General features: G+C 48.7%; 10 protein-coding genes across 141 annotated transcripts; 6 read left to right on the top strand and 4 right to left on the bottom strand.

Annotated features, from left to right (window-relative positions):
• The first annotated feature begins 20,429 nt into the window (after positions 1-20,429).
• RILPL2 (Rab interacting lysosomal protein like 2) lies at positions 20,430-41,103 on the top strand. Of its 4 annotated transcripts, XM_005572557.4 has the most exons (4): positions 20,430-20,858; positions 26,180-26,331; positions 35,177-35,290; positions 40,572-41,103. In XM_005572557.4, the coding sequence occupies exons 1-4, from the start codon at positions 20,505-20,507 to the stop codon at positions 40,600-40,602; spliced, it is 651 nt and encodes a 216-aa protein (XP_005572614.3). In that variant the 5' UTR covers positions 20,430-20,504; the 3' UTR covers positions 40,603-41,103. The 4 variants fall into 4 exon arrangements, 3 of the variants coding, with proteins under 3 accessions (XP_005572614.3, XP_045222126.2, XP_073864411.1); XR_012420812.1 differs by lacking the exon at positions 26,180-26,331; XM_045366191.2 differs by lacking the exon at positions 35,177-35,290.
• Positions 41,104-46,026: 4,923 nt separating this feature from the next.
• Positions 46,027-72,504, bottom strand: KMT5A (lysine methyltransferase 5A). 5 transcript variants are annotated; one of them, XM_045366188.3, is made up of 8 exons: positions 72,386-72,504; positions 66,987-67,108; positions 65,747-65,903; positions 60,351-60,570; positions 58,842-58,929; positions 52,545-52,604; positions 51,099-51,289; positions 46,027-47,887 (listed from the first exon to the last, which is right to left on the bottom strand). In XM_045366188.3, exons 1-8 carry the CDS (start codon positions 72,393-72,395, stop codon positions 47,677-47,679), a joined length of 1,059 nt encoding a protein of 352 aa, XP_045222123.1. In that variant the 5' UTR covers positions 72,396-72,504; the 3' UTR covers positions 46,027-47,676. The 5 variants fall into 5 exon arrangements, with proteins under 5 accessions (XP_045222123.1, XP_045222121.1, XP_045222124.1 ...); XM_045366186.2 differs by lacking the exon at positions 72,386-72,504 and adding an exon at positions 67,359-67,675; XM_045366189.3 differs by lacking the exon at positions 66,987-67,108.
• Positions 72,505-92,339: 19,835 nt separating this feature from the next.
• On the top strand, positions 92,340-169,182 carry SBNO1 (strawberry notch homolog 1). 12 transcript variants are annotated; one of them, XM_074008308.1, is made up of 32 exons: positions 92,340-92,487; positions 108,823-108,954; positions 112,557-112,655; positions 115,114-115,423; positions 119,699-119,799; positions 125,344-125,437; positions 127,918-128,078; positions 130,966-131,099; positions 132,432-132,522; positions 134,031-134,192; positions 134,892-135,027; positions 135,107-135,212; positions 135,340-135,493; positions 136,576-136,758; positions 137,312-137,409; positions 139,026-139,177; positions 141,403-141,600; positions 142,255-142,422; positions 142,514-142,689; positions 143,090-143,221; positions 145,787-145,922; positions 147,774-147,886; positions 147,989-148,060; positions 149,730-149,829; positions 152,803-152,877; positions 153,774-153,920; positions 154,045-154,139; positions 154,233-154,325; positions 159,112-159,249; positions 160,928-161,004; positions 165,346-165,539; positions 167,619-169,182. In XM_074008308.1, exons 2-32 carry the CDS (start codon positions 108,823-108,825, stop codon positions 167,759-167,761), a joined length of 4,170 nt encoding a protein of 1,389 aa, XP_073864409.1. In that variant the 5' UTR covers positions 92,340-92,487; the 3' UTR covers positions 167,762-169,182. The 12 variants fall into 12 exon arrangements, with proteins under 12 accessions (XP_073864409.1, XP_065381068.1, XP_073864408.1 ...); XM_065524996.2 differs by having other exon boundaries at positions 125,341-125,437; XM_074008307.1 differs by having other exon boundaries at positions 115,111-115,423.
• Positions 169,183-191,251: 22,069 nt separating this feature from the next.
• On the top strand, positions 191,252-202,751 carry CDK2AP1 (cyclin dependent kinase 2 associated protein 1). 6 transcript variants are annotated; one of them, XM_045366745.2, is made up of 4 exons: positions 191,252-191,369; positions 196,474-196,568; positions 198,424-198,550; positions 201,952-202,751. In XM_045366745.2, exons 2-4 carry the CDS (start codon positions 196,503-196,505, stop codon positions 202,017-202,019), a joined length of 261 nt encoding a protein of 86 aa, XP_045222680.1. In that variant the 5' UTR covers positions 191,252-191,369; positions 196,474-196,502; the 3' UTR covers positions 202,020-202,751. The 6 variants fall into 6 exon arrangements, with proteins under 6 accessions (XP_045222680.1, XP_045222678.1, XP_045222677.1 ...); XM_045366743.2 differs by lacking the exon at positions 191,252-191,369 and adding an exon at positions 191,518-191,601; XM_045366742.2 differs by lacking the exon at positions 191,252-191,369 and adding an exon at positions 191,942-192,193.
• Positions 202,752-206,398: 3,647 nt separating this feature from the next.
• On the bottom strand, positions 206,399-234,159 carry MTRFR (mitochondrial translation release factor in rescue). Of its 6 annotated transcripts, XM_045366737.3 has the most exons (4): positions 233,543-233,632; positions 215,068-215,191; positions 211,273-211,582; positions 206,399-207,839 (listed from the first exon to the last, which is right to left on the bottom strand). In XM_045366737.3, the coding sequence occupies exons 3-4, from the start codon at positions 211,561-211,563 to the stop codon at positions 207,621-207,623; spliced, it is 510 nt and encodes a 169-aa protein (XP_045222672.1). In that variant the 5' UTR covers positions 211,564-211,582; positions 215,068-215,191; positions 233,543-233,632; the 3' UTR covers positions 206,399-207,620. The 6 variants fall into 6 exon arrangements, with proteins under 6 accessions (XP_045222672.1, XP_045222674.1, XP_065381358.1 ...); XM_045366739.3 differs by lacking the exons at positions 215,068-215,191; positions 233,543-233,632 and adding an exon at positions 233,692-234,159; XM_065525286.2 differs by lacking the exon at positions 215,068-215,191.
• On the top strand, positions 233,931-319,907 carry MPHOSPH9 (M-phase phosphoprotein 9). 32 transcript variants are annotated; one of them, XM_074008274.1, is made up of 27 exons: positions 233,931-233,997; positions 236,559-236,820; positions 240,431-240,584; positions 244,552-244,641; positions 245,744-246,258; positions 250,082-250,205; positions 254,993-255,083; positions 260,590-260,696; positions 266,520-266,645; positions 266,812-267,272; positions 267,578-267,733; positions 271,854-271,941; positions 275,271-275,486; positions 283,295-283,419; positions 289,750-289,797; positions 291,322-291,386; positions 294,870-294,971; positions 304,428-304,562; positions 305,735-305,910; positions 307,089-307,229; positions 308,060-308,180; positions 308,977-309,080; positions 309,799-310,046; positions 310,330-310,398; positions 314,882-316,106; positions 316,825-316,950; positions 319,618-319,761. In XM_074008274.1, the coding sequence occupies exons 2-15, from the start codon at positions 236,717-236,719 to the stop codon at positions 289,754-289,756; spliced, it is 2,364 nt and encodes a 787-aa protein (XP_073864375.1). In that variant the 5' UTR covers positions 233,931-233,997; positions 236,559-236,716; the 3' UTR covers positions 289,757-289,797; positions 291,322-291,386; positions 294,870-294,971; positions 304,428-304,562; positions 305,735-305,910; positions 307,089-307,229; positions 308,060-308,180; positions 308,977-309,080; positions 309,799-310,046; positions 310,330-310,398; positions 314,882-316,106; positions 316,825-316,950; positions 319,618-319,761. The 32 variants fall into 32 exon arrangements, with proteins under 32 accessions (XP_073864375.1, XP_073864355.1, XP_073864368.1 ...); XM_074008254.1 differs by lacking the exon at positions 283,295-283,419; XM_074008267.1 differs by lacking the exon at positions 283,295-283,419 and adding an exon at positions 234,758-234,926 and having other exon boundaries at positions 314,882-316,950; positions 319,462-319,761.
• A 1,033-nt stretch (positions 319,908-320,940) lies between these two features.
• On the top strand, positions 320,941-488,966 carry PITPNM2 (phosphatidylinositol transfer protein membrane associated 2). Of its 50 annotated transcripts, none has more exons than XM_045366710.3 (27): positions 321,209-321,334; positions 362,043-362,146; positions 437,358-437,530; positions 457,968-458,182; positions 459,277-459,398; positions 462,285-462,512; positions 466,783-467,091; positions 467,843-467,938; positions 471,161-471,265; positions 471,472-471,542; positions 474,779-475,026; positions 475,441-475,630; positions 475,774-475,893; positions 476,692-476,954; positions 477,462-477,640; positions 479,773-479,943; positions 480,542-480,685; positions 481,753-481,917; positions 482,517-482,678; positions 483,579-483,727; positions 484,105-484,221; positions 484,555-484,671; positions 484,797-484,945; positions 485,025-485,174; positions 485,629-485,812; positions 485,893-486,021; positions 486,105-488,966. In XM_045366710.3, the coding sequence occupies exons 3-27, from the start codon at positions 437,453-437,455 to the stop codon at positions 486,426-486,428; spliced, it is 4,185 nt and encodes a 1,394-aa protein (XP_045222645.2). In that variant the 5' UTR covers positions 321,209-321,334; positions 362,043-362,146; positions 437,358-437,452; the 3' UTR covers positions 486,429-488,966. The 50 variants fall into 50 exon arrangements, 40 of the variants coding, with proteins under 40 accessions (XP_045222644.1, XP_045222645.2, XP_045222613.2 ...); XM_045366678.3 differs by lacking the exon at positions 321,209-321,334 and adding an exon at positions 322,208-322,289 and having other exon boundaries at positions 457,950-458,182; positions 467,729-467,938; positions 479,734-479,943; positions 483,549-483,727; XM_074008222.1 differs by lacking the exons at positions 321,209-321,334; positions 362,043-362,146 and adding an exon at positions 394,709-394,981 and having other exon boundaries at positions 479,734-479,943; positions 483,549-483,727.
• Positions 488,967-489,541: 575 nt separating this feature from the next.
• On the bottom strand, positions 489,542-492,395 carry ARL6IP4 (ARF like GTPase 6 interacting protein 4). The gene is given in 8 exon segments (XM_045366732.3): positions 489,542-489,832; positions 489,914-489,983; positions 490,366-490,483; positions 490,561-490,842; positions 491,139-491,291; positions 491,665-491,858; positions 491,890-492,175; positions 492,178-492,395. Coding segments are annotated over 8 exon segments (1,323 nt in total). The 5' UTR covers positions 492,341-492,395; the 3' UTR covers positions 489,542-489,775.
• A 7-nt stretch (positions 492,396-492,402) lies between these two features.
• OGFOD2 (2-oxoglutarate and iron dependent oxygenase domain containing 2) lies at positions 492,403-497,847 on the bottom strand. 4 transcript variants are annotated; one of them, XM_005572523.5, is made up of 8 exons: positions 497,692-497,847; positions 497,213-497,269; positions 496,024-496,190; positions 495,822-495,921; positions 495,578-495,707; positions 493,871-493,998; positions 493,433-493,690; positions 492,403-493,360 (listed from the first exon to the last, which is right to left on the bottom strand). In XM_005572523.5, exons 1-8 carry the CDS (start codon positions 497,821-497,823, stop codon positions 493,097-493,099), a joined length of 1,236 nt encoding a protein of 411 aa, XP_005572580.3. In that variant the 5' UTR covers positions 497,824-497,847; the 3' UTR covers positions 492,403-493,096. The 4 variants fall into 4 exon arrangements, with proteins under 4 accessions (XP_005572580.3, XP_073864402.1, XP_073864403.1 ...); XM_074008301.1 differs by having other exon boundaries at positions 496,024-496,137; XM_074008302.1 differs by lacking the exon at positions 495,578-495,707.
• Positions 497,848-504,997: 7,150 nt separating this feature from the next.
• ABCB9 (ATP binding cassette subfamily B member 9) lies at positions 504,998-554,978 on the top strand. 21 transcript variants are annotated; one of them, XM_074008287.1, is made up of 12 exons: positions 504,998-505,087; positions 511,558-512,245; positions 521,243-521,357; positions 521,904-522,020; positions 522,971-523,176; positions 525,623-525,820; positions 527,686-527,814; positions 529,746-529,934; positions 530,460-530,633; positions 535,992-536,151; positions 539,353-539,489; positions 553,840-554,978. In XM_074008287.1, exons 5-12 carry the CDS (start codon positions 523,006-523,008, stop codon positions 553,924-553,926), a joined length of 1,245 nt encoding a protein of 414 aa, XP_073864388.1. In that variant the 5' UTR covers positions 504,998-505,087; positions 511,558-512,245; positions 521,243-521,357; positions 521,904-522,020; positions 522,971-523,005; the 3' UTR covers positions 553,927-554,978. The 21 variants fall into 21 exon arrangements, with proteins under 21 accessions (XP_073864388.1, XP_073864376.1, XP_045222658.1 ...); XM_074008275.1 differs by having other exon boundaries at positions 521,890-522,020; XM_045366723.3 differs by having other exon boundaries at positions 521,213-521,357; positions 521,890-522,020.
• The last annotated feature ends 10,081 nt before the right edge of the window (positions 554,979-565,059 follow it).

Here is a 565,059-nt window from a genome sequence, read left to right as displayed (position 1 = left end):
CCGGCGCCTGTAGTCCCAGTTACTTGGGCGGCTGAGGCAGGAGAATGGCGTGAATCCGGGAGGCGGAGCTTGCAGTGAGCCCAGATCATGCCACTGCACTGCAGCCTGGGTGGCAGAGCGAGACTCCATCTCAAAAAAAAAAAAAAAAGCAACATCTATAGTTTAAAATTTCATGTTTGAAAATGTATGCTAGCCATTGTCGGGAGGCCATCTGCAGTTTCAGCTACTAAGGAGGCTGAGCCATGAGGCTTGAGGCCAGGAGTTCAAGTTCAGCCTGTCAGCCTGGGCAGCAGAGCAAGACCCCTATGTTTGTTTGTTTGTGTTTTTTTTTTTTTTTTTTTTTTTTGGTTTGTGTTTTGTTTTGTTTTGTTTTAGTTTCACTCTTGTTGCCCAGACTGGAGTGCAATGGTGCAATCTTGGCTGACTGCAACCTCCACCTCCCAAGTTCAAGCGATTCTCCTGACTCAGCCTCACGAGTTGCTGGGATGACACGCATGCGCCACCACGCCCGGCTAATTTTGTATTTTTAGTAGAGACGGGGTTTCTCCATGTTGGTCAGGCTGGTCTTGAACTCCCAACCTCAGGTGATCCACCTGCCTCGGCCTCCCAAAGTGCTGGGATTACCGGCGTGAGCCACCATGCCCTGCCGACCCCTATGTTTTTAAACACACACACACGCACACACGAGTTGTATGTACAGTACATGCAATGGAATACTATTTCTCCTTAAAAAGGAATGAAATTCTTGGCCGGGCGCGGTGGCTCAAGCCTGTAATCCATCCCAGCACTTTGGGAGGCCGAGATGGACGGATCACGAGGTCAGGAGATCGAGACCATCCTGGCTAACACGGTGAAACCCCGTCTCTACTAAAAAATACAAAAAACTAGCCGGGCGCGGTGGCGGGCGCCTGTAGTCCCAGCTACTGCGGAGGCTGAGGCAGGAGAATGGCAGGAACCCGGGAGGCGGAGCTTGCAGTGAGCTGAGATCCGGCCACTGCACTCCAGCCTGGGCGGCAGAGCGAGACTCCGTCTCAAAAAAAAAAAAAAAAAGGAATGAAATTCTAATTGCTACAACATCATGGATGAACCTAGTTCATGGATGAAACATGCTAAGTGAAAGAAGCATAAGGACAAATACCATATGGTTCCATTTATATGAGGGACCTAGGGTAGTCAAATTCATGGTTGGAAAGTACAATAGTGGTTATCAGGGGCTGCTGTGGGTGTTAGGAGAATGGTGAGTTATTGTTTAACAGATACAGAGGTTCAATTTGAGATGAACAAGAAGTTCTGGAAATAGATAGTACAGATGGTTTCACAATAATGTGAATCTACTTAATGTTATTTAATAGTTAAAACAAACCGGCCGGGCGAGGTGGCTAAGGCCTATAATTGGGAGACCAAGTTGGGAGGATCACGAGGTCAGGAGATCAAGACCAGCCTGGCCAACATAGTGAAACCCCATCTCTACTAAAACTACAAAAATTAGCTGCGTGTGGTGGCAGGCGCCTGTAGTCCCAGCTACTTGGGAGGCTGAGGCAGGAGAATAGCTTGAACCTGGGAGTCAGAGGTTGCAGTGAGCCAAGATTGTGTCACTGCACTCCAGCCTAGGCAACACAGCAAAAACCTATCTCAAAAAAAAAAAAAAAAAAAAAAAAGTACCAGGCGCAGTGTCTTACACCCATAATCTCAGCACTTTGGGAGGCCAAGGAAGGCAGATTGCCTGAGGCCAGGAGTTCAAGACCAGCCATGCCAACATGGTGAAGCCCCGTCTCTACTAAAAATACAAAAATTAGCCAGGGGTTGTGGTGCACACCCTTAATCCTAGCTAATCGGGAGGCTGAGGCACAAGAATCCCTTGAACCTGGGAGGCAGAGGTTGCAGTCAGCCAAGATCAGGCCACTGCACTCCAGCCTGGGCAACAGAGTAAGACTATGACTCAAAAAAAAAAAAAAAGTGAAAACGAAGCCAAGTGCCATGGCTCATGCCTGTAATCCTAACACTCTGGGAGGCTCAGGTGGGTGGATCACTTGAGCCCGGGAGTTCGAGGCTGCAATGAGCTAAGAGCATACCACTTTACTCCAGCCCGACAGAGGGAGACCCGGTATTGGAAAAAAAAAAAAAAAAGGCTGGGTGTGGTGGTCCAAGCCTGTAATCCCAGCACTTTAGGAGGCCGAGGTGGTTGGATCACGAAGTCAGGAGTTCAAGACTAGCCTCACCAACTTGGTGAAACCCCGTCTCTACTAAAAATACAAAAATTAGCCAGGTGTGGTAGCACGTGCCTGTAATCCCAGCTACTCAGGAGGCTGAGGCAGGAGAATCACTTGAACCCAGGAGGCGTTGCAGTGAGCCAACATCGCGCCACTGCACTCCAGCCTGGGCGACAGAGCAAACTCCGTCTCAAAAAATAAATAAATAAATGAAAATGAAGTCAAAAAGGTAAATTTCATGTTACATACACATTAAAATGTCTGTGTACCCTGGTAGCAATGAGCACAACCTAGCTCCAAGATCTTGGTTTCTGGTATCATTCTCCAATGAAAGTAACCAGTGCTCCTTGGAGAAATAGCTGACTGTAGAACTGGGATAAAAAATACACAAGAAGGCCAGGTGCAGTGGCTCATGCCTATAATCCCAGCACTTCGGGAGGCTGAGGCGGGTGGATCACTGGAGCTCAGGAGTTCAAGACCAGCCTGGGCAACATGGTGAAACCCCGTCTCTACAAAAAGTACAAAATTAGCCAGGCCTGTTGGTGCACGCCTGTACTCCCAGCATCTCAGGAGGCTAAGGTGGGAGGATCGCTTGAGCCCAGGAGCTTGAGGCTGCAGTGAGCAAAGAGAGTGCCATTGCACTCCAGCTGGAGTGAGACCCTGTCTCAAAAAAATAAAAAATAAAAAATAAAAAATTCGTCCAATCATGGTAGCTCACACCTGTAATCCCAGCTACTCACGAGGCTGAGGCAGGAGAATCGCTTGAACCTGGGAGGCAGAGGTAGCAGTGAGCAGAGATTGCGTCACTGCACTCCAGCCTGGGCAACAGAGTGAGACTCTGTCTCAAAAAATAATAATAATAAAATAAATATCAGACCAGGCACAGTGGCTCACACCTGTAATCCCTGCACTTTGGGAAGCCAAGGCGTGTGGATCACGTGAGGTCAGGAGTTCGAGACCAGCCTGGCCAACATGATGAAACCCCGTCTCTACTAAAAATACAAAAAATTAGCCGGGCATGGTGGAGGGCGCCTGTAATCCCAGCTACTCGGGAGGCTGAGGCAGGAGAATCACTTGAACCCGGAAGGCGGAGGTTGCAGTGAGCTAAGATCACGCCATTGCACTCCAGCCTGGGTAACAAGTGCGAAACTCTGTCTCTAAATAAATAAATAAACGTCCACCAGTCCCTACTGATATAAATAAGTGATTGAATAAATAAAGTGAGGAGAAGAGGCAAATCTCCCACGCAGAATTGCAAATAACTTATGGAGATAACTCCGCTCCCCAGAAAGTAGAGCATGCCTAGGCAACATAGTAAGAACTCATTTCTACAAAAAAAAAAAAAAAAAAAATTAGACCAGGCACGGTGGCTCACGCCAAAGCAGGAGGATCACTTGAGTGCAGGCATTCGAGACCAGCCTGGGAAACTTAGCAAGATCCCGTGTCTACAAAAACCTTAAAGTTTTAAATAAATAAATACAAGCTTAGTTTCTCAGTTGTACCAGCCTCATTTCCAGCACTTAATAGCCTCATGTGGCTAGTGGCTACTATATATATATTTTGGAGACAGTCTCACTCTCTCACCCAGGCTAGAGTACAGTGACACGATCTTGGCTCACTACAACCTCTGCCTCCCATGTTCAAGCAATTCTCCTGCCTCAGCCTCTCACACTCAGCTAATTTTTGTATTTTTAGCAAAGACTGGGTTTCACCATGTTGGCCAGACTGGTCTCAAACTCCTGACCTCAGGTGATCCACCCACCTCAGCCTCCCAAAGTGCTGGGATTACAAGCATGAGCCACCACACCCAGACGAAAGTCAAGTTTGTTTTTTGTTTTTTTTTTTTTTGAGACGAAGTCTTATTCTGTCACTCAGGCTAGAGTGTAGTGGCACGATCTCAGCTCACTGCAACCTCTGCCTCCGGGTTCAAGCAATTCCCCTGCCTCAGCCTCCTGAGTAGCTGGGATTACAGGTGCCCGCCACCATGCCTGGCTAATTTTTGTATTTTCAGTAGAGACGGAGTTTCACCATCTTGGCCAGGCTGGTCTCGAACTCCTGACCTTATGATCCACCCGCCTCGGCCTCCAAAATGCTCGGATTGAAGGCATGAGCCACCACACCCAGATGAAATTCAAGATGTATTTTTATACTTACAGCTCATCTCACTTAGGACTCACTACATTTCAAGTGCTTGGCAGTGACATGCTGGTGGCTACTGTAATAGGTCTAGAAGGTTACATCAAACTGTTAACAGTAGTTGCTTGGGGATCATGGTGACATTGTGGAGGAAGACCTCTTGCAGCAGGAAGAGCCGCAGACAAAACTCCTCAGACACCAGATTAAAGAAGGAAGAGGTTTTTTATTCGGCCAGGAGCGTCGGCAGACTCGCGTCTTAAGCACCAAGCTCCCCGACAAAGAAATCCTCGGCCTTTTTAAAGTCTTACAATTTTAAGGGGTCCACGTGAAAGGGTCGTCATAAATCGAGCAAGCGTGGGAAATGTGACTGGGCCTACATGCATCAGCTAACAGAACAAAAAGTTTTACAATGCTTTTTTTCATACGGTGTCTGGAATTTACAGGTAACACAAGTAGTTTAGGTCAGGGGTTGATGTTATTATTATTACTTTTTTTTAACTCCTAGGGCCAGGTGGTGGTGCCAAGGTTGTCTGGCTATTTATCTTACTTTTGTTTCTTTCTCTCTTTGCTCCTGTCTTGTGAACTAGGCAAGGTGGGGAGAGGAGGGCAACAGTAGTAGAGGTCTCCTTCCTTACTCTCACTTCTAATTATATTACTTAGTAACATTTCACACTTTTTTTTTTTTTTTTTTTTTTGAGACGGAGTCTCGCTCTGTCGCCCAGGCTGGAGTGCAGTGGCCGGATCTCAGCTCACTGCAAGCTCCACCTCCCGGGTTTACGCCATTCTCCTGCCTCAGCCTTCCCGAGTAGCTGGGACTACAAGCGCCCGCCACCGCGCCTGGCTAGTTTTCTGTATTTTTTAGTAGAGATGGGGTTTCACCGTGTTCGCCAGGATGGTCTCAATCTCCTGACCTCGTGATCCGCCCATCTCAGCCTCCCAAAGTGTTGGGTTTACAGGCTTGAGCCACCGCGCCCGGCCATTTCACACTTTTTACAATAAGCATGTATTCATGTTTTTTCTTCTTTTCTTTCTTCTTTTTTTTTTTTTTCTCTTGAAACCGAGTCTCCCCTCTGTAGCCCAAGCTGGAATGCAGTGGTATAATCATGGCTCACTATAGCCTCAACCTCCTAGGCTCAAGTGACCCTCCCACTTCAGCCTCTCCAGCAGCTGGGACGGTAGGCACCTGCCACCTCATGTGACTAATATTTGCATTTTTTGTAGACACAGTGTCTCACTATATTGCCCAGGCTAGACTCAAACCCCTGGACTCAAGTGATCCTCCCGCCTCCTTTAGGCCTCCTAAAGTGCTGTGATTACAGGTGTGAGGCATAGACCCCAATTTGTCTCTTGTGTTAGTTGGGTCCTCCAGTAAGCAGAGAGTCAGGCCCAGTTAGTAATGCAAGGGTCAGGGCTACATAGGGCTAGGGTTAGTGGAGGCTTATGACCTGTGACTCACAAAGAGTGGTGAAGCAGGGTTGGGCAGGGAAAGCCCTGGACTCTGATGCCATCTGACATCTGAGAATAGAAACGGGAGAAATCAGTCAGGAAACAAAGGCCTCAGACTACAGCACAGGCTTGACTAACCCAAGGGGTTACTCCAAGGTAAAGATCGCCGATAGAGTTGTCCCTTGTTGGGCAGAAATGGCCCAGTCCTGGCATCCCTGCTGGGCTTAGTCATGGACAGAGGGCTGCCTGTGAAAATGGTGTTCCCAGCAGGATGGAAGGTGCTGCAGCTGGAGGAGGCAACTGTACTCCTTGCACTCACTCGCAAGCTCTTTCTAAATATTTTTTTAAAATATTTATGTATTTATTTATTTTTATTTTATTTTATTTTTCTATTTGGAGTCTCGTTCTGTCACCCAGACTGGAGTGCCGTGGCGCAATCTCAGCTTACTGCAATCTCTGCCTCCCAGGTTCAAGTGATTCTCCTGCTTCATCCTCCCGAGTAGCTGGGACTACAGGTGTCCGCCACCATGCCTGGCTAATTCTTTTTTTTTTTTTTTTTTTTTTTTGAGATGGAGTCTCGCACTGTCACCCAGGCTAGAGTGCAGTGGCGGGATCTCAGCTCACTGCAAGCTCCGCCTCCCGGGTTCACGCCATTCTCCTGCCTCAGCCTCCCGAGTAGCTGAGACTACAGGCACCCGCCACCTCGCCCGGCTAGCTTTTTGTATTTTTTAGTAGAGACGGGGTTTCACTCTGTTAGCCAGGATGGTCTTGATCTCCTGACCTCGTGATCCGCCCATCTCGGCCTCCCAAAGTGCTGGGATTACAGGCTTGAGCCACTGCGCCTGGCCAATTCTTTTGTATTTTTAGTAGAGAGGGGTTTTGCCATGTTTCCCAGGCTGGTCTCGAACTCCTGACCTCAGGTAATCCTCCTGCCTTGGCCTACCAAAGTGCTGGGATTACAGGCGTGAGCTACCACGCCCAGCCATATTTTTTTAACTATGGTAAGAAAAACACATAACATAAAATGTATAATCTTAATCATTTCTAAGTGTACAGTTCAGTAGTGTTAAGTATATTTACATTATTGTGCAACCCATCTCCAGAACTCTTTCATCTTGCAAAGCTGAAACTCTCTCCCCGTTAAACACCTCCCTTTTCCCCCACCCTAGCCCCGGCACCCAACAGTCTACCTTCTGTCTCTATGTCTCATATACGACATGATTCCACATATGACTTCCTATATGCGTATGACTTCCTGTACACAGAATCACGTAGTATTTGTCTTTTTGTGACTGGCTTCTTTCACTCAGAGTAACGTCTTCAAGGTTTATCTATGTTGTAGTGTGTGTCAGCATTTCCTTCCTTTTTTTTTTTTTTTTTTTTTTTTTTTGAGACGGAGTCTCGCTCTGTCGCCAGGGCTGGAGCACAGTGGCCGGATCTCAGCTCACTGCAAGCTCCGCCTCCCGGGTTCACGCCATTCTCCTGCCTCAGCCTCCTGTGTAGCTGGGACTACAGGCGCCCGCCACCTCGCCCGGCTAGTTTTTTGTATTTTTTTAGTAGAGACGGGGTTTCACCGTGTTCGCCAGGATGGTCTCGATCTCCTGACCTCGTGATCCGCCCGTCTCGGCCTCCCAAAGTGCTGGGATTACAGGCTTGAGCCACCGCGCCCGGCCATTTCCTTCCTTTTTAAGCTGAATCATATCCACTGTATAGACAGACCACATTCTCCATTGATCCACTGATAAATACTTGGGTTACTTCCACCTCTTGGCTATTGTGAGTAGCGCTGTTATGAACCTGAGTGCCCAAATATCTCTTTAAGATCCTGTTTTCAATTCTTCTGAGTACACCCCAGAAGGGGAATTTCTGGATCACATAGAATTCTACATTTATTTATTTATTTGTTTGTTTATTTAGAGATGGAGTCTTGCTCTGTCATCTAGGCTGGAGTGCAGTGTTGCCATCTCAGCTCACTGCAACCTCTGCCTGCTGGGTTCAAGCAATTCTCCTGCCTCAGTCTCCAACCACGCCTGGCTACTTTTAATTATTTGAGGACCCTCCATAGTGTTTTTCATAGCAGCTTCACCATTTTACATTCCCACCAGCAGCGCTCCAGCAGTTCATTTCTCCACATCCTCACCAAAGCTTTTTTTTTCTTTCTTTCTTTCTTTCTTTAAATAATAGGCATCCTAGGCCAGACGCAGTGGCTCACGCCTGTAATCTCAACACTTTGGGAGGCCGAGGTGGGTGGATCATTTGAGGTCAGGAGTTCGAGACCAGCTTGACTAACATGGAATAACCCTGTCTCTACTGAAAATACAAAAATTAGCCGAGCGTGGTGGTGTGTGCCTGTAATCCCAGCTACTCGGGAGACTGAAGCAGGAAAACTGCTTGAATCCAGGAGGCAGAGGTTTCGGTGAGCCGAGATCATGCCACTGCACTCCAACCTGGGCGATAACAGCAAAACTCTGTCTCAAAAAAAATAGTAATAGCTACCCTAAGGGTTGTGAGGTGATATCTTTTTTTTTTTTTTTTTTTTTTTTTTTTTGAGACGGAGTGTTGCTCTGTCACCCTGGCTGAAGTACAATGGCTCGATCTCGGCTTACTGCAACCTCCACCTCCTGGGTTCAAGTGATTCTCCTGCCTCAGCCTCCCAGGTAGCTGGGATTACAGGCGTGTGCGACCACACCTGGCTAATTTTTCATGTCTTTAGTAGAGACAAGGTTTCACCATGTTGGCCAGGCTGGTCTTGAACTCCTGGGCTGATCTTGAACTCCTGGGCTCAAGCGATCCTCCTGCCTTGGCCTCCCAAAGTGCTGGGATTCCAGGCGTGAGCCACCGCGCCCGGCCCCTGTTAGTCTCTTGAAAGGCAATCAGATAGGTGCATCTCCAGGACTGCTAACTCTATATAGCTAAACATTTATTATAAAACATTTTACAAACCAAGCAGGAGATCTGGAGGGCACTAGGGAAGGCAGATCTTTCTACAGAAGTTTCACACTAACAGAATCTCAAAGGAACATTTAGTGTTCACTGGCTGGCCCTGGGCCAAGCTCATTTCATTCCCTTAACAGCTCTGTAAGGAGGCGGTTGTTGCATTCCAGTGGTGCAGCAAGGGCTGACTTGGAGGGGAGGGTGGAGAACTTCAGTTATAATGCCCTCCCACCCACCACGCTGAATAAACAAATCACAGGTTTTTTTTTTACTGTTGCCTTATGCAAACACAGACTCAAAACAGTGCCCTGGGCACCACCCTTCCTGCAGCTAGATTCCTTCCCCTAAACTGCTCCAGATAAAATCATTGACTGAGCATCCCAGGCATTTAAACTAGGCTGGGAAATCTCCAAAATCCTTGTTGTTTCCACGTATGATTTAAGAATAACAAGACCTGGGCCGGGCGCGGTGGCTCAAGCCTGTAATCCCAGCACTTTGGGAGGCCGAGACGGGCGGATCACGAGGTCGGGAGATCGAGACCATCCTGTCTAACACGGTGAAACCCCGTCTCTACTAAAAATACAAAAAACTAGCGGGGCGTAGTGGCGGGCGCCTGTAGTCCCAGCTACTCGGGAGGCTGAGGCAGGAGAATGGCGAGAACCCGGGAGGCGGAGCTTGCAGTGAGCCGAGATTGCGCCACCGCACTCCAGCCTGGGTGACTGAGCAAGACTCCGTCTCAAAAAAAAAAAAAAAGAATAACAAGACCTGAAAATAACAGAGCAAACAGGAAGGAAGCCATCCTGAGTGTACCACTTGGGAAATAAATAAATGGCACCACTATATGCAAAAGACTTTAAGACTGATTCTGCTTGGTGCCGGGCGCGGTGGCTCACACCTGTAATCTCAGCACTTTGGGAGGCCGAGGCGGGCAGATCACCTGAGGTCGGGAGTTTGAGACCAGCCTGATCAACATGGAGAAACCCCATCTCTACTAAAAGTACAAAATTAGCCAGGCTTGGTGACGCATGCCTATAATCCCACCTACTCAGGAGGCTGAGGCAGGAGAATCGCTTGAACCTGGCAGGCTGAAGTTGGAGTGAGCAGCAATCGTGCCATTGCACTCCAGCCTGGGCGACACAGCAAGACTCCATCTCAAAAAATAAATAAATAAAAATAAAAAATAAAGAAAGGACAGTGTCTGGCACATAGTACGTTGTCAATAAATGTTAGCTATTATTATTGCAAACTACATCTATTGCCAAAATAAAGCTTTTTAAAAATTCCAAATGATACATCATTATACAAATTTTTTTTTTTTTTTTTGAGACGGAGTCTCGCTCTGTCACCCAGGCTGGAGTGCAGTGGCCGGATCTCAGCTCACTGCAAGCTCCGCCTCCCGGGTTCACGCCATTCTCCTGCCTCAGCCTCCCGAGTAGCTGGGACTACAGGCGCCCACCACCTCGCCCGGCTAGTTTTTTGTATTTTTTTTTTTTTAGTAGAGACGGGGTTTCACCGTGTTAGCCAGGATGGTCTCGATCTCCCGACCTCGTGATCCGCCCGTCTCGGCCTCCCAAAGTGCTGGGATTACAGGCTTGAGCCACAGCGCCCGGCCTATACAAAGTTTTAAAAAGAATTTCCAGAACACTCTTCCCCTGAGATTTTTTTTTTTTTTTTTTTTTTTTTTTTTTTGAGACGGAGTCTCGCTCACTGCAAGCTCCGCCTCCCGGGTTCACGCCATTCTCCTGCCTCAGCCTCCTGAGTAGCTGGGACTACAGGCGCCCGCCACCTCGCCCGGCTAGTTTTTTGTATTTTTTAGTAGAGACGGGGTTTCACCGTGTTAGCCAGGATGGTCTTGATCTCCTGACCTCGTGATCCGCCCGTCTCGGCCTCCCAAAGTGCTAAGATTACAGGCTTGAGCCACCGCGCCCGGCTTCCCCTGAGATTTAAAACAGGTATGCCGCAGTATGCGATGGAACTCCCCTCGTCCCTGCCCTGCCCCACCTTTGAGCGGAAAACTAAAGAGGGACTAAAAAGGCAACATGACAGAAGGTCATGCTGTATTTTTGGTTAAACAAAGGAAAAAGTAAAATGGAAAAAAAAAAAAGCAGATGGGTGGGTCATGCAATACAAATGGAACAGTAAATGTTTTCGGGGCGAATGTCCACAAATAGGACGTTTCCAATGGCAAATAGCTGGTGGTTGTGTTTGGTACACCAAGCAGAGTAAGTCTTTTCTTTTCTTTTTTTTTTCTTTTTTTTTTTTTTTGAGACAGAGTTTTGCTGTTGTTGCCAGGCTGGAGTGCAGTGGTGCGATCTCGGCTCACTGCAACCTCCACCTCCCGAGTTCAAGCGATTCTCCTGCCTCAGCCTCCTGAGTAGCTGGGACTTCAGGCGCCTGCCACCATGACCAGCTAATTTTTTGTATTTTTAGTAGAAACGGGGTTCACCGTGTTAGCCAAGATGGTCTTGATCTCCTGGCCTTGTGATCTGCCCACCTTAACCTCCCAAAGTACTGGGATTATGGACGTGAGCCACCGCACCCGGCCAAATTTTTGTATTTTTAATAGAGATAGGGTTTTGCCATGTTGACCAGGCTGGTCTGGAACTTTTGACCTCAAGTGATCCATCTGCCTCAGCCTCCCAAAGTGCTGGGATTACAGATGTGAGCCACAACGCCCGGCCCCTTCTTTTTTTATATATATAAAAATATATATATTTATTAAAATACAAACAGGGACTCACTATGTTGCCCAGGTTGGTCTTGAACTCCTGGGTTCAAGCAGTTCTCCTGCCTTGGCCTCTGAAAGTTCTGGGATTATAAGATGTGAGTCACTGCACCTGCACCTGGCCCAGACACTGTTCTAAATGCTTACCGGGGGCAGTGGCCCATGCCTGTAATCACAGCACTTTGAGAGGCCGAGGCAAGCGAATCTCCTGAAGTCAGGAGTTCGAGACCAGCCTGGCCAACACTGTGAAACCCTCGTCTCAACTAAAAATACCAAAATTTGCTGGGCGTGGTGGCATGCACCTGTAATCCCAGCTACTCAGGAGGCTGAGGCAGGAGAATCACTTGAATTTGGGAGGTGGAGGTTGCAGTGAGCCGAGATTGTGCCACTGCACTCCAGCCAGGGTGACAGAGGGAGACCCTGTCTCAAAAAAAACAAAACAAAACAAAAAAAACCCATGAAGAAGTACGTTCTATTCTTATCCCAATTTTATAGTTGGGAGACTTGAGCTCGGGAGCAGGGGATTAATTTGCTTACAAGAAGGAGAGTGAAGATTTGTGCTCTGGCTCTAGAAGCCAGACTCTTTTCTTTCTGTTTCTAAAATTTGAGACAGGGATTTTGGCTTGTGTTGTCATTGCTTTTGGTGTTTTAGACATGAAGTCCTTGCCCGTGCCTACGTCCTGAATGGTATCGCCTAGAAACAACAGGTGCTGGAGAGGATGTGGAGAAACAGGAACACTTTTACACTGTTGCTGGGACTACAAACCAGTTCAACCATTGTGGAAAACAGTGTAGCGACTCCTCAAGGACCGAGAACTAGAAATATCATTTGACCCAGTCATCCCATTACTGGGTATATATCCAAAGGATTATAAATCATGCTGCTATAAAGACATGCACACGTATGTTTATTGAGGCACTATTCACAATAGCAAAGACTTGGAATCAACCCAATGTCCATCAGTGACAGACTGGATTAAGAAAATGTGGCACATATACGCCATGGAATACTAGGCAGCCATAAAAAAGGATGAGTTCGTGTTCTTTGTAGGGACATGGATGCAGCTGGAAACCATCATTGTCAGCAAACTATCGCAAGAACAGAAAACCAAACACCGCATGCTCTCACTCATAGGTGGGAATTGAACAATGAGAACACTTGGACACAGGGTGGGGAACATCACACACCGGGGCCTGTTGTGGGGTGCGGGGAGGGGGAATGGATAACATTAGGAGATATAACTAATGTAAATGACGAGTTAATGGGTGCAGCACACCAACATGGTACATGTATACATATGTAACAAACCTGCACATTGTGCACATGTACCCTAGAACTTAAAGTATAATTTAAAACATTTAAAAATAATAATTAAAAAAACCATTTGAGACAGGGTCTCGCTCTGTCACCCAGGCTGGAGTGCAGTGGCTCGATCTTGGCTCACTGAAGCCTTGACCTCCTGGGCTCCAGTGATCCAAGTGATCCTCCCACCTCAGCCTCCCGAGTAGCTGGGACCACAGCCACATACCACTATGCCTGGCTAATTTTTTGTATTTTTTGTAGAGACGGTTTTTTGCCATGTTGCCAAGGCTGGTCTCGAACTACTATGCTCAGGCGATCTGCCTGCCTCGGTCTCCCAAAGTGCTTGGATTACAGGCATGAGCCATTGTACCCAGCCAAAGTCAGCCTCCTGAACACTCTGCTATCACTCACTGGTTTTCACACTTGAGCATGCACTAGAATCACCTACGGGGCTTTAAAACACAGATGCTGGAGCCCTCCCTCAATGTTTCTGAATCAGTGGGTCGAGAATTCGCATTTCTAAAAAGTTTCCAAGTGATGCTCATGGGGCTGACCCTGGGACCACACTTTAAAACTTCTGCTATCGGCCAGACACAGCGGCTCACATCTGTAACCCTAGCACATTGGGAGGCTGAGGCAGGAGGATTGCTTGGGGCCAGGAGTGGGAGACCAGCCCGGGCAACATAGGGAGATGTTGCCTCTACAAAAAAATTTTTTTTTTTTTTTTTTAGATGGAGTTTCAAAGGCTCTTGTTGCCCAGGATGGAGTGCAATGGCATGATCTTGGCTCACTGCAACCTCTGCCTCCCAGGTTCAAATGATTCTCCCGCCTCAGCCTCCCGAGTAGCTGGGAATACAGGCATGCACCACCACACCCAGCTGATTTTGTATTTTTAGTAGAGACAGGATTTCACCATGTTGACCAGGCTGGTTTCGAACTCCCGACCTCAGGTGATCCACCCTCCTCGGCCTCCCAAAGTGCTGGGATTAGAGGCGTGAGCCACGGTGCCCGGCTTACAAAAAATTTTTGAAAAATTAGCCAGGCGTGGTGACAGGCACTCGTAGTCCTAGCTCCTCGGCAGTCTGAGGCAGGAGAGCTTTTGAACCCTGGAGCTCAAGGCTGCAGTGAGCTATGTTCATGTCACTGCGCTCCAACCAGAGTGACCGAGCAAGATCCTGTCTCTGGGGGAAATAAGAAAAGAACCTCCGCTATAACTTGTAATTGTTTTCATAATTTCCCAGTGGAGAGAGAAGGGCCATCATTACCTATCAACAGATTGTCCAATTCTATGAGGGATCTAAGAGTTAGGTTTCTTAACACTTTGTAATAGTGGCCAACATCCATTGATGCTTATAGTATCCTACACACTTTTATGCATTGTATTATACAATCCTTACATCAGTCTTGCGAAACAGATATTTTTATTTTTCCCAGTGTACAGTGAGGAAACTGGGTTTGGAGAGATTAGGAAATTCGGTTGAGTTTGTGAATCAGCAAGTATGTAGCAATTAGGAGGTTCAAAGCAAAGACTGCTTAACTCTACAGCCTTATAGGACATTTCAGCCTTTGAACATAGTAGACGCTCAATACAATAATCATTAATGAATAAACAGATTCTTTGTTTTTTGTTTGTTTTGTTTTGTGACAGTCTTAATCTGTTGCCCAGGCTGGAGTGCAGTGGTGTAGTCAAGGCTCACTGCAGACTCGACCTCCTTGTCTCAAGAGATCCTCTGGCTTCAGACTCCCAAGTAGCCAGGACTACAGGTATGTGTCACCACGCCTGGCTAATTTTCGTGGTTTTGTTTTGTTTTGATTTGTTTTGTAGAGATGGGGTTTCCCCATGTTGCCTAAGCTGGTCTCGAACTCCTGTACTCAAGTGATCCTCCTGCCTTGGCTTCCTGCAGCACTGGGATTACAGACAGGAGCTACTTTGCCTGGCCCAGAAGGAACTTTTTTTTTTTAAGACAGAGTCCCGCTCTGTCACCCAGGCTGGAGTGCAACGGCGCGATATCGGCTCACTACAACCTCCACCTCCCAGGTTCAAGTGATTCTCCTGCCTCAGCCTCCTGAGTACCTGGGATTATAGGCGCATGCCACCACGCCCTGCTAATTTTTGTATTTTTAGTAGAGATGAGGGCTTCACCATGTTGGTCAGGCTGGTCTCAAACTCCTGAGCTCATGATCCGCCTGCCTCAGCCTCCCAAAATGCTGGGATTACAGGCATGAGCCACCTCACTGGGCCCAGAAGGAACTTTTGACGTGGACAATTCCAGCAGTGAAGAGTGGGAGCAGTGAAAGTTAAAGGAAACTTTTTTTTTTTGAGACGGAGTCTAGCCCTGTCGCCTAGGCTGGAGTGCAATGGTGCGACCTCAGCTCACTGTAACCTCTGCCTCCCAAGTTCAAACGATTCTCCTGGCCCAACCTCCAGAGTAGCTGGGATTATAAGCACGCACCACCACCCCAGCTATTTTTTTGTGTCTTTAGTAGAGACGGAGTTTCACCATGTTGGCCCAGCTGGTCTCAAACTCCTGACCTCGTGATCTGCCCAGCTTGGCCTCCCAAAGTGCTGCGATTACAGGCATGAGCCACCGTGCCCGACTATTTGTTTAGAGATAGTCTCGCTCTGTCACCCAGGCTGGAGTGCGGTGGTTCCATCACGGCTCACTGCACCCTCGGCCTCCCAGGCTCAAGGAATTCTCCCACCTTGGCCTCCCAAATGGATGGAACCACCGGTGCACACCACCACGCTTGCCTAATTGTTTAATTATTTATACAGACAAGATCTCACTATGTTGCCCAAGCTGGTCTTGAACTCCTGGGTTGAAACGATCCTCCCACCTCAACTTCCCAAAATGCTGGGATAACAGGCGTAAGCCATCCTGCCCAACCTCAACTTTTTACCTTCGTGTGTACTCATGTGACCTCCACCAAGAGTAAGATATAGTACATTTTTTGAGCTTCCGTACAGCTGAACACATGGAGGTTCCTGGAGCGCGGTGCCCGGGGGAGGGTGTGGGAGCTCTGCCCCCTCCCTGCATTCCTCACTTTCATCTGTATCCTCTGAAACCTCCTTTATCATAAACGGGCGAGCATATGATGCCTTGGAAGTCTCATATTTCAAATCTTCTTTGGATTGCAAATTGCTTGAGTGTTCGTAGACTAAATCCTGGGCGAATACGCCGAGTTCCTCGAGCGGGCTTACCAATGCAGACTGTAGCACTGGTTGGGTCTTTGATTTGTCTGAAAAGTTAGGGCAGTGAGAAGCCCAGCTGGGATGAGGGAGTTTCATGTTGAGTTTAGAAGCACATGACTGAAAGTCAGAAAACAAACCCACCAAAGCTGTGAGAGACAGCTATGAAACCATAGAAGCCATCTGTGGACTCATGTCTAGATTATTGAAGATAAACTGTTTAATCAAATTCATACGTCTTTATTTTACGGTTCTTTTTTTTTTTTTTCCCGAGACTGAGTCTTGCTCTGTCAGCCAGGCTAGAGTGCAGTGGCATGATCTCGGCTCACTGCAACCTCCCCTTCCAGGTTCAAGTGATTCTTGCACCTCAACTTCCCAAGTAACTGGGATTATAGGTGCTTAGCACAAGCCCTGCTAATTTTTGTATTTTTGATAAAGACAGAATTTCACCATGTTGGCCAGGCTGGTCTCAAACTCCTGGCCTCCAGCAATCCACCCACCTCAGCCTCCCAAAGTGCTGGGATTACAGGTATTAGCCACTACACCCAGCTTTATTTTACTTACTTATTTATTTATTTATTTAAATTTTTTTTTCTTGAGACTGAGTCTTGCTGTGTTGCTCAGGCTAGAGTGCAGTGGCATGATCATGGCTCACTGCAGCCTAGAACTGGGTCTCAAGTGATTCTCCCACCCCAGCTTCCCAAGTAGCTGGGACCACAAGTATGCACTATCACACCCAGCTAATTTTTTTTTTTTTTTTTTTTTTTTGGTAGAGATGGGATCTCATTTTGTTGACTAGGCTGGTCTGGAACTCCTGGTCTCAAATAATCCTCCCAAAGTGCTGTGGGATTACAGGCATGAGCCACCAGGCCGCTCAAAATTAACATCTCTTGGCCGGGCACAGTGGCTCACATGCAACCAATCTCCAGAACTTTCTGATCTTGCAAAACTGAAACTCTACTCCCATTAAACAACAACTCTCCATTCTCCGTCACCATGTTGGCCAGGCTGGTCTCGAACTCCTGACCTCAAGTGATCTGCCCACTTACATCTCCCAAAGTGTTGGGATTACAGGTGTGAGCCACAGCACCTGGCTCCTTTTTTATTTTTTGTAGAGAGAGTTCTCACTGTGTTGCCCAGACTGGTCTCCAACTCCTGGCCACTGTGATGGCCCTTTAGATGCACTCTGAGTTAATTTTTTGTGTATAGTGAACTACATTGGTTGAAAAGACTGTCCTTGCCCCATTGAATGACCTTAGCTCCCTTATTGAAAATCATCTGCCAATATATGCAAGCATTTATTTATCAGCTCTCTATTTTATTTTCCATTCTTTGTTATGGTTGAATACTATTCTATTGGATGGACATACCCTCTTTTTTTTTTTTTTTTTTTTTTTTTTTTTTTTTTTTTTTTTTGAGACGGAGTCTTGCTCTGTCGCCCAGGCTGGAGTGCAGTGCAGTGGTGCAATCTCGGCTCACTGCAAGCTCCGCCTCCCGGGTTCACGCCATTCTCCTGCCTCAGCCTCCCGAGTAGCTGGGACTACAGGCGCCCGCCACTGCGCCCGGCTAATTTTTTTTCTATTTTTAGTAGAGACGGGGTTTCACCATGGTCTCGATCTCCTGACCTTGTGATCCGCCCGCCTCGGCCTCCCAAAGTGCTGGGATTACAGGCGTGAGCCACCGCGCCCGGCCGACATACCCTCTCTTACATATGGCAGGCCTAATGTTTCATCTCAGTATTTAACCACTGGATGTTGTCACTCTGTGATTTGTGGGCTTCTAGGCCCTTGTCCAGGAGCTTTGTTTTGATTATTACAATATTGGTGGTGGGGCACAGTGGCTCATTCCTGTAATCCTAGCACTTTGGGAGGCCAAAGTGGGAGGATTGCTTGAGGCCAGGATTTTGAGACCAGCCGGGGCAACAGAACGAGGCCTTTGTCTCTTAAAAAAAAAAAAAAAAAAAAAAAAATTAGCCAGGTATGGTGGCAAGCACCTGTAGTCCCAGCTACTCGGGAGGCTGAGGTGGGAGGATCACCTAAGCCCAGGAGTTCGAGGCTGCAGTGAACTGTGATCATGCCACTGCACTCCAGCTGGGGTGACAGAGCAAGTCCTCATCTCTTACGAAAAAATAGGCTGGGCACGGTGGCTCACACCTGTAATCGCAGCACTTTGGGAGGGTGAGGTGGGCAGATCACCTGAGGTCAGGAGTTCAAGACCAGCCTGGCCAACATGGTGAAACCCTGTCTCTACTAAAAATACAAAACTTAGTTGGGTGTGGTGGCTCATGCCTGTAATCCCAGCTACTTGCAAGGCTGAGGCAGGAGAATTGCTTGAATCCAGGAGGCAGAGGTTGCAATGAGCCAAGATCGTGCCACTGCACTCCAGCCTGGGCTACAAGAGCGAAACTCTGTCTCAAAAAAAAAAAAAAGAAGAAGAAGAAGAAAGGCCAAGCACGGTGGCTCATGCCTGTAATCCCAGCACTTTGGGAGGCCGAGGCTGGTGGATCACCCTGAGGTCAGGAGTTCAAGACCAGCCTGGGCAACATGATAAAATTCCATCTCTACTAAAAATACAAAAAATTAGCCATGCATGGTGGCACACACCTGTAATCCCAGCACTTTGGGAGACCCAGGTGGGAGGATTGCCTGAGCTCAAGAGTTCACAACCAGCCTGGGCAACACGGTGAAACCCCATCTCTATTAAATACAAAAAATTAGCCAGGCGTGGTGGCATGTGCTGGGACTATAACTGGCGCAGTAGTCCCAGCTACTCGGGAGGCTGAGGTAGGAGAATTGCTTGAACCTGGGAGGTGGAGGTTGCAGTGAGCCGAGATTGTGCCACTGCACTCCAGCCTGGGCAACAGAGCAAGACTCCGTCTCAAAAAAAATAAATAAATAAAACTAAAAATAAATAAATAAGGAAAATAAAAACGGCCCTCTGAAAATAGTATGTTTTGTTAATTTGCTTTGCTTTAGTTGGTTGGTTTAATCCGTGTACATTCTCCATTGAGATTCTAGTACCTCAGTGTGGAGAAAATGGACACACCCATCACAAGGAAAGCTGCCAATACATTCCTAGGAAAGATAAGCCCTGTTGCTGAGCTTTCTGCCTGAGACTATCACAAACCTCCAATGGAACCTAAAATAACTTGAGATTTGTTGTGCTTTTGTTTTGAAACATGGTCTCACTCTGTCACCATGGTCTTACTCCGTCACAGGCACCACTCTGTGGTGCGATCTTGGCTCGCTGGAGCCTCAACATCCTGGGCTCAAGCGATCCTCCCACCTCAGCCTCCCGAGTACCTGCCACTACAGGCATGAACCACCGTGTCCACCTAATTTTGTTTACTTTTTGTGGAGATAGGGTCTCACTATGATGCCCAGGCTAGTCTCGAATTCCTGGGCTCCAGCAATCCTCCTGCCTCAGCCTCCTAAAGTGTAGAGATTAAGGCATGAGCCACAGCGAATAACTCAAGTTTCTAAGCCACACTGCTAATATTCTCAGTAATATGGATTCTGCATATGTGTCAAATGCTTTGTGATTTTCAGACAGGGGTTTCTCTCTTGTTAATTACGCCTGCTTCTCTCACCCAAGTAGCAAGGTGTCTCCAACACCAGCAATTCCTCCCCAGCTCTGTGGAAGAAAGAATGAAGGATCACAATCACATCTGTAAGTGCTTCCTAAGTGTGTGAGGTGTCACACACATTATCTCATAAGTTCATGTTCCTCGCAGCAACCCTGCCACCTGGGTCCCGCTATTGTCCCCATTTTACAGAAGAGGAGACTGAGGCTTGGAGACGTTAAGTAACTTGCCAAGGTGGCAGCGCCGGTTACGTGGAGGAGCCGAGGACCCAGCGAAGTGAGCAGGGTAGGAATTCCCCATTTTATTGAGAGTCACAGAAGTCAGATGCCCCAGGCCCTAATGATAATTTGCTGGGAGTTTTCCAGATCCTCAAGCCTTGGGGACTCTGTCGCGCTGCCCACAACAGCTGCTTTCTGTTTGGCCGCAGGTTCCAGAAAACTCCCTCAAAGAGAGACCCGAATCTTCCATCACGTACGATGCAAATTCTACGGCTGGAAAGCACGAGAGTAGAAAGGAAAAAGTTGCTTTCTTTTTGCTCTGCTCTCGATTGCGCGGTGGAAACTCGGTCTCCACGGGAACGCGCCTCCCGGCAGCGGTCGCCAGGGGCGGGGCTCAGGGCGGCTCCTCCCCCGGGCTGCAACTGTTCCCAGGCTGGGGGGATTGCCCTCACCCCTGAACTTTCCTCTTCTCGGACGCCCTCCTTTTCTGTTGTCCCTTCGCGCCCCAAACCACAACCTGGAGCGCACTCGCCCGCGCGGCCTGCAGCAGGGACGGTGCGCCAGGGGCGCAGGCCCTAGAGTCGCGTGCGCGGCCCCTTTTTCCCCTTCCCCCCCGCCCCCCCCGGGCCCACCCCCGGGCCGCGCTGATTGGGCAGGTAGGGACTCTGCCCAGCGGAAAGTTTTGGGTGCCGGGAGGAAGTTCAACCTTTGGGAGACTCCAAGAGAGCAGCTCCGGGGTCGGCGGGGGTCTGGGTGGCCATGGAGGAGCCCCCTGTGCGAGAAGAGGAAGAGGAAGAGGACGATGAGAGGGACGAGACTGAGGACGAGGAGAGGGACGAGGCTGGGCCCGAAGGGGCGCTGGGCAAGAGCCCCTTCCAGCTGACCACCGAGGACGTGTATGACATCTCCTACCTGTTGGGCCGCGAACTTATGGCCCTGGGCAGCGACCCCCGGGTGACGCAGCTGCAGTTCAAAGTCGTCCGCGTCCTGGAGATGCTGGAGGCGCTGGTGAATGAGGGCAGCCTGGCGCTGGAGGAGCTGAAGATGGAGAGGGACAACCTCAGGAAGGAGGTGGAGGGGCTGCGGAGACAGGACCCTCCGACCAGCGGGGAGGTGAGTGTTGGGCCCAGAGCGCCTGCGGGGCGTAGGAGGGCGCCTACTAGCAGGAAGACACCTTCTCTTTTCTTTTCTTTTCTTTTCTTTTCTTTTTTCTTTTCTTTGCCTTTCCTTTCTTTTCTTTTCCTTTTTTTTTTTAAAGAGATGGGATCTCGCTGTGTTGCCCAGGCTGGTCTCAAACTCCTGGCTTCAAGTGATCCTCCAGCCTCAGCCTCCTAGAGTACTGGGTTTACAGGTGGGAGCCACCCTGCGGGGCCAGAATCTGTATTTCTAACGAGTTCCCAGTTAATGCTGATGCTGGTGGCCCCGGGTCCAGTTTGAGAACCTTTGACCTAGAGCAACAAACACAATTTTTTTTTTTTTGACACAGGGTCTTGCTCTATTGCCCAGGCTAGAGTACAGTGGTGCAAACATGGCTCACTTACAGCCTTGGCCTCCTAGGCTCAAGCAATTCTCCTGCCTCAGCCTTGCGAGTAGCTGGGAGTACAGGCATGTGCCACCATGCCTGGCTAACTGTTTTGATGTTTTGTAGAGATGGGGGTCTCACCGTTACCCAGGCTGGTCTCAAACTCCTGAGCTCAGGGAATCCTCCCGCCTTGGCCTCCCAAAGTGCTGGGATTGTGGATGTGAGCCACCACACTTGGGCAAGAAACACATTTTACCTAAAGAGAAATTAGTGCATATGACCACAAAAAGACATAGACAAGAAGATTCCGAGCAGCTTTAGTCTCAACTGCTGAACTGGAAACAATCTAAATGCAACCCAGTTTCAGTTTTGAAATTGTGATATATGGAATACTGTGCAACAGAAAAAGAACAGGGTGCTGATACACATAGCAGTGTGAATGAATCTCACAGATGTTACATTGAGAGAAAGAAGCCAGGCACAAAAGAGAAACTACTGTAGATTTTTTTTTTTTTCGAGTCAGAGTCTTGCTCTGTTGCCCAGGTGTAGTAGTGCAGTCACGTGACCTCGACTCACTGCAACCTCCACCTCCTGGGTTCAAGCGATTCTCCTGCCTCAGCCTCCTGAGCAGCTGGGATTACAGGCACTTGCCACCATGCCTGGCTAATTTTTTTTTTTTTTTTTCTTTTTTAGTAGAGACGGGGTTTTGCCTTTTTGGCCAGGCTGACCTCAAACTCCTGGCCTCAAGTGACCCACCCACCTCAGCCTTCCAAAGTGCTGGGATTACAGGCGTGAGCCACCGTACCCGGCCTAGGTTTTTAAAATTCTTGTCGAAACTCATTCATGTTATGACCTACTAGCAGGTCTCCAGCCACAGGTAAAAAAAAAAAAAAAAAAGCTGCTGTAAGTGGACGATGTCTTTTTTAATCCTCACACTATTACTGTTTTACAAAAATGAGGCACAGAACAATTAAGTAATTTGCCTGAGGACTTAACGGCAAGTAAGAGGTGAAGCCAGGATCTTCATTCAGAGATGCTAGCCCTAAATACTCCATCCTAAAATGCAGACATTTGACCTTACTTGTTGTACTAACATTTGATGAGTGACTGCAGTGACTGATGCTAGGCTCTGGGGCTATGGAGATAAAGTAGACAAGGTGCCTGCCCTCAAGAAGCTCACATCTAGTGGGAGAGGCCAGACACACAGTCCTAGAACCAGGACACAAGTATACAAACCGGGCCAGGCGCAGTGGCTCACACCTGTAATCCCAGCACTTTGGGGGGCCGAGGCAGGCAGATCACTTGAGGCCAGGAGTTCGGGACCAGCCTGAGCAACATGGTGAAACCCTGCCTCTACTAAAAATACAAAATTAGCTGGACCTGGTGGCGCACGCCTGTAATCCCAGCTGCTCAGAGGCTGAGGCACGAGAATCACTTGAACCCAGGAGGTGGAGGTTGCAGTGAGCCGAGATCGTGCCACTGGACTCCATCCAGGGCGACAGAGCAAGACTGTCTCAAAAACAAACAAACAAACAAAAACCAAGTATACAAACCAAGGCTGGGCGCGGTGGCTCACGCCTGTAATCCCATCACTTTGGGAGGCCGAGGCAGGCAGATCAGGAGGTCAAGAGATCGAGACCATCCTGGCCAACATACTCCGCGTCTACTAAAAATACAAAAATTAGCTGGGCATGGTGGCACGCGCCCATATTCCCAGCTACTCGGGAGGCTGAGGCAAGAGAATTGCTTGAACCTGGGAGGGGGAGGTTGCACTGAGCTGAGATCATGCCACTGCATTCCAGCCTGGCAACAGAGCAAGACGATTTTGTCTTAAAAAAAAAAAAAAAGTATACAAACCAAGAAGTAAGCCTGGAAAGAGCAGGAACGAGTCACTGAAATTCACAGGGAAGTGTGAAGTTTCCCAGTAGCTTCCCTGGTAACTTTTTTTTCTTATTATTATTAATTGTTATTATTATTTGCCTCATACCTTCTCTGACCCCGGTAGTTTATTTCACCTATTCCTAAGTGATGGTGACAATTGTATTTCTAGATAATATTCTACTTTAGTATCTGTCAAGTGACATGGTTAAGTGTGATGACTTGTAGCCTGGCTTTTGAGAGTCAAGGAAAGTTGAGTGACTTGCACAGGATTGCTCAGCCACATTCTGTGTTATTTTTGCCTCCATCTCCGGGCACAAGAATATGGAGGAAGTCCCATTATGAGCTAAGAATAGTGTGGTGTGCACAGGGGCTGGGTACTTTCCCATATGGGGCAAAGTGGACAAGTTTCATCAGGCGGCAGATGAGATGGCATATTTTCTTCCCAAACTGCAGCCTTAAGAACTGGGGTAGGGAAAAATGCATGAATCAAGAAAATGAATGTTTAGTGCCACTAGATAGTGCACAAAAATATGCCTTGTTTTTTCCTTTGTATGTTTTGAGACAGGGTCTCACTTTGTCACCCAGGCTGGCATGCAGTGGTTTGAACACTGCTCACTGCAGCTTCAGCCTCCCTGGGCTCAGGTCTCCCACCTCAGCCTCCCTAGTAGCTGAGACCATAAGCGTACGCCACTATGGCCACCTAATTTTTGTATTTTTTCTAGAGATGAGGTTTTCCCATGTTGTCCAGGCTGGTCTCAAACTCCTGGGCTCAAACGATCCACCCACCCTAGCCTCCCAAAGTTCTGGGATTACAGGAGTGGGCCACTATTCCTGACCTCTTTTTGGTTTTTTAAATTGTAGTAAAGCTGGGTGCGGTGGCTCATGCCTGTAATCCCAGCACTTTGGGAGGCCGAAGTGGGCACAGGTCACCTGAGGTCAGAGTTCGAGACCAACCTGGCCAACATGGTGAAATCCCATTTCTACTAAAAATACAAAAAATTTGCTGGGCGTAGTGGCAGGCATCTGTAATCCCAGCTACTAGGGAGGCTGAGGCAGAAGAATTGCTTAAATCTGGGAGACAGAGGTTGCAGTGAGCTGAGATCATGCCACTGCACTCCAACCTGGGCAACAGAGCAAGACTGTCTCAAAAGAAAAAAATAAAATAAAATAAATTGTAGTAAATACAAGTAACATAAAATTTACCATCTTAACTTTTTTTTTTTTTGGAGATGGAGTTTTGCTGTGTCGCCCAGGCTGGAGTGCGGTGGTGCGATCTCAGCTCACTACACGCTCTGCCTCCCAGGTTCACACCATTCTCCTGCCTCAGCCTCCCGAGTAGCTGGGACTACAGGTGCTCGCCACCACGCCCAGCTAACTTTTTTGTATTTTTTTAGTAGAGACGGGGTTTCACCGTGTTAGCCAGGATGGTCTCGATCTCCTGACCTTGTGATCCGCCCGCCTCGGCCTCCCAAAGTGCTGGGATTACACAGATGTGAGCCACTGCGCCCGGCCCATCTTAACTATTTTTAAGTGTACAGTTCAGCTGCATGAAGTCCATTCACACTGTTGTGCAGCCATCACCACCATCCGTCTCCAGAACTCTCTTCAGTTTGCAAAAGTGAAACTCTAACGTGTTAAGTAACAACTTCTCCTTCCCCTCCCCCAGCCCCCAGTAACTACTTTTCTACTTTCTGTCCCTCTGAATCTACCTGTTGTAGGTTGTTCATATCAGTGAAATCATGTACTTGTCTTAAGTGCCTGGCTTATTTCACTCAGCATAATGTCCTCAAGATTGATTCATGTTGTGGCACATGTCAGAATTTCCTTGCCTTTGAAGGCCGAATAATACTCTGTTGGAGGCATATACCATACTTTGTTTATTCATTTGTTGATGGACACTTGTTTATCTATTCATTTGTTGATGGACACTTGGGTTGCTACTACTACCCCTTGGCTGCTGTAAATAGTGCTGCTGTGGTGAGAGGCCAAGGCGGGCGGATCACATGAAGCCAGGAGTTTGAGACCAGCCTGGACAACATGGTGAAACCCCATCTCTACTAAAAATACAAAATTAGCCAGGCATGGTGGCACACACTTGTAATCCCAGCTACTCAGGAGACTGAGGCAGGAGAATCGTTTGAACCCAGGAGGCAGAGGTTGCAGTGAGACAAGATCATGCCACTGCACTCCAGCCTGAGTGACAGAGCAAGACTCCGTCTCAAAAAATAAATAAATAAATAAATAGGGCCGGGCGCGGTGGCTCAAGCCTGTAATCCCAGCACTTTGGGAGGCCGAGGCGGGCGGATCACAAGGTCAGGAGATCGAGACCACAGTGAAACCCCATCTCTACTAAAAATACAAAAAATTAGCCGGGCGCGGTGGCGGGCGCCTGTAGTCCCAGCTACTCAGGAGGCTGAGGCAGGAGAATGGCGGGAACCCGGGAGGCGGAGCTTGCAGTGAGCGGAGATCGCGCCACTGCACTCCAGCCTGGGCAACAGCGTGAGACTCCGTCTCAAAAAAAAAAAAAAAAAAAAAAAAAAAAAAAAAATAAATAGTGCTGCTATGAACATGGGTGTGCAAATATCTCTTCAGGCCCTGCCTTCAGTGCTCCGGAAACATACACAGAATTGGAATTGCTGGATCAAATCGTAATTCTATTTTTAATTTTTAAAAGAATGGCCATGCTGCAGGCACGGTGGCTCACGCCTGTAATCCCAGCACTTTGGGAGGCCGAGGTGGGCGAATCACCTGAGGTCAGGAGTTTGAAACCAACCTCGCCAACAAGGCAAAACCCTGTCTCTAATAAAAATACAAAAATTAGCCAGGCATGATAGCGGGCACTTATAATCCCAACGACTCAGGCAGGAGAATCGCTTGAACCTGGGAGGCAGAAGTTGCAGGGAGCCAAGATTGTGCCATTGCACTCCAGCCTGGGCAACAGAGACTCCATCTAAAACATATATATATAAAAAATAATAATAATAATTTAATTATATAGAGTTGCTTGCAAAGGTTGCATCTTTTCTTCCAGGTGACCCTGAGCCCAAACAAAATGGTGGTTGACTTGACAGATCCCAACCGACCCCGCTTCACTCTGCAGGAGCTAAGGGACGTGCTGCAGGAACGCAACAAACTCAAGTCGCAGCTCCTGGTGGTGCAGGAAGAGCTGCAGTGCTACAAGAGGTGGGCTGTACTGCCTGGAGGGTCCTGCACCCAGACCTGGCCCAGAATTCCTTGCTAGGTTACATATTTGTTTTTTGGGTTTTGTTTTTTGTGTTTTTTTGAGATGGAGTCTCACTCTGTCGCCCAGGCTGGAGTGCAGTGGTGCGATCTCGGCTCACTGCAACTTCTGCCTCCCGGGTTCAAGTGATTCTCCTGCCTCAGCCTCCCGAGTAGCTAGACTACAGGTGCCCGCCACCATACCCGGCTAATTTTTTGTATTTTTAGTAGAGACGGGGTTTCACCATGGTCTCAATTTCCTGACCTCATGATCTGGCCGCCTCGGCCTCCCAAAGTGCTGGGATTACAGGAGGAGAGCCACCGTGCCCAGCCCGTATTTGTTGTAATATGTTCATTCAACCAATTCATTGAAGATCTAATATGTGTCAGACACTGTGCCAGGCCCAGGGGCACCGCAGTGAACAAAACGAAGAGAGTGGAAATCCTTGCTAGTCCAGTGCCAGAGACAAGCAATCAACAAGGAAACCCAAAATAAACACGTGGGGATGGTGGCAGGTACTCTGAAGGAGACACAAGACGATGTGGCCAGCAGTGACGTGGGAGGGGCAGGGCCTGTCTTAGAGGGGTGGTCAGGACAGACCTCTCTCGGCAAAGATGAAAAGGAGGCAGCCCTGTAAAGATTTGATGGCACAAAAATGGAGCGGGAAGTGCAAAGACCCTGCGGTGGGAACCAGCTTAGCTAATTTAAACGGGCCTAAGAAGGCAAAACCAGGAAAGCCAGGGGGAAGATGGTTGGAAAGAAACTAGGAGTGTATGCCTAGTTTCTGCCTAGTCTTCCTGTTGGCTGCAGGAAGGAGCTTTCACTTTATTAATTTATTTTCTTATTATTATTATGGTTTTTTTTTTTTTTTTGAGACAGAGTCTTGCTCTGTCGCCCAGGCTGGAGTGCAGTGGTGCAATCTCAGCTCACTGCAACCTCCGTCTCCGGGGTTCAAGCGATTCTCCTGCCTCAGCCTCCGGAGTAGCTGAGACTACAGATGCCCACCACCACGCACGGCTAATTTTTTGTATTTTTAGTAGAGATGGGGTTTCACCATGTTGGCCAGACTGGTTTTGAACTCCTGGCCTCAAGTGATTCACCTGTCTCAGTCTCCCAAAGTGCTGGGATTACAGGCATGAGCCATCCCGCCTGGCCGAGCTTTCACTTTATTGTGAGTGTAATGAGAAGTCATTGGAAGGTTTTGGTTTGTTTTGTTTTGTTGAGACAGAATCTTGCTCTATTGCCCAGGCTGGAATGCAGGGGTGCAGTAACAGCTCACTGCAACCTCGACCTGCTGAGTTCAACCAATCCTCTCACCTTGGCATCCCGAGTAGCTGGGAACACAGGCATGTGCCACAATGCCCAGCTAATTAACATTTTTTTTTCAGAGACGAGGTCTTGCTATGTTGCTCAGGCTGGTCTCGATCTCTTGAGCTTAAGTGATCCTCCCACCGTGGCCTCCCAAAGTGACAGGATTTCAGGTGTGATCCACTGCACCTGGCCACTGGAAAGTGTTTGTTTGTTTTGAGACAGAGTCTCACTCTGTCACTGAGGGTGGAGCACAGTAGCACAGTGACATGATCACGGCTCACCGTAGCCTTGACCTCCCCAAACTCAGGTGATCCTCCCACCTCAGCCACCCAAGTAGTTGGGACCACAGGTACATGCCACCATGCCCAGCTAATTTTTGTATTTTTTGTAGAGACAGGGTCTCACCATGTTGCCCAGGCTAGTGTCAAACTCTTGGGCTCAAGTGATCCACCTGCCTCAGCCTCCCCAAAGTGCTGGGATTACAGGTGTGAACCACCGCACCTCGCCATTAGAAAGTTTTGATCAAGAGAATGACAAGAGGCCAGTCTCCATTAAAAATACAAAAATCAGCTGGGCATGGTGGCACATGCCTGTAGTCCCAGCTGCTCGGTAGGCTGAGGCAGGAGAATCACTGGAACCTGGGAGGCAGAAGTTGTAATGAGCCAAGATTGTGCCTCTGCACTCCAACCTAGGTGACAGAGCGAGACTCTGTCTCAAAAAAAAAAAAAAAGCAAAAAAACAGTTGGGCGCGGTGGCTCACCCTTGTAATCCCAGCACTTTGGGTGGCCGAGGCAGGCAGATCACAAGGTCAGGAGTTCGAGACCAGCCTGGCCAACATGGTGAAACCCCGTCTCTACTAAAAAATACAAAACTTAGCCAGGCATGGTGGCAGGTACCTGTAATCCCAGCTACTCGGGAAGCTGAGGCAGGAGAATCACTTGAAACCAGAAGGTGGAGGTTGCAGTGAGCTGAGATTGTGCCACTGCACTGCAGCCTGGGTGAAAGAGCAAAAACTCTGTCTCAAAAACAAAATGAAACAAAAACAAAACCAAAAAAGCCTGGTGCAGTGTTACATCCCAGCACTTAGGGAGCCTGAAGCGGGAGGATCACTTGAGCCCAGGGGTTCGAGGCCAGCCTGGGCAACATAGCAAGACCCTGTCTCTAAAGAGAAATTAAAAAAACAATAATAAGGAAAGTTAAAAAAGACTGCAGTGGTACCACATACAGAATAGATTGTAGGACAAGCAAGAGAGGCTGTAAAAAAGCTGTTGCCATAATCACATTGGGACTCGTAGCTGTTTCCATTTGTGTTATTTCCCAAAATGTTTTCCTTTACATAGGTATTTTTTGAAAAGGGGGCTCTATAGTCAAATAATCCTGAGAAACACCGAGTTAAACAAAGCATGTTTTCTTATAGGTAGAGGAAGGAAAAGCCAGAGAAATACAAATGTCACGTTAGCTAGTATTTATTGATGCTCACCATGTGCCAGGCACTCTGCTAAATGTATCCCAAACATCATTTCAATTAGTTCTCACAGCAAGACTGTGAGTAGAGGTGATGTTATCACTATGGTGAGCTGAGGACCAGAGAGGTGGGCACCTGCTTAAACGGTGGTGGCAACAGCGGTGATGTGACCTCAGACAGTGTGACATCAGAGCCTGTGCTTTTAATTAGCACGCCGCATTTAGATCATGACAGCTTGGAATTAAGGACGTACCCTGATCAAAAATGAAACAAAGCCCAAGTGATACAATTCTTTACATTCCTTTAAGAGAGCAGAGATACAGCAGAAGCATTGTTAGAAGCCAAATTTATTGTCTCTCTTTTGCTAAGGCTGGAACCGTGTTCATGGAAAGATCTTTGTCTCATTTAATAAGTAGTTCAGGCACAGGTAGTTAAAAAGAGAAACTGCCAAGCTGCTGGTGTCATGAGCAGCTTGTTAGTGGGCAAAACCACACACTTTCTAGTTTTGAATTCTCAGAGAACAAGAGACGTACGCTTTCCATCTGGCACAGGCCAAGAGAGGCAGGATTCGGCTTTGTCTCTAGTGTTAGATATTCTAGGGAAGCCAGCATGCCAACTGAGATGTTCTCATGGCAACTGCATCCATTCGAAGGTACAAACTCATACAGATAATATACTGGTAATAAATTGTGATTACAGCTGGGCAAGGTGGCTCACACCTGTAATCCCAGCACTTTGGGAGGCCGAGGTGGGCAGATTGCCTGAGGTCAGGAGTTCGTAATCAGCCTGGGCAACATGGTGAAACTCCGTCTCTATTAAAAATACAAAAATTATTAGCCAGGCGTGGTGGCGCACGCCTGTAGTCCCAGCTGTTCGGGAGGCTGAGGCAGGAGAACTGCTTGTACCCAGGAGGCATAGGTTGCGTTGAGCCAAGATGTGTCACTGCACTCCAGCCTGGGCGACAGAGCGAGACTCTATCTCAAAAAAAAAAAAAAAAATTGTAATTCCAGGGAAATATGGTAAGTTGCTTCCAAAGAGAGCCACAGCAGTATTGCCCACCTTGCGTACCTTTTGCCCTTTTGCAGTGAGACTTTGCCACTCCTTTCATCAAGAGGTGGATTCTGTGTTCCCTCTCTTTGCATGTAGGCTGGCTCTGTGACTTGCTTTGACTGCGAGAAGTGGAAGTGACGCTTCTGGGGTTAAGGTGGTAAGAGGCCTTGCTTCTGTTTCTGTGCTCTTAGAATGCTGCCTTGAGACCACCATTCTGTGAGGAAGCTCAAGGTGGAGTCCCATGGAGAGGTCATGTGAAGGAGAACCAGGGCGCACCTGCTGACAGCCCCAGCTGTGCACAGCCCTCTGCCGATGCCCCACTGAACACAGCCAAGTGAGAAGCTCAGGCTAGCAGGAGGACCACAGAGCCAACCATAAGAAGCCAGGCACAGCAGTGTGCACCTATAGTCTCAGTGCCTATAGTCTCAGCTACTGGGGAGGCTGAGGCAGGAGAATCCCACGAGACCAGGAATTTGAGGCTTCAGTGCCTGTGAATAGCAGCTGCACTCCAGCCTGGGAAACACAGTAAGACCTGATCTAAAAAAAAAAAAAAAAAGCCAATTATAAGAAAGGGTCATCATTGGAGATTATGTTACGGTTGTTTTTAGTCACCAAGTTTAATTTATGTAATAATAGATCATGGAAAAATGGAAATTTTAGATGATGCTTCTTGTTAAACCACTATTATAATAAGTATCTATAATAAAATATCGGCTGGGCGGGCAGCTCACACTTGTAATCCCAACACTTTGGGAGGCCAAAGAGGGTGGATCACTTGAGGTCAGGAGTTCAGTCAACACCAGCCTGGCCAACATGGCAAAACTCTGTCAATACTAAAAATACAAAAATTAGCTGGGTGTGGTGGCGCACACCTGTAACCCCAGCTACTCAAAAGGCTGAGGCACAAGAATCACTTGAACCCAGGCGGTGGGGGTTGTAGTGAGCAGAGATTTTGCCACTGCACTCCAGCTTGGGCAGTAGAGTGAGACTCTGTCTCAAAAATAAAATAAAATTAGAATAGAAATAATATAATATTTTATAATTACAAAAATTTAGGCCGGGTGCGGTGGCTCATGCCTGTAATCCCAACACTTTGGGAGTCTGAGGCAGGAGGAACACTTGAGCCCAGGAGTTTAAGCCGAGCCTGGGTGATGGATCAAGACCCTGTCTCAAAAAATTTCTTTAAAATTATTGATATTAAGTAATGAGTGGGCGCAGTGGCTCATACCTGTAATCCCAGCACTTTGGGAGGCCAAGGCAGGCAGATTGCCTGAGGTCAGGAGTTCAAGACCTGTCTGGTCAACATGGTGAAACCTCGTCTCTACTAAATATACAAAAAAATTAGCCAGGCATGGTGGTGTGTGCCTGTAATCCCAGCTACTCAGGAGGCTGAGGCAGGGAAATTGCTTGAACCAGGGAGGTGGAGGTTGCAGTGAGCTAAGATGGCACCACTGCACTCCAGCCTGGATGACAGAGCAAGACGCCATCTCAAAAAAAAAAAAGTAGCCGGGCGCGGTGGCTCAAGCCTGTAATCCCAGCACTTTGGGAGGCCGAGACGGGCGGATCACGAGGTCGGGAGATCGAGACCATCCTGGCGAACACGGTGAAACCCCGTCTCTACTAAAAAATACAAAAAACTAGCCGGGCGAGGTGACGGGCGCCTGTAGTCCCAGCTACTCGGGAGGCTGAGGCAGGAGAATGGCGTGAACCCGGGAGGCGGAGCTTGCAGTGAGCTGAGATCCGGCCACTGCACTCCAGCCTGGGTGACAGCACGAGACTCCGTCTCAAAAAAAAAAAAAAAAAGTAAATCATAAGAGCCTACTCTTTGCAAAACTCTTTTATGAAGAAGGAGGGCAAAGTATGAATCCTGCCCTTTCACTCTCACGCTGAAAGAGGTATCTTTGTCAGCTCAAGTTGCCACGAAATACACAGTGAGCCACTGAGCCCCGCCAGGGATTTTTATTAAAGACACACAATTCAGCCAGGCACGATGGCTCACACCTGTAATCCCAGCACTTTGGGAGGCCCAGGCGGGCAGATCACTCGAGGTCAGGAGTTCAAGACCAGCCTGGTCAAACCCTGTCTCTACTAAAAATACAAAAAATTAGCTGGGCATGGTGGCAGATGACTGTAGTCCCAGCTACTCGGGAGGCTGAGGCAGGAGAATGGCATGAACCCGGGAGGCGGAGCTTGCAGTGAGCAGAGATCGCGCCACTGCACTCCAGCCTGGGCAACAGAGCAAGACTCCGTCTCAATAAATAAATGAAAATATAAAAATTAAATAAAAAAATAAAAATACACAATTCGGTCCACAGCAAGGGGACAACACCATGGGGATAAATTTACCAGTGGGCACTGCAACCAAACACCTAAGTGGATGTGACGAGTTGTACTGTGCCATAATTGAAATGTTTCATTTTGGTCAGGCTTCTTATGGTTGCCAGTGACAGAAGTCCAATTTAAACTAGCTTAAACACAAAAGGAAATTTTTTGGTAACATAATTGGGAAGGAGTTGGGTGCAGTGACTGGCTCATGCCTGTAATTCCAGCACTTTGGGAGGCTGAGACAGATGGATCACTTGAGGTCAAGAGTTTGAGACCAGCCTGGGCAACATGGTGAAGCCCATCTCTACTAAAAATACAAAAATTAGCCAGGCGTGGTGGGCGCCTGTAGTCCTAGCTACTCAGGAGGCTGAAGCCAAAAGTTCAAGACCAGCTTAGGCAACACAGCGAGTCTCCGTCTCTACAAAAAATTAAAAAATTAGCTGGGCATGGTGGCGCATGACTGTGATACTGGCTGCTTGGGAGACTGAGGTGGGAGGATTACCGGAACCCAGGAATTCAAGGTTACAGTGGGCTGTGATCATGCCACTGCACTATAGCCTGAGTTACAGAGAGACTCTTATCTCAAAAAAAAAAGAAAGAAAAAAAAAAGGAAGGCCGGGCACAGTGCCTCATGCCTGAATCCCAGCACTTCAGGAGGCTGAGTCGAGCAGATCGCTTGAGGTGAGGAGTTCGACACCAGCCCGACCAACATGGTGAAACCCCGTCTCTACTAAAAATATAAAAATTAGCCAGACATGGTGGTATATGCCTGTAATCTCAGCTGCTCAGGAAGCTGAGGCACGAGAATCGCTTGAGCCTGGGAGGCAGAGGTTGCAGTGAGCCAAGATTGTGCCACTGCACTCCAGCATGGGTGATGGAGCAAGACTCCATCTCAAAAAAACAAGAAAAGAAAAGAAAAAAAAAAAAGAAACATTGCAATGGTTGGAATCAGGGACTTGGTGCCTCTTTCTCTCCTCTTTGCCTTTCTTTGCTCGTGGCCTCATTATTTTGCATTACAGACAAGCCTCCTCTGAATCTTAGGAAACAGACTTCTGGCAGTCCCAGTGGAGTAAGAGAAAACGTCCTTCTTCTAAATTCTGTACATCAAGTCCAGGGAAATACTCTGGCCCTCCTCAGGCCAGATCTCAATATTCCCTGACTGCAGTATCAATCAGTGTAAATCTAGCTCTTGCCAGGCACGGTGGCTCACGCCTGTAATCCCAGCACTTTGGGAGGCCAAGGTGGGTGGATCACCTGAGGTTGGGAGTTTGAGACCAGCCTGACCAACATGAAGAAACCCCATCTCTACTAAAAATAAAAAATTAGCTGGGCATGGTGGTGCACACCTGTAATCCCAGCTACTTGGGAGGCTGAGGCAGGAGAATCGTTTGAATCCAGGAGGAGGAGGTTATGGTGAGTCGAGATCACGCCACTGCACTCCAGCCTGGGCAACAAGAGTGAAACTCTGTCTCAAAAAAAAAAAAAAAAAAAAAATCTAACTCTTATCACCATCTGACTTACAATTTGTACTTTTATTTTACTTGTTTCTTTATTGACTGTTTCCTTCTCCCACTGGAATATAAATTACTTGAGAGAAGATATTTTGTCTATTTTATTTAGAGACAAAATAGTTCAGAGACAAAATATGTATTAACCACAGTAGGTAGCTTAATAAATATTTGTTGAATGTTAATCACTATGTATTATCTTACATAATCTCTCAATCCTTTGAGGTAGGTACTATTATTAGACTCATTTTATAGATTAGGAAACCAAGGCTTAAGTTAGAGAATTTATACACAATCATGTTCCTAGAAAACCGAGAAGCTTGCAGCAGTAGCCAATGCAATTAGGTAAGAGAAAGAAATAAGAGGCATCACATTGGAAAGGTAGAGGAAAGATTCTAATTTTAAACAGAATTTCTCTGACTCTAGTTCTTTCAACCATAATATTACTATCATCATCATCATTAAGACCCTTTATTTTCTCAAGCCTGTAATCCCAGCACTTTGGGAGGCCGAGACAGGCGGATCACGAGGTCAGGAGATCGAGACCATCCTGGCTAACTCGGTGAAACCCCGTCTCTACTAAAAAATACAAAAAACTAGCCGGGCGAGGTGGCGGGCGCCTGTAGTCCCAGCTACTCGGGAGGCTGAGGCAGGAGAATGGCGTAAACCCGGGAGGCGGAGCTTGCAGTGAGCCGAGATCGCGCCACTGCACTCCAGCCTGGGTGACAGAGCCAGACTCCGTCTCAAAAAAAAAAAAAAAAAAAAGACCCTTTATTTTCAGAGCTGCACAGATAAGAGGTCTGTAATAAAAGCCAGGCTCAGTGGTTCATGCCTGTAATCCCAGCACTTTGGGAGGTTGAGACAGATGGATCACTTGAGGTCAAGAGTTTGAGACCAGCCTGGGCAACATGGTGAAGCCCATCTCTACTAAAAATACAAAAATTAGCCAGGCATGGTGGTGGGCCCCTGTAGTCCTAGCTACTCAGGAGGCTGAAGCAGAAGAATTGCTTGAACCCGGGAGGCGGAGGTTGCAGTGAGCTGAGATGGTGCCACTGCCCTCCAGCCTGTGCAACAGAGCAAGACTCCAACTCAAAAAAAAAAAAGGTCTGTAATAAAATAATCCATTTATTTTTTTGCCCCATTTCCCAGTGGCCTGATTCCACCAAGAGAAGGCCCAGGAGGAAGAAGAGAAAAAGATGCTGTGGTTACTAGGGCCAACAATGCTGGCAGGAACAAGGAGGAGAAGACAATCATAAAAAAGCTGTAAGTGTCACCTTGCCCCCCGGTCCTGCTGAATAATAACTCAAGGAAGTAGTTGGGGGCAAGAAGAGGCTGGCCAGCTGCCCAGGGCAGGTGGGGAGCTGCCTCCACTCGCCCGGTTGTGGTGCTGCAGCTCATGGGAAAACTCAGTGCCAGTGTATTATAATGATATCTGCCAGGCAGTAGCCTAGGCACTTGGCATATATTCATCGAATCATCACAGTGACCCTACAAGGTAGATACTATTTTACAGATGGAGAAATAGCTACTGAGAGGTAAGGTAATTTGCCCAAGTTCGCACAGATGGTAAATAGTGAAGTCAGGAACCCAAAGAAATCTGGCTTCTACATGCTACTGCCTCCCTGTGATGTTTGACCAGGCTGGGTGCATGGCTCACACCTGTAATCTCAACAGAGATTACAGGAGGCTGAGGCAAGAGGATCACTTGAAGCCAGGAGTTTGAGACTAGCCTGGACAACAAAGTGAGACCCCATGTCAACCAAAAAGAATTTTTTTTTTTTTTTTTGAGACGGAGTCTCGTCCTGTCGCCTAGGCTGGAGTGCAGTGGCACAATCTCAGCTCACTGCAACCTCCATCTCCCGGGTTCAAGCAATTCTCCTGCCTCAGCCTACTGAGTAGCTGGGATTACAGGCATGCACCACTATGCCTGGCTAATTTTTGTATTTTTAGTAGAGATGGGGTTTCACCATGTTAGTCTGGCTGGTCTCGAACTCCTCGTGACCAACCTGCTTCAGCCTCCCAAAGTGCTGGTATTACAGGCATGAGCCACTGAGCCTGGCCAAATTTATTTATTTATTTATTTATTTATTTATTTATTTATTTTAAATTAGCTGGTATCATTTGTCAGTCTTTTGGCTGAGATCAAGTGAAGTTAGCTGGGTGTGGTGTCCTGCACCTGTGGTCCCAGCTACTCAGGAGGATGAGACTGGAGGATTACTTAAGCCCAGGAATTCAAGGCTACAGTAAGGTATTATCACTATTATCACATCACTGCACTCCAGCCTGGGTAGCAGAGCGTGACTCTATCTCAAAAAAAAAAAAAAAGAAAGAAAAAAAGGAAGGAAGGAAGGAGAGAGAGAAAGAGAGAGAAAGAGAAGAGAGAGAAAAGAAAGAAAAGAAACAAAAAAGAAAAGAAAGAAAGAAAACAAAAATGATAATAACGAGGTGATTATTGTGAAGGTTGCAGTGAGCCAAGATCGTGCCATTGCACTCCAGCCTGGGGGACAGAGTGAGACTTGAAAAAAAAAAAGGAATAACCCAGGCCTTCTTTCTCAGGGACAGGACCTTGAGGATCTTGGGAGGGAGCAGGGGGCAGAGGGCAAAGGGCAGGGGCAGAGGGCAAAGGGCAGGGGCAGAGGGCAAAGGGCAGGGGGCAGAGGGCAAAGGGCAGGAGCACAGGGGAGAACACCTCTGGCCCAGCAGCAGCAGCAGCAGCTCTGGAAAGAACCAAAGGAAGAGGCAGCCAGGCATGTAGCTTCCGGAGAGCAAAGTCATGGTTCTTCCTCTGGGGGCAGTGGTTCATGTGAGCTCAGTATGGTGGGCAAGGAAATAGCAGTTTTCTTCCTAATATTACTCAGAGGCTGTTGGTTTGAGGAGATAAAGCAGGACTGGGGAAAGGAAAAGATAATTCCCTATACCTTAAGATTCACCATAGCTAAGCCAGGTGCAGTGGCTTACACCTGTAATCCCACCACTTCAGAAGGCCGAGATGGCTGGATCATTTAAGGTCAGGAGTTCGAGACCAGCCTGGCCACCATGGTGAACCCTGACACTACTAAAAAATACAAAAATTAGCTGGGTGGTAGTGGCATGCACCTGTAATCCCAGCTACTCAGGAGGCTGAAGCAGGAGAATCACTTGAGCTTGGGAGGGGGAGGTTGAGGTGAGCCAAGATGGTGCCACTGCACTCCAGTCTGAGCGACAGTGAGACCTTGTCTCAAAAAAAAAAAAAAAAAAAAAAAAAAAGATTCACCATAGCTCCCACTTAGTGAGCATTTCTATGTGCCAGACACTGAGCTGAGTAAACATCTACTCAGGAGGTCCGTTTTACAGATGGGCAAACTGAGAGAGAAGATCAGTGACTTGCAAAGGTTACACAGCGGGTTGGTGGTGGTGAAACTCAGACCTGAAGCCGCATCTATTTACCTCCTAAGTTCATTCGCCCTTAACCTTGGGCTACGTGGAATCTTCAGCAGGAAAAACCCCTTTCCAGAATGTTTCCTGCTGCACACAGTGATGCCCGGGAAATGGAATCAAGAGTCAAACTCGGCCGGGCGCGGTGGCTCACGCCTGTAAACCTAGCACTTCGGGAGGCTGAGGTGGGAGGATCCCCTGAGGTCAGGAGTTCGAGACCAGCCTGGCCAACATGGTGAAGCCCTGTCTCTACTAAAAATGCAAAAATTAGCCAGGCCTGGTGGCAGATGCCTGTAATCCCAGCTACTCGGGAGGCTGAGGCGGGAGAATCGCCTCAGCCCAGGAGGCAGAGGTTGCAATTGAACTGAGATTGCACCACTGCACTCCAGCCTAGGCAACAAAACAAGACTCTCAAAAAAATAAAAATAGGCTGGGCACGGTGGCTTACACCTGTAATCCCAACACTTTGGGAGGCCAAGGCAGGTGGATCACCAGGTCAAGAGATCGAGACCATCCTGGCCAACATGGGGAAACCCCATCTCTACTAAAAATACAAAAATTAGCTGGGTGTGGTGGCACATGCCTGTAGTCCCAGTTACTTGGTAGGCTGAGGCAGGAGAATCGCTTGAACCTGGGAGGCAGAGGTTGCAGTGGGCCGAGATTGCACCACTGCACTCCAGCCTGGGCAACAGAGCGAGACTCTGTCTCAAAAAAATAAATAAATAGATAAAAATAAATAAATAAAAATACAAAATTAGCCAGGTGTGGTGGTGGCCTCTGTAGTAATTCCAGCTACTCAGAAGGCTGAAGTAGAATAATCACTTGAACCTGGGAGGAGGAGGTTGCAGTGAGTTGAGATCTCACCCCCGCACTCCAGCCTGGGTGATAGAGCAAGACTCCATTTCAAAAAAAAAAAAGAAAAGAAAAAGGGGAGTCAATGTCGTCTTGCTAACCAGAATAGAACAGGAGCAACAGGCAGTTTCAGCCTGGCTGTGGGGAATGCCCGAGGACCTCTCCCTGTCCCACTTGGGACCACTCCTCTTGAATGAGCCCATGTCCCAGCATTGGAACATGCTATGCACTTTCCTCTGAATACTTCCCTCATGTCTGTGCACCGGGGTTGATCCCATAGTTCTTCAGATGCTGCCTCTTATACCAAGAGTGAGGTGCCTGTGTAAAATTCAGATTCTCAGAAATCAAGTAATCCCAGCACTTTGGGAGGCCAAGGTGGGTGGATCACCTGAGGTCAGGAGTTCGAGACCAGCCTGGTCAACATGGAGAAACCCTGTCTCAAATAAAAATACAAAATTAACCAGGCGTGGTGGCGGGCGTCTGTAATCCCAGCTCCTCAGGAGGCTGAGGCAGGAGAATTGCTTGAACCCCGGTAGGCGGAGGTTGCGGTGGGCCGAGATCTTGCCATTACACTTGAGCCTGGGCAACCAGAGTGAAACTCTGTCTTAAAAAAAAAAAAAAAAAAAAAAAGTTTTCAGAACAGAAGACCATGGTGACTGGAACAGGGAAGAGAATGAAGGCAAGATTGGAGAGGTGGGAGGGGCTGGGTCACCCAGGGCCACCTGGATTCTGGTGCTGACTGTGGGTTTTATTCTAGGTGCATTGGGAAGAGACATTGGATGGTTTTAAGCTGGAGAGTAACATGACAGTATTTACATATAAAAAGCTCACTCTGATTGCCTTGTGGAGAAGGGTTGGGAGACAGGGTCAAAGCAAGGCCAAGGTGGGTGTTTCTCTTTTTTTTTTTTTTTGAGATGGGGTCTCACTCTGTCACCCAGGCTGGAGTGTGGCGGCTCGATCTCAGCTCACTGCAACCTCCGCCTCCCAGGTTCAAGTGATCCTCCCACCTCAGCTTCCCGAGTAGCTGGGACCACAGGTGTTCACCACCACGCCCAGCTAATTTTTGTATTTTTGGTAAAGATGGGGTTTCTCCATGTTTCTCAGGCTGGTCTGGAACTCCTGAGCTCAAGCGATCCGCCCGCCTCAGCCTCCCAAAGCGCTAGGATTATGGGCATAAGTCACTGCACCCAGCTTAGTGGAAGTGTTTCTTCCACAAGGAAGGGTCTTCTGAGGTAAGATCATGAAAGAGCACCTCCACCCAGGTGTCAGACCTGAAGGTATTCATTTAGGACGTTCATTGGCTATCTCGTTGCAAATCAGGCTTCCAGAAGGCATAAACTGCTGGTTTCTTTCAGCGTCCTTCTACGGGAGCTTAGGACACCTAAGTGGAGTTTGAGCCTGATAGGGCAAAAGTGAAGTGTGTGTTCCGTGCATGAGCTAGCCTGAGGACATGTGGCTAGCGGCCAATGAACGTGAGGCCACCCTTTCAGGTTCAGATAAACCTAATGAGCTACTAGAATGAATGAGTGAATGAATGAATGAATGAGTGGTTTTTTTGTTTTGTTTTGTTTTTTTGAGACAGAGTCTCACTCTGTCGCCCAGGCTGGAGTGCAGTGGCGCGATCTCGGCTCACTGCAAGCTCCGCCTCCCGGGTTCACGCCATTCTCCCGCCTCAGCCTCCTGAGGCAGCTGGAACTACAGGTGCCCACCCCCACGCCTGGCTAATTTTTTGTATTTTTAGTAGAGACGGGGTTTCACCATGTGAGCCAGGATGGTCTCGATCTCCTGACCTTGTGATCTACCCGCCTCCCAAAGTGCTGGGATTATAGGTGTGAGCCACCGCACCCGGTTTTTTTTTTTTTTTTTTTTTTTTTTTGAGATAGGGTCTTGCTGTGTTGCCCAGGCTGGAGTGCTGTGGCGCAATCTCGGCTCACTGCAACCTCTGCCTCCCGGGTTCATGCGGTTCTCCTGCCTCAGCCTCCTGAGTAGCTGGGATTACAGGTGTGCGCCACTGTGCCCGGCTAGTTATTTTTTTTTTTTTTAGAGATGGGGGTCTCACTATGCTGCCCAGGCATGTCTCAGACTCCTGGGATCAAGTGATCCTCATCTCTTGCCTCAGGCTCCCAGAGTGATAGGATTACAGGCGTGAGCCACAACGCCTGGCCTAGACATATTTTTGAGTCAACAGTTGCAAGAGCTACTTAGAAACTTTACAGGGGGTTCTGCACCCCTTGCTTTGTACCTTCTGCTCGCCCTGACCCCTCTCTCTCCACACCAGGTTCTTTTTTCGATCGGGGAAACAGACCTAGATCTAAGGCCACAACTAAGGCTATGGCTCTGATTCTGGATGACAACCTTCCAAGATGCCTGGCAAAGCCACCTCTCTGTGCCACACAGACACACTGGGCCTGCGTATTCATTTCCCCTTCAAAGCAGACTGAGGAGGGAGGAGACAAGGTTCTCTTGGCATCACTTTCTCCCTGACTGCGGAACTAGACACCTTTGAAGATTTGGCCTGGGCCAGTGAAGCAGAAATCAAGAAAAACAGAAGGGATGTGTGGGGGTTGGGGCCCACTTCCTGCTCCTACGTCAACCCCCAGGGCCTCCTGCGTGCAGATGCATGTCCTATTCATCTGCTCCCAGGGATGACCCTGGCCTTCAATGTTTAGCAGAAAGGAGAAAAGAAAGCAGGAAAATGTGCTATGGATATTCCAGTGGTGACTTCACTGATATTTAGTGAATATTTGATTTAGCCAACATGCCTTTCTTTATGTGATTTTGTATTAAAGTAAAATGACTTTTATACTTTCTATAGCTTATCCAGAGTGGTCTCTTAGTTATGATGGTATACATGGTGGTGTATATGTGTATATGTCACATATATACATTTCATTGTATAATGAATCAATTGCATTCATTGAATCTAAGCAATAAACCATTATTTGGTGTCGCTATGAAGGGAAAGATTGCTGCAAACTAAAATGTTAAGAAGCTATTGATTTTAGGACTCATCGTGATTTCAGAGGTGTTAAGATGTGAACAAAATGCATTTAGGAATCAATGAAACAGAGAGTGGGTGTCTGCACTTTGCAAAGGAATTAATGAGGCTACCGCACCCATTCCGTGAGCCTGTCCTCTTAGTAAATAACAGTGGCTTACTCAGTGTGTTTCACCTGCTCTGTGGCTTATCTCGTTCGTTCCTTATAACCTGGGTAGATGGGAACCGGTACTGGTGCACCAGTTTATAAATTTTTTTTTTTTTTTTTTTTGAGATGGAGTCTCTCTCTGTTGCCCAAGCTGGAGTGCAGTGGCGTGATCTCAGCTCACTGCAAGCTCCACCTCCCGGGTTCACGCCATTCTCCTGCCTCAGCCTCCCAAATAGCTGGGACTACAGGCTCCTGCCACCACACCCGGCTAATTTTTTGTATTTTTTAGTAGAGACGGGGTTTCACCATGTTAGCCAGGATGGTCTCGATCTCCTGACCTCGTGATCCGCCCACCTCGGCCTCCCAAAGTGCTGGGATTACAGGCTTGAGCCACCGTTCCTGGCTTTTTTTTTGAGGCGGGGGACAGAGTCTTGCTCTATCGCCCAGGCTGGAGTGCAGTGGCACCATCTGGGTTCACTTCAACCTCTGCCTCCCAGATTCAAGCGATTCTCCTGCCTCAGCCTCCCAACTAGCTGGGACTACAGGCATGTGCCACCACACTGGGTTGATTTTTGTATTTTTAGTAGAGACGGGGTTTCACCATATTGATCAGTCTGGTCTCGAACTCCTGACCTCATGATCTGCCCACCTCGGCCTCCCAAAATGCTGGGATTACAGGCGTGAGCCACTACGTCCGGCCAGTTTATAGGTTTAGAAACAAACTCTGGCTGTTGAGCTAGGAAGCAGCTTGCACAGGAGGCAAATGCAGGCCTGTTTCCAAGGCCCGGGCTGGGAGCTGCCAAGCTCTATGGGTCCAGAGTCACTGGCAAGTCTTAATATTAATAATTTAATATTAATAATTTACTGTATACCTTGCTGCATCATTCTAAATACCTTTCTGATGCTGTCTCACATACCTTTGTGGGATGGGGATCACTATTGTCCTTGGGGTCCTCCCAAGGGGGTTAAGGCATAATGGGTGAAAAGACTTGTCCAAGGTCCTCAGCTAGAAAGTGGTAGAAGCGGGACTTCAGCCCAGATACAAAGTCCACACCCAGGCTTCAAGCACTCTGCCTTCCAGGAAGAGTTGGCAGTGTTTAAGAGTCTAGTCCAGAACACTGTTTCGACAGTATCGTTAGATCAGGGCTCCTGATCCCCAGAACCCCGTGTAACACTGCAACCCTGGCCAGGGATAGTGGTTCAAGCCTGTTATTCCAGCACTTTGGGAGGCCAAGGTGAGAGAATTGCTTGAGCCCAGGAGTTCGAGACCAGCCTGGGCAACATAGTAACACCCTGTCTTTACAAAAAAATAAAAAATTAGCCAGGCATGGTGGTGAGCACCTGTAGTCCCAGGTACTGGGGAGGCTGAGGTGGGAAGATGAATTGAGCCCGGGAGTTTAAGGCTGCAGTGAGTTATGATCACACCACTGCACTCCAGCCTGGGTGACAGAGTGAGACCCTGTCTCCAAATATATAAATGCTCCCCTGCCTCCCTGTGGGGATAGATAGGGTGGGAGAACCCACTCCGAAAGAAATGCTAGGTTAAGATGGCACGGGTGACTCTGGTACCCCAGGAGACTAAAAAAAGTTATGGTGAGAAATGCTTGGAGTGCAACTCTTGGTAAAATCTGATGCTGGCAGGTGGGCATTCTGGAAAATAAGTACTGGAGGGTGATTCTCCCAGAGACGGGCCTAGCTTGACCACAGATAACAGAGTTGTGACGTCAGTTGAGCTCTGGCGGTTCTCACACTGCAGGATTCCAACTACAAACCTAGCCTGGGGAGGAACAGGCTTAGAAGTAGGTTTTCGCTGGGTGCAGTGGCTCACGCGTGTAATCCTAGCACTTTGGGAGGCTGAGGTGGGTGGATCACAAGGTCAGGAATTCAAGACCAGCCTGGCCAAGATGGTGAAACCCCGTCTCTACTAAAAATACAAAAAGTAGCTATTCGGGAGGCTAAGGCAGGAGAATTGCTTGAACCTGGACGGCAGAGGTTGCAGTGAACTGAGATCACACCACTGCACTCCAGCCTGGGCAACAGAGTGAGACTCCATCTCAAAAAAAAAAAAAAAAAAAAGAAGTAGATTTTCAAGCCAAGCCTCAGAAAGCACAGGAAGTAGTTGCTGTAGCAATCATCTTTTATTTTATTTACTTATTTGAGACGGAGTCTCGCTCTGTCGCCCAGGCTGGAGTGCAGTGGCACGGTATCAGCTCCTGACCTCATGATCCGCCTGCCTCGCCCTCCCAAAGTGGTGGGATTACAGGCGTGAGCCACTGTGCCCTGCCAGCAGTCATCTATTACAATGAACAAATAAGACCGGGCGCAGTGGCTCACATCTGTAATCCTAGCACTTTGGGAGGTGGGCAGATCACGAGGTCAGGAGACCAGGCTGGCCAACATGGTGAAACCTCATCTCTACTAAAAGTACAAAAATTAGCTGAGTGTGGTGGTGCACACCTGTAATCCTAGCTACTCAGGAGGCTGAGGCAGGAGAATTGCTTGAACCCGGGAGGTGGAGGTTTCAGTGAGCTGAGATTGTGCCTCTGCACTCCAGCCTGGGCAACAGACAGACCAAGACTCCATCTCAAACAAAAAAAAGAAAAAAAAGAACAAATAGGTCAGGCACAGGGGCTCACGCATGCCTGTAATCACAGCCCTGTGGGAAGGTGAGACGTGAGAATCACTTGAGGCCAGGAGTTTGAGACTAGCTTGGGCAACATAATGAGACCCTATCTCTACAAAAAATAAAATGAACAAATAAATATAGCAACTACATATCAGAACTTGGAGGCACTTATTAGCTATTAGTCCTGAGCACTTGTAAACACTGAATAGAAGCTAGCCAAATTTTTAATTCTAATAATAGCTAATACTGATTACTGAAGATTGTCTATGTGCAAGGCACTGTTCCAAGTGCTTTTTTGTATTAACTCATTAAATCCTCACAATCACCCCGTACAAGTATTATTAATAGTATTTATTTATTTATTTATTGAGATGCAGTCTCGCTCTGTCACCCAGGCTGGAGTGCAGTGGCGCAATCTCGGCTCACTTCAAGCTCCACCTCCTCGGTTCATGCCATTCTCCTGCCTCAGCCTCCCGAGTAGCTGGGACTACAGGCACCCGCCACTACGCCTGGCTAATTTTTTTTTTTTGTATTTTTAGTAGAGATGGGGTTTCACTGTGTTAGCCTGGATGGTCTCGATCTCCTGACCTCATGATCCGCCCACCTCAGCCTCCCAAAGTCCTGGGATTACAGGCATGAGCCACCGCGCCTGGCCCCGTACAAGTATTATTACCATCTCCATGTTACAGGGAGGGAAACTGATGCACAAGGAGACTACGTACCTGCCCGAGTTACACAGCAGTGGATTGGAAGCGGAAGTTCTGTTCCAGCGGCCACATGCCCCCTCCAAGGTGAGGCTATAATACTGATGCCTGAATCTTTGGGGGAGAAGGCAAGTCAAGTGGGCAGAGATTATCCCTATTTGACAGACAAGTTTCAGAGAGGGGAACTGACTTGACCAATGTCACACAGCTGACAAACACTTAAAACTGATGCTGGAACTGTATCTCTTGTATCTAAACCAAGGGCTCTACTCACCGTTCCAATCTGCCACCAGTGCCCAAGCATGGAGGGGACAGGGATCTGGGCTGGTAATAGGGACTTCTAACACAAGACAGGTGCAGTGATGATTCAGAGCGTCCTGAGAATCATCAAGTCTAGTAAATTATAAGTCACAATGACTATTACATCAGCTAAAATTTATGATGCTTACTATGTGCCAGGCACTGTTCTAAGGCTCAAAATGCATTAACTTTTAAGCTGGGCGTAGTTGTTCATGCCTGTAATCCCAGCATTTTGGGAGGCCAAGGCAGGTGGATCACTTAAGGTCAGGAGTTTGAGACCAGCCTGGCCAACATGGTGAAACCGACTCTACTGTGGCCGGGTACAGTGGCTCACGCCTGTAATCCTAGCAGTTTGGGAGGCCAAGGCAGGCAGATCACTTGAGCTCAGAAGTTCGAAACCAGCCTGGTCAACATGGTGAAAGACCATCTCTACTAAAAATACAAAAAAATTAGCTGGGTATGGTGGCAGGCACCTATAATTCCAGCTACTTGGGAGGCTGAGGCAGAATCACTTGAACCTGGGAGGTGAAGGTTGCAGTGAGCCCAGATCGTGCCACTGCATTCCAGCCTGGGCGACAGTGAAATTCCATCTCAAAAAAAGAGAAAAGGCTGGGTGTGGTGGCGCATGCCTGTAATCCCAGATATTCAGGTGGCCGAGGCACAAGAATCGCTTGAACCCAGGAGGTTGCAGTGAGCTGAGATTGCCCCACTGAACTCCAGCCTAGGTAACAGAGTGAGGCTGTCTCCAAAAAAAAAAGCATTACCTTTTAATCTTCACATACCCTATGGTCCCCAGTATACAGATGAGGAAACCAAAGAACTCAAGAGTTCTAGAAAACATGCTCAAAATCACATCAGTACGCTTTTCTGGTTCCCCAGGAGGACGCTTACCAAAGCTTAGACTCATGTTGGTGTGACACAGTCAAATTGTAAAAACAGAAAGACACACAGGTGGCCTTGCCTGGCAATAAATATTTTAATTTTTGTTTCATTTTTATGATGACAAATAATTTTCAAGTTTATTTCCTTGTTTAAATACAAAGCTAAACCACAAATAGGTATAATCGACATTGTGTCTCACATTTACACTCCTGTCGGATCCTCTTCCAATTTGCTGACCACTGACCAGGCTGGCGGGGATGGGAGGGAAGACTTTCTTAGGTAGCACCGTCGTGAGGCCCGAGGTGGGGTTGGGGGGAATCAAAGACTAGGACGGGCTCTCATCCCTGTCTCCATTCACATTTACCTGGGACCAAGGTGGGCAGGAGACACCAGGTCATGGCTCCTGAGCCCTGGCCCCCTGGACTGAAGGGACAGAGAGTGAGAATCAGTTCTGTGAAGGACGGGAGGCAGCCACCTACTCCTCCTGCCTTCACAGTTAAGGTGAAAACCTTAGCCCTATCTGTGATTCCTGGGGGCCGCCGGGCCCTGCATGCTCCCCTGCACACCTGGGTGCCTTTCTGAGGCTGGCAGCAGTGGCTGGGGTCGGGGTCCTGGGCTCCTAGGCTCACACCTCAGCTCACAGTTGCGTCCTTGCAGGAGGATGCCGGGTGTCTGACAAACACAAGGCCTCGACAGCAGGTCTGGAACCTTCAACCCCAGCAGGATGAGGGGAAATGGGGGTGGATGTTAGGTAAGTAATTTCTGGTCCCACTACAAAACTTTATTTTTGATTAGAGTACCATTCTCAATCTCTTCTACAAAAAGCAAAAAAAAGCAAAAGAAAAAGAAAAAAAAAAGCAGCCACTTCACTCACTTCAAGACCTATATACATGTAAGTTGTTTTCTGTGGTTTTTTTTTTTAATTTTTATTTTTTTAATTTTTATTATTTTTTTTAAAATAAATTCAGTGTTCACATTTCTATAAAGAATTCACCCAGTTTCAGGAGACCCTGCCCCCGCAGGGCAGGTAAGCAACACTCTCCCTGCCCACATCTAGTTCGATTTCGCGCCCTGATGCTTCAAGGTGCCCAGAAAAGCGGCAGCTTGTGGAAGAGGAAATCTATGCCCGGCCCAGGCTCGGGGCCCAGGGCTCAGTAAGCTTTCGAGAAAGCAGAGGGGAAGACTAGTTTACTGCAAAACCTTTTTAAAAAATATTCATACACTTCAGTGAGTGCCTGTCGAGGCGTTAGGAGAACAAGAGCTTGGAAACATCCCGTCCAGGCCACTGGGAGGCAGCGTCTTCCTCACACCCCGTCCCTGGATGTCAGGGGTGCAGGGGGAAGGTCCCGGCTCTTCCACTGGAGAAAGGAGACTCACCTGGCTTCCTAGTTCATGTTTGACTCTTTCCTCTAAAACCTGTGCTGAGTCTTTGACTGCATGCACGGGAAGCACAAACGTTCGGCTTGTATGCAAAAAAAGTACAAAAACAACTAGAATATAAAAGTTTTGGTAATATAAGGCCATCTGTTCAAGTCCACCTTGGAAACCTGTAACAGATATTTAAATACTACAGTGAAAAGGCATCTTAATATACTTTTTAAAAACATCTGAAGTAATCCGCTAAGATTAAGTAAGTGTGTAAAAAAAAAAAATTCAATTCCCTTTGAGGGCACTTTGTCCTTTGCAGAAGGGAAGGTGGGGCGGGGAGGGTGTGGGGTCAGCCGGTTAATGCTTCAGCCACGGGTGAGCTTCAATGGAAGCCTTGCTGCGGTCCCCATAGTCATACAGGAGCTCCTCCCCAGCCGCAATGTCTCGGGAGGCGATGAGGATGAGGTGAGGTACGCCGTCAATGTCGTGCAGTTTGGTTTGGCAGTTCCCACATTTGCTATGATTGATCAGTCTTCCTAGGCGATTTGTCTCTCTAGTTGCATCCACGCTGGAGGGGAGGGAGGGCCAGAGAGGATTAAATTGATAAGGAGGCTTTTTAACCCGGAGAGAGTCACACTTGTGCTCAGCTCTGGCGGGATGCTGATTTAAAGCCACGTGTTTTGGAAAGATTCAATTCATAAAGCTATTTTCTTTTTCCTTTTTAGAGGGGGTCTCGCTGTGTCACCCAGGCTGGAGAGCAGCGGCGCGATCATGGCTCACTGCAGCCTCCTCCACCTCCCAGGTTCAAGTCATCTTCCTACCTCAGCCTCCCCAGTATCTTTGACCACAGGTACATGCCACAACATCAGGCTAATTTTTAGTTGTTTTTGTAGAGACAAGGTCTCCCTACATTGCCCAGCTGGTCTCCAACTCCTGGGCTCAAGTGATCCTCTGGCCTTGGCCTCCTGAGTTTTTGAGATTACAAGCATGAGCCACCAGGTCTGTTTTTTTGAGAGGGAGTCTCGTCACTCTGCCGCCCAGGCTGGAGGGCAGTGGCGTGATCTCGGCTCACTGCAACCTCTGCCTCCCAGGTTCAAGCGTTTCTCCTGCCTCAGCCTCCCAAGTAGCTGGGACTACAGGCATGCACCACCACACCCAGCTAATTTTTGTATTTTTAGTAGAGACGAGGTTTCTTTTTTTTTTGAGACAGAGTCTCTCTCTATCGCCCAGGCTGGAGTGCAGTGGCATGATCTTGGCTCACTGCAACCTCCACCTCCCAGCTTCAAGAGATTCTCCTGTCAAGAGATTCTCCTGTCTCATCCTCCCGAGTAGCTAGGACTATAGGTGCACACCAATATGCCCAGCTAATTTTTGTATTTTTAGCAGAAACAGTTTCACCATGTTGGTCAGGCTGGTCTTGAACTCCTGACCTCAGGTAATCTGCCCGCCTTGGCCTCCCAAAGTGGTGGGACAACAGGTGTGAGGCACCACACACGGCCAGAATTTTTTTTTAATGTATTTTTTGAGACAGAGTCTCGCTCTGTCACCCAGGCTAGAGTGCAGTGGGGCGATCACGGCTCATTGTAACCTCAACCTCCTAGGCTCAAGTGATCATCGTACCTCAGCCTCCTGAGTTGCTAGGACTACAGGTGTTCACCACCAAAGCTGGCTAATTTTTAAAAATTTCTAAAATTTTTGTAGAGGCAGGATATATCCCTATGTTGCCCAAGTCTCAAACTCCTGGGTTCTATCAATCTTTCCTGCCTCAGCCTCCAAAAGTATTGGGATTACAGGCATCAGCCACTGCACCTGGCCCAATTCACAAGGCTATTTTTTTTTTTTTTCCTGAGACAGAGTCTTGCTCTGTCACCTAAGGTGGAGTGCAGTGGCGTGATCTCAGCTCATCGCAACCTCTGCCTCCCGGGTTAAGGCAATTCTCCTGCCTCAGCCTCCTGAGTCACTGGTATTAGAAGCGTGCGCCACCACGCCAGGCTAATTTTTTTGTATTTTTAGTAGAGACGGAGTTTCGCCATGTGGGTCTCAAACTCCTGACCTCATGATGCATCCACCTCAGCCACCCAAAGGGCTGGGATTACAGGCATGAGCACCCACGCCTGGCCCACAAAGCTATTTTTGAGAGCCTGCACAGGACCTGGGTGGGGGGATGGGGTGGGACCCAAAGGGCTCTTTATGGAGGCACAGGAGGAAATGGTAGAGTTTCCCAAAACAAATACATGGATTAAAAAAATCAACCCCGCCAGGTGTGGTGGCTCGCGCCTGTAATCCCAGCACTTTGGGAGGCTGAGGCAGGTGGATTACCTGAGGTCTGGATTTCGAAACCAGCCTGGCCAGCATGGTGAAATCCTGTCTGTGCTAAAAATACAAAATTAGCTGGGCGTGGTGGTGCTTGCCTGTAATCCCAGTTACTCGAGAGGCTGAGGCAGGAGAATCGCTTGAACTTGGGAAGTGGAGGTTGCAGTGAGCGAAGATCGCGCCACTGCACTCCAGCCTGGATAACAAGAGTGAAACTCCATCTCAAAAAAAAAAAAAAAAAAAAAAAAAAAAAAATCAACTCCGCTGGTCATAGCCAGGAAAAAGCAATTAGTGATTTCCAGAGCTGCTCTGGCCAAATGCCCTGAAGGAGAGCCAGGTGAGCTGCTTAACAGGTTTTCATGTGACTAGTCCACTTCTCCCCTTTGTTGGATGAGATAACATCCAGGACAGCTCCAATTCCAAAGATTAAAAATGGGAAGCTGGGGGCCAGGCACGGTGGCTCATGCCTGTGATCCCAGCACTTTGGGAGACTAAGGCGGGTGGATCACAAGGTTGAGAGATCGAGACTATTCTGGCTAACACAGTGAAACTCTATCTCTACTAAAAATACAAAAAATTAGCCGGGCATGGTGGCATGTGTGTGTAGTCCCAGCTACTCAAGAGGCTGAGGCAGGAGAATCACTTGAACTGGGGAGGCAGAGGTTGCAGTGAGCCAAGATTGTGCCACTGCACTCCAGCCTGGGCGACAGAGTGAGACTCCGTCTCGAGGGAAGCAGGGTCCAGGCGCAGTGGCTCACACCTGTAATGCCAGCACTTTGGGAGGCTGAGGCGGGCGGACCATCTGAGGTCAGACCAGCCTGGCCAACATAATGAAACCCCGTCTCTACTAAAAAAAAAATACAAAAACTAGCTGGGCGTGGTGACACATACCTGTAATCCCAGCTCTGTGGGAGGCTGAGGCAGAAGAATCCCTTGAACCCGGGAGGAGGAGGTTGCAGTGAGCCAAGATTGTGCCACTGCACTCCAGCCTGGGCGACAGATTGAGACTCAAAAAAAAAAAAAAAAAAAGAGAGAAGCAGGGGATAGCTGCATCACAGCTTTGAAAAAAGGCAATAACAGGCCAGGCACAGTGGTTCACGCCTGTAATCCTAGCACTTTGGAAGACCAAGGCAGGTGGATCGTCTGAGGTCGTTCAAGACCAGCTTGGCCAATGTGGCAAAAGTCCATCTCTACTAAAAATGCAAAAAAAAAAAAAAAATTAGCCGGGCTACTCCAGAGGCTGAGGCAGGAGAATTCCTTGAGACCAAGAGGAGGTTGCAGTGAGCTGAGATCACGCCACTGCACTCCAGGCTAGGCAACAGAGCAAGACTCTGTCTCAAAAAAAAAAGTCAACAACAACAAAACCAGAAGACTGGCCACCAAACAGAATCAGGAGTTCCTGGCCCTTTGGCCTTTCCTCATTGCCCAGAGGATAGAAAAGCCACTCAAAACAACAGTGGACTCACCAATAGGTTTTGCTCAGATACTGAAAATAGTACATGTAACAGCCCGTGGAAGGGTCCTGTGCGTACAGAGCCTCCCGTTTCTTGGCATCGGTGATCTCGATGAGGTCCCCGTGGTATTCCACCACAAAGTCACCTCGGGAGAACTGCTTGGTGGCAATCACACCCCTGCCTTTGCCATCGATGAGGTCAATCTGTCAGGAAGTGATAAGAGTGTGTGTTGGTTCATAATAGCAATGGATGCCACTGTCCACAGCAGGTCTCTGGGGAGCTGGGGGCTTACCCCAATCTTTAACAGCTGTACTGAGCTATGCTATAAAATTCACTTGCTTTACATGTACAGGTTGATGGGTTTTATGAAGTGTATACACCTGTGCAACCGTCACTACAGGCCAGCTCTAGAACATTTCCCTCACTCCACAAACGTGATTCCTTGGTGCTCATCTGCAAAGCAGTTATATCAGAGCTTGTGAGATCTGCTAGGTGGAGACTGCCCCATTTTGTAGATGAGGAAACTGAGGCTTAAAGAGGCACAGCCACGTGTCTGAGGCCACACAGCTAGGCAGTGACACAGCTCAAATCCACACACTTGGTTTCTCTGTCTAGGGGCTGTGCGCTATGCCTTCTTAGGCGAACAGCAGGCCCAGTGGTCTGGGTCTCTGCCTCGTTCCACAATTTCTCTCCTGTGTCTCCTCACTCTATTCTACATGGAGTTGGATGGGGTTGCTCTTAGGGGCCCAGGACTTAAGCTGGAATCTCCCCTAGGTGGTGGGTGGAAGTGGAAGCTTTCTGAGCCCTGAGCCCTAGTCTAGGCCCATCTGAGCCTCCCTGTAGAGAGTTCTCCTCTTGCCCAAACTCAGTATGTTTGAAATACAGTAAGAGAAAAGCACATTTCTTGGGCATTTTCATTATCTAGGAAAACAGAGTTTAAAAAATGTATTAGTTTCTCCTTTTAAAAGTTTTCCTGGGCATCAGCTACATATTGTATAATCCCATTTATATGAAGTATACAGAAGATCAATTCCACTGAGACAGAAAGCAGCTGAGTGGCTGTCAGGGGCTGGGCAGGGGACAGGCGGGGATGGTGGGCAGTGCTAAGTAATGGGTAAGGGTTTCCGTTTGGGAGGATGAAAAAATTCTGAAATTAGACAGGGATGATGGTTGTATTGCATTGTGAATGTACAAAAAGTCACTGAATTTTTTAACCACAATTTCTAAGAAAAGTTTCCCCTGGATAACATTTATATACAAAGTCCATTTATGTTTCCTTCATAAGACATTTCCTTAACAAGTTTTAGTATTTGGCTCTTTGACAACCTAAGAGAGTCTGCCTGGTCACCATGGCCATTAGAGGGTTAAAGCCACACGGTGGCCACTCTCAGCCACGGGACCAGGGAAGGTGAGCTCTTCCAGCTCCAGCTACGATGCGGCAAGCAAGCAGCCCCTTACCTTCATCCCTTCTTCCTTCCCACTCTCAATCAATTCATCTATTCTTTTCCTTTCTTCAGACTGGGTGGAGAGAAAGAAAAGCAGCATCAGTATCCTCTCCCAGGCCCGTCGTGGGTAGCTTCATGGTCTTGAGCCCTGACTGCCCCAGGCCAGGCCCACAGGGCCACAGTCGGCCTCATTTGGCATCACTGGGGATGACGGGTCCCCACTGATGGCAAAGCTCCCAAGTATCCCTCCTTTTCTCATCACCCATCTGTTGTGGAAGATCTGTCACCGAGGTTCAACTGGATCAGAAGGGAAACAGTAAGGACCCAAGAACAGAATGGGGCTTGTAGATATGTTCTGTTGCCCATGCAGCATGTTAAAAAATGTCCAACTTGCCCACACCTGAAAATCAGGCCTCTGACTTCATAGAAAATCAGGTACAGTGAGCCAGGTGTGGTGGCTCACGCCTGTAATCTCAACACTTTGGGAGGCCAAGGCAGGTAGATCGTAAGGTCAGGAGTTCGAGACCAGCCTGGCAAATATGGTAAAACCCTGTCTCTATTAAAGATATAAAAATTAGCCAGGTGTGGTGGCAGGAGCCTGTAGTCCCAGTTACTAGGGAGGCTGAGGCAAGAGAATCACTTGAACCTGGGAGGCAGAGGTTGCAGTGAGCTGAGATTGTGCCACTGCACTCCAGGCCAGGTGACAGAGCAAGACTCCGTCTCAAAAAAAAAAAAAAAGAAAAAAGAAAATCGGGTACAGCAGATCAGAGGCTGTGCCCTTTGGATGGGACACACGTGGTCCACATCCCTCTGGTCTGATGGCGCGTACTGCTATCAAAATGTTTAGGATCTCTGAGGTTCACCTGTATGGAGGCCACCACCATGGATGGGAAGAGGGCCTCCAATCCCGAGGGTCAACACAGCCCTGAACAGAGAACAGGAAGGGGGCACCCCGGGATCCACCTCTCCTCTAAGGCCACCCCTCCTGCACCTACCTCCATCCCTATCCCTGGGTTCTACTGCTCTGCCATTGCACAGATACTATGGAGCAAAAGCGAACCAAATGAAGACAGACCAGAAGCTCCAAACCAGTGTGGCTCACCCCAAACCAGCATGTCTTGCTGGCACAGACTTTCACCAAACCAGATGGCACATGTCAGGAGCCTGACACCAACTGCTGAGCTCAACCCATTCCCCCTACACAGAGGCCCAAACCAGCTTGCAGCTTTTCCAGGCACTCAGTCCACACCTGCAACGTGCCAGGCCCTGCAGTCTGTGCTGGGAACAATTGTGAATGAGTAACCTCAAGGACAGTCCCAAATCCTGCCACCTCCTCTCCATCTCCATTCCCACTGCGGCCCTGCGGCCCAGCCACGGCCCCGCCCCCTCGCTAGTCACCAGGCTTCCACTCTGACCCCAGAGAACACTCAGTTCTCCACAGGGCAGCCAGAGGGGTCTTTTAAAATGTAAATGAGGCCAGGTGCATGGCTCTCTCCTATAATCCTAACACATCAGGAGGACCAGGAGGAAGGATCGCTTAAGGACAGGAGTTAGAGACCAGCCTAAGCAACAGATCCAGACCCTGTCCCTACAAAAAATAAATAAGCTGGGTGTGGAGGCACACACCTTTGGTCCCAGCGACTCTAGAGGCTGAAGAAGGAGGATTGCTGGAGCCCAGGAGGCTGAGGCTGCAGTGAGCCATGATTGCGCCACTGCACTCCAGCCTGGGCAACAGAGTGAGACCCTGTCTTAAAAAAACAGAAAACGTGACCAGGATGGTGGCTCACGTCTGCTATCCCAGCACTTTGGGAGGCTGAGGTGGGCGGATCACTTGAGGTTAGGAGTTTGAGACCAGCCTGGCCAATGTGGAGAAACCCCGTCTCTACCAAAAACACAAAAATTAGTTGGGCATGGTGGTGCGTGCCTGTAATCCCAGCTACTCCGGAGGCTGAGGCAGGAGAATCGTTTGAACCCAGGAGGTGGAGTCTGCAGTAGGCCAAGATCGCACTACTGCACTCCAGCCTGGGAGACAGAGCAAGACTCCATCTCAAAAAGAAAGAAACAAACAAAAACCAAAAAACCTTCCCATAAACTTACTTAATAGTAACATACCTAACAAAACCTCACATATCAATATTAACCTTTCACATAAATGGACTAAATTTTCCACTTAAAACATATGGAAGATAATGGTCAAGAAGGTTAAAAAAAAAAAAAAAGATACACGTCTGTAATCCCAGCACTTTGAGAGGCCGAGCAGGCGGATCACGAAGTCAGGAGATCGAGACCATCCTGACTAACACGGTGAAACCCTGTTTCTACTAAAAATACAAAAAATTGGCCAGGCATGGTGGGGGAAACCTGGAGTCCCAGCTCTCCTCCTGTGGCCACGCCATTCTCCTGCCTCAGCCTCCCGAGTAGCTGGGACCACAGGCGCCCACCACCATGCCCAGCTAATTTTTTGTATTTTTAGTAGAAATGGGGTTTCACCGTGTTAGCCAGGATGGTCTCCATCTCCTGACCTCATGATCCGCCCACCTCAGCCTCCCAAAGTGCTGGGATTACAGGTGTGAGCCCCCATGCCTGGCCTTTTTAATTATCTTTTAAGATGGGGTCTCACGGCTGGGCTCAGTGGCTCACGCCTATAATCCCAGCACTTTGGGAGGCTGAGGTGGGTGGATCACAAGGTCAGGCGTTTGAGACCAGCCTGGCCAACATAGTGAAACATCATCTCTACTGAAAATACAAAAAATTAGCTGGGCATGGTGGTGCGCGCCTGTAATCCCAGGTACTTGGGAGACTGAGGCAGGAGAATCATTTGAACCTGGGAGGTGGAGGTTGCAGTGAGCCGAGATCGCGCCATTGCACTCCAGGCCAGGTGACAACGTGAAACTCTGTCTCAAAAACAAACCAACCAACCAACCAAAAAAGATGGGGTCTCACGATGTTGCCCAGGTTGGTGCTGAACTCCTGCTTTCAAGTAATCCTCCCTCCTCAGCCTCCCAAGTAGCTGGTGTCTTTTTTGTTGTTAATTACTCCCCATTTGAAAATAAGCCCCATGAGTCCCAGGGGCTGGTCTAGTTTACTGTGGAATCTCCTGGTCTAGAACAGTGCACACAGCAGGCCCTCAAAGCAACACCACCGCCATCACACACCCCACCGCCTTGCTGCGTGACCCATTCATTACAACCGTGCAGCGAGGGCTGAGCAGTACCGGGGCCCATGGAAACGGGAGTGATCAGAGAAAGACCGCAGTAGTGGAATGGGGGTTTTTCTGCTGGGACCGAACACGGCAGGTAGGAGATGCGCAGAGGGAAGCTGGGACCAGGCCAGATGCCCCAGCACAAAGCCAGGGAGGCTGAGTCTCCCAAAGGCCTGGAGTTTGGGGCCTGCAAACAACCAGCCCTGGGCTTCCTAAAGGGAATTCTGGCAGGAGCCCACAGATGGGCCTAGAGGCAGATGGAGTGGGAGCAATACAAGGTCGGAACTAGGGCTGGTGAGGAGCACCTGTGACAAGGAAGGAGGGGACCTTTCCGAGTGGAATCAGCAGGCTGCTTGCTTGCACATCTGGCCCTGGGGTCAAGCTGGGCATGAGGAAGCCCAGGCACTGCCAAGAGGCATGGTCCCTGCCCTGCTGCTGGCTGCCACCCCACCCGCAGCCAGGCTGGCCAGCCAAGGGGCCCCAGCAGTGAAGCACTCGGCAGGTAGGGCATCTCTCCAAGGCCCACCTTGTGTCCAAACCCAGCAGCCCTGATCCCACCCGGTTGCCCAGGACCCACGCCCTGGCGCTAGGCCCGCCCTGGCTGCTGTCTTCAGCCTCAGTGGAAGTATACAAAAGGCTCTGAACTGCAGTTTCGCCCCAGACCATCTGGCCAACAACAGGCTCTATTATGCCCCACCCTCCTGGACTCACAGCCTGGGCCCAACATGGCAGTCAGGTCAGGACTGACCCCACCCTTCAGATGAGCCCCAGCTATCCCGTTCTTGAGCTTTATCTGTGCAGTCAGAAAATACTCCACCCTAACCAGCTCCAGCCACGTCATCCCGGCCAGCTACGGCCTCCCTGCCCTGGCCAGCAACAGCTTGCATGGCTGCACTCAGCAGAGCCAACACAAACAGTCGGGGGCACAGCACGGCTCCTGGTCTAGGAACAGGGCAAGCTTTCTTGTGTTTGCAGACCGTGCTTTAGGGAAGCAAGTGCGTCCTTTCCTTCTGCTCATCTGCTGCAAGATTTAGCAGACCTGCATCCTGTCCCATTGCAGCCTTCACTCTGCCCAGCACAAACTCTTGCTTCTTATTAAAAAGGCCAACTCAGCTCCCCCCACCCTAAAGTCCACAGCAGCCCTTGATGGGCGCTCAGTAGAGGCCCTCTGTGTGGGAACGCCACAGCTCCAACCCTGGCTGGGAGGTGTCTGGGATTCTGTGGCCTGGCACCACCTCACCCTTTGCAGTGTTGTCCTTTTTTTTTTTTTTTTTTAAAAGACGGAACCTCGCTCAGCCACCCAGGCTGGAGTGCAGTGGCGTGATCTCGGCTCACTGCAACCACCGTCTTCAGGGTTCAAGTGATTCTCCTGTCTCAGCCTCCCAAGTAGCTGGGATTACAGGCACCCACCATCACGCCAGGCTAATTTTTGTATTTTAGTAGAGACAGGGTTTCACCATGTTGGCCAGGCTGGTCTCGAACTCCTGACTTCAGGTGATCCGCCCACCTGGGCCTCCCAAAGTGCTAGGATTACAGGCATGAGCCACCACGCCTGGCCCAGTGCTGTCTTTAAGAGAGACTTAGCAGGCCAGGCGTCGTGGCTCACGTTTGTGATCCCAGCACTTTGGGAGGCTCAGGTGGGCAGATCACCCTACGTCGGGAGTTCGAGACCAGCCTGACCAACATGGACAAATCCGGTCTCTACTAAAAGAAAAAAAATACAAAATTAGCCAGGTGTGGCGGCAAACACCTATAGTCCCAGCTACTCAGGAGGCTGAGACAGGAGAATCGCTTGAACCCAACAGGTGGAGCTTGTGGTGAGTCGAGATCATGCCACTGCACTCCAGCCTGGGCAACAAGAGCAAAACACCATCTCAAAAAAAAAAAAGTGACCTAGCACAGTCTCCCACTGCCGCAAATGTTTTAAACAGCTCATTCTCGGCTGAAAGACATTGCCTTTTTCAGGCAATAAAACCAAAGCTGCTCTCTGTGGGGAAGAAAATTGACTTTTTTTTTTTTTTTTAATGAAGCTTCATCAATTAAAAGAAAAAGAGAAAGAATACTAGACCACTGTGTATCTGAACATTTAACATCAAGAACACTGAAGGAGTCTGCATGAGGGTTGAAATGCTGAAACTGCCAAAGCTGGGGTCCCCACCTCTGTGTAGGATGCAATCTTGAGTGCCTCTCCCAACCTGGTGGTCACTGTGGGGGTGAAGGAGAGCGGAGGGGCAGCCCCAGGTGTCCCTGAGGGGGAAGAGCAGAGGGACCTGCCACGCCCTGGGTTTCCTTCACAGAAAAGCAATAACCACACCTCACTGCAGCAAATATTGACTGCCTGCTGCATAGCTCAGCCCTCTGCAAAAAGGCAGCAGAGGCCCGCACAGGCCAGCCGGCCTGCCAGCCGGTGCTGCTCACTGGTCTGCAGGCTCCTAGCATGGCAGTAGCATGGGAAAGACCAGACAGGAGTGACAACGCTGAGGAAGCAGTGGTGGCGATAGTAACAGTTAGCTGGCACTTACTGAGTGTCAAGCATGGTTCTGAAGGTTCCTCTTGCACCCGCACATTTACTGAATGCTCACCACAGTCCTAGCAGGTACTACGTTATTGTACCATTTTACAGACTGGAGAGCCAAGGCATGGACAGGGTAAGTGACTGGCCCGAGGCTACGCAACCAGCAAGTGGCTCCAAGCCACTGCTCTTTACCATCCTGGGCCACAACATGGAAACTTCCAGCAAACAGATAAGAAAAGCCTCTGAAAGAACAGGCAGGCTTTCCCACAGTCCCAGGCTCCCAATGGCTCTGCCAACAAGTCCTGGAAAATCCACCTTCACAGTTGCGCCAGGCTTTCCCTGCCACATGCCACAAGTCACAAGGTTCCTTCACACAAGTATCTTAACCAAGCCCTGCAGTGACCCTATCAGAAAGGCAGGACAAGCTTTGTGAGGATCCCCGATAGATCCAGGAGAAAACCAAGTCCAGAGGGCCAAGAGACTTGCCTCAAGCTGATGAAAACAAAGCTCAGGACACACACACACACATGCCAAGCACTGCCCAGTGGGCCACCCTGCCCCTCCACGAACTGGAATTTAAAGCACGCAACTACCTGCAGCTCGGCTTTGCTCTTCCTGGAGCTCCTTCGGACAGGGTAGAAATCCGTAAGTTTGCGGTTCTGTTGCGTTTTTCCTTGAGCTCTGGGTAAGGGGAAGAGGAGAAAATAAATATCAGGACTGAAAACCTAGAGGCACACAGCTCCTTAGGAGAAGGCACACACCAAGGAGGCACACAGCTCCTTGGAGATGATGTCACTTAAACACCTTTGTCCACTGGAGCCTGTGGGTCACTCAGTTCACCTGCCCATGAGGGCCTCAGAGGAGTTTCAAAGACAGGCTGCTGGCTGGGCGCAGTGGCTCACGCCTGTAAGCCCAATGCTCTGGGAGGCTGAGGCGGGAGGATCACTTGAGCCCAGGAGTTCGAGACCAACCCAGGCAACACAGCAAAACCCCGTCTCTGAAAAAAGGAAAGAAATTAGCCAGGCATAGTGGTGCACACCTATGGTCCCAATTGCTCGGGAGGCTGAAGTAGGAGGATCACTTAGTCCCAAGAGATTGAGGCTGCAGTGAGTTACTGCACTCCAGCCTAGATGATAGAATGAGACCACATCTCAAAAAACACAAGTCAGGTATGGTGGCTCACACCTGTAATCCCAGCACTTTGGGAGGCTGAGGCAGGCAAATCACGAGGTCAGGAGTTTGAGACCAGCCTGACCAACATGGTGAAACCCCGTCTCCAATAAAAATACAAAAATAAGCAGGGCGTGGTGGCACGCACCTGTAATCCCAGCTACTCAGGAGGCTGAGGCAGGAGAATTGCTTGAACACAGGAGGTGGAGTCTGCAGTGAGCCGAGATTGCACTACTGCACTCCAACCTGGGCGACAGAGACTCTGTCTCAAAAAAAAAAAAACAAAACAACAACAAAAAAACACCAACCACCAAAAAAACAAACAAAAAAATAAATTTAAAAAAGAAGGGCTGGCCGGGCGCGGTGGCTCAAGCCTGTAATCCCAGGACTCTGGGAGGCCGAGGCGGGCGGATCACGAGGTCAGGAGATCGAGACCATCCTGGCTAACACGGTGAAACCCCGTCTCTACTAAAAAAAATACAAAAAACTAGCCGGGCGAGGTGGCAGGCGCCTGTAGTCCCAGCTATTCAGGAGGCTGAGGCAGGAGAATGGCGTAAACCCGGGAGGCGGAGCTTGCAGTGAGCTGAGATCCGGCCACTGCACTCCAGCCCGGACGACAGAGCGAGACTCCGTCTCAAAAAAAATAAATAAATAAAAAATAAAAAAATAAAAAAAAATAAAAAAGAAGGGCTGCTTATGCTGGGGTGGGTGAGGAGGGGAGGAAGGAGAGGCTCTTGAACTCTGAACCCATGCCAGATCCAGAAACTGACAAACAGTGGCATCCCTGCTGATAACTCGGGGCATCTGAGTCTTTGACGTAAGAGAGGCTGAGAGGTGGCCACTGTACCCCCACGGGCACCTGAGCAGGCTTCCCTGGGGTCAGAGGAACCAAACTGCTCCACGTTAGGAAGAGGACTGAAGGGGACACTTACTTTTTTCGGGGCGCCTGTTTGCCCTTGATGGGCTTTTTCAGGGCTTGCTTGGTGATGGCTGCATTGGTGGAATCACAAGATGAGGGTGGAGTTTTTGGAGGTTCTGCTGCTTCAGATTTTTGGTTTGGAAAAGGTGCCAGGGGACCTCTCCTGGCGTCTTTGATCTTCTGTTCCTCGGACTTCATGGCGCTCCGTACTGCATTCCCAGCATTTCTTTTCTCTGCAGGCGGAGGTGGAGGAAAGACAGGGGTTTACTCTGTACTCTGTCTCTCAATTTCTAGACCACCAGCTGCATTCTAAGACAGGCTTTGAGAAGAGAGGATCCTGGGTTTGTCAGGCAGGAGTGCCCTTGGCCTGCTAAGCCCCGTGTCCGCTATGGGCTATGATGGGAGGAGTGCCTAGCTCCAGCTCGATTTTTTGACCAAGACACTGGACAGAGGTTTTAGACTTCTGTGTCTTGACGTGGGAGATAGAGAGCCTGTGAGGCAGAGGCACCAGAGACAGAGATGCTGGCAAGGGCGCTCGATCAATAACTTTCAGGAATCAGGCTGCAGACTCAGATCAAAAGCTCCATTCCTGAAGGCTGGGACGGCATTAAGGGACAGGAGTAAGGTGATAAAGCAGAAACTTCCCCAAGAGCTGCCCGGCACCCTTCATTTCAGACTCTAAAGAAAAAGAAGGCCCCCTTCTAGTGGGGTTGAAGCCCCAGGTTCACAGCAGTTCTCAGCATGGTGCCCCAGCAGACTGGCCTGGGTATCAGGAGACACACGGCAATGATCTGTCACTTAAAACACTTGTGGAGTGCCAGTGTTGGAAAACTGCTTACATTTTTAAAACATGTTTTCCTTTTAAAAAACTAAGTAAATAGGCTCGACACGGTGGCTCATGCCTGTAATCCCAGCACTTTGGGAGGCCAAGGTGGGTGGATCACCTGAGGTCGGGAGTTCGAGACCAGCCTGGCCAACATGGTAAAACCCCATCTCCACTAAAAATATAAAAATTAGCCAGGCGTACTGGCAGGGACTTGTAATCCCAGCTACTCAGGAGGCTGAGGCAGGAGAACTGCTTGAACCTAGGAGGCGGATGTTGCAGTGAGCCAAGCGTATTGCACTCCAGCCTGGGCGACAGAGTGAGAGTCTGTCTCAAAAAAAAAAAAAAGAAAAAGAAAAAAAAATTAAGTAAATAGTGCACTGCTCACAGATGTAAAATGGTGCAGCCGCTTTAGAAACAGTTTGGCATCTTCCCAAAAAGTTAAACATAGAGTTACCATATGACCCAGCAATTTCACTCCTAGGCATCTATTCCAGAGAATTAAAAACATATGTCCCCAAAAAAATCTATGCAGGAATATAACAGCTTATTTGGAATAGCCAAAAAGTGAAAACAACCCAAATGTCCATCAACAGATGAATAAACAAAATGTGGCCTATCCATACAAAGGAATATTATCCAGCCATAAAAAGGAATGAAGGGCTGGGCAGGGTGGCTCCCCGGAGGTCAGGAGTTCGAGACCAGCCTGGCCAACATGGTAAGACCCCCATCTCTACTAAAAATATAAAAATATGAGCCAGGCGTGGTGGTGCGCACCTATAATCCCAGCTACTTGGGAGGCTGAGGCAGGAGAATCACTTGAATCTGGGAGGCGGAGGTTGCAGTGAGCCAAGACTGCACCACTACCCTCTAGCCTGGGCGACAGAGAGAGACTCCTTCTCAAACATAAAAAAAAGGATTGAAGCACTGATACTTATTACACCATGGATAGACCTTGAAAATATGATGCTCAGTGAAAGAAGCCAGACACAAAAGCCACGTATTTTGTGATTCCATCCATATGAAATGTCCAGAACAGGCAAATCCATAGAGACAGAAAGTACTTTAATGGTTGCCTTGGACTAGAAGGATAGGGGAATCGAAGGTGACGCCTAATGGGTACCTTTCTGGGGTGATGGAAACGTTCTGGAAGTAGACCGTGGTAATGGTTCCACAACTCTGTGAATATACTAAAAACCACTGACTCATATGCTTTAAAACGAACATTATGATATATTAACTATATCTAGATTAACAAAACAGAAAAATAAATAAATACACTAGGCCAGGTGCAGTGACTCCGGCCTGTAATCCCAGCACTTTGGGAGGCCAACACGGGTAGGCCACCTGAGGTCAGGAGTTCAAGACCAGCCTGGCCGACATGGTGAAACCCCATCTCTACTAAAAATAGAAAAAATTAGCCGAGCTGGGCGCGGTGGCTCAAGCCTGTAATCCCAGCACTTTGGGAGGCCGAGACGGGCGGATCACGAGGTCAGGAGATCAAGACCATCCTGGCTAACCCGGTGAAACCCCATCTCTACTAAAAAATACAAAAAACTGGCTGGGCGCGGTGGCTCAAGCCTGTAATCCCAGCACTTTGGGAGGCCGAGACGGGCGGATCACGAGGTCAGGAGATCGAGACCATCCTGGGTAACACAGTGAAACCCCGTCTCTACTAAAAATACAAAAACTTAGCCGGGCGAGGTGGCAGGCGCCTGTAGTCCCAGCTACTTGGGAGGCTGAGGCAGGAGAATGGCGTGAACCCGGGAGGCGGAGCTTGCAGTGAGCTGAGATCCGGCCACTGCACTCCAGCCTGGGTGACAGAGCGAGACTCCGTCTCAAAAAAAACAAAACAAAACAAAAAAAAAAACCATCCAGATCTTTCTTCCTCCTCTACATGCCTTCCTGGGTAAAATCAGAGAGAATTAAAGCCAGGACATCAGGCCCAGGAGTGTGTGGTGCCCGTGAACATCATATGTCACTCAGTCTGTATCACAGCAGAATCATGGACAAGAAGAGCCTGGACCTTGGGGTCTCCAGAGTCCAGCTTACCTAAATTCTTTATATTTTTAAATTAGAGATGGGGTTTCTCTCTGTTGCCCAGGCTGGAGTGCAGTGGCATGATCATAGCTCACTGCAGCTTTAAACTCCTGGGCTCTAGGAATTCTTGTGCCTTAGCCTCCCAAGCAGCTGGGACTACAGATGCATGCCACCATGCCAGGCAAATTTTTTTTTTTTTTTTTTTTTTGAGACGGAGTCTCGCTCTGTCGCCCAGGCTGGAGTGCAGTGGCGCGATCTCAGCTCACTGCAAGCTCCGCCTCCCGGGTTCACGCCATTCTCCTGCCTCAGCCTCCCGAGTAGCTGGGACTACAGGCGCCCACAACCGCGCCCGGCTAATTTTTTGTATTTTTAGTAGAGACGGGGTTTCACTGTGGTCTCGATCTCCTGACCTTGTGATCCGCCCGCCTCGGCCTCCCAAAGTGCTGGGATTACAGGCGTGAGCCACCGCGCCCGGCCGGCAAATTTTTTTAATTTTCATTTTTGTAGAGACGAGGCCTCACTATGTTGCCCAGGCTGGTCTCAAACTCCTGGGCTCAAGTGATCCTCCTGCCTTGGCCTACCAAAGTGCTGGAATTACAAGCCTGAGCCACCATGCCCAGACTCTGACCCAATATTCTAATCATGGCCATTTAGTAAAACTATGAGCCAAATACACTAGCTTGTATACCAGGCCACCATTTGGTACAAGGTATAGACTGCCATATATATATATATATATATATATATATATATTTTTTTTTTTTTTTTTTTGAGACGGAGTCTTGCTCCATTGCCCAGGCTGGAGTGCAGTGGCACGATCTCGGCTCACTGCAAGCTCTGCCTCCCGGGTTCACGCCATTCTCCTGTCTCAGCCTCCCGAGTAGCTGGGACTACAGGTGCCTGCCACCACGCCCGGCTAATTTTTTGTATTTTTAGTAGAGACGGGGTTTCACCGTGTTAGCCAAGATGGTCTCGATCTCCTGACCTCGTGATCTGCCCGCCTCGGCCTCCCAAAGTGCTGGGATTACAGGCGTGAGCCACCGCGCCCAGCCAAGACTGCCCTATTTTAAAGGACTAGAGTCTGGGCAAGTACCATTTATAGATAGTGCCTCTCCCCAATCCTATGGGCAAGAATTCTAAGTGCCGCAGGTCCAGGGATGAGCTGGCAGTCCGGGGGTGAAGAGCTGGCACACGGAGCCCATCACAAAGCCCTTTGGCATCCATGCTGCAACCACCCTTGAAAACAGTCCTGTGTGAGGTCAGACTCCTCTCTCCCCATTTACAGATGAGAGAACGGAGGCTCAGAAGAGAGCAGCAACCTATCTAAGCCTCCTTCTTTCGGGTGGCAAACTTAAGATTGGAACCCAAGTCATTTGAAGATCAAATAAAACAATATTGCCCTGTGTACCAGGGAAATCAAGCCCAGGGTGAGCTCCTGTCCCCAGTTCAGGGCTTGCCCAGCCCTGGTTCTCAGATCCGGCCCCAGAGGTCACGCCAAATCATCATTTATGACACTTTCTGTTAGCGAACACAAGGCTTCCTTGTATGCAGCTGCTGGCAGCCAGAGGCTTTGCTTCTTTCAGACAAGTTTTAATTAGAAGAGAGCATGGTGAATTGGGGAAAGCTGACACTCCCCACTGCAGCTTTGAAAGGGAATATTTGGATTAGAGCAAGATGTCTAAGAGGTTTCAGTTTGTTTTGCAAGGCCAGACAGTCTTCATTAACCCTGTATTTTCTTGTTCAACATTTTAACTCCAAATCTCATTGCATAAAATACTGCTTCAGAGACTAACACGGAACGCTTGAGTGGCAAGAAACTTTAGAAATGGGGTCAAGACAGCTAGGCGCGGTGGCTCATGCCTGTAATCCCAGCATTTTGGGAGGCCAAGGCGGGTGGATCAACTGAGGTCAGGAATTCAAGACCAGTCTGGCCAACATGGTGAAATCCCGTCTCTACCAAAAATACAAAAATTAGGTGGGCATGGTGGTGGCCGCTTGTAATCCCAGCTACTCAGGAGGCTGAGGCAGGAGAATCGCCTGAGTCCAGGAGGTGGAGGTTGCAGTGAGCTGAGATCGTGCCACTGCACTCCAGCCTGGGGGACAAGAGCAGAAATCCATCTCAAAAAAAGAAAAAGAAATGGGGTCAAGGCTAACTCATAAAAGGGAAGGAAGTCAGTTCCCTGCATGAACACATCAGTTAGGTCTGCAATCGCCTGGTCTATACAACCTGAATTCATGACTTCTGCACTTTCAGCGCTTGTGAGCCTCTCTAATTGTGGGTCAGGTATGTTATTTTTGCAACTAGGCAAGACAGTCAAGCTTGAAGGACATGCTAACTCTTGTGAAAGCAGGGAGAACCTGTCAGACCAACAGGGCACACACCCTGGGACAAGCCACTCTTTTAGCAGCAAGACAGAACATGGCTCAAACCTCCCAAACCTGAGACTGAAACGGCTGGATAAATATATATGTGCATTCTTGCAGAAGAGAGAGGCTTCCGCAACCCGACCAGCTGGGATCAGAACGAGGCCATTTCAAAAGCTTACCTTCTCGTTTCCTGTAGATTCCAGCTAATGGTTTCCCCTGGCATTTGACTTCGTGATGTGTAACTGAGTTCTCTTCCTGAAGGGGGAAACGCATTCCAGAGCATTTGTTCGGGCTCATGTAGGAATAGATCTTTGACTGCCCGGTAAACACATTCTCCTAAAAAGACAAAAGCATATTCTGAAAGAGGCTTGAAGAAGAAGATCCTAGAGCATTCACGAGGAGGAGGAATACAAAAGATGAAAATCAGACAACACCGTTTTTCAAAAACTGGGCTATCAGGGGATGCCAGCCCCTGTTGTCTCAGGAGAGCACTGGCAGGTTTAGAATCCCAGGTCCAGTGAAACGTTTCCTGAACGCGCTGGTCTCTAATTCGCTAAGGGGACAGCTGGCCAGCAGGAGAGCCGGCTGCAACCAAGGTCTATATAGGAAGAAGACAGCCTACCCGCAACAGGGAGGTCAAAAGGACCCGGGCATGTGAAGAGCTAGGCTATCTTTAGGAGTTCATTCCCCTGGCAGGAGCCGCAGGGACTCAGCACAGAAACAGGCCCCGGGGAACCTGATTAACCACTTGGTGCTGAGGGCGGCTGGAGGGCCTGTCAGTACAGCCAGAGCCCCATGCGTGCCCGAGCCTGACCCCTCTCAAATCACTGCAGCCCCGCAGCCTCCCAGGGCTGCGACGGAAGGACTTCTCTCAGCGTGACTGGGGAAGCTGGGAAGAGCAGGAGCCACAACCAGCGCATTCAGGGCGGCCACTCTGTCGCAAGCCGCACCTGGGCGTGAGAGAGAGGACGGGGCGGTGGGGCGGTTCAGGTCACTGCGGGCGTCTCTGGGCGTGGGGCCGGCCCCTCCTCTGAGTAAGCAGAGGGAGGAGGGCGTCCCCAGAAGCAAAGCGGGGCCCTGGCCGCCTCGGGGACCATTCAACACCAAGGCGGCGAGACCCGTGACCTCTCCGAGGGGCCCGGGCAGGCCGCGCACAGCCTGGAACGGCGGCCACCTCCGGGGAAGTAGGCTCTCGGGCTGCGGAGACGCCATGAAGGCGCAGTCAAACTTTTCCGAGGTCAAACACCGCCAGGCTCATGGCGGAGCCGTGTGGGCGCCACTCCCAGCCAGGCGGCAGCAAAGGAAGCGGCCCGGCCGGGCGCTCCGGGGCAGCGCGGGCAGGGACCCGGGATCGCCCATGTGCTCGCGGCCCCGGCCCGGCCGGCGCGCCGCAGGGGTGCGGGGAGGGTGCCTGCTTACCCCGTCGGTGCGGGGCCTCCCCGGGCCCCTCCGCTCCACCATCTCCGGGCCCGGGGCCGTCGCTGCCACCGCCGCCGCCGCCGCCGCCGCCTCCACCGCGCGGGGCTTGGACATCTTCCTGCCTGGAGAGGGGGACCCGGGGGAAGCGGGGGAGGGGGCGCTCAGGGCGCGGCGGGGCGGGGAGCGGGGCCGCCCGGGCCGGGCGCCGCGACGGCGCCTCCCGCCGCAGCCATATTTCGAGGCCCCGGCGCTGGTGAGCCGCCGGCGCCGCCGGGAGGGCCGGGCCGGAGCCCGCGTCGCCCTCCCGCCGCCCGGCCCGGCCGGGCCCCGCGCGCCGCCCGCCCCCCGCGCGGCCGGGCCCGACACACCCACCTGCAGCCCGGCCAGGCCCATGGCGGCGCGCCCCGCGCCCTCGCCGCCGCCGTCGCGGCCCGGCCACCACCGCTGCCGCTGCCGCTGCTGCTGCTGCTGCCGCCGCCACCAGCGCCGCCGCGGCGCCCCGGGGAAGGGCCGGCGGCGCCCCACGGCGCCCCCTTCCCCCATGGCCGGTGAGGCAGGGCCCGGCACCCGCGCACCGCGGCAGCCCCGAGCGGCCCGGGGCGAGGCACGCAGGGAAGGAGGCGCAGGCGGCGCGTCCTCCGCAGCCCGCCCGCCTGCTCGCAGCCGCCCACCGTCCGGCGCCCGGCCCTGGGAGGGGGCTGGCAGGGGCGGCGCCGCCAGGCCGCTCCGGAGGGCGGGCGGGCGGGCGGGCTCGGCGAATCCCGGCTCGGGCGCGCCCCCTCGCGCGCAGCCTCAGCCACTCGCGGAGGAAGGGGTGGGAAACACTGTCATCACAGCCCAGGCTCCCGCCCGCCCGCCCGCCAGCCCGCCCGGCTCCTTTTTCCGCTGGCTCCGCGGATATTTTGGGAGCCCCGTCTGTGCCAGGCGAAATCAGCAGCGGTGAACGCGCCAGGCCAGGCCCTCGGGTGTGCCCGGCGCTGTGCCCACCGAGAGTTTCACAGGCATTGAATCCTCCCCGCACGCCCACGGGGGCAGGTCCTGTCGGCATCCCAGCTTACAATGGTGACACCGTGACTCAAGGGAAGTGCTGGGGTTTGTCCCAGGCCACAAAACTAGGAAGTGATGGGGCCAGGTGTCAAACCCAGAAGGGCTGTACTTGACCGGTAGGAAGCCCTGGGGAGACATAGCCAGGGGTTATAATGATCGGTTTCCTGGGCGAGTCTTTTGCCGCTATCTCATTGAAACCTCACAGCAGCCCTGCAAAGGTAGACACCATTATTATCTCATTTCAACAGATGGAGAAAGTGAGGAGCTTGGCCAAGTTCTCAGAACTAGATGGGTTTCCAGCCCCGGCCAGCTGACCCCAAGGCCTGCCCTCCCAGCCACTACCCTTCCTGGTTACAGAGGAGGAAATGGAAGTTGGGAGGAGCAAATGGTCTTACAGAAGGGTTTAACAAGTCACCTTGTTCTCCTATCCCGCCGTGAGAAAATGCCCCATAGGCAGATGAGGTTCCTGTCACTCTGGTGGCTGTTTCAGCATAGCTCACTGCCCTGCACCATTATGCTGTGGCCATTAAGGATTGAGGGCCCATAGCCAGATTCACTGCATTTGTGCAAAGTCATAGATGCAAACAAGACACTTCAAGGCATCCAGCTTCTGCAGCCTGGGCCATGGCCTGGGAGTCAGGGGCTGGACTTATTTCCCTGCATCTGCCCAGAGGTGTTTTGTGACCATTGCCAAGTCACTTCCCCAGTCTGGGCCTCAGTGTCCTCATGGGTAAAAACCAAGAACCTTGAATTCCATAATCCACCGGAGCACCTTCCAACATCCACAGATATACAAATAGCTGTTTGTAGCCATCCCCCCACCTGGCCTCCCTCGCCTCCCATTAGAACAGACAAGACTGAGTAGGATTAGGTGGTGACAGGTCACTGCTCAGACAATTTGGAATTCCTCCCAAATCAGCTCATGCTTTAGCATCCTTCAAGGCAGGGTCCCCCAGCCCAACCACTAACTCCAGTGGGCTAGGTACTCTGCCCATGCCCTCTGCAGAGCCTACTACAGTTGAATATCCAAAAGATTACCCAGAGGGTGAAAGAGAATTCGAAAGTGACACTCTCATAACCAGGTTGAGCCATTTGAAAGTGTTTTCCACTTCTGCAAGGCAGAGAAGTTTTGCAGCTTAATTACCATGAGAATAATGGTTTTGGAGCAGGAAGCACCCACATAGATCATCTTGTCCATTTCATATACTAGTATACCGAGCCGCACCCCACACCCCACTCATGGTCGTAGCTTTCTCTGCATTTGAGCCCCCAATTGCAGGGGACAAATTACAAGCCTAGCACCTATTCCTCTCAATTCTGCAGCTCCAGTACCTAGAAGATGTAAACACAAATCATTCAATGTAAGTTTCAAAACAGTCCTTTCTCTGCAAGTTTATACATATATAACAAATATACTGGCTGGGCGTGGTGGCTCACACCTGTAATCCCAGCACTTTGGGAGGCCAAGGTGGGCAAATCACCTGAGGTCGGGAGTTTGAGACCAGCCTGGCCAACATGGCGAAACCCCATTTCTACTAAAAATACAAAAATTAGCTTGGCATGGTTTTGCATGCCTGTAATCCCAGCTACTTGGGAGGCTCAGGCAGGAGAATCACTTGAACCCGGGAGGCAGAGGTTGCAGTGAGCCAAGATCATGCCACTGCACTCTATCCTGGGTGACAGAGTGAGATTCTGTCTCCCAAAAAAAAAAAAGTCTATTTTTGGAGACCCCCCCCAACCAGGTGCTAAGGGATAATGAACTGGAGATGGCAAAATGAGGAGGTCTACCAACTAAGAGACCATTCAACAATGGCAGTAGAAATAGCAAAAGGTAGGTGGACTGACCCCTGAGACTAATATATTGGAATTGTAAATATTTGCATGATTATAAAACTTCAAAATGAGTGAGGCATTGCCTGGCATCTGAACAGTTTGTTTTTGTGGCCCAGCAGGGCTCTCAAAGTGAATTGCAAGTTCAAAGCCCAATTTTCTAGAAGAAAAAGACTGTTCATTTGAAGTGCTATAAATGATTTGGTATTTACAATCTAAATATTGGCCAGGCATGGTGGCTTATGCCTGTAATCCCAGCACTTTGGGAGGCCAAGGCTGGCGTATAACCTGAGGTCGGGAATTCAAGACCAGCCTGGCCAACATGGCGAAACCCCGTCTCTACTAAAAATACAAAAATTAGCTGGGTGTGGTGACAGGTGCCTATAATCCCAGCTACTTGGGATGCTGAGGCACAAGAATCACTTGAACACAGGAGAGGGAGGGTGCAGTGAGCTGAAATCACTCCACTGCACTCCAGCCTGGGCAACATAGAGTGAGCCTCTGTCTCAAGAAAAAAAATAATAATCTAGATCTAAATATCCAATTTAATAGCTTGCAAGGGCAATAAAGCCTAAGAAACAGGCAACTAATTTTGGGGTCAAGTGAGACAGTGAGAATCAATAACTAATAATTACATAGGTGATTTGTAAGCTGACCACGGGAGGAGCTGACAAACATTATCTTCGCTTTGGGTAAGTAAGGGAGGTTGTGTGGCACAAGCAAAGACCCAGCCAAGCTAGAGTCTGGACAGCAAGTTTGGACTTCAGGCTTCCTCCTCTAAAAAATGAGAATAACAATTTGTAAAGATGAATTGAGTTAATAAAGTGCCTGGCCCTCAGTGATAATTATTATTATTATTATTTGTTGTTGTTGTTTGTTTTTTTGAGATGGAGTCTCTCTCTGTTGCCCAGGCTGGAGTACAGTGACGTGATCTCGGCTCACTGCAAGCTCTGCCTCCCCGGTTCAAGCAATTCTCCCTGCCTCAGCCTCCCAAGTAGCTGGGATTACAGATATGCGCTGCCATGCCCGGCTAATTTTGTATTTTTAGTAGAGACGGGGTTTCTCCATGTTGGTCAGGCTGGTCTCGAACTCCCGACCTCAGGTGATCCGACTGCCTCCGCCTCCCAAAGTGTTTGGATTACAGGTGTGAGCCACCGTGCCCGGCCATAATTATTATTTAGCCATATTTTAAGTATTTCAATGATAGATGGTTAGTTTTCTTCATAGATTCATTAATGCATTACTTTTAAAACAAGTAGTTAAATGATTGTACTGTAATAAGAAAAATGAACCCAGGAAGCATAGTTTTATTAAAATTTGTCAGATAAATTAGTCAGATAATGTTAAATATACTTTTAGATGCTTAACACTTTTCTAAGGAAAAATATTAGTCTTAATTTTCTCCATGAGTTGGGTGATGAAGCTCTAAAACCTGAAGTTTACTATGCCTCATTTTTTCATCAGGCTCTGGGGAAGTCTTAATCCAAAAGACCCTCTAGGGATGCTGGGAGAATAAATGATGCAACTGATTTCAGGGCCTGAAAACAAAGGGACCCAATATATATTTGTTGAATGAATCATTATTTTATTCATTGTTATTGCTATAGGGAGCATACTGCACTAAAGCAAATTCCTACTAACACTTGATGCCTTGGAATTTTTAGAAAAATATAATACCCCAACTGATTTTTTTAAAAAACTAATTCTACTCAACTTTCACGCTCAAGTTTTTGGCCCTTTAGCGTGAAGGAGACGCAGTGGCTGGAAATGACCAAGCGGTTGGAGAGCTCTTTGCCGCATACCTGGGAGGCACTGGCCTGACAGCCAACTAAGTATGCAAAGGATTTCAGGCAGGACATCGCCTCCCAGGGCTGTACAAGCCCACCCAAGCCATCTACCGAGGGGCGAAGTCCTGACCAGATGCGGGGCGAACGACCGCGCCAGCGAGGTGCCATGAACCCGTTTCACCCCAAAGTGGGCCAGCAGGGCCCGGCCCTCGCTCCGGCGGCGCAGAGCTGACTCAGGACGTGGGGAAGGAGGAAAGGCGCCTGCCGCGGTGTCCACCCTGACGCACACCCCAACATGCAGGTTATCGATCTGCGCCTTCGCCTCGGGATCACCTCCTTTCCCAAAAAGAGAGAGCCCCAAAGTGGGCGAAGCCTCACTCCCACCCCCGCCCCACTTCTATCAATAACACCTATTCCCTGGAGGTGCCCTGCGCTTTAGTTTCCAAAGAGCTGTGACATATGGATCTGCTGCCCTGGAGAGGCAGGCCCGCAGGTGCTCACTTCATAGAGGGGAAACAGAAGCACGGCAGTGGGAGGGGTTTCTGGGGGCATCTGGAGCCTCAGGGGGACCGGCGGGTTCCGAAGCAGCACCCCTACACCCCCCACGCGGGTCCCCAAGCTCGCCCCGAACCACCCGAGGAGGACGCCTCCCCGCAGACGCTGCCGCCACCCCGGCCACCCCTCCAGCACGACCCCCGACCCAGCCGCCCCGGCGCTGGCCACTTGGGCAAATACCTCTAGCCATGACCCCACTCTGTCACCGCCTGGGATCTCCCGGGAAACCCAGCTTTCGAAAAAAAGTTGCAACAACTGCAGCCAACTGCTCCGCAGGGCTCCAGCTGTTCGCCCCGATTGGCGCCGCCGCCCGCCTCTCCGCAGGTTGCCTGTCGTGATAGGCGAACTCGGAGGGAGGCCACGCCCTTCTCCCGCCTCTTAGGCGGCGGGGCGGGTCCAGCCGTCGCACTAACTACAAACGCTTTCCCGACAGGTCCCGGGGGAGGAGGTGGGGGGGGGGGTTTAAATTTGACCGTCGCCCGACGTTGATTGGCTGCGATGGAAGACACCCGATCTGCCATTGGGACGCCCTAGACTCCTCCCCCTCCCGCTGCTGAAGCTCCGCCTCTGGAGCGTGAGTCGCCCGTCAGGAGCCCCGGGCTCAGAGCCGACCGGATCCAGGACTTCCGGTTCTCCGCGGGCTTGACCGGAACCCGACCTTTGACCCCTGATACCTCCTAATGAGCTGGGAAGCCTGAGTCTCCCAGCAGTTTAGCAACTCCAGCACACCGACCCCTCTGGCAGTTTGATCCTTTCATTCTCAGGTTTGAAAGGTTTAGGCCGGGCGAGGTGGTTCACGCCTGTAATCTCAGCACTTTTGGAGGCCGAGGTGGGAGGATCACCTGAGGTCCGTAGTTCGAGACCAGCCTGACCAACATGGAGAAACCCAGTCTCTACTAAAAATACAAAATTAGCCTGGCATGGTGGCGCATGCATGTAATCCCAGCTACTCAGGAGGCTGAGGCAAGAGAATAACTTGAACCCAGGAGGCAGAGGTTACGGTGAGCGGAGAGGTGAGCCGAGATCACAACATTGCACTCTAGCCTGGGCAACAAGAGCGAAACACTGTCTCAAAAAAAAAAAAAAAAAAAAAAAAAAAAAAGGTTTATTGAATATTCCAGTATTCAAAACCCACAGGCACAACTCCTACCAAGTAACTGGGTCAGTAGAGGTCCTTCCAGGACCGCAAAGATCCTAATGCTTCACACCCACCCATTTTACCGATGGGGCAATAGAGGAAGTGGGTCACCTATGCACTGCCCAAGGTCACCCATCAATGTAATTGCAGGGCCTGGATCAGTCTCTCCACTGTTCAAACACTAAATGGCTACCTTAACCCCAGGGAAGCAAGTATTCGCTGTTCCCCTCTGGGAGAGGGGGCTCAGTCAGTATGTTCCCAGAGGATCAGGTGTCCTGGAGTGTCTTTGCTTTGGACTCAGGGAAGGTGTCCAGTTACTACTGCTCTTCCCTGGGGCCCCTCCCAGGGGTGTGGGATGAAGTCACTAATCCGTTCTGTCTCTTTGGTAGCTGAAAAGATTTTGGAGACCCAATCATTGCCCAAGGACCCTGCCAAAGCACCAGGAAAATAGGAAAGGAAAATAAAATGATATATGTGAAAGCACTGGGAAAGGTAGAAAAGGACACTTTTGTCACAAAGTCACTGTGTCACTTGGCACATCAGTTCAGCTCTCTGGCCTTCCATTTCCCTAGCTGTCAAATGGAGGAGCTGGTGCTGTAATCTCCAACGTGCCTTACAGCTTCCATAAATATGTAGAGGTGTGGAGGCGGAGGCAGGCGGATCACCAGGTCAGGAGATTGAGACCATCCTGACTAACATGGTGAAACCCCATCTCTACTAAAAATGCCAAAAAAAAATTAGCTGGGCGTGGGTGGCAGGCATCTGTAGTCCCAGCTACTCGGGAGGCTGAGGCAGGAGAATGGCATGAACCTGGGACGCGGAGCTTGCAGTGAGCCGAGATTGCACCACTGCACTCCAGCCTGGGCAACAGAGTGAGACTCCATCTCAAAAAAAAAAAAAAAAAAAAAGATCATTTTATTTATTTATTTTTATTTTTCTTGAGACGAAGCCTCTCTCTGTCGTCCTAGGCTGGAGTGCAGTGGTTCGATCTCGGCTCACTACAACATCTACCTCCTGGGCTCAAGCAATTCTGCCTCAGCATCCCGATAGCTGGAATTATAGGCGCCCACCACCATGCCTGGCTAATTTTTGTTGGCCAGGCTGGATTTGAACTCCTGACCTCAATTGATCTGACGGCCTCAGTCTCCCAGAGTGCTGGGATTACAGGCGTGGCCCACTGTGCTCAGCTCAATTTTTTTATTATTATTATTATTTTACTTTAAGTTCTAGGGTACATGTGCACAATGTGCAGATTTGTTACATATGTATACATGTGCCATGTTGGTGTGCTGCACCCATTAACTCGTCATTTACATTAGGTATATCTCCTAATGCTATCCCTCCCCCTCCCCAATTTTTTTATTTTTAATAGAGATAGTGTTTCACCACGTTGGCCAGGCTAGTCTCAAACTCCTGGCATCATGTGATCTGCCCGCCTCAGCCTTCCAAAGTGCTAGGATTATAGGCGTGAGCCCACCACCCCCAGCCTAAAAGATTATTTTATTTTATTTTATTTATTTATTTATTGAGACAGAGTCTCATTCTGTCATCCAGGCTAGAGTGCACGGCACATTCTCGGCTCACTGCAACCTCCACCTCCTGGGCTCAAGCAATTCTCCTGCCTCTGCCTCCCAAGTAGTTGGGATTACAAGAGTGTGCCAATCATGCCTACTTTTTTTTTTTTTTTGAGACGGAGTCTCGCTCTGTCACCCATGTCACCCAGGCTGGAGTGCAATGGCATGATCTCGGCTCACTGCAACCTCTGCCTCCTAAGTTCAAGCAATTCTCCTGCCTCAGCCTCCCGAGTAGCTGGGATTATAGGCATGTGCCAAAACACCCGGCTATTTTTTTGTATTTTTAGTACAGACGAGGTTTCACCATGTTTCCCAGGCTAGTCTTGAACTCCTGACCTCAAGTGATCTGCCCGCCTCAGCCTTCCAAAGTGCTTGGCTTACAGGCGTGAGCCACTGCACCCGGCCATATTTTTATATTTTTAGTAGAAAAGGGGTTTCACCACGTTGGCCAGGCTGGTCTTGAATTCCTGACCTCAAATGATCTACCTGCCTTGGCTTCCCAAAGTGTTGGGATTACAGGTGTGAGCCACCACACCCATCCAAAAGATTATTTTATTTATTTATTTATTTATTTATTTATTTATTTATTGAGACAGAGTTTCGCTCTTGTTGCCCAGGCTGGAGTGCAATGGTATGATCTCGGCTTACCGCGACCTCCACCTCCCAGGTTCAAGCGATTCTCCTGCCTCAACCTCCGGAGTAGCTAGGATTACAGGCATGTGCACCACGATGCCCGGCTAATTTTATATTTTTAGTAGAGACAAGGTTTATCCATGTTGGTCAGGCTGGTCTCAAACTCCTGACCTCAGCTGATCAGTCTGCCTTGGCCTCCCAAAGTGCTGGGATTACAGGCATGAGCCACTGCACCTGGCCTATTTATTTATTTTTTGAGACAGAGTCTCGCTCTGTCGCCCAGGCTGGAGTAAAGTGGCAGGATCTTGGCTTACCACAACCTGTGCCTCCCGGATTCAAGAGATTCTCCTGCCTTAGCCTCCCAGATAGCTGGGATTACATGCACCCGCCACCACACCCAGCTAATCTTTGTATTTTTAGCAGAGATGGGGTTTTGCCATGTTGGCCAGGCTGGTCTCAAACTCCTGACCTCAAGTGATCTGCCTACCTTGGCCTTCCAAATTGCTAGGATTACAGGCGTGAGCCACCACATCCAGCCCAAAAGATCATTTTAAATAGTGATTAATGCTATAAGGAAAAAAGGCAGGCCAGGCCCAGTGGCTCATGCCTATAATCCCAGCACTTTGGGAGTCCATGGCAGGTGTATCCCTTGATCTCATGAGTTTGAGACCAGCCTGGGTAATATCCACTTTTCTACCCTGTTCGTAATACAGGGCAGCAAACCATAATTCCCCGTTCTCAGTTAATGTTAGATTCTTCCAATGAGAGCGGATACAAGAAGCCTGGGAGGCAGGAGGAAGAGAGGGGACTTATTCTTGCCTGTTTGCTTGCTACTCCTAGCATGTTCCCTCAGTAATAACACTGCATCTGGCAGTAGCATTTGGTTCAGTCTCCAGGTTATTTGCACACTCCCAGAAACAGTCTCCTTGTGCTCCCGTGGAGGCACCAACGGCAGACCCCTCCTCAGAGTTTTAAGTCCCAACTAGGCAGGGCTCTGGGAGGCCCAGCACCAATCTGGTCGTGCCTCTTTCTTTTTTTCTTTCCATCTTTATTTATTTTTTGTTTGTTTGTTTGTTTTGAGACAGAGTCTCACTCTGTCACCTGGGCTGGAGTGCAGTGGCACAATCTCAGCTCACTGCAGCCTCTGCCTTCTGGGTTCAAACGATTCTCCTGCCTCAGCCTCCCACATAGCTGGAATTACCAGCATGCACCACCACACCAAGCTAATTTTTTGTATTTTTAGTAGAGACAGGGTTTTGCATGTTGGTCAGGCTGGTCTCAAACTCCTGACCTCAAGTGATACGCCCACCTCGGCCTTTGAAAGTGCTGGGATTACAGGCATGAACCATGGCGCCTGGCTATGTGTGTCTTTCTTAGAGGGGTGAGAACGAGCTCTCTGGGGCTCTTCCTCCGATTTTGCTAGCGCTGCTAACCCCAACTTGTTTTTTTGGGTTTTTTTTTTTTTATCTCCAGCTTTGGAGGTGGTAGCTGTTTCCTCTAGTTGCTATTTACATTACCTCGGTGTTCCCTTTCTGTCTTCTCAGTCCTCTGTCGCCTGTTTAATGAATTTCCTATTTTAACTTCTCTCTGTTTTCCTAACTGGATGCCAACTTACAGAAAGGCCCTAGTAAGACTTAGATTTTTACTCCAGTCCAATGGGAAGCCACTAAATGGTTTTAAGCAAAGGGTAGATTCATAGATTGTAAATCTGAATAGTAATTTATTGCAAAGAGTACATAAATTATAATTATCGACACTGGGCATGGTGGCTCATGCCTCTAACCCCAGCACTTTGGGAGGCCCAGGCAGGAATATGACTTGAGGTTGGGAGTTTGAGACCAGCGTGGCCAACATGGTGAAACCCAGTCTCTACAAAAAACACAAAAAAATTAGCAGAGTATGGTGGTGCACACCTGTAATCCCAGCTACTTAGGATGCTGAGGCAGGAGAATCGCTTGAACCTGGGTGGCAGAGGTTGCAGCGAGCTGAGATTACACCACTGCGCCCCAGCCTGAACAACAAAGTGAGACTCAAAAAATATATATGGCCAGGCATGGTGGCTCACGCCTATAATCCCAGCACTTTGGGAGGCAGAGGCAGGTGGATCACCTCAGGTCAGGAGTTCAAGACCAGCCTGATCAACGTGGAGAAACCTTGTCTCTACTGAAAATACAAAATTAGCCAGGCATGGTGGCGGTGGCGCATGCATGTAATCTCAGCTACGCGGGAGGCTGAGGCAGGAGAATTGCTTGAACCCGGGAGGCGGAGGTTGCAGTGAGGTAAGATCGTGCCGTTGCACTCCAGCCTGGGCAACAAGAGCAAAACTCCATCTCAAAAAAAAAAAAAAAAAAATATATATATATATATATATATATGAGATACAGGATGTGCAAATATATATAAATATATGGAACTATCTTTCTTTTTTCCTTTTTTTTTTTTTTTTTTTTGAGATGGAGTCTCGCTCTGTCACCAGGCTGGAGGGCAATGGCACGATCTCAGCTCACATTGCAACCTCCGTCTCCTGGGTTCAAGTCATTCTCCTGCCTCACCCTCCCGAGTAGCTGAGATGATAACTGCACTCCACCATGCCCAGCTAATTTTTGTATTTTTAGTAGAGATGAGGATTCACCATGTTGGCCAGGATGGTCTCTATCTCTTGATCTCGTGATCCGCCCGCCTCAGCCTCCCAAAGTGTTGGGATTACAGGTGTCAGGCACTGCGCCTGCCTCTTTTTTTTTTTTTTTTTTGAGACAGAGTCTCACTCAGTTGCCCAGGCTGGAGTGCAGTGGCATGATCTCGGCTCACTGCAAGCTCCGCTTCCCGGGTTCATGCCATTCTCCTGCCTCAGCCTCCCGAGTAACTGGGACTACAGGCATCCGCCACTACGCTTGGCTAATTTTTTTGTGTTTTTACTAGAGATGAGGTTTCACTGTGTTAGCCAGGATGGTCTCGATCTCCTGACCTCGTGATCCACCCGTCTCGGCCTCCCAAAGTACTGGGATTACAGACGTGAGCCACCGCGCCCGGCTTTTTTTTTTGTCTTAATAGAGACCAGGTTTCACTACGTTGCCAAGGTTGGTCTTGAACTGGCTTCAAGCACTTCTCCAACCTCCTTTAGGCCCGAGCCACCATGCCTGGCCTAAAATTTCCTTTCTCTATATACACACATATATTAATATGTATGATGTATGTACAATATGCCAGGTACTATGCCTCACGCCTGTAATTGCAGCACTTTGGGAGGCCGAGGCGGGCAGATCACCTGAGGTCAGGAGTTCGAGACCAGCCTGGCCAACGTGGTGAAACCCCTGTCTCTACTAAAAATACACAAATTAGCCAGGCAATAGAGACAAATTAGCCAGGCCCGTAATCCCAACTACTCGGGAGGCTGAGGCAGGAGAATCACTTGAACCCAGGAGGCAGAGGTTGCAGTGAGCCAAGATCGCGCCATTGTACTCCAGCTTGGGCAACGGAGGGAGATTCTGTCTCAAAAAAAAAGACACAAAAGACAGGGTCTCAGCCGGGTGCGGTAGCTCACGCCTATTATCCTAGCCCTTTGGGAGGCCGAGGTGGGCAGATCACTTGAGGTCAGGAGTTCAAGACTAGCCTGTCCAACATGGTGAAACCCTGTCTCTACTAAAAATACAAAAATTAGGGCCAGGCATGGTGGCTCACATCTGTAATCTCAGCACTTTGGGAGGGTGAGGCGGGTAGATCACCTCAGATCAGGAGTTCAAGATCACCCTGGTAAACATGGCGAAACCCTTTCTGTACTAAAAACACAAAAAAATTGGCTGGGCATGGTGGCTCACGCCTGTAATCCCAGCACTGAGGTGGGCGGATCACGAGGTCAGGAGATTGAGACCATCCTGGCTAACATGGTGAAACCCTGTCTCTACTAAAAAATACAAAAAAAATAGCCAGGCGTGGTGGTGGGCACCTGTAGTCCCAGCTACTGGGGAGGCTGAGGCAGGAGAATGGCGTGAACCCAGGAGGCGGAGCTTGCAGGGAGCTGAGATTGTGCCACTGCACTCCAGCCCGGGCAACAGAGTGAAGACTCCGTCTCAAAAAAAAAAACAAACAATTAGCCAGACATGGTGGCACTCGCTTGTAATACCAGCTACATGGGAGGCTGAGGCAGGCTGATCACTTGAACCCCAGTGAGCTGCCATCATACCACTGCACTTCAGCCTGGGTGACAAAAGTTTGAGACTCCATCTCAAAAAAAAAAAAAAAAAAAAAAAGACAGGGTCATGTTATGTTGCTTGTCTTGAACTCTTGGATTCAAGCCGACTCCCACATTGGCCTCTCGAAGTGCTACAATTGCAAGTGTGAGCTACTGCATTCAACCCCAAATAACTTTTATGCACAATGAGGCTTTTTGCTTCTCTGTCAAATGGATATAGCTACTTTTCTCCCCACATTTTATCTTAAAGGAAAGGTATTATTAAACTAGTTGTACAACATATTGGGAATTCCTTACAGTTTTAACAATTATCAGGCCGGGGCCAGGCACAGCGGCTCATGCCTGTAATCCCAGCACTTTGGGAGGCCGAGGAGGGTGGATCACCTGAGGTCTGGAGTTCAAGACCAGCCTGACCAACATGGAGAAACCCCGTCTCTACTAAAAAATACAAAAAAAATTAGCTGGGCATGGTGGCAGGTGCCTGTAGTCCCAGCTACTCAGGAGGCTGAGGCAGGAGAATGGCGTGAACCTGGGAGGCGGAGCTTGCAGTGAGCCTAGATCTGCCACTGCACTCCAGCCTGGGCACAGAGGGAGATTCCATCTCAAAACAAACAAACAAAATAAAACAAAGAAAAAAAACAACTATCAGGCCGGGCGCCATAGCTCACACCTGTAATCTCAGCACTTTGGGAGGCCAAAGTGGGCAGATCACCTGAGTTAAGGAGTTCGAAACCAGCCTGACCAACATGAGGAAACCCTGTCTCTACTAAAAATACCAGCTACTCAGGAGGCTGAGGCAGGAGAATCACTTGAACCCGGGAAGAGGAGGTTGTGGTGAGCCAGGATCGCATCATTGCACTCCAGTCTGGGCAACAAGAGCGAAACTCCGTCTCTAAAAAAAAAAATTATTTTATGTCTGTCTGTGGTGGCTCACGCCTATAATCCCACCATTTTGAGAGGCCAAGGCAGGTGGATCATTTGAGGTCAGGAGTTTAAGACCAGCCTGGCTAACATGGTGAAACCCCGTCTCTACTAAAAATACAAAAATTAGCAGAGCATGGTGGTGCACACCTGTAGTCCCAGCTACTTGCGGGTCTGACACAGGAGAATCGCTTGAACCCAGAAGGCAGAGGTTGCAGTGAGCCGAGATCATGCCACTTCACTCTAGCCTGGGCAACAGAGCGAGATGCTGTCTCAAAATAAACACAAATAAATGAAATAAAAATTATCATTTTATTATAAAATCACATGGAAAATGTATTTATTGATGAGCAAGGGCAGGTTGTTTTTGTTTTTTTGTTTTTGAGACAGGGTCTCAAATGTTACCCAGGCTGTGGTGCGGGGGTGCCATCACAGGTCACTGCAGCCTCAACCTCCCAAGCTCAAGCGATCTTCCCACCTCAGCCTCCCGAGTGGCTGGGGTGACAGGCGTACACCACCTCACCTGGCTATTTTTTGCAGTTTTTGTGGAGACAGGGTCTTGCCATGTTGCCCAAGCTGGTCTCTAAGTCCTGGTCTCAAATGATCTGCCCGCCTCCACCTCCCAGCATTCTGGGATTACAGGTATGAGCCATGGCACCCGGCCCAGAATGTGGTTTTTCTTAATTTTTTCCTGTGTGGGTTTTTTTTTCTTTTTTTAGTCTTAAATAGGTGAGTTTGAAGGAATGAATGAATATCATCATTTTGGTTCTGGGAGATGTTCTTAATAGATGTATGATTTGCTGGTTACTGTAACCAAATACTGCAAACTAAGCGGCTTAAGCCACAGAAATGTATTGTCATACAGTTCTGGGGGCCAGAAGTTTGAAATCAAAGTGTTGGCGGGTTGGTTCCTCCTGAATGCTGTGAGCAGTGGTCTCTCTCATGCCTCTCCCGTAGCTTCTGGTGGTGAGCAGACAATCGGACGTTCCCTGGCTTGTAGAAGGTAGAAGTAGCACCCAGATCTGTGCCTGCATCTTCACAGTGTTCTCCCTCTACAAGGACACTGTTATGTTGGATTAAGGCCAATGACCTCATTTTAGCTTGATTAGATCTGTAAAAACATCTCCAAATAAGGTCTCATTCTGAGGTACTGGGGGTTAGAGCAGGACTTCAACATATGAAATTGTGGGGGACATAATGCAACCCACAGCAAGAGTGTTATTAAAAAAATAATTTAGGTGTTTTTTTTTTTTTTTTTTTTGGAGACAGAGCGTTGTTCTTGTTGCCCAGGCTGGAGTGCAGTGGCGCAATCTCTGCTCACCGCAACCTCCGCCTCCTGGGTTCAAGTGATTCTCCTGCCTCAGCCTCCTGAGTAGCTGGGATTACAGGCATGTGCCACCACACCCAGGTAATTTTGTATTTTTAGTAGAGACGGGGTTTCTCCACGTTGGTCAGGCTGGTCTTGAACTCCGGACCTCAGGTGATCCACCGGCCTCAGCCTCCCAAACTGCTGTGATTACAGGCGTGAGCTACAGCGCGCAGCCTAATTTAGGTATTTTAAGGCCAGGTGTGGTGGTTCATACCTGTAATACCAGTGCTTTGGGAGGCTAAAGTGGGAGGATCACTTGAGGCCAGGAATTCAAGATCAGCCTGGGTAACATAGGGAGGCCTTGTCTCCATAAAAAATTTACAAATTTGAACAGGCACAGTCTCATGCCTGTAATCCCAAAGTTTTGGGAGGCCGAGGTGGGTAGATCACTTGACGTCAGAAGCTCGAGACCAGACTGGCCAACATGGTGAAACCCCATCTCTATTAAAAATACAAAAATTAGCCGGATGTGGCTGCGCACGCCTGTAATTCCAGCTACTTGGGACACTGAGGCAGGAGAATTGCCTGAACCTGGGAGGCAGAGGTTGAAGTGAGCCGAGATCGCGCCACCGCACTCCAGCCTGGGTGACGAAGTGAGACACTGTCAAAAAAAAAAAAATTAGCCAGGCATGGTGGCAGGCACCTGTAATCCGATACTCAGGAGGCTGAGGCAGGAGAATCACTTAAGCCCAGGAGACGGAGGTTGCAGTGTGCTGAGATCATGCTACTGCACTCCAGAATGGTTGACAGAGTGAGACTCAGTCTCAGAAAGAAAAAAAACAAGTTTACAAATTAGCCCAATATGGTGGCACATGCCTGTAGTCCCAGTTACTCGGGAGGCTGGGGTTGAAAGGATTGCTTGAGCCCCTGAGTTCAAGGCTGCAGTGAGCCATGATCTCACCACTTATTCCAGCCTGGGTGATAGAGCAAGACCCTGTCACAAAAAACAAAACAAAATGTTTAGATATTTTAAATGTGACTTAAGGGAAAGTTTACAAACATTAACAGCAATGTTTCCATTATAAAAACATAAAAATCCCTGTAATCCCAGCACTTTGGGAGGCCGAGACGGGCGGATCACGAGGTCAGGAGATCGAGACCATCCTGGCTAACATGGTGAAACGCCGTCTCTACTAAAACATACAAAAAACTAGCCGGGCGAGGTGGCGGGCGCCTGTAGTCCCAGCTACGAGGGAGGCTGAGCCAGGAGAATGGCGTGAACCTGGGAGGCGGAGCTTGCAGTGAGCTGAGATCCGGCCACTGCACTCTAGCCTGGGTGACAAAGCAAGACTCCGTCTCAAAAAACAACAACAACAACAACAACAACAACAACAAAAAACCATAAAAATCGTCCTTGGGTTTTTTTTTTTTTTTTTTTGAGACAGTCTTGCTCTGTTGCCTGGTGGCATGATCTCGGCCTATTGCAACCTCCGCCTCCCAGGTTCAAGCGATTTTGTGATCCCAGCTACTCTTGCCTCAGCCACCGGAGTAGCTGAGATCACATGTGCATGCCACTACACCTGGCTAATATTTGTATTTTTAGTATGTACAGATGGGGTTTCACCATATTGGCCAGGCTGGTCTCCTTTTTTTTTTTTTTTTTGAGGCAGGGTGTCGAGTAGTTGGGACTACAGGTGCTATGATTGTGCCACTGCGCTCCAGCTCAGCCTGGGCAACAGACAACAGACAGTGGGAATGCCTACTTTCTTGGGACAACTTGAGTTCGTATCAGTCCATACTCAAAAAAGGTAGATAATCGGGGCCAGTAAAAACCTTTAAAGCTTAATTTAAATTGATAATTGAAGCTTTCAGCATTGTAATTCAGTTAGTATCTGTATTGTTCCGGATTGTATTGGATTGTAAACAAGGGAAACTCAACTAAATCTGATTCAAGAAAATAAGGGAAGGTATTGATTATTTATTTATTATTTTTTCAAGATTTCAGGATTTCACTCTGTCACCCAGGCTGGAGTTCACGCAGTGGCACAAAGATGGTTCACTGCAGCATCGACCTCCTGGACTCAAGGGATTCTGTGTCTCAGCCTCCCGAGTAGCTGGGACCATACATGTGTGCCACCATGCCCAGCCAATTTTCTTGATTTTATTTTTGTAGAGATGGGGTCTCACTATGTTGCCCAGGCTGGTCTCAAATTCCTGGCCTCAAGGAATCCTCCTGTCTTGGCCTCCCAAAGTGTTGGGATTACCAGCATGAGTCACTGCACTCAGCCCCTGGCCTGTTTTTTGTTTTTTGTTTTTTTTTGAGACTGAGTCTTCCTCTGTCACCTAGGCTGGAGTGCAGTGGTGCGATCTCAGCTCACTGCAATTTCTGCCTCCGGGTTCAAGCAATTCTCCTGCCTCAGCCTCCTGAGCAGCTGGGATTACAGGAGCCTGCCACCATGCCCAGCTAATTTTTTTGTGTGGGTTTTTTTTTTTTTTTTTTTTTTGAGACAGAGTCTCGCTCTGCAGCCCAGGCTGGAGTGCAGTGGCCGGATCTCAGCTCACTGCAAGCTCCGCCTCCCGGGTTCACGCCATTCTCCTGCCTCAGCCTCCCGAGTAGCTGGGACTACAGGCGCCCGCCACCTCGCCCGGCTAGTTTTTTGTATTTTTTTAGTAGAGATGGGGTTTCACCGTGTCAGCCAGGATGGTCTCGATCTCCTGACCTCGTGATCCGCCCGTCTCGGCCTCCCAAAGTGCTGGGATTACAGGCTTGAGCCACCGCGCCCGGCCTTGTGTGGGATTTTAGTAGAGACGGGGTTTCGCCATGTTGGCCAGGCTGGTCTTGAACTCCTAACGCCAGGTGATCCACCTGCCTTGGCCTCCCAAAGTGGTGGGATTACAGGAGTGAGCCACCGTGCCTGGGCTGTATTGACTCTCTTTTTTTTTTTTAAGACCAAGTCTCCCTCTGTAGCCCAGGCTGGAGTGCAGTGGCACGACCCTGGCTCATGGCAGCTTCCGCCTCCGGGGTTCAAGTGATTCTCCTGCCTCACCCTCCCAAGTAGCTGGGATTACAGGTGCCTGCCGCCACACCCGGCTCTTTTTTTTTTTTTTTTTAAGATGGAGTCTCACTCTGTCACCCAGGCTGGAGTGCAGTGGCATGATCTCAGCTCACTGCAACTTCTGCCTCCAGGGTTCAAGTGATTCTCCCGCCTCAGCCTCCCGAGTAGCTGGGATTACAGGAGCCTGCCACCACCATGTCCAGCTAATTTTTTTGTGTGGGTTTGTTAGTAGAAACGGGGTTTTGCCATGTTGGCCAGGCTGGTCTGGAACTCCTAACCTCAGGTGACCCACCTGCCTTGGCCTCCCAAAGTAGTGGGATTACAGGAGTGAGCCACTGTGCCTGGCCTGTATTGACTCTCTCTCTTTCTTCTTTTCTTTTTTCTTTTTTTTTTTGTTTGAGACTGAGTCTCCCTCTGTAGCCCAGGCTGGAGTGCGGTGGCACGATCTCGGCTCACAGCAGCTTCCGCCTCCTGGGTTCAAGTGATTCTCCTGCCTCACCCTCCCAAGTAGCTGGGATTACAAGTGCCCGCCACCACGCCCGGCTTTTTTTGTTTTGTTTTGTTTTGAAATGGAGTCTCACTATGTCACCCAGGCTGGAGTGCAGTGGCGCAATCTAGGTTCACTGCAACCTCTACCCCGCCAGGTTCAAGGGATTCTCCTGCCTTAGCCTCCCGGGTAGCTGGGATTACAGGTGCCTGCCATCGTGCCTGGCTAATTTTTGTATTTTTAGTAAGGACGTGGTTTCATCATCTTGGCCAAGTTAGTCTTGAACTTCTGACCTCGTGATCCACCCGCCTCAGCCTCCCAAAGCACTGGGATTACAGGCGTGAGCCACTGCGCCCAGCCAATTTTTTGTATTTTTAGTAGAGACGGGGTTTCACCATGTTGGCTAGGCTGGTCTTGAATTCCCGACCTCAGGTGATCCACCCACCTTGGCCTCCCAAAGTGCTGGGATTACAGGCATGAGCCACTGCGCCCAGCCCAGCCTGTATTGACTCGTTTTCTTTTTTTTTTTTTTTGTATTGACTCGTATATCAAAAAAGTTAAGGCTGAGCATGGTGTTCCTACCCATAATCCCAGCACTTTCGGAGGCCAAAGCGGGAGGATCACTTGAGTTCAGGAGTTCGAGACCAGCCTAGGCAACATGGTGGGACTTTGTCTCTATAAAAAGAAAACCAGGGCCAAGCGCGGTGGCTCCCACCTGTAATCCCAGCACTTTGGGAGGCTGAGGCGGGTGGATCACCTGAGGTTGGGAGTTCGAGACCAGCCTGATCAAAAAGGTGAAACCCCATCTCTACTAAAAACACAAAAATTAGCCAGGCATAATGGCAGGTGCCTGTAGTCCCAGCTACTTGGGAGGCTGAGACAGAGAATTGATTAAACCCAGGAGGCAAAGGTTGCAGTGAGCTGAGATCATGCCACTGCACTTCAATCTGAGCAATGGAGTAAGACTCCATCTCAAAAAAAAAAAAAAAAAAGAAAAAAGAAAAAAAGAAAACCGAAAAACCAAAAAAGCTCAGGGCTAGAAATCGCTTCAGGTTTGACAGGGTCCCAGGACTCAGCAGATGTCATCAGAATCCAGTGCCTCCCCATCCCACCTAAGTCTTTGCCCTGCTGTTCTTGGGGTTGACCTCATTATCAGCATGGCCTCCTGCCCCACAGGGCCTCTGCCCCAGCTTCCCAACACTGTCTTAGCAACATCAGAGGCAAGTGAGTATCTTTTTCCTGGTATTTTCAATGCAAAGTACTAGAATTGTGACTCACCGGCCTGGCACTAAATCGATCACTATGGCCTGGCTGTGGATCCAGTATTCTAATCAGCTAGACCTGGCTTGCACGCTCAATTCTGGAGTGATGTGTATGAGACATGGTTAGCGCTCTCCAAACCACATGGACTTTGAGAGAGGGAGATAAAACTAAGATGAGGCTCTCTGAAGAAAGAACCATAGACTCTGGGCAGTCAAAAACAGTAACTGTCTACCACGGTGTTTGCCATCTTGAATAATCCAATAGATGGCTTTAGCCACACACTGGTGCTCTCTGCTGCATTAGACATTGCTGGTGCTAGTGTCTCTGAATTAGAGAGTGACCTTATGGGGGCTGTGATTGCTCCTGGTGTCTCAGGGGAGGATTTGGCATGATAAGGCTAGTTCAGCGAGTGTGCAGAAAACTGCAAACTGGGTATAGCTGATGCTATTGGACAGAAGTGCAGCTGCCGGGGTGAAGAAGTGTTGCTGGGATGACTACTCCCTTGCATCCATGATATAATCTCTCCTTGATTCTGCTTTGACCTCTCTGATTGACCTTTCTCAGGCTCACTGGATGCTCACTTTTTTTTTGAGGAGTCTTGCTCTGTCACCAGGCTGGAGTGCAGTGGTGTGATCTTGGCTAACTGCAATCTCCACCTCCTGGGTTGAAGTGATTATCCTACCTCAGCCTCCTGAGTAGATGGGATTACAGGCACATGCCACCACACCCAGCCGATTTTTGTTATTTTTAGTAAAGATGGGATTTCAGCAGGTTGGACAGGATGTTTTTTTTTTTTTTTTTTTTTTGAGACGGAGTCTCGCTCTGTCGCCCGGGCTGGAGTGCAGTGGCGTGATCTCGGCTCACTGCAAGCTCCACCTCCCGGGTTCACGCCATTCTCCTGCCTCAGCCTCCCGAGTAGCTGGGACTACAGGCGCCCACAACCGCACCCGGCTAATTTTTTGTATTTTTAGTAGAGACGGGGTTTCACCGTGGTCTCGATCTCCTGACCTTGTGATCCGCCCGCCTCGACCTCCCAAAGTGCTGGGATCACAGGCGTGAGCCACCGCGCCCGGCCAGGACAGGATGTTTTCAATCTCTTGATCTCATGATCCTCCTGTCTTGGCCTCCCAAAGTGCTGGGACACAGGCGTGAGCCACCGCACCCGGCCTGGTGCTCACTTTTTTTTTTTTCTTGTTGTTGAGACAGAGTCTTGCTCTGTTGCCCAGGTTGGAGTGCAATGGCGCCATCTCCACTCACCGTAACTTCCGCCATCTGTGTTCAAGCGATTCTCTTGCCTCAGCCTCCCAAGTAGCTGGCATTACAGGCACGTGCCACCACGCCCGGCTAATTTTTTGTATTTTTTAGTAGAGACAGGGTTTCACCATGTTGGCCAGGCTGGTCTCGAACTCCTGACCTTGTGATCCACCCACCTTGGCCTCCAAAAGTGCTGGGATTACAGATATGAGCCACTGCACCTGGCCTGGTTCTCACTTCTTAGACACAGAACCTCAGCTCTGCTTCTGGCTCTCCTCTCTGCATTCTCTCCTAGTTTTTTTTTTTTTTTTTTTTTTTTTTGAGACGGAGTCTTGCTCTGTCGCCCAGGTTGGGGTGCAGTGGCCGGATCTCAGCTCACTGCAAGCTCCACCTCCCGGGTTTACGCCATTCTCCTGCCTCAGCCTCCTGAGTAGCTGGGACTACAGGCGCCCGCCACCTCGCCCGGCTAGTTTTTTGTATTTTTTAGTAGAGATGGGGTTTCACCGTGTTAGCCAGGATGGTCTCGATCTCCTGACCTCGTGATCCACCCGTCTCGGCCTCCCAAAGTGCTGGGATTACAGGCTTGAGCCACCGCGCCCGGCCTCCTAGTTTTTTTTTTTTTAGACAAAGTCTCACTCTGTTGCCCAGGCTGGAGTGCAGTGGCATGATCTCAGCTCATTGCAATCTCCACCTCCTGGGTTCAAGTGATTCTCCTACCGTAGCCTCCCAAGTAGTTGGCATTACAGGTGCCCACCACCACACCTGGCTAATTCTTGTATTTTCAGTAGAGACAGGGTTTCACCATGTTGGCAAGGCTGGTCTTGAACTCCTGACCTCAGGTGATCCACGCACCTTTGCCTCCCAAAGTGCCTGGATTACAGGTGTGAACCACCGTGCCTAGCCTCTCCTAGTATAGTTTTATCTCATCTCACATTAATCTCCATCTGGATCCCCAAGCGGTAGAGTTCAGTTGCTTCCTAAGTATCTCCACTTGGATGTCCCAAAAGTCCCTCACCCTCAAAATTCTTTATGATTTACTTTGGTGGCGTCCAGTGAACAACACTTCCCACTAGTCATACCCTTGTGTTGCCTTTCCCGAGTCGAATTTGGCTGCCTTGTTGACCAATGGAACGTGGTGTAACATCACTGTCAGTTGCAAGCCTAAGAATTTTTTTTTTTTTTTCCAGAGTTTTGCCAGGCACAGTGGCTCATGCCTGTACTACCAGCACTTTGGGAGGCTGAGGCAGGTGGATCACCTGAGGTCAGGAGTTTGAGACCAGCCTGGCCAATATGGTGAAACTCCATCTCTACTAAAAATACAAAACTAGCTGGGTGTGGTGGCACACTCCTGTAGTCCCAGCTACTCGGGAGGCTGAGACAGGAGAATTGCTTGAACCTGGGAAGCAGAGGCTGCAGTGAGCCAAGATCGCACCATTGCACTCCAGCCTGGGTGAGATAGAGTGAGACCCCGTCTCAATAAATAAATAAATAAATAAATAAATAAGGCCCGGTGCAGTGGCTCACGCCTGTAATCCCAGCACTTTGGGAGGCTGAGGCGGGCAGATCACCTGAGTTTGAGACCAGTCTGGCTAACGTAGTGAAACCCTGCTTCTACTAAATATACAAAAAATTAGCCGGGCGTCATGGTGGGCATCCGTAATCCCAGCTACTCGGTAGGCTGAGGCAGGAGAATCGCTTGAATCTGGGTGGCGGAGGTTGCAGTGAGCTGAGATCATGCCATTGCAAACCGGCTTGGGCAACAAGAGCAAAACTCTGTCTCAAAAAAAAAAAAAATTAAAAAAAATAGAGTTTCACTTTGTTACCCAGCCTGGAGTGCAGTGGCACGATTATTGCTCACTGTAGCCTCAAACTTCTTGGCAATCAGGTGATTCTCCTACCTCAGCCTCCTGAGTAGCTGGGATTAGGTATCACACTTGGCTAATTAAAAGTTTTTTGTCGAGGCTGGGCGTGGTGGCTCATGTCTGTAATCCCAGCACTTTGGGAGGCCAAGACGGGCGGATCACAAGGTAGACGGCAACCATCCTGGCTGACATGGTGAAACCCCGTCTTAACTAAAAATATAAAAAATTAGCCGGGCGTGGTGGTGGGCGTCTGTAGTCCCAGCTACTCGGGAGGCTGAGGCAGGAGAATGGCGTGAACCCAGGAGGCAGAGCTTGCAGTTAGCGGAGATCGTGCCACTCTGTACTCCAGCCTGGGCAACAGAGCGACACTCTGTCTCAAAACAAAAACAAAAAATAAGTTTTTTGTCGAGATGAGGTTGTATTTTGTTACCCAGTCTGGTCTCAAACTTCTGGCTGGCTGAGATCCCCGTTTCAGCCTCCTAAAGTGTTGGGATTAGAGGCGTGAGCCGCCACACCTGGCCTGTGCCTAAAATTTGTTTTTTGTTTGTTTGTTTTTTAGACGGATTCTCGCTCTGTCGCCCAGGCTGGAGTGCAATGGCACGATCTAGGCTCACTGCAACTTCCGCCTCCTGGGTTCGAGCGATTCTCCTGCCTCAGCCTCCCGAGTAGCTGGGATTACAGGTGCCCACCACCACGCCCGACTACATTTTGTATTTTTAGCAGAGATGGGGTTTCACCATGTTGGCCAGGCTGGTCTGGAACTCCTGACCTCAGGTGGTCCGCCCACCTCGGTCTCCCAAAGTGCTGGGATTACAGGCGTGAGCCACTGCGCCCGGTCTAAAATATTTTTGTCTTTTGGCCGGGCGCGGTGGCTCACGCCTGTAATCCCAGCACTTTGGGAGGCCGAGGCGGGCGGATCACAAGGTCAGGAGATCGAGATCACGGTGAAACCCCGTCTCTACTAAAAATACAAAAAATTAGCCGGGCGCGGTGGCGGGCGCCTGTAGTCCCAGCTACTCAGGAGGCTGAGGCAGGAGAATGGCGTAAACCCAGGAGGCGGAGCTTGCAGTGAGCCGAGATCGCGTCACTGCACTCCAGCCTGGGCGACAGAGCGAGACTCCGTCTCAAAAAAAAAAAAAAAAAATTTTTTGTCTTTTATAGGTTTTTTTCCTATGTGTGTGAGAGGATTAAATGAAATAATGTGATTAGTAAAGCGATTAGTCATCACTTTAAAAATATTTATAAACGTATACATAAATATATAATACATATTTATGTGTACAAACACTAAAGTTTCCTATTCTTTCTGTGCCTACTTTTTCCTTTCATTCCCCGAATACTGTGTCTAGAAGAGTTCACACTGTAACCTCCAACTGTTCCAGCTACTTGGTTTGCTTTCAGCACAAGGCTTGTAGGATGCGCAGCCAGTAGGGGGCAAGAATCACCCAGGCGTGCTTATTACCCAAGCAACGGAGTCAAACAGCACTTTCAGAATGACTTTACAAAAGGGTTACCAACAAGGTAATATGTTTATTGCGTTAGGTAGCTTAATAAAAACGAAAAGATGAAAATAAGGAAGTGAGAAGCGGTGGGGACAGCCCTACACTTCAGTATTCATTAACTGGGAGCCCCGGTGTGTTGGGCTTGCGGGTAAGCGAGAAGACAGGCGTGGGATGCCCGAGCTCACACGCCTTAGGCTCTGATTCTAGCCGTGGACACGCCGAAGGCTCCGGGTTACTTGAGGTTTCACTGCCAAAAAAGTGCTTTGAGCGAGCCTAACAAGCAAGGAATATGTAAACATTTTGTTTCTAGGACTAACTAGGTAACGAAGAGATTTTCCAAGTGACAGAAACGCTACTAGGTAACTTCCTGGGCCGTAGCTGCCCACCCTAACAGGTTCTGAAAATAGCTCCAGGCCCTTCTTAGCCTGAGTTTGAAAGCAGGCGCGGGGCGCATGCGCGCAGCCCTCCGGCCGACCTCCCGGTAGCCCTGGTACGGGGACCTTCTTCCCGACAGGCCGCTGGGAAAAAAGGGCGGAGAAACAGAATTACCGCGAGCTCTCCGTGAGCGCCGGCGGAAACAGTAGTCATGTGACTCTCCTAGGTGGCCTTCGCCTTCCCCCCTCCCCCTTCTCGGAAACCCCCCTCACCCCTCGCCCACCCCAGAGCCGCGGTAATGGACCGTTTGGGTTCCGGAATTCTCTTGGATCCAACAACTGGTACCGGGCCGAGGAGAGCCGGCGGAGTCCGTGTTTGGCGGCGAAAGCTGGGGGGTGGTCAAGATGGGGGGGAAATCATCTTCTTTCACCTAGGAGGGAGGCGGGGCGGAGAGAGGCGCAGAGAAGCGGGTGGGGGAGGAGGGAGGAAGTCACGTGAAGGCGCTGCGTGCGCGCGGCGCCTCATCCGTTGCCCCTCCCCCGCCCCTCCTGGCGGGGCGGGGGGGCTGGGGGAGGGGCGTCAAGATGGCGGCGGGGAGGTAGGCAGAGCCGGACGCCGCTGCTGCCGCCGCCACCGCCGCCTCCGCTCCAGTCGCCTCCGGTCCTTCAAACTCGCACCTCCCAGGAGGAGCTGTCCTGGCGCCGGGTCCCGCGGGGAAAGTAAGTCCTTCCCTTGGCCCTTTTCTCCTTCCACACTCCCCCTCCCGGACAGCCTCCCACTCCCACCCTCCTCGGGGGGCCGTGCGGGGCCAGTCTGGGGGGACAGACACCTCTCCCCGGCTTGGGGCCTCCCTCGCCGCTCGCCGCCCCCCGCGGCCGCGCGCTCCGGGGCCCTCGGGGCTTGGTCCCGGCGGCGGCGCCGTTGTACCCGCTTCCTCCGCTCGTCAGCGCAGGGCCCTGCTGTCGCCGCTCATGGGGCTTTCGGGCTCCGGGGAGCCCCGCTGTCCCGGGCCGGAGGCACCCCCTCTTGGACCGCGGGGCAGGGTCCGTGCACGCTGACTCCACTGCCTTCGCCCCTTTGGCTTCCGCCTCACAACCCGGGGGCTGCGGGTCCGGGACCCGCGGGGAAAGTAAGGTTCAGATCCTTCCCAAGTCCTCTTTCCTGCCCCAGCATTGCTCCCGGCTCTGGGCGAGGGAGGGAGGCAGGCGACAGGGTCGTCCTTCCTTAATCTGAACCCCACAGTGGCGGTCTCGTGCATGCCCCACTCTTGGGGCGGTAGGGAAGCCGCGGTGGACACGTGCAGGCTCCTTTCACGCCTCTCTCGGCGACTCGCGTAGTTCTGCCTCGGCGGGCGAGCTCACCTCCCAGACCGTCTCTAAGAATACACACGGAGGGGAACGGCAGTTGGGAATTTGCTTACTTTGAGAGCGTTTGGCATAACGAGTATCCAGAGTTCCCCAAAGCTGTGGATACCGGTGGTTTCTCAGAAGTGGCTTGGGTTCGGTTTAACCGCTGAGGAGATTTGGATGTTCCTAAACCCTTCTGATTGTTTCCTTACCCTGGCATCTAGCTCCTCCCCTTCCCACCCTTGCTTTGTGCTTCTGTTTGGTTAATGTTTGCGGACCACTAACTTGATCCTCGCACAGAGAAGCTTTTTTCATGTGAGTGCTCCGTTTACTGTGGGAGGCTTTTGTTTTGGGGAGTCGCTGGTTGAGAAACGTGGGAAAAGAACGGGCCAGAAAATGAGAGACAAATAAAGCAACGTTTTTATCCATTGAATTTCGCAGCCAATTGTAAGTGCACCCGGAAGTTTGTACTGAACACGTGTTGAGAGAAGGTTATAAACTGGTCCCCTTTGACCTTTGAAAGTTGGCTATTATCATTTTATGTTGAGTTAAATGTTTCATATATTTCAGACAGCCAGAATTAGGCATGGAATATGGCTTCTAAAGAGTCAGCCAGGAGGGTACAGAGAGCTGTCAAATCCAGAGTGCCCCAGCAGGAATTGACTTAACACTTGCAGACAATTCTGTGAGCTGACAGTACAGAGGGATTCTATTTTCCACCATATTTTCTAGCAATCAGAATTGGTTTTCATAAGCGTGGGGAAAGCTATCATCGTTGCACAGAAAATAGCAGAATTTCCTACTGGTGACTTGAGTGGGACATTAATTTTGCAAGAAAGGGAACATTTTCTCTCATCTTCTAGAGAAGTTGTTTCCAAAATTTTTCCTATGGGAGATGACTTTACTTTTTTCCTCTGGCTTCTACATTTTATATTCTATTCCAACTTTGTTCCATATAATTGGCTTTATAATATTTATGTTATTTTTAAATTTTTGAGACAGGGTCCCCCTCTGTTGCTCAAGCTGGAGTACAGTGACGTGGTCATAGCTCACTGCAGCTTGAACTCTTGGGCTCAAGCGATCGTCCCACTTCAGCCTCCGGAGTAGCTGGGACTACAGATGTGCACCACTACAGCAGCTGATTTGTAAAATTTTTTTGTAGAGAGGCAGGGGTCTCACCATGTTGGGAGGCAGCTACTGGCCTCAAGCGATCCTCAGGCCTCCGCTTCCCGAAGTGGTGGGATTGCAGTCATGAGCCATTGTGCCTGGCCCCTTCAGAATCTTTTTTTTTTTTTTGAGACAGAGTCTCACTTTGTTACCCAGACTGGAAGGCAGTGGTACGAACTCGGCTCACCGCAACCTCTGCCTCCCGGGTTCAAGCGATTTTCCTGCCTCAGTCTCCCTAGTAGCTGGGATTGCAGGCATGCACCACCACACCTGGCTAATTTTTTTTATATATTTGGCAGAAAGGAGTTTCACTCTGTTGGCCAGGCTGGTCTCACACTAGTGACCTCAAGTGATCCTCTCACCTCTGTCTCCCAGAGTGCTGGGATTACAGCCGTGAGCCACCGCCCTTGGCCCCCCATCAGAATCTTTTTTTTTTTTTGAGGTGGAGTCTCGCTGTGTCGCCCAGGCTGGAGTGCAGTGTCACAACCTTGGCTCACTGCAGCCTCCACCTCCGGGGTTTAAGCGATTCTCCTGCCTCAGCCTCCCGAGTAGCTGGGACTACAGGCGCGTGCCACCATGCCCGGCTAATTTTCGTATTTTTAGCAGAGACGGGGTTTCACCATATTGGCCAGGCTGGTCTCAAACTCCTGACCTGGTGATCCACCTGCCTTGGCCTCCCAAAGTGCTGGGATTACAAGTGTGAGCCACCGCACCCGGCCTCAGAATCTTAAATAAAACTTAACTTTAGTTGCTAAAGGGGAGAGACTGAGTAAGTGGCCTACTATTCATTCATTCATTGAATGTGGTTATATGTCAGGCAATTTTGTACTTTTTTTTCGGACTGCCTCGCTCTGTCACCAGGGTGGAGTGCAGCAGGGTGATCTCAGCTCCCTGCAACCTCCCACTCCCTGGTTCAAGCGATTCTCCTGCCTCAACCTCCCAAGTAGCTGGGATTACAGGTACATGCCACCACACCCAGTTACTTTTTATATTTTTATTTGTTTATTTATGTATTTTTTGAGATGGAATTTTGCTTTTGTTGCCCAGACTGGAGTGCAATGGCGTGATCTCGACTCACCGCAACCTCCGCCTCCCAGGTTCACGCCATTCTCCTGCCTCAGCCTCCCGAGTAGCTGGGACTACAGGCGCCCACCACCTCGCCCGGCTAATTTTTTTTTGTATTTTTTTAGTAGAGACAGGGTTTCACCGTGTTAGCCAGTATGGTCTCGATCTCCTGACCTCGTGATCCGCCCGTCTCGGCCTCCCAAAGTGCTGGGATTACAGGCTTGAGCCACCGTGCCCGGCCTACACCCAGCCTTCTTAAAAATTTTTTATTTTTTATTTTTTTGAGACAGAGTCTTGTTCTGTCGCCCAGGCTGGAGTGCAGTGGTGTGATCTCTGCTCACTGCAACCTCCGCCACCCAGGTTCAAGCTGTTCTCCTGCCTTAGCCCCCAGAGTAGCTGGGATTACAGGTGTGTGCCACCACTGACTAAGTTTTGTTTTGTTTTTTTTTGTTTTTTTTTGAGACAGTCTCACTCTGTTGTCCAGGCTGGAGTGCAGTGGCACTATCTCAGCTCACTGCAAGCTCCGCCTCCCGGGTTCACACCATTCTCCCACCTCAGCCTCCTGAGTAGCTGGGACTACAGACGCCTGCCACCACGCCTGGCTAATTTTTTGTATGTTTAGTAGAGACAGGGTTTCACAATGTTAGCCAGGATGGTCTCGATCTCCTGACCTCGTGATCCACCTGACTTGGCCTCCCAAAGTTCTGGGATTACAGGCGTGAGCCACCGCACTCGGCCTAATTTTTGTATTTTTAGTGGAGACGAGGTTTTCACATTTTGGCCAGGATGGTTTCAATCTCTTGACCTTGTGATCTGCCTGCTTCAGCCTCCCAAAGTGCTGGGATTATAGGCGTGAGTCTCTGCGCCCGGCCAATTTTTGTATTTTTAATAGGGGCGGGACTTCACCATGATGGCCAGGATGGTCTCGATCTGATCTGGTGGTCTGTCCACCTTGGCCTCCCAAAGTGCTGAGATTACAGGCGTGAGCCACTGTGCCCAGCCTGTGTGTTTTTAAGTGCCTTGCTGAAAGTACTATTTAAAAAGGGGCAGCGTGCAGATTCATTTTTTGCTTTAAAAAGTGGTTTGCCTCGACCGAGCTCAGTGGTGCATGCCTGTAATCCCAGTACTTTGGGGGGCTAAGACTGGTGGATCACGAGGGCAGGAGATCCAGACCATCCTGGCTAACAACCCCTGTCTATTAAAAATGCAAAAAGTTAGATGGGTGTGGTGACCCACGCCTGTAATCCCAGCTACTCCGGAGGCTGAGGCAGAAGAATTACTTGAACCCGAGAGGCAGAGGTTGCAGTGAGCCGAGATTGGGCCACTGCACTCCAGCTTTGGTGACACAGCGAGACTCTGTCTCAAAAGAAAAAAAAAAGTGGTTTGTCTCAAAGAGTTTAGCTACAGATATGTTTGGGCATTTCTTAGCATCTAAATTGAGCTTTGATTTGTAACTTACCACCTGTGAAGATGGAGAACACTCAGGACTAGACTTACTGAGTAACCGCACATTCCATGAGGCTCTGTAGGTTCCCATGCTTTGCCTTTTTTTTTTTTTTTTTGAGACGGTGTTTCTCTCTTGTCACCCAGGCTGGAGTGCAATGGCGCAACCTTGGCTCACCTGCAACCTCCGCATCCCAGGTTCAAGGAATTCTCCTGCCTCAGCCTCCCAAGTAGCTGGGATTAACAGGCGCCCACCACTATGCCTGGCTAATTTTTTTTTGTATTTTCAGTAGAGACGGGGTTTCACCATGTTGGCCAGGCTGGTCTCGAACTCCTGACCTCAGGTGACCAACTGGCTTGGCCTCCCAAACTGCTGGGATTACAGGCTTGAGCCACCATGCCTGGCCAAAGATAATTTTTAAGAGTAATTACTTTCGCATTAAACACCAATTAATAACTGTCTAAAATGATGTAGTCCTAAAGTTTTTGCAGTTATCTTTGTTTTTATATGCTGATTGACAGATCCAGTTTGTTGTGGCTTGAACTCACCAAGTAATAAGACAACCTTAGAGATTCCACTGAAATTTCCTTAAATGGAAAGGATGGGCTCTTGAAGATCAGGAATTCTCTTTTACAAATAAGATATGGTATGAAACATATCAAATTAACTTATTTATTGGGAGGCAATATATAGATTAGAGCAATATATAGATTAAATATTTTTATGGCATCCCGCAGTAAGAAATGTGGTTTATTTGTGACCTAGTATATATATATATACACACATATAAATATATATATATATTTTTTGAGACAGAGTCTCGCTCTGTTGCCCAGTCTGGAGTACAGGAGTGCAATCTTGGCTCACCGCAACCTCCGCCTCCTGGGTTCAAGTGATTCTCCCACCTCAGCATTTCAAGTAACTGGGATTACAGGTGTGCCACCACGCCCAGCTAATTTTTTTGTGTATTTAGTAAAGACGTGTATGTATATGTTAACCAGTATATGTGTTGGCCAGGCCGGTCTCGAACTCCTGGCTTCAAGTGATCTCGTCTTGGCCTCCTAAAGTGCTGGGATTACAGGAGTGAGCCACTGCACTCAGCCTATACTGAGATATTTTAAAATGCTGATACAGTAGACTGGGTGCAGTGGCTCATGCCTGTAATCCCGACACTTTGGGAGGCCGAGGTGGGCTGATCACGAGGTCGGGAGATCGAGACTATCCTGGCTAACCCAGTGAAACCCTGTCTCTACTAAAAATACAAAAAAATTAGCTGGGCATGGTGGCGGGCACCTATAGTCTTGGCTACTTAGCAGGCTAAGGTGGGAGACTCACTTGAACCTGGGAAGCAGAGCTTGCAGTGAGCCAAGATCTCGCTACTGCACTCCAGCCTGGGTGACAGAGCGAGACTCTGTCTCAAAAAAACAAAACAAAACACTAAATTGATTTGACAACCTAATGTGTTGTGATCAGTAGTTTGAGAAGTACTGGAACAGGGTTGGGAGTACAGGATCTTGGAGTGACTGTGGTGTCAGACCTTCTGAATTTGTAGTTCTATTCCAAGCTCACTTTGTTGTTACTTTGTTGTATTTCATTTTTCTAAGCCTTAGTTTCTTAACTGTGACAAAGGGATAATGGGTTAGCATTTGATACTCATGGTTATCTTGAGGGTTAAAAGAAAAAAGTCCAACCATACATGGGTTGAGCATCCCTAATCTGAATATTCAAAATCTGAGATGTTCAAAATCTGAAACTTTCAGCACTGACGTGATGCCACAAGTGGGAGATTCCACTCTTGACCTCACATGAGTGATCACAGTCCAAAATGCAGTCAACACTTTGTTTACGTTTTAAGGTATTGTATAAAATTATCTTCAGGCTATGTGTATCAGGTGTATATGAAACATTAGTGTATTTTGTGTTTAGACTTGGGTTCCATCTCTAAGGTACCTCATTATGTATGTGCAGGTATTCCAAAATACAAAAAACCCTGGGTCACTTCTGGTTCCAAGTTTCAGATACGGGAAACTCAGCCTGTAGTGAGAATCAAGACAATTGATCGTCTGAATTTCACTAGTGATAATCAAGAAAGTTGTTTAATTCCCCCCAACTCAATTATTTGTGTATTGCTTTTGTAAGGGACTTTTGTGGCTTTGTGGATAATTTGCACATTCCTTTGTAAGTATCTTTTTCCTGCAGGTTTTGCAGTGGGGTACTTGACCAAGCAAGGTCCTGTGAAGGGCAGGTGTTGAAAAGTACAGGTTGCATTCTTTGTTGTTTTTGTTTTGTTTGTTTGTTTTTGAGATGGAGTCTCGCTCTTTCACCAGGTTGGAGTGCAGTGGTGCGACCTCAGCTCACTGTAACCTCCACCTTCCGGGTTCAGGCGATTCTCCTGCCTCAGCCTCCTGAGTAGCTGGGACTACAGGCACCCGCGACCATGCCCAGCTAGTTTTTGTATTTTTAGTAGACATGGAGTTTCATCATGTTGGCCAGGATGTTCTCAATCTCTTGACCTCGTGATCTGCCTGCCTCAGCCTCCCAAAGTGCTAGGATTACAGGCGTGAGCCACCATGCCTGGCTGTTTGTTGTTTTGAGATGGAGTCCCGCTCTGTCGCCCGGGCTGGAGTGCAGTGGCGCAATCTCAGCTCACTGCAACCTTCGCCCCCTGGGTTCTGGTGATTCTCCTGCCTCAGCCTCTTATTACAGGCGTGCGCCACTATGCCTGGCTACTTTTTGTATTTTTAGTAGAGATGGGATTTCACCCCATGTTGACAGGCTGGTCAGGTCTTGAACTCCTGACCTCAGGTGATCTGCCCATCTCAGCCTCCCAAAGTGCTGGGATTACAGGCGTGAGCCACCGTGCCCAGACCAGATTACATTCTTTTTTTTTTTTTTGAGACAGAGTCTCGCTCTGTCCCCCTGGCTGGAGTGCAGTGGCGCGATCTCGGCTCACTGCAAGCTCTGTCTCCCAGGATCATGCCATTCTCCTGCCTCAGCCTCCTGAGTAGCTGGGACTACAGATGCCGCGCCTGGCTAATTTTTTGTATTTTTAGTAGAGATGGGGTTTCACCGTGGTCTTGATCTCCTGACCTTGTGATCCGCCCGCCTCGGCCTCCCAAAGTGCTGGGATTACAGGCGTGAGCCACCGCGCCCAGCCTAGATTACATTCTTTTAGGTAAAGGAAATTCTTGTAAACTAACTTATTGGTAACAGCTGTTTCTTTCTCCTGATGATCTTAAGTATCTACTGCACACAGTAGACACTTAATATATGTTGATGAACTGCATCTCTAACTGGATCATTATCCTAAAATTCTTTTTTTTTTTTTTGTTATTTGGAGACAGAGTATCACTTTTGCTGCCCAGGCTGGAGTGCAGTGTCACGATCTCAGCTCTCTGCAACCTCTGCCTCCCAGGTTTAAGTGATTCTTCTGCCTCAGCCTCCCAAGTAGCTGCTGTTACAGGCATCCGCCACCACACCCGGCTAATTTTGTATTTCTAGTAGAGATGGGGTTTCTCCATTTGGTCAGGCTGGTCTCGAACTCCTGACCTCAGGTGATCTGCCCACCTCGGCCTCCAAAGTGCTGGGATTACAGGCGTGAGCCACCGTGCCCGACCCCATTATCTTAAAATTCTTTTTTTTAATTTTTTAATTTTTTTTTATTTTTGAGACGGAGTCTCGCTCTGTAGCCCAGCCTGGAGTGCAGTGGCCGGATCTCAGCTCACTGCAAGCTCCGCCTCCCGGGTTCACGCCATTCTCCGGCCTCAGCCTCCCGAGTAGCTGGGACTACAGGCGCTGCCACCTCGCCCGGCTAGTTTTTGTATTTCTTAGTAGAGACGGGGTTTCACCGTGTTAGCCAGGATGGTCTCGATCTCCTGACCTCGTGATCCGCCCATCTTGGCCTCCCAGAGTGCTGGGATTACAGGCTTGAGCCACCGCGCCCGGCCCTTAAAATTCTTAAACTAAATGTCAGTCATATCACAGCTGCATAAAAACAGATAAAGCTGAATCTTGAATCAGACATGCTTAGCACTCTAAGGAGAAAAAAATCCTTTTTGTTATTAGCTAAGGTGAAGATATTTGCTAAGTGATACTATCTGTGCACATTTAAAAATGTCCACCAGTTTGTTTTAGATTTAATAACTGATTGGTCAAGTTGGATGTGTAGCAGTAACAGTTCTAGATAAAAAGGGACTAGTATTTTATATAATTAATATGGGCAGGGCACTGTGGCTCATGCTTGTAATCCCAGCACCGTGGGAGGCTGAGGCGGATGGATCACTTGAGGTCAAGAGTTTGAGACCAGCCTGGCCAACATGGTAAAACCTGTCTCTACTAAAAATACAAAAAAATTAGCTGGGCGTGGTGGCACATGCCTGAAATACCAGCTACTCTGGAGTCTGAGGCAGGAGAATCGCTTGAACCCAGCCGGGCATATTCAAGGTTGCAGTGAGCCGAGATGGTGCCATTGCACTCCAGCTTGGGTGATAGAACGAGACTCCATCTCAAAAAAACAAACAAAAAAACCCAAAGACTAGTATGAAAGTTAATTATTTAATGGATTGCTAACAAAGTTTGTATTCTGGGGAATAAAGTGCTGAATCAGTGATGTGGGAGCAAACATCTTTTTTGGATGAAATACTAATATATATAAAAATGATAGTAGCTAGCTAGTAGTTAACATTTACTTACTCCTGGTATTATCACATTTACTTGACACAGCAATCCTATGAAGGAAGTTCTATTTGTATTATTTTAAGATGAGGAAACTGAGTCAGAGAGGTTCTCACTTGACCATATCATACTACTAGTGGGCAGTACAGCCAGTATTTGAACCTAGGTATTTTGTCCAACTCCATAATCTCCTCAGCCACTGTGGTGTGCTACCGCTGTTGTGGACATATCCCTCATGTCTGCTCAGAGCTGTAGAGATTCGTTGCAGGTCTGAGCAAGAGGAACCTTGTCCCCCTGGTAACTTTCTGTGTTGGTTTTCTGAATGGGAAATGTATCCTTTCATTCTTCTGGTTGGCTATTGTTTCTCAGTATTCTCTTCCTGCCAAAACTAGCTCTTAGTTTTTCTCTACTGCTGTGGCTTTGTGTCTTATTTATCATAGAAGTTTTCAGAGGTGGACTATTTTGAAATAGGTCATGTTTTCAAATGCATTTGTTTATTTTTCATTTTTGGGGCACAGGGTCTCACTCTGTCACCCAGCCTGGAATGCAGTGCCATGAACATGCCTCACTGCAGCTTCAACCTACTAGGCTCAAGGGATCCTCTTGTCTCAGCCTTCCAAGTAGCTGGGGCCACAGCCACATGTCACTGCGCCCAGCTAATTTTTCGAGGTTTGTTTTTAGTTATTTTTTTGAGACGGAGTCTCGCTCTGTCACCCAGGCTGGAGTGCAGTGGTATGATCTTGGCTCACTGCAACCTCCGCCTCCCGGGTTCAAGCGATTCTCCTGCCTCAGCCTCCTGAAATGCTGGGATTACAGGCGCCCACCACCATGCCTGGCTATTTTTTGTACTTTTAGAGGAGACGGGGTTTTACCACGTTGGCCAGGATGGTCTCAAACTCATGACTTCAGGTGAGCCACCGCGCCCAGCATTTTTTAATTTTTATTATTTTTTATTTATTTTTAAGAAACAGGGTCTCATCTGGGCTTGGTGGCTTATGCCTGTAATCCCAGCACTTTGGGAGGCTGAGGTGGGTGGATCACGAGGTCAGTAGATCGAGACCATCCTGGCCAACATGGTGAAACCCTGTCTCTACTAGAAGTACAAAAATTAGCTGGGCGTGGTGGTGTGGGCCTGTAGTCCCAGCCACTTGGGAGGGTGAGGCAGGAGAATTGTTTGAACCTGGGAGGCAGAGGGTGCAGTGAGCTGAGATCGCGCCACTGCACTCCAGCCTGGGCGACAGAGCAAGACTCTGTCTCAAAAAAAAAGAAAAAGAAACAGGGTCTCCCTTTGTTGCCCAGACTGGTTTCAAACTTCTGGACTGAAGTGATCCTCCTTCCTTAGCCTCCCAAAGTGCTCAGATTATAGGTGTGAGTCACCATACCCAGCTTTCAGATGTATTTATGATAAAAATTGAACTCTTTTTTGGTCCATTGTTTGAGAGAGAGAGACCTTCTGTGGTTAGTAACTTGGGTTTGTTAGACTGCTCCATGGTAAATGTCATCTGAGGTCTGTGAACTCCTTTGTAGACACACTAGCACAGTTCTCTTGTACCTCACAGTATTTAACATTTATATTGTGCTTTGTGGCTTCAGAGTGAAAATGTTTTTCCTCTTGTGAACAGGTCTTATTGGTAGAATGAGGAGGAGATTGGCTAATATGTTTTTTTTTTTTTTGAGGCGGAGTCTTCACTCTGTCGCCCAGGCTGGAGTGCAGTGGCACCATCTCGCCTCACTGCAAGCTCCGCCTCCCAGGTTCGCGCCATTCTCCTGCCTCAGCCTCCCGAGTAGCTGGGACTACAGGCGCCTGCCACCGCGCCCGGCTAATTTTTTGTATTTTAGTAGAGACGGGGTTTCACCGTGTTAGCCAGGATGGTCTCGATCTCCTGACCTCGTGATCCGCCCGCCTTGGCCTCCCAAAGTGCAGGGATTACAGGCGTGAGCCACCGCGCCCGGCCGGCTAATATGTTTTTAAGGGCTCTCAGCTTGAGCACCAAAATTCTGTGAGTCTGTAATAGTTTCAGAGTGGAAATATGATTAAATACTAAGAGTTTTTGCCTAATGGAGTTAGAGAATGGGATAGATGTTCTCTCTCTCTCCCTTTTTCCTCCTTCACCCTGCAAAAAAAGAACAAATAGAGAATTTGTGCCTGTTTAGCTGAGAAATGATCCCTAGTATTCCATTTATGTATAAGATGTATATTAAGATTAAAATCTCTTTAATAGATTGTAAAAGACAGTGTCTTTTACAGACATTGTTATTCCCAGGTCATTCATCAGATTAGAGAGTCTTAAAGTGTTGTTTATTTTAATTGACCAGTAAAAATTGTCTATATGGTGTATAACATTTTCATATATATACATATACATTTTGGAATGGCTAAGTCAAATTGTGATTCCTACGAGTGAGTTATAAGCTGGTCACTGATAGTTATTTATAACCATTGCTATCTTTCTTACATGAACATCAAAAAGTTTCTCAGTACAATTTTTTTGTACTTAAATGGTCATTGTTAAGAAAACATATTTCAGAAAGCTCTCATGAACTAATACTTTGCAGTGAATATGCATTTCATTGATTAATGGCATCTCTACACTTTTGAATATTATTAGATAGGGCTTGTTGTGTAGTTCATGGACTGATGGATCCCGTGGCCTGCAGGGGCTCTGTGTCTGTAGTTTTGGAAGTCACTGGATTAAAACAATGTACTTCTGTTTCAAATATAAATAAATTGTTTCCAGTTTTTATTTTAAAGAGATGACATTTTGATAGTCTCCAGAGTTCTATTAATCTGGGTCAAGATTATCTGTAGCCGGTGGGCCAAGACCGTATTTTGGTCTTAATGAAGTATTTTATGATTGAAAATGTTAAAGCATTGATTTAGAGCTCTAGGTACTTGTTCGTATTATGCAGTAGGATAATTTGTAAAAGTATGGTCAAAATTCTTTTTGAATCATAAGTCATCAGGCAAACAACTTTATTTGAAATCTATATTGGGACATTTCTCCTGTTTCCTCTGTCATTTAGTTCATGTTATTTATATCTTGCTGTCTAATACTTTATCCCCCCTCCAATTTTAATTTCAATCTGGCGTTTATTCTGAAATAATGAAATATTGTAGTTTACCAACATCAGCTTCATCTACTCATTGGAAAGAAAACTTCATGGACTTTGGGAGTTTGATCTATCTAGTTTCTCATCTTCTACCACTCCCTGCGTGAGTGAACTTCAGTAGATAATTTAAGTTTTCTGATCCTCAGTTTCAGTTCTTAAATTATATTACCGATCTCACTCAGGGTTGTTTTGGGCTTGAGTATGATAATGTTTATGAAGAATTTAACACCGTGCTAGGCTTGTTTCCTTCCTTCCTCACTCCCTGCCCAAAATGGTTTTCTTCCTTAGGTTACTTTTCTTTTTTCTGGAAAATTCTGGAGAAATCTCCTTTGGGAGGCTGGGCGTGGTGGCGCACACCTGTTATCCTAGCACTTTGGTGGCCGAGGTGGGCGGACTGCCTGAGCCCAGGAGTTTGAGACCAGCCTGGGCAACACGATGAAACCCCATCTCTACTAAAATACAAAAAATTAGCCGGGCGTGGTGGCGGGCGGCTGTAGTCCAGTTACTCAGGAGGCTGAGGCAGGAGAATTGCTTGGACCTGGAAGGCGGAGTTTGCAGTGAGCACCGCTGCACTCCAGCCTGGGAAACAGAGTGAGACTCTGTCTCCAGAAAATCTCCTTTGGGGTATCTGTTCTTCCTCCCACCCTTTTACACAGTGGTCTGCCCTCAGTTTCATTCTGGATATCTGGTTTTCACCTTAAATTCACTCATGTTTCCATTAGAACATGTGTCTAGGCTGGGCGCGGTGGCTCAAGCCTGTAATCCCAGCACTTTGGGAGGCCGAGACGGGTGGATCACGAGGTCAGGAGATGGAGACCATCCTGGCTAACACGGTGAAACCCCGTCTCTACTAAAAAAAATACAAAAAAACTAGCCGGGCGAGGTAGTGGGCGCCTGTAGTCCCAGCTACTCGGGAGGCTGAGGCAAGAGAATGGCGTGAACCTGGGAGGCGGAGCTGGCAGTGAGCTGAGATCCTGCCACTGCACTCCAGCCTGGGCGACAGAGTGAGACTCTGTCTCAAAAAAAAAAAAAAAAAAAAAAAAGAACATGTGTCTAAATGATACACAAACGTAGGTGCCATAGACACAGTACAGGATTTCTTTGTTAAATGCTTTCACCTGAAACAGTTATTACATGCTAGAAGTCATGCTCAGGCCAGGCACAGTGGCTCACGGCATGTAATCCCAGCACTTAGGGAGGCCAAGGTGGGTGGTTCACCTGAGGTCAGGAGTTTGAGACCAGCCTGGCCAACGTCGTGAAACCCTGTCTTTACTAAAAAATACAGGCCGGGCGCGGTGGCTCACGCCTGTAATCCCAGCACTTTGGGAGGCCGAGGCAGGTGGATCACGAGGTCAGGAGATCGAGACCGTCCTGGCTAACACGGTGAAACCCCGTCTCTACTAAAAAATACAAAAAAAAAAAACTAGCGGGGGGAGGTGGCGGGCGCCTGTAGTCCCAGCTACTCGGGAGGCTGAGGCAGGAGAATGGCGTGAACCCAGGAGGCGGAGCTTGCAGGGAGCAGAGATCGCGCCACTGCACCCTAGCTTGGGCGACAGAGCAAGACTCCGTCTCAAAAAAAAAAAAAAAACAAAAATTGCCGGGCGTGGTGGCTCACGCCTGCAATCCCAGCACTTTGGGAGGCCGAGGTGGGCGGATCACGAGGTCAGGAGATCGAGACCATCCTGGCTAACACGGTAAAACCCCGTCTCTACTAAAAATACAAAAAATTAGCCGGGCGTGGTGGTGCGCGCCTGTAGTCCCAGCTACTCGGAGGCTGAGGCAGGAGAATGGTGTGAACCTGGGAGGCGGAGCTTGCAGTGAGCGGAGATGGCGCCACTGCACTCCAGCCTGGGCGACAAAGTGAGACTCCATCTCAAAAAAAAAAAAAAAAACAACCAGGCGTGTTGGTGGGCACTACTTGGGAGGGTGAGGCAGGAGCATCAGCCCAGGAGGCAGAGGTTGCAGTGAGCGGAGACCGTGCGGTTGTACTCCCCCTTGGGCAACAAGAGCGAAACTGCGTAGTCATGCTCATCGTGCTCTTGGCTAATGCCATTTTTGTAGGACATCACGAAACACTGACATTTAATTTTATCACAGTCAGAGCAAATGGGCTAGCTGAAAATCAGTATATTTATGTAACGTGAAATTAGTTTTCTGAGAAGAGTACAGATTCTTCATAAGTATGTTTGTATATATAAATTGGTTATTTCAGAGAAATTAATGAGAAAAGTTAAAATTCAGAAAGCTCTTTTTCCCCCCTATAAAATGGGGAAAAATCCGTGGCAGCAGAAGACTTTAGTTTGGTCCCTGAGATTATAGTTGGAAAAACCTCCAAACTAAAATCTGTCTACTTTAAATTGGCTTTAGTCCCCCCCAACCCCCTGCCCCCCTCAAACTCCATAGAATTCATCCTTCAAGTCTTCCAGGCTCAACGTTTATTTTTTCTTTTCTCTTGGCTTAGCTCTAACCATTCATCAGCTCATACTTTTTCTCTGGCGTGCTTCATATTCTCGCTTCCATTTTGAGTATTTAAGCTAAATCTGATGGATTTAGCTCCCTAAGTATCTTGGATTCCATTTCCCCTTCTCTCTGCCCCATACAGTTATAATACATCTCTCTCATGGTCAGCTGTGGCAGTTTCCCAAGATGTCTTTCTACTCCGGGTCTTGTTCTGCCCCCTCTTAGTTTGTTTCCACATTGCTGTTGACAAATCTTTCTCTTTTTTTCTTTCTTTACTGAGTTGGGCGGGGGGGTCTTACTCTGTAGCCCAGGCTGGAGTGCAGTGGTGCCATTACAGCTCCCTGCAGTCTCCAACTCCTGGGCTCAGGTTCCTTCCAAGTGGCTGGGACTACAGGCCTGCACCACCACACTTGGCTAATTAAAAAAAATTTTGTGTAGATATGGGGTCTCCAGGCAGGTCTTGAACTCCTGGCCTCAAGCTAACCTCCTGCACCTCCACTTTGGTGCTGGGATTACAGACTTGAGCCACAGTGCCCAGATGAGTAATCTTTCTAAGTCACAAATCTACTGTATCAAGTAGTCTTCAATCAGAAAACTTGTTAGTAATCCCTGTTTCCCACAGGAGCAAGTGGACTCTCCACCGTGGTGTACAAAGCTGTAGGTGATACTTCATCTCTTGCCATTTCCTGCCTGAGACCCATACTTCTGTTCTGAGCTTCCATATCATAGCCATGTTGAATTATCTCCAGAGGTTTTTTTTTTTTTTTTTTTTTTTTTTTTTTTTGAGATGCCGTCTCGCTCTGTCACCCAGGCTGGAGTGCAGTGGCACAATCTTGGCTCACTGCAACCTCCACCTCTTGGTTCAAGCGATTTTTCCTGCCTCAGCCTCCAGAGAAGCTGGGATTACAGGCACCCGCCAGTACGTGTGGCTAATTTTTGTATTTTTGGTAGAGGCAAGGTTTCACCATTTTGGCCAGGCTGGTCTCAAACTTCTGAACTCAAGTGATCCACCTGGCTTGGGCTCCCAATGTGCTGGGATTACAGGTGTGAGTTACTGCACTTGGCCTCCAGCCATACTTTTTGTTTTTGTTTTTGTTTTTGTTTTTTTGAGACGGAGTCTGGTTCTGTTGCCCAGGCCGGAGTGCAATGGCGCGATCTCGGCTCACTGCAAGCTCCACCTCCTGGGTTCACACCATTCTCCTGCCTCAGCCTCCCGAGTGCCTGGGACTACAGGCGCCTGCCATCACGCCTGGCTAATTTTTCTATTTTTAGTAGAGACAGGGTTTCACCATGTTAGCTAGGATGGTCTCGATCTCCTGACCTTGTGATCCGCCTGCCTCAGCCTCCTGAAGTGATGGGATTACAGGCGTGAGCCATGTGCCCTGCCGCCTCCAGCCATAGTTTTTAAAGCATGTCAAATTCTTTCATGCCTCCATGTTTTGAATGCATAGTCCAGAGGATCCTGGTCCACCTGATAATTCCCTGAGGCCCTGCTGCTTTGTCATCTTTATCTCTGCTTCCACAAAGTTCATTATTTCCTTCTCTGTTCCCGTAGCCTTTTGTAGACATATACTCGTGGTATGATTTATGTACTTCTCTATCCTTTCTATTTTTGCGTGAGCTTGGGATCCAAGACTATTTCTTTTTATCCTCTTTGCCTGACACATGGCAGGTTCTTCATTAATATTGAATGAATGGGTCCAGTAGAGATTGTTGGATTGTTTAGAGGGGAGTTAATATTTGTCACTTTTGTTTTTTATGTTAATATTTAATATTTCATTTTAAAGATGGTGGAACCAGGGCAAGATTTACTGCTTGCTGCTTTGAGTGAGAGTGGAATTAGTCCAAATGACCTCTTTGATATTGATGGTGGAGATGCAGGGCTTGCAACTCCAATGCCTACCCCGTCAGTTCAGCAGGTAAGAGTTTTCCAAAGCCTCTCTTTCTTGGTGATTTCCGCTTACAGTCCTTTTTTTTTTTTTTTTTTTGAGATAGTCTCACTCTGTGGCCCAGACTGGAGTGCAGTGGTATAGTCATGGCTCACTGAAGTCTCAACCTCCCAGGCTCAAGCAGTCCTTCTGCCTCAGCCCCTTAAGTGGCTGGGTCTATAGGCACGCGCCACCATGCCCAGCTAATTTTTTGTCTTTTTTGTAGAGACAGCATGTGCCATGTTGCCCCAGGCTGGTCTTGAACTCCTGAGCTCAAGCAAGTGCCCACCTCAGCCTCCCAAAGTGTTGGGATTACAGGTGCGAGCCAAGCTCGGCCCAATTTTAAATATACTTGTGAAGCCTTAATTTTAGATACATGTGTTAATTTTTTTTTTTTTTTTTTTTTTTGAGACAGAGTCTTGCTCTGTTGCCCTGGCTGGAGTGCAGTGGCGCCATCTCGGCTCACTGCAACCTCTGCCTCCTGGGTTCAAAATTCTCTTGCCTCAGCCTCCTGAGTAGTTGGGATTACAGGCGTGGGCCACCACGCCTGGCTAATTTTTGTATTTTCAGTAGAGATGGGGTTTCACCATGTTGTTCAGGCTGGTCTCGAACTCCTGACCTTGTGATCCGCCTGCCTCAGCCTCCCAAAGTGCTGGGATTACAGGTGTGAGCCACTGTGCCCGGCTGAATGTTATTTTTATGTTGAGTATTCACTTTGATTTATGAGGCAAAAAATAACACTATTTTCTGCTTTGATATTATTATAAATGTACAGACAGTGTAAGAGATGTTTAGTGTTCTTGTGGGAGTATCTTTAATTTCCTTAATAGTAGTTTAATTATTTAGGGATATTCTTCTGTGACTTCACCATATACATTCTCTGAAAGCAAAAATGTAAGATTCTGGCAGGGCACGGTATCTCATGCCAGTAATCCCAGCACTTAGGGAGGCTGAGGCTGAAGGATTGCTTGAGCCCAGGAGTTTGAGACCAGCCTGGGCAACGTAGCGAGACCTTGTCTCTATAAAAAGTTAAATAAGGCCGGGCACGGTGGCTCAAGCCTGAATCCCAGCACTTTGGGAGGCCGAGACGGGCGGATCACGAGGTCAGAAGATCGAGACCATCCTGGCTAACACGGTGAAACTCTGTCTCTACTAAAAAATACAAAAAACTAGCCGGGCGAGGTGGCGGGCTCCTGTAGTCCCAGCTACTCGGGAGGCTGAGGCAGGAGAATGGCGTAAACCCAGGAGGTAGAGCTTGCAGTGAGCTGAGATCGCGCCACTGCACTCCAGCCTGGGCGACAGAGCCAGACTCCATCTCAAAAAAAAAAAAAAAGTTAAATAAAATTAGCTGGCCGTAGGTGTGTGTGCTTGATGTCCCAGCTACCCAGGAGGCTGAGGTGGGAGGATCACTTGAGCTCAGGAGTTTGAGGCTATTGTGAGTTGTTATCGTGCCACTGTACTTTAGCCTGGGTGACAGAGCAAGACCTTGTTTCTGAAAAATAAAAAAATAGACTGGTCCGAGTGCAGTGTTGTTTATAGCTAATTGATCACAGCCAATTACAGATTTCTTTGTTTCTCCTCTACTCCCACCTGACTAACCTTAAAAAAAAAAAAAAAGACTAAAAAATTTTTTTTTGTTGTTTTTGAGACAGAGTCTCACTCTGTCACCCAGACTGGAGTGCAGTGGCACGATCTTGGCTTACTGCAACCTCCAACTCTCAGATTCAAGCAATTCTCCTGCCTCAGCTTCCCGAGTAGCTGGGATTACAGGCGCCTGCCGCCACGCCTGGCTAATGTTTTTATGTTTTTGTTTTATTTATATATTTATTTTTTGAAATTGAGTCTCCCTCTGTTGCCTAGGCTGGAATACAGTGGCGCGATCTCCACTCACTGCAAGCTCTGCCTCCCAGGTTCATGCCATTCTCCTGCCTCAGCCTCCTGAGTAGCTGGGACTACAGGTGCCCACCACTACACTTGGCTGATTTTTTGTATTTTTAGTAGATACGGGATTTCACTGTGTCAGCCAGGATGGTCTCGATCTCCTGACCTTGTGATCTACCTGCCTTGGCCTCCCAAAGTGCTGGGATTACAGGCGTGAGCCACCATGCCCGGCCAAGCCCAGCTGATTTTTGTATTTTAGTAGAAATGGGGTTTCTCTGTGTTGGCCAGGCTGGTCTCAAACTCCTGACCTCATGATCCGCTTGCCTCAGCCTCCCAAAGTGCTGGGATTACAGGCATGAGCCACCACACCCAGCCTACAAAAATGTTTTTTTTTTTTTTTTTTTTTTTTTTGAGACGGAGTCTCGCTCTGTCGCCCAGGCTGGAGTGCTGGTGCGATCTCGGCTCACTGCAAGCTCCGCCTCCTGGGTTTACGCCATTCTCCCGGCTCAGCCTCCCGAGTAGCTGGTACTATAGGCGCCCACCACCACGCCCAGCTAGTTTTTTGTATTTTGTTTTGTTTTGTTTTGTTTTGTTTTGTTTTGTTTTTGTTTTTTTTTTTTTGAGACGGAGTCTCTCTCTGTCGCCCAGGCTGGAGTGCAGTGGCCGGATCTCAGCTCACTGCAAGCTCCGCCTCCCGGGTTCACGCCATTCTCCTGCCTCAGCCTCCCGAGTAGCTGGGACTACAGGCGCCCGCCACCTCGCCCGGCTAGTTTTTTGTATTTTTTAGTAGAGACGGGGTTTCACCGTGTTAGCCAGGATAGTCTGGATCTCCTGACCTCGTGATCCACCCGTCTCGGCCTCCCAAAGTGCTGGGATTACAGGCTTGAGCCACCGCGCCCGGCCTGTTTTGTTTTTTTTGAGACGGAGTCTCACTGTGTTGCCCAGGCTGGAGTGCAGTGGCCGGATCTCGGCTCACTGCAAGCTCCGCCTCCCGGGTTCACGCCATTCTCCTGCCTCAGCCTCCCAAGTAGCTGGGACTACAGGCGCCCGCCACCTCGCCCGGCTAGTTTTTTGTATTTTTAGTAGAGACGGGGTTTCACTGTGTTAGCCAGGATGGTCTCGATCTCCTGACCTTGTGATCTACCCGTCTCGGCCTCCCAAAGTGCTGGGATTACAGGCTTGAGCCACCGCGCCCGGCCTGTATTTTTTTTTTTTTTTTTTTTTTGAGACGGAGTCCTGCTCTGTCGCCCAGGCTGGAGTGCAGTGGCCAGATCTCAGCTCACTGCAAGCTCCGCCTCCCGGGTTCACGCCCGTTCTCCTGCCTCAGCCTCCCGAGTAGCTGGGACTACAGGCGCCCGCCACCTCGCCCGGCTAGTTTTTTGTATTTTTTAGTAGAGACGGGGTTTCACCGTGTTAGCCAGGATGGTCTCGATCTCCTGACCTCGTGATCCGCCCGTCTCGGCCTCCCAAAGTGCTGGGATTACAGGCTTGAGCCACCGCGCCCGGCCACAAAAATGTTTTTAAAACGGGATTGTTAGTATAGTTTTGTGGAGATCTTGTGCTTGCAGAGATTGTTACATTGTATCTGCTGTTAGTGATTTCACCTCCGTTTGAATGTTAAGCTTGATATTTTTTAATAAATGCAAATCTTGTCCTTGAAACAGAATTTACTGCTGTCCTTTATATTTTGTCTGATGTTGTTTTCTCTCCAGTCAGTGCCACTTAGTGCATTAGAACTAGGTTTGGAGACCGAAGCAGCAGTTCCTGTTAAACAAGAACCAGAGACTGTACCTACTCCAGCACTATTAAATGTGAGGGTAAGAATTATTTAGATTTGTCCTTAGTTCTAAAATAGTTTAGAACTGTAGTGAGAAAACATGGCCAGGTGTGGTGGTTCGCACCTGTAATCTCAGCACTTTGAGAGGCTGAGGTAGGAGGATTGCTTGAGCCAAAGAATTCAAGACCAGCTTGAGCAAAATGGCAAGACCCCATCTCTATAAAAGAAGAAACGGGCTGCGCATGGTGGTTCATACCTATAATCCTGGCACTTTGGGAGGCCAAGGTGGATGGATCACTTGAGGTCAGGAGTTCAAGACCAGCCTGGCCAACATGGTGAAACCCCATCTCTATCTCTACTAAAAATACAAAAATTAGCTGGGTGTGGTGGTGCACACCTATAGTCATAGCTACTTGGGAGGCTGAGGCAGGAGAATCTCATGAACCCAGGAAGTGGAGGTTGCAGTGAGCCGAGACCAAACCACTGCACTCTAGCCTGGGTGACAGAGCAAGACTTCATAGCAAAAAATAAAAAAAAGAGGTTGGGTGCAGTGGCTCACGCCTGTAATCCCAACACTTTTGGAGGCTGGGGCGGGTGGATCACAAGGTCAGGAGATGGAGACCATCCTGGCTAACATGGTGAAACCCCGTCTCTACTAAAAATACAAAAAATTAGCTGGGCGTGGTGGCGGGCGCCTATAGTCCCAGCTACTCGGGAGGCTGAGGCAGGAGAATGGTGTGAACCTGGGAGGCAGAGCTTACAGTGAGCTGAAATGGAGCCACTGCACTCCAGGCTGGACGACAGAGCGAGACTGTCTCAAAAAAAAAAAAAAAAAAAAGCATAATTAATAAAAAAAATAACTTTTAGTGTGAAATAGTTTTCTCTCTCTCGTTCTACTTTTTGCCACTTTCCCAATATCCTACCCTTACCTCCTATTTTGTGACACATTTCTTTCATTCTTGTTTCAATTTTTTTTTTTTTTTTTTTTTTTTTTGAGATGGAGTCTCGCTTTGTTGCCCAGGCTGGAGTGCAGTAGCGCCATCTCGGCTCACTGCAACCTCTGCCTCCCGGGTTCAAGCAAATTCTTCTGCTTCAGCTTCCCGAGTCACTGGGACTGTAAGTGCCCACCACCATGCCGTGGCTAATTTTTGTATCTTTAATAGAGACAGGGTTTTACCATGTTGGCCAGGCTGGTCTTGAACTCCAGACCTCAGGTAATGTGCCCGCCTCAGTGTTCCAAAGTGCTGGGATTACAGGTGTGAGCCACTGCTCCCAGCCCCACAAAGATATATTTTTTTTTTTTTTGAGACGGAGTCTTGCTCTGTCGCCCAGGCTGGAGTGCAGTGGCTGGATCTCACCTCACTGTAAGCTCCGCCTCCCGGGTTTATGCCAGTCTCCTGCCTCAGCCTCCCGAGTAGCTGGGACTACAGGCGCCCGCCACCTCGCCCGACTAGTTTTTTGTATTTTTTTTTTTCAGTAGAGACGGGGTTTCACCGTGTTAGCCAGGATGGTCTCGATCTCCCCACCTCGTGATTCGCCCATCTCGGCCTCCCAAAGTGCTGGGATTACAGGCTTGAGCCACCGCGCCCGGCCAAGATATTTTTAAAAACAGATTTGTATGTAAAGATATATAGCATGTTCGTTGATGACAAGTCAAAATACTGAAAACAAAATTGTAAATAGTAGACTCTTTATTAAAGACTCATTATTAAAGGAGTCATGGAGAAATAGCAAGTAGTGTTGAGGAGGAAAAAGGTGAAAATGTCATCAATCAAGGCATTGGAAACTTTGTTACTAGTCTTTTGGGGAGGTTGGGGTGGGAGGGCATCTTGCTATTTTGCCAAGGCTGATCTTAAAATCAAGTGAGCCTCCTGTGTCACCCTCCCAAGGAGCTGGAAATGCAGGTGCACACCACTGTGCCTGGCTTAGTTGTATTATTTTCAGTTTGTGTGGGATAGTTCTATTTTATGCTTGCCATCCCTGACAGTTTTAGAAAGGGTTATATTACTACTATATCTTCTTTTCATCAAAGTTGTGCATTTTAACTTGGTAATTGTAGCTAATCAAATCAGAAATGAAGTACCAATATTTAGGCAAGACTGGGCACAGTGGCTCACGCCTGTAATCCCAGCACTTTAGGAGGTTGAGGTAGGATAATGGCTGGAGCCCAGGAGTTTGAGACCAACCTGAGCAACATAGTGAGACTCTTACCTCTAAAAAAAATTTGCCACGCATGGTGGCTTGCACCTGTAGTCCCAGCTACATGAGAGGTTGAGGTGCAAGAATCACTTGAACCTGCTTGGGCAAGGCTGCAGTGAGCTATGATCACACTTCAGCCTGGGTGACAGAATGAGACTATGTTTCAAAGAAAGAAGCAATGATAAAAGTACATTTTAGATTTTTAATTGTTCTTTCAGGTTTATGGATATAAGCTTCATTAGAGAGTAAAGCATTTTTCAGTGGTGTATTATTTTTTGTTTTCTGTCTAGCAGCAGCCTCCATCTACTACAACATTTGTGCTGAATCAAATAAATCATCTTCCACCCTTGGGATCTACCATTGTAATGACTAAAACACCACCTGTAACAACCAACAGGCAAACCATCACTTTAACTAAGTTTATCCAGACTACTGCAAGCACACGCCCGTCAGTCTCAGCACCAACAGTACGAAATGCCATGACTTGTGCACCTTCAAAAGACCAAGTTCAGCTGAAGGATCTACTGAAAAATAATAGTCTTAATGAACTCATGAAACTAAAGCCGCCTGCTAATATTGCTCAGCCAGTAGCAACAGCAGCTAGTAAGTCCGTTTTCGATAGTATCAACTTTCTCCCTTTGGTAAGCTATGTCAGCGTGTTTGTTAAACCATTTGCTTGAGTTTTTAAAGAACTGGGCATTAAAGGGTGTTTATCTGCATTGTTTTGCATACTTACAGTCTTTAACACAATTCAAGGGAAGCTAAAGTTTAGATGTCTTGGGTAGAATGTTTAGCTTTGAAATGAAATTTCTGGGATTATCAGGTAGCTACATTAGCAACATGAAATCTTACCAATTTTATATATTATAGGTAGTCAGTTAACATCTTTCTTAATCCTTTACAAATCAGTGCATCATACGCTTTATTTACCTATGACTCATCTGTGGATCTTGTTTGAAAGCAGAATCTGATTCTCAGTAGAGCCCACAATTCTACATTTCTTTTTTCTTTTTTTGAGGTGGACTTTCAGTCTGTCACTCAGACTGGAGTGCAGTGGTGCAGTCTCCGCTCACTGCAACCTCCATCTCATGGGTTCAGGCCATTCTCCTGCCTCCGCCTCCCGAGTAGCTGGGATTACAGGAGCATGCCACCACGCCCAGCTAATTTTTGTATTTTTGCTGGAGACGGGGTTTCACTGTGTTGGCCAGGTTGGTCTCAAACTCCTGAGCTCAGGCAGTCTGCCCACCTTAGCCTCCCAAAGTGGTGTTGGGATTACAAGTGTGAGCTACCACGCCCGGCCTGCTTGTGTTTTTCTGAAATAGAGGGCTAAGAGCATTCTAAAAGAATGGGTGATCCCAGCACTTTGGGAGGCTGAGATGGGTGGATCACGAGGTCAGGAGATCGAGACCATCCTGGCGAACACAGTGAAACCCCATCTCTACTAAAACTACAAAAAACTAGCCGGGCGAGATGGCGGGTGCCTGTAGTCCCAGCTACTCGGGAGGCTGAGGCAGGAGAATGGTGTAAACCCGGGAGACGGAGCTTGCAGTGAACTGAGATCCGGCCACTGCACTCCAGCCTGGGCGACATAGCGAGACTCCGTCTCAAAAAAAAAAAAAAAAAAAAAAGAATGGGTGATAAGTGTTGATAGGAAGATGTAGAACTTTGTCTTAAGTGACAGATGTAATAAAAATTTTTTTCAGATCATCTGGTTTTTATGTTTGGGTCCATACCATTGTGTCCTTGTGGTTGTAGTTTTTTGTTTTTTGGTTTTTGTTTTTTGGTTTTCCTTTCAAGGTCATTGTCCTGAACTGACTGCAACCTGGCAGTGAGATGCAAGTTGGGAAATCATTTTAGCTGTCTTAGGGCTGATTCCATTTTCTGCTGTGGAGTGCAGCGCTGTGACCTTGACCTGGCTGAGGTGCAGGGCAGCTTCTGGAATCACTTGCAAGAGATTTGGGGATGGTCGACAGTTGGAGGAAGATGCTTCTCGTTAGGGTCTTTGGATTTAATGAGGAAGCCTGCTTCTTGTATGAGTGGCTTCCTCACATCAGCATATGCCATCGTAATAACTTAAAGGAGTGGATGTATGCTATTGTGAGGGAAGAATTTAGAGACCAAAACAGAAAACAGGATGGATTTGGAGCTGGCTGAACAAGATACCTAGTACAGTAAATTCTCCCATATTTAAGGTAGTGATTTTTAAAAGACAAATGCAGGCATTTATAAGGCTGCACAGCAAGACTGTCCTTGTATGGAAGCCTGAGAAACTGTCAAGCTAGATCAGGACTAAGAAACAAAGATGGGCTGGGCACGGTGGCTCATGACTGTAATCCCAGCATGTTTGGAGCCCGAGGTGGGTGGATCATGAGGTCAGGGGTTCAAGACCAGCCTGGCCAAGATGGTGAAACCCCGTCTCTATTAAAAATACAAAAATTAGCTGGGCATGGTGACAGGCGTCTGTAATCTCAGCTACTTGGGAGGCTGAGGCAGGGAATTGCTTGAACCCAGGAGGCAGAGGTTGCAGTGAGCTGAGATGGCGCCACTGTACTCCCGCCTGGGCAACAGAGCAAGACTCTGTCTCAAAAAAAAAAAAAAAAAAAGATGGTAAATGAATGCTGAAGATAAAGTTTTTTGTTGTAGGAGGTGGTCCTCTTTTTACTGAAGGGGAAAAACATTGAAAATATGGAACTGCAGAAAGCAAGGGTGTTGCATGTTCTACCTCTTTTCTGGGTGGTTATTACCCCTTTGGATTTCTAACCTGTCACTTTCTCTGGTCTTTAAACTAGGAGCTGATCACTGGCCCTTTCACAATTATAATAAACAAATCATGCCCCCAAATATCATCTCTGTTCTAGTCTCCTTGTTTTGTTAATACTTTATTTTTATTTTTATTTTTTTTTGTGAGACGGAGTCTCATTCCATCGCCCAGGCTGGAGTGCAATGACATGATCGGCTCACTGTAACCTCTGCCTCTTTTTTTTTTTTTTTTTTTTTTTGAGACGGAGTCTCGCTATGTCGCCCAGGCTGGAGTGCAGTGGCCGGATCTCAGTTCACTGCAAGCTCTGCCTCCCGGGTTTACGCCATTCTCCTGCCTCAGCCTCCCGAGTAGCTGGGACTACAGGCGCCCGCCACCTCGCCCGGCTAGTTTTTTTTGTATTTTTTAGTAGAGACGGGGTTTCACCGTGTTAGCCAGGATGGTCTCCATCTCCTGACCTCGTGATCCACCCGTCTCGGCCTCCCAAAGTGCTGGGATTACAGGCTTGAGCCACCGCGCCCGGCCAACCTCTGCCTCTTGAGTTAAAGTGATTCTCCTGCTTCAGCCTCGCGAATAGCTGGGATTACAGGCATGAACCACCAAGCCTGGCTATTTTTAGTAGAGACGGGGTTTCACCACGTTGGCCATGCTGGTCTTGAACTCCTGACCTCAAGTGATCAGCCCACCTTGGCCTCCCAAAGTTCTGGGATTACAGGCATGAGCCACCGCACCTGTCCCGTGAATACTTGAATTAGTTGTACTCGTTTTAGAGTCCAAGTGATAGTCCTCCCAAATACTCTTCATCTTTTGCTAGAATAGATGAAATGCTGATCAGCCCTCCTGGTGTTAGCACTCTCTTCCCTAAAGGCAGTGATTTCCACACCTCTATCTCAAGAATTCCCGGTACTGTGAGGACTTCAGGGATCCTTGGAGGCTGAAGGGTGGTTCCAGGGGTTCTGGACTGGATATCCCCACCCCTATTCAGTCAAGCAGCTCTGATGATTGATAAGTGGATTTTGAGATTTTATTGCTATATTTAAAAGAGTTTGAAAACCAGTGGTATAGAAGAAGAAAGTTCATTGTTTAGATCTTTACTCTGGGAGCAGGAGGAAGTAAGGAGTTCCAAAATTGATTTTTCTTCTAGAAATAATTATTTTGCCTTGAAAATTAGCAAGAACCACCAGATCACATGAAATTGATTCCTTTTGGGTGATAATCCCAGGTTTTGGGTTTCTTTGGTTTTCTTTTCTTTCTTTTTTTGAGATGGAGTCTTGCTCTGTCATCCAGGCTGGAGTGCTGTGGCGTGATCTCGGCTCAGTGCAGGCCCTGCCTCATAGTTTCACGCCATTCTCCTGCCTCAGCCTCCCGAGTAGCTGGGACTACAGGCGCCTGCCACCACACCCGGCTAATTTTTTTTTGTATTTTGATTTTTTAATATTTATTTGTTTATTAATTTTTTGAGACAGAGTTTTGCTCTTGTTGCCCAGACTGGAGTACAGTGGCGCAATCTCCTGCTCACTGCAGCCTCCGCCTCCCGAGTTCAAGCAGTTCTGTGCCTCAGCCTCCCGAGTAGCTGGGATTATGAGCATGTGCCACCATGCCTGGCTAATTTTGTATTTTTAGTAGAGACGGGGTTTCTCCATGTTGGTCAGGCTGGTCTTGAACTCCCAACCTCAGGTGATCCACCACCTCGGCCTCCCAAAGTGCTGGGATTACAGGCGTGAGCCACTTCTCCTAGCCCCCTTTTTTTTTTTTTTTTTTGAGATGGAGTCTCGCTTTGTCGCCCAGGCTAGAGTCCAGTGGCGCTGTCTCAGCTCACTGCAAGCTCTGCCTCCTGGGTTCACGCCATTCTCCTGCCTCAGCCTCCTGAGTAGCTAGGACTACAGGCATGCGCCACCACGCCCAGCTTGTTTCTGTATTTTTAGTAGAGAGTGGGTTTCACTATTTTCGCCAGGCTGGTCTTGAACTCTTGACCTTGTTATCCACCCGCCTCAGTGTCCCAAAGTGCTGGGATTACAGGCGTGAGCCGCTGCACCGGCCTTAAACTTCTGGATTTTTAAATAATGGGAAAATAAGTTCAGAATTTTCTTCTAAATGTAAATTGACTTTTTCCTCCTTAGCTGATGTAAGCAATGGTACAGTAAAGAAAGAATCTTCTAATAAAGAAGGAGCTAGAATGTGGATAAACGACGTGAAAATGAGGAGTTTTTCCCCAACCATGGTGAGTTTCAAATACCTGTGTCTTTATTTTTGTGTAGTATGAGAGTGTACTCAACTAAAAGTGTTCTATATGGAACAACCCTCAGAAAGCTGTTTTTGGGTTGGGGAGAAGCTATACAGGCGTGGAAACTAATGGCTGCACTTAAACCTTGCTGGAATAATATAGATACTAACCAGGGTGGTTAAAACTTGCAGATTTGATGGAGTGTGGCACTGACACGCAGTACTGATATCTTATTGTTAAAAATCTCATCTGAGCAGACAAAAAGACAATGTGGGGTTAACCAAAAGTAATTGATAACTGTTCATTTTAGGATCAAACTTGAATAGATAGCTCATAATGCACTGACAGATCATATAATGATGTGGTATCTGTAATTCTTTTTTTTTTGAGACAATCTCATTCTTATCGCACAGGCTGGAGTGCAGTGGTGCTGTCTTGGCTCACTGCAACCTCCGCCTCCCAGGTTCAAGCGATTCTCCCACCTCAGCCTTTCGAGTAGCTGGGATTACAGGCATGTGCCACCACGCCTGGCTAATTTTTGTGGTTTTGGTAGAAATGGGGTCTCACTATGTTGGCCAGGTGGTCTCGAACTCCTGACCTCAGGTTATCCGCCCGCCTCAGCCTCCAAAAGTGCTGAGATTACAGGCGTGAGCCACTGCACTTGACCTGGTTATAATTTTTTTTTTTTTTTTTAATGAGACGGAGTCTGGCTCTGTTGCCCAGGTTGGAGTGCAGTGGCCGGATCTCAGCTCATTGCAAGCTCCGCCTCCCGGGTTTACGCCATTCTCCTGCCTCAGCCTCCCGAGTAGCTGGGACTACAGGTGCCCGCCACCTCGCCCGGCTATTTTTTTGTATTTTTTAGTAGAGACGGGGTTTCACCGTGTTAGCCAGGATGGTCTCGATCTCCAGACTTCATGATCTGCCTGTCACGGCCTCCGAAAGTGCTGGGACTACAGGCTTGAGCCACCACGCCCGGTCTATAATTCTTAACATTTTGAAAATGCTCGGCTGGGCACGGTGGCTCACGCCTGTAATCCCAGCACTTTGGGAGGCCGAGGCAGGCGCATCATGAGGTCACGAGATCAAGACCATCCTGGTTAACATGGTGAAACCCCATCTCTACTAAAAAAATACAAAAAAAATTAGCCAGGCGTGGTGGCGGGTGCCTGTAGTCCCAGCTACTCGGGAGGCTGAAGCAGGAGAATGGCGTGAACCTGGAAGGCAAAGCATGCAGTGAGCCAAGACCGAGCCACTGCACTCCAGCCCGAGCAACGGAGCAAGACTCCGTCTCAAAAAAAAAAAGAAAACGCTGTATGCTTTGGCTCAGTTGATTCCATACATTTATGTAATAAATTCTCCATGTATAACATTGTTAATATGTAGTAGGTTTCTACACGAAGTATATTTATTACATGATTCTACTTTCAATAAACAAAATTTGGGCTGGGCGTGGTGGCTCAAGCCTGTAATCCCAGCACTTTGGGAGGCCGAGGCAGGTGGATCACGAGGTCAGGAGATCGAGACTATCCTGGCTAACATGGTAAAACCCCGTCTCTACTAAAAATACAAAAAACTAGCCGGGCGTGGTGGCGGGCGCCTGTAGTCTCAGCTACTTGGGAGGCTGAGGCGGGAGAATGGCGTGAACCCGGGAGGCGGAGCTTGCAGTGAGCCGAGATCACGCCACTGCACTCCAGCCTGGGAGACACAGCGAGACTCCGTCTCAAAAAAAAAAAAAAAAATAAATAAATAAATAAATAAATAAACAAAATTTGACAACCATCTGGATTAAGTAGTAATAATGAAAAGTACATCAAAAGATACAGTGTACTCACAATAAAGGTTAAGAATTTGGAGGAACAGGTGACCTTCATGAACTCTAGTGGCTTGGTGGACTTTATGGAGGAGTAATGGAACTTGGGTTTTGAGTATGACGAGTCTTTGAGGTGGAATTTTAGGAAGGGAGCTAAAGGATTAATAGGCACAGAGGAGGTAGTGACCATGTGCTTTGGTGAAAATAAGCCAGGAAGCTTAGCTTGTAGAAAGAAATGGGAAAAGTCGGTCTGGGCTCCATGGAGGGTCCTGAATTGAGGTTTTTTGTTGTTGTTGTTGTTGTTGTTTGTTTTGATTTGTTTTGAGATAGAGTCTTGCTCTGTTGCCCAGGCTGGAGTGTAGTGGTGTGATCTTGGCTCACTGCAACCTCCGCCTCCCAGATTCAAGCGATTCTTCTGCCTCAGCCTCCTGAGTAGCTGGGATTACAGGTGCCCGCCACCAGGCCTGGCTAATTTTTGTATTTTTAGTAGAGACAGGGTTTTACCACATTAGCCAGACTGGTCTCGAATGCCTGACCTCAAGTGGTCCCTCCATCTCAGCCTCTCAAAGTGCTGGGAGGCCAAGGAGCCCTGTGCTGAATTGAGTTTGAAGGACTTTGGACTTAGTCTAGCACCACTGAGCCGTAGAGATGTTAGTGGTTTGAGAGAAGTTGGGGTGCAGACTCAGTGAGGGGATAGGGAAGACAGATTCGGGATGAGTAGGAGAAGGCAAAAGAGATATGTTGGAAAGTTGGTTAACGTAAAGGGGAAGTAAAAAGGGGTGTACTAGAGACCTCGCAGAGGGGATTGGAAAAGGGAGAGGGGAAAGGGAAAAAAGAGATGACTGTACAATAACGATACCAAAATAATTTTGGAACTTGGTTCTGGAATATGGAATTGGAGACAATACAGCACACTGTAGCTGAGGTTTTGAATGGGGACCAGGAGAACAATAGTGCCACTGGCAGTACCCAGTTTACTTAGTGATTGTCTACCAACAGCACTTGGAAGGTGATTTTTGGAAACTAAGAATGCATATTTCTTCAAGAAATGTTTTATGTGGTTCTCACCATTTCCATTTCAGTCCATTATATGCTATAAGTTTTTTATTGGCCTAGCAGTTAAGTAACATCTCAGAGAGACTGCAGACTGATAGCCCATGAACCAAACTAGTCGACAAATATGCGTGTGTTTGTGTGTGTGTGTGTGTGTGTGTGTGTGTGTGTGTTTTTTGAGACGGAGTCTCGCTCTGCCGCCCAGGCTGGAGTGCAGTGGCCAGATCTCAGCTGACTGCAAGCTCCGCCTCCCGGGTTCACGCCATTCTCCTGCCTCAGCCTCCCGAGTAGTTGGGACTACAGGCGCCCGCCACCGCGCCCGGCTAGTTTTCTGTATTTTTTAGTAGAGACGGGGTTTCACCGTGTTAGCCAGGATAGTCTCGATCTCCTGACCTCGTGATCCGCCCGTCTCGGCCTCCCAAAGTGCTGGGATTACAGGCTTGAGCCACCGCGCCTGGCCGTGTGTGTGTTTTAAGATGGTGTCTTGCTGTGTCACCCAGGCTGGAGGGCAGTGGCACGATCTCAGCTCACTGCAACCTCTGCCTCCCAGGTTCAAGTGATTGTCCTGCCTCAGCCTCCTGAGCAGCTGGGATTACAGGCAGCCCCCCTACTTCCTCCCTGCCGTACCCAGATAATTTTTGTATTTTTTATTTTATTTATGTATTTATTTTTAGATGGAGTCTCACTCTTATCACACAGGCTGGAGTGCATTGGTGCAGTCCTGGCTCGCTGCATCCTCCGCTTGCCGGGTTCAAGCAGTTCTCTGCCTCAGCCTCCCAAGTAGCTGGGATTACAGGCGCCTGCCACTACGCCCTGCTAATTTTTTTTTTTTTGGATTTTTTAGTAGAGACAGGGTTTCACCATGTTGGCCAGGCTGGTCTTAAATTCCTGACCTTGTGATTCACTCGCCTCGGCCTCCTAAAGTGCTGAGATTTCAGGCGTGAGGCACCACCTGGCCCTTAAGTTTTAGTAGAGATGGGGTTTTGCCATGTTGGCCCCAGGCTGGTCTTGAACTCCTGACCTCAGGTGATCCGCCCGCCTCTGCCGCCCAAGTGCTGGGATTACAGGCGTGAGCCACCATGCCCGGGCAAATATTTCCCAGGTACCATGGTCTCCCTCATCTGAGTTATCTGTTTGACCTGAATTTGATGTCAGTTGCCATCTCACATGCACCTGGCTTCAAGGTGTTTGTTTGTTCCCTGGATATAGTGGTCCTTCAGTATTACCAACTTATCCTTCAGTTATTCAGTTATCATCAATTTTATGATGATTTTAAAAAACTCTAGGTAGAAGAATAAAGGATGGAGGGAGAAAGGAGGCCGTTTATCTTAGCATAGAATACATTTCTATTTTATAAGCGAGGACAGGGTTAGATGGTTGGGGTGGAGAGGACCCAGAATTTAGGTAATTTGCCTCAATTAAAAACAGACTACACAGTTATAACAGCAGAATTGGGATTCAAATCTATTCCTTTGGCCGTCCTATTTTGCCTCAAATTTGTGAAATTGAGTTTTATTTTAGCATAATTTCTGAGAACATTCCAAGTTCTTAGATTTTATCTAAAGACTCCATAGGTTAATGTTGATTGGATGGTTATGTCTCACCTCTTTTCCATTTCACATTTATTATCTATTTGCAACCATATTCTGCTCTAGATTCTGAGGTAAATGAAAAAAGAGCCTGTCCTTAACTTTTAATGCTGTCTTGATCTTGCCTTAATTTGTCTTAACCTGTAGGTTTTTGTTCTCCTCTTCCCTTGGCATACTGAGTTTCCCAACAGTTTCTTTATATTCTTCCCTGGACAAGTGCATGCTGATAAACAATTGCCTAAGGATTGTACTGGTAATGAAAAGTGGCTTGTTCCGGATCTTCCTTTATTCCTTTATGATCCTGTAGAGGAAGAATCGAGAAGCATAACAGTGGTGACCATTCACTTGGTTTGCCGAGGACAGTCTGGGTTTCCTTGTGTTTTCTCAGTGTAATCCTCAGTAGCTCCCCAACTCAAATGTGCCAGGGTTTGGAGAATAAATTATATGGCCATCTTATATATGATCATGATTGCACCTGTGGCGACACAGAAGTCTGAAGTAAATTTTTCTGTTCTTCATAAGAGCCTTTAAAATAAACTCCAGTCTTCTGGGGTTTTGGTTTTAGGATATGCGAGAAAGCAGACAAATAGAAGTGAACTGAGAAGAAGGTGAGATGTGAGACTGAGAGGTCCTGCTTGTGGTGATGCAGGGTCCTTTGGAGCCCATCAACCTTTGCTAGGGTTCACTCCAGTTCTGCACTAGGAAGAGCCAGGCACACTACTTGCTCTTTCTCCTGGAACTAGACTGAAGGTGAAGTCTGAGTGCAGAGAGAGTTCTGGGCATCAAGGAGGGATGGTAGGCAGAATTGAAGGGGAAAGCAGCTTGACATGATGGTGGCCAGAAGGACGTGGAGTCTTGTGGTGACCCATTTGTGGATAAGAGATAGAGCAGGTCCTCGTTGTCTGTGCTTATTATTGGAGAAGCAGGAAAGCCACAAAGTGTGGCCCAGATTTTAGGGAGTATTAAGGTGGCGGGTCATGTTTCCATGATGGAAAATCGTAGGTGTTCCTACAAGAGAGTTTTTCTATGTGTTGGCTGGGCATCTGGTCCCTGGATTTGATTGATTGTACTCTTTCTGTGTTACAGAAGGTTCCTGTTGTAAAAGAAGATGATGAACCAGAGGAAGAAGACGAAGAAGAAATGGGTCATGCAGAAACATATGCAGAATACATGCCAATAAAATGTATGTCTTCGGGATTTGTCAGTTACTTATGTCAAAGTTTTACTGTGGTTTCTTTGCTGCTTTTTGTTTTGTTTGTTTGTTTGTTTTTTTTTTTTGAGACGGAGTCTCGCTCTGTCGCCCAGGCTGGAGTGCAGTGGCGCGATCTCGGCTCACTGCAAGCTCCGCCTCCTGGGTTTACGCCATTCTCCTGCCTCAGCCTCCTGAGTAGCTGGGACTACAGGCGCCCGCCACCGCGCCCGGCTAATTTTTTGTATTTTTAGTAGAGACGGGGTTTCACCGTGGTCTCGATCTCCTGACCTTGTGATCCGCCCGCCTCGGCCTCCCAAAGTGCTGGGATTACAGGCGTGAGCCACTGCGCCCGGCCTGTTTTGTTTTTTTCCATATAAATTTAGAACCTTTTTAGGTCAGAGTCTTAAAACCAAAACTAAAGAAGCTTGGATTTTAATTTAAGTTAATTTTGTTCGTAGGAGTAGTGATTATAAAAATCAAAGGTAATTGTAAAGATATATAAAGCTAAGATACATATTTAATACAACTTGTCTAAAATTGTTAAAACATTGAAATTATAAAAATAATTGTGCTATTTGAATTCCATAGTTTTTAATTAACTTTGTTTCTCCCTTTTGTATAACCATGATTCTTTTTTTTTTAGCAGCCACTATATGAAGTTGAAAATTAGGTTTTTAGTATTTGCATAAAATTTTCACTTTTTCATTATAGGAAACAAATCTGTGTCTAGAATTTGTCTTTCGTGTAGTCTTGGTTTCTATAAAAAGCCACTAATAATACCATTTGAATTGATCTACAATTCTCTTTTTATGAACTACTCATAGAATCCAAGATTCCATCCTTTTCTGGTCACCTATAATGAATTTTAGGGGTCCTATCTGAACTTCTTTTTATTCCAATAATCATTTTGCAAAAGGATTGAAAGAGTTTATGGCCCTTTAAGCCAGAGGGCAGCAAACTCAATCTGGACCAATCCCTCTTTTATAGTAAATAAAGTTTTATCGTAACAGGCATGATTATTGGTTTACATATTATCTATGACTGCGTTGACACTGCAACAGCAATGTTGAGTAGTTGTACAAGAGACAGGATGGCCTAAAATGGCAAAATCATTCTCAGACCCTTTACAGAAAAAGTTCCCTGATCATTATTTTAATGTATTCATGTTGTACATTTTGGGGACTTGGTTGTTTAATTTTATAGCCAAGTTTGTCTTTCAAATACGTTTCAAAGTAAAAGATATTATTGTTTTTAAGGTGGGGTCTGGCTTTTTACTCAGTCTGGAGTGCAGTGGCATGCTCTTGCCTCACTGCAACCTCTGCCTCCTAGGATCCCTCCTGGATTCAAGCAATTCTCATTCCTCAGTCTCCTGAGTAGCTAGGATTACAGGCATGCACCACCATACCTGGCTGATTTTTGTATTTTTAGTAGAGATGGGATTTCACCGTGTTGGCCAGGCTGGTCTCGAATGCCTGACCTCAGGAGATCCACCCACCTTGGCTTCCCAAAGTGCTGGGATTACAGACGTGAGCCACCACACCCAGCCAGGCAGTGGCGCAATCTTAGCTCACTGCAGCCTCAGCCTTCAAGGCTCAAGCAATCTTCCCGCCTCAGCCTCCTGAGTAGCTCAGACCACAAGTCCCACCACCATGCCCAGCTAATTTTTGGATTTTAATTGTAGAGATGAAGGTCTCACTATGTTGGGGAGGCTGGTCTTAAACTCTTGGCCTCAAATGATACTCCTGCTTTGGCCTCCCAAAGTGCTGAGATTATAAGCATGAGCCTTCGTGCCTAGCCTCAAAGTATAATTATATTGCAAACTTTTACTGAGTGAGGGACTGAAGTAACAGAACTCCTTAATCTGGCATTATGTTCTGTTACTACTAGAGAGCCTGCTGGTATGAACCAAGTTGGTGTTTTTTTAGATCTTTTTTAATCAGCAAATCTCTATTTTATTTTATTTATTATTTAAGTTTATTTATTTATTTTTTGAGACAGAGGCTCACTCCACTCAGGCTGGAGTGCAGTGGCGCAGTCTTGGCTCATTGCAACCTCCGTCTCCTGGGTTCAAGCAATTCTCGTTCCTCAGCCTCCTGAGTAGCTGGAATTACAGGCGTGTGCCAACATGCCCAGCTAATTTTTGTATTTTTAGTAGAGACAGGGTTTTGCTATGTTGGCCAGGCTGGTCTTGAACGCCTGACCTCAAGTGATCCCTCGGCCTCCTAAAGTGCTAGGATTACACGCGTGAGCCACCCCCCTGGCCCAAATCTCTATTTTAACCATATGTAGTTGATAAATTATTTTAGTCAAATATAGATACTACTTTATCGTCAGTGACTTTTTATAGAAGCCCAGAGTGAATACTTTTTATTTTCTTTGTCATAAGAAAAACAATAAAATATCTTATAATGAAACTAGAAATGTTATTACTTAGAATAATTAAAATATTTTGTTTTTACATTTTTGTTTAGTAAAAATTGGCTTGCGTCATCCGGATGCTGTAGTGGAAACTAGCTCTTTATCCAGTGTTACTCCTCCTGATGTTTGGTACAAAACATCCATTTCTGAGGAAACCATTGATAATGGCTGGTTATCAGCATTGCAGCTTGAGGCAATTACATATGCAGCCCAGGTAAGCAGTAATATTTCATAATTAATACAATAATTTTATCCTATTCCATATAACATAGTTGTTTCAATCTAAAGGTAACTTTTCCTTGTATGAAAACCCTGTAAATGTGATTTTTATGAAAGTTTAGTGTGTTGGAAAATTAAATTTAGAAGTGTAGAAGAGATACAGGTAGTGCATTTCCAGTGGAAACGGCAAATGTTATAACTTTCTTGGAATTTACTGAGAGTATCTATTAAAATTAAAAATATGGGCCGGGCACGGTGGCTTACGCCTGTAATCCCAGCACTTTGTGAGGCCGAGGCGGGCGGATCACGAGGTCAGGAGACGAGACCATCCTGGCTAACACAGTGAAACCCCGTCTCTACTAAAAATACAAAAAAATTAGCAGGACGTGGTGGCGGGCACCTGTAGTCCCAGCTACTCAGGAGGCTGAGGCAGGAGAATGGCTTGAACCTTGGAGGCGGAGCTTGCAGTGAGCTGAGATGGCGCCACAGCACTCCAGCCTAGGCAACAGAGCGAGACTCTGTCTCAAAAAAAAAAAAAAAGAAAGTATATCGACCAGGAGCAGTGGCTCATTTCTGCAATCCCAGCACTTTGGGAGGCTGAGCTGGGTGCTTGAGCCCAGGAGTTCAGGACCAGTCTGGGTAACATGGTGAAACATCATGTCTACTAAAAATACAAAAAATTAGCTGAGTGTAGTGGCATGCGCCTATAGTCCCAGTTTCTCGGGAGGCTGAGGTAGGGGAATCACCTCAGCCAGGGAAGTCGAGGCTGCAATAAGCTGTGATCTTGTCACTCTAGCCTGGGTGATGGGAACAAGACCCTGTCTCAAAAAAAAAAAAATTACATATATGTATATGTGTGTGTGTATATATACCCATTCCTAGGAGTGTGTTCCCTAGAACTGTAGATAAGAACATATGCAGAATGATATTTGTTGTACCTTTGGTCCCCCCAGCTGGAAAAGATTTGAGCATCCACATTGTTGGGGGGTGATTGCATAAACTGTGATATTATTGGACTGTGGGGTGTTGTGTGGGCTTTTAAAATGATGTGAGGTAGAGTTAAACAGTTGTCTTGAAGTGATTTCAGTCATATTCCATATCTGTAAAATAAGTAATGACCAAAATAGCCATTTATCCTCCATATTTTGTGTGATACAAAACTTTTAATTTGGCTGGGCGTGGTGGCTCACGCCTGTAATCCCAGCATTTTTTTTTTTTTTTTTTTTTTTTTTTGAGACGGAGTCTCGCTGTGTCACCCAGGCTGGAGTGCAGTGGTGCAATCTAGGCTCACTGAAGCCTCCGCCTCGCACACCTGGCTAATTTTTTCTACTTTTAGTGGAGATGGGGTTTCACCATGTTAGCCAGGATGGTCTCGATTTCCTGACCTCATGATCCACCCACCTCAGCCTCCCAAAGTGCTGGGATTACAGGCGTGAGCCACCACGCCCGGCCCAGTCCCAGCAGTTTGGGAGGCCGAGTCAGTTGGGTCATCCTGAGGTCAGGAGTTTGAGACCAGCCTGGCCAGCGTGGTGAAACCCTGTCTCTACCAAAAATACAAAAATTAGCCAGGCATGGTGGTGCACACCTGTGATCCCAGCTACTCGCGAACCTAAGGAGAGTCGCTTAAATCCAGGATGTGGAGGTTGCAGTGAGCTGAGACTGTCTCAAAAACAAACCAACCAACCACTGGCCGGGTGTGGTGGCTCACGCCTATAATCCCAGCACTTTGGAAGGCTGAGGCGGGTGGGTCAGGAGTTTGAGAACAGCCTGGCCAACATGGTGAAACCCCGTCTCTACTTAAAATACAAAACTAGCCATGCGTGGTGGCACATACCTGTAATCCCAGCTACTTGGGAGGCTGAGGCAGGAGAATCGCTTGAACTCAGGAGGCGGAGGTTGCGGTGAGCCGAAATTGTGCCATTGCACTCCAGCCTGGGCAACAAGAGCGAAACTCTGCCTCCAAAAAAAAAACTTTCTATTTGATTCTGCAAGTGTTGATGAGGGGAGTAGGCGGGCTCACCAGTTGGTTAACTTTAGTTACCTGATGCATGGGAGAGTAGCAGGAAATAATATACAGTAAATATGTAGAAAGTATCCACATTAAGCTGAGCGTGGTGGCTCACGCTTGTAATCCCAGCACTTTGGGAGGCCGAGGCGTGCGCATCATGAGGTCAGGAAATCGAGACCATCCTGGTCAACACAGTGAAACCCATCTACTAAAGATACAAAAAATTAACTGGACGTGGTGGCGCCTGCCTGTCATCCCAGATACTCGGGAGGCTGAGGCAGCAAAATAGCTTCAGTAGGGAGTCGGAGGTTGCAGTGAGCCAAGATTATGCCATTGCACTTCAGCCTGGTGACATAGCGAGACTTCATCTCAAAAAAAAAAAAAAAAAAAGCCAAAACTTTGAAATTTGGCCGGGCGTGGTGGCTCACGCCTGTAATCCCAGCACTTTGGGAGGCTGAGGCGGGCGGATCACGAGGTCAGGAGATCGAGACCATCCTAGCTAACGTGGTGAAACCCCGTCTCTACTAAAAATACAAAAAATTAGCCGGGCGTGGTGGCGGGTGCGTGTAGCCCCAGCTACTCAGGCGGCTGAGGCAGGAGAATGGCGTGAACCCGGGAGGCGGAGCTTGCAGTGAGCCGAGATTGCGCCACTGCACTCCAGCCTGGGCGACAGAGCACGACTCCATCTCAAAAAAAAAAAAAAAAAAAAATCCAAAACTGTATGAAATTTATGTAAAAACAAAGTCACAAAATATATATACGAAACAAAAAACAGGTAACATCAATATACTTCTATTCCTAAAAACAGTGTATAAAAGATTGATCACCAAAATATCTGAAGGATTATATTAATTACCAGCTTTTTGTTTTTCAGCAACATGAAACTTTCCTACCTAATGGAGATCGTGCTGGCTTCTTAATAGGTGATGGTGCTGGTGTAGGAAAAGGAAGGACGATAGCAGGAATCATCTATGAAAATTATTTGTTGAGTAGAAAACGAGCATTGTGGTAAGTGTTTAAAAACTTACCTCTGGGCTGGGCGTGGCCGATCACAAGGTCAGGAGATGGAGACCATCCTGGCTAACAACAATGAAACTCCATCTCTACTAAAAATACAAAAAATTAGCCAAGCGTCGTGGTTGGTGCCTGTAGTCCCAGCTCCTCAGGAGGCTGAGGCAGGAGAATGGCGTGAATCCGGGAGGCAGAGTTTGCAGTGAGCCGAGATCTCACCACTGCACTCCAGCCTGGGTGACAGTGAGACCCCATCTCAAAAAGAAAAAAGAAGGCCGGGCGCGGTGGCTCACGCCTGTAATCCCAGCACTTTGGGAGGCCGAGGCGGGCGGATCACAAGGTCAGGAGATCGAGACCACGGTGAAACCCCGTCTCTACTAAAAATACAAAAAATTAGCCGGGCGCGGTTGTGGGCGCCTGTAGTCCCAGCTACTCGGGAGGCTGAGGCAGGAGAATGGCGTGAACCCGGGAGGCGGAGCTTGCAGTGAGCCAAGATCGCGCCACTGCACTCCAGCCTGGGCGACAGAGCGAGACTCCGTCTCAAAAAAAAAAAAAAAAAAGGCCGGGCGCGGTGGCTCAAGCCTGTAATCCCAGCACTTTGGGAGGCCGAGACGGGCGGATCACGAGGTCAGGAGATCAAGACCATCCTGGCTAACACAATGAAACCCCGTCTCCACTAAAAATACAAAAAAATTAGCCGGGCGTGGTGGCGGCGCCTGTAGTCCCAGTTACTCGGGAGGCTGAGGCAGGAGAATGGCGGGAACCCAGGAGGCGGAGCCTGCAGTGAGCCGAGATCGCGCCACTGCACTCCAGCCTGGGCGACAGAGTGAGACTCCGCCTCAAAAAAAAAAAAAAACAAAAAAACTGGCTGTGGAAGCTTTTGTTAGTGAATAATTACTTTAGCATGTGGGGATGGGTTCCCCCTTCCCGTCAAGACAGAGTCTTTGTCACCCAGACTGGAGTGCTGTGGCACATTCCTGGCTCACTGCAGCCTCTACCACTGGGGCTCAAGCAATTCTCCTGCCTCAGCCTCCTGAGTAGCTGGGACTACAGGCGTACACTACCATGCTTGGCTAATTTTTTGTAGATATGGGCTCTTGTTGTGTTGCCCAGGCTGGTCTTGAACTCCTGGGCTCAGGCAGTCCTCCTGCCTCAGGCTCCCAAAGTGCTGGGATTATGGTTGTGAGCCACTGCACTCAGTGGGATTGGTTTCAATGAGTAAGTGTATTTTTCTTTTTTTTTTGAAGTGTCACGACCTGGCTTTATTAATTTCTGAATTCTAGAATGGTATAATTTGTATTTAATTTGTGCTTTTTAATATTTTGGCAGGTTTAGTGTTTCAAATGACTTAAAGTATGATGCTGAAAGAGATTTAAGGGATATTGGAGCAAAAAACATTTTGGTTCATTCATTAAATAAGGTATGAAATCTTTTTATTCAGTTGGTCATTCAATAAATATTGACTCATCTGTGAGATGAGAATAATAATAGCTATCTATATAAGGGGAAACTTTTTGGAAAACTTTGATGTTACTCCACAAAAAGCATAGTGAGTGCTAGCCACTATTGTTGGTTTGTGGATTCCTGTGTGCTAAACACTGACGCAGTAGCCACTCATCACATGTGGCTATTGAGCAGTGTAAATGACCAGTCCACATTGAGATGTGCTCTAAGTGTACAGTGCACACCAGTCGATTCTCTCAGTGTTCAGTGTTACTTGTGTCTGTCTTCTATAGTTTATATGTCATAAGGGTGCAGTGTAGACAGTTGGGATACCTTGCACTATAGGTCTCCAAATCCTATGTGATGTAGATAGTTATGGCTTGGGCAGACCGGTTTCAGTATTTTTACAGCTAATGGACTTGAGTTACCCATACCTCTGCTCATGTGAAAACAGTTCTGTAAGGTGAAAGACAACATGTACCAGTGTGTTTTAGAATGTTAAGGTTCAGTTAGCAAATCTTTATTGACTTACTCTGCATGCACCAATTGTTGGTGTTATAAGGTTAAAATAGACTTATAGGGTTCCTGGAAGGGCCTCCCTAGTAGCCCTTTGAAAATAAGTAACTGCACCTCTACTTCCCATGCGAGTCCTAAGTTGAATTCAGTGTTGCCCTAAACTGGCTTGTTAGGGTGGGTTTTTACTGGGTGGATTTGTGGCTGTAAAATACTGTGTCTTGAATGACTGTGTATAGTTCAGAACTAAAAGGATGTAACTGGCATCTAGAATTTTTTTTTTTTATTTCAGAGTAGTATTAGAAGGGCGCATTAACAACTACTCATAATTCTTATGTATGAGAAATTAATCACGGTGTTTTGCATATAGTAAGTGCACAATAAATGTAAGTTGTGACTTTTTTTTTCTTATAGGGGAGTTTGTCTGGTTTTTAATGTTTTTTCGTGGTAATAAAGTTTTTAAGACTTTGAAAACTGGATTTTTTTTTTTTTTTTTAAAGAGCTCTGTCTCCCAGACTGAAGTGCAGTGGCGCAATCTCGGCTCACTGCAACCTGTCTCCCAGGCTCAAGCAATTCTCCCACCTCAGCCTCTGGCGTAGCTGGGACTACAGACATGCGCCATGATGCCTGGCTAATTTTTGTATTTTTTGCAGAGATGGGGTTTCACTATATTCGCCAGGCTGTTCTTGAACTCCTGAGCTCAAGCGATCCACCCACCTTGACCTCCCAAAGTGTTGGGATTACAGGCGTGAGCCACTGTGCCCTACCAAAAACTGGATTTTTGTACTATAAAGTTGTGTGTTTGTGTTATATACATCTATACAAAGAAATTTGTGTCTCCTTGTACTTTTGTGTTTTCTGAATCCTGTCATGGGCCTAACAAGAGTTCCAGCTTGTGAATGTTTAGTTGGGATAAGTGTTTCAGAGAGAAAGGTATGCTAATTAACTAAATTATTTTCTTTTCTTTTTTAGTTTAAATATGGAAAAATTTCTTCCAAACATAATGGGAGTGTGAAAAAGGGTGTTATTTTTGCTACTTACTCTTCACTTATTGGTGAAAGCCAGTCTGGCGGCAAGTACAAAACTAGGTTAAAACAACTTCTGCATTGGTGTGGTGATGACTTCGATGGAGTGGTATCCTTTATGGCAAATATTTTTCTATTTTTTAATGATAACAAAATTGTAAAAGGGTAGACTTTTGGGAAACAGGAATCTTGAGATTAAACGAACTGCTGGAGTGTAAACTTCAATGATTACCTAGAGTACAAAGGGATTGGAAAGTTGATTCGGTTTTTTACCTGTCAGATAGGAAACTAACCTCCTGGTTTGGAAAAATGTTAATAGATATGAGGAATACTGAATATTGTATTCCACTTTTGAGGATTAACATTGCATATTTACATAGCAGAATACCCGAGAAGATTCAGAGAAAGAAAACTGTTAGAACTTAGTGGTCCCAAACTTGTTTACAGTATGTCTTTTAACTGTCCTGCATGAGGAACGTCACTTTTTGAAATGCTGATTAAGTTGGTTACCAATCATGCTTCTGCTGATATAAGTTACCAAATAACAACTTCTTGCTGCAGTGGGTTCTTTTCTCTGTTTTAATTTAGAAGCAAATTGCTGGTTTAGATAAATTCCAAATTCAGTGAATGTCTTTGAGGCTAGAGAGGGAGGAGGATGTAACTGGGGAAAGGCCCATAGGACTTCCTGTGTATTTGTAGTCATAAAGTAGACAATCAGAAGGCCTCAGGGAAATAAAAGTTAACTCTTCTTGAAAGACTGGAGATACTTAATACTGACGTGGTACATTCCTTAATTCATTCCATTTAGATAGTGTTTGATGAGTGTCATAAAGCCAAAAACTTATGTCCTGTTGGTTCTTCAAAGCCAACCAAGACAGGCTTAGCAGTTTTAGAGCTTCAGAACAAATTGCCAAAAGCCAGAGTTGTTTATGCTAGTGCAACTGGTGAGTAGTTATTTATTTAAAAATATATATTGTAGGTTATTGTTTCAACTATAATATATTTCATTTGTGGGATTTTCAGGTGCTTCTGAACCACGCAACATGGCCTATATGAACCGTCTTGGCATATGGGGTGAGGGTACTCCATTTAGAGAATTCAGTGATTTTATTCAAGCAGTAGAACGGAGGTAATGCAGTTTACGGTATATACTGTTTTCAGTAGCAATCTAAGAAATGTGTTATTCCTAAAGCCCGTTCTCTGTATGTTAAAATTCTACTTTATTGGTAGTTACTGTATGTTTTAATTTTATTCAGAGGAGTTGGTGCCATGGAAATAGTTGCTATGGATATGAAGCTTAGAGGAATGTACATTGCTCGACAGCTGAGCTTTACTGGAGTGACCTTCAAAATTGAGGAAGTTCTTCTTTCTCAGAGCTATGTTAAAATGTATAACAAAGCCGTCAAGCTGGTGAGGAATTTTTCTTCTTTCCTAGTGTTTATTTAATGTATCTGATAATGTTTCTGTAAGTTTTGGTGATTGTGATGCCTCCTGCCCGTGGGAATGTATTTCTGCTATAAAACAACAGATGAAGCCAGGCGCTGTGGCTCATGCCTGTAATCCCAGCACTTGGGAGGCTGAGGCAAGCGGATCACCTGAGGTCAAGAGTTCGAGACCAGCCTGGCCTACATATTGAAACCTCATCTCTACTAAAAGTACGGAAAAAAATTAGCCAGGCATGGTGGCACGCGCCTGTAGTGCCAACTACTTGGGGAGGCTGAGGCAGGAGAATTGCTTGAACCCAGGAGGCGGAGGTTGCAGTGAACCAAGATTGTGCCACTGCACTCCAGCTTGGGTAACAGAGGGAGACTCCATCGCAAAACAAAAACAAAAACAAACAAACCAGATGAGTTACCAGATGATAGGCTGTTTAACCAATGTGGTTTTTTGTTTTTTGTTTTTTGTTTTTGAGGCAGGGTCTTACTCTGTCACCCAGACTGGAGTACAGTGGTGTGATCTTGGCTTACTGCAACCTCTACCAACCAGGTTCAAGGAGTCCTCCCAACACTGCCTCCTGAGTAGCAGGGACTGCAGGCACGTGCCACCGTGCCTGGCTAATTTTTGTATTTTTTGGCAGAGATGAGGTTTTACAGTGTTGCCCAGCCGGATCTGGGCTCAAGTGATTCACCTGCCTTAGCCTCCCAAAGTGCTGGGATTACAGGCCTCAGCCACTGCGCCTGGTCTAACCAATGTTCTTATATTTCAGATTTTCCATGTTTTCATTTTGTTAAGGTAATTCATAAGTTAGAGCCATTTATTTCAGTTGCGTAGTTCTTAAAATCACATTATTTTGTAAAATAACTGCATTAGGTAATAAGAAACTTGAGACAACTGTGTGAGTATCCTGAGAAATAGATTCCCAAGTTACTAAAGATGATTTATTAAATTAATATTAAATGGTCTTGCACTTAACATTATTTTGATTTAATTGGTATTTTTAAATAACTAGACTCAAAGATGAAGTGTCTAAAATGTTGATTGTGTATCTTCAGTGGGTCATCGCCAGAGAGCGGTTTCAGCAAGCTGCAGATCTGATTGATGCCGAGCAACGAATGAAGAAGTCCATGTGGGGTCAGTTCTGGTCTGCTCACCAGAGGTTCTTCAAATACTTATGCATAGCATCCAAAGTTAAAAGGGTTGTGCAACTAGCTCGAGAGGAAATCAAGAATGGAAAAGTAAGTAGAAGAACACAGTAAGAGATTTATTGGTTTTGGGTTATGTTGTTTAGTCTTTGTGGGTGCTGAGGTTTTCTGCTTGTAAAATCGGGTTTTCCTAAAGGATAGTCGAACTTTTAAAAAACACATTTCCTAAAATTATAAAAGCAATGCCTGTTTAGAGAATTTAGAGAGTTCAGAAAAGTATAACAAAGTAAACATCACTATTATTGGTCATCCATAGCTGGTAGCACTGGTAGCATATGGATGTGTATTGCATTAAGGTTTTTTCTTTTTGGTGAATGTTTATCTACTTAAAGGATAAGATACTATAAACTCTACAAGGGCAGGTGCTTCACTCTTGCTTACTACTGTCTGTAATCCTGTCTCCTGCCTCAATTTTTGACATATAACCTGTCTCAAATATATAGAAGAAATAAGTAAAACAAATGTGTGTTTTATGATAATGGGGACATTCTTGTTTGAAATCTTTGTTTAGCTAAATATTTAAAATATGTCTTGGTAAGAAACCACAAACATTATTTGTAATTAACATGTTTTCTTTTTTCTCCAGTGTGTTGTAATTGGTCTACAGTCTACAGGAGAAGCTAGAACATTAGAAGCTTTGGAAGAGGGCGGGGGAGAATTGAATGATTTTGTTTCAACTGCCAAGTAATGTTTTTGTTTTTCTTTTTGAGTTCTTACTTAGATTAGTTCCAATGTGTGGGCATTGCCTGGAGACAAAACTTTTGATTCACCTGCATCATCTTTGAGTTTTCTTGATCTGAGTTTTCTGCTTTTCTGTGACGGTGTATCTGTTGGAAAACAATACCAGAAATCTTATAATCCTAAAATGTTAAGCGTTTTGCCAATATTACATAGAGTATGTGAACTAACAGAAGGGCTTGGTTTTGTCTGTCTTGTACATCTTGGAAATCTGTGACAGCTTGGTTTAGTTTCAGTTTTAGTGTTCTGTATTTGAAATTACCATTATCTACAGGAACAGTAACTGTAGTTCGTCCTAATGTAACGAAGTCTACTTTATAAGTTGACTGAGCGTGGTGTCTCACACCTGTAAGCTCAGCACTTTAGGAGGCCGAGGTGGGCGCATCATTTAAGGTTGGTAGTTCGAGACCAGCCTGGCCAAAATGATGAAACCCCATCTCTAGTAAAAGTACAAAAATTAGCTGGGCATGGTGGCACATGCCCTGTAGTCCCACCTACCTGGGAGGCTGAGACAGGAGAATCCCTTGAACCTGGGAGGTGGAGGTTGCAGTGAGCACCACTCCACTCCACTCTGGGCAGCAGAGTGAGACCCTGTTTCAAAAATAAAAAAGAAAGTCTACTATAAAGTTGAAAATAAGCATGAGATCTTCAGAAATAGATTTTAAAATGTTTTAGGCATTGTTTTTAGTTTGCCTAACCTCCAGATTCAAACTCTGGTAGTAAATTGAGCAAAATAAACTTCCTGCTCTATTATTTTGTGCCTCGGGATGCATTCAGATGCTCCTTTTATAATCAATACATGAGGCTCATCCCCTGTAATCCAAGTACTTTGGGAGGCTGAGTCAGGTGAATCACCAGACATCAGGAGTTTGAGACCAGCTTGGCCAATACGGTGAAACCCCGTCCTACTAAAAATACAGAAATTAGCCAGGCATGGTGGCGGGCACCTGAGAGGCTGAGGCAGGAGAATTGCTTGAACCCAGGATGTAGAGGTTTCAGTAAGCCGAGATTGGACCATTGCACTCCAGCCGGGGGTGACAAAGACGCTGTCTCAAAAAAAAAAAAAAGAAAAAAGCAAGACATATGCCTGCTAATCTATATTTTTCTGTACATGATTACCTAGAACTATCGTGTCCGGAACGGCAGCCTCTCATCACATGTGGCTATTGAGCAGTTGAAATGACCGGTCCATATTGAGATGTTTTTGTATGTGTGTACTGAGCCAGGTTTCAAAGACTCCTTAAGAAAAAATAATGTAAAATATATGTGTTGACATGGTACATTGAGTTAAATAACATGTATTATTAAAGTTAGTTCCACCAGTTTTATTTATTTTTACTTTTTTAATGTAAGCGATCAGAAAATGTAATAATTGTGTATGTGGTTTGGTTTGCGTTCTTATTTAGTTGGACAGCCTTGGGCTAGAAAATTAAAATTTATTTGAGCTTGTTTATCAATATTTTGTAAAACTGAGCAAGGTATATTTCAATATATTTAATAAGACTTTACATATAATTACTTTGTCAACTGAAGCAGTAATTGTTGCTGTTTCTCTTCTACAGAGGTGTGTTGCAGTCACTCATTGAAAAACATTTTCCTGCTCCAGACAGGAAAAAACTTTATAGTTTGCTAGGAATCGATTTGACAGCTCCAAGTAACAACAGTTCACCAAGAGATAGTCCTTGTAAAGAAAATAAAATAAAGAAGCGGAAAGGTGAGTACTTTAAAAAAGGAAAAATAGGTAATCCCAGCACTTTGGGAGGCTGAGGCGGGCAGATCACAAGGTCAGGAGATTGAGACCATTCTGGCTAACACGGTGAAACCCCGTCTCTACTAAAAATACAAAAAATTAGCCGGGCATCATGGTGGGCGCCTGTAGTCCCAGCTACTCGGGAGGCTGAGGCAGGAGAATGGCGTGAATCTGGGAGGCAGAATTTGCAGTGAACCGAGATTGCGCCACTGCACTCCAGCCTGGGTGACAGAGCAAGACTCCGTCTCAAAAAAAAAAAAAAAAAGGAAAAGAATAGTTGATGTCGAAAATACCACAAACATAAGCATTTGAAAGTGGCTATATTTTGGGAATGAACTGCCTTCCATGAATTCACAAATGATTCCAAATTTTCACTGTCACTTGTAGAATTTTTTTTTTTTTTTTTTTTTGAGACAGAGTCTCGCTCTGTCACCCAGGCTGGAGTGCAGTGGCCGGATCTCAGCTCACTGCAAGCTCCGCCTCCCGGGTTCACGCCATTCTCCGGCCTCAGCCTCCCGAGTAGCTGGGACTACAGGCGCCCGCCACCTCGCCTGGCTAGTTTTTTGTATTTCTTAATAGAGATGGGGTTTCACCGTGTTAGCCAGGATGGTTTCGATCTCCTGACCTCGTGATCCGCCCGTCTCGGCCTCCCAAAGTGCTGGGATTACAGGCTTGAGCCACCGCGCCCGGCCAACTTGTACAATTTTGAATGCACAAGTTATCCCCGTTTTAAATTAGGAATTGAGCAATTCACTGGTGGTTGGCTGTGTGTTAAGCACTTGGCTATATACATTCTACCATATAACCTGGCAGAGGTCCATATGAAATTAGATCTTATTTTTCCAGTTTTATAGATAGAGGTCACTAAAGCACAGAAAGATTTAAAGGTTAAAGAGTTTTCCTAGGTTGACAGAGATAGTTAATGATGCATGGGAACTAAAACCTGTGTCTTTGTATATTGTGAAACCTGTTTTTTAATATATAGAGAGCTGGGTGTTTCAGTAGTCTTCTTTAAAAGAGCCCTTTTTTTTTTTTTTTTTTTTTTTTTTTTTTTTTTTGGTGACAGGGTCCCCGTCACCTGAGCTGGAGTGCAGTGGCACCATCTTGGCTCACTGCAACTCTGCCTCCTGGGTTTAAGGAGCTGGGATTACAGGAATGCACCACCGTGCCCTGCTAATTTTTGTATTTTTAGTAGAGACGGGGTTTCCCCATGTTAGCCAGGCTGGTCTTGAACTCCTGAGCTTAAGCAGTGTGCCTGCCTGGGCCTCCCAAAGTGCTGGGATTACAGGTGTGAGCCATCCCACCTAGCCCTGTTTGGATTTTAGAAGTTGACTTCTTGCTGGGCACGGTGGCTCACGCCTGTAATTCCAGCTCTTTGGGAGGTTGAGGCAGGTGGCTCACCTGAGGTCAGGAGTTCAAGGCCAGCCTGGCCAATATGGCGAAACCCCATCACTACTTAAAATACAAAACTTAGCCGGGCCTGGTGGCAGGGTGCTTCATAATCCCAGCTACACGGGAGGCTGAGATATTAGAATCACTTGAACTCGGCGGGTGGAGGTTGCAGTGAGCCAAGATTATGCCACTGCACTTTAGCCTGGGAGACAGAGTGAGACACTGGGAAAAAAAATATCTGGTCATGGTGGCATGTGCCTGTAGTCCCGGGTATTTGAGAGGCTGAGGTGGGAGGATCACATGAGCCAGGGAAGTTGAGGCTGCAGTGAGCTATGATTGTGACACTGCACTCCAGGCTGGGCAACAGAGTGAGGCCCTATCTCCAAAAATAAAAAAGTTTTATAAATTGATTTTCTGTTGATTTTCTAAGTATTCTGTGTCTATAAACCTATAATTATTAGGCCTCTTCTCAAATCCGATACACAAATTGTGACTATGCCAGAGTTTCTGCTTTTACTCTGTTGTCCTGAATTTGTTTTGAAACTGGTACACTTGAAGGCAGTCTTGACTTAGTACTTCTGTATCCAGTCTCTTCTTCAGAATAAATGTTTATAACCTTATTTTTTATGGGAGTCCAAAAGGTTGCACTGACTTGTGAATTCTGTTTGTTCTTTGACTTACATAAATACTTGTCCTCTGCACTTTTCATTTGAATTAATTCATGAACTAAATATGATGTACTGGATCTTAAGAAACATTGAATTTGGGCTGACCCTCTTGTTTGTGACTGGGGGTAGGTGAAGAAATAACTCGAGAAGCCAAAAAAGCACGAAAAGTAGGTGGCCTTACTGGTAGCAGTTCTGATGACAGTGGAAGTGAATCTGATGCCTCTGATAATGAAGAAAGTGACTATGAGAGCTCTAAAAACATGAGTTCTGGAGATGATGACGATTTCAACCCATTTAGAGATGAGTCTAGTGAGGATGATGAAAATGGTAAGTTCAGTATATTAAATATGCACTAAGGCATAATTAATATTTCAGTGTATTTGAAAATGGGATATGAAACCTTTTCTTCTGTGCAGTACAAATGATCACACAGATTCTAATCTTTGCTTGGTGGAGAGCTCCAGGCTAATCTACCTTCTGGAGGTTTCAGCCTCATATATGTGATAAGATAACCTCAATTTTGTGCAGTTATTTTTAACTTGAAAACGTGGATTTGTACCCTATGGTGTATGGATGACTAATGTAGGTAGTGATCAATTATCAGTTAACACTATAAAAAATTTCATCATGCCTGTAATGCCAGCAATTTGGAAGGCTGAGGTGGGCGGATCACCTGAGGCTGGGAGTTCGAGACCAGCCTAACCAACATGGAGAAACCCTGTCTCTACTAAAAATACAAAATTAGCCGGGTGTGGTGGCACATGCCTGTAATCCCAGCTACTCGGAGGCTGAGGCAGGATAATCACTTGAACCTGGGATGTGGAGGTTGCAGTGAGCCGAGATTGCGCTATTGCACTCCAGCCTGGGCAACAAGAGTGAAACTCTGTCTCAAAAAAGAAAAAATTTCAAAGGCTGTTTCCTTTGAAGATTCTGTACTTGTTTTAACAAGTGATTTGACATGTATCTTTTCTTAACACTCAGATCCCTGGTTAATCAGAAAAGACCACAAGAAAAACAAAGAGAAAAAAAAGAAGAAAAGTATAGATCCAGATTCTATTCAAAGTGCCTTATTAGCATCAGGTCTTGGATCAAAACGACCTAGTTTTTCATCTACACCAGTTATCTCACCTGCTCCTAACAGTACACCAGGTATCCATATAGAAACTTCCTTTTTGAAATACTCTTTTAAACAAAAATATTTAAACTTTGCACTAAGTTTTAACAAATGTTCTTTACCTAGCTAACAGTACCACCAACAGTAACAATAGCCTTATAACAAGTCAAGATGCTGTGGAAAGGGCTCAGCAGATGAAGAAAGACCTGCTTGATAAGTTAGAAAAATTAGCTGAAGACCTCCCCCCTAATACCCTGGATGAACTTATCGATGAACTTGGTGGCCCTGAGAACGTTGCTGAGGTAAATAGGCCTGTATCTCTTGGTGACATTTTTGCCATTTGAACCCCTGTAAAGTGAGTTGCATTGATAGTATTATCACGTAATAATCTAAATTTCTTAGATCATAGAATTCTTGTTCTACTTTTGTTGCCATCCTGCACCCAATGAACTGCTGCCTCCAGTATCTGAGTGTCTGTCCCAAGCCACTGGTCCTAGTTACTGCACTTGTCACGCATCTTTTGTGATCGTGGCCATGTGTCAAGCTTTTTCCAGGGACTATGTTACAGTGTTCTGTATCCTTCAGTGCCTGGTGCAGCACAGCCCGTGCTCTTATCTCCCAAGTGTCTTTAAGGAGAGAGGCACTGAGTCCATCCATCGCAGTCAGATACCTTCATTGTAATGACATTGTTTGGCTTCTCAGATGACCGGCCGCAAGGGACGGGTTGTGAGCAACGATGATGGAAGCATATCTTATGAGTCAAGATCTGAACTTGATGTGCCTGTGGAAATACTAAACATCACAGAAAAACAACGATTTATGGATGGAGATAAGGTATGTTTTACCTAGGATGCTTCTCAGTGAAAAGAACAATTCCCGTATATTTAGATTAAGCTTCAGAAGAGTTTTTTTCCTTTTAATATAAGTTATGTCCATTGAGTATTGTCATTCTGTATTTTTTAGTAATTGTACATACTGAATATTGTATGTGTTTTTATTATTTTGTCATTAAATATAATAAATATTGGCCAGGTGCAGTGGCTCAGGCCTGTAATCCCAGCATTTTGGGAGGCCAGGGCGGGTAGATCATTTGAGCTCTGGAGTTTGAGACCAGTCTGGGTAGCACGGTGAAACCCTGTCTCTACTGAAAATACAAAAAATGAGCTGGGTGTGGTAGTGCATGCCTGTAGTCCCAGCTGCTCAGAAGGCAGAGGTGGGAGGATAGCTTAACCCTTGGTGGCGCAGGTTGCAGTGAGCCGAGATCGCACCATTACACTCCAGCCTGGGCAACAGAGCTATTACGCATAGTTTTTTAGTAATTTCCCTTACTCACTGAATATTTTACATGTTTTTATTATTTTATCATTGAATGTAATAAATATTGTGTATAATGCATAGAATTAGATATGGCTCTTGAGTGCTTTGGAGGCTTTTGAAATATTTAATCATGATGTAAAACACTTCGTTCACGCCGGGCATGGTGGCTTATGCCTGTAATCCCAGCACTTTGGGAGGCCAAGATGAGCGGATCATGAGGTCAGGAGTTCAAGTCCAGCCTGGCAAACATGGTGAAACCCCACCTCTACTAAAAATACAAAAATTGGTCGGGCATGGTGGCAGGTGCCCGTAGTCCCAGCTACTCAGGAGGCTGAGGCAGCAGAATAGCTTGAACCTGGGAAGCGGAGGTTGCAGTGAGCCAAGACTGCACCATTGCACTCCAACCTGGGCAACTGTCTCAAAAAAAAAAAAAAAGTTCTCTTAGTTCGTCTTGCTGTTGTGACATCTAATGTCATTGTAGTGTCATTCTGATTTTGAGTCTAAAATATTTATGTGTCCATATTACTAGTAACTTTGGTTTCACTGTGTATTTTATTGCTGTATCATTTTATATTAAGATGATTTACTGTAAATGGCTTATAGATTACATTCTCATATCCAACCATTGTAGAGATTTTGGGTGCCTCCAGAGACTCTTTTTTTTTTTTTTTTTTTTTGAGACAGAGTCTCACTCTGTTGCCCAAGCTAGAGTGCAGTGCAGTGGCGTGATCTCAACTCTGTTACCTCTGCCTCCTGGGTCAAAGTGATTCTCATGCCTCAGCCTCCCGAGTAGCTGGGACTATAGGCACGCGCCTCCACGCCTGGCTAATTTTTGTATTTTTTGACAGAGACAGGTTTCACCATATTGACAAGGCTTCTCTTGAACTCCTGACCTCAAGTGATGTGCCCACCTCTGCCTCCCAAAATGCCGAGATTATAGGCGTGAGCTACTGTGCTGACCCAGAGACTCTTTCTGTAGACTTTTTGTTTGTTTGAGAAGGACCATCACTTTGTCCCCCAGGCTGGAATGCAGTGGTGCGATCTCGGCTCATTGCCACCTCCACCTCCCGGGTTCAAGCAGTTCTCTGCCGCAGCCTCCTAAGTAGCTGGGAATACAGGCACACACCACCACACCTGGCTAATTTTTGTGTATTTAATAGAGACAGGGTTTTGCCATGTTGGCCAGGCTGGTCTTGAACTCCTGACCTCAAACGATCCATTCACTTCAACCTCTCAAAAGTGGTACGATTACAAGAGTTTGAGACCAGCCTGGGCAACATAGTGGGACCCCTGCTCCCCCCGTACAGGGAAAATAGTCACATGGTGGTACATGCCCACAGTCCCAGCTACTGGGAGGCTGAGGTGAAAGGATCGCTTGAGCTTGAGAGGTGAAAACTGTAGAGAGCTATGATTGCACCACTGCACTCCAGCTTGTGTGACAGAGTGAGACCCTGTCTCAAAAAATACATATATACAAAAAGCTAATGATACATATTTTCAAGATTGTGGGTACAGGTATTAGTTATTTTATGTAATTGCTTCATTAATCTACACCCTTATGCATTAGGAATTACATTAGTTGGAATTAGTTTTGGTTGCTAAATAACAGAAAATACAAAGTCTGTTAAGTATTGGTTTCAATAAGAGAGAAGATTATTTCTCTCATGGACACATTTGGGTAGGTGGAGCAGGGCTTGTATGCCCCCTTGAAGCCCAGGCACCTTCCGTGTTGTTCATTAAATTACGTGGGCCTCCATTTCCAAGTTACCTTTGTATTCCAAGATACCTGCTTCAGACTCTGTCACTACCTCTACATTTTACCTAAAAGAGAGGAGACAAGGGGATGAGAAGGGCATGTCGCCTGCTTTTAAGGACATTTCCTGTGCATCATACATTTTACCTACACCTTGCTGACTGGAGAATGTTCACACTTAGCTGTAAGGGAGACTGGGAAATAAAATTGGGAGTCTTATTGTTGAGAAAGAAGGAGAATGTAAGCAGTCTGCTGAAGGACTTCATTTAAGGCACTGGCCTGCTTGTTCTTACGCAAAGGTGACTTTATTTTTCTTATATTTGACACAGAATATTGCTATCATCTCAGAAGCTGCCAGCTCAGGTATTTCATTACAAGCAGATAGGAGAGCTAAAAATCAAAGACGAAGAGTTCATATGACTTTAGAATTACCCTGGAGCGCTGATAGAGCAATTCAACAATTTGGTAAGTTCCTACAACTGGATTTCACTTAATTATCCAGCTAGGAATCATTGGGTAAATTTGTGCATATCAAAACCTAGGTTTAGGCCAGGCACAGTGGCTAATGCCTGTAATACCAATATTTTGGGAGGCCACGGTGGGAGGATAACTTGAGTCCAGGAGTTTGAGACCAACCTGGGCAACATAGTGAGACCCTGTCTCTACCAAAAGAAAAGAAAAACAGCTGAGAGCAGTGACTTGTGCCTGTAACCCCAGCACTTTAGGAGGCCAAAGTGAGTGCATCACTTGAGGTAGTAGTTTGAGACCAGCCTGGTCAACATGATGAAACCGAGCCTCTACTAAAATTACAAACACAAAAATTAACTGGGTGTGTTGGCATGCACCTGTACTCCCAGCTACTCAGAAGGCTGAGGCAGAGAATCGCTTGAACCTGGGAGGCGCAGGCTGCAGTGAGCTGAGATCACGCCATTGCACTCCAGCCTGGGCAACATAGGGAGATTGCATCTCAAAAAAAAAAGAGAGAGAGAAGAAAAATTGGCTGGATGTGGTGGCATGTGCCTGTAGTCTCAGCTACTCAGGAGGCTGAGGTGGGAGGATTACTTGAGTTCAAGGTTGCGGTGAGATATGATTTCACCGCTGCACTCCATCCTGAGTGACAAAGTGTGACTTTGTCTCAAAAAACAAAAACAGGCTGGGCGCAGTGACTCATGCCTGTAATCCCAGCACTTTGGCAGGCTGAGGTGGGCGGATTACCTGAGGTCAGGAGTTCGCGACCAGCGTGACCAACATGGAGAAACCCTGTCTCTACTAAAAATACAAAATTAGCCAGGTGTGGTGGCTTATGCCTGTAACCCCAGCTACTCGGGAGGCTGAGGCAGGAGAATCGCTTGAACCCAGGAGGCAGAGGTCGCAGTGAGCCGAGATCGAGCCATTGCACTCCAGCCTCAGCAACAAGAGCGAAACTCTAACAACAACAACAACAACAAATCCTGTTTAATGTCTTTTTTTTTGTTTGAGATGGAGTCTCGCTTTGTCGCCTAGGCTGGAGTGCAGTGGCGCAATCTCGGCTCACTGCAAGCTCCGCCTCCTGGGTTCACGCCATTCTCCTGCCTCAGCCTCCTGAGTAGCTGGGAATACAGGCACCCACCACCACGCCTGGCTAATTGTTTGTATTTTTTAGTAGAGAGAGGGTTTCACCGTGCTGGCCAGGATGGTCTCGATCTCCTGACCTTGTGATCTGCTTACCTCTGCCTCCCAAAGTGCTGGGATTACAGGCTTGAGCCACCGTGCCCGGCCAATGTCTTATATCTTATAACTCGAAATCTCAGACCTTGCATTTAAGGAGTGTTATATGTACCTTATAGTATATGATGCATTATGAATTCATTTTTTGCCTGTTTACAAGTTGTAAAAAATATATATATGGTGGGAATTTGTGGGGTTCCAAGAACAGGGCTCCTCAAGGAGTGTCCTTATAAAATTTAAGGATGTATTAGGTCCCTATCAGAAGCTGCTACTTCCATATGCTTTTCCAACCTCAGTAGCTTCACCAAAGGCACACAGCTCCTCCCTCCATCTTCATGTTCTTGTGACCAATGATTTGAAAAACAGTTGTGGGAAAATCCAGAGTAACTGTGTATCAGTAACATGTGGTTAAGCAAAATTGGGATAGCAATGCTAATACTTCTATCATTAAGCAGTTTTATGTGTGTTTTGGTAATTTAACATTATCTGTAATTTTTCTTGTTTAGTGGTTTCCCAATACCAGTTTAGTATTAAATGCTAGGAATACATCTCAGAATATTCTATTCAGCGAACAAAATCAATGATCTTTAAAAAAAAATTTCGTTGCAGGACGAACTCATAGATCAAACCAAGTGACTGCTCCTGAATATGTCTTTCTGATTTCTGAACTGGCAGGAGAACAAAGATTTGCATCTATTGTTGCTAAAAGACTTGAGAGTTTGGTGAGTTTTGGAGTTGTGTGGCTGTGTGTAAAAGATGATCTGTTGTACCTGTTTTCTGGTAAAAGGTTACCTGTGCCTTGACTGAAATTTTTGTTTTAATAGGGGGCACTTACACATGGCGATAGAAGAGCAACAGAATCTAGGGATCTGAGCAGGTTCAACTTTGATAATAAGGTACATTTCAACTTTCAGTATCTCTGAAAACTTGTGATAGTGTATGGTAGCTGTAGGGAACGTGAAAGAAAGGTAGTTACTGTCTAAAACAAAACTGCCTCTCATATGCATTTGCTTTAAAATCATGACTTCCTGTAAGACAGAATTTCACATGTAAGTTAGATCACATGTTAAGTATCAGTACAGCAATGTGGTTGTCTTTATTCCTTTTGGAAAACAAGAACAAATGAGAATGAATTAACTGAGTTCTCAGAAGTAAAGGAAGTTAATTTTTCTCACGTTTGCTATGTGTAGAGACATGAATTAGGCAGTATAAAATATATATAAAGGCCAGGCGCAATGGCTCATGCCTGTAATCCCAGCGCTTTGGGAGGCCCAGGTGGGTGGATTACCTGAGGTCAGGCGTTCGAGACCAGCCTGGCCAATATGGTGCAACCACATCTGTACTAAAAAAATAAAATACAAAAAAAAAAATACAAAAATTAGGCCGGAATCGGTTGCTCACACCTGTAATCCGACCACTTTGGGAGGCCAAGGCAGGTGGATCACCTGAGGGTCAGGAGTTCGAGACCAGCCTGACCAACACAGTGAAACCCTATCTCTGTTAAAAATACAGCAAATTAGCTGGGTGTGGTGGCACTCAGCTGCAGTCCCAGCTACTTAGGAGGCAGAGGTTGCAGTGAGCCAAGATCATGCCACTGCACTCCAGCCTGGGCAGTAGAGCAAAACTGTGTCTCAAAAAATTATATAAAAATTAGTTGGGTGTGGCTGGGCACAGTGGCTCACGCCTGTAATCCCAGCACTTTGGGAGACCAAGGTGGGCGGATCACGAGGTCAAGAGATCGAGACCATCCTGGCCAACATGGTGAAACCCTGTCTCTACTAAAAATAGAAAAATTAGCTGGGCGTGGTGACTCAAGCCTGTAGTCCTAGCTACTCAGGAGGCTGAGGCAGGAAAATCACTTCAACCTGGGATACAGAGGTTGCAGTGAGCCGAGTTTATACCACTGCACTCTAGCCTGTCGACAGAGCAAGACTCCGTGTCAAAGGAAAAAAAAATTGGGCATGGTGGACACGGGCACCTGTAGTCCCAGCTTCTTGGGAGGCTGAGGCAGAGAACCGCTTGAACCCGGGAGGCAGAGGTTGCAGTGAGTGGAGATCGTGACATTACACTCCAGCCTGGGTGATGAGCAAAACTCTTGTCTCCAAAAGAAGAAAAAATAAATAAGTATAAAGATAATTGAGAATTGCTTTTTTGAATCTTTGGTACAATAATAGTTTGTGGTTTTTTGGGGGTTTTGTTGAGAGAGAGTTTTTTGCTCTTGTCGCGCAGGCTGGAGCACAATGACGCCATCTTGGCTCACTACAGCCTCCACCTCCCAGGTTCAAGCAATTCTCCTGCCTCAGCCTTCCGAGTAGCTGGGATTACAGGTGTCTGCCACCACACCCAGCTAATTTTTTGTAGTAGAGATGGAGTTTCACCATGTTAGTCAGGTTGATCTTGAACTCCCAACCTCAGGGGATCCACCCGCCTCAACCTCCCAAAGTGCTGGGATTACAGGCATGAGCCACCGTGCCCAGCCAATAGTTTTTATAGTATTTAGGTGGTAATGTGATCGAAGAGTATCCAAATGCTGAAAGTGGTTAAAGGTTTTGATTTTTTTTGCAGTATGGAAGAAATGCTTTAGAAATTGTCATGAAATCCATTGTAAACTTGGATTCTCCTATGGTATCACCACCTCCAGACTATCCTGGAGAATTTTTTAAAGGTAAGTTTTAAAAATATTCATAACGACAATGATTATTGACAAAGATGTACTCAAACCTGTTGTAACATTTGCTGTTATATTAGTTTTTTTCTTTGGATATAAATTGTATAAAACTTTGAAATTAATGGTTACTAGGACACGTAAGTATCTTGTATTAAACAGATTTATTAAAGCAAATTTTATTCAAATGAAGGTGCTCTTACTGTTGATATATTGAAAGCATGTTTGTCTAATAATAGATTTAAAAGAGGAAAGTCGTTTTAGTACATTAAGTAAAATCACTTTGCCAAATAGCCTTTTTTTTTTTTTTAAGACCGAGTCTCGGCCGGGCGCGGTGGCTCAAGCCTGTAATCCCAGCACTTTGGGAGGCCGAGACGGGCGGATCACGAGGTCAGGAGTTTGAGACCATCCTGGCTAACACGGTGAAACCCCGTCTCTACTAAAAAATACAAAAAACTAGCCGGGCGAGGTGGTGGGCGCCTGTAGTCCCGGCTACTCGGGAGGCTGAGGCAGGAGAATGGCGTAAAAACCCGGGAGGCGGAGCTTGCAGTGAGCTGAGATCCGGCCACTGCACTCCACCCTGGGCGACATAGCGAGACTCCGTCTCAAAAAAAAAAAAAAAAAAAAAGACCGAGTCTCGCTCTGTCGCCTGGCTGGAGTGCAGTGGTGTGATCTCGGCTCACTGCAACCTCCAACTCCCTGGTTCAAGCCATTCTCCTGCCTCAACCTCCCGGGTAGCTAAGATTACAGGCACAAGCCACCATGCCCAGCTAATTTTTGTATTTTTAGTAGAGACAGGGTTGCACTATGTTGGCCAGGATGGTCTTGATCTCCTGACCTCGTGATCTGTCCGCCTCAGCCTCCCAAAGTGCTGGGATTACAGGCTTGAGCCACCGTGCCCAGCCCCAAATAACTTTTAAAATTCAATTTAAAGTTGAAAAAGTACCTAGGTAAGTAATCTTTGAGGATTGATTGGTAGGGGTGGGAGGTTTGAATGAAACAAAATTGGCCATGAATTCACAGTTGTTTAAACTGGGTGATGGATACATGTGGCATAGCCTTTTTTCGTTCGTGTATTTGGAAATGTCTTTTTTTTTTTCTTCTTTTTTTGAGACAAGGTCTCGCACTGTCACCTGGGCTGGAGTGCAATGGCATGATCTTGGCTCATACAACCTCTGCCATCAGGTTCAAAGGATTCTCCTGCCTGAACCTCCCGAGTAGCTGGGATTACAGGTGCCCGCCACTATACCTGGCTAATTTTTCTATTTTCAATAGAGATGGGGTTTCACCATGTTGACCAGGTTGGTCTTGAAATCCTGGCCTCATGTGATCCTCCCACCTCAGCCTCTCACAGTGCTGGGATTATAGACGTGAGCCAACGCACTCAGATGGAGTTAGCATTTTTCACTAGAAAGTCCTTTTGGTATATTAACACATACTGATATGTGTTGTTAACAGTTCATATTGGCATACCAGTTAGGGGTGTTCATCAGTACTCTCGGCTTTCCACAAAAGCAGTTAAGTCTTAACCCTGTACCTTCACTCCTTTTGACATCAGCAGTGTCAGAAACAACTCCCTGGGCTGGGGGCGGTGATTCATGCCTGTAATCCCAGCACTTTGGGAGGCTGAAGTGTGAGGATTGCTTGAGCCTAGGAGGTGGAGGCTGTAGTGAACTGTGATGGCACCACTGCATTCCAGCCTGGGTGACAGAGACCCTGTCTCAGGGAGAAAAAAAAAAGACTCCTTGATTTATTTCTTTTTTTTTTTTTTTTTTTTTTTTGAGACGGAGTCTCGCTCTGTCGCCCAGGCTGGAGTGCAGTGGCCGGATCTCAGCTCACTGCAAGCTCCGCCTCCCGGGTTCACGCCATTCTCCTGCCTCAGCCTCCCGAGTAGCTGGGACTACAGGCGCCCGCCACCTCGCCCGGCTAGTTTTTTTGTATTTCTTAATAGAGACGGGGTTTCACCGTGTTAGCCAGGATGGTCTCGATCTCCTGACCTCGTGATCCACCCATCTCGGCCTCCCAAAGTGCTGGGATTACAGGCTTGAGCCACCGCGCCCGGCCGATTTATTTCTAACTTCTTAAAATTATAGGTTATGGCTAGGCGCAGTGGCTCACACCTGTAATCTCAGCACTTTGGGAGGCCAAGGCAGGTGGATCATTTAAGCTCAGGAGATCAAGACAAGCCTGGGCAACATGGAGAAACCCCTTCTCTAAAATAATTACAAAAAAATTAGCCGGGCACAGTGGTGCACGCCTGTAGTCCCAGCTCCTCAGGAAGCTGAGGTGAGAGGATCCCTTGAGCCTGGGAGGCAGAGGTTGCAGTAAGCCAAGATGATGCCATTGCACTCCAGCCTGGGCGACATAGTCAGACCCTGTCTCAAAAAATATATAGATAGATGGATAGATAGATAGATAGATAACTTGTTTATTATAAGTAATGACAATAATGTTGCAGCCTGGTACAGTGGCTCACACCTGTAATCTCAGCACTTTGGGAGGCTGAGCTGGGTGGATCTCCAGGTTAGGAGTTTGAGACCAGCCTGGCCAGCATGGCGAAACCCTGTCTCTACTAAAAATACAAAAAGTAGCCTGTAGTCCCAGCTACTCGGGAGGCTGAGGCAGGAGAATTGCTTGAACCCGTGAGGCAGAGGTTGCAGTGAGCTGAGATCGCATCCTGCGCTCCAGCCTGCGTGACAGAGTGAGACTCAAAAAAAAAGAAAAGAATCTTAACATGTATAATGAAGAGAGTTAATGTGGTCCCCTTAACCCTCCTTCCATTCTCACCTTCTTAGGTCACAGATGACAGTGTGAACAGGGGCAGTTCTCTCCACATTTTCTCCATGTTTATATAAATATCAAGGTTTTTTTTTTTAATGGCATGATGTTACTTGCAACATCCTTTTCGCACTTAGTGGTACATTGTAGACATCCCTTGTAATTTATGAGTCAGAGTTGATCCTGTTCTTACAGATGTTCGACAAGGACTGATAGGAGTTGGTCTGATAAATGTAGAAGATCGCTCGGGAATTCTTACTCTCGATAAAGGTACTACTATTAACTGTGTAGCACATAACTGTTGCTATAGTATTAAAGTCCATTATGACGTATGCTTTTGAGCCAAAGGGGAAGCTTCATGTTCTGAAAACATTCTGGGTGGTTTTGGCTGCTGTGGGGCTTGAACCCGCGAGGCAGAGGTTGCAGTGAGCCAAGATTGCACCACTGCAGTACAGCCTGGGCAACAGTAGAGCGAGACTCCGTCTAAAAAAAAAAATTGTTTGGGCATGATGGCTCATGCCTGTAATACCATTACTTTGGGAGGCCAAGGCAGGCAGATCACAAGGTCAGGAGTCCAAGACTATCCTGGCTAAGATGGTGGAAACCCATCTCTACTAAAAATATAAAAATTAGACAGGCGTGGTGGCAGACATCTGTAATCCCAGCTACTCGGGAGGCTGAGGCAGGACAACTTGAATCTGGGATGGGGAGGTTGCAGTGAGCCAAGATTGCACCACTGCACTCCAGCCTGGGCAACAGCAGAGCAAGACTCCGTCTCAAAAAACAAAACAAAACAAAAAATTACTGAAGTCAGGGGTGGAGCCTAGACATTTGTAGTTTCCCAAAGCTCCCAGACATTCTAATTGTGCCGCTACAGTTGAGAATTCAGTGTTGGAGAGCTTTCTTATGTACTGAATTGTGTTTATGCTTTCCATAAGTGAGACTGAAGATGCAAAAATTCAGTTTGACAAACCTCTTTTGAGCATATCCTGCAGTGGTGCTAATTCCTAGAGAGAGAAATGGGCAGATTACAGCCTTGTGAGGACAGTGTAAGAGTTAAGAAGGAAGACTTTTAGAAGAGAAAGTGGGACTCGAACTAAGCCTAGATGAATAAAAAAATTTTAATTATTTGAATGCATGAAAACATTCATCTTTTGTCTTTACAGATTATAACAACATAGGGAAATTCTTAAATAGAATTTTAGGCATGGAGGTACATCAGCAGAACGCATTATTTCAGTATTTTGCGGACACACTTACTGCAGTTGTTCAAAATGCCAAAAAAAATGGAAGATACGATATGGGAATCTTAGGTAAGTAGGGAAAATATCCTTCCCAACGCCCCCAGGGAAAATGTGGAGTGGAGAAATTCTTTAAATGTGTGTACCTGATAAAAATGTTCTTTTTACATTTATATGTTTCTTTCTGTTGTTCAAGATCTTGGTTCTGGAGATGAAAAGGTGAGGAAGAGTGATGTTAAAAAGTTTCTGACTCCAGGGTATTCAACCTCTGGCCACGTGGAATTATACACAGTAAGTTTAGAAAATGTTGTGCATGTGGAATTATCGTCTTCCCATGAGATGCGTTTACAGAAATGAGTTTAAATTTTGTTGTTTCTCTTACAGATTAGTGTAGAGAGGGGAATGTCATGGGAGGAAGCTACCAAGATTTGGGCTGAGCTGACAGGACCAGACGATGGCTTTTACTTGTCATTGCAAGTACGACTTTTCCTTTAAATGCTATTCAGATATATAATACTTTTTAATGGCCAATATTGTAATTGTCTCTTCACTTTGTACCTGTTTCCCAGTTGTGTTTAGCTTTCTCTGTTTTGGTAATTTATCGTTGTAATTGTGGGTTTGTCCATTTGTATTACGTTTTTACTTAATGCATTTTATTTTATTTATTTTTTTTTTTTTGAGGTGGAGTCTCGCTCTGTCGCCCAGGCTGGAGTGCAGTGGCCGGATCTCAGCTCACTGCAAGCTCCGCCTCCCGGGTTCCCGCCATTCTCCTGCCTCAGCCTCCCGAGTAGCTGGGACTACAGGCGCCCGCCACCTCGCCCGGCTAGTTTTTTGTATTTTTTAGTAGAGACGGGGTTTCACCGTGTTAGCCAGGATGGTCTCGATCTCCTGACCTCGTGATCCGCCCGTCTCGGCCTCCCAAAGTGCTGGGATTACAGGCTTGAGCCACCGCGCCTGGCCTACTTAATGCATTTTAAAGGATGTTATTAGATGCGAGTTTAGAATTTTATATTTTCTTTTTTTCTTTTTATTTTGAGACAGAGTTTTGCTCTTTGTTGCCCAGGCTGGAGTGCAATGGTGCGATCTTGGCTCACTGCATCCTCTGCCTCCCGAGTAGCTGAAATTAGAGGCATGTGCCACTAGGCCTGGCTGATTTTGTATTTTTAGTAGAGACAGGGTTTCTTCATGTTGATCAGGCTGATCTCGAACTCCCGACCTCAGGTGATCTGCCTGCCTCAGCCTTCCAAAGTGCTGGGATTACAGGTGTGAGCCACATCACCCTTCCTAATTTTTGTATTTTTAGTAGAGGCGAAGTTTCGCCATGTTGGCTGGGCTGGTCTCGATCTCCTGCCTCAGATGATCTGCCTGCCTTGGCCTCCCAAAGTGCTGGAATTATGGGTGTGAGCCACCACGCCTGGCTGAATTGTTAACATTTTCTTTAGTATTGTTTTTATTTTTTTTATTTTTATTTTTTTAAAAGACGGAGTCTTGCTCTGTCGCCCAGGCTGGAGTCCAGTGGCGCAATCTCAGCTCACTGCAAGCTCCGCCTCCCGGGTTCACGCCATTCTCCTGCCTCAGCCTCCCAAGTAGCTGGGACTATAGGCGCCCACCACCACACCCGGCTAATTATTTTTTACATTTTTAGTAGAGATGGGGTTTCACCATCTTAGCCAAGATGGTCTCAATCTCCTTACCTCGTGATTTGCCCACCTCAGCCTCCCAAAGTGCTGGGATTACAGGCGTGAACCAGCGCACCCGGCCAACATTTTCTTTTTTTTTTTTTTTTTTTTTTGAGACGGAGTCTCGCTCTGTCGCCCAGGCTGGAGTGCAGTGGCCGGATCTCAGCTCACTGCAAGCTCCGCCTCCCGGGTTCACGCCATTCTCCTGGCTCAGCCTCCCGAGTAGCTGGGACTACAGGCGCCCGCCACCGCGCCCGGCTAGTTTTTTTTTTTTTGTATTTTTAGTAGAGACGGGGTTTCACCGTGTTAGCCAGGATGGTCTCGATCTCCTGACCTCGTGATCCACCCGTCTCGGCCTCCCAAAGTGCTGGGATTACAGGCTTGAGCCACCGTGCCCGGCCCAACATTTTCTTAAATTAAGCATTTTTCATAAGACAGAGACTTGCTTTAGTCTTAATAATGCTTTATATCTTGAAGACTCATTTTTCAGTTAGTAAAACAGCTGCATTATTTCCGTTATGATTTGTCTCTGTGGACAGAACTAAGGAGTGTGTGTGTGCACACATAACTATACATATATGTATAGATACTTAGCAGTATCTTGAGTTTCATACTGACTTACTTTAGACAACATAGTTTTTATTTCACCAGTTCTCTAAGATATTTGGGGTTGTTTTGTTTTTGTTTTTTGAGACAGAGTTTCAGTCTGTCACCCAGGCTGGAGTGCAGTGGCGCGATCTTGGCTCACCGCAACCTCCGCCTCCCAAGTTCAAGCGATTCTTCTGCTACAGCCTCCTGAGTAGCTGAGACTACAGGCGTGTGCCACCACGCCCAGCTAAGTTTTTTAGTTTTAGTGGAGACGAGGTTTCACTGTGTTAGCCAGGATGGCCTTGATCTCCTGACCTCATGATCCCCCCGCCTCCACCTCCCAAAGTGCCGGGATTACAGGCGTGAGCCACCGCACCAGGCCCCTTCATTCCTTCTTAAACTTACTTCAGTTTAGAAGCGCCAGGCCTAAGCTGTTGATCCTTGATCTAGAGAAAAGCTCTCAAAGGATCTGGCTCCTAGTTGAGTTGGGGTTTTCTGGTTTGGTTTTGTTTTTTGTAATGGGATCTCCTCCCACTGTCACCCAGGCTGATATGCAGTGGCGTGCGTGATCACGGCTCACTGCAGCTTCAACCTCCTGGGCTCAGACAGTCCTCTCACTTCATCTTCCTGAGTAGCTGGGACCACAGGTACACTCCACCACACTTGGCTAGGTTTTTTGTTTGTTTTTTTTTTTTTTTTAAATGCAGTTGATATCTCACTGTGTTGTCCAGGCTGGTCTCAAACTCATAGGCTTAAATGATGCTCCCACCTCGGCCTCCCAAAGTGCTGGATTACAGTTGTCAGCTACTGTGCCTTGGTGGTTTTGGGGTTTTTGAAATACTGATTGAACTGTAGGTTGATTTGCATGTCATTATAAGAAACGATACAGATAAACATCTTGCATACTTCTACCAGTTCCCCCAGTGGTAATATTTTTCAAAACTGTATTGTGATATCACAACCAAGATATTGACATTGGTAGAATTCACGTATTTTACTTGGCTTTCCCCCATAGGTGCCATTTTGATTGGTCCACATAAGGTGTTGGTTATTGTTTTCAGGACAGTCTCGAACTCCTCCTGGGCTTGATCCATCCTCTCACCTTGACCACCTGAATGGCTGGGATTACAGGCATGCACCACTGCACCTGGCTCTTGGTTATTAGTTTTAATTTGAAATTATTGCCAGAATATCGCTGTTGGTAGATTGTGATGAAAGTCATGATCCCCAGCTTCCCTTAGGTTGAAGGATGTGGTAATACTTGTCCTTCATTCTCTGCGTGGCAACAGGTGGCTGGGCATGAGGAGTGGTGGCCCTAGAGACCTCATTCCTGGTCTTTGTTTGCCTTTGAACCTTCACTGCATTAGGCCACCATAGTTTTCAGTGTGTGTAACCTGTGCTGCCATTAGGAAGTCAGTGTCAGAATCGCTTTCCACTGTTCTGTGATGATGTATAATTAACCTGACACTGTCAAGACAGAGCCCATTCTTAAGTGTCTAAACACTATCCTGTAAGTATAGGTTTGGATGTTTCCTGTCAGCTGGTAAATAATTGTAAATATAATCTTCACCTTAACCATTGTTTTATGACTTTACAGTAATTATATAAACAATGTTTCAATTCGTTGGAAAAAGTAAGAGACAAAGGGTCTTTAATATTCATGAAGAAGAAAGTAAAAGATTATGTTTTTTATTATAAGAATTAATATAAAAAGTTAATAGCCCCACAAACAATGATTTATTGTGTTAGAGGGCTGGGAAAATGGTTTTACTTTGTAACTTTTCTTTTTCCTCCGTGTTGCTCCAGAAATGATTGTTTAGAAGCTGTTCAGTCTTCATTATGGAAGAAATGAATTTTCCAGTTTTTCCTTGAGTTAAATGGAGTTTTAAGAGTAACTCCTTCCTCTTAAAGTTTCTCTCATAAATCCAACTTTAAAAAGTTAAAAGTAGGCCAAGCATGGTGGCTCATGCCTATAATCCTAACACTTTGGGAGACCGAGGCGGGCAGATCACCTGAGGTCGGGAGTTCGAGACCAGCCTGGCCAACATGGAAAAACCCTGTCTCTACTGAAAATACAAAATTAGCTGGGCATGGTGGCGGGTACCTGTAGTCCCAGCTACTTGGGAGGCTGAGGCAGGAGAATCGCCTTGAACCCGGGAGGCGGAGCTTGCAGTGAGCCAAGATCGTGCCACTATACTCTAGACTGGTGACAGAGCGAGTCTCTGTCTCAAAAAAAAAAAAAAAGTTACATACCTGGATTCCAACATTTCTCTAATGCTTCCCTTTCTTCCATTTTTACCTCCATATATGTGGACAATTTGTTCAACATTTTTGCTTTCTGCTGCCATAGCTTTGCTGTTTACAGAACACTTTATCAGGTGATCTCTCACTTTGCCCTTCAAAACCCTGTGACATCAGGAAAGGCAGTACTGGCAGAGAGACAAGTGCAGAGCACTGGGGCTATCCAAGGCCTTAGCTTGGAGAGGCTTGAATTCTATTGTTAACCTGAAAGGAGAGTAATATTTATTTTTCCATTTTACTGAGAGATGTTTAAAAACATACAGCAGAGCTAAAAGAACTTTCTCTGAAGACCCCTAATGCCTACTACCTGGATTCTACTGTTAACATTTTATTACACTTGGTTTTTCTTATCTCTCTGAGGCTACTTGACTGGGATTCCAGGTACAGGAAATAAAAGAAGCAAAATGATCTGTATTGGACATTTGTGCATTAAAGCTAATTCCACATAGTTTTCTGAAGATAACTTTGGTCTTTAACTTTTGTTTTAGCCGGAATTAAGGTCCAATAACTGCCCTTTGGGTGTGGCCGTGTTAGTCTTTTAAACAAGCAATTTTGGTGTTTTTTGAAGTTACCTATCTATGTACTTACTTAGTGTTACAGTCTCAAGTGATTATATATGCTGACGTGATGATACAAAAACATGTCTTAAAGTATGTGTTGTAAAATCTTTATATTTTGTCATTTTCTTTAAACAGATAAGGAACAACAAGAAAACTGCCATCTTAGTTAAAGAAGTGAATCCTAAAAAGAAACTTTTCTTAGTTTATCGACCAAATACTGGGAAACAGCTCAAATTAGAAATTTATGCTGATCTAAAAAAGAAATATAAGAAGGTATTTTCTCATTTGTACTTTATATTATATAAGAACACTTATTTTGGGCCAGGCGTAGTGGCTCACACCTGTAATCCCAGCACTTGGGAGGCCGAGGCGGGCAGATCATCTTAAGGTTGGGAGTTTGAGACCAGCCTGACCAACATGGAGAAACTCCGTCTCTACTGAAAATGCAACATATTAGCCCGGGATGGTGATGCATACCTGTAATCGCAGCTACTCGGGAGGCCGAAGTAGGAGAATCGCTTGAACCCAGGAGGCGGAGGTTGCAGTGAGCCAAGGTGGAGCCATTGCACTCCAGCCTGAGCAACAAGAGTGAAACTTCATCTCAAAAAAAAAAAAGAATACTTATTTTGGCTGGGCACGGTAGCTCATGCCTGTGATCCTAGCACTTTGGGAGGCCGAGGCAGTTGGATCACCGGAGGTCAGGATTTCGAGACCAGCCTGGCCAACATGGTAAAACCTCGTCTCTACTAAAGATACAAAAGATAATGAGGTGTGGTGGCGCACGCCTGTAGTCCCAGCTACTCAGGAGGCTGAGGCAGGAGAATCGCTTAAACCTGGGACATGGAGGCCATAGTAAGCCGAGATTGTTCCACTGCACTCCAGCCAGGGTGACAGAGCAAGACTCCGTCTCAAAAAAAAAAAAAAAAAAACAAACTTATTTTATAATATATTGAAATTGTTTAAGATAGTTTTTCTAGGTATGAAATTATATTTTCCTTTTTTTTTTTTTTTTTTTAAATGAGGTCTCACTATGTTGCAAAGGCTGGACTGGTCTGGTCTCATGGGCTCAAGCAGTTCTTTCACCTCTGCCCCCCAAAGTTCTAGAATTAACAGGTGTCAGCCACCGCACCCAGCCTGGTTTAAGAAAAATGTCAACTTTTGTAATGCTGATATCACAGTCTTAATGTTAGCAGCCTTAAGAAACTTCTAGGGTGCCTCCTTCTGTTGCCCAGGCTGGAGTGTAGTAGCGCAATCTTGGCTCACTGTAACCTTCGCCTCACGGGTTCAAGTGATTCTTGTGCCTCAGCTTCCCAAGTAGCTGGGATTACAGGCATGTGCTACACACCTGGCTAATTTTTTTTTCTGTATGTTTAGTAGAGACGGAGTTTCGCCATGTTAGCCAGTCTGGTCTTGAACTCCTGGCCTTAAGTGATCACCCGCCTTGGTCTCCCAGAGTGCTGGGATTATAGGCATGAACCACCGTGCCCAGCCTAAAATGATTATTTGAAATAGCTTACCTCTTCAGTAAAGGAAGCTTCCCGTGCTAATCACAAAAGTTAGAATGTTTAAAGGCCTTCTCACTACCTCTTAGTTTTATTGTGAGGATGCCTCTATGTTTATATTTTGCAATGATTTATAGAAAACAGTAAGCGACCATTTTTCCTAACATTTACTATTAGGTTTTATTTTATTAATATTACCTTATATTATTATTTGTAGCCATTCTGATTTGAAAACAAAGTTAAGTAGTTATTTGAAAAATGTATTGTATAAGAGGAACCAGCATGACGGAACTTTTGAAATGGCATTCAGATTCAGTTAATGGCAACGGTAAGGCTTTTTGTGTAGAGATTATTTTAAATTGGTTGCCTCTTAGAATTATAGACGAGACTAGGTAACCAGTTTATTTAAAGCAATACTGTTTTCAGTGAAATTTTTCTCGTTTTTACAGGTCGTCTCAGATGATGCCCTGATGCACTGGTTAGATCAGTATAATTCATCTGCAGATACTTGTACTCATGCTTATTGGTTAGTATTTTCATGTTTCCTACCATGTTTTCCAAATTTTAATTGAGATTTAAATACACCTTCACTCTTTACCAGTATGTCCTCATGAATTAACTAACAGATTAAGTATTGTCAGGCGTGGTGTGTTCCATCAGGGATATTTACTGGATGGTTGTAGATTGTGTACTGTTTATGAAACTGTTTAGTTTATGTACCTCCTTACTCTTCACTGATGCTTTCTGATTTCCAGCCAAACTGCTCTCTGGCAGCGTGACTTTAACAGTCATCCTTCATGTTAGAACTTCCTTTTTCATGGCCGGGCGCGGTGGCTCACGCCTGTAATCCCAGCACTTTGGGAGGCTGAGGTGGGCGGATCACCTGAGGTCAGGAGTTCAAGACCATCCTGGCCAACATGGTGAAACCCCATCTTTACTAAAAATACAAAACAATTAGCCAGTGTGGTGGCGGGCGCCTGTAATCCAAGCTACTTGGGAGGCTGAGGCAGGAGAATTGCTTGAACCCAGAAGGTGGAAGTTGCAGTGAGTCAAAATTGCGCTATTGCCTCTAGCCTGGGTGACAGAGCGAGACTCCATTTTAAAAAAAAAAAAAATCCCAGCATTTTGGGAGGTTGAGGCGGGCGGATCACCTAAGGTTGGGTGTTCGGGACCAGCCTGACCAACATGGAGAAACCCCGTCTCTACTTAAAAAAAAAAAAAAAAATACAAAATTAGCCGGCTGTGGTGGCACATGCCTGTAATCCCAGCTACTCAGGAGGCCGAGGCAGGAGAATCGCTTGAACCCGGGAGACGGGGGTTGCGGTGAACTGAGATTGCGCCATTGTACTATAGCCTGGGCAACAAGGGCAAAACTCTGTCTCAAAAAAAAAAAAAAAAACACTTTTTCGCCCTCCTTCTGTCACTCTCCGTGTTTTTTTTGTTTGGTTGGTTATTTCAAAGGACAGTCTCATTATATCACCTAGGCTGGAGAACAATGCAGCCAGTCATAACTCACTGCAGCCTCAAACCCCTCCCATCTCGGCCTCCTGAGTAGCTGGGCTCTTTTCTTTCTTCCTTTCTTTTTTAAAAAAGCTTTACTGGTGTCCCAGATCTAGGGAATGTCTAAGAAACCAGGGAGATGCCCAAAGTTAACAGCACAGCACACGCAAACTTTTGTTGTTGAGTCTTGGAGTGCTTCTTGCTGTGCCCCCTCACCCCTTAGCTTGCAGTGTTCACTTTGTGACCTCGTATACTCTCATATCTGCAAATCATAGTTTTCTCCCTCATTAAGTAGTTAATGCTCTTGCGGTATCTGACCCACTTCATGAAAAGGAATATAAAGTGTAAATGAATTTTAGCTTGAGGGTTTTTTTTGTTTGTTTTTTTGATGGTTTGGGCTCCTTCTGTAGGTGCATAAGTTGGCTTTGATGTGAGTAGTGCTTCTGGTTTTCATTATGAGAGTAAATTAGTGCCACTGAAAATTAGAAAAAGTCTGTAAGATAAAATGTTTTAAAAGGTAGGCCAGCTAGGTGCCATTGGCTTGCCGGTAGTCCTGGCACCTGGAGAGGTCAAGATGGATCACATGAGGCCAGGAGTTTAAGACCAGCCCGGCCAACATGGTGAAACCACGTATCTACTAAAAATACAAAAATTAGCAGGGCATGGTGGCAGACGCCTGTAATCCCAGCTGCTTGGGAGGCTGAGGCACGAGAATTGCTTGATCCTGGGAGGCAGAAGTTGCGGTGAACTGAGATCGTGGCACTGCACCCCTGCCTGGGTGACAGCGAGACTCGATCTCAAAATAAAAAAAAAGTTTTAAAAGTTAACCTACAAACTTTTTTTTTTTTTTTTTTTTTTTGGAGGTGGGGTCCTTGCTCTGTCTCCCAGGCTGGAGTGCAGTGGCACGATCTTGGCTCACTGCAACCTCTGCCTCCCAGGTTCAAGCAGTTCTCCTGCCTCAGCCTCCTGAGTAGCTGGGACTACAGGCGCCCGCCACCATGCCCAACTAATTTTTGTATTTTTAGTAGAGACAGGGTTTCATTTCACCATGTTGGCCAAGCTGGTCTCGAACTCCTGACTTTGTGATCTGCCCACCACGGCCTCCCAAAGTGCTGGGATTACAGGCATAAGCCACTGCGCCTGCCCCTAACATTTTCTAAAACATTTCCTCTGGGGACAGTGCAGTGGCTCCTAGCACTTTGGGAGATCACGATGAGAGGATTGCTTGAGGCCAGGAGTTTGAGACCAACTTCCTCAACACAGCGAGACTCCATCTCTACAAAAAAATTAACTTAAAAAACAACAAACATTTGCTTTGAGTTACAGTAAGAAAAGTGTCCTATACATGTACGTTTAACACTGTGTGTATTAGATTCATCTTGAATTAGTACTAACCAGAAGGACATCTTTATTGATGAATTCTGAAAATAATTTTAACCATAAAACATTGGTGGTATTTCTCCCTTTTTCTCATTTCTTCTTAAACTTACATGTAGCCTCTCCCTCCCCTCCCACCCCTTTCCGTCCCCCCTCTAGATTGCTGAGTCCTTCCCACTAATGTGATTTAGAACCAGTGTATCAGTAGTTTCATAATATAGAAATAACTGGCAGGATCTTTCCCCCCGGTCCTTCTTTTATTTTCACAGGTGTTGCTTGTTTTTTCATGGCAGGATGTCTCAGGATCTTTTTTTCTTTTTTAAACAGAGGGCTTGAGTGCAATGGCACCATCTTGGCTCACTGCAACCTCCACCTCCCAGGTTCAAGCGATTCTCGTGCCTCCACCACCTGAGTAGCTGGGATTACAGGCATGTGCCACCACACCCGGCTTTTTTTTGTTGTTTTTTTTTGTTGTTGTTGTTGTTGAGACAGAGTCTCCTCTGTTGCCCAGCATGGAGAGCAGTGGCACTATCTCAGCTCACTGCAAGCTCCGCCTCCCGGGTTTACGCCATTCTCCTGCCTCAGCCTCCCGAGTAGCTGGGACTACAGGTGCCTGCCACCAAGCCTGGCTAATGTTTTGATATTCTTAGTAGAGACCAGGTTTCACCATGTTAGCCAGGATGGTTTTGATCTCCTGACCTCGTGATCCGCCCACCTTGTCCTCCCAAAGTGCTGGGATTATAGGCATGAGCCACAGTGCCCAGCCCACACCTGGCTAGTTTTTGTATTTTCAGTAGAAATGTGGTTTCTCCATGTTGGCCAGGCTGGTCTCAAACTCCTGGCCTCAAGCTATCTGCAGGCCTCAGCTTCCCAAAGTGCTGGGGTTACAGGCATGAGCCACCATGCCTAATTATGTTAAACTTTTTGTAGAGGTAGAGCCTGGCCATGTTGCACAGGCTGGTCTCAAACCCCTGAAGTCAAACAATACTCCTCCCTCAGCCTCCCAAAGAGCTGTGACTACAGGCATGAGCCATCATGCCCGGCTAGGCTAGCAAGATCATTTTATAAACTAGCAATACTACAGTAAAATAATGGATGTTAAAATAACTAAAATGCTTCAACAGATAGCAAACACAATAAATTCAACCCTTTTTATGGGGAGGCAGGCCCCTGAAAAAATTGTGGTTTTAAAAAACAGCCCTGAGGCTGGGCGCAGTGGCTCAAGCCTGTAATCCCAGCACTTTGGGAGGCCGAGACGGGTGGATCACGAGGTCAGGAGATCGAGACCATCCTGGCTAACCTGGTGAAACCCCGTCTCTACTACAAAAATACAAAAAACTAGCCAGGCGAGGTGGCGGGCGCCTGTAGTCCTAGCTACTCGGGAGGCTGAGGCAGGAGAATGGCGTAAACCCGGGAGGCGGAGCTTGCAGTGAGCTGAGATCCGGCCACTGCACTCCAGCCTGGGCGACAGAGTGAAACTCCACCTCAAAACAAACAAACAAACAAAAAAATCAGCACTGATACCTTAAATTGGAAATGATAACCCAGTAGGCCAACAGAATTATAATCTAAGAAATAGTAAAGGCAAATACTGCTAAAACATTGTTTATTTGAAACTTGCGGCCAGGAGCGGTGGCTCACGCCATCCCAACCCTTTGGGAAGCCAAGGGCGGATCACCAGAGGTCAGGAGTTTGAGACCAGCCGGCCCAACATGGCAAAACCCCGTCTCTACTAAAAATACAAGAAAAAAAGAAATTCCCAACTACTTGGGAGGCTGAGGCAGGAGAATCACTTGAACCTGGGAGGCGGAGGTTGCAATGAGCCAAGATCGTGCCACTGCACTCCAGTGTGGGCAACAAGAGTGAAACTCCGTCTCAAAAAAACAAAAAGAAAAGAAATTTGAGTTGACCTTGTAAACCTTTCAGAAACGTGTGTCTGTGTGCATATATAGACACTCACATATGTGTATTTCTTTCCCACTTTTCTTAGGCGCGGCAATTGCAAAAAAGCAAGCTTGGGGTTAGTTTGTGAAATAGGTCTTCGTTGCCGTACATACTATGTATTATGTGGTTCAGTGCTGAGTGTCTGGACAAAAGTTGAGGGTGTTCTAGCATCTGTCAGTGGCACAAACGTGAAGATGCAGATTGTGCGGCTAAGAACGGAAGATGGGCAACGGATTGTAGGTGAGTCTAATTTTTGTTTTGGTTTGAGTTGCAGGAAAAAATCAGATCTGACTTTTTTCTCATTGCTAATATCTTAGCTCTGTTCTGCACGCATTTAACATCTCCTCCAGTAGTGGGTATGGGACCCGTTTTATATTTCTTACAAGGTCGAACAGAAGTTAAGCCTTCAAACAGACATTGTTGGTTCTGGTTAAAGTTATGATATGGTCATCTCTTTGATGCTGCTCTCAGCCGCTCCTGCTCTCCTTCTCTACTCTTGGTGGCTGTGCAGGCTCCCTGGTGTGAAGACAGTTCAGTCTCCTCCCCAGGAGTTCTCCATTGAGCTAGCTTAAGACTCTGGAACTCAAAAGCCACTGTGCACAGAGGATGGCTTGGTGTCCTGCAGGGAGCAAGGGCAGACTAGGCCAGCTGTTCCCACTGTGTGCTCAACTACAGGTATCCAGGAAGCAGGCCAGCAATTGAACTCTGTTTGCTTATCTTGGTTTCACTTACAGCAGCCTTCTTCTACCACGAGTTGCATATCGGCAGTTCATGGGCCAAAATCAGTCCATGGATTTTTTTTTTTTTTTTTTTTTTGGACACTTGAGTGTTTTGGGATTTTTGTAGGTTTTCATTTGAATTAATTTTTTTTTTTTTGAGACTGAGTCTTACTGTGTTGCCCAGGCTGGAGTGCAGTGGCGTGCTCCTGGCTCACCGTATCCTCCACCTCCTGAGTAGCTGGGATTATAGGCATGCACCACCACACCCGGCTAATTTTTGTATTTTTTTAGTAGAGGTGGTTTTTCACCATGTTGGCCAAGCTAGTCTCGAACTCCTGACCTCAAGTGATCCGCCCACCTTGGCTTCCCAAAGTGCTGGGATTATAGGCGCGAGCCACTGCGCCTGGCCTCATTTGAATTAATTGCCAACATTTAAAAAAGAGGTTTGATTTAAAAGTCTAGATTTCCAGTTCCAAAAGCAGCCCATCAGCTGGACATGGTGGTTCACACTTGTAATCCCAGCACTTTGGGAGCCTGAAGCAGGAGGATTGCTTTAGCCCAGGAATTTGAGACCAGCCTAGGCAACACAGTGAGACCTTGTCTCTATTAAAAAAAAAAATTAGGGCTGGGCATGGTGGTTTATGCCTATAATCCCAGCACTTCAGGAGGCCGAGGCAGGTGGATCACGAAGTCAAAGAGATCAAGACCATCCTGGCCAACATGTTGAAACCTTGTCTCTACTAAAAATACAAAAATTAGCCAGGCATGGTGGCACGCACCTGTAGTCCCAGCTACTTGGGAGACTGAGGCAGGAGAATCACTTGATTGGGGAGGTGGAGGTTGCAATGAGCCAAGATTGTGCCACTGCACTCCAGCCTGGAGACAGAGCGAGACTGTCTCAAAAATACATATATATGCATGCAATTTATCGGGAACATTGAGCCTTCAATCCCACATGCAGGACTTTTAAGTTCCCTTAACCAGCACCCAGTGAGTATCCTTTCCAGTTTGCTAGTATCTACTCTTCAAAGTTTACCTATTTCAGTTAGCATTTGAATTTACAGCTTTTTTTCTGTAGTCTTTTTGGTGCATTAGTACATGACAGAAGTGACATTTGCATGTTTGTGGAGCTTAAAAAGATAATACATAGAATAATAGATATTCTTGACCTCCTATTAAAAAGAGAATAATAGATTTTGTAGATTTTGTGGGGTTTTTTTTTTTTGAGACGGAGTCTCGCTGTGTTGCCCAGGCCGGAGTGCAGTGGCACGATCTCGGCTCACTGCAACCTCCGCCTCCCGGGTTCACGCCATTCTCCTGCCTCAGCCTCCTGAGAATAATAGATATTCTTGACCTCCTATTCCTCCAACAAGATGGCATTACAGTAAACACATGCATATGCTTGGGTATTTGTGGGAAATGCGGTTGAAGAATCAGACTACATCTCAATGGTCATTTCATTTATTAGGTAGTCGTTTAATTTTTGTGTGAACTTCTTGTTCATTACGCTTAATATTATGCCTCATTTGGAATCTGCTGTGAAGCTATACAGCGTGGTTTCTTCTGGACACAACTTTTAAATTCTTGTTACAAATTACAGGTTTGATCATTCCGGCAAATTGTGTGTCTCCTCTTGTAAATCTCCTATCAACTTCAGACCAGTCTCAACAGCTTGCGGTCCAACAGAAACAGCTATGGCAACAGCATCACCCTCAGAGCATCACCAACTTGAGCAACGCATAAAGAACAGACAGGTTTCAACATGGATGGATCTGAAATGCTGTTGAAGCATATCATTTGCATAAAAATCAGGGACAGTTTCCAAAGAATTATATATTTTTTTCAGTTGTGCTCTCTCTAGTTAGTTTTTTTGGAAGTAAGGACAAACCTGGAATAGATAGCAAAACTGAAAATCAGCAGTGCTGATGGTGGTACATATGTCTTTCCTTTTGCTTCTCCCCTGGTACTTCCCATCTGCTTTTACTTTGGGTGAGCAGAGCGGGATGTGTGCGTGCGTGTGTGTCAGTCTGTTTGTGAGTGTGTTAAAGGCTACAGACCACAGTTGGTTTAAAATGCTTGGAACTTCCCAAACTGGCTTTACTTTATGTTTATACAGTGCTCAGGGTTAACGCAGTACATCCATGCCATTGCTGTGGGAGGTATCCCCGGATGCATGTGTTTTGAGTCTATAAATATAGAAAATATATATTGGTTTCTTTTTCCAGCTTAATAGGTTTATTAAAGCATGAAATGAAAGGTTGCATATCATGCATTCAGGTTATTTTCTAATTTTTGTTCTGACAGTGCATGTCTTTGAAAGCATGCGTAAACAAGATTAACACAGAAGTCGAGTAACAGAGAGAAACATTTGTTTGATGTACAGCATTGGTTATTGCATTTTTATAGTGTTTATACCTGGGTATTGCTTCAAATCCTGCAGACCCCTCCTGCCCCTTCTCCCTGCCCTAGGTTTCTGGTCAAGGTAATGAGTACATACATTTTTCTGTGATAAAACTCTTAAAATTAAAAGTTAATTTTAATGTATTAATAGTATTCCTAATGTGTGCTGCAGAAATGGCTGTAAGCCTCTTAAATTTACATTTTCAACTTAAAGGTAGTTTTAGAAAGAAGTACAAATTGGCTTTCATCTTGCAAACAATCGTTTTTTACTTTGTTATCTTAATTTGCTTTTTCACTCATAAAAAGGAAACCATACTTGAGTTGTAGACAATGAGGAAACACTTGAGGCTTCTGCTGTATGTTTTTTTGTTACTGTTATTGTTGTTACTCAGTAACTTGAATATTGTTTAATGTGTTGTAAGACATTGTAGAGTTTATCTCAAGCTGTTAAAAATGGTAATGTACAAATGTGAATAGACACTTATCTATATAATATGGGTAAGTTTTGTTTCACCTATAATAGATGTTTATAAGAACAAGTGAGGGGACAGTTGGTCTTTTTATTTCCTTTTCTTTCTTTCTTTTTCTTTCTTTCTTTTTCTTTTTTTTTCTTTTTTCTTTTTTTTCTTTTCTTTTTTTTTTTTTTTTTTTTTTTTGCTTACACAGGTTGCACTATTGAAAAATCGAGATTGTATAAACCTGGTAAAAAGCTGCAAGATGCCAAAATCTTGTAGATGTCAAATAAAAAGTTATTATACTAACAAGAAGTGGACTCTTGTTTAGGCCCTCACTGGTGACCTTCAGAAGTAGTCTGTGACGGGGACTCAGCAGAACTTGTGTGTTGCCTCAGCATTCCAGGTAGCCTTATAGTTTGGCTTAAAACTTATCCCTAAAATTTGAGATGGCGTTGAGGGAAGGGGTGTAATGATAGTACTTCTGAGTGTTTTTTAAGTTGAATTGTTTGCTGTGTTAACTTTTTAAACTTCTTGCAGAATTGGGTGAGATGTGTGTTAAAACTGACAAACCTGGCTGAAAGCTTAGGGTGTTCATCCTCTTGTGTCTCCTTTAGCCTGAGTTTGGTTATGTCAAGCTTACCGTAAGTTTTCTTAGGATTTATTTATTCTTGGTGCCTAAAAGAATAAATTGAAAGTACTTTCTGTTCTTTGGCACATTTTGCCCAGTGGATGCAACTTCTATCCTCAGTCCAGTTCATATATCTCAGGCAGTGATCCATTTTATATCAGCCAGTTTTCCTTGTTAGGGCCACTAGACCCGGCTGGCAGCCAAGAGCAGCACTGTCCCCACCTTCAGCAGAACTTCTCAGCTCATGTGTGTGTTTTTAAAGCAGTAGTCAGCTTCCATCAGCAATGGAAGTGTCGCCCACTCCAGCAGAGGTACAGTCGCTGGACCTGAGGAAGGGAAGCATTACAAACCCTCCAGTGAGACAGAATGGCAGAGTTGGGAAGGATCTTCTCTCATAGGCTGTTGACCCAGCTCCTCTTTCTGTGTGTGAGGGCATCTTCGTTTTTTATGGCATTTTCAAAGCAGCATATGAGGATTCTTAGCATGCAGCTAATTGACAACCCCCATGTCCCATGATGTAATGTTTGCTCTGAACTAGCCATCTTGATACATAGGAGTGTATGTATATTAGGTTCTTTGTAGAACAGCTTTTTTTTGTTGTTTTTTTCATTTAAAAGGCCTCTGAAAGCCCTCTCAAAACGGACCTCAAAAAGGCAACCAGTGTTGAATGGATGGGAGCTGGGGCGATGCATGCCCAGGCTGGTCATGGTGTGTGCAGCACCCAGAGAGTTGCACCCACTCCTTCTTCAGGTGGATATCCGACCTTTACACTGTGGTCTTACAAAAGTCAGCAAGTTCGGTTTGGCTGCCCTGTGAAACTTCGGCATTCAAGGTCCTCTTCTGTTAAAACCCAACTCTTGGCTGGGCGCGGTGGCTCATGCCTGTAATCCCAGCACTTGGGGAGGCCGAGACTGGCAGATCACTCGAGGCTAGGAGTTCGAGACCAGCCTGGCCAACATTGCGAAACTCCATCTCTATCAATAAATACAAAAAATTAGCCACTAACTTCTGTAAAATAGGTCCATTCATTGCAGGATCTCAGTGTCACACCTGACTTCAGAGGCCTTGTTTAACCCCTGTCCTCTTTGCCTCTGCAATGCCTTTTTCTTCTTTTTAGCAATATGGCTCTGAGCGCAAAGGTTTGATTGGAAATCACGTTCGGGTTTTCAGAGTTTACAGTGTCGGTTGTACTGAAAACCACTTTCAGAGTCTAAAGCAGCTCAGATGTTATCTCTGGGGGAATTAATGTTCCCCTAATTTAGCAACCTCCATACCACAAGGTCTCTATCTGTAGTTACTGGGATTATCCAGATACACTATCAATGATACAAATTCATAGATGTATTAATGCATTTCTTTAAACATGACTTGATTAAGAAGCAGATATGTTAAGCCGTTTTCTTTTTCTGCTGCTAAATTGCAGTTAGACACTTCAGTATCTTCTCTACATGTGTATATAAATTAGTAAGAACCTGCATTCAAAGCAATGTAGTAGTGTGTGTATGTATCTATATATATTTATTCTAACTCAGCACTTCAGAAGCCTTTTTGAGTTACAACAATATTTTAGTTTGCTTCATCTGTAGAGGTAAAAGTTCTGTATTACCAAGCTCCAGAGGAATATGATATTTTACAGGCACAATTTTCTGGCTGTAGCCCCTGCGGCATTCATTTGCTGGCCTCCATGGGATGCTGTTAGAACAATTGTTAGCCGGCAAGAGAAGAAAGGGTACCAGGACAGCATTTACAGTTGTAGAATGGGAGCTTTCTTCCCTCTCCCCTCCACTTTCATTTTAGCATGAGAGAAAAAAACAATAGATTGGAAATGATTGTTGCATCTCACTTCATGAAAGTAGGGGCGTAAGTTCCTTCTGGATCCTTTTCTTGACAAGCAGTCAAGAGGAAGGTCCCCATACACATGTCCCTGTGTGATACTTGGTAGTTTCTGAGAATGGTGCTACATAAGCGTTGCTGTTAGGCTGGGATCCTATTAACGAATGTTCGGTTAGTTCAGGCTTCCCAGTGGCAAAGGCAGACACCGTGGAGATGGACATTTACTGACTGCCCTTCTTTGTGGCTTCGGCCTCCCTGGCTGACACCACACCTGTGCGTACTGCGCTCGGCCCGCTTTGCTGCAGAAACACAACGAGCGTTTCATGTCAGCTACAGCTGAGAGCAAAAACTGCAAAAAAAAAAGTCTCATTGGATGCCAGTTGTCTGATACAAATGCAGTGTCTTTTAAGTGACAGAAACACACCTAAATACCTGCAACTCAAGCTCGCTAGCATTTTTTTTCTGAGTACTTGAGATAAAATCCAAAACCCACCCTCTAATTTTATGCTGTATTTATATATATGTACATAAATGTATATATATAGAAATGTCGAGTTCTTCTGGATTCTGAATGTAAATAATTCTTGTAAATTGGGACTCCGCCCACCTGTTTCTCCCTTTTCCCTCTTCCCTTCAGCTCTATTTATTCTTTTCTTGACTTTCCCATATGGGGCATCTTACGACTTTTTTTGTTTTTTGTTTTTTGTTTTTCATTTAGAAAAGTATGGAAAACTTTTCATTTAGAAAAGTATTTGTTCCTGTATTTTAGAATTCAGTTTTGCATCTTTGCTGTAGAATTGCTGTTTTGTGTTACTGTTTTTTACTATGTCTTATTGTGTTTTGCATTTTTATTGTGTGCAATGCATTGTACTGGGGGGATGCACTTGAGCGCCTTTTCTGACGCTGACATTGTGTGGCTGCTCGTGCTCCTTTATGTTGTTCTTTGGAAGCTGTAGTGACCTGATGTTTTCACATTGTAAAAAATGCTTCCTGAGACTTCTTTAAAGCTCCTCTAACTTCTTCAGTGCATTTGGGATCAAACTTAGCTCTTAGATCAGCAAACCTGACTTGCTCCTACTTTTGCAGTTTTTCAGGCCTTACCATATTTCTTATCTCTGGCTTCCCACCTGATAGGAAAATCTTGCAGATTTGAAACAGTGGTTTCTGGCCTGCTGCTGCAGCAAATTCCCTATGTTTATTTAAGAAGTTGGGCCTGGCCGGGCGTGGTGGCTCAAGCCTGTAATCCCAGCACTTTGGGAGGCCGAGACGGGCGGATCACGAGTTCAGGAGATCGAGACCATCCTGGCTAACACGGTGAAACCCCGTCTCTACTAAAATACAAAAAAAATCAGCTGGGCGAGGTGGCGGGCGCCTGTACTCCCAGCTACTCGGGAGGCTGAGGCAGGAGAATGGCGTGAACCCGGGAGGCGGGGCTTGCAGTGAGCTGAGATCCAGCCACTGCACTCCAGCCTGGGCAACAGAGCTAGACTCCATCTCAAAAAAAAAAAAAAAAAAAAAAAAAGAAGAAGTTGGGCCTATACTTTTAGCCTACGAATAATGAGTGATACTTGCAATGAACACAGGTAGCCTGCTGCTGTTTATAACCTGTTGAGGATATTTATAGCAGGCAGGAGGCAGACCTAGGGTGTTATTGACAGGTGACTTTAGAGAATGTACATCGGTGGGGCGCGGTGGCTCACGCCTGTAATCCCAGCACTTTGGGAGGCCGACGAGGGCGAAGCACGAGGTCAGGAGATCGAGACCATCCTGGCTAACATGGTGAAACCCTGTCTCTACTAAAAATACAAAAAAAAAATTAGCCAGGCATAGTGGCGGGCGCCTGTAGTCCCAGCTACTCGGGAGGCTGAGGCAGGAGAAAGGCGTGAACCCGGGAGGCGGAGTTTGCAGTGAGCTGAGATGGCATCACTGCACTCTAGCCTGGGCAACAGAGCTAGACTCTGTCTCAAAAAAAAAAAGTGTGCATTAAGGAACAATTGTCCTCCAAAAGAGAGCCAAGCAACTGCTGTGGAGTCTCCTAGGCTGACTCTGCTGGAGGGTGAGAGGCAGGTGCCCACTGCAGCGCTGGCCCCTGGGATCCCCGGAGCGGCTGTGCTCTCCACCCTTGTATCGGCGAGTGGATCTTGACTGCATCAGCCATAAGCCTAGAAGCAGAGCTGGATCGAGATGTTTTTAATAATTGGAGTTGGGAAGACCCGGATGACTCATGAAAATGGTGGTGTTTGGCACCCGGGAGGCAGACATTGGGTATTTGTTCACAATTTTGCACCTGTAAGAGCATGTTCCTTTATAGCTTTCAGGAAGGATTGCCATGAGCGTCTTTAGGGCCTTTCATTCATGTACAAGTTTCATTCATTACTATTCAACTTGGTAGACTTGGTGAAAATGTAAAAGCATTCCATATTTGGATCAGTCTTGGGAACTAAATTTGTCGTGAATTGGGGCCTGTCACAGATTGCCTCCAGTGTGCATCCACCACTCAGACCCTCCTTGCTCAGTCTCCCTCTGGAGCCCATGGAGAAGCCGTGCTGTGGTTGGCAGTGCGGCCATCTGCGCTGCAGCAACATGGCAGGGTGCAGTCCAGCAAGACTGCCCTTTAGTGCAAGGCTAAGCTAGGAAAAGAAGCCCAAAAAAGCAGGTTCTTTTTGGTACTTGTAATTCAGGCATCCTCCAGAGTGAAGGCCACTCTACAGGCCCCTGGTGAGAACCTGCCTGGCTTTTCCACTGTGGGCCCCTAACCAGTACCCTGCCCTTGCGGCCCATTTGTGCCTGGGCAGATGTTTCTGGCCAGCAGACACTGAAGACCTTTTTGCTCTGACAGTATTTATGGCACTGAAGAGGATAAAGAAGCTTGAGCCTCTTTCTGACTCCCACTTTATGGGGCAGAGAGAGCTTTTTTTCTACGTAGCACATTGCAGTCTCACCGCTATCAGAAAAATATCCTGTTCATGGTTTATACTGAATTTGCAAACTACTGATAGGAGTTTTCAATAACCACTTGTATCTTCCATCATCCATGAGAGGTGGGAAGAGGTACACTGTATCTCTGCAATAAAACTTTTGCCAGGTTCTACCTCCTCTGAGCAAAGGATACTTTTCTATGTAGGCGTAGATCATTCTCCTTTACTAATCTGACATGGTGCATCTGGAGACGTCTGATGGAATCCAAAGACAACTTGAAACAAAGGCGGATGTCAGCTCTTGGTTTGTTTTCATTTCGTTCTCTTTTAAATCTCCCTTTTGTTATCGCTCCTGTTGTAGCGTGTCCATCAGTGTGTGAAGGGTACGCCCTGTTCTAACGATACTGCGTTGCTGCATCCAGCCTTTCGTGGGAGCGCAGTACGAAGTGTCCGGCATTGATTATCCTGACCACTTTTGATATGTAACTGAGAAATTTGTCTCATGCAATAAAAATGTACTGGCTGCATTTTAGCAAGGTTTACTCTTGCAAGTAAAAACGATCAACCGTGAAGCATAACAAATTCTGTATTTAGTTTCTTTTGTTGTTGTGGTTTTTGTTTTGTTTTTTGTTTTTGTAAGATTCTCAATAAATTAAATACAAGTCACTGGTTGTGCTTCCTTTGGGCGCTGTCTTCACAGATCTCATGAACATCTTCATAGTGTCTTTTAAAAAGTGTAAGTGCTGTCACCGTGCCTTTGCAGATGGCACAGGCACTGAGTCAGGGAGCCAACCAGGGTGGGGCGGTGCCCAGCCCAGGTGCAGTGTGTGGGCCCGGAGTGGGCTGCTGTCTCGGAGTGGGCTGCTGTCTCGGAGTGGGCTGCTGTCTCGGACTGCTGCGGAAGGTGGTGGGAGGGAGAAAGGGCTGGGATGCCAGTGGGAATCTTGAGCAGCGTTTAGTGCATGGCTTGTCTGGGAGTTTTTCTGTGATGTTTGAAATACTTGGGAGAAGGATATTCAATTTTTAGCTTGAAATGCATAAGGGTATTCAATCAAATTTGTAAATAGCATTAATGGTTAGGGGGGATTTAACCTCCCGAATATATGAGATAATTGAGCATTACTTGAGGAACAAGGCAAAAGGAGGGAGTGTTTTAACTAAAATTTGACTCAGTATTTTTGAGTTTGAAAACTGAAACAGGCTTTTAAATGTATAACCTTAATAAATTGGTTATGGCCAGGCACAGTGACTCATACCTGTAATCCCAGCACTTTGGGAGGCCGAGGCGAGCGGATCACCTGAGGTCAGGAGTTCGAGACCAGCCTGGCCAATGTGGTAAAGCCTCGTCTCTTCTGAAAGTTAGCTGGCGAGGTGACAGACGCCTGTAATCCCAGCTACTTGGGAGGCTGAGGCAGGAGAAACTTGAACCTGGGAGGCAGAGGTGGCAGTGAGCCGAGATTGCGCCATTGCATTCCAGCCTGGGCAACGATAGCAGAACTCCATCTCAAAAAAAAAAAATAGGCCGGGCGCGGTGGCTCAAGCCTGTAATCCCAGCACTTTGGGAGGCCGAGACGGGTGGATCACAAGGTCAGGAGATCGAGACCATCCTGGCTAAACCGGTGAAACCCCGTCTCTACTAAAAAATACAAAAAACTAGCCGGGCGAGGTGGCGGACGCCTGTAGTCCCAGCTACTCGGGAGGCTGAGGCAGGAGAATGGCGTGAACCTGGGAGGCGGAGCTTGCAGTGAGCTGAGATCCGGCCACTGCACTCCAGCCCGGGCGACAGAGGAAGACTCCGTCTCAAAAAAAAAAAAAAAAAATTGGGTATTGAATTTGTTTTGAGGGGAGGGGTTTTTATTGTTTTTGTTTGTGTTTTGTTTTGAGAGATTTCAAGTGATTCTCTGCCTCAGCCTCCTGAGTAGCTGGGATTATAGGCACGTGCCACCATGCCTGGCTAATTTTTGTATTTTTAGTAGAGGTGGGGATTCATTCACCATGTTGGCCAGGCTGGTCTCAAACTCCTGACCTCAGGTGATCCACCTGCCTCGGCCTCCCAAAGTGCTGGGATTACAGGTGTGAGCCATCGCGCTTGGCTGTTTTTTGTTTTTGTTTTTGAGACAAGAGTCTCACTCTGTTGCCCAGGCTGGAGTGCTGTGGTGTGATCTCGGCTCACTGCAACCTCTGTCTCCTAAGTTCAAGGGATTCTCCTGCCTCAGCCTCTCAAGTATCTGGGATTACAGGCGCCCACCACCATGCCCAGCTAATATTTGTATTTTTAGTGGAGGTGGGGTTTCGCCATGTTGGCCAGGCTGATGTTGAACTGTTGGCCTCAAGTGATCCACCTGCCTTGGCCCCCCAAAGTGCTGGGATTACATGTGTGAGCCAATGCACCCTGCTGGGTATTAATTTGAATAAGAAATAATGGCCGCTTGTGGTGGCTCATGCCTGTAATCCCAGCACTTTGGGAGGCCAAGGTGGGTGGATCACTTGAGGCCAGGAGTTTGAGACCAGCCTGGCCAACACGGCGAAACCCTGCTTCTACAAAAAAATAATAAAAAATCACCTGGGCATGGTGCCATGTGCCTGTAGTCCCAGCTACTTGGGAAGCTGAGGGGCAGGATTGCCTGAGTCGGGGAGGTGGAGGCTACGGTGAGCCATGATTGCACCACTGCACTCCAGCCTGGGTGACAGAGTAAGACCCTGTCTTAGAGGGTAAAAGATGAAAGTGAACTTTGGATCATGCTTCCGCCAGCCCCCTTGTGTTTTTCTGTTAAAATTCCAGGCTGCTTTGACCTTCCTTCCCTCAGGGTTTTGTTCTCCCCCAGTCTCGTTTTTGCTTCACCTTGGGTTGGCCTGGCCCTGTTGACATTTGAGCCAAGTCATTCTTTGCAGTGGAGGGATCCTGGGCACTGCTGGATGTTGAGCAGCATCCCTGGCCTCCAGCCGCAGATGCCAGGAGCACACATCCCCACATTTGTAACAAGCCAAAATCTCTCCAGACTGGCAAATGTCCCCTGGGGGGCAAAATCAATCCTGGTTGAAAATCACTGCTCTAGGCAAATCAGTCATAGAGGAGAAAGCTGGTTGTGTGTGTGTACATGTGCATGTGTGCTTTTTACATAGAACAAGTCTTATGAACAAAGGGCACCACCCCCAAGATACAGAAAATACAAATGTTAACTGGCTGGGGGTTTGGAGTATGTACAATACAATTTCCATAAGTATGAATATTTATCAGCTAGTCATTTGAGAGCATGATGTAAAGAAGCCATCTGTGGAGGCCTTTATGAGAGAGAAGAGGCTAAAAGAAATGTGCAGAATGTTTATTTTTAGAGTCCAATTCTCAGTAAGTTGGCTCTGTCCTCTAAAGCTGCCCACTCTGGGTGGTAAGTGCCTTACTGGGTTGAGAGGGGCAAGGGACACTATTGGGTCCGAATCATCTTTTTTTTTTTTTTTTTGAGACGGAGTTTCCCTCTTGTCACCCAGGCTGGAGTGCGGTGGCGCCATCTCGGCTCACTGCAACCTCTGCCTCCCAGGTTCAAGCGATTCTCCTGCCTCAGCCTCCCGAGTACCTGGGATTACAGGTGCCTGCCACCACGCCTGGCTAATTTTTGTATTTTTAGTAGAGACAGGGTTTCTCCACGTTGGCCAGGCTGGTCTTGAACTCCTGACCTCACAATCCTCCCACCTCAACCTCCCAAAGTGCTGGGATTAGAGGTGTGAGCCACCGTGCCCAGCCACAGTGATATTTCCTAATTAAAAGATGATGATGGTGGGGCAAGGTGGCTCATGCCTGTAATCCCAGCACTTCGGGAGGTCGAAGCGGGCGGATCACCTGAGGTCAGGCGTTCAAGACCAGCCTGCCCAACATGGCAAAACCCCATCTCTACTAAAAATACAAAAAATTAGCTGAGCGTGGTGGCAGGCACCTATAATCCTGGGTACTCAGGAGGCTGAGGCAGGAGAATTGATTGAACCCGGGAGGCAGAGGTTGCAGTGAGCTGAGAACACGCCACTGCACTCCAGCCTGGGTGACAAAGCAAGACTCCATCTCCAAAAAAAAAAAAAAAAATCACAGTGTCATGCAAAGGTAAGATGGGCTAGATGCCTGTTAAATACTTCATGTTACTTTTTTTTTTTTTTTTTTTTGAGACAGTCTCACTCTATTTTTAGTAAAGACAGGATTTCACCATCTTGGCCAGGTTGGTCTCGAACTCCTGATGTCGTGATCCGCCCACCTCAGCTTCCCAAAGTGCTGGGATTATAGGCGTGAGCCAGTGCGCCCCGCCCAAACCATATTAATTGTAGGTAATTCAACAGCATGAACCTGTAAGTCATGTTTTGTGAAGATACCTACTGGTGGCAGGAACAAGAGGCCCCACAGTCTCTTCCACCTCTACTCCTGGATACAGGTAAATTATGCAAAGCTCTCAATTTCTGCACTGATGCCAGATTTCTGTTTAGCTTTCTGTTCCCACAGTTTGTACTTTCTGTGTGTGTCTTATTTGGAGGTACTGATATGAAGATAGGTTTATTATGTCCTCAAATGTCCCATTTTTTTTTCCCCCTGCCTATGGGGAAATAGACTTAAGAAACAAATTTGTGGACAGGCACAGTGGCTCACGCCTGTAATCCCAACACTGGGAGACCGAGGCGGGCCTCATGTGTGAGGTCAGGAGTTCGGGACCAGCCTGGCCAACATGGTGAAACTCTGTCTCTACTAAAAATACAAAAATCAGTCAGGTGTGGTGGTGGGCGCCTGTAAATTCCAGCTACTTGGGAGGCTGAGGCAGAAGAATCACTTGAACCCGGGAGGTGGAGTTGCGATGAGGGAAGATAGTGCCATTTTCAGCCTGGGCACCAAGAGCAAAACTCCAGCTCAAAAAAAAAAGCCTGGTGTGGTGGCTCACGCCTGTAATCCCAGCACTTTGGGAGGCCAAGGCGGGTGGATCACCTGAGGTCGGGAGTTTGAGACCAGCCTGACCAACATGGAGAAAACTGTCTCTACTAAAAATACAAAATTAGCTGGGCATTGTGGCACACATGCCTGTAATCCCAGCTACACGGGAGGCTGAGGCAGGAGAATCACTTGAGCCTGGGAGGCAGAGGTTGTGGTGAGCTGAGATCGCACCATTGCACTCCAGCCTGGCAATAAGAGCGAAACTCCATCTCAAAAAAAAAAAAAAAAAAAGAAACTTGTGTGGACTAAAACAGGAACTGGCCAACTATGGTCGGTCCGTGGGTCAAGTCCAGCCTGCCACCTGTTTTTCATTGGCCTTGTAAGCTGAGAATGGTTTTGAGAACATTTTTAAATGGTTGGAAAAAATAAAAAGAATTATTTTCTAACGTGAGAAATATGTGAAATTCAAATTTCAGTGTCCATAAATAAAGTTTTATTGGAACACAGCCATGCCCATTCTCTTCTGTATTGTCTCTGGCAGCGTTAGAGCTGCAACAGCACCGTTGCATAGTTACAGAGCCTATATGGCCTACAAAGCCTGAAGTATTAATATTTGCTATCCAACCCTTTATGTAAAAGGCTTGTCAGCTCCTGGTCTAAAAACAAGAATAACGGGCTGGGCACGGTGGCTCACGCCTGTAATCCTAGCATTTTGGGAGGGCAAGTCGGGTGGATTGCCTGAGCTCAGGAGTTCGATACTATCCTGGGCAACACGGTGAAACCCTGTCTCTACTAAAATACAAAAAATTGACTGGGCGTGGCGGCATGCGCCCGTAATCCCAGTTACTTGGGAGGCTGAAACAGGAGAATCAGTTGAACCTGATAGGTGGAGATGGCAGTGAGCCGAAATCGTGCCACTGTACTCCAGCCTGGGCGACAGAGCAAGACTCCATCTCAAAACAAACAAACAAAAAAACAATAAATGGCAGAAACAAAACTGAAAATTAGGGCCGGAAGTGCTGGCTCCTGCCTGTTATCCCAGCGCTGTGGGAGGGCAAGGTGGGTGAATTGCTTGAGACCAGGAGTTCGAGATCAGCCTGGGCAACATAGGAAGACCCCCCCCATCTCTACAAAAAATAAAAATTAACGGGGCATGGTGGCTTACACCTGTGGTCCCAGCTACTCGGGAGGCTGAGGTGGGAGGATCTTGGGAGCTCGGGAAGTCAAAAAATAATAAGTAAATTTGGGAGTAGACCCCTGGTCATAGCCCAGATTGATAGAAGGAATGGTTGTATGTCCTGAATGCACAGACCACGCTGGAATCAGCAACCGCGACGTCTTAGTCGTGACGCTTCACCCACCTGTTTGTTAGGTTGTCAAATGAGGGGTCTGGCCACCTACATGACTAGTTTCTTACATCAGTGGTCTTCAAGCCTTTTTGGTCACACACTCCAGATTAAAAAGATTTCTAGGCCAGGCACAGTGGCTCACACCTATAATCTCAGCACTTTGGGAGGCTGAGCTGGGAAGATCTCAAGCCCAGGAGTTCAAGACCAGCCTAGGCAACATGGCAAGACCCCATCTCTACAAAAAATGCAAAAATTAGTTGGGCGTGGTGGTGCACGCCTGTAGCCCCAGCTACCTGGGAGTCTGGGGTGGGAGGATTTCTTGAGCCTGGGAGGCTGGGGCTGCAGTGAGCCGAGATAGTGCCACTGTACTCCAGCCTGGGTGACAGAGTGAAGGACACTGGAAAAAAAGTTTCCAGTGCATACCTCCACCTCTAGTATTGCTTATTAATTTACTTGTAAGCTATAGTGGCTGCTGTCCTGATATGTACGCTGTATATCCCACATAAATAGGAGCTCTAATATTCCCTCCTGTGGGTCACCATTCTCACCACCTGGGGTAGGCACAGTTCTCAATGGAGCGGATTGCTTCAGAAAGTTTTTCAGTGTTGGAATCAGTTCCAGAATAAGGGCTTTCTCTATGGCCATATTTCCCTGAACGTCCTTGGTCTCAGCTGATCTTGGAAACTAAGCAAGGTGAGGCTTCTTTAGTACTTGGATGGCAGACCACCTCGGGATACTAGGTGCCGTAGGCTATACCTAAATCTTACAATACTGGGGGGGGGGGGGGAGATATTTTTTAAAAAATAAAGGTTGACCTGGCACAATAGCTCACAGCTGTAACCCCAGCACTTTGGGAGGCCGAGGCAGGCAGATCACTTGAGGTCAGGAGTTTGAGACCAGCTGGCCAACATGGTGAAACCCCGTCTCTACTAAAACTACAAAAAAAAAAAAAAAAAAGCCAGGTGTGGTGGGCGGCTTTAATCCCAGCTACTCAGGAGGCTGAAGCAGGAGAATTACTTGAACCCGGGAGGCAGAGGTTGCAGTGAGCTGAGATCGCACCATTGCACTCCAGCCTGGGTGACAAAGCCAAGACTCCATCTCAAAAAAATAAATAATAAAAATAAAAACCTCCTTTCTAGGCTAGTTGGTTGGTTGTTTGACATGGGGTCTCATGTGTTGCACAGGCTGGAGTGCAGTGGCGTGACCTTGGCTCACTGCAACCTCTACCTCCCGGGTTCAAGCGATCCTCCTGCCTCACTCTCAAGTAGCTATGATCACAGGCACGCGCCACCACACTCGGCTAATTTTTGTATTTTTGGTAGAGACGGGGTTTTGCTATGTTGCTCAGGCTGGTCTCAAACTCCTGACCTCAAGTGATTTGCGCGCCTTGGCCTCCCAAAGTGCTGAGATTACAGGCATGAGCCACTGTGCCTGGCCAAGTGCTGGTGTTTTGTGTTAGAGAAAATGGCGCACGTGTTACCTGTCTTCTTACTATGTGAAGTGTTGAGAGAATCCTTAGTGATCCATCCTATCAATCCTCCCTGATCTTACAGATGAAACTAAGGCCTAGGAATGTCAAGCAAGTTCTTTAAGGCCTAGAGAAGGTTTTATGGCAGATCTGAAGCTAAAGTTTGTGTCTCCTGATGTTCCTCATGCTACACTCATTCCCTGGGCTTCCCCTCCTCTCTGCATTTACCTGCTTGCTCCCTGGAAAGCCACTCTGTGAAATATCCATTGAACCAGTAAAGAACCATTCTAGGCAAGTCACAATGGCTCACGTCTGTTATCCCAGCACTTTGGGAGGCAGATGCCGAAGGATTGCTTGAGCCCAGAGGTTCAAGACCAGTCTGGGCAACATGGTGAAATTTCACCTCCACTAAAAATACAAAAAGGCAGGCGTGGTGGCTCACGCCAGCAATTCCAGCACTTTGGGAAGCTGAGGTGGGCGGATCACTTGAGGTCAGGAGTTCAAGACCAGCCTGACCAACATGGAGAAATCCTGTCTCTACTAAAAATACAAAAATTATCTGAGTGTGGTGGCGCGTGCCTGTAGTCCCAGCTACTCGGGAGGCTGAGGCAGGAGAATCACTTGAACCCAGGAGGCAGAGGTTGCAGTGAGCTGAGATCGCACCACTGCTCTCCAGCCTAGCGACAGAGCAAGACTCTCTCTCAAAAAATAAATAAAAATAAAGACATTACATTGAAAACTATAGAACATTGTTGACGTTAAAAAAATTAAATAAGACCTAAAATATAGAAGGAGATCCTGTGGGCCGGGCGCGGTGGCTCAAGCCTGTAATCCCAGCACTTTGGGAGGCCGAGGCGGGTGGATCACGAGGTCAGGAGATCGAGACTATCCTGGCTAACATGGTGAAACCCCGTCTCTACTAAAAATACAAAAAACTAGCCGGGTGTGGTGGCGGGCGCCTGTAGTCTCAGCTACTTGGGAGGCTGAGGCAGGAGAATGGCGTGAACCCGGGAGGCGGAGCTTGCAGTGAGCCGAGATCACGCCACTGCACTCCAGCCTGGGAGACACAGCGAGACTCCGTCTCAAAAAAAAAAAAAAAAAAAAAAAAAAAGAAGGAGATCCTGTGTTCATGGATTGGAAGACAATATTGCAATTAAAATAGCAATACTCCCGAATAGATACACAGATTTAATACAAGCTCATCAAAATTCCAATTGTGTGTGTGTGTGTGTGTGTGTTTTTTTTTTTTTCCCCCCAGGAAGGGACAAGCTGATCCTAAAACTCATACGGAAATAAATGCAAGTAACCCAAAATAGCCAAAAGCAGTCTTGAAAAAGAAGAACAAAGTTGGGAGAGTCATACTTCCCGATTTCAAAACTTACTATAAAACTACAGAAATCAAGGCAGTGTGGTACTAGAATAGGGATAAACAAGTTGAACAGTGGGATATAATCGAGAGGCTGGAAACAAACCTTCACACTCATCATCAATTGATTTCCAACAAGGGTATCAAGACAATTCTGTGAAGGAAAGGAATAGTTTTTTCAACAAAATTGCTGAGAGAAGTTCAAGACTAGCCTGGCCAAGATGGTGAAACCCCGTCTCTACTAAAAAAAATACAAAAAATTGGCCGGGCATGGTGGCAGGCACCATGTAATCCCAGCTGCTTGAGAGGCCGAGGCTGAGGCAAAGAATTGCTTGAACCCAGGAGGCAGAGGTTGCAGTGAGCCGAGATCGCGCCACTGCACTGCAGCCTGGGCGACAGAGTGAGACTCCATCTCAAAAAAAAAAAAAAAAAAAGATGTGCTTATATCCACATGTAAAGAATGAATTTGCATCCATCTCACACCATATACAAAAAATAACTAAAAATGCTTTGGGAGGCTGAGGCAGGCCAATCACCCGAGGTCAGGCATTCAAGACCAGCCTGGCCAACATGGTGAAACCCCATCTCTACAAAAATACAAAAATTAGCCAGGCACAATTGCAGTGCCTGTAATCGCAGCTACTTGGGAAGCTGAGGTGGGAGAATCGCTTGAACCCAGAAGGCAGAGGCTGTAGTGAGCCAAGATCATGCCATTGCGCTCCAGCCTGGGCAACAGGGCAAGACTGTCTTAAAAACAAAACTAGGCCGGGCGCGGTGGCTCAAGCCTGTAATCCTAGCACTTTGGGAGGCCGAGACGGGCGGATCACGAGGTCAGGAGATCGAGACCATCCTGGCTAACATGGTGAAACCCCGTCTCTACTAAAAAATACAAAAAACTAGCTGGGCGAGGTGGCGGGCGCCTGTAGTCCCAGCTACTCGGGAGGCTGAGGCAGGAGAATGGCATAAACCCAGGAGGCGGAGCTTGCAGTGAGCTGAGATCCGGCCACTGCACTCCAGCCTGGGCCACAAAGCGAGACTCCGTCTCAAAAAAAAAAAAAAAAAAAAAAAAAAACAACAAAACTAGAGGCTGGGCGTGTTGGCTCACGCTTGTAATCCCAGCACTTTGGGAGGCCAGTCAGGTGGATCACAAGGTCAAGAGATGGAGACCATCCTGGCCAACATGGTGAAACCCCATCTCTACTAAAAAAAATACAAGGGCCGGGCGCGGTGGCTCAAGCCTGTAATCCCAGCACTTTGGGAGGCCGAGACGGGCGGATCACGAGGTCAGGAGTTCGAGACCATCCTGGCTAACACGGTGAAACCCCGTCTCTACTAAAAAATACAAAAGAAAAACTAGCCGGGCGAGGTGGCGGGCGCCTGTAGTCCCGGCTACTCGGGAGGCTGAGGCAGGAGAATGGCGTAAAAACCCGGGAGGCAGAGCTTGCAGTGAGCTGAGATCCGGCCACTGCACTCCAGCCTGGGCGACACAGCGAGACTCCGTCTCAAAAAAAAAAAAAAAAAAAAAATTGGCCGGGTGTGGTGGCGGACGCCTGTAGTCCTAGCTACTTGGGAGGCTGAGGCAGGAGAATGGCGTGAACCCGGAAGGCGGAGCTTGCAGTGAGCCAAGATCACGCCACTGCACTCCAGCCTGGGCGATAGAGTGAGACTCTGTCTCAAAAAAAAAAAAAAAAGAAAACAAAACAAAACTAGGGGCCGAGCACGGTGGCTTATGCCTGTAATCCCAGCACTTTGGGAGGCCAGGGTGGGTGGATAACCTGAGGTCGGGAGTTCAAGACCAGCCTGACCAACATAGAGAAACCCCGTCTTTACTAAAAATACAAAATTAGCCGGGCATGGTGGTGTATGCCTGTAATCCCAGTTACTAGGGAAGCTGAGGCAGGAGAATCGCTTGAATGAACCTGGGAGGCAGAGGTTGCGGTGAGCTGAGACTGTGCCATTGCACTGCAGCCTAGTCAACAAGAGTGAAAATCTCTCAAAAAAAAAAAACTAGGCTGGGCATGGTGGCACACGTCTGTAATACAGCACTTTGGGAGGCTAAGGTGGGCGGATCACAAGGTCAGGTGATTGAGACCATCCTGGCTAACACGGTGAAACCCCGTCTCTACTAAAAATTCAAAAAATTCACCGAGTGTGGTGGCGGGCGCCTGTAGTCCTAGCTACTCAGGAGGCTGAGGCAGGAGAATGGCTTGAACACTGGAGGCGGAGGTTGCAGTGAGCTGAGATTGCACCACTGCACTCCAGCCTGGGCAACAGAGCAAGACTCTGTCTCAAAATAAAAGAACAAAAACTATATAAAACTCTTCAAATAAAATGGGTGAGGCTGGGTGGGTGGCTTGTAATCACAGCACTTTGGGAGCCTGAGGTGGGGGATCACCTGAGGTCAGGAGTTCGAGACCAGCCTGGCCAACATGGTGAAACCCCATCTCTACTAAAAATACAAAAATTAGCCAGGTGTGGTGGCGCATGCCTGTAATCCCAGCTACTCGGGACGCTGAAGCAAGAGAATCACTTGAACCTGGAGGTGGGGGTTGCTGTAAGCCGAGATTGTACCACTGCACTCCAGCCTGGGCGACAGAATGAGAGTTTGTCTCAAAAAAAAGAGTTCAAGACCAGCCTGGGCAACGGAAGGAGCCCCTGTTCCTACAAAAAAAAAAAAAAAAAATTCTAGAGTCATGCATTTGTTCATACCATGGAATATTCAGCCCTGAAGAGGAAGGAAATGCTGGAATGCTACCTACTACAACATGGATGAACCCTGAAACACTGTGTATGGCAAGTGGAAGAAGCCAGACACAAAAGGCCATATAACGTACCATGCTATTTACATGAAATGTCCTGAATAGGAAATCCAAGTAAATTAGTCATTGCCTAAAGCTGGAGAGAATGAGGAATGAGAAGTGACTACTACTGGGTATGAAGTTTCTTTTTATTTTATTTAATTAATTTATTTTTTTTGAGACGGGGTCTTGCTCCATCACCCAGGCTGGAGTGCAGTGGCACGATCTTGGCTCACTGCAACCTCAGGAGGTTGAGGCAGGAGAATGGCGTGAACCTGGGAAGCGGAGCCTGCAGTGAGCTGAGATCCTGCCACTGCACTCCAGCCTGGGTGACAGATCGAGACTTTGTCTTTAAAAAAATAAATAAATAAATATCAAATGAGTGGGCTGGGAGTGGTGGCTCACACCTGTAATCCCAGCATGGTGGGAGGCCAAGGCGGGCGGATCACCTGAGGTCAGCAGTTCGAGACCAACCTGGCTAACATGGTGAAACCCCATCTCTACCCAAAATACCAAAATTAGCCAGGCATGGTAGTGGGTGCTTGTAATCCCAGCTACTGGAGAGGCTGAGGCAGGAGAATCGCTTGAACCTGGGAGGTGGAGGTTGCAGTGAGCCAGGATTGTGCCATTGCACTTCAGTCTGGGCAACAAGAGCAAGACTCCATCTCAAAAAAATAAAAATAAAAATAAAAAAATAAAATAAAACAGGGTGATGATAATGTTCTGCCTTGGCCCCCCAAAGTGCTGGGATTACGTGTGTGAGCCAATGCACCCTGCTGGGTATTAATTTGAATAAGAAATAATGGCCGTTTGTGGTGGCTCACGCCTGTAATCCCAGCACTTTGGGAGGCCGAGGCGAGCGGATCACGAGGTCAGGAGATCAAGACCATCCTGGCTAACATGGTGAAATCCCGTCTCCACAAAAAATACAAAAACAAAAAAATTAGCTGAGTGTGGTGGCGGGCGGGAGGAGGCTGAGGTGGGAGAATGGCATGAACCCGGGAGGCAGAGCTTGCAGTGAGCCGAGATGGCACCCCTGCACTCCAGCCTGGGCAGCAGAGCAAGACTCCGTCTCAAAAAAAAAAAAAAAGTTCTAGAGTTAGATAGTGCATTAGAGTTGCACAACTCTGTGAATACGCTAAAAATCACTGAATTACATACTTTTTCAGGGGATTAGGGGACAGAGTCTCACTGTCACCCAGGCTGGAGTGCAGTGTCCTGATCTTGGCTCACTGCAGCCTCGACCTCCCCAAAGTTAGGTGATCCTCCTACCTCAGTAGCTGGGACTACAGGTTAGCCTCCACTTTTGGCTAATGTTTAGTAGAGATGTGGTCTTGTTATGTTTCCTAGGCTGGTCTCAGACTCCTGGGCTCAAGAGATCTGCCCACCTCAGCCTCACGAAGTGCTGGGATTACAGGCGTGCACCATCACGCCTGGCTTTTTTTTTTTTTTTTTTTTTTTTTTTTGGTATTTTAGTAGAGCCGGGGTTTCACCATGTTGGTCAGGATGGTCTTGATCTCCTGACCTTGTGATCCGCCCACCTTGGCCTCCCGAAGTGTTGGGATTACAGGTGTGAGCCACCATGTCTGGCCGAGTTGTATATAGATATATATTTTTTGAGACGGAGTCTCGCTCTGTCACCCAGGCTGGAGTGCAGTGGCGCTCTCTCAGCTCACTGCAAGCTCCGCCTCCCCGGTTCAAGTGATTCTCCTGCCTCAGCCTCCTGAGTAGCTGGGACTACAGGCACCTGCCACCACGCCCGGCTAACTTTTTTGTATTTTTAGTAGAGATGGGGTTTCATCGTGTTAGCCAGGATGGTCTCGATCTCCTGACCTCATGATCCGACCACCTCTGTCTCCCAAAGTGCTGGGATTACAGGCGTGAGCCACGGCACCTGGCCTCTAAGTTGTATACTTTTAAAGGGTGAATTTTATGCTAAGTGAATAATATCTCAATTAGAATAAAAAATGGAAACATGTGGCCAGGCGCGGTGGCTCAAGCCTGTAATCCCAGCACTTTGGGAGGCCGAGACGGGCGGATCACGAGGTCAGGAGATCGAGACCATCCTGGCTAACACGGTGAAACCCCGTCTCTACTAAAAATACAAAAAACTAGCCGGGCGAGGTGGCGGGCGCCTGTAGTCCCAGCTACTCGGGAGGCTGAGGCAGGAGAATGGCGGGAACCCGGGAGGCGGAGCTTGCAGTGAGCTGAGATCCGGCCACTGCACTCCAGCCCGGGCGGCAGAGCGAGACTCCGTCTCAAAAAAAAAAAAAAAAAAAAAAAAAAAAAAAAAAAACAAAAAACTAGCCGGGCGAAGAGGCGGGCGCCTGTAGTCCCAGCTACTCGGGAGGCTGAGGCAGGAGAATGGCGTAAACCCGGGAGGCGGAGCTTGCAGTGAGCTGAGATCCGGCCACTGCACTCCAGCCTGGGCGTCAGAGCGAGACTCCGTCTCAAAAAAAAAAAAAAAAAAAAAAAATGGAAACATGTTTTTCTTTTCTTTCGGTTTTTTTTGTTTTTTTTTTTTTTTTTTGAGACACAGTTTTGTTCTATCGCCCAGGCTGGAGCAGTGGTGCCATTACAGGTCAGTGAAACCTCCGCTTTCTGGGCTCCAGTGATCCTCCCACCGCAGCACCTCAGCCTCCAGAGTAGCTGGGACCATGGGTGCATGTCACTATGCCCTAGCTAATTTTTGTATTTTTAGTAGAGATGGGTGCTTTCTATGTTGCCCATGCTGGTCTTGAACCCCTGGGCTCAACTGATCTGCCTGCCTTGACCTTCTGTAGTACTGGGATTACAGAAGTGAGCCATCGTGCCCAGCTGAAACATTTTTTTTTTCTTTGAGATGGAGTCTCGCCCTGTCACCCAGGTTTGAGTGCAGTGGCTCGATCTCGGCTCACTGCAACCTCCACCTCCTGGGTTCAAGCAATTCTACCTCAGCCTCTTGAATAGCTGGGACTAAGTCACGCGCCACCACACCCACCTAATTTTTGTATTTTTAGTTAAGATGGGGTTTCACCATGTTGGCCTGGCTAGTCTCAATCTCCTGACCTCAGGTGATCCGCCTGCCTTGGTCTCCCAAAGTGCTGGAATTACAGGAGTGAGCTGAAACTTTTTTTTTTTTTTTTTTTTTCCGGAGGCAGAATCTTGCTCTGTCACCCAGGCTGGAGTGCAAGTGGCAGGATCTCAGCTCACTGCAACCTCCTCAACCCTGGGTCCAAGCGATTCTCTTGTCTCAACCTTCCAAGTAGCTGGGATTACAGGTGCCCACCACCACGCCCGGCTAATTTTTTCTATTTTTATTATTTTTATATTTTTGAGACGGAATCTCGCTCTCTCACCCAGACTGGAGTGCAGTGGTGCGATCTGGGCTCACTGCAAGCTCCGCCTCCCGGGTTCACTCCCTTCTCCTGCCTCAGCCTCCCGAGTAGCTGGGACTACAGGCACCTGCCACCACGCCCGGCTAGTTTTTTTGTATTTTTAGTAGAGATGGAGTTTCATCATGTTAGCCAGGATGGTCTTGATCTCCTGACCTCATGATCCACCCGCCTCAGCCTCTCAAAGTGCTGGGATTACAGGCGTGAGCCACCTCGCTCAGCCAACAGTTTTTTTTTTTTTTTTTTTTTCTTTTCTTTTGAGACGGAGTCTCGCTCTGTCGCCCAGGCTGGAGTGCAGTGGCGCGATCTCGGCTCACTGCAAGCTCCGCCTCCCGGGTTCACGCCATTCTCCTGCCTCAGCCTCCCGAGTAGCTGGGACTACAGGCGCCCACAACCGCGCCCGGCTAATTTTTTGTATTTTTAGTAGAGACGGGGTTTCACCGTGGTCTCGATCTCCTGACCTTGTGATCCGCCCGCCTCGGCCTCCCAAAGTGCTGGGATTACAGGCGTGAGCCACCGCGCCCGGCCCTAGCCAACAGTTTTTAAATGATGTCATGGACTTAGAGTCAGGAGTGGGGACAATGGAAAAAACACAACACTATTGGCTGACACCTGTAATCTCAGTGCTTTGAGGTAGAGGTGGAGGCAGGAGGATCACTTGAGCCCAATAGTTCGAAGCTACAGTAAGCTGTGATCAAGCCACTGCACTCCAGCCTGGGTGACAGAGGGAGACAATGTGGAAATAGATTGGTTCAGAGTACTCATAGAAGGGACTGGGCCTGCCAGTGAGATCTGGATTCTTGCCCCGAGGAAATGGAGGCCTAGTCAAACAGTCAGTGGGTGGGGGAGTCAGAGTCAGTACCCGGTGTGTATGCCTCAGGAGCCCTCTGCTAGTAGCTGCAGCCCTGCACTGTTCAATATGGTGACCCCTAGCTGTGGTGGCTACTGAGCGCTGAAACGTCGCTACTCTGAATTAAAATGTGCTGTAAGTATAAAACACACACTGGATTGCGAAGACTTAGTATAAGAGAATGTAAAGTGTCTTATTAATAATTCCCTTTAATTCATTATATAGTGAAATCATGCTGTTCTGGAGCTATTGTTAAATAAAACATGTTAAAATCAATTTCACCGGTGTTTTTTTACTTTCTCAAATGTGACTACTGAAAAATTGAAAATTACTTATGTGGCTGGCATGCTATTTCCATTGGACAGTGCTGCTCTAGAGGACTAGGCGCCTGGGACCAGCCACATGGGTGGCATTAATTTATTCATGGAATAAGGTTTCACTGAGCATCCTTCGCTAGTGCTGGTCTACAGCTGATCTCAAGGGTGGGGGTTAAGCTGGGGAGGGGGTGTCGTCGCCTGCACCTTTGGTCCTAAAGGAGAAGGCAGGCCTGGGTGGGCATCCCTAGGTGGGTGCTTTTGTTACCAGATCCGGAGATGATGCTTGCACGGCTGTGTCTAATTAAATCTGCAAACCATGGCGATTAAAAACAACAGAAAAGGGTGGGCATCTTATGTATTTTAACGAGCTTTACTACTTCGGCAGAACTCCAAAATTAAAAAAAAAAAAAAAAAAAAAAAGAAAAAGAAAAAAAAGAGAACAAACCCACAACCTTTAGGTTATTCATCTAATCCAAATCCAAAATACACTCGATGATTACATTTCAATCAGATCCGAAGATGGGCTGGGGGTGGGGTCGAAGGAAGATTTAAATTGCCCCGTAAAACTCCAGGGGGTAGAAACTTTGCCAAGTTCAGTTCTTGTATCCTCAGCGCTTGGAACAGTGAGTGGCGCATAGTAGGTGCTTCCCTTAAATACTGGAGTGAGTCTACGCACGAAATTGTGCGATTCAGGGGTGAGTTTTCCGGGAAGGGGGATGAGGGGTGGAGAAGGCCTCTAGCTTTTGTCAGTCTCACAGGAGTCTTGGATCCCCAAAGGGTTAAAAACCACTTCATAAAGACAGGGACATGAAATTTATTTGAAATCAATGTCAAGCATCAGTTATTCGAATCCTGGGGCTTGGCCAGACCCGGGCGTCTGGAATGATCTACGTGCTTAAATACACCACTCGCCACCATTTTCTCCAGGTAATTTTCCATCCCTGCCCCCACCGTCAAGGGGAAGAAAGTGCTCCTCGGATCCCGGCCGCCCTGGCCTCCTGCAGCTGCCGCGGGGGCGGCCCCCAGTGCACCCCTGGAGCGCCCGGCGCGGGGCGGCCGCCCGGACGCGCGCGGGCCTCAGGCGCCGCCGGGACCCCAGCCCCCCAAACTTTGGCAAGTTGCGGGCGCCGAGCGCACCCGGAGGCGCGGGGCGCGGCCGCAGGCGGAGCCGCCCCCTGACGCCGGGCCGCCCCCTCCCGGCCCCGGCCGCCCCGCCGGCTCCGCGGAAAGTTTGCGGCCGCCCCTGCGCCGCGCCCGGGGCCTGGGTGAGACTGCGGCGGCGGCAGGGCGCGGACGGCCATATTTGCCGGCGCGGCCCGAGCCGCCGACAACAAAAAGTGCGCGGGCGCTCGGCGGGCGCTCGGACGGGCGCGGGGCTGCCACGCTGCCGCCCGGCCTCGCCGCCGCCGCCGCCGCCCTCGCGGCCTGGCCCCGCCGCGCCCGGCGCGCCCGCCGCCCGGGGGGATGTCTTACAAACCGAACTTGGCCGCGCACATGCCCGCCGCCGCCCTCAACGCCGGTGAGTGAGCCGCGTGCGACGCGCCCCGAGCGCCGCCAAGTTGGGGGTCCGCGCGCCCAGCCCCGGCCGGGGGATGCCGTGGGCGCCCGCGGAGGCCGGGGGCGGGGGGCTCAGGGTCCCGGCCCGGGGCAGCGCTGCCGCCGCCATGATTTCCGAGCCCGCGCCGCCAAAGTTCGCTGGTGCGCCCCGCACGCCGAGGGCCTTGGCTGGGGGTGCGGGGCGGGCGGCCTGGGGTGACCCCCGCGCCGGCGGCTGCGGATCGCAGGGAGCGCGGCGGGCGAGGGCGAGGGCGGGGGAGGCTTGTTCTCGTCTCCTTTTTCCTCCCGCTTCTGGGCGGCTCGGCGAGGGCCCCTGCCGGCGGGAGTCGGGAGCGGCCCGGGCCGCGCCGGGAGCGGGGAGCGGGGCGCGGGGCGCGGGGCCCCGCCGCCCTGGGGAGCGGGGTCGTGGAGCGGCCCGGGCGGGAGACGCTGCGGGCAGGGCCAGGCCCCGCGCGGGCCGGCGCGGGCGGAGGGCTGCGGGGCTGCCGCGGGCCCTGAGGTCGTGGGGCCGCCGGGACTGGGACCGGGATGGGGTCGCCGGTGGGCAGCGGACTCGGAGGCCGGGGGGCCTCGGCCGGGCGCGTGGGAGCAGGGACTGCCCCATGCGGTCACGCGGGGATCCCCGTAAGGTGTGCGCGGAGTGAACGAAGTTGGCGCAGTCCTGGGGCTGCTAGGGCCCGCGCGCGGGCGTGGGGGCAGGGGGTCACGCGGACGCCCCATCTGGGAGCCCCCAGGGCTGATCCGGGAAGGCCCTCGATGCAGAAGCCGGGAGGGGCTCCCCTCGACCTTCCTGGGGCTGCGGCGGCAGCCGGGCGCTCCCAGGAAACTCCTCCAGAAGTTGTCAGGCAGCTTCGGGCTGAGCCCAGGGGACCGAGGGAGCCATGGGGAGTGGGCGCAACATTGAGGGATTGGTAGGTGCCGGGCTTTGTGACCTCACTGGGGCCCCTCTTCTCTGACACTTGGTCGGAAACAGACTTCCCAAAAGGCGGTTGTGTTGCGGGGCGTGGGGGGTAAGGACTCGGAGGGAAAGGAGTGGCCCCGTTGGTCACCGGTGCCACGCTGGCTCTCCTGCTCGAGTTTTGGGCCTTGTTTGCAAACGTTGACTTCATAAACCTCCCACATCCGAAGTAGGACCCATAAAAACGATATTTAAAAAAACCTTGGACACTGAGGTGTAGGGGCAGGAAAGGGTTAATCGTCAGGGTGCTGAGGGAGAGTTGAATTGCTCACTTGTGGGCTCGGAGTCCCAAAGAGCAAACAGCCACTGTTTTCTTCTCAAACATTCTCACCTCCTCTGGGGTCCGCAGACCTTACAAAGACGGGCTTTGTTGCCAGGTAGGACTGCCAGCAGCGTTCTTCCTCTGGCCTGTGGGGAGGGCAGGGGCTGGTGTTGCCAGCCTGGGCAAGGCTGACAGCTCAGGCTTGACCTGGTGTCATTGGGGCCGGGGCCTTAAACTGGGACCTTCAGGGTTTGGGGTCACAGGGATAGCGGCACTCACGGGGACCCCTGAAGTCCTGTTCTGAGCTGGCTGCACCTGTATTCAGCTTTTCTTCTCTTTCTCCTGTGGAGAATTTCAGGAGTGCCGAGATCCCCAGATCTGGGCTTTTTGGTGCCCCTCCCTCTCCCCCATGGACCCTTTTGCAGAACCCCAGCTCCCCTCCTGCCATTTGCATCCAAGATGGACTCTCCGCTGCTGCCGCTGCTCCTCCGGCTTCCTTGTCATCATCCCTCACGCCCTGCAGCCCTGCCTCCTGCTCACGGGTTGCCAAGCCGCGGCCTGGCCGGTGGTGGCAGTGGCGGAGTTAGACAAAGCCCCCGCCTCCCCCGCCCCAGAGCCCCCCAGGCGCCCCAAGTGGCGGGAAGGCCGCCAGCTCCCCAGGCCCCGGCGCTCTTTGTCTGGCGTGGGGGCGGGGAGCCGCGCCTGGCCCCAGGAGCTTCCTGGCCTCTGCCAACCCCTCGCTCCTGCACACTGCGCTCATTGTCTGAGATGCGCCGAGACGGCCTGCGCTGACGTGGTCCCTGTGTCCCGGTCCCTGTGTCTGCAGGAAGGAGTGACCATGAGTGGAACTCGGGGCATTTCCGCCATCTCTCTCCAGGACTAGACACCCCCCACCCAACCCTGAACAAGGGACTGGCCTGGACAGAGCATTGGAGTCACCGAGCTATTGCTCCTCGTCCCCCCAGCCAAAATGGGACAATTTCTCATTCCTCCTTCCTCTCAGCCCCGCAAAACCTAACCCCAGTATCATCAAATAGTAGGGTCTGGAGCCTGTAGACCTTCTCTTGGGAAGCACTGCCTCTAACAAATGGAGAAACTGAGGACTGGAGGGCGGGGGGCCTGTCTGAGGTCACACAGCCAGGAGTGGCACAGCTGGGGCTGGCGCCAAGTCCAGTGGGGAGGACAGAAAAGGAGAGGTGAGGAGCAGTGGGCAAAGCAGTTGGGGAAGAGGACGGGGGCACACCGAGTTGATTCGAGGGTGCGTGGGAAGTGGCTAGCGCCCCTCCTGCCAGGCTGCTGGGATCTTGCAAACGCCCAGGGTGCTGTGCTCTATGGTCCCTCCCAGAAACTGGCCCTCGAGGCCAGAGAGGTGTAGCTACCAGGATCGAAACCCAGGTCTCTGCCAGCAGAGCCTGTGTTCCCCATGCCACGCTTGCTGCCACATCAGAAGCTCAGGAAACTGGGGTTTGGCTGATGTGGTGAGGGGGCGCTGGGGGACATCGCCCTGCCCAATTCCTGCAGTGGCCGTGGACGTGCCGGATATCGCGGGCGTAGTGCTTCCCCATCCCAAGCCGCCCATCCCTGTAGCACACGTGTCTCGTCATCCCCATGTGGGAGGCATGGAAACTGAGGCTCGGAGTGGCATGGTGCTCTGCCCAGTTCAGGATCCAAGTCCACGTTTCCAGGTCCAGCCCAAGCTGGAGCATAACCCTGGGCTGCAGTGGTGGCATCCAGGGCTGGCCTGAGACTCAGGGAGACAACTCGGGACTGTCCCCGCTCCCGGATGCTCCTGGACAGAGGGGCAGGTGCTGAGGTAGCTGGCTCCCTGCATGGAGGGGCAGGTGCTATGCTGTGTGCCCTGGGGCAACTCCCTCAGGTCCATGTCTCTAAATAGAGGGGCCTGGAGCCAGGGTTCTCCAGGGCTCCTCCCGGCTCCCCCAGCCTGAGGCCCTGAACTTCCTTCCTCCTCTGCCCCTCCCCTCACCCACACCAAGTGAGCAGCTGGTGGGTTTGGCCAGCCTGGCACCAGCTGTCCATCCCCGAGGCCAAGTCTGCAGCGCCCGCTGTGTGTGTGAGAGAGAGACCGTGTGGCTCTGGGGGCGGCAGGCGGGCAGCTGCCGAGGAGGACTAGGTAAATTCTCCATGGTTACCGCTGTTTGTCATTCTGCAGGATATCCTTTACCCGCTAATGGCCACTGGGACGCCATTGCGGGGCCGCGTGCTCCCAGCCTCAGACTCCCCTCCCAGATCCAGGAGGCTGCGTTCTGGGCTGGGCCCTGCTTGGTCACTGACTGCAGCCCTGGACAGGCCCCAATGTTGCATCCCATATGTGGGGCCTCAACCCTCCTCTCTTGGAATGCAGAGCCGTTGGGACATAGACTGCCAAGAGTCTGGTCCCCTCTTTGGGGAGGGGGAGACAGGCACAGAGAGGTTGAGGGGCTTTATCTGGGGCACACAGAGGCCGTGGTGTTCTCTAGATTCCTAATTTGATGTCCAGCATGCCTGTCTCCAGCCAGGGTTGGGTCTCAAATACTCTAAGGCCTTCCCATCTTCCCCGTCATTGAGCACAGCAGAGATTTCGGTGCATAGGACAAAAAGGCTTGGAAGCTCCGCTGGTTTGGACCAGCCTCCATGGCAGTGGGCTCTTGTGGTATGATGTGGCCTCTAGGTTCTCAGCCTCTGGGGCCAGGACACAGGGAGAGGGGATGGGCAGGGATGAGGCCAGGAGTGGCAGTAATTTTATCTTTGGGAGCAGCCCTGCTGCTTGGAAGGTTCTGGTTGGACAGGACGGAGCTCTGTGAGGACCAGCAGCTGCTACAGAGCTGGGGATGGCCGAGTGCCTTGTAGCTACATTTCATTATCCGTCTTCTACACTGGTCAGACTAGAGGTGGAGAGCAGGGTTCTCTATCCTGCTACAGTTGGTGGTGTGGGTCCTGGGCAAGGGCCATTGCAGGACCTGGAGTCCTTGCCTTGGTACAACTGGCTGAGCTGACTCCTGGCCTCTCTCTCCCCACCCCACAGCTGGGAGTGTCCACTCTCCTTCCACCAGCATGGCGTCTTCACAGTACCGCCAGCTGCTCAGTGACTACGGGCCACCATCCCTAGGCTACACCCAGGTATGGCAATGGGGGTGATGGCATGGTGGGAGGGCTGGGGGGAGACATGCTCCCCACCATCAGAGGAGAGAAGCTGGTGGAAGAGACGAAGGAGCAGAAAGTATGGGACAGAGCTTTCTCAGCCCAAGGCCCTGACTGGGCTCCGGCTCAGAACACATCAGAATGGAGGGCACTGGGGACTGTGTTTCGCAGGGACGTGTGAGGTGGAGCGGACAGGAGAGCACCAGGAAGGGGCAGCAGCCCGAGCTGCGCTGCGGCCCCCACCCCACGCGCTCCTCTGGTGGGTCTCCTCACTTCTCTTTCCTGGGCAAGTGAGGCCTGGCCTTGACCCTGGCTCTCCAAGCTGGGACAGAAAACGGCCGGTTCCCACTTGCTCTCCACGGGCGTGGGCCCAGCAGAGAGGAGGTGGCCTTGTCTCGAGAGCCAAGGTGCCTCTTGTGGAGGGCCAGTGTTTGAGAGTGTGGCCCAGGCGAGGCCGCTGCCTGGTTCCACCACTTTCCAGACTGTGACCCCCACTTGGTAACTGCCCAAGACCTGGGCTCCTCATCAGCCCAAGGGTGATCCTAGTACCCCCAGCCCAGGCTGGGGAACAGCAGGAATGGGGTAGCCACCATGTCAGCTGCACCCCACATCTCCAAGGGATGAGCTGCCCTGTCGAAGGTCCCAGCGGGAAGATGCTCTCCCTGGCTGGGCCCCAGTGCCAGTGTTCTGAGGTCGCCACGGAGCCTGTTCCTTGCCGAGTGGGCGGCTTCCCAGCCATGCCCCGCCAAGCCGTCCTGCCCCAGAAGGAGAAGCAGGTGCGGGCCCGTGAGCGGGACCAGCTGAAGAAGCGGTGGCTGCGGGAGGCCAGGCAGAGGCGCAGCCGGGAGTGGCAGTGCCACATTCTGGCCATGCGACGGCGGCGCCGAGACAGGCAGGAGGCCCGTGAGGCCTGGAGGCAGTGCCGTGGGGAGGCAGAGCAGCTGGACCAAGATGAGGACAGGAGGACAGAGCGCAAGGCCAGGGGACAGAGGCGGCGGTGGAGGAGGGAGGAGGCGAGGACCTTGCCCAGGGAGCTGGTGCAGCTCTGGGAGGAGGCAGCCAAGGGGAGGTGGTCTGGGCTTGCGGGCTTGCCGGGAGCCCAGCCTCGCTGATCCGGGTGCTTGCTGTGGGGCTCCCAGTGGTGGTGGGAGGAAAGGGTTTCTGGGGGGTGGGCCCTGTGGGTGGGAGGATGAGAGAAGGGAATGCATTCCAGGCTCTGGCGGGGCCATGGCCGATGGCTGTGGTCCTGGTGGCCCAGGTGTGGCCTCTGTCTCCCCACTGGCTTGGAGGCTCGGCACCTGCGATGTGCCCTCCTACTCATCTGCATCCTGGGAAATGCTGTTTGGACTCTTTTGTGCCAAGATGAGCTGGTTCCCCTGTTTTGTTCATTGGAGATGATACACTTGCTTCCTGGAGGCGACTGGGTGGTCTTCCTGAGTGTGTGAGGATAGAAGGGTGAGGACCATCCCCCTAACCTGTAGTTGTCCCCTAGAATGGGACGTGCCTTGGCCCAGCTGAGGTGGCTACCCCAGGAGTCTAAGGCTGGACTGCGTTCCCTCCTCTGACCGGCCCAGGGGCCTCTCCACCCACCTGCCTGTGGCCTTGGGGTCAGGCTGCTGAACCCCTTTTTTTTTTTTTTTTGAGATGTTGAGATGGAGTCTTGCTCTGTCGCCCAGGCTGGAGTGCAGTGGAGCGATCTTGGCTCACTACAACCTCTGCCTCATGGGTCCGGTCCAAGCAGTTCTCCTGCCTCAGCCTCCTGAGTAACTGGGACTACAGGTGCCCACCAACATGCCCAGCTAATTTTGCTGAACCAATTTCTTTCTGATTCTAGGGAACTGGGAACAGCCAAGTGCCCCAAAGCAAATACGCGGAGCTGCTGGCCATCATTGAAGAGCTGGGGAAGGAGATCAGACCCACGTACGCGGGGAGCAAGAGTGCCATGGAGAGACTGAAGCGCGGTGAGCCTGGCCCCGCTGCCCTGCCGTGACCACAGGCTAGGCCTTTAACTCTGGAAAGACTTTTGGGGAAAACATGGGAGGGCGGGCTGGGGATGGGGCTCCTTCATCGGAGCTCCTGTCTTGTCACAGAGTTGCTGTCTGCTATGGAGGCCTCAGGCAGGCGGTGGGTCTGGTGGCGAGGGGCCTGGGGGGCCGGATGCCTTCAGAGGGGTCTTCCGGGAAGGGCAGCCCAGCCAGGGAGCTCTTCTTACCCTGTGTGCTGCCAGGGGGTCTGCTGGCTTTCAAGGGTGTGTTCAAACCACCCCCCCAACCCCCCTCCGCCCTGGCCGCCACCACTCTCCCTCCTGCCTCCTGCCTGGTCTGCTTCTGTTGGCGGACACTGGTCCTAGGGAAGCCAGGCTCAGGGTTCTTTGGTGTCTGCACTGCCCTCTGCTGTCACCTCTTTGGAGCGAGACCCAAGGAAGTGTGTGGGTCTGGGGCGGGAGGCTGAGAGCACTTTGTTCTTTAATGACTGGAGAAGGAGGGCAGGCAGGAGATGACAGAGCACAAGGGAACTCATGTTAAGGTGTGACTGCCCGGCTGATTTTGAAAGGAGGTTAAATAGATTGCTATCTCCTGAAATAAAAAGGGAATGGAGGGAGAGCAGGATTTCTATTTTAGAAGGCGATAGTGCAGCGGAGCCATAGCCCATGAACTCATTCAAGATGAGGGGAGACTGGTGCCTTTTTTTTTTTTTTTTTGGGAGACGGAGTTTTACTCTTGTTGCCCAGGCTGCAATGCAATGGTGCAATCTTGGCTCACCGCAACCTCCACCCGGGTTCAAGCGATTCTCTTGCCTCAGCCTACTAAGTAGCTGGGATTACAGGCATGTGCCACCAGGCCCAGCTAATTTTTTGTATTTTCAGTAGAGATGGGGTTTCTCCATGTTGTCAGGCTGGTCTTGAACTCCCAACCTCAGGTGATCTGCCTGCCTTGGCCACTCAAAGTGCTGGCATTACAGGCGTGAGCCACTGTGCCTGGCCCGGGACTTGGGGTTCTTAAAAAGGCTGGAGAAGCGACCTGGGAGGGGAACATTTTTTTTTTTTTTTGAGATGGAGTCTTGCTGTGTCGCCCAGGCTGGAGTGCAGTGGCGCAATCTCGGCTCACTGCAGCCTCCGCCTCCCGGGTTCAAGCGATTCTCCCGCCTCAGCCTCCCAAGTAGCTGGGAGTACAGACGTGCGCCACTATGCCCAGCTAGTTTTTGTATTTTTAGTAGAGACCAGGTTTTACCATGTTGGTTGGCCAGGATGGTCTCAATTTCTTGACCTTATGATCTATCCACCTCGGCCTCCCAAAGTGCTGGAATTACAGGCGTGAGCCACCATGCCTGGCCTGGGAGAGGAACATTCTTTGGTTGTAAATCTGTAGGAAATATGGGGGCTGTAGTTGAAGTCATGACCCCAGTGACACGAGGGCCAGTTGAGGACAGGCTGCTGCCAGGAGCGGGGTTGCTCTGGAGTTCATGCAGCCTTTGTGAAGAGGTTGACGGATCTCAAAGCTAGGTTGGGACCAGCAGGGTTAGAGGATGTGATTGAAGAGGGCCTGGGGAAGGGATGCAGAACCCAACCTTGGTCTCGCCCAGAGAGTTGGGTGGTCCCAGGGCCGCTCTCTGGTAGCAGGGGTGCTGGTTACCCGAATGGAAATTCCTGGGAAGATGCTGGGTCCCAAAGTCCAACAGGTGATTTGCAGTTGCCCATAAAAGGCACTGCTTCAAGTCAGCAAATGCGTACTAGCTGCCAGTCTTGCAGTAACAAGGAAGACCCAGTGCCTCCCCTTGGCCAACAGCCAAGCCCAAGCTGACCAAGCTCATGTCACAGCAGGGTGAAACCATGTCATAGAGGGGTCAGGGAGTTAGGAGCATAGGAGCGTTGTAGGTTGGTTGGCAACTGCAGCCCACGAGCCAAGAGCCAAGAATAGTGTGTTTTTCTTTTTTTTTTTTGAGACGGAGTCTTGCTCTGTCACCCAGGCTGGAATGCAGTCGTGCGATCTCGGCTCACTGCAACCCCTGCCTCCTGGGTTCAAGCAATTCTCCTGCCTCAGCCTCCTGAGTAGCTGGGATTATAGGTGCTCACCACCACGCCCAGCTAATTTTTGTATTTTTAGTAGAGATGGGGTTTTACCATGTTGGCCAGGCTGGTCTCAAACTCCTGACCTCAAGTGGCCAACCGCCCTTGCCTCTGAAAGTGCTGGGATTACAGGTGTGAGCCACCGTGACAGGCATCGTTCTTAATGGTTGAAAAAAACAATGATTTTGGGACGTGTGAAAGTTATGTGAAATTCAGACTTAAGTGTTCATAAATAAAGGTTTGTGGGGCTAGGTGTGGTGGTGCACGCCTGTAATCCAGCAGTTTGGGAGGCTGAAGCCAGGAGCTCGAGTTCAGCCTGAACAACATAGTGAGACTCTACAAATAATAATAAAACAGCCAGGCATGGTGGTGTGTGCCTATAGTCCCAGCTTCTCCAGAGGCTGAGGTGGGAGGTGATCAGGTGATCTGATCCTGGGAGGTTGAGGCTGCAGTGAACTGTGATTGTGGCCACTGCACTCCATCCTGGGTGACAGCAAGATGCTGTCTCAAAAAACATTTGAGTGTAGTAGTTGTGACACTGTGTAGCCTGCAAAGCCCAAAATATTTGCTGTCTGGTCCTCACACAAAATATTCTCCAAGGCTCTGAGTTAGATTCTAAGATTTGTGGGGCGATGATGTGGGATGTCATTCCCAGTGGCCTCTGGGAGTCATGGATTAGAAGGAACAGAATCCTCAGTGTCTATTAAAAGATCATATTTTATGAAGTTCAGTAGAGGCAGAAAGAAAAAAAGGTAACCACCAAACCATAGAGACAAAAGATTGGGGAAGATTCATTGGGCAGAAGGTAGCTGCAGAGTCTTGTGGGGATGTCCCCGTGGACCCAGGGTCCTGCATGGGCAGCAGTCAGTCCTCTGCGCCCTCATGTGTGTAGCTGGAGCCATTCTCTTGCTTACTTACGCTGGTCAAGCCCTTTCTAGAATTCAGACTGAAGAAGCCAGAGAAAAATCTCAACAGTGGGTCAAGCAAAAGAATTTGGGTGGAGACACGTCTTTTATTCAACAGTGTCATAGAAGGACAGCTTGCTGGTGCCACCTTGAATGCAGGAAAAAATGTTTAGAGAGACATGAAGAGTTGTGGTGAGGAGGGAAGGGCTTTAGGGGGATGGGATTGTTAGCATCCTTCAGGGTTGCTTGGATATAGGTTCCCCCAGTTCCCTTTCTGTCTGAGTTTTTTGTGGACAGGCTGTGGAAGGATGGATCCTCTTCCTGTTCCAGAATGGGCTCTACTGGCTGGTCCTGTGCACCGGCTGATCTCAGGTCTCTGCCTCTCTTTCAGGCATCATTCATGCTAGAGGACTGGTTCGGGAGTGCTTAGCAGAAACTGAACGGAATGCCAGATCCTAGCTGCCTTGTTGGTTTTGAAGGATTTCCATCTTTTTACAAGATGAGAAGTTACAGTTCATCTCCCCTGTTCAGATGAAACCCTTGTTTTCAAAATGGTTACAGTTTGTTTTTTCCTCCCATGGTTCACTTGGCTCTGAACCTACAGTCTCAAAGATTGAGAAAAGATTTTGCTGTTAATTAGGATTTGCATTTTAAGTAGTTAGGAACTGCCCAGGTTTTTTTGTTTTTTTAGCATTGATTTAAAAGATGCACGTAAAGTTATCTTACAGCAAACTGTAGTTTGCCTCCAAGACACCATTGTCTCCCTTTAATCTTCTCTTTTGAATGCATTTGTTACCCACGGTGTTCTTTGTTCCTTTTCATAAGCTAACACCGCTCTAGGGATTTTGTTTTTAATGCATATTGACAGCACCCTTTACTTAGTAGCTGGCTCCCATTTGCCATACAGTGTAGGTTCTGCTTAATGTAACTTCTTTTTTGCTTAAGCATTTGCATGACTATTAGTGCTTCAAAGTCAATTTTTAAAAATGCACAAGTTATAAATACAGAAGAAAGAGCAACCCACCAAACCTAACAAGGACCCCCGAACATTTTCATACTAAGACTGTAAGTAGATCTCAGTTCCGCGTTTATTGTAAGTTGATAAAAACATCTGGAAGAAAATGACTAAAACTGTTGGCATCTTTGTATGTATTTATTACTTGATGTAATAAAGCTTATTTTCATTAACAATTTGTATTAAAATGTGGGTTCCTTGAATTCTTTTTTTTTTTTTTTTTGAGACGGAGTCTCACTGTCACCCAGGCTAGAGTGCAGTGGCCGGATCTCAGCTCACTGCAAGCTCCGCCTCCCGGGTTTACGCCATTCTCCTGCCTCAGTCTCCCGAGTAGCTGGGACTACAGGCGCCCGCCACCTCGCCCGGCTAGTTTTTTGTATTTTTTAATAGAGATGGGGTTTCACCAGGTTAGCCAGGATGGTCTCAATCTCCTGACCTCGTGATCCGCCTGTCTTGGCCTCCCAAAGTGCTAGGATTACAGGCTTGAGCCACCGCGCCCGGCCGGGTTCCTTGAATTCTTACGTGGTTTTATTTTTTTGAGACAGGGTCTTGTTTTGCCACCCAGGCTGGAGTGCAGTAATGTAATCTTGGCTCATCACAGCCTCAACCGCCTTCAAGCAATCCTCCCACTTCAGCCTCCCTAGTGGCTGGAACTACAGGTGTGTGCCACTACGCCTGAATAATTTTTAAAATACTTTTTGTATTGAATGAGTGGGTGTGTGGGGAAAAAAAAATTTTTTTTTGTAGACATGAGGTCTCACTATGTTGCCTAGGTTGGATCCTGGGCTCAAGTGATCCTTCCACCTTAGCCTCTCAAAGTACTGGGATTATAGGTGTGAACCACCATGCCTCATCTAAAGAAGTGCTGTTTTAAATAATCTCTCATGAAAGTGTTTGAAATGCTTGTTCCCCGGTGCCCTAAAGAAATAGCACTTGAACATTCATTTACTTAGCAAGGCCAGTTTTACTTCTTGCTGAAAGGGTACGCTCGCCAGTTTTGCCATGAGAGTACACCGAACAAAGAGACCGGGTCATTTATAACCTGAGGCGTCCACCCTACGGCTGTGTCTGGTTTCCACTGGCTGGAACGGGACCTCACATTCTCTATTTGTCCTCATTGGCTAGCAACTTAGAACTTTTTAAAAGAGGCAAAGGCAGAGGAGAACAAAGGAAGGAGGAAGTAACTTGTGGAATGGTGAGAAAGGTAAAAACACTTTTAAATAAGGAAGAGGAACAGGCTATGACCTAATGCTTGCTTGGACCAGTATAAGCATGCCAGGCAAATATTTAGGCTACACTGTGGGAGCTAAGAACATAAAGTACATTGATTTGTTTACCACGGCTAGCAGATAATTAAGAATGTTAGCATAGGTCTTTGAATAAATTTTGCTTCTAAGAGAAGTTACTATTTATTCCAAATTAAATGGGGAGGAAAGTCTTTGGAGAGGAACCTCTACTTTACTTTTTACAAGAGGTAGGAGATACCTGTTCAAAGTATATTTTCCCACCTGACCCGGAAACATTTTGGTGATGACATCATTAGCACAGTTGGCTGGGGAAAGAATGTGTTTGCTAAGTCGGAAGTAGGGATAAAGTGAAGTTGCATTATCGGTATATTTTAAATGCAGCAGCAAATGTAAGTGTATGCTAGGAAAAAAAAATACCAGAAGCAGTTTTTTCTTAAAAATTATTATTTTTTTTAGATGGAGTCTCCCTCTGTTGCCTACGCTAGAGTGCAGTGGCTTGATGTTGGTTCACTGCAATCTCTGCCTCCCAGGTTCAAGCGATTCTCCCAGCTTAGCCTCTGGAGTAGCTGGGATTACAGGAGCGTGCCACCACTCCCAGCTAATTTTTTTTTTTTTTTTGAGACGGAGTCTCGCTCTGTCGCCCAGGCTGGAGTGCAGTGGCACTATCTCGGCTCACTGCAAGCTCCGCCTCCCGGGTTTACGCCATTCTCCTGCCTCAGCCTCCCGAGTAGCTGGGACTACAGGCGCCCGCCACCTCGCCCGGCTAATTTTTTTGTATTTTTAGTAGAGACGGGGTTTCACCGTGTTAGCCAGGATGGTCTCGATCTCCTGACCTCGTGATCCGCCCGTCTCGGCCTCCCAAAGTGCTGGGATTACAGGCTTGAGCCACCGCGCCCGGCCTTAATTTTTGTATTTTTAGTAGAGAGGGGAATCTTACCATGTTGGTCAGGCTGGTCTTGAACTCCTGACCTCAGGTGACCCACCCGCCTTGGCCTCCCAAAGTGCTGGGATTATAGGCATGAGCCACCCTGCCCAGCCAGGAGCAATATTATTGAGTTGGCCTATTGCCCCATGGTTAGGCCATTCTCAGTTCATAGGTGCTTATCCTGTGAGCTTTTGCTGGGTGCTAGAGGAATCTTTTTCATAAAGTGCGGCCCCTAAATTCAAGCTACTTCATAAGGTGCTCACTGGAAGAATCATCTGCTTTGGTGCCAGGGAAAAAATGGGCCACACTGGATGTGTTGAGAATCCACCTGGTGGTCTCTGACAATGCCTCTCAAAGGGATTTTAATTCTTACTCGTATCTTAGGCCCTAAATGCCTGTAATGAGAATTTGCTTTGCTGAGCAGTAGACGAAGACAAATGAGACTTGTCTTTGATGCAGGCATCAGGCAAATTCTCAGCTGTGACAAGGCAGAAGGCCGGCAGGAACAGGCTCTAGGGAAATGGGTGCTGTGTCCCCTTCCTGCATGTGGCAGAAAGTTGCAAAGGTATGAGAGAGGAGACAAATGGGAAACACTGTCCCTCATCTCCAGCTCCAAATTTCCCTTCCTACTATTACTGATTTCTTAGGTGTCATTCTAGAGACTTTATTTTCTAAAGGCAGTTTGGGCTGGGGAAGGGTCTTGTACACTCGCAACAGGAGGTGTGAAATGAGCCCTGCATTGAATGTGTAAGCGTCCAAAGCAGTCACTGAGGTGAGAAGAGCCTTCATTGGCAGCCTCAAAGTGAAAGGTGTGCTTGAATGTATGCACTGGACATGCGGCCTAGGCTGCTGGACAGACTGCAGAACTGAAGCAGGCCCTGCAACTGGCAATCTCACAATGGCCTTCTCACCTCCCAGTATTTTTCCCTATTTGTTTTCTAGGTAGACTCCAGAAGAGTTCTAACAAGCCAAGTTATTAAGCATGGCTTTGAAAAAAACAAAACCAACAAAACTCTAAGGTCAAATCCAGCTTGAGTAATGTAAATTTATAAGCAATCAGATTCTGGAACCTCACCTTTACAAATCTTGCAAATGAACACGCAGGGAATGTATTTCTACATCAGAGGCACAACTGGGCATCATGCAGCCTAGAAGCTAATGGAGCACATGGACAAGGAACGGAGCCTTTAACTCTTCCAACCATCTTGTTTTCTTTTTTTTTTTTTGAGACAAGAATCTTGCTCTGTCACTCACGCTGGAGTGCAGTGGCGCAATCTCAGCTCACTGCAACCTCCGCCTCCTGGATTCAAGCAATTCTCCTGACTCAGCCTCCCGAGTAGCTGGGATTACAGGCACGTGCCACCATGCCTGGCTAATTTTTGTATTTTTAGAGACAGGGTTTCACCATGTTGGTCAGGCTGGTCTCGAACTCCTGACCTCGTGATCCACCCCGCCTCGGCCTCCCAAAGTGCTGGGATTACAGGCATGAGCCACTGCGCCCGGCCCTTGTTTTCTCTTTTACTGTCTTGAGCTGACATCGGGATAACTGATGTTTAAGTGTCACTGGGCAGCAGCTTCCCAGCAGATGAGAAGTTGCCACCAAATGCTATTAATGTTTGACTCAATTCTCCAGTTCTCCATAAAAACTGACTTTACTAATTAAAAAAAAAATTTATTATTACAAAACAGATACAATCACACAAAGGTACAACTTGAAATAGGGGTACACCCTTCTAACTACCACCCAGGTGAAGAAATAGAACTTTGTCAGGCACCCCAGAGCCCCTCCAAGTGCCTCATCACAGTGACAACTCCTTTCTTCCCTCTAGAAGTAGCCATTATCCTTGTAGAGTACTGACTCTGTGTTTCTTTATGGTTTTATCTTATTTTTTTTTTGAGACGGAGTCTCGCTCTGTCGCCCAGGCTGGAGTGCAGTGGCCGGATCTCAGCTCACTGCAAGCTCCGCCTCCCGGGTTCACGCCATTCTCCTGCCTCAGCCTCCCGAGTAGCTGGGACTACAGGCGCCCGCCACCTCGCCCGGCTAGTTTTTTGTATTTTTAGTAGAGACGGGGTTTCACCATGTTAGCCAGGATGGTCTCGATCTCCTGACCTTGTGATCCGCCCGTCTCGGCCTCCCAAAGTGCTGGGATTACAGGCTTGAGCCACCGCGCCCGGCCGGTTTTATCTTATTTTTTAAGAGACAGGGTCTTGTTCTGTCACACAAGAACAAGTGGACAGGTGGAGTGCAGTGGTGTTCATAGCTCAGTGCAATCTTGAGCTCCTGGGCTCAGGTGATCTTCCTGCCTTAGCCTCCCAAAGTGCTGGGATTACAGGCGTGTGTCATTGTGCTCAACCTAGTTTTATTTATTTACTTTTTTTGAGACGGAGTCTTGCTCTGTCACCCAGGTGTTGCCCAGGCTGGAGTGCAGTGGCGCAATCTCAGCTCACTGCAACCTCCGCCTCCCAGGTTCAAGCAATTCTCCTGCCTCAGTCTCCCAAGTAGCTGGGATTACAGGCACCCACCACCATGCCTGGCTAAGTTTTTGTATTTTTAGTAGAGACGGGGTTTCACCATGTTGGCCAGGCTGTTCTCAAACTGCTGACCTCAGGTGATCTGCCCGCCTCGGCCTCCCAAAGTGCTGGGATTACAGGTGTGAGGCACTGTCCACCGTGCCCGCCGAGTTTTATTCTTGAGTCGTGCATGTCTCTGTTCACTATAGTTTAGTGCACCATTTAAATAACTTTGTTGTCTTTTAAGTTCATCAAAAATATTTCTTTTGAAGCACTGTAATAATGCTGGTGATGGAACTCACCGCCATTATTCCCTGGGAGCTTCTGGCAGATTCTGTCAGTTGTAATCTGTAATTCTTTTCTCAGTGGACCTTTTTACTTGACTCCCACAGTTCTTTCAGTAGCTTCTTTTTTTCCAGGGTCTCCTTTGCTCTTTTTTTCCTTTCTTGTTTTTTCTTCGCTGCTTCTTGTTTTTCTTTGTGAACAGGACTGTTTTCACCATTGTAGAAAACATCTACTTTCTCTTGTAGGATTTTCCGAGCTAGCTTTCTGTTCTGATCAACTGATCTTGTCTGATGGCACTGTAAGAGATAATATTTTATAATGTGAAAACCACAGGATGTTACAAAACAGACAGGACCTCAGAAGTCATTAAATTCAACCTGTTCGCTTATTTATTTATTTATTGAGACAGAGTTTCGTTCTTGTCACCCAGGCTAGAGTGCAATGGAGTGATCTTGGCTCACTGCAACCTCCGCCTCCTGGGTCCAAGCGATTCTCTTGCCTCAGTCTCTCAAGTAGCTGGGATTACAGGCGCATGCCACCATGCCCAGTTAATTTTTGTATTTTTAGTAGAGATGAGGTTTCACCATGTTGGTCAGGCTGGTCACGACAACCTGTTCGCTTTTTTTTTTTTGAGACGGAGTCTCGCTGTGTCTCCCAGGCTGGAGTGCAGTGGCATGATCTCGGCTCACTGCAAGCTCCGCCTCCCGGGTTCACGCCATTCTCCCGCCTCAGCCTCCCAAGTAGCTGAGACTACAGGCGCCCGCCACCACGCCCGGCTAGTTTTTTTTTTTTGTATTTTTAGTAGAGACGGGGTTTCACCATGTTAGCCAGGATAGTCTCGATCTCCTGACCTCGTGATCCACCCGCCTCGGCCTCCCAAAGTGCTGGGATTACAGGCTTGAGCCACCGCGCCCGGCCCTGTTCGCTTTATAGAGAGGGACAAACCTGGAAGGTAAAGCCCCTTATCAGGAGTCCCCATGAGTCAGTAGCAGTGAAGACCAGCCCCTTTCCTGCCTCTGCCCCGTGTCTCACACCCTTGCTGTATTATGTGGCTTTCACTGTGATTGTTTTAATCTTAGGAGTGCTATTTTGTTTAGAAGCAACAGTGGCCTTCAAATAACTTAAAGTCCCAAAATAATGATAAAAATATCAACTATGTATCTAGCTTGTGGCCAGTGAACAACCACTTTGTGTGCACCATTCATAAGCATAAAGTTCTGTCTGAAGGAAGAAAATAGCATCTTTATTATTAGTCAACCATAACTCATTCACTTTTTTTTTATTATTTTTTTTTTTTTTGAGACGGAGTCTCGCTCTGTCGCCCAGGCTGGAGTGCAGTGGCCGGATCTCAGCTCACTGCAAGCTCCGCCTCCCGGGTTCACGCCATTCTCCTGCCTCAGCCTCCTGAGTAGCTGGGACTACAGGCGCCTGCCACCTCGCCCGGCTAAGTTTTTTTTTTGTATTTTTAGTAGAGACGGGGTTTCACTGTGTTAGCCAGGATGGTCTCGATCTCCTGACCTCGTGATCCGCCCGTCTCGGCCTCCCAAAGTGCTGGGATTACAGGCTTGAGCCACCGCGCCCGGCCTAATGCCTTAGTTATTACAGGTGAGTGCCTTGCAAAGCTGTTTGATAAAAGATACATCCCAAGCCAGGCATAGTGGCTCACACCTATAATCCCAATGCTTTGGGGGCTGAAATGGGAGGATCACTTGAGGGCTGGAGTTTGAGACCAGCATGGGCAACATAGCAAGACCCCCCATCTCCACCAAAAATGTAAAAATTGGGTGACCGGACACGGTGGCTCATGCCTGTAATCCTAGCACTCTGGGAGGCCAAGATGGGCGGATCACTTGAGGTCAGGAGTTCGGAACCAGCCTGGCCAACATGGTGAAACCCCGTCTCTAGTAAAAATACAAAAAAATTAGCTGGGCGTGGTGATGGGCACCTGTAATCCCAGCTACTCGGGAGGCTGAGGCAGGAGAATTGCTTGAACCCAGGAGGCGGAGGTTGCAGTGAGCTGAGATTGCGCCACTGTACTCCAGACTGGGCAATAGAGCAAGACTGTCTCAAAAAAAAAAACAAAACAAAAAACACTGAGTGTGGTGGTGCATGCCTTCAGTCCCAGCTACTCAGGAGGCTGAGGCGGGAGGATTGCTCGAGCCCAGGTGTCTGAGGCTACACTGAGCCATGATTGTACCACTGTACTCCAGCCTGGCTGACAAAGCAAGACCCTGTCTCTTAAAAAAAAAAAAAAAATTATGAAATTACGGTGAAAGAATAATACTGAAAGCAAGTTTGGAATGAGTTATGTAAAATAGGTTAAACAAAAATTAACTCTCATGTTTCAGAATTTTGTTACTCATGAATGACACTTTTCAAGGAGGAAAAGTGATTGAGGTTTTACATGATATGCTCGTGGCTCAAAAACCTAGCTGTGAAGTGCAGCTGTTAGGTACATGGACTTGGGGTATGGTTTGAACTACTAAGTGGCAGGACCTTGGGCAGGTCACTTAGCCTCTCTGTGTCCCAGATTCCACACCTGTACTGTGATGGAAATAATGAACATGGAGTTATGGGGACTGCAGAGTTAATGCTGCTTAGAACAGTTCCTCCCACACGTTTCCATGGTCTGTAAGTATCTGCTGCCAGTATCAGTATACATGAAACACTTGCCTTGGCTATCTCTTTTCTGTGCTGCTTCCAGTCCATGAGGCAGATGGACTGGGAGCCCCTCTGATCAGGCTTGTCTTTTTTTTTTTTAAGAGGGAATCTTGTCTGTTGCCCAGGCTGGTGTGCAGTAGCGTGATCTCAGCTCACTGCAATGTCTGCCTCCAGGGTTCAAGCGACTCTCCTGCATCAGCCTCCTGGGTAGCTGGGATTACAGGCACGCGCCACCACGCCCGGCTAATTTTTGTATTTTTAGTAGAGATGGGGTTTTGCCATGTTGACCAGACTGGTCTTGAACTCCTGACCTCAGGTAATCCACCCACCTCGGCCTCTCAAAGTGCTGGGTTTATAGGTGTGAGCCACTGTGCCTGGCCCGAGACTTGTTTTTTTATGTAAAGAAGGAAGACTCCCATAGGCAGCTGTGCACAGCATTTTTTCTTCTGAGGTTGGAAAATGCCTGGCCTCCATGATCTCACCCTCAGTCCTCTCTGTCCAGAAGGGGAGGTATCACTGACATTTACCAAAGGGGACAGAGAGGCATGGAGGACGTGGCCACGCTAACGTTAACCAGCCAGGACAGCTAAGGGCTGGGACCCCTAGCCGACAACCCAGGCCTGCTTGCTGCCTCCTCAGGGACTTGGAGCCCACAGCAATGCTGGGGATCTCGGCAGCCTTCCTGAAGTGGGAATGGATTTGAAAGAACCATGCTGCCCGGGCGCCTGCCTTTATCAGCCACTGCTTAGCTTTGTCAAGATGTTGCTTCCGGGGCAGCAGCCAAGCACCAGTGCTGCCTGCCAAATTCAAGGATGGCAGCCATACCCTGGCTCCAAAAGATCCTGGAAGCAGGCTTCCCAGGCTGTTGTAGGTGGTTCTGCCTTAGGGAGGAATGGCTCAGGGATGGGACGAGATCTGCAGTGCCCTCTACTGCCTGGCTGGTAGAGGGTGGCCCGAGCCAGAAAGAGAATGCCCTTCAGCTGATCCCATTCAGACTTGGGAGAAATCTCTGGAGGCTGTGAGACCCTTGGGCGGGGCCTCTCCCCTCAGCGGCCTTCTGTTGTCTACCTTTACAACGATGCCCGAGGGGATGTGCTTCAGCACCACACAGTTGCTGGTTTTGTTAGTTGCCTGGCCCCCTGGACCGTGTCCTTTCACAAACTGCTCTTCGAGCTCATTCTCATCCAAGGAAAGCAGTGCAGGGTAGTCCTTCTTGCCTGCCATCTGGACCAGAGTGACAGCTATTCCTGGGGATAACAACGTCAGCTTCTCCCAAAGCCGGAGTCCCCATGGCGCCCGGCATATTCGGGTCAGTGATGTAGGAAAATGAAATAAACCCGTGGTGCTCTTGAGGAACATGGCTCTGCTGGCTGAGGACCTGGGTTAGATGAAAAAGGAGGAGAGCTTTCAGAAAGAGGCATCTGCCCTCAAGATTGTGCTTCAGATTTGAAGACAGCTTTTTATAAAGCAATTCAAATGATGACCCATCTGTTACCAAGGGAATTTAGGAAATGGGTGGAGACACATTATTCAGCAAGACACCCCTCTCCTCACCCTTGCACTGTCTGCCATGTTACCAGGACATGCCCTGCCAGCTAATACATATTTTCTTGCAATAGACCAAAAATATCTTCTAAGCACCCGGGGTGCTGTTTTCTCAGGAAGGAGAGGTTTTGAGTGTGAAATTCAGGCCGGGCGTGGTGGCTCACGCCTGTAATCCAAGCACTTTGGGAGGCTGAGGCAGGTGGATCACAAGGTCAGGAGTTTAAGACCAGCTTGGCCAAGATGGTGACACTCCATCTCTACTAAAAGTACAAAAATTAGCCAGGCTTGGTGGTGGGTACCTGTAATCCCAGCTGCTCGGGAGGCTGAGGCAGAGCCACTGCACTCCAGCCTGGGCAACAGAGCGAGACACTGTCTCAAAAAAAAAAAAGAAATTCAAAGGAACGGGACTATAACTTGATACAGATAAATAGTGCATCAAGCAAGAATTAGCATCTGGGTCAAGTGCCAGTATTTAAATGTTTGAGAATCTCTGAAATCAAAATGTAAAGATGACAGTATGAGAGTCTATTTTATTTTTTGAGATGGAATCTTGCTCTGTTGCCCAGGCTGGAGTGTGATGGCATGATCTTGGCTCAATGCAACCTCCACCTCCCAGGTTCAAGTGATTCTCCTGCCTCAGCCTCTCGAGTAGCTGGGATTACAGGTGCATGCCACCATGCCCGGCTAATTTTTGTATTTTTAGTAGAGGTGGGGATTCATTCACCATGTTGGCCAGGCTGGTCTTGAATTCCTGACCTCAGGTGATCTGCCCGCCTCGGCCTCCCAAAGTGCTGGGATTACAAGCATGAGCCACCCCCAACCCCGGCTGAGAGTCTATTTTATAGCTGAGCTTAAACAGTCTGACATAGTAAACATCACTATCAATCAATGTCATGATTGTTGTTTTTTGTTTCCAGTTTCATGGATTTGAATGTGAACATCTGTTCCCCTGGACACACTGCCAATAATGTGGTCCAACTGGTACTCATTGTTGGAACTACCAAGTCAATTAATTTTTTTTTTTTTTGAGACAGAGTCCCACTCTGTCGCCCAGGTTGTACTGCAGTGGCGTGATCACAACTTTCTGCAGCCTTGACCTCCCCAGGGTCAGGTGATTCTCTCATCTCAGGCTCCATAGTACGTGAGACTACAGGCACACCCCACCACAGCTGGGTAATTATTTTTTGTAGAGATGGGGTTTCGCCATGTTGCCCAGGCTGGTCTTGAACTCCCTAAGCTCAAGTAATCCACCTGCCTCAGCCTCCCAAAATGCTGGGATTACAGGCGTGAGCCACTGCATCCAGCCAGTCAACTCACTTTTAATAAGGTCCTTGTTAGGTATAGTGAGGGACATGAGATGAAAAAGAGCTAGACTGTCTTCATGGAGCTTACAGGTTAGTTAGAAAAGATATTAAAAGACAGATGAGATGGGCCTAGACTCCCCACCTACATCTTTCTCCCATGCTGGATGCTCCCTGCCCTCGAACATCGGACTCCACGTTCTTCAGTTTTGGGACTCGGACTGGCTCTCCTTGCTCCTCAGCTTGCAAACAGCCTATGTTGGGACCTTGCGATCATAATTTATTTGCAGGGGAGCTCCTGGGATCATGGCAAACAGGAGGCAGGACTAGATTGCAGCTTCAGACAGAGCAGCATGCAGAGGCTTACATTGTGAATTTTAGCTCCAGATCAACTGCAAGAACAAGCCAGCAATCCTGAGAGGGCTCACAGACCCTGTGAAGGAAGCAGATTGCTCCTGCAGGGCCTGGGAGACCCCCAAATACTGTGAGTGCCCCAACTGTGGAAGTGGGAAAGGGAGACCCTCCTCTCCAAAACACACCCCCGCACTGGAGAGGCTGAAGGTCTGTTTGCAGAAGAAATTTCTGACTTTACCTGGAGCTAAGTCAGACTCAGGCGAGCGAAATACAGGGGAAGAGGAAGCAGCAGAAAGGCAGTGGGAGCTTGCTGGGTCCCCAGGCAGCCCATTCCTGCCTGACACCACAGGGATCCAGAGGGAGGCTGGCCAGAGGAGCAGGGGGTAAAACTCCACAGGGAGAAGGAATTCAAAATTTCTAGTCGAACTCTAATAATTTAAACAGGGCAAGAAGGCTCCTGGCCAGAACTCAGGGAAGGGCACGAATCCGGCATGCAGACTTCACAGGTGGGGCAAGAACTGCAGCCCTTTTCTTTTGCAGCTGGGAGGCGAACAGCCTCGGGCAAATTTTCAGGCCAGTCTCACCCTCTGCCTGGAAACAGACTCAGGGCAGTTGTTGGGGGACACGGTGGGAATAAGACCGGCCCTTCGGTTTGTGTGGGAGATGGGTAAGGCCTGTGACTGCTGGCTTTCCTCCACTTCCCCCTGACAACCTGCATGACTCAGCAGAGGCAGCCACAACTCTACTAGGTACAGAACTCCAGTGACCTGGGAATCTCACCCCCATTCCCTACAGCAGCCTCAGCAAGACCTGCCCTAGGAGAGTCTGAGCTCAGACACGCCTAGCTCCACCCCCACCTGATTGTCCTTCCCTATCCACCCTGGCAGGAAGACAAAGGGCAAATAATCTTGGGAGTTCTAGGGCTCCGCCCACTGCTGGTTCCTCCCCTAACACAGCTGATGCTTTCTTTTCTTTTTTTTTTTTTTTGAGACGGAGTCTTGCTCTGTCACCCAGGCTGGAGTGATGTGGCCAGATCTCAGCTCACTGCAAGCTCCGCCTCCCGGGTTCCCGCCATTCTCCTGCCTCAGCCTCCCGAGTAGCTGGGACCACAGGCGCCTGCCACCTCGCCCGGCTAGTTTTTTGTATTTTTTAGTAGAGACGGGGTTTCACCGTGTTAGCCAGGATGGTCTCGATCTCCTGACCTTGTGATCCGCCCGTCTCGGCCTCCCAAAGTGCTGGGATTACAGGCTTGAGCCACCGCGCCCGGCCGACAGCTGATGCTTTCTGAAAAGCACCACCTCCTGGCAGGAGGCCAACCAGAAAAAAAAATAGACCATTAAACCACCAAAGCTAAGGACCTTCATGGAGTCCATTGTACCCTCGGCCACCTCCACCGAACAGGCACTGGTATCCATGGATAAGAGACCCATAGACGGTTCACATCACCGGACTCTGCAGATAACCTCCAGTACCAGCCCAGAACTGGGAAGACTCGCTGGGTGGCTAGACCCAGAAGAGAGACAACAATCACTGCAAGTAAGTTGGCTCATAGGAAGCCACATCCATAGGAAAAGGGACAGAGTACTACACGAAGAGAACACCCCATGGGACAAAAGAATCGGAACAGCCTTCAGCCCTAGGCCTTCCCTCTGACAGAGCTTACCCAAATGAGAAGGATCCAGAAACAAACACCCGTAATATGACAAAACAAGACTCTTCAACACTCCCCAAAAAATGCACTAGTTCACCAGCAATGGATCCAAACCAAGAAGAAATCCCTGATTTACCTGAAAAAGAATTCAGGAGGTTAGTTATTAATCAGGGAAGGACCAGAGAAAGGTGAAGCCCAATGTAAGGAAATCCAAAAAATGATACAAGAAGTGAAGGGAGAAATCATTCAGGGAAATAGATAAAGAAAAAGCAATAAAAAATTCAGGAAACTTTGGACACACCTTTAGAAATGCGAAATGCTCTGGAAAGTCTCAGCAATAGAATTCAACAAGTAGAAGAAAGAAATTCAGAGCTCGAAGACAAGGTCTTCAAATTAACCCAATCCAACAAAGACAAAGAAAAAAGGGTAAGAAAATATGAACAAAGCCTCTAAGAAGTCTGGGATTATGTTAAACGACCAAACCTAAGAATAATTGGCGTTCCTGAGGAAGAAGAGAATTCTAAAAGCTTGGAAAACATATTTGGGGGAATAATCGAGGAAAACTTCCCTGGCCTCACTAGAGACTTAGACAGCCAAATACAAGAAGCACAAAGGACACCTGGGAAATTCATTGCAAAAAGATCTTCACCTAGGCACATTGTCATCAGGTTATCCAAAGTTAAAATGAAGGAAAGATTTTTAAGATCTGTGAGGCAGAAGCACCAGGTAACCTATAAAGGAAAACTTATCAGCAGATTTCTCAGGAGAAACCCTACAAGCTAGAAGGGATTGGGGCCCTATGTTCAGCCTCCTCAAACAAAACAACTATCAGCCAAGAATTTTGTATCCAGTGAAAAAGTAAGTATCACTTATGAAGAAAAGATAGTCATTTTCAGACAAACAAATGCTGAGAGAATTCGCCATTACCAAGCCACCACTACAAGAACTGCTAAAAGGAGCTCTAAATCTTGAAACAAATCCTGGAAACACATCAAAACAGAACCTCTTTAAAGCATAAATCACACAGGACCTATAAAACAAAAATACAAGTTAAAAAGCAAAACCAAAAAACCAAAAAACCCCTAAAGTACACAGGCAACAAAGAGCACGATGAATGCAATGGTACCTCACATTTCAATACTGACATTGAATGTGAATGGCCTAAACACTGCACTTAAAAGATACAGAACCGCAGAATGGATAAGAACTCACCAACCATCTGCTGCCCTCAGAAGACTCACCTAACACATAAGGACTCACATAAACTTAAAGGGGTGGAAAAAGGCATTTCATGCAAATAGACACCAAAAACAAGCAGGGGTAGCTATTCTTATATCAGACAAAACAAACTTTAAAGCAACAGCAGTTAAAAGAGACAAAGAGGGACATTAGATATATAATGGTAATAAGGCCTTGTCACAGGAAAATATCACAATCCTAAACATATATGAACCTAACACTGGAGCTCCCAAATTTATAAAACAATTACTAACAGACCTAAGAAATGAGATAGACGGCCGGGCGCGGTGGCTCAAGCCTGTAATCCCAGCACTTTGGGAGGCCGAGACGGGCGGGTCACAAGGTCAGGAGATCAAGACCATCCTGGCTAACACGGCGAAACCCCGTCTCTACTAAAAACACAAAAAATTAGCCGGGCGAGGTGGCGGCGCCTGTGGTCCCAGCTACTCGGGAGGCTGAGGCAGGAGAATGGCGGGAACCCGGGAGGCGGAGCTTGCAGTGAGCTGAGATCTGGCCACTGCACTCCAGCCTGGGCGACAGAGCGAGACTCCGTCTCAAAAAAAAAAAAAAAAAAAAAAAAAGAAATGAGATAGCAGCACAATAATAGTGTGGGACTTCAATACTCCACTGACAGCACTAGACAGGTCATCAAAACGAAAAGTCAACAAAGAATGGATTTAAACTATACCCTGGAACAAACGGACTTAATAGATATATATAGAACATTTCATCCAACAACCGCAGAATATGCATTTTATTCAACAGTACATGGAACTTTCTCCAAGACAGATCATATGACAGGCCGTAAAATGAGCCTCAATAAATTTAACAAAATTGAAATTATATCAAGCACTCTCTAAGAGCACAGTGGAATAAAACTGGAAATCAACTTCAAAAGGAACCTTCAAAACCATGCAAATAAATTAGCTGGGTGTAGTGGCAGGCACCTGTAATCCCAGCTACTTGGGAGACTGAGGGAGAATTGCTTGAACCTGGGAGGCGGAGGTTGCAGTGAGCCGAGATTGTGCCATTGCACTCCAGCAAGGGCGACAAGAGCAAAACTCCATTTCAAAACAAACAAAGCACCAAAAAAAACCCCACAAACAAAAAATGCAAATACATGTAAATCAAATAACCTGCTCCTGAATGAGCATTAGGTCAAAAACGAAATCAAGATGGAAATTAAAAAATGTTTCAAATTGGGGCTGGGTGCAGTGGCTCAGCACTTTGGGAGGCTGAAGTGAGTGGATCACCTGAGGTCGGGAGTTCGAGACCAGCCTGACCAACAAGGTGAAACCCCGTCTCTACTGAAAATACAAAATTAGCTGGGTGTGGTGACGCATGCCTGTAATCCCAGCTACTCGGGAGGCTGAGGCAGGAGAACCCCTTGAACCCGGGAGGCGGAGATTGCAGTGAGCTGAGATCACCCCACTGCACTCCAGCCTGGGTGACAGCGAGACTCCATCTCAAACAAAACAAAATAAAACAAAACAAGCAAAATAACCCATCTATGACAAACCCACAGCCAACATAATACTCAACGGGGAAAAGTTGAAACTGTTCCCCCTGAGAATTGGAACAAGACAAGGATTCCCACTCTCATCACTTCTCTTCAATACAGTATGGAAGTCCTAGCTAGAGCAATCATACAAGAGAAAGAAAGAAAGGGCATCCACATCCACAAAGAGGAAGTCAAACTGTCACTGTTTGCTAATGATATGATAGTTTACCTTGAAAACCCTAAGGACTCCTCCAGAAAGCCCCTAGAACTGATAAAAGAATTCAGCAAATTTCTGGATACAAGATTAATGTACACAAATCAGTAGCTTTTCTATACACCAACAGCGACCAAGTGGAGAATCAAATCAAGAACAAGAACTCAACCCCTTTTACAATAGCTGCAACAAACAAAAAAACAAAACAAAACAAAACAAAACAAAAACTTAGGAATATACCTAACAAAGGAGTCGAAAGACCTCTACAAGGAAAACTACAAAACTGAGGAAAGGAATCATAGACAACACAAACAAATGGAAACACATCCCATGCTCATGGATGGGTGTAATCAGTATTGTGAAAATGACCATACTGCCAAAAGCAATCTACAAATTCAACACAATCCCCATCAAAATACCACCACCATCATTCTTCACAGAATTAGAAAAAAAAAATTCTAAAATTTATATGGAACCAAAAAACAGCCCACATAGCCAAGGCAAGACTAAGCAGAAAGTACAAATCTGGAGGTATCACATTACCTGATTTCAAACTATACTATAAGGCCATAGTCACCAAAACAGCATGGTACTGGTATAAAAATAGGCACGTAGACCAATGGAACAGAATAGAGAATCCAGAAATAAACCCAAATACTTACAGCCAATTGATCTTCAACAAACCAAACAAAAACATAAGGTGCAGAAAGGACACCCTTTTCAACAAGTGCTGGGATAACTGGCGAGCCACCTGTAGAGGAATGAAACTGGATCCTGATCTCTCACCTTATATAAAAATCAACTTGGCCAGGCGCAGTGGCTCATGCCTGTAATCCCAGCACTTTGGGAGGCCAAGGTGGGTGGATCACGAAGTCAGGAGATCGAGACCATCCTGGTTAACATGGTGAAACCCCATCTCTACTAAAAATACAAAAAGTAAAAAGAAAAATAAAAAAATTAGCCGGGCGTGGTGGCAGGCACCTGTAGTCCCAGCTACTCGGGAGGCTGAGGCAGGAGAATGGTGTGACCCCAGGAGGCAGAGCTTGCAGTGAGCTGAGATCGCACCACTGCACTCCAGCCTGGGTGACAGAAAAAGACTCCATCTCAAAAAAACAAAAAACAAACAAACAAAAAAAAACACAAAACACCAACTCAAGATGAATTAAGGACTTAAACCTAAGACCTGAAATTATAAAAATTCTAGAACGTTGGAAAAACCCTTCTAGATAATGGCTCAGGAAAAGATTTCATGACCAAGAACCCAAAAGCAAATGCAATAAAAACATAAAAACAAAGATAAATAGCTGAGACCTAATTAAACTAAAGAGCTTTTTGCATGGCAAAATAAAAGGCAGAGTAAACAGATAACCCAAAGAGTGGGATAAAATCTTCACAATCTATACATCTGACAAAGGACTAATACCCAGAATCTATAATGAACTCAGTAAGAAAAAAACAATTCCGGCCGGGTATGGTGGCTCACGTCTGTAATCCCAGCACTTTGGGAGGTCGAGGTGGGCGGATCACGAGGTCAAGAGATCGAGACCATCCTGGCTAACACAGTGAAACCCCGTCTCTACTGAAAATACAAAAAAATTAGCGGGCGTAGTGGCGGGCACCTGTAGTCCCAGCTACTTGGGAGGCTGAGGCAGGAGAATGGTGTGAACCTGGGAGGCAGAGCTTGCAGTGAGCCGAGATCGCGCCACTGCACTCCAGCCTGGGCAACAAAGTGAGACTCTGTCTCAAAAAAAAAAAAAAAAAAGAAAAAAATCCCATCACAAATTCGGCTAAGGATACGAACAGACAATTCTCAAAAGAAGATATACAAATGGTCAACAAACATATGAAAAAATGCTTAACATCACTAATGATCAGGGAAATGCAAGTCAAAACCACAATGCAATACCACCTTACTCCTGCAAGAACTGCCATAATCAAAAAATCAAAAAACAGTAGATGTTGGCGTGGATGAGGTGAACAGGGAACACTTCTACACTGCTGGTGGGAATGTAAACTAGTACAGTCACTATGGAAAACAGTGTGGAGATTCCTTTTTTTTTTTTTTGAGACAGAGTCTTGCTCTGTCGCCCAGGCTGGGGTGCAGTGGCCGGATCTCAGCTCACTGCAAGCTCCGCCTCCCGGGTTTAGACCATTCTCCTGCCTCAGCCTCCCGAGTAGCTGGGACTACAGGCGCCTGCCACCTCGCCCGGCTAGTTTTTTGTATTTTTTAGTAGAGACGGGGTTTCACTGTGTTAGCCAGGATGGTCTCAATCTCCTGACCTCGTGATCCGCCCGTCTCGGCCTCCCAAAGTGCTGGGATTACAGGCTTGAGCCACCGCGCCCGGCCATTTTTTTTTTTTTTTTTTTTGAGACTGAGTCTGGCTCTGTCGCCCAGGCTGGAGTGCAGTGGCCGGATCTCAGCTCACTGCAAGCTCCGCCTCCCGGGTTTACGCCATTCTCCTGCCTCAGCCTCCGGAGTAGCTGGGACCACAGGCGCCCGCCACCTCGCCCGGCTAGTTTTTTGTATTTTTTTAGTAGAGACGGGGTTTCACCGTGTTAGCCAGGATGGTCTCGATCTCCTGACCTTGTGATCCGCCCGTCTCAGCCTCCCAAAGTGCTGGGATTACAGGCTTGAGCCACCGTGCCCGGCTGGAGATTCCTTAAAGAACCAAAAGGAGAACTACCATTTGATCCATCAATCCCGGGTATCTACACAGAGGAAAAGAAATCATTATTTGAAAAATTGCAGCACAATTCACAACTGCAAAATCGTGGAACCAACCCAAATGCCCATCAATCAAAAAGTAGATAAAGAAACTGGTATTATATACAATTGAATACTACACAGTCATAAAAAGGAATGAATTAACAGCATGTGCAGTGACCTGCATGAGACTGGAGACTATTATTCTAAGTAAAGTAATTCAGGAATGGAAAACCAAACACTGTATGTCCCCGCTGATATGTGGGAGCTAAGCTGTGAGGATGCAAAGGCATAAAAATGATACAATGAGGCCAGGCAAGGTGGCTCATACCTGTAATCCCAGCACTTTGGGAGGCCGACATGGGCAGATCACAAGGTCAGGAGTTCGAGACCAGCCTAACATGGTGAAACCCTATCTCTACTAAAAATACAAAAATTAGCTGGGTGTGGTGGCACGCACCTGTAATCCCAGCTACTTGGGAGGCTGAAGCAGGAGAATCGCTTGAATCTGTGAAGCGGAGGTTGCAGTGAGCTGAGATTGCACCATTGCACTCCAGCCTGGGTAACAGAGGGAGACTCCATCTCCAAAAAAAAAAAAAATCTAGAAAGGGCTTTGTTGATTCTTTTCAAGGCCTGAGACTGATCTGTAGTAAAATCTCTGTCACCCAGGCAGATTATGGGAACTGCAAAAGTACCACTTGGTTAGAGCATCTTTATTGAAGATTACATAGGCACTAAATACAGATGTGCTGCTTTTTTTTTTTTTTTTTTTGAGATGGAGTTTCGCTCTTGCTGCCCAGCCTGGAGTACGATGGCGCGATCTTGGCTCACCGCAACCTCCGCCTCCTGGGTTCAAGTGATTCTCCTGCCTCAGCCTCCCGAGTAGCTGAGACTACAGGCATGTGCCACCACACCTGGCTAATTTTGTATTTTTAGTAGAGACAGGGTTTCTCCATGTTGGTCAGACTGGTCTTGAACTCCCGACCTGAGGTGATCCACCCGCCTCGGCCTCCCGAAGTGCTGGGATTACAGGAGTGAGCCACACCCTACCTGGCCTGTGCCGCTCTTATTAAACAACTGCCTCATATAAGGCTCTAAATAGCTTCTTTTACTATTTGAAACTTCATGAACTGTAGTCATTGCAACTGGCGTCTAATCTAGGTGGGAGCCAGCTTCTAAGGTAACGGGACATCCAGCAGATTACTCCACAGGTTTGCTCCTAGCCCGTCCACCTCTTCCTCGGTCAACTTCCCTGAGCCTGCTGCTGTCTCCTGAGCCCACTGTGAGATCCAGATAGATACCCACTGAGGAGGAAGTGGGGTGGAGACACGGGATCAGGCATTGCTTTCTTGAAAATATGTGCATTTCCTGTTACTTTACATGTAAGATTCTGGGTTAGTAACCAGTACAGTGATACTGACATGACACTGGTCACACCTTTAGAATGACAGTATGATATCCTTCATCTCTACTTCTGCTATTTCTTTTTTATTTTTTATTTTGAGATGGAGTCTTGCTCTGTCGCCAGGCTGGAGTACAGTGGCGTGATCTTGGCTCACTGCAACCTCCACCTCCCAGGTTCAAGCGATTCTCCTGCCTCAGCCTCCCGAGTAGCTGGGACTACAGGCACAAGCCACCACACCCAGATCATTTTTGTATTTTTAGTAGAGATGGGGTTTCACCATGTTGGCCAGGGTGGTCTTGATCTCTTGACCTCATGATCTGCCCGCCTTGGCCTCCCAAAGTGCTGCGATTACAGATGGGAGCCACTGCGCCCGGCCTACTTCTGCTATTTCTATGGGAAATAAATATAATGCCAATGCTGGTTTTTAGTTCCATGACTAACATTATGATCTAAGTCAATGTGTTGTCAGTCCCAGCGAGTGATAATTAAGATGGTACTGCCTACATCTGTGTAGTGTAAAAAAAGAAAAGCACAGCCCGGGCAACATAGTGAGACCCCGCCTCTACAAAAATAAAAAAATTAGCTGGGTGTGGTGGTTTGAGCCTGTAGTCCCAAGTAGTGGGAGGGAGGCTGAGGCTGCAGTGAGCCATGATAATGCCATTGCATTCAGCCTGAATGACAGAGTGAGACCCTGTCTCAAAAACAAAACAAGCCGGGCATGGTGGCTCACGCCTGTAATCCCAGCACTTTGGGAAGCTGAGGCAGGCAGATTGCCTGAGCTCAGGAGTTTGTGATCAGCCTGGGCAACTCAGTGAAACCCTGTCTCTACTAAAATACAAAAAATTAGCCAGGTGTGGCAGCGCACGCCTTCCAGCTACTCAGGAGGCTGAGGCAGGAGAATTGCTTGAACCTGGGAAGCAGTGGTTGCAGTGAGTCGAGATCACGCCACCGCACTACAGCCTGGGTGACAGAGTGAGACTCCGTCTCAAAACCAACAACAACAAAAAAAACACAAAGAAAAGCAAAAAAAGCTTTTTGAGATGGAGTCTTGCTCTGTCACCAGGCTGGAGTGCAGTGGCACGATCTCAGCTCACTGCAACCTCCGCCTCCCGGGTTCACACCATTCTCCTGTCTCAGCCTCCTGAGTAGCTGGGCCTACAGGTGAACACCACCACGCCAGGCAAATTTTTTTTTTTTTTTTTTTTTTTTAAGTAGAGATGGGGTTTCACCGTGTTAGCTAGGATGGTGTTGATCTCCTGTCCTCGTGATCCGCCCGCCTCGGCCTCCCAAAGTGCTGGGATTACAGGCATGAGCCACCGTGCCTAGCCAAAAAAAAAAAATTTGTTTTAAAAGATGATATTGGCAAGGTGCTCCATGACTGTGAAGGGATATACTTTGAAATGGCGTGTGCCAAGAAAAGTGGTGCTTTAAAAACTGGTTTTGTTTAATGTGTATGAAATGTGTATAAAATCAAATACCTTAGAAAAAGATAAATGATAAACCCAGGCACTTTCTCTGAACTCTCTACGACAAAGAATTGCCTTACCTACGAACAACTGAGTAGACTAAGTCAATGTCCAAAACTTATCTTTCCTTATTCCTGGTTTCAATCCACAAAACAAAATTCATTTGTGTATCAGGCAGCCTGTAGTCCCGGATTCAATTCATTATGGAACATGAGCCCCGCATCTCTCTCATCCGCTAGCTGGTAAATCTGACCAGGCAGGACAGTACTGGCACATACCAGTGCAGTGAAAAAGAGAGGAAGTGATTCCAAGGCAAGGCGAGACTCCCAGACAAAGAATGGAAAGGAGAGTGCTTTTATCAGCTCCTTTGTCATCAGTCCACTGTTTGAATCTCTACCTTTCTGTCCTAGTTCAGAGCTGCCAGACACACTGGAAGGTCTCCCACCCAACTGGAGTTCAAGAAGGTCCCCGGTGTTCAGTTACTGGCTGCTTTGTCTAACAGTTGATTCCAATAGCCAATCAGACAATTCTAGACACTTTTAGTATCTCCTGGAGCTTTGGCCCTACTCCAATGACTGCTAAAAATGACAAACACACCCATGGTTCCACTTCCCCAAAGGTCAAAAAAATACGAATTGGATTTCAGTTTTTGTGATACAGAGTAATCCAAAGTCTTTAGGGAACAATAAAAGCAGCTCAAATTATAGTTCATTGTGACATGAAAAAAGAGAAAAAGGAAAATGGTACAGAGAAGTGCTAGTAAGAGGAAACCAGCAGTCATGACAGCTCTGCCCCAGTTCCTTTCTTCAAATGTGAGCTTCAGTGTAGGGCTGGCGCTCTACCCTGACTCCCTAGGCTCTACTTTTACTTTGATGATGGCTTCTGCACTAAATGGCTGATCACAGTTAAGGTGAAAGCTCCTTTTGTTGCCTGAGTCCCTTCCAACTTGGTTAAGTTCAGAGATAACAGGTCTAAGGAATTTACAAAAGGGAACATTAATTTGTGCAAGAATATTTTAAACATCTATTGAGTGTCAGGCATGGGCTTCAGGGAGCCTGAAGAGTCTGTAGCATAAAAGTGAAATGAAGACGTGCACAAACAGGATACGTGCCATATTTGAGGATGGATAACATACTACAGAGCAGTGGTTCTCAAACTTTCTATGTCCCTCATCCTCCTGGAGAGCTTGCTGTCAGGATTTGAAACCTATGCGCTACTGAGTGGCCTTCTTCATGACTGGATGTGGTCAGCACACCCCTCCTCCAGCTTCCACATTCAACTCAAACCAAGACAGACTATCTGCAGGGATGGCATGTTCAACTCTACAACAAGGCCTGTGGCTGGAGCAAACAATTACAGATGAAAACTAGAAGATAATAGCTTACAGTCCCAGCTACTTGGGAGGCTGAGGTGGGAGGATTGCTTGAGCCCAGAAGCTGTCTCCAGCCTGTGCAACACGGGGAGACCTCATCTCTAAAAAACAAAATAGGCCAGGCATGGTGGTTCGTGCCTTGTAATCCCAGCACTTTGGGAGGCTGAAGCAGGTGGATCACCTGAGGTCAGGAGTTCGAGACCACCCTGGCCAACATGGTGAAACCCCGTCTCTACTAAAAATACAAAAAATTAGCTGGGGGTGGTAGTGGGCACCTGTAGTCCCAGCTACTTGGGAGGACTGAGGCAGGACAACTGCTTGAACCCGGGAGGCAGACGTTGTAGTGAGCCGAGATTGCGCCATTGCACTCCAGCCTGGGCAAAGACTGAAGGAGCAAAACTCCGTCTCAAAAAAAAACAAACAAAAACAGTAAAATAAAAAATACACTAAAAATAATAATAATAATAAAAAAATAATGCTGGGTATGGTGGCTTATGCCTGATCCCAGCATATTGGGAGGCTGAGGTGGGATGATCCCATGAAGCTGGGAGTTCATGATCAGCTTGGGCAACATAGTGAGACTCCATATCTTTTATTTAAAAAAAAAAAAAAAAAAAACAAACCCACAAAAATAAAAGCCTAGATGTAGGAGGTGATGCTGTGTCATCAACAGCTCTCACTTTGGAGAGAAGTAAAGAGTATGGTAATGCCTTTCGTTTCGTGTCTCTGAAAAGGATAAAGGATATTTGAGGCTGGGCGTGGTGGCTCATGCCTGTAATCCTAGCACTTTGGGAGGCCAAGGTGGGCAGATTACCTGAGGTCAGGAGTTCAAGACCAGTCTGGCCAACATAGTAAAATCCCATCTCTACTAAAAATACAAAAAATAAACTGGGTGCTGTGGTGTGCTGAGCTGAGGCAGGAGAACTGCTTGAACTCGGGAGGCAGAGGTTGTGGTGAGCCAAGATCACGCCACTGCACTCCAGCCTGGGCTGCAGAGCAAGACTTTGTCTCAAAAAAAAAAAAAAAAAAAAAACTCAATAAAATAAAGGATATTTAATCTATTTTCAGGAAAGCATGAGATGTCAATCTCTGGACCTGCCTTCTGGACGCCATTTATCTAAAATTCACTGTTTGTTTTTTTTTTTTTTTTGGAAGGTAAAGCACTAGTTTACCTTAGCTACTACTTTCATGGTATATCAACCTTGCAGAAACTTCATTAAAACAGAAGGAACAGGTGCGGAGACTAACTGAAACAGGGTGCTTTAGGAAGATTGTTAAAGTGCTCACCAGCCAGTCTCACAATGCAAACTTTAATGTGCATACAAATCACCTGGGAGTCTTGTGACTTGTGATGCTCGTTCATTAGGTCTGGGATGAGACCTGAGGCTCTGGATTTCTTTTTTTTTTTTTTAGATGGAGTCTCACTCTGTCGCCCTGACTGGAGTGCACTGACGTGATCTCAGCTCACTGCAACCTCTGCCTCCTGGGTTCAAGCAATTCTCCTGCCTTGGCCTCTCGAGTAGCTGCGCTACCATGCCCGGCTAATTTTTGTATTTTTAGTAGAGACAGGGATTTGCCATGTTGGCCAGGCTGGTCTCAAACTCCTCACCTCAGGGGATCCACCTGCCTCGGCCTCCCAAAGTGCTAGGATTACAGGCGTGAGCCACTGTGCACAGCTGAAGCTCTGCATTTTTTTTTTTTTTTTTTGAGACAGAGTCTTGCTTTGTCTCCAAGGCTAGAGCGCAATGGCACAATCTCGGCTCACTGCAACCTCTGCCTCCTGGGTTCTAGCAATTCTTCTGCCTCAGCATCCCAAGTAGCTGCGCTTCAGTTGCCCACCACCACGTCCAGCTTTTTTTTTTTTTTTTTTTTTTTGTATTTTTAATAGAGATGGGGTTTCACCATGTTGGTCAGTGTGGTCTCAAACTCCTGACCTCAGGTGATTCACAAGCCTCAGCCTCCCAAAGTGCTAGGATTACAGACGTGAGCCACCGTGCCCAGCGAGGCTCTGCATTTCTAACCAGCTCACAGATGAGGCTGTCCAGGCCCCACACCCCGTGGCAAGGCTAAGTGCTTTACACAAGGGTACTGCCTGTATTCTGGCACATATGACTGTCCACTGCTTGATGAGAGCCCTGGGATCATGATGGCAATGGTGAAGGCTGAAAAGGTGTAAAGGAGTGTTATGGGAGGGCAAGGAAATCATCCCAAGAAAAGGATTAAACAAATACTGATTTGAGCTAGCAGAGATGGTGACGTGGAAACAAGGAGATTGGGAAACTGGGTCATATGGGGGAAAAAAAGCATCAAAAATGTCAACTCTATTGTGTTAATGTTCTAGAACAGTGTTGTCCAATAGAAACTAATGCTACTGGGCTGGGCGCGGTAGCGCATGCCTGTAATCCCAGCACTTTGGGAGGCAGAGGTGGGCGGATCATGAGGTCAGGAGATAGAGACCATCCTGGCTAACACGGTGAAACCCCATCTCTACCAAAAACACAAAAAATTAGCTGGGTGTGGTGGCACGTAGTTGTAGTCCCAGCTACTCGGGAGGCTGAGACAGGAGAATCTCTTGAACTTCGGAGGCGGAGGTTGTGGTGAGCTGAGATCACGCCTTTGCACTCTAGCCTAGTGACAGAGTAAGACTCTGTCTCCAAAAAACAAAAAACAAAAAACAAAACTAATGCTACCCACATGTGAAATTCTAAATTTTCTAGCAGTTACATTAGAAATAAGAAAGTGATGAAATTTATATTTTATTTAACCCAATATATCAAAAACATTATTTCAACAAGTGATCAATATTTTGAGACAAGGTCTGGCTCCATCATCCAGGCTGGAGTATAGTGGTGCCATCTCAGCTCACTGCAATCTATGCCTTCCAGGCTCTAGCCATCCTCTCACCTCAGCCTCCTGAGTAGCTGGAACTACAGGCATGTACCACCATGCCTGGCTAATTTTTCGATTTTTTGTAGAGACGAGGTTTCACCATGTTGCTGTGGCTGGTCTGGAACTCAAGCTCAAGCGATCTGCCTACCTCAGTCTTCCAAAGTGTTGGGATTACAGGCATGAGCCACTGCACCCAGCCAATATTTTTAAATTGAGATATTCTTTTTTCCCCCTAAATATGAAGGCTTCAAAATCTAGGGTATAGTCATACTTACAGACCATCTCAGTTTGGACCACATGTGCTCACTAGCCACATGTGCTGGTGGCTACTTTATGGGACAATGTAGCTCTAGAATCTTGCTACCCAAAGTGTCGTCCACAGAGTAGGGGCAAAAGCACCACGTGGAGGATGGTCAGGAATGAAGATTTCAGGCCCTACTCTGACCTACCAAATGAGAACCTGCAGCTTAACAAGATCCTCAGGTGATGCAGAGGCACATAAAATTTGACAAGCATTGTTCCAGAACACAGGAATCAGCAAGTTCTTCTGATTGCTAGGACAGACACTTTTAAAAGCTTTTCTTTTTCTTTTCTAAAAAAGTAGAGATGGGGTTTCATCATGTTGCCCAGGCTGGTCTCAAACTCCTGAGCTCAAGCAATCTGCTTGCCTCGGTCTCACAAAGTGCTGGGATTACAGTCGTGAGCCACCATGCCCAGCCTGTTTCTTATTTATATAACATTTAAGAAACTGAGACAAGAATTCAGGGGGGCTGATTACCTGCTTATTCCATCTTGTTTCTTCCTTAAGGAGATGAAACTGTAGGTCTCATAACAATGACCTAATTAACAGTTAAGGGCCAAACAACATTGAGCTTAAACAGACCAACGTGCAATGTTGCCGCTTTGAAAAGACAAAACAGCCAGCAGGTGGTGCCAGAAGCTAAGTGAGGGGAAAATGATTTTCTGAGAAACGCTTAATGATAATTCATGTTTCAAAAACGTGTTTTGGGGCTGGGTGTGGTGGCTCATGCCTGTAATCCTAACACTTTGGGAGGCTGAGGAGGGTAGACTGCCTGAGCTCAGGAGTTCCAGACTAGCCTGGGCAACACAGTGAAACCCCCTCTATTAAAATACAAAAAATTAGCCAGGCGTGGTGGTGCACACCTGTAGTCCCAGCTACTTGGGAGGCTGCGGCAGAATAATGGATTGAACCCTGGAGGCGGAGGTTGCAGTGGGCTGAGGTCACTGCACTCCACCCTGGGTGACAGAGTGAGACTCCATCTCAAAAAAAAGTGTTTTGGTGCTCTCTGTAAAATGGTAGTTAAAAAGAAAGTAGCCTTTCTCTGTCTTTCACATCCTCCTGTTAGCTCATCCTCCTGCTGTAGGTGCCTGAGATCCTTAAGGGCTGAAACCTCTCAAATAGAACTAGTGAGTACTGCTGGTCAGGTTTGAAACAGACCATGCCATTTCCTAGAGTTGGGGTTTTACACTGAAGGTAAAGCGCCCTTCACTCACAGTAAGTGCAGATAGTTACTTCTCAAACAAGGAAAACATAATAGAGTGAGCAGGAAATGCAGAGCTGTTGTCTTTGATTTTGGGGGACGGGAGGAAAAGGAGACTAGGTCTGGCCTAAATTTAACAGGCTTAATGCTTGAATGCTTAATGCTGCAGAATGCAAGAGCTAGCTAACGAAGAGGAAAACATTCCCTTCACATAATCCCAATATCTTGTTTATTTTTATTTTATTTTTGAGCTGGAGTTTTGCTCGTCACCCAGGCTAGAGTGCAATGGCGTGATCTTGGCTCACTGCAACCTCTGCCTCCCGGGTTCAAGTGATTCTCCTGTCTCAGCCTCCTGAGTATCTGGGATTACAGGCACCTGACATCACGCCCAGCTAATTTTGTATTTTTAGTACAGACGGGGTTTCACCAAGTTGGCCAGGCTGGTCTCAAACTCCTGATGTCAGGTGAGGTGCCTGCCTTGGCCTCCGGTAGTGCTGGGATTACAGGCGTGAGCCACAGTGCCTGGCCCTGTTTATTTTTTTTTAAGCAGAAAACTTTGAATCCACATAATTACACCTGTCCTATTTGTGTGTATCGTATTTCTTCTATTTTTTTTTTTAGCCAGAGTCTCACTCTGTTGCCCAGCCTGGAGTGCAGTGGCACAATCTCAGTTCACTGAAACCTCCACCTTCCAGATTCAAGCAATTCTCCTGCCTCAGCCTCCCAAGTAGTTGGGACTACAGGCACACGCTGCCATGCTTGGCTAATTTTTTGTATTTTTAGTAGAGATGGGGATTCACCGTGTTGCCTAGGCTGGTGTTGAACTCCTGAACTCACGTGATCTGCCTGCCTCAGCCTCCCAAAGTGCTGGAAGTGTGAGCAACTGCACCCAGCCTCATATCTGTTCTGTTTATGGCATCTGACAGGAACTTTATAATTTATCAACCATACTATTAAAACAGAAACACATTGAAAAAGCAGCAACACCACCACTGTATATTTTCTTCTAAAAGTCTCAAAGCCTGTATTTCTATTAATGATGCCTTGTGTTTGTTTAGGACTTAAAGATACCGAAACCAAAGCACTTTCTTCTTCTATTTTTTATTTTTTTTGAGACAGGGTCTCCCTCTGTCACCTAAGTGGAGTGCAGTGGAGTAAAAATGGCTCAGTGCAGCCTTGTCCTCCTGGGCTCAAGCAAGCTTCTTCGCCTCAGCCTCCCCAGTAGCTAAGGCCACAGGTGTGTACCACCATACCTGGCTAGTTTTTAATTTTCTGTAGAGATGGGGTCTTGCCATGTTGCCCAGGCAGGTCTTGAACTCATGGGCTCAAGCAATCCTCCTGCCTTAGCCTCCCAAAGTGATGGGATTACAGGTGTGAGCCACCACGTCCAGCTGCAAAGCACTTTCAGATACATTATTGTATTTAATACAAATAAAGAAAATAAGAGATGCACATTTCCTGATTATCTCAGGAAGACCTATCTTGGAAGACCATTAGGTTTTCAATTTTTGAAACTAAATTATCCTTTCTACACCTTGTTTCGTTACCTTTCATAGTATCTCCAGATCTTTTTCCAGTTCCTTAGGCAATGTTAGCTCCTTTTCCTTAACTTTTTCTGTTTTAAATTTTATTTATTTATTTTTTTGAGGCAGAGTCTCACTCTGTTGCCCAGGTTGGAGTACAGTGGCACGATCCTGGGTCACTACAACCTTTGCCTCCCGGGTTCCAGCGATTCTCCTGTCTCAGCCTCCCAAGTAGCTGGGATTATAGGCACCAGCCACCACGCCCAGCTAATTTTTGTATTTTTAGTAGAGACAGGATTTCACCATGTTGGCCAGGCTGGTCTCCAACTCCTGACCTCAAGTGATCCGCCTGCCTCGGCCTCCCAAAGTGCTGGGAGTATAAGCATGAGCCACGACGCACGGCCAACTTTCTCTTTTTAAAAAGACTAGTCAAGTACAGTAGAGAAGAGGGAAAGAGTAGAACAAGAAGCTTGATCTGTGACTGTGAACAATTAAGATAACTCACTACTAGGCTGGGCGCGGTGGCTCACGCCTGTAATCCCAGCACTTTGGGAGGCCAAGGCGAGCGGATCACGAGGTCAGGAGATCGAGACCATCCTAGCTAACATGGTGAAACCCTGTCTCTACTAAAAATACAAAATAAATAAATAAATAAATAACCGGGCGTGGTGGTGGGCGCCTGTAGTCTCAGCTACTAGGGAGGCTGAGGCAGGAGAATGACGTGAACCTGGGGGGTGGAGCTTGCAGTGAGCGGAGAGTGCGCCACTGGACTCCAGCCTGGGCGAGAGAACGAGACATCGTCTCACCAAAAAAAAAAAGGTAACTCATATTCTGTATTTGACCACTCCTCTCATTTTTTCTTTTGTCCCAAAAAGGTCTTACTGCCGAGGAGTGCGAGCTCTGTGGCCAATAGACCTGCATTCAATGTCTCAATGCCACAATTTACTTACTGGGCAACTTTGGCTCTATTTCCTCATCTGTAAAATGGAGATACTACTACCTAGAGTGAGAACAAAATCATACATGTTGCCATAAATGTAAAGTACTTAGTGCTCACTAAATGGGAGCATGTCAGATCTCTCAACTACAAGGCTGAGGAACTTCAGAATGACATACCACATACGCTGTGATCTTATGACACAAACCCAGTCTGGGATCTGATTATTTCATGGGCCTTTGTTTTAGAGCTTAGGGTGAAAAGGCATCTAGAACAGTGGCTTGTAAATTATTTTACTTGGTATGGTCCAATTTAAGAAGTACTTGATAAGCCATGACATTACTGAAAACATGTTATTTGGTGGGGTCATAATTCTCGTCTATGAAATCAGGTACTAAGGAGATCACTGTGATGCCAAAAATATAGCCTGACTTCCCAGCAGGCTCGCACTGAAAGATAAAACCATCTTCAATGAAGCAAGTCCTGGTTTAAACATAAAATATATTTTGGAATTATGTAATATAATTTAAAAAATCACGAAAAACAGGATAATATCAAATTTACCCTTTAAAAATTGCCAGGCGTGGTGCCTCATGCCTGTAATCCCAGCACTTTGGGTGGCCGAGGCAGGAGGATGACCTGAGGTCAGGTGTTCGAGACCAGCCTGGCCAATACGGCAAAACCCCGTCTGTACTAAAAATACAAAAAATTAGCTGGATGTGGTGGCGGGCACCGGTATTCCCAGCTACTCCGGAGGCTGAAGCAGAAGAATCGCTTGAACCCGGGAGGCAGAGGTTAAAGTGAGCCAAGATCACGCCATTGCCCTCCAGCCTGGGTGACAGACTGAGACCCTGTCCCTACCCCCCCTAAAAAAATAAAAAAAAGTAAAAAATAAAAATTGGTAGGTATACTTAGGAAGCTCAAATGAGATGGAAGGCCTCCTGGCAAATCTGTCATTCCAAGGGCAAATCCATCTCCTGGGTCGTGGAGGCCTAAGTGATAGTGCCAGGGAAGTTCCTTTACTGTGAGCCAGAACTCCTGGAGGGAAATCGAGGAGCTGGAAGGACCTTAAAGGTTAACTAGGCTGAAGAATGTGGCCTGCACAGTGCGCATGAAATGGGCTGGGGACCCACGGGAAGGAGAGCGGGTTCCCTTAGGTCCTTCAAAAGTAGGGCAGGGTGGCTGGCGCCTGTGATCCCAGCACTTTGGGAGGCCGAGGAAGGAGGATTGCTTGAGGCCAGGAGTTCAAGAACAGCCTGGGCAACATGGTGAGACCCCCCCCCCCCCCCACACGTCTATTTAAAAAAACAAATATCTCCGCAGAAGCCTAGCGAGGGAAGTGCTGACCCCTACTACGTGCCAGGCCTGAAACAGCACCTGATGCGTGCTCACAGCTCCACTCAGCTAAGTACATGAGGATCCTTCCGTTTTGCCTTGGGCCTCCGTGGAACCGTTTTTTCCAGGACGGTAGTCTCTCCTCTCCCCTGCCCTAAGTGCTTGAACTGCCCCAGGGCCGACCCACAGCACCTAGCGTAAACCAGGTCTCGAGAAAACTGAGCTAGGGTGTCAGCGCCGGCCCCACCCCACCGCCAGCGCGGCCTCAGGTAAACTGGCTGCGCCACTCGGGGTCGCAAGACGGGAAAACCCCAGGCGTCCCGGCTCCCAGTCCTCTCTCCGGAGCCCTTGACAGTCGTCGGCAGCCGTAGGGTTACCTGACTTCTCCGCAGACACTTACCTGGTCTCAGGACCCGACTAGTGCCCTCAACGTTCTACAGGAACCCGAATCGCCGCAGCAGAGGACTCGCAATCGCGATCCCTGATCTGCGCACGCGCCGTACTCTGATCGCGGTTTCCCTCATCTACCAGAGGCTCATGTTTACTCACTGCGCATGCGACAAACTGAAGCTTCTTTCCCTCGTGGCAGCGGCTGGCTTCCAGAGAGCCAATCAGAGAAGAGGGTTTCACAGCAACCCCACTCCCTTGTCACACCCCCGGGGTTGGACATCTCTGGTTGGAGCTGCGCGAGGGGGAAGGGCGAGGTGGACGCGCGCACCTCCTTTGGCTGTCTCCGCCTCCTTCCGGGCAGCCAATCACCGGCGAGACGCCGGGCGCGCGCGCGCGCTCTCTCGAGTAACGGTCGCGAGAGGCCCCTCTCCTGACCCTGACATCGGCAGCGGGAGCGGCGGCCAGGTAAGCGGCCGCCAGCCTGCAGGGAGCTGTAGGCCGCTGGGGACAGGGGACGAGACTTAGGAGACACCGTCTTAGCGGCCCCCTGAGTGTGGTGATGGGCTGGGGTGTGAGGAGACGGTGGCCGATGAACTTGACCCCACCGCAGCCCTTCGCGGTGTGGGCGCTCTGCCCGGCCGCGGTGCGCCTTTTCTAGACCCGGCGCCCTTGAGTGACACTCGCGCGGCCCAATAGCGGAGCGCCCTTCCCGAGGGGCGGGGGATTTGTGGTTTTATTTATTTATTTATTTATTTTTTTCCTCCCGTTTTTTGCCAAGGTGTCCCGGCTTCCTTTTGGGATCGCGGTTGTAGTTGAAGGAGCGGTGGCTTTTCTCCGTCCTCCCTGCTTTCCGTAGCTTAGGCGACTGCATGAATTCTCCCTCTCCTTCCCACAATGGCCACCAGCCATTGCGGGCTGGCTGTGAGCCCCAGAATGTCAGGATCTGGTCTCATCCCTATCTGAAATCTCTTTCTCTCCCCCAAGCCTCCAGGCAAGGCGGAGCGCCCAGTTAACTTTCATGTTTCATAACCGCCAATCGTTCCTTTTGCCCAGCTCCCTTTTTTTGCTAGGGGGTGGGGACACCAAAAGCGTCATATCTTGTTGCTGAGAAATGTAAAAGCTCTGCTCTTATATTCATTCTGTATCAAAATAAAAATTTTTTTTTTGCATTGTATATGTGGGTGTTTAAGGATTTTTCCCTCTTACTTCCCTGCCCTCCCCATAGCACCTCCACTCCAATAGAGAAGCATCCTTGAATTTGTAGTGGTTTTCCATCTGGATCTGCATCCGGATCCGGATTACCTCAGCAGGGGAAATAATAGATGGGGTTGCAGGTCCATCTCCCTGGAGAGCTTGTGTTTTCGTGGCATAACAGCACGGAGATTGGAATCCAGGTATTTCTGTTGCCAGTTGGAAGGGGCAGTCCTTGACTGTTTCAGTGCCCCATTTGTCGTGGGTGATGGGCTGAGCCACTGGGGAAAAGTCAATTTAGTTAGGTCCGGTTACCCTTTGCATTCACTCCTGTCCCTGAAGGAAATGGTCCCTGTTTTTGTGTAATGCTTTATAGAAGCAGGACCTAAAAGTGGGAATCTAGCGGAAGCGGAATACTAGACAGTATTCCTGTTGCACTCTCTAAGCTTTTCAGTTTGTGAGCAGCTGAGTTTTTTTTCCCTTTATTTCTCCTTTTTCTTCTTGCCCCCTTGCTCTTTTATAAATGCATGAATTCCCCAGGAAGGAGGCATCTTGTTTGACCTGTTACAGCCAATTTGCCATTGTATATACCCAGCTTCAGTGAAATTTTAGTTGGCCTGGCAAATAATTTTTTTATTTAGTATTTTTATTTTTATTTTTTAGGAGATGGAGTCTTGCTCTGTTGCCCAAGCTGGAATGCAGTGGCAGGATCATAGCTCACTGCAGCCTTGAACTCCTGGGCTCAAGTGATCCTCCCACCTCAGCCTCCAGAGTAGCTGGGACATGCTCCCAGTAGCAGCAGGCAGGCTCCAGTGTGTCCAGCTGGTTTATTTTCTAAGAATAGCTGCACAGAGACAAAAGACCATATATATAGTTCAAAATGTACCTCCACACAATGGGGAAGCTATGGTTGTTAACAGTTTAATTGGCTCTTTTTAAAACAAATATTAAGTAGTTCAGTTCTTCTAGTCTCTGTATAAGTCAACAAACATATATACTTGGTAGAATTTATTAAACAAATGAATAAGGCATGCAAGTATTCCAATTGTTACATAATAGAATTGTATCTAGAACCTTCATTGTAAAGCCTGGCAAAATGGTTTGCACTGTAATCCCCCCTGCTCGGAAGGCTGAGCGCTTGAGGCCAGGAGTTGTAGACCAGCCTGGGCAATGTAGCAAGATGCTGTCTCTAAAAAACAGAACGTTGATTATGAAACATATAAAAATCTGAAATATTACCTGAAAAAGGTGATGCTACTTTTGCAAATAATCCTTGATGTAGATTTTTAATTGAGATACATAATACATAATTCATATACCATAAAATTCAGCCTTTTAAAAGTGTACAATTCAGTGGTTTTTAGTTCACAAGGTTGTCCAGCCATCATCACTAATTCCAGAATTTTTTATCACCCCAAAGGAAACTCCATACCAACTGCACTCACTCACATTCTCTCCTTCCTCCAGCTCCTGGCAGCCATTTGTCTATAAATTTGCCAATTCAAGATATTTCATATCAATGAAATCATATAGTCTGTGGTCTTTTGTGACTGGCTTTTTTTACTTAGCATAGTAGCTTTAGTGTTCATCTGTGTTGTAGCATATGTCTTTTTATGGCTGAATCCTAGCCTGTTCTATGGATATGCTTCATTCGTTTATCCGTTTAGCCACTGATGGACATTTGGGTGGTTTCTACATTTTGATTATTATGAATACTGTTGCTATCCTTAATGGAGATCTGCATGAAAGAAGTTAAGGTTTCCAAAGTTATGTAAAAGCAGTTGCTAGGTTTAGTGGCTTTTTATAGTAGTTTCTTTTCCCCCATTCATTTTCAGACTCTCTTGGAAGTTTAGGATATTTCACAGTTCTGAATGTTAGCCACTGAAAATGCCAGTAGACGATGAAGCCTCTGAAGATGACACGGATTCACTTTCCTCAAACAGTCCAAGAACCTTTATTTTCAAATAAGAGAATATAACAATTTCTTTACACTATGGAAGAGTTTGACTTGGTGAAAACCTTACACAAAACTTCATCTTCTGTAGAATCTGATAAAAATTCTCTGCATTCTCTTGGACTGAACTTAAATACTGATAGGTAAGAATGGGATTTTAGAAAATGTAACAAATCAGAATAACCTTATTTGCATACATTTACCAGTTTATCCAAATAGTGTCAGAGTTACTGATTTGAATTATTATTATTATTTTTTAACCTATCAAGAATGTTCAGGGAGGCTGGGCGCGGTAACTCATGCCTGTAATCCCAGCACCTTGGGAGGCTGAGGCGGGTGGATCACCTGAGACCAGGAGTTGGAGACGAGCCTGGCTAACATGGTGAAACCTGGTCTCTACTAAAAATACAAAAATTAGCCAGGTGTGGTGGCGTGTGCCTGTAGTTCCAGCTACTCGGGAGGCTGAGGCAGGAGAATTGCTGGAACCTGGGAGGCAGAGGTTGCAATGAGCCAAGATTGCACCACTGCACTCCAACCTGGGCAACAGAGCAAGACTCCGTCTTAAAAACAAACAAACAAAAAAGAGGCTAGGCGCAGTGGCTCACGCCTGTAGTCCCAGCACTTTGGGAGGCCAAGGTGGGCGGGTCACAAGGTCAGGAGATCGAGACCATCCTGGCTAACATGGTGAAACCCCATCTCTACTAAAAATACAAAAAAAAAAAAAAAAATTAGCTGGGCGTGGTGGTGGGAGCCTGTAGTCCCAGCTACTCGGCAGGCTGAGGCAGGAGGATGGCGTGATCCTGGGAGGCGGAGCTTGCAGTGAACTGAGATGGCACCACTGCACTCCAGCCTGGGCAACAGAGTGAGACTCCATCTCAAAAAAAAAAAAAAGAAAAAAAGAAAGTTCAAGGACAGTTGTTTAAGTCAGGAGTAGGTTTAGTATTTTCATGTTTTTCATTTCTCCCAGAGATACGTACTTTTGCATGGAAAGCATTCTGAAAAAGAACTTGTTTTGCATGTTTTACTTTCCTTTACACTTTTTTGTTTGTTTTTGTAAATTACAAGCATATCTTTAACATTTAGTTGCCTAAATATTATTTCTACATTTTTAAATAATTGGGACAAATGATGTTTTATGTTGCAGAAATACTTCACCAATGTGGGAAGCAGCAATTAAAGTTGAGTATTAGGAAGTTAAGACAAAACCAGACTCTAAGTAGACAAAATAGTGGACTAAATAGATGTTATCAAAGTGTGTTTTATGCATTTTATTTATTTTTTTAAAATGCATTTTATTTTTTTTTAATTTTTTTTTGAGACAGAGTCTCGCTCTGTTGCCCAGGCTGGAGTGCAGTGGCTCTATCTCGGCTCGCTGCAAGCTCCGCCTCCCGGGTTCATGCCATTCTCCTGCCTCAGCCTCCCGAGTAGCTGGGACTACAGGCGCCCGCCACCTTGCCTGGCTAATTTTTTGTATTTTTAGTAGAGACGGGGTTTCACTGTGTTGGCCAGGATGGTCTCGATCTCCTGACCTCGTGATCCGCCCGTCTCGGCCTCCCAAAGTGCTGGGATTACTGGCTTGAGCCACCGTGCCTGGCGCATTTTATTTTTAAGCTATCCTATGATTGGTTTGTTTTTATTTTTTAATGGTCTTAACACAGATCATGGTTAGTTTGTTTTTCATCAGCCTGTTTACTTTCAATTTACACATAGTCTGACAAGCTTGGTTATTGGGTTTCTAAATTTATAGTAGTGTAGAAACAGCAAAGAGGCAAGGACTGTAAGAGAGGAGAGCATCTATAAACAGCATGTAGAAGAAAGGAAAACAGCGGTTTTGGGGCCTTACTGGTAAAGGGGCAAGGAACTTTAAACACAGTAGGTCTTGAAGAAATTGTGTATTATAATTATAAATAAATACATTACTTAAAAAATTGTTAATTCTCTGCCCTTTTCAGGAGGAATTTAAGGCCGCTTACATGGGTATATAAAACAATGGGGATGGGGAGTTGTAAAAAACAAACAGAGGAATATGTGAAGTAAAACGAGAAAGTTTTTTTTTTTTTTTTTTTTTTTTTGAGACGGAGTCTGGCTCTGTCGCCCAGGCTGGAGTGCAGTGGCTGGATCTCAGCTCACTGCAAGCTCCGCCTCCCGGGTTTGCGCCATTCTCCTGCCTCAGCCTCCCGAGTAAGCTGGGACTACAGGCGCCCGCCACCTCGCCCGGCTATTTTTTTGTATTTTTTAGTAGAGACGGGGTTTCACTGTGTTAGCCAGGATGGTCTCGATCTCCTGACCTCGTGTTCCGCCCGTCTCGGCCTCCCAAAGTGCTGGGATTACAGGCTTGAGCCACCGCGCCCGGCCGAGAAAGTACATTTTAAAAGGCACGGGGAATAGTCCTACAGTAATCTATATGCACTTGCTGAAAGTTGGCCTCGCATTTTGGTTCTTGCATTACTTGGTGGTCCCTTTGAAGTACACTTCTAGAAGAAATTCCTGTGAGAACGGTGTTTGATTTGGGTGGAGGAAGCTGTGCCTTGCTAGTGAAAATTAGGCAATTAAACTTGTCTCCCTTTTCATTGTGACTGGCAGGTAAATTGGCCACATTTAAACTCGATTATTACAGCTATGTAAAACCCTTTACTGATAACATATGTTCTTCCCTTTAAATTTTTTTTTTTTTTTTTTTGAGACGGGAGTCTTGCTCTGTCGCTAGGCTGGAGTGCAGTGGCACGATCTCAGCTCACTGCAGTCTGCGCCTCCTGGGTTCAAGGGATTCCCCTGCCTCAGCCTCCTGATTACTGGGACTGCAGGCGTGCACCACCACACCCGGCTAATTTTTTGTATTTTAGTAGAGATGGGGTTTCACCATGTTGGCCAGGATGGTCTCGATTTCCTGAGCTTGTGATCCGCCCACCTCGGCCTCCCAAACTGCTGGGATTACAGGCGTGAGCCACTGCGCCTGGCCTCCTTTGAATTTTTAGTAATATTTTCACTGGTCCTAACTATTATTTTACTGTTATTTTTATTTATTTATTTTTAAAACAAATTCTTTGTGAAAGAAAGGAGGATATCAAGCAGTAAATAAATGAAAATGATCTTTTTGTGACTAGATTTTAAGTACATTTTAATGACCTGAAATATATTGTGTGTTTATAAAACAAATCCAAAATAACTTACTTGAAGTTTGGAAAAGCAGTACTCCTGGAAAGAATCAGTGCTGTTTTACACACTGAGTAGGCTAAGTAAGTCCTGAATACTTGCTGCTAATTTGCTTGGCACAACTTTTATTCAGAGATAGTGCCGAGATAGGCATCAGCTTATCATACCAAATTATGGGTATCCAGTGAACAAGATTTGACTGTCATTTGGGGCAGTGGAGAAAGAATCCCCACTGCACAATGAAGGGCTGTTCTTAAAGTTGGGGGAAATAATCCTCTGGAATAGGGGAGATCAGAGAAGCTGGAAATTAATCTTATTGTTTAGCACAGACTTTTTTTATTTTCTGCTGATCCTTTGGAGTGTTCTCTCACTTCTGGAGAAGGTCTTTCTGTTGTGTTCTTAAAAAGAATACAGTGCGGTCTTTTTACTGCCCTTTTCCTTTTGTGAACCAACTTGTGATCAGATTTTCAACAAATGAGGTGCCATTAGAAGGATTAAATATCAGTGGTTTTGTACTGCTCTGCTAAATCTTGAACTGCTGAATTATTCAACACTTTGATAGAGTGAAGAAAACCATTTGAATTATTTATGTTTCAACAGAAGTAGTCCCCACCTTAGTACAAATGGGGTATCCTCTTTCTCAGGGAAGACCAGACCATCTGTAATTCAAGGTACAGTTGAAGTCCTAACTTCTTTAATGCAAGAGCTACAAAACAGTGGAAAGACTGATTCGGAACTTTGGAAAAGCTGTGAGGTATCTAATTTTGTTTTATTTTTGTAATTTTAAGATAATTATATTAAAACATACCTCTACTAAACTCTAAATTATTAGAAATTTATGTCCTGAAGAGCATGACACTTTTAAGTTAATGCTAAAGTGGTCAAGTATATTAATTTAGGAATGATATTGAATGAGTGGGAAAAAGGTGATCAAAAGTATTTTTTAACAATATATTACTGATTAGACATTCTAATTTGTATATTAAATATGAACTAAAACATTGTCTTCATTCAGAGACCTGAGAATCCCAAAATTATTAAAATTGTTACTAATTGTAATGTTGTCAGTAACTTATATGGAATTGTCATCATTTTAAAAAACCTAAATCCACTTTGAAATATTTTCAATGTTCTAATTATAAATTGAAGCTTCTATTTAGTACCTTACCATATTCAGCTGTGATACATTCCATTATATTGTTTTCAGATCAGTGGTTCTTTCTTTGGCTCATAGGTTAAACTGTGATATAAAAATGTGACAGTTAAAAGAATACTTACATGGCCGAGCACAGTGGCTCACGCCTATAATCCTTTCACTTTAGGCGGCCAAGGTGGGAGGTTTGGTTGAGGCCAGGAGTTTGAGACTAGCCTGGGCAAGATAGCAAGACCCTGTCTCTGCAAATATAAATACATACATAAATTAGCTGGGCATGGTGGCATGGGATCTGTAGTTGTAGCTACTTGGGAGGCTGATGTGGGAGGATCACTTGAACCCAGGAGGTCAGGGTTGCAGTGAGCTATGATCACAGCACTACACTGCAGCCTAGGTGACAGACTGAGACCCTGTCTCTCTCTATATATAAAAATAGAGAACCTGTAATCCCAGCACTTAAGGAGGCGGAGGTAGATAGCTTGAGCCCAGGAGTTTGTGACCTGCTTGGGCAACATAACTAGACCCCCTCAGTAAAAAAAAAAACACAAAAAACCTTACATATAAATTTTGTTTCATAGAATAATGCTCAAGATAGACTTTCTTAAGGCTGAATTTGATAGTTTTTAATAGAAATGTATAAACCATTATTAATTCTTAGAAAGCACTAGATCTTATTTTAAACGTTAATTATACTTTTAAAAGCATAATTTGTGTTATTTTTTAGCAAGTAGAGTAAGCGAAATGAAAGATTACCTGGTTTAAGAATTCAATAGCAGCAACTGCTAAGTATAATTATTTATATCCATTATCCATAATTATTGGAATTATAAGAAAGTATTACTATATGCTTAAAAAAATTGAGTTTTCAGTTTTTATACTTTATGCTTGTTTGCATATAATAATCAGTATGTACTAATGTGAAAGACCTTTAAAAATGCCCATACAAATGCAATTAAAAATGGAATGTTTTATTAAATATATTAAATGTTTCCCCTAATGTATCTACTCATTAGCTTTTTGTTTGTTTGTTTTTGAGACAGTCTCGCTCTGTTGCCCAGGCTGGAGTGCCATGGTGCGATCTTGGCTCATAGCAACCACTGTCTCCCAGGTTCAAGTGATTCTCCTGCCTCAGTCTCTCGAGTAGCCGAGATCACAGGCGAGTGCCACCATGCCCACCTAATTTTTATATTTTTAGTAGAGAAGGGGTTTTGCCATGTTGGCCAGGCTGGTCTCGAACTCCTGACCTGAGGTAATCTTCCTACCTTGGCTTCCCAAAGTGCTGGGATTACAGGCATAAGCCACCATGGCTGGCCCTCATTAGCTTTTGATACCTGAATTAACATGCTTTAGGACAAAGGAGGCATTGCCATAATGTAGTTTAACTTCTGGAAAATTTGTGTTTAACTAGAAATTGTTACTTTTAACAATTTGAAATCAACATTTTTTTTTGACATCAGCATCTTAAGTCAGAATCAGAATATATTCCCCTCCATACTTCTCCCCTCCCTTCCCTCCCATCTCCCTCCTCCTTCCTTCCCTCCCTCCTTTCCTCCCTTCTCTTTGTTTCTTTTTCTCCTCTTTCATTCTCTCTCTTTTTTATTTTTTTAAATAGGGTCTCACTCTGTCACCCAGGCTGGAGTGCAGTGGCACAACCTCTGTTCACTGCATCTTCAACCTCTTGGGCTCAAGCCATCCTCCCACGTCAGCCTCCCAAGTAGCTGGGACTACAGGTGCATACCACCATGCCCAGCTAATTTTTGTATTTTTTGTTGAGACAAGGTTTTGCTATGTTGCCCAGGTTAGTCTTGAACTCGTGAACTCAAATGATCCACCCACCTTGGCCTCCCAAAGTGCTGGAATTACAGGCATGAGTCACTGTGCCCAGCCTCTGAGCTCTCTTTTTATAACAGCTTTCAAAATAACATCAATTTATATTATTCTAAAGTGAAATTCATAGGTAAAATAACCCACCTGTACCCACTTTAAAAAATCAATAACATGTATTTGGATATATCCATGTGAGGCACATGTTCATTAGAAGACATAATGAAGTAGTCATGTTTACCTGTATGTAGACTCACTGTGAATTCAGCAGCTGAACACAGATCGATGTAGCTATGGTGTGTTGATGATCCAGGTATTGTATACAGCACCTCCACTGGTAACATGCTTTTCTGAAAGGGTGACGAACTTCTCATGAGATTTTGAAACAAGTTTGTTTTGATGTTATGAATAATGTGCAAAATATTTATTGTTTTGTAATATAAAATGGACACAGGACAATTCTTCGTCGTGGGGGACTGCCCTATGATCTGCATGCCTGGACCCTGCCCACTAAATGCCAGTGATGTCCCCCCAGCTTTGTCATGACTGTGACCTTACAGATTTCCAACATGGAGTTGCTTCCCCATTGAGATCACTGCATCATATTTAAATTTAAAACTTAGGCCTGTAATCCCAGCACTTCAGGAGACTGAGGCAGATGGATCAGTTGAGGTCAGGAGTTCGAGAACAGCCTGGCCAACATGGTAAAACCGTGTCTCTACTAAAAAAAATAAAAATTAGCCAAACATGGTGACACATGCCTGTCATCTCAGCTACTTGGGAGGCTGAGGCACGAGAATTGCTTGAACTCGGGAGGCGGAGGTTGCAGTGAGCCCAGATCATGCCACTGCGCTCCAGCTTGGGCGAGAGAGCGAGAGACCCCGTCTCAAAAAATAAATAAATAAAACTTAATCCTCTTAGCCACCTATGAGATGTTGTTATTCCCATTTTATAAAGTAGGAAACTGAGGTACAAATAAATTTTTCCAGGACCCCACAAGTTTTTAGTGGAGAGCTTGGAGTTAGAGTGGGGCAGGGGTAGGAGACAGAGTTCACAAAGTGAACAATTAGGAGACTTTCTGATGTGGCAAATGCTATGAAGGAAATACATAGGATGATAAGAAAGAAAGGAACTGTTAGGATGGTTTGAGAAGATGACAGTTAGGCTGAAATTGCAGGGTGGGAAGACAGCAGTCAGGGTGGGAAGACAGCAGTCAGGGTGGGAAGACAGCAGTCAGGATGGGAAGACAGCAGCCATGGTGAGAGCTGAGCAAGAGCTTGCCAGGTGGCGGGCACAGCAGGTGCTCAGCTGTGAGGTGGGAGACAATTGTGGCACGCTCAAGAACAGGTGTGCAGCCAGCAAGGGACAGAGGGCTGGGATGAAGTGGGGAGGTGCGCAGGAGCCAGACAGTGCAGAGCCATCTAAGGAGAGCTTAGGAGTGGAAAGATGCTGAAAGGCTTTACACAGGCAGGTAGTTTTCATAGCCACTTCCTGCTGTTGTGTATTGCTGCATATGGTCTGTGGCTGAAAGTCTCCCAGCCTTGAGGCTGAATGTAGCCTTCTGTAGAACTCCCTGCTCCCTTGGTGTGACGTGCTGGCATACTCCAGCTATGAGAGTGCTGATGGCTCTTGGGATTCGGGATGGATCATGACCTAAAAAGTGCTCTTTTACACTGGAGGAATTGTTCTGTGAAATATTAAGTCAAAAAATTATTTTTAACTAACATATTTTATAATTTAATAGACCAGGTGGTTACAGCTATTCAATTTGGTGGAAAAACAATGCCAAGAACAGATAGTTGCCCAGCAGGAGCAGTTCCACAACCAAATTCAAGTAAGTTGTCATTTACATTGATTCCTTTTTTATATACATATACATATACATACACAACACATATAGAAATGGAGTCTCACTCTTGTCGCCCAGGTTGGAGTGCAGTGGCATGATCTCAGCTTGCTACAACCTCTGCCTCCTGGGTTCAAGCCATTCTCCTGCCTCAGCGTCCCGAGTAGGTGAGATTACAGGCACCCGCCAACACGCCTGGCTAATTTTGCTATTTTTAGTAGAGACGGGGTTTTGCCATGTTCGCCAGGCTGCTCTCGAACTCCTGACCTCAGGTAATCCACCCGCCTCGGCCTCCTGCCTGGCACTTTTTAAATTTTATTTTTATTTATTTTTTTTGAGATGAAGTCTCACTCTGTTGCCCAGGCTGGAGTGCAATGGCACGGTCTTGGCTCACTGCAACCTCCACCTCCCAGGTTCAAGCAATTCTCTTGCCCCAGCCTCCTGAGTAGCTGGGAATACAGGTGTGTGCCACCATAACTGGCTAATTTTTGTATTTTTATTAGAGACAGGGTTTCATCATGTTGGCCAGGCTGATCTTGAACTCCTGACCTTGTGATCTGCCTGCCTCGGCCTCCCAAAGTGCTGGGATTACAGGCATGAGCCACCACGCCCAGCGTCCTTTTTTATATTTGTAAGAAAAAACAATATGTTATATCAATTTTTTTTTTTGAGACAAGGTCTCACTCTGTCACCCAGGCTGGCGTGCAGTGACACGATTTTAGCTGACTGCAACCTCTACCTCCTGGATTCAAGAAATTCTCCTGCCTCAGTCTCCTGAGTAGCTGGAATTACAGATGTGCACCACCATGTCTGGCTAATTTTTAGTAGAGTCAGAGTTTCACCATGTTGGCCAGGCTGGTCTTGAGCTCCTGACCTTGTGATCTGCCCACCTCGCCCTCCCAAAGTGTTGGGATTGCAGGCGTGAGCCACCGTGCCTGGCCACCAGCCTCAATTTTGTTTATAAACTAAAGATAAAGCATCACATTTTTTTAGAATGATATTTCATCATATTTTGAAACATTCTTGTAACAGTCATAAAAATATGATGTTTAATATACTTTCTTACCCAAATCTAACTTTTTATTTCCAGCATATACAGGAGGAGATAAAAAATTTAGTCAAATTACAGACTAGTAGTGCTTCCTGTGAAGGAAATTCTTCAAACAAACAAGTATCTTCGGAAAGTCAAATGGGTTTTTTTTCTGAAAGCAGTGAGAGAAATGAATCTGTTATCCATTATCCTGAATCCACAGAACCTGAAATACAGCAAGAAATGTCCACGTCACAACCAGACTGCAATGTGGATAGTAGCTCAGTAAGCAGTGGATATGGCACCTTTTGTATCTCAGATTTAAATCCGTACAAATCTAAAGACCCTAAGGAGTTCATGGAGCACGTAGATGTTCCCAAAGGACAGTATGTAGCACCTGCGGTGCCAGCCGATTCACTTGTAGATGGTGTGAAAAATGAGAGTTTTTATATACAGACTCCTGAAGAGTGCTGTGCGTCTTTAAAGGAAGATGTATCCATTTTTCCTGGTGAATTTGAACATAATTTTCTTGGTGAAAATAAGGTTTCTGAAGTATACAGTGGGAAAACAAATAGGTAAGTAGAATTTCCATCATTCGAAGGGAGTTTATTACATTTAGAATCTAGTAAATAAAGTTCCTTTTAATGGACTATAATAGAATGGGATGTATTTGAACATTTATCAGTTTGTTGCCTGTAGAAAATTGAAATAAACAAATCACACCACACTATATTCTTTTTTTTTTTTTTTTTTTTTTTTTGAGACGCAGTCTCGCTCTGTTGCCCAGGCTGGAGTGCAGTGGCCGGATCTCAGCTCACTGCAAGCTCTGCCTCCCGGGTTTACGCCATTCTCCTGCCTCACCCTCCCGAGTAGCTGGGACTACAGGCGCCTGCCACCTCGCCTGGCTCATTTTTGTATTTTTTAGTAGAGACGGGGTTTCACTGTGCTAGCCAGGATGGTCTCGATCTCCTGACCTCGTGATCCGCCCGTCTCAGCCTCCCAAAGTGCTGGGATTACAGGCTTGAGCCACCGCGCCTGGCCCACACCACACTAGATTCTAATGACACTGACTTTCTTCCCATCTGTAATGTTGTAAGACTGCTAAACTCTTGAGGTCGGAAACTTTGCCAGAAAATAGAAAAGATATTTTTAGCAGACAGGACTGTATCAATAGTGGAAGTTTGTCACACATGTTCATGTAATTTGAATAATTTTTTTTTTTTTAAAGGTGGGGGTCTTACTTTGTTGTCCAAGCTGGTGTGCAGTGGTGCAATTATAGCTCACTGCAGCCTAGAATTCCTGGGCTCAAGTGATCCTCCTGAGTAGCTAGGACTATGAGTGCATGCTATGTTATCATGTCTAGCTGAAACTGAAAATTATATACGGGGTTACCCAATTTTATGGTTTTTTTTTTTTTTTTTTTTTTTGAGATGGAGTCTTGCTCTGTCTCCCAGGCTGGAGTGTAGTGGCGCAATCTCAACTCACTGCAACCTCTGCCTCCCTTGTTCAAGTGATACTCCTGCCTTAAGCCTCCTGAGTAGCTGGGACTACAGGTGCGGGCCACCACACCTGCTAGTTTTTGTATTTTTAGTAGAGACATAGTTCCACTATGTTGGGCAGGCTGGTCTGTGTCCTGACCTCAGGTGATCTGCCCACCTCGGCCTCCCAAAGTGCTGGGATTACGGTGTAAGCCACTGCACCTGGCCCCAGTTTTATGTTTTTTTATTTTATTTTTTCTAGTCTGTATCCTGCTGAATGTTTTTGTTTGTTTCTTTTGTTTTGTTTTTATTTATTTATTTTTTAAGACGGAGTCTCTGCCGGGCGCGGTGGCTCACGCCTGTAATCCCAGCACTTTGGAAGGCCGAGGCGGGCGGATCACAAGGTCAGGAGATCGAGACCATGGTGAAACCCCGTCTCTACTAAAAATAGAAAAAATTAGCCGGGCGCAGGGGCGGGCGCCTGTAGTCCCAGCTACTCGGGAGGCTGAGGCCGGAGAATGGCGTGAACCCAGGAGGCGGAGCTTGTAGTGAGCCGAGATTGCGCCACTGCACTCCAGCCTGGGCGACAGAGCGAGACTCCGTCTCAAAAAAAAAAAAAAAAAAGACGGAGTCTCACTTTGTCACTCAGGCTGGAGTGCAGTGGTACGATTGTAGCTCACTGCAACCTCTACCTCCTAGGTTCGTGTGATTTTCCTGCCTCAGCCTCCTGAGTAGCTGGGACTACAGGCATATACCACCACGTCCAGCTAATTTTTGTATTTTTAGTAGAGACCGGGTTTTCCCGTGTTGGCCAGGCTGGTCTCGAACTCCTGACCTCAAGTGATCTGCCCACCTTGGCCTCCCAAAGTGCTGGGATTATAGGTGTGAACCACTGTGCCCGACCTGAATTTTTTTATGTATAAGAAGAATTTTTATAAATTTAGTGACATTTCATGACAAAGGAGGCTTTTTTTTTTTTTTTTTTTTTTTTTTGAGACGGAGTCTCACTCTGTCCCCCTTGCTGGAGTGCAGTGGCCGGATCTCAGCTCACTGCAAGCTCCGCCTCCTGGGTTCAGGCCATTCTCCTGCCTCAGCCTCCCGAGTAGCTGGGACTACAGGCACCTGCCACCTCGCCCGGCTAGTTTTTTTGTATTTTTTAGTAGAGACGGGGTTTCACTGTGTTAGCCAGGATGGTCTCGATCTCCTGACCTCGTGATCCGTCTGCCTGGGCCTCCCAAAGTGCTGGGATTACAGGCTTGAGCCACCGCGCCCGGCAACAAAGGAGGCTTTTTGGTAAACTGGCTGAATGTTTGTAAAACAATCCTTAAAACTTTCATAATTTATCCCAAATTTTTAGTTTCATATCCCTGAATTGTGTCATCTAAAGCAACACAAATCTTATGTATGTTCAAGTATAATGATTGGTTTATGCCAACAAATACACTTTCATTGTAGAGATACATTTAGCACTTGGAAAGGCAAATGTGGTGGTTTTTGTTCTAGTCTATGGCTACAGACTTTGTGTATTATTATTTTTTTTTTCCTTTTTTTTTTGAGACGGAGTCTCGCTCTGCCACCCAGGCTGGAGTGCAGTGGCCGGATCTCAGCTGACTGCAAGCTCTGCCTCCTGAGTTTATGCCATTCTCCTGCCTCAGCCTCCCAAGTAGGTGGGACTACAGGCGCCCGCCACCACGCCGGGCTAGTTTTTTGTATTTTTTAGTAGAGATGGGGTTTCACCGTGTTAGCCAGGATGGTCTCGATCTCCTGACCTCGTGATCCGCCCGTCTCGGCCTCCCAAAGTGCTGGGATTACAGGCTTGAGCCACCGCGCCCAGCCGACTTTGTGTATTATTAGTCACTGTTAGTATTTTTTTTTTTTTTGAGACGGAGTCTCACTCTGTTGCCCAGGCTGGAGTACAGTGGTGTGATCTCAGCTCACTGCAAGCTCTGCCTCCCGGGTTCACGCCATTCTCCTGCCTCAGCCTCCTGAGTAGCTTTTAGTAGAGACGGGGTTTCACCGTGTTAGCCAGGATGGTCTCGATATCCTGACCTCATGATCCACCCGCCTCAGCCTCCCAAAGTGCTAGGATTACAGACGTGAGCCACTGCGTCCGACCAGTCACTGTTAGTCTTTTTGTTTACTTTGCCTTTGATAATAAGAAATTGAAAAAGTGATGTAGGTGAATTAATAAAAATTCATTATCTTTCCACTATTAGAAAAAACAACTGACTGGGCAAGTGGCTCACACTTGTAATCCCAGCACTTTGGGACACTGAGACGTGTGGATCACTTGAGCCCAGGAGTTCGAGATCAGCCTGGGCAACGTGGCAAGACCTTGTCTCTACAAAAAAAAAAATAGAAAAAATTAGCTGGGTATGGTGGTGCCTACCTGTGGTCCCAGCTACTCAGGAGGCTGAGGTGGGAGGATCACCTGAGCTGAGGAAGGTCAGGCTGCAGTGAGCTGTGATTGCACGACTGCCACTGCATTCTAGCCTGGGTGTTAGAGAGGGTCTCTATTTAAAAAAAAAAAAAGAAAAACAACTGAAAGCAACTGGTGGTTAGCTTTATATATGAAGTACAGTATCTAAAGAAGTAATTTTGGAACCCAGTGTGGTGGCTCATGCCTGTCATCCCAGTACTTTGGGAGACTGAGGCAGGCAGAGGTCAGGAGTTTGAGACCAGTCTGGCCAACATGGTGAAACCCCATCTCTAGTAAAAATACAAAAATTAGCTGGGTGTGGTGGTGTGTCTGTATTCCTAGCTATTCAGTCAGGAGACTGAGGCACGAGAATTGCTTGAACCTAGGAGATGGAGGTTGCAGTGAGCTGAGATTGCGCCACTGTACTCCAGCCTGGGTGACATAGCAAGACTCTGTCTCAAAACCAAAAAAATGTAATTTTGGTTTTCTCTTCTTAAATAGTAATGCTGTAACATCATGGGCACAAAAACTGAAGCAGAACCAACCAAAGAGAGCACATGTAGAAGATGGAGGTTTAAGATCTCAACAAGGAAATGCGCAAAGCAAGAAGACACCAATTGAGAAAGTAGGTGACAAATCGCTTTCCCTGCGGGCTCCAGTACTGATGATTGTGTGGGTTTAGTACATGCTCATAAACAAAATTCTCATGCCCTTTCTTTTATATTGTTAATTTGTTCATTTATACATTTTTTTTTTTTTTTGAGATGGAGTTTCACTCTTGTGGCCCAGGCTGGAGTGCAATGGCGTGATCTCGGCTAACTTCAACTTCCGCCTCCCCGGTTGAAGCGATTCTCCTGTCTCATCTCCCTGAGTACCTGGGATTACAGGCGTGAGCCACCATGCCTGGCCAAGTTTTGTATTTTTAGTAGAGACGGGGTTTCACCACGTTGGCCAGGCTGGTCTTGAACTCCTGACCTCAGGTGATCCACCCACCTTGGCCTCCCAAAGTGCAGGGATTACAGGCATGAGCCACTGTGCCCAGCCCGTTTATACATCTTTCTTTTGGTGTTTCAGAGGATTAGAAATAATGATTTGCTGTAAGTGTTTCTTCTTTAGTAGGCTGGAAATCAAGGCTAATAAAGGATAAAATATTATGAAAATGAATCATTTGCAAAGGTCCTATTTCTCTTTATACTGCAAATGTTTACATTTAGCCAGAGAGTAACCCATTTAATTGTTTAAAATAAACTTTAATTTTAATTTTTTATTTTTTATTATTATTATTTTTTGAGACGGAGTCTTGCTCTGTCCCCCAGGCTGGAGTGCAGTGGCGTGATCTCGGCTCACTGCAAGCTCTGCCTCCCGGGTTCACGCCATTCTCCTGCCTCAGCCTCCCGGGTAGCTGTGATTACAGGCAGGTGCCACCATGCCCAACTAATTTTTTTTTTTTGAGACGGAGTCTCGCTCTGTCCCCCAGGCTGGAGTGCAGTGGCGCGATCTCGGCTCACTGCAAGCTCCGCCTCCTGGGTTCATGCCATTCTCCTGCCTCAGCCTCCCGAGTAGCTGGGACGACAGGCGCCTGCCACCGCGCCCTGCTAATTTTTTGTATATTTAGTAGAGACAGGGTTTCACCGTGGTCTCGATCTCCTGACCTTGTGATTTTCCCGCCTCGGCCTCCCATAGTGCTAGGATTACAGGCGTGAGCCACCGCGCCGGCCCCCGACTGATTTTTTTGTATTTTTAGTAAAGACGGGGTTTCACCATGTTGGCCAGGCTGGTCTAGAACTCCTGATCTCAGGTGATCCACCCGCCTCAGCCTCCCAAATGCTGGGATTACAGGCATGAGCTACCAGTTAGTTCTATTTTAGAAAAGCCATTTAGCACTGTGTTCTGTTTTAGAAAAGTAATTTAGTACTGAATTGGTAGGTCTATTTCAGAAAAGCCCTTTAGTTTAGAACTGTGTTGGTAGTTCTATTCTGTTGACTCTCTGTGCCATCAAGGATGGTGTATCCTTGTTCGGTATGATAGCAGAAAAACATTTGGAGATGGGTAAATTTTGCTTTTTCTCATTGGGATAGATTGGTATAAAGGGAGAATGTTTTCATACACAGTAGTTTCTTTTCTTCTGTTTTTGCTAAGATTATAGGTCTTCTTGTGCAGACTTCTGCTTCTGATAAACTTTGGCCTTGTGGTTATGTACTCGGTGGGTTCACCGATGTTCTCGCTGTGCTTTGTGATTGTAGCTCAGTATATGCCATGTAGCCCCATGGTTCTGCCTTTGCTGCACATTAGACTCACCTGAGGAGATTTAAAACTCTACTTCTCCTGGCTTCCAAGCCTAGGTGCTAACCTGTGTTTTGGGACTTTAATCAGGTGATGCTAATGTGCGGTAGAGTCTAGGAGCCGCTGGTTAATTAGGCCACTGCCTAATTTTCCTTTATTCAGTGGAGAATCAGACCAGCTGCCCATGGTCTGGCCCTGCCTTTGAAATACTCTTCTGTTCACATCTTCTACCTCTTGCGATCATAGGGCAGAAAGTGGAGGCAGTGAGGAGGCAGTGATTCCCTCTGAGTCTTTCTTTGATCAGCTCCTGGACAAGTTTTAGTTTTCCTTTTTTTGGGTAATTGAAATATTCAGTATTAAATTACTAGGGGAAATCAAGTTTCTTTGATATTTCTGAACCCTAAATGATTTTGAACTCATGGTAGTTGTTGAATCAGAGACGCCCCCGACCCCCGAAATGCACTTCTTAGGTGATTCTGGATTCACAAAAGTTAGAACTGGCCAGGTGCGGTGGCTCATGCCTGTAATCCCAGCACTTTGGGAGGCCGAGGCGGGTGGATCATGAGATCAGGAGATCGAGACCATCCTGGCTAACATGGTGAAACCCTGTCTCTACTAAAAATACAAAAAATTAGCTGGGCGTGTGGTGGGCGCCTGTAATCCCAGCTGCTCGGGAGGCTGAGGCAGGAGAATGGTGTGAACCCAGGAGGCGGAGCTTGCAGTGAGCCGAGATCGCACCACTGCACTCCAGCCTGGGCGACAGAGCGAGACTCGGTCTCAAAAAAAAAAAAATGTTAGAACTTTCCTCTTTAGTTATTTTTCTTCTCTCATTGGTTTCAGTTTCAGTCTAAACCAGAGAATGCTTGTTATCCGGATTCTCTTATCCAATTTTCTTTTTATACAATGGTAGTTTATTTTGGGTAAATAGCACCTTTGAAGTAATTTTGAAATTGCATATTGTTTAGCAGAAGGGTTTTCCAGGGCTTGAGTTGCTCTTTGTTTCCTTGGTCCTTTGTCTTGGACAGACTCGACTTTCCCATTTCACAGGCTGAGGGGCTTCGGTGGTGGTTTTTCAGATGGGCTAATATGGTTACTAAAACTCATTAAGGTCCTTGTGCTAAGCTTAGGCCGGCTTCTTGGGCTAAGAGGGTTTATTTTTAGAAGGGCTTTTCACTGCACCCTACTTTTACTTTTAATTAAAAGCTGGGCCTGTTTTCTTCAATGGATGCCTTGTTTCCCCGGAAGAGTGCAGCAGGCGGCTCTGTAAGGTAAGCCCCTGCCAGCCCACTGTGTGTGTGCAACAGCCGAGTGCACTGAATTTGCATCTCAGAATCCAGACGAGGACAAAATATCTTGCTTGGGATTGTTTGACTTGGACTTTTACTTTTCCAGTCACCTTCTTGATGTTTTTTTTTTTTTTTTTGACGGAGTCTCGCTCTGTCACCCAGGCTGGAGTGCAGTGGGGTGATCTCGACTCACTGCAAGTTCCACCTCCCGGGTTCATGCCATTCTCCTGCCTCAGCCTCCCAAGTAGCTGGAACTACAGGCACCCACCATCACGACTGGCTAATTTTTTGTATTTTTAGTGGGGACGGGGTTTCACCCTGTTAGCCAGGATGGTCTTGATCTGCTGACCTTGTGATCTGCCCACCTCAGCCTCCCAAAGTGTTGGGATTACAGGCGTGAGCCACCGCACCCGGCCTTCTCTTGGTCTCAAGTAGTGAGACAAATTGAAACAGGTGGAATTTCTTCCTTGATGAGAAAGAAAATAAGTGGTGCCTTATAAGGCTGATGTGTTAATCCCCCTTCTTGGTAGGTAGTGTTATCTCAGTGTGATTTTACTTTGGCAGTGTCATGGATGGTTACATACTCTTTACAGGAATTAAAAGTTTGATGAAGGACCTGATAAGATAAATTCCGATAGGAATATTCTCATCACATGTCTCTGGAAACATTTCTTGTGACAGTATCAGAGATGTTGTGAGGATTGATTTGCTCAGAATTTTTACTAGGATTGATAAGTAAGCAGGGACTAGTAACCAATTGTTTGTATATAGGAAGTCTAGGCCGGGCGCGGTGGCTCCCGCCTGTAATCCCAGCACTTTGGGAGGCCGAGGCGGGCGGATCACGAGGTCAGGAGATTGAGACCATCCTGGCTAACACGGTGAAAACCCGTCTCTACTAAAAATACAAAAAATTAGCCGGGTGTGGTGGTGCGCGCCTGTAGTCCCAGCTACTCGGAGGCTGAGGCAGGAGAATGGCGTGAACCCGGGAGGCGGAGCTTGCAGTGAGCCGAGAGCGCGCCACTGCACTCCAGCCTGGGCGACAAAGCGAGACTCCGTCTCAAAAAAAAAAAAAAAATAGGAAGTCTACTACTTAAGGCTCATATTATTGATTTATGATTTTTAGAGTTAATCTGATTTATTGTAATTATAATGATAAAAATGAATTGTTAGAGCTTTTAAATTAATTTTTATACTAAATGACTTTAATTCTAGGCACCTCAAATTTGTTTTGGAAGTAAATGGCAAATTATAAATACATTTTAGGTCTGAACTCACGAAATAATGCCTGCCCCCATTTTTCTCCTTCTAGCTCCACAGAGAACTGAAATAAACTTTTGTAAATTACACAGGCAAAAAAAAAAATATTTGACAGTGAATTCCTATTAGTTAGCATTCTTGTAACCATGGGGAAACCAGGCTTTTTTCTTTTTTTGTGACAGAGTCTTGCTCTGTTGCCCAGGCTAGAGTGCAGTGGCCCAATCTCAGCTCACTGCGACCTCTGCCTCCCGGGTTCAAGTGATTCTTGTGCCTCAGCCTCCAGAGTAGCTGGGCTTATAGGCACCCACTACTGTGCCCAGCTAATTTTTGTATTTTTAGTAGAGATGGGGGTTTCATCATCTTGACCAGACTGGTTTCGAACTTTTGACCTCGTGATCCACCCGCCTCGGCCTCCCAAAGTGCTGGGATTACAGGCGTGAACTACTGCACCTGGCCCAGGCTTTCTTCTTTGTGAACCCTTTGAAGGTTTCTCTACGCTTGGTTTGATGCCTGGCTCTCATTCCTTGGGTCAGCAGATGGTGCCTAATGACTTTTAGCTGTCAACCAGTGGTTTTCTTTCTTGTAGTCTGATTTTGCTGCTGCTACACATCCTCGTGCTTTTTACCTCAGTAAACCAGATGAAACTCCAAATGCTTGGATGTCTGATTCAGGAACAGGTATGATACTTAAATTTTTATTTTTTTAACCTAAGCTACACTCAGAGGAAGGTACTTAGTTTTTTAGAGCATTATTTTTAGAAAACAACTTGCCTACATGTCTCCTTATAGGATGATACTGTATAGTAGTATGGTTTTGTAAATATGTTATGTGTTGTGGTGTTCTCTGGTAGCAGCCTTACTTTTGTTTGTTTTGTTTTTTGAGACGGGGTCTCACTCTGTTGCCCAGGCTGGGGTGCAGTGGTGTGATCACAGCTCACTGCAGCCTCAACCTCCTGGGCTTAAGTGATCCTCCCACCTCAGCTTCCCAAGAATAGCTGGGACAACAGGCGGCACCACCATCCCAGCTACTTTTTGTATTTTTTTGTAGAGACAGGGTTTCGCCGTGTTGCCTCAGCTGGTTGTGAACTCCTGGGTGCAAGCAATCCACCTGCCTCAGTTTCTCAAAGTGCTGGGATTACAGACTTCAGCCACCACGCCCAACCACCTTTCTTGTCTTAATTTATGTTACAAGATCTGTAAAGAGAATGAAGTACTTTTGCAGTTGTTTTGAACAGCTATAAAAAGTATCAATCTTTTTTGGGTAGTTCAAAATGAATTAAATTCAAACCCTCTGAGCCATCCTTTACACTCCATGGTGAGCTTATTCCAATCTAATTGCTTTATATACAGACTTTTTTCCCCGCCCCCCATATCCCACATCCAATTCATCAGGATGAATTAGCTTTGCCTTACAAAACTTTCTAGAATCCCACCACTTCTCACCACCTCCACGGCTTCCAGCCTAAGAGTGGCCTCTCATCTATCACCTGGGTTGCTGCTGTCTTCTTAACTAGCCTCCCCACTTCCACTCTTGCACGCTTCAGTCTGTTCTCAACATAGTAGAAAAAGTGATCCTCTGAAAAGTTAAGTCACATCGTGTGACTCCTCCGCTCCAAACCCTGTTGTTCAGAGTCCTTACAGGGGCCCACAGGGCCTAACAACCTAGCCCTGTTACCTCTTTGACCTCACTTTATACTGAGTTGTTCCTTGAATTACAGTGGGGTTATGTCCTGATAAACTCACCATAAATTGAAAATATCATAAGTTGAAAATGGGCTGGGTAGGCCGGGCGCGGTGGCTCAAGCCTGTAATCCCAGCACTTTGGGAGGCCGAGACGGGTGGATCACGAGGTCAGGAGATCGAGACCATCCTGACGAACACGGTGAAACCCCGTCTCTACTAAAAAATACAAAAAACTAGCCGGGCGAGATGGCGGGCGCCTGTAATCCCAGTTACTTGGGAGGCTGAGGCAGGAGAATGGTGTAAACCCCGGAGGCGGAGCTTGCAGTGAGCTGAGATCCAGCCACTGCACTCCAGCCCGGGCGACAGAGCGAGACTCCGTCTCAAAAAAAAAAAAAAAAAAAAAAGAAAATGGGCTGGGCACAGTGGCTCATGCCTGTAATCCCAGCACTTTGAGAGGCCAAGGTGTGAGGATTGCTTGAGGCCATGAGGTTGAGACCAGCTTGAGCAACAAGTTGAGACCTCATCTCTACAAAAGAGTTAAAACATTAGCCAGGGGTGGTGATACACCTGTAGTGCTAGCTACTTGGAAAGCTGAGATGGGAAGATTGCTTGAGTCTGGGAGGTCAAGGCTGCAGTGAGCCATGATCACACCACTGCACTCCAGCCTGGGCAACACCAAGACCTTGTCTCAAGGAAAAAAAAAAAGTGAAAATGCATTTAGTACACCTAGCTTATTAAAGATCATAACTTAGCCTAGTGTACATTAAATGTGCTCAGAATGCTTACATTAGCCTACAGTTGGGCAAAGTTATCTAACACAAAGTATTTTATAATAAAGTATTGACTATTTCTTATACTTTATTGAATACTGAGAGTGAAAACAGAATGGTCATACGGGTACTCAAAGTATGGTTTCTACTGACTGCATATTGCTTTTGCACCATGATAAAGTAAAAAAAAAAAAAAAATGAGTTGAACCATTGCAGGTTAGCGATTGTACTCTGTCCCTTTCTTTCTTTCTTTTTTTTTTTTGAGACAGAGTTTTGCTCTTGTTGCCTGGGCTGGAGTGCGATGGCGTAATCCCGGCTCACTGCAACCTCTGCCTCCCGGGTTCAAACAATTCTCCTGCCTCAGCCTTTAGCCTCCCAAGTAGCTGGGATTACAGGCACGTACCACCACACCCAGTTCATTTTGTATTTTTAGTAGAGACGGAGTTTGTCCATGTGGTCAGGCTGGTCTTGAACTCCTGACCTCAGGCAATCTGCCCGTGTCAGCCTCCCAGAGTGCTGGGATTACAGGCATGAGCCACTGCGCCCGGCTGTGCTCTGTCTGTTTCTTTGATGAGAAGGGAGACTGTCTGCTCAAATGTCCCAGATATGTTTTAGGACTTTTGCATTGGCTGTTTTCCATACTTGAAATGTTCTTCTCCCTGTGTGAGGGAGCTCCCTCATACATGGCTAAAATGGCTGATGCCCTCTTAATTATCCTCTCAGTAGCCAACCCTGTTCACCTGATTCAAAACTAGTGCCTGCCTACCCCACCCCCCACTACATATCCCCTTTATCCTGTTTTAAAATCTCATCAGAGTGCTTACCATCTATATACTGCATGATTTACTTACTTTTCTTGTCTCACTCCTCCTGCCACCCCAGCCTGGCACTATAGGTGGTCAATAAACATTTGAATTACTGAATTATTTACATTGATTCTATATGTCTATACTACTCACAAAGAAATTGTCAGCTGGGTGTGGTGGCTCACACCTGTGATCCCAGCACTTTGGGAAGCCAAAGTGGGCAGATCACTTGACCCCAAGAGGTTGAGACCAGCCTGGGCAACATAGCAAAACTTCGTCTGTACACAAAATACAAAAATTAGCTGGGTGTGGTGGTGTGAGCTTATAGTCCCAGCTACTTGGGAGGCTGAAGGGGAATGATGGTTTGAGCTCGGTAGGTTGGGGCTGTAGTGAGCTGTGATTGTACCACTGTACTCCAGCCTGGGAGACAGATCGAGGCCCTGTCTCAAAAAAAAAAAAAAAAAAAAAAAAAAGAAAGAAATTGTCTATTTTAAAATATATTTTAAGGTTGGACCTGGTAGCTCACAACTGTAATCCTAGCACTTTGGGAGGCCGAGGAGGGTGGATTGCTTGAGCTCTGGAGTTCGAGACCAGCCTGGGTAACATGGCAAAACCCTGTCTCTACTAAAAGTACAAAAAAATTGGCTGGGTGTGGTGGCTCACGCCTGTAATCCCAGCACTTTGGGAGGCCGAGGTGGGCGGATCACAAGGTCAGGAGATCGAGACCATGGTGAAACCCCGTCTCTACTAAAAATAGAAAAAATTAGCCGGGCGCAGGGGCGGGCGCCTGTAGTCCCAGCTACTCGGGAGGCTGAGGCAGGAGAATGGCGTGAACCCGGGAGGCGGAGCTTGCAGTGAGCCGAGATTGCGCCACTGCACTCCAGCCTGGGCGACAGAGCGAGACTCCGTCTCAAAAAAAAAAAAAAAAAAAAGTACAAAAAAATTTAGCAGGGCTTGGTGGTGTGTGCCTGTAGTCCCAGCTTCTTGTGGGGCTAAGGCAGGAGGATGTCTTGAACCTGGAAGGTTGAGACTCCAGTGAGCTGGACTGGGAGCAGTGGCCCATGGCTATAATCCCAGCACTTTGGGAGGTCGAGGCAGGAGAATCAGTTGAGATCAGGAGTTCGAGACCAGCCTGGCCAATATGGTGAAGCCCCATCTCTACTAAAAATACAAAAATTAGTCTGGGCATGGTGGCTCACACCTGTTATCCCAGCACTTTGGGAGGCCTAGGTGGGCAGATCACTTGAGTCAGGAGTTTGAGACCAGTCTGGCCAAAATGGCAAAACCTTGTCTCTGCTAAAAATACAAAAATTAGCTGGGTATGGTGGTGCATGCCTGTAACCTCAGCTACTCAGGAGGTTGAGGCAGGAGAATCACTTGAACCTGGGAGGGCGGAGGTTGTAGTGAGCCGAGCTCGTACCATTGTACTCCAGCCTGGGCAACAGAGGGAGACTGTCTCAAAAAAAAAAAAAAAAAAAAAAAAAGAAAGAAAAAGAAAAAACAAACCAAAAATTAGCTGGTTGTGGTGGAGCAGCACACCTGTAATTCCAACTGCTCAGGAGGCTGAGGCAGGAGAATCGCTTGAACTCAGGAGGCGGAGGTTGCAATAAGCCGAGATCACTCCATTCCATCTTGGGCAACAGATCGAGACTCTGTCTCGAAAAAAGAGACCACAGTAGACTGAGATGGCACCACTGCACTCCAACCTGGGTGACAGAGTGAGACCCTTTCTCAAATAAAAAATAAAAAAATATATTTTATTATTTTAATTTTTTTTTTTTTTTTTTTTTTTTGTTGAGACAGAGTCTCGCTTTGTCGCCCAGGCTGGGGTGCAGTGGCCAGATCTCAGCTCACTGCAAGCTCCGCCTCCCGTGTTTACGCCATTCTCCTGCCTCACCCTCCCGAGTAGCTGGGACTACAGGCGCCCGCCACCTCGCCCGGCTAGTTTTTTGTATTTTTTAGTAGAGACGGGGTTTCACCATGTTAGCCAGGATGGTCTCGATCTCCTGACCTCGTGATCCGCCCGTCTCGGCCTCCCAAAGTGCTGGGATTACAGGCTTGAGCCACCGCGCCCGGCCAATTTTTTTTTGAGACAGGGTCTCACTCTGTCACTCAGGCTGGAGTACAGTGGCACTTTCTCAGCTCATTACAACCTCTGTCTCCTGGGTTCAAGCGATTGTCATGCCTCAGCCTCCCAAGTAGCTGGGATTACAGTGTGTGCCACCACACCTGGCTGATTTTTGGATTTTTAGTAGAGACGGGGTTTCACCATGTTGGCCAGGCTGGTCTCAAACTCCTGACGTTAGGTAATCCTCCTGCCTCAGCTTCCCAAAGTGCTGGGATTACAGGTGTGAGCTACTGCGCCTGGCCAAAAATATATATTTTAAATTGTACCAGCTCATCTTGACTTTTTTTTTTTTTTTTTTGAGATGGAGTCTGGCTCTGTCACCCAGGCTGGAGTGCAGTGGCCGGATCTCAGCTCACTGCAAGCTCCGCCTCCTGGGGTTTACGCCATTCTCCTGCCTCAGCCTCCCGAGTAGCTGGGACTATAAGCGCCCGCCACCTCGCCTGGCTAGTTTTTTGTATATTTTAGTAGAGATGGGGTTTCACTGTGGTAGCCAGGATGGTCTCGATCTCCTGACCTAGTGATTCGCCCATCTCGGCCTCCCAAAGTGCTGGGATTACAGGCTTAAGCCATCGTGCCTGACCTTGACTTTTTATATTTCAGTTTTAAACGTTCGCATCCAGTTAGGACTCTTACATAATACAGAATTTAGATAACTTTTATTCCATCAAGATTCAAATTACTTTAACTCAAAATTAGTTTCTTCCCATATTTAATTTCCTTTAGATAGAAATGTTATTCTAGAAAGCATTTTTGTTTTTTCCTCACTCTTTTCTATTCTGTGTATTTGTGCATATCAGGATTGACTTGCTGGAAACTAGAGGAAAAGGATACACACCACTCTTTGCCTGAAACTTTAGAGAAGACGTTCGTATCATTGTCTTCCACAGATGTGTCACCAAACCAGGTAATTTAAAAACCTGTGGGCTGGGCGCTGTGGCTCACGCCTTAATCCCAGCGCTTTGGGAGGCTGAGGTGGGCGGATCTTCTGAGGTCAGGAGTTCAAGACCAGCCTGGCTAACATGGTGAAACCTTGTTTGTTCTAAAAATACAAAAAAATTAGCCAGATGTGGTGGCGCGCGCCTGTTAATCCCAGCTACTTGGGAGGCTGAGGCAGGAGAATCACTTGAACCTGGGAGGCGGAGGTTGTAGTGAACTGAGATTGTGCCATTGCACTCCAGCTTGGACAACGAGAGTAAAACTCCATCTCAAAGAAAGAAAAAATTGTGTGTGTTTGTGTTTTATAATTGTTGCCAAGTACTCAAGTATAAATTTTATTTTTCAACTTCTAAAATACTGGAAAAAGTATGGGCTTTAGAATCATACTCACTTGTTTTCAAATTCAGTCTGTCATTTTTTCCTTATGTAATCTTAGCAATGCTTCTTAAAAGTGGAATTGAAGGCTTGGTGCCATGACTGAAACCTGTAATCCCAGCACTTTGGTAAGCCAAGGCGGGCGGATCACCTGAGGTTGGGAGTTCAAGACCAGCCTGGTCAACATGGTGAAACCTCATCTCTACTAAAAATACAAAAATTAGCTGGACATGGTGGCATGTACTTGTAATCCCAGCTACTCAGGTGGCTGAGGCAGGAGAATCACTTGAACCCAGGAGGTGGAGATTGCAGTGAGCCAAGGTGGTGCCACTGCACTCTAGCCTGGGTGACAGAGCGAGACTCCGTCTCAGCAAAAACAACAACAGAAAAAAGTGGAATTAAAAATTTCATATGTACATATTTCACCTTTGTAGTTTTTCTTTTTTTTTCTTTGAGATGGAGTCTTGCTCTGTCGCCCAGGCTGGAGTGTAGTGGTGTGATCTCTGCTCACTGCAACCTCCGCCTCCCGGGTTCAAGCGATTCTCCCGCCTCAACCTCCTGAGTAGCTGGGATTACAGGCACCTGTCATTATGCCCAGCTGAGTTTTGTATTTGTATAGAGACGGGGTTTCACCATGTTGGCCAGGCTGCTCTCAAAACTCCTGACCTCAGGTGATCTGCCCACCTTGGCCTCCCAAAGTGCTGGGATTACAGGCGTGAGCTACTGCACCCGGCCTCCTGTATTTTGATCAGGTAATGAAGGAGTAGCTGGGGAAAAGGAGAGATACTATTAAACTAACCAAGAGACATAAAAATGTATGACATGTACAGAGAGACAGATGGGGCAATGTACTTGTACGCATCAGAGTCTCAGTGACAGAAACTAACTGTCTGAAAGGACAGTTCTATACCGCATGAAAGGAACAAAAAGACACAGGTCAACACAGAGAAATGAAGTATGAGGGAGGTAAGATTGTAGGGGGCAAGGCAGGCTTAGTAGGCTTTGCAGTTGCAGGGTTCATTTCATTCACAGTGTTAACTTGATCTTGAATATCAGTAAGTGGATCCTGCATTTTATTGACTGTACAGTATTGTCAGCTTCAACATTTCCCATTTCATGTTCTACCAAGGAACATTTATAAATTAGACTGATACAATGCTTTTTTTTTTTTTTTTAACCACTTTAGAATTTATATTTTGTTCTTATGGAAAGAGTCTTTAGACTTAAACATAGATTTTATTATGTATCAGTAACTTTTTTTTTTTTTTTTTTTTAATAGAGATGGGATTTTTGCTGTGTTGCCTAGGCTGGTCTCAAACTCCTAGGCTCAAGTGATTCCCCGGCCTTCGTCTCCCAAAGGGCTGGGATTACAGCTGTGAGTCACTGTGCCCCTGGCCTATTATATACCTTTTTTTTTTTTTGAGACGGAGTCTTGCTCTGTCGCCAGGCTGGAGTGCAATGGTGTGATCTCGAGTCACTGCAACCTCCACCTCCTGGGTTCAAGCGATTTTCCTGCCTTAGCCTCCTAAGTAGCTGGGACTACAGGCATGTGCTGCCATGCCCAGCTAATTTTTTTCTGTTTTTAGTAGAGACAAGGTTCCATCATGTTGGCCAAGATGGTCTCGATCTCCTGACCTTGTGACTCACCTGCGTCAGCCTCCCAAAGTGCCGGGATTACAGGTGTGAGCCACTGTGCCTGGCTTATTATATAACTCTTATGCATACTTTAAAAAGGAAGACATAAGTGAAATAAAAGTGGCTAAAATTCTTTCCTTCTCAGAGGGTTATCTCTTCTCTTCTCTTTCTCTCTTTCTTCATGGTCTCACTCTGTTGCCCGGCTGGAGTATAGCAACTTGATCATAAATCACTGCAGACTCAACCTCCTGGGCTCAGGCGATCCTCTTGCCTCAGTCTCCTGCGTAGCTGATACTACAGTCACGTGTAACCACACCTGGCTCATTTTTTTGTTTTTTTTTTTTTTTAGTAGAGGCAAAGTCTCTCTATGTTGCCCAGGCTGGTCTCTTGAACTCCTGGACTCAAGCAATCCTCCTGCCTCAGCCTCCCAAAGTGCTGGGACAAGAGCATCAGTGATTCTGCATTTCTTTAAAAAGAATGGAAAGGCCTTTCTGCTTTTTACCTGGCTTAGTAGCATGTAGAACTAGCCTGCTTTGGACTCCCATGTGGAATATGTTGCTAAACGTGTCTGATTCACCCTTCTCTTAAATATTGGTCCTCAGGAGCTTCATTGTAGTGTGTCGGTTTGTCTTCCAAGCTACTGATACCTATTTGGCCAATTTTGAGCTCATAAGCAGGGAATGACAGTCTATCACAACCACAACTTGGCCCAAAGCAATTATAAGATGCCATTAATTACAAGAGTCATCCCTACTTTAGAGATGTTAATGTGACAAGAACATAAAAGTGGTGAAAAGTAGTACTTTTCTTTTTTTTTTTTTTTTTTTTTTTTTTTTGAGACGGAGTCCCGCTCTGTCGCCCAGGCTGGAGTGCAGTGGCCAGATCTCAGCTCACTGCAAGCTCCGCCTCCCGGGTTCACGCCCGTTCTCCTGCCTCAGCCTCCCGAGTAGCTGGGACTACAGGCGCCCGCCACCTCGCCCGGCTAGTTTTTTGTATTTTTTAGTAGAGACGGGGTTTCACCGTGTTAGGCAGGATGGTCTCGATCTCCTGACGTTGTGATCCGCCCGTCTCGGCCTCCCAAAGTGCTGGGATTACAGGCTTGAGCCACCGCGCCCGGCCGAAAAGTAGTACTTTTCTATTCCCATGAGCTTTGAATAGAATAACCCCAACTATTCCCCCAGGCCACCAGGCTGTGGCCATAGCCAGAGTAATGCTACTTTTCACAGGCTTCAGGTCTTGAAAAGGCTTCTTTAGGTTGTTGGCATGTAAGGAATGAATTCTACAGCAGGATTATGGGAATTGTGGTACTTTTTTGAGGCAGAGTCTCGCTCTGTTTCATAGGCTGGAATGCAGTGGTGTGATCTCGGCTCACTGCATCCTCTGCCTCCTGGGTTCAAGCGATTCTCTTGCTTCAGCCTCCCAAGTAGCCGGGATTACAGGCACGCGCCGCCACGCCCGGCTAATTTTTGTGTTTTTAGTAGAGATGGGGTTTCACCATATTTGCCAGGCTGGTGTCAAACTTCTGACCTCAAGTGATCCACCCGCCTTGGCCTCCCAAAGTGCTGGGATTACAGGTGTGAGCCACCACAGTATATTTTAAAGGTTTAGATTTAACAAATTAATGCCTTTAATGCACACACTCACAAGGTAGTTATAAGGTTTTAAAAATATATATTCGTGGTGCTCTGCAGCCTATGTAGGGTCTAGAAATGGGACATACATTTAAAGCTACATGATTAATGTATTCTTTCAGTGTTTTCAGTGTATCTATTGTTGAATCTGTAATCTCATTTGCGACAATGTTCACAGTTTAAATTTGAGGCCCAGGGTTAATTGGTTCTCCTCTCACACCCTATAATATGTCCCACCTTGAAATAATTTAAGCCCAAAGTTTTAATGTTTAGAGCCTAGACCTCTCTGCAACATTTTTAGTGTAGTGAAGCCCTGATTTCAGTTTTTCGAAATTAGGGTCCTATCTTCTGTTTTTTGAGATAGCGTCTTGGTCTGTCATTCAGGCTAGAGTGAAGGAGTGCAGTGGCATGATCCTGGCTCACTGCAACCTCTGCCTCCTGGGTTCAAGTGATCGTCCCATTTCAGTCTCCTGTGTCACTGGGATTACAGGCCTGTGCCACCACTCCAAACCATTTTTTGTATTTTTAGTAGAGACAGGGTTTCACCATATCAGCCAGACTGGTCTCGAACTCCCGACCTCAGGCGATCTGCCTGCCTCAGCCTCCCAAAGTGCTGGGATTACAGGCATGAGCCACCGTGTCTAGCCTAGGGTCATATCTTCTTATTTTACTAATGAATAAAGGGACTTATTTTCACTTGATCTTAGCCAAAAGGCTGAGAAGTGATGGGGGGGACTTATTTTCATTGGGTCACTTTGTGACACCTAGTTTTGGTTGGCCAACTCTTTAAACAAACATGCTTGTGACTACATAGATAAGGAACTCCACCTCTTGGTGCATTTTACTTCAGGCATATGAAATTAATTTGGCCAAAAGTTTTCTCATCCTTCTGTTATTCATTATGAAGTATTTTCTTTTCTTTTTTTCTTTTTTTTTTTTTTTTGAGACGGAATCTCTCTTTGTCGCCCAGGCTGGAGTGCAGTGGCGTGATCTCGGCTTACTGCAAGCTCCGCCTCCCAGGTTCACGCCACTCCCCTGCCTCAGCCTCCCAAGTAGCTGGGACTACAGGCACTCACCACCACGCCCAGCTAATGTTTTGTATTTTTAGTAGAGATGGGGTTTCACCGTGTTAGCCAGGATGGTCTCGATCTCTTGACCTTGTGATCTGCCCACCTTGGCCTCCCAAAGTGCTGGGATTACAGGCATGAGCCACCACACCTGGCCTTCTTTTTTTTGAGACCGAATTTCGCTCTTGTTGCCCAGGCTGGAGTGCAATGGCGTGATCTTGGCTCGCTGCACCCTCCACCTTCCAGGTTCAAGCAATTCTCCTGCCTCGGCCTCCCTTGTAGCTGGGATTACAGTCATGCACCACCTTGCCTGGCTAATTTTGTATTTTTAGTAGAGACGGGGTTTCTCCATGTTGGCTAGGCTGATCACCTCAAGTGATTGCCCGCCCTGGCCTTCTGAAGTGCTGGGATTTACAGGCATGAGCCACCGTGCCCAGCCTATGAAGTATTTTCTTACCTCAAAACTTGGTTGTTGGCTAGGCGTGGTGGCCCATGCCTGTAATCCCAGCACTTTGGGAAGCTAAGGTGGGAGAATTGCTTGAGCTCAGGAGTTTGAGACTAGCCTGGGCAACATGGCAAGACCCTGTCTCTACAAAAAAAATACAAAAATTAGCTGGGTGTGGTGGCGCACTTGTGTAGTCCCAGCAACTTAGGAGGCTGAGGCAGGAAGATCACCTTAGCCTGGGAGATTGAGGCTGCAGTGAACCGTGATCACACCACTGCACTCCAGCCTGGGCAACAGGGTGAGACGCTGTGTCAAAGAAACTCAAAAAATTGGTTCTTATTTTGAGTGGGAGAACTACTAAGAATTTCATTATTTGGAAGTATTCATAAGCTGCTAAATAATTAACATTCACATTATCCCCTTAGTGTCTTAAATAGTTAGGAGATCCAAACATCTTTCCATTTGGAGGTAGACTCATCATACTAGATAATGACTTCCAAGCTTGTATTACAAATCTGACAGTCTCCATTTTCAATTTGCTTAAAGTCTTTCAAAAATCTTTTTATGGTGCTTATTTTGATATCATTAATTTGTTTCATTATTGATAACACCATTTAATTTTGTTTCATATCTTTAAGTCTAATACTAGTAATGAGATGAAGCTACCGTCACTGAAGGATATTTATTATAAAAAACAAAGGGAAAACAAGCAGTTACCTGAGAGGAATCTCACTTCTGCTTCCAACCCAAATCATCCACCAGAGGTAAAGTTGTCCACATTCTGCCGAGCGAACATGAACAATGCTTCCTGACTCTTAACTTTTACCTCAAGCTTCATTTTCCCTAGGAGATCTAAAGCCTACTCACTTGAAAACAAGCAAAACAAAGCTGAGTTCTGAGGGTAAGACTTCCTTGTTGTCTTGTTTCTAGGTTCTGACTCTAGATCCTACGTTACACATGAAGCCAAAGCAGCAGATTTCAGGGATTCAACCGCATGGCCTTCCGAATGCCCTTGATGACAGAATATCCTTTTCCCCGGACTCTGTTCTAGAGCCTAGTATGTCTAGTCCCTCTGACATAGACTCATTTTCACAAGCAAGTAATGTCACTTCTCAGTTACCTGGATTTCCAAAATATCCCTCACACACAAAAGCTTCTCCGGTGGACTCTTGGAAAAATCAGACATTCCAAAACGAAAGTAGGACCAGTTCCACGTTTCCGTCAGTATATACCATTACTAGTAATGATATATCGGTCAACACTGTAGATGAAGAAAACACTGTCATGGTCGCTTCGGCCTCAGTCAGTCAGTCCCAGCTTCCAGGTACAGCCAACAGTGTCCCAGAATGCATTTCATTGACTTCCTTGGAAGATCCTGTGATATTGTCTAAGTATGTATTTCAGTGAATGGCTTGTAATGTTAATAGATTTTCTGTGATGTCTGATTGAAAATGATCTTTATTGAACTTCAGTATTGCATAAATTCTTAGAGATTTAGCATTTTTAAGATGGAGCATATAAAAACTCTTTCACTCGATTGTCAACTTTTTGTGTATTAATCTATATATTTTGTAGTATGCAAAGGAAATATGCTATATTTTTGCCCATGAGAATCATTGTGTTCTTGGTTTCTTCTTGTGGGATGGAGACTGAGGATAGCTTTCCTAATATATATTTTTTATTCTCAACGAATAAGGATTAGGCAGAACCTGAAGGAAAAGCATGCTCGACACATTGCGGATCTTCGAGCTTATTATGAATCAGAAATAAATAGTTTGAAACAGAAGCTGGAGGCAAAAGAAATCTCTGCAGTTGAAGATTGGAAGATAACCAATCAAATTCTTGTGGACAGGTAAAATTTATAATTTAGCTGTGAAGTTTTCTCCACCTTGGATGTGTTATTTTCACAGAAGTATAATGTGAGAAAACACATTGAAAACATATACTTTGGATTTGAAATTTTAACAGTCATGTTTGCCTAAGTATTTTTGAAGCTATGAACCCCCCTCTTATAATACACTAATAACTGACATGGAGCCATTTGTTTCACGTGGGCAAAATACTGAAACAGTTTAGTGAATTTTGTATATGCAGAGTAATGTCATTGATGGGAGGAATAGTACTATGGACTTCCTAATAAGTCTATGGCTTATGTCCTGTGGCAATTCTCAACCTTTTTAATAGGCCCATTAAAATACTGTAGTTCCCATTCCAAAAAAACCCACAAAGAAATACAGGGGAGAATGACCTTATATTCAGGATAGCTTCACACTTACATTAGAATCACTTAGAAAATTTGATGATTTCACTAGTATTAGTAATAGAGTCCTTGCAACATACTTTACAGTTAAACGGGACTTGGTCAGGCATGGTGGCTCATGTCTGTAACCCAGCACTTTGGGAGGCAGAGGCAGGCAGATGTCTTGAGCTCAGGAGTTCAAGACCAACCGGGGCAACATAATGGAACCCTGTCTCTACAAAAAATTAAAACATTAGCTGGGCATGATGGCGTGTACCCGTGGTCCCACTTACTGGGGAGGCTGAGGTGAGAGGATTGCTTGAGCTCAGGAGGTCGAGGCTGCGGTGAATTGAGGTTGTGCCACTGCACTCCAGCCTGGGTGACAGAGCGACACCCTGTCTCTAAATAAATAAACAGGACTTAAATAGATTGAAAATTGATGCAGGTCTAACTGATAGCAAGGAGTTCTCTAAGGAGAAAAGACAAAGCTCACTTCAAAGAGCTTAGGAGGGAACTAACATCTTCCATCTGGTTAACAGTTTAACTTTCAAAGTTATGGGAAAACTAGCCTTTATACTGTAAGTAGTTTTGGTTGCTGGCAGTTAACATGGCTGTCTTATTCTTGAATGTTTCTATAGCTTTCATTTTGCATTTGGTGGTGTGGGGGTACGATGGTAGGAAAAAGTAATTTGAAAAAGAGCCAAACCAAAAGAAAAGAGACAGGTTTAGGTTTTTTAGGACAAAAACAGTAGATAGCAGGTTATGGAAGTTGGGTTTTTTGTTATTGTTTTTGTTTAGAAGGCAAAGATGAGGCTGAGTGTGGTAGCTCACACCTGTAATCCCAGCACTTTGGGAGGCAGAGGCAGGCAGATCGCTTGAGGTCAGGAGTTCAAGACCAGCCTAGACAACATATTGAAACCCTGTCTCTACTGAATATACAAAAAGTAGCTGGATGTGGTGGTGCTCACCTGTAATCCCAGATACTCAGGAGACTGAGGCAGGAGAATCGCTTGAACCCAGGAGGCGGAGGTTGCAGTGAGCCGAGATTGTGTCACTGCATTCCAGCCTGGGTGACAGAGTGAGACTCAGTTTCAAAAAAAAAAAAAAAAAAAAAAGCAAAGATGACTGCAGTTACTTCCTGTAGGAAAACAAGTATGAAAGAAGCCCACCAGTGAACTTTTGAAGGTTAAACACAGAGTCCTAAAGAAGATACCTAGAGTAACTTATAGCCAGTTAAAATATTTTTATGACTAGAAGATGTTTGAGCATGTAGAGCAATGAGCAAATATAGGTGGAGCAAATTGGAAGCCAGGGTTTTAAGTAAATGGCTGTGTTATAGCAGTTAACAGTGGCAGGCTTGGTTACTGGAGTAGATGTAATCACTGTGTGAAATGAATAGCAGTACATTATTTTCTCCTCTTCCCAAAAAAGATTTGATCTGGCTTATGGTTTTAAAAAAAAAAAAGCTGTGTTACAGAGGACAGGAGAAACAAAATAAATGGCAGTCATTTAGAACCGGAGAAATGATTCCCCCAAGATAAAAACTATTGTTGGCCGGGTACGGTGGCTCAAGCCTGTAATCCCAGCACTTTGGGAGGCCGAGATGGGCGGATCACGACGTCAGGAGATCGAGACCATCCTGGCTAACACGTTGAAACCCCGTCTCTACTAAAAAGAATACAAAAAACTAGCCAGGCGTCGTGGCGGGCGCCTGTAGTCCCAGCTACTCGGGAGGCTGAGGCAGGAGAATGGCCTGAACCCAGGAGGCGGAGCTTGCAGTGAGCTGAGATCCGGCCACTGCACTCCAGCCTGGGCGACAGAGCCAGACTCCGTCTCAAAAAAAACAAAAAAAACCCCCAAAACAACAACAACAACAAAAAAACCATTGTTATCAGCATATACACTGATTGTTTTTCAAACTTAAAATTGCAAATTGGAGAATTTCCCTGGTGTTACAAATGCAGCCATTAGCCAGCTGTGATATCAGATTACTATGTCACGGATGTGGAACTTGGGACAGTGATCCCCTGGCACATTAGAATCCATAGTACTGAAAAAAGTCAAATACAATTAACACACTTAACTATTTGAGTGATTTTTCTTTTTTTTTTAAAGAATAGTCTTATCAGTATTTCATGTCTGAGCCGCATTAATGCACAGTGGTTAGGAGCATGAACTCTGAGTGCCCAGCTTACGCTCCCAGTGTGACTGCTTACAACCTGTGTGACTTTCAGTGAGGAACTGAACTGTTTTTGTTTTCTCAACTGTAAAATGGGACCAATGATAATCTGTTTTTTCTTTCTTTTTTTTTTTTTTTTTGAGACGGAATCTCTCTTTGTCGCCCAGGCTGGAGTGCAGTGGCGTGATCTCGGCTTACTGCAAGCTCCGCCTCCCAGGTTCACGTCATTCTCCTGCCTCAGCCTCCCGAGTAGCTGGGACTACAGGCGCCCACCACCATGCCCAGCTAATTTTTTGTATTTTAGTAGAGACAGGGTTTCACCGTGTTAGCCAGGATGGTCTCGATCTCCTGACCTCGTGATCCACCCGCCCCGGCCTCCCAAAGGGCTGGGATTACAGGCGTGAGCCACCACGCCCAGCTGGGACAAATGATAATCTTAATGGACAGAATTGTGAGGATAAATGGAACGTGCTTAAAGACCTGGTGTATAGTCAGTGCTAAATAAATAAAGCTTTTATTATTCATACTGTGTTAAACACTGAGTCAAAATGGTAACTGAATTCTATGTATTTTGTTATTTTGAGGGTCTGTGATAATTAACTTTACAAAGGAAGTTAATTATAAGAATAGTTATATTCATGCTAAATTTGAAATAGTACAGAAGGACATATGAAAAGTAAATTGGATCGCTTGAGTCCAGGAGTTTGAGACCAGCCTGGGCAACAAAGTGAGATCCCATCTCTACAAAAAATCAAGTTAGCTATATGTGGTGGTGCATATTCAAGAGGCTGAGGCAGGAGACTTGCTTGAGCCCAGAAGGTTGAGGCTGTAGTGAACCGTGATTGCACCACTGTACTTGAGCCTGGGTTACAGAGTGAGATCCTGTCTCCAAAAAAAAAAAAAAAGTAAATCTCCCTACCCCAACCTCTAGTCCCAAATCCCAAATTTAATTTTTTGCATTTTTCCAGAAATCATAATGCATACGTGTAGATACAGATTTTTTTCATAACTAAACCAGGCTATTTTATGTACATCTTTTTTTTTATATTTTAAAAAATAATTTTGGCTTTTTTTTTTTTTCGAGACAGGTTCTCACTCTGTCACTCAGGCTGGAGTGCAGTGGCGTGATCTCAGCCCATTGCAACCTCAGCCTCCCAGGTTCAAGCCACCCTCCCACCTCAGCCTCCTGAGTAGCTGAGACTGCAGGCATGTGCCACAATGCCCAGCTATGTTTTGTATTTTTAGTAGAGATGGGGTTTCACCATGTTGGTCAGGCTGATCTCGAACTCCTGGCCTCAAGTGATCTGCCTGCCTCAGCCTCCCAAAGTGTTGATATTACAGGTGTGAGCCACGGTACCTGGCCAATTTTAGTCTTTTCTCTACGTACTATATTATTAGATTCATTGGATATATTCTACTAAAATGGCATCCTGAGTCTTAGCTAACACTGGAGAATTTGTCTTATGTTATATATTAGATAATTGGTTAGATTTATGTAATATTTTAAAGGTAATAATTTTATCTTCTAATTGAAACTAAATTTATGGTTTTTAGATGTGGCCAATTAGATAGTGCTTTGCATGAAGCTACTAGTCGCGTGAGAACACTTGAAAATAAGAATAACTTACTGGAAATTGAAGTGGTAAGTACTCTTTTTTTGGTGGGGAGTTCTGGTAAGACAAATGAATTATTTCATGATAACATCAGTTATGTTTCTTGTCTTTTTAAGGAAGGCTTATGAAGCTTATATTTTTAGTGCTGTTGGCTTCATATAATACTATAAACTTTACCTTTTTTTTTTTTTTTTTTTTTTTGAGATGGAGTCTCGCTCTGTCGTTCAGGCTGGAGTGCAGTGGCACAATCTTGGCTCACTGCAAGCTCCACCTCCCAGGTTCACGCCATTCTCAATTGCCTTAGCGTCCTAAGTAGCTGGGACTGCAGGAGTCTGCCACCACGCCCGGCTAATTTTTTGTATTTTTTAGTAGAGATGGGGTTTCACCGTGTTAGCCAGGATGGTCTCGATCTCCTGACCTTGTGATCCTCCTGCCTCGGCTTCCCAAGTGCTGGGATTACGGGCGTGAGCCACCGTGCCTTTTTTTTTTTTTTTTTTTTTGAGACAGAGTCTCACTCTGTCACCCAGACTGGAGTGCAGTTGTGCGATTTTGGCTCACTGCAACCTTTGCCTCCCAGTTTCAAGTGATTCTCCTGCCTCAGTGTCCCTAGTAGCTGGGACTACAGATGCATGCCACTGCGCTGGGCTAATTTTTGTATTTTTAGTAGAGACGGGGTTTCGCCATGTAAGTCAGGCTGGTCTCTTAACACCTGACCTTGTGATCCACCCGCCTCGGCCTCCCAAAGTGCTGGGATTATAGGTGTGAGCCACTGCACCTGGCCTAAACTTTACCCTTTTAAAACTTACCTTTGGCCAGGTGTGGTGGCTCATGTTAGTAATCCTAGCACTTTGGGAGACTGAGGTGAGAGGATTGCTTGAGCCCAGGAGTTCGAGACCAGCCTGGGTAACATACAGAGACCTCTGTCTCTACAAATTAGCTGGGCATGGTGGTGCACAGCTGTCGTCCCAGCTACTTGGGAGACTGAGGCAGGAGGATGACTTAATCCCAGGAAGTTGAGGCTGCAGTGACCATGATTGTGCCACAGCACTGTAGCCTGGGCAAGAGAGCACGACCCTGTCTCAAAAATTGTTTTTTAAATTTTTTGCGATATAATTTGCATACCATAAAACTTACCCTTTTAAAGTATACAATTCCACGAATTTTAGTATATTTAGAGTTGGGCATCCACCATAATCAATTTTAGGACATTTTCCTCAAAAAAAAAAAAAAATCCCCACCCCTTAGCCGTCACCCCCCCTCATTCTGTCCTTCCACACCCGGGCAACCACTACTCAGTTTTCTTTCTCTGTGCATTTGCCTTTTCTGAACATTGATATAAATGAAATCCTAGACTGACCTTTCGTGTCTGACTTCTTCACTTAGTATAATATTTTCAAGGTTCATCCATGTTGTAACATATCAGTATTCATTCCTTTTTATGGCTGAATATGTTTCATTCTGTGAATAATACCCCATTTTTGTTTACATTCATCAGGTAATGTTTAGATTATATACTTTCTTGCTATTTAAATTATATTGCTATGAGTGTTTGTCTACAAGATTTGATGTGCCACATAAGTTTTTAGTTTACTTGGGTATATAACTAGAAGTGCATAAACTTTTTATGCTAAAATTACTTTTTACCCCCACGCATTACCAAGTTTTATTTTTTTACACATAACTTTTTTTCTTTCTGAACAAAGACCTTTGTTATTCGCTTTTGTAAGGCAATCTTTGTGTATTACCTTTGTGTAAGGCAGTCTTTTTAAGGGTCAAAAGTTTCTCAAAGTCTGTTTACAAGTTTTATTTTTAATATCTATTAGAAGATGAAATGCATAATAGCTATCACAGAGTAGTGCATATATGTATGAGATACATATAACCTTATGAACAAAATTTTGGTGGAAAACGTCTGTTTTGGTTTTCTGTTGAGACAGAGTCTCGCCCTTGTTGCCCAGGCTGGAGTGCAATGGTGTGATCTTGGCTCACTACAACCTCCGCCTCCCTGGTTCAAGGGATTCTCCTGCCTCAGCCTCCTGAATAGCTGGTATTACAGATGCCTGCCACCAAGCCCAGCTAATTTTTGTATTTTTAGTAGAGACAGGTTTTCGCTATTTTGGCCAGGCTGGTCTCGAACTCCTGACCTCAGGTGATCTGCCCGCTTCAGCCTTCCCAAGTGCTGGGGTTACAGGCACCCAGCCTATTTTGTTTTATATGTTGTTTTTATCTTTGCCTGTTTTTTTGGAGACAGGGTCTCACTTCGTCGCCCAGGCTAGAGTGCTGTGGAGCCATCATGGCTCCACTTGAGTCTCAACCTCTCGGGCTCAAGTGATCCTTCCACCTCAGCCTCCTGAGTAGTTGGGACTATAGGCACGCACCACCACACCCGACTGATTTTTAAAATTTTTTGTCAAGACAGGCTATGTGGCCCAGGCTGGTCTTAAACTCCTGGGCTCTAGCAGTCCTCCCAAAGTGCTGGGATTTCCGCTGTGAGCCACAGTGCCTGGCCTGTTTGCTTTTTTAGTTCCTCTCCTCCGAAGCTTCATGATATTAGGGACTATTGTCTTTTTTGTTAATCTTAACATTTCTAGCAACCTAGTGCCTGGCACCTAGTGGGTATTCCGGAAATGATTGTTGAATGAATATTAACATATTAGATGGGTTTTGAATTTCCTGTATTTTCATAGTGAGAGGGTATGAAATGTTTTTCTCCTCCCTAAATGTTGATGTTGGGCAACAAAGTCCAGCTATGCTTTCAAAATAATTTCCCTAATAGCAGTGGTTATTTTTTCCTTATTAAAGTGAACTGTAGGAGCTATTAGGTGAGTCCTAGAATCAAAGTGCCATAGATGGTAGTTTCCTGTATACCGTATGATAATGTCAGGGGCTGGTATTCCAGTAGAACTATTCTTTCTGGACTCTCCATCTCAGAATACAACAAAATAGATTTATTTATTTCCATTTCTATGTTTTGTTCATTTTTTAATGCCCATAATTTATTAGCTCTTATTGAGGCATCTTATTTTTCATAAATTTTGGGCTGGGCATGGTAGCTCATGCCTGTAATCCCAGCACTTTGGGAGGCTGAGACCTGTAGATTACTTGAGGTCAGGCTTTTGAGACCAGCCTGGCCAACATAGTGAAACCCTGTCTCTACCAAAAATACAAAAAATTAGCCAGGAGTGGTGGTGGGCACCTGTAATCCCAGCTCTTGGGAGACTGAGGCAGGAGAATTGTTTGAACCCAGGAGGTGGAGGTTGCAGTAGGCCAAGATTGCGCCATTGTACTCCAGTTTGGGCAACAGAGCGAGACTCCCATCTCAAAAAAAGAAAAAAAAATGTTTGTCTTTGTTTTGTAGAATGATTTGAGAGAACGCTTCAGTGCAGCCAGCAGTGCTTCCAAACTTTTGCAGGAACGAATTGAGGAAATGAGAACAAGCAGTAAAGAAAAAGACAATACCATCATTCGACTAAAATCTAGACTGCAAGATTTAGAAGAAGCATTTGAGAATGCTTACAAACTCTCAGATGATAAAGAAGCTGAACTAAAACAAGAGAACAAAATGTTTCAAGATGTAAGTAATGAATAATAGTAACTTAATGATGTGATTGGCTAAAAGTAATTTAGGTATTATACTCTTACAAGTGATTATGACTTTCTAGGCTTATTTTATTATTTATTGATTTATTTTGAAACAGAGTCTCACTCTGACACCCAGGCTGGAGTGCAGTGGCACAAGCTCAACTCACTGCAGCTTTGACCTTCTGGGCTCAAGTGATCCTCTCACCTCAGCTTCCCAAGTAGCTAGAATTACAGGTGCCTACCACTGCGCCCAGATAATTTTTGTATTGTTAGTAAAGTTGGGGTTTCCCCATGTTGGCCAGGCTGGTCTCGAACTCCTGACCTCAGGTGATTCACCTGCCTCGGCCTCCAAAAGTGCTGGGATTATAGGCATGAGCCACCACACCTGGCCTTTATTTTAGTTTTACATAACTTTGCAGCAACTGTGAATATGTACCTTCCTAATGGAGCCAGTTGGGTCTTGCCTTGCAGCAAGAAGTCAGATACTTAGAACGATGGCATCACTCCCAGATCTTTTCTGTTTCTAGCAGGTCAACTTAAAAAAAAAAAAAAAAAAGCCTGTGTCTGCATCAGGTCAACTTTCAAGCTATCTTAACATCTGTGTGTCTGGCAGGATAAAATGCTATGAACCAGATTTAGAGCAGGTTTGATTATATTTTTTCACTTTGGTATAATTTCACTTAAAATTTGGATTTGTATAACAGTGAAACTAGATTAGGTTTCAGGTTGCTTATTTTTTTGTAAATTTTTCTTTCTTTTTGTTCTTAGAGACAGGGTCTCACCATGTTGTCCAGGCTGGCCTCAAGCCCCTGGGCTCAAGCAGTCTCCTCTCAGCCTTCTGAGTAGCTGGGTCTACAGGTGTGTGCCACTGCACCTGGCTTCTAAATTTTTCTTAACGTCCCTTTTCAGGATATTATGATACATAAGTAATCTGGAAGTATTTAGGCTGTTGAAGTTTTCTATCTAATTGCTTTAGATTTGCATCTCATGAAAAACAGCAGTCTTCCCTACTTACCTCTTAGTATCCTACCCTAGAGGCTGTTACTTTCAGCTCTTTTAGCTATTTCTTCTAGCATTTTCCTCCATGTTTACAAATAATATTCTTATATTGCTCTCTCATTTTTTTCCATCAGTTTCAGACACACTGACTTTCTCCTCTGCAGGGTCACAGTGTGGCTTTCTTACACCATTTGCTGCAACACAGACACTTCTGCTCCTTCCCATGTGATTCATGTATGTGTGTTTGTGTGTGTGTGTGTATGTATATACGTGTGTGTGTGTGTGTGTATATATATATTTTTTTTGAGATAGAATCCCTCTCTGTCGCCCAGGCTGGAGTGTAGTGGCATGATTTTGGCTCACTGCAACTTCTGCCTCCCAGGTTCAAGCAATTCTCCCTCAACCCCCTGAGTAGCTGGGACTACAGGCGCACGCCACCAGCTAATTTTTGTATTTCAGTAGAGACATGGTTTCACCATGCTGGCCAGGCTGGTCTCGATCTCTTGACCTCTTGATTTGCCCGCCTCGGCCTCCCAAAGTGCTGAGATTATAGGCGTGAAGCAGTATTTTTTTCTTTTAGTAATTTGTAAAATAATGGTGCGATTTATAATCAATGGTGTCTTAAAATGGAAATTATATATCATTTATTACATCTGTATAAATATTGTTCACAGTTAAGCTGTGGTAGCATACTGTAATTACATATTACGTTTCCCTTCCTTTTCTTTTCTTTCTTTTTTTTTTTTTTTTTGAGACAGGGTCTCACTCTGTTGCCCAGGCTGGAGTGCAGTGGTGCGATCACAGCTCACTGAAGCCTCAACCTCCCTGGGCTCAGGTGATTCTTCCACCTTGGCTTCCCAAGTTGCTAGGACCACAGGCACATGCCACTATGCCTGGACAATTATTTAACTTTTTTTTTTTTTTTTTTTGAGATGGAGTCTTGCCTGGTTGCCCAGGCTGGAGTACAATGGCATGATCTCGACTCACTGCAACTTGTGCCTCCCAGGTGCAAGTGATGCCCCTGCCTCAGCCTCCTGAGTACCTGGGATTACAGGTGCACACCACCATACTTGGCTAATTTTTGTATCATTGGTAGAGACAGGGTTTTGCCATGTTGCTCAGGCTGGTCTCAAACTCGTGGGCTCACACGTTCCTCCCGCCTCAGCCTCTCAAAGTGCAGGGATTACAGGCATGTGCCACTGCACCCAGCCTTTTTCTCATCAAGCTTTTACCTCCTAGTTTTAGCTTCCATTGAGGAGTCTCGCCTCAAAGAAGCACATACTGTGGTGTTTTTTTTCTAATTTTGTATTCCTTCCGCATTTGACTGAAAGGAGCTTCCCTCTTTCCTTGACTTATCTATTATTTGCCTTTAGAGACAAATCCTTGCTTTGCAGTCCAGGCTGGAGTAAACAATCCTTCTGCCTTAGCCTCCTGAGTAGCTAGGATCCTACTACTAAAGCGCATGTCCTTTACTTTGTTATATCAGTAAATAAGATTGATGGATTCTTATTTTACTCAGTGAATTACAGTTCTTTACCACGATTATTTTGATACTCATGGTGTCCCAAGTTTGGCCAGTGGGACACACATCAGGCTGGTCCCGTATCTTTTTGACATGCTTTTGTCATTCTTTGAGCATGTGCATATTTCCTGGCACAGCACTGTGTTCCAGGCTCATCTTGTACTTTTCAAAGCCCCAGCCTAGAATCAGTCATTTTTTCTGTTGAGTTGTGGTTCTTTTTCATGGAAAATGGTATTCAGACCTTAAGATCTGCTACTAGGCCGAGTGTGATGGCTCACACCTATGATCCCAGCACTTTGGGTGGCTGAGGCAGGCAGATCACCTGAGGTCAGGAGTTTGAGACCAGCCTGGCCAATGTGGTGAAACCCTCACTTCTACTAAAAGTACAAAACATTAGCTAGGCATGGTGGTGCATGCCTGTAGTCCCAGCTACTCAGGGTGCTGAGGCAGGAGAATCACTTGAACTGGTACTAAGTATATTCATTGCTACTGGGATGTCATTGTTTCTTTCTTTTTTTCTTTTTTTTTTTTTGAGACAAAGTTTCACTCTTGTTGCCCAGGCTAGAGTGCAATGGCGCAATCTTGGCTCACCGCAACCTTCGCCTCCCAGGTTCAAGCGATTCTTCTGCCTCAGCCTCCTAAATAGCTGGGATTTCAGGCTTGCACTACTATGCCCAGATAATTTTGTATTTTTAGTAGAGACGGGGTTTCTCCATGTTGGTCAGGCTGGTCTCGAACTCCCGACCTCAAGTAATCTGCCTGCCTCAGCCTCCCAAAGTGCTGAGATTACAGGCGTTAGCCACCACGCACAGCCTGGGATGTCATTGTTTCTAATTATTCACAAACTCACCACAATTACGTTTGAGTAGCGATGAAGCAGCAAAGGATAGCTAGAATGCGTTGTTTTTAGCTGAAATTGTATTAATGTAGCCAGTGATACACTGACTTTGCATTTATCATATCTAACACTTCAAGCATACAGAAAAGTATAGAGAATAATATAACGAATACCGTTCTAGTCTTCTCTAGATAGAATGAAACACTGTCTTCTATTCCTCTCTTTTCCACCCTAGAGGTACCCACTTTGTTAAATATGCTGTGTTATCCTCATGCAGTTCTTTTTGCTTCTACTACATGTGCATGTGTTTGTAAACAATGTTTAGTAATGTTTTATGTGTTCTTGAGCTATGTATGAATTGTATTGCATTGCATATATCCTGCCGCAACCTGTTTTTTTCCCTTTCAACATTGTTTCTGAGATTTGCCATGTTGACACATTCAGCTTTTATTGATTCATTTCAATTTAAACATTTACATTTGAAATATTTTAGGTACATAAAAATATATAAAGAATAATGTAACATACGTATGAATTCACCACCCATCTTAAGAAATAAAATACTACAAATGCGGTTGACATCCCCTGTGTACCCTTTTCTGATCAATTCTGTCTTCCTGGGAGTAACTGATCTAAATTGTGTAAATATCATTCCCTTGTCTTTGTATGGTCATATGTGTGTGTATGTATCCTTAATTAGTGTTACTTCTTTGGCATATCTTGAAACTTTTATAAATGCTATCAGTACTGGGCCGGGCGCGGTAACTCACACCTGTAATCCCAGCACTTCGGGAGGCCAAGGCAAGTGGATCACGAGGTCAGGAGATTGAGACTCAGGAGGCTGAGGCAGGAGAATGATGTGAACCTGGGAGGCAGAGCTTGCAGTGAGCCGAGATTGTGCCTCTGCACTCCAGCCTGGGTGACAGAATGAGACTCCGTCTCAAAAAAAAAAAAAAAATAATGCTGTTAATACTGTCTTTACTGTTTTTTTTTTTTCCCCCCCACCGTGTTAGTCAGGATGATCTCGATCTCCTGACCTCGCGATCCACCCACCTTGGCCTCCCGAAGTGCTGGGATTACAGACCTGAGCCACCGCGCCTGGCCTTAATACCGTTTTTACTGTTTTGCAACTTTTTTCACTTGCGAGATTTGCCTAACTGAATACATGTAGTAGTAGCACAACTTCATTTGTGTTCGTTCCTGTGTCGTCCATCATGTGGCTCTTCCACAGTATATTTATCCACTTTCCTTTTGCCAGTTTGTCACTGCTGTTAGGAGCAACACTACTATGAACATTTCTACTATGTGGCTCCCTGTGCCAATGTGTGCAAGCACCTCTAGGGTATTGTTCTAGCTGCCATAGCTCTAAAACTCATAACCTCAAATCTTGACATATTCTGCTATGAACTCTGTTGTTTAGGAGCTTGTACTGGGCCCAGCAGGGACAGCCTGCCTGCTCTGCAGTATCTAGGACCTCAGCTAGAAACTTAAGGACTGGGTGTTGGAATCTTCTGAAGGGCGTGTTCCGTCATGAATGGTGGCTGTCAGCTAAGGCCATAGTTCCTCTCTGTGTGGTTAGGTTGGGTTTCTTTGCAACATGATGGCTTACTACTAAAGACAAGTGTCCTGAAAGAGCATCCCAGCAGCTACATTGCCTTTTATGACCTTGCCTTGGAAACTGTACAGCATCACTTGTACCACATTCTATTTTTTTGAGACAGGGTCTTACTCTGTCATTCAAGCTGGAGTGCAGTGGCTTGATTATAGTTTACTGGAGCCTTGACGTTCTGGGCTCAAGTAATCCTCCTGCCTCACCCCTCTGAGTAGCTAGGACTATAGGCGTATGTCACCACACCTGGCTAATTATTTACTTTTATGTTTACTATTTCTTTTCTTTTCTTTTTTTTTCTTTTCTTTTCTTTTATTGAGATGGAGTTTTGCTCTTGTTTTCCATGCAGGAGTGCAGTGGCGCTATCTCGGCTCACTGCAACTCTGCCTCCCAGGTTCAAGGGATTCCCCTGCCTCAGCCTCCTGCGTGGCTGGGAGTACAGGTGCGCACCACCACGCCTGGCTAATTTTTTGTATTTTAGTAGGAGACGGGTTTTCACAATGTTGACCAGAATGGTCTCGATCTCCTGATCTCAGGTGATCCGCCCACCTCAGCCTCCCAAAGTGCTGGGATTATAGGCATGAGCCACAGTGCCCAGCCTCTATTCTATTTTTTAAACAATCCCAAAATCCTGCATAGGTTCAAGGGGAGGGAAAATGGATATCATCTCTTAATGGAACACAGCAAGGTTCTGCAAGAGCTTATGGGACTGGAAATATTGCTGTGGCTGTTACTGGGAAATATAGCCTGTTATAATAGTCTCTTTCTCTGAATGCAGTGACTGGGACATAGAATATGAGCTTTGTTATCTTTTTTAGATATTGCTAAATTGCTCTCTGAAATGGTTGTACCAGTTTATTTTCCTGCCAGTATTGTATGATAATTCTTATTTTTCTAGATTATGTCCAGTGCTTGGTATTGTCAAGCCTTTTAATTTTTCAAGTGTGATTAAGAGGAAATGGTTATACGTATTGCATCCATCTTCTTTTGGCCTGTGGCTTGCTTTTCACTTTATTTGTGGTATTTTTATGGGATACAAGTTTTGGGTGTTTTTTGTTTGTTTTTGAGATGGAGTCTTGCTCTTGTTGTCCTGGCTGGAGTGCAATAGTGCAATCTTGGTTCACTGCAACCTCTGCCTCCTGGCTTCAAGCAATCTCCTGCCTCAACCTCCCAAATAGCTGGGATTACAGGCACCCATCACCACGCCTGGCTAATTTTTTTTTGTATTTTTAGTAGAAACGGAGTTTCACCATGTTGGCCAGGCTGGTCTTGAACTCCTGACCTCAGGTGATTCTCCCGCCTCAGTCTGCCAAAGTGTTGGGATTACAGGCGCAAGCCACTGCATCCAGCCCAGAATTACCTCTTATATAATATATGGTATGAGTAGGAATGGAACTTGATCCTTCCTGCCCCCGCTGATTAACCAGTTGTCCCAGAATCATTTTTTTTTTTTTTTGAGACGGGTGATCTCGGCTCACTGCAAGCTCCGCCTCCCGGGTTCACGCCATTCTCCCGCCTCAGCCTCCCAAGTAGCTGAGACTACAGGCGCCCGCCACCACGCCCGGCTAGTTTTTTATATTTTTAGTAGAGACGGGGTTTCACCATGTTAGCCAGGATAGTCTCGATCTCCTGACCTCGTGATCCACCCGCCTCAGCCTCCCAAAGTGCTGGGATTACAGGCTTGAGCCACCGCACCCGGCCCCAGAATCATTTTTTAATAGATTATCCTTCCCTTATGGACTTCTGTTGTACGTTATATTTCCTTCTCGTGTAAATCTGCTTTGAGGCTCTGAGCTGTTCCATTGGTCTGTCTCTGAATTGGAACCACATCATGTTAATTATTAGTATTTTATAACAGGTGTTGATTTTTGGTGTCATTTCCTTATCTCGTTTTTTTGCTCTTGTAAAAATTATTTTGCCTATTCTTGACTTTGTTTTGTTTCATACAAGTAATACCGTCAGTATGTCACTCTGCTTTTGGTTGGAATTGCACTGAATTTACAGATTTATTTGGAGACAGCTGAGGCTTGAAATACTGATTCTTGGCCGAGCGCGGTGGCTCAAGCCTGTAATCCTAGCACTTTGGGAGGCTGAGATGGGCGGATCACGAGGTCAGGAGATCGAGACCATCCTGGCTAACATAGTGAAACCCCGTCTCTACTAAAAAAAAAAAAGATACAAAAAACTAGCCGGGCGAGGTGGCGGGCGCCTGTAGTCCCAGCTACTCGGGAGGCTGAGGCAGGAGAATGGCGTAAACCCAGGAGGCGGAGCTTGCAGTGAGCTGAGATCCGGCCACTGCACTCCAGCCTGGGTGACAGAGCGAGACTCCATCTCAAAAAAAAAAAAAAAAGAAATACTGATTCTTCCCATATGTGAACGTGGTTTAAATCTCAAGTATTTGCTGGGCGCGGTGGCTCACGCCTGTAATCCCAGCACTTTGGGAGGCCGAGGCGGGCGGATCACGAGGTCAGGAGATCGAGACCATCCTGGCTAACACGGTGAAACCCCGTCTCTACTAAAAATGCAAAAAATTAGCCGGGCGAGGCGGCGGGCGCCTGTAGTCCCAGCTACTTGGGAGGCTGAGGCAGGAGAATGGCGTGAACCCGGGAGGCGGAGCTTGCAGTGAGCTGAGATCGCGCCATTGCACTCCAGCCTGGGCGACTAAGTGAGACTCTGTCTCAAAAAAAAAAAAAAATCTCAAGTATTTTTCTTTTTTAAAAATTAAGGCCTTTTACATCCTTTGTTCGTTTTTTTCTCGAAGTATATCGTATTCTAGTATTTATGTATTTCTAAATAATGTACTGATGTTGTTCTTTCTTTCTTTTTTTTGAGACGGAGTTTTGCTCTTATATTGCACATGCTGGAGTGCAATGGCACAATCTCGGCACACCGCAGCCTCTGCCTCCTGGGTTCAAGCGATTCTCCTGCCTCAGCCTACCAAGTAGCTGGGATTATAGGTGTGCACCACCACGCCTGGCTAGTTTTTTGTATTTTTAGTGGAAACAGGGTTTCACCATGTTAGCCATTGCTGGTCTCGGACTCCTGACCTCAGGTGATCCGCCCACCTCAGCCTCCTAAGGTGCTGGGAATTACAGGAGTAAGCCACCGCGCCTGGCCTCTTTCTTTCTTTTTTGACACGGAGTCTTGTTCTGTCGCCCAGGCTGGAGGGCAGTGACATGATCTTGGCTCACTGCAACCTCCACTTCCTAGGTTCAAACGATTTTCTTGCCTCATCCTCCTGAGTAGCTGGGGTTATAGGCGCATGCCACCATGCCTAGCTAATTTTTGCATTTTTAGTAGAGACAGGGTTTCACCATATTGGCCAGGCTGCCCTCGAACTCCTGACCTCAGGTGATCCACCTGCCTCGGCCTCCCGAAGGGCTGGGATTACAGGTATAAGCCCCTGCGGCCAGCTTGATATTATTATTTCTGGAATTTTACATATTATCTGTAATTGTGGTGGATGAAGATCTAGGTCCTAGCTGAAGATGAAGATCCAGATCCTGATTGTGATTCTGGGTATATGTTTTCTTCAGATTTGAAGGCTTTGTTTTATTGCCTATGACATGATCGATTCTTTTCCTTTCTCTCCCTTCCCATGGCTTTCAAAGTTTCAAGCCTGCAGAAAAATTGTAAGAATGATACAATGAAAACCCTTGTATATTCTTCACCTAGATTTACCAGTTGTATCTTACAGCATTGCTTTGTCTCCATAGAGATACAAACTTTTTTCTTTTGCTTAACTATATTTGAGAGTAAATTAGACACTATGATAATTTACCCTTAAATACCTCAACAGGTATCTCTGAAGAATAGAGACATTCTGTATAATCTCAATGTACTTTTCATCCTCAGGAAACTTAACATTGATATAATACTAGTATCTAAATACATTGTCTATATTCAAATGTTGCCAGTTGTCTAAATAATATCCTTTATAAATGTTTTTGTTTTTTACTTTTTAATCCAGAATCCAATCAAGGATCACACACTGCATTTATTGTTATTATTTTTTTGAGACAGGGTCTCACTCTGTCACCCAGGCTGGAGTACAGTAGGCATATTCATAGCTCACTGCAGCCTCAACCTCCAGGGCTAAAGTGATCATCTTACCTCAGCCTCTCGGATAGCTGAGACTACAGGCACTACAGGCTATCACACCTGGCTGATTTTATTTTTTTGTAGAGATGAGGTCTCACTATGTTGCCCTTGCTGGTCTCCAACTCCTGAGCTCAAGCGATACTCCCGCACTGGCCTCCCAAAGTGCTGGAATTACAGGCATGAGCCAACGTGCCTGGCCCACATTGCATTTAATAATCATGTTTCTCATTCCTTTTGAATGTGGTTCTTTTTTTCTCTTTCTGGAAGTTTTTTAGGATCATCTTTTTATCCTTGGTATGCCGAAATTTTCTAACAATATTTTTTTTTGTTTTTTGTTTTTTTTTGTTTTTTTAGTTTCTAGTAACTCTTTTTCTGATTGATCATTTTTAGTAGCTTTTTGTTCCTGTTTTGAGACTAATGTTTTTTTTTTGAGAATATTATGGCTTCCATTAGACAGTTTCTGTAGTGTTCATTATTCTGAGTTAACCTTTTTTTTTTTTTTTTGAGATGGAGTCTTGCTCTGTTGCCCAGGCTGGAGTGTAGTGGCAGGATCTCGGCTCACTGCAAGCTCTGCCTCCCAGGTTCACGCCATTCTCCTGCCTCAGCCTCCCGAGTAGGTGAGACTACAGGCACCTGCAGCCACCCCTGGCTAATTTTTTTGTATTTTTAGTAGAGACAGGGTTTCACCATGTTGGCCAGGATGGTCTCGATCTCCTGACCTCGTGATCCACCTGCCTTGGCCTCCCAAAGTGCTGGTATTACAGGCGTGAGCCACTGCGCCCGGACTTAACCTTTTGTTTTGATTTGAAGTATGTTTCATATTTAGTGTATTTTTCCAAGTGTTGGTTCTTTTGCAGGCTCACATTTAAGGGGCACTACTAGGCTGGGTGTGGTGGCTCACGCCTATAATCTCAGCGCTTTGGGAGGCTGAGATGGGCGAATCACTTGAGGCCAGGAATTTGAGACCAGCCTGGCCAACATGGCGAAACCCTGTCTCTACTGAAAATAGAAAAATTAGCTGGGCGTGGTGGTCCACATCTGTAATCCCAGCTACTCAGGAGGCCTGAAGCATGAGAATTGCTTGAACCCAAGAAGTGGAGGTTGCAGTGAGTTGAGATCACACCACTGCACTCCAGCCTGGGTGACAGAGTGAGACTCTCTCAAAAGATAAAAAATAAATTAAATAAATAAAAGTGAAGCAGTATAAAAAGCTATTGAAAGACTCTGAGTGCATGGATGGGACTTAGTTCTTGGTAGCCTTCATTTTCAGGCAATTGTAGAGTCACGTGCCAGCCATTTTGTTAGGGGACCTCCAGATGTGAATGTTTAGAGGTTTTTTTCTGGGGTTGTTCAGTTTTCCTAAAGACAGATCTTACAGTCTCTTGCCTGGGACCTATCAGTCAGACTCTGGCAGTGAAGGAGCGGGAAGTCAGCCTTTTTAAAAAGAAAAAAATTGTTTATTAATATATTTGTTTTAGAGACAGGTCTCACCTTGTCACCTAGACTGGAGTGCAGTGGTGTGATCATAGTTCACTGCATCTTCAACCCCCTGGGCTCGAGGAATCTTCCTGCCTCAGCCTCCTGAGTAGCTGGGACTATAGGCACATGCCACCAGGACTGGCTAATTTTAAAATTTTTTGTAGAGATGGCGTCTTGCTATATTGCGCAGGCTGGTCTCCAATTCTTGGGCTCAAGTGATATTCCTTGGCCTCTCGAAGTGCTAGGGTTATAGGTGTGACCTGCCCTGGGTGTTTTTGAAGTCTTTTACTTAGTCATTTTCTCTTTATCCTCTGCCTCCCACTCCACTATTATCCTTGGATTTCCAAAGTTCCATTTCTCTCCCTATTCATTTTCTCCTGCTGTCCTGCCACCTGGGTGAACAGTCTACTGGTGTATGGGATGTGTCCTGGGCTCTGACTACATAAGGAATTTCAACCGGTTCTCTGTGGTCAGCCCTGTGCCTAAACCCTGTCCATCTCTAAACCTGGGTTTCAAGGTGGGCACCTCTCACAGTGATGCCAACATCAGCCTACTTTTCATCAGCATTCCCGGATTCAGGCACTTGGGGTTGTATCTCCCTCCACCCTGCTAAAGCACTTTATTTCTTTTTCTTTTCTGTTTTTTTTTCTGAGACGGAGTCTTGCTCTGTCACCCAGGCTGGAGTGCAGTGGCACTATCTTGGTTCACTGTAAGCTCTGCCTCCCAAGTTCAAGCAATTTTCCTGCCTCAGCCTCCCGAGTAGCTGGGACTACAGGTGTATGCCACCACAGCTGGCTAATTTTTGTATTTTTAGTAGAGACGGGGTTTCGCCATGTTGGCCAGGCTGGTCTTGAACTCCTGGCCTCAGGTGATCCACCCACCTCAGCCTCCCAAAGTGCTGGAATTACAGGCGTGAGCCACTGTGCGCGGTCAGCACTCTGTTTTCTTTTCAATCTTCTAAGACTTTTATTGAAATCTCTCACCTGTTACTGTCACCTCTTTTGTTTTCTCTTTAATTTCTTCATTGTTAGTTTAGTGGACTCTCAGGGTGAAAAAGAGAAAATTCTATTTTTCATTTGTCGTCTTTAACTAGAAATCTCACATATGTATTCTTATATTTTTATTTATTTATTTATTTATTTATTTATTTATTTATTTATTTATTGAGACAGAGTCTCACTCTGTCACCCAGGCTGGAGTGCAGTGGCGCGATCTCGGCTCACTGCAAGCTCCACCTCCCGGGTTCACGCCATTCTCCTGCCTCGGCCTCCTGAGTAGCTGGGACTACAGGTGCCCGCCACCATGCCCGGCTAATTTTTTGTATTTTTAGTAGAGATAGGGTTTCAGCATGTTAACCAGGATGGTCTCGATCTCCTGATCCTGTGATTCGGCCGCCTTGGCCTCCCAAAGTGCTGGGATTACAGGCATGAGTCACCACACCTGGTCTATTTTTATTTTTTAAAATATTTTTGAGCCAGGCACGGTGGCTCATGCCTGTAATCCCAGCATTTTGGGAGGCCAAGACGGGCAGATCACCTGAGGTCAGGAGTTCGAGACCAGCCTGACCAACATGGAGAAACCCTGTTTCTACTAAAAATACAAAATTAGTCAGGCGTGGTGGCACATGCCTGTAATTCCAGCTACCTGGGAGGCTGAGGCAGGAGAATCGCTTGAACTCGGAAGGCGAAGGTCATAATGAGCCGAGATCATGCTACTGCATGCCAGCCTGGGTGACAGAGTGGGACTCCGTCTCAAAAGAAAAAAGAAAACAACAAAAAATATTTTTGGTAGAGATGGAGTTTCACCATATTGGCCAGGCTGGTCTCGAACTCCTGACCTCAAGTGATCCTCCTGCTTTGGCCTCCCAAAGTGCTGGGATTACAGGTGTCAGCCACCGCACCCAGCCTCTTATTTATTTTTGAGACAGGGTGTTGCTCTGTCACCCAGGCTAGAGTGCAGTAGTGCCCTCTCGGGTCACTACAATCTCCGCCTCCTGGGTTCAAGCAATTCTCCCACCTCCGCCACCCAAGTAGCTGGAATTACAGGCATGTGCTACCACGCCTGACTAATTTTGTATTTTTACAAAATACAAAATTTTTGTATTTTTACAAAATTAGGCGGGATTAGTCTGCCAGGATTACAGGCAGGTGCCACTGCACCCAGCTAATCTTTTTATATTTTTAATAGAGACAAGGTTTCGCTATGTTGGCCAGGCTGGTCTTGAACTCCTCAGCTCAAGTGATCCGCCCACCTTGGCCTCCCAAAGAGCTGGGATTGCAGGCGTGAGCCTCTGTGCCCAGCCTCACATATATATATTTTTAAATAAAGACTTTGGCATTGTGCTTTTACTGTGTAGAACTAACTTAGCAAAAAGTAACATACAATAGGCCAGGTGTGGAGGCTCACACCTATAATCCCAGCACTTTGGGAGGCCAAGGCAGGTGGATCTCTTGAGGTCAGGAGTTCGAGACAAGCCTGGCCAACGTAATCAGATGCCGTCTCTACTAAAAATACAAAAATTAGCTGAGCATGGTGGCACATGCATGTAATTCCAGCTACTCAGGAGGCTGAGGTGGGAGAATTGCTTGAATCTGGGAGGTGGAGGTTGCAGTGAGCTGAGATCATGCCACTGCATTTCAGGCTGGGTGATGGAGCAAGACTCCAGCTCAAAAAAAAAAAAAAAAAAGGCTGAACACGGTGGCTCACACCTGTAATCCCAGCACTTTGGGAGGCTGAGGTGGGCGAATATCAGGTCAAGAGATCAAGACCATCCTGGCCAACATGATGAAAACCCCGTCTCTACTAAAAATACACAAATTAGCTGGGCCTGGTGGCGGCGCCTATAATCTCAGCTACTCGGGAGGCTGAGGCAGGAGAATTGCTTGAACCAGGGAGGCAGAGGTTGCAGTGAGCCACTGCACATCAGCCTGGCGACAGAGCAAGACTCCATCTAAAAAAATAAATAAATAAAACATAAAAGTAATAGTTCCAAAAAGAGCAATGCAAATTTTAGTCTTTTAAAATACTTAAATGGTATTGATATTTTATTTTGAGACAGGGTCACAGTGGTGCAATCTCACTGCAAGCCTCACTGCAAGCTCACTGCAGTCTCAACCTCCCAGCCTCAAGTGAGCCTCCTGAATCTATAAGCATGTATCTCCATGTTCAGCTATTTTTATTTTAAGATGGAGTCTCTCTTTGTCCCCCAGGTTAGAATGCAGTGGCACGATCATAGCTCACTGTAGCCTTGAACTCTTGAACTTTCAGGCTCAAGCAATCCTTCCACCTCAGCCTCCCAAAGTGCTAGGATTACAGGCGTGAGCCACCGAGCCCAGCTCTTTTTTTTTTTGAAGAGGCAAGGTCTTGCTCTGTTCCCTAGGCTGATCTCCAGCTCCTGGCCTCAAGTGATCTTCCCTCCTCAGCCTCCCAAAGTGTTGGGATTATGGGTATGAGCCACTGCATCCACCTTTATTTAAATATTATTTGATATTTAAATAATATTTGATAATTAAATAATATCAAATGTATAGAAACCATTCCAGAAATTGAGAATTGTCCCATTCCCTTTACATTGAATCACCAGTTCTCTATTGACCTTTCTCTTTCATGACATTGGCATTTTTGAAGGCTATAGGCAGTTATTTTGTAGACTGTACCTCAGTTGGTAGAATAACGTTGAATTTTGTGGTATTTTTTTTTCCTTGTAGCTTTTAGGAGAGTATGAGTCCCTTGGAAAAGAACACAGGAGAGTAAAGGTAAGGGGTAATGGTTTATGTTCTAGATTTCATGCAGATTTCATGCAGAGGTAGAAACACTGGATTGGAAATCAAGGGATCTGACTCTTCCTCCTCCTTGCACTCCTTCATGCACCCTCCATAGCTGTTGGAACTAGAACCTTGCTCATCCTGTTTCAGTATCCTTATTTTCAAATACCTGCCCCATTTAACTGACAAGTTTGTTAGATTCATTCATCTAACAAATATTTATTGAATGGCTATTGCATTTGAAATGAAATTGTTCAAAAAAGTGTAAGGTACCATACCGATGCAAATTATTATTTAATACTGTTTGTTTTGTGACACCCAGGTTGGAGTGTGGTGGTGTGATCTCAGCTCACCACAACCTCTGCCTCCTGGGTTCAAGCAATTCTTCTGCCTTAGCCTCCCAAGTAGCTGGGATTACAGGTGTGCGCCACCATGCCCAGCTAATTTTTATTTTTATTTTTATTTTTATTATTTATTTATTTATTTATTTTTGAGACAGAGTCTCGCTCTGTCGCCCAGGCTGGAGTGCAGTGGCCGCATCTCAGCTCACTGCAAGCTCCGCCTCCCGGGTCTACGCCATTCTCCTGCCTCAGCCTCCCGAGTAGCTGGGACTACAGGCGCCCGCCACCTCACCCGGCTAGTTTTTTGTATTTTTTTAGTAGAGACGGGGTTTCACCGTATTAGCCAGGCTGGTCTCGATCTCCTGACCTTGTGATCCGCCCGTCTCGGCCTCCCAAAGTGCTGGGATTACAGGCTTGAGCCACCGCGCCTGGCCCCAGCTAATTTTTATATTTTTAGTAGAGATGGGATTTCACCACGTTGGCCAGGCTGGTCTCCAATTCCTGACCTCAAGTGATCCACCTGTGTCAGCCTCCCTGAGTACTGGGATTACAGGCATGAGCCACTGTACCCAGACATTTAATACTGATTAAATATCAAGCTTTGATTTTCACTGCATTAGCTTTTGGTAGGGTTGAGTTTATCGATTATGTTTGAATTCTTTATGAAAGCTCTGTTTGGAGACTACGTATTTGCATTCAGTAAAACCCTTCAACGATGGTGTAAGTGGGGCCCAGGTATTTCTGTTGCACAGAATGGAGAGTTGTGGTTATTGAAGCTTAGCAAAAAGGCCTGCATAGCTTGGCGGTCAAACCGTTCTGAGGGTTCAGGAGCAGATCCCATGATATCTAATCTCATTGAAAATATTTGTTTTACCATCCTTCTGAGGTTTTAGTCAAGTTATTTTAACACTGGTTTGTTTCTAATTAAGCAAAGTATAATGGGCTGTATCTGTTACCCAGGGCACTTACACAGAGTGACTTGTATAGGCCGGTGCTTTCCTCTCATTTGTTTTCCTTGAACTGTTCGTCCTGGCTGTATGGTTTATGCCCTACTTGCTGAGTATGTTTTGTAGCTAGTCGGTTTAGCCTTAGATTCATTTTCTTTTATGCATTTTAAAATGATACATCTGAATATTTGTCTTCAGTTATCTGAATTTCTCCTTTATTTCCATAGGATGCATTAAATACAACTGAGAACAAATTACTTGATGCATATACTCAGATTTCTGATTTGAAAAGGTAAAATGTATTATCTTACTAATGTACACATACCTCAATTGTTCTTTTATGTGTCTGTATTGAACATGATGAGAAGGAATTTTTTCTTGAGGATTTTTTGTTGTTGTTGTTGTTTGAGATGGAGTCTCGCTCTGTCACCCAGGCTGTAGTGCAGTGGCCGGATCTCAGCTCACTGCAAGCTTTGCCTCCCAGGTTTACGCCATTCTCCTGCCTCAGCCTCCCAAGTAGCTGGGACTACAGGCACCCGCCACCACGCCTGGCTAATTTTTTTGTATTTTAGTAGAGACGGGGTTTCACCGTGTTAGCCAGGATGGTCTCGATCTCCTGACCTCGTGATCCACCCGTCTCAGCCTCCCACAGTGCTGGGATTACAGGCTTGAGCCACCGCGCCCGGCCTCTTGAGGATTTTTAAGCAGTTTGAGAACTAGTTTTATCTTAATTTTCCCTTGACATGGAAATACATTTCATTTTAGCCAAACAAGATTTCTTCTCTCTCTCTCTCTCTCTTTTTTTTTTTTTTTTTTTTTTTTAAAGAGACAGGGTCTCAATATGTTGCCTAGGTTGACTGTGAATTCCTGGGCTCAAGTAATCTTCCTGCCTCAGCTTCCTGAATAGTTGGGACTACAAGTGCTCATCATCATGGCTGGCTGATTTTTTTTTTTGTTGTCGTTGACAGTCTTACTCTGTCATTCAGGCTGGAGTGCAGTGGCACAATCTTGGCTCACTGCAACCTCCTTCTCTTGGGTTCAAGCAATTCTCCTGCCTCAGCCTCCTGAGTAGCTGGGACTATAGGAGTGTGCCACCACACCCAGCTAATTTTTTGTATTTTTGATAGAGACAGGGTTTCGCCATATTGGCCAGGCTGGTCTTGAACTCCTGACCTCAAGTGATCCGCCTGCCTTGGCTTGCCAGATTGCTGGGATTATAGGTGTAAGCCATGGAGCCTAGCAAGCCTGGCTGATTTTTAAAAACTTTTTTTAGAAGTAGGGTTTTGCTGTGTTGCCCTGGCTGGTCTCAGTCTCTCGGCCTCAAGTGATCCTCTCACTTCATCCACACAAAGTGCTGGGATTACAGGCATGCGCTACTGCACCTGGTTTCAAACAAGATGTTTTAAGTGATTAAAAGGTATTGGTGGTTGTGCCTCATAGGTGGATATTTTCCTAAACATTATGTATTTTTTTCAGCATAGGTTAAAATCCAAATGATATTTAACCACTGGAAAGAACTTTTAAGAAGCAGCTTAGTTCACGGAATTATGTTTGTGCTTCAAAAAGAAAACAGCATTAACACCAAAATTATGGTCATCTACTTTCAGAAAGACCTGGTTGGAGACTGTATTAATGATCTGATTTGTTTAATTAGGTAGGGACAGAATCGTAAATGGTATCTATTGCAAATGATTAGAAATATCCAAACTGGGTTGGGTGCAGTGGCTCACGCCTGTAATCTCAGCACTTTGGGAGGCTGAGATGGGAAAATTACCTGAGGTTGGGAGTTCAAGACCAGCCTGGCCAACATGGCAAAACCCTTTCTCTACTAAAAATACAAAAATTAGCTGGGCATGGTGGTGCACGCCTGTAATCCCTGCTACTCAGGAGGGTGAGGCAGGAGAATCGCTTGAACTCTGGAGACGGAGGTTGCAGTGAGCCAAGATTACGCCACTGTACTCCAGCCTGGGTGACAGAGCAAGACTATCTCCCCCCTACTGCCCCCGCCCCCCAAAAAAATGAAAGATAGAAAAGAGAAATGTTTAAACTGGTTCAAAAGCAAATTTTATGTTTGTATTTGGATATAAGTAATATCCCTTATTTAGAAATTCTACTGCAGTCTTAAGTTCTCATAGAGAAGAACAGAAATGCTGTCTAGGTTTCTCATCTGCCTCTCTTCTGTGATTCATTCAGTTCTAGTGATAACTTTCTTATCAGATTGGTATAAAACATCAGCCTTGTTAGAGCTATTATTTCTCAAACCTTCCTTGCATCAGAGTAGGTAAGAATTCGAGTTTGAAAGGTAAAATGAAGTCATACACAGAGCTTAAAAGAACAAGCCAGGCATGGCAGCGTGCACCTGTACTCCCAGCTACTTGGGAGACTGAGGCAAGAGCATCTCTTAAGCACAGGGATTTGAGGCTGCAGCAAGCAATGATCATGCCACTGCACTCCAGCCTGGGTGACAGAGTGAGACCTCATCTCTTAAAGGGGGGAAGAAAGAACAGCATGAATGCCAGGATATCTTTAAAATAGTCAGTTGGCCAGAGTAGTTATTTCTTGTTGGTAAACTTGAAAATAGGCTTTTATTTTGAACATGGCACAAATCAGGTGAAATACCTGTAGGTTGTTTGCAATATTTTAGCCTTGGCTTCTTTTAAAAATTAGAAAGGGTTTTTTTTTTTTATTTTTCATTTTTTTTTTTTAAAGCTCTGTTTTTGGAAGTTAAGCCTGTTTCCTCGTTTGTGAAAGTGCTACCTATTGTATGCATGGTTATATACATATTAGGATTAAACACATTAGAATGCAGTTTATTTGACAATTTAATTTTATTTTTATTTATAAGTGTTATGTTTTGATCTGTAGTCAAATTTATATAACTTGTGATATTAAGTCCATTTGTTCCTTTTTATTCAGTTGTATGGGAAATGTTCCTTTGTAGAGTTTTAATGTATTTGTTTTTCTATTTTTCTATTTATAGTCACTGATTTTTGTTTAGCTTTTGTTTTATTTTTTTTTCTTTTTTGAGACAGAGTCTTGCTCTGTCGCCCAGGCTGGAGTGAAGTGGCGAGATAATGGCTCCCTGCAACCTCCACCTCCCGGGTTCAAGCTGATTCTCCTGCCTTGGTCTCCCGAGTAACTAGGATTACAGGCGAATGCCACCACACCTGGCTGATTTTGTATTTTTAGTAGAGATGGGGGTTTCACCGTGCTGGCCAGGCTGGTCTTGAACTCCTGACTTCAGATGATCCACCCACCTCGGCCTACCAAAGTGTTGGGATTACAGGTGTGAGCCACCACACCTGGCCTATTTGGCTTTTTAAATAATGGTGATGTTTTACTATGAAAAAGGTTTATGGACTTGCAACTCTTTTTTTTTTTTGAGACAGAGTCTCACTCTGTTGCCAGGCTGGTGTGATCTTGGCTCACTGCAACCTCCACCTCCCGGGTTCAAATGATTCTCCTGCTTCAGCCCCCCGAGTAGCTGGGACTACAGGTGCGCACCAACCACCATGCCCAGCTAATTTTTGTATTTTTAGTAGAGACGGGGTTTCACCACCTTGAACAGGATGGTCTCTATCTCTTGACCTTGTGATCCACCTGTGTCGGCCTCCCAAAGTGCTGGGATTACAGGGGTGAGCCACCGTTCCCAGCCATAGACTTGCAACTCTTTTACCACCCATTTTTTAGGAAGACCTGTTAAATAAACTGTGGTTGAGCTATATTTTAAATTTGTTGAAATGTACTTAATTTATCTTTATTGCTTTTGAATTAGAATGATTTCAAAACTTGAAGCTCAGGTCAAGCAAGTAGAACATGAAAATATGTTAAGCCTTCGTCACAATTCTAGAATTCATGTGAGACCCTCGCGTGCCAAGTAAGTTATTTCATTTACTCTCTGTAAAGCTAGAAATAGGTGCATGCTTTTATTAAGATGAGAAGCTCATCTGTCTAAATCATAAGAAAGTCAGGGTTAAATGTCATTACAGAACTTAGATGTGTTAAATTAATTACTGAACATTGTAAACCCTCTTATGCAGAGGCATTTGCTAAAATGAGGAAATATAGTGGGATCAAATTGGGATCCTTGGAGTGTATTTTGTTCTTTGCCCAGCTGTGTGACCTTAGGCAAGTCACTTACCGTTTTTGGAATTCATTTTTATTATCTGTAAAAATAAGGACAAGAGGCTAGAACATCTCAAAAGGTCTTTTAGCCCTAAAATTTTAGACATTTTATTCCCAAGTTATGGAAGGAACTATGAAGATCGATCTTCATTAGGTTGTATGGGTTTTCTTTCTAGTTTTTTAGTTCTTTCAGAATTAGCTTGGCTGTAATCTCAGCATTGTCTTGGTGATACCCTTAAAGAATACATTATTTTTATATTAGAACTGGCTTTTATTATGATTTTGGTGTGGGGAGAATATTAATAAGTAAATAATAACTTTATAATAACATTTATCAGAAAAATGATTTTAAATTGTAATTTGTGACCCAAGTTGTAATTGTCAAATGAGGAGCTCTTTCTAGGGCTGGGCACAGTGGTTCATGTCTGTAATTCCAGCATTTTGGAAAGCCAAGGTGGGAGGATCGCTAGAGACCAGGAGTTCCAGACCAGTCTGGACAACATGGCGAGAGACCATCTCTATAAAATAAAATAAATTTTAAGAGAAGCTTTTTCTAAGTCTTTGTTAATTAATTTTAGTAGAACATGGAAAATTCTTCTTCTTTTTTTTTTTTTTTTAAAGAAAAGATGTAAGTAACAAATTGAACATTTGAGAGAGATAAAAGAGAGAGCTTCGGGTTGGGGGCCAGGGAAGACCTTTCTTTGGAGGAGGCTCATAAGCAGAGGAGTCACCTCTGCATAGAGTTGCTGGAGCAGAAGGTGTGGGGTGAGGGATAGGCGGGGTGGGGTGTCTGGGAGGTGGTTCATGCAGAGAAATTGCCTTGCTAAGTCCTCAGGTAGGAAAGAGCTTAGCATGTTTGAAGAACCTAAGGGAGGTTAGTGTGGCTTGAATATTTCCAGCAAGAGGCAAAATCGCCCTAGATGAAATCAGAGATTGAATATTTATAGCTTTCTAAGCCATGGTTAAGAGTTGGATCTTGCCCTAAGTCCATTGGGAAGCCTTTGAAGGTTTTTATGTGGTAAAATGATGTTATCTAATTGTTATTAAGGTACCTGTCATGAGAAGATGGAGTAGGAAAGAAGCAGGAAAGAAGAAGGAGTAGGAATGGAAGCAGGAGACTAGTTAGGCTGGTGCAGTGCTAGGAGAGAGATGGTGTTAGCTGGGTGGTGGTCACAGAAATAGACAAAAGAGAATCTTCGGGAGAGATTCTAGAGGTAGGATCTACAGGATGTGGTTGTGGATTGGATGGCAAGGTAAGAAAGGGAGGTGTTGGAATAATTCCTTGGTTTCTGTCTCGAACAACTAAAGGTACCTAGTTCATATGTTGAACTTAGGGAAGAGATCAGAATTTCCATCTTGAATATTTTTCGTATTGATTCCAAGTAGAAATCAAATAGGCAATTATAAATGAGTTTGGAGCTCAAAAATAAGTTTTAGGATGGAGTGATAAATTTTGGAGTCGTGCTGGGCACGGTGGCTCACGTCTGTAATCCCAGCACTTTGGGAGGCCGAGGCAGGCAGATCACGAGGTCAGGAGATCGAGACCATCCTGGCTAACATGGTGAAACCCCGTCTCTACAAAAAATACAAAAAATTAGCCAGGCGTGGTGGCGGCCGCCTGTAGTCCCAGCCACTTGGGAGGCTGAGGCAGGAGAATGGTGTGAACCCGGGAGACGAAGCTTACAGTGAGTCGAGATCACGCCACTGCACTCCAGCCTGGGCGACAGAGTGAGACTCCGTCTCAAAAAAAAAAAAAAAAAAAAAATTGGAGTCATCTCTTTCTAGATGGTGCCTAAAGTTGTAGAATGGATGCCAACTGAGTGTGTTTAGTGAGAAGCAGGCCTGGGGCAAGAACTCTGACACTGGTGTTGGATAGGGAGAGCTGGCAAAGGAACCCGAGAAAGCACTGCCAAAAAGCTAGAGGAAAACAAGCAGCTACCGGTATTGAGTGCAAAACCCAACCTGTGTTTTCCCCGTGCTCTCACACCAGCACAACAATAGACTCAGAAGACTTTTGTGACCCAGAATGTGTGGTATTTCTCCTCACCAGCAAGCGAGCAATCAGTTCTTCATGGCACCCAGCTGGGTGGCCTCCCATTCATCTCTGATACTATCTACCCAGAGATAGGGTCAGATCCCATAAGCTGAGGGCTCAGTCCCCAAGACTACCCCATTTCAGACACCATTTGCAAGTCCAGGCCTCCAGAACGTCTAACCAACTGGCTTCAAGTTGAGGTTCCCATAACCCTCTCTTTGGGTTTGATTAATTTGCCAGAGTGGCTCGTATAACTCAGAGAAACATGTTTACCAATTTATTACAGATGGTATTTTAAAGGATGCAAAAAAACAGCCAGTTGAAGAGATACAGAGTAAGGTCTGGAGGATCTCCAGCACAGGAGTTTCTTTCCCTGTAGAGATGGGGTGTGCCACGCCCCCCAGCGCGTGGATGAGCTCTTGTTCAGCTCTCCAGAAGCTCTGGAGCCCTGTCCTCTTGGGCGTTTTATGGAGGCTTCGTTGGATAGGCCTGATTGAAGCTTGGACAGCTGTGTTGAAATGTGATTGGACAGAAAGGATGTGATCTAAACCTAGCAAGGCCTGTCTGTTCAGATCCTTCTTGGCCTCTTTGTGCAGCATTCCTTCCTCCAGAGGATGAAGCAGGACCCTCTGATTTGAATGAGAGTCTTATGACCCATAATCAGATTAGAGTCCTACCCTGGTAAGGTAAAAGGAAGACAGGAGAAGGTTAGATATTCTGTTGACTGCAACAAGGGATATGGAAGTTATGAGCCAGGAATTGTGGACGAAAACTGATGTATAATATATGTCATAATCTCACATTGCTGCTTGAGAGATCAAGGTGAAGACTGCAAGGTCTTTGCAAGCTGGAGGCTAATGCTTAGTGAACAGTTTGGATAGAGTGATTATCAGTAGAAGCCCATTCAGAGTGTACTCAAGAGTGAATGCAGGCTGGGCGTGGTGGCTCACACCTGTAATCCCAGAACTTTGGGAGGCTGAGGTGGGTGGATCACCTGAGGTCAGGAGTTCGAGACCAGCCTGGCCAATATGGCAAAACCTCATCTCTACTAAAAATACAAAAATTAACTGGGTGTGGTGGCACGCACCCGTAGTCCCAGCTACTCAGGAGGCTGAGGCAGGAGAATCGCTTGAACCTGGGAGGCAGACATTCCAGTGAGCCAAGATTGCACCACTGCATTCCAGCCTGGGTGAGAAAGTGAGACTCTGTCCCAAAAAAAAAAAAAAAAAAAAAAAAAAAGAAAACTGTATGATATTCAAATTTTGGTGTCCACAAATAAAATTTTTATGGAACGCAAGCTTATTCACTTACATATCGTCTTTGGCTGCTTTTGTGCAACAGCAAAGTGAAGTAGTTGCAACAGACACTGGCCCATAAAACCTCAAGTGTTTACTATCTGGCCCTTTACAGAGAGAATTTGCTGATCCTCAGCTAGATAGTCAACATGGATTAATCTTAAGGACATAATATAGAACAACAAAAAACGAGTTGCAGAAGAAATAGGATACTATTTATATTGACTTTAGAATGTGAAGCAATTTTTTATTTCTTATGGGTTCATGCAAATGTAGTAAAAGTATGAAAACTTGCATGGGAATGCTGAACACAAATTTAGAATAAATGTTTGCTTTTGGGAGGGAAAGAATGAGATTAGAGAGGTGCACAGGGGCTTTAGTTGTCTTTATAGTGTTCTACTCTTAATTTAAAGAATATATAACCAAGATTTTATAAAGCTGGATGGTTGGTGCATGAGTATTACCTGTATGTCTATGTGTGCTTGAGATATTATATATATACACACACACACGTATATATATGTGTATATGTATGTGTGTATATATATGTGTATATACGTGTGTGTGTATGTGTATATATATACATATATATGTGTGTGTGTATATATATATAAATTTTCTTTTTTTTTTTGAGATGGAGTCTTGCTCTGTCACCCAGGCTGGAGTGCAGTGGCACAATCTCGGCTCCCTGTAACCTCTGCTTCCCATGTTCAAGCGATTCTCCTGCCTCAGCCTCCTGAGTAACTGGGATTACAGGTGCCCGCTACCATGTCCAGTTAATTTTTATATTTTTAGTAGAGATGGGGTTTTGCCGTGTCGGCCAGGCTGGTCTCAAACTCCTGACCTCAAGTGATCTGCCCACCTCAGCCTCCCAAAGTACTGAGATTATAGGCGTGAGCCACAGTTCCTGGCTGATATTTTATTTTATTTTTGAGACAAAGTCTTGCTCTGTCGCCCAGGCTGGAGTGCAATGGCGCAGTCTTGGCTCACTGCAACCTTTGCCTCCCGAGTTCAAACGATTCTCCCACCTCAGCCTCCCGAGTAGCTGGGACTACAGGCATGCGCCACCATGCCCGCTAAATTTTGTATTTTTAGTAGAGATGGGGTTTTACCTTGTTGGCCAGGCTGGTCTCGAACTCCTGACCTCAAGTGATCCGCCTGCCTTGGCTTCCCAAAGTGCTGGGATTACAGGTGTGAGCCACTGTACCTGGCTCTGGCTGATATATTTTTAAAGTGAACAGGAATGAATAAAGGAAAAGTATCCAGAAGATGAAAGAACCCTTTTTTTTTTTTTTTTTTTTTTTTTTTGAGACGGAGTCTCGCTCTGTCGCCCAGGCTGGAGTGCAGTGGCCGGATCTCGGCTCACTGCAAGCTCTGCCTCCCGGGTTCTGGCCATTCTCCTGCCTCAGCCTCCCAAGTAGTTGGGACTACAGGCGCCCGCCACCTCGCCTGGCTAGTTTTTTTGTATTTTTTAGTAGAGATGGGGTTTCACTGTGTTAGCCAGGATGGTCTCGATCTTCTGACCTCGTGATCCGCCCGTCTCGGCCTCCCAAAGTGCTGGGATTACAGGCTTGAGCCACCACGCCCAGCCCTGAAAGAACTCTTACAAATCAATAAGAAAAGGATAACTTTCTTAACAAAAAATGGTAAAAGAATATAACAAGCAGTTCATAGAACCGTGATGGCTAATAAAAATGAGAACATGTTAATTGTCATGAAAATGCACATTAAAACGATAAGATACAATTCACACCGTCGGACAGGTCAGACTTAAAATTGGATCACTTTAACGTTTGGCAAAAGATATAGAGAAACAGGAACTCTCAAAGTAATGAATGACAGTGGATACATCTTGTCTAGAGAGTGATTTGGCAACATCCAGAGAGGTTGAAGATGTGCACGCCCCAGATCCCACAGTTCCGTGTTAAGATGTTTGCCTTAGGGGCATTTTCACACGTGTTAATTTTAGCATTATCGAAAGGCTGCATATTAAAAGCCACATTTCCACTGCAGGGAGAAAGGACAAATATATTCATACTATTGGTAAATGATTAAAATGAATAGAGCTTATATGTACTAACACAGATAAATTTCAAACATAACATTGAACAGAGAAAGCATTAAAGGCCAGGTGTGGTGGCTCACGCCTATAATTTCAGCATTTTGGGAGGCCAAGGTGGGGAAATCGCTTGAGCCCAGGAGTTTGAGACCAGCCTGGGCAACATGGCAAAACCCCATCTCTACAAAAAATACAAAAAGTTAGTGGTCGGATGCGGTGGCTCACGCCTGTAATCCTAGCACTTTGGTAGGCTGAGGCAGGTGGATCATGAGGTCAGGAGTTTGAGATCAGCCTTACCAACATGGTGAAACCCTGTCTCTACTAAAAATACAAAAAAATTAGCCGGGTGTGGTGGCACGCACCTGTAATCCCAGCTACTCGCGGGGCTGAGGCAGGAGAATTGCTTGAACCTGGGAGGTAGCACTGCACTCTAGCCTGGGTGACAGAGCGAGACTCTGTCTTAAAAAAAAAAGCTGGGTGTGGTGGTTGGTGGTTCCAGCTGCTTGGGAGGCTGAGGTGGGAGAATCGCTTGAGCCTGAGGGTCGAGGCTATACTGAGCCATGATCATGCATGCTACTGCACTTCAGCCTGGGGGACAGGGTAAAACCCTGTCTCAAAAAAACCAAAAGACATTTAAAAATGTTTATTAATACATTATGCCTTCTGTGTAATTAAAAAAAATACAACTATATACATAAAACTTGGTCTTCTAATTAAATACAAATTTGGCAAGATTGGGCTGGGCGCCATGGCTCACTCCTGTAATCCCAGCACTTTGGGAGGCCGAGGTGGGCAGATCACTTGAGGTCAGGAGTTTGGCCAACATGATGAAACCCCATCACTACTAAAAATACAAAACTTAGCTGGGCACAGTGGTGGGCCCCTATAATCCCAGCTATTCTGGAGGCTGAGGCAGGAGAATTGCTTGAACCCGGTAGGCAGAGGTTGCAGGGAGCCGAGATCACACCACTGCACTCCAGCCTGGGTGAAAGAGCAAGACTCCATCTCAAGAAAAAAAAAAAAAAATTGGCAAGATCTCAGCATTTATTAAAACTGAGAATGGGTGAGTAGATGCTTGTTATTGTATTCTTTGTAATTTTCCAAGAATGTTTGAAATAGTTTTTTTTATTTTTTTTTATTTTTTTTTTAGATGGAGTCTTGCTCTGTTGCCCAGGCTGGAGTGCAGTGGAACGATCTTGGCTCACTGCAAACTCCACCTCCTGGGTTCACGCCATTCTCCTGCCTCATCCTCCCAAGTAGCTGGGACTACACGTGCCCACCACCACGCCCAGCTAATTTTTTTTTTGTATTTTTAGTAGAGATGGGGTTTCACTGTGTTAGCCAGGATGGTCTTGATCTCTTGACCTTGTGATCTGCCCACCTTGGCCTCCCAAAGTGCTAGGATTACAGGCATGAGCCAACGCGCCCGGCCCTGAAATAGTTCTTAATTTAAAAACTGGGCCGGGCGGGTAATCCCAGCACTTTGGGAGGCCGAGGTGGGCGGATCACAAGGTCAGGAGATTGAGACCATCCTGGCTAACACGGTGAAACCCCGTCTCTACTAAAAACACAAAAAATTAGCTGGGCATGGTGGCAGGCGCCTGTAGTCCCAGCTACTCCGGAGGCTGAAGCAGGAGAATGGTGTGAACCCAGGAGGCGGAGCTTGCAGTGAGCCGAGATCGCGCCACTGCACTCCAGCCTGGGCAACAGAGCAAGACTCTGTCTCAAAAAAAAAAAAAAAAAAAAGAGGGAAAGAGTGACTGGAATTGAAGTGAATGTAGATAAAAGAGACAGCTCTAAAATGTTTGGTCGTGAAAGGGGACAGAGAGAAGACAAGCGTTGTTTCATGGTTTCTGGTGTTTCTTTGAAGTTTGACTCAAAAGTTTCACCTGTCAACGAAGGTGGGATGGGAGGTTTGAGGAGGGTGGAAAGGGTGTGAGATAGTCATGTTTGGAGAATTGAAGTTTGTTGGTTACAGAAAGTCAAGTTTGGGGTGTCCGCCTGAGGTGTTGATGAGTCTGCCCAGCTGGTGGCTTTTTTCCAGCAAAGCTCAGTGATAGGAGTTTAGACCCTGAAGCACAGCCTTTGTAGTCAGCCAGTCCTCAGATTTTGCTGCCAGTCAGGTGTGGCGAAAGGTGAGCAAGAAAGCATGAGTGTGGACCCCAGGGTAGATCAAGAGGACCTAGTCAGGCTAGGAGGGGTTGATAAACGGAAAGTGGAGAGGCCAAGGATTGTAGGTCACGTTGCTGATGCTTGAGGGCTGGAGGCAGAATAGGGGCGGAGTCTTTGGAGTATTGGTTTCTTTTTTTTTTTTTTTTTTGAGGCGGAGTCTCGCTCTGTCGCCCAGGCTGGAGTGCAGTGGCGCGATCTCGGCTCACTGCAAGCTCCGCCTCCCGGGTTCCCGCCATTTTCCTGCCTCAGCCTCCCGAGTAGCTGGGACTACAGGCGCCTGCCACCACGCCCGGCTAATTTTTTTGTATTTTTAGTGGAGACGGGGTTTCATTGTGTTAGCCAGGATGGTCTCGATCTCCTGACCTCGTGATCCGCCCGTCTCGGCCTCCCAAAGTGCTGGGATTACAGGCTTGAGCCACCGCGCCCGGCCGGAGTATTGGTTTCTTAAGGGGAGTGTGTTCTCTGGTTACAACAAAAGCCAGCAACTACCCTCTGAGGTTGCTAGCTGAGGAGTAGAGGGTCACCTCACTGGAGAGAGCGGTCAGGAAGTTGCCTAGTATGAAAACAGGAATAGGTGTGGAGAAAACAAGGCAGGCTGCAAAGTCTGGGGAACGACTGGGGGTTAACAGGATGGTGGGAACCTCAGATGAGCTGGGAGAGCGATAGTCTAGAACTGCGCTGTTCAGTACAGTCCTGCCAACAGCCACTATTACTATTTAAATCAATCATGTCAAGCTAAAATGAGCAACAGAGACTGACTCTCCAAAGAAATTTATTTGGAAATGTTGGGGGTTTGCAATCTGAAGGATGCATGCTGTGGTGAACCATAAGCATGTCCAAAGGGGTTGGGACACAGGAAACTTTAAAAGACAAAGGGCAGTCCACAGTCCACTAAGCTATTTGAAAACCAAGACCCCTGGTTACAGGAGCATATTGCAGGCATTAGCATTAGCTCAATGGTGGAGGCATTCCTTGTTAGGGATGTTTCCTTGTACAAACAGCTTATTATCTGGAATACTGTGGTTCTGAGGAATTCAGAATAGTTCCCATAATCAGCATCTGTGTGAGAGGGCTGCTCCTTTGTGCCTCCCAGCTCCATTTTGTGGGAGTTTGACCTTAGTGACTCCATTTTGATACTGAAAACTTACTTTATTAAAATTAAGATATTATAATTGGTTCTTCAGTCTCACCAGCTACATTTCAGGTGTTCAGTAGTGACACCTGACTTGTGACTGCTGCATTGGACAGTGCAGGTAGCGTTTCTGGTTTTGCAGAAGACTCTGTTGGACAGTGCTGGTCTGAAGGGAACAAGAAGCGCAGCCCTGCTTCATTCAACGCCTTACCCTCAGCTACAGTAGGGGCACAGAGCGTAAAGGGTGTGAAATGCCTGAGAGACAGTGAGGGGAGTGTTCAGAGCCACAAGTACCTGAATCTTGACTGAGATTCAGGAGTAACAGAAACCTAGAAGAACAGTTAAGTTGAATCATAAAACTGTAAAATAAATTGTATCTAAAATATAGATTGTTACATGTGGTTTTAAAATTACTGTACAAATGTGTAAATACTGTTTGAGAGCAGATTGTTTATACGCACATGCAGTCTGAATTGAAGTGCAGACCTTTATAATGCCTGTTTTCATTCTAATAGCACACTAGCAACTTCAGACGTCAGCAGGCGGAAGTGGCTGATTCCAGGTGCAGAGTATTCCATCTTTACTGGCCAGCCTCTGGACACCCAGGACAGTAACACGGATAACCAGCTGGAGGAGACCTGTAGCACTGGGTGAGATAACTTTGCTAAAGATTCTATTTAGGGATGTTATGTTTTCTTAGAGATTTCAATTGCTTTTAAATGTTCAGGAAGCCATCTCTTTGGTTGTTTAATGTCTTAATTTTGAGAAGATGACTTTTTATTTTACTTTGAAAGGCTACTACTTTTAGAATATTTTACTTCCATGAGCTCTGCTGAGCTTCCCCACCTGTGCTCAGTGGCACAGTATGGGTTTGTGATTAGGATAGGATGTCAATCCTCAGGCCAGACACGGTGGCTCACACCTGTAATCCCAACACTTTGGGAGGGCAATGTGGAGGATCGCTTGAGCCCAGGAGTTCGAGACCAGCCTGGGCAGCATGACAAAATCCCACCTCTACAAAAAATAAATATATTAGCCGGGCGTGGTGACATGCGCCTGTAGTTTTAGCTACTTGGGAGGCTGAGGTGGGAGGATTACCTGAGCCTGGGGAGCTCAGTGAGCTATGATTGCGCCACTGCACTCCAGCCTGGGTGACAGAGTGAGACCTCGTCTAAAAACAAACAAAAGATGTAGATCCTCTCCTGCTTCAGATGGCTCTGGCCAGCCTGAGCCCGGAGCCTGCCTGAGCAGCCTCAGCCGCTTACTCCAGGGTACTGTGCAGATGCTGTACGTCTAAGTGTAAGATGTTAGAAGGATGGGAAAGCACTGTATGCAGGTTTAATTTATTTGCATTGCAAAGCATGCTCATTGTGGAGTATAATTGTCAACTCTGTTATTCCCCTAACAACCCCAGTAAAGTGTGTGTTTTAGCTTGGACTGTTGTAACAAGTTACCACAGACTGGGTGGCATAAACAACACACATTTCTTTCTTTACCTCTGAAGGCTGGAAGTACAAGATCAGGGTGCGGAGTGTTTGGTGAGGGCCCTCTTCCTGGTTATGTCCTCACGTGTCCTTTCCTTGGTGTGTGTGCACAGAGAGAGCGCTCCTGCCTCTTTCCCTTTTTCATAAGGGCATTAATCCCATCATGGGAGCTTCATCCTCATGACCTCACCCAATCCTAATTACCTCGTAAAGGCCCCACCTCCAGATACCATCACATTGAAGATTAGGGCTTCAATGTGTATGTTTGGTGTGGGGGTGGAGGGCAAGACACAGACGTTCAGTCCATAGCACTATATGTCTTAAAATTATTGTTTAAGGCACCATTCACCTCTGGAAAAGGATTCTTCACCTGGAAGTTCATCAACAAGCTTGTTGATAAAAAAGCAAAGAGAGACTTCAGACACACCGATCATGAGAGCTTTACAAGAACTTGATGAAGGAAAAATATTTAAAAATTGGGGGACACAGACAGAGAAAGAGGACACTTCCAATAGTGAGTATTTACTGGTTTGAGTATTTCCTTGTTGACATAGATAGGATATAGATATCTTTCCCCATTTATATTACCTTCGTTAAAATTAAAATCTTTAGGTAATGAAATTAGAAGTTTTAACTCTGTAAACTTGCTATTTTACTGCTACTTCAGCCCCATTTCATAGAGAATTGAATGTCCTAGTTAATAATTTATCACAGTTCTGGCGTAACATGTACCTTCAAAGCCAATTGCATCTTACATTCTGATTATGAAAAAGGTTTACATGGCATTTTTTTTTTTTTTGAGACAGAGTCTCACTCTTTTGCCCAGGCTGGAGTGCAGTGTGCAATCTCGGCTCACTGCAAACTCCACCTCCTGCATTCAACTGATCCTCCTGCCTCAGCCTCTCAAGTACCTAGAATTACAGGCGCCCTCCACCACCCTTGGCTAATTGTAATATTTTTAATAGAGATGGAGTTTCACCATGTTGGCCAGGTTGGTCTCAAACTCCTGGGTTCAAGTGGTCCACCCGCCTTGGCCTCCCAAAGTGTTGTGATTACAGGCGTGAACCACTTTTCCCAGCCTTACATGGCATTCCTAAGGATATTTGAAAAATTCCTGTCAGTCTGTCTTACTTGCACACATCAGAAAGCTGTGGTAGGCATTTGGTATTCATGAAGTGAGATACAACATTTCCTCTTCTTTCTTGGTTACTGAGCATCTGTAGATAAGGCAAGCAGTGTCTTTAATACTGTGTTTCTTCACAGGTCCAGGTCACCAATATGTTTCTCTCCTTTTCCTCTATGTTTGCTTGCTCAGACCCCTTAGTCATCCTGCCAGTGTCTTTGGGGTTACATCTCCCAAGCAGTGTCTCTTAGTAAATAAATTAATAACCTGCTTTCTAAAAATAACCCTCTTGAAAATCACCTTGAATGCCGATTGTAAACAGGGAACCAGAATGAATTTATTATAAACTCCCATATTTTTCTTCATCGAACATTTTTTATCATTATAATGCGGTGCATTTGCAAATAGTAATTATAACCTAGCTGATGAGAATAAATGCTTTGAACAGAACCTAAGCTGTGTGGCTTGGTGTGTAACCATGTGTAACCACCTGTTAATAAAGGTGGATAACTGAAGCTGAGGCTTGTTTTGATTTGTTTTTTGTTTTGCTTTTTTTTGGTCTGCTGTAGTAAATCCTCGGCAAACTGAAGCTTCAGTTAATGCAAGTCGTTCTCCAGAAAAGTGTGCCCAACAGAGACAAAAGAGACTTAATTCAGCCTCACAGAGATCATCATCTTTACCACCTTCAAGTCGTAAATCAAGTACTCCAAGTAAGAATTAGATGTGTACATACATCTCTTGGGTTCAAAAGCGTGACTTCTGAGCTGTGCTCACTGCTTACCCATTTCCGGTTTCTCTTGTATCCTCAGCACCTAGTAGAGTACTCTGGGCAGAGGACCCCTAAATAAGATCTTGTTCATAAATAAAATTGTCTGATCGCACAGATACTACAAATGTAAATGAAGAAATCTGTTTATTAACGTGAGATTTTTTTATTGTGCCCAGTAAATTGTTTACAACTAATACTAATAATTTGTGTCCACTAAATTGTTTGCAACTAATACTTAAAAATACTGCAGAGTTTTTAAGATCGTAGATAACTATCCAGATAATTCAATCAAATTAATCCAAGCTAGTCTGCAAATATACTTCTTATGTATTTGATCTCAAGTACTCAGCATTAGTCACCACTTTTCTTTAGCCAATTAATTACAGGTTTGGTTTTAAAGTTGAACCATTGAATTTCTGTCCTGATTTTCCATTTTCACACCAGCTGAGGAGATTCTTATTACTGTGTTATAGGAATGTTCAGTAGTGTACTGCTGTTTCCATCTTATTTCCAGTCGACTTCTAAAATCCTGAAAAACCAGTTTTGAGTCAGAGTGCTGAAAGTACTGTCTGATATACTACAGTGTTACAGTAGTTACCTCTAGGTATTAGGATTATGAGTGGTTTTATTTTTTTGTACACTCTTATTTCTCTTTCAAAGTTTTACGTTGAAATTATATTCTTTTCAAAATTAGAAAAAAAATACTGAAAAAGAAACTTATGCTGATACATATAGAAGGAAAAGAATATTTCCTCTTCATTTTCTTTATAGCAAAAAGAGAGATTATGCTAACACCAGTGACTGTGGCTTATAGTCCAAAGCGATCCCCTAAAGAAAACTTGTCCCCAGGATTTAGTCATCTGCTTAGCAAAAATGAGAGCAGTCCAATTCGGTAAGTTCTCTAAAATTGTAAAATAAAGTTTACTATATTAGTGATTTTTTCCCAAATGTTGACTTATGTCTCTAGCTATCACTAATTTTTCAGTTGCCAGTGGGAACTCTGTGGATTTCATTTAAATCATAAGGGAATATCATACTACAACTAAAGTACTGCAGTACAATGAACACAGTTTTTAACTGTAAACTTGCTATTACTAGATTTTAAATATCACCTCAGCACCCCTTTCAGCTTTTGTATGTAGAATGATAGATAGTTCTTTGTTTTCCTGAAAAGGTTTATGATACAGGAAAACTTTTGGGCCATTTGTACAGGAAAGTGGGCTTTACTGGTATGGCCCTGGCACCAAATGCATGTTTACCTGTGCTGCTGAGAATTTGTCCCCTCCGAAGTGCAGGCAGCTGTGTGTGCTGTTGATGGGGAGGGATGTTGCTTCTTGGTTCTAGACCCAACTCTGTCAGGCTCTTGCAGAGATGAGTTAAGCACATTGAACCTCAGTTTCTTCTTCTATAAAACGGGGATAATAATAACTACCCTGCTTATTTCATAAGGTTTTTATAAAGATCAAATGACATAATGTACGGGTAAGTGTTTTAAGTCTTTAGTATGTAAATACAATTTTGTTAGAAAATAGAAATTAAATTTCAGTTTTAGACAATTATATAACCAGCTTTCTTTTAAGAAAATACATAAATATGTGAGTTAGCTGGATGCCAGCTCATCTTTGTAGTGGAGATAGGGAAAATCAGTTAACATTTTTTTCTCACAAGTAACTTGCTTCATTCAATAGATTTGATATACTTTTGGATGATTTAGATACTGTTCCTGTGTCTACATTACAACGTACCAATCCAAGAAAGCAACTCCAGTTTCTTCCTCTAGATGACTCGGAAGGTATCTTTTCCTAAAAAATATTAGTTATGGTTTTAGTCATTCATTTTTTGAGATTCTGGTATCTCTCAGTGTTCTAAATATTATAATATCCTGCACTTAAATATTTTCCTACTCAAGGGCCTCTGAAACTAAGCACTCATGATGCTACGTGTTGTTATGTCAATGTTGTTATCCTCATTGATAAGTTGGGAAACTGAGGTACAGAGAATGTTGATGTTTAACTACTAGGGCCACACTATTCAGTTATTCTCTTTATTTTTATTCTCTATATGCCGCTTAGGCTTTGGGTAACTTTTTTTTCTCATTTATATTCTAAATTTGGAATAAAGCTATAAGACAATGTATGTGAAGTCACTTGGGTAGGCCCTCAAAACGTTACCTGTTTAGTGTTGGTGTATGTCCACTAAATGTAATGTATTATTTAGTTTTTAAACTTTTTTTTGCTTTAAGTTTACTTAAAATTCATTTATGTTTACATGAAGTTTGCTTAAGTTCATTAAGGGAAGTTGCAAAGATTGTCAGAGGGCAAAGCTTTCAGAATTCTTTGGAGAAAAAAGCACTGAGTAAATATGATTGATTATTGTATCTCTTTTCATTACTTTTTTGGGCCATATAGCAGCTATATCCAGAAAGTGAAATTGGGCAACATATTTAATATATATGCAACCTACACAAAAAATTGATAAGAAATATAAGTGATTTCTCTCCTCTCTGACAGAAAAAACATATTCTGAGAAAGCCACCGATAACCATGTTAATCATAGCTCTTGCCCTGAACCGGTGCCAAATGGAATGAAGAAAGTATCTGTGAGAACAGCCTGGGAGAAGAATAAATCAGTTAGCTATGAACAGTGTAAGCCGGTTTCAGTTACTCCACAGGGGAATGATTTTGAATATACAGCAAAAATTAGGACCCTAGCTGAAACAGAACGATTTTTTGATGAACTTACAAAAGAAAAGGACCAGGTAAAAACAAACAAATATTTTTAAAAATTGTTTTCTGAACTTAATGCTTATGTCTAAGGAGAAGGGAATTATTGAGTCAAACTGTTCAGGAAATTACACCGGGATAACATACCAGAGCTGTGCTAGCAACGGATTTGAGCCATGTGGTCGCTACTAATTGACAGAGGGAAATTAAGTTGAGATGAAATGGATAAGGAAATACTAAGCCAAAATCTTTTCTTTCCATTCTGTGTGATAAACTTCCCTGCCAGTAATTTAAACATTTTTTTTCGTGTGTTAACAGATTGAGGCAGCACTAAGCAGGATGCCTTCTCCTGGAGGACGAATCACTTTACAGACAAGATTAAATCAGGTGAAATGTCTTAGCTTGAATCTACTTTAGAGGCTTGATGCCAGTCAGTGTTCCATTTATCTAAGAGGGGTTTAAAAAATCATGGCACAGTGAAAATTAGACACACTGAAGCAGCAGTCAAAACTTTTAGCTTTTACAGGAAGTGTTTGATTATAGCAATTTTATAACTGCAAGCTAGCTTTCAGGAATAAAAATTGATTTTACCTTTAGACTTAGAGAAGAAGGTGTTCATGCCCTTGTATTTTCAAGAAACTAACTTGAGAGCAAATGGCAATATGCTTTTCAACAGATTTTACATTAAGTTAGTGCTCACAGATTGCCTCTCTTTTTGTTTGATTTCTCTCCTCAGATCTGTAATTTATTTCTGAACTCCTTTCCGTTAGCAAGCAGATAAAATGGTTACACTTTGGAAACTGAATAGCTGTAGAGGTTTAAAAAGTGAGCTGTGGGCCAGGCGCAGGGGCTCATGCCTGTAATCCCAGCACTTTGGGAGGCTGAGGCGGGTGTATCACCTGAGTTCAGGAATTCCAGCCACTGCGCCCAGCCCCCAACTTCTTTTCTTCTGACTTTGTCTTTTTGTTCTGATAAATTTTAGTCAGTAATTTATAGGCCGGGCATGGTGGCTCATGCCTGTAATCCCAGCACTTTGGGAGGCCAAGGTAGGCTGATCACCTGAGGTCAGGAGTTTGAGACCAGCCTGGCCAACATGGTGAAACCTCATCTCTACTAAAAGTACAAAATTTAGCCGGGTGTGGTGGGGGGGCGCCTGTAATTCCAGCTACTCAGGAGGCTGAGGCAGGAGAATTGCTCGAACCTGGAAGGCGGATATTGCAGTGAGCCAAGATCGCGCCACTGCACACCAGCCTGGGTAACAGAGTGAGACACAGTCTCCAAAAAAAAAAAAAGTCCTTCAACTGAATTTTTCATGTTATAAAATGTCCTTCTATAACATCCTTTTAAATTAACCTACAATATTCCATCAGCAGTAACATATTTAACCAATAATCTTTTATTAGAAATTTGGGTTGCTTCTAATTTTGGATATCGTAAATAAGGCTACAATAAAGTTCTTAAACATATCTCTTTGCACATGTAAGTATTGCCTTAGGAATCATTCCCAGAAGTAAAAATGCCAGGACCAAAGAAATGCAAATTTCTAAGGCTTTGGATATATGTCAAGTTGTAACCCAGGGTATTTGAGACAATTTCTACTCCCACCTGCAGTATATGAAGATAAGCTCTTCCCCATCCTGAAACCTGTATTTTTCTGGGGGAAAATAAAAACAACAACAAAAACCTGCCATGGCCTGGTGTGATGGCTCATGCCTGTAATCCCAGCATTTTGGGAGGCCGAGGTGGGCAGATCACGAGGTTAGGAGTTCGAGACCACCCTGGCCAACATGGCAAAACCCCATCTCTACTAAAAATACAAAAAATTAGCCAGGCGTGGTAGCACACGCCTGCAGTCCCAGCTACTCGGGAGACTGAGACATGAGAATCGCTTGAACCCGGGTGGTGGAGGTTGCAGTGAGCTGAGATCGTGCCACTGCACTCAGCCTGGGTGACAGAGCAAGACTCCATCTCCGAAAAAGAATAATAATAATAAAAAAATACCCGCCAATGTGATCGTTTTTTAAAAGGTGTGAGGTTGTCTTGGCTAATCTTTATTTATTTTGTTTTTTTTTTTTGTTTTTTTTTTTTTTGAGGCAGAGTCTCGCTCTGTCGCCCAGGCTGGAGTGCAGTGGCCGGATCTCAGCTCACTGCAAGCTCCGCCTCCCGGGTTTACACCATTCTCCTGCCTCAGCCTCCGGAGTAGCTGGGACTACAGGCGCCCGCCACCTCGCCCAGCTAGTTTTTTGTATTTTTTAGTAGAGACGGGGTTTCACTGTGTTAGCCAGGATGGTCTCGATCTCCTGACCTCGTGATCCGCCCGTCTCGGCCTCCCAAAGTGCTGGGATTACAGGCTTGAGCCACCGCGCCCGGCTCTTTATTTATTTTGGAGAGGAGTCTCGCTGTGCTGCCAGGCTGGAGCGCAGTTGCGCAATCTCAGCTCACTGCAACCTCCAACAACCTGGTTCAACTGTTTCTCCTGCCTCAGCCTCCCGAGTAGCTGGGATTACAGGCACATGGGCCCAGCCTAATTGAAATATATTTTGAGGCTGAGCACAGTGTCCCATGCCTGTAATCTCAGCACTTTGGGAGACCAAGGCGGGCAGATCACTTGAGGTCAGGCATGGCCAGCCTGGCCAACGTGGTGAAACCCTGTCTCTATTAAAAATACAAAAAAATTAGCCGGTTGTGGTGGTGTGCTTGTAATCTCAGCTACTTGGAGGCTGAGGCAGGAGGTTCACTTGAACCCAAGAGTTGGAGGCTGCAGTGAGCTGAGATCGCATCACTGCACTCCAGTCTGGGCGACAGAGTGAGACTGTGTCTCAAAAAACAAAATTTTTGAGATAGAGTTTGATTCTCTTCTTAGGTTTCTTTTTAATTTTTTTTGAGACAGGGTCTCATTCTGTCACTCAGGCTAGAGTGCATTGGCACAGTCATAGCTCACTGTAGTCTTGACCTCTGAGGCTCAAGCAATCCTCTCACCTCAGCCCCTTCAGTAGCTAGGACAGCAGGCATGCACCACCACACCTGGCTAATTTTTTAAATTTTTTTGTAGAGGCAGGGGCTTGCAGTGTTGCCCAAGCTGGTCTTGAACTCCTGGCCATAAGTAATTCTACCATGTTGGTCTCCTAAAGTGCTGGGATTACAGGTGTGAGCTACCATGCTTTGCCTTGTTTTTCTTTTAAAAAATGGTACGTGGCTGGGTGTGGTGGCTCATGCCTGTAATCCCAGCACTTTGGGAGGCTGAGGTGGACAGATTAGATCACCTGCAGTCAGGAGTTCAAGACCAACTTGGCCAATATGGCGAAACACTGTCTCTACTAAAAATATAAAAATTAGCCAGGTATGGTGGTGGGCACCTGTAATCCCAGCTACTTGTGAGGCTGAGGCAGGAGAATCGCTTGAACGCAGGAGGCAGAGGTTACAGTGAATTGAGATTGTGCCACTGCACCCCAGCCTGGGCAACAGAGTGAGACTCTGTCTCCCAAAAAAAAAAAAAAAAAGTGAAAAAGTGGTATGCATATATATGTATGCAGAAAAAATAGGAAAGAGAACAGTTTTTTTTTTTTTTTTGCTTATTTATCTTCAAAGTTTTCTGTATTCTAGGTGTTCTATAATGAATCCTTTTATAATTAAAGCAAAACATTTTAAGTTTTATTTCAGGACACCATTGGAATTAACACTGAATAAATTAAAATGAGGCTAGTGTGGTGGCTTATGCCTATAATCCCAGCACTTTGGGAGGCCGAGGTGGGTGGATCACTTGAGGCCTAGAGTTCAAGACCAACCTGGGTGACATAATGAGACCTTGTCTCTGCAAAAAAAAAAATGTTTAAAATCAGCCAGGTGTGGTGGTAGTTTCAGATACTCAAGAGGCTAAGGTGGAAGGATTGCTTGAGTCCAGGAGTTTGAGGCTGCAGTAAGCTATGCTTGTGCCACTGCAGTTCAGCTTTGGGTGACAGAGCAAGACCCTGTCTCAACAAAAACACAGTAGTATCTATAATAATATATAGTTCAGGTATTATTTAACAGTAATATTGTTTATTTTAAAATAGCAATTGTTAATTCGTTGTGAAATCTATTTTTTTTTTTTAGAAAAGTATAAAAGCATCCTTCAGTGTTCTTTCTTTTTTTCGGTTTTTTAAGACGGAGTCTCGCTCTGTCGCCCAGGCTGGAGTGCAGTGGCCGGATCTCAGCTCACTGCAAGCTCCGCCTGCCGGGTTTACGCCATTCTCCTGCCTCAGCCTCCCAAGTAGCTGGGACTACAGGCGCCCGCCACCTCGCCCGGCTAGTTTTTTGTATTTTTTAGTAGAGACGGGGTTTCACCGTGTTAGCCAGGATGGTCTTGATTTCCTGACCTTGTGATCCGCCCGTCTCGGCCTCCCAAAGTGCTGGGATTACAGGCTTGAGCCACCACGCCCAGCCTTTTTTTCCTTTTTAATTTATAAATTTTGGTGAGAAGAAAGTTATTTGATCTATGTATGTGTGGGATGCAGCACTGATCAAATGTGTCCATTTCTTCTGGTGAAATGTGTGAAGCACCTCCTAGGTTCCTCTTGTACTGTTCTCACTTCAGAGCCAAAGATTTATCCCCTTCCAGTCGGTTGTATTGCTATTACTAGAATTTCCGTATACCTCAATGTGTCAAACATATTGAGAATATTTTAAAGTGCAGCAGTTATTTGGAATAGTTGAAAAGCTAATTTATATTGTTCAGTTTAAAAGAAATTGTAAGATGATTTGTGTAGAAAGCAAAATAATTGTAATTTTAGTGTTTATACTTGCTCTTTTGCCAAAAGAAAGGTCAGTTTGGTGGTGATTATAGAACTTGATAGAGAATTCTAATTAAACTTTTCCCATTGTTTTTACCTAGGAAGCCTTGGAAGATCGTTTGGAAAGGATTAATCGAGAACTGGGTTCAGTTCGCATGACGCTAAAGAAATTCCATGTTTTGCGTACCTCTGCAAATCTTTGAGATTTGTAGCCATTAAATTTTGAGACATTTTTGTTTGCACTAATGTATAATTATGCAGTCAGAAAAGGCAAACTATTTTGTACTGTTTATAAGCCTTCAAACAGTAGTTTTACAATCATGCTATTCTTACACTTGCTATTTTATACTTCAAATGGCCACATATTTTCAAGATATTTTTGTTATGCTCAGGAATCTCTTGTATATTTTACTATTTAAAAAGCATTATTTTTAAATAGTATGTGTCTCCAATTTATATCAAGAATAAGGAAATATAAGCAGGGGAAGCAGCTTGTTTCTAAACAAATAGTGTTATCCTTTTACAATTAACTTTACACACCAATTTTATAAACTTGTTCTACATTGTAAATACAATTCATTTTTTAAAACAATAAAGCTTAATAGCTTCCATAATGATAGATTAGTACATGCTGAATACATAAACAATTACAGTGTACCTTGGATTTCAGTTGTGTTGAGGGTTTTAAAAAATGATAATACAATTCCTATTTGAAACATGTCTTAGAGTGAGTATCAGAATAGTACTAATGGACTCTTGGAAAGCTTTGAAAACTACATGAATATAACTCATTTTCTTTAAACTTTATTGTTTATAATAGAAAAATGAGAGGGATTGTAATTCTCTAATTTTATCTTTCTAAAAAAGTTAAACAATTGGAGAGCCCTCTGTGGAAGGCTCTCAGAGTAGCTCTCTGCCCATTGTTCTGAATTAACTTGTGTCCCACCCTGGACGATAAATGGACAGATAAACCCTTTGAAATACAAGCCACCACCCCATGAGGGATTAAGAGGGCAGCCTGGTTTTCTTAGTGTGCGTGGCTTCAGCTGTCCTTCATAGTTGTCATCTGGACATGTTCACCCCTTTCCACTCCTTCACCCTGGCCAAAAAGAAAAATATTTCCATTGTAGGTGCTGTAAGAACACTAGACTTTAGATCATCATAATCGACTGTATTTGTTAATGGACAGGGAGTGTGTCTGGATGAAGCCTGGTGCCTTCCCCTTGGCCTTGCAGAGGGCTCCAGCCCACTGCCTCTGTGGTAGCCGCTGGCTCTCAGAATTAGCACGTGGGCAGGAAGCTCTCCTCTGATCCAGGAGCATTGCAGGTTTGTGTTGGGACTACTGGTTAAGTTGGAGCTGTGTAACCACTCACTTCTTTGAAGCCAGTCAGAACGCAGTGCCCCACATATTCCAGCTCGGTACATGTTGATAAACAGTCTCATCCAAACTTTCAAAGTGGATTTGTACTGAACATGCTCAGGTTTTAAATTTTGGTTTGCTTTTGAGCTTTTCCTCCTTACGTGGCTCTTAATAAGTAGTTAGAATGAACCAAGCCATCACAGTTATTCCAAGCAGGCTCTCAAATGACCTTTGAGCACCCTTCACCTGGCTGGTCCCCAGGCTAGGGGTCCACAGCCCTGCTCCCTTCTCAGCAAGGAGGGTGGCCTGTCTGACAGTGCAGTTGAACCTTTGCTCCCTACTCCTGCAACTTTTGAAGACTTCAGGCTAATCAAAATTACTTACAATTAGAATCAAGTGCCTTTATTCTTTTTTTTTTTTTTTTTTTTGAGACAGAGTTTCACCCTTGTTGCCCAGGCTAGGGTGCAATGGCATGATCTCAGCTTACTGCCACCTCTGCCTCCTGGGTTCAAGGGATTCTCCTGCCTCAGCCTCCTGGGTAGCAGGGATCACAGGCATCTATTACCACGCCCGGCTGATTTCGTATGTGAATATGTGTGTGTGTGTGTCTTGTGTGTGTGTATGTGTGTATATATATATATTTCTTTCTTTTTTTTTTTCTTTTTTTTTTCTTTTTTTTTTTAGTAGAGATGGTGTTTCACCACGTTGGCCAGGCTGGTCTCAAACTCCTGAACTCATGTGATCCGCCCGCCTCGGCCCCCCAAAGTGCTGGGATTACAGGCGGGAGCCACCACACCCGGCCTATTCTTGGTATTCTTTATTCTTGGTTTTCAGCCTTTAAAAAAAAATTTAGTCTTGGTAAATAAAATGTTCATTTTAATCAAGCTCCAGTACAGCTTGTGTCAAGATCTAGTAAGACCCCCTTTAATGTGTTCCTGGATATGACATTAAAAACTAACTTGAAAATTGTTAGGATATTTCCTTGTTCCCTACTTTTATTGTAAAGTCTACTATATTCTTAAGAATAAAAAAATGCCATTTCAGAAGAGATGATAGTTTTATCTTGCCAAGGAATTATCTTCTTAGTAGCCTATATTGGCTTATTCCAAAAAGCGTTAAGCTCCATCAAAACATCTTCTGTGCCTCTCTCTCAGAAAGCATATGCTTTGATATTTGAAGTGTATAATAGATTGGAACTATCAGTCACTTATTTTTTAAAAAATTATTCTTTTTTTCTTCATAGCTGTGAAGAGGGAAACCAAGGAAAATTCTTTCTGCTATCTTTCTCTTTGGTAATGCTTGTCTTATGAACACTCAACTGAAAAAACACTCCACCTAAAAGTAGGAAAGATGGCAATTCTAAATAGCAGCTATTATCCCGGGGGTAAACTATTTTTGTTGTTGGCTTCGGGCTGTGCTGCAAGTATTAATAGTTTAAAAAAAAAAAAAAAAAAAACCCTAAGCAAATCTGCCACTTCTGGGAAGTGCCTTTTAAAATCAAATAGAAAGTGAACTCTCTCCTGATGTCTGGATCTGCCCCCTTCCTTTCCCTTTCTAAACCTCTGTTTGCAGGAGCTACTCCTGAGGTATGGAAGTGGCCTTTGTGACCAAAGGACTTTCCCAACTGAAGCAACAGATACAGCTAAAATGGCCGTGCTAGGCTGTGCAGAGCTGGGCTTGGGACAAGAGAGGAGAGACTTGGAGCCAGAGAGACTTGGGTCACATCCTGGCACAGGCCTGCCTTCCTCAGCTATAAGATGAAATAAGAAAACTCCTTTCATTTTTTTTGAGACGGAGTCTCGCTCTGTCACCAAGGCTGGAATGCAGTGGTGCAATCTCGGCTCACTGCAAGCTCCGCCTCCCGGGTTCATGCCATTCTCCTGCCTCAGCCTCCTGAGTAACTGGGACTACAGGTGGCCGCCACCACGCCCAGCTAATTTTTTGTATTTTCAGTAGAGATGGGGTTTCACTGTGTTAGCCAGGATGGTCTCGATCTCCTGACCTCATGATCTGCCTGCCTCGGCCTCCCAAAGTGCTGGGATTACAGGCGTGAGCCACTGCGACCGGCCGAAAACTCCGTTCATTAAGGGAGATTTTGTAAAGTGCCTGGTGCTTAGTAAGTGCTCAAGAAATACTACATTTCAGATTCATTGAGTTAAGTAGGCTTTTGAGGTAGCATACTTTTTTTTTTTTTGAGATGGAGTCTACTAGCTCTGTTGTCCAGGCTGGAGTGCAGTAGTGTGGTACTGGCTCACTGCAACCTCTGTCTCCTGGGTTCAAGCTATTCTCCTGCCTCAGCCTCCCGTGTAGCTGGGATTATAGGTGCGTACCACGCCTGGCTAATTTTTGTATTTTCAGTAGAGACGGGGTTCTCACCATGTTGGCCAGCCTGGTCTTGAACTCCTGACCCCAAATGATCCTCCTGCCTTGGCCTCCCAAAGTGTTGGAATTACAGGCATGAGCCACTGTGCCCAGCCTTGAGGTAGCACACTTGAAATAAAAAAGTAGATTATGTCCCAAGCAGTTGACCTGAAAACTGCCTTGGACTGACATTTGTTAGTTCTCTTCACCCTTTGCAAAAAACATGAGTTTTTTGGAGTTTAAATTGAGCTTCCTTCTGGTGTGTTTGGTTTTTTAACCATCAAAAATTTAACAAATTTGATAACCTGTCAAGTGTAAGTTCAGAAAGCACTTTGGTCTTATTGGTGACTTGGGGGTTATTTGATAATATAAATATAGGCTGTTTTTCTAAAAGTTATTGCCAGTATCCTCCAAATAATTGCCCCTTCAAATGTTTCATCTAAAGGTGATGGCCTGTGGGCAGAACCACGCGCAGGAAGTGCCTGCCAGTGGGCGTTAGGAGATGTATGGGGGGCCTGTGATAGCCAATCAAAAACTGTCCCCTTCTAACCCAGAAAAGCCACATGCTTTGCTGGACGCTGCTTGAAATCTGAACTCTGCACCTAAATATGTGGTAAAATTAGACACTTTTGTCACTTTAATTTTTAGATTATCTCAGAAGTTTTCACTAGATTTCAATGTGCCACTTGTGCTATGAGTATTTAAGAAGCTTTAAAAAATAAATGTATACCCGTAGCCTTTTAGGATTCAGACAGGTAGATTATATTTACCTGTCATGGGGGATCATGTATGGTTGACAGTTGCAGGTTTGATTAAATCCACTATATTGCACAAATTTAGCTGGAAATAATTTCCCGCCCTGCCAAGAGCTCTATGGTAGTTTGATAATAAACTACTACCCCAATATTAGAAACTGTGTTACTAAGTCTTTTCTGCCTGATTTGTGCTTTATTTCCATAGACCTCTCAGATATGTGAGGAATCAAGCCATAAATGTGCATTTGCTGGACATTATATACCGTGTTATCTCTATGACTACAGATTTCAAGGATAATTTTTACATCTAACAATTTCACTGTAACAGTGACTGATAATGTGAAAAATGTGCTTTATACAGTGCTGCTGGTGGATAGACAAGTGCTTGCTGCAGTTGTTTCTGAATCTAGACAGATGCTGGCGTCGTGAAGCTGTAAGCTCTGCGGGAGCAGGGACCATCTCTTTCTTGCACTACGGGCACTCAATAAATACTCGTGGCTGTGAACTGGCGTGTGGCCTTCGTGTGTTTATTTATGCTAGTTGGCTGCGGGAGCGGGTTGTTGGTGATTTTAAGTCGCAGGCATAGAGAAGTCCTTGAGTTACGGGTTAAGGGGCGTCCATCCAGGAGTACAGTTCCCGCTGGGGCTCTGTGGGCTCTGCAGATCTTTCTGGATGGATCCTAGGGCACCTCTTGGTGGAGGGAAGGAGCTGAGGCGTTCTAAGTGATGATGGGACGCCTTGGTCCTCCTCTGCCTAGTCATGGTCAGGGGCACCTGGAGGCGAGTCGGAACGATGGCCTTCCTGGCCCGTTCGGCTGGGTTCTGCCGTGACCACAGGAGGTGAGCAGCCGTCAGGGGCTCGGCCTCCCCGGCTCCATCTGGAGTCATCTAGGCCGCCTTAATTTTAGCTTGTCCTCTCCAGGGGAGCACCGCCGGTTCCTCAGCCTTATAAGGCGATAAGAAGGGATGGGTCGCCCATCACTAAGTTTTAGGTGTGCCCTCTTTAGTTCCATGACTTCAGATTTTGCCAAACAAGTCCACCCTGGCTCAACCTAACAAACACCTCATGTTTTTAAGGAATGTCACCAGACGCCCCCCCACCGGGGGCTCTTCCCATTGGAGAGCCCTGTCGTGCCAGATCATCGGGATTAAGCTGTTCGTGATCCTCTTCCAGCTACTCCCTGAGGTGGGAACCTGGGCGGCTGCGGTCCCGGCTCTGCCGTTCCTTGGGCCGTGGCCCGGGCGTCCTGAGGGGAGAGCGCGGACCCGGCGTGTGGCGAGCACCGCGTGCGGGGCTGGGCTTCGGTGAGCGGCCCGCTGCGCTCTGCCCTCCCTGGTTTGCCATTTCGCTCCTAAGAAACTTCATTTTTTAAAATGAGGCTGTTTTAAGAGTCACAGTGGCCGCAAGTCGGCAGGTTCCCGCCTCCAAGTGAGCTTGGCTGCTGCGGACGGTGGGCGAGGACCCTGAGGCGGGGATCCGCGCCGCCGCCCACGAGTGCAGTCCCGGGGTGTGAGAACACGGGCGAGCTGGGGAGGAGCGGGGGCGCCGCGGCGGGGCTGAGGAACCAGGCGGGCTGCCTGAGTCGGAGAGGTTTCTTCCGGCGGAGGCGGCGGGGCCGGGCCGGGACTCCGCAGGGACGCGCCCCCGCCGCCGCCGCCGCCGCCGCCGCTCCCCCGCGCGGCCTGAGGAGGCGCCGCCGCCACTGAGGGAATGCGAGCCCGGCCCGGCGCGCGCGGGCAGCAGCGGCCGCTGGGGTGCGCGGGGCACGGCGGCGCCGCGGCGTAGAGCTGTCCAGGCGGCCCCGGGCGCCCGCCCGCCCGGCGTTTCCTCCTCAGCCCGCGGCCGCCGCAGCGAGAGCCGCCCGCCAGCACGTGCGCCGCCGCCGCCCGCCTGCGACGCCCGGGAGCAATGCCCGCCGGGGCCCTGCCGCTCGCCCGGGTCCAGCAGGCGGCGGGGGCGCGCGGGGCGCAGCCGGCCGGGCCGGGGCCGCGGGGCGGGCGCTCCCCGTGAGGCAGCGTGAGGTGGCGGCGGCCCACCCGGGGCCGAAGAGGACGGAGCCCACGGCCGCGCTGAGCGGGGTGAGTGCGTCCAGGCGGCCGCTCCGCAGGCCCGTGGCTAGTCCCGCAGTGCCGGGCGCGGGCCGGGGACCTGGGGATCTGGGGCGGCGGCTCCCAGAGAGGCCCCGGCCCGCCCGCCCTCGAGCCGCCGGGGCTGGAGGAGGGAGCGGAGACCCGGGCAGGGAGGAGGGTGTGGCGTGCGGGAACCCCGCTCGGGAGATGGCCTCAGTGAGTCGCCGGCCCCGGATTCGTGCCCGAAACGCTGATTTCCGAATTTCCGTCGGTCGCGGCCGCGTGGGGGACCCCCGCCAGGGACAAGTGTCATAGCGGTCGGGGGGCAGGCGTGGGCAGTGCCGGTGCCAGGGCGAGGAAGGGGCTGTCGGCAGGAAACGGAGGTGAGCCCCCTGGCCCGCCGCCTCTGCTTCCCGCCTCCAGCTCAACGTCCCCAGGCCCGGGCCGTGACCTCTGCGTGTCGGGGGCCCAGGGTTGGGGTGTGGCCCGTTTCCATCCTCAGTGCCCCCTTCCTGTTGTTATGGGGGTGCCGCCTCTGTCTTCTTCACACCCCGAATCCTTTCTTATCCGTGGGAAGGCTGATCGGGGGGGCTTGGGGAGAGGGAAAGTTCAGTGTCCCCCGCCCCAGTGTGCACTGACTCCCCGCAAGAAATCCCAAACGACCAGTCCAGGTGAACATAGTGCGTGCGGTGCAAATGTCATTTCAAGGCAAGTCCTCCAGGCTTGTCCCCTTTCCACCGACTTGCTCCTGCAGGCATCCTGCACTCCTCTCCCTCCCTCTGAAGTGTGGGCTGGGCGCCTCTGCAAACACCCTGGCCTACCTGCCTCCCCCACCCAGAATCTGGATTCTTCAAAGGAGACCTCACTGCAACATCTGTCTTTGTTCACGACCAGCTCTCTCCCCGGCCCCCATCTGGGAGTGACCAGAGCTGCTGATAGACCCCCCACTTCTGGAGGGAAGGCAGTAAGTGCTCCCCTTCATCTGAATCTTCTCTGACACCCATCCCCCAGACTCCTCTCTGCTCTGAACTCCCACTGCCTGCTATCTGTATCTCCTGTGTAACTCTTATCGACGTCTGCCTTATTTTATAGTTACTTTTCCATCTGCCTTATCTCCCCTGCTGGACGGTGAGCTCCAGGGCTGGAGTTGATTCATCTCTGGTCCCCTGCTCTGGTCAGTACCCTGCGTGCAGTCAGTGTCTCCGTGGAGCAGAAGGCCCTTCCAAGGCTTGCCTCTGGAACCCTAGCTTTTCTGGTTCCTGGACTGTTGCTGTTAAATTATTTTTCTTCCGTGAAGAGACTGTATTCTGTGGTTGGAATGGACTTCCAGCCCTCTCCCACTGCAGAGACAAACACAGTGAGCTAGGAAGGACTGTTTTTCTTGTAAGGAGTGGCTTGCCAAGTGAACAGGACAGTACATCCTCTGCCCTGAAGATGGCCAGGCACAGACTCTAGATTCTCTGGGTAGTGAGTATTGAATGGGCCATTCTCTCTCCTGGCCTTCTCCAGCTGCTCAGGCATGGGAGGCAGTAGGGGAGAGAAGGGGACTGCGGGAAAGGGGAGAAGGGGACTGGGGTTCCAGGCCTGGCTTTTCCGCATAACTTGCTGTAGGAGCTTAACTAGGTCGCTTGATTTCTCTTGGTTGTGGTTGCACCTTATGGAATCTGAAAGAATTCCTTTGCGTATCTAAGGCCCCTTGGGATCTGGGTCCTGTCTACCTTTTCTGCCTCCTCTGCTAGCATTTCATTCATACTCTAAGCTGCAGTCCTCTCAGGCTACCTAGAGGCTTTCAAAGACTTGGTGCTCCCTTGCCCTCCATCTCCCCAGGTACCTTCAACTCTTCACTGGTTGAGACCCAGTCTTGGCCTTCACAGGTGGAACTGGTCCCCCTTCTGATTTTCGAACCACCCTAGTCTGACTTGCCTGCCACACAGAATGGCCCTTATCTATTTACATGTGCCCCCCACTAGACCGTGAGCTCCTGGGCGGTCAATGCTGCTTCATGTTTCTCTGCGTCCCCAATGCTTCGCTGCACAGTAAGGCACTTAGGAAAATAGTGAGAGGGTTGGCATAGATGAACACTGATAGCCCTTCTTGTCCAGAGTCTATTGCTTATACATTCTCTGTTATGGGGACCCATTGCCTTCCTCCGTGTCTAGAGGCCTGTTTTAACACCAAGTAGATAGATGCTCTCCTAACCAGCCCATCCAGTTAGTCTTTCCAACTTGGTCTTCGAGAAGACCAGTCACAGAGGATGTGCAGTTATCTGTAGAGATTAGCAGAGGAAACGTCTGGTACTTCGAGATCACTGCCTTGCTGTTTATGGAAAAGATGTTGGGGGCCATGTGCTCTTTAAAGTAAACGTAGTGGTATTGCTCCAGTGTCTTTGGCCATAGGCAGGAGGAGCCACTGCTTATGACCGCAAGGTCAATCCAAAACGAGCCATTGGGTTCTTGTATGCCAGTTCTCAACTTTGCTTAGATGAGATCAATCCCTTTGCAGACAGTCACCCTGAAAGCTGCTTAACAGGACTCCCTGCCTCCAAACACAGATGCGGATAAGTGGTCTTTGCCCAGCTTCTCTGTAGGTCATTTGGTTGATGTTTATTAAGCTTTTACTGGGTACCCTGGAATGTTATCAAATAGAGCCATGGCAAATCCTCATCTGGTTTACTCTAAAACCATAATCTGAGGCATTTCCCCCTTTTCTAAAGGCTTCCTACAGTGACCCATATTAAAAATTTCTTTTAGAATTTAGGGCCAGGCAAACTTTTCCTTCCCCCAGGAAACTAGGTTGCTTTCTCCTTTGATAATGAAAAGGAAGGTGGGGAAGGAAAACATGTTTTGTTTGTATACTTTGCACCATGCAGTGTGTGCTTGGGCCTCCCTGACACACCCTGCAGGGTAGGTTGTATTCTGCTGCTTTTTTTCCAGAGAAAGAAGTTAAGACACACAGAGAGGTCAGCTAACTTGCCCAAGTTTCCCTGGATTTGTACTCAGTTCTGCTTCTTTGCCACACTATGTGTGGCTCTTTCTATACCACACTATCTTTCCAACTGATTATGTCTCTCCTCTTCTCCTTGGCTTCCAGGCTGCTCAGCACACAATGTGATATTCTGTCTAGCAACTATATTCACTTGCCCTCAACATCAGCATATTTATTTCTGGACTCTTTTTTCTGTGTGTGTGTTTATGTGTAAATCTCTCTCTATATGCTCTTTATAAAGTTATCACAAAAGGTTTCTGGAAAACTGTATGGGTAAGAGAATTGAATATAGTAAGTAACATTGCTCGCTGGGCATGGTGGTGTGCACCTGCAGCTGAGGTGGGAGGATCCCTTTAGCCTAGGAGTGTGAGGCTGCAGTGAGTTATATAAGCTTGTGCCAGTGCACTCCAGCCTGGGCAGCAGAGTGAGACCCTGTCTCTAAAAGAAAAAATAAATAAAAATAAAAAGGTAACATTGTACCTAACACACTAACTCACAGTGTGGTTAGGGAGATGAGTCCACAGGTAACAAAAGGTATGTGTGATAAGAGTTGTTGAAGGTAGAGGTCAGAGGGGTAGATGCCCTTTCTGGGTAAGGCAGTCAGGGTTGACTTCCTGAAAGAAGTGGGACTTGAAGGAAGCCTTGAAGAATGGGTAGTTTTGATAGTCCACAGCAACTGTAAAGGTGTGTAGGACTTACATTCTAAAATCTGTGGTTATCATGATGGCCCTGCAAGACAGGTCTTCTGGTGGGAAAGGAGAGAATTGGTCCAGATACTAAAGTGGGGTGACTGGTGATGCCTTCTTCAAATCTTGTGTATCCTTGATGGAGGATCCCAGAACACTGGAGCTGGGAGGGCCTGCACCCTATTGAGGATGAGAGGCAGAGGCTGGAAGAATAGAAGTGATTTGGGCAAGACCTCTCTGCTAGCCTGGAACCCAAGTCCCTGATTACCAGTTTAGTGTTCTTTTTTTAAAGTGACAGCTCTGTACGTGGGTCCTTGATTCCTGTAAAATGAGTATGGAGTACTGACCTCCTCACGCCCAGTCTGGCAACACCAGGGCAAACCTCTGCTAAACATTTATGGTCAAACACATGACGAGTGCTGTTAGGAGGGGCATGCTGGCATTTGCTTAAATTACTCTTTTTTTTTTTTTTAACTTTTATTTTTTAAAAAATTATTATTTTTAGATGGAGTTTCGCTCTTGTTGCCCAGGCTGGAGTGCAATGGTGTGATCTTGGCTCACTGCAACCTCCGTCTCCCAGGTTCAAGTGATTATCCTACCTCAACCTCCCAAGTAGCTGGGATTACAGGCGCCCACCACCATGCCCGGCTAATTTTTGTATTTTTAGTAGAGACAGGTTTTCGCCATGTTGGCCAGGCTGATCTTGAACTCCTGACCTCAGGTGATCTGCCCTGAGCCTCCCAAAGTGCTGGGATTACAGGCGTGAGACACCGCGTCCAGCTGTTAACTTTTAAGTTCAGGGATACAAGTGCAGGTTTGTTGCATCGGTAGACTTGTGTCATGAAGGCTTGTTATACAGATCATTTTGTCACTCAGGTACTAGTACCCATTAGTACCTAAACCTAGTACCCATTAGTTATTTTTCCTGATCCTTTCCCTCCTCCCACCCTTCACCCTCCAATAGGTCCCAGTGTGTGTTGCCCTCCTCTGTGTGTCCATATGTTCTCACCTTTAGCTCCCACTTTAGCTCCCACTTACAAGTGAGAACTTGTGGTGTTTGGTTTTCTGTTCCTTCATTAGTTTGCTAAGAATAATGGCCTCCAATTGCATCCATGTTCCTGCAAAGGACATGATCTCATTCTTTTTTATGACTGTATAGTATTCTATACTATGTGTATATATACCACATTTTCTTTTCCAGTTTACCATTGATGGGGCATTTAGGTTGATTCTATGTCTTTGCTATTGCAAATAGCGCTTCAGTGAACATACGCATGCCTGTATCTTTATGATAGAACGGTATTTTTAGTAGAGACGACGTCTTGCTGTGTTGCCCAGACTGGTCTGGAACTCCCAGGTTCAAGCAGTCCTCTTGCCTGGGCCTCTCTAAGTGTTGGGATTACAGGTGTAAGCCATTGCACCTGGTCAAATTATATTAACAACTGCCTTTGCCAGAGGACACAGGAAATAAACTAACAGGCAGGGTTCCAGTAATAGACAAATCAAAAACCCAAGACAGCCTTGGAGAGAGAGCCTGGAAAGATGAGTTTTACACTCTCCTTGTTGAAGTTCCCCATCCTTCACAAAGCTTTTCCTTGAGTGCCCTTGCCCCTGCAGTCCCTTATCTCTATTGTGGAAAGGGGTCTTATTAAGACCCAGCTAGTCAGAAAGATCAAAGGTCATGATCAGGGACGTCAGTGGGAGTCATGGGTCCAGGGAAAAGGCAGAGTGTTATCAGAGCAGCGGGAGGACCCAAGAGACCTTGAGGCTGATTCCAGTCTTGGAGCAGAAGCTGACAGCTCAGACTCCTTGTTGGGTGTGGACATGCCAACCTGCAGCCTTAGGAGCACATGACTGCAGGCTGGAATAGCTCTGTCTGAGGAAAGTATATCCTGACTATGCATACATGTATGCATAGTCATTTGATTCATATTGTTGGCCATAGTTAGGTTCTTTTTTTTTTCTTATTTTTTGAGACAGGGTCTCTCTCTGTCTCCCAGGCTGGAGTGCAGTGGCGTAATCATTGCTCACTGCAGCCTCAAACTCCTGGGCCGAATGATCCTCCTGCCTCAGCCTCCTGAGTAGCTGGGACTACAGACATGTGCACCACGCTGGTTAACATAGTTATGTTCTATAAAGTCCCGCTTAAAACACTGAGTTAGTGAACACTGAACCACCGCTCTTAGGGAAAACACAGGATTAGGCTTCTTTGAGCCTGTGGGCACAACATTTTCTTTAACCAATCCATATGTAATCTTATGTTGTATGTTTCTGTTGAAAGAGGTCTGGCGCGGTGGCTCATGCCTGTAATCCCAGCACTTTGGGAGGCCAAGGTGAGTGGATAATGAGGTCAAGAGATCGAGACCATCCTGGTCAACATGGTGAAACCCCGTCTCTACTAAAAATACAAAAATTAGCTGGGTGTGATGGCGTGCATCTGTAGTCTCAGCTACTCAGGAGGCTGAGGCAGGAGAATTGCTTGAACCCAGGAGGTGGAGGTTGCAGTGAGCCGAGATCGTGCCACTGCACTCTGGCCTGGCGACAGAGTGAGACTCTATCTCAAAACAACAACAAAAAAGACACCCTATTTAATATGTATTATTGATTCATTAACATTAAACTCCTGGCCATCAACACTGTGACTCATGCCTGAATGAAGCTTCTCTAACATACAGATTTTCTCTGCATGTCATAACCATCTTGCACCCAAGAACTAGACTGCACCTCAGCACTATGATTGGGGGCCATTCCAAACAGCAAAATCACCAACACAGAGCACACAAGTGCCAAAAATATGGCACTGGACAGACCACAAAAAGGACCCTTGTTTCCATTAGGAGAGCTGAGATGGGAAGATAATGTCCTCTCCTTCAACCTCAGCAGGGAATGTGCCATCAGGCAACTTAAATTTTTTGCCAGTCTGCACAGATTCGAAAATGAATTTGAAAGCACCATGAGCATTGATTTTGGGGCTATAGATACATTTTAGTGAGTAGGTTAATTCACAAATATGGAATCCATGGATAGTGAGGATCTGCCACCTTTGGCCTCATGTCAGCCCCCATGGTGTATCCAGCCTAGCTCAGGGCACCATGCTGACGGTACTTAATGGGTGAAGGCTGGAGCTGCGGGATGAGGCTGTGGGCAGATTCTTGTGTTTGCTTGTCTTAGGTGCGAGAGAAAGACAAGCTGTCCTCCCTCAGCCCTCCTGTAGCTTCTTCTAGAAGGGCTGTTGCCAGCAGAATGGTGCCCATCTCTCTCTGCTCAGGTCTACAGGTAGGAGGGACTCTGTACTTTCATGCCGAGGGTTCTGGCGGCAGCCCTGCAACAGACTTGGCCTTTCTTAAGAGGAGCTGAGACCAATCCTTCGCCCAAAGGAATAATCCTCTTATGGAGGTGTTTCAGGCCAAGGTGGGAGGTTCCTGGGGCCCCCATGCCTCAAACTGTGGCCTTCTTATGCCTGGGCTCTCTCAGAGGAACCTTTCCCAAGTCTTTTGCCTATTGTGTGCCCTCTTAAGAATTGGTACCTAAGTCATACAGATTATTACTGTTTCTCCTCTGCAGAGCTGTTTATTTCCGTTTGAGAGGTGATTCCTGGGGAGGGCCTGAATTTTATCTTTTGGCAGCTGGGGGGCTTCCCTCCCAAGTCTGAGGCACAGGCTGTGCCATGGAGCAGGGCTGTGCACTTTGCTGCTTTTTTTTTTTTTTTGAGAGGGAGTCTTGCACTGTCGCCCAGGCTGGAGTGCAGTGGCATGATCTCGGCTCACTGCAAGCTCCACCTCCCAGGTTCACACCATTCTCCTGCCTCAGCCTCCCGAGTAGCTGGGACTACAGGTGCCCGCCACCTTGCCCAGCTAATTTTTTGTATTTTTAGTAAAGATGGGTTTCACCGTGTTAGCCAGGATGATCTCTATCTCCTGACCTCATGATCTGCCCGCCTCGGCCTCCCAAAGTGCTGGGATTACAGGCGTGAGCCACCGCTCCCGGCCCGCACTTTGCTTCCGTTGTCCTCCTGGGATTAGAATCAGGCCCTTCGGCCTCCCGGCCCCTTAGGGAGGGCTCACTGGGCACCAGTGTCCTGCATGAGGTCGTGAGCCCGTGGGGGGCCTGGTTGTGGTACTGCTGGCCTCCACCCTCTGCTGTCTCTCTAGACAGCCCCTTGGAGGAAGGGAGGGAGGGGGGAGGGGGATAGGGATGTGTGTGTCAGGGTAGAAATAGGTGGCCATTCCCAGCTTCCATCAGTGGCGTGAGGTTGTCTGACAGGCAGGGCTTCCCCGCAGGTGTGGATGCGTGGTTAACGCTGGCTTGGCCATGGTGCTCTGGAGAATGGGAGGACAATCTCTCTCTCACACTGAAGGGCCCATTTAATTGCTTTCCTTGGTACTTTATAACAGTTGACTTTTCACTTGCTTTTTTTTTTTTTTTCATAAGAGGGAGAAAAACTCAACATTTTTTGCAATTAGAATTTTTCCCATGTGGGTAATCACACTGGAAAGAAGCATTTAAATCCCTTGAAAACCACACATAAGTGAGGCTCACAGAGCAGGGGGAACATTCAGTCAGCAGGGGTGGCCAGACGTGGAGGCACTTCAGCGGGTTATCATGTAAGGAAACAATTATTCCACGTTTATTTTGGATTTGCTTGTTGCAGCATATTTCAATTAGTTCATCAATGTTGTGCATCTGACAGGCCAAACGTTTATTGTGGTTGAACCATCTGGGAGGTGGGAGGCCTGCAGCCTTCCCCATGGCAGTCAGGAACTACTAGTTTAAAGGAAATTTGTTTGATGTGTTTAAGAAGCCAACACTGAAACACCATTAATAACAAAATCCTCAATAATTCTGAAAGCACTCTCACCTATTTTGCCATCAATTGGGCATGCATCATCCGAGACTTCATTCTTCCCCTAAGCGGGACATTTTCCAATATGCTGAAGCAAAGTTTTGAAATGGTTTACTTAATTGGTCCAGAGCATGATTTGTATTAACCCAGCAAGGAAAATAGCTCACTAATTTATATTTGAGTGTGAAGTAGCTTATGCATTTGCTGCTGGGAGTAGCAAGGGATGCGTTTAGTGGATTCTTGCCATTAGTATGCAGCTGAGCTCCTGTCCTGTACTGTGATAGAGAGTGTTAGTTTGATTTCAGTTCCCAGCCTTGGGTGACTCACCAAAGCATTGTGAGTTCACGGTAATGACTGCTGACCGGTGCAATTTGTTGTGCACTCTTTTATAGTACCTGATTTCACCCATTTTTCATTTTACCTCAATTATTCCTCCCCACCACACCCCCGCTAAAAGTTCTCTTTCCTGAGGAATGTTCTGTCTGACTTTCCAGCAGAGGGGATAAAGGAATTTAGAATCAAACAAATAGGAGAGCCAGAAGGAACATTGGAAAAAACCGAGCCCAAGGGTTTGACCTTTCCACAAAGAGGAATGACTTTCCATTTCCCTGAAACCCTAAGATCACAGGGCTGGGTGTGGGGTGTTGGCGGTGGAGCGGGATTAAGATTCAAGGACACAGCTAGTGAACTGGAGGCCGGCTCATAAAATCTGGGACGTGCAGCTCACTCAGGTTTGTCTTGGTGGCCTGGGAGCTGTAGGACTGGAGTTTGCAGGGTTCAGGCCAGTGGCTCCCATACCATACCCAGCCTTATCGACTCTGTGTTATGGGCTTTTCTGGTGCTTAAGATTCCTGCTCCAGGAGACGGCTGCTCTTCCCTCTCCTGGGAAGCCTCCAAACCAGAGGCACCCCTGGTCTATCCCAGCTGCTTCTCAGGCTGAGGGGATCTCAGCTATTTGTGTTTGAGTTGCTGGTGCCAGGCGCAGTGGTATGGTGGCGATCCAGTGTCTGTGGATTGTTCTTGCAGAGGCAGTGGCTGGAGGTACAGAGAGGAGGGGCCTTTCCCGCTTACCCACCTTTTATCTAAGACACCACAGTGCATGGCATACTTCTGCCCATTGTGCTTCACAGGACTCTCACAAATGTTGCTGTGCCCATTTTACAGGTGAGGAAGCTGAGGCTCAGAGAAGTCATGGTGTGGCCCCCAGTGCTTTCATTTGTTGTGTCTCACAGACGGGGACCCTAAGACTCAGAGACGTCATGACTTAGGCCTCACCGCACAGGGAGTTAACTGCTGACTGGACTCTAGACCTGATCCCTCATGTTCATGCTTGTATTCGGTCATGTTCTGTTACACAGCCTGTGCTGTTGTTTTAAAACATCAGTATTTCCTGATCTGGTTGAGTTTAAGCAGTACAAAGTACCTTTCCATTTGGGTTTGTGTGGGTTTTTTTTTTTTTTTCCTTTTCCTTTTTCCAAGAGGAAAACAGAATTCCTCTTCTGTTTGTTCCTTTTCAAAGAGGCCAAACGGATGCATGGACTTAGAGCAGATTCACCAAGACAGGATTGCATGCTCTGGGATCACATCTGTTTATGTGACTTTGAGGCCAAATTCGGACCTACTTGTGAAGTTGTCCAGGCATGCACCTGTAGGCTGGAGGTTAGAGAGCAGGAGTGGGGTCTAGCTAGGCCTCTGGGGTGTGGTCCTGGGGGGTTTAGGAGTCTTACTTGAGAGTTGCTGCCTTTTTCTCCCTTTAAGGGAGAACGACGTTCAGACTGGCTGGGTGACAGCTGGTCAAGCAGATCCCTGTTTATGGCCTCCTTTCTGTTAGGGGGTGGGGCAGGGGATTTTTTAAAAAAGAGCAGAGTTCCTAGCAGCTTGTCCTGGAGGAGGGGCCTCGCTCACCTTCAGCCAGGGCCAGCTTAGTCTCCATCTTTCCCTGAGCCTGCTCACTTTTGCTCTTTCCTTGTTCTCTGACTCATTAAAGAAGGAGCAGGGGCCCAGAGCTGACCTCAGGAATAGGGCAACAGGAAGCCAGGTTGGGGAGGAGGAGGCTGGAACTCGTGGCTGCGTCCTCTGGGGGTGCCCGCCTTCCTTGCTGTCTCTGTGCTCTTCTGGGCTGAAGGAGCAGAAGGGCCTGTGGCCAGTGGGCTAAGAGGATTAAGAGGTTATGCAGGTGGGCCCAGTGTGGGAATCTCTGACTCGGGTCCCCTGAGCAGGAGTCATAGGGCCTGCGTTCCCCGGGGGCCTAAGAGGGCATGTCCGGAGCAGCTGAACCTGGGTTCTTCATCTAGATAGAGACACATCCCTTGAACTTCTCAGACCATCTAGAATTAGACCTGCATTGCTGTCCTCTTGATTTAGCTCCCAGGGCCTGGGTGTCCCAGCCAGCTGGTGGGGTGCCTGGGGACACTGAATTATCCCTTTTTACGTTCCCTCAGGTTGCCTAACTTGGTTCTAAATTTGAAAGAGGAATTTAATTAAATCTCTGGATGAAAGAAAACTTGGGGGAGGTGGTCTGTGGGGAAGGGGTGATAGTAAGTCATACCTGGAAAAGTAGAAGTGGACTACTTGGCCTCTGGGATGGCCAGGATTCCCCCAAAAAGCAAACAGTGAGGTCTCTCCAGGTGGTGGATTGCCTTCCTGCTCTCCAGGTGGTGGATTGCCAGTTTATTCCTACTCTCACTATAGTCTTGCCTAGGTGCTTGGAATAATCCAGAAGGATTCCAAGTTTCTGGCCATGTTAAGGCTGGAGATGCAGAGAGAAAATGCAGTAGATTCCAGCAGATGTGGTGTGTGGGAGAGGACAGGAAAGGTCTCTGGAAGCCCAGTGGAAAAAGAGAGGCACCAGATGAGGCTTTGGACAAAACAGTAAAGAAGGCAGAGATGTGCTATTGTCTGTTTTTTTTTTTTTTTTTTTTTTTTTTTTTTTTTTTTTTTTTTGGAGAGAGAATCTCGCATTGTCGCCCAGGCTGGAGTGCAGTGGTGCGATCTCGGCTCACTGCAAGCTCCGCCTCCCGGGTTCACGCCATTCTCCTGCCTCAGCCTTCCGAGTAGCTGGGACTACAGGTGCCCGCCGCCACGCCCAGCTAATTTTTTTGTATTTTTAGTAGAGATGTGGTTTCACTGTGTTAGCCAGGATCTCGATCTCCTGACCTCGTGATCCACCTGCCTCAGCCTCCCAAAGTGCTGGGATTATAGGTGTGAGCCACCATGCCCAGCCAATGATTGTCTGTTTTTAAAAATTGAGGTGAATTTACACATGATATGAAATTAAACATTTTATTTATTTATTTATTTATTTTTGAGACAGGATCTCACTCTCTCACCCAGGCTGGGGTACAGTAGCACAATCGTAGCTCACTACAACCTCAACCATTTGGGCTCAAGGGATCCTCCTGCCTCAGCCTCCCAAGTAGCTGGGACTACAGGCTTGCATCACAGTGCCTGGCTAATTGCCTAATTTTTTGTAGAGGCAGGGTCTTGCTATATTGCCCAGGCTGGTCTTGAACTCCTGGCTTCAAGTGATCCTCCTGCCAAGTGATCCTCCTGCCTGGGCCTCTCAAAGTGTTATGATTACAGATGCGAACCACTGTGCCCATCCTATAAAATTAAAAGTATTTTAATTTGAAAATTAAAATTTAATTTTATAAAATTAAAAGTATTTTTAAAGTATATAATTCAGTGTTATATAGTATATTCACAACAGTGTGCACCCATTGGCTCTATCGAATTCCAGAACACTTTCATCACTCCAGAAGGAAACCCTACACCCATGGGCAGTCACTCCCCATTCTTCCCTCTCCCAGCCCCCTGGCAACAACTCATCTACTTTCTGTTTCTATTGATTTACCTATTCTGAACATTTCATATACATGGAATCATATAATGTTTGGCTTTTTTTGGTTTTTTTTTTTGTTTTTTTTGAGACAGAGTCTCGCTCTGTGGCCCAGGCTGGAGTGCAGTAGCACAATCTCGGCTCACTGCAAGCTCCGCCTCCCGGGTTCACGCCATTCTCCTGCCTCAGCCTCCTGAGTAGCTGGGACTACAGGTGCCCGCCACCACACCCGGCTAATTTTTTTGTATTTTTTAGTAGAGACGGAGTTTCACTGTGTTAGCCAGGATGGTCTCGATCTCCTGACCTCGTGATCCGCCCGTCTCGGCCTCCCAAAGTGCTGGGATTACAGGCTTGAGCCACCGCGCCCGGCCTGTCTCGATCTCTTGACCTTGTGATCCGCTCACCTCGGCCTCCCAAAGTGTTGGGATTATAGGCGTGAGCCACTGCACCCAGCATGTTTGGCCTTTTGTGTTTGGTTCCTTTCACATAACATAATGTTTTCAAGGTTCAACCATGTCATATCATGGATCAGTACTTCATTCCTTTTTTTTGTGGTAAAATATACATAATATAAAATGTACCATTTTAAACATTTTTATTTTTGAAACAGGGTCTCTCTCTGTCACCTGTGCAGTGACACCAACACAGCTTACTGCAGCCTCGAACTCCTAGGCTCAAGTGATCCTCTTGCCTCAGCCTCCCAGGTAGCTGGGACTACAGGCATGCACCACCATGTCTGGATAATTTTTGTATTTTTTTGCAGAGATAGGGTTTTGCCATGTTGTCCAGGCTGGTCTTGAACTCCTGAGCTCAAGCGATCCACCCACCTCAGCCTCCCAAAGTGTTGAGATTACTGGCGTGAACCATTGCACCAGCTAGCTGTGTTTTCTTTTTAAGACTGACTAATGGTTCCTTGTAGGCATACACTACATTTTCTTTCTTCATTTGTCCATTTATAGACATTTAGGTGTTTCTGGGCCAGTAGATTTTGACTTTGGTTTGCCTCTGGATGAGAAACAACAAAAGACAACTGAACTAGAAGGGTTTAGGGCCATCAGTTGTCCCATTTCCAAGGTAAGTGACCATTGATAGTTGCATCTTTCTTTTTTTTCTTTCCTCCTCCTCCTCCTCCTTCTTATTCTTCCTCTTCTTCCCCTTCCCCTTCCCCTTCTTCTTCTTTTTTTTTTTTGAGACAGAATCTCGCTCTGTCACCCAGGCTGGAGTGCAGTGGCGTGAACTTGGCTCACTGCAGCCTCCACCTCCCAGGTTCAAGCTATTTTCTTGCCTCAGCCTCCTGAGTAGCTGGGACTACAGGCGCGCACCACCACGTCCCACTAATTTTTGTATTTTTAGTGGAGATGGGGTTTTACTATGTTCTCCAGGCTGGTCTTAAATTCTTGGCCTCAAGTGATCTGCCTGCCTCGGCCTCCCAAAGTGCTGGGACTATAGGTGTGAGCCACTGTGCCCAGCCACAAGAGCACTTTTCTGTGCCTTGGTTCCAATACCCACCTGGTGACAGTAGCAGTGGTCCCTCTCAAGGCTGTTGTGTGGATTCAGAGAGACTGGCTGGGAGGGTGGCTTTATGATCTATCAAGTACAATCATGAGCTGCTGTTGTCCTGGTCAGGCACAGAGCAGGTATTCATCAGTCATGGGTATGAGGGTTGGTAAGGCACAGCCTTCTTCTGCCCACCTGGGCCTTCTGTGGTCTGGAAGGAGCTAGAGGGGCTCACCTGTGACTCTGTCTGCCAGAGGGCCCCCTTTCCTGCAGAGGTTCTGGGGCCAGCTCCAGGAAAAGGTGGCGGGTAAGTGTCCTGGCTCTCGGTGGCCTTTGGAATGTGTGCTGACTCCTAGCAGATAGTAGCAGGGAAGGCACAGGGCACATGGCCTCCTGTAGTTCTGTCCCCTTGGTCGGCCTTTTTGGTGCTCCAGGAAATGAATCCAGGAGGATGACATGGGCAGCTTCCTGGGTGGCTGACTCAGATCAGAAAGTCAGTCTGGCATTCACAAAGTCACACTTGCCCTCATTAGGCTAATTAACTTTCGATGAGAAAGTGCTCCATGAGCAAGTGACTTAGGAAATCCATTTTCAGGCCGGGGTCAATTTTGTGTGCAGTGGTGCCTACGATGCTGTGCTGTACATTTCCATATTCACCAATTTAAAGGTGCTTAATTATTATTATTATTTTTTTGAGATGGAGTCTCACTCTCTCTGGCCGGAGTGCAGTGGCGTGATCTCGGCTCACCGCAATTCCTGCCTCCTGGGTTCAAGCGATTCTTCTGCCTCAGCCTCCCAAATAGCTGGGACTACAGGCACGAGCCACCATGCCTGGCTAATTTTTTGTGTATTTAGTAGAGATGGGGTTTCACTGTGTTAGCCAGGAAGGTCTCCATCTCCTGACCTCGTGATCCTCCCACCTTGGCCTCCCAGAATGCTGGGATTACAGGCATGAACCACCATGCCTGGCTGAGTGCTTAATTATTAACTTAGGGCTGGGTGACTAAGGAGGAGTTGCATTCAACATGCTTTGAGAATTTTAAGGCCATTTGTGAATTAGCTGTAATATGGTAAATAATCATACTCTTTTTTTTTTTTTTTTTTTTGAGACGGAGTCTCGCTGTGTAGCCCAGGCTGGAGTGCAGTGGCCGGATCTCAGCTCACTGCAAGCTCCGCCTCCTGGGTTCATGCCATTCTCCTGCCTCAGCCTCCCGAGTAGCTGGGACTACAGGCGCCCGCCACCTCGCCCAGCTAGTTTTTTTGGTATTTTTGGTAGAGACGGGGTTTCACTGTGTTAGCCAGGATGGTCTCGGTCTCCTGACCTTGTGATCCGCCCGTCTCAGCCTCCCAAAGTGCTGGGATTACAGGCTTGAGCCACCGCGCCGGGCCAATAATCATACTCTTAATCTTGTGATCTGTGTTCTAGATTACATGGAAGATAAAGTGAGGCCAAGGGGTTGATTTATTGAAGGCCACGGGGATTGAGATTGAGGGGGAGTCAGAAAGAACAAGCAGGAGGCCCCTTTCTTTTTCTTTTTCTTTTTTTTATCCGAAACGGAGTCTCACACTGTCGCCCAGGCTGGAGTGCTGTGGCGCGATCTCTGCTCACTGCAAGCTCCGCCCCCTGGGTTCACGCCAATCTCCTGCCTCAGCCTCCTGAGTAGCTGGGGACTACAGGTGCCCACCACCACACCCGGCTAATTTTTTTGTAGTTTTAGTAGAGGCGGGGTGTCACCGTGTTAGCCAGAATGGTCTCGATCTTCTGACCTCGTGATCCGTCTGCCTGGGCCTCCCAAAGTGCTGGGATTACAGGCGTGAGCAACTGCGCCTGGCCTGCAGGAGGCCCCTTTCTTTAATACCAAGTTAAATTTTTTATTTTTTGTTACTTTTTCTGGTTTTTATAAATGTGCTTAAATTTTTTTTTTTTTTTTTTTTTTTTTTTTGAGACAGAGTCTTGCTCTGTTGCCCAGGCTGGAGTGCAGTGGTGCGATCTTGGCTCACTATAAGCTCTGCCTCCCAGGTTCATGCCATTCTCCTTCCTTAACCTCCCGAGTAGCTGGGACTACAGGTGCCCGCCATCACACCCGGCTAATTTTTTGTATTTTTAGTAGAAACGAGGTTTCACCGTGTTAGCCAGGATGGTCTCCATCTGACCTCGTGATCCACCCACCTTGGCCTCCCAAAGTGCTGGGATTATAGGTGTGAGCCACTGTGCCTGGCCAAAAAATTTGTAAGTAGTATGTGTTCATGGGAAATTAACAAAGATAAGTTAAAAAATCACATAATTAAAAAATATCCATCAGCTGATGAATGGGTAAAGAAAATGTGGCATTCAACAAAATAGTATTCAGCCATAAAAAAGAAGAAAATCCTAAACTGGGTAGGGTAGCACAGGCTTGCAATCCCAGCTACTTGGGAGGATCACTTGAGCTCAGGAGTTTGGGGCTATGGTGTGCTATGATCTCGCCTGTTAATAGCTACTGCACTCCAGCCTGGGCAGCATAGCGGGACCCTGTCTCTAAAACACCAAACAAAAAAGGAAATCTTGCCATGTGGAATAACATGGATGAACCTGTAGGACATGATGTTACATGAAATAGAACAGTCACAGAAAGACAAATGCTGCATGATCTCACTTATACAAGGTACCTAGAGTAGTCAAATTCATAGAGTCAGAGAGTGGAATGGTGGTTGCCAGGGTCTGAGGGGAGGAAGCAATGGGGAGTTAGTAATCTATGGGCATAATGTTTTAGTCAAGTGAGATGAATAAGCTCTAGGGATCTGCTATACAACATTGTACTTATAATCAACAATAACATATTTTACACTTAAGTTTTGGTAAGGGGGAGGTCATATGTTACTATGCTTATCACAATAAAATTTTTAAAAAGTCAAATGGTTTAAAAATATTTAAAATGAAAGTACATTATTCCTAGCTATAAACATGTTTTATTTTTGCTTTTTTACAAAAATGGAACCTGAACCTGCAGGTTGCAGGTTTGTTCCTGCCACTGGGAGGGGTCCCACCTTCACCCTGGATGTCTTTGCTTGACTTCTGCCTTTGTGGTCTCCTAGGCTGGGTGTGGCCAGATTTAATTCAGCGTGTGTAAAGTGCTGGCTGGTGTGGGGCGTTTCCAGCTGACACACAGTGGGCACTGCGAAAGGCTGCTTTCCATGAGAATGTCTGTCCACATGGTTAGGTTCCCGGGCTAGCCCACTAACAAAACATGATCCACCACGCATCTGAATTTCTGAGTTTTGTCCTGCTAGGCCTACCAGCTACAGCACCTGTGCTTGTTGGGGAACTTATTGAATACCAGAGGCTCACTTCATCCCACAACAACCCTCTGTAATGAACTCTATTGTACAGATGAGAAAATAGTCCCACAGAGGCCTTACTTCCTCAAGGTCCCATGGCTAACAGATTCAAATTTAGGTCACCTGGCCCTGAGCTTTATGTTAAAGTGCTGCTTTTGATAGTTCACCACACAACAGGCCTATTTTGGAGTTAAATAGGCTTTTGGAATCTAAGCATTTTGTAAAACCTTTTTTTTTTCCTTGTAAGTGGGAAAATCTGTCCCGGGCACACCCCAGAAGGAACACTTCATGTTTTCAAGGCTTGAGAGGAGCCTCCCTGCAGCCTGGTTTGAAGGAGGCATTTGTGTGTACAAAAACGGTTGTGCCTGGAGGTCTTCCTGGCACTGACTCATGTGAAGCCCAGTTGTCCAGGACCCTGTGGGTGACACCGCTGCAGATTCTTGCAGGAGGTGTGGACTGGTGGTTTCCATCACATCACCAGTGTCCTGGGTGTACTCTTACCTGGTCATATGGCTCAGGGGTGGTCACTGGGCTTGGCAGAACCCCAGCACTTTGGGAGGCCAAGGCAGGCAGATCACAAGGTCAGAAGATCGAGACCATCTTGGCTAACATGGTGAAACCTCATCTCTACTAAAAATACAAAAAATTAGCCGGGCATGGTGGCACGCGTCTGTAATCCCAGCTACTTGGGAGACTGAGGCAGGAGAATCGCTTGAACCCAGAGGCAGAGGTTGCAGTGAACCAAGATTGCACCACTGCACTCCAGTCTGGGCAACAGAGCGAGACTCCATCTCAAAAAACAAACAAACAAACGGATAAAGTAGCTCCTAATTGGAGATATTCCTTATGTTGAAATCTTTGCCTATCCCTCAGTCTCCATGTTTTTAAGAGTAGTGAGGCTGGGGCTGAATGCGGTGGCTCACACCTGTAATCCCAGCACTTGGGAGGCCAAGGTGGGCATATCACCTGAGGTCTGGAGTTCAAGATTAGTCTGGCTAACATGGATCTGGGGACATAGAGATTTGGGCAAACTTTTTTGTCTACAGTGAGGGATGAGCGTGTGTGTGTGTGTGTTCATTAATTATGTGATGCTAAGGTTGTCTTCGGTAGTTCATCTAGATATTTTTTTTCCCCATTCCTCATGTTTCTCCTTTTTCCTGTATTTTGGATTCTCCATTCGAAGGCAGGGAAAGAGAAGGAGGTTGAAGGGAAAAGTATTCTAGTCCTTTCCAAGCATTATCATGAAAGGTTTATCAAGGGAGATCGAAACAGTCTCTTCTTGCTACCACCTACTGTCATCCCACAGAGTTTAAGAAAATACTCAAATTCTCTGTCTTCCGTTGGCATCAGATTCACAGCCCTACCTTTGGTGGGAAGTGACCTTGGTGCATTGGCTCCATTCCCACAGTGGACATAATTGAGGCTCTGAGCAATCGATATATTTATTCAGGGTCACACAGCCAGCAGGCCACAGAGCTGGAACTAAAATTGGATTTTCCTGACCCTACAGCCAGCATTCTTCTTCTTTCTGCTGCTCTGTACACAATGGCAGGAATGAAGTTGGCAGATGGCAGGGATTTGCCATGGAGCCATATCTGGGGCTCTTATGGGACTTGCCTCTTCCCTGCCTCTAAAATTTCAGTTTTGGCAAGTATTGGCAAGGATGTGGAGAAATTGAAACCTTCATGTGTTTCTGGTGGGAATGTCAAATGGTTGCAGCTGCTGTGGAAGACAATTTGGTGGTTCCTCAAGTGGTTAAACATAAAATCCCCATGTGACATAGTAGATCCACACCTAGTTCTAGGTCTGTACCCAAGAGACTTGAAAGCAGGGACTTGAACAGATACTTGTAGCTTAATATTCATAGTAGTGCTGTTCTCAACGGCCAAACGGTGGAAACAACTCACGTGTCCAGCAGTTGATGAGTGGGTAAACAGAATGTGGTCTGTTCATACGCCATACTGTTTGGTTCCATCAGACAATATGTGTCAGCATTCCATTCCTCTTTATGGCCAAATAATATTGGCCAAGTATTGAATGAACTATGGATGAACCTTGAAAACATTTTAAATGAAAGAAGTCAGACACAAAAGGACAATATTGTATAATTCTACTTATATGAGGTACCTAGAGTAGGCAAATACACAGATAGAGAAAGTAGAATAGTGGTTATCAGGGATTGGGGAAGGGAGATGGGGAATGAGTGTTTAGTGGGTACAAAGCTTCTGGTTGGGATAATGAAAATGTTCTGGAAATGGATAGTGGTGGTGCTTGTACAACATTGTGAATGTCCTTGATGCCACTAAATTTTACACTTATAAATTGTCAAAATGGTTAAAAAAGGAAAGAAAGAAAAGAACAAAAGAATGACAACAAACAAAAATTTCAGGCTTATAGGGCTGTTCATGAATACTGCTTAGAACCTCCAGTGGCTCTCGGGGCTAGACCACACCTTGCCCTGTGTTTATGGAGCGCTGGCTGTCCCAGGCGCTGCGAGAGGCAACCCCACACCTGTGGCCCAGCTGAGAGCTCCTTGCTCAACAGTGTACTCGCCATGCTCTTAGGGGAGTGGAGGGGGGTGTTCCTGGCAGTTAACGGCCACGTCTGGTCCCTGCGTATGAATGACATCTGTCTCTGGAACACTTGTGCACCTGACGTTGGGCATGTCCTTATATGGCTCTCGCTTGCTCTCAGTGAGTGGAAAGATAAATACCTTTTCAAAGAGCAGATGCCAACTGCCTGCGGTCCCTGACATCCACAGCTGCAGAGCGAGTGGGAGACAGTTCTGTCGAGGGGCAGGTGCTTCAGCCCTGGGGGAATCGGGCACTGGGTGTGCCGAGAACCCAACAGCCCTCATGCAGACAGCCTGAATGTGGAGCAGGGTTCTGCCATGGACATGCTGTGGGACCCTGAGCAGGTCACATGCTTTCTCAGAGCTTGTCTTTCCTTCCTGCCTCTGGTTGGTCCTGAGGTTTAAAGGAGAATGTATGTGAAAGGGCCCAGCACAGTTCCTGGCACCTCCCGGAGCTTGACTTGCACTTGGATTCATCCTTGTGCCTGGCCCATGTGATGGTCCCTTCCAGTAAGCAGTCACAGTTGGCCCGGGGCTGCTGCTTCCGTCAGGACCTTGCACAGACACAGGCTAGGAGCTGCTCTGGAAGAGCAGTGGAAGGTGTGGCTGGCTGGCAAAGTGAGGCTCTGTGTTTGGGGCAAGAGTAAGGATGATGTCCTTGAGGGATTCCAGATGGAACCAGACCCTCCCTCTGCCTCCTGGAGCCTCTGCTCCTAGGGCAGGCATGCAAGGGCTTGTGTACTACCATATCTTTGTGTTAATTCCCTAGGGCTGCCATAACAACCCACCAGAACTGGATGGCTTAAAACAATGAAAATGTATTATCTCACAGTACTGGAGGCCACACATCCAAATTTTGAGTTTCAGCAGTTTGGTTCCTTCTAGAGACCGCAAAGAGTATCTGTTCCCGGCCTCCCTCCTAGCTTCTGGTGGTTGGTTGCAGGCCATTCTTGGCGTTCCTTAACTTGAAGACACATAATTCCAACCCCTGCTTAAGTTGTCACATGGTTGTCTCCCTCTGTGTCTATCTGCCTCTGTGACTTTTATAAGGACACCAGTCATTGGATTTAGGGCTCACCCTACTCCAGTGTGACCTCACCTTAACTAATGACATCTGCAGTGACCCTGTTTCCAAGTAAAGTCACATTCTGAGTTTCTGACAATGATATGAGTTTTGGGAGGACATTCTTCTACCCAGTATAATCTCCATATTTGTTGAATGAATGAATGAATGAATGAATGAATGAATGAATGTGAAAGCCATCCTCACACGTCTGCTCAGGTGTATTGATGTAGACTAGAAGGTGGGGATGTCTCTGGTGACCTAGGCATGTGCGGGTGGGGTGGGGGACAGCACCAGGATCATCTCCTTTTCCTGTCCAAGCCTCTCCTATTTCTGGCCTCTACACCCTAAGCCTAGCACCCTGGTCACCTCCTGACTTAGCCAGTTTTTCAGGTAGAAGCAATTACATCTATTACAGGGAAAGCTGTTCTCATCTTCCTTTCTGCCCAGCATCTCAAAGCTCTTTTATTTCTCTTCCCCTTCCCCTTGGAGCCAAGAAGGACATAGGGATGGCTCAGTGATGTTGGGCAAATGAACCCTGCCCCCAACCTTAGCTTCTGTTTTCAAATGAAGGAGGCAGAGCTGGGTGTTTCCAATGGTCTTTTCCATCTATAATTATTTCTACTGTTTTACTGCTGAGATAAGTGTGGGCCAGGAAAGTGTGCCCTTCCGTCCCACACAAGGTAGGACTGAAATCCATAGGCCCTCATTTCCAGCCTGTCCCCAGATGCTCTGTGCCACCTCCTGGAAGCCCTGTGGGATTAGCATGATTCATGTGTGGTTCCCTGGGGTCCTCACTGTGCCCTGTGTGTGACACATTGATTCACAAGTACTACTAGCCCGGGCGACTTACTGAGACCCCATCTCTGCAAAAAATTTCAAAAATTAGCTGGGTGTGTACCTGTAGTCCCAGCACTTTGGGAGGCCAAGGCAGGAGGATCGCTTGAGCCCAAGAATTTGAGGCTGCAGTGAGCTATGATCGTACCACCGCACTCCAGCTTGGGCAACAGAGCAAAACCTCATCTCAAAAAAAACACACGAAAAACAAAATGCACGAGTACTAGCCTGCTGTTCAGGTGGTATTGCAGGAGTGTGCATGTGCGTGTGTGTGTTGTTTTCCCCATCTACCTCTGCCTTCTCTTCCTTCTGTAGGCAAGAGCTCTATGCATTTTTCTGTGTCTCTGTGTTTCCCCAGTACAAGTACCCAGCACAGGGCTCATTATGCTGAGTTGTGGGCCAGCCTCAAAAACAGAGGTTAAGTGTTAGGAGATCTACTAAAAGAAAAAAGGAAAAAAATACAAATAAAACAACTAATACGCTTTCAGTTGATGCCAGAAAAGCATCTGATAAAGTTCACTATCCATTACTTTTTAATTTTTTTAGAGAGAGGACTCCCATGTTGCCCGGGCTGGCCTTTAACTTCTGGGCTTAAGGGATTCTCCTCCCTCAGCCTCCCAAGTAGCTGGGACTACAACTGTGCGCCACCATGCCCAGCCTCATTACTCCATTTTTTTTTTTTTTTTTTTGATGGAGTTTCGCTTTTGTTCCCCAGGCTGGAGTGCAATGACAGTGATCTTGGCTCACTGCAGTCTCTGCCTCCCGGGTTCAAGCAATTCTCCTGCCTCAGCCTCCTGAGTAGCTGGAATTACAGGTGGTTACCACCACACCTGGCTGATTTTTATATTTTTAGTAAAGACGGGATTTCATCATGTTGGCCAGACTAATCTTGAATTCCTGACCTCAGGTGATATGCCCACCTTGGCCTCCCAACTGCTGGGATTACAGGCGTGAGCCACTGGCCTCAGCCTCATTACTCTTAAAAATGTAGAGACTGAGGGATAGGCAGAGATTTCAACATGATAAGGAATATCTTCCATCAGCAGCTACTTTATCCGTTTTTTGTTTTGTTTTGTTTTATTTTGTTTTTGAGATGGAGTCTTGCTCTGTTGCCCAGGCTGGAGTGCAATGGTGCGATCTTGGCTCACTGCAACCTCTGCCTCTGGGTTCACGCAATTCTCCTGCCTCAGTCTCCCAAGTAGCTGGGACTACAGACGCGTGCCACCACGCCCGACTAATTTTTTGTATTTTTAGTAGAGACGGGGTTGCACCATGTTAGCCAAGATGGTCTCGATCTTCTGACCTTGTGATCCGCCTCAGCCTCCCAAAGTGCTGGGATTACATGAGCCACTGCACCCGCCCCTCCTGCCGTTTTTTTTTTTTTTTACTTGAGACAGGGTCTTGCTCTGTCACCCAGGCTGGAGTGCAGTGGCATGATTTAGCTCACTGCAACCTCCACCTCCTGTGCTCAAGTGATTCTCCCACCTCAGCCTCCTAAGTAGCTGGGACTATATGTGCCAGCGAGCTATTTTTTTTTTTTTTTTTTTTGTAGAGATGGGGTTTCGCCATGTTTACCAGGCTCGTCTTGAATGCCTGACTTTAAGTGATCCCCCTCGGCCTCCCAAAGTGGTAGGATTATAGGCATGAGCAACCACACTCAGCCATTTTATCCTTAATAGTCAAACGCTTTAGTAGCATTTTCCAAAGTATGTTTGAGGAACACAAAATGCTCCTGGGTATTGCATCAAAAAAGCATTCCAGGGACAAATAACATCTAGAAAGCACTACTGCTCTAAGACACATGCCTTTTAATGTCGGTTGCAAGACAAGCATGCCTTCTCTCTCATTAGTACTGATGGTTATTCTAGATTCAAGCCAATGCAACAGGCTAGCAAAAAGAGGCAGGACCTAACTCTCAGATAAGAGGTTGCAAAATGAATGTTTTGAATGGATACAACTGTTGTCTTAGGGTTTCAAAGTAGACAAACTGAAAATTAATTAGAATAAGACAGTATGGCAGCCTGTTGCAAAATAAGTAGGCAAACACCATTGTTTTTCTATGCGTCAGTGGAAACCATTGGTGAATTTGATGGGAAGGAGCACCTCTGAAACCTGTGTGCTTGGGCGTCAACAAGCCAGTGACCTTATTTTCTGGTTAGCAACAAGAGTAACACCCGGACAGTTGAGGCGGCTGCCGGCGCCTCCTGGGCCCCCTGTGACCTGGACTCGCAGGAAATGGAGGGCAGCGGTATAAGTGGTGTGATGCAGGATGTTCAGCATCTCTCATTGGGGTTATTCTGAGGACTCTTCCAGAATGTTTTGAACATATTTTTGCACCATTAAATCGTTATCACAGAGCCTGGAAGTCCATTATTTCAAACTCATCCTGGATGATGGATGTAACTTGAGGAGGGATGAACCATTGGTACATTCTCCAAGGGCAGGGCTCTCAGAAATTCCCTGTAGCTTTGTGGTCCCTTGCCGTGGCATCCCCCAGACCACTGTGTTGAGTGGGAGTGAGGGCAGTGTTTGGACGAGACCCCAATGAACAGAGCCTGGTTGTTGGAAGTAAATCTTTCGCTCCTGCGGGAAACCAGAGAACAGATACTGCTTCATCACTGCCGTCATTCATGCAAGCTTCATCACATTTCCCCAGTCATTATCCTGATCTTTCTCAAAGGCAATTCTTGCCTCTCTTTCAATCAACAGAGAACCCTAGAGATAATTCAGTCTTTGAGGGATTGCTGAATCATTTAGCTGACTGAGGCTACCACGATGAAGCTTAAGTTCCAATATCATGAACCAGGCTGTTCTCGGAGGCCACGGAAAGGGCGGATGGATGTGTTTCTGCCAGATGTCCTTCAGGCTGAACCCATCATGCTGGCCATACTTCCTAAGTCATCCTCCCTCCTCCCTAGTTCTGTTTCTTTTCTCTCCTCAGTGTGGTTTTGCTACTTTTAATTTTCTGCCTTATTTTAACCATAGTGGTTTGCATGACCACCAGAGGGGTCAGTGCAGTTCTCCTAGGACAGAAGCCCTCTGGCTTTGTGACAGCTTTTTTCCTGAAGCTTCGTGGTCTGATCTGCAAGTTGGCCCTCTTCTAAATGGTGGGGGTTGTAGGCAGCCTGCTTGCCAGACTGGATTGTGGAGAATAGTAGGGCAAGAGTGACAGGTTAGTAAGGCAAGAGTTCCCAAGCTTACCCAAGGATATGCATCAATCCCTGCAGAACCCTTTGCAGTTCTATTCAACTCACTGAAGGGTCTGCTTGGTTTTTAGATCTTCTTTCTGATTCTTTAGGGATGTGAGGGTCACAGGACCCTACTTTTTTTTTTTTTTGAGACGGTGTCTTGCTCTGTCGCCTAGGCTGGAGTACAGTGGTGCAATCTTGGCTCACTGCAACCTCGGCCTCCCAGGTTCAAGCGATTTTCCTGCCTCAGCCTCCTGAGAGCTGGGGTTATAGGTGCGCACCACCACGCCCGGCTAATTTTTTCGTATTTTTAGTAGAGATGAGGTTTCACTATGTTGGTCAGGCTGGTCTTGAACTCCTGACCTGATGAGCCGCCTGCCTCGGCCTCCCAAAGTGTTGGGATTATAGGCGTGAGCCACCGCGCCCGGCCCCTAATGTGGTTTTAAAGAATGGATTTTAAAATTGTTTTGGACCGTACATTTTCTTTCTTTCCTTTTTTTTTTTTTTTTTTTTTTTGAGTTGGAGTCTTACTCTGTCACCCAGGCTGGAGTGCAGTGGCGTGATCTTGGCTCACTGCAACCTCTGCCTCCCAAGTTCGAGCGATTCTCCTGCCTAAGCCTCCTGAGTAGCTGGGATTACAGGCGCACACCACCGCGCCCAGCTAATTTTTGTATTTTTAATAGAGATGGGGTTTCACCATGTTGGTCAGGCTGGTCTCGAACTCCTGACCTCGTGATCTGCCTGCCTCGGCCTCCCAAAGTGCTGGGATTACAGGCGTGAGCCACCACACCTGGCCTGGACCATACATTTTCTTTGCATTCTGCTATTCCAAAAGAAATATTAAATATTGGCATTTTAAAACATAAAATAGTTATTAGAATTGAAATTTTTAAAACTCCTGTTAAATCTGTAACATCAACTTAAATGAACCATCATTTAATATGACTTGGATATGATGGAGTCTGCTTTTTTTTTTTTTTTTTTTTGGAGACGGAGTCTCGCTCTGTCGCCCAGGCTGGAGTGCAGTGGCCGGATCTCAGCTCACTGCAAGCTCCGCCTCCCGGGTCTACGCCATTCTCCTGCCTCAGCCTCCCGAGTAGCTGGGACTATAGGCGCCTGCCACCTCGCCCAGCTAGTTTTTTGTATTTTTTAGTAGAGACGGGGTTTCACTGTGTTAGCCAGGATGGTCTCGATCTCCTGACCTCGTGATCCGCCCGTCTCGGCCTCCCAAAGTGCTGGGATTACAGGCTTGAGCCACCGCGCCCGGCCCTGAGTCTGCTTTTTGTACCCAGATATCAATTATTGATTTGTTTTTGTTTCTACCTAACTTCTTCCTTCTCTAACAATTCAAGACTCACAATTTTCTAGGATTCAAAGAACATTGTTTTTTGAGTGCTTTAGAATCATTTACTCATTCATTCTTTCACTTATTAAAAAACATTTAACATTTGCGAGGTTGAGGTGGGCAGATTCCTTGAGCCCAGGAGTTTGAGATCAACCTGGGCAACATGGCAAGACCTCATCTCTACAAAAAAATACAAAAATTAACGGGGCGTGGTGACACATGCCTGTAGTCCCAGCTATTCGGGAGGCTGAAGCAGGAGGATCAAGGGAGCCCAAGAGGTCGAGGCTGCAGTGAGCTGTGATCTCACCACTGTGCTCCAGCCTGGACTACAGAGCGAGACTCTGTCTCAAAAAAAAAATTTTTTTTAACAAAACACTGAAAAGGCTATGCATGACATTGTACCAGACATTAGCAAGATTCTGAAGATAAATTAGATACATTCCTTATGGAACTTGCAAACTCATAGATTACAGTTAAGTAATAAAATATAAAGATCATGTATATATTAAATATTATTTGTGTAAGTAAGTAATGCATTATACTTGGTACCAAAATGAAAAGCAGCTACAGGCAAACATAAGACTTCTTGCCGCCCCGTCTTCAATATCTTAGTTTTCCTTCCCAGAGACAGCAATGGTTGCTAGTTTTGTGTGTGTGTCCTCTTTCAGAGAGATTCTCTCTATATATTAATATATATTACTTTTTAAATTTTTTTTTTTTCTGAGACGGAGTCTTGCTCCGTTGCTCAGGTTGGAGTGCAGTGGTGTGATCTTGGCTCACTGCAGCTTCTGTCTCCTGGGTTCAAGCAATTCTCCTGCCTCAGTCTCCCAAGTAGCTGAAATTACAGGTGCACACCACCATGCCTGGCTAATTTTTTGTATTTTTATTTTTATTTTATTTTATTATTTTATTTTATTATTATTATTTTTTTGAGACAGAGTCTCCCTCTGTCGCCCAGGCTGGAGTGCAGTGGCACAGTCTTGGACTCACTGCAACCTCCGTCTCCCGGGTCCAAGCGATTCTCCTGCCTCAGCCTCCCGAGTAGCTGGGGTTACAGGCACCCGCCACCACGCCCGGCTAATTTTTTGTATTTTTAGTAGAGTTGGAGTTTCACCGTGTTAGCCAGGATGGTCTCAATCTCCTGACCTCATGATCCGCCTGATTCGGCCTCCCAAAGTGCTGGGATTACAGGTGTGAGCCACCGCACCAGGCCAATTTTTTGTATTTTTAGTAGAGATGGGGTTTTGCCATATTGGCCAGGCTGGTCTTGAACTCCTGACCTCAGGTGATCCACCCACCTTGGCCTCCCAAAGTGATGGGACTACAGTTGTGAGCCACCGTGCCCAGCCACTTTTTAAATTTTAAATTTAATTTTTTTTTTTTTTTTTTGAGGCAGAATCTTGCTCTGTTGCCCAGGGTAGAGTGCGGTGGTGCGATCTCCACTCACTACAACCTCTGCCTCCTGGGTTCAAGCGATTCTTGTGCCTCAGCCTCCCAAGTAGCTGGGATTACAGGAATGCATCCCCCATACCTGGCTAATTTTTGTATTTTTTAGTAGAGCCAGGGTTTTGCCATGTTGGCTAGACTGGTATCCCACTCCTGGCCTCAAGTGATCTGCCTGTCTCGGCCTCCCAAAGTGCTGGGATTATAGGCAGGAGCCAACGCTCCCGGCCTAAAAATTTAATTTTATTTTATTTTTTCTTTAGAGAGAGGGTTTGCTCTGTTACCCAAGGTAGAGAGCAGTGATGTGATCATAGCTCACTGCAGCCTCGAACTCCTGGGCTCAAGCAGTCCTCCTGCCTCAGCCTCTTGAGTAGCTGGGACTATTGTCATGTGCTGCTGCACCTGGTTAATTTTTTTTACTTTTGTGGACATGGAGTCTTGCTATGTTGCCCAGGCTGGTCTCAAACTCCTGGCTTCAAGCAGTCCTCTCACCTCGGCCTCCTAGAGTGTTGGGATTATAGGCGTGATCAACCTTGCCTGGCCTATATTACTTAAAAATAAAGCTAAATACAAATGACTGCTTATTGTTGTGCATCTTTTTTTTTGACTTTACAATACATAAATCCTGCAAATGGTTCTCTGTTGGCTCATGTAGTGTTGCTCAGTTCTTGTAATGGTGGGCTTAGTATTCTGCTCATGGATGGACCATCATGTGTTAAACCAGGTCCCTGTTGATGGGGTTTTAGATTGTAATAGCAGAAGGTGGGAAGCAAACAGTGCTGTAGCAAGCATCTCGATAAGTAGGTTTTCATGCAAATATACTCCCATGTCTGTAGAATAAATTTCCAGAAGTAGTATTGCTGGGTCAAGGAGTGTTTTTCTTTTATTTTTGTTAGCAATTGCTAAATTGCTCTCCATAAAGGTAGTACCAATTTACACTCCCACTTACAATGTGTGACTGTGAGGCAGTGGTTTTCAACCTCAAAACCCCAGGCAAGGAAGAGCTTTTAAGTAAAATAAAAATCTGGAGAAAACTCCTTCTGTGTGAGAGCCTTTTCTACCGCAAAGGGCAGGCTGTAGGGTAGTTCCTGGCATAGCCAGTTAAGACTGTTCATTCCCATTAGCTGCCAACTTGCACATCACTGAAGGGCTCTTGGGTTTTTGGATTCCTGTAGTCAGGTTGTGGTCTGGAAGGTTCGTTCCTGGTAAAGGGTGGGGGCAGCAGCTGCCTTGCCCCTCCTCTGTCAACTTGTTTATCACCAAGTATCTAAGAAACACCAGAAGCTTACCTTCAGGGAGGTTATGTTTTTGGGGGAGCTCAGATGTGACCAGGAGGCCTGTCAACAGGCTTGTGATTTGGATTTCCCACATCTGTAAGTTGATGTCATTTCTTTCTTTCTTTTTTTTTTTTTTTGGAGACGGAATCTTGCTCCGTCGCCCAGGTTGGAGTGCAATGATATGATCTTGGCTCACTGCAGCCTCTCCCTCCCAGGTTCAAGCGATTCTTCTGCCTCTGCCTCCTGAGTAGTTGAGATTACAGGCATGAGCCATCACGCCTGGCTAATTTTTGTATTTTTAGTAGATACCGGGTTTCACCATGTTGGCCAGGCTGGTCTCAAACTCCTGACCTCAGATGATCTGCCCGCCTCAGCCTCCTAAAGTGCTGGGATTACAGGCGTGAGCCACCGTGCCAGGCCAATTGACATCATCTCTAAAGAGGTTCCCCAGGGAGCTGGGGGCAGGAGGAATGGAGAGTTAGTATTTGATAGGTACAAAGTTCAGTTTGGGAAGATGAAGAAGTTATGGAGGTAGATGGCAGTGATGATTGTGCAACATTGTGAATGTCCTTCAAACCATTGAACTGTACACTTAAAAATGGTTGACATGTTAGCTGGGCATGGTGGCGTGTGCCTGTAGTCCCAACTATGATACTTGTGCGGCTGAGGTGGGAGAATCACTTGAGCCTGGGAGGCAGAGGTTGCAGTGAGCCAAGATCATGCCACTACACTCCAGCCTGGGTGACAGAGCAAAACCTTGTTTCAAAAACAAACAAATGGAAGGTTGACATGGGCTGGGCATGGTAGTCCAAGCCTGTAATCTCAGTGACTCAGGAGGCAGAGGTGGGAGGATTGCTTGAGGCCAGGAGTTAGAGACCACCCTGGACAACATAGACCTTTTCTCTACAAAAAAAAAAAATTTGTTAAAGTCAGATGTAGTGGTGCGTGCTTGTAGTCCCACCTACTCAGGAGGCTGAGGCAGGAGGTTTGTTTGAGCCAGGAATTCAAGGTTGCAATGACCGGTAATCATGCCCCTGCACTCCAGCCTGGGAGACAGAGTGAGACCCTGTCTCAAAAATAAATAAATAAAAATAAAAAAGTTAATATGGTAATTGTTATTTTATGCGTATTTAACTACAAACACAAAAAAGGTATGATTCACTGTAGCTATCATCTCATGAACAAAAGGAACACTAAGAAGTAGGAAAGATCTAAGAATAAAGAAACTAAATGGAGCTTTTTGAGTTTTGTTCTTTTGTTTTGACACATGGTCTTGTTCTGTTGCCCAGGCTGGAGGGCATGATCATGTCCTACTGCAGCCTCAAACTTCTGGGTTCGAGAGATCCTTCTATCTCAGCCTCGTAAAGTGTTGAGATCGCAGGTGTGAGCCACCATGCCCCGCCTAATTGTAGCTCTTTGAACAGCTTGGCCCGTTAGCCATGTTCTCATTTCTCCTTGAACTGGTGAGAGCTTGGCCAGGCCTGGCGCTGACCTGCTCACTGGGGTTTGGGAGTCAGCAGAGAGGCCTCTGAGGGCTGGAGCCAGAGTCAGCTCCCCAAAGAAGGAGCCTGGGCTGGGCCTGGAGAAGCTGTGTGTTCTGAGAAAAGATTCTGTTCTCTAACTTGGGAGACCTGGGGCTGTCTCATTTCTCTGTTTTTAAACAAGAAGTGTGTCCCTGGCCTGCTGCCGGATGTTTTGGAGGCTGGTTCAAGTGAAGCACCCAGTGATCTGGGTGTGGTCTTCGTTATGATTTTCCAGTTTCCCCAGGGCTCAGATAACTTTTGCAAAAAGAGCAGGTGAGCAGAGCAGATGTTTGTTTAGAATGACATGGTGGCTCAGAGTAGGTGCTCAAAGGGGTTGTCTCTGCTGGGGCTGTGGGGTCTGACCGGCAGGGAGGAGCTTTGCAGAGGTATTGCTTGGCCTCTGCACAGCCATCCTGCCTCACTAAGGTGCTAGGTGTTGTACCAGCAAAGGTCATCATCCCAGACTGTAATTACTTTCAGTAAACACGTGCCACTAAATCTCAGTGCCTTTAGAGGGTGTGGATGTGAGCTCACTCTCACTGGCCAGGGTGTGACTAACAGTGAATTAGCTTTATGCTACATCTGACTGAGGGCTCTGACTCTTCCATAATCCACTCTCCATATGAGAGGTCTGTGGTCATCACTCTACTTGCAGAGAGAGAGGCACTAGTCCTATAGAAGACCAGGGAACCCCTATTGCACTCTTGACCAGAAGGAGGCTGCTGCCCTGAGCCAGTGCCTGCCAGCCAACCTGTGACTATTAGACCAGGATGCTGCTTAGACCCCTGTTGTCTTACCCCTCCTTTCACAGCCAAAACATAGATTCCAGGAGGTGAGGGGCTGTCCAAGCTCACAGCCAGTTGGAGTCAGAACTGGCTCTTGAACCCAGTCCGCGAACTCAGGTCCTGAATGCTGTGGTTGGGACATTTTAAATCTTAGAGGATGTTAGTTATTAGGTGACCTTAAATCTGCGGGTTCATATTTGACAAAACCAAAGCCAGGCCTTTGCTGCAGGTGTGCCCTCAGAAGGCCCTTGTCAGCTGTGCAGCAAAACCCCGGCAGGCCATGTAGACACCTGTGATGAGTTTCCCTTTGACTCACCGGTTGTCAAGTAGGTAACATGACTTCACCATATTCACAGGACAGTATGGTTGCTGAGCTGACACAGCCTCCTCACGTGGGTGGCAAGCGTATGCTTCCCATTAAGAAAATTGCTACTTTTGAACAGGCTCCCAACAGAACTTTTTCTCGCTTACTAAAAGTAAGAAAATAATAATAAAACAAGCCACCCAACACCCCAAACTCAAAAAAAAAAAAAAAAAAGAAATATTTAACATCGACCCAGAAAAAAACCTCTGTATTCAGCTGGGTATTAGTGCTCATGGAGCCACATGGATAGAACAAAGAAATTCTCATTTAGGTGCGATTATGATCACCATCCTCTATCCTTCTAGAGATAGAGCACAACCTTTAGTTGTGCTACCTAATCCTTGTCCCTGCCTCCCGAGTGTGCCAAAGCTTAGGCAGAAGCTGCTTCAAACACAAATGAACTGTGCTGAATTTTCCTCTGAGAATTCTCAGCGGTCCCAGGAGATCACTGGAGAAATCCCCCAGGTGGCCACAGAATCAGAGCTGTCTTGCTGCGTTAAGTCTTGTTGGAGCACTTGAGTCCTGAAGAGGCCCTTGATAAAGGGAATAGTTAGACTATTGTCATCATTGCTGAGCCCAGATAGATCTGGGAGTAGGAGTTGGAGATCTCTGCCCCTGACCTGGAGGTGACTGAAGCTGACAGCATGGGCACAGGCCACAGGGACACAGCTGAGTGACACTGTTTCACATCCCTGCAGCCTGGCCTCCATCAGCACTAAGGCACAGCATTTGCGGAAGGGCCATGTGTTCGACAATACTTACCGCATCCAGTAGCCAGATGGTCTAAACAACCCATCAGTGGTATGGTATGTAAATATTTTCCATCATTATCATGGTGCTGCCATATTGACATTAACGAGGATGAAGAATTACTCTGAGGAGCTCTCCATTAAGAGCCAGTCAGGCCGCAGGCGGGGCTGCAAAGCTGTCCCTACACCCTGGAGGCTGACAGCTTTCCAGGCTAGCTTGGTTTCCTCTTGCTGCCTCCTGCCCAGGCACAAATTGCCTCACACACTGGCCCCGTGGACATTCCCCTCAGAGCTCTTCCCAAGCACAACGTTTGTTTCGCATCATGAACTAATATGTTTTCCACTATTGGGAAGAGCTTTGTGACCCAGCATATTTCCCTCTTTGCTTTGCCTACCAGGAAGCACACAGGTAAGATTTTTACTTATTTGCTTTTAGATTGTTCTCAATTTGGAACCTTGATAGAGATTTTCTCCCTCCTATTTGGTTGCTTTCTTTCTTTGCTCATCTCATGTTTGGTGGGAAAATGTGATGAGTCTATGTTGTAAGGTTTTTGGAAGCAGGCAGTATGAATAGAGCTTTAACAGGTTCCCATCATGATTGCAGAGTACAGAACTGGTCTGTATCCAATCTCCCTGAACAATCACCTAGACTGGTAGTTCTAAGAAGGCTAAGATTAGACCTCAGCCTAATTCTCTTATGTATCTCCTACATATCTGACACTTAGTATCAATTTGGTGAATGTATTAGTTAAGTAATGCTAACTGCTAGACAATCCTCTAGTCTCAGTGGCTTATCACAATAAAGGCTTATCCCCACTCTTGTCTTAGATGAATTTCATGCTCTATGAGTGACCTCCATGTGGTGAATTGGGGACCCAGGATCCTTTCATACTGTGGCTCTCCCATCCCCTGGGGCTCCCCTGGAGTTCTCCAGTGAATCTGTGCAGTCAGCTGACTGGTAAGCAGAGAAAGAGGGAGCATAGGAGATTGCGTGGGGCATTCTGGGGCCAGGCTTTGAAGTGGTGGACCTCCCCTACTCATATAACTAGTCCCATAGCCTCACCTGGAGTCCAGGGGGCTAAACATGTGATTTAGGAAGAGGAAATTGGACCAAGCCAGAGTCTGCCACAGTGATATATTGAACAATGAATGAACAAATCCATGAAGGACACAGAGAGCAGAGCAGGGCTCCAGGAGCACACATGTGAAGAGCCCAGTGAGCACATGTGTCTGCCTTGTAAACCTAGATGCAAGTCACTGGACTTGGTGCAGGGCTTTGGATTATAGGCCAGCATTTCCTTCTGTCCAAATCACAGGATTGTAGAATGTTGGAGCCGAACTGAGAGCGCCCTTTCAGAGATCACCACGCCCAGCCTCCTTACACTACAGATGAGGAAACAGAGGCCCAGTGAGCAGAGCTGACTCACCCAGAGTCAGCAGCCGGAACTCTGGTCTCAATCCCATGCCAATGATCACTTCACTTCTCTCAGGGAATCCCATCCATATCTCTGTCCACAATGTGCAAACCCCTGCTCTGCACAGAGAGATGGAGAGTCATGTAATTAAGTGACAGCTTGAGTTGATCATCTGACGGCCTGCTTACTCCATAGGATCATTGGAGAAATTCCCCAGCCTCACAACAGCTGTTTGAAACTCAGCACCGGCTTCATTTCAGCATTCACTCCATTGGGATATTGGGAGTGGAAGACTACTCTTCCTAAGACTCATTTAAGCACTAGTATCTCTCAGCAACTCTCATATGTGAGGATGCAAAAGGTCTTCATGAGTCTTATGATAGGAATAGAAATTCCTGCAAACCCGCTAGAGAGCTTGGCCACCGTCAGTTACCTATTGCTGCTTAACAGAGTGCGTCTAAACATAGTGATGCAAAACACTAGCCATTTTATTTATTTGCTCACAATGTGGCAATTTGGGCAGGGCCCAGTGGTAAGCTTAGCTCATCCCTGCGCCACTGGTGTCAGCTGGAACAACTTGACTACTTGAGGTGGAGGACCCATTGACAAGGTGGCTGGCTGCACTCCTGTGGCTGGTGAGGTGGTACTGGTGTTGGCTGTATCTGCTAGGGCTGCTGACTGGGACATCTGTTCCCCTCCTCATCACCCCTTGGGTGAGGTACAGGTGGTTGGCTTCTTACCTGGCTTCAGCTTCCCTAGAGTTCAAATGCAGAAGCATCCAGGCCACACCACTTCATTCTCCTCACCCCTCCCCCTGCCTTTTTTTTTTTTTTTTTTTTAAAACAAGGTCTTGCCCTGTCACCAGGCTAGAGTACAGTGGCATCATCATGGCTCACTGCAGCCTCAACCTCTTGGGCTCAATGAATTATCCTGCTTCAGCCTCCTGAGTAGCTGAGACGCGGTAGTGTGCCACTGCACCTGGTTAAATTTTGTATTTTTTGTAGAGATGGGCTTTCTCTATGTTGCCCAGGCTGGTCTTGGACTCCTGCCCTTAAGTGATCCTCTTACCTTGGCCTCCCGAAGCACTGGGACTACACATGTGAACCACCACTCCTGGCCAGAATGTCTGTCCTTTTTAAGGCTAACATTCCATTGTGTGGATAGACTACATTTTTTATCTGTTCATCTGTTTGTGGATGCCTGGATTGTGCCTACCTTTTGGCTATTGTGAACATTGCTGCTGTGAACATTGGTGCACAAATACCTGTCTGCATCCTGCTTTCAATTCTTAGCCAGGCCTCCCTAAGCTTAGAGGTACAAATCTGGCACAGTGTTACTTCCACCGCATACTGTTGGTTAAAACAGGCCACAAGGCCAGGCTAGATTAAAAGGGAGGGGACTCCACGAGGGCATGGCTCATTGAAAGCCGTCAAAGTAACAGTCCTTGACAACCACCCTGGGAAAAGATCTTTGCAGACCCACTCATACAAACCCTTCCAAAGCCTGGCTGTGCTGCTGGATGCCCCTGGAATATCCAGGTTCCCATGGCCCAAGCAAGGTCCTACTGGAGCCACTCAAGCCAGATCCCAACTGTTCCCTCCCTTGGAGAAGGCTGCACGCTTGTGCTGTGTTTTGTATTGCTGATGGTGGTGCCTCCTATTACATAATCTGTTATTTTGCACTGCACAAGGCCCTGGTTACTTGTCAAAAGTTTCTAAAAGCCAGCTGTATCAGCTCCAGGCAACTGGGGGTGCTGCCTCTCCCTCATAGTATTAGTCACTCTGTACTTAGCTAAATTTAACTTTTTATCATCCAAATGATATTTTTGTGGGCTTGGGATTTTACATAATGCTACCAACTGCTGCAGGCTAAGAATTTCTCCTCTTTGTTATGCGCGTGTGTGTGTGTGTATGTATGTGTATGTGTGTGCGCGTGTGTTGGGTTTTTTCCCTCCATCAACTTCTGCACAATTAAGCAAGGCTTGTTCCGTTTCTCTTCCCTTGCTCTGCTTTCCCAGGTCTGGGTTTGGTTCTTTGGGCTCTGCTTTTGCCACTTGCCAGCAGAGAGAAAAATCACTCCTAACAGCCTTTTAATGGCCCTGCAAATGCTTCCGCCTTCACTGGAGGTCTCTCCACTTTGAAGGTCTCTGAGGGTTTCCCTGCTGCCTCCAATAATCTGGGCTTCTGAAAGAGAAGCTCAGCTCTGGAGTAGAGTGTTTGTTGAAGAAGCTGGAAGGGAGGCGGAGTAGGGTCATGAAATAAGAAATCCAGCCAGCCAGCCTGCCCAAGGCATGGGGTCCATGATGCCAGCTCCTCCTCTCGGCCTGTGGGAGGGTGGGTGATGGTGGAAGCTTCAGAGCTGTTCTTGGGAGAACACAGGGAGGTGGGCCGGTGAGAGGATGGAGACCTAGCCTCAGAAGGGCCTGGAGCAGCACGCAGGGAGCTGGAGACACATCTCAGCCACCTGACTTTCCCTGAGTCCCCGCTGCTCAGAGGCTGTAGCACTCCTGTCCCTCACGCAGGGATCTCGGGTCTACACCATAACTGTGCCTGGGAGGTGCCTCCCTTCATTTTCCTGAGGAGAAAGCTGAAGGTCAGCTCAGTGAGGTGAAGCAGCAGTAGTAATCACAGCAGTAGCAAAACACCGAGCACTTACTGTGTGCCAGGCATGGTGCTAAGCACTTGCTTTTGTTAGCTCATTGACTCTTCAGACATTCTATGAATTAGGTACCAGTATCCACTCTCTTTTTTAAATAGAGAAACCAAGTCCCAGAGAGGTTAAGCAGCTTGCTTGAGTGAGGCCTCATAACTGTGAAATGGAGGGCCACATTTCAGAACCCATCTACCTCCAGGACTCCTCTTGCCACCCACTTCTGTGGACTCTTCTAGGCTACATGGCTTTCCAAGGGGCACACTGGGACAAAGGGGAGAGATGGCACTTGGACTGTGCTCATTTCCTGGCGTTACTGGGCTGATTCCAGCCTGATTCCGGCCTGATCTAGTTGCCAAGTTCCTCCCATGCAAGCTGTCTTTAAAATAAAGCAGGGTGTATATGTATAGGCGGTCTCTGGGAGGATTAGCCAGAAACTGGAATTTGCCTCTGGGCAAGGAACTGAGTGCTGGGGAACAGGGACAAGAGAGAAACTTACTCTCACCCTCTACCCATTTTATCCTTTTGAGTTTTGAAAGGTTTCAAAATACAGATGCATTCCTTGTCTTAAATTAAGTGATGTTATCTTATTAAAAAATAGGAACAACTAGGTATATACCCAAAATAATTGAAAACAAATGTTCACACAAAAATTTGTACAGCAGTGTTCACAGTAGCATTTATTCGCAATAACCAAAAGGTGGAACCAACCCAGATGTCCTTTGATGGATGAATGGATAAACAAGGTGTAGTGTATATAATAGAATGTTACTCCATCGTAAAAAGAAATGAAGTACCAGCACATGCTATAACATTGGTGAACCTCAAAAACATTATGCTAAATGAAGGATGCTAGACACAAAAGGATACATATTATATGATTCCATTTATGTGAAGTGTCTAGAATAGGCAAACCCATAGAGGCAGAAAGATTAGTGGTTGCCAGGGGCAGGGAGGAGGGGAAGATGGGAAGTGACTACTTATGGGTACAAGCTTTCTTTCTGGGGTGATGAAAATGTTCTGGTATCAGATAGTGGTGATGGTTGTACAACACTGTAAGTAGATTAATAACCATTGACCTATATACTTTGAAAGGGTGGGGTTTTGTTGGGTTTATGGATGGTCTTGCTGCGTCACTCAGGCTGGAGTGCAGTGGTGTGATCACAGTTCACTGTGGCCTTGATCTCCCAGACTCAAGTTATCCTCCCAACTCAGCCTCCTGAGTAACTGGAATTACAGGCATGTGCCACCACACCCAGCTAATTTATGAATTTTTCTAAAGATGGGGGGTCTCACTATGTTGCCCAGGCTTGTCTTGAACTCCTGAGCTCAAATGATCCTCCTGCCTCGGCCTCTCTAAGTGCTGGATTACAAGCATGAGCCATGGCACCTGGCTAAAAGGGCGGGTTTTATGGTGTGTGAATTATATCTAAATTGAAAAAAGTTAGGAACCATGCCTCCAGATGGAGTCAAAGGCCATGGTCTGTTGTCAGCACTCTGGACAGTTTGCCGTGGTGTCACCTACCATACGTATGGGTCTCTCTCTACCCATTCTTTAGCCACCTGCCTCACGGTCGCCATGTCAACGGAGGCTGGAGACAGCAGTGTTTAACTTCGGCAGCACTACCCACTCATTTGGAACTTACACTTTCCACAAGGGCCAGCCTGAGACGTGTGGACATCTGGGCAGGCTAGTAGCTGGCACCCCATCAAACTGGTATTCTTTAAGTGTTTGTTTGACATTTATTTAGTGGGGATGAGGAGAGACTGATATTCTATTAATAGGAATCATATAGAGAAACAGATTCACTTGCTAATTCACTTCCATGGACTGAAACAGAGTCAGGGATCTGAAAAATTTTGAGGAAAGCCATTCTGACTTCTGTTGTTCTTGTCTCCTAAGGTATATTTTTGTTTTGTTTTTCTTTCCCCTGCAGTTTTCCAAATCATTCAAGAAGTATATTGAAGATTTAGGCCAGGCACGGTGGCTCACACCTGTAATCCCAGCACTTTGGGAGGCCGAGGTGGGCGGATCACGAGGTCAGGAGATAAAGACCATCCTGGCTAACATGGTGAAACCCCATCTCTGCTAAAAAATACAAAAAGAATTAGCTGAGCATGGTGGTGGGTACCTGTAGTCCCAGCTACTCGGGAGGTTGAGGCAGGAGAATGGTGTGAACCCGGGAGGTGGAGCTTGCAGTGAGCTGAGATCGCGCCACTGCACTCCAGCCTGGGTGACAAGAGTGAGACTCCGTCTCAAAAAAAAAAAAAAAAAGTGTATTGAAGATTTAGATTTAAAACTTAAAGGAATGAAATGACATTTGTTCCTGGGAAATAGCAACACGATGTATTATTTCATCTTGGATGCACTGCTCCCCTCCAGGACTGTGACTACACATGTATGGAACGTACATTACACACAACAAACCCCAGCAAGGAATTATGTTTTGTTGTGACTTTCCATGTCCCCTTAGGGCAGTGGACAGGTTCACTGTTTACCATTTATGTGAGGGGTCACTGGAGGAAAACTGAGTTAGCCAGCAGCACATTTTAATTTCTTTCCAGGGATGTTTTGAGCCCCCTGCCCCTAGAGGTCTGTTCCCCAAATAGCTGCCTACTGGGTTGGCTCCTTAGCCTGACCCTGCATTCACTTTTTTCACTTTTAATACTTTTAGTCAGAAACATAATTCCCTTCAGTGCCTCTCTTTGCATTCCGAGAGTGCTTTTTTCTCATAGCCCCTGTGGATCTGATTCTGCGAGGTGTGAGTCACCACTGCCCTTCTCACCTGCCGAGAAGCATTGTGGTGGGCTGGAGAAGGGCTGGACTACCAAATCTGGCTCGCCATTGATGGGTGTGTTACCACGGCAAACCCTCAACCCTCTCAACAGCTTTCCTCACCTCAAACATGGGGAGACTTCAGAGCTGCTGGCCTCAGCTGTGGCCTACGGTGGCTTGTAGAGGCGAGGCTGGAAGGCCAGCTTGCTCATGGTCACTGGGAGGGCTGGGACCTGCATCCACCCTGCTGCGGGTGCGTGGGTTGTTTCATTTGTTCTGGGGGTCGAGGGTGTATGTGGGTGTGTACATGTAGCCATGAAGACAAGGGGCTGGGGCAAGACAGCGATGGAGCCTCAGTCCCACAGAGGAGCCCGCATGGGGGTGGGCATGCAGGACGCAGTGGCGGTGGCGGGGTTGGGTGTGTGAAGAGCCGCCCGCTCCCTGCAGCCACACCTCCCACTGCTGTGCATTGCTAGCTATCTTCACACCTCCCCAATTCCACTCTTCCTCCTCTGACTCTTACTGTCTGGCCACTCACTTGGCAGTTGATGACTTTGCCATCCCCAGCCACCATTCCATTTCCCTTTGTTTGGGACATGCTTGCCCCTAGCGGGCATGGACTGGTGTCTGAGGAGACCCCCACCATGCCTGTCCTCAGCTCTTAAAGCAGGGTTGCCCTGGAATTGGGCATCAGTTCCTGAAACACTCCCAGCTTCCATAACCAGCAGACAAGTGGCCTCTCTGTCATGGTCATTGGAGAGCCCTGTAGGCTGCTACCTGCTCTCTAGGCCCCGGGTCAGGAGGCTTGTATGTGTGTCAGGCAAACAAGAATGTGTGTTGAGCTGCGAGGTGGGCTACCCGCCTTGTCTGTGGTCCCTGTAGGAGCCCTGGGTTGGGTGGTGGCTTCAGTGGTACCTGTGAAGACTGTTGTCTCTGAGGCTGTTGGACCTGGGACTCTTTGGAAGTCCGTTTCTCCAGTTTTTTTCATTTTGTTTTGAATGCTTGTCTCTGGCCTCTGTGTAATCAGATCACACTCTGCCCAGCTGGAGGGGCTTGCTGGAAGGCTGGAAGCCATTTGCATCACCCCACAATATGACCACACCCCTGCCCCGGCATCAGGATGCCATCCTCTCGGACTATGTCTCCCTCTCTTCTTCCTGCATTATCTCATTTTCCAGCCTCCCCTCTGTGGTCTGAAGTCCTCCAATCCCAGTGGAGTTCACGAGTGAAAATCAAGGTTTGAGACAGAGCTCCAAGGGGCTTCTGAAATAAGATGGCTTATGGTGTGTGCTGGTAGTCTCAGTTCCCGCTCCCTGAGCAGTTTTCCTAAGTAGAAGGGGTGCCGGGCAATATTGGGGTATATCTGTCGCCAATACTGAGTTAGGAACTTGCCTCCTAAATGGTCCTGGACTGGGTCCCTTTGTAAAATGGAGACACCTTTAGTCAGATGTCCCCTGTTCAACCCTCTTGGTCCATCGGCATTGTGAGTCTCCCAGTTGGATTGGTGTGGAGTGATCAGAGTCCAGGTGTCTCACCTCCTCTCCCGTTGTGCTTCTCCCTGCAGAATGCTGGCACGTGTGTCCTGGTCCTTGACACCCTTCTGTGAGCCTAGGGACCCATTTCTCCTCCTGTGACAGGGACATCAGTGGAACCGTCTCAGACCCACAGGTAAAGCCGTCCACCTGTGCAGTAGCACCCAACTTCCCAGAGCTGAGGCCCTGCAGGCCACCCTAGCCTTTGGAGTTTGAGGGTACAGAGACTTTATTGCTGTTTCCTTTTTCCCCTAAAAACCGGACTGTTGTTGGGCGCAGTGGTTCACACCTATAATCCCAGCACTTTGGGAAGCTGAGGGAGGAGGATCACTGGAGACCAGGATTTCAAGACCAGCCTGGGCAACATAGTGAGACTGCATCTCTACAAAAAAAAAAAAAAAAAAAAAAATTTACTGGGTGAGGTGCCACATACCTATAGTCCCAGCTACTGGGGAGGCTGATGTGGGACGATCACTTGAGCCCAGGAGTTCGAGGCTGCAGTAAGCCATAGTCGCACTATTTCACTCCAGCCTAAGTAACACACTGAGACCGCGTCTCTTAAAAAAACACTAAAAACCTGACTTTATCTGATTAATGTGGGGTAGATTGTATTTATTGATTATGCTTTTGCAAATATTGACTTCTCTTCACTAAATAGGAAAGACCGATGTTTTGCCTCTGGTAGCTTTCGATTCCAAATACGATAAAAACTCCTTGGGTCAGCCTTTGAGTCCCCAACGGCTGCTAGTCTCCTGTTTATAGAACACCCCAGGGTGGCTCTTTTCTGTTTGCTGTTGAGGCTTAGCCTGACCTGCTCTGCCCTTAGTACATGGAACAGGACAGGCAGGAGTTTTGCTTCTTCTGTGCCTTGGCTGGGAAGCTCAGGTTCTGGCTACTCCCTGGCTTTGGCAGAGAGCAGAGGCTGGGCTGCTGCCTTGCTCAGCTGCCCACAAGTCATGGTCAGTGGCCCAGAAACAAGCATGAGTGTGTTTTTTAATGCACCATCCCTCTGGATGCACAGTGAGAAACCAAGGCTGAGTGGAGGGCAGGCCTGAGCCTCTGTCTTGAGTCTCAGGGAGTGCCAGGTCTAGAGATTGAAAGGCCCAGGGAGATGCAGTCTCTCCCCTCCCACCCCCAGCTGACAGCAGGAGCCCCTGGCCTCCCAAGCTTCTTTCCATTTCGTATTTCTGAGTCTCAGGCACAAACCCTGGCTTTGGCCTCATTTTCTATGCCAAGGCCTTTGTTGGGTGGAACAGGAGGTAAAGTGATTTTTCCTTCTTTTTTTCTAAATTTTGATGAATCCTTCTCCCTGTGCACTCATTGGCTAGTTTCAGCTTTGGAGGCACGGAGGATGGATGTTCCATCAAGGGAAGCTAGCAAAGCCAAGTTGAGGATGCTGGTGGGGATTAATGGTTTAATGTACCCAGCCCCTGCTGCATGGGGCTAAGTCCCACAGTAACCATGAGCTGTGCCTGTTAGGGTCCCTTTTTACACAGGAAGCCGAGGCTCAGAGATGGCAGATATCAGCTCCAGGTTGCACAGCTAGTCAGTAGTGGGATTGGGATTGGACCGAGTCTTGACTTGGAAGCACATGGCATGGTTTTCCAAATTTGGCCCGTGACTCACAGGGCCCTTGGTTCAGCCCAGGCTCAACCGTCACTTGCTGTCTGATCTCAGGTAAGTCCCCTCCTTTCTCCAGGTGCCCTCATCCTCTCTGGGAAGACGGGGCACATTGTGATGGGGCCTCTTAAGTTGCCTCTGGCTCCATAGTTCCAGGCTGGCACTGTGGGCTGTTATCTTCTCTAATTGCTCATTCTTTTCAGTTGCTGTGAAAAGGCCTCCAAGTGCTAAGAAGAGAGAGTGCTATATTGTATTTTTTGTTTTTCTGTTTTGTTTTACTTCACTTTCCAAGGTGTCCCAGCTACTGGGAGTGGGTGTAGGGAAGGGCGCATAGTAACACTCAGCCCTGACTTGCAGCTTCTCCAGGGGTCACTTGGGTTCTGCGGGGTTGGGGCCTCGTGGTTGTCCTGTTGCCAAAGGTCTTGGCTGCCAAGTCGAGGCAGGGCCCAGTGAGAGCTCTTCTGCCCTGCATGGCCTGAGCACTGACATTGCTCTGAGGGACCCTGCTTCAACACGGCCTTGGTCTCCTGTCTCCTTTCTTATAGGAAGGAGGTTCTTTTCCTTCTTAACAGCTGCATTCCAGAGTGCAGTGACTTTGCAGAGACCATGGCCTTGCAGCCCACCTCATCCGAAGGTCTTCACTTAGACCTAAAATATCTTCAGGAATTGTTCTGCTCCACTCATTTGTCCATAAAGTATTTATTGTTACTTAGTATGCACCAGGGACTATTCCAGTTGCCAGAGACGCCACTGTGAACAGGCGTCCTGCCCAGACAGGCATCCCTGCCCGCATCTAGTTTATATGCTGGTACATTCTCTGCGCTTTGCTTATGCAGCTCCAGCATCCTGAAGTTCCCTCTTCCCACCTCTACCTGTCAGGTTCCTGTTTCCCCTTCCAAGCCCATTTCAAACAGCTCCTTTCCTCTAAATTTCTTTGCAAGACCTGGATCCACATTAGCCTCTTCTTCCTCCCTCTGTGCTGTCACGGCATACTGCTTGAACCTCATAGAATTCTTGGCATCATTTTCCCTGAAATATTTCGGTAAGTGTCTGTGTCTGCTGTCGGCCTGGGAGCCCTGTAATGTGGGAGACTTGCCTTTGGGTGCCATCCTTTCCCCCCAGATCCTGGACTAGAGAGCTGGTACCACCTGCTTTTCTCAAAACCCACCCAGACCCAGAAAATGGCAGGCTCCATGTGAGGATGATTAGGGTTGCCCCCTCCACGCCTCTGCACCCCTGCTTGGGAGTTTGTGGCATAGTGACCACCAGGCCCTGGTAGCAAGAGTCATGGGGTGGAGGGAGGCCACACTTCCTGGGGTCGGCTAAGAACGAGATATTTCCTTCTCCTGTCTCCTCCACAGGGGACTGAGGAAGGAAAGGGCTCAAGGACCAGGGTTTATTTTTAGAAAAGCTCCTTGCTGTGGAGGAACCCAGAGCCCTTCCTTCCAGAAGGTGGGGGTGGCAGGTGGTGGGTGGGGGTAGCTGGGGTTGTGTCTCCTAGTACTGCCTGGCTGTCTTTCACAGAAGGGGTCTGCCTTAAAGATGAGGGTCCTAGCCAAGGAGATTATTTGTCCTCAGCCCCCACAGTTGAAGACGTTTGCCATTTGGCATTGGTGAGCAGAGCTTCTGGCATTGCCAAGAGCCTCAGTGTCCCTCAGGCAGGAGCTCAGCGGGGAGGGTCCTGGGCCCAGGCAGTGGCTTCCTTCCGGACTCGGACTCCCCGTGGCTCAGGCAGGGAGGGGCACTTCCTGCCATTGTCTCTGTGACAGGCCTCAGAAGGTCACTGTCTCCTGAGGAGAAAGAGAGCTCATGACATGGGCAGGGCCTCAGACCACAGCAGCAACGACACAAACTTTCCAGGGCACGTCCCTACCTCCCCATGCTGTACCCCCACCCCCACCTCCAGCCCTTTGGATGAAGTTCCATCCCAGGCGAAGAAGGGGCTTCTCTCCACCCGCAGCAGCACTGGAGCCCTACCCGTAACGAGGGCCTTACTTCTTAGCCCCTCCTCTCAGGCGGCCCCAGGTCCCACATGGGAACATGGGCCTGTCCATCCCTGTGAGGTTTAGGTCTGTGATAAGTCTCACATGTTAGAAGGCTGCCCAGAGAGCCCAGAGCATGCGGAGGCTATGGAGAGGAAGTAGAGGGCTGAGCACCCTCATGCCTGTAGCAAAGATGCTGCCCTGAGGTCTGCAGAGAGCTCCTCCTCAGTTCCTTTGCTGTCCCCACAGAGCTTGGTAGGAAGCTGGGCACAATCTGATGACCCATGTCATGCCCTGGCCAGCTCTGTCACCTGTGCCCCTCCTGACTGCTCCTGTCTATATTTCATTTATCGACATGGTTCTTTGACACACACCGGACGCTGCTCAGTACGCGGGGCTTCAGCCAGAAATTGCTGGCTCTTCTCAGTCTCCTCTTCTTCCTGTTCCCCGGAGCTCTGGGAACCCACCCCTACATTTGCCTTGTTTGCTCTGATGCAGCATGTCTTCCTGAGACTGTACTTTCTTTTCTTCCTTTTTTTTTTTTTTAAGGAATTATTTATTTACTTATTTTAGAGATGGAGTCTTGCTCTGCCACCCAGGCTGGAGTGCCGTGGTGTGATCATGGCTCACTGCAGCCTTGAATTCCCAGGCTTAAGCAATCCTCCCACCTCAGCCTCCTGTGTAGCTGGGACTACAGGTACATGCCACCACACCTGGCCCAGAATGTATTTTACTTTCAACCAGGTGGCAGAAGCCTGCATTCCTCTGGCTTGTGTTAAATTGTGCTTCAGAAGGATGTCCTCTGGCTGCTGTGTTGAGAGCAGGCTAGCTGGGGTGAAGAGAGGAAGCAGGGGGCCTGTGGTGAGACGGTTGTGTTTCTGGGCGATGCTTTTGGTCACTTGTTGAGGTTTGCGTAGGCATACCATGCTTGCCGGGGAATGGGCATGGGTCTGTTTCACTTGCGCTGTTCAGGATGGGCAGGGCCGGGAAGGAAGCTGGCCTGGCCTACCTGAGGGCGTGTGAGGCCAGGTACCCTGCTGTCTCGGTCAGTGGTGGTCTGGGGCTGGGGGTTTCTCTGGATCTCTGCCTGTATGTTCTTAGCATGGGAAACTCTTTCTCACCACCTTTCTTCTCTTTCTTCCTCTCGTTTCTGTTTTTCCTTGGCTAGCTCCTGTCTTCGGTTCATTTCCGGTACTTCTCCATGGTGGGTGTCCAGTGCACCCATGTTGATGACCTCATCCCGCCTGCAAGGAGGCAGCTGGAGGCATGAGGGCTCAGCACTCCAGGTGCCTGGAGGCATTCCCGTATGCGCTGAGTCTTCATGCCTCCCGGTAGCCAGGTGTCGTAAGCAGGAACTTTCTGGATCTGTGTCCCTTGTGTCACTTCCTTTCTTTGTTTCTTCATACACTTCCTGAGACACGAACCCTGCCTGGAACAATTGCTTTTGTTCCTGGAGACAGTGTTCAGAGCTTGGAATTCTCAGAGGGATTCCTGAGATGGCACCATTCAAGCCCGGGGGTTGAATAGCTTGAGACTCTTCATTTCAGCAGCATGATTGACCCCTCAGTGGATCAACAGGGATTCATTCCACTCATATTTAGTGAGTACCTACCATTCTAGGAGCTGGGCATAAAGATGTGATAAAATGTTAAAAACTTCTGGCCCTCCTGGGGCTTGTATTCTAATGGGGGGTAGACACTCGATAGACAAATAGGCAGTAAAACCTGTAAGCACATCAGATGGTGATCAGAGTTGCAGAAGCAGGGGAAAGGAAGGCCTCCCAAGTTAGGGACATTTAGGTGAAGACCTGAAGGAGGTGGGGAGTGAGCCAGGACGGTAGCTCAGGGAGAAAGGCCCTGAGGCAGGAGCTTGTCCAGGATGTTAAGGAAACTGGAGTGAGTGAGTGAGGGGAAGAGAAGCAGGGGAGGAGGTTGGAGAATATTGAGGGCCCCCTTGTAGGCTGTATCAGGACTTTGGCCCTGACTCTGAGTGACCTGAAGCTTCAGAAGTGTTTGAGCAGTAGAGGGTCAGGATCTGAATTGTGCTTTAAAAGGATGGTTTCTGGCTATGGTGATGAGAGCAGACTGGATGGGAGGAAGGGAGGAAGCTGGGGGACTGTGGGGAAACAATTGCAATAGGGAGAGGCAGTGGATGGGTGGGGGCTGCAAGCCTGTTGGGCCCCAGGTATGTTCTAAAGGTAGAGCCAGGCCGGGCGTGGTGGCCCTAGCCTGTAATCCCAGCACTTTGGGAGGCTGAGGCAGGCGGATCACCTGAGGTTGTGAGTTCAAGACCAGCCTCCAGCCTGACTAACACGGAGAAACCCTGTCTCTACTAAAAATACAAAAATTAGCCAGATGTGGTGGTGCATGCCTATAGTCCCAGCTACTTGGGAGGCTGAGTCAGGAGAATCACTTGAACCCGGGAGGTGGAGCTTGCAGTGAGCCAAGATCACGCCATTGCACTCCAGCCTGGGCAACAAGAGTGAAACTCTGTTTCAGCATACATACATACATACATACATACATACATACATACATACATACAAACAAATAAAAAAATAAATGTAGAGCCTAGAGGAATTCTGAGGCATTGGGTGCCCCTTGCTTAAAAGAAGAAGACGCGAGAAGTCATCTAGGCCGACCTTTACACCTAACCCACTGGAAAACTGAGGCCTAAGAAAAGAAGTGACTTGTCCAAAGTTTCATGGCAAACTGGCTAGTTGCAGAGCCAAGATTTGGGCTTCTGGAATGCAGGTCCAGTGTTTTTACAGCTGAAACAATGAATGGTTCCAGTGAAGTTGAGGTCCAAGGGAAGAAGGACTGGCCCCAGGGTCCCAGAGCCAAGCCGCAGGGTCCTGACAGCACCTACAGTGGCCAGGGTGGCAGCCTCCACTGGTTGGCAGGAGCCTGAGGCTTTGTGAGCTGAGGATTCTTGGCACTCTGGGCCTTCAGCAGCTCTCTCTGGACCAGCATTTTGACCTTAGCTCTGCTGAAGTCTTGACGATGTCAGGCTTTGGGCAGATCAAAGTCAGTGCTCCTGTGCATTATTCACTTGGCTCGTGCTGAGCCTCCATGGAGTGTCAGGCCTGAACAAATAAGAGAGTCTTGCTGTCAAGGCGCTAACAGTTCAAGGGAGACAGACGAGCAAACCCAGGGAGCCTGTATGATCAGGGTCATAGGTTCGTGTTAGAGGCATATGCAAGGAAATGGCCAAGGTCAGGGGATCATCACTGTAAGGACAGTCATGAAAACAACTTCTGTTGCTGCCAGATGCCCCAGGGAACACAAACCAGAGGCCTTGTGTCTACCAAGGTGGTTTGTTTAAAACCATGATTCAGTTAGCCTGGTGTGGTGGTGTTCATGTGTAGTCCCAGCTACTCAGGAGGCTGAGGTGGGAGGATTGCTTTAGGCCAGGAGGTCAAGGCTGTAGTGAGCTATGATTACCTCATTGCACTCCAGCCTGGGCGACAGAGTGAGACCTGTCTCTAAATAAACAAATTCATGATTCAGTCTCTTGGAATACAACAGGCAAAGAAGGTCGGTGGGGCCTGAGATCTGACTGCCCTACAGGTAACTGTGTCACCAAGAACAGGTTTCCCTTAAACCGCCAGGACCATACATACACTTAGGTTGATCACTGTGGGGTGTCCTCGCATTACATTGGATGACTTCCCTTTGCTTCTTTGTGAAGAAAGCTGGTACTTTTCTTTTTTAGTGTGCAAGGCTGCTCTAATGACAAGTTTTAAGGTCTCCTGTGGCTGGTGGGATTCGGAATGAGACCTGTGAAGTTCCCAGCTCAGCATGGGAAGAATCAGGTGTTGTCTTTACATGTCTCAGCATGAGGGCTGCCTGTGGGGGATGGGAGGGAAAGATTCTGCTTTTGCTCTCCTGGGAGGAGTTGAATCTATAGGCCAAAGAGGAGGGAAATCCAGTTTGCTTTTTCTTTCAGTCTTTTAATTCATCGTCCCCATCACAGTAAATGTATTGTTGAGGAATGACAACTTGGAAATTACTTCCATTGATTGGTGTATGGGCTGCCCCGGTAAACCATTCTCAACTGCCCTTTGCTCTGGTGAATGCCCTGGTGCTCACAGGTGATTACAGGACATGGCTAAGGACACAGTGCCCAGAGGTGGAGCAGGCAGAGCCAGGCTGCTGGAGGCAGGCTAAGGCCTCACTGGGCTTGGTGTTGGGCTAGCCCCATGTCCTTGCAGAAGGTGAGTTCTTAGTGTTTTCTTCTGAGGCTGGATGAGGGAGCGGAGACGGTGAGGAAACTGGAGACAAGCTCTCTGCCCTTAAGTAGCTCAGGGCAGCATTTTCCCCCACAGCACAAGTTGTTCAGCCTTTTCCTTCCTCTCCTCAGCCTCCTCCCTCCTGCTCTGGGATGCAGCATTCTAACACACCTTGCTGGGGACTTCCTTGCATTTTCTGTGGCAATTCTCAGGTGTAGACATAGTTCTATGACAACTGAGGTTGAGTGCTATGTTTAGGTTGTGCCTCCAAATTAGTGGTGGGCACTATAATTTTTAAGAATTTGTTTTTTAGAGGCAAGATCACTCTGCCACCCAGGCCGGAGTACAGTGGTGCGATCTTAGCTCACTGCAGTCTCGAACTTGCATGTCACAGATGCATACCACACCCAGCTAATTTTTTAATTTTATGTAGAGATAGGATCTCGCTATGTTGCCCAGGCTGGTCTTGAACTCCCATCCTCAAGTGATCCTCCCACCTTGGCCTCTCAAAGTGCTGGAATTACAGGCATGAGCCACCATGCCAGACTGGTGGTGGGTTTTAGAACTCACTCCACCACCCTCGGAAAAGGGAACTTGATGGCTTGTCCCCATGGAGCTTGCACTAGAGCTTTCTAGGGGACAGGTTCCCAGATGGGAGGAGTGGCCTCAGGTAGGCCACTTAACACATGACAAACATGTACTAAGCACCTTCTGTGTGCCTGAACTGCACTATGTGCCAGAGGTAAAAATAATATGTAAATGTTGTGCTTTGAGGGGCTTGGGAAGGAGAGCCATTTCTCCATTATCCCTCCAGTGCCTGAAATTTCACTATTGGTCCCTTATTCCTTTTAGTCAAGCATTGCCCTCTTTCTAGTTTTCATTCAAATGATAAATACTATTGGGAAATATGTTGCATTCACTGATACTTCACTGTGGATGTGTTTATTGAGTGAACCAAGAAGCAGGGCAAGTTGATGACAGTGAGATAGGAGTGCGGAGGTGGCATCTCGGCAGGAGGGAGCTTGTCCTGCATCACAGGTTGGCCCAGGGTCAGCCCACACTATGTCCCACTGCAAGGGGATATTTGAGGTCGTAAGAGTGTGTTTTTGAAGCATTAAAGCATCTCCCAAAAATGGCCTAGGTTTGAAAATACTTTGACCAAAGGAAAGAAAACAAATAAGAAAACCAGTACAGAGCACCTGTGCACTGTGTCAGGCACTTATTAAGTGCTCAATAAAGAATGTTCTTCCCTAGAACAAATAGGAGTGGCCATGGCTCCTGGCACTTGCAGCTACCTGGGAAAGGTGGCCGTGCACCTGGCTGGCAGAGCCCTCTGATCAGTGTCAGTGCGGGGTATGCCTGGGAAAGGTGGCCGTGCACCTGGCTGGCAGAGCTCTCTGATCAATGTCAGTGTGGGGTATGTGTGGGGAATGGGGCACATGAAATGATCAGTTCCTTCATATGTGAAGTCAGGAAAGGATTCTGGAACCAGGGAGTTCTAGACATTATATGGAGTTACAGAAACACAGTGGAAAGGGTGGCGTTAGATGCTGTTCCTGCCTCAGGTGAGTCTGACTGGGTCTCAGTCTTTTCTGATAGAGAAGAAGAATGGCTAATGCCTTTTCTGGACATTTCGTATGAATGGAGTCATACATGATGTGGTCTTTTGGATCTGTGTCTGGCTTCTTTCACTCAGCATCATGTTTTCATGGTTCATCCGTGCTGTACACATGCTGTACCATGTGCTGCATTACTTTATTTATTTATTTATTTATTTTGAGACAGAGTCTCTCTCTGTTGCCCAGACTGGAGTGCAGTGGCGCGATCTCGGCTCACTGCAAGCTCCGCCTAGCAGGCTCAAGCAATTCTCCTCCCTCAGCCTCCCAAGTAGTTGGGATTATAGACGTCCGCCACCATGTCCAGCTAATTTTTGTGTTTTTAGTAGGGACGGGGTTTCACCATGTTAGTCAGGCTGGTCTCGATCTCCTGACCTCAGGTGATCCACCCGCCTCAGCCTCCCAAAGTGCTGGGATTACAGGCGTGAGCCACCGTGCCCAGCTTGTGTACAAGTTTTTATTGGACATGTTTCATTTCTCTTGTGCATATGCCTACAAGTGGCATTGCTGGGTCATATGGTAACTTTGTGTTCAGCATATTTGAGGAATTGCCAGACTGTTTTCCAGAGAGGCTGCAGCATTTTATGTTGCACAGTCTTTTATCTGCATGGAGAATTGTATAGTGTGGTAGTTAATGCAGGTTCCAGAACCTAACTGCCTGGGACACCTTGGGCAAGTCTCCTCAACTCACTGCACCTCAGTTTCTTCATCTGTGAAATGCGGACCTTATTAGTCCTTACTGCATGTGGTCATGTGGAGGAAAGGAGCGGGTGTCTGCAGAGTCCTTGGTAAGGCTGTGCGCGTATCACCTGCAATTCTTACTTCCCCCGGGCATAGGTGCCCGCACTCCTGGGTGCTCTGTCAGTGGTGTTTTCTGTGGATGTAGAGTTGTCCTTACAGGGCACTGCCTTTTTCAGTGCTTTCTAGTCTTCTGATTGCCCCTGGGAATAGGCCTCCCAGGCTATCAGTGCCTGGCACATCTGTGCATCTCTCTCCTCAGCTGGAGGGCCTTCCTGAGGGTATTGCGCCAGCTGTGGGATCTGCGAGGCTGTGGGTGGGACTTGGAACAGTGCCAGCATGGAGAGGCATCTAAATCCAGGCACACAGCGGGACCTGGAGCCAGGCATCCAGGAGCTAGGACCTGTTTGGGTCTTTAAAAAAGCAGCGTGGAGAAAGTTAACCCAGCCCTTAGCTACGTGCCTAGTTCTCCTCTGCACTGGTCTCCTCCTCTGTGATCGGCCATGCGGAAGGAGATGGTGTTCAGGCCAGGAGCCTGTGGGAAGTCTGCCAGTGCTGCAGGTGTGGCCCAGAGCCCCCAGGGCTTCGCCAGCCCACAGGCACAAAGGCGGGTCTGCTCCCTCTCCATAGAGGAGTATCCCGCTTGTCCCGCCAGCCAAGCCCTGGCCTAACAGTAGCTTCCCAATCTTGCTGCACTGGGTGCTCTCCGAGGAGCATAGGGAGGCAGATTCAGAGAGCCAGACTTGCCTTTGCCCTCATCTCCAAAGGAGTTCTGGTATATATGAGGTTTCATTCTTTAAAAACATATGTATATGGCCGGGCGCGGTGGCTCAAGCCTGTAATCCCAGCACTTTGGGAGGCCGAGACGTGCGGATCACGAGGTCAGGAGATCGAGACCATCCTGGCGAACACGGTGAAACCCCGTCTCTACTAAAAAATACAAAAAACTAGCCGGGCAAGGTGGCGGTCGCCTGTAGTCCCAGCTACTCGGGAGGCTGAGGCAGGAGAATGGCGTGAACCCGGGAGGCGGAGCTTGCCGTGAGCCGAGATCGCGCCACTGCACTCCAGCCTGGGTGACAGAGCAAGACTCTGTCTCAAAAAAAAAAAAAAAAAAAAAACATATGTATATATATATTTTTTTTTTTTCGGCAAAATCGACAGTTCTGAGTGAGCGTGAAGGAGGGAATCAGTTGCCTCCCTTATCTGGTGGGTGCTTGCTCTGCCTACTGAATCAGTGAGATCCAGTGAGGAAGGGGAACTCAGCCCCTGGGATGGGGATATAGACACGTGTTAGAATGCATAGCACATGCACAGACGGGAGGCACAGAGTGCAGCTAGAGCAGAGAGAAGGCAGCAGCTGACATCCGATGGAGAAAATTTCATAGAAGAGGGAGCATTTCAAATGGGCTTTGAAGGATGTGGAGGAGTTTATCAGGAGTAAAGGGGGAAAGGCAGAGGGACCAGAATGAGCCTTCAGTACTCAAAGTGCATGGTATCTTTGGGGAGTGCTGAGAAGTTTCAGGTTCTTGAAGTGCAGAGACAAAGGCTGGCAGGATGGAGATCGAGCTGGGAAGGAAGCTGGCCCCTGAGCTCAGCTCTCAGGAGTGGACACTTGGGAGCCCGTGGGATTCGGGAGACTCACTCACCAACCTTGTGGCTGTCTCTATGGCATCTGTGTGTTTGCTTCTAATTAGGAGGGGCTTCCTTTTCTCCATTTGCATATTAGCTCACTGCAGCCTTGAACTCCTGGGCTCAAGCAATCCTCCCGCCTATGCCTCTGGAGTAGCTGGGACTACAGGTGCAGGCCACTGTGCCTGGCTAATTAAAAAAAAAAATTCTCTTTTTGTAGAGACAGAGTCTTACTGTGTTGCCCAGGCTGGTCTTGAACTCCTGAGCTCAAGTGATCCTCCCAGTTTCCCAAAGTGCTGGGATTACAGGTGTGAGCCACTGTGCCCGGCCTGCACATGTCTTCTCGCACTGCTGCCCTCCTATGATAGGGCTGCAGCTGGTGGTCCCTGACACCCTCCACCCTGCCTAAATGTCCAGCTCCCCATCCTGGTCCTGACTTACATCTGGCGCCTTCTTCCTCCTCCCATGAGCCCTGACCCATTCCGGGCCTCTTTAGGACCCAGATCCTTGTTCCCCTGAGAGTATCTCCCAGAGCCTGTGGGCCAGCAGTCATCCCAGAGGACAGAAATGGGAAATGGGCCCATGATTGTGTTGTCCAGGTGCAAGAAGCCAGACAGGAGGGCATCTCCCTGCAACTTGGGTGCTTGGGGTGACCTGCTTTCTGTGAGGCTGTGCTGCTGCCTTTGATTCTTCTCTCTTTCTCTGGACTGTCTGCTCTGATTAGCACACTGACGTCAGGAATCTCTGTCACCTTTGGTCTCCCTGTGGCCTGGCAACTGTAATGCATCATTTTCGATGTGTCCCCTGCATCACTACAGAGGGCCAAGGCCAGCAGAGAAAGGAGGATTATGTTGTTTCCATCTGGCTGCAGCCGCTTCCCGAGCTCTGTCCAGCTGTTCCTCATACCCACTGCCAAGTGGCAGATGTAGGGGCGAGGTCAGCCCAGGAGCTGGGGACCTGCCTATCATCTTCACGTGAATGTCTTCAAGGCTATTTCTGTTCTTGCCATTATCCCAATGGCTTTGGGCGATAAATATAGACACAGATTGAAAAGCCCCAGTGGAAGGCAGGCAGGCAGGCAAGTGAGGCAGGCCACACTGGAGAGTGTGTGGACAGGCTGCTTGGCTATAAATAAGTCTGCTGGAACACCTCCCCATCCGTGCCACCACTGCTGAGTGTGTGTGTGCCTTAAGAAAGATACTCTCCCCTCCTGACTCCCAGCCACAGCTCACTTGTGCCTGTGGGGTCAAGGGTAGAGGAGCGAGGGAGGGTCTGCCAAGGAGAGGAGAGGAGGTGCTGGCCTCTTGAGGACTGTGCAGAAAAGTGGGCTCCTGGAAGTCTTTCCCCCTTAGCACTTTGCAATCACTAATAAAAGGGAGATGGCAGACTGGGCACGGTGACTCAAGCCTATAATCCCAGCACTTTGGGAGGCCAAGGCAGATGGATCACCTGAGGTGAAGAGTTCGAGACCAGCCTGGCCAACATGGTGAAACCCCATCTCTACTAAAAGTACAAAAATTAGCTGGGCGTGGTGGTGGGCGCCTGTAATCCCAGCTACTCAGGAGGCTGAGGCAGGAGAATCACTTGAACCCAGGAGGCAGAGGTTGTAGCAAGCCGAGATTGCACCACTGCACTCCAGCGTGGGCGACAAGAGCGAGACTTCGTACCAAAAAATAATAATAATAAATAAATAAAATAATAATAATAAAGAGAGATGGCAGGGTGGCCCCACCCTGGGGAGTCTTGGGGACAGCTGTGTTGCGCTAAGCACAGTGGCACCAATCCAACATCCTTTCGTTCCCCTAGCTTCCCTGGGCCTCGTTTTTGCTGCAGAGGGGCCAGGGAGACCTGCTGGGCCTGGAGGATTCTATGGCCAGCCTGCCATCCTGCTGGGTGGCTCCTGGCTTCCACAAGCCACCTTCCTGTGTCTTTTTTCTCCTTCCGCCCTGCCTGGATCCCTCCTCTTGACAAGAGTACAGCTTTGCCTTCTGGTTGCAGGTCATCACTGCTCAGCCCAGGCTGGCTGGTGTTGGGGACCCTCGTTTAGGCTAGTGGCGCAGGGGGAGGGATTCCAGATGCCCCCTGGCCTGCGGCTGGCTCCTTCCCTATTCCTCTCTGCTCCTTCCTCACACCTTCCTCCCTCTTTCTTCCTTCTTCATGTCCTTTTGCATCTCTCTCATTCCTCGCCCCCCTCCCCATCTTCCCACTGCCTCTTCCTAGCTAGAAGCAGATTCTGGCATTGGGTGAGGAACAGAACGCATGCCCAAGACACACTTTTCATGGAAAAGGATTGAAGTCGGTAAGCTGGCAAGAATCCCAGGAACTCACCGTGAATAAAATATGGTTGCTGTGCAGTCACCAATCATGGGAAATGGCTTCCCACAAGCCCGTTTCTCTTCTGTGGCCTCATTTAACCAGGGCCGAGAGCTGGGGCATGCAAGCAGGGCATGCGTTAATATTGCATAAATAAATGGTGCCTGGGCGTGCTTGCTGGCTACAGATGGGGAGTGAGCTGCCATCACATGGGAGTGGGGCCAGTCCCTCAAGGAGGGGTCTGTCCTCCTGTCCCAATTCCCAATGTATTCCTGGTGCTTTAGGGCTTCGGGGGACAAGCCACGGGGCCACTTTGGCTCCCTGAGCAGGCAACAAGTGTATGTATTCATCTTTCAGCCCTGAGTATGGGCTCTGAGCTACAGGGCTACAGAGTGAATCAGTTTCAGCCCCCCACTCTCAAGGAGCTCTCACGCCATCGGAGGCATCAGTCATGGGCGGTGGTGATCCTTACAATAGTGCCAAGCCCTGTGGAAGTGGGGTTGGGGAGTCTGCCCCTGGGGTGTGGAGCCCATGGAGCGAGCCTCAGGGTGCTGATGCTTGGTCTAGACCCTGTGGGGTGCCAAGTTCACACAACACAGGAGGCAGGGTTGGGTGTAAACGAGGGTAGAGGGAACCGCCTTTGCAAGGGCCCGAGGCAGGAGCCTCATGGGCTCCTGTCTGTGAGAGCCTGGCTGGGACTCAGCTGCAGGAAGGACTAGGCTGGGGGCCTTGTGCCCTGGTTAAGGAGCTTAGATGTCGCCTTGAAACCCAAGGGGAGCGCTGAGGGGCTTTAATCAGAGAAGTGACACGCTCTGATGTGTGTATTGAAGACACTTCATCTCACTTCATCTGGGTGACAGGTCGGAGGCGGGGGGAGGAGGGGGCAGGCTGGTGGCAACATCACGACATCTTGCTTTGTTGAGTACCTGAAAGATCTTTGCGCTTTTAACAGAGCCTGTAAAATCGAGATGTACACATGTGGGTGCATGCCCAAGAAACGATTGTTTCTAAAGATGGCAGCACAGAGCAATCGTCAGCAGGGGCTGCCAAACGGGATCTGTGCCCAGCACAGGGCCGTCGGTTCTGATTTGCTTGGCTCTCGCCGTCACCACAGGGGTGACTGTCCAGCAAGCTTGGCTACTGCCAGGAGCCAGGGTCTGGAGCAGAGATAGCTGACTCCCCAGGGGACCAGCTCATTCCCCCAGGCCCCCTCACCACGTTTCAAGCCCTGAATCAGCCTGCTGTGCAAGGATGGTGGGGTGGAAGGTCTTGGTTCCCCCACCAACCACCCTAATGTGGACGCACTGCTATGCTGTGAGCCCCAGCGCCTTGAAAAATAAGTGACCGAGCAAAAAGTGTTGTGTGAGGGAAGGATAAACACGCTTGCTTCAGTGCGCCATGAAGCCCAGGAGTTAATATGGTCATATAAATATTTTCACGTGTCTGTGGTTCTGCGAGGGTGTACTGATAAATAGAGTGAAGAAAGGAGAGGTTGTGTGGCTGCAATCTTGCCTTGGGGGTAGATGCGATGTTTGTTCCCAACTATGAGTCAGACGTGGGGTCAGAGCCAGGAGGTCGCTCAGTCCAAGGCCTTCGATTCTCAGATGCGAACCTGCCCTTCCCTGCCCTTGGCCCCACCTGGGAGCTGCTTCTGGGAGGTGGACCCCACCCCAGGACCCCACCCCACTGCCTGTGCTTGGTTTCAGAGAAGGCTGTCTGGGCCTTTGATGCATCTGTGCAGATGGAGGACGGTGATTTATGGTCCTGTGGGGGAAGGAGAAGAGTTTCTCCAATTACCAGCTTCCCAAGTTCCTGGCTTTATGGCCAGAGTTGGAGGCAGCTGTTTGGGTAACGTCCGCAGAGGACTCAGCCCACTTTCCTGGGGCAGAGCAGATGATGGAGACTTCAGTGGCGTTGTGTGTGAGCCCAGTGCGCCAGAGGATAAGCCTGGCAGGAAGCACAGGCTCACAGGCCTTGGCTGGGCTCCGCTTCAGCCTGCTGGGTGAAGACATGAGGCCTTTCCGAGGTCAGACAGGGTCACCACCCTCAGGAACCTCCCTTAGCTCTCTCAGAGCCTTGGACTGGCTTCCCGGTGCCCTGGGACCCCCTGCACCACTTGAGTTCCATTCCTCTGGCTGGCGGACCTGTCACCTTGGTCAGCCCCCTTTAAGTCTACAGCCAGCCCTGGACTGATGAGGCTCAAATAAGACAAGTATTCCTGAAATGTGTCACCTGGCTCGGTTGGCTAAGCCAGCAGTACCACAAGAGAAGCAGCTGCCATGGTCCAGTGATACCTGGAGTGTTTGACGATGCTTTGTGTCCATGTAGCCCCTAACCAGGCCTTTCTCACAACCACATAGCATCCCCAGGCCTGCTGCACTGGGCCAGCCGCGGCCTCGGAGCCCAGCCTGAGGGGCCTCTCGCTGGGTTTGTCCCTGAGATGAGGGGGCTGATCCTGAGTGTGGGTGGGGATGCCTCTACCCAGGGGATTCTGGTGGTGTTGGGCTCTGGCCCAGGCCTCCTGGCTCTGTGTCCTTCCATGGACTCCAGGTTCCTCACAGTCATTCACAAACCAACTGGATGTTGGTGTCTTGGGGCTTCTGGTCTCAGGGTTGGAGGTATTAAAGCCGTGGAAGAGCAGTCTCTCCTGGGCTGCAGCAGCCTGTCTTCTGGGGCATCTGGCTCCATCCTCAGAGTTTGGGAAAGGGGCTGAGTCTTTTGCTTGTTCTCCCTCCCAGGGCTGGCCCCCAGAGTCAGTACTTAAGGTTGGGGGTGTGGCAGGTTGGCTCTGGAGGGGCTGCCAAGTGGCAGGACTAAGGGGCTCAGGAGCAGAGGGTCGCTTCACTGCAGCGGCCAGACTCTGTTGATTACAGATGATTATTTCAAGGTATGTGTGTGTGTGTGCGTGTGTGTGTGTGTGTGTGTGTGTATTTTTAAATAACAGCTTTATTGAGATATAGTTCACATGCCATACAATTCACCCATTGAAAGTGTATAATTCAGTGGTTTCTAATATGTTCACAGAGTTGTACAGTGAATACCACAGTTACTTTTAGGACATTTTCTTCTATTATCTTACAATGTGTAAAAATAAATAAAGGTTTTTAAAAAAGAACACTTTCATCACACCAAAAATGAGCTCCTAGATAGATGTTATCCCTCATTTGTCCCCAAACCCCCAGCCCCTGGCAACCACTAATCTACTTTCTATCTCTGGATTTGCCTATCCTGGACATTTCATATGAATGGAGTGATACACCATGTGGCCTTTTGTGTCTGGTTTCTTCCACTGAGCATCATGATTTCAAGTTCATGTAGGAGCATGCATCTGAGCTTCATTCCTTCTCATGGCAGAATCATCTTCTACTATGTGTATAAGACCACATTTTGTCAATCCACACATCCATGGATCACAAGTGCATTTTTAAAGGGTGCTTTTACATCTCAAACACAGTTCTCAGTTGGCAACAGGGTCAGAGGACATACAGCAGTGACTGTAAGTGACATAAACTGTAGCTTCCCAGAGGGGTTCCAGGGACTGCAGGGAGAGGTCAAGGTGGGGAGGTGATGTCCTTCCTTTGAGCAACCACTGAGAGGGAGGAAGAGTTGCAGAGATCAGGAAGGAAAGGATTTCTTTCCAGTTTTCTGGCAGTTTTTCTTCGCTCTTTCGGAGACCTGGGATGGGTTAGGAGAGGGCATGGCAAAGGCAGAAGTGGCTCTGCTGGAGGAGGCCAAAGGTGTCTGCAGGCCAAACCTGGGGAGCCAGCTGTGTCTGGCCTCAGGCCCTGCTTTGAGAAGAAGATCTAAAGCCTTGAGGAGGCTTTTGGGCAGATCTGGGAATCCAGCAAGACTAGATTAGCCTGACTGATCACAGCCCAGGGATGGGGATGAGGGCAGTTAAGTATTTGTTTACTCTTTCCGGAGGATGGAGTCCTTTTTGTTTGTTTTGAAAAAATACAGATGAGGTTTTTAACTATGTTGCCTAGGCTGGTCTCATACTCTTGGCCTCAAGCCATCTTCCTGCCTGGGCCTCCCAAAGTGTTGGGATTACAGGCGTGAGCCACGGTGCCAGACCTGGAGTCCTTTTATTAAAATTAACTGCCCTGCTCAGCTTTCTGCTGGGCCACCCCAGAGCCACTCCTTGGTTCTTGTTCCAAGGCTGGAACCAGGGGTTGCAGGAAACAATCTGCAGCATCCAAGTGGGGTCCGTCGTACCCACTCCAGTGTGTAGGTGCAGAACGCTCTTTAGGGGATTTCTCTGCTGGGCCACCTTACTCCAGGGATCCCTTAGGTTTCAAAACAAAGCAAGAGGGCAAGGAAGAATGGAGAAACAGCTCAGTGTTGACTCTCTTCCCCCTGGTGAGTGCCGTGCTGGGGCCTCTGTGCACATCATACCACTTCCCCCTCGAATCAGCCCCACAAGGCAGGGTGAGAGATGAGGACTCAGGGTGCAAGGAGGTCTCACGGCTTGGAAGTGGATCAGGACAGCTCTAATTCTCCAAGGCCAAGGTCTTCTCTACATGACAAGGCAGCCCAAAGATGTGTTTCTACACATCTTCTGTGTAGAAACTCAGGCCAGGCTCCTGTATGCTCTGGGTGACAGCAGGAAGGTGCCTTCCAGTGTGAATCATTGTGGCTCACCTGGGGGTCATAATGTCATGGCCTCTTCCAAAATATCAGCATAGCTGACCCTAGTCCTTGTAGTGCTCAAATGTACTTCTCTGCATTTGTGCCATAGGGAAATGGATTTGATCCTGGGGGTGGTGATACCAACTTCTGTCTCCATTCCACGACTCACACTCAGCACCCCCACTCCAGGCCTGTGCAGAGGAGGAATAACTGTCCTTGAGAACCATCCAGCCCTGGGTGGAGAAGTTAGATTTATGGACTTAATCAGTTCTTCTTCCCTGTCTGTGGTGGTGAGAATGAAATGGGGGAAATTGATAAGCCTCAGTCGTGTTTTCCTGCGAGACAAGGCAGCTTTGGCAGCTGGTGGGACTGACGCCTTCTTCACCTGTGTCCTCCGCCTCTGAGTGACTATAAATTGCAAATCCCACGAGGTGGCACCTGCAGCCACAGATCGCTTAGGCGCCTTGCACAGGGGGCCACCTAATGAACTGGCTGCAGGATGGCAATCCTGCTGTGAAGTCAGGCACCTCGGGAGGGGACAAGGTGGCAGAACCGAGAGAGCAGATGCTCCTTGCTGTTTCTGTAATGCCACCAGTGGCCGGGTGGCCTGTTCCTGGTAGCAAAGCGGTGACCGTGTGAGTAGCTGAACCCTGCACTTCTCCTGAGCCTCCTTCCGCCTGGATTCCTGCAACTATATTCTCACTACATGACTCACCACCGATTTGTTCTCTCTGCCCCAAGAAGGCTGGACAAGAGGCTCAGGTCAGTGCGGATATGCAGGAACCTATGTCTATAAAATGAAAATGCCTGCCTTCAGGGGCTGTCTTGAGGATGAAAGAAGATGGTCTAGATCAAGGGTTAGGAAGACCACAATGTGGCTGTGCTGGCCACCTCCAGGCTGGCTTCAGTCTCCCATCCCTGTAGTCATACCCCTGTGCAGTCCCTTCCCATACTGAATCGGGCTACATGTGTATCTTATAGGGTGTTGGGAATGACAGAGTGTGAATTCCAAGGCCATATAAAAGACAGTGTGGGCCAGGTGTGGTAGCTCACGCATGTAATCCCAGTACTTTGGGAGGCTGAGCCAAGAAGATCACTTGAGGTCAGGAGTTCTAGGCCAGCCTGGCCAACATGGTGAAACCCTATCTCTACTAAAAATACCAAAAAAAAAAAAAAAAAAAAAAAAAAATTAGCCAGGTGTGTTGGTGCCTGTGCTTGTAGTCCCAGCTACTCAGGAGGCTGAGCCAGGAGAATCACTTGAACCTGAGAGGTGGAGGTTGCAGTGAACCGAGATTGTGCCACTGCACTCCAGCCTGGGCAACAGAGTGAGACTCTGTCTCTAAAAAAAGAAAATGTGATTTCTGCTGTCCCTTCTCTTGGATCACTTTCTCTGGGAAACCAGTCGCCATCTTGTGAGGACACTCAAGCTCTCCGGAAAGGTCCAGAAATGTGAGGAACTGAGACAGACCTCTTGCCAAAAACCATATACTAACTTATCAATCACGTACATGAGTTGACTTAGAAGTGACTCTATCAGCCTCAGCCAAACCTTTAGATGACCCTGGTCAACATCTTGACTGTGACCCCATGGAAGACCCTGAAATGCTCAGCCAAGCCACACTCAGCTTCCTGATCCACAGAAACAGCATGAAATAATAACTTTTTCTTGTTTTAGACTGCTAAGTTTTGGGTTAATGTGTTACACAGCTGTCGATAACTCCGAGAATACTCCATAAATGTTGATTTCCTTTCTGCGGCTCCACTGAGTCATCTTTGTTCATGGGCAAAGCTCATTGTCTCTCCACTGGCTGCAAAAGATGTCCATTTGTTGGCTCTGACTCATGCTTGTGGTCTTGATGGCTCACAGCAAGACCTTTTCACAGAGGATGGTGGTTTGTCACACTCAGAACCCAGGTCTTACCTGCTTTCCTGCTCCATGGAATTTTGATCTGAGTTTGAAGGCTGGTAGGGGATTGATGGGTGAGGGAGAAAGACAGAGTCAGTTCTTAGAGCAGTAGCTAATCTAGGGGTTTCTCTGACTTTGTTGGCATGAGTGGTGATAGTTGGGGATGAAGCAGGGGTATTCGAGATCCTTTTTTGTGTAAGTATGGGAGGAAAAATTCTGTTCTCTACTTCCTCCATCTTTTTTCATCTCTGTCTTCTCTCGGCTCAGCTTTAAAGACCCCTGAGACTCTAGGACTTGGTTTGCTTTTTTCTCACCACTGGGATCCATCTCCCACTAGTAGGAAGAAGGATCTAAGAAGTTGAGCTGCATAAAGGGGAAGTAAACAGCCAGACAAATGTTACATTTTAGAGCCTTGAGTCACCCAGAACTTTCTATCAGCTTCATTGGGTGCAGGGAGGGTAGCGATTTCTGGCTGCTGTCACCTCCTTGCTCATATCAGGAAGCGCTAATTTTGAGGCACAGTTCAGTGCCCTCTGGCTCACCTAGGGCCCCTATTGCCTAATTTCATGGGGCCAAGAGTTTGAGGGTGGGCTCAGGGCTGCACAGCCTGGATGCCTTGGTTTGCATGCCTACAGCAGCTGTGCCCGAAAGCTTTTTTTAGAGTAAATATGTAGCTTTTGCTAGGCTTTTTGTGTGCCTTGTTCATTTCCTCTATCATTTTTTGTATACCTGCTATGGTGTCAGGCACTGGGGATACAAATTAGCCGGAGACTCAGACTTGTAAGCAAGTAAGCCCAACAGCAGCTAACATTTATGCAGTGCTCACTGTGTGCTTGGATGTCCAGAGTAATAGAGCAGGTTTAGTAAGGAGAACAGAGGGTTCAGACCAGAGGCAAGGTGGAGAAGGGCATTTCTGGAGGTGGCAACATTAGTGCAAAGGAGACATACACATGGTTCCCTGGGGGATTCCAAGTTGTTGCTGTCGTGGCTTCAAATCTTACTTTAGCGCCTACTCAGATGGCATCTTGATCATGAAGATATGCCTGTTTTTTGTTTTATTTGTCCCCCTTCCCCCAACAAAGAGTGACCTTTCCTTCTGAACTTCTTGAAAGTTTGCTAGCATCACCTATAAAACTCTCTGGGCCTGGGGATATTTTGGGGGGAGCAGGGAGGATCTTTGATTACCATTTTAACTTATTTCATATTCATTTATTCAAAGTTTTTCTTCTTTCACCAATTCTCAAAAGCCCCACACCACCCTCCTGCCACCCCCACACCCTTCCACGTCCAGTCACTACCTTCCACGAATCATTCTCACTTCTAAAGCCATCAGCAGAGGTTTTGAACACCACTCATGTGTCAGGTGTTGTTCTAAGCACAGATTCATCAGTGAACCAAATGAAATTCCTTCCTAAAATACACTCTTTGGTGGTGCTAAATGCGAGGAAGAAAAGTAAGCAAAGGGAGGGAAGAGAGAGGTGTGGGGTGGTGGGGTGGCGAGAGCTTGGATAGTCAGAAAGGACCTCTTTGTAGAAACTTAAATAAATTTAGAAAGCAAGTCATGTAATATCTGGGAAAGAGGAAATAGCAGGTGCAAAGGCCCTGAGGTTGAAGTGTCCTGGCAAGTTTGAGGCAAACAAGGAAGGCAGTGTGGTTGGAACAGAACAAGAGAGGAAAGGTGATTGGAAATGATGGAGAGAGAGTCAGGGGCTCAACCTTGGAGGACTTGCAGGTCATTGTAAAGACGCTGGACTTAATGCAAAGTGTGAACAGAGTTCTTGGAGGATTCTGAGGTAGAGAGTAACACAATCTCATTTGTGTTTTTATTTTAACATGCTCACTTGGGCCACCTTGTAGAGGCTGGAGTGGAAAGGAGGGAGACTAGTTAGAAATTCTGTATTGCTGGCTGGGCGTGGTAGCTCCCAGCACTGTGGGAGGCCAAGGCCAGAGGATCGCTTGAGTCTAGCAGTTTGAGGCCAGCCTGGGCAACATAGCGAGACCCTGTCTCTGCAAAAAATTTTAAAATTGCCCAGGGATGGTGGTGCACACTTGTAATCCCAGCTACTTGGGAGGCTGAGATGGGAGGATTGCCTGAGCTCAGGAGTTTGAGGCTCCAGTGAGCTGTGATTGTGCCATTGTGCTCCAGCCTGGGTGACAGAGCGAGACCCTGTCTCTAAAAAAAAAAAAAGAAAGAAAAAAAGAAATTCTGTATTGCAGTAGCCTAAGAGAGTCATTAGTTAAGAGGTTTGTAGTAGGCATTTTTTAGAAAGTTGCATTGAGCGCTAGGCGCAGTGGCTCACTCCTGTAATCCCAGCACTTTGGGAGGCCAAAGTTGGTAGATCATTTGAGGTCAGGAGCCTGGCCAACATAGTGAAACCCTGTCTCTACTAAAAAAATTAGCCGGACGGTAGTGGCATGCGCCTGTAATCCCCGCTACTCGGGAGGCTGAGGCAGGATAATTGCTTGAGCCTGGGAGGTGGAGGTTGCTGGTGAGCCGAGATCGCGCCACTGCACTCCACCAGTCTGGGCAACAGAGTGAGACCCTGTCTCAAAAAAAAAAAAAAAAAAAAGAAAGTTGCATTGAGGGAAATTCATTCCCTTTGAGAAGGAGTTGGAAGCAGCTTGCCCTTCAGCAGGACACACAGAGTCTCCCGCGAGTGTACAGGGCCTGCTATTTCTAGTCCCTAGAAGGATTTGGGTCTCTAGTTGTCTCCAGTCTCTCTGACGGTATCTAAGGAAAGCCTCATAAGCGAGAACATGGAGATACAAATTCCCTTTAGTGCCCTAGTCTTGGTTCTGGAGGAGTTAATTGCACCCTTGGGTGCTAATCAACGTGGCTGGGCTGAGCAGAACTGAGTACCAAGGTCTTGGGCCTGAGAAGAACCTTGAGCAGAACCAGGCCAGTCCAACCATTCTGTGGGCTTCCCTGAGGGACCTGCTCTGAAACCTTTCCCTAGGACCTCCAGAGACTCACGTCCAGAAGTCAGAGCTGTGCAAGCCGGCTGTGGGTCTGCCTCTGCATGCCAGAGACTCTTCTCTGAGCCTCCTTCCACACTTCCCTGAGACACCCTATGGAACAGTGGTGGCCAGCTCAGGCCTGTAGCCAGATGACTAGAATTTGAATCTGGGCTCCACCATCTCTTGGCTGTGTGTCCTGGGGCAAGTCACTATCCTCTCTGTGCTTCAGTTTCCTCATATGCAACACGGGGACAAAATGATTCAATCAGTTAATTCACATGCTGAGAAGAGTAGTTGTAGTTGTGATCTGGCCCTACTGGCCCCTTCTCCTGCCTTCAGGATCGCTGACCCACACATCCTGGCCAGCCTTATGGGATTAATGTTGTACTTCCATTATAATCCATGTATCGTTACCATTTACCAACCTTTGACCATGTCCCAGCCATATGCTAAACACTTACTATACATCATCTCATTGTAGTCCTCAGAAAAGCCCAAGAGACAAACACTGTCTTCACCCCCATTTTGTAGATGAGAAAACCGAGGTTTAGGGGGTTGAAGAAACTGGCCAAGGCCCCCTAGCTGGTAAATGATGGAGCCCGGACCTGATGCCCCCTGCAAGCTGCTTTTCTGGAGCCAGGGAGCGTGAAGGTGCTGGCATGTCATAGTGTTGGGGCCCTGGCTTTCCTTTTCTTGCTCACGGCTACCTTGCCTGGCTCCAGCAACCTTCCCTGTATTTTTCCGACTGTAAATGGTCAGAGAGGACCTCCCTGTGAAAACCTAAATAAACGTAGGAAGCAAGTTACGGAATTCTGGGAAGTGCGTTTCAGGAAGAGGGTGCAGTGAATGCAGAGACCAGGAGGTGCCTTCCAGGGAGGTGTTCATGGAGACTTCTCAGCCCCTGCCTGCCCTGTGGCATCTGGCTGGCTGCCAGGGAGACAGGGCATCCTGGCTCAGTCATGCTGGCTCACACAAAGAGCCCTTCTCTGAAGGTCCCTAGTGTTCCTACATGACAAGACAGGCCCTGTGAGCCTCTGAGCTGTGCTTTAAGCATTGAGTCTGGCTGGGTGCAGTTTGCAGAGGGTCCCACCATCGTCCCTATGGAGTTGTTGGCCATCCTGTATCTTCAAGTTGCATTCTGGAGAGTGGGCTTTTTTCTCCTTGTATTTTTTTGTTGTTGTTGTTGTGGTAAGATATACATAACGTAAAATTTACTGTGTTAACCACTTTTATGTGTATAGTTCATTGGCATAAGTACATTTACAATGGGTGCAACCATCACCCCTATCCATTTCCAGAATTTTATTTATCATCTCAAACAGAAACTGCACCCATTAACTAACAACTCCCAACCCTTTTCCTCACCCCCAGTAGCCCCTGCCATACTCTGTCTCTACGGATTTGCGTCTTCTCGATGTTTCATAGGAATGGAGTCTTGCAATATGTGGCCTTTTGTGTCTGGCTTCTTTTGCTCAGCATCATGTTTTTGAGGTTTGTCTATGTTGTAGGGGGTGGACTTTTTGAAGCAAAGGGATGTCAGCACTGTGTGCTGACCCTGTACCAGGTGTTGCCAGGGAGCAAAAGAGGAAGAGAAGCCCAGGTCCTGCCCAGGAGCCTCCATCTGGGTCACGCAGATGGCGCTAGCTCACACCTACTGAGTTACTCCTCAGCTCCTGGATCTACCTGTTTGCATCTCTCCAGACAGGCGCCTCTCAAAATCAAGGACTCAGTTCCACATGTAGGACTCCACGGTGCATGCCACAACTCTAGGTTCATCTCAGGGCCTGATTTCTATGCTTGGGCACCTGACATCTCTCAGCCTCATCTCTCCCATCTGTGGAATGGATCTGGTGCTCTATTAAGAGCCGTACTTGGCCTGATTAAGCTGGCTTCCCAGAATCAGCTCAGAGCTGACCTTTGATGGGGAAGGGGGGTATGTGGGGTGGTGCTTCTTAGACTATGACTTTTTTATTTATTAAAAATTAATTCAGGGACTTTGATGTATCAGACCTTAAAAGGAGTTGACAGGTCACATGGTCTCTGAAAGCACAGGGCTGGTAATCCATTTAAGAAAACATTTTCTTCTTCTTTTTAATTTAATGGAGGAAATCATTAGCTGGGAAATTGGTAGAACTGATTTATTCTTGTTTTGGGGAAGGGGAGTGGAAGACAAAATCTGCTTTAATTGCTGCTGGCTCTAGAAATATCTCAGCAAACTATTCCCATCAGCTGGGCCTGGCATGAGAGGCGGCAGTAGGCTAAGCGTTCGTCTCTTCACCCATGCTCTGGGGGCAGCGGAGGGGCTCTTTCTGGCCCCAGGTGGGTGGCCATGATGTCAGCAGTGGCAAATCTTCAAAGTTGCAGCCTTGGCTCCCTGGTGCTCCAGTTCCTCCCGTGAGCCTGAATGCACCGCGTGGTTCTGGTCGGGGGCTGGGTCCCAGAGAGCTCATGCTCAAGCCTCATTCCCAGGGAAACAGGACCAGGACCCCCGCCTGGGAAAAAGGACTACGTGCCTCTGGGGCTTCATCCGGTTCCAAGGGGAGGCAACTGGGTTCACCCTAAAAATAACTGAAGATGCAAACAGCTTCAACATGCAAGTGTTTTTCGTATCTGTGGGCCAGATAATTTAAAGGTACAGCTGTTTTTCCACTGTCCCAATCTGTTTGTTTTTCCTAAAGCAGGGAGGAGGCCTGGGGTGAGCTGAACCCTTCTGGGGTCACCATCCTCCAGCATCTCTGGCTGAGGTATGCCTGGGTGCCCAGCTGCTGCCTTCTCTTTAGATGCCATCTTCCCGGGGACACCCCAACCCTGTGACTCTCAGCAGGCCCTCAAGGGTCCCTGTCATGGAGCAGGAGCTGTCAGCAAGCCTGGCCTGAGTGCAGTCACCCCAGCAGGCTTGCTGAGGTTGGGGGGGTGGTCCACCTGACTTCAATTCACCAAGCTTGTTAAGCTCAGAAAAATGGGTGAAGGAGTTTTCAGAAAGAGGGAGGCTATAAATATCCCGGGAGGACGAGGAGAAGGTGAGAGGTTAGTGATTGTCAAGGTTGTAGCCCAGCTCCTGGCCAGCTGCCACATCTCCAGGTCTCCCGAATGCCCCCAGGCTGCTTCCCCTCCACAACGTGCTGGCCTTAGGCTCTGTTGGCCGAATTCTGGTGTTCCAGGACCTTCCTGGCCTCCATGTCTCTTCCTGGTGGCTGCTGCCCTGTGAGGCTCCAAGGCACCTTGTCACCTCCATGGCTGGGACTCTCATCTGCCCATGTCATAATTCTCCCATAGACATGTTACATCTGGGGGATGTAACTGGGGGAAAGACTTGAAGCAGTTAGCCATCTGGGAGAAGCCTACTGTCAAATGGGGCATCCTGCTACGCTCAGCACAGCTGCCTCTCAGGGATAGTAGGCCTGGGGCTTCAGTTCCAAAGCTGTAGTATGGGACCAGCAGTTAGTCTACAGTGGGGATGAGGGACATAACTCAAGGCCAGGCACAGACATTTGAGGCACTGACCTATACAGGGTCTTCATTCATCCATCCATCCATTGGTTCATCTGTTTGTATATTTAGAAATTCTATTCAGTGCCTGCTGCTTGCCGGTACTCTTCCAGCCCAAGGATACAGCCAACCAACATCGCTGCCCTCACAGAGACTCCATTCTAGTAGGAGAGACAGACAGTGAAAAACTTTTTTTGTGTTTTTTTTTTAGAGATAGGGTCTTGCTATGTTGCCGAGGGGGGCTGGACTCAAACTCCTGGGTCAAACGATCCTCCCACCGCAGCCTCCAGTAGCTGGGACTACAAGCATATGCTACTGTGCCTGGGCAGACAATATTTTAAAAAGAACATGCTGTAACACATGAATGAACCCATAAGACATGCTTGGTGAAAGACACCGGACACAAAAGGATAAATACTATATGATTCCACTTACCATGATTATATGATGAGGTCCCTAGAGTTGTCAAATGCACAGTGACAGACAGTAGAACAGGCTGGTGAAGGGGGAATGGGGAGTTAGTGTTGAATGCATAGAGAGTTCAGTTGAGGAAGGTGAGTTGGTTCTGGAGAAGGATGGTGGGGATGTTGCACAACAATGTGAATGTGCTTAATGCCATGGAACGTGCACTTGGGAGTAGCTAAGATGGGTCAGGCATGGTGGCCACGCCTATAATCCCAGCACTTTGGGAGGCCAAGGCAGGCGGATCAGTTGAGGTCAGGAGTTTGAGACCAGCCTGACCAACATGGTGAAACCCCGTCTTACTAAAAATATAAAAATTAGCTGGGCATGGTGGTGGGCGCCCGTAATCCCAGCTACTTGGAGGCTGAGGCAGGAGAATCGCTTGAACTGGGAGGCAGAGGTTGCAGTGAGCTAAGATCGTGCCACTGCACTCTAACCTGGGCAAGACTCTGTCTCAAAAAAACAAAAATAAAGAAGTGGCTAAGATGGTAAATTTTATGTTACATGTATTTTACCACAATTTTTAAAATAAGAAGGAAAGAAGAAAGAAAACTAAGTCGGGTACCAGATAACGATCAACGCTCTGAAGAAAATTAGAAAGGGTCAGAGGAATGCCAGGGTTAGAGTCAGGGCCAAGTTTTACATCAGGGTGTCAAGGAAGGCCTTAGTGAGAAGAGGCCCTTGACCAGAGGGGAGGGAGAGTGGCAAGTCCAGATGCCCCAAGGCGGGAACTTGCCCACGGCCTTGCCAGGGCAGAGAGGTAGCAGGGCGGAGCCTGCAGGCCCTCACTCTGAGAGGGTGGAGAGAGGCCATTCAGGGCTTTGAGCATGTCCTGGTCCTTCTGGCCAGTCTTTTGAGGGAGCCAGGAGAAGGCTTTGCAGGGTGGGGGTACAGGCCCATCCTCAGCTGCAGCTCCCACCTCTGCGTGACTCCTACCTGTATGTGGGCTCAGCACAGCAGGAGTTAACGATGCTTTACTTAGTGGTTGTGTTTAAATTTTTCCTGTTTTTCTGGAGTCTCCACTACCCCTCCTTTCCCAGCTTTGGTGGGTTCAGGTGGGTCTGGGGCAAGAGAGGGATGGCTTGCTCAGTCTTCAGTCCCTGATGTCTGGGCTTTGAAGCCACACAGCTGTAGAGAAGCAGACAGACTTTTGCCTACCCAGCAAGGGTGCACAGTGCCCTCTGCCCCTGGGTCTGCTCCCGAGGCTCCTGCAGGGCCAGCTCAGTGGGGTCAGGACTGTGGGCTTCAGACCCTGCCCTGTTGGAGAAGTTACTTCCATTTCTTTCTTTTCTTTTTTTTTTTTTTTTTTGAGACGCAGTCTCGCTCTGTTGCCCAGGCTGGAGTGCAATGGCGTGATCTCGGCTCACTGCAAGCTCCGCCTCCAGGGTTCATGCCATTCTCCTGCCTCAGCTTCCCGAGTAGCTGGGACTACAGACGCCCACCACCACGCCTGGCTAATTTTTTTTTGTATTTCTTAGTAGAGACGGGGTTTCACCGTGTTAGCCAGGATGGTCTCGATCTCCTGACCCCGTGATCCACCCACCTCAGCCTCCCAAAGTGCTGGGATTACAGGTGTGAGCCACCACGCCCAGCCGTTACTTCCCTTTCTGAGTCTGAATTTTTGCCTCTGCAAAGTGAGAGGGCTGGGTGGCAGTCAGGTCTGGATTCTTGTCCTGACGCTCCCTTTCAGAGGAGCCTGAGAGAGCAGCTTCTTGGCTATGCGAAGCTTTCCCTGAGTGCCTAGCTCCACAGCCTAGCTGAGAACCAAGGCCCTCTGTACATCTCCTCAGGGGTCTTTGCCACCACATGAGGGGTTGGGGGGGGACATGTTCCAATTTTACAGCCCTTGCCCAGACATTCCAGGGATAACCTCAAGAGTTGCTAGGGGAAACAGCAGTTGGGGGGTTCTAGAACAGGGCAGAGGAGAGGCCTGCGGTTCCAGACCCACGTCATTATGGAGTCTATGGTGCCCACTCCCCAGTTGGTGTCTGTGCTGTTCCCTGAGAGCCCCACCATCCACCTTCTGTCCTTTTAGAGGTGCCTTTGGAGCTGGGCTGTGGACAGAGCCTGCTCCCCTGCCCAGACACTGTGGGGTAAGTAGGAGAGGAGGGGTTGAGGGAAGAGACCAGGAGCTAGGCCTGGGCCTGGACCGTGCGTCCTTTCACACTTGTCATCTCTTCAGGCCTTAGAACTGACCACCAGTCTCGTGTGACTATTTAAGTTCAATTGTCAATTAAAGTGAAATAAAATGGAAAAATTCTATTCCCCTCTCCCACTCATCACATTTCAGGTGCTCGGTAGCCACCTGGGGACAGTGGCAGGTCACGGTGGCTGCACTGGACAGCGCAGGTGTGTAACATGTTCGTCATTGGGGAAAGTTCTACTGGGCAGCGCCAGCCTCGTCTCTAGAGCAACCCCATGGGGTAGAGATTGTTGCCCCATTTCACAGCTGAACAAGCTAAAGCTCAGAGAGGGGTGATGACTGGCTAGTCACGTAGTCAGTGAGTGCCAGTGGTCCTGGCACTGGGTTCATTTGGTCTCAAAGCATGAGTGTGGGGTTGGCACATGCACGTTTCTCCCTGCCCAGCTGACTGCTTACCTGGGACGGGATGGAGGAGGCTGGAGGCCCACTTGCGGGCTACACACAGGCTTTTAGGATCTCTGCATTGGGCCCCAGGGCCAGCCGGAGCCTCCCTTACTTGGTCACCCATGGGGAGCATTGCTTTAGTGGAAAGGCAGGGTGAGGTGAGCACTCACTTTGGGGCCTCTGGGCCTGCAACGTTGGGAACAAATCCCTTAGGAGGGGCTCTAGGACATTTCACTGGGCTCTGAAGACTTCATTTTAAAAGTGAGAAGCTGAGCACAGTGGCGTGACCCTGGCCTGTAGTCCCAGATACTCAGGAGACTGAGGCGGGAGGATCACTTGAATCCAGGAGGTTGAGGCTGCAGTAACCTACAATCACACCACTGCACTCCAGCCTGGGCAACAGAGCGAGACCCTGTCTCTTAAAAAAAATGTGACAACAATAGCTAAAGGTGAAAACAGGTCACACGTCCATTGGCTGATGGATAATGCATAAGCTGAATGTGGTCCATCCATGTACTGGGGTACAATTCAGTCATAAAACAGAATGAAGAACTGACACACGCCACAACATGGATGGACCTTGAAAACAGGATACTGAGTGAAAGAAGCCAGACACAGAAGGCCATGTAGTTTATGAGTCCATTTATATGAAATGTCCAGAATAGGCAAATCCATAGAGACAAACAGTAGATTTTTTGTTGACAGAGCCTGAGGGAGAGGGGACTGGAGAGAGACTGCTAATGGGTCTCCTTTTGGGTTGTTGAAACTCTGGAACTAGGTAGAGGTGGTGGTTGTACAACATTGTGAATATACTCAATGCCACTGAAGTGAACACTTTAAAATGGTTAAAATGGTAAATTTTGTGTTATATGTATTTTACTGCAATAAAAAAAGTGAGAAGAAGCGGTAGAATCTAGATGGTGAATATATGGATGTTCATTATAAAATGTTTTCAACTTTGCCATATGCTTGAACACTTTCATCATAAAACACTGAGAGAGAGGCCGGGCACAGTAGCTCATGCCTGTAATCCCAGTACTTTGGGAGGCCGAGATGGGCAGATCCCCGGAGGTCAGGAGTTCAAGACCAGCCTGGCCAACATGGTGAAACCTGTCTCTACTAAAAATACAAAAAATTAGCCGGGCGTGGTGGTGGGCGCCTATAATCCCAGCTCCTTGGGCTGAGGCAGGAGAATTGCTTTGAGCCCGGGACGTGGAGGTTGCAGTGAGCTGTGATCACACTACTGCACTCCAGCCTCTGTCTCAAAAAGAAAAAGAAATGAAATAAAACACTGAGAGAGAAAGCGACAGGATTGGGCTGCCCCCCAACTCAGATGTCTCTGTGTCAGGGCAGCCAGGTCTGGTAGGCTCTGGTGCCGGCTGCAAGCCTGCTAGAGTCTTAGTCCTGAGGGATCTGCCAATTGATCAGGGAGAGATAGGAGGCTGGGGGATGCTGCTACTGTGCTCCCAGCCCTAAGGAGACCACAGCTCCTGAGATGGACCCAGGACAGCACTAGTGCCTGCCCTGAGCCTTCCCCAAGTCCTGCCTTGTCTAAGTGCCTGGGAGTGCCGGTTGGTAGAACGTGGTAGCATCTCTGTCTGTAATAAGGAGATAGAAGCTCAAAGAAGTGACCAGACTTGCCCCTGGTCCTGTGATCTCCAAGGAGAGAGACTGAGACCCCACCGAGGTCTCGTGGCTCTCTCCCCAGCCCCATTTCACTTCTCCCAGTATGAGTGGGGCCAGGTGGCTGAAGCCAGTATCGAAGCTGGGACGTGGGCAGCTGCAGCAGTGAGGCTGGCACAGGCGTGATGGGAGATGCCACCCAGCATGGGGAGCCTGGGAGTTCCCATCCACCTGCCAGTGTGTCCAGGAGAGCCCCCTCCCCCTGCTGTGCCCAGCAGCCTCCCTTCTCCTCTGCTTCCCACATGGGTGGCACTGGGCCATCAGAGCCCTTCCATAGGTGGGTATCCCCTCATCCCTGAGGGTGGGAAGATATGACTCAGGATTTGGCAACAGAGTTTTAGAAACAGGGAGGCTGGGCAGGTGGAAATCTGCAATGCCTCCCCAAACACCAGGTAACACCTAAGCCTGGGGAGAGGGTCACTTTACTCTCTGGGGTCCCGACTTCAGGCTCTGACTGGGCAGCGTGGCATGAGACGGAGGGCCCAGGCTCTTGGGGCAGCGGAGCACCACGGGCCAGGAGAGAAAGCCCCCATCTCCACCCTTTTCCTTGGCGTGGTGGCCACCAGCTGCTGCTTTTGCCCGCTGGTCCGGCCAGTACCCCTCCCCGCCTGGCCACCTGAACCCTGAGGCCTGGTATGGGGGAGGCTGCAGCAGCAGAACTGTTGGATTGGCTCTCTGCTGATGCCTTCCTTCCGACATATGGCTCCTCCGCCTGCCTTGGGCTCTGCCAGCGGCTCCCCTTTCTCCATGGCAACTCAGCTCAGTGGTCCCAGTGGAGGAGAGAAAATCAATTCTCCCTCCTTCCCGCCCTCCCTCTCCACTCCCCACCCCTTCCTCTCCGGCCTGCCTTTCTCCCTTCCTCCAGCATCCCTGACCAGGCTTGCAGCTCCTCCGTCCACCCGTCCCGGGGACACGCGTGCTCCTCAGCGTCCTCTGTCTCTAGGCATGGGCTGCTGGGAGAGCCGTGCGCTGGGGGCAGCCCCCTGAGGCTGGCAGCATGGGGAGCTCAGTGGACCTCTGCAGGGATGGGGGGCTGCTGTGCGACCCCAGCCCGGCTCCTGTGGTGCGCACCTCCTGGCTCTGATACTTTGTCCCCCCACCCCTTCCCTCACATTGGCTTCCTAAAAGGTAATTTTCTGCTCCTTCTGAAACATGTCACAGCCTCAGGAAGGGTTTATTAGCAAAGAAGGCTCCGTCTGGTCATGCGGGCTGCTTGCATTCTCTCCAAAGAGCTGGGATGGAGGGAGAGAGAGAGGGAGAGGCCTCGCCTGGCATGTTCAGAGCTCAGAGGGGCACAGCAGAGTTTGGGTGCGTGGGGTTCTCCTCTAGGGAGTCTGTGAGTAGCTCGGCTCCTGCCTCCTGGTGCTTGGGTAGGTACAGCACTCCGTTGTACTTCCATTTTCCACTGTGATTGCCATGGAGCATAGAAAATCTGCTTTCCTGGACTGTGGTTGGACCAAGGAGAGGGGAGGAAATTTAGAGGCATGCACGTGCGCCCTAGATGGGGCAGGGCTCTGGAGTGGTGATTGTTGGCCACAGATTAGCTATCTCTCCAGACAATCCTTCATTGTCTGAAAATGAGAGTTCAGTGAGGAAATGTTTTGTCCCTCCCCACCCCGATACCAAGGGTTGCCCCTCCCCACCCCGATATCCCCCATAATCAAGATTTCCAAGAAGGTGGTGTAGGGAGGATCGTTTGCCGGCTGGCTTCAGGCACAGTGGCCCTGCAAGTGTGTCTGTCTGGATAGCACCATCTGTTTGGGACAGCCCCTCAGCACAGTTTGGTTCAGGCAGGATTTCAAACCTGCTACCCAGTGGGTCAACATTCTGCATCGTTTCTTCCCCATCCCCAGTAGATGCATTCAGAATGACTCTTAAATGGCTTTCCCAGAGGGAATCTGTGAGGCTAACCCCTCAGCAGCGAAGCCTGGGAGACACACTCCGACCCATGCCCGGCATAGGCAGCTCCCACCGTGACTTCTGCTTCCTGTGCAGCAGGCAATGGAAAAAAGAACCCCTGGTTGTCAACGAGAACAGCTCCCGTGTTGATGGAAAGTGAGGGCCAAAGAAACCGGATTTAGCACCCAGTTCTTAGAAGTCATGGGTTTGAATGGTGTCTGAGAGTAAGCCCTGTCTGATCTTTAAATAGAAAGTGTACACCAAGTAGCCCTGTCTGACTCACCAGGGAGCTTCAAAGTTCAGGTACCAGGGAACCCATAGTCAACTCTGAAAGAGGCACCCAACTTGGAGGGCTGACTGCAGAGAAGTCTAGACGTTCAGGTATGTGTCTGTGCCTCAGGGTGCAGTGGATTCAGGGTGGGACCAGAGTTGGTTCACAGAGTGAATAGTTGAATGTAGGACTTCAGCCTCATGAGCACCTGATTGGATTCTGTTTTTTGTTTCAGCATTCTCTCTGTCAGATTGTTTTAATAACAGCATCGGAGCTTCAAAGGTGGCCTGAGACAGGACTCCCTGTGTGGTTCTATGGTTGGGCATCTTTAAACTATGTTTATCTCCCCAAAGCCCTGTTTCTTTAAAGCTGCCTTTGAGCCCCCCAGAGACCCTGAATTCTTGGTGCTTCTCTTTGAGCAATCAGATGGGTTACAACTGGGCAGGATGAGAGGAACGCTTTTGTGTCTGCACAGGTCTGTGCTGTTTCTTCCTCTGCTTTGGGGCTGGAGACTCACCCAGACCCTCTTGGCATCTGGGCAGTGTGCAGGCTTCTTAACGACATTATGGGCGTCCGGATTCTGGTTGGTTGCTGGGAATTCTGATGGGTTTACGAGTTATGTGATGGGTGGGGAGGCCATGTGCTAGTTTTGTTTGGTTTGGTTTTGGTTTGCTAGCGAGCGGAAAATCTGATGTGACACCTTAAAGGCCAGCCCACTAGTGGCAGCACCCGATCCTCATCTCTGCTCTTAGCCTCTATGGGAGGCACCTGGCCCTGTCATTCCAGCTGGGCTTCCTCTGCCCTGGGGGCTTTCATGTGAGCCCAGGGCAATGCAAGTGTGTGTTCAGTCGGCAAGCCCAAAAGTCAAAGAAACAGCCAGAGCCAAGCTGGCTTTTGAGGAGAGAGCCCAGCTCCTCCAGCCTAGCTGCCTTTGCCTGAGGTAGATCCTGAGTGCTCTGCCCCGGCCTCTCCGCCCTCCTGTGTGCTTTCTCAGCGGCTGCTCTGAAGTGTCATTTCACGTAGTGGTGACTTAACTTGAAAGGAGCCGCAGGGGGCGTGAGAGCAGCTTGGAGAGGTGGGAGCCTGGGCTGCCGATGGCTCCAGCCCGTGAAAGTGTGGAAAGCTCATTCCAGGAAAATTGGAATAATCACTGCATTGGCTGGCTTTCAGGCGGTGAGTGGTTCTTTCTTTAATTTGAGAGGAGCTCTGGGATTCAGGGAAGGGCGTGGTGGGAAACCCTGTGGTTCAGACAGACCTCACGAAGTCAGTGAAGCTCCCAGGAGAAAGTCTGATTTATTTTCCCCTGGCCTGGCTCGCAGCATGGTGGGGTCCACCACCCAGGCTGTGCTGGGCAGGACAGGCAGCTCTGATGTGGGTCAGAGATTCTGGGACTCAGAACATCTGCCTTGGCCCCCGCCCAGCCTGTGCCTAGCTTTGAAAAAGTCTGTTGGTGATGTTGCATGATAACTTAAACTGCAGGAAGAGAGAAGCTCATGAACATTAAACTCTCCCCCAGTCTCTCTTGTGAGTTTCCTGAACACACACATACTTATACATGCACATATACGCCCTTGCCCAATTGTGCACATACACAAGTACACATATGCTTGCAGATACACAGCCTCCCCACATGCACACTCACACAAATACATGTGCACATGCCATGCAGGCACACACATGCAACTCACAAGCTCACACACACATGCACACACACACAAATATGTTTTCCCTGCCTGCTAGCAGGGGTGTACCTACCATTTGGCATTGTTCTCATGCTAACGTGATCCCATGTAAACGGTTCCCAGGATTGGTAAGATCAGACAGCTGTCCTTTTTATGCATCGCTTTAAAGCTCAGTGTCTTACCTGAGCGAGACAACAGTCCCTGTCCACTTCTGGAAAGAGCTGCCTCTGTTCCCTTTTTTCCTCCCTGGTGCTCTGCTGCATGGTCTGGGGTGTTATAGAGATTGGCATGTTTGTGTCTGCAGGGGAGCCTCTGGGTGCTGGCTTTCTGTCCAGGGCTTCTGAGGGCCACCAGCCCAAAGGGAAGGGATTCTTCAGAGACTGATAAGCTTAAGGTGTGCTGAGCTGTAAGGCCATGTGTGTGTGTTTGTGTGTGGGGGTGTGTGTGGGTGTATGTGTAGGCATGTGTGTGTCCATGTGAGGTGTGTGATGTGTTTGCATATGCGTGTGTGGTGTGTGCATGTGGGGGGGTGTATATGTGTGTGTTGTGTGTATTTATATGTGCATGTGTGGTATGTTGTGTGTGTGAGGTTGTGTGTGCATGTGTGTGGTATGTATATGTGCCTGTGTGTGCCTGCGGGGTATGTGAGAGTGTGTGCAGTGAGTGTGAATGTGGCATTTGTATTTGGGCATCTTTAGCTTTTCATTCTGTTTCTCCCCATTTTCTGCTTCAATTCCCAGAGCAGGGCTCAGCAAACTCCTTAACCCACATCTGCACTGGGATCTTAAATCCACGTCACAGACACTTTCCCAGGTCTCATCTGATTTAACAGTTTGCAACCACCCTAGAAGTCCTTGGTGTTGTTCCCATTTTACAGAAAAGCAGACCGAGTCTCAGAGGGTTGAGTAGCCTGCCACCTGTGAAGGCAGAACCAGAACTTGGATCCCTGGCTCTTTCACTGCTTCACTCCCTCCCTCCCTCTCCCTCACTCATTTGTTATACATGCAACCTGCTCTGCACCAGGCACGGCTGCTGAGCTCTTGGCCTGAAGACTATATTCAGCCCTTGTCTTTCAGTGGGACCCCCATATGGGAGGAGGCTGAGGAGGTTGGGTGAGGAGAGCTGGGGGATGCTCACTCTCCCTGCACTCCATGGCCACCCACCTTAGTTGTCTGAGAAGAGAAAAGGAAGGAAGTAGTGAGAGGAAGGAGCAGGCAGCCTGGGGCTGAGCCGGAGGAGAGCCCCCTGCATCTGCCCTACCAGTCACTTGCCCCAGGGCTTCCACCCAGAGTGCATGAGGCCACTCTACACTGTGGAAATCCGGGTCACTGTGATCCTGATCCACTGTTATTCTGCTATAGGAGCAGATTGTCTGTCTCCCTTCCTTTTAAAAATTGCTACATCATATATCATCAGAAAGATAGTCTGCATCATGGGGTCTACGTGTTTTAGGCTGAGGATTTCAGCGTTGGTGGCTCAGGGTAGTAGGAGCAGTACTGCATATGAGGAGATATGTGCCTCAGTTTCCTCATCTGTAACATGGAGATAACACTGTCTACTTCACGTATCTCAACCCAGAGAACAAGTGTGACGTGCTTGGAGATGAACCACCTTGTGGGCAGTGGCAAATGGTAGGCTGTTGTTAGAGACCAGGCATTCCCGTAACTTACTCTTCAATGGGTCAGGAGTGTTTATGCCCAGAGATGCACACAGAGAGCAGGAGAGGCACAGATGCAAGGCAGATGAAACAAAAAGGAAGCAATTGCTGCTTTTGAGCAGAGCGTAGAGGGGAGTTCTTGTGTTAGTTTTGCAATTTTTCTGTAGCTTAGAGACTATATGGAAAATGAAATATAGAAAAAAAAAGAAGATTCATTCATTTAAGAGCTCTTCCTAAGAGGTTGACAGAATATTGATGTAACAAACAGCAGAGGGTTTGTACCTTAATGACCCACGAGAAGCCAAGTGAATAAAACGGAAGCTCCATCCTCATGGAAGCTGGAGACAGCTGGCCATCCCTGAAGGGGACAGGGAGCTCTGAGGAGGGGGGCAGGTGATGGAATCACACCAGCCAAACTCTCAAGAGGCAGGGCTCTCCCTAAACACCAGGCCTCAGAAATCAGACTTCTTCCCTGATCCCTGTTGGGGCTCCGGATTCTGGCTTGGATGACTTCCCCAGGGCCCTTGCCTGGTGGCCAGAGCCTCTTCTTCCAGAGCTCCAGGTGAGGGAAAGTTGTATCTTATGATGGTTTCCTGACTCGGTGCTGGTTTTATTTGGTCCAACGTGCAGTTGCAGGTTCACCCAGTAGGTCAGCTTTGTGTCCCTCTCTGCTGCCGCTGGCATCCTGGAAGCCCCTTTCAGATGAATGTTTAACCTCAAACCCTTGAGAACCTGTTGACAGGGAGCACTAGACCTGGAGTCCGAGAGTCTGGGGTCCCAGCTCTGCCCCAGTGGACCTCTCTGAGCCCTGACTGTCTTCCTGACAAAGCCAAGTTTGGTGGAAATGAATGAACGAGGCACTTGAACATGCTCTGTCACTGTGCAAATGGTAGGTGTGTCTTGGGAGAAGATAGGATGGAGACAATTGCCAGCCTTAACTTGCTGTCTACTTTGTGCCTCAGTTTCCCCACCTTGTTGCCATAGTGACAGGAATTTTCCTCATCAAGTCCCCATCACCTTTCTCTCAGCAAGACTGTGCTCAGGGGCTGGAGGGGAGAATGCAAGTTAGAAGACCTTGTCCCTGTCCTCTGTCTGCCATCAGCCTGGTTATAAGATCTTGGAGAATTCCTTTGGCCTCTTGGAGCCTCAGTTTCCTGGTATGCACAGCAGGGTTAGCAATGGGTGCCCTCAGGAGAATGGGAAGGACAAAGGGATGGTGTGTGCCCAGCACTTTGTTTCATGCCAGTGTCCTCACTTTTCCCGTCACCCTGTGCCCTTGTAAAGCACTTCACAGCTTTCTAGGCGTGGGCACACCATTATCACAGCCTGTGGCTGTGAACAGTCTTTGTCAAGCCTGTGCAGACAGGGAATGGGGAATGGGTAAATTTAAAACACTCCTTCCGCCTGACTTCATTTGCCTGCTGGGCCTGTGCTAATTGCATGGCTGAAGTCCCCTTTCCAGGACTTTAGGTTTCTGAGATGGAAAGGATTGGGACTGGGCTGCTCTAGGACTTTCCTCAGCTGGTAGGAAGAGCAAAACTTGGTAGTCATATAGGCTCGGGTTTGAGCCCTGGCTGTGTGATCCACAGAAGCTGCTTAATCCGCATTGCACCTCAGTTTCCTATTGTGTGGAATGGGAGCGATGGTCCCCCCATGGGCATTGTGCAAGAATTCAAGAGTCTGTGCTTCTTGACTGCCTTGTCACAGGAGTGTGTGAAGTGGATGATTGTCTTGTAGGGCTCTCCTCCAGTGTCGGATTGCTCTGTACCAGAGGCTGTCCTAGGATCAGGGCCAGGCCAACCGCTGCTTTTCGTGCTCCCAAATGTTTGGAGAGCCAGTGCGGTGTCTCAGCCAGCAGAGCTTTCTGTCAGGAGGTGTGATCATTGAGCCATTTGTGCCCTGCCAGCCACCTGAACCCAGAGCCACTCCCTGGACTGAGCTTGCCTTCAGGGGAAGGTGGGCAGCAGAGTTCTCCAGCTTGCTCGTCTCTCGCTGGCTGTCCTCCACCCCAGGAAGCACAACACATGGTCAGCAGTGTGGCTCATGGAGAGCACAGGGAAAAGATGAGCAGCTCTGTATTTGATGGCTGGAGCTTGGGTATGGCCGCAGTGCCAAGGAGGGGCCTCCCCTGGACCCAGAAAGAGCAGGGGCTGGAAGTTAGGCAGCTTCATCTTAGAGGAGAAGAGCCGGCATGCCTGTTCCCCTCTGCTGCCTGCAGCTCTCTGCCCACCCTACTCAAGAGTTCAGCCTGTTGCTCCCTCCCAGGCAATAGTGGACACTCGAGGATCCCAGGTCAGACCTGGCAGATGGGGACACTGACCCTGACAGACCCAGGGCAGCTTTCCTGAGTCACTTGGAATCACACTGAGCTGGGCCAGCTGGACAGGCTCCTGGAGGCAGAACGGAGTTCAACTCCCTGTCTCTGCTGGCCTCCTTCCCTGTATCCCCCCATTTGCAGCTAGGAAGGTCTGAGCTAGTGACTCGGTGACATCCCTTCCATGTGGCCCCAACATGAGTCACATGTCATGGCATTCTCTGGGTTGGGCAGATGCACGAAGGGGCATGTTGATGCGGGGCCCTTAGGGCTGCCCCCACAACTAGCCTGGGCTGAAGAACCGGTTGGTCCTGTGGGGTTATTTAGAAGGCATGGGGGGCAGGCCTAAGCTCCCAAGCTCCTCCTTGGAAGAGGCCTGGCCTGTGGAAGCTGTGACTGCCTGGCTTGAGGAAGTGGCATACCGAGGAGCGTCCTGTCCCATGGGGAGCTCATCCCGTGGGCAGCTCTGCTCCTCAGGGCAGCCAGTGGAGCTGGGAGGGGGGCACGACGCCTGCTTCCCAGACTCAGCGCGTGTCACATTCCTCTGGGCTGCCCAGCTGGGGCCTGCTCCAGCTCCCAGGAGCTTGTTACCACTACTTGATGTGAGCTTCTGTGTGCAGCCTGATAGCTTTCAGGGCCCAGTCCCTGCTCCCCACAGTGGACATGGGCTTAGGGCATGACTTAAGCCCCAAGAGCAGTGAACAGAGCTGGGCAAGGGGCCAGGGCATGGTGACCTCTCGCCCCAGGCTCAAGGCTAGTAGAACCTCTGGACTCACCTGTCCCTGGGCTCTATCTATCAGCAGACTCTCCTGGCTGGGTCTTGCCACCCTAGGGACTCTTAGCTACTTGCCAGTCACTTAGTGAGCCCCTGCTTCTCATGTGAGCCCCAGATGCAAAGCCCCACTGCTGGGCAGCTTCCCGAGTACATTGCATCTGGCTTTTTACTGTGGCCTTGGTAAACAGTCAGGGCAGATGACCAGAATCTGTTCCAGGAAGGCGCCTGGAAGTTGGATCACCTGCCCAAGATCAGATAACTGTTCTGGGACAGAGTTTGGAATTAAAATCTTTTATCTCACAAATATTTGCTGGGTACCTACCTTTATTAAGCAACTGCTGTGGCCGAGCCCTGGGGACACAACTTTGAACAAGGCTCGGGCCCTGAGCGCCACGGCAAACATGCGGCTATACTACAGTCTGATAAACACCAAAAGGAAAGTGGGTGCAAGGTGCCCGGGGGGCTAACTCAGCCCACGGGGCTTGGGAAGGCTTCCAGGGGGCCTGGACGGCAAGGAAGCTTCACCTGGGGGAAGGGCTGTTTGAGCACAGAGGACTCTGGCCATCTGATTCCAGGCCTATGGGGACCCCAGCAAGCCCAGAAGAGGTGTGGACTCTGGCCTTGGCTTAGCTACGTGGCCTGCAGCAATCCCTGTCCTGTTTCCAGTCTCTCCGTCTGTCTGCAAGGGAGATTGTACCAGGCCACGTGTTTTCATTCTCTGAAGGGTTTCCTGATAACCTCAGGAGATGTGTTTAAAATGCAGGTTCCGGGGCCCATCACACTGAGGTTCTGATTTAGCAGGTCTGGGAGCAGGGCACAGGAATCTGCATCTTTTTTCCTTTTTTTTTTTTTTTTTTTTAGAGAGAGGGTCTTACTCTGTTGTCCAGGCTAGAGTGCGGTGGTGCAATCATAGCTCACTGCAGCCTCCTGGGCTCAAGCCATCCTCCTACCTCAGTCCCTTGAGTAGCTGCTTCTACAGGCACGATCCACCACTTCTGGCTAATTTTAATTTTTTTGTATAGATGGTGGCTCATCATGTTGCCCAGGCTGGTCTCAAACTCCTGGTCTCAAGCGATCCTCCCACCTCAGCCTCCCAAAGTGCTGGGATTATAGGTGTGAGCCACTATACCTGGCCGTGGAATCTGCATTTTAAACAATCTCACTAGGTGTTTCTAAAGCAGCTCATCCTTGTACTTCAGTTTGAGAAAAGCCGGACTCAACCATCTTGGCTCTGACATTATCAGTCCTACAATGGTCCCGACCATGTCCCTTGATGTGGGCAGAGCCTGTGCTGTTGGGATGGTGGAGGTGCCTGGGATTCGCAAATGCTGGAGCTCTCTGAGATCCCAAACTCTGCAGAATCTCAGAGAAACCATTGGTCTTAGTCCTACAGCTTCCAAAAGTCTTGGCCAACTCCCTCAGCTCCCCATTATGGGAGAGTCTCCAAAAGTGGAGACAGGTAGGAGATGCTGAGCCCACTGGGGATAGGGGGGTGTTAAGTATTTCTCAGGTCTCGCTTCAAGCATTTCTGATCAGAAATACCTGCAATCCCTGGGTTAGTTCTTAAGGCTGTCTGCTTAGGGCTGGTGTGCCCAAGGATTATTATTAGTTAGTTAGTTAGTTAGTTTCTGAGACAGAGTCTCACTCTGTTGCCTAGGCTGGAGTGCAGTGATGCAATCTTGGCTCACTGTAACCTCCACTTCCCAGGTTCAAGTGATTCTCCTGCCTCAGCTTCCTGAGTAGCTGGGATTACAGGCATGCGCCACTATGCCTGGCTAATTTTTGTAATTTTTAGTAGAGACAGGGTTTTACCGTGTTGGCCAGGCTGGTCTCGAGCTCCTGACCTCAAGTGATTCAGCCACCTCAGCCTCCCAAAGTGCTGGGATTACAGGCATGAGCTACCGTGCCCGGCTGTGCCCGAGGATTTTTAGCAAAGCTGAGCTGGCCTGACCTGACGTGGGGGCCTAGAAAAAGCTGTTCGGGGGAGGTGGAGAAAGCGGGGAGGCTGGGCAGGGGGAGGCCAGTGCATTCTGGGCCACATGACTATTTCCCCTCAAGTGTCTTAAGAGTCTGGATGTAGACAGGCTTCTCACCGTTGATTCCTCACGTGCCCTGAGCTAATTGGGCTGCAGCCCTGCTAACAGCCTGGTGACAGGCTAGCTCAGTCCTGCCCAGACGCTAGTGTCACCCTCCCAGCCAGGAGGCCCATTGGTTCTTCACCTTCTCCAGGGTGCCTGGAGCAGGGGACACTAGCTGACCTATATGTGGTCAACTCAGAGTATGTCCTATTTCCTAATGCCACAAACCCAATGTACTGGTTTCCTGGGGCTGCCGTCTTAAATGACCACAAACTGCATGGCCTAAACAGCAGAAATTTATTCTCTCACAGTTCTGGAGGCCAGAAGTCTCAAATCAAGGTGTCAGCAGGGCCACACTCCCTCTGAGGGCTCTAAGGAGAATCCTTCCTTGCCTCTTGCAGCTTCTGGTGGCCCCAAGTGTTCTTTGGCTTGTGGCTGTATCACTGCAGTCTCTGCCTCTGCCTTCACATGGCCTTGTGTCCTCTCCTCCTTTTTTTTTTTTTTTTTTTTTTGAGACGGAGTTTCGCTCTTGTCACCCAGGCTGGAGTGCAGTGGCACAATCTCGGCTCATTGCAACCTCCGCCTCCTGGGTTCAAGTAATTCTCCTGCCTCAGCCTTCCGAGTAGTTGGGATTACAGGCACATGCAACCATGCCCAGCTAATTTTTGTATTTTTGGTAGAAACGGGGTTTCACCATGTTGCCCATGCTTGTCTCGAACTTCTGACCTCAGGTGTTCAGCCACCTTGGCCTCCCAAAGTGCTGGGATTACAGGCATGAGCCATCATGCCTGGCCATGGCTGTAGACTCTCTCCTCTTCTTACAAGAACACCAGTCATTGGGTTTTGAGCCCATCCTCAATCCAGTATGATTTCATCTAGAAATCCTTCACTAATCATATCCACAAAGACCCTATTTCCAAATAAGGTCATGTTCTGAGGCTCTAGTTAGATGTGAATTTGGGGAGGGGGCTGCACTATTCAACCCCTTGCACCCAGCAGGCAGAATGTCACCAGATAAAGGGCAAACCTGCTACACCAGCTGGGGAGTGTGGCCTGACAGCGGGTCCCAGGAAACATACCCAGGGCTTTTAGCAGCCTCAGGCCCTGTCATCAACAAGGGCAACTTTGCCTCCCTGAATAGAATCAGAGAGCCCAGAGCAGCAGAGGGGGCCCAGTGGGCAGCCACTGTGGAGAGGGTGTACTAGTCAGACACGTATTTTAAGGTGTCCTGCAGGAGAAAGGCTGCATTTGGCTCCAAAAGTCAATCAAGACCCCAGGTTGAGTCCCGGGGGGCAAACTCTGTTCAGTATAGGAAATTTCTATAATAGCAATACCTTGTAGCCTATCCCAGGGGGTGGTTAAGCCCCTCTCACAGGGTGGGCTTTGCAGAGAGGAGTCCATCTTTCTCCCAGCTGTCAGTCTGTGCTTGTCTCAGAGGTTCATGCCCCCAGCCCCAACAGCTGTGGGGTGAGGTCAGGGACTCACTCCCCAAAGGCAGTGGGGATGATGGTGGCATACATAGCCAGACCCCTGCTCTTGTTCCTGGCTGGCTTATGGGTTTGTGAGTTCTGGGGAGTACCCACAATGCTTAGTCTTAAGGGCATCTACAGTGACGGCTCCTCACCCTCTGCCCCTGCCTGCACCAGCCCACTCCATCTGTTTCCCAGCTGGGTCTTCTCTACTCCTCATCAGGCCCTTCCCTCACTCGGTCTTGACACTTGTCGTCCTTCCTAGCCAGTTTCTCTGCCTGCGTCCAGCCCTGGCTCCCTGAGCTCCTCTCGAACACATCACTGGGCACGTGGTCCAGTGGCCATCTCAACACTTGGCACCTGCAAGAGTTTTCATCTCCTTCTGCTGGCCCATCACAGATGAGACGCACTGACACCTCAGCTGTGAAGGTGACATTGGTCTACACACACACACACACACACACACACACACACACACACACACGCACGCATACAGGGCTGGATACAACAAGGGACAAGGCTTAGGTCTGCTGCAGACCTTGGGCGAGTCTCTGCCCCATGTCTCCAGCGGTTATTGAAAGACAATGTTGCTCTGGGAAGCACTTCCTACATCTGACTTCTAGAAGTCTCTGCTGTCCAGGATGACAGAGGGTGCCTCTGAATGCAGAAAGTGCTGAGTGTTGCCAGTACCAGTGCCCCTGTGACTGCCTAACCACCATCCTTTCCTTCCCATCCTCCTGCTCTGAAAACCAACAGGCCACCTTGGGGATGATGTCCCCTAGGGCTCCCAGGCTGGCCCAGGGTGCCTGTTGGGGAACTGCCTCCTTACCCTCACACCCACAGGCTTTACATACAATTAATCATTTAAAATGAACAGCCCTTCTGAGCCTCCTGACCTCCTGCAAGTCTCATACCAACTTGCCAAAATCCTTTCGATTTTCTGGGCCCCTTGCTTTTACCTGTCAAAAAGACATATCTTCAGGGACAAGGCGTGTCAGCTGCTCCCACAGAGCCTGGTGCCTTGGAAATACCCCATAAATGGTTGTTCCTGTGCTGCGTCCTCCTGCCTCTCCTGCCAGCCCCATTGGTTCCCCATTGACTCCGTCTCCAGTGTCTGCCATGCACATGCTCTGGGCAGAGCCTTGTGCTCCATTCCTGGCACCATGTGGCTCTCACGCTGCCCCTGCAAAGCAGCAGCTAGGAATGAGCTGAGACCTGCTGCCTGCCCCATGACAGTGACTGGAGGGCTATGGGGAACCCTGGATACCACGGGGGACCTCTTCACCCTTTCCTCTGGTTTTTTGGATGCTCTCGGAGAGCCTTCTGGGTGGCCCCTTGGGCTTGACCTCACAGACGGATGAGGCAGCTGCTCCAGGCTCAGCACTGCAGTTGCACAAGGATGGACAGGGCCTTGTGCAGCCGTCCAGGGGCCTCCAGCGGCTGTGGGTGGCAAGTGCCTGCAGAATGGGGGCTGTAGCTCAGCTGTCCCACTAGGAGGCTCCAAGCAAGGCTCTGAAGGGTGAGCAGGGCATAGCAGGCCCAGGCGGAAGACATCTCAGGTGCCCAGTGCCTCACTGTCACCTCATTTAATCCCACTCAACCCTCCAAGGTGGGTGGTGGTACACAAATGGGTACACTGAGGCCTGGAGCAGGTATAGGACTTGCTCAAAGACAAGGCTTGAATGTGAACGTGGTCTGGTCCCAAAGCTAGTCACTCCCTGTGTCCTGCTGCTTCGGATTCATTGTGGTGTTTGTTTCTCACTAGCTTTTTTTTGCAGGGTGAGGGTGATGTGCTTACCCCCACAACCTTCCCTGATTTTCTCCCATTCCTGCTCTTGGATTTGGGGCTGTTCAGGGCCTCCTCACTTCCCACCCTGTTGACACAGGGCTGTTGCTGGGCTCATTTTGTTTTTGACCCAGTCAGCCTGGCAGGGAAGTGGCGGGCTGTGTGCAGAGCTTCCCGAAATAGCTTCAGGCTCCCCGCCAAAGATAGAGGAGCCAGACTGTGCTCGATGGGCTTGGGCCAGTTGAAAGATGACTCAGTTCCCTACTCCCCACAACTCCCCTGCCCTGTGCCACCCCCCAGCCCAGGTCTTGACACTCCTGCACATACCTGTGCTCTATGGTGACTGAGAGGCTCCTGTGGGCTGCAGGCCTCAGGGTGCTGGTTGGGATTGGTTTGGTGTCACCCTGGGCCCAGGGTGTTCTCATCCCTTCCCTGTTACTGACTTGCCTGATGACCTTGACCAAGTCCCTGTTGCTCTCTTGGCTTCCATTTTCCAATTTGGAATGGGGAGAGTACCTCTGTCTCCCTGCTGGCAGTGTTGCTGGGAGGGTCGAAACAGTGAGCAACGGTCCCAACCCTGGGAAGGCTGGCGATAATGCATAGTGACAAAATTATATCAGTGAGTTATTTCTCCTAGTCCTGACTGTTTTGAGCATGGGGACACAGTTCTTTAGCAGGGCTGATCCTCAGCATCACCATCACAACCACGTCACTATCATCATTATAGTAATAATAGCGGCTGCTGCTGTTGCTTGGGTGTTGTGTGCTGTGTGCTTTACATTCATTGTCTCTTAATTTATTCCCCCTACTACCCTATGAGGTTTATGTGGTATTGGACCTAGTCTTATAAAATGAAGAACTGAGGCTCAGAGAGTTTAAGTAACTTCCTTAAGACCAAGTGACCAAGGGAGGAGTTGTGATCAGAGCACCGTTCTGATGTCAAAGCCTGAGTTTTGCCTGCAGTGCTGTGACCCCTCCTCCAGGGGTTCCTGCTCTAGGCTTTTCTTTCCAGGCCTGGAGCCTGGTCTCTTGGGGGCTGCTCTTGGCAGCCAGTGCATCCAGTAGGTCCCCTCTGCATTGTGACGAGAGAGCCCTGGTATAGGACAGAGATCCACAAGGGGCTCTGCCTCAAAAGAGAGCCCTGGGGGAGAGGGAAATGTTTCTGGGACTGAAGGGGCCACTCATTTTAGCCCCTTCTTTTAAATATTATGCATTTAAGCAATGTCACAGAATGGAGTCAGCAAGCACTTCCTAAGCACCAGCTGTGTGCCAAGCCCTGGGGGCTCCTGTGTGCCCCTCACCAAGCCCAAGAGGCCTGTATCACTCAGAATTTGCAGGTGAAGAAATGCAGCCCAGCCAGGGGTGCAGGCCATCTGCCCAAGGCCACCCATCTAAGGCCACCGGCTGGGCAGTGGCAGTGCTGGTACTAGAGCCAGGTCTGCGTGGCATACCTGCCCCTCCTCCACACTGCAGAGATGAGGAAGCTCTCAACCACCAAGCACTGCCCTGTTCCTCATTCCTGCCTACCCTTGCTTGCCCAGGCATAGGCCTGGAAACACAGGCTTTGCCCTGAGCAGGGGTCAGCGGGCCCTAGGGCAACACAGGTTCCATCAGCAGAGCTGGGCTCTGCGTCCTTGTGGACCTCCGTGCCCGCAGGCCTGTGTTATAAATATATTTATAGGCATTGCTGTTTGTGTGTGTGTGTGCACATTTGCTTTCGTATGTGACTCGTCTCTTTGTACTGTGTTCCCCAAGGTCACAGGGCCTGGTGAGTTTTAGAGGCAGAGCACATGTAACCCCTCATCTGTCCTGCATTGGTAGTGGGATGAAGCAGAGGTGATGTGCAGTTGGTTCACACTGATATGTGGTGAAAACATTGACGTGCAGATCCACAATTCCTTATCCTCAGTTCCAAAATCCAGCACACTCTGAAAACCAGACACTTTTTTGTAACTCATTTGGCAGCAAAATTTTGCCTGAACTGAGGTGAGGCTATTTATAGTCCAAGTGAGGCTGTTTATAGTCTTTATGTATTCTATATTCACGTCTTTCACTTCAAAGAGTTCAGTGTATTTATTTATTGGATGCTGCTGAGATATGCAGCTTTACCTGTCTAAAGTTCAGGATATTCTGAAATCCTAGATACATCTGGCCCCAAGAGCAAGAGTGCTGTACTTTTTTTTGCTGGTTGTAAATAGCCTTAGCCTCTGCCCCTGCCCCGTCCCCCTTAGTGTCCCTTCCCTGGGATTCCTGGAGCTAAGTGGGCAATGCTGTCCACAGGCACCTCCAGGATTCCCCCAGCCCCACAGCCAGCAGCAGTGCCCAGCCGTTAGATATTTTTAGTATTCCCGTGGGCGATAGAACACATCTTGGTTACCAGGCATAGTGTTCTCCATGCTGTCTAACCGCCTCACTGGATGTATTACCACCTCCCTTTATAGATGAGTAAACCAAGGCTCAGTTGCAAGTATCAGATCTAAGGATGGAGAGATGAGAAGTGCAGGCACTGGACCCCAAACTTTCCCTTCTACCCAGTTGCCTGTCTGGGAGGGAGTCTGGGGACTCAGCAATCTGTCTCCCTGGATTTGTTGAAATGGGAGGCAGCAAGCTACAGGGTCCCAGGTGCACCAGAGGGGAGCAGACAGATGCAAGCCAGGCCGCTCCACTTGGCAGGGAGGAGGAAGAGGAGCAGGGGTCCCTTGGCTGCTGCAGGGCCTCCCTAGGAACCTACCGCCTATCTCTACACCATAGTTCCTGCTTCTCAGAGAGTCCCTTTGTTAGAATACTTGTGCCTTCCTCCACACCCAACTCCATCTCTTCCCAGCAGCCAGCAGCCCATGGCACTCATAGCTGGGCTTCAGCTCTTGGGTCTTTCCTTCAGAACTCTCTGAAGCCATTGGCATACAGGGAGATGGCATAACTTTGTCCAAACTCTGTCAGCAGCTGTTCTTGGGGACCCTGCTAGCAGCCACTTTCCCTCACAACCTTCAGAAGCTCCCTTGGATGCAGGAACTTTGTCAGGGTCTGAAAGCCACAGGCTTCCCCCTTCTTCTGACTCTCCAGTGTACAAGTTCTTTCCCATTTCCTGTGAGACGCATCATCTTGTGATGACCAGTGACTCCCACCATCCACCACATTGGCCCTGGCTCAGAAGCCTTTGGTCTGAGAAGCCTTTTACTCACTGGGACACCTCCTATCCACCCTGCCCAAGCCATGCCTGACATGCTGTAGTGCAATGAGAGGGCCTGCTCTTGGACAGTGGAGAGATCTGGGAAAGGGTTATGGCTGTAGTGGTTAACCATCCTTGGGTGGTAGGCACATCAGCAGACCTCTCCAGAGCTTGTTTCCCGTTTCCTCATCTGCAGAGTGGGCTTAGGGTTGGCTGCCCTCACAGAGCTGTTGATGAGGATTGGCCTTAGGACTGGCACCCTGCATAGACCATCCCTTGTCATGAGCCCTGATTCCCATTCCACTAGCAAGACCTTTCTTCCTGTATACCCCTTAAAGGGTCAGAAAGTTTCTCAGAGCTGCCATGAGTGTAAAGAAGTCAACTGTGACCTGTTGTGAAGAACTTTGGGTTTAGAGGCAGAGGCTCTGGGCTCCAGTCCCAGCCCTGCCCTATGTAGATGGTGGATGGATGCATGGGTGGATGGATCCGTGGATGCATGCATGAATGAATGGCTCAGTAGCTACATGGGTAGATGGATAGGTGGATGCATGGGTGAAGGGATGCATGGGTAGATGCGAGTAGGGTTGTATAGGTGGAAGGATGAGTAAATCAACTCTCTGCCCTTTTCTGAGCCTTAATTTTTCCATCTACCCAATGATAGGGTTGGATTACAAGTTCTTCAGTTTCTGAGGTTTGTGACCCCATCTGTGTCAACCTGGCACCCTTAAGGACTGCTGCCCCCTTAGGTGGTGACCTATAAGGAGGACCATGCCTATACCCAGGGACCCTGGAACCCTCTCTGAGTTCTACCTTCCACCCTGCCTTGGGCCTTCCCAGCTCTGACCTGGTACCCTCCTTGGAGTCTCTGCGCTCCTCATCCCTTTCCAATAGGGGTGCAGTTTTCTTCTGGATCTTTTGTTGACAGAATCACTTGTTTATTTGTGTTGGGGGGGGGGTCTGTATGTCCTGTGTGCAGTCACTTCCCTCCAGGCCACTCTGCATTCATGCAGGATGAGCTGCTGAGTGAGCACTGGGTGGAAGTGTCATGTGCTGGGGGCTTGGCAGAAGGACTGTCACAAGGCCAGGGCGACTTTACTGCCAAGGTGGCTCTTGAGTTAGGTCAGGAGCTAGGTCAACTCAGTAGGTCAGGATTTCCCGGTGGAGGGGGAGACCCAGGTGATGGCACCCAGATGGGCTGGGTCCCCACAGGTGAGGGTGTCAGTTCGCCAGCCTGTGCAAAGACTTCCAGTGCCAAGGCAAGGAGCTCAGGGGTGCTTTAGTGAACGAAGGTGAATTCTTGAAGGGTTTTAACCAGGAGGTGACCCAGTCAAGTTCCTTCTCCTGCAGTATGCTGGAGCATCTTTGGTTAAAAATACAAAAACAAAGGTCAACATGGAAAACTCACCCTTGATTTGTGCTCTGAGCCCTTGGGGCCTGGGGGTTGATAAAAAGAGCCAGGATGCTAGCTTGCAGAAAAGGGAGTGCTGCCAGTACTTGGAGAAAAAAAGGAAACTGATACTTGGAGTTCTGCCTGACCTTTCGTTCCTCATTTTTTTTTTTTTTAGGTGAAATTCAATAAGCTTAAACATGTTAAAAGTGCACAATTCAGTGGCTTATAGTATGCTCACAAGGTTGTGCAGCCCCCATCTCTATCTAGTTCTAAAACATTTCCATCACCCTGAAAGGAACCCCTGTCCCTGTTAAGCAGTCACTCCCCATTCCTCCCTCCCCACAGCTCCTGGCCACCATCTGTCTGTGTCCTAGCTCTATGGATTTGTCTATTGTGGACGTTTCATAGCCACAGAATCAGGCATACACTGGACGCTGGGCCCTTTTTTAGGCTCTGCCTTGTCCCTGCTGTGCTACAAGCTCACCATATATTTGCTGCTCTGTGGCCCTCAGGCCAGTCCTGTGTGTAGCCTGGGTGGAGCTCCCAGCCTCTGACTGTCCAAGAGAGAAGCTCAGATGATATGAAAATGAATCAGTCAAGCTTGTTCTGGGGGAGAAGCGGGTCTCCACCCTTCTGGAGGCATTAGTGGGTGTATGTGGCCAGGTGCTAAAGGGCCAGAAGGTGGTAAAGCTGGGACAGTGCCCCTGACTGCAGAGAGTGCAGACCCAGCCCTGGAAGTGAAGTCACAGAGCCTTGTGGGCATCTGGCTTCCCAGGCAGGTTCCTCCCTGACCTTCTCTGGGCCCTCTGCCCCACATCTGAGACCTTTTACCAGATTCAGGCTAAGTGGCTCAGTGCTGCTATGGAAAGGGGCAGGGGCTGAGCCACACAGGAGGTGGCTGGTTGACTCACTGCTCTCCAGATGACCCTTGGAAGAGCCCCCAGAAAAGGTCCCATGCTTGTGAGCTCCTCGTCTGTGACTGTTTGGAAACATGTGGGCTCTTCAGCCTGTGATATCCTTGGTTGGCCTTCTCCCTGCCTGGTTCTCTCCCTGCCCAGATGCTGACCTCTGCCCCCACAGCTGTGCCTCCCCTAAGTACTTATGGAGATCTGTAGAACACCTAGCTGTGGGCTTGGCCCTGAAGATGCAGAAATGATGCAGATGCGGGCGCTGCCCTGAGCTTCATGATTTGGGGACAGACAGTGGGAATGGGGTGTGGTGGGAGCTGGGGCTGAGGTGCTCTCAGTGCACCTGGGTACTCAGCTTTGCCCAGAGTAGTCTCGGAGAGCTTCTCAGAGTGAGTGCTGTGTAAGCTGATTCTTAATAGACACTTTGGAAATTTTCCAGGTGGACCCCGTGGGAAAGAGCTTTTTCCGCAAAAGAACCAGCAGGGGTGAACTTGAGCACTTGAGCAAATGCCTCAGGCAACAGTTACCAGCTTCTGCAGCGCTTGGGGCCAAGGTGTAAGAGGCAGGTGCTGCTCTTGAGGGCTTTGGAGCTGAGGACTGCAAACAGGGAACAGCAAGAATGACAGTAGGGAACAGCAGGTAGTTGGGAACAGCAAGAATGGTGGAATGAGAGAGGGCCTGGAGAGGCTGTGGGTGGGGCACAATGGCTTCCAGTGACATTCTGGGGAGCTGGCAAACACAGTTGGATCTGCATTGGGAAGATGTCCTCTAATGGTTTCTAGAAGGAGGATTTCAGGGGAAACAAACTGGAAGCATGGAGACCAATTAGAAGGCTGTCTCTGACACCCAGGGAGTGCTGGCGAGGGCCAGAATCAAGAGAGATGGAGGCAGAGGGCAAATTAGAGAGAGACATAGCAGGTGTTCTTCCCATGGCTCAGCCATGGGTGTCTTGGAATTTTCAGGAAGGGGACCCCATGGTGGCACTGGAGACAGAGACCTGGTATACATCATGACCTTCTCCCTGGCAACCCTACAACCTTGGCTGAATTGTCTGATCTCTCCTGGCCTTGGTTTATCCTTCCGACAAAATGCCCAAAAAGAAGCAGTAAAGAATGTGGGTTCGTAAGTACTTTGAAGAGTAAAAGGTCAGGGGATGAAGGCATAGTTTGTTTTTTGCTGCCTAGTGGCCCAGAGAGGAGGGAGCACCTGTCAGGTATACAGGAGGTGTCCCCGGGACTTGGGGCCCAACTGGCATGGAGGGTCACATTCCAACTTCTGGATCCCTTGGGTCTGCAAAACGGTCCCAGTTCTCCTCTCCAACTCTGAGAGCAGCTGCACCTGATTCCCCCAGGGCCTTGGCTGTACCTCCTCCTCTGTGGTTAATAATTCAGGACGAGCCAGATGGCTCTGCTTTCCCCTTCCTTCTCTCCCATAGCCTCCTAGGGCGTGTTCCTCAGCTAGGGGTGGGCATGGGGGTGGGCAGCCCAGGAGGCTCAGCCACTTGTAACTCAGATGAGCCGTCACCACCAGAGCCTACAGCCTCTATGGGCCCTGGGGCTCCAGGTTCTGGCCAGGCACCCCAACTTCAGAATCCATAGGCCCATTGCCTGGGGAAGTGGAGAGAGCCCTGAGAAACCACAGGTCCTGCCTCCCGCCCAGCTCTGATTTCAGATGGGGTCTTGTCTAGGGCACTTTGTAAATACTTATAGGGTAAGGAGACCAATGGTACCATTTGCATTCTCAGGAACATTCTTTCCTTAGCTCTTCTGAATGTTCCTGTTAGGAAGAAGTTCTTTTTGTGTTTGAAATAATTAATTAATTTATTAATTTATTTATTGAGACGGAGTTTTGCTCTTGTTGCCCAGGCTGGAATGCAATGGTGTGATCTCGGCTCACCACAACTTCTGCCTCCCGGGTTCAAGTGATTCTCCTGCCTCAGCCTCCCAAGTAGCTGGGATTATAGGCATGCGCCACCATGCCCAGCTAATTTTGTATTTTTAGTAGAGATGGGGTTTCTTCATGTTGGTCAGGCTGATCTTGAACTCCCTACCTCAGGTGATCCACCCGCCTCGGCCTCTCAAAATGCTGGGATTATAGGCGTGAGCCACCACGCCTGGCCTGAATTTAGATTTTTAACCCAAAGTTGCCCTGAAGATATGCTCCCTGGTTAGGAAGGAATTCTCACATATGTTCAGATGCGCTTTTCTCTTTCACATTTGGGATCTGAGGCTTCTGACTACTCTGACTTGTCTGGCGCTGAGCAGCAGATCAGTGGCCTCTACTTCCAGTTCACACCTGCTTGGTTCCCATTCAAGGCCAGGGGCTAGACCTCAGTGAACTGCCACCTCCTGGGTCTGCAAAGTCCTGCAGGGACCTGCAGGGTGTCCCCATTCTCTGTGATTCTTAGCACCCATCTTAATAGGATCTTGGGCACAGGACCCTTGATTGGGCTGGGTATGGAGAGAGCCAGGTCCTGATACTATCCCAGCCCCTGGCCCGGGACCTCCTGGGAGAGGACAGGGACAGTGTCCAGTGTCACCCAGTGCAGGGACAGCCTTTCTTTGTCAACCCAGGAGGGCTTGTTAGAAGAGGAGGGCTGGACAGCTCAGCTCTTTCCTACCTGGGATCTGGCAGCAGGAGGCCACTCCTGGCTCTGGGCCTCCTGGAGTTGGCAAGAGCTGCTGACCGAGAACCCGACCCAGGCCCATGAAGGCAGCGTCCAGGGCGAGCCAGCACAGTGGCCATCCACATACCTGTATGCTCAGGTGAAGCCGCCACAGTGAGAAGCTGGCGCAGAACATTTTGGGGCAGCTCTAAATAGAAATTTGTCTCCCAGGCAACGTGGACATGAGACATCAGCCTACACGCCTCTATGTTGGCTCCCAGACTGCCTAAAAGCTCCGGCTAAGTTATTCAGAGCGCTCAGGTGATAGCTCTTCTTCTTAGACGAGTACACTGAGGCCACTGTCATGCCAGACATGTAAGTGGCCAAGCTTGGCCTGATGCTGCAGCCACTTTCCACTGACCCACAGCTGTGACTTATCACCACTGCCTTGACACCAGGGCCAGAGCCTGGAACGCAAGCTGCAGGGCCCATCAGAGTGAACTCAAGGAAGCCCAGGTGGGCTTGGGACTGGGCAGTGTTCTAAGATCCAGGTGAAGCAGAGGTGAGATTAACACCACAGGAAAGAACCCCAGGGAGAGGCGGAGGCAGGACATTGGCTGGTGGAGTGTGAACACATCATAAAAAGGTGCCACTCTATTTCTTTTCATCGTGCTTTCACTAACATCTTGTAAGTGTGTGTGTGTGTGTGTGTGTCTTCAGACTATCATATTAGTATATTGGGGATGCTTTTTTGGAGGGGGCTTGTGGGCAATCACCGTTCCCTCTACCCTGTACGCTTCTGCTGGCGAAGGGAGCAAGATGCGGGTGGCTTAAGAGAGCCTGGCAAGAAGAATTCTCACCCAGAATCTGTTGAAAGGATCTAGTTTTGAAGCTGAATGGAAGATCCCATAGCCTGAGCTACCCTCACAGTGGTCCAGAAACATGTGAATCTGAGCCAAGTCTACTGATGTGTGATTAATTTACAAATAGGCGTGCAGAGCAGAACGGTGTGTACACAGGAGCCTGCTGTTCCTACAAAGCTGCATCAAGATGTCACTGAGTTGGGTTTTATTTTAGTTCTAAGTATTGTATCTGTTTAGCACCCAGTCAGCATGGTGCCGTGTGCATGCTGGGCAGGCTGAGCTAGTGGCGTTTACTGCTTCCTACACGGGAGAAGCCTTTGAGGTAGTTCCAAGCCCCATGTGCTGGGCCCAGAGCAACTCCCCAGATTCACAGAAAGCTCATATTTCACGGGTGGTCGTTTTGCAGAAAGAGTCTGCACATGATTAAAGGGTGGCACATTGGGAACACTGGACTTTATGTCGAGCTGCATCTGCCCTTTACCCCAACCAGCTGCAGTGTCTTTCCCCTGACCAGATTCACACCACGTCTTCTGTGGACTCAAAGGACAGATTTGAGACTTCAGAACCATCATACAAAGAAAAAACACCTTAACTTATTTGGCGTTTTCAACCATTTTTTGACCTTGGGGTAAAGTGAAATGTACCTTTTCTTTTCTTTTTTTTTTTTTTTGAGACGGAGTTTTGCTCTCTCACCCAGGCTGGAGCGCTGTGGTGTGATCTCAGCTCACTTCAACCTCTGCCTCCTGGATTCAAGTGATTCTCCTGCCTCAGCCTCCTGAGTAGCTGGGACGACAAGCATACCCCACTATGCCAGGCTAATTTTTGTATTTTTAGTAGAGATGGGTTTTCACTTTGTTGTCCAGGCTGGTCTTAAACTCCTGACCTCAGGTGATCCTGTTGCCTTGGCATCCCAAAGTGCTAGGATTACAGGCATGAGCCACCATACCTGAGCATAAATGTATCCTTCTGCCCTTCAGGAGGAAAGGGTTTGCTTTGCAAGTGAATAACATGCAGAAGGTCAAAGGAAGACGTATCATCCTACTCTTAGTCAGGACTTTCCTGAGTACAACAGAAATCCAGTTCGAACTCAGGCAAAAAGGAGACCTAATTGGAATGCTCATGTTCATCATCCGTGGAAGGACAGCAACTGCTGGAGCCCAGGATTCTCTTGGACTGCATGGAAGAGGACACAGCTGCTGACAGCTTCCCTGCCTTTGCCACCAGTGAAGGATTGACCCACATTCTCTCTTTGACCCCAAGTTTAAAAAAGAAAATCCCTGGGAAGTGTAAGCAGGGGTGAGATCATGGCTGCAGATTGAGGACGTGCTCCAAATCCCTAAATCTGATAGAACAAATGTTATTAAAAGCCCATATCCATGCGGGCAGAGAAATGCCTTTAGGGGCTAAGAAATCATGCAGAATCCTGAAAAGATGCAGTGAAAATGGGATTCAACTGAAAAAGGAAACAATAGCCAAGATTGTACCCAGGAGGTAGAGAGGTTTCTAGGTGTGGATCGCTTGAGCCCAGGAGTGTGAGGCTGCAGTGAGCTATGATTGTGCCACTACACTCCAGTCTGGGCGACAGAGTGTAAGACCCTGTCTCTAGGATAAAAAATAAAAATAAAAAAATTATAAATAAATAAATTGATGATATAGCAAGTGAAAAAATGACAGATATAGAGTGAATAACGTAGTGTTTTTAAAATCCAGGATAGGTATTTTATTATATATACAAACCTACATAAGTGATAAAATTATATGGAACTTAATACATACACACACTGCACACACAAATAAATACAAGTAAAACTGGCAAATCTGACTGAAGTCTATAGAATGTATCAGTGTCAATATCTTGATAGTAATATTATAGTTTTGTAAGATGTCACCACCTGTAATCCCAGCACTTTGGGAGGCTGAGGCGGGTGGATCACCTGAGGTCGGGAGCTCAAGACCAGCCTGACCAACATGCAGAAACCCCATCTCTACTAAAAATACAAAATTGGCCAGGAGTAGGGCGCATGCCTGTAATCCTAGCTACTCAAGAGGCTGAGGCAGGAGAATCACTTGAACTCAGGAGGTGGAGGTTGTGGTGAGCCGAGATCACGCCATTGCACTCCAGCCTGGGCAACAAGAACGAAACTCCGTCTCAAAAAAAAAAAAAAAAAAAAAGATGTCACCACTGGGGGATACTGGACAAAGTATACAAGGGATTGCTTTGTGTTATTGCTTACAGCTGCATGTGAATTTACAATTATCAATAAAAATTTCAATAGAAAAATCTCTTGGGAGTAACAGATTAGTTACAAAAATCTAAATGACTGTTAGTTTAAATGGGGATGTCAAAATGAAAATTTTAAACAGCAGTGTTTGAACTAAATGGCAGTAAGAACACTGGATGTAAAAACCTATGGGATGAAGCCAAATCGGTACTCAAAGGAAAATATATAGCCCTGAATTCATTTATTCAGAGACAAGTCAAGTTAAAAATTATTGAACTCAGCTTTCAATTCAAGAAGCTAGAAAAACAAGTAAATTCAAAGAGGTTAAAAAGGGCCAGGCAAGGTGGCTTACACCTGTAATCCCAGCACTTTGGGAGGCCGAGGTAGGAGGATTCCTTGAGTCCAGGAGTTGGAGACCAGCCCTGGCAACATAGACCCTGTCTCTACAAAAAATAAAAAATTAGCCAGGTGTGTGGTGGTGCATACCTGTAGTCCTAGCTACTACAAAAAATAAAAAATTAGCCAGGTGTGGTGTGGTGGTGCACACCTGTAGCCCTAGCTACTACAAAAAATAAAAAATTAGCCAGGTGTGGTGTGGTGGTGTGCACCTGTAGTCCTGGCTACTTGGGAGGCTGAAGGGGGAGGATTGCTTGAACTCAGGAGGTTGAGGCTGCTGTGAGCTGTGATAGTGCCACTGCACCCCAGCTGGGGTGCAGAGTAAAAAATAATATACAAATAAATGTTACAGCTCTTTTACAAGGAACCCTGTTACCAAAATCAAAGAAGGAGAATTCAGTAACTCCACAAAACTACAGGCTGTTTCACTTAAAAAAAAAAAAAAAACTCAAATAAAATATTAGCAAATTTCATTCAACTGAATGTATTATTACAGCATGACCAAATAGGATTTATTCCAACAATGGAAGGGAGATTCAAGAGTAGAAAATAATTTTCATCTAATTTATTATATTGGCTGTTTTAAAATTTTACTTTATATTATTATTGATTGATTGAGACAAAGTTCTTCCTCTGTCACTCTAGCTGGGGTGCAGTTGTGTGATCATGGCTCATGCAGCTTGATCACCTGGGTTCAAGTGAGCTTCCAACCTCAGCTTCCCAAGTAGCTAGGATTACAGGCGTGCCCCACCATGCCCAGCTAATTTTTAAAATTTTTTGTAGAGATGAGGTATCCCTATTTTGCTCAGGCTGTTCTTAAACTCCTGGCCTCAAGAAATCCACCAGCCTTACTGACACCTTCATTTCAGACTTCTGGCCTCCAGAACTGTAAGAGAATAAATTTATTTTGTTTAAAGCCACTCAGTTTGTGGCATTTTGTGATGGTTGCCCTAGGAAACAAACATACCCACTGTCTATTCCAGGGTAAGAATAGAATGGAAAAACTAGACTGGGCACCATGGCTCACACTGTAATTCCAGCACTTTGGGAAGCCAAGGAAGGCAGATCATTTGAGGTCAGGAGTTCAAGACCAGCCTGGCCAACATGGTGAAACCAGGTCTCTACTAAAAATACTAAAAATAAAAAATAAAAAAAATTTAACCGGGCATGATGGTATGCACCTGTAATCTCAGCTACTCAGGAGACTGAGGCAGGAGACTTGCTTGAATCCAGGAGGCAGAGGTTGCAATGAGCTGAGGTGGCACCACTGCACTCTAGCATGGGCAACAGAATGAGATTCTGTCTCAAAAAAAAAAAAAAAAAAAAAGAATAGAATGGAAAAACGAGAAAGGTGAACTTACATGACCTGCTGGTTCACACGAACCTCTACCTGAGAATTTAGAGTGATCGCAGATGGGTATTAACCCAGGCATTTGCTGGAGCAAATATAAGCCCTCTCTGGAAAAACAGACCCTCATCCTAAGCCTCAAAAGAATTTCTACAAATATCTTCCCCAGAAAATGAGCAGTTCTTAGTCAAAAATAACTGAGTACAAGAGGAGATAAAGCACTAAGAGCCAGAGCCAGCATGAACAATTTACAGCAGAAACAGACTCTGGAGACTTCAGATGCTGCAATATTTAAGCATAGCCAATAAAATAACTGTTCAGTGCATTTAAATAAATAAAAGGCAAAGTTGAGAATATGTGCAGGGAATTAAAAGCTCTAAAGAATGATGAAGCAGATTTGAACAACGAAACAGAACTTTAAGTCAAACATGGAGAAATTCAGAATACAACACAGGAAGAAAAGGAAGCTGCAGAGAGGATAAGACACATACATGGAGAAAGTCTAACGTTTATCTAATTAGAGAGCCAGAAAGAGAAGAGAGAAATAGAACAAAGTCTATGTAAGTGAGATTCAGCCCTTAAAAGGTGGCTAATACTTCTCTGTAGTCCTGGGCTTAGGGCTTGATTTCAGCCCAGCCAGTCAAGTGGCTCACGAAATAGATGCCAAACCCTTTGCCTTGACTCCTCCCCAACCTTGGTCATTTCTTCCTGCAAGAGGGGTATCGACAAGCAGTTTCTGAGAACTGAGAGGCCTAGGACAAGGTGTCAGTGAGGGGTGGGCCTTGAGGATATTGAAGACATTGCCCAAAATCATGCAAGGTCCTTTTCCTGCACTTCCTAACTCAAGGGAATGTCATTTGTACTGTAGTACATGAGAATGTCATCGCTTGGAGTTGGACAGTGCATAGCCTGTGCAGCTGAACACAGCAACCCAGCTATCTCTGATGCCTTTTCTGCCCAGGTTATGTGCCCATGGGACTTTCCAAGTTTGACCAGTGGTTTTTTCCTATGTGTTTCGTTTCCTCCCTGTTTCCCTCCCTGGAGAAGGATGAGATCTGTCATCGGCTGGAGGATTTTATGGCATGATAAAGGGAAGCTAATAGCTCTGTAAAGAAGAGCCAGTTACCTGGGAAACTTTCCAGGCATGTTGTGTTTCTGGCAGCCCTGGGAGGCTGGGCTGTAAAGGCCACACCGCTCACAGTGCTATGGAGCAAGGCCTGGGTGAAGTTGTACAGACACGTGAATGTGCCTGTCCCTACCTCCCCTAAGGACACTGGCTGGGCCTTTCGTTGTCCTCTAGGTCCTCTGGCTCTGCCTGCTTGCTCCCTTCTGAGTCGAGCGTTTGGACCTGGTTATTGGTGACCTAAGACGCCTGGGATTTCTGCTCACCTAACAGTGCAGTAGATCAGGCCTGGGTCACAGCCCAGGAGATAGAGTCTGGGACCGTTCTGCCCTGACTCACTGTGTGGCCTTGTCAAATGACTCAGTCCCTCTGGGCTTTTGTCTTCCCATCTTGCCCTGACTGCTTCTGAGCATTGAGTTTCCAGCGAGATTGTTACAGCAGAGTGTTTATAAACTGAGCTGCACTGAGTGTGTCTGAGAGGGGGTGGTAGTTATACTAAGGGCATTTGGGCTGCCTGGCATTGCCATGTCTCATTCAGGGCCCAGCTTGTGTCTCCCAAACCTGCCCATCAGAAAGTGCTGAGATGACTTCACATACCCCCACCCCCACCCCACACCGTGGACAGCAACATCCAGTTGTCCTGTTTGACATTTATGCCCTGCACATGCTCTTGAGGAGGGCAAGTCTGGCTCCATGAAAAGTCTGAGTCACAGGCGCTGTCAAGAAACAGGGACATGGCAGGGAGTGTGCACTATTCTTGGAGAATCTTAGCTGTGCTAAGGAACAGCTAACAGAGCAGTTTGTAATTAGCACTTTGGCTGCTTGGCGGCGGCGTTATCTGCCTGTAGAGGGTTTTTTTGTGAACATTTGCCAATTACCCTTCTTAAGTACCTACTAAGTGCCAGGCCCTGGCTGCCTAGCACCTCTTGTGAATGGAGAGACAAATGAAAGATGTTGTCCTTTTCTTTTGTCCAGGCACCGTTCTAGCTACTGGGATTATGGCAACAAATAAGACAGACAAGTTCCCTACCCTCCTGTCACCTGTGCTGGGATGGAGGGAGGCAATCTTCAGGTACACAAATCAGATCATTGCAAAGCATGGCAATGGGACTGAACTGGGCAGGAGAGGAAAGCTACACTGCAGAAGGGAAGGCATGGCATTTGTGCCCAGACCTGGTTGATGCCAGGGAGTGAGGGAGCAGCTGTTCCCTGGCCTGGGGAATGGGTGCTTCCCAGGCATGGCAGCAGCTGGAATGGAGAGCTAACATAGTGGGTTCCTAGCAAAGCAAGCATCCATGTGACTGGAGAGTGGTGGTGGAGGAGCTGTGGCTCATGAGCAGGCAGGGCACACGGGATCTTACAGACCTAGAACCTGGAAGTAAACGGAACTGAGGGATGCACAAAGTCCTGTGGGTGAGAGACAGGATCGGGAGGAGACAAGGCAAGGTGAAGGGCAGCCTAGGCACGGAACCCTCCTGGACAAGCACACTTGGGAGCTGTTGTCGGATCTCTCTGGTTATGGAACCCTCAGGCAGCACTGGCTTCTCCACTGTGGCTCCTGTCAGAGCTTTTGTAGGAGGGGTGTGTGTGTGTGTGTGTGTGTGTGTGTGTGTGTTTCAGAGACAGGGTCTTGCTCTGTTGCTCAGGCTGGAGTGCAGTGGCACAATCATAGCTCAGTGTAGCCTCAAACTCCTGCGCTCAAGAGATCCTCCAGCCTCAGCCTTCTGAGTAGCTGGGACTACAGGTACATGCCACCATGCTGGGCTAATTTTATTCTTTTTTGGAGAAATGGTGTCTCACTATGTTGCCCAGGTTGGCCTCAAACACCTGGCCTCCAGTGACCCTCCTGTCTCAGTCTCCCAAAACGGTGGGATTATATGCATGAGCCACTGTGCCTGGTCCCATGTTGACCATTTTTAAGCGTACAGTTCTGTGACATTAAGGACAGTCACACTGTTATACAACCATAACCACCATCCATCTCCAGGACCCTTTCATCTTCCCAAACTAAAACTCTGTCCTCGTTAAACACCAACTACCCATTCTCTTTTCCCCAAGTCCCTAGCACCCACCATTCTACTTTCTGTCTCTATGAATTTGACACTCTAGGGACTTCCTGTAAGTGAAATCATGCAGTATTTGTCCTTTTGTGTCTGGTTTATTTCACTTTGCTTAATGTCTTCAGAGTTCATCCATGTTGTAGCATGTGTCAGAATGTCCTTCCTTTTTGAGGCTGAATAATATTTCCCATCAGGTCCTTCCCACCCTTTTTTTCTCATTAGGTTTTGATGACTCATGTGATATTGGTCTGTCTTTTTTTTTTTGAAACAGAGTCTTGCTCTGTCGCCCAGGCTGGAGTACAGTTGTGCAATCTTGGCTCACTGCAACCTCCACCTCCCGGGTTCAAATGATTCTCTTGCCTCAGCCTCCCGGATAGCTGGGACTATAAGCACGCACCACAATGCCTGGCTAATTTTTGTATTTTTAGTAGATACAGGGTTTCACCATGTTGGCCAGGATGGTCTCGATCTTCTGACCTCGTGATCTGCCTGCCTTGGCCTCCCAAAGTGCTGGGATTACAGGCATGAGCCATTGCACCCGGCCAATTCTGTCTCTTTTTGAGGCTGAATAGTATTTCCCATCACGTTCCCCCCACCCTTTTTTTCTCATTAGGTTTTGATAACTCATGTGATGTCTATCTCCCCTGGAGCCTGGAGGCTCCCTGAGGCCTCTGTCTTGGTCCCCTGTATCCTTAGCACCCATCATAGAACCTGGCCCCTAAGAGGCACTTAATGAACATTTGTTAGGTCCATAGAGTTCAGAGTGATTAGAATTCTTACTGAAAGAGGGGGTTGGCGTTGAGATGACAATATTAAAGACTATATTTGCCAGACTGTGGAGCTTTGGCTTCTAGGCAAATGTTTCCATTGATCCAAGCCACCTAGGGGACTTGTTAAAAATTCTTATTCCCAGGTCTTTCCCTTTGCAGTGTAGCTATTTTGGGCTGGAACCAAGAGGCCTGTATTTTGAAAGAGATATTAACCTTTATTTCCTAGATCATTTAAGAACATTAGAATAAAAACAAGTAACCACTCTCTGATGAAGTTTAAGTGGGGTTTTCCCTCAGCCAGAAGATTTGTACTTACTACAAAATATTCTGAAAGAAAAAACCAAAAATTGTTTCTCTAAATCATGCATCTTTATTAAAAAGCATTAAAGCAGCTCTGTTAGCTTGTGTTGTATCCAGAGTCAGGTGCAGCCACCGTTCACGCATCAATACATAGCTCTAGCCTGGAATATATCACTTAAATTGTGGGGGCTTTCATTTCTTCCAAAGATGGGAGCATCGTTACCTTTTCCACCTCAGGAGATCATTCTGAAGAAGCAAGAATAAAAAGGCTAAAAGCATTTGTAAGTCATAAAATGCTACTATCAATGCTAGGGATGCATATGTATATAAATTGATTTAAGTAAAGAAGATGATGGTTCAATTCTTAAGCTATTTACTATCCTGGCTGTACAGTAAGATACACCTGACTCCACCACTTACTGAGTAATGGGGGCAAGGTGCCGTAATGACACAAAGCCCTGGGTCTCCTTAGTTATAAAAATGGGGCCTTGCAGCACAGAATTATTCAGTCATAAAAAGCGATGAAGTTCTCGCAATGCTAAAACATGAACCTCAAAAACATGATGCCAAGTGAAAAAGCCCAGACACAGAAAGCACATATTGTATGACTCCACCAATAAGAAATGTCCAGAACAGGCAAATCCATCAAAACAGAAAGCAGCTTAGTTGGTGCCAGGGGCTGGGGTAATGGGAAATGACTGCTTAATGAGCTTAATGAGAAACGGGCTTTCTCTTTGGGTGAGGAAAATGTTCTGGAATTTTCCTCTGTAAGTATACTCTGTGAGTATACTAAAAACTACTTTAAAGGGGTGAATTACATGGCATGTGAATTATATTGCAATAAAATACTTAAATAAGTGGCATCACTACATCTAGCTCCGGGGAGTCGTGAGGGTTAAGTCACTTACAATGTATTAATAGGGCCCAAGTGTGTAAAACCATGGGCCAGATTCATAAACCAAGCACCAAGCAGAAGAGTCTGGTTGCCAGATGTGCCCACCAGAGAGTGGGGGCTGTTGGGGTGTGGGGTCTGATGAGACCCTGGCACCATTTACAAGAGGGGACTGTTCACACTGGGAATGCCTTCAGGAAAGGCAGGACTGGGCAGACTGTGTATTTTCTCCTACACCCTCCTCCTCACAGGATGCATGAAGAATGGGGGGCCAGGGTCAGGGTGGGGACTAAGTCTCTGACTGTTCAGCTGCTCTGGCATCTGTGTCTTTAAGGAGTCAACTCCAGTTGACTGTTGTAATGTGGCAAGTTCGGGAAACCCCGTCTTAGGCAGCACAGGGAGCTGTGGGCAATTTCTCTGAGCTAAAGGACTGTGACACCCTCGCTGCGACACCCAGGGAAGGCTGGGTCTGCACCCTGCTCAGCTGTAGCTATTGCAGAAGGAGCCACTGGGGCTCAGAGTGGTGGGCTAGTGCACCTTTGGTACCATGCATAGGGTGGGCTTAAGGAGGCAGGACTAGGGACACTGGCTGCTGAGACTCCAGCATGGCATTTGTGCCTCTCTGGACTTGAGGTTGGCCCCACAGTGCTCCTTGCGGGCTGCACAATACCAGCTGTTGTTTTGGAACAACAAAAATTCATTATTTGCAGCTGATAACTAACAAGCACCCGAATAAGTTGGCTGAGAGCCTCAGTGCTGGAATCTTGCACATGGTGGGCTCCAAGTGGAAGTTTATTGGGAGGTATGTTGGCTGAGTAAAGAGGAGAACCTTATCCAGGGAAAAACTCGATCCCAGGACTGTGCCCACCTGCTCACAAGCCATGGGGAGGCATCTGCAGCCAACATTCAATTCATTTATGTTAAATGCAGGAATTAAGGAAAGACAGAATTTGATGAGAATTGTCTGCCGACTTAGCCACGTGGAGGTCATTTGTGACCTTGACCAATATGGTTTCAGTGGAGTGGGGGTGGTCAAAGTGGGTTGGAAAGAGATCGGGAGGTGAGACAGTGGAAACAGCAAGTATAGCTAAGCTTGAGGAGGATTTGCTATAAAGGGGATCAAGGAAGCGGGATGGTGCCAAGGAGATGGAGTGAGGGGGCTGTGGGGTCTTGTTTTGTTTTTGCAGATATGGGAGCTATAACTTGCATGTTTGAATGCTGATGGTGAATGGGGAGGTCCGTTAGGGAGCATTTTGGGAGAAATGACAAAAGGGCTTGGACCCTAGTGACAGAGAGTTGGCCTTCAATGGGAGCAGAGACGTCCATGCATTGCAACAGCAGCTAGTGGATTGGTGCAGTGGGTCAGTCCATTTGATGATGGGAATTTGAGGAAACAAAGAAGAGTGGAGCCAGACATGGTACACATGCCTGTGGTCCCAGCTACTTAGGAGGCTGAGGCAGGAAAATCACTTGAGCCCGGGAGTTGGAGGCTGCAGTTAGCTAGGATTGCACCACTGTGCTCTATCTAGCCTGGGCAAAGAGTGAGACTCCATGTCCAAAAAAATTAATAATAAAAAAGTAAAGAAGACTCAAGATGGAGAGAAGGTGTAAAATCAGGAGTGAGAAATAGTGAAGGAACTGAATCAGTGAAGAAGGACTGTAGGAGCTGGGCCCTCCTGGGGTGTCCTGTCAGAGTTCTGAAGGCTGGCCCAGAGGAGTAAGCACTCAGGGCTTTGTATTCTCATTATGTATCTTCTCTTTCATCACAAGGGCTTATCACCAGTTCAGGAGTAACCCGGGTGAAAATCTCAGCAGTGCCTCTTACCAACTCTGGTGTCTTGGATGGTTCCGGAAAGCTCTGATTTCCCCGGAGAATTGATCGAGTTGAGTTTTGCTTAGGGACAGGGCCTGCAGCACAGCCAGCTCTCTGCCAATGGGCTCCCAGCCTCTAAGCATCTCAGGGGGCCCTCCCTCCTGCCTGCCCCAGATGCTGGGAGCTTTCACCCCTAAAGGACTGGCCATTGCTAAGGCCAATGGCCTCCTGAAAAACCTCGGCACTTCTTATATAGGAGGATGGTCTGGGTGCTGCTGCTGAAATGGTGGTAGCCTCAGGGAGGTGACCAGGAGTGAGAAAGGAAGGCCTCTGAGCAAACCCCAGCCTACGATTTTGTAGCCACAGCTTAGACCCTAACTGCTGGGGCCAAGGTCCCCTCTGGGTTTGTTTCTGTTGTCACATCTGAGCCTCCTGTGGCATTTTGTTTAAGGGCCCAGCCTTATTTCAGCCATACTCAGTGTTAAATTAGGGGAGCACCAACCCTGGAGGCCAGTGTGGTAGTGGTAGTAGCTCCATGACCAGCAGGGTCCCCAGAGGACCGAGGTGGGAGGTGAGTTCCAGATAATTCTCCTTCATGCCATGCTCATCATCTTGGAGGCTCTGAGTTTCAAGCTTATTTCCTCACATGCACATCTGTGCCCTTTTCCACCCAACTGAGGGTGCTATGCTGACAGCCACAGCCAGGAAGGAGGAGTCATAAAAACAGAGCTCCCTTGCCTTGCCGCAGTCCTTAAGCAGGATGCGCCCTCTCGGAGCCTGCTCTGTGGTCTGCACCACTGCTTCCCTGGGGCTGTTGTTTGGGTTGAGGCATTACATAGAGAGCCTCATAACTCTACCATCCCACTCCTGCTCCTGGAGCTGCAGAGCACTGCAAGCCCCACGGTGCCCTCAGGTGGCTGCTGTGCTGTGGGGTCTGGTGGCCAACTTCTGCAGTAGCTTGGCAGTTGCCCCAGCTTGGCACTCCAGGCGTACAATGGTGAGATTCATGACTTTCTGTGGGATTTGGGTTAACTGCAGCAGTGCCCAGGGCTTTAAGGCTCTCTGGGATCCCCCTTCACTGCCCAGGCCAGCGTTAGAGGAAGGAGTCACGTCCTACTTAAAGGTGTCAAGGAAACTGTGGGGGGCAGGGTAGGAGCTGTGTCCTCCTGCTCAAAGTCTCCTTGGTCCTTGCCCCTTCAGCCTGGCCACCCCTGCCTCATGAACCTGAAGCTCTTTCTGTGTCGCTTTTCTCCTCTAATGCCTGGAGGTATGTGGCTGGGTGGAGGAAGAAGCTGGGAGTCAGGATCCTTGTTCCCAACCCAGCTCTCTGCCCGTTTCCTGAGCCTTTGTCCCCTCATTTGTAAAGGGAGGGTTGGCCTGCAGCAGGGTCCTCTGCTTGTTTCTTAGCCCAGAAATCCTTTCTTCAAAAGAAATCTCTGCTGGAAGCCCGGTGTCTAACACATAAAGGTAGAACTACTCTAGGGCAGGGATTGGACGATTCTGTGGGTGTGTGACTTCTCCTGCTTTCAGCTTCAGGACACAGATAGGCAGCTGATCAGTGCTAACCTCATAACACACCTGCAGAGCAGCCACACACTCCCGCAACCCCAGCCCAGGCGTAGGGGCTGGTTGCTGGACACAAGGAACAGCCTCTTATCCCTCTGTGCCGCCTCCCATTTATCCAGAGCTTTGGGTCCCTGGATACACATAGATGGTTGGGGGAAGCCTGGGGAGCCTTGTCTGGCTGCATCTGGAGAAGAAGTGCTTTTACCATTGCCTGCTTCAGATCCTGATTGGGGCCCAGTAGGTTTGGGAAGCAGAGAGCAGAAGGAAGCTCTCCTAGAGCAAGAGGCAAGGGACTCAAGGGAGGCAGAAGGAGGTTATGGATACCCGCAGTCCTGAGTCCCAAGCCCCCAGACCTGCTGGCAGCTCCCTTGCTTCCCACTGCTGCAAAAGCCGGAGCTCCCGCTGGCCTGGCTTGGAGTAGCTTCCAGATTTAATAGCCAGAATGCAGCTGAACTGCATTTGGATGGATTCCATCCCCGCTTGACTTTGCACAGCCTCACTCCTAAATTCCATCTGTGACGTCAGACCCCTTCTAATCACGGAAAAACAGATTAAGTTCTGTAAATTCAATTCTCGTGCTTTCCCTCCCAGTCAGGGTGTCTCATGGCCTCTGCTCAAAGGAGCTGTCCACCTCCCTGCTCGGTCCACCCCACCTCATCCTGGGCCAAACCCCAATAATCCACTTCATTATTCATCTTCATCACATGCCTCCAACCTGGCCACCCCTGCCTCATGAACCTGAAGCTCTTTCTGTGTCGCTTTTCTCCTCTACTGCCTGGGTGGTTCAGGAAGATCTCTGGGCTCCAGCCTGGGAGGCCCAGCTGGTGCTCTGTGTCTTGGTGGGAAGCCATGCCCTTGAATCTTTGGGTGACATCCCTCATAGCTCTTGTTTGTCTGCCTGTGCCTGGAACCCTGGTCCGGGTGCAGCCTGTACCTCGCGCCTTGCCCACGGCTGGTCTCTTGCTCCATGGCCACCCTGAGTGGCCCCACTCTGACATGGTCTGGCTAGGTGTTTCCTCAAAGACATCAATGAACATGGGGCTGGGGGTTCTTTCTAGGGTCGTGAATGCTGGGGTCTGGAACCTGAAGACTTTTCTAAGAGCCAGGGCCCAGGTGCCACATTTGAAGCCCAGCGAAGAGTCCCATCATCCCTGGAGCAGAGCCATGTGGGCTGTGCGTGTGGGCGGCCACCCAGACCCCTTGCCTGGCCTTCTTCCCCGAAGGGCCTCTGGAGACCTGTATGTGTCTTTTTTCCTCTGGCTGTGCCAGGCCCCAAAAGATGCCCTGTAGACAGCAGTAAAACCTAATTCTGTCTAACCCATCACGACTCCAGCAGAGACGAGATGAAATGTGTGTCTGTCTCGTTTGCACCCAGGCAGCCAGACTGGGTGTAATGAGATTGTCTGAGTGAGGGTTCAGCTTCGGGCCAAGGGGGCTCCAGGGAGAGACAGACACACAAGTCACACTGCTCTGATACGAGGAGGGTCTGCCGTGTCCCTGGCCTCAGCTCAACCAGGGAGAAAGTGAGGAGGACTCTATCTCACCCCAGCAGGCCCGTGTCTTGCTGTAAGGCCAGCCAGCACCACAGCAGGGCTGCTCCTCCTTCAGGTCTGGGTTTATTGTCTGCACCTGGGGGTAAGCAGCCCTACCAGGAAGCCCACAGGCCCTGTGTCTCAGGGACCCGCCTTCCAGACCCTGCTAGGGACAGCAGTGCCACCTTTTTGCTCGCTCCTGGTAGTTGAACACTGGTTGGAAAAGGGCTGAGCACTTCATGTGCATCATCTCATTTAATCCACAGACACCCCAGGGTGTCTGTGGGCAGGGTGGTTCTTACCCCCAGAAGACAAAACGAAAGATCAAAGGATTAAGCAGTTTGCCCACAGTCACAGCTGGGAGGTGGCAGAAGGTCTAGCTGATTATTTTATTTTAATCACAACACTACCAGCCCTTCTCTGTCTGTTTACACACACACCACTCAAATGCTGCAGCTGCTGCCTTTTGAAACATCAGGTAATAAAGTGCAGGTAAAAGTTGCCCACAAATTCCATCCATCTGATGGAACCCTCTCTAGCATTCAGTGAACATTTATTCCATACTCTTCATCCAGACATATACAGAGTAGTAATAATCTTTTTTTTTTTTTAAGTATCATGTTCTACATGAATTTTTAAAGTAAAAATTAAATTTAATGTTATTTGAATTTAACCAGACAAATGTATCAATTTTCATGTATCTTAAGTGAAATGGGAGTTGCTAACCTGAGGAAAAAGATTTCTTTATTGTAAGTGATAATAGTCCTAAAAGATTAAAGGTAAGAGAAAAACTTTTGAAAATAGCTTGATTGAAGTATAATGACATACCATACATATACTCATTTAAAGCATACAATTCAATGGTTTTGGTATATTATTGATTTTTTTAAATTGTGGTAAGTATATATATATATATCATAAACTTTGCCATTTTAACAGTTTTTCAGTGTACTATTTCATCGCAGTGAGTATATTCACAATGTTGAGCAACCGTCACCACTACCACTTCCAAAGCTTTTTTATCACCCAAATAGAAACTCTGTAACCATTAAACAGCTACTCCCATCTCCTCCAACCCTAGATCCTGGTGACCTCTAATCTATTTTCTGAGAGAACAACTTTTAAAAGGTTAAAGTCATTATTTTTTTAAATAATAAACTTTATTTATTTTTTGAGACAGGGTCTCACTCTGTCACCCAGGCTGGAGTGCAGTGGCACAATCTTGGCTCACTGCAACCTCCACCTCCCAGGCTCAAGGGATCCTCTCACCTCAGCCTCCCAAGTAGCTGGGACTACAGGCACTCCACCACACCTGGCTAACTATTGTATTTTTTGTAGAGATGGGGTTTCATCATGTTGCCCAGGCTGGTCTCAAACTCCTGACCTCAAGTGATCTACCTATCTTGGCCTCCCAAAGTACTGGGATTAAGGCGTGAGCCACCTAAACTTTATTTTTTTAAGAGCTGTTTTAGATTCACAGCAAAATTGAGTGGCAAGTACGGAGTTCCCATATGCCCCTTCCCCCACTCTCAGCATCCCACACCAGTGTGCCCTATTTGTTACAATGAATGAGCCTGCAGTGACATGGCATCACCCAGCGTCCATAGATTACATGAGGGCTCACTCTTGATGTTGTACTTCATATGGGTTTGGACAAACGTGTGAGGACATGCGTCCGCCATTGTAGTATCCCACAGAGTACTTTTATTTCCCTAAAAATCCTCCATTCTCTGCCTGTTCATTTCTCACTAATTTTTCTACTTCATGAACCAACTTCTATGCTATGAAAGTTGAGGAAACTATATTTCCACCTTTGTTCTTCTGCTCCAGATTTGTCTTAGTTATGTTATCATTTGTGTACAGTGTTGAGGTTTTGATATTCAATTCAATCACATAATTGCCATGATTTCAAAAATATCAATGCCATGTTCATCAGGATTTCTCCATTTATGACCTCATTTTGACTTATCTTTTTGGTTAGTTGGATTTCAACATCAGATAATTTTTTCTTTTTTAAAAAATTGTATTTATTTATTTTTGAGACAAGGCCTTGCTCTGTCATTCAGGCTGGAGTGCAGTAGCGCAAACATGGCTCACTGCAGCCCTGACCTCCTGTGCTCAAGCTATCCTCCCACCTCATCTCCCCAGGATGCCGCCCAGCCATGCCAGAGGTGCATGGTGGGAGGCCACTCGATGGAGCCCCACGTTCCTGCCCTGGGGCCTTTGCTCATGCTGTTCCTTCTTACTGGATTGAGTCCTTCTCACACCTACCCTCAGCTCTGCCCTTAGCTTCCCTAAGTGTCTGGATTACAGGCATCTGCTGCCGATGCCCAGCTAATTTTTTTTAATTGTATGATTTTTTGAAGAGACAGGATCTCACTGTATTGCCCAGGCTGGTCTTTAACTCCTGGGCTCAGGCAATCCTCCTGCCTTGGTTTCCCAAAGTGCTGGGATTATAAGTGTGAGCCACTGTGCCCAGCCAGGTAATTATTTTTTAGAGGACTTTAAGGATGTCTAAGTCCCTAAACTCATGCTTCAGAGAGCCCCACCTTATCTCCCCAGGATGCAGCCCAGCCATGCCAGCGTACATGGTGGGAAGCCACTCAATGGAGCCCCACGTTCCTGCCCAGGGGCCTTTGCTCACGCTGTTCCTTCTTACTGGACTGAGTCCTTCTCATACCTGCCCTCAGCTCTGCCGAGCAGAATCCCATGGATCTCAGAGAGCCTGGCTCTGCCTTCCATGAAGCCTTTCCTGAGACCCCTCTGGACTGAGTGACTTATCTTGTTTTCATGACACTCATGATAACTCCAGAAGTCAGATGGTATTATCCCCACTTTATATATGGAGAGACCGAGGCTCAGCAGGTACAAGGGCTTTTCCAGGAGGTCACACAGCTGGTAAAGGCATTGTGAGGCTTTGTAGTCAGATCCCAGAGCGAGCTCCAAACTGTCACCTCCCCTCACATTCTGTGTCACTCTTAGAGTTTTGAGTCCTCTCTCCTATTAGTCACCCGTGCACTTAACTGTAAGATATAGAACCATTTATTTGTTCTTTCCTTCTTCCTATCCATGTCTCTACCTACTTACTTACCTCTACAGCTCTTTAGTTCCTCGCGGGCAGAAACACGGTTGCTTTTCCCTAAGCCAGCGTTGATGGAATTGCATCCTGAGCACTTGCACTTTCTGATGCTCTTCCACCATGTGGCTGCTGCCCCTGCACAGTCCTAAGCTTTGCCCCACTCCACCCAGGTGCCAGGAGCCTCCAAGGGGCCTCTGGGCCCTCCAGGTGCGTGTTCCCTCTCTGTCTCTGTCCCTCTGCCTGCACGCAAAAATATCCCAGCGGAGCTGTGGACAGCACCTGTGCAATTACAGCTCATCTGACAGCTTGTCTGTGGGGGAACATCATTAGGTATCTGTTCCAGACACGTGCTTACAGAGCCTCTGAAATCAGAGACCCAAGCCAGTGTCTGGGTGCTGGCTCAGGCTGTGAGATTTCACCCCTGATTGTTATTTGAGGAGATGGAGACATTTAAGGAACATGGTGAATCTGGCCCAGGGGGTTCTGCCTTGCTAGTGCCTGGTGGGCCTGGAATCTGAGAGGATTGAGAAAGGACTGATTTGCATGGGGATGAGCAGGGCAGGTCATGTACTCTGGAGGGGTTAAGACTCTGAAAGGGCAGAATGCTTAGACTCCTAAGGTTTCTGAAGAACATTTAGAGTCTGTGTCTGACCATGCTGTTATTTAGATGACTAAATGAGACTTGCACACTCTGAGTCGCTGCATTTGCGCCACAGTAAAGGAGCCCACCTGAAGCCCCACAGAGGCAGGGTGGGTACAGCACGTCACACAGGTGTGCTGCTTGACACCAAGCCCCTGCTGTGCCTTCCTGGTTGGGCGATTCTGGGACTTCAATGAAGAACCATGTAAAGAAGCTTCAGAAACAACCCCCACTGAACTTCAGTTTTCCCTTCCTGTCTCCAACCCTATTTTTCTCCAACTTCCCTCAAACATAAAGTTGTGTCTCCTTTGTGTATGTAAGTTTCCCAGATCAGGTGCCTGTGCTACCCTCCCAGCCAGCTGGAAGTCCATCCAGGTGCCAGGTGTCAGACTTGGGTCCCTTGCTACTTTGGCTGAGCCAGCTCTTGTTTCATACCTCACAGGATAAAGTGCAGCCTGGGGACTGTAGGGCCATTGCTTCTCTCTCCTGTGGCCTCAGCTTCCAGCCAGGTTTGAGGATAGACAAGTGGGCCTAGGCAGGTGGAGCTGAGTCTGGGAGTATGGGGAAGAACTCCACAAGGCCTCAGGCCCTAAACTTGCAGGTCCCATGAGCTATTAACTAGACCCATTGACCTTGAAGAGGGTCAGCAATGGTCTCTTTTCACTTGAGCACAGCCTCTGGGGGGCTTTGGGGTTGATCAGGGATCAGAAAGGTTGGCGGACAGGTTGCAGGAGAGGGGAAGCCCCTCCTAGCAAGAGTCCTTCTGGATATAGCAGGGCCTGGAGCTACCCCAAGGAGGGGAACAGGGCAAGGAAACTTCCCAGGGGGATTTCTATGTCCGGGTGATGTTGCTCAGCAGCACCGTGGGGAGTCTGGGTCAGAGACCTCCAAGGGGAAGTCAGGGTCTGGGATCCAGGGTTATCTTATCTACAGCCAGCAGATGTTGGGTGCAGTTTCTGGAGTATATAAAGTATCTAGGCTCTAATTGGCTAAAAAAGAGCTTCACTTGGACTATATTTAAAGCAATGGATGTGAGAATTGGGTTCTTTTTTAATAGAGAGGAGGGTCTTGCTATGTTTCCCAGGCTGGTCTTGAGCTTGCTGGGCCTCAAGCAGTCCTCCTGCCTTGGCTTCCCATAATGCCAGGATGGATGTGAGAATTTGAATGGACTTCAGGCTGACGTTCCTACCTGCTGTGAACTAAACAACTGGGGGCCACTGTTTTAGGCCAACACAAGGGATGTCTTTATCAGACCTTTCCTCTCTCTGTCTCTCTCCCTAAGTGGCTTATTTAAGAACTTCTTTCAACCCTGTCTACTGGTATTCCTGAGAGTTCTCGTAAATGTTTTTCTCAACCTTGTTAGCTACCCAGTAATGCTTTAGCACCTGGGTGATGCTCCAATGTCCAATAGAGAGCCATACCCCGGGGAAGTCGTCTGACTGGCCAGGCCCTTGCTTTTATCACTTAGCAGGAGTCTTGCCCGTTGTCACTGTGAATCCTCCCTGGCTGCGGTCCTTGGAGTAATCTTGCGAAAATACTATCCTTAGCCGGGTGTGGGTGGCGTACACCTGTAGTCCCAGCTACTCTGCAGGCTGAGGTGGAGGGATAGCTTGAGCCCAGGAGATCAAGGCTGCAGTGAGCTGGGATTGCACCGTTGCACTCTGGCCCGGGTGCAGAATGAGACCTTGTCTTTAAACAATAAATAAATATAAAATTTATTTATCGTCCATCCTGAAAACCTTCCCTTGGCTTCATGTTAACAATATGTGACCTTTGGAGGTGACCAAATGATATTTATGGCAAAACTTCAGCCATCTAGAGCTTGGGTTTTAAGGCGTGATTTCATTTTCCAGATAACTGAGTATGAGCCTCTTCCAAGCACTAAGTTTTCTTTTCTTTTTTTTTTTTTGAGATGGAGTTTCACTCTTGTCCCCCAGGCTGGAGTGCAATGGTGCGATCTCAGCTCACTGCAGCCTCCACCTCCTGGGTTCAAGTGATTCTTCTCCCTCAGCCTCCCAAGTAGTTGGGACCACAGGCTCCTGCAACCACCCACGGCTAATTTTTGTATTTTTAGTAGAGACGGGGTTTCACCATGTTGGCCAGCTGATCTTGAACTCCAAACCTCAAGTGATCTGCCTGCCTTGGCCTCCCAAAGTGTTGGGATTACAAGTGTGAGCCATTGTGCCCAGCCCGGTTTAAAAAAAAAAAAAAAAGTGATTGCTTAGGGGCAAATCTTCATCAAATATATTCTTTGTCACTTAAATAGAGGTTGCTATGAGTGCACTCTCTGCTTATCTTGTTTCATCTACTTCCCAGACATAGCCCAATGGAAGGAATAAAATAGATGCCAATAAATGTTTCTTATTGGATTGAACTGAAACCAAACTTTAAATCACTCAGAGTCTCCCCTTGGGATGCAGTGATGTCATCTGCCCCTAATGGCATGGCTCAGACCACTAACTTGTGAATGTCTTATGTCTGTGCTTCTTAGTTTTATTTGATCTGCCTGCTTTTCCGTGACCAGCTATCATTACTTGCTGTGTCAGTACCAGGGAAATAGATGCTGTAGCTTGTTAGGATTGTGAGTAAAACAAGAGCAGTGTTCTTACCCTGGCCCTTGCTAATGGAGTGACAATTCTTTACTTCCCCGTGGCTGTTTATTGATCAGAGAGCTTACACGCAGCCTCTCACTTGTACTTTTGGTAGCTGTTAGCAAACAAGAAAAATAAAGGTTGGAAAGGAGAGAACCTGCTCAATTGAAGTTGCACTTTTGGATCATGCCTGATCAGAGCCCAGAATTCCAGCCTCAGGTCTAGACAGGGCCTTTCCTCTGTGCTACGGTATTCACCAGCCTTTGCAGAAAGTGACTGTTCTATTCTGTCCTCTCTGTCTCCCAGGGGTCCTCGGTGAATTTTGTAATGGTTATTTAAGGAACCTTGCCTAGAAGTCCCAACTTGCAGTTCCCCATCGACGGGAAGGCTTGGACTCCAAGATGATTATAAAGGAATATCGGATTCCTCTGCCAATGACCGTGGAGGAGTACCGCATTGCCCAGCTGTACATGATACAGGTGGGTCATGGGGCAAGGGTGGGTCATGGGGTGAGGGTGGGTCGCGCCAGCGCACAGACACCACATGTGGGTTAGGTGGAGTTGTGGCCTTCACAGTCCCAGAACTTCCTGGTAAGTGTGAATTGTGCTGGACCCCTGGCCTCTAGGCACGGTGCTAGGCACACAGGGCACACTATGGGCACATGGCATTGGATTGCTTTCTGGCACTGTGTCCTACCACCTACAACGCAAACACTTGCCCTTGCATTCAGCACCATTATCTCCCTGGCCCAGACGTTATCCCTGTGTTTCCCTATGTTTCAGTTTGCCTGGGCTGCCATCACTAAATACCACAAAGTGGGGGCATAGAGGAACATACTTCCTCACAGTTCTGGGGGCCGGAAGTCCCAGATGAAGGCCTGGCAGGTGCAGTTTCTGATGAGGGCCCTCTTCCTTGCTTGCACATGGGCACCTTCTCCCTGTTTCCTAACATGGCAGGAAGTGAGCAGGCTCTGGTGTCTTCTCTTTTTCTTTTTCTTTTCTGTTTTTTATTTGTGTAAATGTATAGGATACAACTGTAACTTTGTTGCATGCACAGATTGGAAAATGGTGCTTGTAGGGTATCTGTCACTCAAATACACCATACTCATTAAGTAATCCCTCATCTTCCACCCTTCCTTTTCTTCTAAGGACACCGGTCCCATTGTGAGGGCCCCACCCATATGATCTCATCTAGCCCTGATTACCACCCAAAGGCCCCGTCTCCAAATACCATCACACTGGGGGTCAGGCCTTTTGGAGGGACACAGATATTCAGTCCATAACACCCCATTCTACAGACAGGAAGGCACATGAGGCCCAGAGATGTTAAATTCTTGCCAAGGAGCACAGGGCCTGTCTCCTAGTTCCCAGCTCCATGCTTTCCTCACCACCCTGACTGCTTGCAAAACAGCAGTGTCAGATATGTGGCTCACTTACAGACGCTCGCAGGAGTTTGAGGATGACAGGCTCCTTTGACGAGCCAGAGACTCTTGCTTAGGAGACACCTCCAGTCTCCCTACTCAGTGCCTGACCAACCTGGAACACAAGACCTGGCTGCCTCTGGCTGACCCAAGATGGGACCACTGCTCCCACTTGCTGCGGTCCTGGCTACAGTCCTTTCTATGTAGAGGTTCCATCCCAGCTCTCCTGCTGGCCTCCTGTCCACACTCAGTGCCTGGCATGGCCTAGCCCGGCAGCTTTCCTCCAGATCATTCCCTAGCCAAGGCTTGCAGGCTTGCACCCTGGGTCCCTGGGTGTCTTTGGGCCTCCCACACTTATCATGAACTTGCTGTTGGCCTGGCTCTGGCTCCTCTGGGCATATCAGTGCCTCCAGTCCCTGCGACCCAGTGGGGCTTGCCCTCCTCCAGCTTCTTGCTGTACAGCCCGTTAATTACAGCGTCAGACTGAGTCGTTGGTGTTGGGGAGAGGCTTCGGCAGGCAGGGCCTCTACCTCCCATCCCTGGCTTCGCCTGTTGGGCTCCCACCTTCCACCCAGGTCAGGGGAGGTAGCTATGAGCTCCCAGCAGAGCCTGCAGCCCCAGCTACCTTTTGGGAGGAGCTTGAGGAAGTTGCATGGGTTTGTGGGAGCCTTGGCTGGGAAAAGAACGGAAGGTGAACCCAGCGTCTCTGGGGGGCTGTTTCCTCTGAGCTGCTTCAGAAGGGCCACTCAATTCCCTCTTGAACCACTTACCCCATAATTATTTCTAGAGAGTGGAGAGAGAAGAAGAGGCTTAAATCAGCCCCCCATCTCTGAGCACTCTGGAAATAGCTCAGCCTATTCAAGGACCAGGCTGATCTGCCAATGCTGCTGTTGTCTTACTGCTTCTCAATTCCCACCCAAGCCAGACAGCAGCCCCTCAGCTCCACCTGGCCTCCTGGTGGCTGTCAAGATTGGGAGGACTGGCCTCCAGCCCCTAGGAGATCCCAAAGCTGTTCTGGGCATAGAATCACCTCTGGGCTCCTCAAAACACCTGTCACTCCAGGTTTTTGCTGTTGTTGTTGTTTGTTTGTTTGTTTTTTGTTTTGTTTTGTTTTGGTTTTTTTGAGACGGAGTCTCGCTGTGTCACCAGGCTGGAGTGCAGTGTTGTGATCTCGGCTCACTGCAACCTCCGCCTCCTGGGTTCAAGCAATTCTCATGCCTCAGCCTCCCAAGTAGCTGGGATTACAGGCACACGCTACCACACCCGGCTAATTTTCGTATTTTTAGTAGAGACGGGGTTTCACCGTGTTGGCCAGGATGGTCTCGATCTCCCGACCTTGTGATCCACTCACCTTGGCCTCCCAAAGTGCTAGGATTACAGGCGTGAGCCACCACGCCAGGCCACTCCAGGGTTTTTTTGAACACTTATCCTTATGCCTCCAATGAATGTAATTGTTAAGCATCATATAGTTCTCTGTTAGATGCTCAGACCTCCCTGCACCTGTGCAGCCAGGCCCCGTCCATCTAGCCGACACATGCAGTGTCTTTTGAGAAGCTCCATTGATTAGGATTGTGGCAGGATGGAAACATCTCCTACCTCACACATCATGAGCAGCAGCACTCTCATGAGAGCCTGTTAGACAGATGGGCATCCTTCCCAGCTAGGGAGAGCCACCATGGCCTCTAAGGGCTGGCTGGAGTTATTGCTGCTGCTCTGAGCTTCCAGAGCCTTTCCCTGTGCCCCTTCTGAGTGAGCAAGCATGTGTGCACACATCTGCTTTCCTGTTAAAAAAGAAAGGTGAAAGAAGCCAGGTATTGCCGGGAGAGGTGCTTCTGTGACAGGCGCTAGCATGCTTGGAGGGGAGAAGGGGAGATTGGGAGCGAGGTTATTGCTGTTCCTGCTCAGGCTGGCTGGCTAGGCAACTTTCCTCTGGGCAGGCCTTGAGGCTGGGAGTGTGGGATAGACAGCTTGGTGATGGGGCAGGGGGTCTGCTGCACATCACAGGTGCTAGTGCCCTGCACCTGTGTCCTCTGTGTTCTTGGTGTGTGCTGTCTCTGGCCTGAGGACTAATTGCTGTGTCTGAGGTGCTGCTGCCCTCACGTTGTTACCAGGAAGCCATAGGTTCCTGCGAGAACTACTGACTGGGAAGTTTCCCATGTACTTAAGGCCCCTGCTGGCCAGCCCTGCCCCAGCTGGGTCTTAGACAGGCAGATGCATCGCTGGGTTCTGGCCTCCACAGCCCCCAGTTCGAGCTCCAACAAAATGAGCTCCAAGACATTGCAAGCCTGTGGGTCCTGTGCCTTCTGAGGGGCAAGGCACTGGCCTGCTTACTGTCTGCATGGACGGGGCTCAGGTTGCCAGCTCTCTATAGCATTTGGAAGAAATTCTTTTGGGACTAGACGGTTTGGGCTTACTTGATTGGGTGTTGTCTTGTTTTGCTTTTATTGAGGTGAAATTCACATAACATAAACAACTATTTTTAAGTGAACAATTTAGTGGCATTCAGTATACTCACAATGTTGTGCAGCCACTAACTTTACTTCCAAAACACTTTCATCACCCCAGAAAGAAACCCCATATCCATTAAACAGTCACTCCTCATTCCCGCTCCCCACCCCCTGGCAATCACTAATGTACTACCTGTCTCCCTGGGTTTGCCTGTTCTGGATGTTTCATACACATGGAATCCTTCACTGTGTTGCTCTTTGTGTCTGTCTTCTTTCACTCAGCATCATGTTGTTGGGGTTCATCCATGTCAGAGCATGTGTCAGTGCCTCATTACGTTTTATGGCTGAATCATATTTCATTGTATGAACAGATCACATTTTGCTTATCCATTCATCCATTGATGGACATTTGGGTTGACATTAGCATACAAGTATCTGTTTTCAATTCTTCCTGGTCTACACCTAGGAAGGGAATTTCTGGGTCACATGGTGACGCTATGCTTGATGTCTGGAGGAACCACCAGACTGTTTTCCACAGTGGCTGCACCATTTTACATTCCTACTGGGAATGTATAAAGTTTCCAGTTTCTCCACATCCTCACCAGCACTTACTGTCCTCTTTTTAAATAAATGCTACCCTAGTGAGTATGTTTTGAAACAGAAGAGTCCCCAGGTTATCTCAAGGGTCCTTCTGCCCGTCTTTCAGACCAGCCCACATGCTGCGTCCTTCTCGGAGGCTTTTCTGATCTCCATGGGCAGCATGAGTGATTTCTTTCCCTGAATCCTTGCAGTTTCCTGTTGGTCCCACGCCTGGGCACCTAGTGCCTTCCACCTCTTTGTGGGTGTCTGTCTGCTTACTGCTGGACAGTGAGTGTCGCAGGGCAGGGTTTAGGTCTGTGGGTCTGTTTTCCCAGTTTCTGGCTCATATCCTCTTTGGTGTACATGGGCTGCTCCTTCCTTCCTCACCAATGGCTCTAGTGCACACACACACGTGTGTGTCCACACACAACATGTGTACATGCAAGCACAGCCACCTATGCATACAGGTACGTACACAAATACATGCAGACACATGCACACACCTACACAGACACGTGCATGCACACAGCATGTGCACATATGTGCACATGTATACATGCACCTACTCAGACACACACACACACACACACACACACACACACACACACACACACACACCACTAGACCCAAGGGGCTAGTGCTCCTGTTGGTTGCTTTTTCTTTTTTTTTTTTTTTTGAGACAAAGTCTCACTCTGTTCCCCAGGCTGAAGTGCAGTGGTATAATCTCAGCTTACTGCAACCTTTGCCTCCTGGGTTCAAGCGATTCTCCTGCCTCAGCCTTCCAAGTAGCTAGGATTACAGGCACCCCCCTCCATGCCTGGCTAATTTTTGTATTTTTAGTTTCACCATGTTGGCCAGGCTGGTCTCAAACTCCTGACCTCAGGTGATCCGCCCACCTCGGTCTCTCAAAGTGCTGGGATTATAGGCATGAGCCACCACGCCCGGTCAGTTTCTTTATCTGTAACTTAAGCTAGGCTCTCAGAGAGCATAGTTTCCCATTTTACATATGGGGAAATTGAGGCCCACAGAGCCAGGGTTGGAGTTCAGATCTCTGGGCTCCTAGGTGGCCTCTTTGGGACCCCTAGTAGGCCAAGGGAGGCTGCTGCCAATCTCAGAGGTGAGGGCACCCTGGCAGGCTGAGAGGACCAGGAGGTGCCAGTATCTAGATTGGGAAGGAGGCAGTATTGGGAGGGATCTCCCCTCTCACCCCCAGCCTGTGCTGTGGCTCTCAGGCCTGAGGGCAGAGCAGGTGGGCAGGAGGGGAGAGGTTCAGGACACCCTGACTTGGAGACTGGAGGCATGACCTGTGCCCTTCCTGTCACCAAGACCCCTACTCTCAGCCCGATTTCCATCTTGAGAGCTTTTGCCCCTCCCGCAGGGCTGGTGTGAATGCCCCTCCTCCAGGCAGCTTCCTCTGCCCCTCTGGGTCCTGAGGGCACTCATTCTTCTCAGCCCCACCTGCCCGTCTGTCCCCGCTCTGGCCTTTTTCTAACCCACGGTTCCTAGGGCTCTTGTCACCGTAGGGTGATGGAACTCAAAACTGTGAGCATACATCAGAATCACCAGCTGCTCCTTTACATGTGTACAGCTTATTGTATGTCAGTCACACCTCAGTAACACTGCTAAAAAGTAAGTGGAAGTCACCAGACTTTCCTGTGCCCTGCCTGTGCCGAGGGCCAAGTTGCAGAGGGGGATGAAAGAAAGTGTTTCCCGTTCTCTGGGAAGATAGATTTCACATACGTTTCGGCACAGGCTCAAGGGCACAGTCTGCACTGGCCTCCTGAGATGGACAGGCCTTCAAGAAGGCTGCTGCATTTTTGTGGAAAGAATAAGAAGAAGACCTTAGTTATCATTTTCCACTTGTGCTGCTTGCCAGCCAGTGGCAGCTAGGAATAGGCCTTCCTCTGTGCGAGCTGCCCCACTGGAAGGTTGTGAAAAAGATGGGCTGGGCTCACGTGTCAAAGTGCCTGGCACCCTGCTGGAGCAGCACTCAATATACACCGTGTTAAAGGTGAGAAAACAAAATCATCTGCCTGGCTGGGAGAGGGCCGTCCATCCGAGGTGTTGAGCGAATGTGTGCTGCCAAGGGAGTGGCCGGAGGTGGCCTGGCCAAGACCCTGGGAACGGCTGCTTTCAGGGGTTTCTAGGTCTTGGTTTTTCTTTGCATCCTCCCCCAAACTCCTTCATCAGCCCCTGGGGAGCCAGGCCTGTCTCTGCTGTCCAACTGCCACCGTCTCTGAAAACAGCACTGCAGCACTGTTTAGGGGAATGGTCGGCAGGGACAAGGGGGTGGCTGCTCATGTGGCAGAGATCAGAGTGACTCGAGAAGAGCTTGCTCCTACGTGGCATGACTGAGTAGCTGTGCCAGGAGAGGCCTGCCCCCTTCGGACACCATCGCTGGTGGGGAGCCAGAGGTCAGCTTGGGGAGGACTGGCTGCCCTTGGTGATGCCAGCTTTGAAGTTCCTGGTGACAGTTGGAACTAGAATCCATTCTTCATTCGACCAGTCTTTCCCTAGCATCTATTTCACGAAATACCAAAGTGCTGTACAGAGGGTCCCGTCTGGGTCCCAGCGGCTCTGCCACTGACTGCAGCCCTCACACCCCTCCACAGCCCACTGAATCAGTGTCCAGCAAGTGATCAGAACCTGCTTTAATCCTCACGATAACCTGCACAGTTGGTGGTACTCATCCCCATCCCCAGATGACAGCTTGAGGCTCAGAGATGTCAAGGAACTTGCCCAAAGGTGCATAGCTGGCCTAATGATACCAGTCTGCCCAGAGATGTGGTGGGCTGCCTTTTTCACATTGCTTTTAGTGGAGCACTTTGAGGTCTCCTAGTCCACCCCTTCTCTGAAGTTCCAGCTGTTGGAGGTTACATGCTCTCCACCCTGTCTGATTCTGAAGCCAGTGCTCTCCCTTTCACAGCTCTGCCTTCCAGTGCTCAAATACTCAGAACTACACATAGCCCAGGGTCACCTGTGGGCAGCAAGGCCCGGGGTGCTGGGGTCAGCATGAAGAGTTGCCATACACTGGGGAAAGTGCTGGTGACTGAAGACGTATGTGGCCAAGGGCTGGGTGGTGGTGAGGACCCCACCTGCCCCACTGAGAGATGAGGGACAGGTGGGAGGCCATCAGGGTAGTGTGCTTGTTTCTCCAGCAGGCAGGCTGAAGCTCACTCACAGGAGGCCATTGTGGGCACATGCCCCACTGGTGACCAGTGTGCCCCCCAGAATCTGCATCCACCTGCAATCTCAGAATGTGACCTTATTTTGAAATAGGGTCTCTGAAGATGTAATTTGTTAAGGATCTTAAAATAAGATCATTCTGGATTTAGAGAGGTCCCTGAATGAATGACTATTTTCCCTATAAGAAAAGGAAAGGACCGAGACACAGGAAAGATGAAGCAGAGATTGAAGAGATATAGCATGGGCCAAGGAGCACCGGGAGCCAACAGCAGCTGGAAGAGACAGGAGGTATCCTCCCCAGAGCCCGCACAGGATGCTGCTGGGTGAGCCTGCTGTCCTGAAAAAGGCATGAAGTCTGCCTGAGTGGGCAGGGGCTTCTGCGCAGCCACCCAGCAAGGCCAAGGTGGAAGGGACCCTCCTGGACCCTGTCCTGGCTCCACCCTCAGCTGCTGGTAGGTGAGTCACCAGGCCTCTGCCCAAAGAGACTCCTGCAGGCAGCTCTGAACCCCCTGTCCTGCACACCTTCTCACTGAGCCTGCCAGCATCCCAAGTATCTTACTTCTTGGTGCTGCCATAACAAAGAACCACAAACTGCAGAGTTTGAAAGAATAGACATTTATTCTTTCACAGTTCTGGAGGCCAGAAACTGGAGAGGCAGGTGTCCGCAGGGCTGCACTTCCTCCAAAGGTTCTACGGGTAGACCCTTCCTTGTCTCTTCCAGCTTCTGGTGGCTCCAAGCATTCCTTAGCTTGCGGCCACGTCACTCCAATTATATCGGCAAAGACCCTATTTCCAAATAAGGTCACATTCCAAGGGCCTGGTGGGGACATTCCACCCATTACACCAGGGCATGGGCAGATAGGTAGTCCTGTCTCCACTTATAGTTTGGAAATTGACACCAGAGAGAAGCTACTTGTCCAGGAGAGGGAGTTGGTCAGAGTTGGGACTAGAGTTCATTTATTTGTTCAATAAGAATTTACGGAGCACCCACCTTATGCTGAGGTCTTTTCATTGAGGCACCTTGGTGCTATGGGCTGAGCAGGCTCTGGAATGACACAGGTCTGAATTCATGGCCTGGCTGTGCCATTTAGTAACTGTGTGACCTTGGATAAGTTTGAGCCTCTCATAGCCTTGATCGTCTTATCTGTGACTTGGGGGTAATAGTACTAATACACCTTTCCTAAGGGGATGTTGCAGTAACCAACATCCCCTTAGGAAAGTTGGAAGGGGACTTAGTTGCTCTGGGCCATGGAGATATAGCACATTTTTGTGCCTTAGAGAGGCCTGTGCCTGTATATGCATGTGCATCCGTGTGCCTACGTGTATGCACACACACACACACACACACACCTGCTGTTCAGGAAGCTGACCGAGGATGCCCTTGGCTAGCCCATCATATCTCCATGGAAACAGATGCTCGGCTTAAAGTCGCCACTGCCTCAAACATGAGGTTTCCTGCATAAGCAGAAAACTGAGCTTTTGGACACTAGGAGGGACATTCGTGGCAGAGAGATGCTTAGAGGTGACCCATCTCTCTCTCACAGTGCCAGCGAGGCCCCTTCCTGCTTGCCACATTTGATTTTTTTGATCTTAGTAAGTGCAAGAGGCAGGATTGGTTTCTGTTTGTTTTGTTTTATAACAGCTTTATTGAGATATAAGTCACACACCACATGACTCATCCATTTAAAGTGCACAGTTCGGTGATTTTTAGCCTATTCAGAGTTGTACAACCGTCACCAGAATCAATTTTAGAACATTTCTATTACCCCAAAAAGGAAATCACTATTTTCACCCCAGCCCCAGGCAACCAATAATGTGCTTTCTGTCTCTATAGATTCCACTATTCTGGGCATTTTATATAAATGGAATCATACAATATGTGTCCTTTTGTGTCTGGCTTCTTTCACTCAGCATAATATTTCCAGGTTTCATCCTTGTCGTATCATGTGCCAGTGCTCCATTACTTTCTATGGCCAAATAATATTCCATTCCATGGTAGGCCACAGTTTGTTTACCCGTTCATCTGTTGGTGGACATTTGGGTTGTTTCCACTTTTTGGCTACAGTGAATAATGCTGCCATAAATATTCGTGTATAAGTTTTTATGTGGACATATGTTTTCCTCTTCTTGGATATTTACTTCGAGTGGAATTGCTGGGTCATATGGTAACTCTATGTTTAACTTTTTGAGGAATCGCCAAACTGTTTGCCACAGCAGCTGCACCATTTTACGTTCCCGCTGTCAATGCACGAGGGTTCCATTGCTCCACACCCTGAACAACACTTGCTGCTGTGTGTCTTTTTAACCGCCCCAGTGAGTGTGAAGTGGTATCTCATTATGGTTTTGATTTGCATTTCCCTAATGACAAATGATGTTGAGCATCTTTTCATTTGCTCATTGACCATTTGTATAATCTTTTTGTAGAAATGTCTGTTCAAGTTCTTTGCCTTTATTTTTCTTATTATTGTTTTAGAGATGGAATCTTGCTATGCCGCTTAGGCTGACCTTGAACTCCTGGGCTCCAGCCATCCTGCCAACTTCACCTCTGGAGTAACTGGGTCTACAGGTGTAGAACACCATGCCCAGCTCCTTTGCCAGTTTTTGAATGGGGTTGTTGTTTCTTTGTTGTTGCATTGGAGGAGTTCTTTATATATTTTGGATACAAGTTACTATAAGACATATTGTTGGCCGGGCGCGGTGGCTCAAGCCTGTAATCCCAGCACTTTGGGAGGCCGAGACGGGCGGATCATGAGGTCAGGAGATCGAGACCATCCTGGCTAATACGGCGAAACCCCGTCTCTACTAAAAAATACAAAAAACTAGCCGGGTGAGGTGGTGGGCGCCTGTAGTCCCAGCTACTCGGGAGGCTGAGGCAGGAGAATGGCGTGAACCCGGGAGGCGGAGCTTGCAGTGAGCTGAGATCCGGCCACTGCACTCCAGCCTGGGTGACAGAGCAAGACTCCGTCTCAAAAGAAAAAAAAAAGATGTATTGTTAATAAAAATTCTCTCCCATTCTGTAGGTTGTTTTTTCACTTTCTTTTTAGTTTCCTTTGAAGCATAAAAGCTGTTAATTTTGGTGAGGTCCAGTGTATCTGTCTTTTCTTTTGTTACTTGTGCTTTTGTTGTCATGGCTTCAAAACCGTTGCCGAATTCAAGGTCATAGAACTTATGCCTATGTTTTCTCCTAAGAATTTTATAGTTTGAGCCCTTACATTTAGGAGAACATGTTTTTAATGAGCTGTTGGCAGCAGCCAGTGAGAAGGTGGCATCCTCTGGGGAGTCTGTGGACTTGTGCATTGCCCAGGAGTCCCACCAGAATCCTTCCTGCCTCCAGTCACCTCTGGCCCTCCAGCTGTATGGCCCAAACATGTTGCTTACAGTCCCTGGCCCTCAGTTTCCCCATGTATACCACAAGTAGGTCATCTTGAGGATGTCTTTGTAAGTGTCCTCCTGGTTCCTTTCTTTGCCATCTCTAGAGATGGCTCTGGTCACATGCACCTTCTGCTCCACCCAGAAGAGCCCTGAATCCATGGGCCTTGGCTCCTGCACCCCCACACACGCCACATGTGTGTGCACACATGCACGCCTGCGCACTGACATCCTGAGTGGCAGCTTCAGTGAGCCCAGCACAGGGGGCATAGCCCTCAGTCCCCTGAGCCATACACCAAGTCCAGGAGACACATTTCTACCCTGGGGTCAGGCTATTTGGCAGCAAGGGCCACTCCTAGCTGTCCCCTCCCTCCAGTGAGCTGGCCCCAGCCCAGCCTGTGCTTCAAGCTGCCTACCTCATTCAGCTGTGCAGTAAATTCCATGTCAAGGCTAATGAGCAGGAGAAGCTGCTGACCTAGCCAGGAGACAGGGCCATGCCCCTGTGACAGGGAGCTGGGAGAACAAGCAGAGCAGAGCCTGCCTTGCTTGGTCCTGGTGGGCCTCTGGGGAGAGAGGCTTGGGTGAAGGGCCCTAGGGGAAGAGGCAGGGCACATCAGATCCCTGAGTGTAGATGTGGCATCTGGCCAGTGCCCCTCCTTCAGGAACAGACCTCCCCTTCCCCTCAATTCCTGCCAGACCAACCACCCATCATGCCTGGCCCCTGTTAGGTAGGGGTTGGGGGGGTCTGATGCACACTCAGGTTTCTGCAGTTTAATGCAATCTGTGGCTTCTTCTCTGTCTCTGCACTACCACAGTCACTCATGGCCTGGGAGACTTGGCTGTCCCCTTGGTGAGTTGGCTCCAGTACTCTGTGCCTCAGTTTCCCCACTTGTGGAGTAGGGAGCATGATCCCACAATATCTCAGGGCTCTGAAGTGCAGAGGAGAATAGGCGGTTGCAAAGGCAAGCTGTAAATTGAGACAGGGTCTGGAAATCTCTGCTTGGGGCTCTCGTTCATGCTCTTTGCCTCTCCTGGTAGCCTCTTTTTCCAGGAAGCCCTCTCTCCCTGCCTGCATTGCTCCTGATAATGACAGTTGAGCAGCTGAGGCCACTATCTGAGTCTCAGCCCCAGCATGCACCAGGAGTGCCGGTGTCTGATGCTCTGCGGGTCTTCCAAGCAGGCCTGGTGCCTATAGCTATGAAAAGGGCCTTCCTCCCCAGCCGCATCCTGCTCAGAGACACGGCTGAAACCCGGCTGCACTCCTCTGCCGTGTCCTTGTAGCCCAAGTGCTGATATCAATGGCTGATCCAGGCCTAGAAAAAGGCTGAGCAGAGAGCCATGCTGCCTGGGCCCTCCTCACCACCCTTCCCCACACCTCTTGGCTGTACCGGGAGCCTCTGAGCACCGGAAATGAAGGGTTTTCCAGGCCTGGCTCTTCACTCCATCCTTCAGGGGAACTTTGAAGCCATGGAGACATCTGCCTTTGGAGCCAGGGCGATTCCCCTGCCAGTCTCCCTGCTGGGATAAAGCCAAGGCGTGGCATCCTAGAATGATGTTCCCTGTTGCTGAGCACACACACATCCTGAACTCATCCTGTGTACGTCAACTACACGTGCTCGCATCTAATTTTCTCAACAACCCAGCCAGTACTATTGCTTCTCCTCCTCTTACAGATGGGGAGATGATGACATATAGAGGTTAACTTATCAGAGACCACACAGAAAGAAAGAAAAAGAGGAAGGTTTGCACCCAGACATTTGAACTGCAGAAACTATGCTCTGAGCCCGCATGTTCTGCCACCTCCCTGAGAGGGAGCCCCTCTTGGACCCTGATAGCTGAAGGTAAACTCCATGCCCCACATCCTCAGGAAAGGGCAGCTTGCTGTTCAAGTGGAATGGTCATGGTCTTCACCTGACACCGCAATGGAGCTTGATTTAGAAACTCTGATTCCCAGGCTGAGCACAGAGGCTTACTCCTGTAATCCCAGCATTTTGAGAGACCAAGGCATTCAACAAAAAAATAAAAAATTAGCCAGGTGTGGTAGGGTGCATGCCTGTAGTCCCAGCTACTCTAGAGTCTGAGTCAGAAGGATTGCTTGAGCCTGGGGGGTCAAGGCTGCAGTGAGCCATGATCATGCTATTGCACTTCAGCCTGGGGGACAGAGTGAGACCCTATCTCATAAATAAATAAATAAATAAACTGAAATTCTCAGCAGGTGGGTCCTCAGTAAACAGGGCTGGGGCCCCTGCAGCCCAGATGGTAAATATGTGGCTCCCTTTTGCCTAGACCCTGTGGCCTCTACACAGTTTGAGCACAGGACAGGTCTGGGCACAGGGTGAGGAGCAGATCTCAGCCCATTGGCAGGGTGGGTGGCTGCTCAGGGGCATGGGGCCTCTGTCCCACCATGGTAGGCAGGAAAAGGCTGAGTCACTAGTCTATAGAGTGTACCTGGGCTCACTAACCACTTTCTTTCTTTCTTTCTTTCTTTTTTTCTGAGACGGAGTCTTGCTCTGTCGCCCAGGCTGGAGTGCAGTGGCGTGATCTCAGTTCACTGTAAGCTCTGCCTCCCGGATTCACGCCATTCTCCTGCCTCAGCCTCCTGAGTAGCTGGGACTACAGGCGCCTGCCACCGTGCCTGGCTAATTTTTTTGTATTTTTAATAGAGACGAGGTTTCACTGCATTAGCCAGGATGGTCTCAATCTCCTGACCTCGTGATCCGCCCGTCTCGGCCTCCCAAAGTGCTGGGATTACAGGCCTGAGCCACCATGCCCGGCCTTTTTTTTTTTTTTTTTTTTTTTTGAGATGGAATTTCACTCTTCACCCAGGCTGGAGTGCAATGGCACAATCTCAGCTCACTGCAACCTCCGCCTCCTGGGTTCAAGTGATTCTCCTGCCTCAGCCTTCCAAGTAGCTGGGATTAGTGGCACCCACCACCACGCCTGACTGTTTTTTTTTTTTTAATTTTTAGTAGAGACACGGTTTTGCCATGTTGGCCAGGCTAGTCTCGAACTCCTGACCTCAGGTGATCTGCCTGCCTCAGCCTCCCAAAGTGCTGGGATTACAGGCTTGAGCCACTATGCCTGGCCCACTGACCACTTTCACCTGCAGCCTGGCCTCTCCCTTTTCCCCTTTGCCCTCAGCTACCAAGATTTCATGTTCATAAAGCCACTAAGTACCTGGCCTACCTGCTGAGCACAGAGGCAGCTCCTGCTGCTCCCAGAGCTGGGGGCCTCACCTCCTATCTAAACCCAGGAAAGAACACCCCTGTGGGCAGCTGCCCATGCCAGGGGATCTTCCATTCTCCATACGTGTACCAGGGCGTTCTTCCTGGGACCCAGATTCGATTGTGCTCCTCTCCTGCTTAAACCCTTTTCTTCCTTTAGCATCAAAACTGTGCTCCTTTTATGGCCAGGCACGGTTGCTCACTCCTATAATCCCAGCACTTTGGGAGGCAGAGGCGGGCAGATCACTTGAGGTCAGGAGTGTGAGACCAGCCTGGCCAACATAGTGAAACCCCGTCTCTACTAAAAATACAAAAATTAGCCGGGTGTGGTGGTGCGTGACTGTAATCCCAGCTATTCGAGAGGCTGAAGTGGGAGAATCACTTGAACCTGGGAGGCAGAGGTTGCAGTGAGCCGAGATCGTGCCATTGCACTCCAGCCTGGGTGACAGAGCCAGACTCTGTCTCATCTGTCTCAAAACAAACAAAAACTTTTGTGATCTGGCTTCTGCCTAGCTCCCAGGCCCTTCCCTGCCACTTCTTGCCTCACAGCCTACACCCAGGCAACTGAGTCCACACACTTCCAGGGCTCCCTCCAGACACACACCTTTCACTCTGTCACCTGCCTCCCTACCCAGCATATCTGTCCTATCTACCCCTGCCTAGTGAGTGCCTCCTCACCTCCCAGCTCCCCTGCAGGTCACTTTCCCTGACCCCCCTGAGGCTGAGTGAAGGCCTCCCCTCATGTCTTCTAATCCCTCATCACATGATGGTCGTTCTTACCCCAAGTCTGAAGTCTGGAGCAGGGATGATTCTTCCCAAAGCGGACCAGCCTGGACAATGACATCTCTTTCTTCTACTTTCTGTGAACTCCTCTGGGTGAGGCCTGCACAGGCCCTCCACTGGGTGGGGGATTTTGCTCTCTGGGGTTATTTCCGCTTCAACTGTTTGGCTGATGGGGCTTGTGGCTTTCCTGGAGGGAGAGAGGAGCGCTTGCTCATTCTCAGAGACCCTGCTGCCTGGCAAAAGTCAGCTCATAGTGGTATGCCGTAGGCTTGTCAGGGAGATGGCTCTGAGTGGCAGGGCCCCCTCATCGGCCTGGTGTTCTGAAGGTGGGGTACTCTGAGCAGCCTGCAGACTTTTCTTTCCCAGTTTCATTCCTAATTCTTTTTCACCTTTTATTCAAGTGTTATATATATACAGAAAAGTTTATGATTCATAAGTGTCTATCCTGATGGTCTTGCAAAAAGTGAATATGCCTGTGTAGCCAGCACCAGGCCAAGCAACAGAACATTCTTCAGCAAACCCCTCAGGCCCCCTTGACCCATGGGATTTTTAAATAACTTGACAGCTACTTGAGCTATAATTCATATACCATATAATTCACTCACTTAAAGTGTACAGTTCAAAGGTTCTTGGTATATTCACAGAGCTGTGCAACCATCACCACTACCTAATTCCAGAGCACTTTCATCACCTCAAAAGAAACCTGTACCAGCCAGGCACGATGGCTCATTCCTGTAATCCCAGCACTTTGGGAGGCCAAGGCAGGTGCATCACTTGGGGTCAAGAGTTTGAGACCAGCCTGGCTGATATGGCAAAACCCTTTCTCTACTAATAATATAAAAATTAGCCAGGCTTGGTAGCGCACACCTGTAATCCCAGCTGCTTGGGCAGCTGAGGCAGGAGAATCACTTGAGCCTGGGAGGCGGAGGTTGCAGTGAGCTGAGATCTCGCCACTGCACTCCAGCCTGGGAGACAGAGTGAGACTCTATCTCAAAAAAAAAAAAAAAAAAAAAGAAAAGAAAAAGAAAGAAAAGAAAAGAAAAAGAAACCTGTACCAGCTGAGTGTAGTGGCTCACACCTGTGATGCCAAAGCTTTGGGAGGTTGAGACAGGAGGGTTACTTGAGGCCAAGAGTTTGAGACAAGCCTGGGCAACATAGTGAGACTCCATTCTCTAGAAAAGAGATTTTTTAATTAGCCGAGCATGGCTGGGCATGGTGGCTCACGCCTGTAATCCCAGCACTTTAGGAGGCCGAGGCAGGCGGATCTCTTGGAGTCAGGAGTTTGAGTCCAGCCTGGCCAACATGGCAAAACACTGTCTTTACTAATAATACAAAAATTAGTCAGGCATGGTGGTGCACGCCTGTAATCCCAGCTACTTGGGAGGCTGAGGCAGGATAATCAGTTGAGCCTGGGAGGCTGAGATTGCAGTCAGCCTAGATTGCGCCACTGCCCTCCAGCCTGTGTGACAGAATGAGACTCTGTCTCAAAAAAAAAAAAAAAAAAAAGAAAAGAAAAGAAAAACGATAAAAGAAATAACCAGGTGTGGTGGAATGGTCCTGTAGTCTCAGCTACTCAGGTGGTTGAGGTGGGAAGATCACTAGAGCCCAAGAGTTAGAGGTTACAACAAGCTGTGATCATGCCAGTGCACTCCAGCCTGGGTGACAGAGCAGGAGGGAAGAAAGAAAGAGAAAGAAAGAGGGAGAGAAGAGAGGGAGGGAGGGAGGGAGGAAGGAAGGAAGGAAGGAAAGAAAGAAAGGAAGGAAGGAAAAGAGAGAGGAAGAGAAGAGAGGCAAGGAGTGAGGGAGGAAAAGAGGAAGAGAGGGAGGAAGGAAGGAAGGGAGAGAAAGGAAGGAAGGAACGAAAGAAGGAAGGAAGGAAAAGTGAGAGAAAGGGAAGAAAAAAAAGAAAATGAAGGAAAGGAAAGAAGGAGAGAGGGAGGAAGGGATGGAGGGAGGGAGGGAGGGACCTGTGCCCATTAGCAGTCACTCCTCATTTCCCCCGTGTTCCCCAGCAGTAGGCCGCCACTAATTCACTTTCCGTCTATATATATTTTCCTTTTCTGTACTTTCCATGTAAATGGAATCACAGGATATGTGGTCCTTTGTGTCTGGCTTGTTTCACTTAATATAATCTTTTCAAGGTTCATCCATGTTGTGGTATGTAGCATTACTTCATTCCTCTTTGTGACTGAATAATATTCTATTATTGTATGGATAGACCACATTTTATTCATTCGTCTGTTGATGGACGCTTGAGTTGTTTACACCTTTTGACTATAGTGAATAATACTGCAACGAACATTGTTGTACAGGTTTTTCTGTGAATACTTGGCAGCAGCTGGTAGGGCTGGAGTCATCTGAAGGCTTGGTGTACAAGTATCTGTTCGAGTCCCTGTTTTCAGTTATTTTGGGTGCATACCCAGAAGTGGAATTGCTGGTCATATGGTAATGCTATGTTTAACTTTTTGAGAAAGTGATAAACTTTTTTTTTTTTGTTTTTGAGACGGAGTCTTACTGTCACCCAGGCTAGAGTGCAGTGGCACGATTTCGGCTCACTGTGGCCTCTGCCTCCTGGGTTCAAGCAATTCTCCTGCCTCAACCTCCCAAATAGCTGGGATTGCAGGCGTGCGCCACCACACATGGCAAATTTTTGTATTTTTTTAGTAGAGATGGTGTTTCACCATTTTGGCCAGGCTAGCATTGAACTCCTGACTTCAAGTGAACCACCCGCCTCAGCCTCCCAAAGTGCTGGGATTACAGGAGTGAGCCACCATGCCTGCCCTGCTAAACTATTATCTTTTCTCTTTTTTTATTATTTTATTTTATTTTTTATTTTTTTTGAGATGGAGTCTCACTCTGTTGCCCAGGCTGGAGTGCAGTGGCACAGTCTCGGCTCACTGCAACCTCTGCCTCCCAGGTTCAAGCGATTCTCCTGCCTCATCCTCCTGAGTAGCTGGGACTACAGGTGCATGCCACCATGTCCAGCTAGTTTTTGTATTTTTTTAGTAGAGATGGAGTTTCATCATGCTGGCCAGGCTGGTCTTGAACTCCTGACTTCGTGATCCGGCCACCTCGGCCCCCCAAAGTGTTAAGATTACAGGTGTGAGCCACCACACCTGGCCTACTAAACTATTTTCAACAGTTTTACATTCCCACCATTTTATATTCCCACCAGTAGGGTTCCAGTTTCTCCACATGCCGACCAACATTGATTCTTTTTTCCAGGTTTTTTTTTTTTTTTTTTTTTTAAATACTAGCCACCTTAATGGGTGTGAGGTGCTATCTCATTGTGTTTTTTGTTTGTTTGCTTTGTTTGTTTGTTTTTGAGACAGAGTCTTAGGCCGAGGCGGGCGGATCACGAGGTCAAGAGATCAAGACCATCCTGGCCAACATGGTGAAACCCCATCTCTACTAAAAATACAAAACATTAGCTGGACATGGTGGCGGGCACCTATAGTACCAGACATTTGGGAGGCTGAGGCAGGAGAATCGCTTGAACCCAGGAGGCAGAGATTGCAGTGAGCCAAGATCATGCCACTGCACTCCAGCCTGGTGACAGAGTGAGACTCCATATCAAAAAAAAAAAAAAAAAAGAGAGAGATAGAGTCTTGCTCTGTCACCCAGGCTGGACTGCAGTGGCGCGATCTCGGCTCACTGCAACCTCTGCCTCCTGGGTTCAAGCGATTCTCCTACCTGAGCCTCCCAAGTAGCTGGGATTACAGGTGCACGCCACCACACCCAGCTACTTTTTATATTTTCAGTAGAGATGGGGTTTTACCATGTTGGCTAGGCTGGTCTCTAATTCCTGGCCTCAAGTGATCTGCCTGCCTCGGCCTCCCAAATTGCTGGGATTATAGGCATAAGCCAACATGCTCGGCCCTCATGGTGGTTTTGATTTGCACGTCCTAATGAATAGTGATGTCGGACATCTTTTCATGTGCTTATTGGCCGTTCGTATATCTTCTTTGGAGAAATGGCTATTCAAGTCCTTTGCTCATTTTTGAATTGTGTTGTTTGTTTTATTATTGGGTTGTAGGAGTTCTTTATATATTCTAGATACAAGTCCCTTGTCAGATACATGGTATGCAAATGTCTTCTCCCATTTGATGGGTTGTCTCTTTCTCTCTTCATAGTGCTCTTTGATACACTAAGGTTTTTAATTTTGATTAAGTCCAGTTCATCTATTTTTTCTTTTGTTGCTTGTGCTTTTGGTGTCATATTTGAGAAAGCATTGCCAAATCTAAGGTCATAAAGATGACCTTGTTTGCCCCAGTTTTCTTCTGTTTTATCATTTTGTGATTTTATTTCTTTTTTTAAACTACCATTTCTCAAGCATCTTATACTTTTATAGTTTTAGTTCTTATTTGTAAATCTTTGATTCATATCGAGTTTTTGTATCTGCTATGAGATAGGGTCCAGCTTCATTCTTTTACATGTTGTTATCCAATTGTCCCAGCACCATTTTTTAAAGATTATTATTTCCACATTGAATGGTCTTGGCACCCTTCTCAAAAATTAATTGATCATAGATATATGGTTTATTTCTAGACTCTCAATTATATTCTATCTATCTGTCTGTCTGTTGATCTATTCATCTATCCTATGCCAGTGCTACACTTTTTTGGTTACTGTAGTTTTGTAGTAAGGTTTGATATAGGGAAGTGTGAGTCCTCCAACTTGGTTTTGTTTTGTTTTCAAAATTGTTTTGGCTCTTTGGGGTCTCCTGTAATTCCATATGAATTTTAGGATCAGCTGTTCCATTTCTACAAATAAGGCTGCCAGGATTTTGATAAAGATCACATTATATCTGTAGGTTATTTGGGGCAGTGTTGTCATCTTAACAATATTAAATCTTCCAATCTATCAACATGGAATGTCTTTCCATTTATTTAAGACTTTAATTTCTTTCAGCAACATTTTGTAGTTTTAAGTGCACAGGTCTTTCACCTCTTTGGTTAAATATATTCCTAGGTATTTATTCTTTCAGAGGCTACTATAAATGGAATTGTTTCTTAATTTTCTTTGACATTGTTCATTTCTGTGTGTCATTTTGTATTCTGCAACTTTGTTGAATTTATTTATTAGGTCTAACAGGCTTTGGTGGAGATTGTTTAGCATTTTCCATATATAAGATTATGGCATCAGGAATTCGAAATAGTTTTACTTCTATCTTTCCAATTTGGATGCCTCTTATTCTTTTTGTTTTGTTTTTTTTTGTTTGTTGGTTGGTTGGTTGGTTGGTTTTTTTGAGACAGAGTCTTACTTTGTCACCAAGGCTGGAGTGCAGAGGCATGATCTCAGCTCACTGCAACCTCTGCCTCCCGGGTTCAAGCGATTCTCCTGTCTCAGCCTTTGAGTAGCTGGGGCTACAGACATGTGCCAACATGCCTGGCCAATTATTCTGTTTTTAGTAGAGATGAGGTTTCACCATGTTGCCCAGGCTGGTCTCAAACTCCTGACCTCAAGTGATCTGCCCGCCTCAGCCTCCCAAGGTGCTGGGATTACAGGCGTGAGGCACTGTGCCCGGTCGCCTCTTATTATTTCTTTTTCTTGTCTAATTGCTCTAGCTAGAACTTATAGCACAGTGTTGAGGAGAAGCAAGTAAGTGAGCATCCTTGTCTTGTTCCTGATCTTGGGAATGCTTTTAGTCCTGGGACAGGTGGGAGTCAAAATATAGGACTTGTATGTGCAGCACTAGGTCTGGGAGAGGGAGTCTGTGGCCCCTTCAGCCTCTTGTACAAACCCTGGCATATAGATCTGGGGGTCTGGAAGTGACATAGGAGGAGCCAGCCTTGTTGACCAAAGCCCCTCCTCCCTTTCCACACCCCTGGGCCCAGTCTCCTGTGCCCCTTCCCTCCTGAAAAGTGCTCTGGCCCCACACACATTGCAGGTGCTTTTGTCCCCACAGAAGAAGAGCCGTAACGAGACATACGGTGAAGGCAGCGGCGTGGAGATCCTGGAGAACCGGCCGTACACAGATGGCCCAGGCGGCTCTGGGCAGTACACACACAAGGTGTATCATGTGGGCATGCACATCCCCAGCTGGTTCCGCTCCATCCTGCCCAAGGCAGCCCTGCGGGTGGTGGAGGAGTCCTGGAATGCCTACCCCTACACCCGAACCAGGTGCGCCTGCTTTGGCCTCCATGTGCCTCCCACCTCCACATGCCATCTGGCAGGAAGCAGCCTTGTGGCATAGATCCAGGGGATGGGATCAGCCTTCAAGCAGGCTCAATACCCCATAACCCCAGGGAGCCCAGGCTTTGTTCCATACAGGTGCCCCGAAGGTCACCCAGGGCAGGCACAGGCAAGAGAGGGAAGGATGCACCCCGAAATGCCTCCTGACTCCTCACGTGTGGAGGCCATGAAGGCATGAGTCAAGCGAGGGCTGTTAGAGACTCCTTTGCCATCCCAGAAGATGCAGGGAATATAAACCTACTTCAGGCTCCCTAAGAAGGCCGAGACAGCCTGCTGGAAAGAAACTGAGGGTAGACCAGATGACACAGAGGTCCCTTTCAACTCGGAGACCTTCAGCTGCTGTGACAGTGTTGTCCCACATCCCATGCTGAGCAGGGCTGTCCTTGGGATTTCCTGGCAGAGGGTTCTTCACTCTGTGTCCCCCAGTGTGTAGCTCAGCACTGCTGAGTTGGATAGATGGGGGCTGGTTCCACCAGCTGCCTACTGCTGAGCAGGTAGGGTCCCCACAAATCTCCTGGGGCTCCCTTCCCCACACTGGTAGGCACTTGGAACTTACTTAGGGATCCACAGAGCTTGTTCCTCTTCCCAGTAGTACTTTCCCCTCTAAGCTCATCTCCAGCCTAGAGAGAGGCTATTCCCCCATTACCAGAGCTGGCTTCTTGGGAACTAGGGATGGCATGCCCCATGGAGCACCCCAGCTTCCTCCTGCTTGGCAGTATGCTGCCATAGCTGTTCCTGTGTTCCTGCCATGCTGTGGACATTGGACATGGGGCTTCTAGAAGCCACCGAAGATGTACTGTCTTCCTCTCCCCCTAAATCCTTCCCTGCCCCCATCCTGGTTGTTCTTGGGACAAAGTGGCGGTCCAGGAGGTAGACGGGGCAGGCGAGTCTTGGCTACCCTCCACCCTCCTTCTATGCCCGCTCACTGGCTCCACTCCTACCCAGTGGGTCAACAGGCCCTGGCCAGCTACACTGGGCCTCTCCAAGGACAGGTCCTGATGGGTGCTTTCCTTCCCGCACAGGTTCACCTGCCCTTTCGTGGAGAAATTCTCCATCGACATCGAAACCTTTTATAAAACTGATGCTGGAGAAAACCCCGATGTGTTCAACCTCTCTCCTGTGGAAAAGAACCAGCTGACAATCGGTAACCAGGAAGGGCAGAGCCCCACAGGGCTGTACTCTGGATTTCCTACCCACAGGCCCCTCTTGTCCTGCCCCTTTTCCTTACACCTGGTAGACTCCAGACCTGGCCCTGTCCTGGGCAGGCAGGTCAGAGTTGGAGCAAGCATGGGGCCCATGGGGGAGGCAGGACAGGCCTCCTCAGCCCCATTCTCCTGATGTATATACCAAGTCCAAGTCCAAGTGCCTTTTCTACCCAGAGCCCCCAGAGTCACTTCCCTCCATCCCTTTGAGGGATCCCTACTCCCCAGAAGTACACATGTGCTTGGGATCCATCTCTAGCTGACAGCCATGCACAAGTGCCCCTGGCACACGATGGAGTCTATGACCTCCTGATGGCGGATGCCCTACCCACTGCCTCCAGATGACAGTGACATTCAGGGAATGGGCACCATTTGTTAGATCTTCGTTTTCTTTTTTTTTTTTTGAGACGGAGTCTCGCTCTGCCGCCCAGGCTGGAGTGCAGTGGCCGGATCTCAGCTCACTGCAAGCTCCGCCTCCCAGGTTCACGCAATTCTCCTGCCTCAGCCTCCCCAGTAGCTGGGACTACAGGCGCCCGCCACCTCGCCCGGCTAGTTTTTTTTGTATTTTTTAGTAGAGACAGGGTTTCACCGTGTCAGCCAGGATGGTCTCGATCTCCTGACCTCGTGATCCGCCCGCCTCGGCCTCCCAAAGTGCTGGGATTACAGGCTTGAGCCACCGCGCCCGGCCTAGATCTTCGTTTTCAAGAGAAGCCAGTGATAAGGATTTTCATGAGAAATCTCCCAATACTAAATGTTAGCAACCAATTAGAAATCTTTGTAAATAAATTTATGCCAGTCAAACAAAACACATATGTGGGCCAGTGCAGCTCAGCAGCCACCCTCCTGCAACCTCTGGATGCAAGGCCCAAGTCACCGTGGAGGCATCTCAGCAGGGCATGCCAGGTTGGGGGTGGGTGTCCATGTCCCAGGAGCTGCTCCAGGCCCTACCCCCTACCTCTGCTGGGATTTCCTGGGTCTGCGGAACAAAGCATCATAGCACGAGTGGCTTGTACAACATGCAGTTATTCTCTCAGGGCTCTGGAGGCCCGAAGTCTGAGATCACGGCATGTGGGCTCTTCCGGGGGAGACTCTGTTCAGGCCCCTTCAGTGTCTGTGCTTGCCGGCAGTCTTTGGTGCTCCTTGACTTGTAGAAGCATCCCTCAATCTCTGCCTCGGTCGCCACGTGGTCACTCCCCTTTGTGTCTGTCTGCCTCTGTGTCTCCTTTTCTTATAAGAACACCAGTCATACTGGATTAGGACCCACCTTAATGGCCTTACTTTTAACTTGATTACCTCTTTGAAAACCTTATCTCTAGATAAGATCACATTCTGAGGCACTGGGTTTAATACTTCAGCATAGGAATTGGGGTTGGGGGGTACATAGCTCTTCCCATAGCAGGCAGCCCTGACACTGCCAGAGCTCTGCAGGCTCCCTCTGAGGCCAGCTGCCATGGGTCCTAAGTCTCTGTGACATTTCCTGTGCCGGCCCGCATGGGCAGGGCATGTGGTCTGCTCCGGGAAGAGCTCTCATCCCTCCTGGCATTCTATGGTTCTCAGACTCGCTCCTGACCCTTCTGGTTCTGGTGGAGCTGGTGTCTGTGTCTGCAGTCTGCAGCCTGGATACAGAGGGGCCCATGCATTGGAGAAAATGAGGTAGCCAAGGGCCTGGCTAGAGCAGACCCAACCATAAAAAAGGGCTCTGTGAGCCACAAACCCTTTCCTAGGGCTCTTTCTCACTCAGTGAGTGCTCCAGTCCTGTCCAACACACATGTGCCTCAGGAGTGAGCACACAGGAGGGCTCTGCCTCCACCGTGGGAGGTGGCCATGGGAGGGCTCTGAGATGCCCCTGTGGAGGGGAAGCCTGTGATCATAAGTGGCCTGGCCTATGTCCTGCCCGGAGCCATCACCCCTCTTCTTGTCACCCTCACCAGGTCCTGTCAGCCCCTAACCCTGTTTTCTGCACCCCTATCTCTGTGGCATCTGCCCCTGCTCTCAGGCCCAGCCCAAAGCAAGCTTGGCCAGACACCCCCTGTAGGCTTCTGCAGACATCTCTTGTGGTCTCTGTCCAGGAAGGCTTTTCCAACAGGCCGGCCTGCCTGCGTCCCTCTCAACCTCAGACCTATACCTGGGTCCACTTGGCCCTCAGGGCACTACCTGGGCTCCTAGCTTGGAGAGAAATGGCTAGCATGTCCAGGGCATCCCCATTGCTCTGTGACCACTGCCATCCTTCTCCCCACGCAGACACCCTGGTGGTTCCTTCCCCAGAAACCCCCACCTCTTGTTCAAGGGCCAGTGCTACTGAGACATTCTTGACCTCTCGATTCCACCCCTCTGGCTGAAACACCATCTTCGTGGGAAGCTTTTCCCAGCCTTCTCTTCTGTTCCTCACACCCTGTATTCTTCATGGAAATTCATCTCCCCAGTGTTTCCTCATTGCCTTATTTATCTGCTTTGTTTGCCAAGAGGTAGTGCACTCAGAACATGGGTTTTGCTGAAATGACTTGAAAAGGCAACAAGGGACCAGGTGCATTGGCTTATACCTGTAATCTCAGCACTTTGGGACGCTGAGGTGGGAGGAGTGCTTGAGCCTGGGCAACATAGCAAGACCCCTGTCTGAATGAATGAATGCACCAAGGAAACTGCAAGCCCCATTGTCAAGGATATTGAGGTCAGAGCTGCCCAGAACATGATCCTTACTCCCCAGAGTCTCTCTGGCAGGGCAAGGCCCAGAATCCTGGGAGGATTTGGGGGTGGAGGAACATGGAGAGGAGATGTGGGTGGAGGTTGAGGTCAGGGCTGAAGTGGCCACTCTAAGGGTTTTCCCACAGACTTCATCGACATTGTCAAAGACCCTGTGCCCCACCATGAGTATAAGACAGAAGAGGACCCCAAACTGTTCCAGTCAACGAAGACCCAGCGGGGGCCTCTGTCAGACAACTGGATCGAGGAGTACAAGAAGCAGGTCTTCCCCATCATGTGTGCGTACAAGCTCTGCAAGGTGGAGTTCCGCTACTGGGGCATGCAGTCCAAGATCGAGAGGTTCATCCATGACACCGGTGAGCACAGAGCACACCCCATGCTGGGTGGGCAGTGGCCGGGCTACCCAACCCTTCTGTCTCCTGTCACCTGCCTGTCTGCCTCCTCTCTCTGCATGTCTGCCTGGGAGTCTGCATTTCTGTTGTTCTGGGAAGGTGACACCAAAGCCCATGTCCAGCTTCCCCACTACCCCGCAACCATGTGTTATCTTGGGCATCCATGAATACCTACGAGCATGTGCAGAGACAAGCAGTATGTTACTGGATGAAGAAGCCCTAGGCACTGCCCCCAGACATTCCTGACCTGGTTCGCATTTGATAAAGTGTAGCCCACACTCCACAGGTCTGAGTAGCCCCTGGGGACAGCTTCCTTGCTGCTCACCTGGGTCTCTGGGCTCCCAGGCCTTTGTTTCCTCTACTCGAGGAGGCGCAGAACCCAGGGTCACAGCTCAGACTCCCTCTTTGGGCTGGAAGCTCCCAGGAGCAGGGTGTCTCAGACTTCATAGTGGCCTTCACACCCACACCAGCCTAGCCAGAGTAGGTGCCCATGGAACAGGTAGACAGCAGATGGCCTGGGTGTCCTGGTGCAGTAAGTGCCATTTCCTCACCTAGAGCCCTCAACCCCACTCTGCTGAGGTTATAACATGACGTCAGTCCAAGGGCTGGTTCCAGTCCCTGAGGCCCGTGATTCAAAAGGCACCCCAGCCAGACACCTTGTGATGCCATGAGCAAAGGTGACTTAATTTAAGAATGAACAGAGCCACACTGTTGACAGTACACATCACGCATGTCACACAGGCTCATGATGACTCATGAGGGTAGGCATTGTCACCCCACTTACGCAGGAGGAAGCAGAGACCCAACACGGGCTGAACGAGATCTGCCTCCCATCCCAGCCACCCTCGTCCTGAATTAACATCCTCCTGTTCTTAGCATCAGCAAGGGCGGTGTCTCACTAGACAGCCATGTTCAGTGTTGAGGCTGCGACCCCAAGGGAAGGTTGAGTGTGTACCCAAAAGGGTTGGGGTCCGAGGACACGGTCTTCCATTTGGAGAAACAGAGACGTGGACGGGGCCTCAACGGGTGTGATGATGTCACCACCTCCATCCCCAGGGAAGAACCCTCAGACACATTGTCCACCATTCTTTTTCCAGAAGGGCTACCTCAGTGTCAGTCAGCAGCTGGGAGAGGTGGCAGGAAGAGAAAGAAGCTGTTCCATCCATTGAGAGGGATGCATTCCTGCAATCCATCTCTCTAATCCCTTGGGAGCTTAGATTGGCCCAAACCTGCCTCTCTCCATTACCCAGGGCTCACAGACTGGGACCTGCAACCCTAGTGCTGAAGTCCCAAAATGGGAATGGTGGTTCTCACTTCCCAGGGAATATGAGGAGTGGAGGAGCATATGGGCAGGACTGGGAGGGGCTCACTGATCCTGGGCAAGGCATCCCCTACTGCCCTTCTCGACCTCAGGAACCTGAATACATCAGCGCTGGTGACTTGAGGGTTCTCTCCTCAAGGCTTCTCTAGGTTCAGCCCTGCACAGGACACCCAGCAGACCTACTAAGGCTGCAGCTCCTGGCACTCCGGCTCTGTGGGTCCCGTTGACCCTCCCCAGCCCTATGCAGCAGCTGAGATCCTGGCCAAGCTGCAGAGACTCCCCTGCTCCCTGAAAGTCAGTTCTCCCCTCAGAAAGCAGGAACTTGTGACTAGTGGGAAGAAAGAAGACAACTTTGGAGTCCAGGCCTGACTCACACGTAGTGGTTCTGTGGTCTCTCAGCCTCACTGAGCTTTGCTTTTATCTTCTGTAAAATAGGTGTAATGACACCAATCCTATCAGACTGTTGTGGGCTGAGACCGTGAGTTCAGAACCGAAGATGGGGTGTGGCACATAGGTGGGGCTTGATGACAACTGTGAGCACTAGTCCTATAATATCACGGGGATGATCTCATGAACTCATGTGAGCTGCGCTGAGCTTCTTGGGGACCTTGAGGAGGTGACTCCTGGGAGTTGGGACAGCTCTCAGCTGTCCTCATTACTGCCTGGCCCCAGATGTCGTGCATGTCCCAGCCCTTCCGTTCACCCCAGGAGGAGGCATTTCCCTATATAGGGTAGAGCAAGGGATGCGGCCCTTCCTGGCAGCCCTGTGAGGCCAGCAGACAGGCCCAGAAAAGGAAACCAAGGCTCTTCAGTGTGCCACGCCTGAGGCCCCCCTGGGACTTGGCAGGGGACACAGGACTCCATCCCACAGAGATGCCTTTAAGAATGGATGGGATTTAGAAAGGAAGACTCAGCAAAGCCAGAGGTGGGAAGTGAGGAGGCAGGAAAAGAGGGTGCACAGGAGACCAGCCTGGGAGGCTGGCATGGCCCAACTGCTCGCAAAGCCGCTCAGCATGCTCTAGGGGAGGCAGGGGTACATGCCCTGAGATTGCTTCTCCCGGGTTTGTCCCCTGGAGAAATCCCCATGCCTGTTCTGGAATGTTCAGAGCAGCAGGTTTGTGAAAGCAAAATGGAGAAACAATGCAAATTAGCCAAAGGCCCATTGGCAGGAAAAGGAATCAATGGCATGTGGCATTTCACACACACACGGGTGCCACACGGTCCCAGCTTGATGAGCCAAAGCCCCCACGCGCGCATCCATGGACAAAACTCACCCAGAGAAGCAAGTGGCGGAAAAATACAGCGTGATACATAGCTGCGAAATTCAGCAACAGCCACACCAGCCTGATACAGTGTGCAGGAAAACACATCTGTGTGCTGAGACCAGAAGGCAAAGCACATGACAAGCAAAATTCAGGACCAACTGTCAGGGACCGGGCGAGTGGAGGGCTCCCTGTCGCTGGTGATGGTGTGTTCCTTCGCCGGGGCTGTGGATGTGGATGTCTCATTGCTTTTTAATGTTTTTTAAACAGCTTTATTGAGGCATAATTTTAGATACCATATGATTCACTCATTGTAAGATAACAGTTTGGTAAGTTTTAATATATTCACAGCTGGGCACAACTTCAGAGCATTCATCACCCCAGAAGGTCCTTTGTTCCCATTTCACGTCATCCCCATCCCACCCTGGCCCAAGGCAATCCCCAGTCTGCTTTTAGTCTTTGTAATTCTATTATTATTATTATTATTAATACTATTTTGAGACAGGGTCTTACTCTGTCACCCAGGCTGGAGTGCAGTGGCATGATCATGGCTCACTGCAGCCTTAAACTCCTGGGCTCAAGCCATCCCCCCACCTCTACCTCCCAAGTAGCTGGGACCACAGACGCACAACACCATGCCTGGCTATTTTTTTGTTGTTGTCTTTTTTGGTAGAGATGGGGGATCTCCCTGTGTTGCCCAGGCTGGTCTGAAGCTCTTGGCCTCAAGCCATGCTCTCACCTCAGCCTTCCAAAATGCTGGGATTACAGGTGTGAGCTGCCATGCCTGGCCCTTTAATTGTTTTTTACACTTTAAAAGGTATATATTTTTTACGTTATTCTACATCTTAATTTATATGTATAATATATGCTTATATATCTCATGTACATAATATATTCTACTAAAAGCATTTTTTAAAAAACAAAAGAAAAGGAGAACCAACCCAGTTTGAACTTGAACTGGATTTTCCATGGGAAATTCAACAGGAAAAATATACCAGACACTGAGACAGGAGACTCTCAGGAAGTCCTATTCTACCTCCCCTGTGGCAGGAAACTCCCAGAAAATTAACTGTGGCTTCTTATTTATTTACCTATTTAGAGACAGGGTCCCACTCTCTTATCCAGGCTGGAATGCAGTGGCATAATCATAGCTTACTGTAGGCTTAAACTCCTGGGCTCAAGTGATCCTCCCACCTCGGCCTCTAGAGTAGCTGGGACTACACACACACCAGCACGCCTGGCTAATTTTTAATTTTTTTTTTTATAGAGACAGGGTCTTGCTTCATTGCCCAGGCTGTTCTTGAACTCTTGGGCTCAAGCTGTCCTCCCACCTCATCCTCTCAAAGTGTTGGGATTACAGGCATGAGCCACTGCACCCTTCCAACTATGGCTTCTGACCGGACACATTGCTTTGGGAGGCCCCTCCACTCTAATTATAGAACCACTGTGAGCTTGTGAGAACCTCTGTGAGCCAGTCCCCTTATTTTACAAATGGGAAAACTGAGGCACAGACAGGCAGTGATTTTAGTCTGACCTGCAACATGGGTGCAGCCTCCTAAAGCCGCTGCCTGGGCCCACACCTCCGTGCAGGCTCCTGTGCTGACCTCCATCCCCTCGTCTCTCTCCTTCTCCAATCCCCGTGGGGGCACAGGACTACGGAGGGTGATGGTGCGGGCTCACCGGCAGGCCTGGTGCTGGCAGGACGAGTGGTATGGGCTGAGCATGGAGAACATCCGGGAGCTGGAGAAGGAGGCGCAGCTCATGCTTTCCCGCAAGATGGCCCAGTTCAATGAGGATGGTGAGGAGGCCACCGAGCTCGTCAAGCACGAAGCCGCCTCGGACCAGGCCTCTGGGGAGCCCCCGGAGCCCAGCAGCAGCAATGGGGAGCCCCTGGTGGGGCGGGGCCTCAAGAAACAGTGGTCCACATCCTCCAAGTCGTCTCGGTCGTCCAAGCGGGGAGGTGAGCCCCTGCGCCACCTGCCATCCACACTCAAGGTCCCTCCCCGCAAGGCAGCCCCACCTACTGCTGGATCACTGCACCTCCTCAGAGTCCTTTCCGATGGACATTGAGGCACCAAGCCCAGAGGAAGTCAGAGCCCTGGGCTAGTCCTCCCACACGGGGAAGCCTGGGCCCTGCCCCAGCAGGCTCCCCAACACTTCCCCTCCATGCCCAGGGAAGACAGTGCTGCCCATAGGAGCCAGTGGAGGTGGCTGGGCTCCTGCAGTGCTGTGGAGGGGCCATCCCTCCTGATGGGGACCCTGGGAGACTTCAGACCCTGGGAGAAAGGATCAACCCAGGCATCCTGGGTGGAGCCAGCTTCTCCAGCAGGCGGGCCTGGCTCACTCATCTCCCGCCTGGGCCCTGCTGTGTCCGAATTTCAGGAGTTTGCTCTTGGTCAGACTGAGGTCAGAGGCCCAGGAGTGGACCCAGGCCTGTCTCACCCCATGTCCTGGGATTATGTCTGTCATGCTCTTCCCCAGACATGCTCCCCAGGACACGACTGCCTTTTGCCAGGCAGACAGGAGATGAGCCTAGGCCGCTCCTCACTCATTTACCCACTTCATTCTCTTTGGAACCTTCCTGGCTCCTGTGGCAGCCTCTGCGATGCTTGTCAGGCCTGTGGGTTGCCCTCCCTGCCTCCTGCCAGCTCCGGGCAGCCTCTGGGCCCTTCCTCTCCAGTTGGCGGTCATTCTGAGGTTTTGCCTTCCAGCGAGTCCTTCCCGCCACAGCATCTCGGAGTGGAGGATGCAGAGTATCGCCAGGGACTCGGACGAGAGCTCAGACGACGAGTTCTTCGATGCGCACGGTAGGCAGGCAGCGCCCTGCAGTCCTTGGGGCCTTCCTGGGCGAGGTGTGGAGGGGTCTAAAAGGGCTTAGGGTGTGGGTGTGGACTGATACGGGTGTTGCCTGTTACTGTTCTATATCCGGTCCCTACTCCTGCGCTGTCCCAGGTGGACAGCATGGTGTTTGGGGCGATGCACAGAGGATGAGATGAAGTCATCTTGTTCCCTTGAGTCTGGGGTCTCAGGCTTACCCTAACCTGATATCAGGTTGTGCTGTGGGCCTGGCAGATGGGGACTGCGCTCTTGAAACCCCAAATAAGGATACACCATCAGACTACAGCTTTATTCCGTATGTGAATTTATTTCCATGGAAGCATAACTTCTTTTAATTTTCTAATTTTTTGTACTTACCTTATTTTTTCTTGATTAAATTAATACCACATCTAATGTAGGCACTTTAGGAAATGCAATAAGCAGAAAACATGTGAAGTGCCCATTTTCCCACTTGTCCCAAAATAAGTGCATGACCACACAGCAGATGCACCACCTGTGCCAGGAAGAGGCATGCATACAGTGCTCGCCTGCTTCGTGCCCCAGCCATTCCGCTCCAGGAAGCCGGAGGGGCCAGCGGGTGTAGGGGTTGGGGGCTTGGGTCCCTCTGCAAGCCAGTGGCTGAGCCAGCCCAAAATTCACACAGCAGGTCAGAGGCTCAGAAAGGGACGGGGGCGAGCCCATAGGCACTCAGCAGACACAGGCAGCACCAGATCTCATGTCACCACTGTGGCTTGGGGGGCACAGGAGCCAAATAAGGTGGCATTTTGGTTAACTGGCCAGCTGCCATCAAGGGAAGGAACCTGGGGAGTCAGTGTCCAGGCAGAAGAAAGGTCCTGGTTTGGCCCTGGAAATGGAGGACCTGGAATGGTGGCTGGGGACTCCTGAGCTGGCCTCTGCACCAGGGGCCTTGCCCAGGATGGAGAAGGGGCCTCTTGGCGTCTCACCCCTCCCAGGTGGCTCTCTGACCCTGATGAGAGGAAAATACATATTTAACATAGAAAATGCTGTAAAAGAGACAGCAAAGCAGGAAGTACCAGGGCAGCAGTGTTCTGGGGAAATGGGCCCAGGAGCCCATCCAGAGCTGGAGGAGGGCCAGCGAGTGCCAGAGTCAGACGGTAGCCATGAGCCTGGTGGTCCTGGGCAGAAGTTCTCAGAGGAGCGGAAGCAGGAGTCTTGGAGGTGGTGTTCATAGCAGCACTTCTGAAGCTGTGCTTTTGTGGAGGGACAGGGAGAGACCTGTTAGAGGATATGAAATTATGTCTAGATGGGAAGAATGAGTTCTAGTCCTGTGACACTGCAGGATGACTAGAGTTAACAGTAATGTATTAGGCCAGGCGCAGTGGCTCACACCATAATCCTAGCACTCTGGGAGGCTGAGGCAGGTGGATCACTTGAGCCCAGGAGTTTGAGACCAGCCTGGGCAACATGGCGAAACCCTGTCAATACCAAACATAAAAAAATTTTTTTTAAACCACAGTAATATGTAATTTCAAATCGCTGGAAGATAGAAATTGAACATTCCCAACACAAAGAAATGATAAATATTTGACATGATGAATGTGCTAATTACCCTAATCTGATCACCATACACTGGTGTATTGAAACATCACTGTGTACCCCATGAATATGTACAATTATGATTATTTGTCAATTTAGCAAAACAGGAACTGGGTATGGTGGCTCAAGCCTGTTATCCTGACACTTTGGAATCGCTTAAGCCTGAGAGTTCAAGACCAGCTAGGGTAACATAGAGAGACCTTGTCCCTACAAAAATAAAAATAAAAAATTAGCCAAGTGTAGTGCGCATGCCTGTCGTTCCAACTACTCGGGAGGCTGAGATGGGAGGATCACTTGAGCCCAGGAGGTCGAGGCTGCAGTAAGCTATGACTGTGCCACTACACTCCAGCCTTGGCATCAAAGCAAGACCTCAAAAAATAAAATATATAAGAAATTTAAAAAATGGTAAAGATGGAATAAAGTACATGTAGCATTTTTTATTTTTATTTATTTATTTATTTTTGAAATGGAGTCTCGCTCTGTTGCCCAGGCTGAAGTGCAGTGGTGTGATCTCGGCTCACTGCAATCTCTGACTCCCAGATTCAAGTGATTCTCATGCCTCAGCCCCCTGAGAAGCTGGGACTACAGGCACATGCCACCATGCCTGGCCAATTTTTGTATCTTTAGTAGAGACAGGGTTTTGCCATGTTGGCTAGGCTGGTCTTGAACTCCTGACCTCAGGTGATCCACCTGACTCGGCCTTCCAAAGTGTTGGGATTACAGATATGAACCACCACCCCCAGCCTAAATGTAGCTTTTTTTTTTTTTTTTGAGACAAGAGTTTTGCTCTGTCACCCAGGCTGGAATGCAACGGCATGATCTCAGCTCACTGCAACCTCCGCCTCCCAGGTTCAAGTGACTCTCCTGCCTCAGCCTCCTGAGTAGCTGGGACTACAGGTGCACACCACCATGCCTGGCTAATTTTTGTATTTTTAGTAGACATGCGATTTCACCATGTTGGTCAGGCTGATCTTGAACTCCTGACCTCGAGCAGTCCACCCGCCTCAGCCTCCTAGAGTCCTGGGATTACAGGGATGAGCCACTGCACCCGGCCAATATAGCATTTAAAAAAAAAAAAAAAAAAAAAAAAAAACAGGAACATCAACTGATGAGTGGATAAACAAAAGTGGTGTGTCCATGCAATGGACTATGGTTCAGCCATAAAAAGGAATGAAGCAACTGACACACACTACAACATAGAGGAACCCCAGAAACCCTATGCTGAGTGCAAGAAGCCAGACACAAGTGTATGGTTCCATTTATAGGAAATGTCCATAATAGACAAATCTGTAGAGACAGAAAATTGATTGGGGTGGCCAGGGGCTAAGGAAGGCAAGACTGAGAACTCACTGCTCCCGAATATGGGGCTTCCATTTAGGGAAGTAAGATGTTCTGGAATTAGATAGTGGTGATGGTTGCATGGCATCGTGAATATACTAAATGCCACTTTATAAATGGTGAATTTTGTTATGTGAATGTTACCACTATTTTTTTAATGGTCAGGAAGAAGCCCAAGGTGTGGGGCTGTGCGGCCGTCCTGTTGAGGAGGGGTCAGAGCAGAGCCAAACACAGGGGCACACAGGGGCCTCCCCACTGTTCCCAGTCCCACCTGAGTTTCCTTCTCCCCTCTCCAGAGGACCTGTCTGACACAGAGGAAATGTTCCCCAAGGACATCACCAAGTGGAGTTCCAATGACCTCATGGACAAGATCGAGAGCCCAGAGCCGGAAGACACACAAGGTCAGCAGGTCTGGGGGTGCTGCAGAGCCTGGGGAGGGTGGCTGCAGGGCTTCAGCCCCCTCCTTTCTGACCCAGCTCCTGCACAGTGCTGGGCATACATGGGGATTGGGGGGCCCCAAGCTCCCCTCGTCACGGTTGCAGCCTCCGTCCGGTCGGCCAGGCTGGGCTGCCCCTTAGCTCACAGCGCGGCTTCTGTGTTGTTGCAGATGGTCTGTACCGCCAGAGCGCCCCTGAGTTCAGGGTGGCCTCCAGTGTGGAGCAGCTGAACATCATAGAGGTGGGTGCCCGGGTGTCAGAGGGACAGGGGCACGGCCGCCAAGGGAGGGGCAGGGCACAGAGGAATAGTCTGAGGGGCTACAGAGGTGGAACTCTGGGCCTGGCAGCCTCACCTCCACACCTGCCTGGGTACTGTCCGGGGAGAGGCCTGGGCCTCCTTTTTTGCTGCCCTGCTAGGAAGGCGCCTGCCGCCCTCTGTCTCTGAGGTCCCCAAGAACCAGGGACTACAGACAACCCCTGAGAAAACCTTATCCAAGCTCCACCCATGGGAAAGTAAAATGAGAAACTTGTAAATTCCAGATCAAAAATAAGATCTTCACCTTGTGCCCAGCCTGTCTGCTGTCCCTGAAGATAAAAAGACGAAAAGGGAGGAAGCGACAGTCGTCTAGGCAGAAGTGATGTGGCCGTGGCCGACAAGATGGCCCCGCGGGAGGCAGGCGGAGCTCAGTGTGTCCAATAAAGCTGTCTTGGTAGAGCGCCTGTGTCCGCTTCGGGGGTTCTCTGTGGGAGTTCACGCCCCATCCTCCTCCACCTGCGGGCCGTCAGAGCTGTTTGCACTGGGACAGGAGCCAGGGCTGAGCTGGGCTGTCCCACCATCACCTGCGGTCACCGCACTGCTCTGGCCTCAAGCTGCCTAAGGTGGAGGCAGCACCACTTCTGTGGGGAACTCGGGCCCCCGGGGAGTCTGGGGGAGGAGGAGGGACATCCACACAGCCTCCCCCTCCTGTGGTTTTCTGCTTTGCAGTCTGACGCCGAGGTGGGCTTTCTAGAAGGGGTCATGGAATAAGGGGAGTTGATTCCAATTGCTGCTTAATGTCTAGATAAGCAAACGGAGCCCCCTCCCCACCTGCAGCACACACAGCTCTGACGCCCCCCAGGGGAGGGGCAGAAGGGGCCTGGGGCTCTGGATCTGCCTTGGGGTGTGTGTTCAGAACCCAGCACTGATTCTGGGGCACCGCCATCCAAAGCCAAATCCATTTGCTTGCAAGAACCCCCAAACCGGAGCCCCTGCTCCTGGCCTTGCGGAGACACTAGTAGGGGGATGCCTCTATAGCTGCAGGGCGCGCAGCCCCCACTAGAGCCCAGGGGAGGTTGAGTCCCTGTCTCGGGCTGAGGCATGATGTCCCCTTGGAGAAAGCAGGCTGAGTGTAGTAGGGAGACTGTGTTCCAGGGGTCTCTGGGGGCCCCTGGGTCGTCTCCAGGACTGAGCCCAGTCAGATAGGCCTATGCAGGATTCTTTCAGCCCCCAGTGCCAAGCCCTGCCCATCTCCTGGTGACTCAGTACCACTGGACATCACCTTCCTGTCCTGGAGGCTGCATAAGACATTTCTTCCATAAATCCTTTGCCTCACTGGACTGCAAATAAAACCCTTGTCAAAGCCGGATAGGGCTCATGTTGTTCCCTCCTGCCCTGTGTTCTGGGCAGCTGGTGGCCCCCTCTGCCCTGGGCTGAGTGTGTTTGTGTCCAGGCCAACCAGTGGTGGCTAGTCCCCATGTGAGGACAAGTGTCGGTCCTGCGCTGGCCCCTGGGAAGAAGAGGGAAGCCCCGTGGCTCCTCCTGGGGTGAGGGCAGCCCAGCCTTCCTCCTCCAGCTCAGCAGCACCCACCAGGCTTCCTGCTACTCAGTGGCTCCTGGCCCAGCCCATCCATTCCCTTGCCCTTCCTGGTGGCCATTTTCTTTTTCTTTTTTTTTTTTTTTTTTTTTTTGAGACAGGATCTCACTCTGTCACCCAGTTTGCAGTGCAGTGGCACGATCTCGGCTCACTGCAAACTCTGCCTCCTGGGTACAAATGATTTTCCTGCCTCAGCCTCCCGAGTAGCTGGGATTACAGATGTGCACAGCCATGCCTGGCTAATTTTTGTATTTTTGGTAGAGACAGGGTTTTGCTATGTTGGTCAGGCTGGTCTCAAACTCCTGGCCTCAAGTGATCTGCCTGCTTCGGCCTCCCAAAGTGCTGGGATTACAGGCTCAAGCCACTGCTCCCAGCCACCTGGTAGCCTCGTAAGTCCTGGGTCCAGCCCCTACCCTCCCCACCCACCCAACCTCTGTGTTGGCACCTGGGTCCTGGTGCTACCCCAACCCCATGGCCAGCTGTCCCCACCATAGGCCCTCTAGATGGCTTTGGCTCCTTGGTCTGTCTCCTCGGGTTCTTGGAGGCAGGACTCTCCCTTCAGCTCCCTTCCCTGCCCCCACACCCCAGACATCATACGGACACAGCAAGTACTTATCAGTGGCCCCTCTTGGGCCCTGGCCCTGCTGCTATCCTCCGGTCACATACCAGAAGCTTGGGGCAGGGGAGGGTGACCTCTGGGGACAGGGCCACAGCCTGGCCTGGCAGGAGAGTGCTGAGTTGTGGCAGAGGCTTCAGGTTCCGGTCCAGCCTAGCACTGACACACCGTGTGATATTAGCCCAGTCCCCTAGCCTGGAGCAGTTTGTAGCCCTTACACAGGTGTGCAGGTCTAGGGTCTCACCTTGACCTCATAGGCAGGCCTGGCCTGCAGGAAGGTGGTGTCATTACCTCTCGAAATCTGATCGGCCTCCTCTCTAAGGTGCTAGGGCTCCATCCCCACCAGGACACCTCTCCTTTTGGAGACCCTGGTCTTAGAGAGAGGCCAGGAATGGCAGGGCCTTAGGGTGGGGGCCTGGGGAGGAGGCCCTGTGTAGCTTGGGGGAGAGCTCAGAGCTGCAGACAGAGGGGCTGGGGTTGCCACCCACCCAGGCTGTGGATGCCCTGACCCCGGCCATTCTCAGGTGACCTCTGTAACTTTGAGCTGGTGGTGGCCCTGTCTGCTCACGCCAAGACAGACACATACAGGGCAGGCAGCCCCCAAGGCCAAGACCAGGCTGAGCCTCTGCCTCACCTTAAAGCTGGAAGCCCCAGAAGCCACTGCCTGGGCTCCCTGAAGGAAGCAGAGCTCATGCTCTCAAAGGAGTGGACTCCCTCAATGGCCTCTGCACCCCTGGTCAGGGTGGCAGACAGGGGCAGGGCTGCAGGAGGAGGAGTGGACAGGCCCACCTCCCTGACTCCTCCTCCAGGCTCCAGTCCCAGCAAGGGTCCCAGAGGAGGGGTTAAGGCAGCCAAACCCCAGACCCCAGGACTGAATAACCAACTGGGGTTCTCAGAGGGAACAGTTGGGCTGTGTACAACAGGCACACCCCCACCAAGGGTGACAGAGGGGCCTCAGCAAGGAGCTGGGTTCCCTGGGGAGCTGACACTGCCCCCCAACCCATGCAGGACGAGGTTAGCCAGCCGCTGGCTGCACCGCCCTCCAAGATCCACGTGCTGCTACTGGTGCTGCACGGAGGCACCATCCTGGACACGGGCGCCGGGGACCCCAGTTCCAAGAAGGGTGATGCCAACACCATCGCCAACGTGTTCGACACCGTCATGCGCGTGCACTACCCCAGCGCCCTGGGCCGCCTTGCCATCCGCCTGGTGCCCTGCCCACCTGTCTGCTCTGACGCCTTTGCCCTGGTCTCCAAGTGAGTGGCACCTGCCCTTGACTGCAGCCTCCGGCTGTGCACTGTCGTCCTCCCACCTTTGGGCCTCAGGTGGCTCCCCAGTTTCAGGACTCCTGCCTCAATGTCCAGACCCACCAGCCAGCCCCTTCTACCTGGAGGTGCCCAAACATATACATGCAGGCTAAGCCTCAAGTCCCAGGAGGGCTGGGCCCATGGCTGAGCCTTCGTTTCCAAACGTGTAATGTGGGGATATTGGCCTGCCTCTGAGACATGGGGTCTTACTCACCCTGGTCCCCCAAGCCTACCCAGGGCCTGGCCAGGAAGGGTTATCACTAGCGTGAGCTGAGTCCATGGCTGAGACTCGGGTCAGGGGAGAGGGGCCCTTTGGGCTGAGCTGGAGCCGCCTGCCCTCTCTTGACTGGCCCCTCTCCCCAGCCTCAGCCCCTACAGCCATGACGAAGGCTGTCTGTCCAGCAGTCAGGACCACATTCCCCTGGCTGCCCTCCCCCTGCTGGCCACCTCCTCCCCCCAGTACCAGGAGGCGGTTGCCACAGTGATTCAGCGAGCCAACCTTGCGTATGGGGACTTCATCAAGTCCCAGGAGGGCATGACCTTCAATGGGCAGGTGAGTCCCGGGGAGGTTGGGGAGGGGAGGAGGATGGAAGACCCTGTAGGGCGGGCTGGCCTGAAGGGGAAGGTGATGGCCCCCCCAGCCTGTAGTCCAGCGAGTGGGTGAACGGCTCAGGCCTCTGGCCCCTCTCCCCCAAGGTCTGCCTGATTGGGGACTGCGTCGGGGGCATCCTGGCATTTGATGCCCTATGCTACAGCAACCAGCCAGTGTCTGAGAGTCAGAGCAGCAGCCGCCGGGGCAGTGTGGTCAGCATGCAGGTACCCAAATGGGGGCCCAGACATTCCCCAAGGCCTGAAGCCTCCTGCATGCCCCCAGGGTCGCTGCCCTGCCTGTTCCCGCACCTGGCCCCAGGCTGTGCCCACCAAGCAGAATGCTGGCAGCACTTCCTGAGTCCAGCTGGCTTGGACTCTACCCAGTTAAGCTCCGTTCATTCAACAAACATTTTCCAAGCCCCTGAACCCCAGCCCTGCTGCCAGAGCTCACCTACAGGGCAGGGGCTATGGAGGAGTTGGGGGTGCAGGTGAGCTGAGGAAGGCCAGCCCATTCTGGCTGAAGAGTCGGGGAAAGTGCCTGGGCCCTGAAAGAGCTGTAGCAGTTTTTCTCACAATCTCTCTCCCCTCACCTCTCCAAAAAAGGATGGGAAGGGCAGAGGTTGGCAGCACAGGTGCCCAGAGGCGGCAGGGCAGGTGCATGGGGGCAGGGGAACAGCTGCCACGTGGCCAAGCCTAGGAATGCGAGTGGTTTCATGAGCCTGAACCAGGGTTGGCACTGTGGGCAGTGGGGTCTGGTTCCTAGGAGGTGGGATGGGCGACCCCTCTCTGCTTCCCTGCCTCTGCTGCACAGTGGCAAATGGCCTGTAGACCAATGAGGTCCAGGGTGGCTTGTGGGTGGGGGGACAGAAGGGAACAGGGACCCTCCCCTCTGGTTTGGTGAGAGGCCGGCTGGACTGTGGCCACTGGGCCTGGGGTTAGGAGGGAGGAGGCAGCTTCCAGGATGCTGGAGAAGGGATCAGACCAGCGGCCACCTGGCAGTGAGCCTCCATGGGGCCATTCCAGGACAACGACCTGCTGTCCCCGGGCATTCTGGTGAATGCAGCACACTGCTCCGGTGGTGGCGGTGGCGGTGGTGGCAACAGTGGTGGTGGTGGCAGTAGTGGTGGCTCCAGCCTGGAGAGCAGTCGGCACCTGAGCCGAAGCAACGTCGACATCCCCCGCAGCAATGGCACCGAGGACCCCAAAAGGCAGCTACCCCGCAAGAGAAGCGACTCGTCCACCTATGAGCTAGACACCATCCAGCAGCACCAGGCCTTCCTGTCCAGGTGGGCGGGGCTGGGGGGCTGGGGCTCGCCTCTGGGTGCAGGAAGAGGCTCCAAGAGGGAGGAGCGTCCCCTGCGATGGCCAACGGGAGGCCTGGGGTCTCTGCCTGAGGTTCCCCCAGCCTGAGACCTGGGATCCCAGTCTGGGCCCAGGAAAAAGTGGCTTATTGGGTGCCTTGTCTCATATACACCAAGGGCCATCTCGGGCCTGAGGGAGCAATTTGTCTTGAGGGTGAGGGTGGGGAATGGCAGAGTTGGGGGCAGAATGGACCAGGGGCAGGTGGTCCAGGTCAGGGCTGTCCCGAAGCCAGTGGGCCCCCGAGAGAGGTTGGGTGCCACCAGCAGTGTCTTGGCAGATGATGGCAGCTACACTCACATACAGCTAAGTCTTATTTAGGTTAGGTCTGATGACTCCTGGGGGCTGTGGGACCCACCCTGTCCCTCGTGAGACTAGGGGAAGGCCAGCTGTGAGAGGGGCCGTGGTGTGACCTCGTGCGTCCCCCACTGCAGCCTCCATGCCAGCATGCTGAGGACTGAGCCCTGCTCACGCCGTTCCAGCAGCTCCACCATGCTGGACGGCACAGGTGCCCTGGGCAGGTTTGACTTTGAGATCACGGACCTCTTCCTCTTCGGGTGCCCGCTGGGGCTGGTCCTGGCCTTGAGGAAGACTGTCATCCCAGCCCTGGATGGTGAGAGCCCAGCAGGGGCGGTACATGCGCTGGGTGGGTGTGGGGGGTCTCAGTGGACCCCTGTGACGAGATCATGGCCACATCCCAGGCCTGTTTCTGCCCTCCTTCCTGTCTTCCCCACCAAGGGCCCCTTGCTGTCCTCTGCTCCTGCTTCAGCAGCTCAGTCACTGGCTGTCCGTGACACCTGCTGTTTCATTTCATCTCCAGGATGCCTGTGGGAGCTGAGGGTCATCCCCTAGATGGGAAAGCTGAGGTCCGGGAAGAAAAGGCACCACCCCAGAGTCAGATGGAGACAGACCCAGCCTCCCAGGTCCAAGGTCCTCCCATAGGGAGAGATACAGAGGCAGGGCATCCCCAAAGCCTCCTGGATATAGTGGGCTCCCGGCCCTGGAGGGGCCACAGCTGTGCGTCTGTCTACCCAAGTCAGGCAGGCCGGCGGGTGGGCATCACTGAAGCAGCAGTCCCTGCCGTGTGCCCTGGGATCAGCCTGCAAAGTCCCAGGAGCCACACAATCCTGAGAGTAGCCACACAGGGCCCATGTTACACCCCCAGATGACAGAGGGGGAAACTGAGGCTCAGAGAGGTTTAGATGCTTGCCAAGTGCTAGGTTAAAAATGCAGACCTGGCCGGGTGCAGTGGCTCATACCTGTAATCCCAGCACTTTGGGAGGCCGAGGCGGGCGGATCACCTGAGGGCGGGAGTTCGAGACCAGCCTGACCAACATGGAGAAACCCCGTCTCTACTAAAATTACAAAATTAGCTGGGTGTGGTGGCGCATATCTGTAATCCCAGCTACTCGGGAGGCTGAGGCAGGAGAATCACTTGAACCTGGGAGGTGGAGGTTATGGTGAGCCAAGATCGTGCCATTATACTCCAGCCTGGGCAACAAAAGTGAAACTCGGTCTCAAAAAAAAAAAAAAGCAGATCTCTGGACTCAGTGCCCAGCACCCTTCCCCTTCCACAAACTGGTGACCAGCATTGCCAGGAAGAGAAATGGGTAGCTTTAAAGGGACCCCAACAACCAAGGCAGCTCACACTTGGTGTAAAGGGGTGCAGCCCCATGGAGGGCATCCCTGTGCCCCGTCCACTGCAGGCTCTGAACAGCCCCACAGAGTCCCACACAGGTGCATGGAGACTTAGGGACAGTGCCGTTGTGGTCACATTATGTGTCACTGTGAAAAACCAGAACCAACTTAAATGTCCATCTATTTGGAGGGGACTGGTTAAATCAATTCTGGCACAGTCACACAGTGGAGTACCTGCCTCCTCTGAAAAAGAGCAAGGAGAAACTATGCATGCTCACATGAAAGACGCCAGCATTTGTTGTGTTAAGCGGGAAGAAAAGGCAAAGTTCAGAAGGCATAGCATATGTTCCAGTTTATGTCCCTCTAAAAGTGAGATACAGCACTGATAATTAACACATCCTTACATTCACGTGATCTCCTTAACTCCATGATGTGGTTGGAACTGCCACCCCATTTGACAGATGAAGAAACATTTTCCCATACAGGCAGGGCAGGGCTGCCTTAGCCAGTACTCGGTGGGGCTCCTGCAAGATGAACTGGAGCTGCAGGGGGCCTGGGGTGGAAGGGGTTTCCACCATGTGCCCTTCATCATGTGCTCTTCTGTACTGCAAACCACTTTTTACCACAATCATTATAACTTTTGCAATGAAAAAAAAATTAAGAGGTTGGACGTGGGGGCTCACGCCTGTAATCCCAGCACTTTGGGAGGCCCAGGTGGGAGGATGCCTTGAGTCCAGGAGTTTGAGACCAGCCTGGGTAACATACTGAGACCCCATCTCTACAAAAAATAAAATAGCCAGGTGTGGTGGTGTATACCTGTGGTCCCAGCTACTCAGGAGGCTGAGGGGGGAGGATCACTTGAGCCCAGGAGACTGAGGCTACAGTGAACCAAGATCGCACCACTGCCCTCCAGACTGGGTGCCAGAGCAAGACCCTGTCTGAAAAAAAGTGACAATGACCGAAACACGTCCTAAATTGACAGAGACACACCCCCGTCTCTCCCAAACTTTCGGCAGACAACCCAGTTCCCAGTTCCCAAATTTCCCACTCCCCACCCCTGCTCCTCAGGGCCGGCCCCAGCTCTGCAGCCAACACCCCCACCCCCAGTTTTCCAGCTGCGGCCGGCCTGCCAGCAAGTCTACAACCTCTTCCACCCCGCGGACCCGTCAGCGTCGCGCCTGGAGCCGCTGCTGGAACGGCGCTTCCACGCTCTGCCGCCTTTCAGTGTCCCCCGCTACCAACGCTACCCGCTGGGGGACGGCTGCTCCACACTGCTGGGTGAGAGGCACATTCCGCCCTGCTCCTCTGGGGGAAGGTGGGGTAGGCATGGCTCCCTGGCTCCTAGGCCCTCCGTGCCACGTGGTTCTTCCCCAGGTGAGAGGGACAGCCTGTGCTGAATGCCTCTTGGAGGTGGACAGCTGTTGGGGGTGGGGGGCGGGGGGTGGTGCATCCCTCCGCACTGATCCCTGAGGCAGGAATGATGGTTCCCACCTTTCGGAGGGCACAGGTCAGGGCCTTGTTCCAGGGTCCCCGGAGCAGGGAAGGGGCAGAATGAGACCAGACTCCCCTCTCCACAGCTGAGCCTCCATCCCAGCAGAGACAGAGCTAAGGACCCACCAGGGACCCTCACTGAGTTGGGGGCCTGGTCGGCTGGGTCCCATCATGGCAGGTGGCTGGCCCCGAGACAGGATGCAGGAGACGGGTTGGGGCAGGGGAGGTCCAGGTGGGCTTGGCCCGACCCCTGCCCCGGCGTGTGTCCCAGCGTCTTGTCATGTCCTGGTCCTAAAAGAGCCCTGAGTCTCTGTGTTGGAGCGTGTCTGGATGGCCCATGCAAGTGTCTGTTCTTGTCCTCTGTTCTCTCCCCGTCTGCCTCCAGTCGAGACCGTGCAGAGAAACCCTGAGCTGGTCCTGGAGGGCGGCCCCCTGGCCCCTCTCCCCCACGGGGACAGCTTCCTGGAAACCAGTATGCCTGTTCCCGCGCCCACCTGGCAAGACGGGCCCCGCCCGGGCTCTGCCGAGTGTGTGTACCCTCCCCTGCTCGTGGTGATGTCTGCTTCGCTGGCTGCCCCAGTCCTCAGGGACACCCCCCAACCCATGCCCTCCTTGGCCACTCAAGAGCTGGTGGGACCTGGGTGGTGAGGAACAGAGACTTGGGCGGGACGGCCCTGAGGAACTGGTATGGGTGCCTCCTCCCGCATATTGTGGGCCAGAGGCGGGGCAGACCCAAAGCAAAGGGGCGCAGCAGCTCAGAAACAGCAGAGGCTGTCTCAGGGCCACAGAGCACGTCAGTGACAGTTCCAGGGCTCTGCCAGAAGCAGACGGGAGATGGGATGAGGCCTTGAGCCAGCCAGGCCCACCCCTCACTTGGGGAAGCTTCTGGTCCCAGTGAGGGGTTGGATTCCCCAGGGCCCACTCCTTCCCTCTCTGAGGTCACCCAGGCACCTCCTGTACCCCGTCCAGGTGTGGCTTGTCTGACTGATCCCCGTCTTCCCCATTCTGTCCTGTCTTCAGCCTGGGCCTGGGTGAGCCTGGCTTGAGTCCCCAGCACCTGCCTTTGTCCCCAAACGCCCATCAGGGACTGCTGGCTGTGGCCTGTGTGAGGGACGTCCAGGGCTTGCCTCTCTCCGTGCTCTGCGTGTGCAGGGCATCTCCAGGAAGCCACCTGTGGCACCTGTTGTCAGCACCCTGCAAACCTGGGTGGAGCCGCTGCTTTTGCTGTGGGCTGTGGGTCAGGTCAGGCCAGGCTGAGCTCTGGAGGCCCTGGAGCCGCTGGGGCTGCTGGACACGAGCTGAGGGGTGTGTGGGGGGCAGGAGGGTGACTGAGGTTGAGCCCAGCTGCCACGCCTCCCTGCCCTGTGTCTGTGTCCATTCTTCAGTCCACCCTGCCCCAGCCCTCCTCCTCACCTGCTGAAGCTCTGGGCCCCTCCCTCTCACGGCCCTGAGCAGGTGGCTCTGGCACAGCTGCTGCCCAGCCCCCAGCCTAGGCACACACTGGACCCTGACACACTGGCTCCCCGACTGCTCCGGGGCTGGGCAGGGCTGGGCAGGGCCTCTCTTACCTGGCCTCTGGTCCCTGTCCACCTGCAGCGGATGTGCTCCAGACCTACAATGCGGCCTTCCAAGAGCATGCCACCCCCTCCTCGCCCAGCACTGCCCCTGCCAGTCGTGGCTTCCGCCGAGCCAGTGAGATCAGCATCGCCAGCCAGGTGTCAGGCATGGCCGAGAGCTACACGGCATCCAGCATTGCCCAGAGTGAGTGTACCAGGCCCCTCACCCTCCTCACTCAGCCAGGGCCGTCGTGCCCATAGGGGACAGCTGATGACCAGGTCTCGGAGCATTTCTAGCTGCTGAAGCTGGGGAGGGATGCTGCTGGCACCCGGTGGGTAGAGGGAGGGAGGCTGCTGGGCACCTGCAGTGCCCGGACCAGCCCCACAGCAGAGACTGGTCAAGTCCAAAGACTCTGCAGTGACCAGGCTGAGAAGCTTTGCCTTCTCTGGAGGATTCTGGAAGAAGGCGCATTAGGAAGGGCCCCACCTTCCTCATGCTTGGCTCCTGCATGAAGCTTCTTGGTGCTTCAAGCAGAGTCTGGGTTTCCTTCTCAGTCCCCGCCAGGTGGCTGCCCCGCCGTGCTGGGCCAGGGATTCTCACAGCTGCGGTCAGCGTGGCTATACAGGGGCTGAGGCTGGGATGGGGGTTTCTAGCAGTTGTGTTCATCCGTGAGGAGGGCCAAGGGGCCCACCCTTGATAGCTGCAGGCCTGGCACTGTCCCAGTGTCCTGCCTGGCCCCTGGTAGACGTGGCAGCGCGGTGGCCCCCCATGTGGCTGAGCCATCCATTGCTCTTGCTTCTCAGAGGCCCCCGATGCGCTCAGCCATACCCCCAGCGTCAGGCGTCTGTCCCTGCTCGCCCTGCCCCCACCCCGCCCTATCACCCCTGGCCCCCACCCTCCAGCCAGGCAGGCGAGCCCCAGCCTGGAGAGGGCCCCTGGCCTCCCTGAGCTGGACATCAGAGAAGGTACCACCCCACACGCTTTCCCCTCACTGGGGGGTCACTCTGCTGCTGAGCACCCCTCACCACCAGGCTCTGCCCACCTGGACCCCTGCTTCGGCCTAACAGGGAGCTGGGGGTTGGGCTGGGAGGACTTGGCCATCCAGGGAGGAGGTGGGAGCTGGTGGCATTGTCTAGTGGGGTGGGGGGACTGGGGACCTGACAAAGCTGGAATGAGGCCAGATGAGGACCAAGGAAGCTCCAAGGAAAGCTGCGGGCAGAACCTAGGGAAGCCCGGACCTGTAAACCAGGCCCTGCTGCTGGGCCCCCTTGCGGACAACCCAAGAGGCACTTTACAAGCTCGTCTTGTTCAGGAAGGTTGCCCTCGCCAAGCCCCTAGTGGCAGAGCCGGATGCACCAGGACCATCCATCTGGAGGCCCAGGCTTCCCCACCCACACTGCTGTGCCTCAGGGCTCGTGGGGTGTCCCAGGTGCGAGGAGGGCAGCACCCTTGCCCTGGGGGTCAGGAATTGTAACCCCACCTCTGTGCAGCCTTTCCCAGTCTTGAGGCCTAGGGGGAAGACGGGAGACCAGGAGTGGCCCAGAGAGGGCAGCGATGGGGTTGCTACAGGGCAGAGGGTCACCAGAGTCAGTAAGGGACCAGGGACAGCTGGTACCATCCCACAGATTCCAACTGGTCCCCCCATGCAACCACGGGAGCCCCTCAGCAGGGCTGGCACTCACCACTGGCCTGGGTCTGTGTGCTTCTGCCTGCGCTCCCTCCCGCTTGCCTCACTCCCCCAGCCTGGGAGAAGATTCACTTTGGCTATAGCTGGTGGGGGGTCTGGGCTGGACTGAGCAGGCCAGAGGGGCCGAGTGACCCTTTGGGCTATACAGCCCCAGCCCAATCACGGCCCCTCCTGGCAGTCGCTGCAAAGTGGTGGGGCCAGAAGCGGATCGACTATGCCCTGTACTGCCCTGATGCCCTCACGGCCTTCCCCACGGTGGCTCTGCCTCACCTCTTCCACGCCAGCTACTGGGAGTCAACAGACGTGGTCTCCTTCCTGCTGAGACAGGTACCCAGGGCCCCAGGCCTCCCAGGAGGGCCCTGAGTGACAACACCCATGACAGGGCCCCGTTTCACAGACGAGGAGACAGTGGGGACTCCCCTCCAACCCCATCAGATCACAGAGCAAGCAAGACGAAGGCACCTTTATGCTGGGGTGTGTTCAGGCTTTTAAGGATATTGGGATGGAGGGAACATATCTACACATTCGTCAGGTGAACGAACAGGGATCTGAGGACTACTGGGCAAATGGTAGTAGGTTGAAGAACGCACCCTACAACCCACAGGCTCCTCTTGCTCCCGGGCGCTGGGCCTCCTCCTCCTCCTACGGCAGGAAGCCCCAGGGTGCCATCTGCCCCATGGCCCTGCCCTGTCCCCTCTTTCCAGGTCATGAGGCATGACAACTCCAGCATCTTGGAGCTGGATGGCAAAGAGGTGTCGGTGTTCACCCCCTCCAAGCCAAGGGAGAAGTGGCAGCGCAAGCGGACCCACGTGAAGCTGCGGGTGAGGGTCCCCCGGGCGCCCAGGCCCCCACGCTGTCACCCTGTCACCAGCCTCCGTGTCCAGATGAGGAAACTGAGTTGCAGGGAAGCCTGCAGTCTTATGTACCTTCCAGGGCCATGAGGCTGGAGCTGTCAGCCCACTTCACAGACAGGGAAGGCAGCAAGGCTTCCTAGTTTTTTCCAAGGCCACGCCATCGTGTCTGATCCAGACTTGGATGTGGGCTGTGCAGCTCATAGCTCAAGCCGGCCCCTCAGGCCCACAGAGCTTGAGCAGAACACAGGCACCTGGGGTGCCCTCTGACCCCCTGACCCGGGCTTGCTGCTCCCTCCACAGAACGTGACGGCCAACCACCGGATCAATGATGCCCTCGCCAATGAGGACGGCCCCCAGGTTCTGACGGGCAGGTTCATGTATGGGCCCCTGGACATGGTCACCCTGACTGGGGAGAAGGTAAGGACACGGCGGGTAGGGGTAACATGGAGGGACTTTGGGGAGCTCCCTGCTGCCCTCTGGCCGGGGTGCAGGGGGTAGGGAGGCCAGACACAGCCAGCCCGTGACCAGCCTGCTGGGCCCAGGTGGATGTGCACATCATGACCCAGCCACCCTCGGGCGAGTGGCTCTACCTGGATACGCTGGTGACCAACAACAGTGGGCGTGTCTCCTACACCATCCCTGAGTCGCACCGCCTGGGCGTGGGTGTCTACCCCATCAAGATGGTGGTCAGGTATATGCCTGCACTGGGTGGGCGGGGTGGGCAGGGCGATGCTCTGGGTGGTTCTGATGAGCACCCCACCACCTGCCAGGGGAGACCACACGTTTGCCGACAGCTACATCACTGTGCTGCCCAAGGGCACAGAGTTCGTGGTCTTCAGCATCGACGGCTCCTTTGCCGCTAGCGTGTCCATCATGGGCAGCGACCCCAAGGTGCGGGCCGGGGCCGTGGACGTGGTGCGGTGAGTGGCCCGGAGGGGCAGAAAAGGGCTGTAGCAAGGTGTGTGGGCTCAGGGGCTCCTGCTAGCCAAGTGGAGGAGGACAGGGGAACCTCTGTGGGGGACGCTTGGCTCAGGCACTGGGCCTTGATGACCTCAGTTCAGAGCCCGGCACCCCCAATTATCAGCTATGTCACCTTGGGCAAGCGATGTCATTTCTCAATGTCGGCTTTCAATTCCCGCATCTGGAAAGTGAGGCTGGTAAGCCAGGGACACCACAGCAGGGGCATCTGCCGCCCGGTGCAAGCACCTGAGGGCCTGCTGCGGCACCATCATTGTCACCATTGTCATCGTCACTGAGCTCTATCAGATGTGCTTTCCAATGGCCCAAGTGGGCCCTGACTGGGCAGGAGACAGGGAGGCCCAGGAGCGAGGAAGGGGTGGCCATGAGACACCCAGGCCTGCCCCTCACCCCCAGGCACTGGCAGGACCTGGGCTACCTCATCATCTACGTGACGGGCCGGCCCGACATGCAGAAGCAGCGGGTGGTGGCGTGGTTGGCCCAGCACAACTTCCCCCACGGCGTGGTGTCCTTCTGTGACGGCCTGGTGCATGACCCGCTGCGGCACAAGGCCAACTTCCTGAAGCTGCTCATCTCCGAGGTGGGGCCCGGGAGGATGGGGGCAGGACGGGTGGCGGCAGAGGGACCATGGTGCCCGTGCCCATGCCAGTCTCCCCACAGCTGCACCTGCGTGTGCACGCGGCCTACGGCTCCACCAAGGACGTGGCGGTCTACAGCGCCATCAGCCTGTCCCCCATGCAGATCTACATCGTGGGCCGGCCTACCAAGAAGCTGCAGCAGCAGTGCCAGGTGAGCAGGCGCATTGTAAGGCGGGTGCAGGCGGGCAGCTCGGGGAGCCCCGGCCTGTGACAGCGTCCTCACTGCCCCCGCAGTTCATCACGGACGGCTATGCAGCCCACCTGGCGCAGCTGAAGTACAGCCACCGGGCGCGGCCTGCTCGCAACACAGCCACCCGCATGGCGCTGCGCAAGGGCAGCTTCGGCCTGCCTGGCCAGGGCGACTTCCTGCGTTCCCGGAACCACCTGCTTCGCACCATCTCGGCCCAGCCCAGCGGGCCCAGCCACCGGCACGAGCGGACACAGAGCCAGGCAGATGGCGAGCAGCGGGGCCAGCGCAGCATGAGCATGGCGGCCGGCTGCTGGGGCCGCGCCATGACTGGCCGCCTGGAGCCGGGGGCGGCCACGGGCTCCAAGTAGGGCACCGTGAGTGCAGTGCGAGGTCTCCATGGTGCTAGGAGGCCTGGCCTGGGTACATGCAGAGACGTGGGCCCGGGAGCTTGTCCCAGGGCCTTGCAGAGGACACGGGCCACACCACACAGTGCTCCCTGCCCTGCCTCACGTCCTTGGGCCTGACGGGTCCAGCTTGTCATGGAAGCTGGCAGGGACCACCAGCCCCACGATGGCAGAGGGACCAGGACTCCCCACTCAGACTGGCCTGGGAGGCTCTCCCAGACATTTTGCCCTGCGTGGATCTCCAAGTGTCCTGGTGCCAGGTGTGGGCCCAAGCCCAGCCTGCCACATCCCCATTCACTGGCCACCCTCACTCCCAGGTCCCCTCCCATTTGGTAGCAGCTCCAACAGGGGTCCAGCCTGCATCTTGTTAACTCGAGTTTCTCAACTGTCCAACCTCACTGGTTTTGCACTGATTTTTGAGAGCGGAGACCCATTACCACCTCCTATGGCTACAGACCCGTTGACATGCATGAAACTCAGTACCTGCTGACCCAGGACCTACAACCACACTGAAGGCTCCAGTGCGGCAGAGCCTCGTGCAAGCAGGAGAGAAAGGCCATATCTTAATTTCTGCGCCCCGGACCCTGCCCACCTGTCCGCCTGCCCTGCCTGGAGCCCAGGCCAGTGTTGTTTCCAGCCTCAGGCCACGGGCTGGACGGGCCTGGCCGCCTCTTCCGCTCCCTGCCATCAGTCAAGGCCGCCCGCCCACGTTTCTACGCCTTTCTACTTCTCAATCTGATTTCTATGAGGTTTTTTTAAATGAGCAATCCTTGGCTGCTTCCTTTTCTTAACTCTTTCAGTACTGAGAGCAGCCCCTCCACACTGAAAACACCCAGCACTGTGACGGAGTCCAGCCTGGTTCTGGGTCCCGTGGGCCCTGCTCCTGCCCACTCAGCAAGGCATGGGCTCCTTGCCTCACCCGCCCCCGGCAATCCCACTGAATTTCTACTCTGGGGTGGGTGGGGCACACACTTCGGTTTTTTTAACGCCAATTCCGTTTTCATGCCGAATCTAAGAAGCCACAACTTGCTTTGTCAGCTTCAGGGCAGGCAGCCATGACTTCATTTCTCGCTTGAACAAGGACCATGCTGTCCTGCACGCTGGGTCTGACCGTCTGCCCTCTCTCCCCAGCACCAAGCGTACCTTGGCTGTGGCGCTCAATGGCCAGCTCCAGTGGCCCCTCTGCTGCTCCTCGGCTTTCCCTGAGGTGGGAGAGCCTGCCTGGCCTCAGCCTTTGTCCAGCGAACAGGCTACGTCCCCAAGAAGCTACGGCCGACCTGGGCCTGGCGTGGGGCCGCGTGGACGGGGCTGGGGAGGTGCACAGAGTGATGTTAACTTTTTCTTGTGTGTAGATATGTACAGCCAAAGGGTCGTGTAAATGTTCTGCAAAAGTGGGTCTATACAGAGTGAAAGCTATTTATTTTGTGCAGAGAAAAATGTCTGGAGGGATGGAACCTTCAGGGTTTATTCATATTTAAGATGTAGCTTTTTGTTGTTGTTTCAGGCATTATGTATAAAGCAACGATTATTTTATGGACCAAGTTTTCATGTAACTGTTGCAGTGAAAGTGCAATATCTGACACCCCTGCTCCCAGCGGGAAGTCGCTTGGCCCGACAATCACAGCCCCGGTCAGGGGCCCTGTGGCCAGTGCCTCCTCCACTCTCGGCCCCACCTCATCCTGTCTTGCCTGCTGCCCCGGTGACCAGCCATCCAGAGAAGCACCTGGAAGAGTCTCGGGCCCTCCTGCAATAAAGGCCGGGAGGCCCTGTGGGCATTGGGCCCAGCCTCTCCCTAGGGGGCAGCTCCCCTACGGCTCCTCGGCTCCTCGCTCCCCACCTGCCTGCCCAGCCGCCAGCCATGCCAAGGACAACAGCAATAGTCCCCTGGGGCTCTCCCAGCGGCCCTCAGCCATAGATGGCGAGGTGGGCAGCCCGCCCCCCATGGGAAGTTTCTTCTGTATCCAGGTCTGCTTTCCTCCTCCCTTCAGATTCCTTTTGGCACATTCTCCTCTTGAGGAAGCACCGGTCTTTCTGAAACTGAGAGAGGGAGGGCAACGTCCTTTAAAAATACCAAAAATGTTTACAGAGTTGGGTGCTGAGCTGCAGGGCTCAGGCCTGACCAGTCATAACCAAAGGGTGAGGCAGGCCTTGCTGACTGCCACCCCCAGGCCTGTTAGAATAGAAGCCTTAGTCCCACTCCCACCACACCCCCAGGCCCCAGGCCCCACCACCTGCCTTCTCTTTGATTTCTAAAGAGGGATTCCGCAGAGACCCCCACCCCTCCCTGGCTCGGTCTGAGTCCCACTGCCCGCCCCGTCACAGCCTTCACGTCTCAGCCCCTCCTGTCTGGTCTGTCCATGTGCCATCTGTCTCTCTGGGCCATGTGTGAGCAGCATCCCCACTCTCCCCACCCGTCCCTGCTGTCCCTGCATCATTGGGCCTGAGTGTGCTCTGTATACAACGTCATGTCTGTTACACCAATTAAAGAAGCGGGAAGGCTTCCTTCTGGGTCTCTTCACTGCACTGGCGACCGTGGGGCATGGTGGGATGGGGGCCTGGAACAGTAACGCTAGTGACATTCACAGTGACGCCAACACATTCATGCAGGGCTGACTCTGGGCCTAGCCTGATTCTAGCTCCTTCCTGGGCTGGAACTCAGTTTGCCCTCACAGACCCCCCGTGAAGCGGGTGCTGTGAGCCTCCCTGCTTCAGAATGGAGGACACAGCTGGGCAGTAGGAGCCAGGCCTCCCACACAGGCCACCCGGCCCCAGCACCTGGCTCTGCACTGTTGTGATCTGTGGAATGAACATGGCAGGGGAAGCTGTTTCTCTCCATGCCTCAGGGCATGGCATTTCAGAGCCAGCTCTCTGGGTTTGGGGTTCAGCTGGCATGGGGTCTGGTCCAGGCAGGCTGACCTGAAGATGAGGAGGGCTCAGGCGCTGGTGTGGCCTGTGCTCACTACCACCAGAGGACACCCCAGCTTTTCCCGAAAGCTCCCGGAGCCCTTGTTTTCCCCTGGCAGTCATGTAGCACCCTTCCCTCCCCCTCAGCACAAAAAGACACAGAACAGAGAAAGTCTCTAACCAAAGAACCTTTAATAGCTTAGAAGTGTCGCTGTTTCAGATGGGGGTGCCGAGCAGGCTGGTGACCCCATCCTCCACCCCCTGCCCCTGAGAAGAGGCTGGGCTGGGCCAGAGGCCAATCCACGGGGAAAAGGCCACCAGCACTCATCAGGCTTCCCACTGGCACCCTGAAGCCTGCCCAGGCCGGGTCGCCAGCACCGTCCACAGGCCTTGGCCAGCCGGGGCCCTCAGGGAAGCAACCCAGCTCGCATCTGGAAGGCCAGGCCGTCCCCGCGGGTGGCTTGCTGGGGAAGAAAGCACACAGGAGGAGGGGGATATCACAAACAGAGCTGGGGGTGGATGGCAGGCAGAGGGGCCACACCCACCTTGTTGATCTCTCTGTGTCGTTCTTTGGTTACGATTTCCTCTAGGACCTCACCATCTCCCTTAATTAGCCTGGGGGTGGGAGGGTCTCCATTCAGCAAGGAATAGGCAGCTCCCCTAATGCCAAAGGAGCAGAACCAGAAGCAGCCGGCAGAGGGGTCCCAGGCTCCTGCCCCACAGCCTTGAGTGGGCAGACTCTGGGCCCTCACCCACTCTCCCTGATAAAGGCAGCCGAGCTGGGCTCCACCTTGACAGCCTCAGCCCCGCCAACAACAGCCCTTTGAAAAGCCTCCTCCAGGCCCTTCCAGCCCCTACAACTGCTTACTCGCAGTGATGGTTTTTTGCCCACATCTGGCCTTTTTCAGGCAGCAGCACCCCCACCCGGCCCAGCTCCTCACATCTTCGGCCAACACTCCCAGACCCCGCGGTGTAAGTCAGGCCGAGGGCTCCCCACCTGGTGCGCCCCGTCTCGGGGTCCACCACCTTGCGGATTATGCTCTGCCGGGCATCCCACTCCTCCTTGGTCATGGGCTTCATGGCCTGGATTCGGGACTTCTGCTCATCCGTCAGGACTGGAAGGGAAGATGGAGGTGGTGGCCAGGCCTTGGGAAGGGACCTTCTCCCTCTCAGGTGCTGGGCAGCACAGTACCTGGGCCATCCTCTTCCTCCCCAGCTGATCGGTGCCACTGGTCCAGCGAGGGGCCCGGCAGAGCCTCCACTTGCTGTGCTTCCACCTTCTCCTTGCCCTTCTTCTTCAGCTTCTTCTTCTTCTTCTTCCTCCTCCTCTTCTTGTCCTTGTACTTCCCCCGCTTCTTCCGGCCATCACTGGAGGAAGAGGAGGAGGACGAGGAGGAAGAAGAGGAGCTAGAACTGGAAGAGGAGGAGGAGGAGCTGGATCGTGGTCTCCTCCGGGCCTTGTGCTTGCTTCTCTCTGTGATGCAGGGAGAAGGTGAGGCTAGAAGGCCAGGAGGGGAAGAGGTAAACCTTCGTCCCCTACTCTGGCCTGGGGCAGGCACAGACCATCTACAGGGTGAGCGCCTCCTGCGGGGCTTTCCAGAACAGAGATGGAGCTTCCCGGAGGAGCCCCTTCCCGGCTCCCGTGGCGCCTGGCCCTCACATCTCAGGCCCGGATGCACAGAGGCATGACTGAGCGTCCCCGACCGCTGCTCGCCCCGACTTCCCCGGGAAGTGGCTGTGCCTCCTCTCCCCGATGCCTGTGGTCCTCACCCTCCGCCCCGAGGGCCGTGCTGGCCTTGCGACCTTGGGATGCGGAGGCGTCCTTCCTGCTCTTCTTCTTTCTCTTTTCCGACCCCCGTCCCCGGGACCGGCTGCGACTCCTCGAGCGCTTGCGGGAGCCGACGTGAGCCATGGCGCCGCGGGCTAGCGACGGGGAGGAAGCGCTTGAGCCGAAGCCCCCCAAGCCGGCCACGGGCGGGCTCCAAGGGCGGCTCTAGCGGGGTTGGGGCCTCGCGGCGCCCAGTACCCGTCACCGCCCCGGGAAAATAAGCGACCCTCACCCACCCCCAATGCTGGGGACTCCGGCTTCTCATACCGACTCCAGTTCCCGCAGCGGCGCCTATTAAGGGCGCGCCCCCACCCGGAGGCCCCACGCCCGCACACCCGGCTTGGAGCCCCTGGGAACCAGCCGCAGTCCGCCGCGAGTGGCGTGTGGGGCGCTTTCCCGCGCTCTCCTACCCTCCAGCCTAGCGCCCTCGCCGCCTCAAGGGGTCCCCTGGGGCTGTTCCGTTCCCACCTTGACCGCCCTGCGGGCCGGACAGCCCGCCCCACGCCTTCTCGAGAGGAAGCGGCGGCGAGAAGGCTTCCGGCCGGGGCGCTGCGCTGGAGGCTGTCCGGCCGGGAAGCGCGGCGCCACTGCCTTTCGTTCTGACGCCCCAGGTTCCGTCTTGGGCGCGCCCACCTCCCGCAGAGGCAAGGAGGGGCGCCGGGGCGAGGCCGTGCGCTGCAGCCTAGCGCCGGCCCTCGAGCTCCGCAGCCCCTCAGGCCTGTGTCTGCCGAAGCTGCGCCCGCTTCCAAGGCTGCCCTTTCGGTGCGCTCCCGCAGCACCCACGCCCCCGGTGCCCTGGGAAGAAGGCGACCCTCGCGCGCGCCGCCCTCCTCCCCGGCTGGTGCTGTCTTCTCCGTACGACTGTGAGCTCCAGAGTGAGACGCCCGGGTCTTTCCGACGAGCCCACCCAGTGACTCAGAGGTCGCAAACTCGTGTCCGTAGGGGCCAGAGAGATCTTGGCAGTGAGCGCGGGCATGGACCCAGGCCCATCCGGAGGGAAGCCGGGATTCTGCTCCAGCTGATCCGTGCAACAGGGGCATGGGGCTGGTGGCCCCACCTTCCCAGGGAGACCGAACTCAAGACTGCAATATGGAAGCCCCCTGATTTTCAAATGTGTAACCCAAATCGTGGCTGTGCGCTTCATCCGATTTCAGGCCCCCAAGTAGCAACTCTTCCACAATAATGACAGCCGCAAACACAAAGGGCTCTTGCAAAGCACTTTATATAGATACATCGGCGTATCTGACTCTCAAAACAGCTCTAGGAAGTAGGTGCTAAATGCGGAAACCAAGGCACCAAAAGGCAAAGGCTCATCCAGAGCCACACAGCTGGAAGTGGCAGCAGCAGAGTGGGAACACAGGCAGCCTGGCTCCTGGCCCTGCCATTCCCCCTCTGCCATCTAGAAGATGCTACTGGTGGCCCACCGAGCCACTGGGGGGGATGCCTGCTGCTGAGGGTTCACATCTGTGCTGTCTCTGGAAGCTTCCCTTGGCTACTGGAAGGTACCCTGCCCTGGAGATAAGTGCATGGGAAGTTACTCACCCCTCTCTGGCCTCCTCATCTGGGAGCCAACCGATGGTGTGGGCACACTGTGGTACTGTGGGCTGTGCCTGGAGCTCTTTGCGGGTCCTGCTGAGGCTGGACTTCCTCTGAAGCCACCTCCTTGCCCAGCTGCTCCCTCCCCTCCCCTGCTTCCCTCACTCCCTTGCCGAAGCCTCATTCCACTCTGCTTCCGACAAACCTGAACTAAGGCAGCCTGTTTGCCCAGAGGATGACCCAGAAGCTGGCACAGCCTCGAGCCAAGAAATGCGGTAGGCTGCGGGGAGTTTATTTCTGCCCCCAGCCCAAGGCGACAGAGCCCTCACCTGCCCTGCCACCCCCACACTGGGCCCAAGCAGCCTCAGGTGAGCGCACACACATCCACCGCGGTCGGCTCCTCTCGGGTGAAGCCATCACTGAAGCCCTCATCATCCACCAGGTCGGGCTCACAGCGGCACATGGGACAGAGGCGGTTGCGCACGGCAGAGGCTCGGAGCCAGACGACCAGGTTCCAACGCTCACCAGTGCCCAAGGGCCGGGCCCCATGTAGCTGGCCGCCACGGTGGAGAACACCCTGGCCCACCACGTGCTCCACCTCCAGGGGCTCCGTCAGGGCTGTGGGTGCCTGCAGATGGCACGGCTCAGGCCTGGGCACTCACAGCTGCCCCAGGTCCTGCCGCATGGGTCACACACTCACCTGGAAGAGGCCCCCAAAATACAGGGCGCCCCCTGTGAAGACCTTGCCCAAGGCCACATTGAGGGTGAGCTCGGCATTATCATAGTGGCAGCCCAGCTCGAGGTCCTGGCCCAGTGCGTATTTGACCACAAAGGCCCGGTGGCTGTCGAGCCGGCCCCCGCCACAGTCAGGGTACAGCAGGGCCATCAGTGGCTGCAGAAAGCGCTCCCGCAGTGGTGTCATCAGCGGCTCGTCCAGTCCGAGCTCGTGCAGTAGCACCTGGGAGGGGATTCCTGGGGTCAGCAAGGAAACTAGGGGGCTGCAACCCTGGGCTTCCACTCCGCCATGATCCCACTGTGACCTTTCGCAGCCCGGGCAGGCAGCCCATCTGCAGCACCTCCAACACTGCCTCCTGACCTCAGCCACCCCCTCCTCTGCCACTGGCCAGGCCTCACCCACCCCGTAGTTGTTCATGGTGTTGGGCCTCCCCTTAGGCATGTCCGACTGCTCGAAGTGCTCCAGCTCTTCCAGCAGGGCCTGGCAGAAGGGTGCTGTGAACACAGGCACCCGGTAGATGCGCTTCTCCCCTGTGGAAGGAGGGATGGTCTGTTGGCCTGAATGTGGCTGTGGGCCGGCCAAGCCTGGGCTTCAGTCTTCCCGTGAACCATGTGAGTCTGGGCGTGTCTGTTCACTCCCCCAAGCCTCAGTTTCATCACCTGTGCCATGGGGATAAGGCCCTCGCTTTTCAGGGCTGTTGTGATGACTGAAGTAACATGAGGAGCAGGGGAGGCTGATTCCCATGCCCCCCTACTTATGCCCGGAACCATTCCCCAGACTCCACAAGTGTCCACAGGGCTGGCCCTGGGAGCTCCCATATGGGTCCTGAGGCCCATAGAGGGAAAGGAAGTAGCCCAGCGACACCCGGCAGGCCAGTGACGACCAAGCTGGGATCACAGAGCCAACTTCAGGCTCTCTGCACCTCCTTTCACCTGATGAGCCACCGAGGTCTGTACCCCAACTCAGAAGTGGCTCTGGGAGCCTCTGTCCCCCAGCAGGAAGGCCAGGAGAGGCTGTTCTTTCTTGCTGGGTCCTGGAGGGGGAAGAAGCCAGGCTGAGAATGGAAACCTAAACATTTCTTGGCAGATGCACCAGTGCCCAGGGGTGCAGGGCTAGTGTGCCCCCAATGGGGCCACCTCGCAGCCTGGGCCCTGCCCCAGCCAACAGCCTCAGCACAATCTCAGCTGCCGGGGAGTGGAAGGCAATGAGGAGAGCACCCCCAGGCTGGGAGGAGGGGAGTTCCTTCCACCCATGCCCCCTAACAAAGCACAGCCTCCATGAGGGGAAACATATCTGTCTCCCACAGGAGCCCCTAGCCCAGGCTATCAGTGCCAGTAAGAGGAAACACTTTCCAAACACTAGGTACGGGCCTGTGTCAGGCACTCTATGTAGATTAACTCACTTGATCATCACGGTGCCTTAAGAGAGGGGGTTACTGTTGCTCCCATTTTACAGATGAGGAAACTGAGTCACAGAGGTTAAACAATACGCAAACCTCCCTTGCCCAGCATTTCCTGCTGGGTTTAGCCAATAAGTAAGCCCAGCAGGAAATCCAAAGGTAAGAGGAGAAATGGGGCATTTTTTGCCCTACTTGGAGTCTGGCATGGCTCCAGGCCTCTGCCCAGAGCCACAACTCCAGGTGGTAACTGCTCCCTCCCGTTGCCAGCCCTGGGGGGCGGGGCTTTGCCATTCCTTACTGGTCCCTTTACCCTGCCCACACCTGTCTCAGTGGTCCCTTTAAGATCTTGGATCGGCCGGGCGCAGTGGCTCAAGCCTGTAATCCCAGCACTTTGGGAGGCCAAGGCGGGCGGATCACGAGGTCAGGAGATCAAGACCATCCTGGCTAACATGGTGAAACCCCGTCTCTACTAAAAAAGACACAAAAACTAGCCGGGCGAGGTGGCGGGCGCCTGTAGTCCCAGCTACTCGGGAGGCTGAGGCGGGAGAATGGCATAAACCCGGGAGGCGGAGCTTGCAGTGAGCTGACATCCGGCCACTGCACTCCAGCCTGGGCGACAGAGCGAGACTCTGTCTCAAAAAAAAAAAAAAGATCTTGGATCAGCCTTGTTTCAGTGTGCCAGCTGTCCCACATTTGACACAAATACCTACTATTTGCTGGATGAGGGCACGAAGGAAGGTGTGAAGGAAGGAATGAAGATACCAGGCTCATGGCAGGTATTGAATGAATGCAGATGTCCTGTTCCTGGCAGGCTGGTCCCACTGACCCTTCCAGCTCCTGCTGCTTTGGTTTTTGGAGGCAGAGATGGTGGCTGGAGGGACCCCAGTATCCCACACCCAGGTTTCCCAGGCTGCCATCCCCTGGTCCTGCCAGGTCTCAGGGCTAGGACCTCACCTGATACCGTCTCCAGCCGCTGGAGAAGGCCCTTGAGGTCTGCGCCCGGGGACACACTGTACTCAGCCGCGGCCAGAAACTCGGGGGCCAGAGCTGCATCCTGGGGGCAGAACACACCAGCTATGGGACAGGCAGCCCCTCAGCCCTGGATGCTGCCTCCTCTTTCCAGTACCGGCCTTCAAGCACTCTGGCTGGCTGGTACCTGCAGTGAGTCATAGACCTCAGGCCGCGCTGGGTGGTAGGAACTCGCGATGAGGGCTTTCCTAGCCGCTGACTCCGGCCCGAGCCGCTGCCGCCGCTCCACCTCCTGCTCCAGCTGGGGTGGCACAAGGCTGTTACCAGGTGGGGCCTCCCATCCTCCTGAGGCCACTGTACAGATGAAGAAACTGAAGCCCAGGAACGCCAGACAGGGCCCAGGCTGGAAGCCAAGTCTAGCCTACACTCCTGAATCTATCTGTGTCAATTGCAAGTTCCAGATTGTTAGCTGAAAGGGACTTCTAGAAGGAGACCCATCCTGTTTCAGGCTGCCCAACCTGAGCCTAGCTGGGATGAGAACCCCTAGATGTACCTCAACCATCTGGGCCCACACAGGGGAGGGAGACAGTCATGGCCAACTCCTGTGTTCCAGAGGTTGCTGAGGACTCTCCTGGGAAGCTTCCCACCACTGACTCCAGGGGAAGGGGGAGGAGGGGTGGGTCAGCAACCCTGGCAGCAGCCTGCGGGGTATGTGGGAAGGTGTGAGGAGCCCAGGGGTCTGGAAGCCACGGCTAGGATCGCATCCGCTCCTGCTGTAAAAGCTTGGGCAAGTGGCCGGGGGCGGTGGCTCACGCCTGTAATCCCAGCACTTTGGGAGGCCGAGGAGGGTGGATCACGAGGTCAGGAGATCGAGACCATCCTGGCTAACATGGTGAAACTCTGTCTCTATTAAAAAATACAAAAAATTAGCCGGGCTTGGTGGCGGGCACCTGTAGTCCCCACTACTCGGGAGCCTGAGGCAGGAGAATGGCGTGAACCCGGGAGGCGGAGTTTGCAGTGAACCGAGATCGCGCCACTGCACTCCAGCCTGGGCGACAGAGCAAGACTCCATGTCAAAAAAAAAAAGCTTGGGCAAGTGATCCTTCTTTAAGCCTCAGCTTCTCAATCCAAAATGAGGGTGGTGCTTGTGCTTATCTCGCAGAGGTGTTAAGAACGGCATGACTAGGCAACTCAGCATTTCCCCTTCTCTCTCCTGGTGCCAAGACCCAGGTGTGGAGGGATGAGTGGGGGGCAGGAAGGAGGAAAGTGAGGGCCTAAGTGATCCTTCAGGGATCAGGGACTGAGGCTAGGGGACCCCTCAAGCTGCGGACACAAATCTAACAAGGAGGAGCTGTGCAGGGGCAGGGGACTGGTACCTCTGCTAACAGCTGCTGGAAGTCCTTGGCGCTAACACAGCCTCGGCTGCGCAGGATCTGGGAGCAGAAAGAACACTGAGCATTACTGTACGCCCTTAGGAAGTCCCTTCACTAAGCCTCAGTTTCCCCTGCTTAAAATGGGGAGAGGAGCCCCAACCTCAAAGGATCATGGAGAGGATGAACTCCGGAACCTTGTCAAGCTGACGGCAGGGCTCCGGGCTGGTGTTGCTATAAGGTGGCAAGCTGAGCCCGGCCCTGTCCTAAGCCCTCTACATGCGTGTTCATTCCTTCCTCACAACCTCACAGAGAGATACTATTACCCCTTTACGGTGAGAAAACTGAGGTACAGAGAGGCCGTCATTCTTGTATTTAAGGATGCGGTGCGCGCCGAAGGGAAGCAAACGACCTTGGGGACGAACTTCCCTCCGCCACTGCCCCTCTCTGCCCACTGCTCCGTAGGGACAACAGCGGCCACTCACCGGGCCGTAGTCCCGGAGCAGCTGCTGCTCGCCTCGGAAGCGCACGTGCAGCCCATAGCGCGCCACGTACAAGTTATCCGTGTAGAAGCAGGCGCAGCGGCAGAAGCGCCGCGGAGCCGCCACCGTCGCCATAGTGAAGCGCCCACGGCCCTGCCCGCTTCCGCAGGGGCACTTCCGGGTACGCCCCAACCGCGGGAGGTGCGGAACCAGCGGCCAAGGGGCCGCTGTAAGTTCCCAAGGGCGGAAAAGGACGAAGATGCACCTCGCCAGGAAACGGTCTGCGGAGAAAGATGCTCCTGGGACGGGTTGGGACCGGCGGCCCCCTCGTTCCGCCTCTCAGTTTTCCCACCACGAGGCAGGGACTAATGGCTCCACTTTACAGACAGCTGAACTGGGTCGCGCGTTCACAGGACGGGGAGAGGGAGGGACTCGGAGCCCCAAGGCCTTTGACTTAAACGTCGGCCCCTCTTCTGCTCGGAGCCTGTGGAGAACCGGCCGAGCCCACGGGGAAGGCTGAGGACAGTTTAAAGAGCTCGGAGGTCCTACTAGTTCCCGCCGCTGCTTCAATCATCCAGACCTGTGCGTTTGAGTTTGGATTTAGCATCTACCCCGGGTCCCTGCCTGGCGCTTCCGGTCCCTCCGCCACAGTCTCTTGGAGTACCTCAGATTGCTCCAGTGAGTGTCTCCGCTAAAACGTTCCGCCTCGCGTTACTTCCGGTGGCGTTCCCAATGGACGCGGGAGGGCGGGGTCAGATGTGGGATGGCGACGGGGCGTGGTCTCACCGCGGCCAACAAATGACAAGTCCTGCAGACCGAGCCTCTTCCGTCCTCGCACCTTTGCTCAGTGATCTGCCAGCATTAAACCTTTGAGCTAGGTACTATTACATCGCCGTGTTACAGATGGGGAAACTGAGACCCAGAGAGGCACAGGGACCCACCGCAGGTCACACATCCAGTAAGGGACAAATATGGCGTTTGAACCCAACAGCCTGCCCTCTGAGTTCCCCAGTTCACCACCACAGGGCTTCTGGGAGTGGTGGGAGTATGTGGGATTTGGGGTTTTCTCGTGCAGAGCTGCCCGGCCCGAGAAGGTGTTTAAAGTTTTACAGTCGTCTTGATTGCCCAGTGATAGCGAGAGGCCCTGCTATCTAGGAAAGGTTCCATTTCTCCTGCTCAGTGGTCATTACCCGCCTAACTGCCCTTTTTCCCCCAGGAGGCCCAGAGCAGGTCGGCTCCCCAGCCAGCCACCAGGCAGGCCTGGCACATGCAGTACCCCACCCCATCCTCATCCCCTCTCCCTTTGCAGCAGTTTGCAAGATGAGCGTGTACTATGTATCAGTTTATTTATTTACTTATTTATTTTTTGAGATGGAATTTCACCCAGGCTGTAGTGCAGTAGCGCTATCTCGGCTCACTGCAACCTCTGCCTCCCGGATTCAAGCAATTTTCCTGCCTCAGCCTCGCCGAGTAGCTGGGATTATAGGCACGCGCCACCACGCCCAGCTATTTTTTTTGTTTTTTGTTTGTTTGTTTGTTTGTTTTGAGACGGAGTCTTACTCTGTCACCCTGGCTGGAGTGCAGTGGCGCGATCTCGGCTCACTGCCAGCTCCGCCTCCCGGGTTCACACCATTCTCCTGCCTCAGCCTCCTGAGTAGCTGGGACTACAGGCGCCCCCCACCACGCCCGGCTAATTTTTTTTTTTTTTTTTTTTTTGTATTTTTAGTAGAGACAGGGTTTCACCGTGTTAGCCAGGATGGTCTCAATCTCCTGACCTCGTGATCCAGCCGCCTCGGCCTCGGCCTCCCAAAGTTCTTGTATTTTAGTAGAAACGAGATTTCGCCATGTTGGCCAGGCTGGTCTGGAACTGAGACCACAGCGCCCGGCCTGCTAATCAGTTTAGATTGGCCCTCTCCATGGACCCCCTCCCCCTTCCAGACACTCTGGGCTCAGTCACCACAGGGAGCAGCAGCGAGAATATTTACCAGAAAGTACTGAATCAACGTGTGCTGCCAGCCAGCACTGACATCTTTGCTGACTGCTTAAGGTATTATTATCCCCATTTTACAGATAAGGAAACTGAGGCTCAGTGGTATAGGAACCTATCTAGAGTCATAAACCTAGTGAATAGCAGAACCAGAATTAGAACGCTCTGGAATTAGAGTATTCTGATTCCAGAGTGGCACGTATATGTGTATGTGAATGTATGTACATGCATGTGTAATCAAATGTATATGTTTGTATATGTGTATATATACACATACTTTAAAAATTGACACAGAGGCCGGGTGCGGTGGCTCAAGCCTGTAATCCCAGCACTTCGGGAGGCCGAGACGGGCGGATCACGAGGTCAGGAGATCGAGACCATCCTGGCTAACACGGTGAAACCCCGTCTCTACTAAAAATACAAAAAAAATAAGCCGGGCGAGGTGGCGGGCGCCTGTAGTCCCAGCTGCTCGGGAGGCTGAGGCAGGAGAATTGCGCGAACGCGGGAGGCGGAGCTTGCAGTGAGCGGAGATCTGGCCACTGCACTCCAGCCTGGGCAACAGGGCGAGACTCCATCTCAAAAAAAAAAAAAAAAAATTGACATAGAGGCCAGGCATGGTGGCTCACGCCTGTAATCCTAGCACTTTGGGAGGCTGAGGCCAGCGGATCACCTGAGGTCAGGAGTTCGAGACCAGCCTGGCCAACATGGTGAAACTTCATCTCTACTAAAAATACAAAAATTAGCCAGGCATGGTGGCGTGCCCCTGTAATCCCTGGTACTCGGGAGGCTGAGGCAGGAGAGTCACTGGAGCCTAGGAGATGGAGGTTGCAGTGAGCCGAGATCACACCACTGCCCTCCAGCCTGGGTGACAGAGTGAGACTCCATCTCAAAAAAATAAATAAATTAGCCGGGCATGGTGGCAGGCTCCTGTAATCCCAGCTGATCAGGAGGCTGAGGCAGGAGAATCGCTTGACCCTGGGAGGTGGAGGTTGCAGTGAGCTGAGTTCATGCCATTGCACTCCAGCCTGGGAGACAGAGTGAGACTCCATCGCAAAAGTAATAATAATAAAGCTTCTATAAACATCTGTGGACAGGTGTTTCTGTAGACGTAAATGTTTAATTCCTCTGGGTAAATATCACGAAGTGTGATTGCTTGATCATGTAGTAAGAATATAGTTAGTTTTATAAAAAAACCTGCCGAACTGCCTTCCTCCCTGACGGTACTGTTTTGCATCCCCCGCAGTGATGAATGAGGGTTCCTGTTGCTCCTCATCGTTGACAGAGTTTGGTGTTGTCAGTGCTCCAGATCTCAGCTATTCTAGGATGTGTGTATTGATACCACATTGCTGTTTTAATTTGCATTTCCTTGATGGCATATGGCATGGAGTGTTTTTTCTTTATTTTTTTCTTTTTTTTTTTTTCTGAGACAGGGTGTGTCGCCCAGGCTGGAGTTCAGTGGTATGAACACAGCTCACTGCAGCCTCAACAACCCAGGTTCAAGCAATCCTCCCACCTCAGCCTCCTGAGTAGCTGGGACTACAGGCATGTGCCACCATACCCAGCTAATTTTTTAAATTGTTTGTAGCAACTGGGTCTCCCAAAGTGCTGGAATTACAGGCATAAGCCAGTTGCCTGGCCTTCTTTTTGTAATAATAGCTTTTTTGAGATATACTTGACATACCAGACAATTCACCAAATTAAAGTGTACAATTCAAGAGTTTTTAGTATATTCACAGAGTTGTGCAACCATCACCACAATCAACGTTTGGAACATTCCTTACCCAAAAAGACACTGTATCCATTAGCAGTCACTCACACAATGGTTCTTAGTCCAAGTTTACCAGAGCCAGTCTCTATGACTAGGCTGGGGATTCAATGGGACCACTCAAGCCACTTGGCTGCCACACAGCAGGGGGCGGGGGTGGAAAGGATGCTGGGAAGGCAGTGACCGGTGCCCCACTCACCTGTGCCTCACCTGTTTCACCCTCCCCTTGTCACAAGGCTGACAGCCTCCTGCAGTGCACCTGGCATTGCAACTTACCTTCCCCGCCTCACCAAGCTCTCATTCTAAGATTGTTTCAAGTGCAGGGAGAGTGGGCCAGATATGTAAAAGGGATGCAGTGGCCAGGATTTGAGAAGCCCATCCTTGGCAGAGGTGACAAGCTATGCAAAGGTACAGAGAGGCCGGGTGCAGTGGCTGGTGCTTGTCATCCCAGCACCGTGGGAGGCCAAGGCGGGTGGATCACCTGAGGTCAGGAGTTCGAGACCAGCCTGGTCAACATGGTGAAACCCTGTCTCTACTAAAAGTAGAAAAGTCAGCTGGGCGTGTTGGTGCATACCTGTAATCCCAGCTACTCGGGAGGCTGAGGTGAGAAGATTGCTTGAACCTGGGAGGCGGAGGCTGCAGTGAGCCTGGATGTTAGAGCGAGACTCCGTCAAAAAAAAAAAAAAAAAAAAAAGGTACAAAGGAATGAGAGACTGGAGAGCTTGCAAACTTGATCACTGGAAAGCAACATCCATGTGAAGAAATGGCATGTGATGAGGCCGACTTGTTTCTGTCCGTTTCACATTTCTGACAGCTCCTGTTGATTTTTGCTATACTATGCTAATATTTACCTAAAGGTTCAGTCATCCCATCTCTCCTAAAAATAATCCTTGTTTTCCTTTACTGAAAGTTTATCACATGCCAGGGGCTGCCCTCACTGGCCTTGTCACATTTTACCTTTAACTGATGCAGTCGATATCTTTTTTTTTTTTTTTTTGAGACGGAGTCTCGCTCTGCCGCCCAGGCTGGAGTGCAATGGCCAGATCTCAGCTCACTGCAAGCTCCGCCTCCCGGGTTCACGCCATTCTCCTGCCTCAGCCTCCCGAGTAGTTGGGACTACAGGCGCCCGCCACCTCGCCCGGCTAATTTTTTTGTATTTTTAGTAGAGACGGGGTTTCACCATGTTAGTCAGGATGGTCTCGATCTCCTGACCTCGTGATCCGCCCGTCTCGGCCTCCCAAAGTGCTGGGATTACAGGCTTGAGCCACCGCGCCCGGCCTAGTCGATATCTTTATTACCCCATTTCTCTGATGAGAAAACAGGCTCATATAGGCAAAGTCACCTCTTTAAGGTCACACAGCATAAATGACAGAGCCCAGCTCTGAGCGACTCCTGCTTTTTGGACAGTCCATCCAAAATATCGTCTTCAAGTACAATTAGATATTTGCCTTTGTTTTTGCACAAATAGTAACATGGTTCAACTTTATTCTCTCCTTGGTTTTTACTTAATACATTTAGGAGGTCATTCCATACCTTTATATAACTCTATATCTTCTATTTTTTTTTCCTGCTACAGAGTATTCTGTTGAACAGGTGTTCTCTAATTATGTGGCCAGTTCCCTGTGGAAGGGTATTTAGGTTATTTCCAGACTTTTGCTCCTGTAGTAACTACCTTTAAGCTAGTACCTTAGCTCCCCTGCACAGGTGTATCTGTACAGGAAATTCCTTCTGGGTTAAAAAAAACAACAACATAGTGTTGTAAGTTCTGAACAAATTCCCCTCCAAAGAAGCTGTCCCACCAAATAGCAGAGGAGAGAGGGCTGGGCATGTGTGGCTCACACCTCTAATCCCAGCACTTTGGGAGGACGAGGAGGGCAGATCACTTGAGGTCAGGAGTTTGAGACGAGCCCGGCCAACATGACTAAACCCCATCTCTACTAGAAATACAAAAATTAGCCAGTCGTGGTGGTGGACACCTGTAATCCCAGCTACTCGGGAAGCTGAGGCAGGAGAATCACTCGAAGCTGGGAGGCGGCGGCTGCAGTGAGCTAACTTGCCACTGCACTCCATTCTGGAGTCTCTGTCTCAGGAAAAAAAGCCCCTGATCAGAGGATCCGGGGATGTGGGCAGTTCTCGCCTCACATGCTGTCCCTCTGGGCCGTAAGCCCACTCCCCACTTCCCATGGTTCAGGACCCATGGACCCTTTTCTGGTCCTCAGGTGGCCAAGCTGGTTCCCACCTCAGAGCCTTTGAACTTGCAGGCCTTAGCATAGGATGTTCTTCCCTCCCCATGGCTCACGCCTTCTCACCTTTCACTTACACAGTTTTATTTTTTATTTATTTTTTAATTTATTTTTATTTTATTATTATTATTTTTGAGATGGAGTCTCGCTCTGTAGCCCAGGCTGGAGTGCAGTGGCGCGATCTCTGCTCACTGCAAGCTCCCTCGCCTCCCGGGTCGATGCCATTCTCCTGCCTCAGCCTACCGAGAAGCTGGGACTACAGGCGCCCGCCACCACGCCCGGCTAATTTTTTTGTATTTTTAGTAGAGACGGGGTTTCACCATGTTAGCCAGGATGGTCTCGATCTCCTGACCTCGTGATCTGCCCGCCTCGGCCTCCCAAAGTGCTGGGATTACAGGTGTGAGCCACCGCGCCCGGCCAGTTTTATTTATTTTACTGCACCCAGTACCTGAATGGGCTTATGCACTTACTTGCTGATGTTCTGTCCCCTTCACGCCATGAAGGCTGGGAGTTTTCTGTCTTTTCACACACAGCTGTGTTCCCAGCACCTGGCAGTCGCTGAGGACATATCGCTGCCTCCCCTCTCCAATGCCCCGGATCCCCGATCTTGTACTAATTTTCTCCGTAAAATGTAGTCCCTTCCAATATATCTCATTTGCTTGTATATGTTGTCTGACACCCTCACTAGAATGTCAGCTCCAGAAGGGCCAGGATCTTGTTTTGTTAATTGTTTAATTTCAGATGCTTAAAAGGGCATATGGCATGCCGCAGGCACTGAATAAATATCTGTTGGGTGAATAAATGAAAGAATGAGTGAATGAATGAGGACCATAACCCACCCTCCTGGACTGGCTAGCTGTCCCTCCAGGGAAAAAGACCAGTTAAAAAGCGGACCTCCTTCAGGTGAAACCATTTCCGCCCCCTCAGGATGGGCCTGTGGCTCCAGGAGAGGAGCGCGCAGTGTGGAGGGCCTGGCTGGTCAGATGTGGGAGGAGTTTGCCACAGGTGAGCAGGTGGCCAGCTTTGGCCCCGCCCCCAGGAGGCCCCGCCCCACCCGGAGGCTTCGCCATCCCCCTCCCCGGGAGCCCCGTCCCGTCCAGAAGAGCCCGCCCACTCCTCATGAGGCCCCGCCCCTCCCGGGAGGCCCTGCCGGGCCCTGTCCCAGGATCCCCGCCCCCTCCGTCCCTTAGGCCCCGCCCCGTCCGTCAGCCGGTCTCAGCGCACGCCAGGCTCAGCTCCGACCTTGCAGCGGCGCAGCGCGGGCGGGAGGCGGGGAGGAGCAGCGGGAAGAGCGGAGCGAGCACCGCGTCCGGCGCAGTCTCCAATGAGCAGCGTGGAACCTGCACCACAGACCCGATCCTGCTGCGCGCCCCCTCCCACAGCTCACCTGGTGCCAGGTAACAGGTAAGGGCAAGACACCCTGGACCCCTGGTTTTGGGACCTTTCCAGGCCAGGGTGCCAGGCCAGGCACGGGTTGGGGGGCGTCTGGGCACCCCTGCCTCGGTGGGAGTAGGCATCTCCGTTGAAGGTGGGAGTCTCCCTGGAGCCCTCCCGGCGCCCGCAGCCGCAGCTCCCAGCCCCCATCCCTGCAGCATCCTTTACGCGCCCGCAGGGCGAATGTTGCCATTTTTTTTAACCCCCACAGGCGCCGCTGCCTCTTGGAAAATATGGGAGGTGTAGGAGGATCCTGGGATGGCTGTTTTTCCCCCAGGACGGGGCTGGCGGGTCTTCTGAGGGCTCCTACTGTCCATGTCGGGCTTCCCAGGAATCCTGAGCACCAAGGCTTTGGCAGAAGCCTGGGGATCTGGCCTGTGCCTGCTGACCTGGGCAAAGCCCTTTCCTCAGTCTCCCCAGCAGGCCAATGGGCTGCCGCTGCTCCCCACCATCCACCCTGGCAGTGAGGCCTGCAGGTTCCCAGGGGAGCCTCCTTTATTTCTGGGCCTCTGTAAAAAAAAAAAAAAAAAAAAAGCCTCCTCCCCCGGCCTGACATTAACTGAGACAGCTTTAAGCTGGGCTGACAGGATCCCCGCCTCTGCCCTACCCCCTGGAGATGGAGTGGCTTCCATTCCCCTTTTCCGGATGGGGCAGGGCCAGGTGACAAGAGGAGGCTTGGAGGGAGGGCACCTGGCACCTCTCTTTGCCTCTCCTAGAGCTGAGAGCACCTGAGACAGCTTCTCAAGTCCCAGAGTGAGGCTGGGCCCCACGTGGGCTGCGGGAGGTTCAGCAGGGATGAAATCAGGATGGACCCATGCAGACCCAGCCCGGTCCTGCCCCAGAGCCAGAGACCCCCACAGTCACGCCCTCACACCCAGCGGGCCTCCATCAGCCAGTGCTTTGCTGCGCAGCGAATGGAATGGGCTTGTCCAGGTCTGGGCCCATGCCGGGGTGAAAAGCTCACCATGTCAGGGGTGAACTGAGGCCACTGGGCCACCCAAGTTCTTTGGCCCCTTTTCTTGCAGTGGTGAATAGCCTGGGCAGGCCCTCCCCCGAGTCTCTATCCTGGAGACCCTGGAGAACCTGGATGCGGGTCTCCATCCTGCCTTCGTCCTTTTTCTTCATGTCACTTAACCTCTTCTTTCTCCCTAGCTGTAAAACGAAGCTGATGACCACAGGGTCCTCCCAGGGAAGTGGGGAGGCCTGGCTGCGTTGGGAGGTGCCAGGCACATAGTAGGGCCCGGTGAAGGGTCTCTGTTGCAGCGTCATAATAACTTTTATCTATTGTCTCTTGGCCTTCTCTGCAAAGGGTCTCTGTTGCAGTGTCATAATAACTGCTATCTATCGTCTTCTGGCCTTCTCTGCAGCTGACGCCTAGAGATACCCCAACCAACATCTCCTATCCTGGGAAGAAAAGCCTTTGACAAGACCCCTGGTGGAGACAGGGCCACTTGCTTATCCTGTGCCATTCTTTAGTGCGCGGAGTCAGGGCGAGCCACCCGTGTCTTCCTGGGCCTTGTCCCGTTCTAGGCGGGGCCTGTTCTGGCCACCACCTTGTCCTTGTCCTTGTCCCTCGGGCCAAGCAGGTCACCCATGTGCTCACAATTTGCCCTCTAGCTCCACCTGGCCAAGCCCAGCGCATCCTCTGAGTCAGGCAGATGGAGAGTGGGGACGGGCCTCTAAGCAGCCTTGGCTGGTGGTCACACTTCTGCCCAGTAGCTTCAAAAATAACGGAGTAACTGTCCCCACCGAGGACTGTAACCCGACCGGGGGCTGGATTCCACTCTGCTGGGAGCCTGTGGTAGGACTAGTGCTTGGGGGCAGGGACTCAGGTGCTAGCACTGCTCTGCCCCAGCCTGCTGGATGACCTGAGACAAGCCTCACCCCCTCCCTCTCTGGGCCTCAGTTTCCCCATCTGCAAAATGTGGCTTTGGTGGTCTGTGATATGGGTGTTTGAAATTTTGTTTACTCTGATGAAGATAAATAGGCTCCTGGAGGTGGGGGCATGACTGGTACCCTGGGCTGTCAGGGGATGGGGAAGGAACTCCCCCAGAGGCTGGGAGTCAAGTTGGGAGAGTCAGCCAAGCCCCTGGGCTGCTGTCCAGCTTTTGAGTCTCTTGTGGATCTGCCTCCTTTTCCACTTCTGAGCCCCAGCCCCTTTCTGGGGACTGAGGGACCCCATGTGCCCACCACGAGGAAAGCAGCAGCTGAGGCGGCTGGCAGCACCTGGTGCAGACGGCAGTGGCTTGGCTGGGAGGCCTGGAATGGCACCGGGCCAGGAGCTTCCCTCCCTGGGCTCCGACTGGAGCTCACCCACTCGCTCGCTCCCCATGGCCTCTGCATTGCAGCAGACAAGAGCCTGCGTGGGCAGCACAGGCAGGGCTGGGGAGGGAGCGAGGACCTGGGCTGGGGGTGTCCAACCATCCTACCACTTCCCCCTGCCCTTGACCCTGCTCGGCCCTGACCATCTTTGGAGGGGCAGCTGCTGACTAAGCAACTGTCATCTCTGTGATGGGCTTCAGTGTGCCTGGACGTGCGGGGGTGAAAGCAGGGCCCAGGCTTGGGGGTCGTTATATCCCCCCACTCCATTCCCCCTCTGCATCTCAGACCCCTTCTCAGAATCAGTAGGGGTTGTGCCTACCTCCTGGAGAGGCTGTTTTGAAGGATTGGAGCTCTGGAGTTGAGAGTACAGATTTTGGAACTCAATGGCCAGGGTTCACATCCCAGCTTGGTCACTTCCTAGCTTGTGTGACCCAGGGCAGGTCACTTAACCTCTCTCTCTGTTCCTCAGTTTTCCTAACTGTAAAATGGGGATAATGATAGGACCTACTTCATAGAGCTGTGGTGAGTGCTGATGCATGTAAGTGCCTAGAGCCAGTGTCAGCTCACACCAGCTGCTGTCATTGCCAGCAATTAGCCTCAGCAGTCTTATCACCTCTGCCACACAGCCCAGCCCTCTGCTGGGAACCCTTTTCCTTAGATGAACACTTCCCAGTAGCATTTTCTTTCACTCTGTCACCCAGGCTGGAGTGCAGTGGTGCGATCTCGGCTCACTGCAACCTCCACCTCCCTGTTTCAAGAGATTCTTCTGCCTCAGCCTCCTGAGTTGCTGGGATTACAGGCATGCGCCACCATGCTCGGCTAATTTTTGTATTTTTAGTAGAAACGGGATTTTGCCACGTTACCCAGGCTGGAGTCGAACTCGTGAACTCAAGCAATCTGCCCATCTCGGCCTCCCAAGAGATGTGAGCCACCGTGCCTGGCCCCTGGTAGCATTTTCTATATTGAATGTTATCTTAGTTTAGGGGTGAAGAACACAGGTTCTAGACTCTGACATCTGTGAGTCCACATCCCAGCTCTGCTATTCAGAAGCTGTGTAATCTTGGGCAATCTTCACTTCTCTGGTCCTCAGTTTCTCCATCTGTTAAGTGGGAGGGATGAGAGTGCACATCTCACAAAGTCGCTGTGAGGATTAAATAGGTGGAGCCACCTGAATTTGAAGCACATGGCGCAGGGCAGGGCTCACAGGAAGTGCAGTGTTACATCCCCGTCTGCTTGTAGTTATTAGACACTTGCTGTGTGCCAGGCATGCAGTGGACAGGTGGAGAGGCAGATGCTGGGGTCCTGCACTCACTGCTTCAAGTCCTGGCTTGGGCCCTTGTTGGCTGAATGTCTGGATCAGATGATTTTGTCTCTCTGTGCCTCAGTTTCCCCAACTGTAAGTGGGACTATGGAAACCCTGACCTCGTGGGATTGTGTGAGGTTCCAATCATGCCATAATGTGAGCGGTTTGTGTACCTGGGCGCCAGAGCTTTGGGGAAAGGATCTCTCTCAGGATGGCCCCTTCCCAGCCATGACACAGTCATCCCCGCTTTCTCCCAGCCCCTCACCCCTCCTCTTGGGGGATCTAGAGCTCAGCCCATTTTGCAGATGGGAAAACAAAAGGCCCAGGGGAGGAAGGACTGGACCTGAGACAGGAGGTAGCACCCAGGGACACCCCCCAGCCCGGTCCTAACCCTACCCTGGACAAGCCCCACTCACAAACTCAGGCCTCTAGGCCCACTTCCCAGGTGTCCCTGCAGCTCTGGGAGAGTCCTGAGGGACCCAGTGCCAGGAGATGCCTTGGATAAAGCAGACATCAAGATTCAGAAAACCAAAGGGGCCTAGGGCTGGGCACGAGGGCCAACCTGGGCAGGAGGAAAAGGTTCTGGAAACTTCCAAACAGATGCCAAGGTTTCTGGATTGCTGTGCGGCCTGCAAGCCCCCCCCCCCCCCCCACAGCTGTGAAGTTCTTTCTTAGACCAAAACAGTTCATTTGGGGTTGCAGAGATAGAAGGCCTGATGTGGAGAGGAGAAAAGTGGACAGATATTTATTAAGCACACACTGTATATGGTTGATTACAATCAGCAGCAATTATGCACCAGGTACTCTGCCCAGAACTGACACCTTGAACCTCACACTCACATTTTGCGAATGAGGAAACAGGTTCAGAGAAATTAGTAGTGGTAGTAAAGACAGAGGCTGTTTATTAAACTCTGCTTATCTCAACTTCGTTCTCATTATCGATGCAAAATGCTCCAGATGCTCCCCACCCTCTCTGACCTCATGGGGCCTTGCTGCCTTCCTAAGGGCTACTCCTGCCTCGGGGCTCTGGCACTGTTTCACCTGTGCCAAGTGCTTTTCCCCAGATAGCCACTTGGCAGACTTCCGTACCTCTTTCAAGTCTTGCTCAAGTGTTACCTACCCAACGAGGTCTTCTCTGGCCCCCTATTTAAAACTGATCTTTGGCCCGGCACAGTGGCTCACGCCTGTGTTCCCAGCACTTTGGGATACCGAGGCAGGCGGATCACTTGAGGTCAGGTGTTTAAGAACAGCCTGGCTAACATGGTGAAACCCCTAAAAAAATACAAAAGTTAGCTGGGCATGGTGGTGGGGTACCTGTAGATCGCACCACTGTACTCCAGCCTGGGCGACAGAGCAAGACTCTGTCTCAAAAAAATAAATAAATAAAATAAAATTGATCTCTCTCTTCCCTCACCCCTATCCTGTTCACCCCCCTCTTTTTTCTGCCATAACCCTTATCTCTTTTTTTTTTTTTTTTTTTTTTTTTTTTATATTGAGATGGAGTCTTGCGCTGTCGCCCAGGCTGGAGTGCACTGGCCGGATCTCAGCTCACTGCAAGCTCCGCCTCCCAGGTTTGCGCCATTCTCCTGCCTGAGCCTCCCGAGTAGCTGGGACTACAGGCGCCCGCCACCTTGCCCGGCTATTTTTTTTGTATTTTTTAGTAGAGACAGGGTTTCACTGTGTTAGCCAGGATTGTCTCGATCTCCTGACCTCGTGATCCACCCGTCTCGGCCTCCCAAAGTGCTGGGATTACAGGCTTGAGCCACCGCGCCCGGCCTCTTTTTTTTAACTAAAAAAAATTTTTAGGCCAGGCGCGGTGGCTCATGCCTATAATCCCAGCACTTTGGGAGGCCAAGGCGGGTGGATCACCTGAGGTCAGGAGTTCAAGACCAGCCTGACCAACGTGAAGAAACCCCATCTCTATTAAAAATACAAAATTAGCCAGGCATGGTGGCGCATGCCTGTAATCCCAGCTACTCGGGAGGCTGAGGCAGGAGAATCGCTTGAACCTGGGAGGTGGAAGCTGCAGTGAGCCAAGATCACGCCATTGCACTCCAGCCTGGGCAAAAAGAGCGAAACTCCGTCTCAAAAAAAAAAAAAATTTTTTTTTTTTTTTTTTTTAGAGATAGGATCTTGCTGTCACCAAGGCTGGAGTGCAGTGGCATGATCATAGCTCACTGTAGCTTCCTGCTCTGGTGGCTGCTGTCCACCATGCGGCCAGGTACCCAGGCCCTGGAGCCAGAGCCTCGAACTCCCAGGCTGAAGCGATCCCCCCGTCTTGGCCTCCCAAGTAGCTTGGACTACAGGAGCATGCTACCACACTCATTTGTTTATTTATTTTTAAGACAGGGTCTCACCCTGTTGCCCAGGCTGCTCTCCAACTCCTAGCCTCAAGGGATCCTCCAACCTTGGCCTCACAATACACACATCCCAGTCTGTTCTTAAACTCCTGACCTCAGGTGATCCACCTACCTCAGCCTCCCAAAGTGTTGGGATTACAGGCGTGAGCCACCTCGCCTGACCCATTTCCTTATTATCTGTCTCCTGCATGAGTATGTCATCTCCAGGAGAGCAGGGATCTTTGTTACTTTTGTTCATGACACAAAAAACAAAGAACAGCGCCTGGCCACAGTGGGCACTCAATAAGTATCCCTTGAATGAGTGCAATCTTCGTAGTACCCCAGGAAGTTGATATTGCCATTTTACAGGTGAGAAAACGAAGGCTCAGAGATGTCAAGTGACTTTCTCAAGGTCACACAGCCAGCGAGTGGCAAACCCGAACCCCTTGTGCTGATGTTTGCTGTTGTCCCTATAGGCCTGGCCTCGCCCTGTGGACGATGATGGCCTTGCCCCCGTGAGCTACAACCTGGCCCTCAGCACCCGCCCACCTTCAGCCAGCAGGATGCGGCTGTGGAAGGCGGTGGTGGTGACTTTGGCCTTCATGAGTGTGGACATCTGCGTGACCACGGCCATCTATGTCTTCAGTCACCTGGACCGCAGCCTTCTGGAGGACATCCGCCACTTCAACATCTTTGACTCGGTGCTGGACCTCTGGGCAGCCTGCCTGTACCGCAGCTGCCTGCTGCTGGGGGCCACCATTGGTGTGGCCAAGAACAGTGCGCTGGGGCCCCGGCGGCTGCGGGCCTCGTGGCTGGTCATCACCCTCGTGTGCCTCTTCGTGGGCATCTACGCCATGGTGAAGCTGCTGCTCTTCTCAGAGGTGCGCAGGCCCATCCGGGACCCCTGGTTCTGGGCCCTGTTCGTGTGGACGTACATTTCACTTGGCGCATCCTTCCTGCTCTGGTGGCTGCTGTCCACCGTGCGACCAAGCACCCAGGCCCTGGAGCCAGGGGCGGCCACTGAGGCCGAGGGCTTCCCTGGGAGTGGCCTGCCACCGCCCGAGCAGGCGTCTGGGGCCACGCTGCAGAAGCTGCTCTCCTACACTAAGCCCGACGTGGCCTTCCTCGTGGCCGCCTCTTTCTTCCTCATCGTGGCAGCTCTGGGTAAGTAAGGACCTCGGGGACACGTGGCCACCAGAAAATCAAATTAGGTGAATATGACTGCCTTAGATTTTAAAGATTTTACTTACATGGTTCAGACATCAAACTGATTCGAAAAGGAAAACAGGCCAGGCATGGTGGCTCATATTGATAATCCTAGCACTTTGGGAGGCTGAGGTGGGAAGATCACTTGAGCCCAGGAGTTCAAGACCAGCCTGGGCAACATAGCAAGAACCCATTTCTATTTTATTTTATTTTATTTTATTTATTTATTTAATTTATTTATTCGAAACGTAGTCTTGCTCTGTTGCCCAGGCTGGAGTGCAGTGGCACAGTCTCAGGTCACTGCAACCTCTGCCTCCCAGCTTCAAGTGATTCTCCTGCCTCAGCCTCCCGAGTAGCTGGGACTACAGGCACGTGCCACCACGCCCAGCTAATTTTTGTATTTTTAGTAGAGACGGGGTTTTGCCATGTTGGCCGTGCTGATCTCGAACTTCTGACCTCAGGTGATCCTCTGGCCTTGGCCTCCCAAAGTGCTGGGATTATAGGCGTGAGCCACCGTGCCTGCCCCATTTCTATTTTATGTAATTTAAAATGAAAAAATAGGCCAGGCACGGTGGCTCACGCCTGTAATCCCAGCACTTTGGGAGGCCAAGGTGGGAAGATTGCCTGAGCCCAGGAGTTCAAGACCAGCCTGGGCAACATGACAAGACCCTATCTCAATTTATAAAAGGAAAAAGTAAAAGACAAGAGAAGAAAAAGGAAACTATGAGTTCCACACCTACCTGTTTTTTTCTTTTTAGACAGGGTCTCACTCTGTTGCCCAGGCTGTAGTGCAGTGGCATGATCACAGCTTATGGCAGCTTCAACCTCCCAGGCTCAAGTAATACCCCCACCTCCGTCTCCGGAATAGCTGGGACTACAGGCGTGTGCACCACACCCAGCTAATTAAAAAAAACTTGTAGAGATAGGATCTCACTATGTTGTCCAGGCTGATCTCAAATTCCTGGGCTCAAGTGATCCTCCTACCTTGGCCTCTCAAAGCACTGGGATTACAGGCACAAGCCACAATGCCTGACTGTGTTTCACTTCTAATTCTCCCCTGATCATCCTGCCTAGGGCTAACTGCAGGAAAAGGATCCAGAAACTCCCAGGTGGCCAGGAAAACACTCTTTCTTAATCAGTTCTTGTGCATGTTCCCAGCTTTTCCTTATGCAGCTACAAGCACATCAAAAGAACATGTGTCACTCCCCCACCTCTCACCCACATTGTTTTATGTTTTGCTCTTTTCACTTAACAATGCGTTCTGGAATTTTCCCAACCAGTACCTCATTGTTTTATTTGGCTGCATAATATTCCATTGTATATACCATGGATTATTTAGTTGGTCTCCCATCATTTGACTCTTGGGTTATTTTGAGGCTTTTCCTCTGAACATGAATAATTTTTTTTTTTTTGAGACGGAGTCTTACTCTGTCACCCAGACTGGAACGCAGTGGTGCCATCTTGGCTCACCACAACCTCCATCTCCCGGGTTCAAGCGATTCTCTTGCCTCAGCCTCCCAAGTAGCTGGGATTACAGGCGCCTGCCACCACAACTGGCTAATTTTTATATTTTTAGTAGAGACATGGTTTCTCCGTGTTGGCCAGACTGGTCTCGAACTCCTGAGTTCAAGCGATCCACCTGCCTTGGCCTCCCAAAATGCTAGGATTACAGGCATGAGCCACTGCGCCCGGCCTGCATGTGAATAATTCTGTTCATACACATTTCATATGAATGTGGATGGATCTGTAGAAGAAATTCCTGGAGCTGGGATCATCAGAGAATAGACTAGAAAACATCGGAGTGGGCAGGTGTGGTGGCTCATGCCTGTAATCCTAGCACTTTGGGAGGTCAAGGCGGGCAGATCACAAAAAAAAAAAACAAACATCAGAGTGTGTTGCTTGTGGAAAGATGCAGCGCTGGTTTGTGACACTGTTATTAATATTTTAGTGGTGTGTGCCTACATGCAAGTGTGGCCTGGTTTGTGATGTGAAATGTATTTGTGCCTGTGAGTCTGGTCCAAACAGTTTGAAGGCACCACTCAGCAACACAGGTGGGAAGGTGGCACTGCAGGGTTGGAGCTCCACAGGTTCTGGGGGCAACGAGGCCTGGGCACAAATCCCTGTCCTGCTCCCTACCCAGCTGCATGGCCCTGCGCAAGTTCTCCAGCCTTTCTGAGCCTCACTTCCTTCCTCTGTGCGACGAGGATTGTTAGAGTCCTTATTTCCTGATGTTTTTTTTTTTTTTTTTTTTTTGAGACGGAGTCTCGCTGTGTCTCCCCGGCTGGAGTACAGTGGCGTGATCTCGGCTCACTGCAAGCTCCGCCTCCCGGGTTCACGCCATTCTCCCGCCTCAGCCTCCCAAGTAGCTGAGACTACAGGCGCCCGCCACCACGCCCGGCTAGTTTTTTGTATTTTTAGTAGAGACGGGGTTTCACTGTGTTAGCCAGGATGGTCTCGATCTCCTGACCTCGTGATCCGCCCGCCTCGGCCTCCCAAAGTGCTGGGATTACAGGCCTGAGCCACCGCGCCCGGCCATTTCCTGATGTTTTAGATGCTGAAAAAAACAGGAGAGCTGGGTGCAGTGGCTCATGTCTAATCCCAGCACTTTGGGAGGCCGAGGCTACAGGATCACTTGAGCCCAGGAGTTTGAGACCACTCTGGGCAACATAGCAGGACCCTGACTCTAAAAAACATTTTTTTTTAATTAGCTGGGCATGGTGGTACTTGCTTATAGTCCCAGCTACTCAGGAGGCTGAGGTGGGAGGATCCCTTGAGCTCAGGAGTTTGAGGTTGTAGTGAGCCATGATGACGCCACTGCACTCCAGCCTGGGCAACAGAGCAAGACCCTGTCTCTACAAAAAACAACAACAACAACAACAACAACAACAAACAAAAAATAGAAGGACTAAGTACAGAGCTTGGCTTGTCATGTTAAGTGCTCAGGGTTGTTAGCTATTATGAGTTTTAAAAATTTTAGGCCGGGCATTATGGCTCACACCTGTAATCCCAACATTTTGGGAGGCCCAGGTGGGTGGATCACTTGAGGTCAGGAGTTCGAGACAAGCCTGGCAACATGGTGAAACCCCATCTCTACTAAAAATATAAAACTTAGCCAGATGTGTTGGCATATGCCTGTTATTCCAGCTACTGGGGAGGCTGAGGCAGGAGAATCGCTTGAACCTGGGAGGCAGAGGTTGCAGTGAGCCAAGATCACACAACTGCACTCCAGCCTGGGTGACAGGTGAGACTCCGTCTCAAAAAAATAATAATAAAAAATAATAAAATAAAGATGTTAATTGACAGAGACAGAGCCTGGAGAGGTGACAATGCAGTAACAATGCCAGAATGTTCTGAAAGAGGACAGGCAAACCCAGAGCTGGCCCTGACTCTGCAGCCCTTTCTCCTATGATCCATCTCTGCCCTCTCAGTCCCATCCCCTCAACAGCTGTGTGAGGTTAGGCAAGTTATTTAACCCCTCTAAGTCTTAGCCTCCTCTTCTGTGACATGGGCATAGTAGTACCCTCCTACTGGGATTGGAAGGGTCAGTGAATCCACATGGGTGAGATACCTCAGACAGCTCCTGGCACGTAGACAGCTCCCAGTAAATGCTAGCAGCTGTGGGGACTGGGATGACCCCTTCCTGTTCAACCAGACAGTTTCTCCTGCTCATGCTGGGAAGCCCAAAAATCCCCTCCTTAGGAAGCCACCTTAGATTCTGCCGACTGTGGCAACTTTGTCTGCACCTCAGTTATAGCTTTTATGACATAAAAATCATGCATTCAGGCCGGGCGCGGTGGCTCACGTCTGTAATCCCAGCACTTTGGGGAGCCGAGGCCTGCAGATCACCTGAGGTTAGGAGTTCGAGAGCAGCCTGGACAATATGGCAAAACCCTGTCACTACTAAAAATACAAAAATTAGCTGGGTGTGGTGGCAGCCGCCTGTAATCCCAGCTGCTCAGAAGGCTGAGGCAGGAGGATCTCTTGAACCCAGGAGGTGGAGGCTGCAGTGAGCTAAGATTGTGCCACAGCACTCCAGCCTGGGCAACAAAGTGAGACTCCATCTCAAAAAAAACAAAACAAAACAAAACAAAAACTATGCATTTATGCTGGGCACAGTGGCTCATGCCTAAAATCCCAGTACTTTGGGAGTCTGAGGCAGGAGGATCACTTGAGGCCAGGAGTTCAAGACCAGCCTGGCCAACATAGCAAGACCCTGTTATGCATTCACCCTCCTGCCTCCCCTCCGAGGTCCTGAGCCCCTCAGGGGCAGGGGCCAGGTCTGACTCACCCTGGATCCCAGTAGCTGGCACAGAGACGGGCTCACTGAATGAATAAATGAATGACTGTCATGCCTGTGCAGACAGATAGCGCTCTGTGCCATGACCTTGTTTACCCTGCCTGCTGGGGCCCTGCCATCAGCTGCTGTGTGGTCAAGGAATGCAGACATCCTCAAATACTGCTGAGCACATTTTCCCTGCTTGCAGGATTGCATCAAGAGTCAGGGCGCAGACTCACAGCTCAGCCTCCCAACTTCTTTGATAACTTTAGGCAAGTTATTAACCTGGCCAGTGCTCACTTGCCCATTCTGAAGTGAGGGCTTTGTTAGGGTATTGTGAGAAAGAAGTAAGAGGAGGCCTTGGTGCCTAGCACAAGTAAATACTTAATCAGTGTCAGGGCCAGATACAATGGCACACACCTGTGATCCCAACTACTTGGATGGCCAAGGAGGGAGGGTTGCTTTGGCTCAGGAGTTTGAGACCAGCCTGGGCAACACAGCAACACCTCATCTCAAAAAAAAAACAATTAGGTACTATGATAATTAATAATTATTTTTCAATCAACACGCATTCAGCAGTGCCCAGCTTTTCTGTACCCTCAGAATCTTCAAACAAACAAACAAAAATAAAAAAAAACCACCAATTGGGAAATGTTAGTTTTAAGGTTGAGTATCTCTTATTAAATTAAGGTTCTTTAGAGGCCAAGTGTGGTGGCTCACGCCTGTAATCCTAACACTTTGGAAGGCTGAGGTGGGCAGATCACTTGAGGTCAGGAGTTCAAGATTAGCTTGGCCAACATGGTAAAACCCTGTCTCTACTAAAAATGCAAAATTAGCCAGGTGTGGTGGTACATGCCTGTAATCCCAGCTACTCGGGAGGCTGAGGCAGGAGATGCGTTTGAACCTGGGAGGCAGAGGTTGCTGTGAGCGGAGATCGCGCCGTTTACTCCCCAGCCTGGGCAACAAAAGCGAACCTCCATCCCAAAAACAAATGGAGTCCTTTTTTTCTTTCTTTTTTTTTTTTTTTTTTGAGGCAGGGCCTTCCTCTGTCACCCAGGCTGGCTGGAGTACGGTGGAGCAATCACAGCTCACTGCAGCCTTGACCTCTCCAGCTCAAGTGATCCTCCCACCTCGGCCTCCCAAAGTGCTGGGATTGCAGGTGTGAGCTACCTTCTGTAGCCTAAGATTCTTTAATATGGATTTCATGGTAAACCAAATGTATAAACTTGGGCAAGTGACTTAATCTCTCTGAGCCTCAATTTCCTATTCTGTGGAAAGAATACATTTCCACAAATGGAAGAAATAATTGTACCAAACCTATAGGATTACTGGGTAGCCTTTGATACTTGAAGAAGGTAGGGGAGCAGATATCTGGGGTAAGCGGCTGGGTACGGTGGCTCACACCTGTAATCCCAGCATTTTGGGAGGCCGAGGCGGGCAGATCACTTGAGGTCAGGAGTTCGAGACCAGCCTGGGCAACATGATGAAACCCTGTCTCTAATAAAAATATAAAATTTAGGCCGGGCGCAGTGGCTCACACCTATAATCCCAGCACTTTGAGAGGCCAAGGTAGGTAGATCACAAGGTCAGGAGTTCAAGATCAGCCTGGCCAACATGGTGAAACTCCGTCTCTACTAAAAATACAAAAATTAGCCGGGCACAGTGGCAGGCATCTGTAATCCCAGCTACTCAGGAGGCTGAGGCAGGAGAGTCACTTGAACCCGGGTGGCAGAGGTGGCAGCAAGCCAAAATTATGCCAATACACTCCAGCCTGGGCGACAGAGTGAGACTCCGTCTCAAAAGAAGAAGAAAAAAAAAAAAAAATATATATATATATATATATATACACACACACATATATAAAATTTAGCCGGGCGTTGTGGCAGTCACCTGTAATCCCAACTACTTGGGAGGCTGAGGCATGAGAATCACTTGAACCTGGGAGGTGGAGGTTACAGTGAGCTGAGGTCATGCCACTACACTCCAGCCTGGGTAACAGACTGAGACTCCATCTCAGAAAAAAAAAGATGTCTGTAGTAAGAGCACTCCAGGCAGAAGGACCAGACCATGCAAAGGTCCTGAGGCAGGAAGGTGTCCAGTTGTTCAAGAGCGGACACCAGTTAGCTAGAGCAGAGGGAGTGAGATGGAGCGGGGAGAAGACAAAGGTCTCTGCTAGCGGCTCAGTCATGCAGGTCCTTTGGGGTATTGTAAAGACTTTGGCTTTTACCATCTCACTGGATGAGAAGGGGGCTTTGGACTGTTTTGAGCCGAGGGACCACAAGATCTGAGTTAGTTCCAACAGGATCCTGCCGTCTGCTGTGTGAACAGGCTGATGTGAGCAAAGTTGAGAGCAGGCTACTGAGATAGTCCCAATGAGGTGAATGACTTGGACCAGGGTCGGGGCAGTAGAGGCAGTGAAAGTGGTCGGGTTCTGGAAATGGTCTGTTTGCTGGTACATTGGAGAGTTTCGCGTAATTCTTGCGCAGGTTCGGCAGGACAGTTTGCCGGCATGCACAGCCCCTGGTACCCAGTAGGGCGATTATTAGCATTGGTGCTTGCTGGAACCAAAATGCTGTCACAGCTCACCATTGCCATCTTCTTTTCTGTGGGTAAACTGAGGCAGAAATTCAGGCTGGGCAGAACTCTGCAGCCTTGGCTGGAGACCCCGTCTGGCCAAGGACTGTGGGGACACAGGCCCTCTAGGCTGCCACCTCATGGTCCCAGCAGAGGGCACCAGAACTGCACAGAAAGTCTCACTATTCACGTGTCTGAGCCAGGTCAGACAGTGCTAGCCAGACCTGCCCGGGGTTCATTCCCTAACCTTTATTGAGCACCTACTGTATACCCAGCCCCAAACCTGGCTCTGCTCATGGAAAGAACTTCAGTGGCAACAGGTCCTGGGATGAACAAGGGCCTGGCCTGGTGACACCACTATTTCCATAAGAGGAGAGTGGGCATTCCAGATTATTGCTGGGGGAGTCTCGTTTCTGCTGCTATAACAAAATACCACAGACTGGGTCATTTAGAAACAAGAGAAACTGATTTCTCACTGTTCTGAAGGCTGGGAAGTCCCAGATCAAGGTGCCAGCAGGCTTGGTGTTGTGAAGGCCACTCTCTGCTTCCAAGATGGTCCCTCCTTGCTGTGTCCTCCGGAGGGGAAGACTGCCGTGTCCTCACACTGCAGAAGGTGGAAGGGCGAGAGACGGCAAACCAGGCTTACAAGTCCTTTGAAAAAGGCCCTCATCCCATCCTGGAGAGCTCTGTCCTTGTGACTTACTCACCATCACATTGTGATTGTGTTTCAATGTATAAATTCTGGGAGATGCATTCAGACCACAGCAGGAAGGGAAAAGAAAGAGCCCCCAGATTGGAAGCCAGTTTAGGTTTGAGTCCCAGCCTTTCCCCTTGCTGTGTGACCCGGAGTAAATTTCTCAGCCTCTCTGAGTCTCCCATTCCACCCCAGTATTGTTGTGAAAACACAGTAAGGCAAGTGGGTAGGAAAGCACCCAGCAAGGTGTCAAGTGCCCCACCAGGAGGGGTGGGGTGGCAATTTCCGGCATTGCCTGGAACCAGAATAGCAACATCTTGTGAGGTTCTAGAATTTGGATTCTGAACCCAGTGAGAAGAATGAAATCAACTTTGGTGTCAATCAGCCAATGATTGCCATGTGGCCTGGGCGAGTCTTCTGATTCAACTTCACTTTCAGCCGGGTACTGTGACTCAGGCCTGTAACCCCAGCACTTTGGAAAGCTGAGGTGGGTGGATCGCTTGAGCCCAGGAGTTAGAGACCAGCCTGGGCAGCCTAGCGAAACCTCGTCTCTACAAAAAAGTACAAAAAATTTAGCTAGGCCTGGTGGCGCGTGCCTGTAGTCCCAGCTACTTAGGAGTCTGAGGTGGGAGGATCCACTGAGCCCAGGAGGTTGAGGCTGCACTCCAGCCTGGGCAACAAGAGCGAAACCCTGTCTCAAAAAGTTAAAAAAAAAAAAAAAAAGAAAATATTTTACAAAAATAAAAATAAAAACAAATTAAATTAACTTTTCTCATTTGTAAAATGCGGGGTGATCCCAGGGCCTGCTCCAAAGGGAATGAAACAAAGGTCAGGAGCGGGGGCCCATACCTACAATCCCAGTACTTTGGGAGGCCAAGGTGGGAGGATTGCTTCGACCTAGGAGGTTGAGACCAGCTTGGGCAACATAGTAAGACCCCCATCTCTACAAAAATAAATAAATAAATTAATTAAATTAGCCTGGCATGGTGGCACATGCCTGTATTCCCCACTCAGGAGGCTGAGACAGGAGGATCATGTGAGCCCAGGAGTTTGATGCTGCAGTGAGCTATGATTGCACCACTGCATTCCAGCCTGGGGGAGAGAGCGAGACCCTGTCTCAAAAAAGAAGAGAATGAAGCATCCCGCGGGAGCCCTGGCTCGATGCCTGGTAGCTACTACAAATAAGAACCGGCAGGCTGTGTGGATGCAAGGCCCAGTGCTCCCCTGTTCTCTGAGGAGGGGGCATTAAGCACCCTGGGGCCCCACGATGGGCAGCAAGAGTTTGCCGAGGGAGGAAAGCCCACTGGTGGAGCGGGCGGATGGGTTGGTGTGTGGACTTCTGGAGCCTCAGGAGGAAGGGTGCGGGTTCCCCTGGCTGCAGATGTCCCTGAGGCTGCCCTGCCTCCCCCAGGAGAGACCTTCCTGCCCTACTACACGGGCCGAGCCATTGACGGCATCGTCATCCAGAAAAGCATGGATCAGTTCAGCACGGCTGTCACCATCGTGTGCCTGCTGGCCATTGGCAGGTAGCCGGCTCAGCCCCCACGCCCCGCCCCGCCCCGCACACCCGCCTGCACCAGGGAGGGAAGGGAGGGCCTGTTCCTAAGGAAGACGGGCCAGGGAGGCCCTGGAAATGCCCCTGGTGGGCCTGTCCCTCAGCTGGTCATCCTGGGAACTGGCTTCCACACTGACTTAGAGTACCCTAGAACCACACCCTGTGGTCCCTGAAAAGGGCTTCAGTCCTCAGGGTTCCCCGCTCACCCTCCCTGGCTGTTTTCCAAGCAGGAATCTAGTCCCAGACAGAACCAGCTTTGTCTGAGCTGTTCTGGAAGCAAGAGGGTCTGGCTGGCACATCTGGGTCTCTTGCCCCACCACTGTCCCCTTTGCCCTCACCTTGGGGGGGTTCCCACTGGGAATGAGGGGGACCCCACAGGGGTGCCAGCCCTGGAGCGGGGCTGCGGTGGGGCTCCCAGGCCTGCCGGCAGCGGGAGGGGGCAGCCGGGTGTGGTCATTGGTCTGGAAGGACGTCGTGCTATAACATCTCTTATCTGCAATTAGCTCATTTGCCGCAGGTATTCGGGGCGGCATTTTTACCCTCATATTTGCCAGACTGAACATTCGCCTTCGAAACTGTCTCTTCCGCTCACTGGTGTCCCAGGAGACAAGCTTCTTTGATGAGAATCGCACAGGTTGGTCCTCCCAGTGCCCTAGGTGTCCTGGGGGCTGGGCCCCACCCCAGTGGCCTTGCTTGGCTCTGAGGAATGAAATGGGCGTGTGGGTGGTCTCGGCCCTCTGCCTTCGCCTCCTGCTGTTAGTTCGGGCTGGGAACACCCTGGGCTTGGCCTGTGTCCTGGGAGCTGGCTTGCTCACTGAGGTTTTGGTGTGGGCTGCGGCCTCTGTGGGGCCCTGGCCAGGCCACCCGAGGTCCCTGCAGGGGCCAAGGCCTTGCTTTCCATTGCCCCGTGGAAACCACCAGGGCCAGGACTAGCCACCCCTGTGGCCGGCAGAGACTCCGCTCCTATGGGGGTCAGCGGGTGAGGGCCAGGGACCACAACAGGAAAGACGATAGAATATCCACCAAGATCCAAGCTGAGACACACCAGCCTGGGTCCAAGCCCTGGTGCCTCCACTTGCGAACTTCACCTCTCTGAGCCTCTGTTTTCTTGTCTGTAAAATGGGAACACGGATAGTAGCCACCCATGGGGTCCTTACACAGCTCTTAGCACAGTGTCCAACTTAGGTAAGAAGTGTCTGTGCTTTTCTGCCTGCCACCAGCCAGGTTATTTCTCTAGAAGGGAAGGGGAGTTACCCCCTCTGCCAGTGACAGGGAGGAGACATGGCTTTGAAGTCTGGCTCAGTCACAGACGGGCCATGTGACTACGGGGGCCCTCCTGTTCTGAGCCCCAGCCTCCTCCGCTGTACAGCGGGATGTCATGAAGCTTAAGCAAGATGCTGGTTACTGGGATTGGCTCAGAGTAGCCCTCGAGGAGTATCTGCTCTTCTCTCCCACCTCCCAACCCCGCCCACAGGTAGGGAGGCCCGGCTTCCCAGTGTCTGTCTCAGTGGCCCCTTAGCATCCCCCACCGCCACCCCCAAAGCCCGGGTTGCTGTGGCAGGAGCTGAGCCGCCTGTGTTCCAGGGGACCTCATCTCCCGCCTGACCTCGGACACCACCATGGTCAGCGACCTGGTCTCCCAGAACATCAATGTCTTTCTGCGGAACACGGTCAAGGTCACGGGCGTGGTGGTCTTCATGTTCAGCCTCTCATGGCAGCTCTCCTTGGTCACCTTCATGGGCTTCCCCATCATCATGATGGTGTCCAACATCTACGGCAAGTACTACAAGGTAGGCCCGCCCCGACCCTGCTGGGGGCTGTGCACCCTGGCAGCCCCCAAACATCCCCAAATAGCCCCTCAGGGGCTCAGGGGGCCACTAAGGGCTAGTGAAGGACTGGTCTCGAGGCTGTGTTTGCATTCATTCATTCATTCGTTTGCTCATTCAGTAAATAATGATTGAGCATCTGCTATGTCCCAGGCACTGGGATACATCAGTGAAACAGCCAAGGCCCTTGCCTTCCTGGAACTTGTATTCTAGTGGCAGAGACAGATACTAGGTACCAACAGCACAAAGAATAAGAATCCACAATACAGTAAAAGATGGTCAGTGCTAAGGAGAAATACGAAGTGAGGAGCAGAGGGATTGGGAGCATTGGGGGTAGTTGCAATTTTAAATTTTACTTGCTGGCTGGGCCCGGTGGGTCATGCCTGTAATCCCAGAACTTTGGGAGACACAGGCATGAGGACCACTTGAACCTAGGAGTTCGAGACAAGATTGGGCAATATAGCAAGACCCCATCTCTACAAAAAAATTTTTTTTTGTAATTAGCTGGGTTTGGTGGCACATGCCTGTGGTCCCAGCTACCTGGGAGGCTGAGGTGGAGGATTGCCTAAGCCCAGGAGGTCGAGGCTGTAGTGAGCTATGATTGTGCCACTATACTCTAGCCTGGGTGACAGAACAGGACCCTGTCTCTAAAACGAATGAATAAATACAAGTTAAATAAGTCTTGCTGAGAAGGGTCTGAAGGAGGCGGGCGTCTTGGGAGGTATGTGCTGAGCAGAGGGCACAGCCAGTGGAAAGGCCCTGGGTTGGAACGTGCCTGGCGTGTATGTGGGGATGGTGCGGGCCTGCCGTGATGCCGTCATGGGCAGGCTGCTGTCCCCTCTGGCCACCCCACAGCACTGCTTCTGCTTCGGAGCTAGGCCCGTGAGCCAGGTTTGGCCTCACCCTCCTTCAGCTTCCCAAATGGGTGGGTGCCCCCGAGCCCTAAGGGACAGACAGGCTGGGTTCAGACAGGCAGGGCTGTGACCCTGTGACAGGCAACCCCCTCACAGTCACCTAGGCCCACACGGGGTACTTCTGAGCAGGGGCTCGGATGCATGACGGCCTCCAGGTGGTGCCGGGTAAGTAACTGTCGCAGCTCCATTGGAGTCTTTGGTGTTGGTGACCTGAGACCAGGGTAGCAAAGGAAGCCGTCTCCCACCCAGCCCCCGGTGAGGCCACTCCCCACAGCCTTCTCCAGCCACACAGGAGGGACCTCTACCTGAAGTTCCAGGTCACGAACCTCCCTACTGTCCTCACTGAGATGAGAAAGTAAATCTATTCTTTAGAGTCTGAGCCGTTTCCGGCATGCTGCTCCCCACCCCTTGCTTCCAGTTTTCCCACCAGCCCCTGGTACAGAGCAGGAAACCCTGGAGCTCCCCCTCAGCCCCCACCTCTGTGTGCACTGCAGGTCCCGCCTTTGAGCTCAGCTAAGGGAGGCCTCAGGAAGGCTCTGTGTGGGTTTTCCACCCCATGCCCGAATGTGTTGTGTATAGTCAGTGAGTCATCTCCACAAGCCACACACACTGCCCGTGGCCAGACATGACTCAGGCACCCTGCATGCTTCCTGTGGCCAGGGTGTGACACATGGCCATGGGACATGCCAGTGCATGCTCCTGTCCTGGCCTCTAGGGCAGCCTTCCTGGCTGGCTTGAGAATCAGCATAGTGACTCCTGCAAAGTGTGAACAACTCCACCCAGGGGCCTCTTCCAGGACTCTGGTGAACAGCAGCCTGATGGCCGCACACTTGGGACCACTTTTCAGCTCTGCATGTGGTGACATGCACATGGTGTGGGCAGATTTCACAACCCATGGCCCCTGCCACCATCTAGAACTTGGCTGGGAGTTCTGGAATCTCTTTGTCAACCCTCAGGCTCTAACATAATTTATGTTGATGATGTAAATGGTGCCCCTTTAATAGTTTGTGTTTCTTGTATAGTGTACAACCTGAACAACCGTCCAAGGCATCCCCTGCTCTTCCAGCACAGAGTCAGGTGTTGAGGCCCCTTTTCTGAAAGGATTACCAAAAACTGTCCGGTCATGAATAACCTCTTTTGAATACTGGGGATGACTTAATGATCAGCGGGAGCCCTGGCTCGATGCCTGGTAGCTACTACAAATAAGAACCGGCAGGCTGTGTGGATGCAAGGCCCATCCTTCAGGAACTGAAGTTCCTTTCAGGAACTGAAACCATCGCCCCAAAATCCTCTCTGGAGTTGACTATCTGAGTGTGTCCAATTGAGCCAGAAAGAGATGGGGGAGAAAGGGCTAGATTTTGTCTTTTTGTCCCAGGAACCTCTTGCATATAGCTGGTGCCAGCGAAGGGTGGAAAAAACCAGAGAGGCCTGGGGGCTCCAGTACATAGTGAGGCTATTTTGGGGTCTTCTCCTTCTTGTCCCCCTCCTGTCCATAGAGGCTCTCCAAAGAGGTCCAGAATGCCCTGGCCAGAGCGAGCAACACGGCCGAGGAGACCATCAGCGCCATGAAGACTGTCCGGAGCTTCGCCAACGAGGAGGAGGAGGCAGAGGTGTACCTGCGGAAGCTGCAGCAGGTGTACAAGCTGAACAGGAAGGAGGCGGCCGCCTACATGTACTACGTCTGGGGCAGCGGGGTATGTGCCCCTGGCCAGGCAGCTCTGGCTGTGGAGGGAAGGGATGCAAAGATGGGGGAAGCCCTCGATCTAGGACTTCAGCCCTGCGTGTTGGTGTCAAGCTGGTAGAAATCTTTCTTTCTTTCTTTCTTTCTTTCTTTCTTTCTTTCTTTCTTTCTTTCTTTCTTTCTTTCTTTCTTTCTTTCTTTCTTTTCTTTCTTTCTTTTCTTTCTTTCTTTCTTTTCTCTTTCTTTCTTTCCTCTTTCTTTCTTTCTTTTCTCTTTCTTTCTTTTCTCTCTTTCTTTTTCTTTCTTTCTTTTTCTTTTTCTTTCTGTCTCTCTCTCTCTCTCTCTCTTCTTTCTTTTCTCTCTCTCTTTCTTCCTTCCTTCCTTCTTTCTTCCTTCCTTCTTTCTTTCTTTCTTTCTTTCCTTCTTTCCTTCTTTCCTTCTTTCCTTCTTTCTTTCTTTCTTTCTCTCTTTCTTTCTCTCTTTCTTTCTCTCTTTCTTTCTCTCTTTCTTTCTTTCTTTCTTCACAGGGCCTCGCTCTGTCACCCAGGCTGGAGTGCAGTGGCGTCATCTCAGCTCACTGCATCCTCCGCCTCCTGGGTTCAAGCGATTCTCCTGCCTCAGCTTCTTGCATAGCTGGGACCACAGGCACCCGCCACCATGCCTGGCCAATTTTTGTATTTTTGGTACAGACAGGGTTTCACTGTGTTGGCCAGGCTGGTCTCGAACTCCCGAACTCAGGTTATCCACCCGCGTCAGCCTCCCAAAGTGCTGGGATTACAGGCATGAGCCACTGTGCCTGGCTGAGAATCTTTCCAGGATGCAAGGCCACCCCTGTCTCCCCCTCACCTGGCGTGGGGTGGCAGGGTGGGAGCTTTCTTTTCCCAGCTGGGGAAACATCCTTGCTGAGGTGGGGAGTCAGCAGGTCCCTAGGCCACTTTCGGGCAGGTCTCGTGTCACAGCCACACACACTCCTGACAGTGTCTGGTACACTCCCGGGAGCGAGTCACAGCCCCTCCTTGGAGGATGGGGAGCACTTGGATCATGTCACTGCCCCACTGGCCACACATGGGAGGTGGGCAGGTCAGGGCATAGCTGGGGAGGAATGAGGAGGGTTTGGAGTGAGAGGGAGGAGGGAGTCGGTGGTCTACAGGGGAGCCAGGGGACAGAGGATATCTGGGTCCTCCTGGGCTGCCACCTCCTGAAAGTACCAGCCAAGGAGGAGAGGAGGGGCTGGGGCCAGCTCAGCCGGCCGAGCCTCTTAGCAATCTGTCTGCCGGCAGGGGGTGCCTTTGCAGCTTCCACCAAGGCACGGTGGTCCAGACAGCAGCCTAGTTCTGGCTGGGCATGAGGAGGACAGATGGAGTCCCTGATTGGGTGTGGGCTGCCATGGGTACTCAGACTCCACTCCCTTCCCAGATGCCCCCCAGGCACAGAAGGAAGGCACGGGCGCCCCCAACACAGCCCCTTTTTCACGGAACCCCGCTGGGGGAGGAAACACAGAGTTCGCTGTGTGACCTTAGCCAGGGCACTTGCCCTCTCCGAGTCATGCTCTTCCCCATGAGGAGGATGAATAGCTCCCGTGTGGCCAAGCTGAGGAGCCGGGGGGTGGCATGTGTGTGCCAGGGGCTCACAAAGAAAGCCTTGTTCTGTGGCCAAACCCACAGCCTGCTCCAGCTGGAGGCCTCTGTAGGGAAATGCTCGGGGCAGGGGCGGGCCTGAGTGACAAGCCTTGGAAGGCACCCCTGCCAATGGCTGGCATTTCAGTTTGTGGCTGAGTCTGCCCTCACCTCCCCCTGCAGCCTGGGATGGGGCAGGGAATGGGAGATAGTGGGGGATCTAAAGTCCCCCCGACCCATATCCCCTCTCCCTCTGCCCCAGCTCACACTGCTGGTGGTCCAGGTCAGCATCCTCTACTACGGGGGCCACCTTGTCATCTCGGGCCAGATGACCAGCGGCAACCTCATCGCCTTCATCATCTACGAGTTTGTCCTGGGAGATTGTATGGAGGTGAGGGGCCGGTGCTTCCAGGGATCCAGAGAGAAGGGAGGGGTGTGGGGAAGAGGAATCTTAACGGGGTGGTGGGGCTCCGGGGGCTCTGAGCAATGTGGTATTTCTCCCTAAGGTAAGTGGGGGAGACAGCACGATCATGTCAAGAATGATAATACTAGGCAGGGCGTGGTGGCTCACGCTTAGAATCCCAGAACTTTGGGAGGCGGAGGCAGGCGAATCACTTGAGGTCAGGAGTTCGAGACTGGACTCAAGTGATCTTCCCACCTTAGCCACTTGAGTAGCTGGGGTTATAGGCACCTGCTACCACACCCAACATGCCACCACACCCAGCTAATTTTTTTTTTTTTTTTGAGACAGAGTCTTGCTCTGTCCCCCAGGCTGGAGTATAGTGGTACAATCTCAGCTCACTGCAACCTCTGCCTCCGGTTTCAAGCTGTTCTCCTGCCTCACCCTCCCCAGTAGCTGGGACTACAGGCACGCACCACCATGCCCAGCTAATTTTTGTACTCTTAGTAGAGAGGGGGTTTCACCATGTTGGCCAGGCTGATCTCGAACTTCTGACCTCAAATGATCCGCCTGCCTCGGCCTCCCAAAGTGCTGGGATTACAGGCCCCGTGCCCGACCAGCTCTGGGGTTTTGAGTGTTTACTACCAGCTGTTGTCTTCACAGTAACAGGACACAGGTGCTGATATCACCCCCATATCACCAATGAGGACATTCAGCACCTAAGAGCCTGAACTCAGGAGACAGACGGGCCTGGATTCAAATCCTGGCTCTGCCACTTCTAGGCTGTGTGACCTGGGCCAAGTTACTTGAGCCCTCTGTGCCTGAGTTTCCTCATCAGTAAAAAAAGAGATAATGTTAGAACCTGCCTCCTAACATACAGAGCATGCTTGGCCGGGTACAGTGGCCCACACCTGTAATCCCAGCACTTGGGAGGCTGAGGCAGGCGGATTCCTTGAGCTCAGAAGTTTGAGAGCAGCCTGGGCAACATGGCGCAACCCCATTTCTGCTGAAAATACAAAAAATTAACTGGGCGTGGTGGTAGCTCATGCCTGTGGTCCCAGCTATTCGGGAGGCTGAGGTTGGAGAATCGCTTGAACTCAGGAGGCAGAAGTTGCAGTGAGCAAGATCGCACCACTGCACTCCAGCCTGGGCAACAGAGTGAGACCCTCCTCTCAAAAACATAAATACATAAAAGCAGAATGCTCAAGAAAATGGGCCGTTATTGTGATTTACATTCATATTCTATGTATTTTTACCCAAGGAGAATATATTTATAGTACATATTAAGACCCATTTTGAAAATTGAAATCAAGCCAGGTCTGGTGGCTCATGCCTGTAATCCCAGCACTTTGGGAGGGTGAGGTGGGAGGATCACTTAAGGTCAGGAGTTTGAGACCAGCCTGGCCAACATGGTGAAACCCTGTCTCTACTAAAAATACAAATACTAGCTGGGCGTGGTGGCGAGCACCTGTAATCCCAGCTACTCTGGAGGCTGAGGCAGGAGAATCACTTGACTTGGGAGGTGGAGGGTGCAGTGAGCCAAGATTGCACCAGTGCACTCCAGCCTGGGCGACAGAGTGAGACTCCATCTCAAAAAAAAAAAAAAGCTGTGTTATGGCAATTGAGAGACCAAGGCTGGATTCCCGCTGTGCCATACCCCTGCCTGTTCCTGTGCTTCCATCTGCTCCTGTCGGGATGATAGCACCTACTCGGCTGGATGGCTGGGAGAGTGCTGGTGACGCTGCTGTCCTCACCTCCCCTAACTGTCGTTATCTAATGCAACAGTGAGTGGTCACTGGCCTCCTGCACCTCCCCACCAGAACTCTTTGCTTTCTCTGTACCCGCCTTATCTCTCTACTAGCAGGGGTGGGTCCTAGGAGTCGGGTGTCAGTGGGACAGGAACACGTGTCTCCTCTCCTCAGTCCGTGGGCTCCGTCTACAGTGGCCTGATGCAGGGAGTGGGGGCTGCTGAGAAGGTGTTCGAGTTCATCGACCGGCAGCCAACCATGGTGCACGATGGCAGCTTGGCCCCCGACCACCTGGAGGGCCGGGTGGACTTTGAGAACGTGACCTTCACCTACCGCACTCGGCCCCACACCCAGGTCCTGCAGGTGAGGGCACGGCTTGAGGCCTGCCAGAATCAGCCTTTCCGTCACCCCATTTCTCACGTACCTCCTATACTCCAGGCTGTGGCAGTGCAGCTGGGAATATGTCAGGCAAGATCCTTGCCCTCCAGGAGTTTTGGGCTCCAGTTGGGGAAGACAGATACTTAACAGAATGATTCCAGATAATAAGTGCTAGAAAGAAAATAGATCAGGGTGCTGTGGTAGGGATGGTCCATGGGAATGGTGATAACAGTCAAGAAGGGGTTCTCGGAGGAGGTGACATTTGAGGTGAGACCTCATCAGGGGGCTCCCTGCAGAGAGAACATTCCAGACAGAGGAAACAGCAAATCTAAAGGTGCTTCCAAGTCCTAGTGTCCTAGAAAGGAGAACGTTTAGGGGCCAGCAGTGTCCAAGCGAGGCAGAGGCACATGGGGTGGGCTGGGAAGGGCACCCACCTGTGTTGAAGACCAGGGCATCCAGTCCTGGGACCTGAGCCAATGACCCCACACTGTGCCTGTGTGTTCTTTGCAGAATGTCTCCTTCAGCCTGTGCCCCGGCAAGGTGACGGCCCTGGTGGGGCCCTCGGGCAGTGGGAAGAGCTCCTGCGTCAACATCCTAGAGAACTTCTACCCCCTGGAGGGAGGCCGCGTGCTGCTGGACGGCAAGCCCATCAGCGCCTACGACCACAAGTACTTGCACCGTGTGGTATGTGGATGGGCCTGGGCCGCACTCCTCTGCCCTTTCTGCGTCTGTCTTTCTTGTGAGCTGTAACAGGTGCAGAAGAGGGCACTAAAGATAAATGGACAGTTCAAAGAATGATCACCAATTACAGCGCCCTCCTAGAGAAACAGAACATTCTTGGCCGGGTGCAGTGGCTCACACCTGTAATCCCAGCACTTTGGGAAGCTGAGGCTGGAGGATTCCTTGAGGCCAGCCTGGACAACATAGTGAGACTCCGTCTCTATTAAAAAAGAAAGAAAGGGCAGGTGTGATGGCCCACACCTGTAATCCCAGCACTTTGGGAGGCCGAGGCAGGTGGATTGCTTGAGCTCGAGAGTTCAAGACCAGCCTGGCCAACATGGCGAAACCCCATCTCTACTAAAAATAGAAAAATTAGCCGGGTGTGGTGGCACATGCCTATAATCTCAGCTACTCGGGAGGTTGAGGCACGAGAGTCACTTGAACCCAGGAGGTAGAGGTTGCAATGAGCTGAGATTGGGCCACTGCACTGCAGTCTGGGCAACAGAATGAGACTCTGTCTCAAGGAAAAAAAAAAAAGAAATAGAACATTCTGGCACTCCAGAAGCCTCCTCCTCCCCCTGCCATGTGTCCCTTCTCTTCCCCCAAGAAGTAATGTCTTGACTTTTTTTTTTTGTTGTTGTTGTTGTTGTTGAGACAGAGTCTCGCTCTGTCGCCCAGGCTGGAGTGCAATGGCCGGATCTCAGCTCACTGCAAGCTCCGCCTCCCGGGTTCCCGCCATTCTCCTGCCTCAGCCTCCCGAGTAGCTGGGACTATAGGCGCCGCCACCTCGCCCGGCTAGTTTTTTGTATTTTTTTTAAAGTAGAGACGGGGTTTCACCATGTCAGCCAGGATGGTCTCGATCTCCTGACCTCGTGATCCGCCCGTCTCGGCCTCCCAAAGTGCTGGGATTACAGGCTTGAGCCACCGCGCCCGGCCTGTCTTGACTTTTAGAGTCTTCATGTTCTTGCTTTTCCCTGGTTCTGCCATCTCTGTGTGCACCCTCGAACAGCAGAGCTCTGTGCTGCCTGCTCGGAACTTCATCTGGGTAGAATCCTGATTGGTGTGTGGATTAGCTTGTGTCTTGTGTCTCCCACTCGACATTATGAGTCATCCAGGTTGAGGCTGGGGACAGAGTTCGTTCATTTTCATTGCTGGGTGGTAGCCCACTGTACAAATGTCTATCACAATTATTTATGCATGCTGGATATTTGGGTTGCTTCCCTTTTTTTTTTTTTTTTTTTTTTTTTTTTGAGATGGAGTCTTGCTCTGTTGCCCAAGCTGGAGTGCAGTGGTGCAGTCTCAGCTCACTACAGCCTCTGCGCTCCCGGGTTCAAGCTATTCTCCTATCTCAGCCTCCCTACTAGCTGGGATTATAGGAGTGCGCCACCATGCCTGACTAATTTTTGTATTTTTAATACAGACAGGGTTTCACCGTGTTTCCCAGGCTGGTCTCAAACCCTTGAACTTAGGTGATCAGCCTGCCTTGGCCTCCCAAAGTGCTGGGATTGCAGGCATGAGCCACCACACCTGGCTGGGTTGTTTCCCTTTATATTTTATTTTATTTTATTTATTTAGTTATTATTTATTATTATTATTTTTTTGAGATGGAGTCTCGCTCTGTCACCCAGGCTGGAGTGCAGTGGCATGATCTCGGCTCACTGCAAGCTCTGCCTCCCGGGTTCAAGCCATTCTCCTGCCTCAGCCTCCTGAGTAGCTGGGACCACAGGTGCCCGCCATAACGCCTGGCTAATTTTTTTTTTTTTTTTTTTTTTTTTGACGCGGAGTCTTGCTCTGTGCCCCAGGCTGGAGTGCAGTGGCGCGATCTCGGCTCACTGCAAGCTCCGCTCCCCCGGGTTCACGCCATTCTCCTGCCTCAGCCTCCCGAGTAGCTGGGACTACAGGTGCCCGCCACCTCGCCCGGCTAATTTTCTTGTATTTTTAGTAGAGACGGGGTTTCACCGTGTTAGCCAGGATGGTCTCGATCTCCTGACCTCATGATCCGCCCGTCTCGGCCTCCCAAAGTGCTGGGATTACAGGCTTGAGCCACTGCGCCCGGCCACGCCTGGCTAATTTTTTGTATTTTTAGTGGAGACGGGGTTTCGCCATGTTAGCCAGGATGGTCTCAATCTCCTGACCTCGTGATCCACACTCCTCGGCCTCCCAAAGTGCTGAGATTACAGGCATGAGCCACCACGCCTGGCCTATTTTTATTTTTTTGAGACAGGGTCTCCCTCTGTTGCCCAGGCTGGAGTGCAGTGGCACAGTCACAACTCACTGCAGCCTCAGAGTCCTGTGCTCAAGCCATCCTCCCACCTCAACCTCCCAAGTAGCTGGGACTGCAGGCACATGCCACCATGCCCAGCTAATTTTATTTTTTTTGTAGACATATGGTCTCACCATGTTGCCCAGGCTGATCTCAAACACCTGGCCTCAAGTGATCCTCCTGCCTTAGCCTCCCAAAGTGCTGGGATGACAGGTGTGAGCCTCTGTACCTGGCCTGTTTTTCAGTTTTGTTTTGTTTTGTTTTACCATTACCAAAAATACCAATGTGGGATATGGACAATTTTGTCTATGTTTTCTGGTGTACATGAGTATGTTCTCCCAAGGTATAATCCTAAGAGTAGAAAGCTTGGTGATAGTGGATGTACATCCCCAGCTGCAGTAGTTTCTGCCACAACAGCTATCCCCAGGTGGTTATACCAATTTATATTTTACAATTTACATTCTACCAGCAGTGAAGGAGAGTGTCAGCTGTTCCACATTTAGGTCATCTCCAGTACTCAAAATAGGCTATTCATGACTGTACAGTTTTTAGTAATCCTTCCAGGAAAGGAACCGTAACACCTGTCCCTGTGCTGGCCTAAGAGCAGGGATGCCCTGGATGGTTGCTCAGGTTGTGCACTGTCCAAGAAATATAAACTATTAAGGGAGCACCATTTACATCATCAATATAAATTATGTGAAAGCCTGGGTGTTGGCACAGAGATTCCAGAACTCCTAGCCAAGTTCTAGATGGTGGTGAGGGCCATGGGTTGTGAAATCTGCCCACACCATGTGCATGTAACCAGAGGTAGATTGTTGTGAAGTGGTGCCAAGTGGGGGGCCACCAGGCTGCTGCTCACCCAAGTTTTAGAAGAGGCCCCTGGGTAGAGCTGTTCACACTTTGCAATAGGTACCACGCTTCAATTCTCAGACACCTAGCATTATCAGTCCTGAATTTTTGCTAACTGGTGAGAATGTAGTGGTAGCTTATTGTGGTTTTTTGCGTTTTCCTGATTACCGAAGATATTAAACACCTTTTCATATATTTATTGGCCATTTGGTTTTCCTTCTTCATGAATAGCCTCTCTTAATTATTTATTTATGTACTTTTGCTTTCTTTTTTTTTTTTAAGATGGAGTCTCGTTCTGTGGCCCAGGCTGGAGTGCTGTGGCGTGATCTCGGCTCACTGCAACCTCTTCCTCCTGGGTTCAAGCAATTCTCCTGCCTTAGCCTCCCAAGTAGCTGGGACTACAGGCACATACCACCACACCTGGCTAATTTTTTGTATTTTTAGTAGAGACAAGGTTTTACCATGTTGGCCAGGCTGGTCTCGAACTCCTGACCTCAAGTGATACGCACACCTCAGCCTCCCAAAGTGCTGGGAGTAAGCTATGGTGCCTGGCCTATTTATGTACTTTTTGTTTGAGATAGGACCTCGCTCTGTCACCCAGGCTGGAATTTGGTGGTGTGATCATGGTTCACTGTAGCCACGACCTCCTGGGCTCCAGCAATCCTCCCACATCAGCACATCAGCCTCCTGAGGGACTATAGGTGCACACCACCACATCTGGTCAACTTTTTTTTTTTTTCCAAGATGGAGTTTTGCTCTTGTTGCCTAGGCCAGAGTACAATGGCACGATCTCCACTCACCACAACCTCTGCCTCATGGGTTCAAGCGATTCTCCTGCCTCATCCTCCCGAGTAGCTGGGATTACAGGCATGCGCCACCACACCTGGCTAATTTTGTGTTTTTAGTAGAGACGGGGTTTCTCCATGTTGGTTGGGCTAGTCTGGAACTCTTGACCTCAGATGATCTTCCCACCTTGGCCTCCCAAAGTGCTAGGATTATGGGCATGAGCCACTGTGCACACCTGGCCAATTTTTTAATTATTGAGACGGGCTCTCACTATGTTGCCCAGGCTGATCTCAAACTCCTGGGCTCAAGCCATCCTCCCACCTTAGCCTCCCAAAGTGCTGGGGTTACAGATGTGAACCACCATGCCTGGCCTCTAAATTTAAATTTAAAAATGTTAATTTCCATAAACATAAAACAATAAAATGCTACAAGCAAATCATATTCTCATAGTTATTATGAATCTTGTAACTAAGACATGAGTGTCCCCCTCTACCTTACCTTTTGAGTTCCAACACATGGAGGTAACCAGTGTTAACAGTTTAGTAAATACCCTTTTCAGTGTGTTTCCTATCTTTATAGAAATATATCAGTATGTGAAGGCACATGCTGATAATTTTTTTAAACAAAAATAGAATCATGCTGTGTATATGTACCTATTGCAATTCAGTTTTAAGGATGCGCTGTCACTATTTAACCAATCCCCACTTATGGACACCTAGATTGTTTCTATTTTAATTTAATTAATTAACTAGTTATTTTTTGCTACTTACCGTGTTGCAATGATATCTTCCATACTATGTTTTTTTTTTATTTTGTAGATATGGGGTCTTGCTGTGTTGCCCAAGCTGGTCTTGAACCCCTAGACTAAAGAAGTTCTCCTGCCTCTGCCTCCCTAAGTGCTGGGATTACAGGCATAAGCCACCAAGCCTGGCCATACTATTATTTTTGCAGGCCCAGTTTCCTGAAACTGGAATCTAGAGATGATAGCTCCTTTAAATTGTTCTCTTAGAGGGGAGGGGACCACCACCTGGGCAGTCTGTGACCTGGAGCCCTGCTGTGGCCTCTTGCTTCCTGAGATGGGCAAACTCATTCAGAGCAACATTCTATACTCTATTCCTCTTTCTTTTTTTTCCAGGACAGGGATGGCCAGTGAGCTTTCTCTTGGAGGTCAGGGAACTTGGCTTATCCCAGAGCAGCAAATGTAGCAGGCCCCGTTTGCTGATTAGGGGAGGGTGAGGGCTTGTGGGTACAGGCAGGAGTCGCTGTTGGGGAAGAAGAGAAGCAGCTCAGTGTAGTCACTGGGCCCTGATCAGGTTTCAGGCCTGAGACTGCTGGCGTCTCCAGGCCCCAGGCAGCAAGGCTGCTGGGGACAGCTGGATGAACACATTCCTGGCCTTTCATGCCCCGTGCTTCCTCCTCCCCAGATCTCCCTGGTGAGCCAGGAGCCGGTGCTGTTCGCCCGCTCCATCACAGACAACATCTCCTATGGCCTGCCCACTGTGCCCTTCGAGATGGTGGTGGAGGCCGCACAGAAGGCCAACGCCCACGGCTTCATCATGGAACTCCAGGACGGCTACAGCACAGGTGTGGAGCTGGGGGTGGCCCCTCTCCTGGGCCCACAGGGTCACCCTCAGGGACATAACCCTCTTGAGGGTTAAGGACTGCCCTCTGCTACCTGCTCTCTTTTTGTGAAGATGGGGTCCCGCTACGTTACCCAGGCTAGACTCGACCTCCTGGGCTCAAGCAATCTTCCTGCAATCCCCAAAGGGCTGGGATTACAGGCATGAGCCACTGTGCTCTGACTCACCAAAGTATGTACTAACTAAATTATTACAGAAGCCCATACACTGGAATATTATGCTGCTGGGAAAAAGAGGAAGTAGAAGGAGGAGGAGGAGGTGGAGGCAGAGGAGGAGGCAGCTCTCCATATATCAGTATAGAAAGGTCACTGAGATATGATGCTAAGTGAAAAGAGCCAGGTGCAGAGTATAACGAGCTGTTGATTTTTCCTATTAAAGGATCAGGGAGATAAAAATAACATGTTCATATTTGCATAAAGAAACTCGATAAGGATGTGTAAGCAACTAATGAAAGAAGTTTTGGTGGGAGCAGGAGGGAACTGAAGAAAGGACTTAAACTTTTCATTATTTATAGTTTTTTGTGGTTTTTTTTTTTTGAGATGGAGTCTTGCTCTGTCACCCAGGCTAGAGTGCAGTGGAGCGATCTCGGCTCACTGCAGGCTCTGCCTCCCGGGTTCACACCATTCTCCTGCCTCAGCCTCCCGAGTAGCTGGGACTACAGGTGCCCGCCACCACGCCTGGCTAATTTTTTTGTATTTTTAGTAGGATGGGGTTTCACCATATTAGCCAGGATGGTCTCGATCTCCTGACCGCGTGATCCGCCCACCTCAGTTTCCCAAAGTGCTGGGATTACAGGCATGAGCCACCATGCCCGACTTATTTATAGTTTTATATTTTTTTAGAATTTTTTTTTTTTTGAGGCAGGGTCTTGCTCTGTCACTCAGGTGGGAGTGCAGTGGCGTGATCACGGCTCATTGCACCCTCAACCTCTTGGGCTCGAGCTATCCTCCTGCCCCATTTTTTATTTTTGTTGTAGAGATGGGGTCTTGCTATGTTTCCCGGGCTGGTCTCAAACTCCTGGGCTCATGCAATCCTCCTGCCTCCCAAAGTGCTGGGATTACAGGCATGAGCCATTGTGCCCAGCCTATATTTTTAGATTTTTGAACCACACGAATAGCCCCTTTTCAATAATTAAATATATACAATGTATAGGGGGGATTGGGGAGATGTTGATCAAAAGATAAAAATTTTCATTTAGGAATAAGGTGAAGAGACCTGTTGACTATAGTTTTTTGTTTGTTTGTTTGTTTGTTTAATTGAGACAGTCTCACTCTGTCACCCAGGCTGGAGTGCAGTGAAGCAATCTCACCTCACTGCAACCTCTGCCTCCCAGGTTCAAGCCATTCTCCTGCCTCAGCCTCCCGAGTAGCTGGGATTACAAGTGCCCGCCACCACGCCTGGCTACTTTTTTTTGTATTATTAGTAGAGACGGGGTTTCACCATGTTGGCCAGGCTGGTCTCGAACTCCTGACCTCAGGTGATCCGCCCGCCTCGGCCTCCCAAAGTGGTGGGATTTCAGGTGTGAGCCAACATGCCTGGCCAGCTATAGTTAATAACAGTGTACTGTGTACTTGAAAATAGCTAAGAGAGTAGATTTTAAGTGTTCCCTCTAAAAATAAGTGATAAATATGTGAGACAATGCATATGTTAACTGGCTTGATTTAGCCATTCCACAGTATATATGTATTTCAGAGCATCACATTGTACACCATTAAATATGAACTATTTTTACTTGTCAATTTAAAATAATTTTTAAATAAAAATATACTAAATATACTATTTTTTAAAAAGTTACCTAATTAATATGAACTTAAGTGGTTCTAATTAATTTATATAATAAATATTTTAAAATAATGTTTTAGAATTAAATAGAGGTGGTAGTTATGCAACACTGTGAATGCACTAAATGTCACTGGATTATTCACTTTTTTTTTGAGATGGAGTCCCGCTCTGTCACTCAGGCTGGAGTGCAGTAGCGCGATCTCAGCTCACGGCAACCTCTGCCTCCTGGGTTCAAGTGATTCTCTTGCCTCAGCCTCCCGAGTAGCTGAGATTACAAGCATGTGCCACCACACCCGGCTAATTTTTTGTATTTTTAGTAGAGACAGGGTTCGCCATGTTAGCCAGGATGGTCTCGATCTCCTGACCTTGATTACACAATTACACGATTACAAACGTGAGCTACTGCGCCCAGCCCGGATTATTCACTTTACAATGGTTATGTTTATGTTATGTCAGTTTTATCTCAATGAAAGCAAAATGAAATAATAAAGAGCTGGTGGCATGTCCAGGTGCAGTGGCTCACGCCTGTAATCCCAGCACTTTGGAGGCCAAGGCAAGAGGATCGCTTGAGGCCAGGGGTTTGAGAACAGCTTGGGCAGTGTAGTGAGACCCCACCTCTATAGAAAAATATTTTAAGTTAACCAGGTGTGGTGGCATGCACCTGTATTCTCAGTTACTCAGAAGGCTGAGGCTGGAGGATTGCTTGAACCAAGAAGTTTGAGGCTACAGTAAGCAATGATTCACTACTGCACTCTAGCATGGGTGAGAGAGTGAGACCCTGTCTCTAAAATAGTAATAATTTATTGACTCCATTTCCTGTGGATGGACATTTGAGTCTATTTGTTTTATTTTTTGCAATAACAGTGCTGTGAGTCATGCGTGACCTGTGTCTATATTGTTGTGCATGGGAGGAAGTTGGTCCATGGGGAAAACTGGTCCAGGTGGGCTTGCTGGGCCATAGGCCGCACATCTGTGGTGAATACACACAACCTTTGCACTGCACAGACTCAGACCCAGGGTGATGGCTGCAGCTCTTCAAGCCATGGGACTTGCTCCAGCTCCCCTTCTCCAGGAGGATGGGTGAGGGCCTGTCTCCCCACAGCCTCACCTGCGCTGTGTACTGTCAGATGTTTGGGTTTCTGCTGAATGAATGGGTGAAAATTGGTAACTTGGTATCAATTCGCATGTAGGCTTAATCTGCATGCCCCTGATGAGTTGGGTGAGGGGAACATCATTTCATGAGCTTTCAAGCTGTGGGTTCCAGCCAGCCCTTTGCACAGCTGCAGGGCAGGGCCCCTCACTCTTCCCCAGGGCTGCCCGGCCTCACCTGTTGCTAAATTGTCTCTGTGTCTCCACCATACAGAGACAGGGGAGAAGGGCGCCCAGCTGTCAGGTGGCCAGAAGCAGCGGGTGGCCATGGCCCGGGCTCTGGTTCGGAACCCCCCGGTCCTCATCCTGGATGAAGCCACCAGCGCTTTGGATGCCGAGAGCGAGTATCTGGTGAGTCACAGGGCGGTGGGCAATGCCGGGGCAGGAGCGGCTCCAGGCGGCCAGAGCCCCCATCACCCTGCAGATGGGTGCTGAGAAGAGACGGGCCCCAGAAGCTCTCCCAGGCTGTCAGCCTCCTGGGCTGGTGAATTCCTGGTGTTGAGAGTGGGGAACCAGGAGCCATTCTGGGCCCAGCCTTCAGGCTCCAGGCAGAGCTGTATGGTGTGGGGCGAGAGAAGGAATCAGAATGGGGAGACCTGGGTCGTGAGCGGTGGCTCACGCCTGTAATCCCAGCACTTTGGGAAGCCAAAGCAGGTGGATCACTTGAGGTCAGGAGTTGGAGACCAGGCTGGCCAACATGGTGAAACCCCGTCTCTACTAGAAATACAAAAACTAGCCAGGCGTGGTAGCACATACCTGTAATCCCAGCTACTTGGGAGGCTGAGGCAGGAGAATTGCTTGAACCTGGGAGGTGGAGGTTGCAGTGAGCCGAGATCGTGCCACTGCACTCCAGCCTGGGCGACAGAGCCAGACTCCATCTGGCTCAAACAAACAAACACAAACAAAACAGGCACGGTATGGTGGCTCACGCCTGTAATCCCAGCACTTTGGGAGGCCAAGGCAGGCGGATCACTTGAGGTCTGAAGTTCGATACCAGCCTGGTCAACATGGTAAAACCCTGTCTCTACTAAAAATACAAAAATCAGCTGGGCATGGTGGTGTATGCCTGTAACCCCAGCTACTCAGGAGGCTGAGGCAGGAGAATCACTTGAACCCAGGAGATGGAGGTTGCAGTGAGCTGAGATTGTGCCACTACACTCTAGCCTGGGCGACAGAGTGAGACTCCATCTCAAAAAAAAAAAAAAAAGCCTGGGTGCAGTGGTTCACACCTATAATCCCAGCACTTTGGGAGGCTGAGGCGGGCGGATCACCTGAGGTCAGGAGTTCAAGACCAGCCGGGACAACATGGTGAAACCCCATCTCTACTAAAAATACAAAAGTCAGCCAGGTGTGGTGGTGGGTGCCTGTAATCCTAGCTACTTGGGAGACTGAGACAGGAGAATAGCTGGAACCTGGGAAGCAGAGGTTGCAGTGAGCCAAGATTGTACCATTGCACTGCAGCCTTGGCAACAGAGCGAGACTCCGTCTCAAAAAACAAACAAACTAACAAAAACAAAAAACAGAATGGGGAGACCTGGACTAGCAGCTCCGTCCTGCAGTTTATAACCGTGTGACCTCAAGCTAGTGCTTCCCCTCTGAGTTTCATTCTCACTGGTCAGGTGGGCCCAGTCATGTATTTGTAGATGGCTAGCAATCTCAGTCTATCCGCGGATTGATGCACTTATTACACAGAGAGTTCCTGAGCTCTTTCCAGGCACCAGGCACCGTTCTGGGGTTATCGTGGTAGGCTGACCAGACCAAGACCCTTGTCCCCACGGTGTTTCCATTCCAGTGGGGAATGCAGATAAGAAACAAGGAATGCCAGGCGTGGTGGCTCACGCCTGTAATCCCAGCACTTCGGGAGGCCGAGGCCAGCAGATCACGAGGTCAGGTGTTCGAGACCAGCCTGGTCAACATGGTGAAACCCCATCTCTACTAAAAATACAAAAATTAGCTGGATGTGGTGGCGGGCACCTGTAATCCCAGCTACTTGGGAGGCTGAGGAAGGAAAATGGCTTGAACCCAGGAGGTGGAGTTTGCGGTGAGCCGAGATCACACCACTGCACTCCAGCCTGGGCGACAGAGCAAGACTTCGTCTCAAAAAAAAAAAAAGGAAACAAGCATGCATTCACCCCATGGCCTGTGCTACGAAGCAAATGAAACAGTCTTGGGGCACCAGGAGACTGGGAGGGGACACCGTTGTCAAAGATGAGCACAGCTGGCCGCCAGCAGACGTCATAGAAACAGATTTTATGCAGTGACTCCTGACAGTGGGAAAGGAGCCGTGTGCCATCCCAATTTGGTGGTGACAGGCATTTTAAAGGGAGAATGAGGGGGTAGGGAGCGGAGCAGGAAGAGGCCCCCAGGAAAAATAAAAGCAAGCCCAGGGGACAGCCAGGAGGCCACCTGTGTCTAGCTGTCCATTTCAAGGGCATGGCTTTCAGGTCCTTAAGAGAGACACTTCTGAGATACAGGAGATCACATACACATCTCAGAGGGACAGAGGAAGGAGTCACAGTTGTAAGCCCTTTTTAGTAAACACTCCAAGAAAAAGAGGTTGGGGCCAGTCAGCAGGTATTGACTAAAACACAGCAAATTCTCCTTGCCAAGCTGAGCTTTCTCACACGGGCACTTGAATGGGGGCTGTGGTCATCGCAGGGATACAGCTTTCTGCTGCTAGAAGCCACACGAGAGTTTGGTTACTTGGCACAGTGGCTTGGATGGAGTCACCATGTGCCAAGAGCTCTGTGGTTCTCACCGTTAGAACCAAGGCCATCAGGTGCCATCTGAGCTGAGACATGAAAGAAAAGAAGTCAGTGGTGGAGAGTTCTGGAGGTAAGAACGTGCCAGGAGGATCAGCAGGTGCAAAGACCCAGAGTGGGGAATGAGCTTGGCAAGTTCAAAGCCTTAAGGTCAGTGTGGCTGGTGGGTGGGGATTGAACGGAGAGGGGTGAGGACAAAGTCGCAGGGAGGCAAACTCCTCGGCCTCTAGTACGGAGTTTGGATTGTTTGTAAAAATTAATAGGCTTTATTTTTGTTGTTGTTGGTTTTTTTTGTTTTGAGACAGGGCCTCACTCCGTCACCCAGGCTGGCGTGCAGTGGCACAATCACAGTTCTCCCGGGCTCAAGTGATGCTCCCATCTCCCAGCCTCCTAAGTACCTGGGACTACAGCAGCACGCCACCACACACAGCTAAATTTTCGTATTTTTTGTAGAGATGGGGTTTCGCCATGTTGCCCAGGCTGGTCTCAAACTCCTGAGCTCAAGGGATCCACCTGCCTTGGCCTCCCAAAGTGCTGGGATTAAAGGTGTGAGCCACTGCTTCCAGTGGCTTTATTTTTTAGAGCGGTTTTAGGTTTAAAAAAAATTAAACAGAGGCTGGGTGTGGTGGCTCACACCTATAATCCTGGCACTTTAGGAGGCCAATGCGGGAGGATGGCTTGGGGCCAGGAGTTCAAGACCAGCCTGGGTAACATAGTGGGACACCTGTCTCTACAAAAGAATACAAAAATTAGCTGGGCATGATGGTGCATGCCTGTGGTCCCAGCTACTTGGAAGGCTGAGGCAGGAGGATTCCTTGAGGCCAGGAGGTTGAGGATGCAGTGAGCCGTGATCACGCCATTGCACTCCAGCCTGGGCCACAGAGAGAGACCCTGTCTCAAAAAGAAAAGAAAAAGGAGGGAGGCTGGTCACTTGAGGTCAGGAGTTCGAGACCAGCTTGGCCAACATAGCGAAACCCCACCTCTACTAAAAATACAAAACAAAATTAGCTGGGCATGATGGTGTGTACCTGTAATCCCCCAGCTACTTGGGAGGCTGAGGCATGAGAATCAATTGAACCCACGAGGCAGAGGTAGCAGTGAGCTGAGATCGCACCACTGCACTCCAGTCTGGGTGACAGCAAGACTTAGTCAAAAAAAAAAAAAAGGCGGGGGAAGGGAGGGGCCAGAAGACTGCAGGGCCAGGGTAGGGCTGATCCCTCATTCACCAGGTGCCTCCCTGTGTCTGGCCCTGAACTGTCTCCCTTTAAGAAAAACCCAGGAAGCTGGCCATCCTTTATGAACTGAGCCTCAAAGAGGTTAAGCTTCAGCCCATAGGCGGTGGCATGGAGCGCGGTTGCGGGTGGGGCGTCTGTGCCATGCAAGCCAGGTCCCCACTGTCCCCGCAGATCCAGCAGGCCATCCACGGCAACCTGCAGAAGCACACGGTACTCATCATCGCGCACCGGCTGAGCACTGTGGAGCACGCGCACCTCATTGTGGTGCTGGACAAGGGCCGCGTAGTGCAGCAGGGCACCCACCAGCAGCTGCTGGCCCAGGGTGGCCTCTATGCCAAGCTGGTGCAGCGGCAGATGCTGGGGCTTGAGCCCGCCGTGGACTTCACAGCTGGCCACAAGGAGCCTGCAGCTAACGGCAGTCACAAGGCCTGATGGGGGGCCCCTGCTTCTCCCGGTGGGGCAGAGGCCCCGGTGCCTGCCTGGCAGATGTGCCCATGGAGGCCCCCGGTGGCCCCCAGCTGCCCTCCAAGCCCAGGCCTCCAGCACTGGAGGGCGACCTGCCATGTCCCATGGATCACCGCTTCCTGCATCTTGCCCCTGGTCCCCGCCCCATTCCCAGGGCACTCCCTACCCCTGCTGCCCTGAGCCAACGCCTTCACGGACCTCCCCAGCCTCCTAGGCAAAGGTAGAGCTGCCTTTTTAAACCTAGATCTTACCAGGGTTTTTACTGCTTGGTTTGAGGCACCCCAGTCAACTCCTAGATTTCAAACACCTTTTTCTAATTGGGAGTAATGGCGGGCACATTCACCAAGATGTTCTAGAAACTTCTGAGCCAGGAGTGAATGGCCCTTACTTAGTAGCCTGGGGGATGTCGAGAGACTAGGCCTCTCCTCTTTACCCCTCCAGAGAAGGGGCTTCCCTGTCCCAGAGGGAGACACAGGGAACGGGATCTTCCGTCTCTCCCTCTTGCCAGCTCTGTGAGTCCGGCCAGGGCGGGTGGGGAGCATGGAGGGCATCTGTCTACCATCGCCCGCTGCCAATCTAAGCCAGTCTCACTGTGAACCACACTAAACCTCCACTGGGGGAGTGAGGGGCTGGCCAGGTCTGGCGGGGCCTCAGGGGTGCCCCCAGCCTGGCACCCGGCGCTTTCGCCCCTCATCCACCCACCCCTGGCTGGCAGCCTCCCTCCCCACACCTGCCCCTGCGCTCTGCTGTCTGGAGGCCTGTGGATGTTCATGAGATGTGTTCTCTTCTCTCTTTGGTGGATGGGATGGTGGCAAAGCCCAGGGTCTGACTTTGCCAGAGGTTGCAACACGTTGGGAGAACCCAGTCAATAAAGTGTACTACCTCTTACCCCTAACCTCTGACTTCTCCTTGGACCAACTGCCTCATTGCCCAGTTAGGTTTTTCTACCAGACCACAGCTCTCCTCTCAGCCCTCTCTGGTGGAGTTGCAGAGAGACGTTGGGTGGTCCAGGGCCTCCTCCTGTGTCTGGGAGCCCCATCTGCACTCCTCCCATCCCAGGGTCTCTGGTGCAGGCATTCCTGTCTGCCTGTCTCCACGGGGATTGTGCAGGGGAATAGAGACGTTGCCTCGAAATCCCAGGGGCCGCTGTTCTTCCCGTGACAGCTGAACTGAGGCCCAGCAAATGCCACCTGTTCTTTTCCATCGGGGTCCAGGCACCCAACACCCACCCCAATCCATGCAGCAAAGAAATATTACCCGGCAGGACAGCTCAATCAGCAGGGAGGTTTGGGCCCGGACACGGGAAGACCCCTGCGGTGGTTGTTACTTGCTGAATTGTGAAGAAGTCCGGGTCGCAGGAGGAGGGCTCTGTGCCAACTGGTAGAGTAGTATTTCAATTTATTTTTTCTTTTTTTTTGAGACAGAGCCTTGCTCTGTCACCCAGGCTGGAGTGCAGTGGCACAATCTTGGCTTACTACAACCTCCACCTCCCAAGTTCAAGCGATTCTCCTGCCTCAGCCTCCTGAGTAACTGGGACTACAGGCACCCATCACCACACCTGACTCATTTTTGTATTTTTAGTAAAGACGGGTTTCACTTTGTTGGCCAGGCTTGTCTCGAACTCAGATGACCTGCCCACCTCGGCCTCCCAAAGTGCTGGGATTATAGGCATGAGTCACCATGCCCGGCCAGCCTTGCCTTTCTCTTATAAAAGCACTTGTCATTGGATTTAGAGGCCACCTAGAGAGTCCGGGCTAATCTCCTCTAGAGGTCCTTGACTCATTTGCATCTGCAAAGACCCTTTTTTCCAAATATGGTCACTTTACAGATTCAGGGGTTTGACAAGGGAAGCTTTTGGGGCCACCACTCAGCCTGCTACAGAGGGGAACTCGCAACCTTGGTTGAAGGCAACCTCAGGACTTCCTTTTCGATTTTAGGAAGCAGAGGGGGTTAAGTTTTCAGAGACTTAGCATATCTTCAGATGTTTCCAGAGAAGTTGGAAATTCCAATTTTCATGTGAGATCAGCTGTTTTTTATGTATTGGCTCAAATTATTTTGACAAAACCAAGGACAACACGGCACAGGTGTAGGGGTGCTCTCCAGCCTGCGGGTCTCTAGTTTACAGCGTCAGTGTTGGATATTCCTGTTCTGCAAAGTCCCTCCCAAGCAGCTGGCCCCAGCCCAGCCCCGTTCCAGTCTGAGCTCCTCTCCCATCTGCCCGTCTCTTCTCATCCCTCCACTTTCAGGCTGAGAATTCCAAATTCTTCTCCCTCTCCAATGGAGTCAGCTCCAGCGCCTTGATTTGTAAACCCACACCCAAAAGTGTGCCATAGGCAGACAAAAGAACCTTCCAGAGACTGAACTAGCTTCTTTTTAGTAGATACATAGGAGTTTTAGAAAAGTAATGTTTAGGCCAGGTGCGGTGGCTCATGCCTGTAATCCCAGCACTTTGGGAGGCCGAGGTGGGTGGATCACGAGGTCAGGAGTTCAAGACCAGCCTGGCCAACATGGTGAAACCCTGTCTCTACTAAAAATACAAAAATTAGCTAGGCGTGGTGGCGCACTCCTGTAGTCCCAGCTACTCGGGAGGCTGAGGCAGGAGAATTGCTTGAATCCAGGAGGCAGAGGTTTCAGTGAGCCGAGATCGCCGTCACTACACTCCATCATGGGTGACAGAGCGATTCTGTCTCAAAAAAAAAAAAAGTTTAATTTTGAAATAATTTTAGATTTACAGAAAAGTCACAAGACAATACAGAAAGTTCCCTATGGCCCGCCCCTCACAGTTTCCTCTTGTCTTAAAATCCCACGGTACTGGGGTATATTTGTCACAACTAGGAAACCAACACAGCATGTCACTATCAGTGAAACTGCAAGCTGTATTTGTGTGTCACTAGTTTTCTCACTAATGTCCTCTTTCTGTTCCAGGGTCCCACATTACATTTAAGATAGGAGTGTTTTTTTGTTGTTGTTTGTTTGTTTGTTTGTTTTAGAGGCAGGTTCTTGCTCTATTGCCCAGACTGGAATGCAGAGGTGCTGTCACGGCTCACTATAGCCCCAACCTTCTGGGCTCAAGTGATCCTCCCACCTCAGCCTTCAGAGTAGCTGGGGCTACAGGTGAACATCACCATGCCCAGCTAATTCTTTTTTTTTTTTTTTTTTGTAGAGACAGGGCCTTGCTCTGTTGAACAGGCTGGTCTCAAATTCCTGGCCTCAAACAATCCTCCCACCTTGGCCTCACAAAGTGTTGAGCTTATAGGCGTGAGCCACCACACCCGGCCAGAGATCTAATGTTTTCTTTTGTTTGTTTTATTGTGGTGGGGTGTTTTGTTTTGTTTTTGAGACAGGATCTCTCTCTGTCATCCAGGCTGGCGTGCAGTGGCACAATCTTAGCTCACTGCAACCTCTGCCTCCCTGGTTCAAGCAATTATCCTGCCTCAGCCTTTTGAGTAGCTGGTACTACAGGCGCCTGCTACCATACCCAGCTAATTTTTTTGTATTTTTAGTACAGACAGTGTTTCACCATGTTGGCCAGGCTGGTCTTGAACTCTTGGCTTCAAGTAACCCACCTGCCTCAGCCTCCCAAAGTGCTGAGATTTAGGTGTGAGCCACTGCGCCCATCCTAATGTTTTTAAAATTGTTTTTACTGCAGCAACATGCAGATGATATAAAACTTATCATTCGTGACATCTAGTACATTTATGATGTTGTGTAACCATCATCATTATCCAGTTCCAGGACATTTTCATCACCCTAACACAAAACCCTATACCCATTAACAGCCACTCCCCAATTCTTCCTCCACACAGCCCCTGGCTGCCAGCAATCTAAAATCTGGCTCTGCAGATTGGCCTCTCTGGCCTTTTCATGTACATGGAACCCCATACTATGTGGCCTTTCGTGTCTGGCTTCTCTCATCATGTGTGCAAGGTCCAACCATGCTGTGGCATGAATCAGCACTTTATTCCTTTTTATGGCTGAATAATATCCTATTGCATGGCTAGGCCACATTTTGTTTATCCGTTCATCCGTTGGTAGATATCTGGGCTGTTTCCACGTTTGGACTATTGTGAATAGTGCTGCTGGGAACATTCATGTTTTGTTGTTGTTGACGGGAGTCTCACTCTGTCGCCCAGGCTGGAGTACAGTGGTGCGATCTCAGCTCATTGCAAGCTCCGCCTCCCAGGTTCACGCTATTCTCCTGCCTCAGCCTCCCGAGTAGCTGGGATTACAGGTGTGAGCCACCGCGCCTGGCCCAACATTCATGTTTTTTTGTGGGAGTTTGCTTTTGCCTCTCTTGGGTAGATGCCTGGGAGTGGAATTACTGGGTCCCGTGAGAACTCTATGCTCAACGTTTTGAGGAACTGCCAGACTGTCTTCCACAGCAGCTGCACCATTTTGCATTCCCACCAACAATCCACAAGGGTTGCAATTTCCCCCATGTCCTCACCAACACTTGTTATTTTCTGGTTTTGATTTTGTTTTTAATTATCACCATCCAGGGCTGGGAATGGTGGCTCGCACCTGTAATCCCAGCATTTTGGGAGGCTGAGGCAGGCAGATTGCTTGAGCCCAGGAGTTCAAGACCAGCCTGGGCAACGTGGTAAAACCTCATCTCTACTAAAAAATCCAAAAACTAGCCGGGCATGGTAGCACACACCTGTGGTCTCAGCTGTTAATGAGGCTGAAGTGGGAGGATTGCTGGAACCCGGGAGGTGGAGGTTGTGGTGAGCTGATATCATGCCACTGCACTGCAGCCTGGGTGACAGAGTGAGACCCTGTTTCAAAAACAAACAATAAAAAATTGTCACCATCCTGGTGGGTGTGGAGGGTTATGACTTTTAAAGCTGACTTTTTTCTGTTACAATTTAGCAAATGTCACTGTCCTCCTTCTGTCCCACACAGTGTGCTAGGTAAACCAGGAGAAAGTCATTGTAGTCGAGGGCTTTGGGGACAGCACAGTTGGCCAGAGAGACAGACGAGGAAACAAGCAGGGATGAGAGAGAATGAAGAGGAGCACGGCGCTCCAGGACTGGCTTAGTCCTGGTGCCCGAACTTAGTTTACTCTGTCATTGTTTCTTTCCCACATTAGATTTTGTCTTGGTCACTGCTGTATTCCCCAGTGCCTAGAACAGTGACTGACACATAGTATGTACTCAGTAAACAGCCATTAAAGAAATGTTTGAGCTGGCCGGGCGCGGTGGCTCAAGCCTGTAATCCCAGCACTTTGGGAGGCCGAGACGGGCGGATCACGAGGTCAGGAGATCGAGACCATCCTGGCTAACCCGGTGAAACCCCGTCTCTACTAAAAAATACAAAAAACTAGCTGGGCGAGGTGGCGGGCGCCTGTAGTCCCAGCTACTTGGGAGGCGGGGGCAGGAGAATGGTGTGAACCTCGGGAGGCAGAGCTTGCAGTGAGCTGAGATCCGGCCACTGCACTCCAGCCTTGGCGACAGAGCGAGACTCCGTCTCAAAAAAAAAAAAAAAAAAAAGAAATGTTTGAGCTGAGCATAGAGGTCCATGCCTGTAATTCCAGCTACTCAGGAGGCTTAAGTGGAGGATCAGAGCATGGGCAACAGAGCATGACTCTGTCTCTACAAAACTTGAAAAAGAAAGGGATGACTGAACTCTTGGACACACCATAACACAGTGTGAAAACAATGAATACAGTCCAATCACCTCAGTTAACAGACAGGGAAACTGAGGCCCAGAGAAAAGAAATGACTGCGGGGTTATAAATGTATTCAGCAGAATGGCTGAGGCTGGAACCCAGGTCCCCAAACTCCCTGCTGTTGCCTTTGTCTGGAGAGTGTATTTCAGTTTCCAACTTGCCAGGGCTAAAGACAACCCCGATCCCAGAAAGACAGCAGCCCAAGTCAATGGCTGAGGCAGCTGCTGGGCCATGAGAGGTCCCTGAGGTGCCTTGGGGTCCTAGGAGCCCACAGGGACCCTGGTTATGACTTCAGGATGAAGATGTGCACGAAGAAGCTTGCGGGGCAGAGCCCCTTCCCCATGCCCCCTGCTGTCTGCTGCAGCTCCCCTGTCAACTGCACTGATCTGTGTCAACTTTACCCCGTGTCGGCAGGTTCAAAAGCCACGCCTGAGAAAACAGAAACAGCACAGAGGAGGGCTAAGCCCAATGACCCTGGCTCTTCAGGGTTTTGTTCCAGACCTATTGGGGTCATAAATCCCTTTGGAAATTTATGAAAATTCTAGAAACTCTCCCTAGAAAAATACCCATACACATAAAGCATTGTATGCAATTTGTGGGAAACATGGTATTTTACAATTCCTCTGTAAGGGGGCCCTGAGTTAAGGACCATTGCTCCACTGGGATTAACAATTAAGAATTTAAGAATTAACCAATAAGAAGTATTGGTGTGGCCGGGCGCAGTGGCTCACGCCTGTAATCCCAGCACTTTGGGAGGCCGAGGCAGGTGGATCACGAGGTCAGGAGATTGAGACCACGGTGAAACCCCGTCTCTACTAAAAATACAAAAAAAACTAGCCTGGCATGGTGGCGGGCACCTGTAGTCCCAGCTACTCGGGAGGCTGAGGCAGGAGAATGGCGTGAACCCGGGAGGTGGAGCTTGCAGTGAGCGGAGATCGCGCCACTGCACTCCAGCCTGGGTGACAGAGCGAGACTCCGTCTCAAAAAAAAAAGTATTGGCATAAGGCAGGACACAGTGGTGCACGCCTGTAGTTTCAGCTGCTCAGGAGGCTGAAGCGGGAGGATTGCTTGAGCCTGGGAGGTTGAGGCAGCACTGAGCCATGATTGCACCACTGCACTCCAGCCTGGGCACAGAGTGAGACCCTGTCTCAAGAAAAAAAAAAATTGCCAAGCACTGTGGCTCCCAACTGTAGTCCCAGTACTTTGGGAGGCTGAGGCAGGTGGATCACTTGAGTCTAAGAGTTAAAGACCAGCCTGGGCAACATAATAAGACCCCATCTCTACTAAAAACTTAAAAAAAAAAAAAAAAAGAAGAAGAAGAAGAAGAAGAAAAATTAGCCAGGTGTGGTGGCGTGTGCCTATAGTCTCAGCTACTCCGAAGGCTGAGGTGGGAAAATCGCTTAAGTCCAGGGGTTCGAGGCTGCAGTGAGCCCGTAATTGCGCCACTGCACTCCAGCCCGGGTGATAGAGCCAGACCTTCTCTCTAAATAAAATAATAATAGATTGGAAGGCTACACAACCAATTCGTGTTGGAGTCTGGGGATTGGAGACAAAAGCATGAAGATATGCAATACCTTACTTCTTTAAGAATAAAAATAGAGGCCGGGTGCGGTGGCTCAAGCCTGTAATCCCAGCACTTTGGGAGGCCGAGACGGGCGGATCACGAGGTCAGGAGATCAAGACCAGCCTGGCTAACATGGTGAAACCCCGTCTCTACCAAAAAAGACAAAAAACTAGCCGGGCGAGGTGGCGGGCGCCTGTAGTCCCAGCTACCCGGGAGGCTGAGGCAGGAGAATGGCGGGAACCCGGGAGGCGGAGCTTGCAGTGAGCTGAGATCCGGCCACCGCACTCCAGCCTTGGCGACAGAGCGAGACTCCGTCTCAAAAAAAAAAAAAAAAAAAAAAAAAAGAATAAAAATAGACTTGGCCAGGCACGGTGGCTCACACCTGTAATCCCAGCACTTTGGGAGGCTGAGGCGAGTGGAACACTTGAGGCCAGGAGTTCGAGACCATCTTGGCCAGCACAGCATAACCAGTCTCTACTAAAAATACAAAAATTAGCTGGGCATGGTGGCACATGCCTGTAGTCCCAGCTACTCGGTAGGCTGAGGCAGGAGAATCACTTGAACCCGGGAGGCGGAAGTTGCAGTGAGCCAAGATGGTGCCACTGCACTCCAGCCTGGACAACAGAGTGAGACTCCATCTCAAAAAAATAAATAAAGTCCATATTTCTAAAAAAAAAAAAAAAAAAGACTCAAAGCAAAGAGCGGAAATCGTTAGCAATGGCTAGTCCTGAGCGGTGGGTTCCATGTGTTTGTTTCATGGTTCTATGTACATTTCTGAATACTAGAATTTTCTTCAGGGGTGGGGGAGGGAACACTAAACAAACTAAACAAACCCTGGCATGATAAGTGCTGCTGTGTCCCAGGAAGACTTCCTGGGAGAAATGGAAAGCAGCTGTTCTGACTTCTGTTGACTGAAAATAGTTGTTAAGCCACCCAACGGCAAGCCAGTGCATCCGGCTGAGAACCTGGCCCAGACCTCAGCGGCCGGCCGGGCATCTCCACCTCCTCCCTCCCTGGCTCCCTCTATTCCCTGAGCCCAGCCTGGAACAGGGGCCTGGCGTTCTAGACAGTTCCACAGAGAAGAAACTCTGGACACAGCCTTTGCTGCTGACCATTTGTTTCTGGCTCCAGGTAGGAGCTGCTATTTCAAATAATAATATGGAAATTTTTAAAATTTTTTGTTATGGCAGAGGGAGGTCAGAAGGAGGTTAATTCTTTAATGTTTGCTTTTTGTTTTGTTTTGAGACGGAGTCTCACTCTGTCTCCCAGGGTAGAGTGCTGTGGTGCGATCTCGGCTCACTGCAAACCCCGCCTCCCACGTTCAAGCGATTCTCCTGCCTCAGCCTCCCGAGTAGCTGGGATTGCAGGCACGTGCCACCGCACCCAGCTGACTTTTGTATTTTTAATAGAGATGGGGTTTCATCATGTTGGCCAGGCTGGTCTCAAACTCCTGACCTCAGGTAATCCACCTGTCTCGCTCTCCCAAAGTTTACAGGCGTGAGCCACTGTCCCTGGCCAATATTTGCTTTTTAAATTGTGGTAAAATACACATAATATAACATTAACCATTGCATTTATTTATTATTGTTATTTTTTAGAGACAGGGTCTTGGGTCTTGCTCTGTTGCCTAGCCCGGAGTGCAGTGGTGCCATCATAGTTCGCTTCAGCCTTGAACTTCTGGGCTCAAGTGATCCTCCTGCCTCAGGCTCCTAAATAGCTGGGACCACAGGCCTGTACCACCATGCCTGGCTAATTTTTAGATTTTCTGTAGAGACAGGGTTGTCGTTATGTTGCCCAGTCTGGTCTTACACTCCTAGTTTCAAGCGATCCTTCTGCTTCAGCCTCCCAAAGTGCTGGGATTACAGATGTGCCCCATCACACCCAACAAACCATTTAAAATCGCATGATCCAAAGGCATTAAGCAGACTCCCAGTGTTTCCTTTGACATTTAGCTAGCGTATTTATTATCTCCTTTGATCTGAACGACCAGCCTGCAGATATCAGAACCGAGATGGATTGATGATGATGATGATGATGATAACTATTCAGGTATAAAACATTTTCAGTGCAGCAAACACGAATCTATGCACCTTATGTGATTTTTTTGTCTTTTGAAGACAGAGGTCTCACTCTGTTGCCCAGGCTGGAGTGCAGTGGTACGATGTTACCTCACTGCAACATCTGCCTCCCAGATTCCAGTGAGCTTCCCACCTCACCCTCCCAAGTAGCTGGGACTACAGGCATGTGCCATCATGCCTGGCTATTTTTTTTTTTGTATTTTTTTGTAGAAACGGGGTTTCACCATGTCACCCAGGCTGGTCTCAAACTCCTGACCTCAAGTGATCCTCCCAGCTTGGCCTCCCAAAGTACTGGGATTACAAACGTGAGCCACTGTGCCTGGCCCACTTTATGTGACTTTAATGCCTTCAATCCTCACAACACATCTATTTTTTTTTTTTTTTTTTTGAGACAGAGTCTTGCTGTGTCACCCAGGCTGGAGTGCAATGGCCAGATCTCGGCTCACTGCAAGCTCCGCCTCCCGGGTTCACGCCATTCTCCTGCCTCAGCCTCCCGAGTAGCTGGGACTACAGGCGCCGCCACCTCGCCCGGCTAGTTTTTTTTTTGTATTTTTTAGTAGAGACGGGGTTTCACCGTGTTAGCCAGGATGGTCTCGATCTCCTGACCTTGTGATCCGCCCGTCTCGGCCTCCCAAAGTGCTGGGATTACAGGCTTGAGCCACCGCGCCCGGCCACAACACATCTATGAAGCAGCTACTACGGTTAATGCCGTTTTTTTTTTTTTTTTTTTTTTTCAAGAAAGAAAAATGAGGTTAAGTAACCTGCAAAAATTAAGTGGCACAGCACTGGAAACTGAACACAGGCAGCCTGAACTCTGACTGGAGCCCCTAACCTTTGCCCTAGACTAGATAAGCAGGTTTATATGCTTATCTCATCTCCACCCAAATTATTTTCCACCTTTGCCTTTTTTTTTTTTTTTTCTTTTGCAGTTGTCAGTAAGGGCTGCCTGTTGCACCTCAGGAGCTGGGGATAGTAAAGGAGATACCTGTGCCGAGTCACTAACAGGAAAGGACTGAGAAAGAAACATCGCCAATGGTTTCCCTTTCCTGGTTTTTATTCTTTCCTCAGAGGAGGAGGTTGACCATTTAAACAGGTGAGTTGGCCGGGCGTGGTGGCTCATGCCTGTAATCCCAGCACTTTGGGAGGCTGAGGCAGGCAGATTACTCGAGATCAGGAATTTGAGACCAGCCTGGCCAACATGGTGAAAACTTGTCTCTACTAAAAATACAAAAATCAGCTGGGTGTGGAGGCTGAGGCAGGAGGATCACTTGAACCCGGGAGGCAGAGGCTGCAGTGAGCCGAGATTGTGCCTTTGAACTCCAGCCTGGACTACAGAGTGATAAAATAAATAAATAAACAGGTGAGTCACCCGGGGGGAGGTCCTAACAGCGACCTAAGGTGACAGTGACAGTGCCTCACATTGTTACAGCTCTTTACCTTTATTACCTGAGATCAGTCATTCAGCAAGCATTTATTGAGAACCTCCGCTTACCAGGCACTGTGCTAGGCTGTGGGTCACGGTGGAGACTAATAGGCCTGAGATCACCTACATCCTACTGGGTAATAAACCCCAGATGGTGAAAAGATGGTGGCAGACAAGAGAGTGATTTGGGAGAGGGACACTGTTTGAGCCGGGGTGGTCTGGGGAGGTGATATGGGAGCTGAGCCCTGAATGACAAGGAGGTACCAGCTTTGGGTATCTAGAGGAAAGAATGATCCTGACCACAGTCTGGCACTTCTTCAAAAAGCTGAACATGGCCTGGGCACAGTGGCCCACAGTTGTAATCCCAGCACTTTGGGAGGCTGAGGCGGGAGGATTGGTTGAAGCCAGGAGTTTGAGGACAGCCTGGGCAACATAGTGGGACCCCATCGCTACAAAAATTAAAAAATTAGCCGGGCGTGGAGCACATACTGGTGGTCCCAGCTACTTGCATGGCTGAGGCAGGAGGATCCTTTGAGGTCAAGGAGGTTGAGGCTGCAACGAACCGTGATGGTGCCACTGCACTCCTGGATGACAGTGAGACCTCATCTCTAAAAATAATAAAATAAAGCCAAAAAGTACAAACAATCCAATGTATGAATGGATAAACTGCAAACTGCGGTATGCGCATACCGTGGGGCATGATTCAGCTGTAGAAAGGAATGAAGTACTGGTACGTGCTACAACATAGATGGTCCTTGGAAGCATTATGCAAATGAAAGATGCCAGGCAGGGAAGGTCACATATCATATGATTCTTTTTACATGATATATTCAGAATAAGCAAATCTACAGGGACAGAAAGCAGATTAGAGGTTACCAGGGCATGGGGAGGGAGGAATGGGGAGTGACTGCTTGCTGGCTACAAGGTGTTTTTATGGGGTGCTGAGAAAGTTTGGAAGCTGGAGAGACCTGGTGTTTGCACAATATTGCGAATACATTTGATACCAATGCATTTGTATACTTTAAAATTGGTAAGTGGCCAGGTGCAATGGCTCATGCCTGTAATCCCAGCACTTTAGGAGGCTGAGGTGGGAGGGTCGCTTGAGTCCAGGAGTTCAAGACCAGCCTGGGCAACGTAGGGAGACCCCATCTCTACAAAAAATAAAATATGAGTTGTGCATGGTGGTCCGTGCTTATAGTCCCAGCTACTTCAGACTGATGGGGAATGACTGCTGGGCCCAGGAGTTTGAGGCTGGAGTGAGCCGTGATTGCACCACTGCACTCCAGCCTGGGCGACAGAGTGAGTCTCAAACATAAAAAGGAAAAAAAGGTTAAGTGCATGTTATGTGAATTTCACCTCATTAAGGAAAAAAAAGATAAGTAGGGGAGGAGATGGATCCCACAAAGGATTGCGAAGTACAAAGACCTTGAGGCAGCAAGAGGCGGGACATCTGCCAAGCAGGACACAGCCAGGGGACAGAGCGGGGTGCACCCAAGGGAGGAAGGAGGATGGGATAGGAAGGCAAGAGCTCCTGGGGCCATGGTGAGGTGGTTGACTTTTATTTAATGAAAACCGGGGCCATTGAAGGGTTCTGATCAGGGCGTGACCTGATTGATCCTCTGGGCTCAGTGTGGAGAAGGTACTGGATGAGGACCAAGAGAGGTGACTCCCCCCACACCCCAGGCAGCCAGGCCTGGGCTCACCCCACTCTGTAGATAAGGAAATGCTGCCTGCAGAGGCTGCAGCCATGGTCTCATCCCGGAATCTTCTGCAACCCTTATTCAGCATGTCCTGCTGTTATTTATAGCTGAAGGAACCTCGTGAGTGGAGGATGCATTGAGAAATGCTTCAAGGGATTTTCTGCTCTGCATACAGCGAAAAACACTGGTCAGCAAGGGCCCTGGGGCAGCAGCACAGAGCCACAGAGACATACAATAGAGGCCCTTTACCTCCTCTGGACCCAGGTCTGTGCTGGGCATGCCCTGGCTCGGAAGAACTAATTCAGGGCAGCTACACAAGCCCTGCCCGAGGCCCTGTGTTGACAAGGCCCGGTCAGCTGCCAAATACAATTCCCTGACCTCTGGTCCTTAATGATCTGGCTTTTCTGGACAATCAGTGGCCTAAAGAAAGGGAAGATTCTTTTCAAACTGGAGCCTGGCTGGAGGCCATGAGACAGTAGTGGTGACTGATGTGTGCTGGCTCTGGTTGAGGACGGGCTTCTCTGGAACAGGAAGATGGCTGCTTTGGGGACATCTGGATTGGACATCCTTCATGCACCACAGCCTCCAGGCAGTCTCCCCGGATTTCTCACTACCATAGCTGGTCTCCTCCATCTTCATTTATTTGGCCTGTATAGGCTTTTCTATCGTGTTGTTTGCTCTTCAAACATTCTAGGAATTTCTTTTTCTTTTCTTTTTTTTCCCTTGAGATAGAGTCTCGCTCTTCTGCCCAGGCTGGAGTGCAATGGCGTGATCTCGGCTCACTGCAAGCTCTGCCTTCCGGGTTCTGGCCATTCTCCTGCCTCAGCCTCCCAAGTAGCTGGGACTACAGGTGCCCACCACCACGCCCCGCTAATTTTTTGTACTTTTTAGTAGAGACAGGGTTTCACTGTTAGCCAGGATGGTCTCAATCTCCTGACCTCGTGATCCGCCCGCCTCAGCCTCCCAAAGTGCTAGGATTACAGGCATGAGCCACCACACCCGGCCCATTCTAGGAATTTCTTAAAGGCTGGTACCTGTGTCATCATGTAGCAGGTGTGCTCCCTGCTCATAGTAGGTGCTTTTCTTTTCTTTTCTTTTTTTTTTTTTTTTTGAGACAGGGTCTTGCTCTGTCGCCCAGGCCGGAATGCAGGGGTGCAATCTTGGCTTACTGCAACTTCTGCCTCCTGGGTTCAAGCAATTCTCGTGCCTTAACCATGCGGGTAGCTGGGATTACAGGCATGTGCCACCATGCCCAGCTAATTTTTGTATTTTTAGTAGAGATGGGGTTTCACCACGTTGGCAAGGCTGGTCTTGAACTCCTGACCTCAAATGATCCACCTGCCTTGGCTTCCCAAAGTGCTGGCATTACAGGCATGAGCCACCACACTTGGCCTGATGGCTCCTTTCTGACTCATCTCAGACTCATCATGGTGGAAACGAAGCCTCAAGATTTTCTCCCAAACTTGTTTTCTTTTTAGTCTGAGTTAATGGCACCGTATGCTGGTTGCTTAAATTGAAAAATCTCAGTGTCATACCTGACTCCTCCCTTTCTCCATGACCTGTTGGAGCATTGGCTCAACTTCCTGTGTAGGAGTCTATTTCCCGATCCCTTCGCCCCACCCAAATCCAAGCTAACTTAGCACCTGCAGGGCTGCCCGGCTCTCCTAATTCATACCGCACACGGCAGCCGCCTTCTTTTTTTTTTTTTACATCGACTTTATTCGACTTTATTTTTTAGAACAGTTCCACAGAAAAATTGTGAAAATAGTACACAGAATTCTCACATACCCCTCAGCCATTTTCCCTTGCTATTAGCATCTGATGTTAGTGTGCTGCATTTGTCACAATTAATGAACCAATATTAATACAGTGTTATTAACTAAAGTCTATATTTTATTCAATTTTCTTAGTTTTTCCCCAATGTCCTGTTCTGTTCCAGGATCCTGAAACTGCCTTTACCAAATTATGACAGTTAAAAAAAAAAATCTGGCTGGATGCGGTGGCTCAAGCCTGTAATCCCAGCACTTTGGGAGGCCGAGACGGGCGGATCACAAGGTCAGGAGATCGAGACCATCCTGGCTAACACGGTGAAACCCCATCTCTACTAAAAAAAAAAATACAAAAAACTAGCCGGGCGAGATGGCGGGCGCCTGTAGTCCCAGCTTCTTGGTAGGCTGAGGCAGGAGAATGGCGTAAACCCGGGAGGCGGAGCTTGCAGTGAGCTGAGATCGTGCCACTGCACTCCAGCCTGGGTGACAGAGCAAGACTCCGTCTCAAAAAAAAAAAAAACTAACATAGCTGACCCCATCTTGCTTCTAACCTCCAAGCTGTCCTTGTTCATTCCTGAGCATAGGCCAAAGTAACTTTGGGAGGAATTTAGTTTAATCTTAAAACAAGAATGAAAATAGCCCTTCCCAAAACAATCCCCTCCTTGCTTGGGGATCAAAACTGTCCTTGTAAAACTAACAAATTAGCCACAAGGGTAGAAATCATGACTCAGAGCCAGGCACTGTGGCTCATGCGTATAATCCCAGCACTTTGGGAAGCTGAGGCAGGTGGATCACTTGAGGTTGGGAGTTTGAGACCAGCCTGGCCAATATGGTGAAACCTTGTCCCTACTAAAAATACAAAAATTATCCAGGTGTGGTGGTGTGCACTTGTAATCCCAGTTACTCGGGAGGCTGAGACATAAGAATCACTTGAACCCAGAAGGTAGAGGTTGCAGTGAGCGGAGACTGCGTCAGTGTACTCCAGCCTGGGCGACAGAGCGAGACCCTGTCTTAAAAAAAAAAAGAAATTATGGTTCAGGAATTGTGTAGCCAGAAGTCACAAGATTCATAACCTCCCCAATTGCTCCTAGAGATAACATCACTATCGTCAAGCCTGAGATTGGTGTTCGTGGTGTTTCTTAGACCCTACATTCTGATGGACCAACTGGCGCCACCCAGACTGGTAAACTGGCTCAAATGGTCTTGTCATCCCACCCAGGAGCTGAGGATGACAAGAAGACAGCTTCAACCTCCTGTGATTTCATTCCTGACCCAACCAGTCAGCATTCCCAGTTCCTTAGCTCTCTACCCACCATATTATACTTAAAAAACCCTAGTCTCCAAACTTTTGGGGAAACTGATTTGAATAGTAAACTCCCATCTTCCGCTTGATTGGCAGTGTGTTTACTAAACATCTTCTCTATGGCAATACCTCTGTCTTGGTAAATCAGCTCTGTCTGAGCAAGGGGCAAGAAAAATCCGTTGCATCATTACAATCCCATATTTACATTACATTATTTATTTTTGAGACAAGATCCCACTCTGTCACCCAGGCTGAAGTGCAGTGGCATGATCTCAGCTCACTGCAACCTCCCCCGCCCCAGGTTCAAGCAATTCTCCTGCCTCAGCCTCCCAAGTAGCCAGGATTACCGGTGTGCGCCACCATGCCCAGCTAATTTTTGTATTTTTGGTAAAGACAGGGTTTCATTGTGTTGGCAATTCTCCTGCCTCAGCCTCCCGAGTAGCTGGGACTACAAGCATGCACCATCAGACCTGGCTATTTTTGTATTTTTAGTAGAGACAGGGTTTCTTTTTTTTTTTTTTTTTTTTTGAGACGGAGTCTCGCTCTGTCACCCAGGATGGAGTGCAGTGGCCGGATCTCAGCTCACTGCAAGCTCCGCCTCCCGGGTTCCCGCCATTCTCCTGCCTCAGCCTCCCGAGTAGCTGGAACTACAGGCGCCTGCCACCTCGCCCGGCTAAGTTTTTGTATTTTTAGTAGAGACGGGGTTTCACTGTGTTAGCCAGGATGGTCTCGATCTCCTGACCTCGTGATCCGCCCGTCTCAGCCTCCCAAAGTGCTGGGATTACAGGCTTGAGCCACCGCGCCCGGCCCAAGAGACAGGGTTTCTCCGTGTTGGCCAGGCAGGTCTCAAACTCCTGACCTCAGGTGATCCGCCTGCCTTGGCCTCCCAAAGTGCTGGGATTACAGGCATGAACCACGGCACCCGGCCCAGACTGTGTCCTTTGGAAGAAAGTAGCTATGTACCATCCACATCTGAAGCATGAGGAGTCATGGAGACCTTTACAACGATAGATCAGTTCCTATCACTTCTCTGCTTCAAATCCTCTGACAGCTTTTCTCTTCCCTAAGAGTAAAGCTGACCTCCCAGGTCCTGGTGGCCTGGCCCTACTCCCACCCCTAGCCTGGTCTCCTGCCACTTCCTCATCACCCACCACACTCCAACCACAATGGCCTTCTTTCTTTCCTTTTTTTTTTTTTTTTTCTGAGATGGAGTTTCACTCTTGTCACCCAGGCTGGAGTGCAGTGGCATGATCTCGGCTCACTGCAACCTTCACCTCCTGGGTTCAAGTGATTTTCCTGCCTCAGCTTCCCGAGTAGCTGGGATTACAGGTATGTGCCACCATGCCTGGCTAATTTTTGTATTTTTGGTAGAGATGGGGTTTTGCCATGTTGGCCAGGCTGGTCTCAAACTCCTGACCTCAGGTGATCTGCCCGCCTCAGCCTCCCAAAGCTGGGATTACAGGCGTGAGCCACTGTGCATGGCCGCAATGACCTTCTTTCTTTACATCAAACATGCCAACCTTGTCCCCACCTCTGGGCCTGTGCACAGCTCTTCGCTCTGCCTGGAACCCCCTTCCCTAATATTCTCATGGCCAGCTCCCTCTCATCATCCAGGTCTCTCTCTACTCAAGTGTCTCCACTCGTGGGGGAAATCCTGAGCCCCTTAGGAGTTTTCACCAATGTCAATTTGTTTTTGTTTTTTTTGAGACAGAGTCTTGCTCTGACCCCTAGGCTGGACTGCAGTGGTGCCATCTCGGCTCACTGCAACTTCTGCCTCCCGGGTTCAAGGGATTCTCCTGCCTCAGCCTCTGGAGTAACTGGGACTGCAGACGCCCGCCACCATGCCTGGCTAATTTTTGTATTTTTAGTAGAGATGAGGTTTTACCATGTTGGCCAGGCTGATCTCAAACTCCTGGGCTCACATGATCCTCCTGCCTTGGCCTCCCAAAATGCTGTGATTACAGGCAGGAGCCACCATGCCCAGTCCACTCTGTCTTCTAAACTCCACCTTTGTGACTGCTCCTTGGTAATTTGGCATCAACCATGGTAGGAGTTTTTACACCACAGGAAGTAGCAAGTACTACAAATTAATACTCTTTCCCAGGTAGTCTTTTGTATTTTTTTATTTATTTTAATTTTTTAAATCTTAGAGACAGAGTGTTGCTATGTTGGGCAGGCTGGTCTCAAACTTCTGACCTCAAGTGATCCACCCACCTCAGCATCCCAAAGTGCTGGGATTACAGGCATGAGCCACCACACCCAGCCCAGATTCTTTTTCTTCCCCTAGGAAAAAAAAGGCCTTCTTTGGCCAGGCGCGGTGGCTCATGCCTGTTATCCCAGCACTTTGGGAGGCCAAGGTGGGTGGATTATCTGAGGTCAGGAGTTTGAGACCAGCCTGGTCTCTACTAAAAATACAAAAACTAGCCGTGAGTGATGGCACACACCTGCAATCCCAGCTACTTAGGAGGCTGAGGCAGAATTGCTTGAACCTGGGAGGCGGAGGTTGCAGTGAGCCGAGATCGTGCCACTGAACACCAGCCTGGCTGACAGAGCGAGACTCTGTCTCAAAAAAAACAAAACAAAACAAAAAAAAGCCTTCTGATTACTTCATTTTCTGAATCCCCCTGGAGTAAGTCATTCTTATTCACTGTGTTGGTGAACTTCCTATGACCCGTCTCAAGTTGGTTGCTGGACTAGGTGCTTTTTTAGCCTTGGTTCTCTGTTTTACATAGAACATACACAAGTCACTTAACCTTGTTATGTACAAATATCAATATCATGAATATACTGAGAGAAATAAAGGTGAAAGCATTCACGAAAATAAATACCTGGGAAATACCTTTTCCCAAGTATTTCCAGAGGTAGCTGATTGCTAAACATTTATTTGGATAACCACTGAGGGATATTGCTGACCCCAACCTCAGGGGACAGTAAAGAAGCTTTCCTTCAGGCCGGGCACAGTGGCTCACACCTGTAATCCCAGCATGCTGGGAGGCTGAGGTGGGCAGATCACCTGAGGTTGGGAGTTTGAGACCAGCCTGACCAACATGGAGAAACCCCGTCTCTACTAAAAATACAAAATTAGCCGGGCGTGGTGCTGCATGCCTGTAATCTCAGCTACTCGGGAGGCTGAGGCAGGAGAATCGCTTGAACCTGGGAGGCAGAGGTTGCAATGAGCCAAGGTCGTGCCACTGCACTCCAGCCTGGGCAACAAGAGCGAAACTCTGTTTCAAAAAAAAAAAAAAAAAGAAGAAGTTTTCCTTGACGCTGCACAAACCAGAAAAAGGAAAAGGAAGAAGGAGAATAAATAATTCCTGAAAGATTATTGCCACTGGCCTGCCTGCCCATGGATACACATCAGCCGGGGGCACAGGGAAGTAAAGCCGGGAACTCGATCTGAGGCTGCCCTGACTGGCGGTGCCCAAGAGTGTGGCAGAAGCAGGTACCTGCCTTCTCCAGAGGAGAGCTCCTTCCTTCTAGGCCTCAGAGAATTCCCCACAAATAACTGTTCCAGGGCAGTAACTAACACACATGGTCCATAGGGAAACAAGGCCATATGAACAGGAACCAGAAGAAACAGGCAGCAGAAACAGACTCACGCAGACCTCAGACGCTGAAATTATCCAACGCAGATTCTGAAACAGTTATGCTCAACAATTTAAAAAAGTAATCATCAGGGCTGGGTGCATAGGTTCATGCCTGTAATCCCAGTGCTTTAGGAGGCCAAGGCAGAAGGATTGCTTGAGGCCAGGAGTTCAAGAACAGCCAGGGCAACATGGCAAGACCCCCATACTACAAAAGATTTTTTAAAAAATTAACTGGGCATGGTGGCATATACCTGCAGTCCCAGTTACTCGGGAGGCTGTGGCAGGAGGATCCCTTGAGCCCAAGATTTCCAGGGTACAGTGGCTATGATTGTACCACTGCACTCCAGCCTGGTGACAGAGAGAGGCCCTGTCTCTAGAATAAACAACAACAAAATCATCAAGCTTGAAAACATTTACAGGGAATATAAGGCTATAAAAAATAACATAACCGATTTCTTTTATTTTTTTGAGAGGGAGTCTTGTTCTGCCCCCCAGGCTGGAGTGCAGTGGCTCACTGCAAACTCCGCCTCCTGGATTCAAGTGATTCTCCTGCCTCAGCCTCCTGAGTTGCTGGGATTACAGGCGCGCACCACTGTGCCTCGTTAATTTTTTTTGTATTTTAGTAGAGACAGGGTTTCACCATATTGGCCAGGCTTGTCTTGAACTCCTGGGCTCAAGTGATTGGCCCGCCTCGGCCTCCCAAAGTGCTGGGATTACAGGTGTGAGCCACTGCGCCCGGCCATAACATATTTCAAAAAGAACAAAATAGAACGTTTAGAAACTTAAAAAATAAATAAGGAATAAACTCAATTATTGTATATGACAGAAGATTGTTCATGGTGGAAGAATTTGTGAGATATCAGAAGTTATGGCTAGGCAGTGGCTCACGCCTCTAATCCCACCACTTTGGGAGGCCGACGAGGGCCAATCACTTGAACCCAGGAGTTCGAGACAAGTCTGGCCAATATGGTGAAACCCTGTCTCTACTAAAATACAACAACAAAAATTAGCCAGGCGTGGTGGTGGACGCCTGTGGCCCCAGCTACTCAGAGGCTGAGGCAGGAGAATCGCTTGAACCTGGGAGGTAACGGTTGCAGTGAGCCGAGATCGCGCCACTGCACTCCAGCCTGGGGGACAGAGTGAGACACTGTCTCAAAAAAAAAAAAAAAAAAAAAACCACACACACAGAAGTTAATCCAGAATGTAACACAGAGAGACAAAAAGATAGAAAATACCAAAGGGAGAAGAGGAGAGTTGGGAGGTTCTTTGGGAAATGTTGTCATATGTTTGTTTGGAGTTGCAGACAGGCAAGAGAGCGTGGTACAGAACTCTCTGAATCGCTAACGGCCGAGAATGGTCCAGAACCGACGAAAGACACCCTGCAGGTTTGAAGAGGCCAACATTTGCTGAATGAATGAATGAATAAGTCGGGGGAGATGCCTTGATCAGCGTGCCTGCCGCCTCTCTTCCCCTCGCATGGGGGCTGCCATGGCCTGAGAGCCCCTTCCTTGCCCTCCCAGGCTCTACACAGTGGGAGCCCATCCATGCCATTGAAAGCCCGTCTGCCGGCTGCCAGCCCTTCCTGCCAGATGTCCTTCACCCATTGCTTGGCCTTTGTTGTCTTGCCCCCACCTCCCTAGTTATCTGCGTGGTTTAAAATAGGCCAGGGGAGGAATGTTGCCCAGCTACTCAGTGGAGACAAGCCTGCGACCTCAGACAGCTTCCAAAATGTGCCCCTTGGGGAAGAGGTATATGTCAACCTGGTTAGCAGTCTTTCTCTCCTGGAACAAAAGGAAACACTTCAAATTCAGAAAAACAATCCAAACACCCTTCCAACTGAGAGGGTAGGAGAGAAGAGGGTTAGAAAGGGCGCCTGGTGTTTTCCTCTCATCTGTTGAACCTCAACCAGGCTTCAGGGCAACCACATACCACTAACCGGCTGCCAAGGCCTGGCTGATCAAGGCGGCATGATCTGCCACATGCATGTTTTTCTGTCAATATAAAGCCTTGTTTTTGTAGTGGAGTGGAGATAGGAATTAGTCCCATTTTTCAGATGGGAAAATTGAGGTCCCAGAAGCAAAGTCCTATCGTTTGCTCCTCCTCTTAATGACTGCAACCCAAGTTATTTGGACTAGGTCGTTGTCTTTTTTTTTTGAGACAGGGTCTTGCTCTGTCACCCAGGCTGGAGTGCAGTGGTGCAATCTTGTCTCACTGCACACTCTGCTTCCCAGGCTCAAGTGATCCTCCCATCTCAGCCTCTTGAGTAGCTGGGATTACAGGCGCAAGCCACCATGCCTGGCTAATTTTTTTGTATTTGTAGTAGAGATGGAGTCTCATCACGTTGCCCAGGCTGAAACAACTGGATTT

This window comes from Macaca fascicularis, chromosome 11 (assembly GCF_037993035.2).
Source record: "Macaca fascicularis isolate 582-1 chromosome 11, T2T-MFA8v1.1".
Classification (NCBI taxonomy): Eukaryota; Metazoa; Chordata; class Mammalia; order Primates; family Cercopithecidae; genus Macaca; species Macaca fascicularis.
Note: the sequence above shows the minus strand (reverse complement) of the source record. Positions and strands in the feature narration are given on the sequence as shown.

Bases quoted from the DNA above. Each gene is read 5' to 3' on its own strand.
- RILPL2 (XM_005572557.4), top strand. From the start codon at position 20,505: ATGGAGGAGCCCCCTGTGCGAGAAGAGGAAGAGGAAGAGGACGATGAG. The intron at 26,332-35,176 runs GTGGGCTGTACT...CCCATTTCCCAG, and splicing joins GAGCTGCAGTGCTACAAGAG to TGGCCTGATTCCACCAAGAG. The intron at 35,291-40,571 runs GTAAGTGTCACC...TCTCCACACCAG, and splicing joins AAGACAATCATAAAAAAGCT to GTTCTTTTTTCGATCGGGGA.
- CDK2AP1 (XM_045366742.2), top strand. From the start codon at position 192,139: ATGTCTTACAAACCGAACTTGGCCGCGCACATGCCCGCCGCCGCCCTC. The intron at 192,194-196,473 runs GTGAGTGAGCCG...CCCACCCCACAG, and splicing joins CGCCGCCGCCCTCAACGCCG to CTGGGAGTGTCCACTCTCCT. The intron at 198,551-201,951 runs GTGAGCCTGGCC...CCTCTCTTTCAG, and splicing joins CATGGAGAGACTGAAGCGCG to GCATCATTCATGCTAGAGGA.
- MPHOSPH9 (XM_045366712.3), top strand. From the start codon at position 236,717: ATGGAAGAGTTTGACTTGGTGAAAACCTTACACAAAACTTCATCTTCT. The intron at 240,585-244,551 runs GTATCTAATTTT...ATAATTTAATAG, and splicing joins AACTTTGGAAAAGCTGTGAG to ACCAGGTGGTTACAGCTATT. The intron at 308,181-308,976 runs GTAAGTTCTCTA...TTCATTCAATAG, and splicing joins AATGAGAGCAGTCCAATTCG to ATTTGATATACTTTTGGATG.
- ABCB9 (XM_045366719.2), top strand. From the start codon at position 511,645: ATGCGGCTGTGGAAGGCGGTGGTGGTGACTTTGGCCTTCATGAGTGTG. The intron at 512,246-521,212 runs GTAAGTAAGGAC...CCCTGGCTGCAG, and splicing joins CCTCATCGTGGCAGCTCTGG to ATGTCCCTGAGGCTGCCCTG. The intron at 522,021-522,970 runs GTTGGTCCTCCC...CCTGTGTTCCAG, and splicing joins CTTTGATGAGAATCGCACAG to GGGACCTCATCTCCCGCCTG.
- PITPNM2 (XM_045366678.3), top strand. From the start codon at position 437,453: ATGATTATAAAGGAATATCGGATTCCTCTGCCAATGACCGTGGAGGAG. The intron at 467,939-471,160 runs GTAGGCAGGCAG...TCCCCTCTCCAG, and splicing joins CGAGTTCTTCGATGCGCACG to AGGACCTGTCTGACACAGAG. The intron at 479,944-480,541 runs GTGAGAGGCACA...GTCTGCCTCCAG, and splicing joins CGGCTGCTCCACACTGCTGG to TCGAGACCGTGCAGAGAAAC.
- MTRFR (XM_045366734.3), bottom strand. The intron at 207,840-211,272 runs GTAGACAACAGA...TATCTCTTACAG, and splicing joins CCTCGGGCATCGTTGTAAAG to TGCCATCAGACAAGATCAGT.
- KMT5A (XM_045366187.2), bottom strand. From the start codon at position 67,529: ATGGGGGAAGGGGGCGCCGTGGGGCGCCGCCGGCCCTTCCCCGGGGCG. The intron at 65,904-67,358 runs GTGGGTGTGTCG...TTGTCTTTTTAG, and splicing joins TGGGCCTGGCCGGGCTGCAG to GAGAATGTGTTTACCGGGCA. The intron at 51,290-52,544 runs GTAAGGGGCTGC...ACTTCCTGACAG, and splicing joins GGAAGGAAGAAGGGATGAAG to ATTGACCTCATCGATGGCAA.
- SBNO1 (XM_015431737.4), top strand. From the start codon at position 108,823: ATGGTGGAACCAGGGCAAGATTTACTGCTTGCTGCTTTGAGTGAGAGT. The intron at 108,955-112,556 runs GTAAGAGTTTTC...TTTTCTCTCCAG, and splicing joins CTACCCCGTCAGTTCAGCAG to TCAGTGCCACTTAGTGCATT. The intron at 135,213-135,339 runs GTAATGCAGTTT...AATTTTATTCAG, and splicing joins ATTCAAGCAGTAGAACGGAG to AGGAGTTGGTGCCATGGAAA.
- OGFOD2 (XM_005572523.5), bottom strand. From the start codon at position 497,823: ATGGCGACGGTGGCGGCTCCGCGGCGCTTCTGCCGCTGCGCCTGCTTC. The intron at 493,999-495,577 runs GTAGGTATTTGT...CTCCTTCCACAG, and splicing joins GTGCCCTCATCCAGCAAATA to GGGAGAAGCGCATCTACCGG. The intron at 493,361-493,432 runs GTGAGTGTGTGA...TGCCATCTGCAG, and splicing joins ATTTTGGGGGCCTCTTCCAG to GCACCCACAGCCCTGACGGA.